Source organism: Gymnogyps californianus, chromosome 21 (genome assembly GCF_018139145.2).
Source record: "Gymnogyps californianus isolate 813 chromosome 21, ASM1813914v2, whole genome shotgun sequence".
Taxonomy (NCBI): Eukaryota; Metazoa; Chordata; class Aves; order Accipitriformes; family Cathartidae; genus Gymnogyps; species Gymnogyps californianus.
In genome coordinates this window covers 930,354-1,499,433 of record NC_059491.1, presented here as the reverse complement: position 1 = coordinate 1,499,433, position 569,080 = coordinate 930,354, and the positions used below count along the sequence as shown (strand labels likewise).

The following is a 569,080-nucleotide window of genomic DNA, read 5'->3' as shown; positions in this document are numbered from 1 at the left end:
GCCAGACAAAGGTGCTGTAAAAATTATAAGCCACAGTTTGATCTCTCTAAGTTAAATGGAGTGACTCTGGGTTCACAGTGGTTGAAACGACATGGGAATTGGGCCTTGACATTTGTTTTTCTGTGGGCTCCCTATATGGTCTTTTATTTTAATCTTATTTTTGTTCCTCTCGTGTTCTTTCCTCCCTCCCTTCCCTCCTCCCTGCATTCACCATTTAAAATAGAACAGAAAAACACTGTTTGAAGTAGCTTGGAAGGCAAGATAGAGAAAGTATTCCAGGGTGCCCGTGTCGCCCCAATTACTAATTTGCAGCGGGCCCAGAGTTGCTGGTGGGCCCTGACGCGTTGCGGGGGAAGAGAAAGGGCCGTGGTTTGCCCAGCTGTAGGCTGCATTAGTCACTTGCTAGAAGACACGCTGGTCTTACACATGCCTGATTTACATAAAGTGATGTGGAAGACAGGGCCTTTATCTTTTAAGACAGAGGTGCAGCAAAAGCAAACCAAAGCCCTTCTGCATTTAGAGCGTGCTAGGGGACGTATAGAGGTGCTTCTCAGCTCAGCGTGTTAAAGGCCCATTTCAGCTCGGTATAAAGGTGTTGAAAAGGTTCCCAGGAACTAGAGTGAGCCCTCAAAGGAGTCTGAAATGAGTTCACAAGAGTCAAAGACAAAAGGAAGAGGGCAAAGAGTGCAGACAGGGAGTCCCTGGTAGGAGATAGTGGACTGTATTAGCTGTTTAAGCTGTTGATGGCATTTGCTTTATGGACTCTTTATTCCACAAACTCGTGATTCCTGTCCTGAAGGTTCCCAGAGATGTGTTCACAGAAATGCTGGCAGGTGAGCAGTGGTGGGCTGGTAGTCCCCAGTGGGTCCCACAATGCAGTCTGATTGTGGTCAAATTTAAAAAAACAAACAAAACACCCTCCCGCCCCCCAACCCCCAAACCTTAAAATATTCTATAAAACCTTTTCTTTTCAACCCATTTACATTTAAAGGCCACTCAAAAAAACCCTCCATTCACTCAGCTGATCTCATTAAAGAGACTGAAGAACTTAAGTGACTCCTCAGGGACTTGAACTTGTGGTTGAAGGAACCGAGAAGTCCCACATATGAAGTTAAGGAAAGCTTAAACTGTACCCTCTAATGGCCCCATCTTAATGTGTGTTGAGGCTTAAAGGCTCTGATCGTTTTCCATGTTAATTTTCTTAGTGCAGAAATAAAAACAGAATAGTAAGAAAAAAATCTAACTGGAAGGTACCTTTAACAGCAATGAAAGGTGTCATCATGTGTCATTAACGTGCAAGCTTCAGTCATCTGTGTTGCTCTCAGACCTCTCAGACTGTTCATCTGCTGCCTGAACAATCTTGTAGACTTCTTTGGGTTTTTTGTTGATAACTGAAACCTGGAAACTCAGAAATTTGGAGATGCAAAAGATGGGAAAAAGGAGGCAAGTTAATTGCGATAGTTGAGGCCATGTTGAGCCTCACAGATGAGGCTCAGCAGCTCCGCTTGCTCGGGCTGTTTGTCAGAGCCTACAGAATCACCCCTCGGGAACAGGCAGGCATCCCTGCCCTTGCAGGAGTGGCAGCCCGCCCGTGTCGTTTGGTTTCCACGGTTTTGTGGCAAAAACTATTCCAACTGGAGAGAATACTGTACAGAATATTTCTCCTTGCTGTTTGCAACAGCCCCCCAACCACCGCTGCAAAGCTAGCGAGGGGAAGGGGAGCGCTGGCATGAAATAGCACCATCTAGTGATTTCCCCCACAGCCCACCCCGTCTGTCCTCCTCTTTGCCAAGCCATGAACACCGGGTCACTTATGAGTGCCAGGTTAACTGAACTAGTAGCCACCTTTCTCTTAGTGGACGGAGAGAGTACTCTCTCAGGGGAAGAACTTGTGCCATCCTCTGGGCACCCCGCGTACTAAACGTGTGCCTGTTTCTCAGTGGGCACGTCAGTCTGTTGGTGGCCTTGCCTCAGCTGTGTCTATTGGATTACACACTCCAGTCTCAGCGCAGGGAGAAACATATGCTTTTGCTTTTTGGCTCAGCTGCTCCCAAACATTCACATCAACAAAAGAGAACACTGCAACATTTTTTTTTTTTTTTCAGCTGATTGAGTCATCCAAATATGCAGTTGTAGGATCAGAGAATGAAAGATGTGTGATAGCTAAAACAAAGCATCTTTGAGGCAGTCCACTGGCCACAGGAAAGCAGCTCCGCGTTGACACGTCTGGCAGGAGCGATCAATGCCAGCTGACGCTTTAGAGCTCAGACTGTTCTGGCCGTCTAAGTGCAGTACCTGATGCTGCTGTGCTGTGGCCATAGCTGATGCCCGCAGGTACTAAAGCCTGAGTGATGTGATCTGCCCTGAGGAGACTGTGCCCCTTCGCTAGCTGGGAGCAGGAAACCTATAGAAGAGCCCTCTATCCTTATGTAAGTTATTTTCCTCAATTGTTACAAGATAGCCCCGGGGGCAGGTCTCAAGAGTGAAGAAAATTATTCCTCTTTCAAAAGTAAACCTGTTAATTTTTTATTTTATTTTACAGCCATTTGTGTGCAGTGGTTCTGTTCCACTTGCTGCTTTGTTTACTGGTTCAGGTAGTAGACACCAAATTAGGATTGCTAAAGTATTTATCAACCACAATGGCGTGAGCCTGCAGAAGTCCTATCGGTCTGATCCAGTGCCTTTTGAGAAAGACGAAAGACTGAATGTTTACTTCCCTCGCAGCCCCTGAGCCCTGGAGAGGAACTTTTCAGTCCCGTCTCCCTGCTCAGTGTCAAACGGGCTACTGTCGTCTTCTGTGGGAGCTAAGAAACTCTGATGGAAGGTGCATGTAGCAATCTAATTTTTGTAATAAGCAGAAGTCTTAAACGCAAGCTGACAATAAAATTCCAACAAAATGAAAAATTACAGTAGTTTGGCAGGAACTTTTTCCGTGTAAAAAGATCTTGACACTGCAATGGCTTAACATTGACCATTACGACTGAATTGGCATAGAGTTACTGTAATAAACATCCACTCCCAATAGCGTGATATTATTTTGAAGCTAAATCTGTATTTCTGCTCGTTACCAAAATTGAAGCATTGGTATCCAGATATTTTCTCTCAGTAAGAAGGACATAAAACATTTTTTTGCCACAAAGACTGATTTATAAATTAGAGTAACAGTAATGGTTGCCCCTCACTAGGGATGAGAAAACTTACTGGTGGTGGACTTTCTAATGATGTAATAGTCTTCACCAATAAAGCGAAATAATCCCTAAGACTGTGTGCGATGCAGGTATGGCAATAAACGCCTCTGTTGTAAGGTGTTCAGAGTACCTGCTATATTTTGCAGGTGTTTCTGATGTACCAGCTCTCTGTGGTTGTCCTCTGCCGTGGTATCTGAGTATCTTTCCTAGGAAAGCGCAGAACTTTGCCTTCTTACTCTGAACTGTGAGCACCGTGGCTGATTTACGAGTGGGCTCCAGAGCGTACTTCGATTCCTTCCTTTTTTAGAAAAGCACTTATGCTTACATTTAGGCAGCACGTATCTAAGGACCAGTGGATTTCAGTCTGTGACAAGTGCTTTTCTAAATACAGACCATAATGAAATAAATGAGGAGCTTCTGTTTGTTGAAATAAATCAATAGAGCCCTGCCCACCGCTCTCCCAGAGGTGACAATGCCAGTATCCATCTGCTTTGTCAACCGGCCCTGCCTACTGCAGATAGCGCTGGCATCTGTCTGGGCCCAGTCTACAGCCTTGCAGCATTTCTCCTAGATGAGTTAAACTTTTCCCCCCCTCCCCTTCCTTTCTCTTCTTCCCACCTCCCTCCCTCCCTCCCTGGTCCTTGACAGAGGCGCAAACACTCTTAAATGAGAGATAGTGGCTTCCATCCAATGGAGCCCCGGTTAATCACCGAACATCGTGGGAAAAGCACAAGATGAGGGCCGAGAAACAGCCCATTGTCTGGGCAAGATTAAAGCCCCAAAAGCCGTATTGTCTACTGAGGGGATAAATCTTCCTGCTGTCACTCAAGCACTGAATTAAATTCCCCTTCATTTCTAAAGGGGCTTATCTGTACTGAATAGGCTGTTGCGCCACAAGCGTAAGGGAACGTATTAAGTGAGCTCCTGTCTTGGGCACCTTCACAAATAGACGAAAAACAGGAGCAAATCTGGAAGGGGCGGGTGGGAGGGGGAAGAGCAAAAGTGCTTTGGGCTGGGGAAAAGAAGAGGGATGGTAATTGTTGTTGCAGGTCGTTATTGCTGAACGAGGTAAATGAAATGGCCATTTTGCTTGACTGTCCAGCTTCCTCGCCATTGAAATAAATACGAAGTGGAGCGTTAGGAATGAGCATCCTTCAGTGCAAGGGTGGTTCGGGCAAAGGGATGTCCTTGCGGAGTCCAGCGAGTCCCAGAATGACAGTGGGGTCCCTAAGGGAGGAACCAGCCTTTTGGTGATGCCGAGGCACGGGCGAGGTGCACTGCCAGAGACCCTCTGCCACCCAGGTTGTCTCGGGAGGGATGGCTGCAGCGGACTCGAGGCAAATATTTTTGCAGGGGTTTTGTAACGCACTTGCTCAGCTGCTGGAGCTGGCTTACTCTTAGCAGCCGAGGGGCTGGGCTCTGGTGAGAGCTGGAGAAAGGAGGAATATTTTGAGCAGATGTAATGTCTCAAGGAGCCCACAGGCACCACCACCGCTGCTTCTTCTCTAAATGCTTCCTCTGGTCTTTGGCAAGGGCCCAGCACTGTGAGGACATGGGACACACACAGTCACAGCTTGTATCGCTGTGATCCTCTCCTCCTCCTCCTCCCCTTATGCTCACCCTTGCAGCATTCCTCACAAAACACCAGCACGCTCTGCCATCCCACCTGTAGACGCCTCAATGGGAATGAATGCTGTCCCGTTATTTTTGGTGGTTCAAAGAGGTACTTTTGAAATGCAGCAAACGGGGACGTGCGTGCCTGGTTGGTGGACCAAGCGTTAGATAATGAGCTTGACGTGTTCGAAAGTAAGGCATTGCGTGGGGGTCTGATGTTGGTGGGATCCTAAAGGCTGAAGGTTCAGTACAGGTTCCTTTGCACTCCAGGTGGTGAGCTGTCTTTCTTCTCCAGCATGCTTATAACCCAGAGAAAGGTCAAGCAAACTTTTAAACAGAAATCAAGCATTTTTCATGTTAGCTGCTATTCCTTAGTGCCAAATCATAATAATCGCACCAAACCAATTTTTAATATTTGCAAACTGAGGGTGATCCATTATAGCTCTATGTAGGTGAGGCTGAATTCTGGCTCTTTGTTGACATGGTTTTTTTTCTTCTCTCTGATTGGAATGTATTTGTTTTTATTAAATATTACTTTGCCTCTGGCGATGATTAGGGTGCTTGATGTTGTGCTTGTCTGTGATCTTTATTGGTAGCCTGGTCAGTTTATATTTCTGCAAAGTACAGAGCATATGGACAAAGTTCTCCATCGCAATTAAAGGCTGGATAGTAACTGTTCTTGAATCAAAACTGAGCATACGACTGATTGCATATACAATGCAAATGTAAAAGGACAGCAACGTTTATATGTTTCTATTTACCACATAAAACATTAACTATGTAAAACATACTCAACGTAGCGATCAGACTTTTCAGTTTAAGAAAACAGATGATTATACTTTGCCTTCGTGTTAGCATATTGGATTAGAAGCAGACTGCGTTTCGTATTTGGTACGATTTGGTAAGTGCTAAACAGGATCTTCTGCATCCTGAGTGGAGTTTCCTCTTGTTGATAGGGTTTAATGCTCCCTTGTACAAATCTCTTACTGTGCAAATACCTCCAATCTCTCCTTTTAGCAACGCAAACCATTGCTTAAACAAGTGGGTTTACACCTGCTTACCAGATTAATTTAATTAGCCAAAAATAGAGTGAAAGAACTGGCTTGAGAACAATAGCTCGCAAAGAATACTTTTTTCTATTTCTTGTTGAATCTGGTAATCTAGTGGAAGCTGGATTGAAGTATTATTCCTCTTAGTTTCCTGGCCTCTTGGTTTTATATACTAACTTGAGAAAATAAATGATCAAAATAATGTTTTGAGTTTTTTGTATTTGAAATAATACAAAGAAAACTTTTCCTACTTTTTCCAGCCTTCACATGGAAGAGCTGATCTAGTCCTTTGCTGTTTCAGGAAATCCAATTTATTTGCCGTCTGAAATTGTCTCAGTTCTCAGGTTTTGCTCCAGGAAAACCTAGAGCTGCTCTCTCACAAAACCTGCGTTATTTCAAGAAGCCTGCGTTAACGCGAAAAGGTTTGTAATTGAATTGCTAGAGCTGCGATCTGTATTGTGGTGTCATTTTGTACCCACTGCACACTCGTGCCACGTTGACCGAGGGAAATGGAGTGCTGGGGCAAAACTGCCGCGTCCAGCCCGCGGCCCGGCACCTGCGTGGTGGCGATCGGTTAGCGCTGTACCTTGCCACAGCCGAGAGAGTTTTGTTCTGTGGGAATTGCCGCTGTTTCAAGCAGTCTGAATGGGGTTTGAGCATTTTTTTAAAACCGCAACTTGTTAATTATTTGAAAAAATGGATTTTGTCAATAGAAACGTTCTATTTTAGCAACCTCAAACATTTATTTCAGTTTCACCCTTACTTTTAAGGCTCTTTTCTTTACAAATCACACCTCTCGTTTTAAGCCGACAGCATTTTGCAGCAAAAAAGGAGCTGTATAGTAAATGTCAAATTGTCTTTTCACACTGATCCTCCTTTATCTTTTTAAATTTTCCTAAAAAGACACCAGACAAACTCCTGTTTTAAAAAATCCACATTTTTCTAATAAATACAGTTATTTAGAGGTACACTGGATTGGACAATTGTAAAACCACTGAATTATACACATTAATTGGGTTAGAAATCAGCTGGTATTTTCCTATTGAATTGAGATCACGGACTGTTCCATGCATTTTGCTTCATATTCTACAATCTTTTGGAAGAGGCACAAGATTTAAGTAAAGCACCTTCAGAGTCCTACATAATGCTACTTTTAAAGTAATTTGTATTTAAAAAATCATAATAACAAGCAAACAAACTTGTTAGCCCATAGGATGCTTCTGCCCTGTGGCTTAATGGCACAGGTCTTTATACATCCAAATCCAGCAGCTTTCAATAACAAAGGATGAAATTCATGAAACAAATTGCTTCTCTCTTCATAAGTCACACACTCATATGCCAGGGTAAAGATGTGTTGATAACATTAAAATAGTTTGGTCGCCGATGAATTGTAAATTCCCACCGAGACTTGGGCCTCGCAAGTGAGCTGCTAACAGCATGATGCTGGACACAGAATGCATTCAGATTGTGGTATTCACTACTTCATTTTTTATAATATTTTTAGGATAAGAGCTAAGGAACACCACTGGGAGATTCTGGTAGGCAGCCTTGAGGGGGGAAAAAAGAGCAAAATATGCAGAGGCGATTTAATGAACATCCACGGTTCTTCAAAGCCGTACTGGTGTAAATGTGATCTCTGAATACTGTGACTTTTGGGGGCAGGGGAACAAAGGATAAATTTACATGAATTTCCTTTCTGACAAAAGGTAGCACATTTGCACTCTTTAAACTGAGAGCTGCTCTTCAACCACAGAAGAATTATATGAAGCAGGTACTGCTTATGGATGCTTCACTCTGCAATGCTCCACCAAAGCATCTGCTCTGGGAGGAGCTCTTCTGAGGGCGAGACACACGTTTGGTTTTTGGGCATCCTGGGACTCTTTCGTTGATGCGATTAAAGGAACACGGAGGTGCCCGAGACCTGGACTGCAGAGCTCCCGGTTCCTAGCCCCCCAGGCACCGGAGAGTGATCAAATGAGTGTCCTTTGGTGGCATTGGTATCTGCACAGGCTTGCTAGGGGGACTGTGTCCGCGTACTCCCTGTAGTGCGGTACGCGAGCCCCGTGTTTTCCAAGGTGGTGTAACGAAGGCCGGTGGCTAGCTTCTCACTTGAAGAGCAAACTGACCTCCCGTGTGAGCGCTATAGGGTAGGGCTGTCGTAACGCCAGGATGGACTTGTGCCCAGCATGTTTGTTTGCAGGATTCCACACCGAATGCTTGAGGAACCACGTATTTTAAAGAAATAAAAAAAATAATGCTATAGTTCTGCTCCTTAGTTTTTCCTGGTTACTGTTTTAATCAGATCTTTGAATTACCCAGCACAATTTGAACCCGACCGATCTACAAGTGAAAAAAGCAGTAATAGATGGCTTGCCATGCCAGTTTTGGTGAATACCTCCCTAATTTCAGCACGTTTGGAGGACAGCGTTCAGCCTGCCCTCTGCAATTAGAGCCCTGAGCTCTGCAGCAGGATGCTGTGCCTTCAAGCCCAGGGCAGGGGAGGGGGACCCAGGAGCGTGGAGTTCTTCGCGCAGGTCAGGACACTTTGGCAGGACCCAAAAGGGTTAACAAACAAACTGCCTGAATTGCTTTGTTCACTGGAAATCTAATCAGATGTTAACCTACAGTCTATATCCAAGCAATCCTTTCCTTATGATAGTGATTAGTATTACACTCAGAATGAATAGACCAAGGAAAGATTCCTATGGTAACCTTCAAAATGCATTCCATCGGCAGGCTCTGCCTACTCACAATAATTACATTCTTAACTCGTCTAACAAACGGCATGCTAATTAGCTGCTTAACCAGCCTCAGCTCATTATTACCAAGGTTGGGCAGGCTTGAGTAAAGTGACCCAGAGAGAACAAGCCCACTTAAAAAAAAATAATAGTAATAAGAAGACATTTGTCAGATTTGCCATGAAGATGGACCTCCTCCACAATGACAGGACTCTCTTTGTGCGTGGGTTGGCCTTTTGGCAACCCAGCGTACCCTCAGCAGCACGTTTCAACTTCCTCTGAACTCCGCTTCCCGGGCTGCATGTGCTTTAGGTTGGCATCTGCGGGTCTGAGTAGTTAGCTACAAGAGTGTCATCAGGGGTTGCCCCAGGTTGGCTAGTCATTCTTGTGAACGAGCAATTATCTTGCTCCAGAACAGGCTTGATGCTTGCACCGCAAACGTGGCTGGCCCTTGCTGTCTTAGCTAAGCTCTCTCCGCCTCCACGCCTAGGAAATGTAGGTGAGTGGTGTGATAAGTATGGAATGCAGGTGTTTGTGCTTGCAAGTTCCTTCATCTTTACCTCTGCGAAATGCCTAGCTTTCTCCGAGGCTTGAACCCTGCATCCTGCGTGGTTCAACAGAGCAAAGATATCCCAAAGAGGACTGAAGCAGACTTCACCCAGATCCGTAGCGCCGACCAAGGCTGTACTTGCTGGATCATAGAAGCATTGGTTGGAAGGGATCTCTGGAGGTCATCTTGCTGCCTGAAAGATGATTATTACTTATTGTAATAATCACAATTATTACCTGATTGAGTGCATTTCTAATACTAACATGTAGAGAAACCATTTTCTCAGGGTTTGTTTCATACTGGGATTTGCACTAATCTGGTCTAATCAAAGTGTTTTTTTCTGAGGATCTGTTTAAACTGAGTTAAAATATTTCATGGACGTTGCAATTTCAGATTAAACCAGGCCTGGCTTGATTTAGTACAGTTTAGCATGGGTTAGCTAAATCGAAGTTGGACTAGTGCATAAATTATGCCTTAGCACAAAGGGCATACACTGAAGGAAACTGAGCTTCCTACATTGCTGAAACACAGTAAAAGCGTGAGGATGCTTGTCCCGTTGGGCACTGTGCTCTGCCTGTCCTGTGGTTTGAGAAAGCCTGTTGGGTTTTTTTTTTTTTCCTGGGGTAATCTGTTCCGGGTCTTTCCCTGGATACCATCCTTTGCTCCGGACAGCCATACTCCATCCACCTCCTCCATTCTGTAGTTGTGGTGTTTCTTCTTTGAGGATGAAGGAATTTCCTATGGTTCGGGATTTCATCCACTGCCTCCAGATTTAAGCAGGGCAGACCGGGCTCAGCTACTGAAATACGCACGCCATCGTGCATCTTTCCTATCGGTGTTAGGAGAGTATCTCTAGTCAGAAGGAAGCTAATCTGAACCTCCCCTCGTGTTTCATCAGCTGCGTTCGCTTTGTTTGCTTTCATTGTTTTCTCACAAAACGTTTAATTTCCTGCTGGCCCACTGCGGTGATATACTTTCAACATACGGAGAATAAGGAGAACAGTACTTTCATCGCTTCTTCTGGAAAGGTGTGCGGTGGGGGGTTTTGGGGGTTTTTGTTTTTTTAATGTTAACACCTGAGATGGGGGAAAGTCCCAACTGGTTCCGTTTCAACAGCCCTTGCAAAGGCAGTTTCCAAATAGGAGTGCGTTTGGGAGGCTCCTGCTTAAAAAAGCACTCAAAATCCAGTTGTCTTCATTGCTGGTCAGGTTAGCTTGCAGTAGCTAATGTGGTTAAGAAAAGATCACAAAAGCGAGGGGTTTTAAAACTCTTTTTACAGTTCTTCAGTGTCAATCCACAAAGTTAATCCTAATGTAAACAAAGAATAACACGATTTATATGCCACTGAATGCAAGCTTGTGATATTGCAGAACACTGCCATGGTAAGGTCTGCTCTAAATACAATCTGTTCGGTTTTTATGTCCTTACACCAGCTGGAAATGCAAGCTCTCTTACCATGACTTCAAATATTGATTTGGTTAGCATACATCAAAACATTACCTTAATATATTGAGCAGAATGTTTATTTTTGGGTTTCACACTTCCAACCCTTTTAACACCTTAATGTGCTCTTGCATTTTGTTGCACTCCTAATTATTTTTTCCCCTCTTCACCTCTGCAGTTTATTCTTACATTGTTGAAATCTAACCGTATGAATAATGAAACAAAGCTAAGCACGCCGTCTCCAACAGAATACAGTTTCCTTCTTGTATATGCTTACAGAGAACCACAGGCCACAGAGTACAAAATTCCAGTAAAAAAGAGTAGCTGTGTTTACAATTTGCGTAACGCATTTGACTGTCACAAGATGGTCTGAAGGTGAATGAGAGGCAATTTTATACTCAAGTATAGGTACATGCAGTTGTAACTTTCTAAAATATGTATTTCTCTTATTAACAACAGTGACTTTCTTCATCTAATCGTGTTTATCAGTAGAACAGAAATGCACATGTCTTAGAGCAAAATACATTGTTATCTCTCTTCCTCTTCATAAAATGTTGGCAAACTTTATGTGGGTAAAGCCTGGAAATGGTTTCTGTCCCCATGTGTATATGTGTTGATTTTTTCAATTGCTAATTCATGCCCTTCTTTGTAAAGATGAGGTTGCAAAAGAGGTGTGTCCAGCTCTGTGGGCAGATGTTGAAAGGATTAGGATTTGCAAGGTTTCAAGAAGTCAGACATCTTTTAATAACCCTGTGGGTGCTCAGTGATTTTACTGTTCCCATAAGCAACGGGCTATTCAGGAACCAGAAAATATCAGTACCGGGATGGTGCCAGACAGTTAAGACAAAGAATGATTACGGGATGAATACCTATTTTGGTTATCAACTTACTTTTCGCCAGTGTAATACTCTAATTATATGTATCATGCTACATGTATCTTTATCTTGGCTGGATGAGAAATATATACTAGTGATAATTTTCACAAATAACTACTTGGATTCTGACTGTGTTTAGCCCTTTGGTTCTCATTGTTATTGACTCTCCTACTAGCTGGTCTTCCCTGAAGGTGGAACAGTGTTTGGGAATACCATGTGTCTGTTGTAACAGAACTTACATTTCTGTTTGAACATAAAAAAAAAAAATCCCCACGAATTTGCGTATGAGTTCCTGTATATTCACCAATTGCAGAATGGAAACGATGCCATGTGAATGACGCGTCCAACCAAGGGAGAGTAACGGAGCTCGTATTTCAGCTCTTATTCGGAAGCTGCCTATTGCTGCAAGTTGAGAGCTAGGCTAGTAAAACGATTCAAGAAAATTATACATGGCTTTCAGGCCAACTCACATGTAGAATTATTATTGCATGTGACTCTGCTGTGAGTGAGTGGGTCAGCTTTAACAGCTGCAGCTACGCACCGTGGCACGAAGGGGAGGAAAGCCTGATTTTTTTTTTTTTTTGTGTGTGTGTGTAAAGCACGGTATTTTTACCCAAGTTCTGTGTTGAATGACGAATATGATTTTAACTGTTGCGAATGGAATGAGAAATAACCAAAGGTTTCCACTTTGTAAAGAATCCCTATCGGTCAGTCACAAGTTTGACAGTTGTGGTGGCTTGTCAGAGGAATGCAGCTTGCTGAATTCCCTTCTTGCCACTGGAACGTAACAAAAGCTCAAGTAACGTGGTCAGTGGAGAGAAAAGTATTTTAGAAATCATGCAGGGAAATACAAGCTCTCTTAAATGTTCGGGAGGGGGCTGCTTGTATTTTGCCTTGGTAACAAGTAGGGCAGATGACAGCGCTCGGTTTTGGGAAGGCCGAGCAGGTTTTTATGGAAGTAATTCCAAGTATTGCGTTCATGTTAAACCTGCAGTGGACCTTCCAAAATGTCGTTGGTCTCTTCAAAGCAGTATCGCCCTCCCCCGCAACCCAAACTCACTAATTAAAAGAAACGTGCATCTTTCCGTAGAGCCATGAAAGCAGTGAAAGGTAGCAGATATTGAGAAAACAAATTCTACCTGGTTAAAAGACAGGAGCAAACAAAGTGCCTGCCTTGACCAGATAATCGGGATGCCCTCGTATCGGAGGAAGACTACATCTGTTCTCATCTTAGCTTTGTGTGGTACAGTGATACGGCATGAAAGGATCCATGTTCTGGTCGCAACCAGAAACATAATTATTTCTCAGTTTCCCACCCCCCAGAAGCATATAATTTGACGCTAAGAACTGTTTCCTTAGTTGATTAGTGGCCTTCTTGTGGCTACGGTTGCTCCTCCATCCCTTAGACTTGACGTTGATGTCCATACACAGCGCAGGCGGGCTGGTCCGGGGCGTGCTAACAGAACCGCTGCCAGCGCGGCGCCGCGGGTTGGTATCCCGGGCGGATGGTCCCCAGCGCGGGCAGGTCTGGCACGGGCTCTCCTTTGCTCTGCAGGCCCGCTGACGCAGGCTCCTTGCGAAGGCGAGGGTCGGAGTGGATGTACCAACCAGAACAGGAAGGGCTTCTATTTCTTCCAAGTCAAGGCGAAGCGTTAGAATTGTGTAGCGTACCATCTAGAACAACTCAGCGAACAGGAAAATAAACAGCTAAGCGGATGCAGAAGACTTCAAGTCCTCTGGCCCCAAGTTTTGCAACAGCGTCAAGTGATTTTTGTATCTGAGAAATCTCCTTTCACCGCTGACTCGAGCAGTGATATGTGTTAGGAACCAGCTGAAACTTTTGCACTAAACCCTGCAGAACGCCCTGTTACGTTGGAGAAATTCTCTCCCTTTCCCTCAGACAAGCCATAACTTCTGAATTTCCCAACCCTGTTGGAAGGGAAAGTGGAATTATTAGCAAGGAGATAGCCAGTTTTCTAGAAGTAAACCAGAAAGCGCTGGAAATCTTTCTTGCTGCTCGAGAATTGGTGGGGTCTCAGGTTGCTTAGCTGTCGGTAGGCAGGACCCTGCAGATTTGGGGTGCTTGTTTGAATGGCACCTCCAAAGCTACCGGAGCTACCCCCTCCTTATAGAGCTGGAGCTTGCGGTTCTGGACGAGCCGCTAACTCGAAACTGGAGCATGTTCATAAACCACCCCCATCTGTATAACGCAGTGAAGGAACAAGGAATACGAAAACAGAGCTTCTGAGATCTCTGTGAAAGATTCTTATTATCCTGCCCCAGATGGCACCAGCTGTACTCCTGGACCAATACTAAATGACTGTGGCTTGTGCCAAATATGTACTTGAGTGGGTTGTACATGCCCTTTACAAACAGAAGTTGAATGTTAATAGATACTGAATGAAACCCATTGCCAAACCAAACAGAGCCCCTGGATATATACAGGGCATGCAGGGAAATTACACATTTCAGCAACGCTTGCTGCAGAATGCGTGCAAAGGATTTCGAACTGTTGGTGGATTTAATGCGGTCGTTGCTAATTCTCTGTATGCTAATAGCTGCGTGAAGATGCAGGAAGAAGAATGAGGAAAGGTTAAAAGACCGCTGCACTGATATCATGTAAATTCAGGATAGGGTCAGCGTATGGTGTTGTAAACAACATCACATCTCGGAGTACATGGAGTTCTGATCCTTTCAGGTATTCGAGCCTTTGTCTGCTGATATAACGCTTGCCTGTCAGCCCCACGGTCAGAGGCCCAATCTTTTTTTCTTCAGTTGCTGAAAAGGTCCCAGCGCCACATCGGGGCAACATACTGGCTGCCTATTCTCCTTCCCTATGGAACGCAATCACTGGACAACTCTGCTATAATTCACTCCCTGGCCAGCCCTTTGAAAAGGTGGGCTGCCTCAGTGCTGTTAGCCCAGCAAGATAAATCATGTACTCGAAATTAACTTCCATTGAAAGGAAGGGGTGGAAGAAAAGCCGACTGGTCAGGCGGAGCATGCTAAAGAAAAGATGACTAGAGTTGATAAATGTCATTGGGGATAATTTGGGGGCTGTGATTAAGATCTTATCTAGGTAGGAAGTAAATAGAAAAGACTTAATAAAAGTCCTACCCAGGGATCCGTCCTTATGAACTTGTGAAGTCTTAATTTTTTTTAAGTGAATATTGAAGAGAGCACCAGAAAGGTCTTCATTAAAGGGAAAGTTGTTTTCAGGGTGCTGCCTAAAGAGATTTGAAAAGCGCCTGGGTGAAACTGTACGTCTTCCCCCCACTCCTTTTTCTTTTCCAGAGGAGAAAGAAAGCATCTTTGTCTGAAAATTCCTTTAAAAAGTTAAAGGATAAACAACTGGGGGAGAACCGATGAGGATTTCTGGGTAACAATCATCTGTTTTTTCTCTTCTCTTTTCCTTTCTTTAATGAATGGGCTTTACTGCCATAAAACTCCCTACAAATAAAATGTAACCTTATCCCCAATATGTGTAAGGGAGAGAACGCAGAGGCCTGTTTGTCCATAAATTCACATACTGTTCGCTCAGAAAGCATAAACTGCCTCCTGTTTTTATTGTACTGGCTAGAATTTGCTTTTATTGTATTATTAGCAGTAGTTTGCCTTTTTTGGGGGTTCAACCAATTACTCCAGCAACCTGCAAGCAATGAGCAGAAAGCGGTAGTAAACTCGGTTAACATCTGTGAGACTGAGTGACAGGGATCCAGAGCCCAGCGCGAATTCCCTGTCACCGGAGAGGCGGGGAGCCCTCCCCTCCTCCCCTCCCGGTACTTGGCTGGTAGTACTGCCTGCACTGCCTTTACAACGCGGAGCGAGCGCAGACAATCCTTAACAGCTGTACAGCTGTTTTCTGTGTATAGACTTCTGTTAGCTAATGAGAATGTTTAGAATTTTATTGAAGAGTGTATCCTGTGATCTATAACCTACCTAATCCAAATCTCTAAGGGATATTGAACTGCTAGAGGTTTCCAGAACCCTTGAAATGCCACCTCCTAAATTACCTAGGCTTCTTATTTACTTCCTCCGTATCTTTTTACTACTTTCCCCAGCATATAGAACGTATTTCGATATGAAAACTGGGTAACGTACTTAAAAAAAAAAAAAAAAAAATTGCGAAAAAGAACAGATAAGGGCACATAGAAAGGAGCTGTGAAGAGCCAGGGGCGCTGTATTATTACCTAGACTTGAGCAAATCAAGTTGGGAGAATTTGGGAGATAGAAAAAGATACTGGTGTGTCTCTAATCCCTTTGTATCTCAAAGTACTCTTCCTGCTGTTCCAAAAACAAATGGGAAAAGGCAAGGAGAGCAAGTAGTTACAAGCGGTATGTCTTTCAGAAAGACCCTGATATCGAGTAAATTATTATACAGTGGTGAAGGACAAAAGCAGAACCTGCAGTTGCAAAGCGCTGTTACTGTGCACTCAGACCAGCAGCTGCATCGTGAAGGTGCAAAGCTTTGGTGCGATGGGGACATTTCTACAGAAAACAAGACATTTCCAGAGCTCGGTTGAAGCTGGTCTTCAATGGGGATGAATTTTTCTGTGCGTGCGGGGGTCAGTGTGACACACGCTGCGCTTCAGTTGACTAAACACAATGTTAAAGCTACCCAGTCGCAGGTGCGGGATGGGGAGGGCCCGATCCCGTTCCACAGAAGGCAGTGGAAAGCACTCTGCTGAACCTTGGGAAAGGAAAAGGATAACCAATATCGTGAGGCTTTTACGAGAGCTGTACCAGCTTTACTAGGTATGCTAGCTAGAAGGCGCGTGAACTGCAGCTTCAGCTCCTAGACGCCTGCAGCTTTCTTTGTAATTAAACACTTACTTAAGTGTGTGACTGCGTTGTTGCTTTCTTAGCCTGGGGAGAGTTGTCTTGCTTGTATTTATTTTAAGATCCTGCAATAACAAAAGTTCTGAAGTTCCAATGGAACCTCCAAATTTAAAAAGTGCATATCCCACTCAACAAAAACATTGATTTTGTAGGAGCAAGAGCTGAAAACTTAAGTCTTTCCTTTCCGTTTGTAAATTCCCTGTGCGCCGATGCAGATTTCTATACGTGCATTCACTGTTTACAAGTATCAGCCAAAGTTTAGAGTTTAGTGCTTTATTAAAAGAAATGTCTGCCTCAGGGAATTGGTTAGGCACTGCTCCCCGTCGGTGTGTCATTGGGCACTTGAGCCGCAAGAGACTCTGCTGCTCCAATATGGGTTATCTGCACTGAAAAAAAAAAATCATAAAATGGCCATAAATGTTGGCTATCGGATGATAAACAGATGCTGTTCTCGTGGTGCTTTTCATGCCCGTAAGTGTACAAATACCAACGGTTATGATGACAAAAATGTCTGTGCAGGTTAACTACCATTTATACAGCTCGTGGTGAATGATAAGGTAGATGAAAATGATTAAATAGAACTTTCATCAGATTTTGGAGAGACGTTTGTGAGCTGTGTTATGAGATGCAAACATCTCTTAAATACGAAACGTAAAAAAGAAAACTGCAAGTTTGTAATACAACAAGCACGCAACGTGCTGCTGTGTTTTATGTATCTGAACAGTTTCTGCAAGCTGCCTGCGCCGCTTTTCATAACTAACTGGTGATAGTGCAGGTATTTCCATTCTTCCTTTAAAGAAATTTTGAGGGTAGTTACTGAGCCGACTGTTTTTCTCAAGTATTCTTATTGATTCAGTCACCTGCCAGTCTTCTGCAGGCCTGTCTTTTTCGTGTGTTTGCTGTAGAAAATTGAATGTTCTTTAGAAATTTCTCCACTGAAACCTAGTTTCAAATACAAAAGCCATCCTCGTTCAAAACATATTTTGAGTCCAATTCGTGAACGCTTTCCAAGCTATTGACATCATCATTTTCCAGTGATCTCATCAGCATGTCAAAATCTCCCTTGTTAATGACTCTGAGAAAACTGTGGACCCAATAAATGCCATGTCAGGTAAAGAATACAGTGAGGATTGGAAAGCGACAGATAAAGCAAATATCCTGCTCCTAAACAAACACAGCAGGACAGGAGAAGATGACAAATGATGGGATTGTGTCAGCTTGAAAACAGATTGGACTAATGGCATGCTGGACTTTGCACTCCAGGGGATCGATACTCTATCAGGCAAGAGAGCTCGAGACCTTGTGAATAGCGTTTGTACGGACAGAAGAAAGATATTTGCTGATAGCGTGTGCGTTTGTTGCTCGCACAGCACTGTCTCCAGTGCACGGTAAAACTCGAATGTAAGCCTGAAAGGGGAATTCTGTGCAGTATGATTTCTACAGGCTGAGGGGAACCTTTTCTCCTGGGAGTCCTTCCTTCAGTGCCGGAAACAGGGATGCGGCAAAGTCCGTGTCTTTGCGAAGTTCTGGCGCTGCGCTGGGGGCTGCCAGGCTTTGGGCTCACTTCGCTGCTGTCTTTCAAGCCCTCTCTTTTTTTGTTTTTTTTTTTTTTTTTTCTTGAGGGCAGGGATGTGGAATTGAGTAGTTAGGAAGAGAGGAAGAAAAAGGGTTATTTCTTGGACTTTAAGGGAGGCTGTGCACATAAAAAGAATGCATTTTTTGCCGTCTTTGTCCGCTTCTGTTCCCAAAACCTCCCAGTTGGTATCAACTGGGTTCACTCTATGTGGAACTCAGAAAAACTGATGGGATGTGATTTTTCTATGCTATTTAGCTGCATGATGCAGGAATATGCCCCTTTGTCAACGCAAAGATGCATTTACATATATATGGGGAAAAAAATAGCTAGCAGTCGTTTAGGACAGGTAGATCTTGTCTGTAGGTTTGATCCCCAGACAGTGGGTGCAATGCCAAGCTGCAGGCAAGCGGGGTGTCCCAGTGCCAGTGGTCAGGAACCCTCCTGCTGTTCCCCAAGCACTATCTCCTTGTCCGGCAGGATTTCTCTGTTACCTGGGCCTGCTCTAATTTTCAGCTAAAGAAACAATTCCACTAGCGGGGCCCACCAGAGGTGTAAGGGTAAGGATTTGTTTTCAATAGCCGTGTTCTTTTCAGCTGCTGGTTGCACTGAGGACTTAAAATTTGTGTTGAGCATTGTGTTGATTTTCTCTTCGTCTCCCATGAACGGCGAAGGCAGGGGACGTGGTCTACGGGCTCTCTAAAAGGGAATGATCCTCTCAAATGAAGAGGGGAGTTCCCAGGGGGTGAGGGGGAAAGCAGTTTAGGGCTTGCTTTGTTGGCAGCGGCGGAAGAGAAGTAAGAATGTGTGCACGTTTATGTGCAACACTGAAATGTCACTGTAATTAAAAGGAAGGGAAGAGTCTGAAAAATGCCTCGAAGCGAGGAGCGTGGAAGCCACCCACTGCCTCTGAGCAGCGTGTGCACTTCTACATCTCTTCCCGGAGCAGGCAGGAAAGCTCAGACTCCCCATCCAAGGAGCAGGCTGCACCTGGATATATGAATTGCCGGTGCCCAAAAGCCTTTGGCGTAACTCTGGCGAGCTTTTAAGTTTTCTGCCCGCCGCCACCCCCAGCTGACACACGGTTTTTAGGGGCCAGTTTGGTTTTTGCGTTTTGTCTTTAAGTAAGGCTCTCGAGACTCCTCCCCGCCGATTAGCAAGTCCAGAGTCCTGCTGCGATTGCCACCCCGGGCTGCACCCTTCCTTTCCTTCCTTTTCCCGGGACTGCGAGACAGCCCCTTCCCCTGCACCCGATAAAGAGCGTGCAGCCGGACCCAGGGCGCGGGGGGGCCTTTCGGCTTTCGGCCGTGAGCCAGAGCGGAGGGCGGCCGCCCCATGGCAGAGGGACGCCGAAGCCTTGCTGTGGCAATTTTATATATTACACCAGCGGCAAGGAGATTTAATCCGAAGGCTTTGCGAAGCTGAAAGTTTCCTGATGGGCCCCTTTTGCATTTGAGTGTTCAGACTCAGTCCTGTCCCTCCTCTTTTCCCGTCTCAAAAGCCTCCAACAGCTTTGGGAAGAGCAATGGAGGCGATTGCCCGGGGCTCCGGGCTGGTGGGGGACCCCCTGGGCTGGGTTGGGTAGCCCCGTTAGCCATCCTGGCTCTGAGGTGCACCCTGCCTGGGGGGGGATGTCGACCCCAGCCACAGACTGAAACGAGGCCCCAGGCATCTTCCTGTAAAACGCACCTAATCTGCTATGTTCGAGTATGTTTTATTAAAAATATACGTTCCTGTCGTTTCGAGAGGTTTTCCCCTTTCATCTGGCATGCTGGAAAGGGTTAACCATTTTCTGATAAATTGCACGCTCCTTAATAGCTGTTAGTTGTTTACCTGAGCTAATAAGATTAATGTCGTATTGAATATGGAAAAAAAAATCCCTTGGACAGACCAACACATGCTTTTAGATTTATATGCTAATCATCACGAGCATGAAATTAATGTTAAGGAGACATTGCAGGAATGCTTTTGCTTGATCAAGAAAACAGAAAGAATTAACAAACTTCAGTATGACCTTATATATCCCATCCTACAGATCACATTGAAGGGCTCACAGGAACGAAACCAGTAGGACTGCTCGTGTGAGCAAGGGTTTGTAGGATCAGCCTTGAAAATGTGTATTTTTAACTTTGAAAGGTCAGGTTCAGAACCCAGGAGATCCGTATATTGCTTGTGCTTTTCCAAGGTGTTTATTCAGCTTTAAAGTCTCTTCAGAAAGAGAAGGAAAGAAAGCCTCTTGTGTGCCTATCGGTTTCTCTGTTGATATTTCTCTCTACCCATTTGATATTTTAGATAAATAGGCATTATCTCATCTGAAGGAACTCTTTGGAAGGCAGCAAGTATTTTTTATTAGAGTCTAACAAGCTGCTATTTTAGAAATTATATATAAACTATGCTATGGAAAGGCGGGGTTTGTATGAAGGCCATTTAATAAAAAAAGCAAATTAAATTCCAAGCAAAATATCTAGAAATAAATCATGGAGAAATTTAGCTATGAACAACGTAAATATTTTTAATGGTGTAGTATTTAATTAAAATCAAGTGTTCTCAGTCTGCGTAGAGGTACTAGAATGCACATGAGTTGCAATAACCTTTATGGACACTTTGTAAAATAAAACAATTTAAAAATAAATGCATTTTGGCCTCTGAAAGGCTGTGCATATTCCCCCTACTTTCCTTGTCTCATAAACACTGATGCAATGCAAATTAAGAGTTGATGAAGCTTAAATGGAAACATGGTACTCCCGGACTTGCGCAGGACAAAAAGCTCTGCAGGTATGTGCCATGCGCGCACGTCCTTCATAAATGTGAAAGATTCGATTAAATTCTTCAGGATGGCCTAACCACCAACTTTCACTTCCACTTGCCACGATCACTGCACCTCCAAGTCATCCAGTGGCAGCCTCACAGTAGTTCTCACAGCGCACGCAACTCCTGAGTTACATCTCGTGCAACGCAGGAGGGTAAACTGGGGAATTCAAAAGGCCAAGATTTTATTCCTACCCGCACCTTCCACGAAATGAAGAGCCTGCAACAAACCAGTCTCTGTGCCCCAGCCGCAGCTGCACTTCCTAACCCTGCCCGCTTACCTTGCCAGGGTGGGGGGCCCCTATTGTTTTCATACCGATAACACATTCCGAGGGCAATAAAGAAGCTGAAAGGGAATTGCTAAGGCATAAGAGCCATTAGGAAGCTGGAATTTGCTTCTTAAATACTTTTTTGACCGGCATCCGCTCCCCTCTTTCCAAGACTACTGGAGAAGAGGGAATGCTCATATACCTTGCTCTTATTGCTGGAGGCAAGGAGGTTAGAGAAGAGAGAGGTGCCAGTGAAGGACCTCCGCTCCACGGGAGCTGACCTGGCTTAAAATCAGATTTGGGGGTGTGTACTGGGGGAGAGGGGGCAGGCAGAGAGAAGTTTAGTCTCAGCATTGTCTGGCTGGCTTGGTTACTGACATGATCTCACTGCTTCTGGTTGTCAGACAGTACTAAAACAATAGAAATGATATGCTGAAAATGAGAAGGTGAAGCCATTTTACATATATTTCAAATGTTGCCTCTGTTCTTCTGAAATTTTCTTGAACACCAGCAATTTAAACCAACTAACAAGCAGAAAACCCCTCTCATTATCTCTTTTCTCTGTTTTCCGTAATTTATGCATAACGTGTGTGCAAAGAAGCTAGAGGAAAAAGGAGTGTTTTGCATTTATTTTGGCTTGTCTTCCCTTGTAACACGGTTGCTTGGGCCAGAGAAATTGCACGTCGTATGGGTGGCGGGGTGGGGGCAAGCTTTGAGAATCCCAAGAAATGCTTACATCTCTCTTCTGCTCAGCTTTAATAATAAATGCATTGCTTCACTGAGGCATTAATTGGAATCAGTTGATGTATATAATAAATTAAAGCTAATTCCCCACTCAAGTATCTCAAAGGAATCTACTAATTTTATTTTCTTTAAGAGAATCAGAAAGCTTGGACGTGCCTGTGACCAAAGCTAGTGGCCAAAGGATTCCTTACCTGTGCAGCCCAAGGGATTTGCATGCCCGTATGTGTATTGCATGAAATAAGGACACTTGCTTTTTCAGAAGCATTTTGTCTAAAACAGGAACTCTGAAAAGAGCCTAGATGCACGTTATGAGTTATCTGTGGCGTATCAGGCTACTGCAGCTAGTTACCTTAACAGCCAGCTGCACATGACGGAAAGTATGTGCGTTGTATTTGACAAGTAAAAATGCATTGAATCTGCCACAGTCATTTGTCTTTATTGTAGCCCTAATTTGAATGAAAGCAAGTGCTAATAGAGGACACGGTTTAAGAAAACTCTGCACATTGGCATAAATATCTTGGAGAGGGAGAAACTTGTAGTATGATTTAATAGCCGGGTTTATCTTTGCTCCTGGCAAAGGTTGCTAGCATGGTGATGCTGGTTCCTGCTGCAGTTTTTATCAATGCATAATGCTTCCTATTCCCCTGCCCCCCTCCAAACTTCCCTAGTGAATTCATCTAGAAACATATCGATTCCATGCTGCGACAGAGTGGGACAGTGCCCTGCTCTGCAGAGAGCTCTCGCTGTTTCCCTTTTATGAACAGTCACAGACTGTGTCTGTCAGCGTTGCTTGTCCTGTAGTACGTCTTCCTTGTGATTCACAATACGAGCTGCTCATCAAGGCAAGATAGACGTGTTAAATAAAGTGCCATCAGGCCTGCTCGCTCGCACAGTGGTAGCCCTTTGTGCTGCCATACGGGTGAGCTGGGGATGGGTTTGTCCCTTTGGAATCCTTTTTAATTACCTTTAACATGATTCCAGCTTGAAATGATATTTCAATTGAAAAGAACTCGGGGGACAATTACCTTCTTCCGCGTCTTTGTAAATATTCATGTGCTGATTTGTTCAGATGGGGAGTGGGGGTAGGAAGCGGGGACAGGAAGAAGTGGGAAGAATCTGACAATTTTAAGCGTACACATGAAGACCCTGGATGGAGTAGAACTAGAACTGAAAGCCACCTACTTTCAAAGATGTGTTTTAGGGTTGGGTTTTTTCCTTCCTTTTAACTATTTTTAATGCAACATAAAGTCAAGTGCAACTATTCTTTGACCAAATTCAACAAGTGTAAAGCTCTGTTGTGCTGTTGGGGAAGGCAGCCAAAAGATAAAAACTTTCTTGTGAACAAAAAGTAGCTGCTCCATTTCCCCTTTTTTACCCCCCCGCCCCCTTTCTTCCTATCTTCCAATATAGATCCTAATATTTTACACTGTATTGAAGAACCCGATACATGACTCCTTAAGGTCTTTGAAATTGGTTTGGGAATTCTTCTAGTTTTGGTGACCGAATGGAGATAGCCGAACAAGGCTGCAGGTTTTGCCTCTCCAATTCTGCTTAACCCTTTTTCTGCTCTCTCCCACTTTCCCCATCTCCTGCATGAAACCGGGCGGTCCTTTTCAAGTACAGAGCTCTGGGAGCCCTGTGGGCACTCTGAGTTGCGGGCTTGCCTCCAACAGACGCTGCTGACTAGATGCTAAATTCCCTTGTGACGATAACTTGGCAAGTTTGTGCTAGGTAGTATCTGAAGACCAAGGCATTAATTCAGCTCTCTAGAGAAAGATGCTTTGTGCAATCAAACCCCTCCCAACCCTCTAAGAGCAATGTTAAGGCTTTTAATATCGTGCTTTCTGGGTCCCATAGGAGGCTGGGGAAAATAGAAATACTTTTAACAGTCAGGTTCTAGTTTAAACCCCCCCCCCCCCCCCCCAAACCCTAAATAATTAAAAAGATGGATACAGTCTGGTTTAGATCTCTTGTTTTTTCAGTATTATTTAATTTCACAAATATTAAGTTTCCCTTTTCCATCATCAACACCCCTCCCGTGGGATGCAAATTACCACCAATTTCATTCTTCTGAAGCCTCATTAATGTCGCCAGTTGTTCACTTTGACTTATGGGCTTAACTTACCAGAGACTGGAACAAGTGTAAATATAGTTGGGTTGCCCTTGAAAAGCCCATCCACACTTAAAACTTCTGCAGTAAACAAGAGCTGAGGAAGTCAGGAGGCTACAAATGTGGCTGGGGTATTAAGATAACTCCCTCAAAAACTCCTTGACAGTAGACAGAACCTAAACCAAACGGCGTAACGATACCGGTCACGATAACATAGTAAGAGCAGAAGATGCACAGGTACTGGACACAGAAGAAATGCCGTGCTAAATACCTCAGCAAAAGCGAGGGAGATGGGGAACTGGTGACTGTTCGTTCCTCGCTGGTGTGTGCAGCACAAGGACTGCTGCTGCTGCCAAGGAACACAGGTGTCTGCTCTTAATTACACAAAGCATTCGTGGCCCAAGTTAGCAGGGTAGCTAGGATGTAAGGCTCATATTAACGACAGAAAAAATGACGGCTTAAATGGGAATGGTGAGGGATGTGAGACACCCCTCGTCCCCTATTTCTGAAGTTGTTTCCCCTAGCAGAGAAAGCATAGTTAGAGCCCACCCAAGGCTGAGAGTGTAGCGTCGCCTGTTTCTCACAGGGTTTTTTCTATTGGCCCACAGAATATTTACTTGAAATATTTAGTGCTGGGGAGAGGCACTAAAATAACAAACACGTACAACTTGCTGTCATTCTTTACTTTCTCCTCAGATGTAGTAGTTCTAAAAGTACATGTGTTGCCGACTTTTATGTTCTATGCCTGTTAAAGCTTCAAGCTGTAAAACAGAATGTAATTACTAATGGAACACATGCAAGTAACAGGGGTACTCCAGACTGTAGCATCAGATGAGCTTCAAACGGGAGGAGGAGGCTGAGTGCTTTTAAAGAAGTACAGCAAGGGGAAAAAATAGGTTGCACATAGAGACCGTCAACGATCTTAGGCTGAGCAACACACACTTAGAAATATTTCCTTAACCTCATAGTTTTACAAGAGGGTTTATAATACTGGCACCATAGCGGGATGATGATTTAGTAAGAAAAAACCTGTATTTGACTCACGCGCTTGTGGCATAATGAACATAGCCACAACAGTTAAATAATTTCATGTGCAGACATTAAGCTGTTAGTACAATAGTTAAGTGTGAGAAGTTTCATCCTTGCTATTTCTTCTCCAAAGAAGAGCTCTTTGGTATTTAGATTAGCACCAGGATAGAATAAACTCGTTAACATGTCGACAATCTTGCGCTGGGAAAACCTGCGTGGCTGGTCTCTTCTCTTCAGTTTTGTTGTGCAGTGCTTAGTGCTGTGACTGGAGGACAGGCCGGAGGGAACAACCCAGGCGCAGCCAGGGATGACTTGGCAGGGCATTACCAGGAAGTCCCGCCTGGTTTCCAATATAACGTGTATTAAGGCGGTGAGACACGAAAACTTGCGTTTTCGCACAAGTGTAGACATAGAAAGAAACCGGGATCTCAGAAGTACAAATGAACTGTATTTGCAGATACAGCCAAGTATTGCGGACGTAAAAGGATGAAGGACAAACGGGATTTTGTGGTACGAAGTTTTTCTGGTAACAGATAAGACAGATTTTTGTTGCATCTATTTTTTCGTTGTTTTAAAGGTTTGAAATTGCAAGCTGTTTGGGCAATTACAAACTACAAATGTTAATTAACAACAAAACAAACCAACAACAAGCAATAGGAAAAAGTTCCTTGATAGGGAACAAAAACATTTTTGTTGAGGCCTAATAGAAGTTTGAGCTTTGTCCTAAAGCTCTCTCTAGTCTGCAGTGCCTCTCGCTTATTGAATAAGTGAAATGAAGCCCTTGGCGAGAGCTAGAAAGTGTGGGACAAAGGGCAGCAGTGAAAAATGAACACAGTTTCAAAATGCAGAGAAACAGATGTGAATCTGCAACAGAGAAAAGGAGGAAGGGAAGCCCATTACAGAGACCATACCAAGGGCAGAATTTAAAGCTGCAAAACCTTTTGCTTACTGTGTTGCTAGCACCACACAGTATTTTACAGACTCGTCCTCTTCATTATCTCTGATACCAGGGAACAGAGAGGCCACTTCTCAAACAATGTCGAACATCTGAAGATTCTTGAGGAATATGCATCAAAAGACCTCAGGCGGGGCGGGGGGAAGGAGAAGGTGGGCGCTTATTAAGTCCTGCTAATGTTAGTGATGTATTGAGTGAAACATCATGAAAAATGAAAGCAAATCCTACTATAATCTTGACAGAACAAAAGGCTTTCAGTTAAAATAGAAAAATGCTAAGGCGGTATATATCAAACATAACTTTTATATTAAACGTGCATGTGGTAGAATATGGATCACATTATAAGAAATGTTGTTTGGCTTTTTTTCTTCAACAAGCACCTAAAGCTCTTGCTTGGGAAACATTTGGCCAGTGCGCTGCTTTCTGTTGGTAAAATTAGATTTTCTTGTGTTTTGTAATTACGAGGGATTTGCCCATCTGCACTTGGAAGAGAAAAAATTTTGCTCATCAGTCATTAAGTACAAGGTTTACATGTCTAGCCTGAGTGAAAGTAGCTGTACCTCTCATTCATCTTTTCCTGACAGGATAAAACCAATATATTGAAGCAGTTAGTCTTCTTTTTAAAAATCCCACCTTTTATAACTACTTAATGGTATCACATTTATCTGATGACTCAGTTTCTTTGAGCGCAACTTCCCCAATTCTAATTACCGCAACCTTTTGTTCTAAGAATAATAAAATATAAGCCAGCGTTGGCACAGGAGCAAAGTGCCCCCTAGCAAAAGTCAAGTGCTTGCAAAGAAAATAAAACTCTCCCAGTTCCTCCTTGAAGTCCAGTAGCTCTCGCAACAGCAGTTGTTTCCTTTAATGCATTTAATTTGTCACAACTGGAAAAAAGTCTTTTAAAATACTTCTATCCTTAAAAGTGAATGTAGTCCTCTTTGGCTCATCTAGCCCGGTGCCGAAGTCGTCATCTTGGCAGTGATGAGAATTCATGTATTAGTTTAGGGCTCAAGCAACATAAACAAAACTCAAGTGGCTGGAGGGAAAAAAGGATCATTATGTGAGTGAAAAAAATTAAACATCTTGACTCAACAAATGCTACAGTCCTGTCTTATACCAGACTGTCCGTATGCCAAGTTACAAAAAAAGTCATCTGACTGAAGGGGGGGGAGAAAGGGAAACAGGGTTTATGTTTCGATGTGCAGAAATGTGATACAGTAAAAAAGTGGAAAGGATTTTTCTAAATATAATTTTTTTCAGCTCTTTCTTTTTTCCTTTTATGTCTTTAGAACTGTTTCACTTTAAATATAGTTGTGCCAAATGCAAATAAGTGTTGAAAAGGAAGTGTATATTCTTTACGATAGTGGGGAAAAACAAAACAAAACTCAAGAGGATTTCTTTATGACTGTCCAAGGAGGGCATCGTCACATGTTGGGCCGTCTTCTAGAAAAAAACCATGACAGATTGGAGGGAAAAGATTTCTCTATCCATCTTGTTATGTCACCTCTTATAAATCAACGTATCTTAATTAATTACATTCTTTTCATACCAAGACTTTAAAATTGATGAGGGTGTGCCAGTGTGTATTTATTGCTCATTAGCTGCATGACTCTACAGTTTCTGTACTCTCTTCCCACATGTTTAAAAACTCCGCAGCATACTGTGGACATCTCATTTTACTTACTGTATGGATAATTGTCTCAGTCACGGTGACTTAATTGTGTTGCTATCCTGCAGTAGACATAGGAGCTGCATAAAATTATTCTGTGTGCGCGCGCGCATTTTTACCTGTCACATGCATGCACATAAATATCTGTACCTAAATGGGCGTACACGGGGACCTCAGATTAATTCCACTTAAGGACAACAGCGTATTTGGGAGATCACAGATTCATGTATTTTGTTTGCTTTTCTCGTTTATAAATTAAATATGAAGTCAGCAGCCACAGGGTTAATTCTGTATGATACCAGCAATAGCCGTTCCTTAGACAACCCCACAATGCAGAAGGTCACATACTAAATATTTCTGTCTCTCCTTCTGGTGTGCCAAAATTTACTTGAAAAAGAAATCGAAATGAAGCTGAAATGGGTCTTTTAACTTAGCTAATAACTAGGCACGTTTGATACGAGCTATGGTCTGGACTGCAGAGATTGATTTGAGCAAATAAAACAAGGCAAAGTTTAAAGGGAAGCAGTCTAAAATGAGTTCTGCTGGTGACACTGGAACAGAAATATTTCAGGCTGTGGGTACAGATCAGGGTGGATATCTGGGCGGACCATGCTCGTCCTGTCTCATTATTTCGCCAGTCGTTTGAGGAGCACTAGCCATTCCTGCCAGAGCTGCAAAGGAAATGGTGAGGGGAAGAGGACAACATGGAGAGTTTCCCAGACTACAGCTAGCGTAGGGAGATAGCAACCAGATGGAAACTGTCAGTAATAGTGAGGATATTGCTACTGCTGTTTGAAAATGGACAGAGTAAGGAATGAAGGAAAGGAGAGGGGGAAGAGGCTGAGTGAAAGATGGATTACACTGAAGAGCAGAAGAGGAGATAATGAAAAAGAAGTGGGGAAGGGGTGCCTGAGTACCTCTGGGTTAGAGAAGCCTGGCTCCACAGCATGCTAACAAACCAGAACTTTGGTACTGACAAAATAACCAAGTTTACAAAATTTATTTTAAATTTACCCAGGGACAAAATGGAGATCTCTCAGCTTTTGCATCAAAATCAAGGCAGATTTGGTCTCCAAAAGACTTAGTAAATAGGGCAATTGCTTGGGATGAAGGTGCAGGTTCAGATTTCTGTCTGCTTAATCTGGAGCGCTGGAATTTCAACCTGGATCCCCCTCAGCATGCCACTTGCCTGAAAACAACCCCACGTAGGCAGATGTAATGCCTCTGGTGCAGAAACACCAGTTCCCCGGTGGAGGGAGGGCACCGGGGAGAGTGACTTATTTTCCAGCCTGACAGTACAGCATTTACCTGCACTGAGAGGGACGTAGGTTAAAATTCCCGTTCTCTACCAGACAAGGTTCCCTAACCATACCATTTTTAGCTATTTTGAGGTGGAGCTGTGGTTTTGACAAGAAACTGAGAAAACTTAGACAAAAGTTCCTGCCAGGTGTCCCCAAGACTTTCTCTTTATTCTTGGAGCTCAGAAATGAAGAGGGGCCCCAAGCAGGCACCTACTAAGTCAAGTCAGTTTGTCAAAACCAGCAATGCTTCCTCTGTTAAGTGATCCTCGCTTAGGGAGGAGGAGGACAGCAACTGAGGGGAGTCAGGTCACTTCTGAGTCAATACTGAATTCAGGTCTCAAAGTCCGATTCACGTGCCCGTTCGTTACCTGTGAGAGTTCCCCATGTGCTGGTTTTTTTGGTGCTGAAAGACGGCTTCTGTCGCTCTGCTCTCAGCTCTGAGAGCCTAATAACAGCGCGGATGCTGCAATGCCCCGTGCGGCCTCCTGACGCATCTGTGCAGTTATCTTGACAGCGCTGGGCGCGCCTCCCTAATTTCTGGACTTTGCAGTCAGGGATGAAGCTCAATGTTTCTACCAAAGGTGCATCTCTTGGATGCTATCAAGCGTTATTTAAGATACAAGAGAGCTTGGGAGACCAATTGCTTCAAAATGCAACGCAAAGGAGTGTGAATCTGTGCTAAAAGCACTAAGGGACAAGTAGGGCTGCTGCTGCTGTTTGATGGGAACTGAAGCACTGGGACTGTTATCAGTCCAGACCTAGAATTTGTTTTGTCCAAACACCAAATTTCTGCATCAAGAGCCAGTAAATGGCCTGATAGTGGAAAACAAACATCTGGTCCTCAAGAGAAAAGAGCAGTCACCCCTGCTTTAGCTTTTAATAATAATTATTTCTTGTTCTATTAATCGATGCTCAGCGTTTTGTAAAATCTGCTACCTATTCCATCTCATGATTTCAGATGCCTGACAAATGAATAGTTTGCAAACTGCTAAAGCACCTTGGCATTTATTTCTGCTGCAAAATACAAAAATATGCTTTAAGAATTTTTTTAAAAGAGCTTTTGTTTCTTATATTGTATTCTTTAATCGTTGCACTTTAAGAATGAGTTGCTGTACTTGTGGTTTAAGAATGTGCTTAGCTTTGTCCATATGAGGAGTTCCCCTTAAATCATATCTATAGGGCTACAAACTGGTGAAAAATTAGGAAGGCGCATAAGTATTTTCAAGATTGGGACCTCAGTTTTCTTAAGAAACAAATGCTGGTAAGAGATGGTTTGTAGTTACACCCATTCTTTTTAGGATACGAGTTATTTTTTTTGTGCTACTGGATTTTTTGATACATCTCTGTAGGCAGAATTCTTCACTCAGGTTACTGGCAACTTCTTTAAATGATGTCAAAATAAAGACTGAAATAAGAACAGTTGAGTTTGGGCACATCCAGTACACCTCCCACTTTGGTTTAGTTACTTTGTTTTGACTCTGCTTCGGTGGAGATCTCAGTCTGGTCTCGCAACTTGTTCATGTTTTTCACTTTATTCAAACTTGGCCTGTCCAGCAACATAACACAATTTATGTATTCTTAGTATAACTGAAAATATTTTCCACGCGTTATAACAGTGCCTCTTCAACTACAGTATAGGTCATTCAGATACTAACATGTTAAGGATGCCAAGATCTCTGTGCTGTCTGTAAACATTTTTCCTGAGAGGCAGAGAAATTAAGGCTATTTTCTAGCTTTACTTCCTTTCTTGTTTGTTGACATGAATGACGGCTGTTCAGTAACAAGGAAGATCGGTGCATTTTCAGGTGATCTCAGATTAAGAGTGAGGTTCCTAACTGCAGTTCTCAGGGTCTGGAAGTTCCTGTAAAGCAGAGTTTTAACTTGACCTGCCATGAGTTAACGACCATGCTGTGCTCTCGGGGCTAAATAGAGCAGTTGCTTCGCAGAGTGATCCCCTAGCCGGTACCTGCATCTGGACCTGTGCAGCTCTCTCCTTTTGTTGCAAAGATAGGGTGGTAACATTAAGAAGGGATGCATTCAGTTGGTGTACTCTGTTTACTTCGAAAATAATGATAAAAGCAGCTCATGAGAAGGTGTGAGCGAGGTAGAGGTGTATAGTTGAAGTCCCCTATGGTCAGGGGTTGCAGTGCCTGATGGCTGAGGCTGGGAGTAAGGTAACACTTCAGGGTTTTTTGCAGAGGTGTCTCTCAGGGGTGTAAAGCTCAGCGCACCGCCAAGCCCTGCTGTGTGTGCTACGCGTCGGGCGCTGGAAACGGGCGCTGCATCCGCTGCCATGAATGCTTGTTTGCTGCGGGCCAGGCCTCCCTCTGCCTTCAGCCCTTCATCCCGAGTGGGCAGGAGCCACCCACCGCAGCGTGCCTTGCGCCTGAGCCAGCGGCCTGGGCGGCCGCCAGCACCACATGCTGGGGTGCCCTGGGACCCCCAGGCTCTGCGGCCCCCCCAGCCTCGGCGGTGGGGCGGCCGGCGGGGCTCGCGGTCACCCGTGGCACCCCAGGAACAATTCCTCACACGCCGTTTCCTCCCCCGGCCTCTGCTAGGAAGGGGCCCTGTGCGTTTCACGCTGCTGGATGCAGCTTTTCCTCCCCGGGAGCCTTGAAAAATCATGCGGCTTCGTATCCGTGCGTGCGTGCGTGCCTGTTGAAATAAAAGTCATGGTTAAACCCCTCTGGGGTGCCAGCAGCCCTCGCTCCCTGCCACTGCCCTCCTGGCGACTAATCTGTGACAGGCAGACAAGGCCCCTCACTCAGCGGTTCACCGGTGGAATTTCTCCCGGACTAATGGAGTGCGGAAACTGGAGTCCCTCAGCTGGAGCCACATGTTATGCTTAGCCCCCGGCCGGGGGATGGGGCCCTGCCCGGAGCTGGAGCCGGAGCCGAGCCCGGGCTGGCCCCCTCCGTGGGCCGGCCCTGCTGACCCCGCGCTCCCGGCCCCGCGGGCCGCCTCGCCACACGGCAGCGCGGGAAGCGGGCCGGGCCGGCGGGCCGGTGTCGTCCCAGGCGGGCTGTGCAGGTGAGCAGGCGAGGCGAGGGGGTGAGGCGGCGGCGGCGGCGGCCAGCGCGGGCCGGTGGGGACCGGGGAGCGCTGCGCGCCTTTCTCCTCAGGCTCAGCACTTTTTTTGCTGCCCGCTCTGGTAAGTGTTGAACATTTGTAACTTGCCTTTTTTTTTTTTTTTTTTGCTCCGTGAGGGATGATGAAATGATAATGAAATGCCGCCCGCTGGAGGCGACGTGCCAGTGCCCGGCTCCAATGCCGGCATTAGCCTAATTCAGTAAGTGCTAGATGCCCGCTTTGTTTGTGTGGAGCTTGCAGCCCTATTGATGTCAAGCAGGCTGTTAAAAAGCATAATGACATGGCATTAGAGACCCCGAGAGCAATTAACAGGCTGCTTAATTAGCAAAAGGAATTAGAATTTGAGTGGCTGATCTTTGCTTAAAGACTTGTAAAAAAGCTGGAGCAGTTATCTGATTATGCATTGATCAAACAGGCTAACCCTGTCCTTAGGTAATTCTCTTTCCTCCATTGTGGTCTTTGAATATACAACTGTTTAAATATTCTGACCTGCCCCAAGAAACCGGAGGGGAGCTGCGCCCGCGGGGCTGGGCGGCAGCAAGGCCCCCGCGCCTCAGCCGCGGGCCGGGCGCCGCGGGGCCGAGGCCCGGCCTGGGGGCCGAGGCCCGGCCGGAGGGCCGCGGCCCAGCCCGGGCCGAGGCCGAGCTTGGGCCATGTGCCCGGGCGGTAGCCGGGCCACGTGCGCGGCCGGGCGGGCGGCGCCTGCCGGGCCCTCACGCTGGCTCAGGGCTCCGGGGCCTACCCTCGCCCACGCATCTGGCTGCCCCTGCTTGCCGGGCCTGCAGCCCGAGGGCGCACAAGGCCCCGTCGGCAGGGACAGGGGGCTGTCACGGAGCAAGGCCGAGGGGGGAAGCCGTGCCCCCCGCTCGTTGGCCGGGGCAGGCGTGCAGGCCCCACGGGGAACGGGTTGGCGAAAGCGAGTTGCTTTGCGGCGGCCTGCGTGGGGCTGAGCTCGGAGGAGCTGCGGGTGGGGATGGCGGGCCCAAACGGTGCTGGCTGACCCCCCCTGCGCGGACGCCCCGCACGCTCTCGGCGTCTCCGCTCAGCTGTTGGCAGCCGAAAGCCAGAGAAACCCGGAGTGATTGATTTTTACACAAACACGCGCACGCACGCTTGTATTGTTTGTTCTGCCTGCCTTTGGGTTTGATTCACTCCGAGTGTGTTATGACACTCGCCCTCATCAAATAATTGTGGGATCGCAGTTGGGGTGGGAGCGAAGAGGTCTGCTGGGGAAGGGGAGAGGTGTGGGCATCATAAAATGCTTGTGTTTATTTTAGGTGGTATGTGCAACAAAATAAACATGTTGAAGTAAAGAAAAAGAAAACAGACCAGACAAAAAAGCAAGTTAGAAACCTACCATGCTACTATGTGAGACTGTTTCGGTGGTGGTTGCTGTGGAAGGTCAGAGTAGACGATCACAGAATTTCTTTGGCTGTAACATGTACGTGACACTTGCTTGACCTTGCTGTGCTTTTGGCAGGTGGTTCCCTATTACTGTGTGGCACAGAGTTATTAAAAAATCCATTAACGGTTGTGTTTGTACTTGCCAGAAGCCCACCTTTCCCAATTTTTTTTTTATACAGTTCTTCTTGAATATTGTTCTCCTCTTTGCTACACATAATTTTGGCTTATTGGGAAGATATTATTTAACACTTTTTGGTGCAGCGAATACATAATTTTTTTCTGGATTTGTGAGGGTGAGGAAAGAGAATTAACCTTTACAAGGCAGGGGAATTCTGCTGTACCCGGTATAGCATTCATTGTTTTACTTGCAAAAGTTTTGTTTGACCCAAACATGATTGTGTTTAGTTCCTGACAATTTTATTTTGGAAATGTTAGTTCTGAACATAACCACCCAGTCTCTAAAAGGCCACCATTGTTTATTGTTTTCCTTTTAATAATCTTATTTTTTCCTGTCTTCTGGATGGCTAGAAAGAGAACAAAAATCACCCCCCCAACTCCCCCCACCCCCCCAACTTAGCGAATGAAAAACATCTATAACGATTTTCTTACTGTGGATGGTGTTCGGGAGTGTAATTGGACTGTGGAATCCTCTTCCAGTCATCTAAGTTCTAGTGAGAGTCTGATTAGTTTTTAATGCTCTGAAATGAGTAAATTGTGATTTGGGTTACAGTAAATCTCTGCTTACAGGAAAATTATTCTGTAGGGAAATATTTATTACTTCACTCTGAGTTCGTGTGAGAGAGATCAAATATATATTATATTTCATGCCATAGAATTCACTGAAATATTATAGAATATTATCAGACTGAAGTTAATCAGCTAACCCTTAGCTCATTGACAGTACATCTCAAATTCACTCCTTTCACACTTTCCTATACTGAGTGTAGCGTTTAGGAATTTTTAAGGTTGCGGTCTTTTTTTGTTTTGTTTTGTTTTTTTCCCCTTAGAGGTACAAGTCACTAAAATAGAAAGAGGAGGGAAATGCCTGCCTGTACTATAGCTTTTTTCCTTTTTTTTTTTTTTTTTTTTAGAAGCTGACATTCCAAGGTCTTGATCTAGACATCAGCTCTATGTAGGCAGAGCTCTATGCTCATGATTTAATTGGGATTGCTTATGTCTTCAGGGATCTGTCCAGACGGGCACCAGTCTGCTCTCAGAGAAAAGCCTATGTTGCATACAAGCATTTCCCTCATCTTTCTACTTTAATGACATACTTCTCCAAAAAAAAAAGCTGAATCTTTTCCAATAACTGCGAAAGTGTATTTGAAATAAAAATCTCATTCCTCTGGAGACTTTCCTTACTGATAAATGAACTATTATGCTGTTCAGCCAAAGAAGATATTCATATCTTCCAAAAATTGAAAGAACGTATTAATAACTGATCCTGTGTCTTAAATAAATTCCATATTAAGTTGGATAAAACATATTTTTAAGAAAAGGAAATGACAACAAGCCCACATTTGATACGCATCACTGGGTAAATAAGTGTGTAAAGTTATGCTTGTGTATAAATGTTTGTAGGAGAAAAATGAATTGCTTTAGGCCTACTCTCCTAAAATTCTGTGGAACTTTTGACTTTCTCAAAGCCTTTACCCTGAAGCTAACTAGAAATTTTGATAAAGCCTTTCCTAAAGGATGCTTCTAGTCATCAGGATCGAATTGATTGTGAGAGGGAGAAGCACCCAGCCCACGATATCTGACTCAAACCAGAGACTCGCACCTTTTTGTCCCATGACTGTTTATCATGGAATTATTCTGGGTTGTCCCAATCATTTTAATAGAATGTAGGAAGGTTCAAAATATTAAAATTTGTATCTGGAGAAAAGAAAACTTGAAAATATCAGCAGGATGGGTAAATCACCTTTATCCTGATTCTACTTCATTTTGCACTGCTTATTTAGTGAGTGGATGCTTTTGATCTTAGTATAAACTTCCACATACTTAATTTAATTGGTGTTGTATTGCCTCTCTGAGGTAGTACTGTGCTACCGTCCCCCTTTTACAGAGGGGAAGCAGAATTCCATTATGAAACTTTTAAAGTAAGCCATTGCAGCTTCTAATTTTCTTTAAAACGTTACGCTGTGAACTGCAGCGGTTCAGGAGCTGATGCACAACATCTTGGACATCTGTGCTGCAGGGGCAGGGCTGATGGTTGTGGGGCAGTAACCTTGTCAGCCCTCCGTGCTCATCCGTCAAAACTGTAAGGGCACCCGGTCAGCAGAACCATCCCAGCTGCCGCTGGTCTGGCTACGGCTCCCCGCCTGTCCTCACCTGCTGTCCTTGCTCCCTGCCAGATGTGGCTGACCCTTTGAATCTGACAATTTAACTGTTCGTCTTATCTCTTTGCCATCAGAGTCTGTAACATTACGAGAAAGCGAGTCCTTTTAACTTAATCGGTTATTTTTATGCAGATAATTTGATAGAACCGGTAAAAGCAGCAGCTAATGGGGCAGTACGCTAGATGGAGAGGTAATGGAGAGCAGTTGGTGTTAACACTTGATCAGGTTCAGCGGCGCTTGGGTCAGTTGAGCTTACTGGTGAATTAACAAAGGTCACAAGAGAAGTCTGTGGCAGAGCTGGGAACTCATGTGTGCTAAGGTAGTATCTTAACTGTTTCATGATCTGTCACTATGTCCCCATTCTTATAGTCTTGAGCTATTCCTTCCTTGTATTTTAACATCTGTTTAAAATTGATCTGTATTATAGGACATCTAAACAAACACAAAACAAAACAACCTCCAAACCAGCACTTTGAAAATGGGACAGTTTTTCAACTATTTGAACCCCGAATCAGTAAAAATAGACGTAACTTTTAGGAAAATCAAATGTAGATTAAACTGTTAGCGTGAAAAATGGGTAAAATAAATACTTGAAAAAACATAGCCAAGCTTCTTCAGAGATGGAAACAAAAACATGACAGCACTTAATTTATAGGAAGCCAGAAGGTCTGCTGACCATAAGCGGTATGTGAAGCTCACCTGATTTGTTCTTTATCCAAGCCAGGCAAAATGCAAGTGGGCAGAACTAGCCAAATAATGAAAATAAGAATCTGTGTGTGTGGGAAATCTCTCCGATTTTAGCATTCATTTGTATTTTGTAATCCAAGGTGCTTAAAACAATAGGAAAGTATTGTTTTATAGGAACTGATTTTAGTGTATTCTGTTGAGAACTGCCTGTCACATCTTGATGATGATGGCACATCTTTGTAAACAATGTAATTTGCAACTAAGTCTTTTAGTCACTTGTGTGCGTAAGCACATTATTTGTTATACTGCATTCTGTGGTCAGCGACGATGATAGAATTGGTCATGTGAATAGATTTTACCATGTTTTTAAGTAATACCGGTTCATTGATTTAAGCTTAGCAATTAATGTCGGTGAAATTTTGCTTAGTCCATGCAACAGCAAATGCCATTTTCATTCTGTTTAGTTCCTTGTACCACTTCGTAATTCCAGTTTTAATAGTATAATATGATGCCACTTCTTTCCAAAATAGCAGAATTTAGTGAGTATGATTATGTTTGTAGTGTGACTCCATTTCAGAGACTGAGACTACTGTATGGAGAATTTCAGAAGCTGAGATATGACTGAAGCTAGAATTATCTGCTGTGTTTCTGATCCTTTGTTTTGATAGATACGATTCACTAAAATTTCAACTCCTTGTTGAACGATGGTTTGATAACAAAAGGTGTGGCTAAAAGACAGGCTTCTCTGAAAGTGTGCCCTATCTGCAGAGCTTTTTAATTTCACTAGCATTGTAGAAAAGGTTTATATAGTTCAGTTATGACAGTGCAGGATGGTCACTTGCAATATAGTTCCTAGTGCCTTGTCTCTTTTAAACATGTAGTAATAACAACAACAACAGTGTTTTGTTTTGAATCTTTTGAGTTGGAAAACATCCTGGTGTAATTTAGCTAGTCATTTCTCTCTTTCCTAACCTGTCTGTGGATTTTTGACAGTCGGGAAATATGGAAGCCCACACCCCAGAAGCATGAGCATACAGGAGAAATGTCCTTAATCTGAGTCAAAAAACAGGACTTGTCAAGATATCTACAGCTGATATATCTATAACCTGCAGAATCTGAGACATCTACCACGCTCTTTTGTGAATGGTAGTTTTGTTTGGAGTTTGGGACATGCTGTTCCCTAGGATCAGTGGTCAGGCTGCTGGTATAGCTGAACATCAACAGTGGCAAAGTTCGGGTGTTTCAGAGGCACACGGACAGGCCTTCCTTGACCAGTGCAACTTATCTCTTTGCCGTGTATTTCTTTGGAGACTTAGAGAAATGTGCCTGATTTCAGCTCAGATAGGTAGCTGCTGAGTAGAGTCATGAAAAGCAGCACTAAGAATGGTTTTGGGGCTGTTGATGTAATGTGGCTCAGCAGCACTTTGCAGACTGTTCAGACAGTCTTAAAATAGCCGAGTGATAAAGTAATGTTTTTTAACTGCTCTGAATTTAATTGATTTTGAAGCTAACGTGAAGTGTTAAGAGCATCAGGTGAACTGAGGTGACACAAATTTGCTGAGAGTTTGCTGACTGAGTCTGTACCCCCTGTTCCCTAACACTTTTCCTAGCGAAATGACAGCTTTTTGCTTGCCTGGAGGAAGGGATGGGATGAGAAAGAACAGTGAATCAGTATACGTCAGTTTTACTGCTTATGATGCCCAGGTTGATTACTCTGATACAGTCTAGCTCAGTGCCGAAACTGTCCGCATCCTCATTTTGAGGATGTAAAAGATGCTATATGATGAAGACAGGAAGGTGGTATCTGACTAAAACCTGCTTGATGATCACAAGAAAAATAATGAGAGGGGAAATATGTATGTGTGCATACACACAAACTCTCCTTCTCAAGGGGAAGCCCTGCTCGGATATCCCTATGAAATCCTGTTTCTGTACTGTTCAGCTGGTTTAATCTATTACAGTACCTTTGACAGGATGCCAGTTAAACATATTCACAGCCTCAAACGCTAGTAAACTACAAATGCTTTCACTCATAACCTTTAGCAAAACTCCTCTTCATATTTCCACCAAGCTATGTTTAATAGCTTCTTTAATGTTGCATATATTGAAGTGAAGTGCACAACAGACTTCCAACTTCCATAACGTAGAAAGCTCTAGCCTAGCAGTCTGGTTTCCTCTGAGGATCTGGGCCCTGATTCTTTTATGTTCTTTCAGGTTACCCCAGAGTGTATGTATCCTTCCAGAGTTTTATACATAAGCCTCTCATGCTTTTAAACCCGTGCGTGAAGTGCAGATCTTCTAGATCTGAATTGACAAGATGTTTATATGAGTATGGAACGAGGCTAGAGCGATTTAGGAGCTGAGAGGAAAGCAGCATGCTGATGGGAAGCTCTGCTCAGGATCCACAGGTGCTCTGTTGTCTTCTGGATGGCAGCAGCAGGCAGTATTCCTGTCCCACAGACTGTAGAGGTGGTGAGCTGAAGGAGTTCTGCAGACGAAAGGCAACACTGACTAAATTCTTTGTGTTCTTTGTAAGGATGAAATGAGACTGAGATGTTCTAATATCTGAGCTCCCTAGATAATACTGTAACTTAACGGTTTAGAGTTATCTCAGTGGTGTTCAAGGGTAGAGGTGGAAGACAAAGTGTATTTAGGTACTTTGAAAATTATGACTGTATTTATAAAGCTTTTAACATACTATGATAAGCCAATCTCAGTTCCAAACTCCTAGAACCTAATTCAGATGAAGTATCTAGATGAAAAATGAGAAAGCTTAGACGTGGAAGGGGAAGCAGGTCCTCTCAAGAATGACCTCTTCGGATGACAGTGGAAGGAATGGAAAGCTGCCATAAAGAACAAGGATGAAAACTGTAAGTCCTTTGGAAAAAAGGACCCTCAAGACTTGCACTTCACCCACATTGCTTTCTTCCTGATCTAAAATTACCCCCCCCCCCCTTTATTGGAGGGTGGATTAATGGGAGATACACAAGGTTTGAACCAGTTTTGCAAAGATTAAAGGTGGGTCATTCCTTTCCTTTTCATCTTCTCCTTCTTTCATATCAGCAGTATTGATTTTTTTGCCTGGACCTAAACCTTGAATGTGCAAGCAGTATCACAGGAGTGCATTGTCCTGAGATTTTCAGCCTGCTTTATGCAACTTTGTGATGCTGGGATTGCTAGAGACAAGCACTAGACTGGTCTGATGCTTTCATGAAGTGGAGACCAATTCAAACACCTTGAGGTTCAAGTAGCACTCGTTAACACTCACTGGAAAATTCTACAGCTTAGGCAAGAGAGCTCTCAGCGTATTTTTGCTTAGTGGACTTTCTTTTCACACAGCTCCTCTTCCTGCAGCTAAAGTGCTGGCTTGTTCTGCTCTCTCATGGGGTTGTATGCGCTAAGCAAATTGTCTGCCCTCTCCCAGGAACTGTGCACGTTTTAAAAGCTTGCCAGTTGTACAACCCACTGATTTTAAAATTTTGCTCTGGCTTCAGTAGGTCAGCTCAAGCGAAGAAGTTTAGGAGCCGAGTTTCTACTTGTAGGTCTTCTGCTGCTGCATAGGAGATTTACAGCCTCCGTCAGGACTCTTTTCACTTTCCTTTAAGACTTTGATAGTAAAGCAAGTTTAGAAAGAATTCAAAGCAAAATCATATCGGTCTGTGAAGAATTATATAAGCACATGGGAAAAAATAATGCTAAAGATTGTTCATTCATGTTCTGAAGGTTCCCAAATAAAAATAAGTATCTTCGTTTTGTTTGATCGCTTTGAGTAATTAGTTACAAGGCTCAGGTGACATGAAATTTGAGGGACTATTTCCATAGTTGTCTAAAGGTGCCATTCAGAAGGTACTTGCTTTCAGTGAGATTTAGATTCTGAGGTGAGTTGGGAACCCCTTTTTGGGGGGGGTGGGTGGGTTTATGTATCCTTTGTTTTCTTAGGTATTTGTGTTAATCTTGAACCAGTGAGCCAAACAGCCCACTGTTGTCCTGGCTGTGAAGAATATGAGAAATCTTTATTGGAAAAATACAGAAGCTGAAACCCATCCACACAGGTTGGTCTGAGGGGCAGGTGGATGAACTGATGCACCAGATAGTGGTGGGTGTTCTGATAGATAAACAGTGCAAGCAAATATCTTAAATGTTTGTTTTTAAATCCACAAACTATTTTACATTTTGCAATGCTTTTAATTCATTATTATTTGCTTTAATGGGTATAAAATATTTAAAACTTTGTGAAAGCCTCAAAAACTGAGAAAAGAAAGAAAAATACCATCTGTCTTTTTTCATTAACAGGAAACTGTTGACTAATAGAAGTGCTAAGTTGGATCCCTGTTGTAAACAAAGCAAAATATCAGAATATAAGTAGATTTTTTTTTTTTTAGCAGTGCCATTGAGCACGGTTGTCCTAAAGTCAGGAAGTGGTAGTAAAGTTTTGTCCAGTTTGGACTGATACTGAAGACCAAGAGAAGAATCCCTTAGATTTCACTGCAGTATTCATTCAGGTTTTGTTTTGTTTGTTTGTTGTTTTTTTTAATAATAGTTGCCCACACACTTTGTGCTCTCTGGGGGAGTAGAGGGAAAAAGAGAATAAAATTCCAGACAGTGCAAGTTTAGGGACAGGAGGGAGGGAATTTAAATTGAGTTGGTGGAGTCATACCGTTTTAGGTAATCTTGACCTAATTAGTCTAATGGAACATAGTCCAGCACTAAGCATCTGTGCTCAGATTTTTCAAAAAGTAAAGATTAAATTTAAAGAGATTAGACAACTTTTTTTTCCCCTCTGCAAGATATTAGCTGTTCAAAAATGACAAAAATGTTCTTAAGCCTCTCTGAAGGAAGGGTGACCAAACAGACTGCCTTTTGTTTAGTGATGGAGCTTGCTTGCAAGCCACTGAGAGGTGGTGTCCGGTCACTGTGTGCGGGACCCAGAAACATGACTTATCTATCGCCAGTAAAGCGAATCAGGCTGGGGTATTAGCAGGGGGATTAAAAGTCGAAGTTGCTAGTGCAGCAGTGAAAACACTGGCCACCCACAAGGTCTGTCGGAGAGACAAGTTTGTAAAAGCTTTCTCTAAATGAGAGGAAAAACTGGGGCAATGATCTTCCCAGTGCTAATGTAAATGAGCCTTGGATTCATTATATTAATGCTGACCTGGTGTTAAGGTATGGATAGCAGATGCCACTGACTTTAAATAGCACTTAGGCTTCTGCATGTTCATGTGACCTCTGAAAATGAGTACAGGTTCCTAAATCTTACCCTTAGGTAGTTTTGAGACCTTCATGATATGCACATGCAGATGGTAAATGTTTTAAGCAGCTATATCAGGAAGGAAGTGAAGGTGCTGATTTTGCATGAGGTACTAGCTCTCTGCTGCCTAGTATGTAACCAGGTCTTATTCGGATGGTCAGTTGTTAATTTTTTAATGTTTCATTTAAGGGGATAAAAGCTACTCATGAATGTGCAATACTGTGGGGATTTCAAACGGTGATCGTAGTTAGTAGTTTAGTCCATGTAGGTCATATACAGGGCGTTGTCCAAAAACTTTTCCTCCTGTCCTTGGCTGGTGGTCTATGTGAAATGAATTTGTGACTTTAAACTAGTTCTTGATAAACATAACTGTATATTACAGACCCATCAACTTGATGTGCGGTAATCGGCTTCCATATTTTAGTGATTGCACTGGCCATGAAGGATAAATTGTATTGTCATTTTATCTTGCCCTTCATTTTCTGCCTCGCTTTTGGTAAGGATATTGCAAGACCTCGTGTTCATAGCCTAATGGACTTTTGGATAAGCGCAGTACTTAATCAGGGTCAGTCTAGCCTATTGTATATATGCACGTGTACATCATATGTCTAGTGGTAAACTCCCGATTTCTGAGAAACTACAAATGCCTATAGTTAAAAAGGACTTCTTCAAAATTATGATGTAAGATTGAGCATGGAGGTATTTTGGTCATAAATTGACCAAGGGCAAGCTGAGTCCTGTGGACCAAGAATGAAGCAGGATGTGTCAAACCTGATCTAAAGCAGTTGGATGGATTTTACCATTTAAACTGGTAGCAACAGTCAGATTGTCTAATACTGTTCCTGAGCAAATTCTTACATTGCATGTCTGTGTTAAGACATTAGAGCCTCAAATCATCTCAGCCAATGCCAATATGGATTTTTTTTTTTTTTTAAAGTATGGCATTTTTCATAGATTTATCTTGGGTTTTTTTTATGGTTGGCATTGAACAGCATCACTGAGAATCACTGGTAATTCTAGGGGTCATATTGCCTGATGAGAAACAGGTATTTCCATACTATCTACAGATCCCTCAAAGGGGTGAAGCACACAACTGCAGCACAGCTATTTTGCTGTCAAACTTCAGCAGAAACATTAAGATGGAAAACAACTACTTAAATCTTCCTTTTACCTGTTGGTTGAAAATAAGCTTGATTTTTCTCTTCCCCAAGATCAGAACCTTAGAGAAATATTTCTAAGCATTTTCCCTTTATGTGGTGCCATCCACTGTTCTATCTCTGTTGATCTTGAAACCTGTCTAATGATAGTCAGATTTAAATTGGTTTCATGCCTAGCTGTATTGTAACATAAGATTTTGGGATGTGTAAGGGTTGTCTAAAGGCTATTGCACCTCTGCTATTTTCTCATGAGCTTGCTTATTTGTTTGAAGTATGCTTACTTTCTGGATAATAGATCATTGTGGGCACCGAAATTTGCTACATCTTGAATCTAGGAAAAAATCTCTGGAGCAAACAGATAATGAAAACATGGATGGGATTATTTCTCAACCAGCTCTGTAACACACCCTAGGGAAGTATAGCAGTTTTCTTCAGTTCCTGACAAGTATTGCGAAGAGTTCTTGACCTGCAGAAACCTGATATTGTAGTGTGCAGCTCCACAGTGTCCTACCCAGGAACTCTGTCATGTTCTCTGCTAGTCCCAGGGGCATACAACAGCACTGTCGGTACTGCAGTACAAACTCCTGTTTCTTGGCTTAGGTACATGACATTCTAGTCTCAATTTGCACTCGTCTCTCCCTAATTTTTTGTAATTTTAAATGGACAGATTGCTGGTGGGGTTTTTGTATAACTCTGGAGCAGAATTGTCCCGGACAATTCTACATGGAGTAGCATTAGCAGTAAAGATGTGCTCAGGCTGTAAATGCTGTGGAAATTTCTTTCTGTAAAATGTGTAAGTCAAAACATCAGGTTTCCAGATAGCTGTAAGCCTTAGAGTTGTAGATTCAAACACAGAGGGACCAACTCTACTTTCCATGGGAGACAGGCGAAATAGTAAGACGCCGGGAGTGCTGCTTTCAGACAAAGCAGTTAGTGTTAGTTGTGTGTAGATATTTTAGTCTCAGTTTTTCTAAGGCACGTGGAAGAGTACAGCAAAATGAAATGGTTTTATCTGCGTTTTTTGGTAGATTATTAGCGATCTGATTATCTACCTCCAACCTATTCCAGATGTGGCTGGCTGTGGTCTGGTTGGGCTTGGTATGTAACGAGAATTTGTAAAGTGCTTGGCAATTGCTGTGGAGTTCTGTGAGTTTAGTTACTTTTCTTGAAGTAACTAAATAAAACTTTGATACGGTTTTTCAAACTGACTTGTACTTCAGCTTCAGCAGGAGAATGCTGATACTTGCAAGCTGCGTGACTACGTGGATAAGATCTTGTGACAGGCTGTGCTGGATAGTTAATGAGAGAGGGGTATGTTACGTGGCGTATATTTCAAAGTAGCTGTGTACACTGGCGGCCTCCATGGAGTTATTGATGCACTGTAAATTTTTATCCTCAGTTGATAGCCTGGGAGTCTCGTATGCACATAGCCATACACCGAGCATAAATCCAGCCTCTCGGGAATCGGGAAGTGCAGCAGACCTGGCTACAGACTTAGTTCTCTCTGTTCATTTCTTTCAAATCTCTGCTTTGACTTTCATGATTTGAAACTTCAAATATTTAGAGAGATTAAAATTCTAAAAATCATTGCATACAATAGAAAACGTCAGATGTACTTTATACCCGTCTCTCAAATTCTCTCCTTACAAAAATGTCAACTGCTCTCTGCTGTACTGATTCTGATAGTCTGGGATATGACGCCTGTCACCGTCTCCCAAAAATATATACGGGAGTGGAGTCGAGACACTCGGTATGCTGTGAGGCTGTGCTCTCTAGAGGAAGGAGAACTGGTTTGCCTGAGATAAACTCACTGTGAATATTTGCTTGTTTTGAAGTGTTGATTTGAACAGAGTACCTCCGTCAAGGTTATGACATGGTGAGACCGATCTGGTTAAGAAAATTGGGATCAGTATTGGCCCCATTCACTTCCACTGGTTTCCAATAGCTCATTATTAAGACAGATGATCTGGGAGGCTTTTGGATATGGTTTTGAACTTGTTTAATCTTTACATTTCGTAGGTTTTGGAGAGCTTTGAGTAGCTTTCCTGCACAGCTTTGCACTTCCTGGTTCTGACGGGCCAGAAGCAAAACAAGTGTCTCAATTAGTTCAAACAGTATTGTTATTTGTTAAAAATCTGGTGAGAAACCCACTTCTCTTGACTTAGCAGATTTTGTTGGACTTGGAAGGATTTTAGTTATCGCAGATTGTTTTAAGGCTCAGTCATCTAAGGTGGAAAGGTTGTGAGACCCTTAACACTGCACCCGCGGTCCCACAAGTAAAGCCTCACCCTTGCACCTGTGCCTCTTGTGGTCCTTAAATATATCTATACAAAAGAATAAGGAATGTTCACAGTATCTTTATGAAGTCCTGATTCTATCAGTAAGATTTTTTTTTTTTTTATTAACAAACCCTTTGACTTTCAAGCCTCAGCTGAAATACTTCTTGACCTTTACAAGTGAATCGGCGAGACACTAACCATGTGAGGTGGGTCATATGGAACAGATTTAGATACAAACTCATATCATCCTACCAGAGGAATGCAAAGTCTCTCCCGATCCCTTCCACAAAGCTGCATCATGTGTGTGAGATAAATCCAAGGGACATAAGGGGTTGCCAGACAGCGCAAAGGACAATAACTTTGCTATCTCAAACAAAACAGACAGCGCTGCTTTGAGATTTCACTCTTAAAGGTGTAGTAGCCTTCTCCCTTGACCACTATGAATTACTAACTGAGGGTGTCGGGGAGTGGAATGAAGCGGGATTTATAGCTGTTTCGAATCTGTGGGGATCTGGCAAAATGTATAAGGGACCGCATGAGCATGAAGGTGCCTTTGGAAAGCTGCATAAGATTTTAAGAGGTCGGAAGCAATAAAGAGTTCAACTTTTTTCTGAACCCCAGAGCATCCTGAGAGAAGGTTCCATCAGTTCTTGTTTTACACACACCAAATTGTTTCTTCCTGCAACAAATCTACGAGGGTAACAAGGGCTTTCCTGAGAGCTTGGAGGTGAATTTTCTCCCTGCCATGTCATCACTTGTCAAAATGCTAAAATGTGTGCTGTTTGAATACTCATATAGGAGAGGTTACAGGAAATGCGTACTGCGCCGAGAAATACAGCTCACAAGCCTAAGTGAAGTTTAAAACAAAGAAAACTGCTTGGGTGTGAAGTATGTGGAGCAGAGGAAACAAGCAACAGTGGGAGCTGTGGAGATTAAGAAGTATCATCCAGCTCAGTGTTTCAGGTGTGCAGCTTGTGATGTGGATCCTCAGAATGTCCAGCGTAATAAGCGTTACTCTATTTTGAGATGTGCTGCTTGCGTAACTCTTCTATACAATAACCCTTTTAGGTACTCACCTAAGATGCGTGGCGTCTCACTTTCCTTGTTTGTTTTGACGATACTGAATAAAGGTTCTTTGGATTTCAGAAAAGTTTTTGAGAAGACGCAGTTATTATTTTACTTACACGAAGTCTATTAATGGGAAGAGCATCTTTAAACCCTGAGGCAATAGTTTAGCTGATTGGGACATTTTCTTCTTGTCTCCCTTTCTGCAGGAGGAGCTGCTTCAGCAGGAAAGGTTGACGGTATGCAGGCCCTAGCGATTAAGACATTTTTCCCCAGTGAAAAAGGGAAATTACGTCTTCCCTTGGGAACGGGAGGAGGAGTTACACAACAGAAGACCATTATGGTCATCTTCTGCCGCTCATTTTGATGGAACCCACAAATCCAGCTGACAGAGATCGTGCTTAAGCTTTTGACAGAGACAAAGCTTAAGGCAAACCCATTCTTTAGCATTTTATTTGACAAACTGTAAGTGACTAACTATATAAGCACTTCCCTGCTCAGTGTCGTGGTCCTTCAGGAATCCTCGCCTAGCTTTCCCATCGATTTCTAAAGGGAGAGCAGATGCCTAATACAAGTAGCATGTCTAAAAGCTGGGCATTGGAATGTGTTGTGATGCCCAAATTCCATTTAGGCACTGAGTAATAGCTTAAGTTTTCTGAAGATTTGGTATGCAGTGGGTGTTGAGTTCTGTTGGAAATCTAGCCATCAGTGTGTTTCAATGGGAACTACCGAGGCACAGCGCTTTAGCGGTCGGGCTCCTGTTGGGACTTCTGAACCCTGGGTGACCTGCTTTTTGCTTGTGAAAGGTAGGAAAACGTGAGCATCAGGGCCTGCCGAGACAAACCTTTGCAATTTTAGTTAGAGAGGTGTCAGACTCTTGACCAACATCATTCTTCATTCCCTTATTTCAGAGCTTTTTCTTTCAAAGTGCTTTTGCCTTAGGACTCTACAACTCTGACCTCTAGCACCAATATTATACCTTTAATTATGTCTGCTAGACAAATATGTCACCTTCAACTTACTTTAGTCATGGCATGCTATGAATCTCCCTTGGCCAATGTACTGTAAGGTTCTGGGTTTTGACAATGCTATTAGCAGGGAAGCATTTTAAGCTGTTCATTGTATAATCATCCCTGTAAGGTGGTGTTTTTCTCCAAATTAATCAGCAGGGCTTGTATTTAATCAACAACGATACATGTATATTTTTTCCTAAGATTACAGACTTCTGTCTCACTGTTTCATGGTAAGCTGGATTCTGCAGTTTATCTGATTTGTGGGATTTTAATGTTTGGCCTGCACATAAGTAAACGTACGCTTGACCTTGAACATAATGGTAGAAGAGGAGCTATAGTCCCTGTTGGTGTTGCTGACAAAGCAAACAGTTTAAACATGGAAATTAAAATTTTATTTTCTTTCAGTATTTATCCTTTTTTAGTTAACCTATGGCAGAAGAAAAATACAGCTTGGGCTACATCTGCACCAATCCTCAGATTATTAATATTCCTATTAAAGAGCAATGAGGATAAAGAGCAAATGGGAAAGAATAGGAGTTTCGTTTGCTTGCTGGCACTACAGCGTAAAACATTATTAAGATGATTTGTTAAATAATAGAAAGGGTTTTTCATTTCCTAATTTTCCAGCTGCAGCTAAAGCTATCTCCCGGCAACCTGCTTCTCGTTCCTTAATATTTAGACTTATGGACCAATTTGAGAGTATTTTCTTTCCCGCTATGATTAATGCTTCTATGAAACAATGTCATCGCAAGCCATCTACCTACCTTGTCAGCTTGGCATCAGTCTGGCTGTGCTGTGCTGTAATTTATGGCTTCAGCCAGTAATTTGCAAATCTAATGTTGGGGAGGCTATGAGGATCTGAAATTTGAATGCTTTTTACTGATTTGGTAAATATCTCCCCCATTAGTAAAACAAATGGCACAGGGATCAGACATCATCTCCAAGGCTCAATAAATATTTTATCAGCCATAATGGAAATTGTCAAATTGATCTAATTGTACAATACGTTATCAACAAGATATCAAAGTTGGACATGGCCTCTGCCCTTGTCTATCATTTGCAGGCTTTTGTCTTCGATTGCGACTTCCTGGGAGAAAGGTAGGAAAGTGCAGAGTTCATTGCAAAGTGGCGTGAATAACATACCGAGTGAATATCCATTCAGAAGATAAATTCTGGAGAAATAATTAACTCTCCCCTGCTTGGCTATAAAGCAGGACTGCAGAAGGTTCATGTAAATCTCCCAAATGGTAACTGATATTTTTGTGTTGAACCTATACACATTGATCTAATATATAAAGGCAAATTATCCATTACTGATACCGCTTTTGAGGTAACATTCGTGGCTTCGTTCCTCTTAGAAGGGGCTGAGTGAGTGAATTCAAAAGCAAATTTTAGTTCTCTGGCAGCAGCTGGGGGGATTCTTTAATTAATTTATTAAAAAAAGTTTAGGAGAAAAATGACCTAACTAGCTAAAATTGAGTGTAATTATTACTCTGCTTGAATTCAGTGCAAATGGTCAGTCACAGGAAATCCAGATTTGTAAATAATTGAAGATTTATTTGGATGCCTGATTTTAACAAGATAAAATTAGAAGACTTTGCCATGCTAAAATTCATGCTTGTAGAGTTGCCCTTTTAAACTTCATCCTATAGAGATGTTTAATTTAATATAGCTCTTTTCAGATCTTTTGTGTGTGTGTGTGTGTGTGAGGGAATCCCATCCACTGATAGACAAAAATCCATTTACATAAAAACGGCGAGAACAATTTCTCATTTCAGAATTTCCTGAAAAGTAAAAAAGGGGGAGGGTTACTCTGCCTGTGGGAGCGAGAGAAACAGTGTCGGGGTGTTCTCCAGTTGCCTGTTCATCGCAGTAGATCTAACTAGGCAGCCAGTATCCTGAGGGCCTTTGAGGAAACTTGTATCTGATGGAGTAAATTTCTGATATTTCTCAAGGTGGAAAGTCATGTCATCGTTTCTTTCTGAAAGCACTCAGTTTTCAGCCAGCCTGTTAATATTTAATGGGTAGGGACATAGGAAGATACCAGGGCTGTGCACAGAACCGTTCACAAAAAAGCATGTGACTGCCTTAAACCAGTCAACCAGTGTACAGCTTTTTTGTTCGTGTTCATTTTTTTCCCCAAGTACCCATTGTCTAGGAGCTATAGGATGCTATCTTGGATCTGTTTCCTCTGTGCCTCAGGTTGCTTATTGCTAAAAATGAGAATGTCAGTGCTTCACTGCTTCAGTGAGGTTGTAGACATTGCCTAAGTGCTTGAGATCTTTGAACAAAAGGTGCAGAAGAAATGGGAGAGTCTTCCTTTCTTTTTCTTGAAATTATTGTTCGGGTCTCAAAATACCCAAACTTGCCAGTGTCTCATGCTGGGTAACTAGCTGAAGAGTGTCAGTAGCCCTTTCATAATTAGAGAATCTTAAACACGTTCTTGGGTGCAGCTCCTAGTTATGTTTTTTATTAGCTCTCTTGGAAGCTTAAATACAAGGCCTACACTTGATGTTTTTGGTTTCCTGTCATTTTGAATAAAAATAAGGATAGAGAATGTGGTATCTTAATAGGAACCTTGAGTAAAAGTAGCTTTAGGTAGCACTGTCTTTGAGGAAGTGCTTAAAATTTAAGCTAACAAGCTGCAAACATCCTGTAATGCATTTTTACTGTTAGTTTGTCGGGTACAGCTACTTTCTTCATTGTAAATAGGGAACAGAAGTAAATGGAAGTGTGTGTGGAATTAGAATCAATTCCAGGTTGTTAATAACTGAGCACAAGTAAGATCATAATACTCATTAACTCAATGAAGGGTAAAGGGGCTATTTTAACAAAATACAGCAGACAGACAACTAAGACCAAGTTAAGCTTGGGCTTCAATGCAGCCTGTAGCCTCGGGGTTGTTGAGTCAAGAGAGGTTTCTAAACATAAGCCATATGCTTGTTCTTTCTTTCAAATGTTCTTTTAAAGTATATGTTCAGTTTTCCACCCCTGCACTTGGTCATTCTGCGTTGTGCACAGTAAGCATGCGAGTTGTTTAGTATGCTTTTCTCCAAAGGAGTTCTGGATATGGTTTTGTGTTGGTTTTTTGTTTTGTTTTGTTTTGTTTTTTTAACAGGATCTGAGCATGTTGGAGTGATAGCTCAATAGATAATATCAAGATCTTGACATTATTAAAAAATGTTTTAAAATACTGAATTCAGATAGCTTTGGACTCTGTTCTGTAGCAACATAGTAAGAAGTGGATGTAATTCACTTTTTGCTTAAGAGGTGACATATCTAAATATTTGGTTGACTCAGTTGCAACATAAGCTCATTTTTAGAGCAGTGTTTTCCTAGGTCTGTTTTCAGACCAGTGCTGTAGAAGAAAAATAAGTGGCCACCTTGCCTGGCAATGCAGGCAAATGTGAAGCATTTTTTGTTAATAATTCTTTCCTGTTAAAATTTAGTAGTTGGTGAAACTGAAGAGTCTTTGTGCTATCGGGGAGCTAGAGAGATAATGGGGGATTGCAGCGCAGACCATGCATGAGGCAAATGTTCACAGCAGTCCCTGGTCAGCCACAGACAGAGACAGACAAGAAGTAGAGCTGCTCACTCTGCAAGGTGTCTGAGAGGTCCATCAGTGATTTAAAATGTTAATGCTTCTAGGCCTCCGTGTGTGCCTGTGTTAGATGACTGACTGTGGACCTGAGAACACGCTTAAACTGCACAGCACTTAGGCTTAGTGATGCAAATCTGAACAAGAAATAGTTACTAAGTACCAAGTCAATGTGGTGCATGGTCCTACAAGGAAGGAATAGAAGAGCTTTTATTTGGCATTATGGCTTTTGGTAGTCTTTTAGCAGTGCAGGTCAACCAGGAACCAAGTTGTTGTGCATACTTAAGGGCAAACAGTGAGTGAGAAGGGCTAGGGCAAGCACATTAAACTGTCTGATGCTGGCCATACAGCGGGAGTGCTTAGACATCCTCTGTGTCAGAATATACTGATCTGCCAGCAGGAGAGACATGAGCTGCGCTCAGCGCAGATCGTTTTAGATCTCACGGTCTTGAATCTGTTCATTTCTTTCATATCCACCACTCTTGGTAGAGGGGTACAGGTGCTTTATAGATTGGGGAACTAAGAATTTTTCCTCCTCTCTTTCCTGTCCTCCCCTCTCCCAGTGCTGACTTCCATGAAGATGCACACTTATGACTTTGTGGAGCAGTGAAGATTTGAGCCCTAAAATCCCAGTTATGGGTTCTCTTTTGGCCTGACTGGGAGGTGACTAATTCGCAATCTCTTGCCTTCTGACCATTGTGTTCTCTGTAGCATCTTGAAAGCACTGCGGTATTTTATTTCTCTCTAGCACACACACACAGAGCACACAACCATTTTGTTTGAACGATTCAAGTGATGACAAACTTGTGGGCGTGAGCAATCCCGGACTTTAGCACCAATGATCTGCTGCACATCAGTTAACTTAGGTGAGAGAGCTATTAATTTTTAATGCCAGGCTCGTGCAATCCTTCTTTTCTTTGCATCCCATGCACACTCCCACCTCCAAATCAGCAGACCTAGATTTTTATCTGTAATGGCTTCTGGTGAGAGAGAGAAAAAAAAAGTTGTTCTTAAGCATTCATTTTCTAGGCCAACAATAACCCTAGCCTAGACGAATAACTCCCTCCTAGTTCCTACAGAGAGAAGTGTTAGACTACACAGACAGTGAGGTCATTCATAGTCACTATTGTTTCTTGATAACCCAATTAAGAAAGTGCAATTTATCTAGCCTGTTTCCATTTAATTATCTAATTTGTCTGACCGACTCGGACTAGCTATCTCCTCTGCACTGTAGTGTTGCTATCACACTACGGACTTGTTCCTGCAGCATGCTCCCCAGGTGCTTTTCATTCATTTGACCTATAGTCATAGACAGTTATAAATCAGGAAGGTAGAAAGAGCCATCACATTGCTTTCCCTTACTTTATCATTAGGGGGGAAATGTGTGCACTAGATTGAGAGTCACAGTGCTATTGCCCTCTTGCTAATCTAAGACCAAACTTTAATAAAGATATTTTATAGTCTTCCATTTAGAACTAAAGATGGCTTGAAAAAAAGGTTTGTGTGTGAGGAGAAAGATTTGTCGATGTGGATGTTCCACAGCAAAGGATCAAACCCACAGTATTAATATGCAATGGAGAAGTTATTAATACCTGTATATCACTGTTATTAACATGCTCTAATGAATGTGTAAATACTGTCTTTACTGTGATTATCACTGCTGCCAAATGCACTTCTGGAGATACCTGTCTGAAGCAAAGGAATAATTTCAAATGAACTGCCCATTACCTTCAGTCTTCTGAAGCTGCACAAATTAGCAGCTAAACCGCAGGAAGGCTGTTTCTTGAAGGTTTGTTCTTCTGGATTCCTTATTGTTCTATCATTTTACAGAGAGCTTTCTTATTTGCAATGTTCAATTCACAGATTCAGAGATCTTGTTCCTAGAAATGTGTTTAGTAAACTTAATGTGGTTGGTGCAAGACACTGAGGTCTGGACTCACGGTTTTTGGTTTTTTTTTTTGTTTTTTACTGAGTCGTGATTGTTTGTCTGGCTTTGGACACCGGGTTCCACTTTGAGGCACTTAGTCAAGTGATATAATGTTGTAGAGGTCCTTGTGTTCTGACTCCCTGTAAGAGCGGTAATGACGTCCTCAGTTTATCCACCTGGCAAATTGGTGTTGATGCTTGGGAATTGATGTTACAGATCAGACCCGTGGTTCAGCTAATCTGTATCCTCTGTCTAATGGTAATAGATGTTTTAGAGATAGAGAAGAGGGAGGGAGACTGTTACTTTTCGAAATGGGGGTTTCATCTTAATTCAGATAGCATTTTCGTGACTTAATTCACGTTTCAAGCGTGAAAGACATAACAACAGTAGAAGTAACAACATCGTGCTCTTCTACTCCTCTGATACAGGGCAGTTGCTATTGTGCCTGCTGTTATTTGTGGTTCAGACCCCTTTGAAAGGCCCACCCATAAATGTTGTGCTGGATACGCTGCAAACGTTTATCAGAGATAATAACTGCCTCAGAGATTTGTGGTCTGGTTGGAGTGAAGATCTACAGGCCAAAAAGACATCTTTTGAGGCTTCTGGGCTTCATGTAGTAAAAATGAGCCACCTGAAAAATTCTGCTTTGTGGGGATTAGAGAATATTTCAGGTTTTCCCTGTAGTCATGTTGACTTGTAAGTATAGCAGCAATGATCTCGTTTACATTGGGTTTTGATTTTTGGAAGCCAGGGACATCCGCCCTTCCTAAGGCTGTGGGTGTGTGGCTTTTCTTTTTTTCTGAAGTTGTTTGAGCTGCTGCTCTTTCTGAAGAGGTGTGTTCTGTGCTACTTGAAGTTAACCATGAACTGTGCTATCTGCTGATAGCATGGAGATTTTGTTTGCTTTACTACAGTCCTGTGCAGTCCAAGCAGGTGGACAAATACCTAAGAAGGGTTTGGCTTTATTTGTGTTGTGTTGTGTGTGGGTTTCTTCCTCTTGCCTCTCCCCCACTTTAACCCTGAAGCAGAAGCACTCTTGCACTTCCAGGGGTGCATGTTTTGTCTTGCTGAATCATGTTTAGAGAAGACCTTTACAGTGTAATCAGAAACTTGGCCCTCTGCATGTGTTTCTAGCAAATCACTGAACACATTGGCTAACAAACTAGCCAAAGCATGGAGGAGGAGCTATTTGAATTTATCTGATACATTGACAAATGAGTATCTCATGCCATGTTTGTAGCGTGTTACAGTTCAACATAATTGTATGGTATGATTTCATGTAATCTGCTCTCTCTGTTTAACAGGGATTATCAGATCCCATGGCTTATACAATGTGTTGGGAAACAACCTTTGAAAAGTGTCTGAATGTGCTGATTTTGTGTTATATATTCTCAAATACTTAGGTATTTGGCATATTGTTAAAATAATGATTATAATGCACTGTTAACCTCTTTCATCCATGAAGGGCAAATCACCTGGGTGCTTCCATTATGCAGGCATGGAGACTGGTGCGTGGAGAGCTATGTCTGTCCTGGGTTTATGTTTATGCAAATATTAAGATGATTGTATTTAAAGCCCTGTTCTGTTGCCATCTCATCATGTGTTGCCTCTGCAGTGCCTCACTGTGACAGTAACGTAGTTTTTTTAAAGTTGTGATTCCTGAAACTGATTCCATTACTAAATACATATCAAGATCTAGCCCTCCAATTTCTGTCTCTCCCAGGCTTCTAGATAGAAGCTTAGAGACTGAAGTGTAGGTCCATAGCTGATTGTCCCCTTGCCAGCGTTAACAGAAACGCTGTATATACACCATATGATTTCCTTTGCTGCTTTTCAAGGTTCATTCATGTATTTCTTGATTAAAATGGAGATGTTGCATTGTTTTACCTTCACAGGGGTGATACTGATGTGATATCTAACAGTTCTTCTTGAAGGTGTAGTCAGAAGTTTCAAGCTCCAAAAAACCCGATCCTATCTGTTGCCCCTGTAAAAATATGCTGTATAATAACAGTTCATCTTTCATATTCTCCTGTATAAAGGGTGAGAGTGGTGGATTTCAGCTTCTGTGTGCCGCCAATATTTGGGGCTCAGCAGAGGCTATGCTTTAGGTTTCCTGGAAGCTATTAGTAAAGTGCAAAGTGTGCAAAACTATTGCACTCAATATGCTCGTGGCTTTATTTTCTTATTCTTGTGTGTAAATGCTGAGTTATAAGATTGAAAGTACTGTTTTATCTTGACTTAGTATTTTGAGCTTTCTTTAAATAGTCATTCCTGGCTAAAAATAGATTTGCATCATGTTTACTTGATATTTCTCTCTCAAAAGTCTGTTGTCAGGTTAGTCAATGAGTGAGGTTTTTGTCACAATGTAAAGTGCTTTTAAAATTAAGATGTATTTTGTTATTGTCTTAAAAAAATGTACATATTTTCTCTTGAAACATGGCCTTTTCAAAATGCCAGTCAAGAGGATATTGCTTTCTGTGGAACAAGTGGCATGTGTGTCTGTAGTTTTGCAAATATATCTCAATTCTTACTTAGGACATCTTTGGCTATTTCTTAGACCTCGCTGAGGGGTGTGTGTGTGTGCTTTTCTGATTAGGATGTGTCTGCAAGGATCAAGTAAGAGGGCAGAGCTTCCTCTTCTGCTTCTGACCTCATATCTGAAACAGGTTTCCATCTGTAAGGTTTTTTTAATACAGAGAATGCTATTTTCTTTTACACCCAATATGCACAGTGAAGGAGTGAATGTTCATGTGGTCGCAGACTGAGTGTAACGTCCCCGGTATCCTGTCATCATTGTGGGAACACTCCAGAATGCCCAGATGATGAAGTTGTCTGCCTGGTCTTCTCTGAACATTGTTGCTACTAACGGGTGCTATTAACGATTCAGTTGCATTCCTTCCATGAGCTGTTGTGTGTCTTAAAGTTCCTGTACCTATTCATCTTTTCCAAGAGAAATACCAGTTAGTTTACTGTAAAATGTAGACAATTAAAGGCAAGACAAAGCACTACAGTGGGAATCGCTCCGGTAATAATGACTAAGAGATTTTTATTCACATATAAGAATGGGGTTAGGTGATTTGATCCTGACACACATTTCGTCCAGCAGGATAAAAGCTTCTTGTTGGGTTCATAATCCCTTGCAGTTGGTGCCAGAAATCATGAATTTGCCTAGTGTGTGTAAGAGTAGAAGCAGGCTTACTAGTCACAAGTAGTCATACATCTTCTACTCCTCAGTATTTGCTTCATCCTTTCATCCCTTCAGTGTGATATTTCTTGGAACTTTTCATCTGCCTCACAGGAGGATGGCTAGTTGTCTTCTGTGAATTTGGTGAAGTCCAGGTCTCTTCTCACAGGCAGAAGTACCTTTGCCACCTAAATGAGGTGCCCTACTGTCTAGCGTACCATTTCACATAAATTTGTGACCTCCATCTGTCCTGGAAACTGTGCTGTCCGAAAAAATTGTTAGGAGCGTTAGTATTGGAGTGTACCTGAAATGAAAAGACGAAACGGTTGTCTTTTTTGCACCTGTAGTTTGATTTGTGCGTCGTAGCATAATATTCTGTTAAGTGCTTGGCTGAATGCCAGGAATTTGGAAAAATGTTTGTAAATCCTGAAAGCTTCCTGTATTTCTCCTGAATGATTATTAGTTCAAATATTTATACTGTGAAAAGACAACAGTCATTATTTGTTATTCTGTTGTTTAAAAAGGTTGGTTGTCCACTTGGGGCACAATTTTGCACTAGCGTCTGCAGTGACCAGCCCCCCAGTTTGTGCAGGCAGTTCCTGAAGGTCCACTCGCATAGTGTTGCATTTGATAGCACTTTTGCCCTTGACTTGCAGGAAGAAACCTTAACAGCAAAAAGCTAAGGTGAACTATTTGAGAAACCGATGAATTGAGTGTGATTACTCCAACCATTTAGCAGATACTTAAAAAATCAAACACATTCAGAGAAAACACAATCTGTTTGCATAGTTAGAGGCTAAGTTTATAATGAATATAATCTCTACCCATTTGAATCCACAGTGGATTTCAGATCCAGAAGCAGAGGACCTACTCATCAAGTCACTCATTGGCATGATCTTCTCCATGAATTGTAGCAAGGGCTCTTTTAGATTATCGGGGGACAGCATCTAGCAGATTATGTGTAATACCTAGGCAAATACTAATTCACAGAGTCCAAGAGTAGATTCTTGGGCCTTGCTAGCCGTGCAGAAGTTGCTGTATTACCCTCAGTTAGCATCTTACTTAATCCTTCTCCCCCTGCTCTCCCTCCCCCATCATTCTGAGGAACCACAAGAGTAAAGTCTGCATCCTTTTATATGGCAAAAAGCCTGAGAAGGATCCTGTGCTCGTTTCCATTATGATAAAAGACAAAACAACTAAATTAAATTGGAAGCAATCTCTGCATTACACAAGTCTGCATACTGCAAAATTCTCAAAACAAAAAGAGGTGCAGGGGAAGCCAGTCACCATCGGAAAGGAGGAAAAAAGTGTCTCTGGACTAGAACTTTTACTGTTCCTTAACTCAGAACTGAAATATTTTAACTCCTCCGCAGCCAGAGCCGTTTAAGTTGCAGAATGCAAACAGCAAAGCCAAGAAAGTTGCACTGAATCTGGATGTTACCTGAATTTTGTGCTGTTAAGAAATTACATCATTTCAGAGCAAATATGCCTGTAGTTAATGTCAGTGACTTTGCTGCAGTGGGATTGTCTGAAGCTGCAATTTGCACATGTTCACCAGGGAGATGTGTTAGCCAGCTAGAGGGAAAATGTGCTAGTGACTTGGCAGCGTAAAAATGCAGAGGAAATCCAAACTGTCTTCTAGCACTCAGATTCTTTTTTTCCCTTAAAAAAAAAATAGTCGAAACTTTGAAAGACTAGACTATTATTTGTTATGGTTAAATTGGCCACTGACCCACTGGCATAGAACACAATCTTCTGCAGAAACTTGTTGCTAGATTTTATTTCGTTGGAAATGGAGGAATGGAAAAGTTAACTGATCAGGTATCTTGCCTCATCCAATTTAATTATTTTAAGCAAAAAAAAAAAGGTGGTTGCAGGGCGGGAGGGGGAATTCCTTGGAGCTCAAGTCACAATGTTATTATCAATTCAAATTCAGTGAGCTTTTCTATCTCTTGACTCTGAATAGAACCTGATCTCATGAAACAGAGATGCTTTACCTGATTCTGTGTGTGTGTGCGCGCGTGTATGTGCACTGAAAATTGTTGCTAATATTTTTAGCCTTCTTTAATCTTTGTTAGAAATAAATGAAATAATCTACATTAATTTTTTTATTATTTTACATTATTATTTTACATAAAAATGATAAAAATTATTTGCATCTATATAGATGTGGAGTGAACTTTCAGCCTTTTCGTAGATCAGAGATGTTCTTTGTTGTCTACTTGTGAATTAAATTTTCAAAAGGAACACAGGAATATCAGGTCACACTGTGCCACATACTTAAACACATTGTTAGTGAAAACCTTTGCCAAGATGAAACCCGTAATCTTTAAGGAACTTTAAAGCTCAGTGCTTAGAGAAGGGGAACTTCTGTTGAACTCACCGACTGGATGGGATGCTTCCAGGAAATGTGCTCAGCACTTTGCAGGATCGTTCCTCTTCTGTTGCAGAGCACCGCATGAATCAGGACAAGAACTGGTTTCTGCTCATATTAAAGATGCCCTGAGTGCCTACCACAGAGATCCCTGGCAGTAGGGTTCACCTATTTATGTAGCCCAGTGTGAGCCCCAACAGTGAAAAGGAAAGATGATTTTGCGGTAAAGGCTTTAAAATAGGATTTAGTAAAAGCAAAGATAGTTTCCTAGTCCTCGCTCTGTCACCTTGGCCAAATCACTTTGTATCTCTAGGGTTTAGTTTCTCATCTGTACCACTGGGATAAAAATTCTGTGTTTTTCTGTTTGTTCAGGTCTAAAGTTTTTTGGGCACAGATCTTGTGTAGTTTTTGTCTCTGGCATCTGGCACAAGATGGTCTTAATCTTAGTTGTAGCTTGCATAAATGACATTACTACACACACAAGATACAGTTGGAATTGGGGCTAGGTGCAGGCATTTGAGGACAAAACCTGGCCCCTAAAATGCGTCTGCAGATATGTGCAGGATACCCGGAAAATCTCATGAGCCTGCAGTTCGTGGCTCTGAATTTTCCTCCCTGGTTACAGCTGACGATGTCACCAAAAACTAGCACAGTGTGAGGAACGTGGCTGCCTCTTCTGTTTTAGCTGTAAGTGATATCAGCAACTGTTTGCGGAAGAATACAGAATTTAGATTTTGAGGGTTGGCAGGTAACAATTCACCTTTACAGGTTTCTCAAGAAGCATTTTTTGCAGTGGATCGTTCAGCAATGAGACCAGCATGGCATTGTGTTTAATAGGTCTTGAATTATCCAGGATGGGATCAGAAGTAAATGGTGCAGGGATTACAAACCAAATCGAGCAAAAACTTTGTTATTTCTGCAGACTTTCCCATTTGAGATGACTATGATAAAAAAATATTTCTGCAGAAGTGATGTAATCCCATAATAAGTTTGTGATGAAAGTGCAATTTGCCTTTTCAAAAAAAGAGGGAAATTATTTGCATTTGGAAAAATAAGTCTTGTTTTTTTAAGAGCATTTCAAACAAACCATGGAATTCCAAGTTCTGTTGATAGACACTGTAGTTACCTGGCTGTGTCTCCCTCGTGACTGATAAGTTACGGCTTTATTTTGATAATGTACCGGTGGTGAGATAACTGAGACAAAGGAGGGGCTTTCTCATCTTACATAAGTGGCTACCCTCAGGTAAAGCAACTCAGTTGTTCATAAGTTGACCCATTGACCTTCTAATCACTGACAAATTATCCTCTGCTTTATTCTACAGTCTTCATTATGCACTGTTATTAAACAGACTAATTTCTCTTTTATTAGGACAGGATCACTGAGGTGCAATAATGACCCTTTTCATCAACTTCGGTGAGGGGTTATGGAAGTCTTTCTGTGATTTTTACATAAATTTTAGTACATGGCGATAGTTCCCGTGGCAGTTTTTCAGACATTTGTGATGCGGAGAATGACACTGTGGGCTTTCAGGTGTTGTATTTTATAAAACGTTAATGTCTCAAAAGCTGAAGTCCCTACAGAGGAAAAATCTTCATACAAGGTATCCCCTGTCCCAGAAATAAGAAAATCACGCGAGTTACTTCCGCGGCCCTTCCTCCTCCTGCATACACTGGAGCCGCAAACCTGGTCAGGCCCTCTTCGCAGTGCTGTGGCCTTGTCAGCAGCGATGGAATTCTGCAGCTGGTTGTGTGTGTGTGTGTGTGCTGAACTGGGTTAAACTCTTCCCACGTAGACCTGCTGCACCAATGTAAGCTGTAGCTTGCGCTGGTGCTGCTTGCTGTGGTTACTGTGCCGACACCAGGGCTTTGTACAGGTGAAGGTACTTCCACAGAAGGAGGTTTGTACACTAGTAAAACCCCAATGTGAGTGACCTCTCGAACCGTTGATTGACGGAATAGGCTGAAGCCTGAGCTCTACAGCAGACTTTAAGTAAGCCTGAAGGGAAAAAAGCAGGAAGTATGTTTTGCCTAAAATAACAGAGATAACTTGATGTTGCTTGCATGATATTTTTTAACCTTTCCCATCAGTCTTTTCACTAAAGCATTTCCAGTTTTTCAAAGGATTTATTGTGAAGGTATAGGGAGCATGGGGGAGGGCAAACAAATTAGGGGTTTAAAATTACTATTAAGTATCTTATTTTCAACCCCCTTGACTGAGATCCTCAGTTCAGAAGGAGAGAAATCAATGAACCATAGTCTGCATTTTGAAAGAGAACTAGTGAGCTTAAGTTTCCAATATTAAACATCTTAAAGAAACCCAATTTTTCAGAAAGCTGTAAGTATCTGCATTCTACAGACATTTCCTTTTTGATGTTTCCAATGGGGTAGCAAATGCTGGGACACTTAAAATCAGTCTTGAAAGCTTGCAACAGTATGTTTGCTAAGCGTTTATTTCCCAATGTCCTTTCAGCTATGAAGGGATGGAATTTGTTGTACTTCATAATGTATGAGCTAAAAAAGTTCCAAATTAACTATTTCCTCAAAATTTATTTTAAAAGTTGATGATTGGGAGAAGTTACAAACACTGCTGAGTGAACAAGTAGATCAAGTCAGAATTAGCCCTTACCAGGCTTTTGAGAAGCTTAGTATTTGATCTTCTTCCTCCTCCTTTGTGTTTATTTGGATTCTTTTGACTCTGAGCTGTGTCATCAGGAGCAGAAGCAGAACTGTTGTATACTCAGATGGAGTGTATTCAGTATGTCCTGTGCATAAAATCAAAGAATTTCACAAATTACCATGCAAACCTTATCTGACCTTTCAGAACAAAATTTCCACTGTTCTGGGGTCTGCTTTTCACCAACTGTGTTGGTCCTTCTTTAGTCCCTTTTATTATTGGCATTGGAAAGCCTGAGTTTATGATGTAGAACCTCTGTGGAACGCCCTGGCACGTTGTAAGAAACACCAGGTAGAGAAATAGAAACGGGGCTCAGGTGACAACATGTAGTACAAATGCTGTGATAAAGTGGTCCTCTTTTGAAGGACAAAGGCCTGAAGTGTGAGAACCTCTCAGTTTATGAGTTTGTTGCTAATCCCTTTAAAACGGGGACATGAACTTTTTTGTCAATGGGAGCAGGAGTAGGTGCTTTATCTATGTTGTTGTAATGCTTAAATGTCTGTATGTTTAAACCCTGCATTTTCAAACACAGTCTCAAGTGCCTAAACCCATAGTGGTGCAGAAAATAGAACAGAAAGCTCTAATTTTTAGACTTTCCACTTGTGTGTTTGTTCCAGTAATCTGTTCCTTAATCTGAGCAATATATAATCTCTTAGAAGACTGTCAGTGAAAAAGCACAAAATGAGACTAGATGTGTTGAGTAGATGAACTGCAAATAATTCAGTCAATTGCAGCATAAGACACGAACTGGTGATAAATTCTTGCAAACGGGCGGGTATTTTTTAAGCCACTGGTAGGTGTAAGCTATGGGTATTTTAGTCCTAAGTCTTTTGTTGCAAGATTAAAAAAAAAATAAATCAAGTGAAATCAAAGGCTTGGGTTTGCATGATGGGAGCTATGTGGAGATTGTGTCTGGTGATTAGCATCTCTCACAAAAAGTGCTCTCAGTTCAGGTTCACAGAATTATTTCCCTGTTATCTTTGTTGTCGATGGCATGATTGTATATAGATTTCCACAGAAGTGTTCTGTTATTTTGTAGTAAAAGGGACCTGTTGTATTGTTTAAAACGCACTTGTTCCAATTCTGAGTACTTTCCATCTGTTTTCCTATTTCCTTCCTCTTGATAGGAGCAGCGTTTCCTCCCCTTCTTAGTCTGTTGGAGGGGTGGAGAGGGAGATTCTGCGCAAAGCCTTGCTTAGCTCTGTGTTATAGGATATTGCCCAAGATTTCAGCCCTGTCTTTGGGAAAAGGGGAAAGAGGGGAGAAGGAATAATTTTTATTTGTTTGTTTCAAAGGCTTTTGGAGAAAGCATATATGGAAGGCTTTACAAAAAGGGAGCCTAGATAGAGTAGGATCATGAATTTTTCTACCTCATAGCTTGTGGGTGGCCCACGCGATACGAGTTTGGGACCTAATCACCAGGTCATGGTGAATTAAGGGTCCACAACAGAAAAAACCTTCTCCAGCAAGTGCTAATTTCTCCCTCCTTCCTCTCCCATCGCCACACACACTTCTCTTTGCAATTCCAGCGAATGGCCGAACGTGCTGAGTTGGCAAAGGAGCATTTGTTCTTCTCTCACCCTTGATACGTGGTTCCTTCCATGCCCCTCTGTGGGACTTGGAGAATATTCCATGTTTGAGGCACACTCGTCATCTTGCTGCCCATGCTGTGTCCGGTCTGAGATAGGCAGAACTCGTCCAGGCTGTCAGCCACCTCTTGCCTGTGTTAAATGAAAGCGAAGAAAGAAATTAAGAGGAGAAGAATAAGAAGGAAAAGCAGATTTCCCAGAAAGGCGCCTGGGAGACTGAGCATCACAGGGTGATGGCAGTGGGGCTCTGTCTTCAGCTGACCCCCAGCTGCCTATAACAGTTCTTATGTAACCTTGTCTTCCCCTCAGAGCTGTATAGTATAATGGATTTCTTTAAATTAATAATGCGTAAAAGGAGATTTACACCGCAGTGCTAAAATATTGTCTTTGCCTTTTATTCATGCATTTGTCACTGTAATCTCTAATAGAGGTGTTCAGTGGGGGGGATAAATAATGAAGGGTAAAAAACTCTGTCATAATCCAGAACCATTTGCAAATTCATCACCAATATTCTTTTGGAAGCAGAGACAGAGGGAAATGAAAAATATATACCAGTGCTAATATATCTCACTGATTTCCATCTCCCATTTATTCAGAGAACCTACTTTGAGCTATGATAGAATGTGGATCCTAGAAATTGCCATTCCTTTTTAAAGACGAGTCTAAGGCTGCTACTGAGCCTCTCAAGCAACAGATTAAATATAGTCAATGAATACTAAGTTAATGTACTTTATAGTCAGACATAATACACTTACCTTGCGTTTTTGATTAATTAGGGTTTAAATTATTGTGTACAAATAGTTAGGCGTTGTAGCAATTCTTTAGCATTTAAGCTGTTGTGAAAGCTTTTTAAGACCTGTTTAAAAAGGCAAGAAAATAAAAGCAAATAGTTTAAAGTAGAAATCCTGTAAAGATTTTTTAATTAATTATTAAAAATAAGAATGACTGAAATAAGTTAGAAGAGCCATCCTGAAACAGATGCAGTATCTCATGAAGTTCAGATTCCTTTAACCTTCATAAAAAATGTTACAACTCCAGAATTTTGAAGTTGTGGTCTTGGGACAAAAGAAAATGTGTTATTGCAAAAGAGCTTCCCTTGTCATGTTCCCTGACCACCTAAGCCTATGAATTATTACAAAATTTAGGGGGTAAAGACTTTTTTTCCCAGATGATGTGTGACATTATACGGGGCTTATTTGGGTAATGACAGGATATAGCATAGTACGCTTATACATTAAGTTAAAACTAAGCACAGGCCATTTTATACCTTTTACTGAAGCCTTTGTGATTGCCCTGGTACCAGACTGGATAGTTTGATCGAACCCAAATCGGCTTCAGCAGCGTTCCTAGCATCCAAACTAGTGAGCTGCGAAGGAAGTGACTGAAAGCAAAGGCACTGAAAGAATAGGCTCAGTTTGTAGGAGGGGGTTTCCTTATCTAGCAAGGAGTATTGTTGCCGCTCTGATCTCTCTCAGCAAAGACCAGTCCGTGTTTTTACTGACTTTATCGGATGATTATACGGCAGCAACTCTGCAACTAGTGTATAGCAGCGGAAGATGTTTCGGGGCGTGAGAAGTTTGGGCCTAATATATATACACTAAGGTAGTGAAATTGTGTTTTGTAGCCTGTGAGCTTAAAAGTGCCTGGACTTAATGGAATCTGCTGTTCTATGTGTGATTGCTCCCTGCTGCCGAGCCGGGGCTCAGTTAGAACCAGCGAGCAGAGTGAAAACAGAATGTAGTAGCACTCTGAAAAGGGGGAGAAGATGAAATATATCAGAAGATAATAAGAAAATAAACCATTAAAAGGCTCTGTTTCCTATTATCATGTGGTTTTATGTTAATGAAGTTGTTCCAGGCCTGTTTGAGTTTAACTCAAGCAGGGGAATATGAGTAATATGAAAAATATGTGGGGATGAAGACCCTAAGTTAAAAAGTCTGTGAAACATTTAATGTTTTCATTCACCATGCATTTCAGAAGAAGATATAAAGCAGCCAGAAAGTGGTACGGAAAAAACATTAAGTGCCAGATTTTCCTTTTTGTGATCTCTGGATCTCTGGATCTGTGTTTACAAAAGCAGGGCAAACTTGACATGGATGCTAGTGTGGACAACTGTGGAGATGATCGAGTTCAGATTAATTTACTCAGTTTACCCATATTTATGTAAATGCCTTGATGAATCTTAGAATTCCAGAAAAGATGATGAGTGATAAATTGCCATCTCTGTGCCAGAGATTTAAATTGGCAGATTTAAATAGTGTTGGGTTTTTTTAAACAGATAATTGATTTTTAAAAGAAGAAAAAAGTATTGGAGGTAGAATTTGGAAAGCAGCTTCGATCGGAAGAGTGGAAAATCATGAAAATGTCCAAACAGAGACTTGAATATTTTTTATAGTGTTTTATTTCAGAAAAGCTAAAAAATTTAGCTCTGACCTGAAATGACCTAGATTTAAAAAAGGAAAAGAGAAAGCATGAAAGGACTAAGATGTCCTGGATTTAGCAAAACAGATTCCATTGTGAACTGAGTTGATCTAAAATTTTTTAAATTATTTTTTCAGTTAATTGAAAACCTTGAAAAAATCCACTGTCATTCAATATGCATTGAGCTCTTTAAATTAATTTTTGCTATGAGAATGTACTAAAAAAAATCATGATCCAGGATAGCAAGGATCATATCCAGGAACTGGTTGTAAAAGGTTTCCTAACTTATCTTGTGGGGCAGCAGCAGCATTCTTTCACAGCTTTTACCATTTGCTGAACATGAACATCCTAATTTTTGCTCCTCACTTTTTTGGATCAGTAGGATCCAGAGCACAGATCTAAGAATCACAGAGGTGCTGCAATTAAAATAGTGAGCTGAGTCCAACTGGAAGAGCTCTCAGGAATGGCTAAGAGCTGACAAAAATAAACACAGAGAAGCTCATTTCATTGTTCACCGTCTCAGAGCTGTACTGGCTGCTAGTCGTGCATCATACCTAGCATTTGGTCAGCCGAAAGAGGTTAGGGCTTTTTTGGTGGTTTTGGTTTAGTTTTGGTTTTGTTTTTTGTTTGTTTGTTTGTTTGTGTTTTTAAAGTAACTTTGCTTTCTATCTTCCTGCTGGATATAACAAGAGCAGTAAAGCTAGGGACTCTGAATCTGCGCCTTGCCCCAGGGAAGTAAAAGATGGTCTTTCTCTCTTTCAAAGCCAGACATCTGTTTTCTCAAAGAAAAATCTCTTAAAACAGAGATGAAGAACCTATCACTGATTTAAGGAAAGTAATTTTTTAAAATGTTATTTCAATAAGAGAACTTTCTGTAATAACTTCCGTGCATATAGTATTCTAAATCGGCTGCAGAATTAAACAGTAGGTAACATAGGAAGAAAGGCACTGAACACAAAGTCAGGTAAGTAAATAGATTTTCGGGTGAGATGCAAAATGACCTATTGAAAGGGGGATAGAATGGGAGTGGCCACGAAAGGAAAGTAAAAGGAAAGGCTTAGTACCAAACTACGTGCAGAGGTGGACTTTGATGAAGTTTGGTGCTGCACAACCTAAGTATAAACACCAAAAAGATACAGAAGATACAAAAATTGAAATTTATTTATTTATTTATGTATGTATTTAAAAAAGTATTCTTTACGGGGTATAGAGCTTTCTTAAGCATCTGGGAAGGGGTTTTTTTGATTTTGTTGTTCCGGGTGGATGATGTTATTAATAGGCAGTATTAGAAGATAGTAGCTGTATTTACTTCTAAATAAAAATAAAATGCTAATTTTGACTGATATATTTTCAGTGCATCTGCATTTTTTCCTGAAAAATAAACAGTGAAAAATAACAGTCATTTAGGCACCTGGTTGAGAGCATAAGAATTTTTCCTCTTAAAGAGAAAGCTTTAAGTTCCCTTCGGAAACAGTTAATATTTCAAACAATGTGGGACTATTGCTGGCCAGTCAGAAGCAAAATGTAAAAATATTTTTATCTTAAATATTTTTCTTAATAATAGCTTCAAAGGCAGAAAAATTGCTTGTTCAACTGCAGTTGACTGTTGTATGCTGTGGCCTGGCAAAGTCCAAGTTGTAGGGAAGAGAAGACCTTGCATTTTGGTGGTGTTACTGGGCAGCCTGGAATGTGAATCATTTTGCCATGGTATATGGCCCAACAAAAGTATTTCTAGCAGGAGTAATACAGGAAGAAGAAATGTTGTGTCGTGTAGATCTACGCGTAGAGATCTCTCAAGGACTAAAAGAGTTGTTTCGAGTTTCATAGTAAATCTTTCAGGATTTAGCTATCAAGTCTCAGTGAAAATCTTCATAATCAATAGTGGAGAGTGTAACTAGCCTGGGTGCCAATGGGCTGAAAAGGTGGTGGAACGGAGAGGCAACCACCAGTTGTTAAACGGGACGGTAAACTTTATTTCATTACTCAGACCAGTGATCTCCTGTCTGGGAGTGAGGAGATAGGGATGCTGAATGTAATATTACCGAGGAAGTTGGAAGGATTCATGGGGTAGATCTGTAGGAGAGGGTGTAGTAAGGCTGAGTGTTTCTCTCCCCATCTCTTTCCTTTATGTTCTCTAGCGGTTGTGCTCTTTACGTGGGACAAGGAATCGGACGGGGAGGGAGGAAGGGCTCCTGCCTGAGTGAGATGGATGCTGGAGGCTGCCCTAGAGAGCCCTGATTTTGCATCGTCTTTCAAACCTGGCTGGATTGCGTGACACTGCTGAGCTGCTGCGGGAGCAGATGGCTCCAGACAGGTGTTCCACGCAGCCCAAATTTTAAGGGGAGTGCTGCTTATTAGCATTAATGCTATTTTTGCATCAAAACTGAGTTCTTTAAAAAAAATGAAAGGTAGTTGATTGTATTGTGCATAAGGCCATAGGAACCTTTGCTAATCCAAATGGCTGAACAGTCTGCTGTAGAACCAGGGTTAGTGGTTTGCACCGAGACCGGTTCTTGTTCCTGCTTTGATGTTTAAATTCGTAGAAGTTGTAAATGGGACAAAATGGCTTCAAGGTGGAAGAGTATAAATTGGCACAAGGTGGGTACTTGGTGCTGTCAGTAGTGCAGAGAAAATGGCAGCAGATGGAATCCCTTATAGCCCCTGGTTATTACTGTATCTGAGTTGCAACATTAAGCAGGAATATCACCTTGCCTTCTGTTTTGCTGAAATGAATTAACTGACAGGAAATCATGGATTTCCGAACCCAGCTTTCCTTACGACATTCCTCACTGCAAAAGGAGAATTAAACCGGTGAAAGTGAGTAACAAGAAACAGGTTCTAAAATTATTCTGTGTGATAAGAGTGAAACAACATCAACCTGTTTAGTAGCAGTTCTACTGCTTTTAAAAATGGGTTTTAGAGAAAGATAAACTCTAACTGAGGGAATTGAGAGTGCAGAGAATTGATTAGTAGATGGTGGGTTGCAATGGAGGCATAATGTCTATTAGGGGTGGTAATACACTGCGAACACCCCAACAACTGCTTTATAGCCCTGGTCCTCGCAGTCTGTAGTACAGCAGTCCTAGTTACAGTATTTTGCTGTATATGCTTTCGTAATTGGGGGGAAGAATCCACTGAGCACTTCTGAAAATTCTCCGTTAAATCCCTTATTAGGTCGTGAATGGAAAAAAACCAGTAAAAACTTTCGAAAGAGATTTTTGGAATTCTCACCATGGTTTTATTATCTGCAGAACTTTCAATGGTCTTACTGTTGAAACTGCTTTAGTGGGAGTTACGAACTGATGGTACAGGGCAAGACTGAAAGAATGCAGTTTCTTTGCCACTGCTTGTACAATACAGCAGGAACATTCAAAACTATTGCAAAGATTCATTCTTTCCCCTGTTCTTCCACTACCGCAGAGCATGTGTAAGTCTCCTTCCTCATGCATTCGTACGGGAACTGCATTTCTTCAGATTTCCCTTTTTGGCTGTTTCTGCTGACACTGTTTTTCAATTTAAAAATTGCAGTCAGATACATGTATTGTTTTTGATTACTGCAGCACTGTCATAAAGAGCACAAAGACTGTGCCATTTAAAAAAAATTAAATTTTCAACGAATTGTAGTGGTTGGGTTTGCTGTGTATCTTTTCTGAGTATTTTGCAGTGTTCAGAAACTTGAAATTAGAAGCCACGTTAAAGCAACAAAATTGGGGCTATGCACCAGAAAGTGCCGTGTGTTACACTGACAGTTTCTTTCAAAGTGTTTCCAGGCACGAGTGGCTGGTGCTCTATGATCTGGAAGCCAACAGTTTTCAGAGACCGTTGTTTTGGAAGTAGGATAGGAGGATTCATTCAATTCCCTATGAAATGTGGTTACTTGAAATCTTCAAGGGGAGAGAGGAGTGGCCTTTGGGAATAAGCTTTGATCAAACCAGCTATGTTTCCAAGAATTTCCAAAATTGGCCCCTGAAACGTACTGCTGATTTAAGAGGTTACCGTTCCTGCCTTTTCTCTCTCTTGGAAGTTACAGGAGGGATGGCAGAACTGGTGATAGGTATTCTTCTCATCCAAAGCACTACCTTACATACCGCCACTGCTTTTAGTTTCTGTTAATACGCAGAGCTGCAGACTGCGTGAGAAGTAACAATTGGTATGGAAGGTGGGGAGGGGAGGGCAGCTTGAGATGGAAACTTGAAATTAGAGTGGTGCAGGTCACCACAGCTCGTTTGGAGGCTTGCTATACCCTAGTGAAAGTCGGTGGAATAGGCTCCCTGAACCACCTAGACAATTAAAAAGAAATTAATACACGGTGCTTAATGGAAGTACTTTTGAGTTACATACAGTAGGTGACTCGATGTTTCTCCTCCTTTCCTCCTTCTCTTAGCACCTTTGTGCCTTCCTCAGTTTTCATGTGTAGCTTGCTTCTGCTCCACTGTTACTATCTAATTTCTCTTTCTCTATCCCTTTTTTCCCTGCCTCAGCAGCTTAAAAAAAAAAAATAAAAAAAATCCTTTCTTTCCTAGCCCTGTGGCTGTGCTCTCTTTTCCTCTGCTCGTGTCCCAGAGCCGTGCTCGGGTCAGCAGCAAGCTAACGCTTTTGTCAGCGTGATTAATAGCGCTGTGGATTGTCGTTAATTCACTGGCTAATGACTGCAACTCTGGCCGCTCCTGGAGTAATCGGGTGATGTATGTGGGGAGCGCGCACCTCATGGCAGAGGTGAAAATCATTTCGACAAGTCAAATATTGTCACAGGGAACAAATGGCTCTCCCTGTTAATAAAAATTAATGAATTTTTTTTACCACTGGCCTGCTAAATGAAGCTGTGGAGTGACTGAGTGGAGGGGACAAGCTCGGTGGAATTAAGCACTTTATTTGATGGTTAAAACTATAAACATCTTTATTACGGTTGTGATAGGATGTGGCAAGTGGTGTTGGGGATTTTTTTTGTGCTCCGGAGAGGTTTGTTCAGATGCACAGAGGCTTTTTGAAAGTTTGCGTCTGTGTTTGCATTGGGAGGGAGAAGAGAGAGAAAACAAAAGAGGTTTGATCTGGTATAGCAGGGATGAATGTTTGATATTAGTAAGTAGTGCATCCCTCCCTCCCTTCGTTCTTTCAAGGATGTAGCTAGAGTGCCCTGGCCGCTCTTGGGCGTAGAACTTCGGCAAAGCCACCTCTCTGCGCTTGCCGAGCGCTGCTGGCTAGCTTCTTCCTTTCTATCAGTTCCTTGCCCGATCAAGCCTCCAATTACCCTCGTGTTCAAATAACTGTGACACTTGCTGCCAGGCCTAGGCAGGGAGCGGTCCTCTGGGAGAGGCTGTTCTCGTCCCTGGTGGCTTTCCAAGACTAGGCAGGAGAATGGGGTGAGAGAGGAAGAAATGACGTGGCAAAAGCAGCATCCTTGAAGAAGTCAGCAGAATTTTTTGGCACTGCAGCAGGACCCAGTACTTGATTACCTGTTAACCAGTGAGCTACGTCTCATAGGTAATTACAAAAGAGTTTGGCTTAGTTTCATGAGGACTTTTGATTCTGGCTGTGCTGATGAGAAATGTTGGGTCCTATTAGTGAGGTAGTTGCTTCAGAGGTGCAATCTGTAGCGCATATGCCTCTCTTACAAAATGCAAGCTGCAGCCCACCAGTACCTCAGATTCCGGAGAGACTAGTGGGAACGCTGCTTGAGTCCTTGTGCTGTTGGTTTTCGGAACCGCTGTAGATAGATGCACTCTTACGGAAATGCTCAACTCCTTTTTGCTTGCATTAGCCGCTATTTTTATACTCTTGCCAAGCTGACTGATGAAGGACTATTTGAAAATCCTAGTATTAAGTAGAAAACAAATGTCAAATAACCCTGCTATAAGGCCTTATTTGTTTTATCAAATACGTATGGGAAATCTTCAAGCAATTTCACCATTCTAAAGTCATGTAGAGGAAGAAAAATACCACTTGACCTGTCAGAGAACTTTAACATTTTCCAAGTTACCATGTATTTGGCTATCTAGGGAGCAGAAAAACAGAGGGATTAGGGAAGGAAAACATGGGGAAGCTTTAAAATAAACAAACAAACAAAAGACCTCAATGTTACGTTGGAGTGAATGTTAAGTGACCAGGTTCACTTTGCAGACAAGGGCACAGCAGCAATCCTGCCACTATTTTTTTTTGGTTTTGGTGTGTGTGTGCGCGCTGTAGGAGAGGCTGTCTTGCATGCTATGTGTCTTCTGTTTTCTGCAAAGATGCTCCAACAGAGGCTGTCTCAGTGAACACAAGGAAAAATATTTATACTACTTAAAAATGCATTGCTTTTCACAACAAGGTGTAGATACTATCTTGGGAGAAGTAAAGGCTTTGTATACTTTTGGGTTGTGTTTCCCTTAATGAACTCTTTTTCCTGTCTGAATTTAATTTTAATGTAAACATGTTTGCTGCATCTAGGAAAACGACCTCAAAAGAACCACCACAAGAAAGCAGAATGCCATTTTTGTGATTTTAATCCACTTTATGTGGATACAGTTTTATGGGTAGTAAAGTTTAGAAATGTGTTTAAATCGCTGAACAGTAGTGAAAGCTTCCTGCATCAGGGATTATTAATTGTCATGTAATTCAGGATGGAGATGCTCTCTTTCAGACTAAACACTAAGCAAATTCTTGATTGGTTTTGACTGTTAAAGGTCCCCATTAGGATCTTAACTCCTGTTTCCTATGTGAAAATGCAGTAGTATATTGGATAATGATGTATTGTCCAGGTTTAATGTTTTCTTTGAGGTGAAGTGTTCTTCCCTTATACTCTCAACTATGTGCAGTGCTTCTGAGTGCTGGTAAATGAGGCATTTGATTCCAAACATGACCAGTTTAGAGATGTCTAAAAAAATATTGGAAAACCTAGTTTATAATTTATACATTGTATTAGAGACCACGGGGATTGTATAAATGCAGGAGAACAGCGAACAAAATCTTGCTGCAGCTTCTGCTTTCGAAGTGTATTTTATTAGTGTACTTGAACACTGGATCTGGCGTATATTTCACAGGAAAATCTACCCTATTTGTCAATGAGAGAGACAGAATAAATTAAAACTTGATTAAGCAATCCCAAATCTGGGTTAAGTGTTACTGTGTTTAAAAACAAATTCTTTGTGGTACACGGGAAATGAAGAGCCTGTCTTTTGAAAAGACTTTGAAAACTATAAAGTTAAACTTAGTTACTTATGTAGTAAGTACCAGTGGACTTTTTACGTAAAGCAATACTGTATTAAATAAAATACACGTTGTTTTGGCCTTGTCTTGGACACTGTAGATCCATTCATATTTTTAATAACCTATCTGTGAGCTTATACACAGATATCTGGTGCTAGGAAATTAGACCAAGAACCATGTGTATTCAATTGTAAAAAGTTTTCTGATGAGGCTGGACAATATTTGTTGAATGTATCTTAATTGTTGTGTGGGAGTTTATCAGTATTATTTAACTTCCAACAAGAAAGGGAATTTTTTTAACAAGGTTAAAATGTTGGTTGTCCCATAAAGTTATGCTGAAATATCTTGAACTTGAAGTGGTTTGGCAATGTTGAACTGAAATATGTTGGAGCATGTTATTTTAAAAAAAAGTAAATCTGAACTCATACCTTTCTTCCAATGAAATAAAATTTCGAAGTTGTATCATTTTTTATGGGATTGCCGTGAGGAGTTTTGAAAGAATAATATTTCTGCAAGCACTTCTGTATCGGTTCCTTGTTCTGTAGATACTGATGCAGAAGGGAGAAACCCAGCTGCACAGCAAAATTTCACTGGTTCATCTATGTATGAACATTTAAGTCATTTCCAAACTCTTGTTTCACAGAGGCTGGCTGCCTCACCTGGTATGAAGGCTCATTGCTTTAGTTATCTTGTACTGCTGTAACTCAGTGTTCCATATTGCTACAGTTTGTTGCTTCTTTTGGAGTCCTTAGAGGTCCAGGAGAGGTCCAGGAAGGTCCCTGATGAGGGCTCACGGTGGGATTTGGTGTATGTCTTATTTTGAGAAGAGGAGGCTGGAAGTGTAATGTCACTTGGGAAAAGGTTTAAGCTTTCCTAAAGCAAATGCTGTTATGGTGGATCTCCTTAGAAGAACCAGTCTAGCAAAAGAGTAGTGAAGCTGTCAAGACTCGGGTTTCTCTTCTCTGTTGACTTGTGTTTTTTTGGTTTTAATTGTAATTTTAATCATGCCTTTTACTTGAGGGAGCCCTATTCTCTTTACTTAGCATCATGGGCCTCTGGCAGCCAGAGTCTGCTTATCCAGTGTATTTGAGCCCATTAGCTATCCGTATCACTTCTTTTTTTCCTTTGCTTTTTTTTTCTTTTGTATATTTTTGTTAGCCTGGGCTTTTTATTTGCAGAGAACAATGATAATTTTTCTTTTTTTTTTAAAAGCACCCATACTGTTTTTAGTTTCCATCAAACTGTTGCGGTACATATCTCTGAGAGAATTGTTTTCAGTGTGGAATTGGGGCTTCCACGATGCCACATCTAAATTCTTGTATGGTTCATTATGTGTTTTTTCCCTTTATATTATATTCTAATACACTCTTCCACAATTATCCTTGAAAAGTGTTTTTTAAACTACATGAATGAGGTTGAAAGTTGTCAGCTGGGCAAAAGATACTAATTTTCAAATTCATAGTAAGTGACTACGTGGCTGAATATACCTCTTTCAGACATGGCTGAATTTGCTTCAAACAGTAAATAACATTAGCCAGAGCTTCTCCTTCCTGGCTTGCTCTCAATCACTGCAGTCTCCATTGCCATAGCAGACTGACCAGTCCTGACATGTATCTCTTTAACGTGGCCATGTGACTGTTAAAATCCAGGAGTTGAAGAGTTAAGGCACAAATAAAATCTCAAGTTCAGACTGTCAGCTTAGATAGTGCTTAGCAAGGGTCGAGGAAAAAAAGCCAGTTGTGATTTAGAAGAAAAACAGTGAGATTTGACCAATTCCATGGAATACCTTTCTTAGCCCCAGGGCAAGTGGAAGTGGTATATTAACCAAGGAATAGAGCAGAGGAGGAAAAAGGCCAAATCACATTTCTTTGAAACAAAGAGGCTTTTTACCAGGAACAAGCCTTGATAAAAATTACAGTGGCATCGCAAGTCATTTCACCCACTCTGCCTCAGGCTATATTAAAGCAGTGAGGAAATAGGGGATGCAGCAGCCCTGAAATACAAATACAGTAGTCCCAGGAGCGTTTTTAGTATAAATAATCCTTTTTAGAATAATGTAGTGGCTTTAAATAGGGCCAGGTGGTGGGTGCAACACCCAAGATTGCTTTGGGAAAGAGCGGACGGAAGGAGGATAGCGTACCTCTGTCTGGATGTGGGTGTGTGCCCTGCAAATGCCCCATCTTCCTCATGCTTCCACATCTTCCCAGATTCTGACTTAAAACAGAATCTAATGAAATCAGCTTAAAAATAACATTAATGGATCTGTCAAGCTAAGCCGTAAGAATACTGTGGTATGCTTGTGAATTGAATGGGTCTAAAACTACCGCAGAGTTCCCTGACATCGGGCGAATTTCCATTGGAGATCATGAGATTCCGATGAATCTATCTGCTGTTGCTTGCCATTTATTCACAGCTCCTTGAGCAAGTCCTGTTAACCCATCTGCAAAATCTTCAGGAAACCTACCTGCTTAACAGTATTTGTTCACAAAGTGTTAGGGAAGGATTACGTGTAGTGTTACGTCCCACCGTCATTTGTTGAACTTGCCGTCGTTCCTGTCCTACATTTTTGCGAAAAAGTCTAGGAGCACTTTCTCAGTCAGAAGCGACTTGTAAATAGACTTCAGTGGAAAAAAGCACTAGGATTAAACATATGCTTAGTTCTTTGTCAGGTACTTTTGTTTTCCTCATAGAGAGGAAAGCCTGTCTTTAAAGAGCACTTGAGCGATCAGGAAAAAAAATGCCCCAAACAGTAGTCTCTGCGGAGGTGCTCACAATGCAAATATTTATTGAAATTAGGATATGAAACGTTTTGAGGAGAAATGGAGAGAGATCTCTGCAGAGAACGGGATTTGAAAAACCAGTTGTGTTTCTTACTGTCATCGCTTGCCCCATTAAAATTCCATTTTTTCGTAGTAATTAAGCATTTCTCTAATCCATCAGAACGCTGGTAGCTGGAGGAAAGGTGCTTGGCCCAGGAAAGGAGTTTGATTTTGTTCCCATAATATCAGTAACTTGACTCCTCAGCCTAATGCTGGGAAATATGTGGTAGACCTCTAAGTCATTCTTTGCTGAATTTTCCTTATTTGCACGTTCAAAATCTGACAGGTTTAAACGCAAGTTGGAAGTTGACTGAATGGTTTTAGTTAGAGGTGCGTCTCAGCCATGAAGGTCAGGTGCAAATTTGAGGTTCAGTTGCCATTGTAGTGCTTGATTGTTGCAATGTTTTTCCCTCCATAAAGCTGCATCATCAATTTATGGGCAATTACTGTTAAGAAAAATCAATTGGTAATTTCTGCTTTTCATGGTTGTGACAAAAGGACTGACAATATGATCACAAGCCTCTCTAGATGCGCAGAAGATGCCCAGGACACGGAGAAAACACAATTACTTGTGACTCCTTGCGGTTTCAAGGCCACCATTAGGCTTGGTGGGCTCTGGAGGCAAGCTAAGGATGTGTGGGAGCACTGAGATAAAAGGCAAAGCCAGTCAGGGGCTGGCTGTAAAACCCCGCAGCGTTCCGTGTGCTTCAGAAGCGAACCCTTAGAAAGTGGGGAAGCCATTTCCAGTTGATTTTTGAACACAGTCTGCTGCTCCCAGCCCCCGTCTAATCTGAGAAATTTGTCTCTGTGGTTAACGCCTCTCTAGGAGGGAACTCTTCACAGTCTAACCAGAGATCCCTCTCTACAGAGCCCTGTCTATTCTTAATCGTAGGCTTGGGACAGTGACATGGGATTGTGGCCAAACCATGCTTTCTAATGAAGAAAAGTTGAGGGTTGCGAGTAGAAACTCAGGAGCAGCAGCCAAAGCCAGGGTGCTTTCCAATAACAGGTAAACCAAGGCTGTGCCCCCCCCAACCCAGGAATTAGCTGGTTGAAATGTATGCATCTGGAGTCAGAAGCAGTCAGATCTACTGCTAACCCCAGGCAAGCTGGCAGCACGTTGAGGAGTAACGCGCCAGCCCCAGGTCCTGTCCTAAGATTCAGGCCCTGCCCGCACGACGTGGGGCAGCCCAGCTCAGAGGCTCACGGCGTACGTCGAGGCAGGACCATCCCAGAGGAATTCGGCAACAGTGGTGGTGCGGTGCTATATCCTCATCTGTCCTCCGTTCTGGTGATCCTAAGGTTTGCTGTCATCTGTGCACGGAGGCAGTGCGCGTTCTTTCAGCGTGCCAGTTAATGCGGTTGTCTAAAATCTCCAGAGATAAAAGCTTCAGCTTAATGTTTGACAACCCTTTGTGTATCCTGTTTGGGGCGGAACTTGGGCAGCCCCTTCTGTACAAAGAGGAGTTTTCACACAGATCTTCACTTGACTTTCAGGTCTGGAAAAAACATTCTTGGGTCAAACTGAAGTTTGAGGCTGCTGCAAAAATGTGTCCATGAATTTTGTGAATAAAAACTCCATCGGTCGTACACAGCTCTAGGAGGACTCAGCTCAGTGACCGAGTGAGATTTATGTTCTGCTAAGAGGTCTTGAGCTGAAATGGTTTGACTTTGTTTAACCAACGCAGACATTGTGGGGTAGATAATTTGGGAACCTCTTTAGCAATGGGACTGTGCATTCTACTTCTGCTGTTCATAATTAAAAAGTATGTGAGATAATGCTAAAGACTTTCAAAGACTGAATTTTAAAAACTTGACTGGGCTGATCCATTAGAAAAGGTGCAACAAGTTTTACAAATTTTTTGGCTTTAAAATAGAAGGGGTAGGTGGTAGAAAATAGCTTGCAATACAAATCTAGAAATTTGGTAAATTTGTGCATATCTGAATTTAAAAAATATCTATATAGTATTACGAGTGTTGAGGAAAATACGGTTGGCAGAGTACAGCATTACTGAGGATGGTAAAAATAGTATGAAGCAATTTTTCACTGTTTTTGCAGAGCTCTGCTGTTTATTATGCGATACAAAATTGGTGAGCTTCACTGGAATTTTTTTGGCCAGGGATGGAAAATCCAACTTATATTGTGGCATTAAAATGTGTGCCTCTGTGCCTCTGAAAATAGAGCTCTGCTTTTGACACCCACCTCACGGCTCAGTCCTCTGTCCTGCATTGATTCACTGATTCCCTTTTATTCTGTATAGTCTGTTGACACTGTCCCTTTCCTTGCTCTGCCCTCCCTCCTCTCCTCCATGCCTGGGGTATGTTTGTCTGGCTCACATTAGGAAATATAAATTGTTATCGATTAATATTAATATTTAGCATGTTTGTGAAAATGTCTTTTCCCACTGCTATTAATCTGCTATGTTAATAATGCCAGGACTCCTGTTCTGGACCCTGGGGAACCCACAGTGAGTTGAATGACAATGAGACGGTGACAACAGCCGAAAAGCTTTCACTTGGCAAAGATGTGAATTCCAGTTGCAAGGTCTCCTTTTGGAGACTTACAAATGCTTTATTCTTGTTCTATGGTTTGACATCCAGGACTGAGAGAAATATCCAGCATCGTTTGTTAGTTTTTGGAGAGCTAGTCTAACTGCATTTATTTATTTATTCTAAATAGGTAACATTTCTCTTAGTGGAGAATTTATCTTGCAGTCATTTTTAAACTTCCACTTTACTGCATTTCCAGCAAACAAATTTCTGTAGAATTGGACCATTTCTATGGCTTTATAGATTTTTAAAGGGGAGGTATTTTGTAGCAAAAATAAGCAAACCACTGAAAAGCAATTATGACTTTTCTTTACAAAGTGGAGCATTTTCTTTAGGCTTTCATCTCTTCCTTTCCAGATTTTCTTTCTGTTGTGTTATTTCTGTAGATTCTTCACAAATGTTTGTTACGACTGTATGTGTAATACACTGTACATTTCTTGTGACGCTTCATTGGAGCTATTATGTTGTAAATAGTTTAGAGACAGAAATCCCAAAGGCTAATATTTTTTCCAGTGGCTTTAATAATAAGATAGTAGAGCTTTTTTTTGCTTAAAAGGACCTACTTTATCTACTGTGTCCAAATATGCATTGAATTAATTTTTTAACATAGCACAATTTGTAGAAGCTTCAGCTTGAATTCAAATATAAAACAAAATACTGAACACAGAGAGATCAGATGGAGTGTAGTTATGGACAACAACATTCTCTTAAGAGTTTGATTCTAAAAGGATCTTATGTGGAAATATTTTTGATGCCTGGTTGAACTAGACTTTTACTGGAAATATAATACTGGCATTTAGTGGAGAGTAATTTGGACACTTTCCCTGCTGGTTTTACTAGAGGAAAATGCGTATTAAGGAACACATTGAAATACTGTTTCAAGCTTTATTCTTCATTTCTGCCAGCAGAAATCCCTTAATAAAAGAAAACACTTAATTTTTTACTTAAAACCAAAGGCACTTTAAATCCTTAATACCTGTTCTTCTTACAGCCAAGTTCTGAAGCAACTGTTTTTTTAGAATGTTTATCGAAAAATACATCCAATTAACTCTTCTGCTCTGTACTCGGTCATTATCTGTTCTTACAGCTCACTTCTGATGTAAGGTGTTTTCCGTTTCTTTTTAATAAAAGGACTTGAATCTGCTTGGAGAGGTGTAGTTACAATCAAGACAAAACAGACCATAAATGTGAAACTTGAAAAATGAATATACAAAGCGAACATGGAAAAGGTGTTACATTTGCAAATGTTTAGTTTTTGTCATAGTCCTTTTCATTCGTCCTGTCTCCTTCTCCTGCTTCATCCCTCACTGTCTCCATCTCTGAATAACTCTGCAGTTCTTAGTATTCTCCAGGACTAAATTGTTTTTTAATGTATTCTACAGCAGTTCTACATTAGACAGAGGTTCAGGGAAGTTTCATGTATTATGTCCTTAAACACCAATTGCAAAGACGGAGTAATTCGGATGACAGACTAGGACACTCAAATACAGCAGTAACTGTGAAAGTTTCCTGTTGTGAGAGAAGTGCACATAGCTTGCTCTTTTCTGAAATTTTACACAGGAGATGTGTTAAAACTTGTGTCTCCTTTGGACTTAATTTCAATGACACGTATAAATAAAAATTTCCATGAGTAGCCCTGCAAATGCGAGTGTTTTGGGATGGCATAATTTGCATGGGTTTGTCAGAACAGGTATTAACTGCCACAAAGTCATGTTCCTGAGTTACAGTGAGCTTGGCAATTGGATTTTTGAGCAGCTGGGTCTGTCGGGACTGTGTTACCTGACCACTCATTTCCAGGATCCTTTTTACAAAATCAGCATCTTCCTGCTTCTTGAGCATTCCTGAAATACTGTGCTTCGTAGTGTGTAAGTAAAATATACTTACAGTGTTTTTAGGAAAAATACAGACCAACATGCTAAGAGACCTGGAGTTTGGATGTCCGCTAGAGCTGGGTAAGAAGGGATTATTATTGTATTAGCTCAGATCTGACTGTGTATTCAAATGATTTGAGGTTAGCATTAATCTGAATGTGAAATTTATATGCACACCTATTCAGTGGAGTTTAGCTGGTTGGTTTGTCGGTTGGAATAAAGCCAGTAACTTGTGGCTTAGCCTATCGCGACTGTGCGACCGTTCCATCTTGAGCAGGGAATATGAAATACCAGATCTTCACCTAGAACCATTTTGATTGTCCCTACTTCTTTCTAATTGTAGCATTTTGGGTGCTTTCAGATAATGAAATCAGGGAGCCGGTGAAAACCTGTGCATATGTTCTAAAGAAGAAACAGGCTTACTTCACTGAGAAATAGATCTAGTGTGCTTTATGTATTAGTGTCATGTTATTCAAGGCCCAAGATTTTGGGGGTGGGGGGTGGGTGGGGAACGAAGGGAAGAAAAATATTGTTTTGAGCTGGATATTTCTAGATATGTTTAGCATCTATGGAGGAAAAACTAGGCAAAATCACAGCAAGTTATAGCAGAAGTGCCCATTGAACTAAAAAATTAAATAGAGGATTGTATTAGCAGTCTAATTTCTCAAAGGTCAAAACAGATCGTGTGGCACTCCTTTGGCACAGTGGCATGTTGGCAAAACCACTTCCCGTTTGTGACCACTTCCCTCCCTGTACATTTATTGCCCAAGTCTTTTTTCAACTGTAAAACTTGTGAAGATGAAGGGTTTTCATGAATGAATGAAAGAGAAAAAAGACAATTCTAAATGTTCATTTAAAGCAGAATTTACTTTTCCTCCTGCAGCAGTTAGAGTTGTATGGAAAACCTTTCAGAGCATCACTCTCTAGTCTGAGAACCGTGCAGAGCACTGGCCCCCACGAGCGTACAGGAGGTTGCTCTTCGGCAGTTTCTGGTTTGGTTGCTGAACGTGTTGCTTTCTGACCAGCAGCCACTAACAAATGCTGTAGGTGCTTACCAGTACAGCTTAGATGGAGGAGAAAGGTTCTTGCAGTGAATGGAAGGAAGAAATTGTGTGACAGGCTCAAGAATCTTAAGTGACTTACTCTTTATTGTCCTTTCTTTACAGCCATTACAATTAAATGAATATTGTCTGTGGATGGAGGAAAAGCCATTTTTGTATGGCCGTGAAGCATTTAATGCTTCAGTCCCATCCTTAATGAAAGAGGAATAATTCTTGTCACCACAGTTTTGGCACTAATTTGCATCCTTTCTGGCAGAAGGAAACCCAGATATTTTAGACTAGCTTCCAGAGGTGATCTTGCACTGAATTTTAGGTCTTTGGCTTACGTATGCAAACTCTTTGAAGTGTTACTAATACCAGCCATTCTTTTCTTTAGTCTGAAGATGCCCTGTGTGTTGAGGGAAATGTGCCTTTGTAGGTGAACTGTCTTGCCAACGGTTGGTTACCTTCACCAGTAGAGTGACTGGGAAACCATTCCTAGATGAACTGAATAATGGAGTCTTATTGAGGATTGTGTTGGACACCTTGACTTTTTTATTTTGATGCTGCCGTTGGCAAAGCATGCTGCAGAAGACCTGCATCCTAAAGAACGTGAGCCTGTGTGAGACGAGATGCCAGGTCCTGGTGCTGCAAAGTGCTTGAAATTTGTGGAAATCAGGCTTTGTAACTAAGGCCAGACAGATTCAGTCCAAGCAGGGACTAGGTTTCTGATTTTCTATTGTATTTCAGCTGTGGCCATCAGGTGGCAATCTGATCACTAAGATCATTCACTGTTCTGAAGTCACTGTTTGGGTGGGTGCTGTTTGGTGCTTTCGAGTGTCCTCCGTGATTTATAGACGTGTCTTCTAAGTTTTGGTCTGTGCCTGGCTGTCAGCTTTCCGCCCTGTTGAGGACAGAGTGAGAACGGGCAGCAAGGCTCATGCAGAATTCCGAATGGAGTAAGGCAGGGTATAGGATAGGTGCTTGTTATAATTTGCCTGAAGTAAATTATAGATGGGCAGCACAATATTCAGAGGTGATGAACCCTGTTGGTTGTTGGCAGTAGTTAAGCACATACTTGCTTAATGTAAGTATTTGCACTCTTGGCTGAATTAGGCTGTGATGTTGATGATTCGTTCCAGCTCTGCTGGTCTACAAATCGGTCATAAAAATGACTTTATTTTTGCTGATGAAACATACTGAGTGTACAGCAAGTAGAGACAGAATCCTGTCACCCCAGAGTTAAAAATGTAGGCGGTCTTGTTTTCTGGAGGTGTGAAATATTCCATGCCTTCTTTCTAACATAGCACTATATCTGCAATTTTTTTGTTTGATTTTTTTGTTTTCTTCCCTGGGGAACATTTCTAAAGGAAAAGCCATACAGTGCAGGGACCTTGGTGTATTCCGTGAGTTGTAAAGGTGGTGGCGACATCCCTCTTTGGCTTGGAAAAGATGTGTGAGGTCACCCACTGCTCTTCCTCTAGAGTCAGAAAAATGGAAATGAATCCCAGGGAAGTCCTGGCCTAGTGGGTATTTTTCTGGTGATACCTTTTCTGTTATAATAGCCCAATAACAAACAGGTCTAGACAACACTACGGTTTTAATACCTCTATGCGTTTCTAAACTTACAGCTAGGAATGAGTTGCAAAGTTTGAATAATTAAGTAAAAAAACCCTTTCCACAACCAATTAATCCCTAAGGAAAAAGGGTCTGTCAATCTGTCACTGTGTTGTTTCAGTCTTAGGTACGATTCGGCGTGGATATTTGTGTTTTCTACTCTTTTGCTCAAATTCTTTTCTTGGACCTGAGATTCCAGGTTAGCTTCTGAAGCAAAGTATGAGTTCAGTGGGTGCCTGTAATTCTTCTCCTTGTTGTTTAGAAAATAAAAATACCTGTTTTTTACACATAGGTTGTATTAATACAGACCAATTCGACAAGAGCATCCTCTGACCTGGCAGCATTGTGGACTTCAGCCTGTTGTTATTTTATGCACAAGTCAAAATATGAGGTGTTTTCTGTGAATATCCCGTTCTGGAGCTGTCTGCCAAATGTGAGCTTGGAAAGTCACCCTGTGTCAGCCAACAGCACAGTGCCGGGGAGTATGACAAAAGTGTTACGGGCTCAGTCCTCTGCTCTCTTTGCTCTTGATATTCCCGTTGCTCTCCATGGGAGTTCTGAGTACAGAAGGAATGCAGGATCGGGCCCGGTTTTATATTTATTTCAAGGTCGGTAAAATTCAAGGCAGATTGTGCTTACTGATCAGACGTTGGTTGCCCGATATTAATTCATTCTTGGTGTGTTCTCTAAGTGTCCTTAGCGAAGGAGTCGGAGGTGCTCTTTGCAATGTCTGTGAGTGTAGAAGATGCTTAGTCATTTCAGATAAGTAGATATTTCCTTAGCAGAATTTTATATAATAATAACAATAATAAACGTATTAAAAACCAAATACAAAACCTACAAAAACCCCACCCGAAATCTAATGCATTGTTTCTTCTACCACCATTTCCTTTAACATCAGACTTTCTTTTTCTTGCATTACAGCTGCTAAATAGATTATTCATGAGGTCTCTCACCAGTACTAAACCATCACTCTCATTGTTGCAAGAACCTCATTGGTGTCACACAGATTTTAAGCCTATGCCCATATCTGATTATCTGTGGAAACAACCTTTCAATGGGTCTTTTTATTGAGTAATTTTGCTAGTGAGCTTTGAAGGACTAATTTTAGTTTCATGACAATAACAATAAGGTCAAGTTGTATTTCTGTGCTGCTTTTCGCATAACCAGACATTCCAGAGCGTTGAAATACTTGCCATTGGAAGAGGGGCAGATGTAGGACAGCATGGTTGTCATCAGTGAATGGCCACATCCCACATACAGCTCTCAAATAGCTGCCAGCTGATTTGTGATGAAACTCAGTAGAACTGAAGATTGTTCCTAAACAACAAGATGTTCTCTGCTTTTTTTTTTTTAACCAGTTGTGTTACATCTAGAGTAATGCTGAGAGGAGCACTGAGGTTGATAAACGGTACAATATGCAGTGAGGGCAATCTAGAAGATTCTGCAGTGCAATGATTATAGGCCTATCAGCAATGCAATAACCAGAAATTATGGAGGCTTAATCAGTACTGAAGAAGCAGTGCGAGTAGATGGACTTGTCACAGATGCTGCAGCTGTAATCAAAACTAAACGCCAGCTGCTGAATTTGCCTAAAATCCCTGGAATAAATGTGACCTGTGGAGAGGATCTGCTAGCACATCTGTATGTCTTAGTGAAATCTACCTGGTGTCTCTGGAAGCTCTTCCACAGCAGGACTTACCACTTTAGAGCCAGACTCAGAAGGCATGCTGCCTGGAGTTTTGCCCGGGTGATGTTCGGGACGAGGCAGGTACAGCTGATAGGAAGGGCAGACATGGAGCTGTGCTCTGCAAACGCCCGCTGCCTCCTGCGGATCCTGGGCAGATGCAGGCCAGGTGCCCATTCTGTCCGAACGGCTCTGCTTGGCCGCGCACAGAGGGAGCGACAGGTACAGGAATGACCCTGATTTTCTCTGACAGCCCTGACTGTTAATAAATACTATGTAATACTATGAAAAAGCTATTGATCTAAATATTTGATTATGGTGACAAACCCAACGTGCATACGTATACCTGTTTGGTGATTCCGCTCACACAGATGCCACATGGTATCTCTTGTATCAGAACTATCGTGACCTGAAAACGTTCTGCTTCATTGTCATTTCATGCCTGTTGCCCGTCCCTGATAACTGATTTTAGCAACTGAAAAGGCAGAAGGAAAAGATTACCTGTGTTTCATGATTTCTCTTGAAATATGAGGTCAGTCGGATGTGGGTTCAACTTCAGAGTAAATTAAAATTTAATCAGAACTGGCCTGATTGTCCCATAGAAGAAATCAAATTAACAGTGTTCAGTAGCGAGGTGTCTTTGTACTTGTATCATTTGAAAATTTTCACAGGTTGTGCTCCAATAAACCTAGTTTTGCTTTTCAACTCAGTTGGAATTCCTGTTTCTTAAGTGCAGAAGAGGCTAATCATAGAGAAGAAAATAATTTGACTTGCTAATACTAGGAGAGAAAACATTTACAGCAACCACAAGTATTTTCAGGATTATGGAGTATATCATACTTATGAAAGCTTGTTTCTGGCGACATGTTTGAGTAAGGAGGGTTGCACTTTTTAGCAGAGGAAACATTTGTAAGCTGTAGCAGGCAGTTCTCTGTATTTCTCAAAAGCCGGAGCAAAAAAATGTTGGCAAAGGAATCAAAATCCTCTTCTTTACTAAAGTCTGCCACCAGGTTTCTTAGGCATGAACTCAGGAAAATCTTTATTAGGCATTAAAAAAAAAATAGAGGAGGAGATGTGTCTTTCACACAGAAGGTGTATTCTGAGGATATAGAAGAGATGTAGTATGTATACCTTAAGTCGAGCCTTGCTTTTTCAGCTATTCTTCCCTGATGGTTTCTATTTGGCAGCAAGAACTGTCTTCCATGCTGCAGTGAAAACTGTAATTTTTGTTGGGTGCTGTTCCCCCCCTGATTACATCAGAGGTCAGTCATTAATATGCACTGTGGGAGTCCCTCTCATTTCTGCATGGTCCACAATGAGGCGGTTGTTGGACTTGTTATCATAGTGGAAACTACTGTGCAATGAAAGCACAGTCATGCTGCCTCATGTTTAATTGAGAGATGGCAAATCTGTTCCCAAAATACTTCAACTACTTGTGTTGTATGACAAATGTGTTTTTCTTTTCCCCTTCATCTGTTTCCCTCCCCCCCTTTTTTCCTTTTTGGATGAAAAAAAGCTCCGTTTTCATTACATGTGAATGTTGTAGCTTAGCAATTGAGTCCTCTTGGAAAAATCCCCAAATGTTATTACCCTCTGAGTCTACCGTTTTCACTCTTAAGCTTCCTATCTCTTATGTATTTCAGGCTCCCTGGGACTTGTTGTTTTTTTTTTCCTTTTTTTTTTTTTTCCGTTAGCATGTTCAGAACTGGTTGTGTAACTTGCTTCTCAAGCTCATTTCATGTTCATACTGATGTTTGGCATCATCATAGGTGTGTTCTTGCCGGACCTGGTCAGCAGGGATGCCTTTACGCCTCTAGAGGGTGAGACAGGCCACATCCAGAGAACGGCCCTTGAATACTGTATATTTCTGTTAGTGTGGGAGAGTCAAAAGGCCTGGTTCTCGGCTTATTTACCCTGAATCTTTCTCTGCCTACCATAGCTCTGTTGACTCTTCATGGTAACAGTTGATGTTACGAAATGCTGGGGCCTACTGAAAGATGCTTCCAGGTTGTCACCACTGGTCTGATGGGAGTGCTTGAGAATTACTTTGGGTATTGCTCATTTTTTTGATCAGGAGCAGTTGTTCAGTCTATGTGTAATTTTCTGATTGGTGAAAATTATTTAACATTAAAATAATGAATTAGACCATCTCTATACCAGTTTTATTCCTATCAGGTAGGATTTCCAGAATCAGAACAGGAAAGCTCAGCTGATTTTTTGGCCAGTGCTGGTCACCTGCTCAAAGCTTGCCTTTTTCCAAGTCAGTTTATTCATCCATCTTGGTTGCTTGATACTTCTTTTGCACCGTTCCCTCTGTTAAATCTGATTCTGCATTTCAGTGCGCCTCTTTTAGAGGTTCTGCTCTGAGACTTCCCTGTTAGAATAATATTTTGGTGCATAAGTAAGCACTGTTTGCAATTCCTTGAGGTGCTTTCCCTTTCAACAGATAGGGTATCTTTTGTTTGGCGTTGAAAAAGTTGGGTGCTAACAAACATCCCTTTTTGCTCTGTGAACGACGGAATTGGAAGGAAATAATAATCCACGCTGAGTTTCAATTAATGGCTGAAAATGTATGCTACAAAGCTGTTGCACTAGCTGATGGGAATACTTGTATTTTTGTTAATTCAGGATTAATTTGTGATTAATAACTATGGATTTATTATGGTGTAGCTACAACTAACTTTAAATGTAATTTCATGCGAACCATTTTTGCTTTACACAACGAATCATAATTTTCTTACTGACTGGTATTTTGGAATATTACTTTAACATTTTACCCAGCTTTCTTGTTAAATCTACAGTTTTCTTGCCAGCTAACCCCCCTGTATTTGGAAGTAATATCAGTTCTGCTTCAGTTTGATTTGAGGCGTGTGAATATCAGTACATCACATTCAATTCAAATAGGGTATTCTAATATGCTAACAAGCACTCCAATTAATGTGGCAAAAACTTTGAAGATACATAGTAATTACTTTTTTGTTTCCTTGTAGCCTTCAGGGACGATGTCTGAAACTTACTGTCGTCTTTATCTCAAACCATTAGAGTGAAAAAGCTCTTTTTTAGTTGGAGGGAAATGTCATTAATGGTCTTTGTGCACTGGGAAGTTGGAACTAAATATATATGTGCATCATGTTTCAGATAAAGGAAATATAAGATATAAGAGCCCAATTCTGATAACTCTGTGTTTAAATGGTTTATGATGCCTGAATAACTGTTCACTCAAGTACAGCGTATGATGTTTAAGTATTATACTTTGTATAATAAAGATCGTAAAAATCTGTAAAAGGCCCTGTTTAGCGCTGACAATCTGAAGAGGTAAAGGCATCCCAAAGATTAAGTCTGTTGTCTTCAGTGGAGTTCCTTTGGAAAATTTCTCTCTGGGTTTAGCACTCACTTGGATGATCCTGGAATCCTCTAGCCAGTTCTAATATAGATAGTTCAAAAAAGTTGTTGAAAAACCACAGATGGTTCAGTCAGGAGTCTTTAAAGGGTTGAAAACACACATTTCAGTGAAAGATATTCTATCCTATGTAGCTCATTCAAGAGGTTAAGAGGTGACATCCTCAAAAATTGAAAAGGGAGAGATGTTGAATGCGGAAGGTAAAAAGGAGGCAGACCGCTTGCCAGGGAGAGAGGAGACAAAGGGGCTTATAATTCCCCCATTAGCACTTGCTGTCGACCGTGTGCTTTGTGTGCGTGTGGAGGGGGGTGCTGCACAAGCCCGTCTCCCTTAACAGTAATCACTACTGGCAAAAGTGTAGTGCAGTATCACAGCCGAGCAGTGTACCGAGGCTTGTTGGCCGTTGCTGGAAAATATTAAAGTAGGGTTTTTTTCGGCCTAAAAGATAAGCTGTGTACCACCTTTTGATCTTGAAGATGGAAATAATTCAGAGGCGTCCTGTGGTCTAAGTAGTGCAGGAGGTCGTATGGAATTAGCACAAATCCTCTTTTCTGTCCTTAAAATCGATCAGTGACGTATCTATTTGCAAATCTGTTGGTTTGTTTACGATACATCTCTGCATTGCTATGTAGGAGCTCTCTAGGGCAGCGGACCAGCTTGGCTCAGGAAATCACAGTCGTCAAGGTTTTATAGTCAGAATGCAGATGCTGCAGTGGATGAGAGAAGCTAGTGACGTGGGTTTGGGTTTTGCTTTTGTTTAAGACAGCAGCTTGCATGTTTTTTTCTGTTCAGCCCTGAATTGCTTCTTTTGGCTGCCCAAGGAATGTTTCAGAATGATCGGTGCAATTATAAACGTATAACATCAAACCTTAAAAAACCAAAGAATTTCAACATTTTGTAAATGGTAATAATGTACTATTGTGTAGCATATTTTTGGAGTCTTAAAAAGAACTCAAGTCCTCGACTTTCCAGCAGGCTAGGAGAGACTGATTGGAAACACTTCTGTTCTAACTGAAGCCTGGTTAGCAGTGACTGTTGGCCTGCGTTTGGATTGCAAACTATGGCAATGCTTCTACAAATTACCCTGCACTGGGTTTGTCCACTTACTGGGGAAAAAAGAAATCTCATCTGTTCATAGTTAATATAGGTGTTTGTGAGGTTAGCAGTTCTGGTGAAAGGTACTTCTTCAGGCAGGAACTGTAATGGCAGTCTTGCAGACTGAAGTCTCTTCCCTTTCTGTTCTACCTCTGGAGTGAGGAGGAGAATGCTTTCCTCATGAAGGTGATCGGCTAAGACCCGGCGTTCATTTCCCAGCTCTGTTAGCAACCTGTTTATTCTGTCTATGTGTCTCACCTGTAAGACTCTATAAACCATTACCTGTAAGACTCTATAAACCATTTCCTCTTCTATCCCTTTGTAAATTCTTCGAAGAAGGAGCTCTCTTCTAAGCAGGGCTGGTTAATCAGACTGAATAGGAGCTTTCAGCACTAGTATCACAATAATAACTGCATTTCGTAAGAGTAAGTGTATTCCAAACACAAGTACATCAGAATGTGGTTTGACTGAGGGAATTCTACTGTATACAAGTCCAAGGGAAAGTTGGTCAAAACCCAGAGTTTTCTGTCTTGGAGGAATTTTGTAAATAATAAATTAATATGATTTTTTAAAATTTATTATTATGATCATAAGACTTAAATTTCAAAATTTTGTATGGTCAGGAAAACAAATGAGGGAAGGGGACAGTTAATTTTGAAACAACTGGAGTGTTTCGTTCTGCAAATAGAAAAATGAAATGTATTCTTGGGTTCCGAGATCTGACATCCGCTCAGCTATGATCCCCCGCATTTACTGGCCCTGTGACAGAGAGGGAAGAGTCAAAGTGGAGCTCCAGCTGTGCTGTCCAGGCTCCTGATGTGGAAACGTGGCCGAGTCTCTGTTAGAACTACAGGTCCGGGGGACTTGCAGCATCCTGTCTGTACAGCAGGGAATAGCTGGAGGAAGTCCTAAGAGACCTTACGGCAAGGCTGCCTTGGAAGATTGGCCTCTTTGGTTGATCCATAAATGAATTTGGAGGAAATGTGGCAGTTTCTTAGCAGAACTGCACCCAGCAAGCAGAATTCTGCCGTGAAATCACTGAAATGCGTGTCTGAATGAAGCATTTTGGATTCAGCAGACTATCATTTTCCGGTTAAAAGTATTTTTCTGCAAACTTCTTAGTCAACTCCTGTGCTCACAGACTTTCTTCTTATTTAGTTTTCTTTCAGTGCATTCTGGTAAACATGTCTCAGATTATTTGTTTTTGGCAAGTGATGGAAGAGGAAGGGATGTTTGAAGAATATTTTTAGCTTGTACAAGCCAATATCAAACCAGAAAATGGATGCATGTTGTTACAGGTTTAATAATGGAATTGACTTGTAGTTCTCTGAAGTGTAATAATTTGCTGCTGGAAAACGAAGCTTAAAAATCCTTGCAGGATTAAGGGTATTTACTTTGGAGGGGGGGTGTGTGTTTGTTTTCCCCAAACACACGCACACGCACACACACTCCCTTCCTATCCTCTGGACTGATTTGATTCCCAGTCTTTTGTAGGCACTGAGCTGAACAGTGCTGTAATTATACCGAAGATCCTAAGCATGAAACGTTTGACATGGTATTTCTAACTGGATGCAGTTACCAATTCTGGCTAGTAATGTTAACTCCTCCTACTTAAAATTTTGCCTTTATTCTATATACGTCCCGTTCAAATCTTCTTATGTGTGTTTTGGGTTTTTTTTTCCTACTGCCTTATACAACTGAAGAAGCTGAGGCATAGGAAAAACAGCTGCAGTTCTGCTGATGCTTTTATGGAAAGACAGCACAAATCATTATTTTAAAAAAGGAAAAAAGAAATAGTGTCTCGCCTCCGAAGTTCTTACGTCCTGACTAGTATGAAATTAAATAAGTATTTTAGGCCCGTGTTTTTAAGTGCTTGGGTTTCTTTTTAAAGAATAATGTTATAATACTACTTGGGTTAATCTGTTTCTGTCTACTTTATGAGATGGTGCATGAAGTAGAAGAAAGTGTACAGCTTTTCACTAGCTTTCTCTCTGATCGTTGTAGCACTATTTCAAACCAGATCTCCGTCCTGTGGAGTTCAGTGAAACAATACCTGTACTGTGGTTGAGAGTGTAAAATGCTCACTGTTTAAGCATGTAGCACAGCATTAGTCGTAAAGTAGTATTACAAACTAGCGATGCTTTTGTTACACCTGAAAAGGTAGATTGCTGAGATGTAGCTGGAAGGTCACATCAGCCATGGCTTCTGTTGTGTGACGCATTGAACCCAAGAAACCCAAATACTAGGCAAACAGTTCTTGCCAAACTTAAGTCGGATTTTACCTTAATTTCTCTTTTATTTCCTCTACAAAGTATACTGAGCCAGTTAAAACAATAAATGGTTACAGGGAACCTCTAACACCTCCCCTGTGTTTTCTTCCCTCTTTCCATTATTGAAAGACAACCGCTACAGTAACCCTGATCCAGTATAACATGACGGGCCTGCAATTAGCTTCCATCTCATCCTTCAATAGCACTGAATATTGTGCAACCAGTATGAATATTCTTACCTCAGTTCTACCTGAGTTCTGTAGGTGAGGATGATCTTTTTTTCTGCCACTACTTCTATCCTTAAAGCATGCGAACTAGGCTTTATGAAACTTTGTCCCAAGAAGAGATTAACTAATGTTCACGTGAGTATTTCAGTGTGTTTTGTTCTGCTGTTTCCCCTTTTAGGTGACAGCGAGATTGTAAATAATATGTACGAGACCGACCCTGATCTCCTTGCTGGCGAAAGTGCAGAGGAGGAAACAGAGGACAGTATTATGTCCCCCATTCCTGTCGGACCTCCATCACCCTTTCCCACCAGTGAGGACTTCACTCCCAAGGAGGGCTCACCTTATGAAGCTCCCGTCTACATTCCTGATGACATTCCAATCCCACCAGATTTTGAACTCAGAGAATCTTCGATTCCAGGGGCAGGGCTAGGGATTTGGGCCAAAAAGAAGATTGAAGTTGGGGAAAGATTTGGACCCTATATGACAGTACAAAGGAGCACATTAAAGGAAACAAACTTTGGATGGGAGGTAAGCGTGTTGAATGTGATAATCACATTCATTTGTCTTCTGTGCAAACTGTTCATAAAGCTAGACTGAGCCCTGACTGGCCTGGGGACAGAAAGAGTGACTTTGCTAATGCCATATTTCCCTGCATTATTTTGCATCCCCGATTACAGGCAGTATTTTAAAAGCAGCAGAAGTCCTTTTTAAGATAGCTTCTTGGGCTGCAAATACTGCTCCAGCACCGTTTTAGAAGGTTGGTTTTAAATGATGTTGGGTCACTTCTTAAAGTGCTTGTCATTTTCAAATTGTGTTCAGAACTTGTCACAATGGAAGAAGTATGATTAGTCGCATCATGTTTTGTAGTTGGGTGTGTTACCTTTGACTTCCAGTCCATGTTAGCTGTGCAGGCGTTATTAACTGGTCATAGAAAAATAGCATGTACCCATTAACACCCTAGATGTTCTTGAGTTCTTGTTCTGCAGCAAAGATAGAGAAATGTGAAAGTCATTTTTCCCTAAGAGCTAAACAAAAAACAATCTTCCATAGGAAAAACAGCACTATCCCAGAACTCCTGTCTTTCTCCCTGCTTTTCTGGGATTGTCCCAGAAATCATCTTAGTCTCTTCTGCTCGCTCCTGTAGTCTTGATTTGAAAATATCTATACCCCTAAGAATTACCATAAATTATAGTAGATTCCGTGAACAGTGAAATGTAGCCTAGGATTTATGCTCTGTGTCCACAGTCCTATCCCAGTGCATCCAGTGGCCATTATATAATATATAATTGCTTCTCTATTGTAGACCTAATGTCCACCCCAACACTACAATACCCCTGCTGCGCGTCGAGTCTGCTGTCTTTTGTCTTGAGGAAGAGGCTGCATCTGGGGCAGCTGGTTCAGAGACGTTTGGCTGGCTAGGACTCCCATGCTGTTTGATAGGCGAGCCCTGTCCCTCAAAATGCGTGGAAGCTGAATTTTACCTCCCTTTTCCCCTGGGTGAAGCAGTAACTTGGCCTGTTTTCTCCATCGGGCACTAACTGCCGTGAAGCCGTGGTTTAAAAGCTATTGGAGTACAGGAGTGGGAAGCAACTAAGGGGTAAAACCGTAAGAGTTACCAAGTGGACAAGCCAACAGTGCAATCACAGAAGCCCTGTTTTCTTAGAAAACAAGGTCAAAAAGGCCAAATTTAAGTATTAACATTTTAAATTGTGTCTGATTACATTTACACTCTTGATTGTGAAGTGTGAAAAATCAGTGAACAGTTAGATGCTGTGAAGCCCAAAGAAGTGTGTCCAAATGTTTTTGTTTACTTTTTTAATGTGTCCGAAGTACAGGAAAAAGCAAAAACCACTTGCTGTATAAACAAAACTCAGCCACGTTTTGTCGTTCTGCAGTAGGAAATGTCTGAAAAGCTAAAATCAGAGTTTGGTTGAATGACTGAGTCAAGAGTTTCCTTTTCTCTCTCTCCCAATGCAGGGAAAGAAGGGAAATTCAGCTGAGAGGTTTGATTCCCTCTCCCCGCCAACGATGGCATTCCTCAGAAGTTCATCTTTGTGTTAGCTTCTTTTCTTGTGAATGTCATTACAGAATATTTGATTAGTATTATTGTATTAGCTTCAAAACATGTTTTTTTGGGGGAACAAAAAAAATCCCTGTTAATATACTGGAAATACTTGTCTCTTTCAGGGAGGCTATAGGTATGAGGCAGCTTGAGATTACCTAAAGTACTGATCACTTTAAGGTCTCTCTGAAACTAAGCACAATTTTCCTCTAGGAATACACAATATTGATTATTTGTAGGCTGCAATGTGGAAGTGGCTCCTACAGAAAGGTGAATTCTCTTTTTCTGAAACTAGTATTTATAGGTGGCATTTGTTGTTTCTGGGGTTTTTTAAAGACAGTGATTTTTTTGGAACAAACTGCTATCCTCCTTGACTGCTAGAAGTCAGATCAAATTTGAGTAATGCAAATCTTTTTTTCTGTGACCTTGGCAAAACTTCGTCCTTGTGTTTTATATTTCTGATAAAAGTTTGTATTTACATTCATGTTTCTAAGAAATGTTCCCTACATCCATTCTGCACCGAATGCCAGGCCTGATATAAGCCCTATCTATTAACTTCAGTCTACGTTGACTTTGCGATACTGTTTATTTTTGTAGCGTAATTGAACAAACTTTCTTTCTGCGTGGTACTTCTCACATTTTAGCGGCATTCTTTTGTTCTCTGATTTGGCAGGTACGTTCCATACCTGAAAGGAAGGACTATTTGTCCTCCATCAGATGTCCTCAAACACTGTCTTAGACCCACCCTGACACTATCTCTTTTGACTTTGCTTGTACTTGCAGATACCTCTTGAAGTTTTCCACTTCCCGGTGTGTTTAAAGGCAGTTCAGAAGCCCGTTTTTAGTAACTCAGTGCCTTCGTCATTTCACTTGGGAGCAACATACACGAATACCTTCATGTGCTAAACGGGAATTTGTGTAATAAGTACTATCTGCCTATGTGTTGGTTTCTGAGCCGTTTCCTTTGACTGTAAGGTGGGAAAAGCCTTAAAGAGGTGTTCTAGGCAGCTTTACATGATATCACTTGTGCTAGGAAATTGTAACTTGGGATATGTTTCCATCCTCTGTTGATAAAATTGAGTAGGCAGACAATTGGCAGCAAGAGAAGAAAAGAAAAGGGGAGGAGTTTTTTGTCACCCTTTAACTTGCTGACTAGACTTTTGCCTCTGTATGTTGTTTCTTACAATAGTGATGAATCTAACAAATCTAGTTTTTGTAGTGTGCCATGAGAAGTGTTCCTTATGCAGTTTGACATTATTTTTTGACAATACTTCTCTGTAACTTGTAGTTTGGACTTGCAGTGACTTGAAAGTTGAATGCTGTTGTAAGACTTCTTACACATAACTCCTCATTGCTGGCTAATTGAGATATTACTATTCTACTTGAATTGCCTATTCTATTAGTTATATTAGTATTTTTACTTCAGGAAAGATATCTGTTCTTCACACCCAACCTTCTTCTCTATTCATATTTCTCAGTTCATTTCCTATGGTTTATACTCTTGATAATGCCACTTCTGTGGGCACCCAACCCCACCCACCCAAATCCTGAAAACCTGGTCTTTCTTTTATGCTGTGCTATAGATAGCATAAAGGATGAAACAGTGCTGGAGGATGTTGAAGTAAACTCCTTATGTGTAGGTATGTAGGAAGGCATGTTTTTATTGCTGTTCTGTGGATTTTTTGAGTTAAAGCTTAAGCATGCTAATTTGGCATATTAAAATACAATCCAAATTTAAAAATGCTTCAGTTTGTACTTCACAATTAAGATCTGTTTCTTCTGATGTCTGTAATTAAAAAAATCCATGTTAGGAGAGTGGGTAAATACGCTGTTAAGGGCTTTGATTTGAAAATGGATCTCTCTCTTCTAGCCAAGACATTAACACTGCAGAAATAGCTTTCTCTTTTCAAACTTCAATAAGACCAGATTTGTGAAAATTAAAATGAGACAAACCAGTTAACTGTGTTTCTTCGAAGTCGTCAAGAAACATGGGCTCCTGTTTGGAGGTAGGGGCCAGCTCTTTTTTCATCTGAACTGTTTGATCCAGACCTGGCTCTGATGTAAAACATGTAGCTCCAGGAGGTAAAAGAAGAATGCTATTTGCTGAAACTTTCAGCTTTACTCATTATTTCCCCTAGTAGCCTAAAACATCATAGGGAATACAGAATGCCGTGTCTTACTTGCCGTATTTTGAAAAAAAGACGTGATTTTTTTTATAATAGATGTTTTCCTTTTAGCCAGACAGGAGGGACTGGGTTAAGACTGGGTGAATACATGTCCTACTTTTATCTGCAGCAAGTCTTTACTATCTTGTTTCTTTATATGTTTTTCCTCCACCATTTGCTTTGTGGAATATGTTTTTTAAAATATTCTTTAAATTAAACCACACCTATTATTCAAGGGCTTTTTTAACATGGGATGGCAGTGAGTGATTCATGCTCATTTCATAAAAATAAATGAGATATGTCGGTCTTCCGGCCCCCACCCCCTCACAGAGATGATTCAGTAAGTGCTTGTATAGGATGGTGTGCCGTGTTTTCCCTCTGTGCCTCATTCCCTGACACTACTGTGCTGATCATGTTTATCTACCTTTTTTTCCTTAAAAGACACCACCCAAACTAAAAGCCTTGTGATTATTTAGTGTGACGTGATTGCATTTCTGCTCTGCTCTCCTGATCCTATTACTTCCTTGCCTGCTGACACAGAACATACCATTCAGAGTACCCCAAATAAATCACAGTGTGCTTTCACTTTATTGCCTCTGGGACCTGAAAAAAAAAACCAAAACAAAAAACCGCGTAATGATTTTGATCACTTTGTTGAGTAAATAATGACATTTATCATAGCACTGTTTATTTTGCTAATTGAGAGAAGAATGGGAATCACGTCCTGCAGGGAAATTTAGCAACTGAATTCTAGGGAATTTGGAAGCAATCAGATGTGCTTTTAGCTCAGTTTGCTTCACGCAGTAAATACCGTTAATAAAATATAGTTATTAGTTCCTTCATTTTAATGTATATTTTAAGAGAGATTATTTGCTGAAACACAAGAGGCTTCTCTCACACTAAAGTGTAAGAGGCAGGCTGCTTCTTTACGTATGAAAAACAAGTGCTTTCATTTAATACTTCAGGATGAAGATAGAAGCTGTCCCATGAAAGACAAATAACTGTGGAAAAAATAAGAGCCGGCAGCTAAGGATGCAGCAGGCATTCTTGGCTTCACATCTGTGCCAGTGGAAAACTCTGCTGTTTTTTGAACATGGTTTATAGTGTCAGTGATTCATAGCAGTGCAACCTCCCTGTTCCCACAAAATAGAATATTTAAATTTTGTTGTGTGGGTCTTTTTTGTTTATTTTGTTTGTTTGGTTTTTAGAAATACTCGTAAGTGCCAAGGAAAATTTACTTCACATGTCTGGCCTTGATTGCTGAGAGGGGAATTATATTGTATTTCCTTGAGTCTTAAAAAAATTAAAATAGGAAGGAGACTCCAAGCATGCTTCCCTGTTAAAAGAACACACAGCCCAAATTCCCTCATTTCACTTTAAAAGCTGATGCAGTTTGTTAAAGAATCATGCTCTTGTCTGTCCTGTTTCTTAACAAAAGATTCTAAAGGAAGTATGAGTCCTTTAAATGAGCAAAGAAATCCCAAAACCTGTTTGCGCTCATCTCTTGCTAATGTTCTTTCGACTTTTAGACTGAAAGGATGTGATGACATTTCCTTGTAGTTTTTCTTCATGTGTCTTCTGATTCATTCATTTGCTCTGGCCTCTGCCTTTCCCTTTGGCTTGAGAATAATGTTACTATAACAGCTTCTATCGCTCAGGGAAAAAGAGCTTATGAATTGCTGTTTTCAAAACCACATCTAATGCCCTTGCAGGGAATGAGCAGTCCTGGAAATTGCTGAAGAATGGTGTGCATGGCCATTCCCTAGATGGAGCGTGTTACCTACGCAGAAAACATTTCCCACGCAAGGTTACTTCACAACTTCTCAAAGTTTTGTTTGGCTAGAATAATTCTGAAAAAGAATGAATCTACGGGTTCATAGGGTAAACAGAACGTAAGAGCACTCTGGGACTTCCCAGATGTGCCCTTAACCACTAGTAGTTGCTAACAGGCATCCGTAGTTAGAATGTATATATACATTCATTATAAAACTGCAGATAAACTTTTGCTTTAGGCTGAAACCTGGCACTTAAGTGAAAAAATTAATCTCAAGGAGGAAAAAGAACTTACTGAATGCTAAGTATTCTACATGCTGTGCGATTTTGGGCCAATAAAGTTGCTCAACTTTGTACGTGCTAGATACTGTCCCCTTTCTAGAGAACAACTGTGGTGAGAATATCAATGCTTTAATTTTCTCCACGGTGTATGGCCTTTGTTCTGGTGTTAGGAGACCATCATGAGGAAGGGGAAGAGTCAGCTTCCAGGTCCTGTCAATTGGTAGACTGTTTCCTATGCCTGGTATTAAAAACATGCCAGTAGGCACATGCTACTGGCTTTTGATTCAGAAACAGAAGCAACAAAGAAAAAGCGGGGAGGGGCGCGGGGGAGCTGCTTATTGTATCAAAGGCAAAATCCCATTCTCTACAACGAAATCTGTCGGGGGGGGTGATTTATTAATTTCAGCCCTGGATAAAAATGAAAAATGCACCTTATGACATCCAACTGAAATGACTGAAATTTGTACCATTTTTTGATGTTTCACCAAATGCTTCAATGTCAGGGTTAAAAGAGTAAGTCTTTTTTAGGCCCAAGAATGCCAAGATATCTTGCTCTATCTTAGGCACTTCTCTAAAACATGGGTATATAAGGAATTAAGGAAAAAAAGAAGAGACAGGGGAAGGGAATGACTAAGAATACCTCCTGATATTTCTCCTTTATTTCCATAAGGGGTAATAACTCATGAGCAATCCGGCAGAGGGCACTTTCTTTAAATAGAACATTCTGATTCACAAGCAGAAAAAGGAAATAAATATTTTCTTTTCGTCTTCGAGAGACATCCATGAATACCAGCTTCTGAAACAGTATTTTATCATCCACACTTAAAAAAAAAAAAAAAAAAAAGAAAAAAAGGAGGAAAAGAAAATCCCACGAAAAGCTCAGTGGTGACCACAGGGTTTGAAAAATAGCTCTTTTCGTTGTCAAAAGCCTTGCAGAATACAGGGCACTACTTCTTCCTCTGGAATGTTAACCTACGTAGAAATCCAGCCTTTATTTTGTCCGTTCCCAGAAAAGCCTGGCTGATGGAGCATTGGAACACAGTAGGCTTTTGTAAAGGAAATGATCAATAAGTTAAACTATAAATATACATGGGACTTTAAAGGAGGCATCACTCTGTGGTCTCTTTCAGTTGCAATTTCAGAAGGTGGAAGCAATGCAAAATAACTTGCTTTGCAGTTCTTAGGCTACTTCTACATGGTAATCAGGGATGTGTTTGCTGTTTGAGAAGACAGTCCTTGTGCTACTTACTAGTCTGAGCTGCTGCACCTTTCCTACTTACAGGTAGGCTACCCACACCTCACTTGTATTGTCCCTTGCTGTGTGAGGGACCTTGACTGGTTGAATGTTTTAGGTGTTCACCCAGTTATTTTCTGGGGTCCTTTTTCTGTGTAGCTTATCCCTAGCCCCTGAGTTCCAGTAACCTTGTGCTAAGACATTAGAGAAAGTCATTACTCAACTTTGAGTCAAGGCTTAAATACTTAGAGCTGTGTTTAGACTCCAAAGGTTTGGGACATTGGCAAACCTTTCAGTGAACCTCATTTGAGTTCCTGGTTAACCATGAAGTCTGAAGGTTTTAAATTAAATTTCTTTACCTCACTCTGTACTATGCAAGAAGTAACAACAGTGAATTTTCCAGAGTAAAATGTTATGTTAATTACTTCTAGAGAAAGGGGAAGTCACATTCTCTGCACAATTTGGCACCGTCCTCCTCTTCCCATAGCAAATATGGAGCAGCACCGCAGATTTGGAGAACTGCTAAATGTAGCTACTCTTACTTTGTGGGGTTTAGCACTTCACACTTCAATTGCTTCTTATTTGGCTCTGGAAATGCAAGGGAGATTTGTTGTATACAGAGGTGAAAATGAAAAGTTGGGTCTATCGCTCTTTCTGAAGTAGTGGGACATAGGTGGGTCTTTGTTCTTCGCTTGTTAACGTATCATTTAATTATTCATCCTTTCCTCTTTTTGTGTATTTCATCACAGCAAAGTAGTGGGACCTGTACAAAATGAGACTGTCCTTGTACTGAAAGTTTACAACTATGAAAAACATGGGCTGTTTATCCAAGGAAGGTGTGAAGCTAACTTTGAGTCACATTTAGGAACATTAGTGGAAGAAGCACATCTGCAGGAGGAGGTCTAGTGGTCAGACAAGGTGGTGAATTGGCCAGTTGGAGTGGAAGGAGCATTTCAGTGCACAGGGGCGTCTTTGGAAATTTTAATTACTAATCGTGTGCTTTGTTTCTCAAGTTGTGACTAAGGCCAGCTGCTTTGCGAAGTGTCCGTGTAAAATACCCACCTCGACTCATTTGTGCATCTCTCTTCATTTCCTGGTTCTCTCTGTCCTCTCTGAAAGCAAACGGATAACACGATCATCGGAGGCGCAGGCCTAAGTGGAAGCTGGTTAGCGTAATCGGGTTCCAGACTGCTAACAGTATGCCGTGACCATTTAATGTGTTTGCATTGATCAGAGACATGCACGTTCAAGTGGGATGTGTAAATAAAGGAGAGGCATCTCTCTCACAAGGAAGGTCAATCTGTGTGTGCACATCAGGAAGCACAGACTAGAGCGCGGTTCGTCAGAACTTGCCGTCACTTACTCTCTTTGCCCCAGAAATGCACAAAATGTGCTGAAAAAAATTAAAGAGCTTTTCACTGAAGAGTATTCTCACCCAGACGTCCTGCTCGTGTACGCCCTTTAGCGGGGCTTATTTAGGCTGCTCTTGGCAACATGTTGCTAGTGAAGTAAATCTCCAGTGTGTCCTGGAAGCAATGTAATGTATAGTAAGTGGTGCAGTAGTTCAGAAGCCCTGATCTTTAAGAATCGCCTTTGTGTTTAATGTATTTCATAACCTTTCTGGTATAGAAAGTGCAGCCTTCAGCCCACTCGTGCCTGCATTTGTACTGAGGCAGTTTGTTCAGCACACAGAAGTGGGTATTTTCTTCCTTTTGATCTGATTAGCGAGCAGTATGTTTCTTCACTTTCAGATAATGCCTGGGCAAGTCATTGCTTTAATTGTACATCTTATTGTGTCATCCCTGTTCAATCATGTTCGAAAATACCTACATTTCACCCTTGTCCCCCACCTCCCTTTTCCCATTTAGATCTCACTGAAGTCCATTCTACCTTATCAGCACAGTAATTTCATGAGCAGAGCTAGGATTTCTGCCGTTTAGGCCCCGGCCATTGTCTGTCGCAGCTGCAGTCAAGATAAACCCTCACCCAGAACAAAGTTGGAATGACCTTTTACAAGCAGAATCTGCCTTGTTTCCCTCCAGACTAATTTATCAGCCTTCATTTCAGCCTAGTCTCTCAGCAGAGGCCTGAAAGAACATTACAGAGAGCATGAATGAACAGGGGGATTAAGATGCTTGGCTAGTCCCTCTTTTTCATCAGACACCTTGTGGATTTACTGAGATGTAAGCTGTAAATGACCGTAAGTGGTGAACTGCCTTAAACTTGGAGTAAGGGAAAGGGAAGGGGCGGGGGGGAAATCACCACAGCCAAATGTTTGGAAAAGAAGAGTGATGTGGGGAACTGGATAAACCTCCTGTCTTGGAGTCAGAAAGTGGTAGGTCTGAGCAGTAACCGAGTTCCCCTGGCTCCGTGTTGGTAGGCCAGTCTGTCCCCCAGAGCTGCAGGGACGGGGTACAGGCTGTGCAGAAAACTGCCTCGCAGTGAGACGGGCTCCAGCTTTTTCAGAACTGTTAACGAGGGGTTCTTGCAGATATAAATCCAATTTATTGATTTAAAGCAAATTTTAAAAACTGGATTACATATGTATGTACTAAAAGTATTTTTGTGCAGCAGACCAGCAAAAATTTTATTGGGAGCATGATTTTAATGCTGCAAGAGCTGAATTTTTTTGAAGTGAACTTGACAAGCATCAAAGAGCCCGATATGAAATAAAAGATCCACTTTTAGCTGACGACAGCCATAGTCCAAAGGACTTGCTGTGAGGAGGGGAGTAAATATTTGTCTCTTGAAGGAGAGGAGAGTTGTCAGCTATAGTTTGGGTGAATATCCTGTCTGTACAACATAGGCAGCTGTTGTTAGCTTTAGTGGAATTGGATAATTCCACCCCTAATACTGTAAGACATCAGATATCCTTTTAGTGCTTATACCTTTTAGCTTTCTTCATCTTTTATGTAATGAAAGAAAGGGTTGTTTAACAACTTTGAAACATTACTGTTAAATCACGAGCTGCTCAGTTGAGGGGGGGGAGATCCTTGTCTGTAAAACTTGAATCATTGTGGTCGATTACTTTAATTGAGTTGACTTGAAAGCTTTTGCAAGGGAAGAATTAAATACAGCTCCAGTGTCTTAGCCTTTGATATTGGTAGTGGTGGTTATTACTAGTGCTGTATTATTGCATGTGTGTCTTCTGCCGTCAGTCGAGAAACGCAGCCGAAGCACAAAGGCAGGCTGGGAACCTGCCTGACGGCGCTTCCTTCTGACCTCGTCGTGCAGTAATGCTGATGTGCATGGGGAATCGGACTGCTGGGTCCAGCCAAGTAGCAGAAACGTCTACATATAAAAATTTAATGCAAGCAGATTTTGCACCTTCGGTAGATTATTTGAAGTTTTGGTATATTTGAACGTTTTGGAATATTGTCAACTTTTGGTGAAAAAGAAGGAAGAGGCAAAGGATGGAATCGCAGGTGTGGGGGGAGTGTGGAAGCAGTCAAGTGAGCAGCAGGGCAAAAACATATGGAGGCACCAGGTTGTGAAATTCATATTGCAGTGTCAAGCGATGGTGAACATCAGCCACAAGATGTTCAGAAACTGGATGCAGATAAAAGACCAATATTTTGAAATTATTTTAAGGTTATGAGGAGTTTAGCCTATTCACTCGACAAGCCTGGCGTTTTGGCTATGAGACTTTCATATCTTCCGGTGACCGTACATACCAATAAACCCTACTGCGATAATTGATATTTTCCTTTCTGAGCAATAAAAGCCCTTGAAATGCAGTAGCTTGTGTTTATAACAGAAACATCTAGACTTTTCTAAACCTTTGGAAGACTTCTGATTTAATTTAGATATTTGGGTCAAAGTTCAGGCTGTGATTTTGTTATTTCTTCTGTGCTGCTAACCCATATTTGTGCCTTTGCAGTCTTTTAGCTAGTAATACAGAAGGTGTAGGATTTTTGGAGTTGATGCAATCTTTTTTACTCTCAGCAGTGGTTGTGTTTAATCTCTTATTGAGAGCTGAATAATGCAGAAGTACTGCATTGTTACGAAGCTTGCACCTTGTTGTATATTTACTTGCATTCAAACAAAAGGTGTGTGCATCTCATCTCTTAAATACTAACTATTTATTGTTATACTAACTAACTAAGTATTGTTTTAAGTACTGATTTACAGACACTTCCACTCTCAGAAGTTAAGTATCTTTTGCTATTCATAAGTGCTTATATCATCTCCAAAATGAATTTCAGCAGTGTGGAAGGGAGATAAAAAGGCTGCCTTTCTGGAGAGTTGTTGAGGCAAAACGCAGATACTTACTTTAAACAGGACAGATTATTTTTGGCTCTTGTCCAGTTTCCTGGGAAATGGACAGAAAGAAGCTTAATTTCTTATAGTCCACTGCAGCTGTGCTTAGGTTTTAATAAGCATACAGGCTTGATTTAAAAAAAAAAAAAAAAAAAAAAAAAAAAAAAAAAAAGCCAGAAGTTCAGATTCTTGTGGAGTTGTCTATGTTCTTTGGAGCAGAAATTGGGTTTCACTGCTAAGTGGACTAGCAGTACTTTACAGACATAAGTTAAGCATCAAGGATGGTGCTGACCGAAATGTCAGTAAGTCTGCAAAACTTAGTGAAGGGGCAGGTTAACTTCCATTTAGATAAATGTGAGGTCACGTAATTCAGTGTATCCAGGGAAGAATAGTCTAAGCTGTGTCTGTGCAATGCTGAACTTCAAACTGGCAGACAGAATGCAGGGAAGAGAGCTTGCAGTCTCTGCTGACAGATCTCTGAAATCATTGGCTCGGTGTGCAGTGGCAGCCAAAAAAAAGTGAACAGTATACAGGGCTTACCAGGAAGGATGTTGAGAAGAAGACAGAGGACATGATCATGCTGCTGTATAGACCTTGGTGTGCCTCTGTCTTGCAGCTCTGGTGTGAGGAGAGGTAGAGCTGAGTTGGAGAAAGAATAAAGGAGGGCAACTGAAATTTCCAAGAGGATTGAGCCACTGTTCTAGGAGGAAGAACTAGAAAGTCTGGATTTGCTGAGTTTGGAGAGGAGGAGGTGTAGAGTAGAGTAGATACTGTTGAAGTTTACAAAATCCTCAAAGCAGTGGATAAAGGGAGTTTGGAATTGCTATCTAAGAAATAATGTAATACTTGTAGTAGGAGCATTTCATGAAACTAGTAGAAAAAGTGTTTAAATTAAATACAAGCAAGTACTACTTTATGTAGTGAAAAGTGAATTCCAGAACATGCTACCTGCAGAGACAGGTAGATCAGAAGGTTCAGAGAGGACTGGGATGGTGTGAATCCAGTCCATAAATGGATATATCAGCAGGAGTAGGCAGGGATATTCTCTCTAGTATCTCTTATACAATGGCTCTGGATACTGGAGGGCTACAAGGTGAATGCAGTGGAAATTGGCCAGGCTCAGATGTGCTCCGTAAATACTGTCTCCAGCTTTCACTGTCATCACTGATGTTGTCATAAGGTCAGGCAAAGACCAACCCTGAGAACGTCCTTGAAGCTGTCCTTTGGGAGAATGGAGCGTTAAGGGCAAAAAACCCCCTCAGGGAGACATGAAATGTCTCTGGGTGATCACAGATGACATAAAGGGAGGAGTTGTGGGGTGAAGGGACTAAAACGGGGAACACACCACATAGCGTCCCCAGATAAGAGGGGGACACGCAGCCCTGCTAAGGCTTCTGGGCTGGGCGACCATTGGTCTGCTCAGGGCATTTCTTACGACCTTACGAAGATGTAAGTCTTCCGTTCCGTTCCCTGCTCTCTGGCAGTTCTGTACTTGTGTTAGTGGTGCACCAGTATTTCTATTGCAAATCTCATTTTCAGCTCTTTATTATTTTTGTGGATTTTAGATCCAAGCCAGCATTCACAGTGTAAATTCTCATCTTGCCTGCAGTTGGTTACAAGATTTTGTAGTAATCTGCTGGAAATTTCAGATTTAGAAATTTGAGCCAAAGTGACTTCCTGTCTTTTCCTGTTTTTCAGAGTGGCTTCATTTTGTAAAGGGCTTGCGTGTGTGTGTGATACATATCAGTAAATGCATGTGTAAATTTGCTGCTTACTATAAACTGTAATTGGCAAGAGTAGGAATATAGCAAATTCAGAATGCGAATGATAAAATACTGATACTGTATCCTTTAATTTATTACCTGTATTATCCACACTCTACATTTTCCACTCTGTTCTCTCTCCTTCATGAGTTGTGTTTTCACTAGACTGGCATTTTCCTACTCTGATGAATTAACTGTCAATTGAAGTTAGTGAGATAAATCAAAACAAATGGACACGCTGCTCCATATTGACTTTCTCACTGCCTGATTCTGAAAACCACTTTCTGAGCACTGGGCTGCTATTACGCTCACTTGGTTCTAAGCAAATGTACAAGAAAGAAGGAATTGGGGGAGGTAGGTGTTTAATAGCCATCAATTACATTTTCACTATCTTTATTTTATCTAGGATCTTGTCAACAATGAGATCTGTGCCATTTACCTAGAAAGACACTGGGCATTGTGTCAGAAAATGAAATGTTAAATGGCTCTCAGGAAGCATACATTGAAGTTTAGGTCTTTTAAAATGTGGTCTTAATCTACACTAGAAAAGAGTTTTTGGAGTAACTGCAACAGTTTAAGTAAAAAGGAGGACACTTTTTTTATCAGCACGGGCTGCGTGCAGACACTCATCATAATAGAGGAGAGACAAGTCTCTAGTCTGAATCAAGTGAGGTTTATTAACATTTGCTGTGGGAATTTTCTGTATATAATTACATAGTCATTGGCTAGGGGAATTCAAGATGTTGAAGTCTTGGCTTTTATCCCAAGATAGCAGACCTGTTTCTAGCCTAGTTTATTCTATTTGTGCAAGTAGATGAGTGATGATCAGGCACCCAATAACTAGGATCATCTATGCCCCTGATTAGACAAAACGGTATACTAAAGTAATCGGTAAAATAGATCTGAGATACGGACGTGTTTAAGACTGTTACCTCTTGCAGACATGGTAAAACTTCCACAGTAAAGACCACGTGGTTGCACGGGTACAGGCATTCATTTTATTATCATGAAAGTTACGATTGTATGATAGAAAAGTGATTGATTGTTTTTAAATAATGAGAATAGAAAATCCATCTGCGTGTCTTAAGCAGTGCTACTGCAGGACTGTGTAGATCAAATACCAGCCATACCTCTGGCTGACCTTAGCTACTCTGCATGGTTTCATTAATAAGAACAAGCATATGCCTGTCATACAGCAAGTGTTGAAATTCTTTTGTTATTTGTTTACTTGTATCTTAAACATCTGCGCCTTAATGCTTGGCTTTGAAATGCATTCTAGATCAACCAGATTATTTTTTCATAGCTGTTGCCTGATTGTGTGTTATGTCTTCCTGTGTAACCAGCACCTCATTTAGCGAATAAATTTAACACCTTCTCACCTGGAAGAGATCTTATAAACTTTAATTCAAGAAGTAAGAGGTTAAAAAAATGTATGTGCAGAGGAATGGATGGTGGAAAGGGGTAAAGCCTCTCAGCAGTAGGTTAATTGGAGAGTGGAATACCAGTGTAGATGGGAGCACATAGTTTCCTTGGACAATGTGCTAAAGAACTGGGAGCTGGGAAGGACCAGCTGGGATTGTTAGTGAATTAGCTGAAGTCAGAAACTGCTGAATGGAGCAAAGAAGTAAAGGGGAAATGAAGGTTAGGGTATAATTCAGTCTAAATTAGGTGGGCCATTCACAATGCATAAAAGGGCTCTGAGCTTCCTTTCTTGGGGAAAATGGGTAGGAAAGCTCACTTTTATTTGGATGCGTGTTGAGTGGTTGATTTTAAGAATGTGCATACCTAGAGCCTACTTTTTGGAAGTGCATTATCCCACATGAGTTTGGAGGAAGCATTGAAAATGCCATGAGCCTGAAAGACAACAGATTTAGTAAGAAAGACTCACAACCGGTATGCTGCAAAAGCATGTAATTTTAATCTCTTATGAACTGGAACAGATTCTCTTCATTTATTCTGTCTTTGCTTGCTTGTTATCAAAGATGAAAACTCCGTATCTGATCACCTCGGAATCCTGGGTGCTTGAAATCCACTCTGGCTTAGGCCCATCTCTACTTGTTATTTTTGAAGAGATTTATTATCGCATTTGTGTACTTTTGTTAATTTCTAAGTTTTGTTTCTAAATGGTTGTACCATTGAAAGTGATGTGGCAGACAGCAAATGTTGTTGGAGACTGAATTTGTTCTACCTTAAATTATGAAACAATAGGGAAGCTCCTCTCTTGCATGAATTTAATATACTAATAGTTAATTTCAAATGGTACCTCAATGAAGCATGAGGCATTGAACGTGCAAGGGGAACTGTTAGGAGATTTGGTAAAGCTCTGTAAAAACTCGTGAACTTCAGCAAAATTTGGAGCAAAGGCAATAAACATTTATTTATTTGTTGTTAGGGAATGCCAAGTCTAAAAGCCTCCGTGATACTTATTGCTGTAAGTCCGTAGGGGTTAACTTGTGGCCTCACCACAACCAGAAAAGTCTGTGAGGAATGGGAGCAGCCAGACTCAAACAGTTGGCTGGCAGTGCACTTGCTACATTCACAGCCGTTCACGATCAATGTACCCATTTCGGCATCCATTTTCTTAACTGAAATCCTGAAGGAAGGAATGAATTTGCAGCATCCTTGGAGATCAGCAGATGTTGACTATTTCATACAAAGTGGATAAAAACATTTCAAAGCTGAGGGCTTCTCAGAGCAGCCTGCTAGAAGAACCACCTTCTCCTTGTCAGAGCTGACCCATGCCTCTGTGGACCAAAAGTGTATAATAATCACGTACACAATCACTTGAGTCACCTCTGATGCCTTCGGTTCATTCATCTATTGAACAGTATCTTTGGAGTAGGGGTAAACACAAACAATGTGCTAAAAAGTTTATGCAGGTGCACACTTAGTACAGGATCATAGAGGTAAACCCAAAGGAAGTTTGTGGTTACAGATGTTTTTTGTTTTTCATGTTAAAAAAGATATCTTACAATGATACTTGTCTGTGGTGCATTGCTTTCTAATTTGATGGGAGGAGTTTTGCTGCATCCCTTCTGGTGTTGTGGCATGAGGTTTCTATGTAGACCTTCAAACTCGTTTGCCCTCAATTTGCTTAGTATCTCCCAGAAGCACATCATCCATTTGATGACAAAAATTTACCATTTTTCAACTTTGCAGATATTTCAGAACTCCTTGGAGATCAGCGTTACTCTGATCTGTATGTCGTCTGTGAGCGCAAAGTGATTGTAACTTCTGTTTACGTAACGTGGTCTTTGTGGCTGCGCAGAGCATACCAAAGTTACGGACCCGTTAGCTCCACAGACAGATAATACTCAGTTTCTGTTTTAGAAACCTGGGTGATGCTAGACGCTCTGTGTATTATGAACCTACCTGCAGAGACGTTGTGCTGGATCATTAATAAGATAAAGCCTGTCTTGACTGTTGGTTTTCTGGTTTTATCAGATGTAAAATGCTTAATAAAAATATATATGACATGGCTGATTTTATCAGTGTGCAATTCCAGAAGTGCTGTGACTGGAGGTGGAACTTTTTTCCCCTCATGCCGTACCTGACACAGCCCGGACTCATTTCTGTGTTCACTCTAAAGGCTTATGTCAAGCCCAGTCAGTTTAAATGAGATTCAGAACTGGAACAGCAATAAGTGTTCAATCAAAGTATTTGATAAATCACTTAAACAATCTTGCAGATTGCAAATTCTGTAAATGCAAGTTCTGCACTTATTCAAAACTAGTGAATGTGACAAGACTAAGAGACAGCAAAGTCAAAACAGCAGGAAGAAAAACTCAGATTCTTTGATGAGATTAAAATACCAGCAATTTAAGTGGCAAGCAGGTAGGACTATGCTGCTCGTGTAGCTTTCTAACCAATACTCGAGCATTTACAAGGAGAATATACAGATGGGATAGAGAAGAGAAGGCTGATTTGATGATTGCAGCATAATTTTACCTTTACTTTGGGGTATGTGTGTTTTCCTTAATATCTTGAATGGCATAATTTAGATGGTCAGGAAAGTTTTCTCTCTTATTAAATGGAATGACAAGTGACTGTAAAAGTAGGAGAAGGGAAATCTCAACAAACCCCAGATTGCTTTGAATGCTAAACAATTTTTCTTTGGTTAGTCAGATCGTAGCATGAGCTTCCTCAGGGGGAATTTATTCTGATAAGTGTCTCCACATAAAAGGTGAAAATAAAGTGTTGAAGCAAACTCTTTGACTTGACTTTAAACTGGTTTGTTACCCACTGCAGCCACGAATATGTCCAACTATGTATTTAATGATTTTTTTTTTTGCTACAATTTCGATTATCTCAAAGAAATAAGGAAGAAATGAAAGCAAATTTTTTTTGAGTAGCTTCCAGAATGAAACCTTGCGTTTTCTCCTTTGACCTCTTTCCTTCTTATTAATGAAAGAAGTTTAGCAGATTATGATGGGAGGGGAATACGCTTATTGTCAGTACCAACACAAAGACAAGAAGCAAAATTTGAAATAACAGTTTTCATGGTTACCGGAAGGAAGATGACTACATCATTTTAGACTGTAGCTAGTGTTGATGTTCAGCATTTTAGTCTAAAAAAGAGTTGTTAGTTTTGCGTGTGACTAGTTCGATGTTCTCTTACCATCTTTGTCCTTATTTGTAATAGTAGGGGTGTTTTTATTAGGATCCTGGTGCCAAACTTTTGTTTACAGTGTATTTTCCTTGCTTCTACCATTAATGTATTTCTAATACTCAGAAATCAGGAGTTTGATCACTTTTTGTTAAGATTACAGTAGGAGCCAGTTGACCTGAAATTTGTGCTGGTCTCCTCCCAGGCATTTATTTCCAAGGACATTAGCAAGTGACTGATCTCTTTGTCTCCTTTTCCCCACCTGTTTTACCGCAGATGTGAAATGTCTTAATTGGTGCTTAAAACATGCATTTTGAAAATATATACATCTATTTTCAGACAGCATGATGCCTGATTCATGGAAGTTTTTAAGGACTTTGAGATTCTTGGATGAAAACTACTGTTCTAATCGCAATGCATTACAAATTACACGGGATAACATTTTGTCCAACTGTGAAGTTGGACAGATTTGCGTTATGCTGGACTTACATGCATATATACACATATACATGTATTTATATACATACACACATGCTTAAACCTCCCAAACAAAAAATGCTAAATGGTTCCCAGAGGTCTTTTGCATCACTTCTGCAATAGGCTTGGCGTGACCTCCTGGTCTCTGAGAATGTTTCAGGCAATTCGCTCTTAGTTAAGCTAGTTTTCCAAAAGCTACCCAAATACAAATGATTTTAATAAATTAGTAAAGATTTGCATTCTAGACCAGTAGCTACTGAAATGCCTTATTCTATTAAAAAAAAAAAAAAATTTTGAAACTATGCTAAAATGGACTTCACACATATGGATGTAACTGTTAAAAAAAATTTCCCCCCTAACTTGAAACCAATTTTTTGCTCTTAAAAAAAGAGGTAATTTTCAAGACTTGCTAGCAGTCATTGTTCTTTCTCCCATAAAATATGTATGTTTAGCACATTGAACACATATTAGTTAATGGAAATCAGCAGCTATAAGGATTCATATAAAACTATAGGGTATGTACAAGGTAGAATTATTTTAAAATCTTGATTTGCTTGCATGATGCCAGTGCCTTTATTTTCTGGTATGTCTATGGCTCTGTCTAGCAGATTTGGAGAGGTTAAGCTCTGTGTGTGCGTGCAAGCGTGTGTGTGCATGCGTCTGTTGTTTCTTTCTTCTTGAAATGCTTCACCACAGTAGGCAAAATGGATGAAACATAGAAAAAGAGAGACAATAAATAGTTTCCTAACCTGGCTTGGATAATAGAGAAAGTTCGTTAGATTTATTAATCCTCATTTTCCTTTGGACTGTCAGGCTTGGAGTGACAGTAAAAAAGCTTGTGACGACTTTGGCTAATTTGCACTCCATTCACTTTCTCATGAAAACCCATCAGGATGACTGAAGAACTGCTCTGCAATTGACCTTATTCAATGGCAGAGTGATATACTGGGAAACAGGCCAGTTTTTACAATGCCGAAAAGAGCAAATTGGACGGAATCTTTGTTCCTCTCTTTTTTTCTCTTTCCTTTTTATGCCAGTCTTGCTCTAGTTAAGCTCTCTCATTTGTTCCAGCAGTAGCTCTAGGGCTCAGGTCACCCTCTGTGGCTGCCATTGCAGGTGATCACTGGCCTGCTTGTCTTGGATGCAGAGAGGAGAGAGAGAAAGGGAAACGCTGGAAGACTCTGCCGCAGTGAAAAAGTCTTAAGACGTTGCGCTCAGCCAGATGTTCAGGGACAGGAGGCTGTTTTTGTCTTTGCACGCAGAAATCACTGGTGCTCGAACAGGTTGTGTGCATCTAACAGCCAGGAGGCAACGGATAGCCACGTGTAGTGTTTTCATGTTGCTGTTTGGGTGAGGCATTAAAGCGGGTGGCTGGCTGGTGGTGGTCATGGCAGACGAGAGACGGGGGGCAGATTCTGTACTCATCTGTGAAACTTCTGCGTTCCTTTCTTATACGCGCCAGCAAAACCAGGATCTTTCACTCTTCCCCCACGCGAAGGGAAAATGAGACACGCTTGGAGTGGCCGGCAGGCTGGTAGTGAGAGCTCTCGCATAGGGCGTAGGGACAACTGTCCCCTTAAATGAACATTTAATCTTTTATGCAAAAGAGAACAGCCATGAATGAGAGTCTGAGTCAGATTAGCACATGAACAGTCAGTAGTCTGGCAGATATCGAATTTATCTGGGGCGGTGGAGAAAGGCAAAACAATTTGAATTTGAGTCTGAGAACTGGGCTGTTGCTGTTTTGGAGTGTATTCTCTCTCTCTGACTGAAATTACTGAAACTGCAGTTTTGTTTCCAGGTTTCATCAAGAGTGGTTTCTAAAGATTACTGACTAGTAAGATATCGCTATTGATGTTTTTAATAGTAGTAATTCCAAGACGTACGGTAGGTCCGGTCTTTACTGCTGTACAAAATGTGCTGTATTTCACTCCTAAAGCAGCAGGTTTTCACTTGGTGGCTACCGTGTTCTTGATGCATCACCTTGTTTGATGAAGCCCTTTCGAGGAAGCTAGCTGAACATCACACGGATCAGTGTAAAGCTTTCAGATGGCTTCTGAGCACTTTGGTGACGGTTTCAGTTCTGTCTGAGCCAGCAGGCTTGATCTTTCTTTGCAGAGGGCAGGATCCAACAAGACAGGCGTAAGAGTTACTAGTTCAAATGAATGCTATTCATTTGTACCTTGAAACAGCAGAATAAGCAAACACTTCATCTATCTCCCACATGCTAGAAAGAGACGTGTGACCGCTGTCTGCTTATGTCTTACGCTGTGTTGATGCACTCATCTTGCTTATCCTCATCATCCAAAGTCTCACCACGTGCAGTTCCCAGATCAGTGGTGCACAGCTCAGCACGCTGGCAAACTGGGAGCAGGAAAGACCCGCAGCCAGTCCTGGAGCGGGGTGGGGAAGAGCCATGTCTGTCGACCCTTTGCCTCAGGCTCCTTGGCCAGCCTCTTTGGGGACAGTGATTCTGAGCAGCAGCAAGTTCTTGTGCAGAGAAATGACTGTGGGCCAACCGGAATGCCACCTCAGGGCTTAGGTGTCTTCACTGTCTATCGGTAACCCTAGGCCGGATGGCATGCCTGGCATTTATTCTGTGCCGCCTTATAATTTGTATCAGGTTATTTAACACTGTAAGGAATTCCTTGATTTTACTTAGGATATTATTTTCAATTCATCTACAATTGCAATTCCACAAAATGGAGACCCAGCCTGTTGCTCTAGGCAATACTATGCCTCGTGTGGGGAACCGCCCCCCCAGTCTGAAGTGCTAAATAGAGGTGTAAAATTTGTTCTCCAACTAGTACGCTCATTTGTCGCACCTAAGGAAAATAGTTATTTTGCATTCTTGTATTTTGAGACTAAATGAGAATGTTTCCACATGGTCAAACTGGTCTTTTCGTATCTCCCTCTTTCCAGAAATGTTACGCATAACTCACAGAACTATTAAATCTGATATATCTTAGACGTAAGATTTTTGTTACTTAGACTTAAGCTTTTTGTTAGTGGTGTAGAACATATATGATAAGAACAAGTATACTGGCACTTCAGTGGAAAAACAGATAAGAATGATGCTAAGTTTGAAGCAACAAATTTCAAATTCTGTTTAATCATATTTAAGTGCTGTTGTCTGGTACGTTATCAAAAGAAATCTGAAGATTTCTGTATGCAAAAAAAAATTTACAGGATCTTAAGGGATTGCAGTCATTTTTCATTGTTGTTCTTTTTGAATTTTTCTATTATACGCTTATTTTTTTCCAGTTTAATACAACTAAAGAAAAGCTGGTGCCTGTATGCTTCAGGCTTCATTAAACCTGAACCACCCAGCAAGACTCAAGAAACATGTTGTTCTTCTCCCACAACCTCACCAACTGATTAAGCACATTGTAGGCCTATACTTCTGAAGGGGGAAGGTGGGTTTCTTTAAAAAAAAAAAAAAAAAATTAAAAAAGCGCCACACCACATCCCCCAAACTTTCAGCTAGCCAAAAACATCTCTGGCTTTTCAGTGTATGAACGTTACTCTTTTCTGACCAGCGTCAGTACTTCTGATTTATTCGCATGAGAAAATAAAAGACATCCTACTGAAATAATAGGATTTGGAAAACTCTCTTCTCTCTCCAAAGTGGTACCAACCTAACCCTCCCCTAACATCCAGAAAGCCGTGATCTGAATGTTCTTTTTAAGCACAGTCGTACGTGTTTTAGACTCCTGCAGAAAAGGTTACAAACTGCAGTGTATTTAGGTTTTGAAAGGAAACCAACAGGGTGGAGACTGAGGTATGCGTGAAATAGAGGAAGCAACAAAATTTTTTTCTACCGATATTTTTGGGGGCAAACGTTCATACGAAGGAAAGGGTTATATTGACACAACGGGTCTCGACGTGCAGGATAAACCTAGAGAGAGGTGTGATGCTCTCTGAAATGCCCCACTGTCACTGTTAGGTCTTTCTCATGATCCAAGAAGTCTCTCCAGCTATTTCGGATCTTTCACGGTAGATGGCCCTGAGTGGCGTGACTTCCGCCGCTCGCCGCTTCCACATACTGCGTGGAGTCACTGGCATCGTTCTAGTCCTCTCTCTGTCATCTCCTTGCCCTCCTCCTTCTGGTGCCCTCAGGTCCTCCAATTTCCCCTTCTCTCTCTATCAAATTCTGCCCATGTCCGCACCCTCATTAATCAATGTCAAGTCACAGAGTGTACAACAAGGGCTGTATTCTTCAACTGCCCCCTCAGCCCTCATACATCCCATTGTTCCAAAAAACTGATTCAGATGGCAAGAAAACAGCCGATGCAGCACATAAAAGAGATGAGACAGAAATGAAAAGAATCAAGGAGGGGAAAAAAAGAGGAGGCATTTTTTTCCCCTGAAACACTCGAATAAATACTCGGCAATGATAATTTAAATTATTCATACATTTATGAAAACATCCATTGAAAAGTGAAGTGTATGATGCTCTTTGTCTACTTTACTTGTCTCTTGTTTGTGATTAACCTTTACTGTAACTTGGGCTGGCAGTGCCACGATCACAAAGACCAGACTTTTCCTTCCATGGGAAAAAATGTTTCATCGTATCCAAATGAAAAATTAAGTGGAGGTATTTAGTGCTGATGTGGCAATTTGTTGCAAAGCATTAAAGATGCAGTGTTATCCATGTCTGTAGTCCAAACACTGCCTACTAAAAAAAATAAAAAATAGACAAAGCCAGCTTTTAACAGAGCGTTCCCTTACAGCGTAGTTTGACATATATTCTACTTCCAGTACCATGACGTCCTTCAGGAGCCAGAGAGCTTGACACCACGCAGTGTACCGGATTTGCTGCACTCAAATAAGGAGAATCTGTATATATATGAACACATACAAACACAGTCTCAAAAAATGGAAATGAAAAAAGCAACTCCATTATTTTAATTACAGCTCCTAAACCGTGCAGACTATGTTAGACTTATTCATAGACTAGCATTAATAATTTCGTCAGAAAATGTGAGACATTTGAGACCTGACAGTCTGTGAAAGTCCAGATGACATTTCTTTTGCCTTTTAGATAGACTTTTTTGCTCAGATTTTGCGGTCACTGCCTTACTTTAGAAAACCTCAGTTTGCGGCAAGATGAGTAGTAGAATATTAAATGCCAATAGTGATAAACAATGTAATATCAGGAATAACAATAATAATTTGAGAGGTTTTGGAAGACTCAGATCTGCGGGGATTGTGTTCTTCTGGTGTATCTCTGCAATTCTTACTTTTTTGCAGAGACCAAGAGAAACAGTCAAAGCAAAGCTTCTCTTATAACATTTGTGTCTTGCTTGTAATTCATCAAATTTCTATCCAACTTCCAAACCAGAGAGGTCTGGATAATGTCATATAATTTATAGATAATCATCCAAACATTTTATTCTCAAGTGAACATATTTAGTCCTGCAAATATGCATTTATGCCTTTCCATAACTGGTTGATTACGTGGGAGGGGGAGCCATTGTCTAGCAGTCAAAGCCAAGGGATTTTAAGCAAAGATCTAGTTACTCTTCTGTTGACTCTGCAGTTGACTCTGTGTGTGACCTTGGACATGTCACTTATACTCTGAATGCTTCACTTCCTTCTGTAAATGCATATAACAGTTTTGAGTACATGCAGAAAAGTGTGTCTGGAACTTAGTAAAGCATTTTGAGATTTCTCTCGTAATAGCTGCTGTTGGGTCTTGGCAATTGAAACTAATAGCACTCTTCAGTAGCAGGTTTTTGTTAAGCATTATTATTGTGGCACTCGTCTCGGGAATTTTGTAGATTTTCTTTCATGCCTTTTTCAGTCACTTTTGCATTTTGTCTTCTAGTTTTTTAGTTTTTCTACCTACCAATTTCTGTACAAAATGACTCTACAGGTTTTCATTTGCATCTGTCTTGTCTAGGATTTACTGGTTTTGTATTTTAATACTGTCTCTGGATTTGTCTCTTGCTGAGGTGGAGCATGTGCCCTTGTTTCAACAGAAAACATTTTTAGTAAATCCACTAATGGATAAATCTACTAAAAGAGGCTGTCAGCCATAGGATACAGTATTTATATAGAAAGTGTGGTGGAAAACTGTATATTAAAAGAGGAAAGGAGCTGGAGCAAAAGTCCTAAATCAAACTCCTGGCAATATACTGTCTTGGTGTGTATTTCTTGCTAGGCTGTGATTCCTTTTTCTTGGAAATTATCCAGAACTTCCTGGCTCAGTGATCTGGGATACTTTTCAATATACTGGATATATGGAGCAGTGGGCAGACTTCAAACAGTCCTGAGATTTTTTGGGGTATGGAGAGACATCCAAAATACTGGTTCCTTTTCTCAGCTGATTTGCATAAATCCTCCTTCACTGCTTCCAAGCCTCCCATTCACACACCAAACCCGATTGTCTTTGGGATCGGTCAGCCAGATGCAGAGCCCACTCGTCCTACAGCAGAAAGCTTTGCGCCTCAGCTCTACTCACTCCTTCGTTAACGAACGGGCAACGATACGGCCACGCAGAAATAGCCTCGGTTATACTGGTTGGCAATAGGAGCTATGGGAAGGATAGTCTCCTGTGCATTCACACCCACAAAAATGGCCCCAAGCTTCTCGGTTTTAAGTTTGAATGAGGGTGGCTTAATTGGGTCTGGCTCTTCCAAGCACAAGGTCGTCCTATTATTTGATTGTCGGTGCCTGTAGTTTAAAGGTAACCATTGCACCTCTTTTCTGCTGGGCCTTCCTAGGCCGAGGAATTAAAAGTATTTTCTTCAATTCCTCGCATTAGCGTGGTTTAGAAATAATTACTGTATAAGCCGTTCCCTCCGTGGCTGTTCCAGGGCAAGACTCGGTCCCGCAAGTGCCGGTCTGTCCTGGCTCCTCTCGGCAGCGGCACTGGCAGTGGCTCCCCCCCCCCGGCAGCCCCCAGCACGCTTTGCCCATAGAAGGTATGGAGATGCCTTGTTGTGCGGCGCTCCCTCCTCCCACCCAGCCACCAACACTGGGGTCTGGGAAGGTAGCCAAATGCCACTGAGGACACTGGAGCAATAAATCATCCTCCTTCCAACATCTGCAGGCCCCAAAGGCTAGCCCCTTGCCGATGATGATCTCGCCTCCCACCCCCTGCTTTTTATCCTGTCCCTCTCTGACAAAACACCTATTGTCACAGCCTGAGTGAAGAAGAGTCCTTTTTCCTTTACAAAGGCCCTCTGAAGCCAAGTTGTGAGCTGCCAGAGAAGATGCCTATGTCTCGGCAGGGAGTCTATATCTCACTCTTTTTCTCTGTAGTTCATACTTTTTCTCTCTCACGGGGGTCACCCAAAGCCTTTCACTCTGGCTTCATATTCACATAAAGACATCAAGAAAAAGAAAAACCACACCAGAAAGAATTATTAGGCATGGCTGTCAAATGCTTTATGGAGGGGGGGGTTGTAGGGGGAAAGAACAGTAACTCTTTATGTGCTGGCATTGTTATAGGAGCTAATGTACTACTGCTTGAGTGCGGTCTGCAGGAAGACATTACATGCCTTAAGAATTACAGAGACATGTTAAACTAAAATATTGTATTTCAGCAAAAGGGCACTTTGTTTTCTAGTTTCTTAGCAGGTTTTTCTAGATTATAGGAGGCTCTTTCCTGATCCCACTTTCTTGAAGAACGTTTTTTATTTGAAGAAGTCTTTATTGACTGCCATTTGCATGGCATTTCTTAACTGCAGTGCTTTTTAGGATCAAATAGATCAAACTGTCCCCAGTCCACTTTTGCATGTGAAAGGAGGTTAAAAATCCAGACACCGTCACCACCAAACCCTGCCCAGAGTATTAATATTTCCTCATTGAATGGGCAAAGCTGTGTTCGTGCAAATGAGCTGAAAAAGTGGAAGAGAAGAGCCTCCTTGCCCCTCTTCCTTACCAGCAGGGAGACATGAGCCGGTTGTTACGCTTTGGGTTTGTTCGGAGTGCAAGTACTGCGCTAATAGGCGGATTCAGAATTATGAAATCGCCCATTTGTGGCAGGTTAACGCTGAAAAGCATTCCTGAATCTGCTACCCATCTCTCTCCACCATGCTCATAGGGAACTTTGGAGAGCTGTGAACTGAAGGCTTCGCAAACAAATCGCCTGCCCAAGGTTCATCCAGATGCCACGTAGCCATGTATGTTTTTAACCCTTTGAAGCTGTGTTCCTTTTCTTTGCTTACTGAGAAGTGGGCAAGCTGTGCTAGGCGCTACTTTAAGAAGACCCTGCTGCCTTGGAGAGGAAGATAAATTAAAAACTTCATTTAATCCGTTGGAAGGCTGAGACTGTAAAGTTAACAGTCGAGTAACCTATTAAAATTTACAGTGCAAGGCATCAAAACAGAAGAAAAGTGCACATGTATAAAGTTTAAAGCATCCTTATAAAAAGCCGGAAACCTAACACTGCATTCCTACAAATTATTCCCTTAGCAAACATTTTTATTTCCAATTAGTAAAAGAAAAATTGCTAATTTGCTGCAGTTGGACAGGCCTGACGTCTCAATCTGCAAAGTGTCAGTGCTGTGAAAGGAAATGTTTCACACTGTGCTGGAGAGAGAGAGCAGCTCTAAAGAGGGTCAGGGCATTGGGCCCAGAAACCAGATTGACTGGCCATAGTGCTAAATTACTCACACAAGACATACATTGTCTGCAGTGCCAGCTACAGAGTACTCACTTTCTCATTCTTTCCCTTTTTTAGTTGGTGCTTGTGGGGGAGGTGAGGGGATGGTAGGGTACAGCAGAAGGGGGGCACGGAAGAGAAAAGGGAGGAGGGCTGTGTTCAGCAGCAACAAAGTGTAAGGTCTCATCCTCTGCTGGTGTCTGAAGACAGAGACCCCAGATAGCTCTAGTGAGGTGAAATGCCGCTCTGATCCATCTATAACTGTTTTGGGAACCAATCGATAAAACCAGGCACCCTTTGTTACCGCACAGATAGTAGATGGGCTAGGGTTAATGTGGTGCTGGAGATAAAGGCTCAGGCTGTTGATGAAAAGCCCCTCCACATCCTTAACAAAACAAAGTGTCACCCAACAGCAGTAGCAGTTGTTTTTCAGTGACAGTGGTAGTATTCCTGTGTATTGCTTGTGTAAGAGGAACAGATTGGTATGATATGTCTTACCACGTGAAGAGCGTAATCCTTGAGAACTGCTGGAGGATGCCAATGACGTGACAAAGGGGCGAGAAACAGAAAGGAGTGGGGAGAGAACAGTGCAAGTCTGCAGGGATGTGGAAGGCAAATAAAAAAATCTGTCTGTGTTTTTCAGCACTGTTGTGGTTCTCTGTTTAAAATACCTGTGGTGTATTTATTTCATGGTCTCATCAAGAGCCCTCGAATCCAAACAGTATTTTGAGTGTATTGTAATACCTTAACCAGGATGTAAATCTGGATTTTATGAAACTCCGTAGTGATCTGAATCGTCCACACTGACTACAGAGTGATCACGGAATCTTTTCTGAGAGATTCAGAAGGCACCAGCTTTGATTTTTGTGGCTTCACTTTGATATTTTCCTGTTACGCAGCTGCATGGAGCAGAGCTGAGACTAACAGATTGACATGGCTCGTTTTTACGTTATACAGGCCGGTATTTGACTTTAAATAATTATTATAATTGTTTTATTAATCGTGTATTGAAAAGAGACAAGGATCAAGTTCACAAAGAATTACTGCTTTCTAAATGGCAATCTCATCTGCCTGTGAAAAAGTTTCTTAGACTTTTGGTTCCTCTCTCCCCCTTGCTGCTCACACCCCACCTTTTGCTCTAATTCGGTGTGTTGTGAGGACTAATTAGCTGAAGATCGAACAGTGATATTGAAGGTGTGAAGTGCTTGTAAGCTTTAGACATTTATTTGATTCATCATGATGGGCTGTGCGTTGCAGCACTCGGATGTATAACAGGGACGAACTTTGTACGCTTCTTAATAAGCTGCTTGAAAGTAACATTTTATTTCGCTAAGATACCGGTACCTCTTGTAGAGCAACTTCAGTGTGCTAGGCAGACATCGTAATTTCTCTTTCCTTTCTGCAAGGAATCAGCAGGAGGTAAGCACCGATTTATTTGTGCTAAAAATCTTACATGTGGATGGAGAATTCCAGTTAGTTTGGTGGAGGAGGCTAATTTACAGAAGTAGCTTTTAGTTTTGCCTGGAAGGAAGCTATTGCACCTTGACGTAACAATCTCCACAGCCCTTCTCCCAACTAGACAGGTTCTGGGTTTCTTTCTACTGATAATCCCATCAGGACCTTTGTTTTCTGATAAAACTAGATTCCGCTGGAGAAACCTAAACACATTAGAGGCTCCATTACATCCTCTGCATACTTCTTAAAACCTGCCCTGTGCTTCCTGTGCGTTAAACAGAGCAGATGCCTACTCAGTTCCTCTGTGGCATAGTCCAGTCCAGCCATCACGGTTATTACTGATAGCTGTGTACAGCTGCCATGATAAGATGGTAACATTTTCAATGTGTCCCTATTAAAAAAAAAAAAAAAAAAAAAAAAAGGACCTTGCCTTTAGTCAGATAACTCTGAAGTACAAATGTGATGGTTTCTTTTCGTCAAGAATGAAGATGCTATTCTTAAGAGTCACTTTACAGCTTCTTCATTCATGTGAATCTCAGCAGGCAGTTATCTACGATCTGATATGAAAACAGTACTACTTAGTTGATATGAAGAAAGGGAGAGAGAAAAAGCAGTTTATTTTGGGTTCCAGGTTTGGATGTTACAGAATGGAAGGCCAAATATGTGTTTCCTTTTTGAGACAGGCCTTTCACAACGCTTACTGCCAGAACAGGGAGCTCCAGCACTTTTTGCATGAAACCAAGCCCATCAGTGAATCCAAGAATTAGTTTCCTTTGAAGAGGCACATTCTAGCATCTAGTACAGGAAGGAAAGGAAAGGAGAGAGTGATTCAAACTTCTGGGAGGATTTAGGAAGTTTTTATTGGGGCTGGGTGGAAAGATCTGCGAGCTGTAAGTCTGTACTTGAATGAGTAACCGCAGTTGCCTCCATATCAGTTTTCATTTTCTTTGCCTTTTCTGGGGCAGAACTTTGCCCCATTCAATTTGAAAAGTAATTTTAAGAAGAAACTTGTATGGGAAGCAGCAATAAATGCTCAGAAGGTTCTTCCCTTTTCTTTTTTTTTTTTTTTTAATCGTTATCCTGCTATCCAAAGAATGCAGAGAGTGAATAGTGGTGGACTGAGTTCCTCTGGCTGCTCAGCTAGCTTGCCGCGACCTCCTGTGTGCATTGCTTCACTGAGGAAAGCATTTGTGGACAATCAGTGCTGAAGGGAGCGGTACTCATGGTTCAAAAATTTTTCAGGGTGAAGGAATTTGGTTATTTCTCAAGTCAAATGAAATAAAAAACACCAAGTCCCCTTGAGTCACTTGGTCATTTTTTGTTTCTTTGTGAGCCAGTGAAAAGAGAGTGCTCAAAGCACGAGCCAAGAGTGATACGGGGTGTGCTTTCTCACTGTGTGTGCAGACATGGACATACACCCCGTGCCAGAAGCCAGACACGGCGGCAGAATTAGCCTGAACACGATGTTCCTCCTGCGTCCTAGTGCACGCACTTTTTTCTCAGTTCTGTAGGACTGGAAGCAGTCCAGGCACTTTACATATGCAAACACCTTCACCTCGGAGCTGCTGCTCCCATCACAACGGGCGCATTCTGTCAATCAGTCCACGTACACGGAGCAACGCAGTAACCCTTACCACAGAGGGTTACTTTGAATTTGTTTCCATGCGCCTGGGAGCTTGTGATGTGTGCTAAGGAGGGAAGTTGGTGCCTTCCGTCATATGGGGTTTCTTGCTTTTATTTTTTGTTGTCTTTTTTTTTTTTCTTCCAGGCCTTTCGTGTCATCCTTCAAGCCAAAAAAATACATTCATGTTCTCTACAGATTGTTGCTAAAATTACAACTGTGCGTGGCCACACAGAGATCCTTTGGAAACCAGATGTCACATTTTCTAACCTCTGCTGCCCGGGTAGTGGCTGGCCACATAAACTTTACAGTATATATATTTATCTTTTTGTGGAAATAGCCTTGATGTTCAGAAACAGCTAAGCAAATTGGCCTTAATATGTAGTTTTAAAAAGAATTTGCCCTCATTCCCTGTTGCTTGTGGTCTTTCTCATACTCTTTTTTTTTTTTTTTTTCTCACCGAGCTTCACAGTTCAATAAACGAGCACTGGCTGCCCCTGATGTATGGCTGGTAGCTGTGGGGACCCACGCGTCCAGTGCTGGAAAACACGTTCCAGCAGCAGGAGTCTCCGAGCGGCTTTTCTGAAGCCTCATCTTTGGCAACCAGTGCAGGTGCTGCGGCCATACCAGTGTGGAGTCCTTTTCTTACCTGCTCTTACAGGTCAACCGGGGATGGGTCTAATACTCTGAGGGGGAACATTTAATAAAAGCCCAAGGGGTTGCAGGGATCGTGTCACTTGTTCTTTGAGTCGGTGCCCCAGAATGATGTTCTGATGAACCCGAGCTATTAGAGAGTTGACTTTTGAATTAGGGGCATGTCAGAAACTCGTAACTGGTATTCACCCTGGTTTGATGACCAGATTTAAGCCTGGATTAATACATTCTGCATTCTCAAGTGCAGCCAACACTATCAAACGAAAATGCTACTTTAATATTTGCCCTTACCTCTTCTGCAGGTTTGCTTTGGGTTGTTAGATACTTGCTGTGGTTCCTCTCTGAATTGGGTCACATTTCAGTTGGTGTTTAACAATTTCCTAATACATGCAGAAACTATAAAGCACTTTGGGCTTTGCCAGGATGGAGGGAGAACATAGCAAATGTAAAATAGTTAATTCTGACCTGAGCTGTAGGGATTTTGTTTTTCTTTTTTCTCCCTTGATTGATTGTTTTTTACTCAGATAGCTCTGTTAGTTATAGTGGAGGGGACAGTTACACTACTGAGAGATAAGCCAGGCTTCAAAGTCTGAATTGATGTGTGTATAATTCTGAGCTTACTGGGGCCAAAGGTGTTTGCCTCTGAGGAGGAATGACAGCCTTATTGTTAAGATTAGGTCTAAGGAGCTTGAAACTCAATTTCTAAATGCCAGAGACTGTGTGATTTGGGCACGTCACCTAATTTCTTGTCTCAGTTTTGTCTGTAAAATTGGAATAGTAATCCTCCTCTTTTTCTGTTCTCACTGTTTATCTGTTGCATTTACTTGTTTCACAAGGTCTTTAAGGCAGACTCATCTTCGTATTTTATGTATCAGCTAGCCCAGTTGGGCTTCAGTCTTTTGTCCTGGGTGCTCCTGATGATAATAAATGGTGGGAAACTTGGTCAGGCATAGTGTCACACCAGGAAGTTCAATCACAAGGTTATATGACGTGGAAATACCAGATATGGGGAATAATGGAGAAAAATTTGTCCCTGTCTCAAATTTAAAGTCAAGTCAATGGCTTATCAGCACTGAATTTTTTCCCCATGAAAATGGTGGGGTTTGTTACTGAGATTCGCCAAGTCTACCTGCTCGAAGATAAGGTTTACATATTTTTCTTCATAGCTAGCAAGAACAGCACATGAAGAGAATTACGATTTTCTCATGCTAATTTCCTGCACTTCACAAAACAGACATGGCTTGCTGAGACTATATGTGGTTTTGAGCCAGATTTGCTTTTTGAAACAGACTGAAACAAACCGTACTGTGCTTTGGAGAAACAGCAGCAGTGGAAGCTGGTACTAGGTTGTCCAGCCACATGAGGCATTTCTTCAAGTAAATTATCAGATAAAGGTCAACTTGTGTCACCTTAACCATGACGCAGCTAACAAAAGCGTTGTTTGTGAAGCAGCTGCTGATTATCATTGGTGAGCAAATGTCTTTGAATTTTATAGCTCCTGTTATCTGAAACTAATAAAAACACAATGCCAGTGACGAGTCGAAGGTCATCTCATCTCTCTGTTGAGGTGGGTAGTACTCAACAAAGCTCCAGATTGCACACACTTTTTCTCTAATACAGTCTGTAAATAAAAGTTTTTGAAGGAAGGATGTAAATCAAGAATGTATTGTCCTTCCATTAACACTTAAACAAAAGTTTTCCTTTTCTATTTTCACATATTGCTTCCTAACGTCCATGCTCCAGAAGATGACAGAAAACAGGTAGCGTATTTCAGACTCGATCAGGTGCCATTTCAGTTAACCAAGCAGTGGGATGGTTGTGAGCCGCTTTTGAAAAATCAGATGTAATAGAAAATCTATTGAAACAGTCAAAATGCTCACCTTTCAGGGAAGCCATTGTGCAAGTGCAACGTAAAGAGACAGCAATAAATCACCATGCTATGCACCTCAAATAGATAATCAATTTAATTGAAAGCATCAATAATCATAGTTTGACATTTATTACCCTGTGGATGTTTTATCTTTTAGGCTAGGGGACAGCGGGGCAATGATGAATACCAGTTCTGCCATGGAACACAATTATGTGGTGCAAGGAAAAGGATTTTATATTCTGCAAAAAAAGCAGTCAAATTCATAATTGAGCCAGATTGCACGAAATCTGTGAGAAATAAATGCATATAACTCAAATGCATATAACTTGAATTCTAGTGTTGTGGCTCATGAGATCATGTTGCAAATGCTGCTTTGTGTATTCTTTTTAAGTGGTTTAGGACAGCAATTCTACAGGGGCAAATCGCCCTCTGCAGAATATCATCTTTTTGCATACATGCACGAGAGAAAACCAAAAGTAAGGCTGGATTGTTCCTTCTTTGGCTGTATTTTGTTGTTTGTGCTCACCAGGTCATTTCATTGTGCATCCTCAAAGGCGAAAAATAGTATAAAAGTTACACTGGTTGTGTGGACAGAAGGCTCTGAGAGCAAAAGAGGGATGGAAATGTTCTCTCGTGCTTATTTTCCGATAAAGGAGGAATGCTCCTTTTCACCTGAAGAATTGTTTCCACGTAGAATGCCTGCAGAACACCATCCAAGGTACTGTCTGAATAAAAGAATGGAGTAGATATATCTGTTGAGCTTGTTGGGAAAGCCCCCCGGACTGCCAGGGTTGCGTTGCGTACAGCTGTTCCTGACATATCCTGGAAGGCTTTCAAGAATGTGAAAACCCCAAACTTTTAAAACTTAGAGTTGTGGAATACATTATTCCAAAAAACTAAATTGTCTGTATTAGTTTGAATCATGCGCTTATTATGCATCAGTTGAAGCAGATATTTTACTTTTTGTTTGTTTGTTTTTGAGGACTCTTGCTTAAATAGCTTTTACTTTCAGAAGAGTGAATTAAACTCTTAGTACTTTCACCAACTAGTACAGCCTGGGTACGTTACTGTAAAGTTCTCTTTTCATTTTTAATTATTTGAACCAAAACACAATTTAGAAACCGTATAGACTGGCAGGTAATGCCACCGTCATTACACTCCTGGCAAAAGTGAGAGCACAAAAGTAAGTCTTTCAAAGGTGAGGGATTAATCAAGTTGAGCTCCTGTCCCAGCTAAATGTCAGCCAGGTTATTGCTTTGGATATAATTTTAATGTTCTTCTAACCATAAGGCTAAATGCCTGAATTAGGGAAGGAGGATATACAATTGTGAATTATAAATTTACAGTCCAATTGACAGCCTTGGCTGTAGCAATATAGGTAATTGTGTAATATAGTATGTGTTTTCCTTGCTTCTCTGCTTTATTCCATTGCTTATCCTAATACCAGAAATCATTATTTTATTGTTTTCAACAAAAAAATTTAAATGCAAATTACTTCTGCATGATAAAAATGCACATCTTAAATACAGCGGTGATATGTAGGAAGCCTGGAATGGAAGGATGTGATGAGGAGGTGTCTCTTGAGAAACTGAAGACACCACAAACTCATCCCAAGCCTCACAGTCCCTTATGGAACTGCCTGAATGTTAGCACGATCTACGGTACCGTGCCAAATATTCAAAGCAGTAAAATAGCCTTCAACAAGAAATGTATGAACGTTCAATTGAGGATGATCCTGTTTTCCAGTGTAAAAGCCGCAATACTCGTTTTACAGCTGTTCATCTGTTTGTGCTGGGAGGAAGAGCAGCCGGGACCGTGCGACTTGCCAGGTTTTGGTCCGTTTCCAGCTTGGTCCGAACAGGTGCCGTGGGCAAATGGGGGGAAATCACGGCAGCTTTCGCTAATGAGTTCGTCCTTCCCTTCCTTAAGCCAAAACAGGACCAATTGACCCTGGTGACCCAGCAGTACAGACTGACAAGCACTAGGGAGTTTTGTTGCTTTTGCAGTGCTGGCTTTACACTTTCTCAGTCCCAAGAGGTTTAGGGTGTCGAGGAAGACAAGAGCCAAGTTTATGAGAATGTTAAACTGCTGTTATGTTATTCCCACAAAGCAACAGTTTCCTTGATGGCACATTCAGATTATTTGGTGAGTAAGATAGGATCTCGTAACTATACTCAAATCAGTGCTTATTTACTTTGGGCTGGCAGTTAAAAAAATGCTTTACTTCATTAAACCCTCTTCGATGGCTTAAATACATTTCGTTTCCAGCATCTGGATACATTATGGACATTTCTTTGTCTATGATCTATTGGTGGTAGTTTTTAAGACGTAAACAGAAATGCTATTTGGCAAGATCGTGTATGGAGCCATCTTTTAACCTCAATGTTCCTTTTGGCACAGGATTAAAAAAACTCCTTGTAATCAATACTCAGAGCTGGATATCCCAAGATTTTCTTCAGAACTTCACTTGGAGTGTTTAATAACAATAAGGGCTGTGTGTGCTTTTCAAAACTTTTAATGAAGAAAAGTCCTTTTTTTTTTTTCCTGGTACTGTTCTGAAAGAAGCTCCAAATGTAGAATCCGTTTTAATTCTGATAGCAAACAACTGGAGTTACTAAGCATAGCATACGGAATTTTGAAAAAATCTCCTAGCCATTTTGGCTTACTTCAGGAGAGTCTTCTGCAGAGATTTCAGAATTTTCTGAGCAAACACTCTGACAGCTAGGACCATTGCTTGAAGCTTGCGGTCAAAGTGGGGGGAAGCGTTTTGTCAGGTGCCTTTTTGAAGTGGCTGGCTGTGAGGTCTTTTTACCGAGAAGATGTCTAACTAAGAAAATGTGAGCAGACAGACAATGGTCAAGTTCTCCGACCTCAAGAAATGAAGTGCTCGCTGTATTTATAAGCTCATTTCTCTAGTTATTCGTTGGCTCTTTTAATCAATGTTCTGTCTAGATTAGGGCTTGCCTCTCTCTTGGGGAGTAAAAGCCCATTTCTGTCTTGGAGGCCAGAAGTGGTCCTGGTGGAGAGGGTAGGCGCTTCTGGCGTTCTTAAAGGATGAGCAGACCTCGTTTCCTCCAGTACCCGTACGCCTGCATCGGACAGATGGATCCCAGTTGTGTGCCCGGTGATCTGTATCCCTCTGTAGCAGTGCAGCAGGATCTCCTGGTATAGCTGCAGAGTCAGATTGTGACTTTCTGGATGTTATCTGTCTTACAATCGCTCCAAATCCAGAATTCAGGCAGGAAGTGATAGGAGGGTGCTTAAAGGAGAGGTCCCATTTTAAAACCCTGTACGTTTTCTGGAGGCTCAGTGTGTAGTAGGCTTTCTCTTGCAATGCAGCCCGTTGTCACTGGTGGTGTTATCAGTAATCGGTCATCACTCTTGATTCTCTGTCGCATTGGCACTGTGATCTTGCTGTTCAGGGTATGTTGCCCTCACACCTCCGGCAGCTCATCTGGAAAAGCTGGTAAAAAGAATGCAGCAAAGAAAATTAAAGAATTGTAGCCTCACGTTCAGAAGGAGCTTTTTGATAGTCGGAGGTGCATCAAAGCACTGCAGCAAACAGAAAGTACAGTGTTTTTTGTGGTTTGTGAGACTTTGAAGCTGTGTTGTGTTGTGTTACTGTCCACCTCAGTTTTCACATATCCTATCGCTTTATTATTGTATGTACTTTTAAAGCAAAACACCCCACCCCCCTCCCCGATGCCTGAAACTCTCTGCTGTGAGTTCAACAGCTGTCTGGAAAAGCAGATATAATGTGAGAATGTGTAAAGAACACATTCTTTCAAGTCACATTGAAAAAGAGAATTGTTATGTGAACAGACGAGAGGATGCCATTGCCCCGGAAAACCGTCTGAGTGGTGCCCCAAATTACACTTTGGCAGAAGGAGGTTCAAGGGCAGAGCAGAGCAGAGGAATGAGTTATGCTGTGGAAAGACCCTCTGGAAAAGACTAAGTGTGGAACTGTTCAGTTTGGAGAAAAGAAACATATATGTTGGGGAACACAGACAATAAAGATATCTGGTTGCCATTTACTGTGAGACTAGAGCACAAAGCATGAAGTGCAGTTTGGCGCTGGATCTCCTCTCACTCGCTGTGGCACTTGTGCCGACAGTCAGTTGCCGGTTCTAGTCTTCAGGCCTCCTTTCTTCACTTGGATTCACTGGAAAAGGCAAAGGTAGGTGCCAAGCTATACCTGGTACTGTATCTGAAACAAAGGGAAGGGAAAGAAAAACATCCTCGGTGCTTTTCCTATGGGATTCAGTGTGGGGACAGAAGCTTAATCCACATCTCAAGATGGCTTGTCCAGGGCCAGAATTTATCTCCAATACAGTGTGTGGTACAGAGGGGTATTGAGCTACATCTGGCAACAGTTGAGGGAGATTTTCAGCTGTGATTAGTCTTTCTCTGATGCTGTATTGGAAGAAGAAAGCAGCAGATTTGAGCTTCTGAGGTGGATGTCTCGCACCTTGTGTAGAGAGTGCCGAAGCTCATCTGGCCAGAATGCGCTGCCTGGAACTTGCTGGAAGAGGTGCTCGTGGCATCCGTAGTGTAAGGGATCATAATGAGCTAAAATCTTCACATTCCTTCATCTTTGAAGTTCTTGAGAGGCTCAGTGCATCCTTCCACTTCTAACCAGGAGGTTTTAGTCTTCTCTCCCAGGAATGACTTAAAAAGCCTTTGAGAGGCTTTTGAGGGATTTACTCTTAAGGTTCCATCCTTTCTGGAAGCTTACTTGGGACAAATGCCAAATATCTACATAGATAAAAGTTTTCTCTCTCACTCTTGAATTCTTTTTACTACCTTTGTTTTAGGAAGTTGTGGAAATGGGACCAAACCAACTAACAGTCTTGTAGCCATGAAGTATTATGTCTCAGTAACTGTTTTGTATACTTGAGAAAGTGAAAACTGCGTGCTTCCTTCTAAGCTCATGATACACAGCATAGCATATGATATGCTGTCATAGATTTATTTTGAGAAGTGATTCATATTTATTGTTTATACAGATGCTCTAAAGGTTAAGGATTACCTTAGGTTTAATTTTTTTTTAGCTTGCAGTAGTAATTCTCTGATTTGTCATTTCCTGAAACGTAGCTGGTTTACAAACCAGATGCAAAGTGAAGCTATAGACACTCAAGATGGCATTCCCTCCAAAGAAGCACTGGAGCTATACCCAGCCCTATTGCATCATGCCCTTGAACACTCTAAACACAAATTCCTACCTGTGGAAGACATCAGCAGCCCCAGAAAAAAACAGAAACTTATTTCTGTTTGGACTCCCTGAATTCCTGTCTCAAGAAAATGCATTGAAATTGCCACCCACTCTCTGTCTGGCTGATTAAATAAAATATTGACCTTTTCCAAACACAATATTATCATGCCAAGCATAATATTATCCAGTTCTGTCTGAGATTGTTTCTACAGCTCTTAAAAGGGAACTCACCTGGCACCCCCTATCAATTCAGATAAAACAACACTGTATGCTTTTTAAATAAGAAACTGATTGTGCCGATGTCTGAAGTTAGTCCACAGAATAATTCCATATTAACTTTTCTTTATAGAGAGTATCATTTGCTTAATAGTACTTCCGAATAAAGGAAGACAAAGTGCCCTTTTCTGTCCCTCTATTGTTCTCTTTTCTTGCGCAGAACATTACTACAGGGAATTCCTCTCCAAGTTAACTTACCAACTCAGAGTAAGTACTTATGCTGTATTTGAGCAGCAGTGCGTCTTGAGGCCGAGTGGCAAAAGAGTGGCATATACAATAGCAGAAACTGTTCCTTGTGGTTAACACAGATCATACCACAAAAGAAACACGCTAGTACAGAAAATTCCCCTCCTGTTTAGAGCCATGCAAGGCTCTTCATATCTTCAGTTTATCAAAGACTTATTTTGCTAAATTAAATGAGAGTTAAGTGATGTAAACTTCCTTCAAGCTCTCTGTGGCAGGCAGCCGTGGTGGCTACGCTAGTCACCATCTTCTCGTTTTTCTTTCGGAAAAGATCGTCCCTGCAAAGGAGCACTGAATATCTGCATCTTCCGCTAAAATAAACAGGACTCGAACATCTCGTAATCAGCCTTATGTTTCTCTTCCAGTTCTTCTCAGGCTTTAATGGGCCATTTTTCTTACTGCTTCACACTGACTGACTATGACCTTGTCATGTTAAAGTGACAGTTAGGTTATCCTGCTGATGGGTATCAAATTGACGTATCCCATCCTTTCTGTCTGAGTGCCAGGCAGGGATACATTCCCAGACAGCCTACACTCCCCCTGGACGGTACCAGCTATTAGGAAGGCTGCTGTTTTCATTCGTTCCTTTCACAGTGTGAGCAGCAAAACTAAGCTGCTAAATGAGACAGTGCATTTCCCACTTTAGACTTTTGAAATTGGTGGGAACGTTGCATATTGGCTTTATTTTCCTTCAAGTGTGATTAATGATCAAAAATCTACATGTCACAGCGTAGCTATTTAGCTTTGGTGCACTACTATGGTTACATTGAAGGCCATTATTTTGATGGAACTGAGGATAAGCTCTAGATATAGCTGCAGTTTATTGAGCTGGATTTTTGGCAAATTCTGTATGCAGTGAATTGCAAGTTGGCTTTTATGTTTGTGCTTGTGATTTGACATGCTTGCATGTGGAGAACTAGAACACTTTCAGTGAGCTCAGCAAAGTTGTGTGTCACTTGGGCAGAGAAAAGACTTGGCTTTTGAACCAAGACAGGCAAGCGTGCCTGTGAAAAAATTTATTTGTTATGTACTCTTTAAATGTGGAAAAACAATTCATAATTCTTATCGGTGTCTTTTTAGGCTGTGAGGAAGAGAATGAAATGAGGTCGTTTTTCTCTGTTCTTTCTCAAATACTTAAGTGTATAATTATTACATTTAAATAAGGGTGGAGGCTGTATTGTTCAGCATGGGTGATGGAGAAGCCAAAGCCAGCTGGCCCTGCTCTGTATCTTGAGACCTGAAGAAGAAAATCTTTTACCTTGGTACATCTAATCCTAGTCCTTCTCTTTGGCAACTGTACGCATGGAGAGATCGAGGTGCTGAGACTTTCCTGTTTCCTGCAGTATCGGTGCCAATCAGTTCCAGCCTCAATGGCAAGACTTTGTCTACGATGAAGGGGATTTTGTAAGAAAAAAGAAATAGCGTTGATGTTGCCGTACAGGTTTGACGGTACTTAACCTCTGCCACTGAAGGGAGAAGGGCAGGGAGTTTCTGAAAGTCTTGCCAAGGAAATTGGAAATGAATGCCACCCCAGTGACACCAAGAATGAGGCAAATCAGTCGATTAGCTGTGTATGAACCGCACCCAAAGGGAGGCAAAAATGACTGGTGTTCGAATAATGAATTATTCTGGGGACTAGATGGTGTATTTGCTGAATCCATTTCAATACACTTCTTCCCTTTGAGGGTATTTTCTAAGATATCCTAGTCATAACAGGTATGATTAGATACTGAGATTTGAGTGCATTGCCTTATATAGATTTGTGTGTCAATGTGTGTCCCGGATAGAAAGGCTGCAATTTATTATGAAGTATGAGCTCTTCAGCCGAAGCCCAGAGGTCCCCATATGTCAGATCAAGTGCATGTCAGCATTGCCATTACAAGAAGATGTATGGTCTCTCTTTATTTACTTATGATTATTACTGATCATCTTAACAAACAGGTTATCAATATATGAAGTACAGAGGAAGTTCATTTATATTATTCTGTCAATATCAAGGTCATTTTTATAACTAAAAAGGATCAAGAACAAAAGATAGATGGATCATATATGACTAAAGCTAACCGTCCAATCCATTTACATTGCTGCAAACAGCAGAGCTTTATCTGTTAACCAAAACATTACACTTCACTCTTCAAGATGATTTTTTGCTCAGATGATAAATAGCTCTAGATACATTAAGTGATTGTGTTATGTAGTTCTGTGGCAGATAGAATTTAGAGTTGATGACCCTGAGCTTCCATTCTACTACTGTTTTCTCTATGGTTAGAGTGAAGATGTAGCTGGTTTGCAGTTCAGAAGCACGTTGTGTCAGAGGATCTCATATTTTATTTAGCATAAAAGTCTGCTAGGCTTGTTCCCAGGTTTGAAGATGAACAAACTGAGTCAATACAGATACAATTCAATACTTACAACTTCTGTTTTAATCCTTAGACTGTACACACTTCTCAGCGGTAGACAGAGAGAGAATTGTCCCTTTCATCTTTTCAGAATTCAGTTTTATAATGGAATTTCCCTTCAGGAAAAAGGGAAGTCAAGAGATACTATTTGTATGGGTATTTTAAAAAGATAATCATAATTAATTTAAACTTTTTTTCCTCATGTGTACTGTTACATGTTTCTTTTCTGGGAGGTGTTTCAAGAAGTGAGCAAAATACTAGACAAAAGACTTACAGGCTTGCATTATTAATTGGGACTTACTCTTCTCTCAAGAATCACGGTATGTTGCGAAAGGGGGAGGCAATGGGTGTGCACTTACTCTGTAAATGTTCCGTCTCCACTCCAGGGTCCTTAAAGATCTCCTTCTCTGTAGTTGGTAAAGCCTATTTTCTTTGAATAGTGATAGTAAATAGATGGTTGCTAAAGGTGATGTTGGATTGCTGAAACGGAGAAAAAGAATAGAGAGAGGTTAGATGTGGCGCCATATGAAAGGGAAATGCATCTCTAACTTGGATCCAAGGAACACATGTAATGAATGAAATACGTTTTCTTTTAGCAAAACTGCCAAACTATCAAGTGCATTTCTCATGCTCATTAACACTGGACTTTAAGAACCCGATAAGAATGCAATATAAAATCAAAGAGCCCCTAAAGACTGTGAGATTATATTTAATACTCTCCTATCACCAGTCCCTGAGTGCTTGGCAAGAGAAACGGTGACATTTACTAATCAGTACCCTCTCTTATTTGTCTTGGCTGAAAGTCTCAAGTCCTCAGCTTATTGAAGTTATTACAAATGCTCTCCATTAGATTCTGTTTAACTTCCTGGTATTTGCAGTTGAACTTGATCACAATGTCATGGAGGAGTTATGTCTTTAAGAAGTGATACAGAAGTTGTGATACCATGTATGTAAGTTGCATGTTTATTTTCTTTCTTGCAGTCTTTGTTCTTAAACGTATTCTTAATGTTTGACATTCATTCTTCTTAACGTTAACTACCCCTGACATTTTCCTGCACTTTTCTGGATGCATAGAAGTTTGTTTTGTGTGATAAGAAGGTGCTATTTCTTACTAAAAGATGACTTAGGATGTTCCTTTCTTTTGAACACCCTTTGGAATAACCTGTAAGGATTCAACTCTGTAAACTGCATTTTGTTCTCCTGAAAGTTGGCAAACAGGAAAAATTCCTCTGTAAAGCCATACAGGACATAAGGCACGAGCAAGTGCAGAGGTGTTCCCTGCGGCAGATTACCAGAAATTTTGGGCCACGGATCCCTCCTAATTTTGAACATTTTTCATGCAGCGCTGTAGCGCCTTTTTGTTCAGACTTTCAAGTGAAAAATAAATGGTTATAAAATGGTCTGTGGAGTGCATACCACGGCTTTGCAGACTGTTACTGGTCCACAAACCACAGTTTGGCTGCTCTACAGTGTTCCCAATTGTGCTGGGGTTGCCCTTAGCAGTGAATGGTTGGTTTATTCTTTATGCTCTTTTCAGCCCTTGGCTTGTTTCTTGCCAGTCAGAGTGGTGCTGTTCATCCTCCTTCACTCACCAGCCAGGAAAGGAAATTCTTCCTCTCAGACAAGAGCTTTCCTCCCTTTCCTCTTAATTCCGGGCACATTCGTTTCAAATTCCCAAGGCAGGATATTGAAAATTTCCTCAAGTTAATAGGGCTTCACAAATTTACTTACTATAGAAAATGTAAAATTTTGGTAAATTGTTGGCCAGAAAGTGCTATAAAATCCCCGTATTTTAAAAATACGGCTAATAGAAAAAATTCTCAAGTGCTGAAATGGTTTTCTGCGGGTTCCTTCTCCCTCTGGCTTTACTATGAAAGAGCATCATCTCTGTGACTTAGCTATTGTCGGGTTGTTAGCTGATGTGTTTTAAAGGACAGTTCCAGCTCCTGAATGCAAACTTTAACAGCACGCTTACAGTCATCACCAGGGTGAGCCCATGCCATGCTGTTTGCAGTTTTCAGAAGCTTGTCTTGCTCATCCTCTTTGCTCCGAACTGCAAAGGAGGTTGAAGGGTTTGAATAGGCTTATTCTGTAGCAATTTGTGCAGTGATGGGACAGCTTCCCAGTGGCAAACCAAATGACAGTAAAGAAACACAATGTAAACCTGGCAATCCCAGATTAGGTTTATGTGTATTTTATATGTATTTTCTTTAATACCGTGCTCATATGGTTCTTCTGTCCTCATGAACCTACCTTCCTTCGAGGTCTGTTACCAACAGAGTTAATCTTGTATGCCCAAATAGCATTACAGTGCTTTTTAATCAACTCATTTGGCCTACGTCAGCATATATAATTTCTGACCTTTTCCATAGCTCCACCTTGGGGGGGTCTTGGGATGATTGTGTTTAAAAGGCATTCCTGGGCAAGGCTTTCCTAGCTGAGTGATGTTATATTTATAAAGACAAAAGCATCAAGTATCAAAAATGGGCATTAATCATGCCAGTGTTTAAGGAACTTCAGGAAGCTCAGAAGAGCGTCTCTTTGTGCTGGAAGGTAAAAACAGATATGCAAACTACAGGTGAAAATGTTTACAGAGAAAGCATCTGGGTTAAAATTAATATTAAGCCAGCTCATTCCCTGCCAATACTCAAACAACATCACGAACTGGATTAACACCCTTAATGCTTTTTGCACAAGCTGTTGTAGCTCATGAAGCACTGTTTGGCCATCCATATACCATTCATGCAGAGAAGAGAACTAATGGTTCCGTTTGTATTTCAAGACTTGATAGCTTTGGTGACAATAGATCAGATTATTAATTGTTCCAGTTTGTTCAGTTGGGAGGCTCCATAGTCTGTTAGCGAGGGCAAAAAAGGTTGATAATTTTGCCACTGATTTACCATATAACTTCAGGCAACTCAGTCTTTGGACCTCAATTTATAGGCTTTTCAAGTAGATATTTTTCTTCCACGGAGAGTTCAGAGCTTACAAAATTTACTGTTTAATTTTTTATATTTATGTAATGATCGTTTGCAAATTAGTTCAACAGATTTTGTATTGGTTGTATGTGCTGTTTTGAAGTTCTGTGGTATCCAGGATAATGTTCGTCTTTGGTTACTGATGTTATCTAGACCATGTGATAGGACGAGTTACTGCAAAGTAGCAGTGAGTTTTTGATAACCCGGCTGTGTGCTATAGAAGACCTTTACATATAATGCCAAACTTCATGGAAGAACTAGAAAAGCAACAGCTGTTGTCACAGTGTTACATTTTACACAAATCGGCTTTTTGGTTTCACTTCAAAATTGGCAAATTGTTAATAAACAAACAAACCCTTTCCTGCTTGCGCATTTGCTATTTGCAATCTACAGAGCTGTTAATGGCAGGGTTGATTAGCTCTTTACTGCTGCAGCAACAGCATTTGTCAATATAGTGAGTGATGGCTTTTCATGTCTCAGGCAAATAGTAACAATGAAAAATACTTCACGTGGTTTTTTGTTGTTGTTGTAAAATTGTCCGTGGGCACCGGGGAGTGAGAATGTTACTGTGATATTTGCTAAAGCCAGCTAGAGACAGGCGTAAAGTCGTAAAGAATCTCTGTACGTGTTAGAGCCAAGTGAGCCATCACGTACTAGCAGCCAGTTGAAAAGAAGATTCATTTTTTCATGCCAACCCCCCCATATCCCAGCTCTAACCTCTGCTGGAGCTGCTGCAAGGGGAGTGTCCTGAGCACTGTCACTTCTCCTGGGGAGACCGAGCTGCTGCAGCACAGTGCAAGGCATCTGGAGGCGGGAATGTCTGCCGAATACCTGAGAGGAGTTTTGATACTCTGTGCTGGAGGGCTGTGTCCCACAAGGTGCTTTGTGCTCCTGGCCTCCGTCCAGAAAGGCACTTACGTATGTGAACATTTCTGTTTCTATTAATTTCACTGATACTACTCGCTTAAATACCTGACTGGGTCAGGGCCAGCACTCTCAGGACTTTGCAGGATAAAACTTTTAAAGGAATAATTAGTGGAAATTATGAAGAACAAGATTTGTAGCTTAATAACAGTGTTCTCTTCGGAGCCAAATTGGAATAGAGGTGCAGAACGTAGATGAAGCATGTGAATACTCGAGCTGCTGTCTGTGTGTTGGGCAGGAGAGGTAGCTCCATGGAAATACGAAGTTGTGTTTTAACTGGCGTGTATCACAGCTGGTCAAACAGTTTTACCTAGAGACCATGTCCTGGAGGTGGCAGGTACCGATCAGGATTAGGATGCACAGTATCAGGTTGGTATGATGGCTGTGCTGGTATGAATGTTTCTCGGTAGCACCGCTGAGGCATGCTTTAAAGCCCATAATGAGCTGGCTGGAAGAAAGTGTTTGCTGTGTGTGTCATATTGTTCACGTGTGCACTGGGTGATCATGCAGACAGCGTGGTCATCGCATCTCAGTCAAGCAAGGTAACTTACCTGTTAACAACAGCAGATTAGGCACGGTAGGGACATAGCCTGGGATGTCAGCTGAAGTATTCACGTGAACTTGTGCGCAAATAGGAATCAGAGTCCCTCAGAAAATTTAAGGCAAAATAAGTGTTTTCAAGAGAGTTTGTTTTATGATGCGGCTGCATGGCGTTCCCTGAAGAAGAGGCAGGTTTAAGACAGTGCGGGTGGCACAACCTGGGTTCCAGAGTTGGAAGAGATGTCCCCGTGACGCTGACCTGGGCTGAGCAGGGGTGGGCGGCGCAAGGGGCTCTGCAGAGTGGGCACAGAGCAGGATAGCTTGGGAAGTGCAGGCTTCAAGAGCAGATACCTGGGCACTGATTTAAACATGGAAGTGCTTGCTTAGCTTTAAGCCTCACTGACTTCAATGGTGATGTATTGAGGTCTTACTAAAGAATCAGATGATAACGAAGAACAAGTTATTGAAAAAAGTGCTGTTATCTGCATACCGACTTCTGTGGAATTATTGGGCATTCTATTCTGTTTCCAACTTGGAGCAGACGTGGAAATACTTCTTAAAAATCAAGATTTACAGTGATACAGCAGGGGCAGGTTCTAGTCTGTCATTTTCTTTGCCGTTAGAATTTGCTGAATGCATCAAGCCATGCCTATTTAAATTTTGGTTTGGTGTTTTTTTTTTTTAAATGACAGTTTATCTGAGCTCACGGAATGAATGGATAACGTTACTATTTACATAAGCTCATTGTGATCTGTCTCGGTAATGTAATCAAATTAGGGTTAACTGCAGCTGGAGAATGCCAGCTTGTAAACTGTTTTTCAAAAAGAATCACATGGTGTTACTTGACATGTTTAGTATACATTCAGGAGGCTTTGCAAAAATTATAGCACATCCCTAACTAATGTAACTAAGTCAGGATTGTGTTGCCACCAGTTCGCTGAATCCAGGAAATGAAATGCAGTGAAATTCATCAACAGTCGGAGGGGATACACCTCCAAGCAGATTCCTAAAACGCAAGTTTTTCTGACGTGGCTGCTGCTGACATGTTGTCTTTCTTTTGGCTAAAATCAACATATCAGTTGATAGAAAAAGCATATGGTGTAAATTTTGAGTACATTTAAGAACATCTGTGTTAACTGCAAAAGCGCAGCCCACTGTACACGTCAAGCACTATATTTAGTCCTATGGCATTCGCATAAGATGAAGTCCAGCCTGAGCTAGAATTACCCAATGAGTAGATTTTCAAAGCATCTTTTGTTATTCTTATTAATAAACATCGCATCTGGTACTTTCCCTCTTTCTCCCTTTCTCATTTAATTAGAAGGTACTATTTACATCACAGTATTGCAGTCATCAAGTTCTCGCTGCAGAGAGCGATCTCACAGGACAGTCTTTGCCCCTCAGAGCTTACAGTATGCCGGCGGAGCTGATCTGACTGTTGAATTTCTACCTGTCTACAAAGGTGGTGTCAGACAGTTTTCATTCCAAACTGGGAGTGCAGAAGAAGAATTTCGAAATTTCCTCCGCAGCCCGGGAAGGTTTCTGAAGGCTCTGGCAGAGCCCTGGCAGAGGTTCGGCAGCAGGAGGTTTTGGGTTCTGTCCTCTGCCCCTGCATGCACACGATACACACCACACCCCGCCAAATACCAAAACTATTTCCACGTCAAACTGCCGGCCTGCTCTACTGACATGGGCAAATAGGAAATTTAGGCACATTCAGGTTGTGGGCCATGTCCAAGCTAATGCAGAAAGTCTGTGGCAGAACTTAGTCCCATACTGTTGCATTTTGGACATAATCCTCTCTCTTTTTTAAAGTCTGGTGTAAAGGAAGGGTGGAAAACATCATCTAAAAAGAGTTCCTGATCTCCCACTACTGCTAAAACACCTTTTCCCACACAAATATTCTGATAGTTTGAGTGTGGAGAGGGTTCCATTGAAACTAAAATTCTTCATGAAATCGGGGTTTGTTTCTCCAGAAGTTCTGTAATAGAAGGAAACTGAAAAAATATTTCACCTTGTCAAAAATCAGCCATTTTGAAATATTCTGAATGAACAGTAAGATAAACAGCCACTGATGCTTTTCTGTAGAAGTACCATTTTTGAAAATGTATGAAATACTTTTTACAGAAATTCTGTTCTCTAAGAATTTTGAAATTTGGGTTCTGCTATGACTTGCAGGGAAAAAAAAATAAATACAGTTTGAGAAACAGAACTTGCCCCTTGAGCGCAGATCTATCCAAACCAACAAAAGGAAGCTTGTGTTGGCATTTAGATTCAGACTCAGGAATTCCCGACTCTTAAGCCTGTTTATACAGGACTATACCACAGCCCAATTTGCACTTCATTTTAATTTTTTTCCCCCCTATGTTTATGGTCATGTTGAACGGGTGGATTATGCACTCTGAATGCACATACTTAACCAATTGTATGTAAAGATTTTTTGCATATAATAATTGTAGTTAAGTGTCTTCATTTGGAAGCAGCAGTGTTCCATGAAGGCTTTTAAGTCATTTAGCATAGGCATATTTATATTACAGCTCTGAAAGTTTCATGGCCTAATTCTCAAAAGGCTTTTGAGGGTCGCTAGTTCCCAATGAAAGTAACGGGAGCTGTGAGTGCTCTGCACTTGAGAACAGTCAGCAATTCCCCAGCAACTTGGTGACATGTGCTTCTAACTGTGCATGATAGATATTTCACTTTCAGTAATTCCGGGTGAGATTTCAGCATGTGTATGTGCGTGCACAAGTGCAGGAACACACAGATTTTTATTGCTCTGGTATTCACCTCTTGGTCCTATTTGCTTTCAGCTACTTTCTAAACCGCAATTTCAGTATCTATTAGAGCTGTTGTAAAATACAGAATGGTTTAGGGTTCTTACTATTTAAAACATGACACGTTGTTATTACAGCTGAGCTTGGAGATATTTGCCAACACTTTTGAAATTTGTAAATTGGTCCATCTCACCTGGGCATGGTCAAAGGGGTCCAAGAACTTTGTGCCAAATCCTCAGCTACTGGAACGCAACAGAGCCTCCTTGGCCCTCTCTCTCTCTTTCCCTCTCTCTTTCCCTCTCTCTTTCCCTCTCTCTTTCCCTCTCTCTTTCCCTCTCTCTTTCCCTCTCTCTTTCCCTCTCTCTTTCCCTCTCTCTTTCCCTCTCTCTTTCCCTCTCTCTTTCCCTCTCTCTTTCCCTCTCTCTTTCTCTCTTTCTTTCTCTTTTTCTTTCTCTCTTAGGTTCCTTTCCAATTCTCATTTTATCTTGGGTTTGCTTGCGTTTTGATCTCTGTTCCTTGGAGCTTTTTTCTGCTCTTCTTTGGTAGCCAAAATACATTGCCTGGGCCTGGAAGTCCTGAGTACCTTGACCCCACCTTAGCACTTGAGTATATGTTTAACCTTAGACATCTGAGGTCCTCACTGAGGTCAGTGAAGCTACTTAAATACTTGGAGTCTGGCTGCTCGATCAAGTCCTTGTAGAGTATGTTTATCCTGATGGGGCTATCCAGTGTGATATGAAGTTTGGGTACTTGACCCCCCTGAATGCCTGCTGACCTAGATCTAATCTGAGGTAGAACGCAGCAGCGTTTTAATGACTTGTATCACCACACCTCTGTTGGAGGAGGAATTAAGGAGCTGCCTGCGCAGCTGCTGAACGCACTGAGGTACCGAAGCACCCCACGCCCCCGACCCCGCCGTCAGTCCCTCCCGTTGGGATACAGCTACTGGTGTGCTGTGAAGTTCTCGGCTGAGCGCCTGGCTGCGGGAGGGGAGAGCATTCGTGTTTGTGAGGGGAAAGATGCGTCCAGCGTCGCACGGGGATGCTGGGAGGGCAGCTGCCATCAGGCCTGCCCCTGTCACCGTCCCTCCGACTTGGCCTGCCGGCAGGGCGAGCCGGGGCGCTGGCAGCTGGCTTTGGTCGCCCGCTCCGGAGGGACTCGCTTTTGGAGAGCCCACAGGTCTCCATCCTCTTAGTGCCCAGATTCTACATCACCTGCCGTTTGGGAAAGAAACACATCATCTCGTCAGCCAGATCTAAAGAAGTTATTTATAGAAGCTACAGAAAACCTTAAAATGTGTGGGAGAATATAATAATAGTTCTGGTATAAGCCTTCCATCTAACTTCCAAAACGTCTGTGTTGCTCTGTTGCAGTTAAGAGTTTTGGCATAATAATAATAGTAATAATAATAACAAGTCTTTATTATTTTATAACATTCTTAGTTGCAATTCAACTTAATTTTTTTTTCTATTTTGTCTTTTCTTAGCAAATACTGACTGATCCCGAGGTGACCTCCCAAGAGGGCAATATCAAAAAGGTAGGATGTGGATCAATCTTATGCAAGTTGTTTTACTGTCTGGCTTTGAAATACACCTAGACACTTTTTTCTCGTCTTACTTTTGAACAAAGGTGTGTATCGCAATAGCATCGTACAAGTTTTCCAATATTTGCTGTTGCTTTTTTGGATTAAGTATTGTGGTTCTATTGGCATATTTTTCTGTCTTTTTTTTGATTCCAGTATTTATGAAAAAGAAAATAATAGTTGGAAGTGTTCCTTGATTCAGCTACAATATAAACAGCTACCAGTCCAAATCGAAAAACCTCATTTACCTCTTTTCCAGTAAAAGAAAATGTTGGTCCTTTGTTAAAAGTGCTAAATTTTTAGAGGTCACTTCACCATGTAAATGTGGCTTATGTGAAGTCCAAGGGAAAAGGAATAGATATATGAAAGGATAAAATTTAACTCATACGATGTATTACCGGTGCTTTTCATCACATTGTGATGCTTAAACTGTAATACTGACCAGAGAAAAATGTGTTCCAAATACAGCCCAGCTGTATAAATTTCTTCATAGTAGCTGTGAGGCAGCCTCAACACTACATATTTCAGTAGCCAGTCTACTATTTTGGTTGGGGTTATTCTCAGTAACACTAAAATGACATTCTTTCCATGGCTATCTTTTGGTTAACGGCTTTACTAAAGTAAAGTGTTACAAGTCATATTTGATTATAGCCTCTCTAGATGTCTAGAGGTAGTGCCTCCTTGTTGAAATAATGAATAGCTGTAATTCCTTTCATACGCAATTGTCTTATAATGGGTATTCACAGTCCTATTCATAAAATCGGAGTTTTTGAAAGTGGAAAATATTATAAACTGGAATTTGCAACAACTGCCATTTTTATTCCTCCATTTAGGCGAGCTCTCTTACTGTTTCTTAACTCTGAAAGCTAAAAGGAAACACTTGTTTCACTCTGCCAAACAAAGTGAAATACAATACTTGTCAGGCTCCAAAGTTAGTTTGGGAAAAGATATTTAGACACATGTCCGGTATGGACCGTTCTAGTCTTACCGTGTTGAGAAAAATAAGCTTTTATTTTAGAAAGCTAGGCTACCAATATGAAACGTCCTTTGACCATCCAATGACCTTGCAAAGGACCTATCGCAATACCGCTGAACTTTTTACCTTGTTCGTCTCCATAACTCATTTGGTGTTTGTCTCTGCCTCTGTGGGATCCTTTTGTCTGAACAGACATGGTGACAAGGTGGCAGGTTCTTATTATCACCACGCACTTATCACAAGGCTGGGGTAAATTCTCCATGGCTGAGGACTGCTCAGCTATTTCTTTCTCAGTCTTTAATTACAATATCACAAATAAATTCTGCATCCCTACCTCGCAGAATCTACATTACCCTAAAGAGAGCAGGCTTTGTGTGAAACAAGGGTAGAAGGAAATGTTACACTGGCAGCTTTATGTGTTCAATACGTGGTTTTGTATTTAAACTTCATTACTTTTATTTCAAAGGAGAATGTTGCGAAAACTACAGGTCTTTGAAAAATACTGTGTCCTTAAATATTTTCCTGTACAGCAGGTATAAAACTGGACAATTATGATACTTGACAAGGGGGGAATGACTGGCCTTCCACTTCTGTCTTTTAAATGCATTGTAGAGAAGCACTAGTGGGAGTTTATGAGGTGATAAATTTATTGAAGGATGGGCAGTAGGGTTTTACAGCTAGGGTAAAAAAGGTCAAAGCAGTAAGGTAAAGAGTTCAAGTCTAAACTTTATGGCTTGTGAAAAGACTACTGCTAGACAGCTTTTCAGTCAGAAGAAAATAAAAAATAAAGAATGCAAACTCACTCTGTACAATTTTTGTAGTATCTTAAAATTGTTTGTAAGTACTGCTCTGGCATTTTGGTCCAGTGGTACAAAACCCTTTTGGGAGAAGATTTCCTTTTCCAACCTCTCTAAATCATTCAGTTGTCATATCCCTGAAGAGACGATAGTTGAGATTTGACTTCAATTTATTCCTATTCCTTCAGAGATAAGTTGGTGGTGAGAAGGTGACTGAAGACAAATGTAACTGTAGTAGGTGGGCTGATTTAAACTAGGAGACAAGGAAGTCAGAGCCAAACAGAGGGACCATAATTTTCGGTGGCTCATTTGACTGACTGCTGTTATCACAGGTTCAGAATTGGGTAGTAACAAGGGCTAGGAAGAGGAAAAAAATCTCTAGAAGGCAGGGAAAATCTGTAAAAACAGTAAAAAAATAGAGCTGGGAAGGGAAGCGTGATGGCAGGGAGAGGTATAGGAAGATGCACAGGAAGCAATCTCTGCTTAAAAATTGACCCCAGTATTATTTCTGCTGTTAAGCTGCCAGAAAAATAATGCTCTCTTACGTAACTTTTCATAAACTGAAAGGCAGTGAAAAGTCTGAAGATGTAGCATAGCAGACCCTGTTATGTTGTGTAATAAAGCAGGCCCTTTTTTGGCTTGGAGCAAAATAAGAAATACTTTCCCACTATGTCCAGTATTTTTCAGTTTGTATTACTGTTATTTCTGCTGGGACCACTAACACCAGAAAGCTGATTTGTCTGTTAGTAGTTGTCTGACAAGAATTAAGATTTCTAGCAATGTTATTAAAGGACCTGTATCCAGGATCATTTTTCCGTATCTGGAAATGTGCTGTGCCATAGACTAAAACGTGGTGTACTAACAAGTTTTCCTTTTATCTAGTTTGCTTGCTGATATTTAGTTTAACTTGCACAAATATACATCAGCTCCTCATCCTGTTTGTTTAATTTTAAATAATCGATTGTGAAAGTAACACTAAAATAGGCAATTCACTTTTTTAGTGAACTGAATGCATACATTCAGAGATGCACACAAGTATGTAAGTTATACCTGTGGGTATATTGTCCCATATTCCCAAACGTCTTTTTTTCTAAGCCATCTTCCTGCGGTCTGTTTATTTTGCTTAGAGAGCAGCTCACATGTTCTCTTGCTCTGAATTTTCTAAGCTTCTCCACTGCATTTAAGACATTGAAAAAAGGGCTTGTTGTCACTATCTTCATTGTCATTTTGATTTAACTTTGAGAGGGAGATGAAAGATTTAGACTTCCTCTGGCAGGAAACAAGGCCAGTGTCCATTACAAGACAGCTTTTTTTCCAAGGAGCAATGCTAGGGGTATTTATCTGTCCTCTAAAAGTGACTTTGGATGGCGGTTTGAGAATCATATTGAAGGAGGCTCTATGTATCGAGCTCCTAGCCAACCTCCTCTGGATGGGCTGTTTTTCTGACTGTGGTGACAAGAGACCTCAGGGACTTCTCTCTTCAGTAGACTCTCTATTTAGTTTCTGTTTACTTAGAGGGAATAGCCTGAGGGGCTACTGGAGAGAAAACATCTGTGGGAGATAATCTATAGAGTTATCTATCTATCACTCTTGTCGACCCTGTCTCCCTTGAGAGCAAGCTGAGAGACTTGTAATAAAAAGGCATCGCTGAAGAGGCTTTAGGGACAAATAAAGAGACATGTTAAGGGCCAGCTGAAAAAGGATAGAAGACATTATTAAAGCTCAATAGCTGTCTTATCAAAATCCAATAGGATAGGCATTTGGCAAAAGGCTTTAAATTTATTCTTTGACTTTCTCGAGAGCTTGAATTTATCCATTAACAAGAATGTACTACACAGGGAGCGGGAGATGCTATCAGCTTCAAAAGAGTTGGATTCAATCTGGTATTGTACGAAACACAACAACAAAAACTGCAGACAGAACCAATTTTTTCCCCTACTTTGGCTGACTTCTTACCTACATTGCAAAATACTAGAAGCTGGTAATATAATGCTGATGATGCTATAAACTGAAAGTAATTTATGCAGCACAGTAATTTATTCTCTACTCCCAAATCACATAGATTTTTGAAAAATAAAGTTACTGTTAGAAAACTGGGTGAGATTAGAAATCTTGACCTCTTAGAAAGCATCAAGTAGTAAACAAGAAACCTAGGTAGAGGGAAAGCTTTTATTCCTAAAACAAGTAAAAACTGACTAATGTTTTGTTACTGCAGATGCAAGGCGGGGTAGGGCCATAAATCTCTCTAGGTTTATTATTATATACAAAATGCTACAGGTCACAGGAACCATCTGATACTTCAGAAACACATTGTTCACACAAGATGATTGATTGATAATTATGATAATTTGCAAAATGATTATTTGGGTATTATAACCATAGTTTGTCCCACTGGATTGCTGTGAAGACATTTTCTATATCATGGGCCGTCAGAAATGGCCTCTGGCAACAAGGGATATGGAAAGGTCTGGTCGGTCTCTCCCGGTGGGATCTGTAGGACTGATGAATGATGACCCAGAGGAGTAAGAAATCAGACTTCAATAAGCAGTCAGGAAGGTAGTTAGAGAAGAGCAAGGGAACTGTTAACTGTCTTTTGTGGAGCAATTACTAGCTGGGCCATACACCCTCAGGCCTAAGCACCGTCTGTCATAATATTATACATGCAGAGAGAGATTGACTTAGAGATTTTAAGTTGAGCTGTTTAAAGTTCCTGGATTTGCAGCACTTCACACAAAATACATTTGCATTTCTGCATTTAATTTATGTTATGAATATATTTATTACCTACATCTAATAAAAGGTGTCCTAAAACTGTTAGTAAAGATTTTAAAAGTCCACATTTCAGTGATATTTCTTCATCTTTCAGTTCTGTATATTGAAGAATCAAACTCCCAGTTTTAGTGGTTTTAAAGCAGTCTTCATACTTACTGAGAATTTACACTATTAACCAGATGGAATTATTTTTAAAATATCACCTGCTTTTGTGTGCTTAAATTTAGCTTCAAAAAGGAGAGCATGGTCTTACAAAATGTACCGGACTATTGAGAGCTGGAAGACAGCGCTGCACAGTGACCAAAACTGGAGGTTAATGATGCTTCACAAAACCCTATGAGACGGTGTAACAATACCCAGTTATCATAGTTAAAGTCCAGTTTCAGCGTGATCACTGCCTTACAGTTACTATTTCAGAAAGAGCTTTAATTTGCTTGTTTTATAGGTTGTATCTTTATGAAATAAAGGTATGTTTAGCTGCCACAAACAGAGACAGCTTTGAGTTGATTTTTATAATCTTTTCTTGAATAGACTTGCGTCATTCCAATAAGCCCTGGACAAAAGAGTGGACAGTTGTCTGAGAGTCTTTTTTATAACATTTCTCTCTTTCCATTGTTAGAGAGCTGCTAATAAAAGAACCAGGAGTCCATTAATTCAGTGAATGAACATATAGTAAAGTCAGTTCCCTCTTGAGAACAATAATGTTGCGGTCAGCTTAGGTTTCCATGGAAACTAAGTACTTCTAAGAAGTTTGCATCCTTGATTTTGCTGAAATGAAGCATGTAAAGTAAAAAAAAGGTGTATGGCTGGCACAGAAAAGTCGGAGAAGAAAGTGATGGTTAAATTATTTTGCAGGAATAACATTGTACGTTTAATTTCTGTGATACAGATGTTTGGGCTTGGTTGTATTGTGTGTATGTGTGTGTATGACAAATGATTCCATAAAGAGGTCTCTAGGGGTTTTGAACCCATAAATCAGGCCAAGTTAAGAAGACTAACAGTGGTTAAGTTTGCTCTCTCCATATCTCCAGTACATTCGAGTCAACTGTAGCCACATGCATGACAACAAGATGTAAAGAGCGTGCCTCAGCGCAGGTCTCTATTTCCAGTAGTTTCAGCAGTACAGATGATTAGGGTGGTTAATGGCAATTTACCATGTTCTCTGTTGGCAAGTAAATGCAAAGTATGGATACGGTGTGAACGCCTCATACGATTTTAAATAAGACCTTTTTGTAAATTAAGTTGGTTCTTTTCCTTCCTTCCACTCTAGGCGAGTTCATACTTAAATCACTACAGCCACCAGTGTAAACCAAAGAGCAATGACGTTGGTTTGTTCTTTTAGCACTAATTTATGACCTGCTGCCTTATTTTCTTGAATAAGTCAATTGCTGTAGCTGAGAGGGAAGTGTCCAAAATGTATTGCTGAGCTATTTATACACATTGTTCCAAATGACATGCATCTCTGTTGAACAATATCTCTTAAGATAAAAGTGTCCGTTTAACTTCAGGCATAGACAGTTATGAGAGGTCACCTTGTCTTCGTTTAATGCATCTCACACATAAACACACAGACTTTAAGGTGGCCTCAAGTTATTAACAAAACCAGCTACACTTTTTTGGACGTGAGAAGGCAGGAGGCTGTTCCCTTGACAAAACCAACCAACCCACTCACATCGGTGTGAATCGGTGATCTGCTGTGTCTCTGAATGGGAAGTGCGAGTGGTAGAGTCAAGTCCAAATTGCTGTCTTGTTTAACCCCCGTGCCCGACTAGTGGTCTGCTTGAGGGGGGAAAAAGCCAAAACCACTCCACTAGTAATTTATAAGAAGTGTCAGAGTCATATTTCAGCATCAGTGCAACCTCATCGCATTAGGGCAGAAATGGTAATTCATTAGCTAGCTGGTCAAGTAATTCATTCTATTCCGTGTTTTGTAAGCAGTTGAAAATATCTTATGTTCTGTTGATGAGTATTCATAGAATAGCATGGTCAGCTCTCTTGCAGCCTCACGTTATTTACCTTTCTCGGTCGTGCTGTGCGGTTGGCTAACTCACCTGGAGAACTGCAGTTTCCGAAGCTGGCTGCTTGGCTGGCGAGGTCAGGCAGTTCCGCAGAACAATGCGAGTGAAGGAGACTTGTTCTCACTCTGGCTGAGTAATCGGTTATGCTGAAGATGTATGCAAATTTAAGATTTATAAACTTTTTTATACCTAAGAGCTTCCTGAATAGTGTGAAACCCACCTGTCCTAGTGAGCGAGCTCTCTTTACTTTGTGTTTGTGAAAACCATCACAAGCACACATTAACAGTTTTAACGCTTTTCTCACAGTCCTGCTTCTCTCTCAGTGTATATATAATTAATTTCAATGATTCCTTGTTGAAAAAACACACGTAACATCATATGTGAAATTAAAAATACTCTACAGACGTGTTTATTAATTTGAATCAAGATATGTTTTTAATTGTTTACATACCTTTGAGCACATACTCTTTTTTTTTCTGCTAACGAAATGAACTGCAAACTGAACGGCTGGCATTTACGTACCGGCTGTAAGACGATTACTAGTGAAATAATATTCTGGATGATTAGGAGGTATTACAGCCTCTACTCAGTTTAAAAATGCCAGAATGCCCCAGAGATCTCCATGAATCTGCTGCCAGCCGGCCCCTGTCAGAGCTGAAGGCAGCACTGTCTGGAGCCCAAAATCAACTTCAGGAAGGTCATGTGAAAGAAAATCCTCAGTCATCAGGAAGCCCTTGGCCTCGTGGCCTTTCTGACATTTTCTGACAAACCTTAAATCACCAGAGTAGACAAAACATCACAAATTTTGGAATGATGGCCTCTGGGATTTCAAAACTGTATGTTAACTTCGAAGGTAACCCCCACCTCGGTCCGCTCTGCAATTCCTCCTTGGATGCAGAGGGCGAGCGTACCAGGAGGTATTCCTGGAATTAGGTCTGGATTCAGAACCACACGTGGGATGGACTGGGAGCGCGAGAAGACTGTAACCGATACTGCAGCGGAGGAGGGAGCTGCAAGCACGCGTGCGTGTGTGTTGCCACCAGTTTATTTACACAGTACTGGGAATATACATCAGTGTTGTAAGAATAGATTGCACTGAGTAGGACAGGTTTCTGTTCCAGACTGAAATTTGGAATCAGGATTTATTGTATACATTACATACATTATAGAAGCCAGATGGTTCTATTAATATAATCTGTGATCTTGAGGTGTGTGCAGTATTCGGTTAATCTCATTGTGCAGCTATTAAAGAGAATATATATCAGGTAGGAGGCCTATTAGAGCTCGCTAGCTAAAAAGAAAAACCTGGACAGTAATTGGGGAGGAAAGAAAAGGGGGGGGGGGTGTGTGAATAGCAGGGAGAGTGACTTGAAGTTGGCTCCTAGCACCTATGGTGCTGCTTTAAAAAGGAAAAAAGAAAAGCCAAAAAGCAGGGAACTGGATGCCAGTGACCTATAATTAAATATATATATCATAGAAAAAACAAAAAATGCCTTTGTCCTCTCCCCCCCCCCCCCCCCCCCATTTTGCTCTAGAAATACATCAAGGGTTTACAAAGCAGTAAAGATATGACTGTTGTCCCACGCACGTTCCAGGAGCGCAGTATATTTTGATGATGCCAGTTAGATGGGGTTTTAGATTAGATGAGGTTTTTATGAGATTATAAAATATGTGTTCTGAAAAAAAGCCCAAATTTATTTTTCATAGGGCAGTTTTGGGAGAAAAATAATTGCTAGAAGTCAACTATTCAGTGATGTTCAGTAGTACCTTCTCTCTTTACCCATGGAAATTTCAGCATGCAGTAGCAGCACTTTGTAAGCAAATTAAGTTCATTCCCTTTGCTCTTTGTAGTAGATACAGTAGTTGCATGAGTGACTGCTGTATGCTAAAGCCTGCAATATAAAACCAGGCTTATTTGAGGGTAGTGAGAAAATTTTGGCTCCACGTCTTAATTGATTGTCCTCAAATTTTTTTTACTCAATATGGATGTTTCTTTTCACAACATCATGAGTTTTCAAAACTTTATTTCATTTTGACTTGGGCCAAAAATACTTCACTTAAACCTAATTGAGTTATACTTTCCGATTATTTCCTTTAACTTGTGATAAATTTTAATTTCTGTGAATACTCTGATTTAATCAAATTGTAACTTTTCAACAAAATAGTTTTGGGTTGGGAAATGTACAATCAGTTCTAGTCTTAGCTTTAATTTATATCTACAATAGCAGGGAGCATTTATGTGGTATTTAAACTGATGGGGACTTGCCAAGTTCAGAGTCCAAAATCCCCTGCATGCTAATTCAGAGACACAAGAGCTTGCAGGGCTGATTTTGTCCTTCCCAAGGAGGAGATAAAGCAGCAGTTGAGGAAATTGCAACATGTCCAAGATTCTACGCTGGCATCATTCATTTTCAGACCGACCAATTCAGTTGGTGTTAGTCCGTGCTTGCTGGGGTAGGAATCTGTTTTGCCTGGGCTGTGAGCTGCAGCTGACCACCTAGATTGCTTAGCATCCAGAAAAACAGGACGTAGCCTCTACTTGCACGGATTGACTTCTGATTTTATGTTCCGCAGGTTCAGTGTAAGGTTCAAGGGACCTACGGCGTTGGTCCTGCTCAAATGGGCAGATCTGAGTATTCTTTCATGTGCGTGGGTATTTCTCAGAGTAATAGTGAGAAGAAGTACAAAGTCTGAAAAAAAAAATAATGCTATTTATAATTACCTCAAAGTTGTTCAAGATGACCTATGAGTTGTTTATTTGACTGCAGCCTGGAAGTCAGAGATGTATTTTATCTTTCTTCTCCCCACCAGCTGATCAGCAGCTTCTAAATTTAGCAGCTCATTGCAGAATTTGTAACCAGTGAGAAAGGAGCGCGTCTGATGAGAGACCTGCGCAGAGGCTGAGCAGCTTGCAGCTGGTGGTGACCGCTCAGGTCCCCTGGAACCTCGCCGGGTCCCACGGGGCTTTGCTCGCACGCAGGCAAGGGGCGCGCCGTCGCGTGCAAAGCTTCGCAGCCCCGCGGACCGTCCTTTTGGCTATTAGCAATGCTCTGCAGCTCGTAATTCTCTATCTTGTTGTCTTTGCTTTTACCTTTATTGAACTGGCAGTAACTTCTTTCTGACAGACGCATGACCCTAAAGATAAAATAATGGAAAAAAACACGTGAAATGTGAACATTATCCTTCCATCTTCAGTTATGATTTGAGTCATTTGCACTGAATTTCCAGCTTTAGCTTGATGTTAAGTTTTGAAGATCCCCCGATTAAATTCCTGAGCCGAGAAGAATGAACATTATCTCTCTCTCTCAATGCTGCAGAAGGTTTTTTTGGGACAGTTTCTGTCCAGTTGGGCAGCTGTAGGGATTTGAAGTCTGGTTACTTTTCTTTGAAATTTACAGTTCTGCATATACTATTTGACCAGCTGTTAAGGCACACAGAAGGGTTGCATATTAGAAAAATAATAGTAATATAATAAAAATAACAACAGTAGTATTAGAAGTAGAGGAACCTAAACTAAGTGCTTAAATCCTTATTTGGCTACCCAAGTGATTGATTTTTTTTTTTTTCTTCCCCCCCCCATTTTAAGATACAATTCAGAGGTATAGCAAAGAAGTACAGAAAGCTGTGGAACAGATTATAAACTACTTTATAAACTTTAGACTAAATTTTCCTCATGCTTCTGTTTAGGCTTAATGTGTCCTATAAGCAACTGAAATTAAGAAATCTTCTGACATATTGAGGCATCCTATTTCCTAATCTTCATGAGTTAGCTGATTATTTTAGGGCGTTGTTGAAATGAATGCTGGCCTCAGAGAAGAGTGAGTTTAGCTTGCTACTGAGCATTTTTCCAGATCATTAATAATTACTGTAGAGGTAGTTATGCATATCTGCTGTCAGAACATTTTAGACCCTGGTTGGTGCAATAATTCCTTCTGTTCCAGAAGAATAAATTGCAAGTCCTAAAGGAATTGTTTCTCTTAATTTCCACTGGAATTTCAGTCTTAAGCTTCAGCTTGCGTCACCCAGAAGACAACTAGTTCTTCCTTATATGCAGTCTGGTGGAAACTCGGGAAGTTTACAGAAATGCTATTGCATCGAGGTAGTTTTTATGATAGTGCTACAGTGGTATAATTCTTCTTTCCTTAAGAATTAAATTTAAAAATTAAGAGGAATTTTTGTTTTTCATATTTCCCCCTGCAATTACATATATTTATATATAAACCCAGAAAAGTATTGACTTCCGTGGTTCATTCACCTCCCTTAATACCTGGTTAACTTTTTTTCTCGTTCTGTAGTTATGCCCAGAAATAGCTTGGGGCTACCTGCTGGGTTATATCGGCGAATTCAAGCAGTCTCTTACTCAGCTACTGCTGCCTTGCAATGGAGATTAATAATTTTCTTTGTCACGGGAATCTTAAAAAAGGTGAATCCTGAAAAACTTGCGGGAAGAGTTCAGATATGATGAGGCCCAGGTTGCCATGTAAATCTGTACACTAAGAAAAACACTGTCAATCTTCTGAGGCGCTCAGCTCTACTTCAGTCTGTCTCGAGTTATAATGGTCATTATTCTGACATAATTCCTTTTCTGTTAGCTCATATGCTTAATATGGGTGGTTGTTTCTTTTTCCCCTTAATTCCTGTTAGGAACAGAGGTCTGGAGCAATCCTGTTGGGTTATTTTGTCCAATTTCCTGCAGTCGCATGCAGTAAGGATGTACAATCTTTTGTAAGTAGACTGTGCCCCCCCTTAAGTAAGATAATTTCTTTCAGGCTTTTTGTCTTCTCATGACTCGAACGTGTCTTCTAAGTTCCAACATAAATTTATTCCTGGCCTTTTGTATTTGCTGGTCCTTTTGCCAATAAAAACTTCTAATTTGAATGGTATCCCATCTTCCATTCCAGTTCTGATGTTCACCATATGCTTATTTGTTCTCTGCTTTGATAGGCTTACTGCAGACAGCATCGTATCTCCTGCTAAGCAAATCTCAGTTTGTCTGTACTGCCCCTGGTAAAAGCTGGGCAACCCTGCTTTACGGAAATGTTAGGCTTTAAGATCATACTCATTTTTCTGAGGCATTGCTGTATTGGTAGACGTCTAATGTTTACCGTAGTGGCATCCAGCAAAAACCCATCCTCATCCTGAAGCTGGGATGACTTTAGGCAAAGCACTTCACTTCTTTGTGCCCAGATTGCTATTCACACAGCTGTATGATGAATTTTGCTTTTTAAAGTTATTTAAGTCCAAGAAAAGAAGTCATAATATTAAGAAGTAGACATTTTAATTATTATTATCCAGATAACAAGATTTTCTCAGAGTAATGAAGTCAGAAAAAGAAGGTTTATTATTTAATCCTGGTATATACCCGTGTTATTTCTGAACCTAGACCAAGGCTTTTTAGCCATTTGCTATATGAATGGTTGTGTTCTTGTGACTTAAAAGTGTTATGCAGATGGAGGCTAGTAAAATGACCGTGACCGTGAAAGCAGATTATTCTGAGATGATTTTAAATGGCCCTTTTTGCTGTGTGATAGGAAGGTTGGCAAACAAGTCGCTGATGAATATCAGAGTTTGCAGTCTTGTTTGGTTTGGAAACTTGCTCAGAAGTTTGGATGCATCTCTGAAATGCATCAGAACCCCTTTGGTCTGAAAAACACTGATGAAAACCTTGCGCATGACATTTTTTTAGCATTAATTTCTTCTAATTCCTCACACTAACTGGGCTGGAAATACTCAAGAAATAGGTTTCCTTGTTGTATTTTCTCTGTTCTGTTTGTAATGCCAGCCAAAGTCTTGAAGTGTTAGAAGCTTATGTACATAAATAATGAGAAAAGAAGCTAATGGATTTTTTCTTTTTCTCTGAAAGTTCAGAAACGCTTCAGAGCTGGACAAGGCTTTGAGTGTGTGTTTTCCTTCTTGCAGAGGTTTAGTAGCATTAAAGAGCGAGGACTTTTTCTTCTAGTATATCTAAAGGGATTGTTCCATAACAAAGCAGAACCACAAACGTAGATATGGTTGGCATAATGAGCAGATGTTATAAGAGGACTAGACAGTAAGTGAATGGTAAATATTATGAATAACAAACTCACGTGCCAGTGATTTATTACAAAAAGGGACGGATAACCAAAAAATGCCTGATTGCAACACTGGTAGATTTGCCGCCGCCTCAAATGGCTTCAGATGGATGCAGTCCTGCGCAGATCTGTTCAAATGAGTGGAAACGATTGCTTTTACTGTGATAATATTATGCCAGAGGAAAACCTTTCCCATTTGTAGGCTTTGAAGAGGGAGAATATATTTTTCAGATATGTGGTTAAATTAGTATTTAGTGTCAGTCAGAAAATGTGCTGGACTCTCTTTGGGTAGGAAAAAATTCTGTTGATCTCATTCACTGTATCATCCTGTATCTCTGCTTATTCTGTTAGACTTGTGCTTTTTGTACTCTTCTTCTATGATGTTTGAATATGTCAAACACTGAATTATAATAGCCATGTGTTTGGTAAATGTCTTTCCCATTTGTGAATAACCATACCTCTCTCTTTGTATTTACACAGCCATGATTTACCTTTGTTAGTAGCCCTTCTTCCCCCAGTTTGTTTTCACTCACATAAAACAGTTCACCTGCATTTACCGTGCTTACACAGTGCTCCCCCTTTTCATGCTAACACAGCACATCAAATATTTGTTTGATTTTTCTTGAACTATCTACCTAAATGAATAACCATTTCCTTTTTAAAAAAAGGAAAAAAAACTGCTGAGCATCTTAATCACAGGTCACAACTGCAAAGCCAGTATGGTGGCAGAGGGAAACCCTCTTTAAAAGAAACAGAAATAATTTAAATAAATAAATTCGGTCTGATCGTGCTTCTACTGGAAAATTTCTTTAAGATAAGCAGATGTCGTTGTGTAAAATGAACAGCAGAAGCTAAAATTCATATTCTGCATTAACCTAAAGGGCGATCATCTGTATCACACATCCATCAGAATAAGATGAGAAGAAGCCGGCCTTGTAGCAAGAAAGATTTGGGTTAGATGTTAAGAAAAATGAAATACTAGAATAGTTTAGTACCTGAGTAGACTCTCTAGGGAGGAGATAAAATATCTGCCACTGAAGGCTCTTAAGAGGTTTAGACAAATACCTGCCAGGCTGGACTAGATATACACAATCCTGCATTAGAATAAGGGATAGCCTAGATGACTTCCTCAGATCCTTTCTAGCCTTTACGGTTTTTTAGGGTGCTTATAAGTTTATCTGGTTAATCGGTGTGTAAGCAAGCCGTGGAGTGAACGAGGCAGGGAGACTGAACCTGTCCTTTCATCCTCTGGGTAGGCTGCACGTGCAGGCTGAAGCATACTGAAAAATGTGAGATGGGGGCAGTGAATGCTTTTCTTCTTATTTCAGACTTTTTTGTTTTCCTGTAATGGTGCCTGGTAAGTTTTGTGCTCTTTGTTTTCAGTATTCCTTATCAGCCAAACATTTTTCTCCATTTTCAAGTGGATTTGGTGCTCAGGAGAGCTGGCAGGTTAAGAGAAAGTTGATCTGAAGGGCTGGAAGTTACCTCCTAAACTCCTATGTAGTTGAGTTTCCTAGTATGGAAACTAGTTGATCCAGATTCTAAACCATGTATTTATACACACCTGAATAATAGAAAAACAGAGAAAAAGAAAAGACAGAAGAAGAAAAAGAAAAAGGAAAAGAAAAAAAAAAAAGCCCTAGTATTTGCAACTGTAAGCCAGAGTTCTGAATTAATATAATAAGGAAAAAGAAGGGTGATAGAATATGGGATAACAGATGCAATAAAGGATAGCAAATTAATGCTGAAATGCATTATGCTTTTATAAAGAAGATTTAAGGTGTCAAAATATTTTTCTGTTTCAACATGGAAGTTATTTGTCCTTGTGGCTGACATTGCTTAGTTTCTATGTATCGTTGCAATGGGTGGAAACATCCTTTAACTGCCAGACAGCACTTACCGATAAGCCAGCCAATTAATAATGTTGATTTGAAAAGCTCAAGAATAGGTGAGAAAGCAAAGTCCTTTGGTAAGTCATATTTGCACAGTATTAAGAGTCCCCTTTTACCTGATCTAGTAAACATGGTATTAGGAACTCTGTGCTATTGAAAAGTTGAGAGACTATAATGATATGTGTAACTGATAATTGCCACTCCTAACTATTCAGCACCCACTTATCATGCCTTTTGTACATACATACCTTTGAAATAGACAGCTTATGGCATATGTATTTCTCTTTCCTTAATACTGATGGGGTGATTTTTTTTCTGATACATTGACCTGTTTTATCAAAGAAGTAAATGCAGAAGAGGAATCAGCATTTCCTTCAAAGTTGGTGGCCCTCAAATTGTAGACTTTATGTTAGGTCTGGATATGCAAACAACCACCCTCTGTTTGCTCAGCTGATGCCATACTGCATTGTTGTATGCACTCAAAAGACAAGATGAATACAGTTTCTGATGAAGACAAAAAGTGATCTAAATCTATAAGCAAATGCAAAAGCAATTGACTGAGGTAATTGTAACTAATTCCACAGAGCCGCCGCTTGTTACTTTTGGTCTTTGGCATGAATCCGCTCCGTCTCAAGCAGCAGAAATACTAAAGATGTAAGATAGTGACACGCAGAGCTAGTCTTAATCGTGAGGGAGGCTTGAGCAGAGTGGAAGTTGTCAACCGGCAACAGAATGTGCTCTATCATCTGTATCTTTGTATGTTCCTGTGCTCTTAAAAAGGCATAGAAATGGAATTAATTAGAAGTAGATGAAGCTGTTTGATTAAAGGGCTTATTTGTTGCCTGGTCGTATGTATAGGTATAGACATGCAATTAGTTTGAGAGTGCCATTAGCAGTGTCAGAGACCAGAAGTAATAGAGCTTAACCCTCACAAGAGCTGCACTGTAAAGCTGTGTATAGTTTTGGTCCCTTAGTGCAGGACGTGCGTTGTACTAGAAGAGCCGTTTTTCCCTCTTAACTCTTTCTGTGGAGTAATTTCCACCAAGAGTCATCCTGTTCTGGGAAAGTACACACAGTGCCAGCTCTTTCCTTCCTGCAATAGTCAGGGTTGAAAACAAGAAGTACGTCAAAGGCTTTCTTTAAAATATGCAAAATACATAAATTCGTCAGCTTTCAAAAATCCCTTAGAAGTACGGCTTGTATTTTGTGTATATCCTTGTGTATCCTTGTGAGGATCACACAGGGAAAGGACCTACTTAAGTGCCTGTTCATGTATCATTGACCTGTAGTTATCTGGTGTGAGACAGTCTGATTATAATACATACAGGATTAAAAAGAAGTCTGTCAAAAGCGACGGTATTCGGGTGCTGTACAGTGCTGCTGCCTTCAGCAATTTAACTTTATCAGTTGCTGCCCAAGTTCACATAGACGGTATTAGAACTTATCTGCATTTCTGGTCAGAGGGTGGACTTTGAATGCTTCTGTGATCTGTTTTAATGAGCGTCGCGTAGTCTTTCTGCTATTACTCTGTTGTCTTCCTAGATCTGCAGAGTATGAAGAGGGGAACATTGCCTGAATGTAACCAGTGCCAATGTTTTACTTGTCCTGGTTGAGTGACTTTTGAGGTTCAGTATTTCTGCCCAGTACATCACGTGTTGCTACTCTTTAATGAAAACACTATTGACTTAAGTGCTGTAGTGTAAGTAGTCAACCACACGGTTCACCACTGCCAGCTTACTGATATGTTGTGACGGTCCACAGTCGTGAAATACTTGAATGCTTTCTGAGGGAGAACTATCAATGTATGTGGTACCCATCATGTGAGAAAATGTTCACCAACATCAGTCAAGGTTGGAACAAACCCACCCTTAATCGTCATAAATGTATATTATATATCTGTTCTTTCCCTTGAGAAAGTGCCTTACTTTAGATGAAAAGAAATGCACTTCATATTTCAGCTGATAATGAGAAGTTAATAAAATTGGGATTTTGTGCAATGCAGGACCTCTGACATCTTAATCTTTATTAAAGAGACTTAAACTACCAGGAACTGCTGGTGCTGACTGGCACAGCCAGACTCAAGAAACACCAGGAGAGACTGGTCAAATGAACTGTTAAACAACTCTTCCTAATCCATCAGGAAGAAACAATAAGTGCTGGAAACATCTATTTACCATGCATCAATCACGCTTACCTAAGCAATTTCTAAGTAATTATACTTCTGTTATATAGTTCCTGAGATGACTAGTCTGAATGAGACATTTGCTTTATTAAAACAAAAAAATTTACTTTAGTTGACATATCAAATGTTGTTTCACATTCTGACAAAGTAGTAATTTTTCTGGACATAACCTCTACTAATTGTTGTGTTAAAATCCTATCTGGAATTCAAATAGCTACTTTTCCCTTTTAAAAGCTTGACAAAAGGAGGGGTTTAAAATTTTTAAGTGGTAGAGATTTCGTCTGTTGAATTTTGCTAAGTCAGTAAAAAAAGTATTTGGACCAGCTTGCCAAGATGTGACCTATGGGAAGGCAATATTTTGGAGGTGGGGGAATAACAATTGATCTTTGCTGCAGTAAAAGCTTATTGCCTTTTCTTTCTTTCTTTCTTTCTTTCTTTCTTTTTTTCCCTGCTTGCTTTTATCCAAAGGCATCCATGTAGGTGCAGGGAGAGATGCCCTTCTGTAAGAGACTTTGATGGTCTCCAGAATAGAACAAGTCGTATACATCTAGCTGTTCTTGTTCCTAGTACTGAAGGTTTAAAAGTTTTCCTTGTATTTTTCCTAACCAATATAACGTTCTAGACTAATAGGTAAATTAATGAAGAGCAATTTGTGTCTTCATTTTATATAGCTATACAAATATAATATCTTGTGTCTTGTTGACCTTTGATGTTTGAACATTATGGAGTTATAAAAACATATATATATGTGTGTGCGTGTGTGTGTTTTACAAACCCATCATTGTGTGGGGCTTTGAAATGTCGTTTTCTAATCCACTCAGAGAAAGGGGAGGGATAGAGTCTTTGTCAGTATCCAAGCAATTAGGATAATTAAAAAAGAAAGCTTATTGGGTAAACATGCTCTTAGATTGTGACCTCTTAATTAATGGACTACAGGGAGAAATTACAGCAGTGGCAAGATAATTAACACATGCATTTAAAAAGAACTGTTAGACAAGGGTATTATAGGATAGTAAGACACAGATTTGAATCACCGAAGGACTATGGAGGTGAACAAACACAGTTGAACAAGACAAGATTTGCATGTATGAGTGCCCCAGCACACAAGAGGGAACAGATTAGATTAACTTTGTTATCACATGTAGGCGGCTCTTTTAGTGGTACATTCCCTTCAGTGAAGTATTTTAAAAATCCATGCTGATTTTTGTACAGTCTCCACGGAGAAGAATTCTGCCACAGAATGCGTTGCCATTTCTAATATTTCTGAATATTGCTAGTGGAGTGTTGGAAACCTCCTTACTCTCCTTGATCTGAATGTTGACAGCCACCCATCAGCATCAGGGATGCAGTACGTAACAGAATGATAAGGGCTGGGGGGGTGTCACAGTAAGTGCCCGAACAAGGCTGTTTTGTGGCTCCCTGGTTTTGTTACTCTTACTAATTCTAACAATTCCAGTAAATATTTTGGAAACTGTGTCAGTCATTAAAAAAAAAAAAAAGTTTAGGAACCAGATTGTTACGTTTGGAAGTGTTCTGTATTTGCAGGAGACAAGGAGGAAATCTTACGTCACCTCAAACTTTCTATGCTTTAAGAGATCAACTTTGTAACATCACAGACACATGTATATTTTTCTCTCCCTTCATCTCCATGCTGAGACATCTATTTAAATTGAAACTTCCAATAAATTTCTGAAGAAAATAGAGTAGACTTAAAAAAAACCCCTTCTGTGTTTTTTCACGTGCACCTGTGTAGGCGTGAACCATTTGTATACGGCCAGAGAAGGCTGCCCGCAGGAGCCAGGCTGCCGCAGAACGCCCCGATCCCCGTCCCTGGGGCACGGAGGAGGAGGGCCTCCGCTCCCAGCCTGAGTGTGGGAATTCCACAGGGTTTTGGTACACCCAAATATCCTATAGCCGGTCACTGAAGGGAAGCAGGTTATGATATTCTTGGCTGTAGTAAGCGCGTAGGAAAGCGTGGAAGATGGTGAGGATATAAGTTAGCGTATTGCTAATGAACCCGGTAAAAGAGTATTGTGAAGAAGCAGTCTGCTAGGAAAGGGATCTTGGGAGATCTTCCTTAAAATTATAGGCTTGTACTGAAGGGAAATTTGAGATCATTTCGCTGCCCTAGGTAAAAGTAGTCCATTACTGGGTTCTGCTAAATCATCACTGCTGAAAATAACGTGAAGCCGCCTTTTTCAAATGTCTCAAACTGGACATGGTCCCACTTTATCCGTACGGTTAGTGGATCTGATTGACCCTTGTCTCTGCCACAGTTGCCCACAGTCGGGCCCTCTGCGGTGGTCTGTCTGAGCCTAGTGGAGAGGGAATTTGGCTGTGCAAGATACCCGCTAATTTGCATCCCCCCAGAGAAGCCGCGAGTGTAATGAACAGAGCAGGAGCTGATCCATAGCTGTCATCCCGTGTGATTTCTGGGATACCTCAGTCATCGGCAGTTAAAGCTGACCCCTCGGAAAGCCAGATGAGCAATAAACAATCTCCTTTCCTTTTGCAGCTCCGGGTAGCTCGAGGAAAGCAGTGCAGTATTTGCCTGCCTGCACAGTGATTGCGACCAAAGCTCAGGGATTTGCACACTACTTGTGAAAAAGCAAAGTGTGATTTGTAGAGTTTGGGTCATGTGCGTGCTGTTGGGTCCCAGCAGCTGATTACAAAGTCAGTCATCACCCCCAGTGTGGAACTAGCGCAGCCCGAACAAGCTGAAATACCCAAACCAGACATTGTCGGATTGCTTTGCCACTTTCTGTCACTAAAACGGTCTCATTCTTCGCAATTACAAAGCGGGGCCGTGCAGGCTATCGAGTGGGATTTCTCAGGCCTCTGTCTTTATACATGAGCAAGTAACTTGCACCCAAAACAGTGGGAACAGCTTAGATATGTGATGGTTATCAGTAATGGTTATCAATAATTCAATAACTGTAGTTCTTAGGAAACACTTTATCACTGCACGTGCCTGGCAAGTGAGGAGCTGAGCACGAGGAGCATGCATCTTTCTCACCTGTGATTATTTTTTCCCCTCTTTGGACTTACATCTTTTTTTTAAAAAATAAGGGCACAATTACTTGTAAAGATCAAGCTGTCTGTGATCATCAGAACTACCTCTAGAGTATGCTTTTTTCTACCACAGAGGGAGTGTTTCTGGACCGGCTGTCAGGATGTTCGCGTCTAAACAGTACAGGGAAGAAAAGCTCACACCATCAGAGCTAAGGCCTCTCTGATGGAGCATCGTGTGTTTCACAGTGAGCAGTAGCCAGTGTCTTGGGAGGAGTACAAAAACGTAACAAATATGTGATGACAGCAGATAGAATTGTCCATGAATCAAGCTAAAGCGTGCCCAAACTGCAGCCAGCCTGCAAACAAGGTCTGCACTTTGGATGGGGTATGGAGGTGCTTTGTCTGTGTAGAATATCTCGTATACATGGTGTACATGACAACGCAGTTTTCTGTGCTCTCTGATCGTTAAATCTCCTAAACTCTAATTTAGAAAAAGAACAAACTGCAGAAAAGTCTAAATCTAAAATGATTTGTGTTAGGAGATGTTATAAACCTCATGTTACAAACGTATACACAAGCCAAAGCCGAATGATTATGTACAGTTTAAGAACATGTGATTTGCATAAGTCCCCACTCCTCACAGTATCATGGGGAACAAAGAGATGCTCTGCCAAGCCAACATTTCACATATCCAACCGTGCACTTATCCCAAATCCCACCCACTTCTTGGTAAGTCTTAGTATTGCTTCTTTTGTCTGTATACAAATGTCCCTGTTCAGTACAGTGTTCATCCTACCTGGAACATTAAAGATGCATGTAGACAAAAACATAAAAAAAAAAGCTTTATGAATGTTTGATTAGTGACTTGGGCCCCAAATTTTTAACTAATTGAGTACATTAAATAGTATGTCTCTGAAAGACTAATACGAGACACTTTTCAAAGCTTCTTTAATAAAAATTCTATTTGGGATTTGACCATAATGGCTATCCTTGCTTGCCAAAACATGACTTCTTAGCAGGTGACTTTCATCAAGTACATCTGAAATAGTACCTAAATGAATTAGCAATAAAATGGACTTAGGCCTAGCAGTAGGAGCCTCCATTAATCTTGGGTTAATCACTAAAGAGATGCCATTCACTTTTCTTAAGAAGTCACATTTTTCTCCCCTTGCTGGCGACCAGATTTCATAAAGTAACATATTTCTAATGAAAGGGCTCTGCTTGAATTAAAACCCTGAAGGTTTATGCAGATTTTAGTTTTGATTACTGCTGGCATGGGCTCTTAGCAGACTCCGGAAGGTAGGTCCGCAGTGAAAGAGTCCCAGCATGCAGTTCATAATATTCTTTGAAATAAAATAGTGCACTTGTACTTAGTGGCTTTAATCAGCTCTGACTTTTGATAGTCAAACAATAGCTAATTACAGTAACACCTGCCTTCTAAGTCATGTCATGTAGGTTATTGCCAACAAGAGACCTTGTATCTTAGCTGCATGATTATTATAGAGTCTAAAACCTATCTGTTAAAAAAAGAGGGGGGGAGAAGAACGGAGTTTGGTAGCCATTATACGTATTTTTATTGTCTGATGCATTTCTGGCTTTTCTGTTTGCAGTTTTCTGTGTTTGAAAGGCAAAGAGTTGGTGTTTATGGCCAGACTAGAGATCTGAGTTTCAAGGAAAAGGATACGCTTTTGCAGCTCTCCCTTTTCTGTGAAGTAACGATAGGTAATGCTGAATGTATACAGTTCTAAATGTATTTGAATGTCTCTCAATTGTCAGTGGTAACACAAAATTTAAAATATGTTGTGAGTTGTTTGTAGCATCTAATCTCTGGCGTGTAGCCACAGAGTAGAATTTTATTTCACCGTCATTAAATGCAGTGGTACGGTGGGGGGGACAGAGGCCCATTTATTTCAACCTTCATCAAATTTGGAAGGGTTTCATAAAATAAAATACCCAGCGAAGAACCTGATTTTGAACTAACAGACAGTGTTTCTGAAAATAAATCCACACCTTTTTTCCCTAATATTTGCCTTTACGGTGAAGAATACAGTCAGATGAATTTCACTGTGCATGCTAGCTGCTGCGGAAGCCATAAATTATTGTCTCTTTGAAGACTCTTTTCTCATTAATTTTGCTAGCAAATAAGGCTTCGTTTTCGCAAACTCAGTCAAGTGAATAATATCAGATGTTCGCCAGAGGCTCAACAGCCACTGTAACAACTCTCCAGGAGTCAGAACTACAGATATGTGTGCTGATATTGCGAGGGATGCTCCCTCTTCCAGACCCAAAAAGATAGCGGGTCAAATTCTACGCCCAGTTCTGCCAGACTTGATCTCAGAACTGTGTGACCAGTGAAGCTAAAAGGGCATTTACTAATCTGACCATTCAGAGAAAGCCTGCTAATGAAAAAGGGACAAAACCGAGCCATAGTTGGATCTTGTTTTACAAAGTATATTTCTATGTGCATGTTTTGGAAAAGCCATTGCATTACGGTTAGGTTATGCACGACGTAGAGAATTTCACCACTCTTTCTCCATGGTTTTGAAGGCAAATAGGTGAAGTTCTGGGAAGAGTATCATTCTCAGATAGCTCTGCTCCGAGTGACAATAGAATATCTCAAAATATTTTGGGATTTTGAAAAGATATGATGTATCTCTGCTCTAGGCTTTTCATCTGAAATCTTTTCATTGCTGGCAGCAGTGGCAGAGCAGCTAATTTAGATAAGCCACTTGCATATTGACCTTCATTATTTAAGCTGCAGTGAAATACTCACCCAGGATCAAGGCCTCATCGTGTTAGGCAGTCTATGTGTTCTTCATAAGTGACAGTCCAGACCTCTTGGAGTGTAAGTACCTGAGATAATTTGAGGGAGCTGCTCTGCCTAAGGGCACATAGAGGTTGCATCTGAGCTGTGGGCTAGGTGTACGCTGTAGCACGCCCCACAGTCCTGGTACCAGGTACAGTCAGTGGAAGGGACAGAATCCACTGTAAAAAATGAGGTCCTTCATCTCTGTTTGGCCAATGGAGAACCTGAAGTGCAAGGTGTGAAAAGACTGTTCGAGACTGAACCGATCAGGCAATGGCTGAGCGGGGAGTAAAACGTAGGGTTTCTTTTCCCGAGTTCCAATCCAATGCTCTGTCATGCTGCTTCCCCCCTGAAAATTTAAGAAAAGACAAATTTGAAGTTGTGTGTAGAGTGCTCTGCTGGCTATAAGCATGTTAAGACTCCAAACCTCAGTGCGTGATACAACGGAGTCCCCTAGGACAGAACAGTTTTCTGTCTTTCCTGGCACCTGAGCGCCTATCTTAATACAGATTTTGCCATTTTAGTTAATGGTTTATACAGACCTGTGATGTAAAGCTGTACGTTAGCCAATCTTCCCATTTTAGACAACTGAATCGCAGTTTCACCTGATACGCTGGCTGCCATATGCGACAGAAGATTACCTGCATTGTGAACCATCATATCTGAGTGCTGAAGATGTGCATAGGTGGTTTAAATTTCTCTTTACAATCAGACTGTATGTTTAAAAAACATTCCTTCTGGATTATACAAGGAGTTTGCAAGGGAATGCATTCAGGGTTACCTTAATGAACAGGGAATATGGGTGCATGTTAAAAGGAATTGTTGTTAACTCTGCTTCCCAAAGCTACTTTTAAGTTCAGCGTTTAATGGGCTATTTTTTTCCCTTGTAAGTTATTCTTTCTCACTCTATCATTTGTCATGTTAACCTCAAACTGTGTAGTAAGAAATCTTCTTTATATCAGTTACCATGTTTGCCATATCTGATCAGTTTGATTGATCATTGCCTCAGCCACAGGTTGGTAATAAGCTGTTTTGAGAGAGACACACATTTCCCATAGGACAAAATTGGCATGACAGCATTATAAACTGGCCATTTATCAACCTTCTCCCTGGTGGTCACTGTCTGAACACTGTTAGGCAGGCAGGCAAGCTAAACTTCTGCGGCACTATGGGGGGGATGGAATTGGAGCCAGTGGGCACTGCGGTGCAGCTAATACAGGAGACAGGAATAAATGACACTGTATTTGAATCAAAATTGTTAGTGCAAATGTCACGCTTAAAGTCTACCAACTTCCTTTTCTAAAAGCTGCTCCTTCAGATGCACGTCAGATTGTGCTGTTTCCTCAGCTGAATGGTCCTGCTCCAAATGGGAGCAGGTCAAAACTATCAGCACAAGGAAAGAACTGCTTCACAAGAAATGATGAGATGCCTTTCCTCTACCACAAGGTGATGGTACTCTCTGTGCTGTCCAGAATACTGACTCTAGCAAACTCATATTAGTTAAAGCTTTGCGTGCCTCAGGATTTTGTAGACTGTGCTCGTGTATGTATGTGTGTCTGTAGAAAAAGGGGAAAAAAAAAAAAGACACACCCCACCTTAAAACTGTTATGCAGATATTCTTCACCTACATTTTTATTTACTTAAAATCCAGGGACGGAATAAGGTGGTGCAGGGCCTCCAATGCACTGTAGTATGGTCACGTGTATCTTCCTTGCACGGTTGCTTAGAAAGCAGCAGCAGATCCCACCCTTGGGAAGAGCAGCAGGCCTCCTTTTCGTAGCTGGGCGTTGGGAGAGCTGGGATTTTTGCACTCGGATATCTTACACCTTTACACTTCTGCTGCGCTAGCTGTGGGTCCCAAGGATCTTGAGGGTTTTAATTACTCTTGGAACTGTTACTGCAGGTACTATGAAGATTCGGTAACCAGCCTTGCATTAACTTCAGGCAGTTGAAATGATGACTTTTTCCTTTCTTTTTGTAGTAAGTTTCAAAATATCTTTTTACCAATCCATGGTCTGGGCAGTTCTTTATAAATGAAGAATTATTAGGGAAATCACCCATCCTACTCTCAACAACAAGCTTAGAAGGGGAGTCGGAAAAAGAACAAGAATTCAGTTCCATGACTTCAAGACATGGGTCCTGAGCTGCGAGCCTGTATCCCCTGTATTTTAATTAGGCCTTGATTAAATTTGATGCAGGAGTTGAAGAATCCCTTTAGTTAGAACTTCAGAATGAAACATGACCGGAGAAACCCACAGTTCCCTTTAGTGGCTGCTCCTACATCTGTCCTGTTAAGTCTAAAAAAACTCATCCTGTTTCTCTGCTCCATCCCTTAGCTGAAGAGATTACGTTATGTATGTCCTACAGATGCCACGTTACCCAGATGAGCCATGGGACTACGACGTACTAGCGCATCCTGTATTTACTTTTGTGCACAAAGAAAGAAGGATGAGTAGAAGCTCTTTCCCTGTGGTGCAAGTGTAGAAGTTCAGTGGCTGGGCCCCACAAATCCTGCCCAGTTCTGGTTTGTTCCTTGTTAAATGGAAATAAAGCTAGAATAAGCTAGAAATAGAATATATCAAAGAAGCACCCTCAGTATAAACCTTTGGAAAAAAGTTTTTCTAGTATCTAGTCAGTACGGTCTGTTGAGCACGCTTGACTTAATCTCATTGCAGGAGGCCTTGCTGCAATCTTGAATAATACTTTTTGTATTGCAGAAAATTTAGATATATTAAAATATTGCAGATTCCTCATTTATTGCCTTACTCTGCAATACACAGACCAAATGATGTTCCTAATTAACTGGAAACTCTTGTATCTTGCAAGAGAATGTCTGCGTTGCAGGAATAAAAACAGTGGGAAGCTGGCTTTGCACTAAAATGCGTATTTTATAAGATCTTTCTTGATCTAGAAAGGTGTTTAATCACATGCTTAATTTGACTCCAGTGGAACTGCTGACATGCTTAGAGGTAACACATACTTAAGTCCTCTGCTGGTTCAGAACTTGAGTTTTTGTTGTGTTGTATGTCATGCTTGCTTTAGTGACGCTTGTTCCCCAGAACCCTCCGGTACGTGGGGTTTCCCAGTGCTTTAGGAAAATCTTTCCATGTGTCTTGCTTTTCTGAACATCTTTGGCTTGACAGTATGCGTGATGCACGTTAGAGGAAGAAATCCATCTTCTCAACAGAACCGAAGAAGGTGTTACAAAACTTTTCTTCTTTTAACCTGCTCTGTGTGTTGTGGTTTTTTCCCCCAGAATTTTGGTAAAGTGACTTTTATTTTACAGCTTGAGTGTGAAGTTATTCCCAGACTGCACAAACTGCAATTTTTAATCTTAACGATAGATTTAGTGACCACTGAAGTGTAAAATAAACTACTGTGGCCTAATCAATCAAATCTGCATAGTTCAGAGAAAGCACCTGTATGAGGCTTTTATATCAGAATGTCTGTAATGGTAATAGATGTTTATTAGCAACCATAAAGCTGTTTGAATTTAATATCTCTCTAAATAACACCAACAGCATTAAAACAAATCTCTAAAGCAAATGCAACTGCGCCATAAACAGCCCACAATGTAAGGTTTAAAAGCCATTACAAGAATCCTGTGAGATTCATGGTTTGTTCTGTGGCTTTGGACACTCAACTGTGAGTGAAAAAACCCTGCAGTTATTGTAAAGAGCCCCGAGAATAAAGCATTGCCCAGGCATTAATGAATTGATACATTTTGTATTTTAGCGCAAAATGCGCACAGCTGTCTTGTTAAATGGAACGGACAGCGGAGGCTTCCAACAAGGCAGTGATCACAATTCAGCTACATCTGAAATGTCTTCAAAAATCAGGTTGTAAATCGTCTGCCATCAGCTTTCAACCCAAGAACCTGCTCCCGTGAAGTGCTGAGGACTCTGAGGTTGTTTTGAAACACCAAAGAGGTTGCAAGCACTCCAAACTTGTTAGGTTACTAATCCTTTAGAAGTGAACAAGAAGTACCTCATGACCAGTTTTTTAGGTTTTCTTGGCACTTTTATATCTGTAGAAGATCTCTGTATGGCTATAAGAAAATAGCATAACAGCAAAACCGTCAATAAACCATTAGGCCCATGTTAATGCACTTCTGAGGATTTAAAAAATATTCAGGTTTTTGAGAATTAAAAAATAGGTCAGGTTTCCTTCTGTTGAATCAAGAGGAGTTCTTTGGTCGCTCTTTTTACTGGAATTTTTAAAACATCCTTGGAGATGGCTATAAGCTGGCAAATTCTCAGACAAGCTGCTTTTAAATCCTGGTCTGCTTGTGCTTGCTTTTCAGGTTTGGCCTCGTACAGCGAAATCTGCAGCAGGGTGCTAGATCTCTATTTCATTACCTTAGCTCCTGAGGCAGACGGTGATGGAGTATAAGTTCTTGTTTATGTCGGTACCTTCTCAGCAGATCAATATTCTAAATTTCGTCTGGGCCCATTTTTAAAAACTTACCAAAATGCAACTTTTTTTCCCCCGAAAATACAATTTTGACTGAGTGAGGCTACTTGTGGACTAGGCTCTGAAGTGTTCTAAAACCAAATAAGCCACCCTGGGAATTTTGCGCTTGGCTCCTTTATTAAAGGATCCAGGCTAACAGGGAAGCTTTCCGCAGAGATGCATGGGCAGTGGCTGGCTGAACCGGGTCGATGGTGATCTTACTTAGGTGCGTAAAGCTCTTCTCCTTGAACGGTGAAGACAGCTGCTGATCTCCCCTACGTTTATAGGATATGGAAGCGAATAAAACGTTGTTCTGTGATACTGACGCAGTCTGAGGTCGGGGCCCCCAAGAAGCAGTTGTTTTTTTGGGTAAATGTGGTCAGATCAAAGCGTTCGAAAAGAACAAGGCATTCAGATGACAGGAGGTCACGGACACGTTGGAGAATAAGGGGCGATAGTGTTCAGCCCACAGCTGTGGTTAGCTGCCGGCAGCTCTGAAGGTAGCTCTCACCGGCGGGTAATGAGCCCTGCCTGCGAGCGAGGGGAGCCGCGCCGGCCCTCACAGCGAGCGGGAAACATTGAGGCGCTCTGTGCTTTCAGCGCAGGCCGTACAGAGCCAGCACTCAGGCTGCCGAGCTCCATGCTCTTCTGGAGGATGCCTGCTCCGAGGATGGCGTTCGTGGCGGTGAATTGTCCAAAAGAAGTGAGGCCCAAATGGGGATTTTTCCCAGCACAGAGGAGGAGAAAAGAAAAAAAAAACCAACAAACCAGCAGCCTTTACTGGGAGCGAGCAGTGAGAGGGCACCTGATGCTTAAGGAGCGCGGCTGAAATCTCGTCTCTTCCTGGGAGGGACTGGAGTAGGAAAGAGACTCTTTTGCGAACAGGGAAATGAAATTTCAGGGCAAATCTTCTTGGTATTAAAAAACCAAGTCAGCCTCCGCAGTGCTTTCAGCTGGCGCATAGGATGCTCACAGCTGCCTGGTGGCCTGCCTGTCGTAGCTGTCGCTTCCAAACACCGAACCTGGTCCGTAAGGAGTCTGGCAGACAACTGTACGTAATACTCGATTGTGGTAACCGTTGTGGCGAGCGCTTGGAACACGCCGGCTTTACGTTTGTGCTCTACAGTGTGTAAAGGCACCGTCTGCACCGAACAGAAAAACGCCCTGGTCCCGTCCCAGGGATGGTACAGAGTAGCCGCAGACACTTTGGGGGAGGAGGTGAGAGACTGAGAGAGAAGCCTATCGCGTATGAACTCCCAAAACAACTGCGAATAATCAAAATGAGTGTCACTTATCATTTATAGGAAGTGAAGGACTGATATGTGGCGGATGGAAGGTGCTAAGAAAAAAAAGCTGTGTGGTTAGATCTGCTGTCCAAGCTGTGTGGTTAGATCTGCTGTCCCTCTCCTCCTGTATATGAGCAAGTGAGCAGCTTTTCCTCAGCTTTTTAAGCTAAATAAGAGAGAGCTAAATAAGGACTCTGTGTAATAACAGAATGGTTTCTGTTGTAAGAAATCATTCTTATTTCGCTATAAATTACAAAACAACACCACCACCCCCCAAAAGAAAAAAAAAGAATCTGACTTGAGCAAAAACAATTCCAGGAGACAGCTAACAGTGCTGCCTTAGTGTGATAACAAGCCATGATCTCAGCAAGGGAAGCTGAGGGGGAGACAGCCCACCAGTACCAGAGATTTTCTTTTCCGTCAGAGAGAGAAAAATTTAAACAGAAGGCAAAGGAGGATGAGATTGGATACTAGAAGCCGTAAACCAGAGAGAGCGCCAGTAATTGTTTCAGGGAATTAAAATAATGGAATTGGTACTGGGACGAATACATTCTGTGTTTTGTTGGCAAACCCACCAATAATAGGAGCAAGTATTTTGTGCATGTCTCACGTATCCATCTATCCAACTGTTCACTAGAGGCAGGTTTAAGTTTTGCCCATCGTTTCGAACTGCTGTTAGTTTTGTGCCGCATTCGTCCTTGCACCCATTGGCATTTTTTCTGATCAACTATTAAGTCTGTGAGTTTGCCTTGATCCCCAGGAATCTACCGAGTGAGATCGCCTGTCCTGAAACTGTACGTGATGGACTCAGGAGCGAAACAGCAAACCCACAATGCCCTGGAATGGCTGGTTCGTCTCTTCCCTCCTCGCTCTCTTCCCTGTTTCTTTGTTGCGTCTAACTTCTATGTCTTGCTTCGCTCTTGACTTACTAATTCCTTGAAATAGGACCTATTTTCTTTGTCACTTGACTACTTGGCATTTACTACAAGGTGCCACTCCTTGACTGAGTTTCCTAGGTGCTATGACAGTATACTGAGGAATGCTGAAGGAGCTTCTCGCTGGAAATACAGTTATTTTTTGTGAGGCAAGCGTGAAGTGCTGAAGACAGAAACAAGATGTTCTGGGTCTGTTAAGTGGTTACACTGCGTATTGTGTAAGCATTTACAGTTGTGTGACTAGCTGGGTGCAAAGCTGGCATTGTGTCTGCTAGTTTTCATACTCTCTGCAGGATGAATGAGTGAACTAAATGAGGGAACTGAGCTCAGCAGGTAGCAGACTTATCTTGCAGTGAGTGCATCAGGACGAGGGAAATGAAGTGAGGAAGAAACCGGAGAGACCAGTGTCCAGCCTTCCCTTAGGTGTAGAAAGATAATCCAGTCCTATTTCATTTACCCCTGCCTTCTGAACTCACCTTTTAAAACAATTTACTGTTTTGTACATCTTGTCCAGAAACATAATCCTTACTATATCAAAACGTGCACCATTTACAAAGTTCCGATATTAAATTACAGTGCAGACTAACAGTTAAGAACGCTAGCGTCCAATCTTAAGCAAGGTACCTTAGCGTGTTACTCGATGACAAGAATAATCATTTTACCTAATAAAAAAGTTATTACTGGTGCTTGAGAAAGGGGAGAGCTGCTTAAGTCTGGGTAGTTAGCACGTGAGAGAAAGGTAGCCTGTCGTCTGAGCCTGGGGCTTTGGGGCCATTCCTCACCCTAGGGCAGATTATCTCTGAGCGCTTGAGCAACTTGCTTCAGCATCTCAGTTCAGCAGTTCCCGTTCTCAGAACAGGGGAAAGCTAGACTTTGTCTTTAGGAGGTGGAGGACTGGAAGCTTCCTCAGCAACGTGGTGGTAGAGCACCTTGTATAAAGAGCCTTGCTCCGAGAGTTCTGTTGCAATACAAAAGTAATAATTATCCCCTGAAGCTCCTGAGTTACGCATTTGTGAACAAGGCTATGGTAAAGAAGTTCGAGTATGCCGCAGAATGCCTGCTTTAGTATAGAGACTACACGGCACGATGCGCCATGGATTCGCAATGACGTGGTAGTGTCCCTGCAACGCAACGCAGTTAAAGCTATATAACGGTAATCGAAAAGACTTTATATGAGTTTTGTGAAAAAATAAATGTACTGTCCAACCACAGCACTCATTTTTCCAAATGAAATAATTTGTCTTTAAAATGCATTTTTTTTTCTACTTATTCGAGTAGAGCCAAAGGCCTTAGTCTGCCTTCAGGATTAGCAGCCAGTACAATTTCAATTTATAAATGAAGCCCTTTTTGATTTGCAAATAAAAAGCATCTGAAACCACTAACCAACTTGGCTTTCATTTTTATGCCTATAAAAATGTCTGAACCATTTGTTTTTTAAATTTTCTAACCGTAAAATGTGCTCCTACGAGCAAATATGTCCAAGTTTCAATTGGAAGAGAACTCTCTTTTTTGATGAGAGGAGTTAAAAGCTCCTCACGTTTGCAAGGCAGCTCAGAGCAATTGGTCCACTAGAAGTAGGCTAACAAAGAATTTCATTTTAAAATAAGACCCTTACCCTGCTGCTGCACCTGCATTAGCGACGCGAAGGGCTAAGGGCTAGTTGTACTTGGGTCCAAAAATACAGGTGCAACATTGTGGCCCAAGCAATGCAAGGAGGAGTTTCACGTGGGTTTCAGTGGGATTGGGATTTCGGTACGGTTAGCTAATCCCACACGTCTGGAAGGCCTGTGCATCTGTCTCGAGAGGAAGCATTTTCACAAGAGCCATCATACCCGGTGTTACGCTGACAAAAACACCGCGGGACTGGGTTTTCTTACCACGTTTCTTTGGCTTTGCCTGTGGAGCCATTGAAAAACACTAGAAATACTAATGTACAGCAAAGCGATTGCAGTTTGGTTGCAACTTTATCAGCGAAGCATCGTACTAGTGTAAGAAAGCTGACCATCAGTAAGTCAAACACGCCACGCAGGTGAGCGCTCTTTGCTAGAAAGGCTGTGTCTACGTGAGGATTTTTGCTGGCACAGGTATGTCAGTCCTGCTTCATACCTCTTCTCTGCCCTGACCTACTCAGGTATTTTAGGAATATTTTTGTGGCCTTGGTTTCATATCAAACCGGGAAAATAAAAGGTGCAAAAATCAAATCAAACCACAAGACGGTAACTTCTTTTTAAATGTTAACAAGTTGATTTGGGCTAGGGCTGTGGTAGGAATTCAGGATGACTCCTTTTCTAGTTTCTGTTTTTCTTTGTTTGAGTCAGAAAGATTTAAGTAGTTACCCCTTTTCTCAGGTCCAATTTCACAATTTCTTAAACCCCAGTTTAAAAGTGGTTTCTGCTGACGAAGGATGAACGTTGCTGTGCCAGGCAAAACACTTCAAACAGTTGAAAACCATTCTCCGCTAGTACAGACCTGAGGCGGAAAAAAGGACAGGTTGCAAGGTGGTACGGTCTGCATTTGTTTTTACTTGTTACTTTACAAACAAATTTAAAAGGAAAAAAGATTTATAAACAAACAAAAAGTTTTTCCTTCCAGTTTGTTTGTATTTTTCCGGTTTCAGGCAGTTATTTTCACTCTTTCTGCAGCTGGTTCATCAGTTTGGCGTATTGTTTGTGTGCATCACGGGAAGTGTTATTGTAAACCCACAGTAAATTAGCTGGAGGACTCTGAAGTGCATATAATCCCTCCAGGCCATTTCACTTCATTTCTTCTTCTGAAACAGTTTAGATTTCATTGTCTCTTAACACTGTTTTAAAATGTTTTTGTTTGGTCTGCACTGCCCTTGTGAAGGTTTCCTCATAAAAGATGTATTTTTTTTAACCCCTGCTTAAAAACGGTTCTGGGAAATAAGGGGAAGGGCAGCGTGGATGAGTCCTGCGGGCGCGGGGCTGTTGGCTGTGACCCCGGGGCTGTTGGCTGTGACCCCGGGGCTGTTGGCTGTGACCCTGGGGCTGTTGGCTGTGACCCCGGGGCTGTCCTTTCCCACCGGTACGAGCTCCTCGGGAGGGAAAGCCATTCGGAAAACTTTCCTTCGCTAGGCCCTTCGCCCCGGCGGCGTGGATGCTGCTCCGGCTGATGGGGTGTGAACCAGTCTGGGCTTCGGCGTTCCTGGAGTAACGCGTCAAGATACAGTAGCTTCGGTCTAGGATTAAGCTAACCTGTTCTTAAAAGAAATCGATGCGAACCTCATTGAAGTGCTCTGCTGTTAAAATAGAAATGGAGTTTCAATGCGGTGCGTGGGATGGAGCATTTAAACAGAGGCGTGTGGCGTTTTTACAGCGTGCCGAGTTAGATCACCCTCTTCCGCGCGTGTACTCCTTTCTAGAAGCCAGAGGCGACGGCAGCGGGCGGCCGTGCCGGCAGCCGCTCCCCGTCTCCCAGTCTGTCCTTGCCGGGGGACGCCGCTGGGGCGCTGCGCCTTTGCTCACCGTCATTTCCCCCTTCCCTCTTTTTTCCCTTCGTTTGCAGCGCGGGGGACGAGGCAGCCCGCTCTCGCCCGGAGGAGAGGGCTGCGGCCGGGGAGAGCCCCCCGCCGCCGAGCCCCCCCCTCCCGCCGCCGGCCCCGGCGCGCCCCGGCCCCGGCGCACGGCCTGTGCGAGGGCGCCCCCTGTCGGCGGGAGGCGGCCGCTGCGGCGGCCAGGGCGAGCGGGGCTTTGGCTGCCGGCCGGGAGTTGCCTTAAAGCTGAAACAGAAAACCTCCTTTTCTTCCCCCTTCCGAACCGCCCGGCTCCAGCGCTGCCGGCGCTTCCTGGGCCTCACGGAGGGAGCCCAGCACTTGTGTTCTGGCCGGGCAGCGAACGCCAGCGCTGGTGAAGAAGGGCGTGCTTGTTCAGGTAGCGGGCCCGGGGCTGCCTTTTCCTTCACGTCGGGTCTCCTAATACACCGCTGACCTGGCGGAGGGGTGACTGGCACCGCACTGCCGTTCTAGGTGCTTCTGGAGCACAGCGTCACCCTCCCTTCGCGCTCCTGCCAAGCCAGGCCGGGCTGTCGGGCGGCTCGGAGTTTTGCTCCTTGTTAGAAATTTACCCTCCGGGTCTCGTTCCTGGCTCTGGCGAAGTCGGCACGGAGACACCCGCTGGCTTCAAAAGCCTTGGGACTTCTCCCAGGTTGTGTTTCGCTGTGGGTGCCGAGTCTTTCCTCTTCTCTGCGCCGGGTCCCAGGGAAACTGAGGCAGGTCCTCGGTGCTAGCTGAGGGCATGGGCCCTGCTGGGAGCAGCCCGAGGAGCGTTCTTCAAGGGGACACAGGGAGAGCGTAGAAGGGGACCGAGTCTCACTTAACTACTTCAAAGCCAGTCTCCTATCACGCAAAATACACTTTGTTCCAGATGTGAGCTTTGAGGTAACTGTTGTCTTTTTAACTACCAGCCTTTGGCTTTAAGCAAAACCCTAATGAAAGGTAGCCGGTGCCTCTTGACAGATGCGAATGTTAAAGTTCCCAACATTATGGTCAGTGTAACTTCATTTCAGAGTTCTCCTTTGGAAAAGGGCAAGGCCCATTTTTTTTACTTACTTTTGCAGGTCTGGTCAGAGATACCGCTATTAAAGGATGATGTGGCTAAATTCTGGTCTTGATTACGCAGATATTTCTTTTATTGGAAGAGTTGTTCCCTTTTACATTGGTCTAAGTGGGAGAAGAATTTGCTTCAACAAATAACGCTCTTTTGTTTCAAAGTGTCAACTTCTAGGAGAGTTTGGTTTCAAAGGCACCGTGTAGTAGTTTATGTCTCTATCAAGTCCTTAAGGATTGTGGTTCTGTTCCTAATATTGAATCTGTGAACGCTACATCAAAAATGACAGCACTTTTCTGGTTATTATTATTCCAATAAAATAAACTGTTCCTGGATACATGACTTCCAGGGCATTGAGAGTAGAGCTCTGTGGGAAGAGTTGTTAGAAATGAGATACAGCTTAGAAGTTCACTTATCCACGTTTAAACACAAACGCTAAAGCAAACATGCAAACAAAACCCAAAAAAGCCCTGTGATGCTTTTAGGACTAAAATACTTTAGTTTTGTGCCAGAATGGCGATTTTCAATTTTGCCAGAGCAGCAAAAGATTTAAGTAGAAGATTTCTCTGGAAGCAGCTAAATGTTGCCTTGTAAGTCAGTTTATTAAATTATTCCAAATGCTGTTGAAAAAATACCACTTTCTTCTTTTTTTTTTGGCAGCCTCACTAATGTGGAATTTTTTGCTTTGTTGTGCGATTATATATTCCTTATTGTATTTGGGAGTGTCTCCCAAGAGGAGAGGTGGTACCGTGATGTTAGTCTGCCCTGCTGTGGGAGCCAGGCCAGAGGATGCCAGCCCCCTGCTCCGTCTGCCCTGTGTGGAATGGGAGTGCGGAGGGAAAAGGCTGTAATACAGATATCAAGTGGCTTTGGTAGTAACAAAACTTCTCTGAAATTCTAGATTGATTTCTCGAGGTATTAGAGCCTGCAGTATTTTGGGAAAAGTTCCAGGTTTTGAGAATGTTGAAATGTTGTTAGACATGTTCTGAATTTGTGGTTAACTTGGAGCTGCCTGAACCTTGTTTTAATACTATGTGGATCCCTTTAACCCCTGAACCATAGCAGAATAAGGCCCTCAGCTAACAAAATAACTGTGAGTACCCTGTTCCAAATTGTTCAGATTTATAATGGCACTGGAAATATTTCTATGGCATGTGTGTGTGACATTTGCTAAAATTTTATTAGACCTACACTTGAAAATTAATTCACAGAGGGCAGAAGCAGGAAAATCTTGATGAGCCGTTAATCAGCCCCTTCTTAACAGCAGAACCAGCCACATGTTTATATAACAAGTTGAATGTATTCAGTGACAATTTTCTTTATCTGGAAGTACTCTTTCTGTTTCAGAGTAATGGTGAATGCAATTCACTTATTATTACTACTTACAAAAATAGGTTTGTTTAGTCTTTTTTTTTTATAGCTCTTACTGTCTGGAAATACTCAGGCAGCTTTATCTTCTGTCGTAAATGATAATACTTTTTTATACACGCGTGCACATGTGTAGGCAAACGCACAGGTATGTGTAGGTATTTATAATACTTCCAAGGCATCAGTCAGGGAGTTCAGCGTCTCTCCTAACGTTCATGATCTCCTGCTTTCATGAACCAAAATTGATCTTGTTTAACGTGAGGGACACTTCAGCTTTTACGAGTTTTGGGAGTTCTGCTCTGAAGTCTGAGCACCGTCCACCTTCTGCACTTCACTCTTCGGGCCCCGGTTCACCAAACTGGAAGAGTAATTGGTACATTTGCACAACCGGCTGGCTTAACAGGGCAGCGGCCACAGATGAATCAGGCCCCGTATTTCTGCTGAAGCAGAAGATGGCAGATCACAAAGTGGCAATCTGCTACTGTGGATTACTGTTAACCCTTTATTCTTCACGTTGATATGACTGATTTAAAAGTTACTAATGGCTAATGTATCTTACCAGTATGTATTCCTAAAACAGTGATTTGTGACTCGGTAACATCATAAACGCTGGGATAGTTCAACGGGGGGGGTGCGTGCATCATTACTGGTCACTTATGTGAGTGAAGGGATTCTGAGTGTGCCCAGGAAACCTTGGTTTTAAAACCCCTTAGTTACTGTACATTGTGTGCAAAAGAGCCACTTCTGTTTTAATCTAAGTAACTTGAATGATTCATTATGGGCCAACATGGACTGAGGAATTGCAAAATGTTGGGCTTTATCCAAGTTTGTTCCCAGCTAAAAGTCCCTCTTCAAATGTTATAGATATGTTTGTTCTGGTTTGGGTTTATTTGATTATTCTAAACACCATTTGTGTATACCATGCTTTACAGACAGTTGCAGATAACAGGCTCCCAGTGTGAGAGATTGCATGGAGTTCAATGCGAATACAATACAGTGTATTGCAATATAGCACAACACAAGGACTACGTTCTCATTTTCTTGCATTTTCAGCTTGCTTTCCATTAATTTGTGGGACATTCTTAGGCTATTTTTATTTTAACACACCTGTAACAGTTGGTTTGCAAGGTGACAAACCTCTAGTTGCAGATGCCTGATTTATCTGAGTGTATTCAGTTTAGAACTGCACCCAAAATCTGCTGAGTAGGGGCTGGCCCCTGGAGATTTCCGCTGCATCCGTTTCACCTGCACATGAAAAGCACAATCCGAACATCTCTTTTGCTGTGACTTTCCAGCTTCAGTTAGGCCTGAACAAAAGGTGCAGAAATTAATTTGAACCTGAGCACTGTTTATTTTCTGATCCTCTTATGTTTGGTCTGAACCAGCTTGAAAAAATGTTGAAAAAATCATGCTTTATGGAAGTGAATGTAGTTGGAAATAAGCAGGGAAAATGGGAGGTAAAGGATCTCAGTTGCCTCATGGCAGATTTCAAGCAGTTTTTCTCAGTGAAATTAGCAGAGTTGGTAAAGACAATGTCAGGTCACTTAATCATGAAAGGGTTAATTCCAATTTTGAACTTCCCAAATGTCAGTGCTCTTCTATCCAAAAATACAGCAACTGGCTTTATCAACATATGCTTTTCATTACCTACAAGACTTACAATATTTTTGGTGTCTGTATCAACTTGATTCAATTACTGGTACCACTGCGAGGGAACATTACCTCCAGGGAAAAGGGGGTGAATGCATCAGTGCCCATGGATACAGTGTACAGAGCAGATTAATATAACAGATTTACATCAAGACTGCTGACTCCATTACTTTAAAACTCCTGTAATTGACTTTTTTAAAAATGACATTAGCATTTAAATGGTACTATCGTTACAAGGGTGAAGGTTCAGCAGAATATGATCAATTTATTGAGCTCTTCAAATGTTCTTTTGATATTTATTTTTTGTTGTCATGCTGGAGGGTTTTTTTAGTGTTTTGTCAGACACAAGAAAAAGTCTATACCATTGAGATCTTGGTCTATGCAGCTACTGAGTAGAAATGCATGAAAAGCTCACCTAAACCAGTGTGTGACCTACTCAGAGTTACCTTTCTCACCTTCATCCCCCACACCCCGCAGCTTTTTCTGACATGTAAAATTCCAGTGTGACAGAAAGAAATAATTTACAGAAGCTGTCTTTGGTCTGTGAGAAGAGACTGGTGTTCGTGCTTCTTAGACAGAAAGCAGCCAGGGAGATTATCCACCATGAAGTCCCTTTTCAGCATTACACGTCAAAATTATTTCAGTTGCATTCAAAACACATACAGCTACCAGTTCAGCCAGTACAGCTGCCACGTCGAGGCCGTTTTGCCAGAAATTTCACATTGGCTTGGGAGAATGCACCGTATCCCATTGCCTTTTGGTAAGAGTTGGATGCCTAATGCACTGCGTACCTTTTCAAAATCTCAGCACAGTGCAGATTTCCTTCTGGGACATTCGTTCTGTAGAAGGTCCGTCACAATCTCGTCTGCAGGCTCTCAGGCTTGTGAAGTACCTTTCTGCAGGTGAGAAGCTCCGTGCTCCCTGAACAGACAAAACTCCGAGTTTTACTGCACTAACAGCAATTGGGAATAGTTTCGTTAAAGCAAATGACTTAAAAATGGTAGTAAATGCTCAAGAGGATAATCTTAACAACACCTACCACTTTGCGGTTATAACTCATTAAAGACTGAATTATTATAAAGAAATGTTGTTCAGGATGCCTAACAATTTGAGTGCATGGCTGCAAAATATGTTGTGAAGAATCCCTCTTATACAATCATAGCAGGACAGAGCCTGTTCTCGTAGGATTTCTAACCCAGAAGACTGGGATGGCCAACAACTGATACTTACCTGCAAGATTAATCCCCAGTAGTCAGCACTGATGTACATATCTGCCTGGAGATATATATACAGACACACACACACACACACACACATATATATATATATAGCACAAATACAGGCTGGGTGATGAGTGGATTGAGAGCAGCGCTGCAGAGAAGGACGTGGGGCTGTTAGTGGAGGAAAAACTGAATATGACCCGGCAATGTGCGCTCGCAGCCCAGAAAGCCAATCGCATCCTGGGCCGCATCAAAAGCAGCGTGGCCAGCAGGTCGAGGGAGGGGATTGTGCCCCTCTACTCCGCTCTCATGAGGCCCCACCTGCAGTACTGCATCCAGCTCTGGGGCCCCCAGCCTAAGAAAGACATGGACCTGCTCGAGTGGGTCCAGAGGACGGCCACGAAGATGATCAGGGGGCTGGAGCACCTCTCCTGTGAGGACAGGCTGAGCGAGTTGGGGTTGTTCAGCCTGGAGAAGAGGAGGCTCCGGGGAGACGTTATAGCGGCCTTCCAGTACTTAAAGGGGGCTTACAGAAAAGATGGGAAGGGACTCTTTATCAGGGAAGTGTGGCGATAGGATGAGGGGTAACGGTTTCAAACTGAAAAAGGGTAGATTTAGATTGGATATTAGAAAGAAATTCTTTACTGTGAGGGTGGTGAGGCACTGGCAGAGGTTGCCCAGAGAGGCTGTGGATGCCCCATCCCTGGCAGTGTTCAAGGCCAGGTTGGATGGGGCTTTGAGCAACCTGGTCCAGTGGAAGGTGTCCCTGCCCATGGCAGGGGGGTGGGAACGAGATGATCTTTAAGGTCCCTTCCAACCCAAAGCATTCTATGATTCTATATGTATCTATACCTGAGTGCAAGTGTGTATGCATATGCATATATATCTATAAAATCAGTTCATTTTAGTCTAATATTCTGATGTCATCTGTGAAGTAAAGTTTTGGAAATATTTGAAGACAGATCAAGGACTACCCACGAGACTGAAATGGCCTCAGAAGGGCATCTTTTTCAAGCCTGCAGACTAGGCAAACGGTGGACATTTAAGGGTATGTTTGTGGTACCTTACTTGAACATATCCATTTGTGGATAAATAGGCTTTAAGTCTTTTCCTCCCGAGCCATCTAATGCCACAAAACCAAGCACAAAAATGTAACAATCCGCGGGGCTTTGATGAGTCCACTTTGTTTTCTCCAATTTTAAAAAGCAAAATCTATAAGGAGAAGAAAAGAACAACTGCATTGATTTTTTGTAGTTTTAATCGGTGGCTCTTTGGCTGCTGCTGATACAATTGATGGATCCCAGTCCCAATCTGTGTCAAAAAGCAGAACTCTGGGATGCAGAGCAATAGGTAACTCGGTATCCCTCCTGCCTGCCTCCCTATAAAAATGCTTGGTAATGACCCAGTTCGACCCTGCCAGTTCTCTCTGACCTCGTCCTTTTCAGGATGCTGCTTAATTTGCACTAATTACATTCCATTCTGACAGGAACTTGGACATTGTCTCAAGCTTTCAGGTATTTTCACTGCCATATTCCAGTACAGAGTACTCTTGAGGCCGAGTACGAAAATGGCAATAAGTAATATATGAAAACACACTTTGTTTAATATAATACGTGAGTAGTTTGCATGGAGTGTAATCTATATGCATAAATACCTCTTCAAGTTTGACTTCGTGCTTTAATCTTGAATTCTTACTAGGATTCAGGAGGGGTTGGTTAAACCCAGCAGTAGTAGTTTTGAATAATTAATACATTCATGGACTTTGGGGTTTTTTTTGTTTTTTGGTTTGCCTCCAGAATTCCAGGTTAAATTCCTAATAATAATTCTGGGGTTGATGACTACTACAGAAAATTCTGCTTCAAAGAGGTCACTAGCATAGGAAAGACCTTCTGCAAAAAGGAAAACGTACAGGACAGGTTCAGCTTTGCTTCTTCTAAAATCAAAGTTGAGCGAGGGTGTCTGTTCCTACGTATATGAATAGATAGATGGAGAAAAATTCATTCAAATGTGGGTTGTTTTTGGTTTTTTTTAATAATAGAATGAATGAGAAACCTGTCTGACAAGATGTTCGCAGAATTGAATTGTGTCAAAATGTTTGCTTTGGCCTAAATGTAACCTTTTTACTGAGGAGGGATCGGGGGCCTGGCACGAGTATGTGTGTGAAAGAACATGGGACTTCTCTCTCTTGCTTTGCATTAACACAGAGTTTCTGTTCCCTGCTTTGCTGATTTGCGTGGAGTTTGTATCCCAGATCCCTCTGCATCGCAGAGAAAAATTTTGTTAACAAAAAGTTCCAGATGCTTTCCTCCTTGTTTGGGCATGTGCGTGATACTGAGGACAGCTCAAAACCCGTGTGTGCTCTTGTGTGCCCGTTTCAGAATCAACAGGCCACAATTTCCTTTTGCAAAGAGTGAGTGGAAACCGTTTGGCGTTTTTAGCAGCGTGACAACTGAACGCAACCCTGCCGTAACAGTGATGCAGCAACGACCGAGAAACCCGCTCTGGGGGCTGTGGGAGTGCGTGTTCGGAGCTGGGAGGAAGGGCCCGCTCTCCTTGAGGAAGCAGATCTCAACGTGAAGTCTCAAAGCGACGGATAAAAAAGTATCAAGCGCATGCCAAGGCTTTGTATGACTTTCAAAAGAATAAGATACGAGGCATTGTTGGAGCTGCACTAAGGCTTTTAGGCACTGACAGTATCAGTAAAGTAGTTGCATGTTTCAAAATATTGTATCATTTTAAAGTGCAGCGCACATTAGATCAGTGAAACGGGATACGCCAATTTGAACTGTGTCATATAATGCAGCTCTGTGTTTGGAGAGACAGAGGCACCCCGGACCCAAAATCCCTGGAGCTGTCTTTCAAAGGGTGATAGTTACGGAAATTAGCAGTGCAGAAATCCATACTAATCATTCATCGGGAGTCTTATTAACTGTCTTACCAGTGTTATTAGGAGAGGGCCCGGCCCCCGAGCGGGGCAGCGGGGCAGAAGGCCGCCTCTCCCGAACCGGCACCGCCGGCTTCCCTCCCGCATCTCGGCCACTTGCTCACAGTGGGAATTGTTTTGTAAATAACTGCGGCATGAGGGAAAAAATGATCTAATATTCACGTAAACTTAAGTGGCGCCTTGTTGTGCCGGAGACTCTGAGGCAGAGCGAAGGAGGTGAGACTTAATCCTGAGGACGAGCTCCTTCCGCTCCTCCGTGAGCAGCTCGGGGCCGCCTGCCCATCCTTCCGTCCAAACGGGGTTGGCACGGGACTAACTTAAAGGGTGAGACCTTTGAGAGGACTCTGGTTAATCGCGATGGCTGGCTGAAGCCGTTTTAGTGCCTGGTGCCTGTAGTTCTGCAAGGCTGGTGCTCGCTTTGAGTAGTCATGGCTGTAAATGGGCAAGTGCCCTGAACTCACAGGCCACGAGCTCCATAGGGAATTTTGCATTAAGTTTTGCCCTTAGTTTTATCAAACAATTTTTGGAGTATCAACTTGAGACCTATTTCTAAGGAAAAAGAATGCCTTAGTGTTTCAGAAGGGTGAGTTCCAAGTTTGACCCTTGGTATTCCCATCTGATGTTAGTTTCAAATGAAAGAAAATTAAATTACCCACTTGGGTTCAAGGATTTAAGTCCGTGAATCTTACTCTAGCTAGTATCTCCACCATAAGGGAAACAAAGAACATAGAGGAGATAAATAATACTTGAAAAAGACAGAATCTTTTTTGTCTGCTTCTTTATCTGTAGTTTGACTGTGTTCCTTAAGTGTTGAAAGGGGCACTTTCTTGGCAAGTATGACACAAATAACCTTCACCCTTGACTGCACTGTCTGAGGCAGTTATAAATTTGAGGATAAAGGACACGAACAAGAGTTACTTTATATGACATTTTCTCATGATAACAGGGGATGGAGAAATGAATGAGTATTCCTGTCGCACTTGTCCTGAGATTGTTTTGTCAAACAATCGGATTTATAGCCCGGCGCTTTTGCTGCGTCGTAGCGAGTTGCCTGTATCGGTTTTAGTTTCTGCGCTGCAGCATGGACCCTGTGCAAGCTGGGTGCCGGGTGGTCTCAGAAGGACAGCTTCTCCCTGAGTTTTGTCTCGTTACGTGCTTATGTACCCGTAGCTGATTTTCCTCCAAAGACGGCTGCGCTGTGGCGGTGGCCAGCCCCGGCCCTTCATGAAGCAGAAGTGAAGCATCTGAGGAAAGGAATTCGAGATCTGATGGCACGATGGTGTTGAGCAGTAAAAACTCCTAAGTGTTTGCATAACTGAAGTATTTCTGGGAATGAACGTGGGTTTCGTTACAGCAGTCCCACGAAGGTTTGTTTGTGCAGTCCTCTGCACGGAACTCAGGTGGAGCTCTCAAATTGCATATGAAGGAATTGTGTGCCCAGTCAAGGGGCGAGCCGGTGGGCAGCGCGTGCCTAATTCCTCTGGAGCCATGTGGAAATCTCAGCCTCAGTATTTAAATAATCTGATCTAGTAATCTCGTGCCCTGCGCTGGGGGCGGGGGGAGAGTTTTCTTGTCATGAGACAGCTTAAAAGAATCATTTTTTCAAAGAAAGTGTGCATAATTTTTAAAATTAAGCCTTTTCTGTTGAGGGGAAAAGTATAATCTAGAATTTCAGTGTCCCACTTAAGAAAGATACTACACACTAGTATATTGAAATAGTTTTAAATGAACACAAACGGTTGAAAGGTAGTAATTAAATCTATCAGTTATATATTCTTAGAAACAATTTTATAATCCTTTTAGATACATTCAAAAGCATTTCTCAAGATTTTTCACTGTTCTAAACATTTTTGTTTAAACTACAGCAATCCACAGCATATGGTTGTATTTATGCCATGAATAAGCTGAGGGTATTTTCTTCCTATGTATTCCTATTGCAGAGCTTTTGAGGGAAATTTTCAGACTTTTATAAATGCATTTTTAAGATTTTTAAAAATGTCTTTTTGAAGGATGATAGTTAGAGAATTGCAAAAATCTGCATAAAAAGCCCCACAAATAGCATCCCATGCTTGACAGAATCTTGAATGAAGAAGCACTGACGTGATCGGGGAGCTCCTGAGTGCAAGTTGTGGGTTTGTTTCTCCTTCTGCCTCAACACTGGAGTTCGTGCAGTGGGTGCCCACTGCCGGAGCTCAGCTGTGGGGTCAGTACAGCCCAGCACCTGGGTGGACCCCGAGATTCTCTGCAAATAATTTGCCATCCGTATTACAACAGTTACAGCTGAAAACATTCAGGGATCTTAGATAGGATAATCAGCATAAACATTTGCGTCTCAGCCCCACACCTACACATGGTATTATAATGAAACCTTCTAGACTCGCCATGGACAGTGGTTTTGATAATAGTATCTGGCTAAAACTGTATGGACATCTGTATAGTGATTCATCCATCTATGAACCAGGACAAGGCATTAATAAGAGGCGGTGTATTGCCAGGGGCAAAGTTAGAGTGCAAACTTATCAAAAGGCACTGAACTTTGATTCTGCGCTTTAAATATAATTCCATTATTACTTCATAAATAAAGAGATTAAGGTATGTAGGCCATGCGCTGGTGATTATATGGGAATGCAGTTTAGGTAAATTCATGAATAGTGTTTGGTTTGGGGACTGTCTCAAGTGGTGTTACGGGCTTGTTTTCAAAGAGTTTGTTGAATAGGTTTTTGAGCAATTCTGTGCGTATGGAGCTTGGCAACACAGAGTGCCAATTGCTTTAGATTCTCCATCCATCTTTCTCATCTATTTCCTTTCCTTTAAGAGTTGTGATTATTTCTCATGGGCCTTTTTTTCCAGTGAAATCTTAACTACTAACCCAAACTAAAACGCAGCCAAAGGCAATCCCATCTTCCGCTGTGCTTTCTAACTGGTGGTTACTGGAATAATAAAATCTATTCCCACAATGAAGAGAACTCCCCAGACATTTACTCCTTAGCTATTTGCTCTAGTCAGACGCGTATGTTGCTTATCCATAATATGCACGAGTACTTGTGAAAACATACACAGATATATTTTCTGTCAAGGTCGCTTCCTGGCTAGCCACTCAATCAGCAGAGAACTTTTCCAGATATGTAAACCTATCAGTGCGATACCAACTTTGCTCGGATATATTTTCTTTAAGGAATATTAGGTCAGTATCACGGCGCCGAGAGGTGGAAAGGAGTGCCTTGATCTCCTCTGCTCCACTTGTTATGTTCCTAGGTGATTGGTTTTTAGTGTTTTGTCCTCTCTAGTTTTATAAGACAAAAGATATGGTCCTTTTCCATTTCCATCAGGGGGTTCTATTGTCTGATAGTTTCACCTGACCGTAAATTTAGCTCCCCGCTTACTCTTAACACCTTTTGGGTATTTGTAAACTGACATTGCTGGACGTGCAAAGAAGTGCAAGAAAACAACAAGTGTGGCTGTGGAACTAGAAATTTTGCATCAAGAAAGGGGAGAGGGAGAAAATAAAATAAAAAGATACCAGGTATCTTTAAAGCAAAACTACTCATTTTGAAATGGGATCTTTCGTAATGGGAAAAAAATCGGAAAATAATTAAACCAACAGTGAAATAAATCATCCTGGTTTACACCATTTATATAGGGGCTGCTAGGTTGCCCAAAACCCCAGTGAGAGGAAGCGAGGCACTGGGTCTCCCAGGGCTGATGAGACAGAGTTACATGGGGATCTGGTTGTATACCCTTCACAGCCCCATCTCTCAGGGGAGCAACGGGACCCTTGGGATTCATTCCCATCTCTCATCTGGGAATGACTCCTGGAGTTGCCTTCCCATCAGCTGCCTGAAATGACGTCTTGTGGGTTCGGTACGTGGCTGTTCAGTAGTGCAGCTTACTGGCCAGGGAGCTTAGCCATCCTGTGCCTTTTTGCTTTATCAAAGTCCTGCTGCTCAGATCCAGGAGAGCCTTCCTCTGTACTGCTTTGTGATCAGGCATTCCCTGCAAGTACTCCCACCGCTAGAAGGGACAGGCAGTGAGCTCAGAGCTGCTGTTGAGCAGGTTTTCTATTTACCATATTCCTGTGGGATCCCAGTACAAGGTGTGCAGCTAAATAGATTCTTTAGTATTTCTGGAAAGTTTATATACATACATGCATTAGAGCAAAACACAACATATACTCCATACTTATTTTCTGGAGTGTTTGGATCTTTACTTTCACAGGGAAAAGATTTCCCTAAAATGGGAAGAACTGCGTAGCCTTTCCTTCCAGCAAATACGATTGTCCTGCTTCCTAGAGAAATGCACTAGGACCTTCCCCCCCTTCCTTTGGTTTAGTCTGGACTGTGTTTGGTTTTTAGGCTTTTTCCTCTGGAGCTCTGTAGGCAGAAGACAGTATGAGAGGAGCCAACAGTGACTCCGTAAATCCCTACGTGGCAAAGTTCCTGCTTCTCCTCGGGGCAGGTCGTCACTGACTGCACTGGGCAGCCTGCTGCGTCATCCAAAGGGCTTGTCCCATCTTTGAAGCACAACCTCTGTGTTCACTAAGAATCAACTTGCAAGCAGCTGTTAATATATCTCTTAAAGCATTTCACGTGCAATAATTTAACCTTAAACGCTCCCTACATGTTACATTTTTCAGATAGCCCTAAGAAATGTGGCTCTTTTCCCAAAATGTAGCAGGACAAAGTCTGGAAATCTCTCTGTCTGTTGCAAGGGCTGTGCAAAATAAGTCTATTTTGTGTATAGGCTTTTATATAAATATTTATTTAAAATATATATTCATTTTCATACCATAACACTTCAGTCTCAGTATTGCAAATGATAGCTTCATTTTAAGCATGTCTGTGTACATATGCCTTTGCAGAATGGAGGGCAACGTAGAACTCGGCTCCAAAGTACTCAGCAAGCTCTTTCCTAATTGTGCTTCGTAACTCTCCGTAGGAGGGTGTCTAGGATTGGAACCAGCCTAGGATGCTTAAACAACTTACGTTGTTTTGTTGGGAATTTGTTAAAATAAATTCCTGGGGGAGATGATACGAATGAATTTCTCACTTTACAAGTGTTTTTAAGGTTGTAGAATTGATGCATTTACATTTACCCTGTTCATAATGAAAAAATAAATTCTGCTTTAAAACGTACTTTGGTTCCAAAATGTAAGCCAACATTTTAATACAAAGATTAATCTTACTTTATATCATCTCCAGCTCAAGTCAGTGGAAATCTATAAAGCATGCTTCAGCTGTTCAATATAAGTAGGAATTTCTTACTGTGCATAACAGAGCTCTGTTTTCTAGGGCTTTGAGCCCTGTAACAAAATGAAGAAGGGAGGAAATATTAGAGGGCTTCATGGATCAAGCAGAGATGTTGTCCAAGTTTAGTTGTAACTTTGGGGTCTCTGAACAGCTGCTTGAATTTGACTGGCCACATTCAGGCCTTTTCCATTAGATTGCTTTCCTACTGTGGGATTATTTTAACAAATTGCCATTTTAATAATATTACAGCTGCTGCTTAAGTTTGATCTGTTGCTGGCAAAAATGTAGAAAACTTTAGAAATAACTGTCGTAATGTAAAGCTAGTAATGTATTAAAACATTGACTAGGAAAGGAATGCCTTATTATGTGGTCTTCTAATACATACTGCAGTCTGCTTAACCTTCCAAGCTGGGCGATGAAGGAGGTCCTCTGTTTGTTCCTGATGAACTTCATTTTTTGCAGGATTATCCATAATTAGTGAGGCCCAAAATTTCTGAAGACTCAAATTAGGCAGTTAGAGCAAAGTACTGTAGGTCAAGACTGTTCGGTTTCCTGACACTGATCGGCTGCGGTCCTTCTCTGCACCTCAGTTCACTATCTGCAAAATGGGTACGGTAGCTTCCCGTCTGTCTTTCAGCAACATAATTGTATTTAATGCGTACCTCTAAGCATTTGATTCCGTTTAAGCATCGAGCGTTCACATTTCTTTCCTAGGATTTCTTCTGCTCTTTATTAGCCGCTGTTCGGAAGCGTGACTTCCCGTTGGCAGGACAGCGTGGGCCAGAGCAACGTGATGTCCTCTCTGCGTAGGTGTCTCGGTGTCAGGGGAGCTCTGTCACAGGTCCCGTGTCCTTTTCTTTCCCGGGCAGAATCAGTCAGCTCTCGTTCCTCCTTTTCGACCAAAAAAGGTACTTTGCACGCCTACTTCAGGGAATCCGTGGCTTTAATATGCACGAGGATGTTTATCATCTTCCCTAAGTGCAAAAGAAAGAGCCCACTTCATCTTTGATGGATATAACCTTTTTTTTTTACTCCGTGCTTCCACACGCTTATAAGTTAGAGCAATATACCATTGTTTTGTTTTTTTAGGAAACCCCCCCTTTTTTTCCCTGCAATTAATTAAAGCTCTAGTTTGATCTGTGTATAGAATTGTATATATGGCTGTATATAGAACTGTACTTTGATATAAAATAGATACTGCAGTTGAAATTGCGATAAGAAAACAGAGAAACAACAGGCATTGCTGAGATTGTAGCGCTGATTAGGAGTGCAAATTAGATTTAGATTTCCTGAATATCTTAACAGCAGCTAAGCATTTTTTTGTCCTTTGTGTATGAACATTTCCATTAAAATTTACAAAGGGTTTGAACTGGATTAGACTCCCACAGTCACTTTGAAATAACAAAATACAACTTGGCTGACAGGGGCTGTTTAGAAACCTTTTGCAAAAATTATCTTCAGAAACGTTAGCACTTAGCAGTTACAAAACGTCTACTTTTGTCTTGCCCCCTCTGCCAAGTTCCCTTTTTGCCTTGCCACGAGGAGGATAAATTATCCGACTTGCAGAGATAAACCACAGAGAGGTGAGATTACTGAAGCTGAATACTAGAAACTCCCAGCGCTCTGTCCTCCTCTACAGTTTGAATTTAAAACCCTGTTTCTGGCTGTGTCAATCAGTCACTTAATGAATACATTACTAAACGTAGTTGTGTTTTTCCTTTCTAGAAGATGCAATTAATGTTTTGGCTTAAGACACCTAGTTTATAATAAATGTACGGAGTGCAGCAAAAGGTCTTTGAAGCAATTCAAGGAATTATCTGAACAGAAAAAAGACATACAATACTTTGCTTTGAAGAGTCTGAAATGTGTTGGCATAGGACAAAGAGGGGGAAATGCTACCTTATACGTGCTACCATAAATACTTTACGACCTGACATACTGTGGTTATGCTAAACGTTAGCCGGGGATTGGGCTAAGGGCAAGGACACAAATGAAAGCCTCTTTTGCTGTTACGGTCCGGGTGCTCTTTTGTGGCGCATGTCTACAAGAATGTGTTCAGTATAAAGGAGGGAGGGGGGGTGGCTAGGAGGTTTCCCTCCAATAAAAGGAAGAGCAGGATTTTCCTTCCAAGATAACTTCTTCCAAAGAACCAGTGAAATGCAGACTGGCTGAAACAGGAGTGTAGAAAGCAATTTTAGCAATAGGTGGTGACAGTTTCTTTTAATCTTCTTTCTGTCCTGCATGTATTAGTTTGGTGGCTGACTAACAGTATCTTTGGATTTAGCTCACTAAGAAGCCTTTTGACAGAGTAATTTTTTCCCCTTATTTATTTATTAAGATTTGTGCTCTGAGGATGTGACGGTGGTGACATTGGAGGGGTCAGAGGCTTGGAGGGGGGTTCCTCTGTTTTTCATGGCCAGGAGTAGAGCTAAGGGCAATGTAACAGGACAAATCTGTTCCGAGCAGGTTAAAGATTAGCGGAGGTGGCTGTTGAACTGGGTGAGATTGTCATTTTATATCTAAAATCTGGTCTGTGAGTAGTTTCATGAATGATGCCTTCCAGGTTCAGGATGTTGGGATCAGTGGGGGAGATGGCTTGTTGAGAAAAGAGGAGAGGTCAGAAAATCTCATTTCAAGCAAATGTTTTATCCTAGTGCATTCTGCTTAGCTTTTCCATCCCATGGAATCTGGAGGTGAATCAAACCTAATAAAGCAAGCTGGGACATTATGTACGTGTTGCGTCTAATTCTGATATTTAGGGCCAGACACTGACTGTAGTTTTCTTTTGGGTCTCTCATATTAGGTACGTGAAGTCTGCAGTATCGGATCAGTCTGCCATTGATAATCCTACCCTCTTTCCATATGTGCTCCATGTATCTCACCCACATTTTTTGTCATCTTGAAAATACTTCAGCGTTGCAGTGGGATGCTGTGTGGGTGTGCAATGAATTTACTGCAGAATAAGGGGCTTTGACTATAAATTCCTCTTGGCAGAGACTGTGCTTGTTTGCGTCTGTGAAGAGCACCCAGAACAATGGAACTCACTCTGGCTCAGAGCTTTCCAGGCACGGTGATGAGGCAGATGATAAGCCGTAAGAATTAACTCTGAGATCAACACGGCAGCTTTCGTTAGTGCCCTGCTGGAGCTTGCAAACTTTTCAGCCGATTTGCACTGGATTCAAGGTCTGTAAAGGAAATGAAACCATGAGTTTCATGTTTCAAAACACAAATTTTGCACTGGCCCGTTTGGGAGGGTATGGTGTGAACAGTGCTATATAAAGGTAGGATATGATTTGTAAAACTACCATGGGGAAAGTTTTAGGGCTTTGTAACCAGCTGCAGGTGATCTGATTTGCTTACATTACCCTGAAATCTGAAAAACATACGCAAACGTTGCCACGTATAACCGCATTCGTTTGGGCTGGTTACTGCAAAATGGATGCATTTTGAAAAATCCTTAGGTTAAAAGTGTGCTAGTACCCAATTACCATTTTTTAATGAGATTGCATACCTCCCTTCAGGGCCTGACGTGTACTACACCTCTTTGGCCTATTCAGTATGAATTTTGCAGGCCTTGCTGCGTGTGGTCATGGGGCTGACTTGCGTTAAAAACAGCAGCAGAATACTTAAGTCCCCGTCTTGCAAAGCGACCCTGAGCGCGCCTAAAAAAAATCCTTCTACCTTTGAAATCCAAGACCTTTGTGTGTTGTTTGGGCAGCGCTTGCTGCCGAGGGGGCGGATGAGCGCGGCCGGGCTGGGGAGCGCCGTTCCCGGCCGAGTCTGCTGGGCCTGAGCCGCAGGGCGCGAGGCAGCCGCTCGGGTGCAGCGGGACCCCTGAGCCCTTCCCTCGCAGAGGGCAGGCTGCCTCAGCAGCTCCTGCCGGTGCCACCGAGGCGATGCGACGTCTTCAGCCGTCGGGCTTGAATAGTGCCGACTCTCCCGTTTCCGACTGGAGGACAAACACGTGGAAATACAGTTTGGTAATGCGAAGGTTTGCAAACGTTGGGCCAAATTCTCTTCAGAGAGAGAGAGAGAGTAAATACCTTAAAAAATGGACTTATACTTTTAAACGTCTTTTGCTGACTGCGTTTATAGCCATTCATTTATCCCATTTTAATTAATAAATAATGTAAATGGTGGTATTGATATTGATAAATGAACTCACAGAGAAAATTTCAATGCTTGCATCGTTGTCTTGTGAAAATTTAATGGAGACACTCATTTTTAGCTAGTCAGATACGGAGTTTTTGTCAATGTAAGGAATAAGAACTAAATTCGAGATGAACCGCTTGCAAAGCATCTGTAAATCAAGAAGCATTCACAAACGTGCACAAAGCCAGTAACTCTGAGTAGTGAATACATTACAAAGTTTGACAGCTAATTCATAGAAACTTGTGAATAAAAAAAGAAGTGAAACTAATCCAGTAATTCATGACCATCGTGTAACTGTGGGATTTTATTATGTCTGGAGAATGTGAAACTTGGACTGAATACAGAATAACCGTTTACTGGTGAAATCAGTATATATTAATATGCTAGTATGAAATTAGTAAATATATCATTTCAATTAGTGTATTAAAATAGAAGTTAGCAATTCAGAAGTTTTCACTGCTGCCTTTGAGTTGGTATCTCCCTAATAATTAGTTCATTACTATGTAATGTTTCTTGGGATATGAAGGCAGCGCAGGGAAGGACATCCCTTCTATCCGCTCCTGGCAGGAGGTAGTAGACTGTGGAGGTTGTCTGTGGCTGTGATGGTTCTGAACCTGCTTGGTGAATCGCTTCATGGCAGCTCTCACAAGTGCCAGCCTCACCTGGAGGGCCACCTGGTCATGCGAAAGTCAACCTGGTCTTAATTTCTATGCATGCAACTTTAGCCAATTTATAGATGTGAGTGTATATATATGTTTAAGTATAGATTTTTTCCTTTCTTTTTGTGTGGAACAGTCTCTCCAGCCCATAATCAATTTCTAAATTCCTTCCAACTTGAGACCAAAGACAAAAGCTTCCCTATCCACTAAGCTTGGCTACAAACGTTACCTGGCGTAATTTTATACCGTTCTGCGTAGACTTTAGGGCCCGCAGTTAGCCCGTTATCCCTGTCTGCGCGGTGCAGGAGTGGGTGGGAGCTGGATGGCAGGCTCCGCTACTCATCAATTAAAGGGTTAACTGCCAACGCAGAACACAAACAAGAGATGCAAGCAAACAGTCCCGAGCAGAAATTGGACCCATCACTTCCCTCTAATGAAAACCAGATTCACTCCTACAACAATCAGTCCACTGTTCCTAGATACCGTTCCTGGCTTGAGAGAAGCATTATTGTTGTTTCTATTAAAAAAAAATCCTGAACCCTTACATTATATTTCTAGAGTTGATCTATTTTATCATCTGGTTTTCTTTCTGGAAAAGGAAGAAATAAAGTAAAAAGGTTTGCCAGGTCTGAGTGCTGAGACTCAAAGCAAAAGAAAAAGGGAGGGAGTTTGCAGTGCCGTTGGTCCAGATCCTAGTGTAAATTAGTTCAGACAAAATTCTGAAATTAAACCAGTTAGAGCCTTAAATATGTGTCTTGCAGCCTTTTTTTTTCTTTTGGGGGGGGGAACATGTATAAGGGCTATTTATAGAGGGAATGTATTTCACTTTGTTAAGCAAACATTTAAAGTATTCTCCTGCTATCTGCCCCATTGCTTCCTGCCTATGAGCTTCACTTACATACCAGACTACGCACCAAAAGGGAGACTTTACCTAAGAAATATATTCTTTATAGTGCACAGTTGGACTGTCAGATTTAGGATGAAAGATGAGAGTTTTTCTGGACTGGATCTCATTGGCCCTTGCAGGGACCAAGACACTTGTTTCTGCTCTCATTAGGCAGATGTAAAGTGACTACAACTGTGACAGAGATTTTTTTTTTTTTCCTTAGAAAAAACCCAAGTTTAAACCCGGTCTAGTTTTAGTGGAACCTTGAAGATACGGTTTTCTCACACACTTTTGCTTGAATTGCGAATATTTTTGCACATCCGTGTTGGGATCTCACGTCTCTTGTGCCTGTGTTTCTTGGATGACACGTGAAGGCTTTTGTGTGCTTTCAGCTAGCTGACCTTGTGAGCAACATAAACTTGGTCTTTAGCAACCTGATGAAAAAATATGCAGTGCTGAGGCTTTTTTTAGCTGTTGGTTTAGATTTCATGCTTTGTAACTGATTTGGTAGAGGATAGAATGGGATTCTGATTTGACTGCAAAAGGATCAGAATTCAGACTTTATCTTACTGAGCATTTCCTTTAAATAGACAAATCAACTATGAGGTCTTTATAAATTTATCCTGCTCCTTGATATCTCTCAACAGTCAAGCTGTTCTTCTGTGAAGGCTGGTATTTCAAACTTACACAAATATTCCAATGCTTTTTAAACATGTTCCAAATAGACATTTATTTTGGCTACAACAATATTTTCCTTTTATTGCTGTTATGAGATTCAACATTTCCAGAATTAACTTCTGAAAGGTGCTTGAGGGTCTTGGGTATAGGTGTTGTCAGATACAGTGGAGAAGTATTTTACAATGCACAATGTATACTAACATGTATTTTGAAAAGTAAGGAGCACATTTGGGAGACTGAAATAGTTTTTTCAAGAATTTTTTTGCGAGTCATTATGAAACAATATCCTTTCCCACACCCCACAGACCTGTTATTCCATAAATTCACTATGTTAGAGTTTACTTGGTACATCTGATGATCACTGACTGATGCTTAGAGTTTTGAGTTTCTTCTAAATATACTTGGTAGCGTGTATGCGGTGATTAGGATGCCGTCTCTGAAGCTTTCTTTTGGGCTTAGATTTAAGGTATTGTGTGATATTTAACTGACTAGCAAGATAGGAATCAACAAATTCTTTTCTGTCCTCAACCTACTGGCATATTTGTCTCTTTCCATTTTCAAGGGACTGTATAGATATCAGCTAATGCCCGTGTTACCCCTATCAAAACCCCAGGTATTAGCATTGCTTCCTACAGGTGGTACACTGAAACTCAGAGATTCAGTGGCTGGCTAAAGGCCACAGTGGGAAGTCAGTGGTAAAACCCCAAGTTGTGTCGTTCTGGGTGCTCCTGGGTCGCGGTCTCCTGTTCGGTCTGTTAGGCAGTCCTGCTTCTCCCATTTACTGAGTAATGCTCGTGTACAAAGGTTACTGAGGGATGAACTTCAACGGTTGCGTGTGAACACACAGCAAGCTGCTAAAGCATTCGGCCATTTCTTTATGGTACCTTGCATTCTCCTGGGTCCTTCTTGTGTGATCTGGGTTCTGTTAGAAGACAGTATAACTACCACTGACTTCACCCAATGCTGGACTCTAGCTCTGTTCTCTGAAAACAGAAGCTGTAGTTCTTATTTTGGTTTTGGTTCCTAAGGGATTCCTTTCCCCTTGCCTTCCTACCCAGTCACCCGGCGTTTGGGGGTTTCTCTAATGGGGCTTGCCTTGAACCAGGTAGTTTGGGCTCAGGCAAAATGAAATTCCAGTCTATGCCCATTTCCAATTCATACTTGTGTCTATTGCAGACATTTCTTGAATGCTATGCAGTTGTGATTTTTGTGAACGGCTTGGTTAGTTTTTACAGAAGCATATTATTTAGAGTCATATAGTGGTACTTCTGTAGCACTGAAAGAAAATTTGTAATGCTGCATTTCTGTACATTAATTTTAGGGTTTTTTTGCAGAGCATTACATAGGTGTGCAGATGTGTACACCTATATATCTGAGCGTATAACGTAACGAACATACATTTATGAAGAGCTCTCACTGTTAGAGCCTGATGTTTAAAGAGGACTGCATCACTTCCCATTCATTTCTGTAACACTCCGAAATCTGCTGACCCAAGCCAAAACCTCTCCACTCTCTTCTGCTCTCGGGGAGGAGTTAGGGATTTGTGAATGTGTGAAAGTATTAGCTGCCAGTTAAAACTGGAATCAAGCCTAGAGGAACCCAAATCCTTCAGCGGGAAAGTTTGTAATACATGATCTCTGGAATCGGCCCAGCTTTCAAAACCAGGAAGTATTAATAGGAATAAATGTGAGCACCATTAGCACTTCCAAAGGCGTGATTTATTATTCATTTTGGTTGCAAAATATTGTTTAGTTGCATAATCTTGCTCATTTAAATAGGAAATGTCATTAATGGATTAGTTTATTAAATACACAGACCTGAAAGCGAGGGAATTCCTTTTAACATATAGCCTGAGCGGGCAGGCACTTTGCACTGTCTCTGCAGTGTTGGCATTTAGAGCCATACTGTACCTGCTTTGCGAGAGAGAAAGCATTAATTTTTCTGCTTAGAAGAAATTTCTGAGCTTTTTAAAAGGAATGGAAGTAGAAGAGAGTTTGGACTGGAGGTGGTAGGTACAGAGTCCTCTGGCCCTGCCCCATGGGGATGCTGTACGTGGGCATCATCAGAGCGGCGTCGGAGGGTCCAGGCACCCCGGGAACTACGGGTCTGGATGGGAGGCAGGGCAGGACTGAAAGGAGTGTGCCACGTTTAGCGTGGTCTCTTCTGTTAAGTTCAAATTCTGGTTTATGCATCTGTGCACATTGTGGATGAAACTGGCTCTCTCATTCCTTCCCTGGCTCCAAGTAACACACGGCAGAGAACAAGACTGCTTGCGAGTAAGTAACTGGTAAGGCCGGCTTCGGACAGTGTTGTTTTAGGGTCGATGCTGCAACAGTTGCCTAGGGTGTCCTAGCAAATTGTTGGTGTCTCAAATCTGGTGTGCACTAAATACTCTGAGGATTGTGAAGATTCTGATCTTGCTGCAGTTTTGTTTTTTCCCAGTCAATGAAAAGCAAGTTTTCCAGCACTTGCACGTGACTGGCTATTACGACTTACAGAGAAAATTTACTTAAATAAAACGTCAACATGCTCTACTTTAATAGGAATCAACGGTTAGCCACTGATCATTATATTTAGTTATCTGCTAAGTTTTACTTGGTATCTGACTGATTCATGGAGGCAATGCTAATTACACTGGCTTTTTTCTATTACAAGCTATTTTTTTTCCCCTAATGTTTTGCCCCTGTAGTCAGTCTGTTCCCTGTAAAATCCTCTCCTTTCCTCTCCTCCTTTGATCTGCTGGTTAGGGTTCACCTCCTTCATTTTTTGCAATTACCAGTCTGGAGTGAGGATGCCCCTGACCTTTTACCAGCAGTCTGGCAGACACATGGGACAGGAAGCTTGGGTTTTATTTCAGCCTTTTCTACTATTCATCTTGGATGGATTACAACAGTAGCAGCTCCAACTGTCTTGGAGCCCTTTTTGTGATAAAGCAAAGGTAGCCTCACGGAGACAGAGAAATGTGCAGGCTAGTGCTATCTGATTTGGGATGGACTGAATGAGCACACATCTGCGGTGGGTAATCAGATGCAATAGCCCCTCGTGTTCTATATGTTGCTATACTGGGAAGAATTTCTTTCATGTCAAGTTCAGCAGCAGTTACCCTAGGGCGCAGTCTGTTCTGGAGAAGAATCTATGTGGATGTCAATACAGCAAATGAGTAATTTGCTCCAAAAAAAAGGACTTGCTTCTGTTCTGCTGCTGCTTTGCTGCATTCTTTTGCTTTCCAAGTTTTGAATCTACAGCAGCAGTGGAACAGGCAAAATAAATCAAACTGCCATAAATACTTTGCAAAAGATTAGGGTAGGGCTTGGGATTTAAGTTTGAATTTCAAGAAGATGGGCAAGTTTGTCATAAAGGAATGCTGTTTCTGCCAGTCTTAAGTATTGACTGAATTGTATTTTTCCCACCTTGCAGAAGTAATCGGGAAAGCTGACACTCTATAGCTCACATCAGTACAACTTCGCAATAAGAAGTGGCAGTAACTCTTACTTTACCTTCTTTGTTTATATAGCTTAAAAATAACAAAGAAATCAGTTTTTCATAGCTAGTTTTAGTAGACAGGCGATTAAGAAGCTCTGTGTGTGTGAGCTTGCTTTTCTGTTTTATCGTTTCACAGCAAAACATACAAAACCAGACAGACATCTCCAAAGAAAGAAAATGCGATAATTTCTTTAGAGGTGCTGTGATTTATAAGAACAAGAAAAAGTGAAGACAGGCTCATATGCGAGAGGAAGGGGGTGGGGAGCCGGAGAGATGAGCCTGTGGAATGACATTATAACTTTACCTGCTTGCTGAATGTATCTGTGGATTTAAATGACATCTCAGGGGACAGTATCAAACTTCTAAATTCCATTCATCCATCAGATGGGAGAACAAGACCTGGCTTTCAGTCGGGCAGGAGCTGGAGATTTCTCCTGGAGTAAATGAGCTCAGACCACACAGATAAAGAACGTCTTCTGTTCCGTTTTAAAACATTTCAGGGGAGAATCATCTGTCACTCGGCTCCGGGCTGGAGGCCTTTCAGCTCCAACTGAGGTGCAGAGTCCAGCGCAACAGTGATGCTTTTCAAGCTCTTTCCAGTCCTTCATTCCATTTTCACTTCCAGAATTTGCTTCACAGCTTCTCATAGTTTAAAACAAACTGCCCAGCATTCGAATACTGCAGGTAATTTCACTGCACGTAAGCATTCCCCTGGGAAAGGGTAGGCTGGGTCATGCCTAGCAGGCATTTGCTCCTGAGTGTCTTGCAGAACTGCTGTTTTATGAATTTTATGCCCGTTCACTTTTTTCCATCCAGCAAGTATCTTTCCATCCTAGCCAAAACCGAAAAGGAAATAAACCAAACAACAAATGAAGTAGATTTTGTATGGGGAGTTAGTTTTCCTGGGTGGATCCTCAACTCGTCTGTGTTGTCTCGAGTTTTATCTAGATTCAAATGTAATTCGTACTGTTAAAATAAATGTATTAGAGTAAATCTGCCAGTTAATACAAATCCAGTGTAGGTGGTGACCTGTACTCTTAATGTAGAATAGTGGCTAGGGAAGAGCTGAAGCTTCATATGTTAGCCTAACTAGGAGCGTCTGTGATATGTTTTTGGAAAGTTTTACGCATTTTATTATACCGCTTGTGCTCATCTAGTCCAGACAGACCTGCTGGTACTCCAGACTATGACAACTTTTTTTAATGTTAAAAACTGTTTATTCACCAGAAAGTTCTGTTTCAGGAGGCTGAAACTAATCACAGATTTGGTCAATTTTAATGGATATTTTTAACTGAAAGAAAGATGAATTTAAAAATGTCAGAACTCCACAGATGGTTTCAGAGAAGGGTCTTGAACATGATTCTCCCTGTGTACTTTTCCTTCCCAGTGGCTTTAAGACACTCCCACTTGGGGCTCTCTGAGTCCCGTGTTTCATATCTCAGTCTGTCTAAATAATGACATTTTTATTTGGCTGAAGGGAGGATAACAGCTTTTACATGGTAGAATGGAAATGCCTACCTATGTGTGGAGGAAAAGGGGATATAGGCGGCGTACATAGAAAGGAGGAGAAGCTAGTGTCCTTTTACCCCCCACACCTTATAACTTGCACCTTGAGGGGCAGGGATGGTGGAGACTGGCGTTCAGATCGCCCTTCTCCTCAAGAAAAATCCTTTGAGCCCGCACCCCAATCGGTGGCATATCTCACGATTAGGTTAGGTGGGCACCTCGGCTCCGTGGTCCTGCGGGGTGGGTGCTCCTGGTCAGCGGCTCATACAGCAAAGTGACCTGCTGCTGCATCTGCTGCGTGGGGTCACAGGCTGGGAAAGCCTGCCCTGCTGGTGCATGAAATGGGTGTTGCAGAAGGGCGCGAATGCACAAGGACTGGTGTGAGCTTTGTAGCTCATTTAATTGCCCTGACAAGAAAAGATGAGTATAGCGGTGGAAGAGAAGAAGTTCTTCCAAGACAAACAAAAGTACGTGAAGTTGATACCTGGTCTCTCTGGCTTCATCTTTAAGGAGAAGCAAAACCACCAAGGTGTATGAAATGCCCTCGTAGTCCCAACCTGTCAAAACCAAGAATCACTGGAAAACTCTGTGTCTGTTTTTTTGTTCAATATTTCATCTTGATTTCCAGAACGAATGAGTTCGGGTAAACTGGAGATGAGGATCTGAAATGTGAATCACTGGCCCATTTCATTGAAAGCTGCCATGGAAACATATCCCCAGTTAACTTTACTATCTACAAAGGCTCGATCAGTACATATGATCCTAATGATTTCCACCCAATTCACAGCTATCCGGGTCAGACACAATTTATGTAGTATCACAGAAGAATGTGTGCCTCATGTATTTATAGTATGTTTTTCCATGCAGAATGAGAAAAATACACTGCGGGGAAAGAAAGGGGGGACATATAAAGCAAAATTTCATTGTAATTAAAATAAAAAGCAACTTTTCAAATATGAAATGTCAGGCTGGTTAACCTTGCATCCTGAGTCTGGAAAGATACATTTTCATCTTTGCAATGCCTTAGTTAGTGGTTCCTGGCACATTACATTAACTAATTTGAGATCGAATTATCAAATTTGCTCATTGCTGCTAGCACTAATTTGAAACCTTACAATAAAGAACAGTTTGAGAGGCAGATGAAAGGTTGCCACCCACAGAGGCTCCAAGACCTGTCCCTGGTGTATCACAGCAAGGTTCGGAAAGATTTGGGGTAATTGCAGTCATGAGCTGGAGTTGATTGAAGAAAATTATACCCCAGTTTTTTAGTACAAGCTTTTTTTTTTCCCTTTTTCTTCCTTTTATTGTGTGTGTGGCTTTTCTTAAATTATGCTGTGAAATACTATTGCAAGGAAGACAAAGTATTAACATTTTTAATAACTTTATTAAAACTTCGCTTACAACTCTTTCAGCTCTAATACTGCTGAAGTTTCTGCAGAATTCTTTATATAAATGTTACCTGTATTTTCCAAGAGGTTTTAAATTGTATTGTATCTGAGTTTTTGTCTTTGCTAACCTTTTAAACTTTCAGGCAAAAATACGTGAATGGATTTCAGAATGATGCAAAATCTTTTACATTCTTACTAGCAAAGATCTGCTGGCCCTTCTGAGTCTTACAGTTTTATGAGAAAAGTTTCTCAATTGCTAGCTTTAAGAATGACAATTGTGAGCTGAAAGCAATTTTCTAAACATCAGCATTTCCTAATTGTTATATAAGGGATGCATCAGTTTCTTAGCCGGCTTGGTTGAATTACCATCCTCAAAGAACTTGCATTTTAACAAGTTATACAGGCTGAAGCAGTAGGGGTCCTGAGAGAGGCATTTTCTTTCTGACCTTCCTGAGATAAATAATTAAGATGGAGTCTAGATAAAGATCACTGTCAAAGGTGAGGGGTCAACCTGGCTAGCTGACCTAAGAGGTAAAATTGCCCTGCTTGCTGTAGCAGCAACTTGAAGGCAGCTGTGTGTCAGCAGGAAACAAAAGTTTTTTGCTCTGTTGAATAGGCAGAGCACTGCAAAAGAAGAGATGGGGGAGTAAAGGTCTGCTATTTACAGTGTGTATCCATCAAATGGTGTTTATAAAAAAAAATTTCCTTCTCTGGTCAAGGTTAAGGGAGCAGATTAGGGGATGGTAACAAGGCTTGAAATTTGAAGAGTGCAAAGGTTAAAATGTTCTTCTGATTTGGAGCCTGTAGGCATACCTGGTTTTAGAGCCGGCTTTTCAGCCGTTCAGATTTTGTTCTGTGAAATAAGTCATTATCAAACACATGCTTCTGTATTAAACCCTCCCCCAGGGTCTTTGTTGTAGGGAGCATGCTTAGACACCCCGTGCCTCCTAGGAACCGAGCTAAGCAAGCTTTAGCTCAGCAGTGGCTGACACTTGCTGTGGGAACTACGTGCGATGGGTACCTGCCTCATGCCCACGCTTCTCACTTTTCAAGACCCTTGAAGTCGCATTTTCATCTGAGAAGCGTCCTAAGGAAATCACAGCAGGCCCTTGGATGGGAGTCGCCTCTTTGAATTGCGCCATCGCTTCTTGGAAGGGAACGTGTCCTGGAAGGAGGGGTGCACATCTGCAGCCAGGTACAGGGGAGACACGCATCAGCTAACCACCGGAGAATAAACTGAACTGTCCCTCCCGCGCCCCTGCCGCCTTCTGACGAATGAGTGCGGTGGCACGTAGTGCCTGTGCTGAGCTGGTCCCTGCAGTTGAAGGTCATTCACTGACTCTCTAGACAAAAAGAAATTTTGTCCAAACTAAGGTGCCTTAGAAGGAAAATCATCCCTCTTTGCCCTGCTTCCAAAGCTGCGTTGCTGTTCAGTAGACATCACTTCATGAGCCGGTGGTCACTGAGCAGCAATTAAACTAAGCTGAAGGTTTAGGAGCAGTTTGGAAATTGTTTATAACGAACTAATCCGTTATCATTAGAGAAGCAGAATGTGAGAGGGAAAAACGGGGGGAAAAAGCCACCTCCCCTCTCCAGACCCCCCCCGCCCCTCTGTGCCTGAGCTCATTCCTCTTTGCAGCACTCTGCTTTGGGAAACGTTCTCATCAGACAACTCAAAATGGTGGGTTTTACCCCTCTAGTAGTTGCAAATGCGTGTGCCTTTGTCCCCGAGAGGCAGCAAGCCTGCACGTGCTACCTCTCCGCAGGCAGATGTCAAGCTGCAAGCGCAACAAGTGGCTGCAGTTTCCTGATTTCGGGGGGGAGCACAGCCTGCGTTGGGCTGCGCTCCCACAGTTGGGTGCCCGTGCGGAGCCGCAGGTCGAGGGCTGGCCCCCACGTTCAGCCCATGCAACAAAGGAAAAAGGAGCTGTGCCTTTAACTGTCCCTGCAAGATGTCTGCAGTCTGGGCTGCCTCTTGTTTTGAAGAGGGAGTGCTTGGGGGCTAGTTCCAGAGCTCAGTGACAGAGAGGAAACAGGGCCAGGAATAAATGGCCTGTTGATTTACTCAAGTTACATCATTTTCTTCCCCTCAAGAGCCTATAAATCTCACGCTCCTTGTAAAAACAGAATTTAAAAACAATTGAGAGCTTCTGAGACGACCCCATAGCTTCCAGCCGCTGTGGCCTCTGAATATAGAGCTGCCTTTCACAGGCTGGACCACTTGTTTCATATTAGATACTAGGGGAGCCCTGCTTCCAGCTAAGCAGCAGAAGCTGTTAAGATATTTTATAGTCATCCTAGTGGTTTAGATAACACTCTCCCCATACATATCACGGGGCTTTAGCTAAATAGCAGGCTTCCTGACTTGGCCATGAAGCTCAGAGAGTCATTAATTCACACGTTCAGGTTTCTCCTCTCTTCAATAATATTTCTGATCAAAGACGCCCAGGCTGGCAGAGGTGCCTCTCTTAAAAAGTGGATTCTTCTGATTATTGTACAATTTATGGCCTCTTTGCTCTAAGGGTTTGCATTTTAAGAAAAATGCTCAATTGTTGAGCTTGCTACAGTGCTCATTAGTTTTGCCTTCAGTCTCCCATCTGAAGAGATTTTTTAATTCAACAGGGATTTGTGTTTTATTATTTTTTCATTGCTAATGCGATACAGTGGGCTGCAGCTCTTTCCACAGCTGGGTTAATCTTTTGGATGGTTATCAGTGTTCTGGAGGGTGAAAAAGGGGCTTAAATGGAACAATGCGTTATTTTAACGTTGCGGTGCCCCAGATGAGTGGCAATTTGCCACTTCTCACCCATAAGCTAGATGCTAACCAAGAAGAGCTGGCATTTAATCTGTCTTGATGTTAGAAGCCAAGTCTCGATGATAAATTCTGTAATTGTTATATGGGGACGTGGAGTTTATGGAGAAAGGACTGGAGTTACTGAAGCTGAGCGGGTCCTCATTCCTTAATCCGGGGCAGTAGCAGCTCCAGTTCAGAAGTCTCTAGGAACCTTGAAGAAACATAAGGGGCTTTTCTCAGTCTATTTGCAGCCTTTTGCCACCCTGTGTAACAATGTGATATCTTATGTAATGATGTCAAAGAGGCATTTCTTAGCCTTTCTAATGGCTAACATCCAAGTTTTAACACCAAAGCCCTGAAGTTCTGCTCTCTTTATTGTAGCTGATAAGCTCTGAAGTGGCTTCTCTACTATTAGGTATGTAAACATATAAAAATCTGTAATTTCAAATACTTTCTTCGACATACGCTGTAAGCGAAGAGTGTTCTTTTCATTCAGTAAAGGGGAGAGCAGTGGTTACTACACTTGGCCGTGCTGTTACTGGCTAAACTTATAGATGGAAGAGTTTGTATTTTACTTACCAAGGGATGCTTTGATAATGATATTGTGGTTAAGTGCAGGAAAAGCAGACTGATTTTTTTTTTTTCCCCGAGAAAAGAAATAAACATACAAGTTGACATAATTCAAAAATGCTAGTATTTGCTCGTTTCTGGCTTGCTGCCATCCCAGAGTTAGCACAGGGGTGAGGAAGAAGGAATCCCTGCAGGCACAATTCATATAAACAAAGTGGATTTACTTATCATTTATGAAAACAAAAAGAAGGTATCTGAGTAATCACTTTGTGGATTGAGGTCTACATTGTGATGGTTTAAGCAAGAGTTTATCGTGTGCTGTGTCCCTACTACATTCTGATTTCAATTTGCACTTTCTTTTTAGAAGTTTCCAAATGACTCAGTGGCTGGATTAAAACATCTGGTGGGTGCTTTCCTCCCCACACCTTCTAGCCTGATGAAACTGTAAATGAAAAAGGATGCCTGTAGACATTAAGACATACATGCTTATATAGACATAAGTTTAAGGTAAAATTTATATATATACACACACACATACATACATATGTATATTTACAGGGATATATATGTATGGATTGTGGAAGTCACTGCCACTGGAGAACTCAGTACAGGGCCCCTAGTAATAGAAAATGTGTCAAACCAGGTGGAAAGTGTGAGGAGGAATACGAGCAAAGAAATGTGGCTTGGTAGACAAGCTCTGTGTAATTTCACTCTGGCCTCCATCAAGATTGTGTCATAGAGCTGGAACAATTATTAAGTATTTATGTGAAGGTATGTAGCACGCTTTATCTCAGAGTAAAAATCTCATTTGTATTCCTAAAAATATTATGGACATAATACTACCCAAAGATTCCTTAATCCTGGAAACCTAGTTGTTTCTCTAGGCAGAAGGTGGTGAGGCCATGGCTTATTGCTCCTCAGCAAGAATCTCAGCTTCCCTTCATTAGGGAGCCTAATTTCAGTGGCCTGAGAGGCTTCAGAGTTTTCAATTTATGTACTGTGCTGCCTCTACCTTGGAATGAAACAAAAAGGGGAAAAAACCTTCTCTTTTCATGTATTATCAAAAAATATGTATGTGGAAGACAAGTTACTTTGGGTACTTCAGGTGCGTAGCAAAGAGTAGGTGGAGGATGGAGCAGCCCCAGATGAAAGGTCAGTGTTTCTTACGCTCAGAGAAGATGATCATTACTGCGGGGCTCAGACTGACGGTGTTGTGTGAGGGTGTTGTTCTGGGTGCGGGTGTCAAATACCAGAGATCGCAAGACTTGATGTGGCTTGTTGGAGTGACAGGACTGTAGTCCACCGGCCTCGGAACAGATTTTCCTAGGTCATATATGCAGCTGAATTTGGAAGTCAAGCGTGTGCCGAAGGAGCGTGCGCACAGAGTGCCGTAGCCAAATGCCAGTCCTTATTCTGCCAGCGCTGCGCCGGCAGCCGTGCGTGTTGCCGCCTCCGGGAACACGGCGGCCGAGGAACACGCTGTGCCGCAGTCAGCCGGCGCGCCGCTGGAGCAGGGCCGGCCGCTGCCGCGACCAGCACTCTGCGGCTTCGCTCCAGCCTGGTGCTCGTCCATGAGGCTTGCAACCGGTCCGTTCAGGAGTTAGAAAATTGTCGGCCGTAATGCAATCGTAAGACTTCGTGTGGTGTTAATTGCTTCTCAAGTCCTCACTATATTTTAGTATAACGTCACAGAAATGTTTCATTTTGTATAGTGAAGACTGCATTGTGCTTATGACTGTAACAGCACTTGAAATGCCTGCCTGACACCTAAATATTTAACTAATGTTTGGTCAAAGCTCTCGCTCAGAAAATATCCACGAGGATGCGTTGGGCTGACGGTGAATAGCCAAGTCATTTTGTAAAACATGGAGTTCAGCCCTGAGAGGGTGGTAGGATTACTGCAGATACTACTCTTGATTTGTGTGCCTGTCTTCCATATTGTACCTGCACATCATCCATTTAAAATAAATTATAGTTTAATCAATTAATACTCTTTGATGTAATAGAGCCACAATTTACCCCAGAGAACTCAGAATATAAAACTGATTTTTCTGTAAACCTTTTTTAAGGAAATATTTGCCTGCTACAGTTTGGTGCTCTGGAATTTGGCGTAGACATACCTCTCTCATTTGTTCAGTGGTATGTTATCAACAAGAGGTAACATGAAAGGCAGTACCAGCCAAACTGGGGGACACTCTTGGACAGTGGCGATCACATAGTGAGATGCTTCATGAGCCTGTAGCGAGAGCTTCATGAGAAGCTGAGGGCAAGACATTCCCAGTGGAGAATAAAAAGTTACTGAGTAAACTTTCAAGGGTAATTTGAGAATCTGGAGTCTGTGCAAATCCCCCCATTCTGGAAAAAAGACTGTCTTTCCTAAGTAAGACAAGTACTCGTAACACTGGTGAGCTCCCTGTCATAAGCTGCATAAGAAAGCCTGCCGAAAGCTTTTGGGAGCAAAAGGGGCTTTGGGGAGCAAAAAAGGCTTTGGGGAGCAAAAACGCCCTGCCAACTAATAATTTTGAACTTGACTTTGCAATACCCTAATGGCATTGATTTTGCATAGAGATTTGTAGGAGGGTAACAAAATCAAATCTGGGCTAATCCACTTTACTCTTATATTCAGCAGTTTAAGGGACTGGACATTACAGTCCTTTTCTTACGTTGATGGAATTTGCTTTCACTTCATTCTCAACTAGTATGTAAAAATGAGGAGCATTCTCCATATATTTTATGTAACTTTATTAACTTCATACTTCCAGTGCTGTGAAAGGGAGTTTAACTTTGTTTTTGTTGGAATGGGCTTTTTCTTGCTTGTTTTCTATTGCCTGCCGTTCCTAACACGCTTGTTTGTGCAGCGTATTGTTTTATGTCTTCCAAAGTAATTGAAATTTGTAGGGTTTGTTAGATGTGGTACTGAATAAACACCTGGACTGACCAGCTGCAATCTCTGAACCAGAGAGATGTGGATCACATAAGATTGCTTAGCTCCTGACGGCAGTTGAAGATACTTTTGGAGCCCACCCTAATAAACCACTGCCCCAGAAGGTGCTAGTAGGTAGAATAACATGGGGATTGGTTCCTGACAGCTGTGGCTTTCAGATAATGCCGGGGAGGAAGACGTTAGTTTACCTATTTATAATTACAAATAGTAGTATACCATTTTCTTATGTTCATCCATACAGTATTTGATCTTTTTTAAAGTACTTCTATAATTTTTGTAACTGCTTCACTTACAGTTTCTATTCTGATGCCAGTGCAAACTGCTTGGCGTATGGTTTTGTGTGTACCTACAGTGGCAAAAGCCTTTGGTAACGAATGCAACTTCTCAGCACCGCAGAGTGTTTGATGCACATTTGTAGTTCTCTTTGGGTCTGTTTTTCTGTCCCGATGAGCCCAGCACTGTAAACCAGGTTGAAAATCTAGTTCACATTCACGCCATACGCTGCAGAATCTGCCTATTTTCCCTCCCCTTTCAAGAAGAACAATGCCTGTTTCCACATCTCCAGGAACCACCCGGTTGACCAGCTCCCGGAGCGTTTGGTGAGTAGAAGCAGGTTCTGAATCCCACTGGTGCATACAGTATTTTCTTTCACCAGGGTATTAAAAAGCAACTAAGAAGGAGACCTCACAGATGCCAAGAACTGTTGAGCATTGAGTTGTAGCCTCCATGGTGCTTCAGTTCCTCCGCTCGGTAGATAGGCAGCGTTTTTCATGCTGTTTGACAGTTATCTCCTCAGCAGCATTACTGGGCTTATACATCTCCTTTCAGCAGCTCCAGATAGAGCTGACAGCAGGGGGATTCTGTTTTGTCTCAGCGAAGAAAAAAAAAAAAAAGGTGGTCTTTTGGCAGTAGCCAAGGCCACACTCAAGCACCAAGGGGCACAATGTCTCCTCTGTCTCGGAGAGAAAATAGCTTCTGACAGGAATCAGCTTTCAGTCAACTGCCAGGCATCTCTCATTATGGGAGGCCCGACCTGCAGGCTGCTATGTAGATAACCTGTTATCGTAGAAGATTGAATGCGGAGTTAAATTGCCTCGCGCTGCTGTTTCTGCAGGTTCCGGGGAAAAAACGTAGAGTATTAGCCTTGGGAAAATTTGTCAAAGTTGAAAAAAAGGAAGCTGAAGGAAGGCAGTGCCCCTCAGTGGGTGTACAGACCGTCAGAGCCTGCCTGTGCCTCTACTTGTTTTAATATGCCATTCTGATGTGTTTAAGGCAGAAAAGCCGATCACGTACGTATTCAGTTTATTGTAACAGGCAGCGCTGCGTTGGAATGAGCTTGTATGGTGTATGAGGCCGATATTTGGACTTTGAAATTTTTCTGATTCTAACAGGAAGAGTCTCAGTGACTCGGTGTTCTCTAAAAATCAGTGAGCTAGCCCTTGCAACACCCTTCTGAAATGAGTATAGCTGCTTGCATAAGTGGAGATTGGGAGAAGGGAGGGACACCCTTTCAGACGTATCTTAATTCTGGTATGTTCCAGTTGCCTCACTGTGCACTGAAGTTCTGTGTTCCTGAGGCGTTGCATGGGGGCATCTCCTCCACGTTTCTTAGATGTGGGGCACGCCGCCCCACTGATAACCACAGCCTTTCATGTTTCATCTCAGGCATCCAAAATATCCAGGCACTCTGAAAAAAACCAAACCAAAACACAGACGGCAAAACTTATTGTGGCTTCTGCAAGATCAATGGCGAACGCAGCAATACCTTATGATTGATAGCTTTAGGCCAGCTTTTTGTAAATTTGCACTAGTCTCAATCCACGCATTTTCTTTAATCCATGTGTGTCTGCATCTGGTATGAAAGGAATCAGCTGCTGCACCCATTTCATTGAGCCCTTACCCACACACCCTTTTATGGACTGGGAATCATTTTTCATTGAGGCCATATACAATTAGGGCCAACAAAGTTAGATGGGCCTATTACAGTAGTTCTGTTTATGCTGACAATAAGTTATTTGACCTTCAGGCTGATTGTGTTTCTGATACGGAATATATCAGCTCACTGACTTACCTGCTGATAGTGTGAAATCCGTTGCGTCGACATCTGGGATGCTGCAGTTGGACTGTGTTTAGAGGCAGAGAAGGAGCATCAAGGAAGAATATCTCACCTTAAAAAAAGCTTTTACATCCTCTAGTAAAAATATCTTGAATTTAGGACATTTTTCTTTGTCCTGGCTGGGGAGAAAGGTCTTCTGAATAATTCATTCCAGATTAACCATAGTAGCTGTTTGTTCAGGCTGCCTGGGAAGGTGATAAACCAATTAAGAGGGGATGAAAGTGAAGCTGAAGGCTTCTGCTAATCACCTGTAGACGCAGTTGAACATTCATAAGTCAAACTGGGATGCTTTAATTACAGCAACATTTTGAAAAATGTGTGCCGTATTAATCTCACCGGAAACATCCTTCCAAACTCTTCCTTCAAAGGCTCTGATTCTTCCCAAATGCTTAATGTAAAAGGGATGTCCACTCACAACTCATGTACATGTACTTCAGTGAGCCTTTGAAAGGAGGAGTCTGGTTTTTGCAGGGAGTGCAAGAGGGTTTTGTCAGTATAACGAGTGATGCTTCATGAGTGGAAACTCAATTTCCTGCTGAAGAGATGGCCTCTAGCTGGCAGTCAGGACTTCAGTGTTACTTTCCTCGCTCTCTCTTTTGTTCTGTGATTTTAAGCGAGTCACTTCTCTTTTCTCTGTTCTCCGTTGATGTGTTCAAATTGCCACAGGATTCTCAGGGAAGGGGGATATTTTTGAGGTAGCATTTATGTTTTTCTGTCTTCATATCGAAGTAAAGGAAATAGCTGTGCAGGCAAAGAAGTTCCTTTCTTCTACCGTGCATCCAAAAGGACCTGTCTGAAATCCTTGTGTCATGGGATCATACTGGTATCAGTTGCAGTAGCAAATGTCTGTTCATCTCTCTTGCCCCTCAGACCGAGCATCTGTTGCTCCTTGCAGCCCTGTCTTGATCTTTTTGCACCACCTGCCTTGGGGTCTGGAGCAGTTACAAAAATAAAGAGGAGAAAACACACAAAGCTCATCACGAGTTCAAAGGACCACAAACACTTTGTTAAATGCAGGCTCTTTGTGCTATCTTGTACATGACATAGTTTGCTGAACAATTTGGTGACTACTGTACACTGTCAGCTATCACTGTCCCGCCATGGGACACGAGGGAGCTCTGAATGCAGTAAAGAGAAATGCTTTCATGTCACTTTTATCTGACACTGGACGCCTGAGACAAGTTTACAGAGGTAGCACTGAATTCTTTTTAGTAAATAGTTGTGGGATCCTGCACAGCTTTCCTCGGGTGCATATGTACTGTCCTGTTTCACCGGGTCACTCATCCGAGCAAGGACCACGCCATCCTGTAAGATCATCCAGCCTGCGGGATGATTCCCTTGAGGAACTGTTTCCTCCCGTTATCCAGGTGGCTCTGGGTAAAACAGGAGGGGAACTTGCTGTACTGCCCTTAGTCACTGGCTGCAGCAGAAGCGCTCTGCTTTTCTGTGGCAGCACAGGTATCAGGGGTCGGCTTTTCACTCCTGGACTTGCCGGAGGAATGGTTATCTCACCAAGGCGTTCCTTCTGCTAGGGATCTAAGCTGCGTGTGCCAGCTGCAAAATGAAAGATAGCTACAGCCGTCACAAAAGCAAAAGAACGATGGTAGGCGGTAGCACCGCTCCGCTGCTGCCTGCCTTCCCAGGCAGCCGGGCCGTACCTTTGTGCCCTCCTGTGGGCCATTCCCACTCGCTCTCTCAGCGCTGCTCTTGGAAGGTGCTGTGGCTGCTGCCTGCTGCAGAGCGGGAGCGTCGGCAGCCACGGGCAGGGCAGCGGAGGTGCAGAGCCAGGGACTGAAGGCTGGCACGGGGAGGTCTGTCCCAGTAGCTCCCAGGGACTCTTCATTGCCAGGCTGGCTACCTGCCTGTGGCCCAGGCGGCCTCTCTTCACCCGCGGGAAGTACTCAGTTCTGCTGAACGGTCGGGTGTCTCCTGCGTGACCTCTCTCTCCTGCGCTGCGTTTGCCGCTTGCCGTTGGCAGGCTCCCTCTTACCTGGCCTCTTCCACCAGCACCGACTTACGTCAGTGTTTCACTTTAACAGTAAGATGTATTTGAGAAGAAATTGTAACAAAAGTTTTAGTAGCCACAAATATGAAAAGCAATTTTACTATTAGGTTTGGAGTGTCTGTATGGTTTTCATTTGCAAAACATTAAGTAGAGCTGCAGGCTGAATTATGAAAGTCCGCTCACGCGTAAGGTCAGTGCACTGCCACTAAGCAGGGTTCGAGGGCAGAGCATAAGCCCATAGGGGTAACGCGTTCTTTAAATTCAGATTTGTAAAAAAAAACCAAACCAAAAATCCATAGGCTTCTGAAGGCTAATAGTTAATTTTGAAGGGTAGAAGTTTAAATGTTGTCTCACAAGTAAATGGTTTTTCTCCCAAATCATTAACATAACACATCTATTTCTGCCACTTTAAATTTTCATGGGCACTCACGTTGTAGTTACCTTAATTGTCTCATGTCCTTTCCCCACCGAAGCTTCTCAGCTCAAGTGGCATGGCTGTGAGACTTGATAAACCTCTTTCAAAGCCAGGCGAAGTATGAAAGTAAGTTATGATAAGGGCAGTTATGTAGCGCGTCTTCAGTGAAGAAGCTAGTTGTCTGACAGTCACTTTGAATTTTGGGCTTCAGCGAAAGAAAATTCACTGAAACCAAGCATTTCTATTGCTGAAAATTCTCATAATTCGAGGTGATTTGGATTTTAATGCAAATGTCCTCCTAATTTCTAAGATCTGTTTATAAAGGGTAGATTGTTTTAAGGGGGTTTGCAGATCGAGATTTACTGTATTCAACACAACGAAAATATATCGGAAGATGGCGTTTCTTTTATTCTTTAAAGACACGGAGCCAAAGGACTTTGTCACCTGTTAGCTGCCCGGCAGAAATAAAATCCTGTATTTGCAGCCATGATTCAGGGTCAAGAGGTAAGGAGATAAGGCCCGTCTTTTGTGAATGGGAGCTTGACTTTCAGAGAGCAGGAAGTGGGAATGAATGCGGGGAGAATGGCAGGAGTCAGGATGGTGAAACTCCAGCCTGCTCTCATCTGATAAGAAAGAGACACTAAACTTAACACTGACAGGGCGACTCGACTCGGAGGCGAAGGAGAAAGGCAGCCACTGGCCTGCCGGAGTTTGTTTTGTGTATTTACAATCAAAGCAATAATATCATTTAGCGTTCGTCAACAGGAATAATGCTGACCCCTGCTCCTCTCGCCCCCGCGCCTCCGGCTCTCCCTTTCTCTTGACCCCTTGCCTTGCCGCAGAAGGCTCGCGTGGTGCTCTGGGAGGAGTCCTCCCCAGCGCCTGCGGGCAGCCCCTGCCAGCACGCCGGCGTCCCTGGCTCCGTAACAGCCAAGCGCCATCACAGGCCACTGGCTGGGTGGGATAGCACTGTGAACTCCTGAGTCTCCCTCTCTCCACCTTACACCTTTTTTCCCTTTCCAGTAACATTTTGAGTCTGAAGGAAGACAAAACTTCTGGTACTCTAGGCAGAATTTTGAGAGGGAGGTTTCGGAAATCAGTCTATAAGTTATCCCTGCGGAATAACAAGCTGTGAATGTCAGCGTGCCTCAGGAAGAGCCGTACATATTGCTCTAAGTATCAAAACAATCCTGCCTTGGGGAAGGCAGTAATGGGCCAAGCAGAAGCTCCAGGCCCTCGAGGACTGCAGGGTAGCAGAGGGCGCAGCGCTGGGCGGGTGTCCCGGAGCCACCCGCGCGTCCAAACTCACGCTGCCGATGCCTGCCACGCTGGGATGAGTTCCCGGGGAGAGCCCACCGGGGAGGGGTTTGGTCCGCTCCTCACTGCTTGGTGGGTGAGGAGAAACGGTGCCGGGGCAGCTTTCCTTCCCCTCCTCTGCTTCCAAACTTGCGCTTAAACAGAAACCGGTCTAATGAAAATAACACAATGTTACTTCAAAATCTATAATGTGATTTCAGTTTTTTCCTAGACTGTGTAAATGTAATTAGAATTTGCCTGCATCAAGCAGCAGTTCCCCAGAAAATCATCAATTAATTGATTCCAATTACTCGTAATTGTTTCTCATACATTTCAATTAGTCTGCTGTGTTGTTACCGGCAGTACTAGTCAATTATACAAGTAATCAACACGTGTTTAATAACTGTCACGAAAAGAAGTTGTGAAAAAGAGTTTAGGGAGGAAGGACAACATTCTGGATGTCAAAAAGTGCCTATTACACTGATTTATCATTCAGCTGCGGTGATTTCTAGAGACAGAGAAAATAACCAAACTGTACAAGTCAGATGTTATTAGTAGGCAAAGGACTCAGAACCTGAGCTAAGGGAAGGCACCACCACATCCCTGTTATTCCACAAATAATGGAAGTGGTTAAGGCTGAAAAACAAACCGGCATAGTAGTAATTAACATGAAATACGTTATCTCATCATCCGTGAAGGGCGATTATATTTATTTTATAAAGAAGGAACTCAAGTTTGCAAGAGGAGTGTAGGGGCCAGAGTTTCGACCGTGTCTGAAAGTGTTGTGTTTCCCCCTGTACTGTGGCTGATCATACAAGTCACAGTGATCTATCGGAGATGTACAAATAAGCGAATGCCAGGTTCGCAGACCTCCCAGTAAGTTTAAAAGTTAAAACACAAACCTATTTGAATGGAAAACATTTCTAAAAACATTTTTATCCAACAGCTTTTAGCATGGTCTGTCCCTTCCAGTTTTCTGTTGTAAACGGCTTCATTGCATTCACACAGAAATTCATCTACTCACTGCAAACCAGTTCATTTCGTACGTGTTTCACATAAAGTATCACCGCAGCCTGTGAACAAACCAACCGCCACTGTATACAGTTGGACAACAGTTTTAATATTTTGTGCAGCCGTCCCAGGCTCCGTGTCTCTGAAGGATGCTGCTGCCTGATGTGTATGGGAGACTCCATAAGCTGCAAGATTTCGCTTTACAGGCATTTTAATGCTAGCCTGCCTAGTGATGCTGGCAATGAGCAGAACGGGATTTATTGTGTAGCTTCTCTCACGGAACGGCCAGCGGCCACCGCAGGACTGGCGGCGGGAGGACGCGTTCCCTGCTGCTGAGCACACCGAGTCCGAGTGCTCACGTCGCCCGTTGGTGTAACCGGAGAGGGCAGGCAATACTTTTGCTAAACTCTCCTAAGGACAAGGCAGTAACACTTGCTACCAGTACTTTTTCCACCTGTGGGACCCTTTGGAAATAGGGAAGACACTTCTCGAAATAGTGTTGTGCCATTCTAAAATGGGTTTCTCCTTCGAGTGGCATCAGCTTACCATAAAATTCTGTAATCTTTTTGTTGCAAATCTGTTTGCCTCAGTGGCATTATGGGCATGGCAGCCCACAGACTGTGACTTTGGAGACGTGGTCTTGAATACAGCATCCCCTTGTGCACCAGAGGCCTTTGCCTGCACTGCCACGGGGCACCAGCCCCCGGGACGCCTGGCTGAGCAGCAGCAGGCTGGAGCTCGAAAGGCTCAGTGTCCTCTCAGGGCCGGCTTTGGCCCTGCCTGGTCCCCTCAGCGGTGGAGAACATGTCTAGAGATTGTATTAACTTTCTTACCTTAAATTATTCTTAGGTTTTTGCCAAGTCCTTTGAATATGTAAAATGATCCTTTAGACTTGGTGAGAACTGGTCTGACAGAAAGGTGGTTTCTCAGTCACACCACCATTCATGAGCAAATTACTTAAAAATTATTCTACAACAAAACCAAATAAATAGTGTTTCACAGGAGCCAAGCAGCTCTGCAGACCTGTGGCATTTAACCTTTAAGTTTTGACTTTAAGAATCTGTGGACACATTAATCTAAAAGGAAATTCCAGTGGAAAACCGTGCACATTGCTGACCGTGTCGTGTTCGGTTATTTCACTGCTTGTTTACAGTAGGTGCTTCTTAGAGAAGGAAAATGCAGGTCACTTTTAAAGATTTAAAGAAATGTTAATATTCTTAAACATCTGCCTGAGCAACCTTCAAAATTAGACTCTAATCTCTCTCCACATCTTTTGTAATATAACTCAATTTATTGGACTCCAGTTCTTCTAGATTGTACCTAAGCACAATAAGGCATCCTGCCCAGACAGTTCCTTGCCCCCAGATGGCAAACATCTCAGCTTTTCCCCTCCCTCTGATCCATACGGAAATCCGAAGGACTGAAAAAGCAGAGATTTATCAAACCAATAAAGCTAATGAAATAATTAACAGGAGAAGTATTGAAATGATTATAGTAGATATTTTCATATTGATTAGAGATGTGATTGTATTATGAATATTTAAAAATCGACTCTCAACTACAGTAGCAGCTTCTACTTTCAAACGTTCTTAGAGAGCTCTTAGAGGGTAGGTCTCTGCGCAGAGCATTCGTTTTTATGTGCATTGCTGCCTTGGAAGAAAATAGTGGGCTTGCATGTGTGAGTAGCTGTTGCTGGGGGGGGGGTGTCATGGCTTATACAGCTAGCAGTGTGCTAATGACTGCAGAGGGGAAATGTGTTAAGTTTCTTCAAAGTCAGGTGTTTTCCGTCTTTGGGATATGTTCAAGAAATGACAAACTGAGACTGGATTCACTCACAAGTTGGTTAGCCCTTAGAAATTCTGCAGTATTGAAAAATTTTTTTTCACTGTTTTTGCTTTTAGAGTTGAGGTAGGAAAGGAAGCTACATTTCTTTATTATTGTTGTTGTTGTTGTTATTTACCCATTTGCAGTTGTTTTCTGTCTCCAAGTCTCTGTCATTGTCTGAAAGAAGTAGATGGAGTTGGCTGGCATTGGCCAACCCTCTTAGGCATAATTACATAATTTCCCATTGCAGTCATCAGCAGAAAAGAAAGCCAGATTGCTCTCACTGTTGTGACAGCTAGACTTGGCTGTGAAGTTTTAGAAGAAAATGTCTACATTCTGAATATACTCCCTAGATTTGGACAGCACTGAAAATAAAAAAAGGTATTCATACATTATGCTTTAAAAAATTCCCTTTGTAGAGGTATTCTCCCTTGGCTATAGTAGCTTACGTGTGCCACAAATGGCTCTTGCAGGTGCCCGTCTAATTCTGATACAATGCTTAAAAAAGTCACTCAGGAATAAAACAGAATTCCCAGATTCTATTCTGGATTCTGTTCTGCCTTGCAGAGCCCGTATGAGTCGCTTACCTCGATGGATACCCTGTTTTGTCATCTGTAACAGAGTTTTAGTAAATGTCAGGATTGAATGTTTGTGGTATGCTGAGGTATCCCTAAAAAACAAGGTGACACTGATCCCAGGTGATACTGTTATTCCCACTTATAAACCCCAAATTCTGTTACTTTGAGCCTGTTGTGCCAGACATCGCCAGAATATCCATGTTGCCAGAATATGTCACATGCCACATCCATTTTGCAGGCAGACTGCTGATATTTACGTACCTAATAATTAACTATTTTTTCCATTAGAAAAAAGAATCATGTAGGATCTAAATATATGTCTGTAGAGTATTGTGCTGTGCATAGATAGATTTTTAACAGGTTTCTGCCTGTCGTAATGTAATAACCACTAATTCAAATAGGTTGTGGGTACGATGAAAGAAAGTATAATATTTTGAATGTTGTCAGTAGAAGAGCATTGCTGAGGCTACTCAGTGTGGCTTGAAAAAGCCCATTATTCAGTAAAGTGATAACAGTATCTGTGATTTAATTAATATTGGTGATTTTTTGATGTGTATGGACTCCATTCTCAACAGAGTAAAGATGTAGCACTAAACAAAGCCTGGGGTCCTTAGGTCAGGGACTGTCACTATGGAGCTGATATCAGTTACCGAACAGACAGGAACAGATTTCGTTTATCTGACACTGAGCATTGTGTTGGAAAAGTTGGCAGTGCTAATAATTAGAGATGTGAGCGCTCGCTAAAGAAACCCTGCTTAGCATGTAATCAATCTTTACGAAAAAAAGAAAAAGAGAAAAAATGAATCAACGCACACCTGCAAGGTTACGGGGAACTTAAAAGGGATGGAGAAAGTAAGATCCCATCTTATGCAAACACTAGATGCTTTCTGAACGTTCAGACAGCAGCTCTGAATATGTGAGAGAAAACAATCCAATTCACGTTTTTGGATCAATTCCCTGCACTGCTTTTTGTTGTCATTACTGGAGAGCGCTTTTTGGTGATTCTTACTCACTTAAATAACACTGTACGGCAAGGTTGTTCAGTTCAGCGTTAAGGCAATTACAGGATTCAGAAACAACATCACGGTGAGATCTAAATTTGGTCATGTTTTAGTCCTTGGGAAAGTAAGGGGGAAAGGTGTCTGATCTTCAGGTGAGGTGTTTGTGTTGCTGGAATTCATGATCATCTCTTTGTGAGGTAGATCAGCAATACACCGCTGTGCTTTCCAGTCGAGTTGCTGCAGCGCTGAACTCGCCTGTGTGCTGAAGACTCATTTTCACCTTTGTTTTTGTCGGACCACCTTCTCCTGCTTTGGACTGCTGACTAAATCTGCGTTCCTTGCTTGGAATGGAAAGATACTCGGTGCAAAGGGGGCATCTTCTTGTCGCAAAGTTTAGTGCTTGCAAGCAGGTATAACAGACAGAGTAAGTACTTTGAATTTATTTGAAGGAGAGGAGGAGAGGTTCTGGAGCTGTCTGCCTCCACCAGCAGTATGTTTGCTAACTGATTTTTTTCATATTCCACCTTGCAGCCACATCCTTTTCATACAGATAATATAAAAATCAAAAGTAGGCTGCTGAAGCATAGATACTTATTTGCAAAATCTCTTACGTTGCTGAGAAAACACCAATACTTTGAACTTCCCAAGCTTCAGCTTTAAGAGGCTGGTGTATCAGAGAGTGTCTTGAACATTCCCTGAGAGAATAATTATTTTTGGCAAACTTGCATCGATCCAATCTAACTTTTCAGCAGTGTGCTCTGCACAGCAGGTATCCTTTGCACTCTCTTCCCTGTCTTCAGGAAATAAAACTGACAGCAAACTCAATAAACCAACTGTTTTCCCATTGATCATATTTTGATTCAGAGAATTCAGCAGGCAGCGTGGTGCTAAATTATTAACTAAACGTCATCAGTCACAGGGGACGTGTTCTTTTGGATGGTCTTTAGAAAAACAAAATGATCCTTTACATTTAATAGACAAAGGAGTATCATCAGCTAATGAAAAGAACTCCTACCATGAAAACAAATCGGAATGCGTATTTGAATTCAAGATAATTGTACGGAAAAGGAAGAGACTGTATGGACAAAACCATATACAGCCTGTGAGTGCTTATTGCACTGTCTCTGTCTGCAGGCTGCGCAGGGGAGTTCAGCAGGCCTCCTCCTTGTGACACTGCCCTTCCCTCGTTGAAACGTTTCCGTGCTCACGGTTGATGTCAGATGATGTATGTTCGCATACGCACGTGCACACACGCACATGGGTTGAAGGGGCAGGGGTACACGCAGGCAGACTTGTTCGTGTGGGCCTAGAGCAAGAGTGGCTAGCATCTCTGCGTATTAAATTCTGGATGAGGGCAAAGCCTCGTGGTACAACCAGTTAAGAAACTGCTGAGCTGTCCTGTTGCTCTGACTCATAACGCTGTGCTTGGCTATCAGGTAATTATATATGTATTTTGACTTCTAATAAAGGCTATATTAGGCCCTGGAGACATTTGACATCATTTGAAAAATATGACATAAAAAAATTCCCCAACTGTTCTAATGCCAGAAAGCCCACGTACCTTCAGTAGTAATGTAGGTGACAAGAAAAAGAAAAAATGCTTCCATGTTGAGGTAATACTTCCATAATACTTTACATTCTGTGGCCATACAAAAATAACGATCAGATATTATTTTTTGGTCTTTTTGTTTTTCTTTCTGGGAAGAAAAGAAAAGCTTAAAGAAGAAGGAATTGGAACAAAAATCTGTATTTGTTACGAAGTGAAATGTCATTTGGGGATCGGGTTTTCACAGTGGAGACGAGGCCAAACAAGAGGGTTGCATTCCATACTGATTTCTCCTTGGAAGAGTCACTGTCAAAGGTGGGCCAGGTCTGGTGTGACTTGGTCTGACAACAGATAAATTCACAAAGCTGTTGTGGCTCAGCGTGACAAATGTGTAACCTCGAAGTATCCCGGAGCGTGTCACGTCAGGGGCCCGTTGGAGAGCTCTCCGAGACCTTCACGTGCGTCGGTATCATCACTTCAGGGTTCCACAGGACTTCCAGAATATGAGCCATTAACGATGCCACCGTCCGAAGGAGATGGACGATGATTAGCGGCCGCTTTCGAAAACCCCAAGAAGCTGAAATGCGGACGGGCTGCGTGAACTGCCCGGAGATGCTGGGGAAGCCGGGTCAGTAGTCCTCGTCGCTGTGTTCGATCCATTAGACAATGCTGCCTCTAGAGTACACAGAGGTGCATTGACTGCGTGCAGATTTTAAACAATATGGGCTTTGTGATACACTTCGCTGTTTCTGCTGAAGTGGAACCTTCTCAGGGCACCGTGATTTTATTTCATTTTTCAAAAATGACTTTTCCTGGCACGTTGGGTATGGAAAATGTTTATCAGGTTTTGCTTTTCTTTCTATCATTTGAGAAAAGTCGTTATGATGTTCCTGGTCAGTTTAATCCGTGCAAAATATGTCAGCCCGATGTGTTTATGTTTTCTGTTCTGTGCATTTAGTCAGCCTCTTTTACAGCTTTCAGCAGGACACTGAGTTTTTCTGGCAGCTCATGTTCTGACATGGTGTTACCCAGCAGGGGAGAAATAAAGGGAGGATGTTTAGGTTAATGTGGTTTAATAAAAGATCTGGTTTTAAGTCTGGAAAAGGCATAGAGAAGAGTCTTTATCCCAGTGTTGATTGTAAGGGATCTTTTAGTCTCCAGACTCAATAACAGTTTTTGGATACAAGAAAATAATGTGGAAGATCTAGTGATTTTTCAGAGTTTAGCTGTTGGGAACCAAATTGTCAGACTTGTGAATTTTCCAGCCATTAGGTCCCACAAGTTGATCTTTCCTAGTTATGCCGTTAGATGATTTACAAAAGAAAAAATGTAACTGAGAACAAGATGCTCTTTTAAAAAGCAGAGAATAAAAGACAATTAGAAAAAAGAGAACATTCGAGTCAGTATGCAAACTACATTTTAATACTCCGCAGATCTTAAAGTGGTAAGAAAAGCACCCCTAATCATCGAAGATAAATTGTGTTTTACCAGGAGAGCCACAGACAGAAATGCTCCCTAGGTGGATTTCAGCTGCCCAATCCAGCGACCAGTTTTGATAAACTTACCTTTAGCTCACCTCCAGTGCTGGACAGAAAACAGGCAACATCAGATGGACATTTTGCAATACGAAGCCAGATCTCAGGGGGGCGGTTTTGCTTGTTTGTTTGTTTTTAATTCTAAGCGGTAAATTCATTTAGGAAAATTTGGCATTTGTCTGGTGCAAAGTGATTGTGTGGTTCAGGGCTTGCATTGACTGTAGTTGTCCTGGGTGTATGATGAGAGCTCATGCAATTGTTACGCCCTGTAACTGTATTTTCAGATTTCAGTCTGTGGGATGGGAATTTCAGGTTTTACCCACCTCCTGTAATGATTCCAGAACGACTGCTTCTAACGGCTAGAGGTCTAAATCAAATCAGAGAAAAGATTATTAACGCAATTTTATAGATGAGGCATTAAGGAAAAAGTCACAGAACTTTCTTGAAGTTGCACAGGGTGTCAGTGACACATCAGGGCACGTGCCCGAGCTTTTTGTCATCCCAGTCCGATGCCTTGAGCAGCAGATCATCTTTCCTATTCATTGCTCTAAATAGAGTGGGCTTGCCAGCTGCAAGCCCAGATAGCGAAGAACGCAGGGTATTGTTCCTGTCTAGGTTTGACAAGGATGCGCCATCATTTCTGTGGCCGTTGCCTGTTTTGGTCTGCTAAGCCCTCTTGATTTAGTCAGTAGTGACCAACATGCTCACGGTGTGTATTATGTTATGTTTACTTCGATTTATGTCTGAGGAATTTTTCCATGCCGTCTGGGTTTGTTGGTTTTTTATTTGAAATACCATTTAACAGGCCCGTTGGAGTTACTTTAAAATATGCATGCCCACTGTATTTTGTTTTAACAACAGCAGCAAAGTGTGTAGAGGGTTCCCTGTGACTCTCTGAAACTATGTATGCTGGTGACTTGAAACAAACCCGTCCCTGCGCTTCGCTCCCTGCCGTGCTGAGTACTCCTTGTACGTCAAGAGGAATACGCAGCTTCTGCCACATAAATGTGCCACTTTCCTAGCAAAATACACCTTTTAGAAACCATCTTTAGAAGAGTAATACTAGGTAAAACAAGGTAAGACATTCTGGCATCATTTTAATCTCCACTCCAGCTGGTTGGGAGCTGCTGTATTTTGGGTGTGCTGCTTTTTCTCCCAGTATCCAATTTGTGAGATGCAAAAGAAGGATTTTTATGTGAAGAAATTAGGAGAAAACACTGTTGTGATTTTCAGATGTGGGAAGAGAATTCCACTGTCCAGCCACTAGGAATAAGTCTGTATTTTTGTAAATGAAAGATACTGGACCTTGCTCATGTAGTGGTGATGATAGGAGAGTAAAGCAGCTATATTCTGGATGCAGAGTGATGGAAGTGTCCCAGTAGCTTTGGTCTGAAATTACAGTAATAATTCTTAAATTATAGCAGCCAGAAGTTAATGTATTTCTGCTCAGTAGTGTCAGTGGCAAACCAAAGCCCATTAATTTCCCACTCAGTGTTTGTTTGAGAAATCATCCCCTGTCAGCTGCTGCTGGTGAACTTGTCTCCTAGCTGCATTCCTAGACATGCTCTCTGTCTCCCAGCGAGGGTCCTATCCCTGCAGGAGATAAGATACAACCGGTATTCACTATGAGGTGTCAACGGGCTGCTTTATGACACATGATGAGTGATAAAGGCTGTGGAGAGGTGCTGATGTGGCCACATTAGTTAATGAGGTCATAGCCGAAGTTGCTGCCCCACTGATAACCTGCAAATCCAAATAATGTGAAGATATCAGTAGGGTGTTTAAAAGTCCTGTCCCCATATTCTCTTGCTGTCCATCACATTCAAGCACCCAATCAAAAAAAAAAATGACGATGCTTCCAAAAGGGTAACGCTCATTCTTTTTGCAGCTCCCGGAGCTGGTCCAAGCTATGGGAAAGCAGTGGGATACAAGAAATTTCTGCACAGGCTTGGTAGAGCGCTGTCGTAGAGAGCCCTGCATTCTTTTCGCGTCTAAGAAGGGAATTGTTGTATTGGATTAATAGTTCCGAATATGGCTGAAAAAGTGGAGCTTCAGTTAGCTTTGTGTGAAGGTTGTGGAGGGTGGTAAGTTCGGTTTAAATGTACTAAGGCTTAGTGAAATCCTTTTCGCCACTAAATGCGTATCAAAAGAGTTACTATCCTGAGACAATGATCTTTTTCATTGATGATTCTAAATATGTGAAGGGAACATTCCTCGTGTCTCACAAAAAAGCGCTGGATTTCAATAACAATATTTTTAGGAAGGAGCCGACGGAGTCTCCCTGCCGTTCCCCGTGGAGGCTGGGCAGGGCTGGGCACGGGGGTCGCGTTGCAGCGCGCAGGCAGCACGCTCCTGGGCCAGGAGCGATGGTGTGGGAGCATCAGCCTCCGAGGTGCACCGAGAGCGTCACGGTCAGCAGGAGAGCCTTCGGCGAACTTGGGCGATGCCCCAGAGCGCTGAAGGAGGGAGGGAGGAAAGCGGCTCTTTAGGACACACCGAAATGAGAGCTCCATCGTGGTTTTAGTCGTCTGTCTCTCCTCCGCACGGAGGATACTTGGCTGGTCCCTTTTCCCTCTGCGGTAACGGTTGTTGCTTGGCAGCTGTCAGAGCCGTGTAAGAGGGCATTGTATTTGCTTTATTCAGAAATCACGTGTGATCTCATAGATTTGAAAATCATGTTGTCACTTAATAATAAAAAATGCCTGGAATTTGGAAATGTGTTAAAATGTGCTGGTTTTCCCCCTTTTTCTCTCCGTAAACAAGTCAAGACCTGGCAACGTCTTGTCGTGCTGGTAGTGAACTTTCTGTCCTTCCCTTCTTAGCAGCTCAGGTCTAATTTATTTAATCATTGGAGCAAACTTTCAAAGTGCTCCATGCCTCCTCTTTTGTTTCTAAGGTTCAGATGTATTTTTAGCGCTTGTTACTGAACTGGGTCTGTGCATTGGAGAAGAATTAATTATTGTTTTGGGTTTGTTGTTATTCAGACGTTCAAAAAAAGGGGATTTGCAGACTTTGAACACCTCAGGGGCTTTGTTACATGCCGTTTGTGTGTTGTTGGGGTTTTAATGATGATTTGGTTTTTAATATAAGTTCAGCACTGTTGAAAGGTGACAGCCCTACTAAATAAAGTCCTCGGTTACCCACATAACAATTTTAACCTCAGCAGCAGTGCAGTCTTCCCCAGCAGGCCCCAGCAGTCTGCCTGAGGGCTGGTGTGTGAAGACCAGCTCAGAACCTGGGAGGAGGACGCCCTCTCCATTAGGAGGAAAGAAGCTCGGTTTAAGAGCTAAACTTTCACCAGACACTATAAAAGTAGCTGAAGTTCCCCCCTTTTTTTAATAAACAAAAGTTAGTGATTCCATCAAGCTGTTCTTACATGTTGGTAGCCTCCAGCGTTCCTAAATAGACTATTTACCAGTTGATCAACATGCTATTGATTTCTTTTATCAAATCTTCTGATCATACTTTTGGTGGATGTTCTAAACCATACGGATTCATGAAGGCAATTGCTAAGACCTATGTGTGCTCTCAGCCGTGTTCCTTTGATAACAAATTGAATTTTTTTGTTGCACAATGAGGTGATTGTAGAAAAAATGCTCCGGTTGGCCATCACACATGTGAATGCAGCATGCTTTTTCCAGCAGTTGCACGCAGCTTTGTACAAAGTTCTTGCAAACAAATATTGACTTTGTAAAGATTTGTGGAAATTAGAGACTGATGGGGTACAAATACGCCTTGGGAGTATTCATTAAAAATGACTGAAAATTCAAAGAAAAAACATCTACAGTATTCAGCAAGTTGTGATTTTTGTTTTGTTTCATTCGTGTACCTGAACACTGAATACTGAGTGCATCTTTATACACTTTCAAATACAGAAGGAAGAATCCAGATGTTAGGTAAGTCTGGAGGGGTTTCAGGAAAATAGTTGAACTTTTGGATGCGTATTCTTAGCCAGGCTCTGGAAGTTCACAAGAAGTTCACAAGAATCTGTGCAGTGCTTGGCCTCTTTGCTCAGTGTGCCGTGGAAGGTGCCAGTCTAGTAGTTGCAGTTTATTGCTTTTCAGTGGAAGAGGTGATGGTTACCTTTGAGGTCAACACAGAACCTGTAAAAGTAATAATAAAGTCCTAAGTCCATGCTCACCTTCATCAATGTACTGTTTATTCCGGAAAGTACAGAACTTCTCTCCTTGTTCCAGTTCTTTCTTTTAAATTCTTTCAAAGATCAGTTCTGTAGCGAGCATGTTGTTAAGCCTTTTGGTTTTTTATTGGTCACTTTCTTGCAATCTGTGGCTCCTGTTAGTGGCAGGAATACTTAGAAAGGATGAAGTCTTGATCTTGTTTATTACTTTTATTTAAATTTTGTACGTGTGGAAGAAAATAAATAGGCGTAATTTGAAACTTCTCTGCCAAAATTATAAAATGGGAGATATAAAAGCAGTCATAGTATCTTGCTGGTACTTCGTTTCAAAGTAGAGGAAATGGGCTGGAGCGCGGAGGGGCAGAGGATGCTCCTCTGGCTGTTTGTGCCTGGTGCTCCTGTCCGCGGGGCAGCTCGTTGCGGGCTGCTGCAGCTGCTGCTGCTCCCAATAGGGATATTTCGGCTCTGCAGACTTAGGAGAGCATAAAGCTTTCCTGCCTGTAAGAGCGGCTCAAAAACTAACATCCTGGACGTTTACCGTGTCGCCCTGAGTCTACGCAACCTGTGAAAAGCCATGTTTTTAAAAGGCTTCATTTTCGAAAGTGCTAAGTACAGAGCATTTGCCTTCGGTGGGAGCTGCTAAGTGCTCACCGCTGCTGAAAACAAGCCAATTTATTGCGGAGTCTTAATAGTTTTAGGACCAGAACTTCACCTGCCCATGTTTGCGGATTTTAGCCATTTTCTTCAGAGGAGGAGGATCCCTACTCCGTTTGGTGTCGAGCAGCTCTTTGCTGGCATTGCATCCATCTTGCTAGCATACTTTGCACTTTATAGCAGACCAGGTGAGTAACGTGTAACATTTTAATGGCCCAACTGGTCCCATAAAAGGTGTCACAATCCATTAATCTATTTCCCTTGTATAGTTGGTCTCAGGGAGTGACAGCATCAAACCTTTATGTTTAGCATGTAGATATTTTACAGCTTTTCTTCACAGTACACAAGCTACGTTTCCCACAGCACTCTTGTGATTGTGAAGCCAGGCCTGAAACGTGAGTCCGGGCTCGGAGCTGCCTCCTGCTGCTCCTCCAGCTACTGCCCCTCTCCTCCGTCTGCCTTGTCTTCATCGGGAGGGCACGGAACCGCTGCAGTGAGAGGCGAGGTGCTCCTCAACAGCTGGGCAGATGCCAGGGTCTGAAATGCCGTGTCCGCCCTGCACGGGCACCTTTTGCTGCGGTGCTTCTCTCGGTTCTGAGAGGTGGGGAGTGAGTGCTGGGGTTGCTGTCGGGATTAGGCTGTATGGAATGTCCTGGGATTTTAATTGGTGCTCATGGCTTTATTTTGTCAGAAACATGATGTTTCTCCTGAGACAGGCATGTAATCTGCTACTTAATGCTCCATAAGACTATTTTCTGGATAATGGAATAAATACCCAGCCCTCACTGAAGTTCCAGACTCTTCAGTAAGATGAACTTACATCTCCATGTAGTTGGTTTGCTTTTTCTCCTGTGGTGGAGAGTAAGTTCTTCTGTAGTCCCCAGCCCTGCACAGAATGATAGGGAGAACTGGGAAAATGGTGGCTAGGGTAATGTTTCAAGGATCGTTAATATTTGAAACCTCTGAACACCGGAGAAAGGGCTGAGAGGAAAACAATTAGCGGGTGGAACACCAGGAGCCCCGTGTGAAATGTTATGGACCAGCCTTCAGTGCTTCCTCACCTTCTGGAGAACGCCGTTTGAACAAAACTAGGTCTTAGCTCTGCTCCCTTGAGTTAAGCTAGCAGCTGCTGCGGCAGTTTCTCCTTCTCCTTGCCCGCTGCATGGAGCACGTACCTTCCTACAGGTGAGCTGCTGTGCTCACCTCGGTGTCTCTGTGGTTTCCTCTGTGCTCTTACTCTAAGGGGTAAATGGCAAAAAATCCCCGCTCTTTTTGCTAAGCACATTGTCCTGAGTTCTTCAGCCACAAACGTGTCCCTGCACTAGGGACTTCCAAGCTCAACATCCTTTTGTACCTCCCCCCAGATTAGTTCAAATGGAGGATGCTCAGTATTTAATTATGCAGATTACGATACAAGCCTGGCCTGGGAGATCATCTGCAGTTCTTTACCGTGAGTCATTGACTGTACATATAAGAAAGATGCTGTCCTGCTGTGCCAAGGGTCAGGAGGCTGCATGGGATTCAGCCTTGCTGCGCTTAAAGCTCTCAACGTTCCTGCTGAGTTGCTGGGGACCTCAGTTGGGCCTGTGTTTTGTAATGAGGTTTCCAGCCATCCAGAGAGGACTCTGACTCTATGAACTAATAGCAAGGCACCAAACAACAGTAATGACTTACGATGCCTTTCTCTGGGTGGCTTCTTTTCTCTGATTTCTCTCCTAAAACTGGTTTGACGCATTTTTCCAGGGCCTACTGCCATATCGAGCGTTAGCGTTACCTGTTCTGCTTTTGGTCTTATTTTGTCTTTCTAAAATTTTTGCTATTAGACCGTCAGTAATTCTCACCTTCAGCTCTCTGTTACTGTCTCGTACAGTCTTCTAACCTTACCTGCTTTGACTTTGACAAGAGATTTTACGTTTGAATCGTTTCTGGATGCCGATTTTACAAAAGAAAACCTCACCTGGTTTCCTCGCTGGTTTGAGCGTGAGTTAAACTGTGCTCTCGTGTACCTCTGGTCTGTCATTCTATTCATTCTCTCCTTTTTTTGTATCTCGCTCTTCCTCCCGCCATGGGCCCAGCCTCTGTGATTAAGTCTGCAGCTCTCCTGCTGTTTTTAATAGGCCTGTAGACCTGACCATCTGATGAGAACCAAACTGCACAGCGTGCTCCTGAATACTTTCACTGGAATCTCCTAATGCAGGGTATTAATCATTACTGTCAAACCATTCAGGCCCTAAATGTGTCCACCCAGTATAAAATTATACTAAACAGGAGGGGAAAAAGGACTTGGCCCATATTAAAAACAGACATTAGACAGTCCCCTGACTTCTCAGGCATGATGGCCGAGGGCACTGTCCAGTTTAACAAACAATAGCTTATTCAGCATGGGCTGTTCGTGATTGACGTTCATAAAAGTTTCAGAAAATAAGCATAATGAGTTAAAGGAAATATAGAAAGGCGTGGCTTCCTCTTGCATTTACTAACACAAATTCCTGGGAAATAGTTTGCTTGTGTATGTAGTTCAGATGCATCTACCTTGGTGATCTTAATAACTACTTTGTGCAGTTGGGTCTTCTTTTGCTGCAATTAGAAAACAATAATTGCTGAATCAGTTGCTGTCATACTGAGTTATTGTATATACAGAGCTCGGGGATTTCTTGCTTCAGTATATCACTTGAATTTGATCCTGGGAAGTGCAGAGCACAGCGTGTTAGTAAAGCATGGGGTTACTTGACAAGTCTCAAGAAAGGTAAGGCTGTTTCTCTGTTAGCTGTGAATTAGACATGTATGTTTTAAACTGTATTTGTTCTTGCTATTCCTGAGCTGCCAGGGAATGCAGCCCCTAATATTAGAATGCGTCTTTTTCCTTTTTTTTTCCAAAAGGCTGTTTCTAATTCTCTGCGGTAAGAATGCCTTTATTCTTTGGAGTTGGTCATAAAAGTTAATCGAGTGTAAAATAAAAGTTACATAAGGTGAGTGGTAAAACTTTATTATTACTGATGTTGGATTTATTGATGACTCCATTCGGTGTTATGAGCTATGGCATACCACCAACCCCAATGTACTTTCCTGCCAGTCCGTTAAAAAGGTTGCACTCGGCAGACGCCCTTCAGCGGTGCTCCGCGTGGAGGATGGGTTCGTTATCCCACGCTGAAACTCTCCGATGTGCCTGGCACGGCCGTAGGAATTTCTAGGGAAAGCTCTCCAACTAGCAATTACAATATTCTTAGGTAAATGCAGGGAATTTTACTGGCGGTTGAGAGGAACTGCCCTTTATTCCAGTAAGGCTGCTGCTCGATGTGTGTTTTGACTGACGGCATTAGTGAGAGAAGACTGCTGCTGATGAGCCTGCCAGCTATTAGCCGTACAGGCTAGCGTGAGTAGACAGCCACCATTGTCAGTAGTTTCTCTCCCCTCCACACAGGCTTTTTCCAAGCCAACCTACGTAAATAACTAGCCCGTAGCGTACTGATCAAGAATCCTTTTGCACAAGCTAAGAGGGAAGGATAAGGTGGTAAGAGTACCCAGTCCTGCTCCAGCACTTTGGCAACAGGCAAAAGGTTCCCACTTCCCAGTACAGTTTTTTTACTTGCTTTTCACACAGTATGTTTAGGTGGTCTTCACTAATCTTTCCCTTGTTTTACTCTGTGGCTATCAGAAGAATGTATAAACCCAGTAAAAATAAAATAAAACATCTGTATATATTGCTGTGTACAAACTGAGAAAGTTAGCTTCCTTTTCTGTCTGTCATTAGCTGTATTAGTTGGTTTAAGTGGCTAATATGGTAATGTGATGGTCAGTGGTTTATACATTTAGTTCAGTGTACTACCGATTTAACGTCCTTTTTCTCCATTCGGTTGTGTCTTTGATAAATATGGCTTAAAATGTCAGGGTATTTGGCACTTCTGAAAATCTCGCGAAGTTTTTCTTTCTTTAATAGCTTTTGCATTTGTACCTCTAAAAGCCGATTGAAGCAACAATGACAAATGAATAAGCCAGCTGATACTGGAAAGAACAGTAACAATGCAGCGTTTCCTACCCTGACTTGCATTTCATATTTACCATGCTGTGAAAAAAACCCCAAGTCCTCCTAGAATTGTGGTGCAGTAGGTTAGTTGTCATTGATCTCGGCAAGAATGCTTAAACCTGCCAACTGTGTTATATGCTTGAAGTCTAGACAAAGATGTGGCAACCAAGCATGTTTCAGCTGGATTTTGCTTTTGAAATTAAGTAGAGATTCCAGAAATTGGGGTGGAGGTCAGTGCTCAGAAACAAGAACTTCACAACTCTCCCTAAGAAGATCCGGTTTGTTTACTTATCTGAGAGGGTCCAGCTGCCAAAATAGTGACTTTATGGTGGAAATAAGAGGAGAGTCTTCTTTCCCTTCCTCCGAGTGATACCACTGAGCGCTGGAGGAAGGAAGGAGCTATTTATACTGTCACAGCGACATCAGTCGAGATCTCGGGGCTCAGGAGGTGCTCGGGCAGGTTGACCAGTCCCTGCTCGCTGATGACAAGATCTTTGGAGAGGTGCGGTTTCCAGAGAAGTTGCTCCAGGTTTCAGCTCTGTTAGAGCAGCATAGGACTGTGGGATTTAAGTGACCGTTGATACAATTCACATGTAACTACTGGTAATGCCAGTCATCTTTCAGTTCCCCATGCTTGGGTGCTTGAATACAAGAGGACACAACCAAGTAGGAACTCAAGTAAACTCAGCAGCGCGCAGCTAGCTTTCTGTGTGGGACCGTGCTTGGCCAGCACCTGAAGTGTAGGTAGATGTAGGAATGCACACAGAAATTTTGGAGCAGGGCAGGAAAGATTACATGCCCAAGTTCCCTGGCTCTGAAGCATTGGGAGCCAGAAATGTTGAACGTCAGCATATCAGCGTATTCTTCCCTGGCTTGTTCTTGGATGCTTTTTTGCTAAAATTTGCCAGAGAAAAAACGGCATGAAGAAGGGACCAGTGTTGTCAAATAGGTTCCAGTGGCTGCAGTTCGATTAAGTGAGGAGCAATTAAAAATTCGTGTAGGAAGAAGATTGCCAGGGTAAAGCCCTTCCACCCCACACTTGCGGTCAGTGAGTGTGTTTTACTGATCCCAGCATCACAGTTTTTTATAGACGGTACTCTCCGCCGCGCGCGCGCGCGCGCACTACCACCACGGCCGCTGTCTCTCAGGCTCCTCTCCCCGTTACCTTTTTCCGATCCCTATGTTGTTTTCACCCATCAGTGCTGGGTCTCGTTAGTTTGCTGGTGGTGCTCTCCCCTCTCCAGCGTCCTCGGGTGCTGGCGTGCTGCCACGCGGGCCCGCCTGCTCTGGAGGCGTCTGGGCTGCGAGTCTGAGCCACCCGAGTGGAGCCTTTCTGCTAACCCAGCTGCGTCGCAGTAAACGCGCGCTTACTGTGCCACGCATCTCGCTGACTCTCGGAATACATTTCTGCCCTCCAACGCAACATCTGTGCTTTGCTTTTATCCCCTTCCAAACCTTTCTGAAGGTTTGTGTTGCTCCCCAGCGGAAGCACGGTCGCATTCTGTTGGGCTGCTCTCCAGAGCGCTTGGCAAAGGCTTCGCACGTGTCCAGGCTCCAGCAGAGACGGGCCTGGCCCGCTTGCTCTCCTTCAGTGGAGCTGTGCTGCAGAAGGTAAGGAAGGGAAAGGTTTGGTTGCGATCAGGACCGTCCTTTCCCCCTCCGTGGTTCAGATTCGCCCTTATCCGTTAAGGACGGGCTGTTTCTGCCCCGTCTCTCATAGCAGCTCGCCGTCGCCGCCCGGCACGCCGCCGAGCCGGGGCAGGAAGGCATCTCGCCCCCGATGAGCAGGCTGCCGGGGCAGGGAGGCAGCTCCCCGATGTCCCCAGCCCTCTGAACCGGGCGGCAGGCCGGCGGCCGCTCCGTCCCTTCTCTCCAGCCCTTCTCAACTACCATCCCAAACGATCTCCAGCATTTTAAGAAGAGCAAACAATGCTCTTAAGGAAGGGAACCAGGCTGGGTTCATGTGAAACAAACCTTGCTGTACTTAATTGCACGAGTGGTTACTGGAGATAATTTGACCTTACAAAAGGGAATTATATATGATTTTTATCTTATTTCTTTCCTCTACAAACGCTCCACAGCGTGCGCGATGATTCATACCAAGAGAGCGGCGAGGATATCGCGCAACTCAAACCATTTTGAAGGAAATGGACCCTCAGTGCCCTGAATAAAATAGAAAATTGTTAATAGCTGAAAAATGGCAAAATGTTCTCTCCTGAAAAGTCATTGTGAAACAATTATAACCACTAGTGCTAATACTGTCAGCTTATGCTTTCTTTTAGCAAAGGTGAAGGGGGGGAAAAAAACCCCATTTGCCAAACGCAGTCTTTAGAAAATAGAGAATTATTATTCTCCAAGATCAAAAGATCAGTGGCTCAAATTAAACGCATGCCAAGACTGAACATTTCCATCACGCACACACCCACGTGCACACACATGTACATGCGCGTATGTGAAGCGAGATACATTTGTAACTGTGCCTGTATACGAAGGACTTACTTGATTTTACCTATTTAAAATACGTGTTGTTGCTGGTTCCAGCTATGTGTCTCTTTATCAACATTTTATTGATCCTTTCTTGCTCTCTTAAGAGGATAACTTAGATGTATTAAAGGCTGTTTATTCCTTAGGTGTCTGTACTAGTGTAGCATATTTCCATAACTGTATTATTAGTTTTGTCCAGCCTACAGGAAAAAGTGATACTGTAGCTGGCATCCCAGTGTTAGGTCATATTAAAACCATCTGTAACAAATCTTTATTTGCAGTTACTTTGGAGTTCAAATTTCAGCTTCTACTCCACCTGTCATCAGTGTTTATCCTCATAAACTTTCACAGCTTCTTTTATTCTCTTTCTTTTTTTTTTCTTCTTAGAGACCTTTTCAGGATTTTTGGCAATCTTGCGCTTACTTTGCCTAGCAAAATTTCACTCTCCTTGATTTAGAAGAGACGCAGGTTTAATGCATCTACAGTATCTTTAGGAGAACAGAATATTTTTTAATGTGATTTCCAAGAAAAAGTAGCACTGTTGCTAGTTACAATTTCTGTGGCATAGGAAAATAAAATCTTCAGGGGAGTTGTCTGCAAACTGTTACGGCAGAAGCTTGCTTTTGCTTTGATGGGGGTAAATAATTCCGCTCACACTCTGAATAGCTGTCTAAAGAGGATTCTAACAAATTTTAGAGGTGGGTTCATTCAGATCTATTTGGTTTGCTGATTAAGATTATAGCCAGTTGTTTTTAATGTTGTCTAACAACAGGTAATGGCAAACCTAATTAAAAGCATTATCAATTAAGCATGCAGCGTATATTTCAGATTTACTTGGCGTCATCTAGGATACGTTGTTATAGGAATAGCCTTACTAAAATGCTGTTTGCAGTTTGAACCTCCTAGAAAGGAGTTTGATTTAGCAAACTTTGATTAGCAAACTTTGTTTGCTAAGACCACTTTGGTTTGTATCTTACATAAGGGCAGACGACATATATACCGCTGTTGCTGTCGGCGATCATCAAGTATATATAGTTGTAGATGCCTAACTTTGTTCATCCTAAAAGACTCATATTCTTAAAAAAAAGTCCTTAGTCTTCCATATCATTTGACTTTGAAAACTAAAAAATTCTCATGTATTTCCTTAAAACAGCTATTATCATCTCTCATTGCTTCTTGTATCGAGTAAGTTAGCAGTCTCAGGTCCCATTGCAATTAGAAGAGGACTGAGCTTGAAACCCCAGTTCAGAGCAAACATGAATTTGAGGAAAATTTTGTTCACGTGATTATGCTGTGATGGCTGTCTCCTCACAATCTGGATTAGAAACTTGGATTTCAAATTCATCTTTGACCTCTGTAGTGGATACTGACCGGTGTCCCGGGAGGACCCAGCCACTTGGAACTGGCAGGGATGCGTGCCTGTCGCAGGAACCGCGTCTGTCTCCCCAGGCCACCCGTCCCTGCCTGTGTCCTGGTGGGCAGGTGACGCTTGCCAGTCGCCCGCTCGGGGAGGCTGCGCGGGAAGCAGCCGGTCGCAGAGGAGAGGTGCGAAGGCGCCTTGGGCTCGGGGTGCTGCTGGGGGGCAGAGGCGGCTCGGCAGTGCCCTTCAGTACGCACGAAGCAGGCGTGCTGCTGTGCTGAACGGGAAGGTGATAAAGCACCAGCAAGGATGTGAATGGGAGGTGGCTGCTCTAGCATGGTTGCATGGCTGTCTGAAATTCCATTAAGCTTTCATTTTTTCCAGCAAAACCATTTATGTTTGATTTAGTAAAGACGCTTATTTGACAATCAGTGTAGTGTCTGCTAGACAGCACTCCACCGAGAAGCACCAGCAGCCTCTCTGCAGTGAGATGTGGCTGCGAGCGCGATGTTACACAGTCATGCTCTGCAGTGAATGGCAGGCACCACAAACCTACCATTTGTGTGCCCTCCTTTGAAACGTGGGCTGTTTTTAACTTCTGTTTATTACTGTGTCAGTATCCGTATTGATTCGGAAGTCCTGCCTTGTTATTGATGCTCTTGGCTGAGTTTGAGTTTGGGTTAATTTGCAATAAGATCATCTTACAGAAGGTTGTATCTAGCTGTGTTTCCTATAAGGCATAGTAGTCTCGGAGGTGTTGGCTTCCTGGAAAATATTGAAGACGCGTTGTTTGCAAGTAAGCAGTGGCTCTGGTGCTTTGATTTTAGTGTCTTGCTTGAGAAAAGGGAGGCTGCTCATCGCTTCCTTTGATAGGTCCCCTGTATGGCTATATGCTCTGCCTGCACCTTGCAGGCTAACGTGTGCGTTGTCAGGTATGCCACATCAAACAGGTCAGAGCACTGAAATAGCAAACGTATAAACTGACTGGCATTAGCAGCTTTAAAATTTTGTAAATTAGGAGGTCTGTTTTGTAACTGCTTGGCGCATATAAACTTTTGTGGATTGGGCTCATACACTGTGAGAGAAAGGTTTTAAAACCTTTTTTTCGCAATTTATGGTTTTTAATCAACCTCCTTGGTCTTCCAGGCAGAACCATTTTTAAATGTTGATCATTTCTGACTGTAGTTTATGCTGTCAGATTGTTGTGGTGAGCAAAGATGGGCATGCCAAAGAAAACAGACATTCTACTGTATTGGAAGAGTTGCGGTTTCAATAATTCTCTATAAAGCGTGCTTTCCACTGTGATATCTGCTGCTGTTGTTTCAAGTGGGGTCTGGGGAACAGTTAATATGCAGATGTTTTCCCTCAGAGTTTCCAGAGCTGCCCAGTGAAGTGAAGCCAGTAACTAACATTCCTGTATCAAAGTGTGGTACAATCTTGAAGGAAATAGGACACTCTTACAACTGTGGGGGTTTTTAGCGTGTTCTCAATAGTATTGTAAACTCGCTGTGAGTCAAGTGATTGATTTGAGGATCATATAAGATCGTATTAAATGAATGAACCCTTGGAAAGAAAGCAAAACAAAAGTCACTTATTCTAGAGAAAATTGCTCTTGAAATAGCTGATGACCACAGTCATTGAGATTATTATGATACACGCTTGTGTAAATAATTTGTCATGTTGACAAGTTGCAGCCAAAGGAAGGGGACCACGCTCTGGCTCCTCATAAATTGGGCCTGCCTGGTATCTGGAGCTTGTGTCCTCTTTCTGGTCTTTTCCTCCTTCATCTCTTACTCTACTGCAATGCAAAGAACATGTGAATCTCGAGGTGATATGCAAGTGTTTCAGGATTTCATCCAACCTGTCACAGGAGCAGTGTGTTTTCCACCTTGAGACATATTTTATTTTCTCATGCATTGCTGCGTTTGATCTTTTCATTATTTTTTGTGATGCTTTCTGCCTCTTACCCCACAAATCAAGTTTCTAAGCACTCAGAATGTCCGAATTCAGCCGATCCTGAATCTCCTCATCTTTTTAAAGGATTGGCATAGCAGTACCTCATCCTCAGGCCAAATAGAAACATGTTTTTGTTGGACTTGCTATTTAATACAAGCAGAATGAAGCAGAAGACCACGTTGTTAAAGAAGTCATTGGGTAAATAGCACATAGCTGAGCTGAACAGTGTGTGCAGAGCTATTTGTAGAGATAAGAGCTTTCCAAAAATTTGACATGAGAGCAGCGGAGTTCAAAACACAGAGCAGACAGGTTGCTCACACGATGTTCGGTGCACTGTGGTTTGATAACAGAAATACCATCTGCATCATTAGAAATACTGTACAGGTATCCTTCGTCTCAAACTGCTACTACGTACTGGGTGCAAATAGAAGACTAAACACTGGATGGAAAGTGAGACTAGTTAATGCCTGCGTACGTATTTAAAAAAATAGGAACACGTGAGCAATTCTGGATGACGGTTAACGTGCCTACCTTTGGCGATGCAGATTTTGATCACTTCATTAGCTTCAGCCCCATAATGCCCAATAGGTTTTTTTGTCTCCCGTGGGAGACATACGCATCCAACTGACAAGACAAAGAAATTCCACAAAATGCTGTTTAAAATGTAAATGAAACAATCTGTATTTAAGTGGACTTCTGTGAAGTATTTTAGAGTCTATCAAGTTTCTAAGTAGTTTTGTTCATCTCTGCCTTTCCTGATACCAACCAGAAGGGAAGGGGAAAGCAGGGTGTAGGTCTCTAAAAGACGACAGAATCGTGCAGCTGGCCAGCAAAGGTGTCAGCTCGCAAGCCTGAATTTCCAGCTTGGTTTTTAGTCAAGCAAAGTATGAACAGCCGTGTTTTGGATATTTAAGCAGAGCTCTAGAGCTTCTTCTGTCACCACTCCATCTGTGTTGGCTTTCTTTTGATATATAAGTAAATACATACACACACATATATATATAAAAAAAATGGCTGTTGTCTGTCTTTTGCGATTTGTTTTTTAATGATTCTGTTTGGGGTGAGAGTAGAGAGGCGGGGGAGCTGGCTGCAGCCATAAAGTGGACAGAAAACAAGCTTCATCTTTGTAACTCAGAAGAGTGCATTATGGATGTTTTTAATCTCTTTGACCTTGTGGCAGAGAAGGAGGGAAGTGAAGAAATTGTGACAAACACCAGCTCTTTAATGCCAGGTTTGTTACTGCTCGGAGTGCCCTAAGGGTTAATGTAACAGTTCTAAGTCCTTCAATCACACCCACCCCCAACTACAGAACACTTCCAAATAATCCCTTTATAATAGACCCTTTTCCACAGATTGTATCTAACCCATGCATTAATGGGGCCCATTGGTGTCAAGCATTTCAACAAATATGGGCCAGCCGACTGCTCTGGGAGCCCCTCTTTCTAGCTACAGACGTTAATGATCTTTTGCCCCTCTGACTTAGCTCCCCTGCTGCAGGGACAAAATTAAACTACTGCGGATGGCAAAATAGTTATTTGCTGCCCAGGCAATTACATACTTCCAAAACTCTCCATCGCGGAAGGCCAGATGGACTTTATAGAAACCAGACCCAGGCCACAGTTTTAATTATCATAGTCCTGTCAGAAATGAGTGAAATTCTGAATGACCGCATGAAACGAACCAAAAGCCTTACACATGGATTTTTTCCTCAATAAAATTTTATGGCTTCTTAAAGAAACAGCATTCATATATTTTACGAGGCCTAATCATTCACTAATGCCTATATTAGTGCACCTGTGGCACTCGGCCCCATGGAAATTACAGCACTGGTCTCAGCTACGTTCTTGTGCGTGTTATTACAAACCCCTTGTCAAAAATGCAGCACATGTTCCAGGGATAAGCTGGGTTCATTTTCGTTAGCTAGCAGTCATTGTAATAAGGGAAAGCGATTTATGGACCTTTATCTGCCGAAACTTTCGTTTCATTGTGTGGCTAAGACTTGTATAAATAAAATGACCCTTCATAGTACAAGCATTTGTAACATTTATCACAGGGCAGTATACTTATTTGAAGAGGCTCGATGTGTTGTGTTCCTGTGCTAATTCAATGAGAGAAAGAATTTCCATTGAATGCTTTCCCCCTCACATAGTAGCACTTGCTGAATAAGTGCTTGGGAGTAGTTTACAGCTATTTCCAGAGGCGACCAGGTAACAACTTTGTATTATTCATCTGCTCAGCTGACCACAAAACCTCGGTTTCCAGTTCAAGTCATTCTGATGGGCAGTACTGCACTTTTTGGCGAGCTTCTCTGCAAACTTACCTTTGCCACTGGGATGGCCCTGGGGTGCAGAGGGGTGCTGGGTTCGGCAGCTGGGGTGCAGACAGGGTGCTGGATTCGGCAGCTGGGTGGCCCTGGGGTGCAGAGGGGTGCTGGGTTTGGCAGCTGGGGTGGCCCTGGGGTGCAGAGGGGTGCTGGGTTCGGCAGCTGGGGTGCAGACAGGGTGCTGGATTCGGCAGCTGGGTGGCCCTGGGGTGCAGAGGGGTGCTGGGTTCGGCAGCCAAGCCTCAGGAGCGGAGATTCAGTGTGGGGGAGGCAGGCTCACACCTTCTCTCTCCTTTCTGGCTCTGGGCTGTAGGTCCAGGCTGACACCTCTCTCCTGGTGTCCTGTACTGTTCAGCTCTGGTCCCAAAAGGACCAATAGATGTGCAACAAATTTAATTGCTTAAGATTTTCCGCCATGGATAATGATTCTAGTTTCTGTGAAAGCCCTGGTTTAATCAGTTTGTGTTTATTCAAAGCAGGCGGTCCAATCGTTTTATTTTAATGCAACATGTTTAATCATACAGAGGCTGCAGAAGCCACCTCGTCCCGCTCCCTGACCAACACAGGATCTCCGGGGCATTTGGGGCAGATATTGGTCTAACCTGCTCTTTACAGACAGAGGCTTCACAATCTCTTTAGGCGATTGTCCTTTTGTGCATTGCTGTCTTGACTGTTAGACAGCGTCCTAATGTCTGAACTGAAGGTTGTCATTACATCCCATCAGTCAGTCTTCTCAGGGCTGAACAACTCCAGTTCTTCCCAGCTTGCCTCACAGTGGTGTTTCTAGACCTCAGCTCATTCCCCTGCTCTGCCCTGGACTGTCTCCAGTTGCTCTGCCTCTTTCTTGGAGAGTGCTGCCCCGTCGGCGGCTGTACCGGCGCTGCGTAGGATGAAAGTCTGCTTCGTCTCTCCTGAGGGCTATGGTCCCTTTGTATACCCCAATATGTTGTTACTCCACAGAGAGAGAAAGCGTTTTATGTTAGGGAGGCTGGGTTGTGACAGACCTACCCAGGCGCAGCATTTTGTGCACCAGGCCGCCGGTGTCCAGAGCCGCGTCCCCCAGCTGCCGAGCAGAGCTGACACACTTCAGGCGAGCAGTTTGTGTCCTGCCTTGTGCCTCTTCTTTCGCATCCCTGGCAGCCTCTGGGGCTGACGTGATCAGCATCACCAGCCGCAGGTCACGTCTGGGGGCAGCCCGGGGAACGGCGCTTGGATACGAACTTTACAGCTGCTTTCTAGCTGTATACGCCAAGCGAAGGATGAGCAGGTCAGACCTAGCTCGCAGCAGAAGGAAGGTGGCACCAAGGAATGCATCTCCTCTGGTTGTTAAAGTCAAATTCGCTAATGAGGTCCACTTCAGCGACGTGCTGACAGCCACAGAACATACTGGGTGTGTTAGCTCCAGCGCTGCTGGAATGAAGTCAGCTTTCTCTCCCTATGCTTTCTCATTACTTCATGCATTTGGCAGCTGCTAACAGACTGGACAAGCTTAGCCAAAATAAGAACTGATGTAGAAACATGGAAAAGACTATTTAGCATTTCCAAACATTCTTCCTGGGGAGATGGCAGGAGGGGGAGGAGGAACTGCTCTATGGATGTATTTTCTTTCTGCGGTGCTATCAGATGTGAGCAGCTCTTTGTCCGGGAGGAGGACGGGGAGGGCAGGCGTCTCCGCCGGGCACGTGCTCGGTTCCTCCCAGCCAGGCGGCTTCGTCCCCAGCGCCGGCCTGAGCCCCGGCCCCAGCGAGCTGCCCTGCGCTGCTCTGCGGCGTGGTGCTGGAGATACAAAGTGCGCTTGTATTGAACGTATCAGTTCCAAAAGGGGCTAGTAGTAAACTGAGAATATTTGGATAAACTTGCCAGCCCTCAGGACTAGAAAAGGACTTTTGTTCATGTAAAGAAAAAGACTGTTACATTACCATAGGATGACTGGATCCAGTCCAGTAAAAACTGAACTTGAAGTATAAAAAATGATTAGGAGTGTCAAACGAAGGATCTTTTACTTGAGGTCAGATATTTATTTTTATTTATCAGAATGTGAGATCTACATCTATGGCCTAGCTTTGGTCTGAAGCAACGTCTCTCTCAGGAATATTGCCCGTCAACAAAGAGAGCGTTGTGCCAAGGGCGGGGGCTGCAGGTCGGGGCTGCTCTGCGGTGCCATCCTCTGCACCGGTCCCTCGATGCGCCTGGGGTTTCCCCAGCTTGTTTATTTTCTGGCTGCCTGATTTCAAGTGACAGGGACAGTGCCCCAGAGTGAAATGCTTCAGTTTAGTACAATTTACTGTATCCGCTGTCGAACCTTAGAGCAAGGCCCGGGGTAGCGCGTGCCAGCCTCGGATGTATAGCGCAGGTATATAATATTTTGTACACTCCTGAGTGTCGGTGTAGCTTTGTTTTCCAAACATTCATTCCATCCCCAAAGCGGTTTACAAACATCTATATGATTATTTACAGACAGACTCTTCCTTTTTGCTCTTGGAAACAGACAGGAAAACAGAGCTGGCAGAGGCCCTGCTGCCGGTTAACTCTTTCCCCAGTCCACCAGTAACTGCGTACTGGTGCACGCTGGCCGTCACGAGGCAGAGCGGGACAGGGTGTAGCTTTGTCCTCTCTTGGCTTATTTTCTGAAGTTCACGATGACACAACAGAGAACGGGATGCAGGGAGGTAGCAGTTTGGGACAGAGGAGGTCGATTTGGTAATCAAAGCAGAGAAAAAGAGAGAGGGAGATAGCTGGAGCCGTATGAAATCACCCGCAGAGGTGCAGCCAACAGATTATTGAGTCCATGCGCCTGCTTAGGTCTTTTCTTTATGATACGCTTCAGTGTAAAGCGTAAAAGACATATTTGGTGCAAATGTTTTCCTAAGATTTATTTTTATCTAATCGCTTATGAAAGTTTTACTGACTTTAAAGAACAGATTTGCTAACCACCCATAAACCACGTTTTTCTGCTTTAATTAAACCATTTTTGTCCATGAGGTTTTGTTCACACACTGACAACATCAATATAAATATATCTCTGCCAGAGTAATTAATAAAAGCAGGCAGCTCAAGGGAGAAAGCATGTGTGTCGTATCATCTTTGTAGACTCTACTATTGTATAGTTCTTCCAAAAAAAGTTAAGAATTGCCCCAATTAAAATGTTATGTGGCTTATGTATGTTCAGATTTAATTTGGTATAACTGAATTTATGTTCATCCTTAGAGAACTCATGGGACTGCCAGATTCGGACAGGAATCATTTATACCATGGAAATACTATGCTATTAGATTTTTTTTAAAGGCTGTAGGATTAGGTCTCAATAAACTGTTTCAACAGCATTTCAAGGCTTGTACAGTTGCTTCAATTTACTGTGTGGGTATTTGCAAAGGGAATGCAGACAATATTGTTGTTTTCACCGTGTGTTTTACTTACTTTGCATGCTAAAGCGCGGCTAAAAATGTGATACGCTGCTTCCTACTTAGCATTAAATTAATACTTTTTATTGTGGTCAAAAGGAGTTTGTGAAGTCCTGTGTTCTATAATCTATGATTTTTAACTTCAAAATGAGTTAAGAAGAAAGCTGTCGCAAGAAAAGTGTCTCCATCTGTTAAGGAAGGAGACTTTCAGGTTATTATCAGGTGGACCTTCTAAATACCTGAAGTCTTTGAGTTTTTTTCCAAGAGCATTTCAGTGGTGGAAAAGCGTTCAGTTTGAAGAGACACAACCGTCCTCACATTTAGTGTGACTGAGAGCTGACCTGAGAAAATAATACCGTTTTCTGCGCTGCTCATACATTAAAAAAATCCTCCAGCCCCTTTTTCCGGGCATTTGGCTTTGTGTCCTGTCTTGTGTTTGACTGACGCAAGTGGGCTTTCTTTGCAGTTGTCTTGGGGGAAGGTGTGCATGTTACAGTAGATGCTCACTTGCTGCAATAATAGTTGTGATACTGAAATCCCAATAACAAGCCAAGTCTGTACCAGGAGCAAACGTCTTCCCTGTTTATCACGCAGGAAAAGAGCGGCCCAGATAGGAGGTAAGTTCCCTTTTCCCAACCTGAGAATCCTGATGTACTGTCTTTATTTTAACGGCTGAGGCATGTTCCCAATACTGTAGCAGGGCAATTTTGGAAAGCAGGTATTTGTCGTCCTCAGCTCCGTCTTCTGGATCGAAGTCTGGCTTTCTGATAGTTGAGAAAATTGCTATAAAAGGCAGATGCTATTCTTTTTTTTTCCCTTCCGTTTGGCTTCAAAACAGCTCGTCTTAAAAAGAGCAGAAGTCTTCTCCTGTTGGATTAGAAGGTGGATCAAAAGGCAAAATGTTGGCTTTGGTTGTTGGACGGTGTCTCTAAGGCTTGAGACGGGTGTCCACAGAAGATAAGAAATTCTGCGTGGAGGTTATCAGAATCTCCTTAACTCAAACCTGACTTGCTCAGGCATTGCAAGATATATGGTATGTCAGATTATGTATTGTTTTGAGGCCCGCTGTCAGAGAACCAGATGTGTTGGAATTGCCTAAGTAAAATAACCTGAGCAGAGGCATCTGCGTACCTTTCATTTGACACTGTGCTGTGGCGTTCCATCGGAGCAGTTACCTTAACAACATCATTCTGCTGAACTGTCTTTTGACCCAGAGATGGTATAAGATCTGAGTTAGAGGTTTTGAAATGTTGTTTCTCAGCGTATTCAAAGGGCAGATTTATCATTAGAATCAACTCCCTGGAATATATCATTTCATAAGTCGGTGAATTGGCTTGGGGTAAAGTTCATCCAGGCGGCACTTGGGACTATGCAATTTACCCTTGTACTTCCTTATAACTAAGATTTCAGTTTGTGATGTCAGACAAGATACTTGTTTAGTTTCAGCTGCAGAGAGGTCAAATTGCCAAGCCTTAGAAGGAAATAATTGAATCAGTCCTTCGCTGGTCATAATTTTGAAAAGAGGAACAAGTTTTGGCTTGACGAATTCTAGAGCTTGCTTTTAAAAAAAAGAGATTTCCACATATTTGAGTGAGAAAGGGTAACAGTCACATTTCTTTGGAGGATGCAAATACCAGAAAAGGAAGGTAATTGTTCTAGGATGGTGTATGGAAGTAAAAGGTGTGTAGATAAGGGGCTCCCTGAGCCAAGAACCGTGCACGACACTTCTCCTTCTAGCAAACAGCGTAACAAACCATTGTCTTGTACCAGGGCTCCCTGGGACCGGTAGAAGAAGTAACAAGCAGTAGTAATGAGATAAAACTGGGCAGTGGAACTGGGCTGTGGTTCCTTTGCCTCCCCCTGGAGCGGTGGAGCCTCCCGGGCTGGAGCCATTGAAAAGGCTATTGGAAAAAGGGCTGGCAAATGCGTTGCAGAGAATAAGCCTCCTCTGGCAGGGGGACGGACCAGCTGATCCAGCATATCTCAGTATTACGGTTCTATAGCAACACTCAGAGCACTTCAGAAGTAGAAACACGATCAGCTCAGGGCTGTCACGGTGTCTCAAACATATTAGAGATGCCAGAGTGTGTGGATAGCGCTAGCCCAGCCTCCCGGCTTGCACACCTTCGTTATTAGGGCACTCTTCCTTCAGGACGTGTCGTAGACAGTGTGCCGCTGCCACTGGCCTGGCAGGTAGTTTGTGAGTCGCCTGGTGTTGACCCCGACACCTTTCACCTTCAGAGGTAATGTTCTTGAAGTATATCTGAACAGGTTTATGGACCTCTTCTGGATGTCAGGTTGTTCAACTAGCAGGAATGTTACTGGTTCTGAGATTTTGGTGAAAAATGAGCACCCCAGAATTCCTTTACAGTTTGAGTAATTGTGTTAGAGGGCAAAATTACTATATTCACTGAGTACCTTTGAAGGAAAATGACTTTGCTCATTTTGTTCATGTGTATCCGTTCAGTGAGAATGATGCTAACTTGCGGGTAGCTGTCAGGGGGTGGCTCCCCTTCTGTAAAAACACTTTTATATCTTAAGATAAGAATCGACCTCAAAAACTTTGTTTCTGGTGCAGAAACAAACCACTTGAGGCAAAGATGTCCACCCTGGTGTCCCCAGTTCTCATTTGAGTGATGCTTGGATTGAAGACGAACCGTGCGTAAGAATTACAAATTGAAGAAGTTCTCCTTCAAGATGTAGAGCATATGAACAATCTTCACCTCCCTCGGGAGGCAAACTAGCCCAGGAGCAGAATCTCTAGAAGCTGGAAGCGCTCTGAGGATCTGCTTTCTTTACCTTGCTCTCATTATTCAGCAAATATCCCTGTGCTGCAAGGCAAAGGGACGGAATGAGCCTGGATGCTTCCCTGCTCGCTTCTCTAAGCCCGAAGCAGAGAGGAGGCTTTAACTGAGCAACTGCCTCCCTAACCCCCGGTCTCCCAAACCGGATAGCTGTCCTCCTCGTCCCTCTAGCAGCCTAAGGCAAGGTAAGCAACTGATCAGTGATTCTCCTTCCCAGCCCGTCTCAGCCCCCGCAGGTTTGTGCCGATGGGCAGTATGTCATGCTGTGGCCGGTGGGCTCTACCGGCACTGCCCCTGGGACCTGCCTCTTCTGTCCTGCCCGCGCTACCTGAGCGTCCCCGAGGGAGCAAGTCAAGTACCGGACCTCACAGAAAGAATCGGTTCTGCCTTTGTGCTCAGAACGTCTCTCGCGATCTTGTTTGTATATATTTTTAAAATGAATCAATAGTCAGCTTTTATGCAGGATGTAGCTCAGCAGTGTGGGAGCCTCCGGTGCTGCTGTGGAACGGGTGCACAGGCTTCATCGCCTCATTTTTGCACCTTCTTTTGGTAGTGTTTTCGGTAAGTATCGACTCTAAAGAAATCACACATTTCGGCTTTATGAGAGGTGAGCAGTACATTGTTACTACATCAAGAGAAAATTTCTCTTTGGCTTGGTGTGAGATGGCTGCTTTGTTTTCAAAGCTCTTTAAACACGGGTCTGCTGTTCCTGTTTTTGATCAGCTGCGTTGTTCAGGAGGGAAACCTACAATATCCTTTCATTCTTTTTCTCAGTGCCAACCCAGTTCACAAACTCATCTATTTCACACCTTCTAAAGAGCACGAGAATAGGCTGCAAAGCAGCTGCCTTACTCATTTCTGATAAGAAAGGTTACAAGGACTGTGCTTCCTCGTGCGATTGTGGCACCTTGGGGGGGGTTTCCTGTGTCAATGAAACCGTGGTGCAGCTGTGCTCCCAGCGGCGTCAGCTCGGGGGGAGGGTAGTGCCTTGCTTTGCTTTAGGGTTTCTTTTTTTTTGGTGGTTTGGTTTTTCTTCTTTTCCTTTTTTAAATCTCTGTTCTGAAAGTGTAAGGTCGTGGCTAAAGCTACGGTAAGATGCGCCCTTTGGGCCTGTAAATTCAAGGCATTTAAAGCTAGTATGTGGAAAAGTATACACTTCCAGATGAATATTCCTAGACTGCTTGATTGCCGTTATATATGCTGACATGAAAAGTAAGGAGGGATAACGATCCTCTGTATTAGGCTTATCGTTGCTGGTAAATTTTGTGCTAGAAGAGTGCGATACCTGTCTTACGTAGGGCTTGCCTTCTCTCGCTTGCTTTGCTACTCTGAACCGCACCTTTGGCAGCCTTTTTGACAGTGGTGCCCTTCTTGCCACAGTCGTGTCTAGCTATCATGTGGTAGTACGTGTCAGTCGTGACCTACCTGAGCCTCCTTTAAGTGGTACCTAAGGCAGGGTGCTCGTGCACAGATGCTTCTGCACGTGAGACGGAAGCTATGGGTGAAGACAGAAGTGAGACCAACACGGTGTTTGTCGTTGCATGGATGTAACTGGCACCGGTCACGCACAGAATAAAACCTCATGTCCTTTCGTACTCTCGAGACTTTTAACAGCTCGGTCTTGTTGCATTGCTTATAGCCTGCCCTGCCAGTAATTTTGATTCCCTCTACTTTTGATTCCCAGTAGTTTTAGTGCCCTGACAGAAAGTTTGATTTGTGGTATGCTGAGGTGTTCAAAACATGGCCCAACCACCAAAACCAGGTGGCAGGATAACTCCAGATACTGAGCTTTAAGAATAGTTGTCTTCTCAGTTCTAGGGAGTGAGACACAGAAGTTGTATCCATCAACTGTACCACAGGACATGGGCTTAATTATCTGGACATCAGTTACCTGCATCTTCCTGGTACTTGAACTTGGGCCATATATCCCCAAATCTATTAATTAAATGGAAAATACATGCGATTTCAAGAACCTCAGCTCTCTGAATTCACTCACCTTTCCCTGAGGTACCTGGATAATTGATGTTATAATTTGTTTCATATATTATTAATGATCAAGTATAATCTGAGAGCAAGGGGTTTGCAGGGGAAGGGAGTGGAGCTGCCAGGACTGTCAGGTGACAGTCCGAATTCTTCCCGAGGAGGAGGCTCGTAAGAGGCCACGAGACAGTGTTATTTCATGTGGGTCTTCTCGTGCTAGATCCTTCAGTGGACTTGCTAACGCTGTAAAAAGGCTGGTATTTTGTAATTGATATTAGCGGTATGAATGGGCATTTGAAGTCTCTGCTACTTTTTTGGCCAGAGTGTAAAATGCGGCAAATGGTTTTGGCACTCAGTGCTTTCAATAAATCACTCTGAAGAGGTCTACATGTTAGTGGTGTTCCACAACGCCATTCCCAAAACGTTATTAAAATAAAGTTGTAGTAATAAGAAATGATTTAAAACAAGCAGCAGTAAGCTCCATACATACTGATCTAGCTAAACGCCCAAAACACACCTAAAGAAGCTGATCAGAATTTATTTTTAAGGTTGGCTGTGTTTTTGTTACAGCAGTAGCACCTTTTGAGTATGAGTAAGGGGAAGGAGCCAATTTCTTTGGTTTCATCATAACAGATGGTGCATGTCTTGCCACTGTTAATTTTCAGTGTAAAGCCCCAGTTCCTGGAAACCAGCGATTAGTATAGGACCTCAGGTTTCTTAATTGCTGGGCACAGGGGAACCCCAAGGTCAATCAATTACAGACAAGAGACTCAGAAACCGAAAAGAAAGCAGAAAGAATCCATCAGCATTTTTTGTCATCTCATGAATTTTAAGACAACCATGTGATTTTGGACCCTAATTTGCAGAATTTGTAAAAAGTAACTGTTTTGTACTGCGTAGCTTGCCCTGTACCTGAGGATGTTGTAATGCTCGCTTTAGCTTAGTCAAAAATGGCTCATCGTAACTTCTGCAGAGAATCGTTCATTTTCGGTCCTCAGCAGCACGTAGGAGAATATTTCTAGCAAAAAGGCGTGTGTGGAACCGGCATCTCCACCGTGCCGCACGGCTCGGCCTGCCGAGGGACCACCAATACTGGGCAGGCAATAAGGAGACGTGATCAGAAAGAGAGCGGTCGGACTTCCTGGGGCACCTTCCTAGTTCTTTGGCACTTTTGCACCGGGAATCAGCTGTTTGTAGGACAACATCTACCATTTCCAAAAGGCACGCGTGGCTGCTGAAAGTGGCAGAATTCCCCAAGGCTGAGCATCATCGAGATGCATGTAGCAAGCTTGTAGAGCGATGAGGCTAAGACTTGAAGTCTTACAAATCTGTTCAAAGTAATGGCGAGACGGATGTTTTGCTTAGTGAGCACTCTGGGGTCGTAAACCTCCGCGCTGCACCAGGGGTGGGGGCTGCTGGGGTTTTTGTCCTGTACGACAGACCGGTGTACTGTTTAGGGAAATTTAGGAAGAAGCCTTAGGTGTCCGGCTTTGCAGGGCCTTCAGCTGGATTATGGGAATTGTTCGCTTTTGAAAAACAGCAAAGCTCATTTAGCTGGAGTGCTGGGGAAAAAAGGCTGAGGAGAGCTGTTTGGGGAGCTGTGTCTCAAGTGGTAAGAGGAGTCGCGGAGAAATTACCATCAGAACATGTTCCCGTCTTAGTACAATAAGGTTCTGTTCGGCTTCTGTGCCTGCCTTTGCTCCCTTTTGCCAGGAGTGCTGCCCTGGTCTTCCTTCCCCTTGGCTAATTGGCACTCTTTCATTAGAGAGCACCATTTTGGCACCACATCTTCCTTTTGAAATAGTACCGGGCTAATCAGACCCTAAAGCATTTTGTATCTCCACAGAAGCTGTAAGACGCTAGCGAATCGTGTCTGTTGTAATCCCTTGGAACAGCACTGGAATTCAGCACTGCCGTACTTCTTGCTTCTGCTCCCTCTTCCTAGTTAAGTGAAATGAAATGTCCTGAAACTCTAAATCCTCATCTGCCTGCAAGTAGTCTCTATCTTTTGTTTATCAGATGAAGACTTCTCTCAAGTTCCCATTTATTTTTCATCTATTAAGCTTTTAGAACTTTACTATTTTTTCAAATGAGGCAAAATGAAGTAGACTACAAAAGTCTGATGTCTTGAACTCTTTCGGGGGGAGGAAAACTTGAAAGTTTTTGTGTGTGTATATTACAAAGAACTGGAAATCCCTTTCTTGACTTGTGTGTACAATATCTGAGGCAACCCTGTGATTTGATTCAAGCGTAATTTTTTACGGTTTACTGTTTAATTTAAATCAGTGTGGTATGAATTACGTTACTGGTGAAAAATGAGCTTTTGTTGAGATAAATGCCTGCCATCATCTTGAAAGTCGTCTTCTGTTTTGACATTTTTACTTTAAGTTTTTCTGCGTGGCGATTAGACGTTGCTGTGCAAGCTTAGCTGATTGCCCTCAAAGAGAATGAGGGCGGGAGAGGAATACAAGGGGGTGGAATTGGTTTCATGCATTGACAGGAGCTGGCGTTGGTAGCACCTTCTTTGACATCCTGTGTTACTCGGGGTTGTCTTCTGGGTAGCAAAACTACACCTCCAAAGCAAGAATATAAGGAGTGCTGTGTACAGGAGAGGGAAAGCAGAGCTGGTGTTGATTTTTCTCAGGAGTTCTTGGTGCTTCTCCTCTTTACCCCTTTGCACAGAACTTGCTCTGCCGTGTAATCAATACGGCGTCTGAAACACCGTGGTGCCTGTTGCATCAAGCTGCTTTGTAGAGCAGGAGATGCTTTCACGGAGATCATATTTAACGAGCTCTGTAAATGGTGTGCTATATCATTATTGCTGCTGTTGGTTTCTCCTGCGAGGCTTTGTATTTACGGTCAGGTCTGATGTACGTTCAGCTGGAATGAATCTGCTGTGCTTGAAAGACACATCGATGACACTGCAATTCTGCAGACTTTTTATCCTCATGCAAAGCTAACTGACACACAGGAAATACTTGCTGGCTGTTTTGTGCTGGTACATAAGAGAATAGCAGTTAATAATGGGCAGACCTTCAAAAGGCTCAGTTGGATTCAAATACGCTCAAGAAATTCAGCCTCGCTTACAAAGCTTGTGTGAGCTGTCCAGACTCCTCTGCTTTGGAAATTGAACAGGGCGTTTTGGTAGAAAACAGCTTTGTTTCATGTGATTTCTCGTGTTCTTTAGATGTGGTGGAAAAAAGAATGAGAAGGTTATTTTTCCGTGACAAAAGTATGTCTCAGGAACAGCCTTCCCTACAGCTTGCTGGTATTTTTCCTTCAGATCCTTCATGAAACCAGATAATATGGTAGCACAACAGCAGACTCAGAAACGCATGCACCAGTGGAAAATTTCCACTCCAGACGTGTGGCTTGAGTGGGAGTGAAAGTTCAAAAACATTCGCTCTTTTAAAAGCCTGAATCGGTCTCTCTCCCGTCGGCTGCAGCGGCACGCTGTCTCCCATGAGCCGGCAGCGGCACCGGGCTCGGCAGCGGCACCGGGCTTGGCAGCGGTCGCTCCTGCCTCTGCCCGGCATCGCAGATCCCGCCGGCCCCAGTGCAATCCAGCTGGGCTGCCTCACGCCCATGGTTCTCCTGGCTCTCTCTCAGTACTGGCGAGACAGCAACATGCTTGTTTGACAGGAGGAGATGCGTAAAGATTTCTTTTCCTCTCCTCCGAGCTTTCCCAATGTTTGGATATGCTGGGCTTTTGTCGCGGAGCCCATGGTTTCTGCGCACCCGGCCGTTCTGCTGAAAATCTGAAAGTCTGCTTGCCAACAGGGGCGAACGGGGATGCTGGGGACGCTCCTGAGGATGGCCAGGCAGCCAGCTCACGGAGCCGGGCAGGCAGTCGCAGATGGACTAAGCTCTCTGATCCTGCAGTCATTTCATAGCACTTAGAACTTGACCCTGGAGTCCCCTGGACCACATGCGTCCAGGCGTCCCGTGGGCGTGCACGAGTGTTTTGAAGACGAGGGCCCGAGTAGCTCGCTCGGGGTGATGGCGAGAGGTCTGCTGCACGGGCGTAAGTTAAAGCGCAGGTAGAGGCTTTCAGGGAATAGCGTTTTCTCTCCTTATCATCTGGCATTTCTGGGGATGGGGAGCTGGCTCCAGGCTGTGCTGGAGGACCTTACGTTTCGACAAGAAATTTGCACAAAGAGAAGTAGTTCTCGCTGAATATACTTAGAGCTTTTCCTGTGGCCCAGAGCTTGGGGCAGCAAACAAGTTGGGTTTGGCTCGGCTGCTCTTCCCATCGGTTTTCAGTGCTCTGACCTGTTTTTGTCTGACACGTTTCTCATTAACTCTTTGTCAAATCACCAGGAAGCCTGCTTAATTGCAGGCAGAGTGCTGAATTTATGAGTTCATCTAGGCTTCATGTCTACACATTGACAGAGGTGTTTCGCTGGATGAAGTCTTTTTCTCTTCATTTTGTGGCAAGAATGGACTTTCTGTTTCAGTTACTTCTGAAAGTCATAAATTGTAGCAGTCCCTCCCTCCCCTTTATTTAAAAGAAACACAACAAAACTTCATGGCAACAGTTTATTGCTCTAAATCAGCTTGTGGGTCATTAAAGCAAAAAGGAAAAAAAAAAGGAAAAAATCTCCCTCTAACTCCTGCCAAATAAAATGCGTACATCAGCCAAACTGTCAAAGGCAGATCCTGCAACTATGGGATGAGAAGGTTTATTACACTTTGGGCTTCTGGGGAGGGATGTTATAGCAACAGGACGCTGGGTCACTGATGGCAAACTCATGGTTGCTTCGTTTCTTCATGCACACTAGGAATCCATTAAGCTAACTGACGACAGATCCCTAGGCATTCCAGTCCTACAGCACACCTCTGCGGAGGCCAAATGTTGGACGCTGCCCATTAAAACGTGAAAGAAACAACCCAACAGAGAGCCCACAAATTAGAGAAGCAGGAAACCTCAAATGATGTGCAAAAAAAATTGTAAACGTTCAAGAGAATTTTTCCATAACTTTTGCTTCATAACTCAGCATTTCTGATGTTAATAAATTATGAAACGGAGCCTTTGCAAGATCAATGAGCCTTTTGGATTCAAATCCTGAATGCTGTTCAGCAGACAGCAGATGAAGCTGCAAAATGAGTCCTGGAACATGACAGCGATTTCCTTTTGGCTGGATAGAGATGAGTCTGAACCACAACCACAGCCAGCATTCTGGGTCTGGATCCAAAATTCGTGTCTCTGCGATGGGCCAGTTTAAAGCCCCGTAATCCAAATGAACGTGAAGGTGTGTTTGTTTTACCCAGATAGACTGAGGAGGAGAAGGATGGATGGGGACTTCAGAGTGGGGAAGAGATAGCGTTCTGGGAAAAGATAGCAAATGGCTCAGCAAGACAAAATCGTGGCACTGTTACCGGCAAGGAAGGGGAGTGGAGTTGAGAATACTTGGACGAACTGTTGGATTTGAAGACAAAAGTGAGGGGAGGCGCCTTGGGTTAATAAATAAAAGTATATACTGAACTCACCATCTGCAGCAGAGGGAGAAAAGATGAACTTCGTTTTTGGCAGGTTCAGTGAAAAAAAAGCAATGAGAACTCCATGATGGGGTGGGTGGGATAAAATGGAAGACTGATCAGAGGGAGATGAGGCAAAGGAAGTGCTCCCACAATAATTAACTTTATGAGAATGCCCACAGGCTGCAGTCCAGATGAAAGCTTACTTTTCCAACAGATCTACAAGTGCGCATGTCTGTCCCAGACCGCCTGTAGTTTAACTTGGGGAAAAGGTAAGACAGACAAAAAGTGTTCTCGCGCTGGACACAGCTTTGTGGTGCGGTGATGCTGTAGTTCAGATCTTAGATAAGCAAGAAGGTAAAGTGCATTGCCCTGAAACTGGTGGGAATATCAGCACGTGATGGTTTTAGACTTGCAAAAATGTTACCAATTACCAATTATAAATTTCTTTTCTCTTTTCCTCCCCTCCCTTATCTTTCCCCTCTCCTTTTCCTCTGATAACTTCTTTTAATGTCTAAGCCAAATTATCCATCAGAGAGACCTCTCTACTACCTCACTGATTTCAGAGCTAGCCTGAGCGTGAGGAGCGAGCAGAAGTACAACTATTAAATTTCAACTCCACCAAGTCAGATTCCTGCAAATTACACGTGATTTTCTGTTGGGTTTTTCTTCCTGCGGCATCTGTCTTTTTGCTGTTGGTGCTACGTATCTGATGTCAGCCTTCACCTGCCCAGGAAAATAGGGCTATCTATGGATGAATGGTCTTATGATTAAAGTTACTCATTAGTCCTTGATAGAGATGAACTTAGTTCTGGTCTTAACTGCGAATAACCAGTTGCTTTCATAGAGCTAGATACGACTATTTGAATGAGTACATCCCAAATCAGGTGGCTGTGGTGAATTGAGCCTTCCAGCAGTCTGCTGCAGGATGAATTGCTCCGTGCTTCCATTTGCTATCTTTAATTTACCCACAGATAATACTATTTGCCTCCCTTTTCTTTGTCCAGTTGGTCTTCTTCAGAGCATCAGTTGTCTCTTAGTGCTGGTCATGCTTCTTCTAAAAAATATATAAAAAGGAATGATTTCTGTGCATTCCAAAAGCAAGCCTTCAAACAGAAAATCTTTTTTGTTACTGACAATGACTTGTAAACAGTTGGTTTGAAGAATTTCGGCAGAGGAAATTTCTGATTTCCTTCTGGTCTAAACTGGAAGAAGATGTGGTAAAAGGTTTCAGTTTGTTTTTCCGGAGTTTTTTAAGGTGGGAGGAAGAGGGACTTAGGATATTATTCTGTGTGTGCACGTTTGGCAGAGGAAAAAATATGTCCTGGAGATAGTAATTTGTGATTACTATTGGATTTCTCAGTATTTTTAAAATTGTGATGTAACTTTCATATAGAACATCAGAAAAGAGCGTGAGTGTGTGAATTTGATCTTTAATTAGAGGTGTCAACCACAAGGAGCTGGACTCACTCAAGAATGCCTCCGCTCTCTAACTGGTCCTGCAGCAGCACTTTGTATGATCGGTTGATTACACATCCTGTATCTCGCCGAGTCTGAGAAAAATTGTCCTTTCCAGACAGTTTGACACTTTGTTAGACAAATATTGAAGCATCCTAGTAAATTAACATTTAAGGTATGTGCCAACCTTGGAGATACCACCTGTATTTCCTTCTTCAGCTGTAGGGGAAAGGCATATACTATGTGTCTGCAAATACTGATATTTTTATGGAACAATTGTCATTTAAAGGCAGGATTTATAAGACTAGCCTGTGTTCTTGTAGATAGTATCTTGCTTTTATTTTTATACCTGCCATAAATTGCAAGTATCTAATGAATACCTAAGTGCCAGGGACTAAATAACTGGTAGTTTAACCTATACTTACCTTCGTTTGCTCCTGGATCGTGGGCACGCAGAAAAAAATGCTGTTATTAATCAGGCAGATAATGTTCCTTGAAAATTAGAAAGCTTGATAAATCTAGACTTACAAGGGTTTACACCAAGTAAAACTGTAGACCAGCCATTCTAAACAGCTTTGCTAATAATCTGTTCCACATCATTACATCCTATTGTGATTGATTTTTACTCATGCCTGATGAATGTTTCTTCCTCAGAATTAGTGAGCGAGTGAAACTGCAGCACCTGGAAGAAGTGACAGTCAGAGTCAGGTCTCTCTGGTGTGCATAAAAGGTAGCACACCTAAAATGTACAGTTTTGAACGAGTTTCTGCTTCTGTATCTACGCTACGGGTGGCAGTGGAAGCCCAGCTCTCTGCCCCTCGGTGCCAGGTGCAGTCGGAATGCAAAGGAAGGGACGTCATTCCAGGAGGGCACTTGCAGAGGTTGGGAACTTGATCCCGCGTGTCTTGACTCCCTCTTCAGTGGCTTAATTACGGGCTCAGTATTTCCTGCCTTTATGTGCTGCTGGATAGCGATGCTTCCGTGGTTCAGGGGCATGACGACTAAGTGGTGGTACGCCTTTTCAGGTGTGTTTCAGTTGCCCGTACGTTTTGCAGTTCTTCCCAGAGTTGGCCAGCTCCACGTGCAGATATTCCACTGCACACCGCGCTGCCACGATTGCCCTTAGGGGTCTGCCCATCTGCTCAAATGCAATTGTATTGTTTCAGCTTGAACTGTAGCCTCTCCTCACTGGACTGCCCGCGTGCTTCCAGCCCATTGCAATTGCAAAGGAAAAATGGGTTAGCAAAAGTCCTAGGAAACTCCCTAGTTAAAAATAATGCCTTTTACTAATATATCTAATGGGATAGGAGAACTCGCATAATTACTTCACTGTGGTTCAGCTGGCAAGCGATAACTTATTGCCATTTAACAACGGTGTTGCTGGTAATACTCTGTCCACTCTCTTCTGTCTCCGTAACATTTATTTTGTTTTCCAGCTGTTCCAATTTCAAAGGTTCCTTACGGATAACAACAGAAGCGAACCATTCTGTAAGGGACAGTAATATGCAAAACACCGTTCAGTGACGCTGCTGGACCTTAGTTTGTGATACCTTCTTCTATTTGTGGAGTAGAGTGAGTGTGTGTGAAAAACAGGGGCTTAAGTTCTCAGGGTTTCACACAACCTCTTTTTTTCTCATTTTGATCTGTGAGATTTCACGCCCCCTCTTTGGGTTTTAAAGCTCCACTCAGATAAAACCACAGAGTTTCAGGTGATTTCTAGCTAAGACAGGACCTCATTCTGAAGCAGAGCTGTCGAGCCTTGTGCAGGGGCCCTGCAAAACAGTTGGTGAATCTGAGCTGAATTCTGGGTTTTCCCAGAGCTATCTGAGTGTCTTCAACCAAACAATTCTAGAATATGAAAAAGAGTATCTGTAAAGATACAGCTATGAAATAAAATAGGCTATTTGTGTAATCCTGGAGTTTGCCATATTGTATTCCCAGGGTGACTTAATTTCACTGATTGCTGCTGTATAAATCAACGGTACTGGGAGGTTAGTGGGCTGCTGCTTATTCAAACCATTAAAAACTGTCTGCTGTATGACCAAAGTGTTCAGTGGCTTCAAATCAACAGCTGAACATTGACGATTCATCTCGGTTTTGTTTTCCAAACGATTTCCGTGGGAGCTGTTATCACTTTCTGTCTAGGTGTGTCCCCCCTCCTGCCCTTCAAGGTGCTGGCTTGGCTGTTCAACTTCGTTAGCTAATTTGGGGTCAGTAAGGCCAAGACAAGTACTTTAATCTCAACAACAGTCAAAAGCTTTAGTCAGCCTCCATGTTCCTAGAGGTTCCCTGAGATAAAACAGAAGTTATTGTTATTTTAGCTTGAGTAAACTCAGTAGAGATTTCCAACCCACATTAAGAACACTTTTTTTGTTGTTTTTTCTTGCAAAGTCCAAACTACCTTAAATTCGCTTCCTGTGGCATTACTGCCATATATCAGGCCTTTGCTAGTACGAGTAGAGCTCAAGGGGAGGTGAACAAGGGCATCTAGAAAGTACCAGTTACTGAGAAAGAGTCTGGTTAGGGAAGAGCAGGGGCTTTGGTGGGGTCTCACTTCCCCTGCCGATCACTGAAGAGTAAATTCAGCACCTCCGGGTGGTTCTTTTAAAAACTTCAGCTCCCTGAATAAAAGCAACCAATCTTGAGGGGGATATCTACAGTAAAAAAAAAGCAATCAAACACACTCCCAAAATCCCTTTGCATGTGATATGTCTTCGATTTGATTCGTGTGTATTTAACTTTTGACATAAATTGGTGGTTCCTGACTGGGTTTTCACATCGTCCTTTACTTTGGCATGAGACCTAACCTTGACGGTCCTTGTGCATTCTGGCAGATGGAGGGTTAATTGCAAGGTCCTTAGGGCAGCGAGCAGGGCGCACAGCAAGCTCGCTACCCTGGACTTCAGCGGAGCAGACTTTGGCCTCTTCAGGGATCTGCTTGGTAGAGTACCATGGGACAAAGCCCTGGCGGGAAGAGGGGCCCCAGAAAGCTGGTTAATACTCGGGGATCACCTCCTCCAAGCTTGGGAGCGATGCATCCCAGCAAAGAGGAAGTCAGGCAAAAAGGCCAGGAGGGCTGCGTGGATGAACAAGGAGCTCCTGGACAAACTCAGACACAAAATGGAAGCCTGCAGAGGGTGGAAGCAAGGACAGGTAGCCTGGGAGGAGTACAGAGAAATTGTCCAAGCAGCCAGGGATCAGGTTAGGAAAGCCAAAGCCCTGACAGAATTAAATCTGGCCAGGGACGTCAAGGGCAACAAGAAAAGCTTCTACAGGTACGTCAGTGATAAAAGGAGGACTAGGGAAAATGTGGGCCCTCTCCGGAAGGAAACGGGAGAGGATACGGAGAAGGCTGAGGTACTCAACAATTTTTTTGCCTCAGTCTTCACCGGCAACTGCTCCAGCCACACCGCCCAAGTCGCAGAAGGCAAAGGCAGGGACTGGGAGAATGAAGAACCGCCCGCTGTAGGAGAAGATCAGGTTCGAGACCATCTAAGGAACCTGAAGGTGCACGAGTCCATGGGACCTGATGAGATGCATTTGCAGGTCCTGAGGGAACTGGCAGATGAAGTGGCTAAGCCACTATCCATCATATTTGAGAAGTCGTGGCAGTCCAGGGAAGTTCCCACTGACTGGAAAAGGGGAACTGTAACCCCCATTTTTAAAAAGGGAAAAAAGGAAGACCCGGGGAACTACACGCCAGTCAGTCTCACCTTTGTGCCCGACAAGATCATGGAGCGGATCCTCCTGGAAACTATGCTAGGGCACATGGAAAATAAGGAGGTGATTGGTGACAGCCAACATGGCTTCACTAAGGGCAAATCGTGCCTGACAAATTTGGTGGCCTTCTACAACGGGGTTACAGCGTTGGTGGATAAGGGAAGAGCAACGGACGTCATCTACCTGGACTTGTGCAAAGCATTTGACGCTGTCCCGCACGACATCCTTGTCTCTAAATTGGAGAGACATGGATTTGACGGATGGACCATTCGGTGGATAAGGAATTGCCTGGATGATCGCACTCAAAGAGTTGCGGTCAACGGCTCGATGTCCAAGTGGAGACCAGTGACAAGTGGCTTTCCTCAGGAGTTGGTATTGGGACAGGCACTGTTTAACATCTTTGTCGGCGACATGGACAGTGGGATTGAGTGCACCCTCTGCAAGTTTGCTGATGACACCAAGTGGTGTGGTGTGGTGTGGTGTGGTGTGGTGTGGTGTGGTGTGGTGTGGTCAACACGCTGGAGGGAAGCGATGCCATCCAGAGGGACCTTTACAGGCTTGAAAGGTGGGCCTGTGCAAACCTCATGAAGTTCAACAAGGCCAAGTGCAAGGTCCTGCACATGGGTCAGGGCAATCCCAAGCACAAATACAGGCTGGGCGATGAGTGGATTGAGAGCAGCCCTGTGGAGAAGGACTCGGGGGTGTTGGTCGACAAGAAGCTCAACATGACCCGGCAATGTGTGTTTGCAGCCCAGAAAGCCAATCGCATCCTGGGCCGCATCAAAAGCAGCGTGGCCAGCAGGTCGAGGGAGGGCATTCTGCCCCTCTACTCCGCTCTCATGAGGCCCCACCTGCAGTACTGTGTCCGGCTCTGGGGCCCCCAGCCTAAGAAGGACATGGACCTGCTCAAGCGGGTCCAGAGGACGGCCACGAAGATGATCAGGGGGCTGGAGCACCTCTCCTGTGAGGACAGGCTGAGCGAGTTGGGGTTGTTCAGCCTGGAGAAGAGAAGGCTCCGGGGAGATGTTATAGCGGCCTTCCAGTACTTAAAGGGGGCTTACAGAAAAGATGGGGAGGGGCTCTATCAGGGAAGTGTGGCGATAGGACGAGGGGTAACAGTTTCAAACTGAAAGAAGGTAGATTTAGATTGGATATTAGAAAGAAATTCTTTACTGTGAGGGTGGCGAGGCACTGGCAGAGGTTGCCCAGAGAGGCTGTGGATGCCCCATCCCTGGCAGTGTTCAAGGCCAGGTTGGATGGGGCTTTGAGCAACCTGGTCCAGTGGAAGGTGTCCCTGCCCGTGGCAGGGGGGCTGGAACGAGATGATCTTTAAGGTCCCTTCCAGCCCAAACCATTCTATGATTCTAAGTGTACAGTTTTACATGTTCACTGTGGAAACAGTGCTTATGGTTGGACCCAGATCTGTAGCTGTTCCTCCCTGCTGTAGCCCTCACCACAGGAGTTCACACCTTCGCAGCCTCAGGGCCAGTGTGGGTCAGGGCAGGGGAAGAGCTCCAATGCTCGAAGGCCACTGAGAACCTGTAGCCAGTGCAAAGCGCAGCAGCTCGTCTTTTAAATGTGGGGAGCTGGAAACCCCAGTGCTCCTTGCTGTGAAATAGCTAGCTCATGCTGTTGGGTTCAGCTCTTGGCTACGTTCAGTAACACGTTTTAATGATCTGAGACTCATTTGCCTAAGGAAATTCCTCTATTCCCTTTCTTTTTCCCCGTAGAAAAGGGAACTGTGTTTATTGTGGGAGAAGAAATCAGGAGAGGCCCTGATTATGGTAGAGACGGCAACTGGGAGATGAAGAGAAAAGCCGGGGGAGGGCTGGGGTGGAGTTGTTTAACCGGTGAGTGATGAGAAGTGATGGGATTGAGTGCGACTGACTCGGCGGGACTGTGGGGACCGAAGAGTGAGTGGGGAGCGAGCCAGGGCTTTGCAAGTGAGGAGGCCCGGTGCCAGGTACAGTGGAGGTGGAAGGAAGGAGGAGGGAGACTGCACACAAGGAGCGGGGACCGAGGCTTATCCTGGCAAGGGGACAGGCATTGAGGATATAAGAGGAGAGGTTTGCAAGCTGGGTAATACGTATCGGGGCAAGACGGGGGAAAGATGCTAGGGTTGATGGGCAAGGAACCTGGGATTTGGAGAAAAAAATCTGAGTCCTGAAAGTTAGGGCTGCTTGGCAAAATGCTTTGGGACTGGGGTTCAGAGGCAGGGCTGGATAACTTGGGATTGACTGGGTGGCATGGGGTAGAATTCGTGGAAATGGGCAAAAGGTTTGTGTTTACTGCCCTGCAGTCCTCTTGAGTGCCTGACTGTATGTCGTTTACCCTCTCCTCTACCACAAAGTCTCTGAGATTCGGGGCAGAGAGCCTGAGAGCTGCTGAGGGGATGGGGACTTGCTGCTGCCGTTGCGGTTGCACGGCTGCCGGGTTTGCTGTGGTGCATGGTGAAACCTCCTGCAGCGGTGAGCCATGTGCACAACATGTAAAAACACAAGGAGCAATTGCTACTGTTAGAGTTCGCTTTAAAAACAAAACGAGTAAGACAAAAATGAAACAAATGACTGAGAATTAGCTCACGTAAACCAGAATTTGCCACTATAATTTTAACAAGATCACCAGCAGAAAAAGTCTTGCAATGCAGTTTTTGACTTGTGAATTGCATGTTGGTTTGGACAGGGGAGCTCTCTTCCATTTACCGAACTGGAGTAGAGAGATCTGCTCTGGAAATTAACTGGGGCAGTGTGGCAAAGGCCGTTGCCTGTGCAACTCCTGTTTTATTTACTCTGGAAGCTGGAATGCGAGGCATGAACAAGGCAGGGTTTTTCTCCAAGAGGAAGGATGATGTTTCGTGGCCAAGACAGTGGAATTGAAAACTAAACTCCATCACTGCTCCTGCTGCTGTGTTCTGAGGAAGTCATTGAAGCCAAACTTGCCTGAAGTAGCCACTAATTGCATGTTCGTCATTATCGTTGTCTGAATGCCCGACTTGAGACCCGGGAGTCTAATCCACAGAGCTGCCACCAGCGTCAGGTGGGGCTCTGCTCCCGGCACTGGACGTGAGCGGTAACCTGAAAACACAGGAACGTGCAAGAATGCTCCAGGTGTTCAGTGTCCACCTCTTTGTCTTATTTCTTGAGCTATAAAGTGAGTTGATTAGGAATCCCTCACAAGTGTGTTATAAAACCAAAGGACCATTTGGGTGCACGGTGTTGCCGCACATAGTATTTGTTTAAAATACTTTTATGCGTTATTCCAACGCAGCTCTTTGACCTTCTGCGCTTTACTGTTATTAGAGACAGAGCCTATCCATTTAGCTAAATCTACTGAAGTCTAATTGGTAAGCAACTGCTAGAGTGTTCCCAAGCAGGAGATTAATGAAACTGAACACAGGGAGGGTTGTATCTCTCACCAGTTCTGTCCCAAACAAACACGTGTTCTGGGAGAAAATGCAGTATTTCAGTGAAGCTTCAGTGTCATATTTTGATTAGGAAGGAAGAAGCCAAATACTAATGGCATGATTTTCCCTTTGTCCATTTTAATAGACGTAGCTTGACAAAAAAGGGTTAGTGCTGGAGGTGAGAGGCCAGGGCATGTCTGCTGGGACCGATGCAGAGAGGTGGGTGCTTTCTTGGCGATGCGGCGGGCTGCCGGGCTGGGCGGCCAGCCTGGGCTGGTGCTGGAGGGTCGCAGAGCCGATGCTGGCGTGGTCCTGATGCTCCGTGGGTGTTTGGAGCTGGGGAGCGAGAGTCTCGGCTGACAACGTCGCTCCAAGATTTCTCAGCCTGACCTTATACTTGATCTGTTGCTGTCATCGCCGTGTTTTAATTTTTCCTTTCCTTTGTTCCTACCTTTTCTTTTTTCCCTGTCTTGAAATAGATGGGAAAGTATTATCGTATCCCTTGAGATTTTGAGAGAATTAATTGCTAGTAAAAGCATGTTAAGAGCTTTTGATGACTGAAGTAATTTGCAATGACACAGGGTCTGGTAGGGGTAGAGGGAAATCTAAGTCTAGGGGAAAAAGATTTTCTGTGATAAGGAGGCCCACTTGTGAGCAGAATACAGTCTTGCCATACTGAGGACTCAAAGGGCTTTTCCTCATGTTAGTGGTGTCCTGTGTAATTTTTAAAATGTGCTTTTCTGGGTGAGTTGCAAAATGGATCATCACAAGCGTTGGTATGGAATGCTGAGCATCTTTTCTCTTTCTGTGTCATCGAACTTACTTTACTGTCTTAAGAAAGAAAAAGTGCTAAGTCTCTTCCTGGTAAAACAGCGGTTTCCTTTAGACCACAACCCTTTAATTAACCCTTTTTTCCCACACCTGGACTTTTAAGTATTTGAGGGGTTTTATTTGGAAGGTTTCCTCTTCTGCACACTAGCCAAATTTTATCTCACCTTCAACCAAACAGATCCTCTAGTGTCAGTGAATTTCTAGTGTTATATAAATGAAAGCATTGTTTGTTACAGCATTTTTTAAAATATAATGTCACAGCACTGTGGAAAGTGACCTGTTTTGAAAGTTTACTAAAAAAGGAATGTAATTTTTTATTTATAATAAAAGATGATCCTGCATGAAAGGATCAAATAGATAATGCAGAGATGGAGCGGTTTAAGGGCCTTGTCATTAAAAGCAATACAGTTTGGAGAAGTTATTTGCTTTGATTACGTAAGCTGGTGTGGATACTAGAACTGTGTGTTTGTCTCCATAACAATTGTAATCCTGAGCCTGTTACTCCTGGACAGCTCTGATGTATGTCCTTGGAGGTTCTGCTAACCAGGAACTTCAGATTATGACTAAGAGCTGATTGTAGTCTTGTCATATGTCTCTCTAATTAATTATATATACCATCCAGCTTTCTCCTTTCTATTTCTTGTTTGGAATCCTGCATTGCAAATAATCTTCCTTTCTTACTTCTTTCTGTAGCTGTCATTTGATATCAGATGACCCACGTATTTCTTCTTCTCCTGTTCTTCTACAGATTGCCGATGACCTGGGAAATGAGAAATTCTGTATTGATGCTAGCCAGAGTGGAGCTGGGAACTGGCTGAAGTACATCCGCGTGGCCTGTTCCTGTGATGAACAGAATCTAGCCGTGTGTCACGTTAACGACCAGGTAATGACTTTGGCAATTACTAGGTTGCTGTGCTCACCTCACCGCTTCAACAGATGTCGGGGTGGGTTGGCCAGAGGATGGTGTATAGTGGCAGCACGGCATGGAAGCGACTGAGGGGCTTCATCTGTTCAGCAGCTCTGCTGCGGCGTCCCTGAAATGATCTAAAACCCCCGGACTCGTGTGCTCTTCCAGTCCCTGACTCCTTTTGCGGTGGGGAAGATCGTGTGAAACGTTAACACTTGGTGTGAAACATAGGTTACGTGAACAAAACACAAGGAGACAAACGGAAACCAGTGGTGGGTATTGCGTTGCCATCAAAACTGTAGAAAGTTTCTGGTAGCAGTTGACGGCGGTGGGTAGGGAGAGCGATTCCAAGCTGTAAACTCAGTTGTTGTCTGTATTTAAGAGGGGAGTGAGAGCGGGAGATGGTTTGGGAGTCTGCTGAGGAGGAAGAAAAGTAAAAACCCAGTAGGCGTATTACAGAAATGCTGGTAGAGCAGTCTCTGGGCGGGGGTGGGGGTGAGGGATATTACATGGAATTAGTAGGATTTTGATAACGTTAGCTAATGTTTGTAAAGTTCTTTGAAGCTTAAACCCAAGAATGGAGTCAAGATGAGCAATCCAAGTTGGGAGTTTCACAAACCTCAAATTGAGTGCAATTCAAATCTAAGTTACTATTTCAGACCTAACTTAAATGAGAAATGCAGTCTTAATGTTATTACCAGTTAGCAAACAGGAGGCATATTTGGATGCACACAAAAAATGAGCTGAGGATTGAAAAATACACTTCTAACAAAAACATTTAAAAATCTGTAGCTGACAGGGAAGCTAGAGTGAATCTGAAGTAAGCCAGCTCATGTAAAATGAGAATAGCTCAGGGTGCGCCAAAACGTCAGCCCACTTTGTGAACTTCGTTCCTGTTGTAAAATGCTTTTAAATAACTTAACTTTGGATGCAGGAAAAAAAAATACAAAAATATCACAAATGTTCGTGATTTAAGCAATCTAGAAGAGATTGAGGCACAAAGCTCTAAATTTCAGCCTGCTTAGTTAAAATGAGCTGCTGATTGCTTCAGTGCCCACTCACCCCTACTCACAAGTGCTCTTACAACAAGGAGCCTTCTAACCAAGAGCCAACATTTATCATCAACTCCTTGTCTTACACCGTGAGCTGCTCGGTGCTTTCTGTGACACACACAGGGCTGCTCCTGTGTCTCAGTTGCACAGAATGACAGGATAAGTATCTTCGGGGCCATTACGTTTTCCCTCACCTGTTACTTAGATCTTTCACCGTCCTTCATTCTGCGCAGAAAATACCGGTTTGCAGGAATCTGCGACCGACCCGGCTTCCCTTCTGCGCATCCTACAGCTTCTCTGAGCGCAAGCTGTTAGACTGAGGGATGCCTTTTGGGACTCCCAGAAGATTCGACAGGGCCAATGCAACCGCACACGCTATCTAATACTTTCCAGCACTTTGCGTGTAACTATAGCTTTAGCCAGCTAGATATGTTCACCTCTTAACGGTACAGTTTTGCTCAGTGATCTATGCAGATGACTTTTTCCTCGCATTCATCCTTGCAAAAGGGTGGTGAAGCTCTTACTGAGAATTTTTATCAGCAGCAGTAGAAAAGCACAAATATTAAAGGAAGACAAAACCCAAATATTTTGTATTTGGGTTTCTTAAAAAAAGTCTTAGGCTGGGGAAAGAAACTGAGTTCTCACAGGTTTTTTTACATGAATACACATTTCTTCTTTTTAAAATGTTAACTTGTACACGGCTGGCTTTTCCCAGGTTCTTATAAATGCTTAAATTAAGGACTACATGTATATAAAAAATTTGCCAGAAACCTGAAGGCTGTATCACGTTTTATTCTAAGCCCAGTCCACTGCATGTCCTTCTGTCCTTGTCCCTCCTCTGGAGATTTTTGGTTGTGCATATTTTTAGTGCATGCAGCAATCTGATTGGAAAGAACAGCTGTTTATCATACACATACATCTCTTCTGTATTTTTTCTCTGTAATGACCACTCTTTTACAACTTCTTAATAAATAAATTTACTACAAGTCACATAAAAGGGGGTGGGTAGCAAGCAAATGCTTCTTCAGGAGGAAGAAAATAAAAAGGTGCAGAATATAATGAAACAGTAGCAAAGCAAAATGTTTTCCCCCCCTCAGCCGCCTTTCCTGAAAGATTGAAGAGTCTTAGGTCAGGCCAGCTGGTGGGAATGAAAAAATCCAGTGTAAAAAGCAGCAGATGATGGTGATTGATAACTAGAGGCACTGGATGCTTTGGGGGGGAGGAGTAAAGTCAGAGTAAGGATATACTATTTCCTAGGCTATTGATTGTGACAGCCTATGGACTCATTTGAATGGCGGCAGTATTCAGAGCGATCAGCAGCACATGAAAATCTTTGTGGATTTTTGTGTTATTGTTTATAAAGGAGACAATTTAACCATCTTTGTTCCGGAATTTCCTATTCATTCCAAGTTTTCTCTCACACCACTGCTACACAAAACCAAGTCTCACTGCTTTCTCTCCTGGAAAGATTCTGGTGTTAGTTGGTGGTTACTTCTTTTATTGAAACTGATAATAATTCTTCTGGATTGTGAAGTTTCAAAGGATAAAGATGGCTGTGAGTGTATTTGGTTGTCAGGAAAACTAAGGGAGTAAGATGCAAATATAAATAGAAAAGAAAAATGTCAAACAGTCCATAAGCACGTATGTCTGCGAGCTGATGTGTGGTTTCATCAAACTCGGTGAATTCATAATTCACAAGTAGCCAAGGTGCCTTTGGATCCAAACCCCCTGTATTTGAACTCTTAGGCACTCAGAATAAAATTACTAGATTGCAAAATCAAGTTCTTCATCCTGGTCCTAAGAAACGCTGGACTACTACATACCAATGCAAAAGCGGCATACATTTTCAAAGATCCTGTAGTTAGACCTAGTTGGAGGGTACAAAATGTTTTTACACTCCATGACTTTTTATTTAGCTGATGTCAACGTGAGTTCCATACTCATAGAAAGGGGGGGGATGTTAGAGATCGTCTTCCTGCAGATGCCTCTGAGCACGAGCGATTTTGCTCATGTGATTGCTTCAGTGAAGTCAAGGGCATCGAGCTGGATTCCTCACAGAAGTGTGTGTTTCTGGCCAGCGCCGTTGTATGCTTTAGAAATGAATCCCCTCATTTTCCCTGTGGGATGTATTTAGCAAACTAAATTCGCGTCGACTTCAAACTTTCTGCCTTGTGCACAAAACCCCAGGCGCAGTTCGTTCAAGGGGAGATTCCGCTGGGTGCTGGTGCTCTGAGCATCCTGCGCGTGAGAAGGGAGAGCGCAGAAAGTAGCGGGCGAGCCCAGGCCCTGACGAGAGTGACTCCTAAAGCCGGAAACATGTTATAAATTTTCAGAGTGACTAAGCATTGCTGATTTCTACCTAGTGCTATATCCTAACGCTGCTGGTTTTAACTTTATTTAATTTCACCTTGCTAGCAGGGTGCATTTCTTTCCATAACCGGGACTCAAAAAGCGGGAGAAAGGCTTTGTCATTCCTGCTCAGTAGGCATGCAAAGATTTGGGTTTTGTTTGTAAGTACATAAAGAAAAGAAAAGCTTTTGCAATAAAAGTTTACCCACAAAATAACTAAGCAGCATTGTGATGATAAGAGCCAGGACAGGCTTTTAATCAAAATCATTTGCTTTTCAGGAAAAAAATAAACATGTTTACACGGGGAGACGGTTCTCTGCGCCCCCCCCGACCACACTCTGTTCTTCTTTACACTCCTGTAACTTGGGAACATTCCCAGGAACGTACAGAGAATTTTCCCGGATTTTTAGTGAAGTAATTGACAGCAGAATCTGGACCTCTGAATGTTTGTTTGGTTTTTTTTCAATTTACAGATTAAAGTGCTGCTATTTAGAAAGAGATTAGTTGAGACATTTCATTAACTGTTTTTCAATTGTGAAACCAATTTTCAAATGTAAAACAATGTTAGCCAGTTTTCTTTATATTTATTCTTACTTGACAGGTATTTGAAGAGAATAGAAGATCCTTGATTGACTGAGATAATTCTGTTCCTAAAGGAGGTCTGGAAAAGAATGGTAGAAAAATGATATGGTTTGCTAAATGCGTCTGGAAAATGATACATGACTTCTGTTTGATTTTTTCATGTTGCTACTGCTGCCTTCGTGGGGCAAATACTTGAGCAGTTTAGCTGTTCTTATTCAGGAGACTGTAATATTAAACGGAGTATATGTAATAAATACAATAGCCATGAGCTTGCTTTCAGGATGATAGCTGCCGCTTTTGTTTGTGTCACATCTGTTGGAAAAAAGGAGGACTAACAGGAGCTACAGTGATGGAAAAAATCAGGCCTCTGTTGAATAAGCCTATCTTATATGTGTGTGTATAACAGAGATATTTTATATGTATTTTACGTACATATTTGGTGAGTCTGTTCAGGATTCCTAGGTATGTAATGCAGTGCCTTAAAAAGAGGAAATAAAAAGCAATGTGACTTAGTTGAAACAAAGGGAAGGCGATTCCAAAGGAGGAAAACATCTGAACAAAAGCAAAATGTGCAGCCCCGTTCTGGCCAGAAATACACGAGGCCAAACTTTTACGTGTTCACTCCTCCGTGAGCCAGCCAGACACATATATGTCTTAGACAAACAGTAGGTAGAAATATTTGCCTTGTTATTTCATTGGATTGCTAGGATAGTTAACTATTTGCAAGACAAGAACGTAAAGCAACCGCTTTTTAGCTCATTTTGAATTGTCTTTGTCCATCACTCCTGCTGCACGCTGATGCAATTAGCGGGTGTGTTTTTTGATCTTTAGGTAAACACCGCAGCTGTTTTCTCGGTTCTCTAACGCTCTTTTTTCCCTAAAGTACAAACGTGTTGCCGCAATGAAGCGAGGAGAAATAGTAGACATAACTCATACAGCAGGTAAACAGTGCTGTTTCTTCAAATAATGAGGTAATACTGGGACGTACTTTTCTCACTTGACGTGTTTCATCTCCACCTATCGCCTTGATATTGGAAACAGTTAAACAGTTACCGCATTGTTTCTGAGCTGTGTCTGTCTCAAGAACACTTCTTCTCGGAGGAAAGATGTGCAGCTTTGATTGCTTCGTGCTCCGCTCTGAGTGAGATCAGCCTCAGAATGCGATTGTGTCTTGCGGTTCTGCATTATCGATACTTTCAGTAATTGTACCAAATTGCTTGGTTACATGCTGCAAAATGTTATAGCCAGAGCCAGCCTTGTATTGCGCCGAGTTTACATCCACAGAAGCAGTTACAGAGCAGATCTGTGTATCAAGCCCAGGCTGGAAAAGGATTCCTCTGGGTTTTTTTTACTTTCCTTCTTTAGTTCTTTCTGTAGTGCCCCATGCCTAGAATAATTTTGATAAAAATCAAGAAAGGTAGTATTTTCAGTCGTCTGTGAGAGCACTACCCAAACCCTAGTTATATTCTTAACTATTTTGTGTTAAATACAACTGGCTGGTAATTAGGAGAGGTGCCCCTTTTGTTGTGAGAAATAAGAAATGATAAGGTGTGGAATTTTTGTATAAACGATGAACATAAATGATTTATGAATGTAAATGTTCTGATGGATTAGTAAATCTGATCTTTTTCAGTGCACAACAGATAAAAAAAGAAAGGAAATACAGCAGTAGTTTTAATTAATTCAGACCGTCAGGAGCATGATTGCAAGATGAAGTTAATTATTATAATGAAATGTTTGATGAAATTAATGTGACTCCAGCAGAATCCAGCTTTTCCCTAATCATTAAGGAAGCTTGTCCTGTATTTCTTGAAAGACTGTAAGAGACGTGTTTTCATATACAAGAAGCTACTTTGTTCCGAGAACAAACAGGAGAGGTAAAGGAGTTAAAGATGATGATGCAGTGGCAATGTTAGCCAATTAGCATTATAATTCTGAAGGATTTTTCCAGTGTGAAATCTGTGGATGTATCTATGAACTAGGCTGTGCCTTTTGGATTGCGGTTTGTATTTTAGTGCTCGTTTGGGTTTGGGTTACTAGCTGCAAGAGCGGTGTCCGTTAAGAGCTATTTTGAGTTCTTTTCTTTTTTCTCTTAGCTAGCTGCAGGTGATGGCATATTATGAGTTCTGTTTTTCCGAGTCAAGCCCTAAGCTCTGTGCTTATTCCTGGTCTTTCTTTTGTTTTTCAGGCAGGTTTGCCATTAAACTCAGTGTGGTTTGGTCCTGGGAAAAGCTTTTCTTGTTGAACAAGCAGGCAGGAAAGAGAGTTGAAGTGCAAATGAAAAAAATAATGAGAAAAAGGGGAATTTTGTACCACTTGTAGTTTGCAGTGGAATCCGTAGACATTAACTGTCCGATCCCTGTGAAACAGTTAAGTGCAATCTCTCAGAAATATGTTCGCCTCCTTACATCTGTACATAAGCATGTATCTTGCTGTTCGTTGCGCACCGCTCAGGATTTTTCAGCTGAGGATCTCAAAGCACTGCACGGCGAGATACTGGGATCCTTCCAGCTGCGCAAGTTCACTTTTTGTGATCGTGTGTCGGCTAGATGACGTGCGGGATGAGGATGGATGTGTCTTCAGTGGAAGAACTGGTTACAGACCAGTGGAAAGTGGTGATGAAAATTACGTAAGGGTTCTGGCAAGTGCAGGGATGGGTTTCTGTGCAGTTTGGGACATCCTGTAAATCACAAGTGGTTAGATTTCATTTCTCTTCTTAAACGTTTGGTTTTGTGACCATGTCACTGCTGCCGCTTTGAAACTCTCAGAGAGGGATTTCACGGCCTTTTCTGTAGGGCAGTATTAGTCTGTTTGCACACAAGATGCGAATGTCTTTCAGTGAGTTTGCAGATGAAATTGCGGGGAGGTTTAGAGCACGCTTAGGGGAGGATAAACGGAGGCAACCGGGGAAATCAGACGCATGGTGCTGAGCCGATTTTACCAAACGGATTTTCTGAAGGCCGCCCTGCGCTAAGCAGGGGCCGTGTCCCCGGGCTTTCGCGACGGCGATTGCCGCTCTCTCGGGCCCTCTCCCCGCTGGCCCCGGGCACTGCCGCCGGGCTGCTGCAGCAACACCCCCAGCCCGGGCGGGCGCGGGCCGCCGGCGTCGCGGCCCGAACTTCCCTTTCCTTTGATCAGCGCGGCGGCCTCCCGGCCCCGCGCCCTGCGAGGGAGGCTCCGCGCCGCCGGGCCGGCAGGACGCGGCGGCGGAGCCGGGCGGCCCGCGGGGGATGGCTGCTGCCGCTGGCCCCTCCGGAGCGGCCCGGGGGACGGCGCTGCCCGCGCCCCGCGCCCCGGAGGTGCTGCGCCTCGCTCGGAGCGAACAGGTCAGGCGTCCCCCGTCCTTCCCCGGGCCGCTCCCGCCGGGCCGGCCCGCGTCCCTGGCTGGCCCGCTCCGCTCCGCAGCGGCCGGTGCCGGGGGGGGGGGCGGCCCCGCGGCCGTCAGGCTGCCGCGGCCGGGCCGGGCCGGGCCGGCGGGGACCCCGCGGGCGGCGGCGGGAGCGGGGCCGTCGGCGGGCGGAGCCTGCCCCCTGCTGGGGCGGGCGGGGGCCGCGCTCCCGGGGCCGGCCCGGGCTCCCGCCGCCGCCGCGGCCCGCTCCCGGCCCCGCTCCCGCCGCGGGCAGCGGGAGCCCCGCCGCCTTCCGCGCGGCTGCCCGGGCCGCCTGCAAGTGGCGTCGAGCCGGCAGCTGCGGGAGTGCGCGCCGCGGGCGAGTTCTGCTCGGTCCGTGCCGGGGAAAGGTGGGAGCCCCGGTGCGTGCGGCGGGCGCTGCCGGGGCCGTCCGCCTGCGGAAAAAGCCCTCGCCCTTCCCCGCCGGAGCGGGGGGCACCGGGCAGCGCTCGGCTCGGGGCGCGCAGCGCAGCGCCTGCCCGCGCCCGGGGAGAGGCGTCGGGAGCTCGTTTTCCCGGAGCGGTACCCTCTGCGGGCACTCCGGGATCGATAACGCCGCTACGTATAGACGTAGGGGTGCGTATACCGAAGTAGTAGAGTATCTGGGACAGATGACCGGCTGTTTTTACGTTTGGTGGGGACGCGGACTGTTAATCTGTTGGGAGGTTCCTGCACTCCACCTGGAGGGAAAGTTCTGAGCGGTAACCGGATTCTTCTGTACCCGCCGAACCGAGCGAGGCTTCTCCGTGCAAACTTGGGCAGCATCGGCTCTTGGGACGGAGCGGGCAAGTCAGGGAGGAGCCCGGGCACCTGCTGCTCCCGCCGGCGCTCGGAGGCACACATCTGCCAAGGCCACGCGCTTCCCTGCGAAGGAAGGAAGGAAGGAAGGAGGCTCTGGGAAGAAAAACCCATCGTAGTGACACTATCAACCTAGCCCGTGCAGGCATTTAAGAGTTTTGTGTCTTTGTTGCCTGTAAACGGCAGATTGACAGAGACGGAGTGGCAGCTAGTTTAGGGAATCGTTCTGGGTAAATCGTAGTTGATATCCTGAAGAAGAATTTCATGCGTTGCTATTAAAGGCAGTGCTAATAAAACTTTGCAGTTAATAACTATTATCTGTTGAATTCTCATGGTATTGTTGTTAGAAGAGGACGGGGTCCAGCATACTCTAAAAGTTTGGAAGACATACGGAAGACACTGAGTCTCCTGGATTTCATGTAGTTCTGATCCTCTTTGTCGGTCACGCAAACTCCCATCCTGCTGTTGATCTCCTGCTGCTGCTGTTTGTCGCGGTTTTCCTTGCGGAGGTCTTCATGAAATGCCCTCCCAGTTGAAGTACCTGAGCGCACTCTGCACGCCCGGAACTGCCCCAGCCACCGTGTTGCGTGGTACCCACGAGCGGCATGCGACTGTGAATACGATTTAGTTATCAGCCGTTACAGGGAACCAGCAAGCTCTCTGCCTGCTCGTACGAATAAGCCCCTGTCAGCACACTCTTCCTCCCCACGAACTCTGCCATTTTGTCAGAAGGAATGAGGCCATTGCGGTCCGCTCGCATGTAACCCACTTGTCACTGGACGTAGTGCCATGGTTTCTGTTTGGTTTGGGGTTAGAACAGTAAAGATGAGTGTGTGGTATGTATGAAAACATACGCTAATATGTCGATGCCTTGCAGCGTTACCCTTCCTTGCACCTTGGATAAAGGGGATTTCTTTCTCATTGTAATATTTTCTAAGAAATGCATCCTTGGAGTGCGAGAATTCATTTTGGTTCAGGAAACCTGTGTTAGGCCTTGGGTATCCTTTAAACCATGTTCTACACAATTTAAGTGGCAGTGTGAATGGGGCACACGGCTGGTATGTGGTCTCCGCCCTTGTCCAAAGCCTGTTTCTATTTCAGGGTCTGCCCTCGGTGTAATGACGAAGGTACGGTGGGTGAACGGTACTGTACGCAGTACATTTCAGAAGGTCCAGGCTCTGTGGTTAGACAGGAACTCTGAACGGGGATGAACTGCTCACCTGGCGTGGTTCAGATCTTGTCTTTAGGGGTCAGGTCCTCAGGCTCTAGGAGAGAGTAATCTACAAAATAATTCCGCGAAGGTATGCTAATGCAGCTCTCTAATCATCAGGCCGGTTTCAGCTTAGAGAAGCAGAGACTTAAACGCGTCAATTCCGTCACTTTAATCTTCCCTTCGCTCTAACAAATGCACGAAGCTTACAGGAGGTAGGGAAAACAATGGGAAGATTTTGTGTCATTTGAGCGAGAGAGGCTGCTACCATAAATACTACTTTATTGTCCGAGCCGCGTGAAACGCTGACACACAGAGTAAAATAAAGGCAGGAAAAAAGAGCTCTCAGTAGCTATTATCGCACAAATCAAGTGACAGCCTCCCCTGTTAGCTGCAATAATTTGAGTTATTGGTTAAAATGTAAAATGCAAGTCTTTGCATATTTAACATGTCTCTCAATTTTTGTTTCTGATTCCCAGATCTATTATAAAGTTATTAAAGAAATTGAGCCAGGAGAAGAGCTCTTGGTGTATTTGAAGGAAGGTGGTTATTCACTTGGGAACATGGCGCCCAGCATGGAAGGTAAGGCCTCGTTTTGCTAGACAGGACCTTTTTGCACCTCTCACCAGCAAACCTAGGAATGCTGAGAACCTCAGTTAGTGCTGAACTGGGACAGAAACCTGAGCCGGTACCTGCCCCTTCTCTACCTGTTCATATTTTATGCTTATATTCACTCTTTCTCTGGTGAGAGTAGCTGTCTTAGTCAATAAAAGCAAGCAAGTTTTATTAACCTCAAGGCATGCAACAGATTAATTTGCTTCCTCCCTTTGAGGAACACTGTGGTTTTGAATATGATTGGAGGTGCCTTTTTAATCCCCAGGGTCACCGTGTTTCTTCGGGTGTAATAAAAATGGGCCAAACCATTCCAAGGCTTGCAAAACACTGGTCTTGAGAGCTTTAGATTACGTGGAAAAGGGGGATCCAGGCAGAGGATGGAAGAGTCATCACCAGAATTATTATTGCTAGAATATAGACACCTCTGAAACCCTGAAATGATGCAGTGAAGGCCAAAAGAATTATTATTTTTAAACGAAAGGTCACATTTTTATTACTGCAATGTCTCTCCTGCCTTGCAGTGAGTTGGTATTGCCAGACAAGGTGCACAGCTCAAATAGGCTCGCAGAGGGAGAAGTGTCCTTAGCTGCGTATTGCGTATGGAGCAGCCGGAAAGACTAAGCCTTACTCACTTCTTCGTATATTAGCATAACCATTTTCCTCTAAATATCCTGCAGTTAATTACTGAAGTTCAGTCACCACACAGACTATCTAAAAGACCGTGATGCTTTCCAGGTTAAGTGAGCGTTTTCTAGTAAGCTAGAGCAAGGAGCAAAGCGCTAAGATTTTTGGATTCTCCTCCTACACCAGAACGGTGCTATGTGAAATTCAAGAGGACGTGGAGAGAGGGATGGGGAAAGAGAAAGAAAAGAGAAGACTTTGAGTCCTCCTTCCTTTTTCATGGTGCACAAAGATGGCTATAAAGTACTTGCCTTTTTAGTAAGAAGCAGCGTGGAGCTTTCTGCTTGTCATTCTGTGAGACTGTTGAAAGCTTTGGGTTCAATTTTAGTTTCAGAAAGAACAGAAACATTTGGTACTACAGAGCAAGAATAGCCCGAATTCCTACAGTAAGGTTACAGATCTACCTCGGGGGGTTGGGAGGGAAGCGCAGACTGAGCTGGTTCACGGGGGAGGCTGCTGCGAGGCAGTTAGGAGGTGTCATTCCCTGGGGCCAGGTTGCTGCTCACCTGCTCTGTGCAGGGTCCCTGCGTGCTTCTCTGTAGTAGCTGTTGCTGGCTCTTGTCAGCGACAGGAGAGCAGGTTAGCGGGACACATGGCCTGAAATATTCCGGCAATCTGAGAGTGTCGCCAGGAATTTTTTGTCCTTTGCTAGAGTGCTTTTCTCAACGTTCATCTGAGACTTGGACTAATGTTTGGTATCCCACCTCTTTCACTGCTGGTGGCAGAGCCTGTCAATACAAACACTCTGTGCAGTGGAAGTGATTTCTTAGGAAAACGAGGAAAGATGTGCTACGCCATTCCCAAAAATACTCTAAAAACAAGGCAACAGCACAGACATATCTAGAGTAATCAAAAATTGTACAGATTCTTATTTTAAAATGGTTGTTTGCAAGTCCTGAGATGAGTACAAAACCCTATCGTAACAGAGCATTGCAGAAACCTAACCTCATGTGAAGCGCATTGGGATCCTGAAATGAAAAGAAGATCAGTCTGGACTTGCAAAGTTCTGCTCTGTTTTCTAGGGCTCTTAGGTTCCTCGACATTTGGTGACAGTGAAAGGTAGAGAACAACGTAAAAGGTACATGAGTTTTCTCAAGTGAGGAGATTTATTAGGGCATATTGCTTACGTCTTTTTCTGTTCATTTGTTGAATGTGGAGCCTGTTGCAGGTTTCGCGTTAGTATTTGATGACTAATTTCTATAAATATATTCTCATCTACCAGTCGTTTTTAAACTATTGGCTGGAAATACTGTTCTACATAATTAATCGCTGAAATTTGAGTTGTCTCACCTGGACATCCTACAATACATTTGTTTTCTTTTACCTGTATATGAGTATAATTTTCAGATTCAGATTTGCAGTGAAACTCGTGTACATACGATATGCACAATTAGTTTGAAATATTTCTGAAAAGGTGGATAGTTTGAGCGTTAGTGCTGCTGAAAGCTCTTTTGCTGAAGGTCCGTGGGTGAAGTGAATGAACAGGCAGTGCGGTAGCTGCCGTCTCACTGAGATGTCAGGTTTGGGATTATTTTTTCAGTGTTCTCCCCCCAAAAGTTAATATTTTTCTTGAGCCCAACACACAGAGGCGAGTAATTTCTGTATTCACAATGATGGAGTAACACATACCTTTTGTTTGATGTCGGGGAGAAATCAGAAAGAAAACTCACCGCTGCTTTGCGTTTCTGTTTCTAATAGGCTTTTATTTGAACAAGCAAAAAGCGCTCCTTGTTTTCCATCTTTGTCATTATGTAACATTTGTCTGTGTCTTCCTGGTAGCGTCTAGTGCTTTTGCCACATAATTGCTTTCAAATTGTAATAGGCCAACATTAAATATTTGACTTCTTAATACTTTTTAGTTTCAGTAATGCTATCTTCCTGCTGCCTCGCACCCCCATTTCGATTCTGAATTAACAAGAAAGAAAATGCAAAATCGTTCCACACAAAGATAATTATCATAAAAATCTTTTATCCGAACCCCAGCCAAACACAGCAGACCCCTTATCACTGCAGGAATTTTGAGTAGGGCACTTGAACTCCTTTGAGATTCAAGTCTGGTAGATTAGCATGTAGATGCCACATAATTGTGTTCCCCTTGGTTTCTCTGAAAGCTATTAGGCACTGATTTATTTTTCTGTTACATTCCTGCTTTGTCCTGAGTGTTACTGATGGAACTTAAGATAGACACATATAACCATAGATTTGACAAACAAGACACAGAGAACAGGCAGCAATTTTTTTGTAACTGGATTTTTCTTTTCTTTTTATCCCCTGCTCCCTGTAAGATACTGAAGTAGTAACCTTTTTTGAAGGGCAGTATTTTCATTTGTGGTGCTTAAAGAAAGAAGAAAACTTTAATGAGAACTTGTTTTGAAGGGCAGTGTTTTTATTTTTGGTGCTTAAAGATGGGGGGAAAAAAAAAAACCTTCAGTGACCCTGAAGTCTACCAACTGGCTGTCTGATGTAAAGACACGAAATAGATACCAGGTCTTCTTAGTTCAGTCCTGAGCCTCCTTTGTTACTTAGGCTTCGTTTTTGCAGGGTGGCCGTCTGGCCCTTCGTCTACAGATCAGTTCCTTTCCCTGCAGCGGTATTTATTGAGAAGGCTGATCTCTAATCTTCTGAAGTTCAGAAACGGGAATGCGGGAGGAATGGGTACTGGGTATTGATATGATATAATCAGTACTCTGCCAGCCAGCCAGTTCTTCCTCTGTTTAACCTCTCTGAGCGTCAAAATAGCGTTTGCAACCGGTGGCAACATGTATAACATGTGACGGCAAGGCTTTTAATCGTATTTTGGTCAGTCCTCTAATTCTTCTTTTCAATAAAAATTTCTTTTTCCAAACCCAAATATTCTGAAGCACATGCATTTCTTTTCTTATCATCCCTCTTTTCTACCTGTGGAACAGCTGCTGCGTGTGATGATGGAAGAGGAATGTTGTTGCTACTGAAGCATGAGCCTGGACAAAATAGACAGGGTTTTTTTCAGTTTGGTGACGTGCAAGGGCTAGAGCTGTATAATCTGTGTAGCTCTGACAGCGTGCAAATGCAAAAGCAAAAAATGCACATGCCTCAGCTGAGCTGTCTTGTTTCTTACCTTTCTTAATAAAAGTCTGATAGGGGCAGCTCCTCAGCTTGTGTAAACCTAGCTACGCCAGCTTCTGCCGGCTGAGGGTCACGTTCTATTGTGTGTAAATTGTGTGAGATCTGTAATTCTGCTGAGAAAGGACAAGGAGAATTAGAAGCAAAATCTCTTCTCTAACAGTTATTACTGAGGCTATTATTACTGAGGCTATTAATGTATTTTGTCTGTCTGTCTACTCTGTAATCCCACAGAAAGGACAAAAATGTGTTATTCTCGTTGATAACAACAGGTAGTGCTCTACCGGGTTGTATACTGTGGGAGGGGGTGCTTGCGAGTTGTCCATCTTTAGCCAGGTATGTAGTAAATTGTTCTCCATGGCTAGTTTTCCGAACTCCAAGTGGATTTCTGGTTCCTAGGGGATAGTTCGGGTGAAATAAGACAGAATTAATCAAGTAAATCTCAAACTGGAGTAGGAAAAATTTAGTATGGATTTGCAGAAGGTATTTTGATGCATTTTCTCTGAAGTCCAAAAAAGAGAAAAAAAACAAACCCTGTTTCCTCCATTCCAAGTTTTCAGGTCCGAGGAATTGCCAGTTTGAGCTTGAGAGGTGCTGGGAGTTTCGTAGGAGCTTCTTAAGAGGTGAAGGTACCTGGGAGTTCCCAGTCCGGAGGGTTTTCAGTCGCTTCTACAAGAAGGCCGCCTGGCGTTGAGCCATCACTGTATTTACAAAAGAGCGAAGAGGGGAAACGTTTGATTTGCAGAGTGAATTCTGAGGTAGACGAACACCTTGCCAGAGCAGTTCCACGTTATCTGGAGTTAGTGAGGGATTTATCCTGTTACTCCACAGTTCAGTGGGCTGCGTGAGTCAGATGAACTTCTATCCTACGTACGTCTCTAGGAGTCGAAAACAGAACAAAAGTAAGGTCATGTTTAGTAGTGCCGGTGACACTTTTGAGTACAGCTTGACGTCTGAGACTATGAAAACTGAACGTTGTAGCAGATAAACACTTGTTTCAGAGCTAACGTGAATTCGTTAATAATGAGGAGAGATGACATGATGAGATTATTGCCTCAGCCCATGCAGTGCCTGCGTTCGGGACACTTGATGCTGTCAGGCTTGTCTCTTCTCACCCGAGTTATGGATGTGTGGAGAGTGAAAGGTCCCTGAGCACACCTAATCACAGCCCTTGCGCCCCCTCGCTTGCTGCTTTCACGCTAAGAATGTTTTCAGTCCATAAACATGTGCAGATGCAATATTAAATTTTGCTGGGTGACATTATTTGCTTCATGCCGTTGTTACAAGTAAAATGCAATAACAAGACATACCATGATACTATAATTCTCCCTCCCGCCCCCCCCCCCGGTAGTTTGGATTATTTTAATGGTAGGTTATACACAGTCTCTCGGTACTGCTAGGTAGTTTTTTTATATCCTGATTTCCAGGTTTCCCTCCCCAGGGACATAAAACACATGAGGTACATATTGGTACTGTTCTACAAAATGCTAGTCAACAGATTTTCTCCGAGGAGTAGAGCAGGGCCTGATCCGCTTCACTGTGAGGCTGCTGATAGCAATTTCAGAGTATGCAATCTGTCAGAACTAGTTGAAATGGGAAAGATATGGTTATTTTCTTCCCTTCGGTCTCCTTTTTTAGTCAAAATCCTTTTTCCCCCCAAAGGAAAATGGTGACCCGCTGAGCTTTCTTTCTTTTTACATCCCTCTCTTCTGCAGTTCAGGAAATCCTTTAGCATCTCTGTATTTTATTCGTTCCTTGTGTAAACGGGGTATAGTACCACTAGACATGCTGCTTGGGTAAAGAGCAAGGCTTCACTGATTGTGTCTTATTTTCTTTTTTAGCTGTGTTTGACTATTTCCAGTTTGTGGGCATGTCGATACTTTCCGTGTAGGTGTGGACCACTTTGGGTTTCATCTGCCTACATAGCTTGCTGTAGCAGCTTATGGGATCTTGTCTTTCTTAGTCACCGCAGAAGCAAGTCGCAGACTCCCAGGCGTGCAGGGGCACGGGTCGAAAACCACAGCCTGAGTTTAAATAGGCTGTATTGAGAGAAACGGAGAAAGGAGATTATTGCCCGAGTGCAGGCAGGGAAGCGGTGGTCGCTGGGTGTGACACTGCCTGTGCTTGTGCTTGTACTCCTGTCACAGTTTGTACAAAATTAACCCTGATTTATATAAAACACAGTTTCAGGCCTTAAAGCACAGCCTAAGTGGTTGTAGTTGTGCAAAACTTTGGGCAAACAAGTGCATGGGGTACTTTAAAGCCAGGGTTTGCTGAGAGGTTGCAGATCTTGAAAACGGCTCCAGGCAGAGAAGCAGCCACGAAGACGCGAGTGCCGCCCACATCTTACCCCGTCGTCCCCTTTCCCACAGAGCAGCGGCGCTCGGGGATGGATCAGCTCCACCACAACATCGGCTTTTGGCTGCATCTCTTAGGCTATTTCCACTCTTCCCTCTGAGCTACTGCATTTTACCACAAGCTTTCCTTTTGAAAGTAAAGTTATCAGAAAAAGAGAATAAAGCTTAATACGAAACAGAGCCCCAGCGTCCAGAGGAAGAGGGTAGAGGAGCACGGGGAAATGCGGCACCGGTGACTAAGTGGTGGCTGGAAAGCTGCTGTTTCGAGCTGGCTGCTGGGTGGAGAAACCCGGAGCTATCCCGACTCCCTCGCAGAGGTTGTTCTCCTGGAAAATTTACAGCTCTGAGCTGATTGTTTGGCTTGGCACTATGGTCAGGATGCTGCCTTGTAAACTTAATAATAGCTGCCCTCTTTTTAATTTGTTTGACCTTGACTACAATAATTTATGTGCATTAGATCTCTTTTTTTTTAAAAAAAAACAAAACCAACACAAAACAGCACAACAACAAAGAATTTGGCTCCCTTTTCTTTCTTCCATGGTACTCCGGTTTTGAACTCCTTGGGTTTGATGGCGCACTGTGCTTCTGCAGTTGTGCGGGACGAGATAAGAGGATAACGTTAGAAAGACGTTTTCTTAGAAAGGAGCTTCTCCAGGTTTGTGCTGTGGCGATTTGCTTTTCCCAGTATCTGTCCTTCTATGAGTGTGGGTTGTTCCTTTTTTCCCTGGCAGCCCCTTTGGAGGAAAAGCTCATTGTATTTTCAAAAAACCTCATTGCAAACAGATGCAATACTCCAGAATAGCCCCAGTATTTTGTGTATCTACTAATTCTTGTAGGTCTCTACATCTCGGGAGAGGCCAGGACACAAAGAAAACAAGATCTGTCCTGGTTGTGTGGGGTTTTTTTTTTTTTTTTTTTCCTCTTAATGCTTAAAGTGAAAGCAATCTGCCAGCACAGCCTACCTTGGTTTCTCTCTCCTGTCACTTGCAAATTTCCTCTTTGTTCGTTCGTTCGTTTGATAGATCCTCACAGAATATTACGTTTTCTTTACGGGCCCGGTGTGGGGTAAAATAATCAGACTTGCTTAAACTTTCTGATCCACAAGTCAAAATCATCTTCTCTGTCTGTTGTAGAAGAGCACACGTTTCGCTGCGAGGACTGTGATGAACTTTTTCAGTCAAAGCTCGACCTGCGGCGACACAAGAAGTACGCCTGCAACGCTGTCAGCTCCCTGTACGAGACCCTGAATGACGAGATCAAGCAAGAAGGTCTTGGAGATGGACAGGTCTATGAGTGCAAAGACTGTGAGAGGATGTTCCCCAATAAATACAGGTACCGGAAAATTGCCAGACCCTCCTCTGGCCTGCCCCTCTCCGTTAGTCCTGCTCAGTCCTAGCCGACGATGGGCAGTGTGGGACCAAGGTGGGAGCTGGGCGGCTCAGGACGGCTGCGGGGATATACCTTCCCTTTCTCCACAGGGTTAAGGAATGGCGTTTTTAGGATCCTTCAATGTCATTAGCTATTGGACAGCATTTTGTTTCACCCTGATTTCATAGACTGCGATGCTCTTCATTACTCGTTGGTAGAAGCATCCGCAGATTATTGGCAATATAAAGTTTAAATGGTTGGTTTCTGAATTCCCTGTGACTTTTTCAGGGCTGTGACAGACAGGTTGATAGACCTGGTTCGTATCTTTGCAGCAACTGCTCCCATCTCATCTGGTTCTGAGGGAAAACAGTGGTATTACGTTCTGCCAATACTTGCATGACGACTTTTTTTATATGTAATTTTTGGTCATTTGAGATCAGTGGGTATAAAGAGGCGCTGTTACACTAAGAACTCTTAACAGGGTCACGAGCTCCTCTTTGATCTTGCAGAAGCGATTAAAAAAATTCTATTCCAATCAAATTTTTGGTTTTAATTTTTTTTAAAAATAAAATGTTCATGAACAAATTTTGTGTTCACCAAGCATTTTTGTTGTAGAAATGTGAAAAGGAAAAAAAGAAGATAGGATATTCTCCAGCTCATATTTGTATTTGCAATAATTATTCTATTATTATTATAAGGCAACTCTAAACAAGAATTAAACCTTTTTTTTTAAAGGAAAAATTCTTTGGCCCAATAAGTTTTAACTGAAAATTTGCATCTTTCAAGCGTAATGTGATAGTAAGCAAATGCAGCTCTAAAGCAGAGATCTTTGAGATTTCTGGTTCATTTGCAAGGTGAGACTCAAATGGTTAAATATTAGGAGCCAGTTTTAAAAAGCTGAGGGATTTTTTTAATCATTTTAGGATTGTGTTTAGTTGCATCCTAAGCCTTTAACTCCTGGGCTGTATTTTCAAGGTTTTCTCTATGGCGTAAGGACTGGAGTGTTATCTGTTTACCGGAGGCTGAAGTTCTCTCATACTCAGTTGACTTCGTAGATGAACAAACACCACGCACAGCAGGATTTGTTATAAAGTTGTGAGAACTGGCAGTTCTCTGTCATGTACTATATAAGTAGAGCAAAAACATTGAGCTTAAAGCCGGTATAAGACCTGTTTCATGTCAGTTAAAAATTTAAAAAGATGATGTTCACCAGCATTAGTCATTTTGAACTTAATTGTGTTGTTACTTTCAGATCTTTTATCTAGGTAAGTGAAGAAAAAAATCTGTTTTAAAGAATGTAGAGAAAGGTGAAACGTAAAGAGCATTGCACTAGTTTATCTGTATTAAAAAGAGCTTGGCTCTTGGCTGTGTTGTGGGCGTTGTAAAAGTTGGTAATAGATACTGTCTGCAGTGATATCTGTGTAGTGGTTCTGTTAGCACAGTTTGATGTCTTTATTCCTCACCTTGTGCTTCTGCGTTGTCTACTTTTGATTAGATACTAGGAGGCTGCAATTCTCTTGATTTTTTTACCTGACAAGAAAAGGAGAACTTCCTTTAAATGTTTTAAATATTTATGATTTTAGTAGAAATTCCAATTCTTTTATCTCTCTAGCTGTGTTAGAAACTTTCTCCTCTTTAGCTTCCAGCACTCCGTAGTTTTTGTGTTTATCTAGGAAATACCCTTTTGAAATGTCTATGTCGTCTCCTCTTTGTAACATCTGTGTATTTCCCGGCTCCCCTTGGGGGCCTGGAGCGGCACTGTGTCCATTTTGCAGGAGTTAAGAGAAGCAGAAAAATTTTAAGTCCCTTTTTCCCTTTAGTGATTAGTTATCCCTGTGAGTCAGATGTTCCGAGTCGCCTGGTGAAGCTAATTCTAGGTATTCAGATGATGTGGCTGAGTCAAGGTCCCAGTTTCCCTTGATTTCTTGGGAGAAGTGGGTAAGACGGGCCTTGGCTGCGTCTGAGACTTGACTCGCCTTGGGGCACATCCCCATCGCCAGCCTTGCTGGCAGCGGAGCAGAGGGCTCCTGGAGCAAGCGCTGCTTTTAAGTGTCGGTAGGTAAAAGGGACGAACAGATGACTTGTTCAAAGTCAGAGCGAAAAGCTTTGGAAGGGCCGAGGACAGAACACCAATTTTACAAGCCCTGTCCTGATTTATTTTCAGGACTGTTTCCCATGTTGATTCTTCAAAATCAGCACTGCTAACCGTTACTTTACAGACCTTGTAATTAAGAAGGAAACGTGGCAGAACGTTACCAGTCATCAGTGTGCTCAACACAAACATCTCGAGCTTGAGGCAAAAGACCATGTGAGTGCTAGCATGGATTTCCAATTTTGGAGCAACCCTAGGTGACGGAGAGGCCTTTTCAAGGTATTTCCAACTGGAAGCAGATGGAGATACTCCAAGTTACTAGCCACAGACCTATACAGTTGGAAAATGTGTGGAGTCCTGATAGGGGCTCCTGGGCTCGTTGGGTACATTGCCTTTTAGACCATTGGTTCCGAATGTTTGGGTTGGGGTTTTCTTAAGCAAGTAATAGAAAGTTCATTTTTTTGACAGAGGAAAGATAGAGTCAGCAACATCACCTTTCAGTGTGCTACACGCTGATGGATTTACTGGAGCTGGGAGAGAATGTCCACATCTATTCCCCCCCCCCCCCCATCAATCTGCTGCATTTTATGTACTGGGAAAGCCACTAAAACACAGAATATATCCAGGCAGCGTACCTAGATGGTCTTATAATTTTTCAGAAGTTAATACAGATCAAATCAAGAGTGCCACTGGGGAACTGAAATTGAGCATTTAGCAGCTGACTAAATAAATAAATGTTTTGCTAATCCCAGTAGGTACTTGCCTCTAAACAGCATATTAGTTTGTCCATATTTGCTCTAAATAAACTCATAAATCACAGTTAACAGGAACATATTTTTGTGTATGTATATGAAAGGTATGTATTTCTTTGTATGTGTAAAAAATTTTGTAGTGTTAAGAACACCATTTCTTTAGCAAAATGAATATTGCTTCTTCAAAATTAGTGGATTGGCAGTTTATAAGGGGCACGTTCATGAATATTAACTATCTGACTTGAAGGAAGAGGAGGTTCTTCAAGGGAGTAGCAGGCTGGTGGCTCCTTAGATTCGTACGTAGGGTTGCCGGGCAGGTTGCAGTCCCACCAAGCCCACTTGTGATGAAGCCACCTTCTACACAGTTGCCCTTGTTCATGTGCCAGCAAACGCCCTCGGGGCACAAAGATTTCAGTGCAGGTCAATTGTCAGTGCAATTAGCCTTTACACGGGCATTTCGAAGGACCCCAGCGGCAGGTCCATCCTGCTCCGCCTCGGTGCGGGCAGGTGCCTGCCGGTGCCAGGGTGCCTGTTGGCATACAGTCCCGCTGGGGATCTGGGTCCCCGTAGGCGTCTGACGATAGCGAGAGCAGTATAGTCCTGAGGACATGTCAAGGCTGAGCCAATTCCTAGGTTTCTGAATCCCTCAGGCTCTGTGGCAATGCCCAGGGGTTATCTGCTGTGAAGTCGTCTTGTAGCATTTAATGAAGACTGGCAGGATTTTCCAGTAGTGTTTAGTTTTCATGTTCCTATAAAAAATATAGCCATGCTTTAAAGTTCCATAGGAATGGTTTAATACCGATCTGTAGGGGATTTCAGGCAGTAGGAGGTTTCACATAAGTTTGTCCTTCGTCAGAACTCACAGTAAGCAGGAGTATTGGTAACTCCCATTAAACTACACTGAAGGCAGCAAGGGATGCAAATTTTCTTCCTTTGTTTCTGCGGGCTGGCCCGCGAGGTGCGGGGTTGCCAGCCTGCTTAGTACGGTTTACAGCCCTCGGGCTTCAAGAGAACGGTTTCCCAGGCTCCCTCCTGCCCCGCTGCCATCGCCAGTGCCTTCCCTTGACGCGTGCCACCCGGTTCGGTGGCCCAGCGGAGCGCTGCGTGCTGACGCGCGGGGACAGTACTTCGGCGTGGGGGAAACAGAGCACCCTGTGCGTTTCCCTGAAAAGCCGTCCCTGCCGTGGCCCTGTTCCAGCAGCCGCTTTGGTTTGCCATCATCCTCCTGGTTTGGGAGAGGCTGCCAGTTGGCAGAAGGTGAAATTGCCGAGTTAAGTAATAAAAGATGCCTGACATTTAGAAGTGAAACGTGTTTGCACCTTATCGTGTTTCTTTCCAATGTTAAGTTGCTGTGTTCTGGGAAGCTGTGGGCTTTGTGCCCATGAAAACGGCAACGTGATAGTCTCAGCAGCAACAGCTAATATCTTGTCTTTCCCTGTGGGGATGCCGTAGAAGACTTGGTCACAAAGTGCTCATTTTTCCCTTCAGGAACCTGCAGGGTCAGGTCTGGTTTTACCTTCCCTTTCCCCCTTGTAACTGGACTCGGGTATTTAATAAGAAATACCATAAAACGCAGCGACATTTTGAGGCAGAATAGGGCCGCTTCCATCTGTGAAATAAATGCCAAAAAACAAATGGTATTTGCGTGTCACTGCACCTCCCGTGGTCGATGTGCTGCTCACCTCCTTTTCACAGAGGCTTTTGCAGTCGCGCTCTGCGGCAGCATGTAGTTCTGGAAACCCCCCAGACCCCACGGGCTCGCAGCCTGTTTCTCTGTCGCCGTCTCTAATCACCTCTCTCGGTTTCAGACCTCCCCGATACGGGGCAGGAGTTCTGTGACGGTATGTGCCTCGGCTGTAAGTGCCCGGTTCAGGTGGGCGCTCGGAGTTGGGCTCCGTTCGCCGCCGCCGGCCACGCGAGGTCAGCCTGTCTCTCTTTCCCAGCCTGGAGCAGCACATGGTAATCCACACCGAGGAGAGGGAGTACAAGTGCGACCAGTGTCCCAAGGCTTTCAACTGGAAATCCAACCTGATTCGTCACCAAATGTCTCACGACAGTGGGAAACGGTTTGAATGTGAAAACTGTGTTAAGGTACGGTGCAGGACGTGGTAACCGTGGGTGGCTTTGCCTGGGAGAGGGCACTGGGACCTGGGGGAAGGGGTCCAGAGGACGGATGACCCATGCTGGCACGGTTCGGTGGCCCGGCCGTGACGTGGAGCGTGGTAACACAGGGAGAGAGGAGCGCTCAGCTGGCCCCGGCATCTCCGTTCGGATGTGGAGCTGAGCCTTGCCCCGCGCAGCTCGCCTTTGGCCTTCTCCCGGGTACGGGAGGGTCTGCCGGGGTGTTAGGTGAGCGCTGTGCAGGGCAGGCGTGGGCGAGCAAAGAGCTGTTAAACCGCGAGCACCGCGCGCTTCGGGGAGCGTGCCGGCAGCCTGGCAGGAGGCGGCTCAGCCCTGCCCGGCTCGTGATCCGTTTGCTGCGGGAGGTGAATGTCCTGCACCCCTAATGCCGGGAGCGGCGGTGACAAAAAACGGAAAAAATAGCCAAGCTTTTCACGTGTACGCTCTTCTCCCTACTGCTTTGTTTCCCCTCCCTCAAGGCGTTTTCTCTTTCAGGTGTTTACCGACCCCAGCAACCTCCAGCGGCACATCCGTTCCCAGCACGTTGGCGCGCGGGCCCATGCCTGCCCGGACTGCGGCAAAACCTTTGCCACCTCGTCTGGCCTCAAACAACACAAGCACATTCACAGTACTGTCAAACCTTTCATATGTAAGTTGTCACGGCCATCACAGAGCTCTGGCTTTTGCTGTAATTGCACGTATCCTGCGGGGCCCCCCAGTACTAGCTGTCCCTCTGTGAGCAGCCGCTGTAATTTTATAGGTCAGAGCACAAGATGAAATTCCGCAGCGATTTTTTTTTTTTTTTTTTTTTTTTTTTGCATGCTCCCTGTTTTTTCAGTAAACATTCATGGCAGTTTTTGACTTTCTTGACAAGTTAAAAGCTGAGTCTCTCAGCAGTCCTAGCGATGCCATTTTCTCATATCTTTTCTTTCTCTCGTCTTTTTCCCCTTAATAATTTTTGAATGTTCATGTTGGTGACATAAATAAATACCTGACACAGCCTGATCGAAATGTTTTTTCAAGGGTGCCTCAAATCCCGTAGCTGTTGTAAAGAATTTGGAATAGTCCCAGAGATGAGAAGAAGGTGTTTTTTAAAAAGAGTTTTTTCCTTCTTTATTTACTGCACGTTTCATCTAGATAATGCTTGGAAGCCAAACAAATAGCAGGTTAACGGTGTCCTTAGTGCTCTCTTTAGGGGAGTATTTCTAAAAGGGCGTTTTCCCTTGAGAGCCGTTCATCTCGTTGCTTGTCATTCTCAGGGTTGTATATTTTTTTAATTGACACAGCACCTATTGGATTTTGATAACTGTGCAGAAAAGCGGATTGTGTCACAACAAAGCTATAGAAACTTTAGGGACTACTTCCTGACACTCTTCAGAAAGCGTAGTTCAAGCACAGAACGGGATCTGTGTTTGATTCCAGGCTTTGATGTTACGGTAGGGAAGCCACTGAACCCACTCCTGCCTTTTTTTCCCGATTGGTATAATGGGAACAGTATGCAAGAGTATCCTGGGAGACTCGTTTCATTAATGTGTTCTGAGATAATCAGATGGGTGTCAGTGGAGGAAGAAAAAATACTCTTATTGCTCATTTTGATGCAATTTTTCATTTGATGACGGGCACATGAAAGAGATAATTTGAAGCTCATAGTATTGCTGCAGTGAGATGAATGATTTCTTCTCATAATCTCCTCACTCTCACCTCATAAGAATTAGGGAGTTGTCAGTCTAAATCAGCGTGTAGAACAACTTGAGACTGATTCTGCCTCGTTCAGATGTGCCAGGTGGAGTCGCATGCATGAATATGGAATCCATTAGCAGCTTTAGGGGAGCCGTGAGGCAGGATTCGCTGGGAAGTTTTTCTTTCCCGTTCAGTGGAAGAAAAGGGGTTGAGGCGGGGGGGGGTGTGTGTGTTTGTTTTTTACAATATTATACTTGGCTTTAAAAAAACCCCAAACTGTAACTTTCTAACTGCAGAACACGGAACAGCAAGAGAGGACGTAGGTATGTGAGCTCTCGTACCTATAGCGCTTTTCTTTAGGGAATTTTGTGTGGTATCATATGTATCTAGCAACTCTCCCTGGGGTGGCAAATGGAAAAAAGGAACCCGATTCCCTTGGAAGACTTTGCTTTTGTTATCCTTAGTCTTCTCATAAAGTTTTGCCACATGGGAACAGTATAACTTCTTTGTTGTAATATTGCGAACACATACAATAAAAATAACGCAAACACCACAAACGCGGTGTTGAGCCAGTGAAAACTGAGCGAAAGTGCACTCAGTTGTGATACAATCTGCTTCAGCAGATTAGCCATTTATTATAAACTCGTGTGTATCTTCTAAACCACAACACAGCATCCCTTGGCACGTGGCAAGAGAGAGGGTTAAAATTAGAAAGGGGTAATTTTGTTCTGGAAAGAAAAGTATATGACCATCTTTTAAAGAAATCCACCCAAACATGACATTTCTTCAGATATTATTAGTAATTTGAGAGGGAGCTTGCTCATGGTATCCTTACACGTGGAAGTATTTGCACCTGCCTGTCGATTTGGGCACACGCAGTCACTCCCGCAACCCTAAAGGTGCTGGCTTTGCGTAGACAAGCAGCCAAGAAAAATACTCGCCCATTCTAGAACCAAGGGTCGAGCAGTTGAAGTAGCACCAGGACGGAGGCAGGCAGGAGTGACCTGGCTGTCCTGGCTTCAGCTTGCCAGCGCTCGCGGGGGCACGGCGCGGCGCGGCCCTCCGAGGCTGTCGTTGGCAAGCGCATCTCTTGCAACAGCAAAGCACGGGAACAGCCCGGAGAGACAGAACCCGTTCGTGGGACTGCGAGTTGTGCGGATGCTGACATACCCTGCTGCTTAAATGTCTGCAGACACGGGGATTGTTGCTGTTAGATAGTCTATCTACTAGACCGTTAGCTTTATGGAAAATAAATTGAGTAGTGTTCCCTTTAAGAACTCTGTTTAGATATTTTTTAAGAAAGCATTTTGAAATGAAGTAAAAAACCTAAATAAACCCTTTCTTTGAAAGTCTAAGGTAGCTAAAATAATACACGCAACAGCCATAAAACTATATGTATACAATAATAGCAGTTCAGAAGAACTGACACAAGTTTTTAAGGTGCGATTGCCAAAAACTAGGGATGGCTTTAGCATACGCGTTTGAAAAAGCTGTTACTCAAACGCTGAAACTCTTCTGATGACTCTCTGGTTCTCCTTCTGTTTGTGCTTCCTTTGCAGCCTCTTGCTGTGTCTGGGCCCAAAGCAGAAAGGCTGAAATACTCTGAGGAAAGACGGTTCATATTAAATTTCTAATGCAGTCAGAAACCAGACACGGCAGACCCTTCAGTGGCAATCCACTGAATTTTGGGATGCTCGTTTGAACTGGAATGTCAAATCTGTTAAATTTTAATAATCTTTGCTTTGATTTTCAGTAGAAAGGGCTTCCCCGTGTATTTTCAGAGCTGCCGGTGAAATATTCTCCTGACAGTCGTTTGATATTCAAGCACTGATGTAAACCCTCAAGATTTAGAAAAAAATACAGGGAAAGTCACGCTTGCATGTACCTATCAGTAGAAGCTGGGAGGGAGGAAGGAAGGACCACTTCGTCCCTGAGTTGGAGGGCTGGGTGTCAGGAGGATTTGGATTCGCGTCCTTGCCTGCCCAGCTCCGAACAATATACTTTCCCTCGCTTTGTCTCAGTTTCCATGTTTACAGAATGGTGAGAACAGCAGTTCTCCGGTGAAAGAAGCGTGTTAATTCACTAAGAAGTAGAATTTCTTCCTATGTTGAAAGAGGCACCAGATAATAAAAAGTTACAGTGTTTTGATACATAGGAAAGTTTGGGTGGCATTTTTGTCTGTCTTTGCCCTGCTCCTTCCACACCAGCAAAGTCTGTAGGTGAAAGAGGTCATAAAAATTCACATTTTGAAAGCTTGGTATTTACAGGTCGTTAAAGAAAACACTGATGTAGCATTAACTTAGCATTGCTAGGGTGTCTTACTAATTTAACGAATGCAAGATCTCACCTCACTTCTAGCCGAAGTGAGGCCTGGCTGGCAAAGTATTTATAGAACATCCCTATGGAGTGGTTACTTACTATTAATGGCATTAAAGAAAGGGTAGGTTTGATTAAGTGAGGCAAAGTTCTTCTCCCTTCAGCCTTCAGTGCTTCCTGCCATGCCAGGACTACAGGGAAGGCAGACTAGCTAATACGAATGGATGCTATCATTAAAAAGCATGATTAACTTTATTGAAAATTCCCAAAAAAGTTTGAGCAGGAGTAGCACATCCCCTCCGATTTCTGCAGAGCGTCGCTTGTGGAGCGATTCTCTGGGAAGGAGGTTTATCGAAAGGGAAAGGTGGTGGTGTTTCTGGGACGGTAGCCTCCGAGAGCCTGGCCCCGCCAGCTGGGCCACGGCTGGGATTCGGACGAAGCATTGCTTTCTGTCAGCTGCTCCTGGGGGCCTTCCAGCCCGCTCCCCTCGCGGCTCTTCCAGCGTCCTCGGCCGGGATTCCCAGGGCTGCCTCTTCCTTTTCTAAACGTAGCCAAGATCACCGCCCGGTGCGGCCGAGTCCTGTACAAACATTTAAAGAGGGCGATAGCTCTTCCCACATTCTTGCAAACTGAAGAGACCAGATGGACTCATTAGCCTGATTTTATACGGGGAGAGCCGAAGCACAAAGAAACTAGACGGTGTGCCGAAAGTTACGGAGGGAAGCCTTAGCAGGGGAAACGTGGAGGCGGGTTGCTAGAGATCCAGCCCCGCGCGTAGCTGTAGCCTGCTTTTTGCCTCTTCTGCCTGTGGGGAAGCGAGGTTTTCGGGGCAGGGGGAAGGGGTGGGGGACGCCGACGAAGCTCCGCAGGGATTCCCTGCCATTTCCTGTTAATTTCATATTGCTTTTGTTGTTGGTTTCTGTTGATGCTTTAGGTGAGGTCTGTCACAAATCCTACACGCAGTTCTCCAACCTCTGCCGTCACAAGCGGATGCACGCGGACTGTCGCACCCAGATCAAATGCAAGGACTGCGGCCAGATGTTCAGCACTACCTCCTCCCTCAACAAACACCGGCGCTTCTGCGAGGGCAAGAACCATTACAACCCAGGGGGGATTTTTGCCCCTGGCCTACCCCTAACGCCCACTTCCATGATGGACAAATCCAAGCCCTCTCCCAACCTCAACCATGCCAGCCTGGGATTCAATGATTATTTTCCATCCCGCCCGCACCCGGGGGGTCTTCCGTTCTCGCCTGCCCCCCCAGCCTTTCCTGCCCTCACTCCGGGATTCCCAGGGATTTTCCCACCGTCTCTATACCCCAGACCCCCCTTGTTACCACCCACCCAACTGCTCAAAAGTCCCCTCAACCACACTCAAGACGCAAAGCTTCCAAGCCCCCTTGGGAACCCAGCGCTTCCTCTGATCTCTGCAGTGAGCAACAGCAACCAGGCCGCTTCAGGAGAGGAGAAATGCGAAAGCAGCCTGGAGAGCTCCTACCTGGAGAAGCTAAAAGCCAGGAACAGTGACATGTCCGATGGCAGTGACTTTGAGGATGTCAATACAACCACAGGCACAGATCTGGACACCACTACTGGCACCGGTTCCGACCTGGACAGTGATGCGGAGAGTGACAGGGACAAAACAAAAGATAAGAGCAAGCAAATTGAGAGCAAGCCAGATTTTGTCGGCAGCTCTGTGTCTGCAAGTTCCACCAACAACACGAGTGAGATCCCTCTCTTCTATTCTCAGCATTCCTTCTTTCCTCCCCCCGAAGAGCACCTGCTGCCCGCCGCGGGAGCAGCTAATGACTCTATTAAAGCCATCGCCTCCATCGCAGAGAAATATTTTGGGCCTGGCTTTATGGGGATGCAGGAGAAAAAGATGGGTTCGCTCCCGTATCATTCCATGTTCCCTTTTCAGTTCCTCCCCAATTTCCCCCATTCACTCTACCCTTTTACGGAGCGGACCCTCAATCACAACTTGCTGGTCAAGGCAGAACCAAAGTCACCCAGGGACCTCCACAAAGTAGGCAGCACCAGCTCAGAGTCACCCTTCGATCTCACCACAAAGCCAAAAGAGATTAAGCCAATCTTGCCGCCACCTAAGGTCCTGCCAGCCCCATCCTCAGGGGAAGAACAGCCACTGGATCTGAGCATTGGCAACCGCATCCGAGCCAGTCAGAACGGCGGAAGAGAGCCACGGAAAAACCACATTTATGGGGAAAGGAAGCTAATGGCAAGTGAAGTCTTACCCAAGATTTCCCAGTCTCAACTGCCTCAGCAGCCATCCCTGCATTACGCTAAGCCATCACCCTTTTTCATGGACCCCATATACAGGTATTAACATACCCTGCCTTAAGCCTTTCCTCTAACGAGCTCGTTTTCTAGCTGACATCGCAACTTGAGGCAGATCGGGGTGTAGGTGGTTTAGAAAGAGCAGTGCAAGTCTGCTGCGGTTGATGGTGCTTCTCTCTCCTTTGTCCCAGCACGGTGAATTTTCTGAATCGAAAGGGCTGAATAATGGAAAGGAGTGCTCGTAATCAATATGTATAAGGAACGCATCCTTATTTTGATAAAGAAGAAACTTGACCTATTTAAGGACTCTCCCACGAGCCAACGCTAAGATGGCACTTCTGCTGGGGAAATTCCAGAGGTTTGATTCGATAAGAATGCAGAGTTCAGATGCCGCAGAGCTCGGGCTCTCATGGCTTGGGAATGAGTCAGGAGCCCTGGGAGCCTGGAAATGCAGCTCTCCCACTGACTTACTTGATGGCCTTTTGTGAGCCGCTTCACCTTTCTTCCTCCCCACCCCCCTTTTCCTTTCTAATTCCTTTTCATAGAGTGTTTCGGTTCATAGGAACTGCTGTTGTGGACCCAGCCTTTTGAAACGTTTTTAAGTCTGGAGTAACAAGTACTGTGTAAATACACGGTAGCGTGTTATTATCCGGCTCTCTCCCGGGTAACGTCTCTTGCAGACTTACCTTTCTTAGAAGATAACAAGGGTTTTCTAGTTTTTCAGTTGAAACGGCTGGTTTTTGAGGAAGGCCCGATTCGTTACGTCATGCCTAGAGTAAGCTGAACACGGAAGGCATGTGTAAAGCAGACTGACTGAAGTTATCCAAATGCCAGTTAAACTTCCAGAAGGAATGAATTCAGAAGAAGATGTAAGGGGAAGACTTGAGTCTGTTGTTGTTTTAGAGCTTTTTATAAAACCTCTTTCTAAAGGAAAACTATTTTAAGCTTTACGGTGAGGGTCCCAGTAAGTTTGCGTATCACCCATCCGGGCACCGGCACTACCTTTGTTATCTTCCTGCTACGGATGAGAGGTATTTGTCACGTAGGAAATACCGTTTGCTTGGTTTTGGCAAAGTCCGGTGAAAAGAGGTATCCCGAACTAGTTTGATTTAGACGTTAACACGGCAGTTAGTTCTCCCTTAGGCTAGGGTGCTTGCTAACATCCATTTCGGTACGCGGGTTTGGGCCGGAGGGCTCCTGGATTCAGTGTCTAATTGCACAGCCGGTTCCTGGAAGTGAACGGTTTGTTCTTGCGTGACTTGAGCTGCATGTGAATAGCGTGCCGCAGGCTTGCATGGTGAGCCTCGCTGTAATCCGGCCTGCTGGAAGGTTAACGGCTGTGCTGCAGAAGCTGGTGTTTTCTTAGCGCTGGGAAGACTCACAGTCACCGCAGAGCGGTTATGTCAGCACTGGGATGGTTCGCTTGAGTGTTCGAAGGACCGCGAACAGCAAGGAGCGGCGTGGCCTTCACTGCCGGCTGGAAAAGCAGGCCGGGAGAACAGCACCTATGTCACTGCCTTGCTGCTATTGTGCGGTTGATAACTGTGGGAAAAAATGATGTCAATGTCTAGCCAGGCCAAAGACCTGTCAGCTGAGATGAGGATTAGCGAGCCCTCGTTGCTTGCTGTTAAGAAAGCGTCTCTCGCTTTGCCAGCACTCTCGGGGTTGATGCTGTGTTGCTTGCTTACATGCTTACCATCTGTGATGGCAACGGCCACATCGCAACCGGGGACGTGGCGTATTCTGTCTGGGACCCACCGTGGTCATCTCCTCCTGGAAAACTAAGTAATGATGTAAATAGTCCGGCATTTATTTTTGTAAAAAGTACTTCTGGAAAAAAAATAAATAAATGGGATAGAAAGGCAAAAGCTTCGAGTTAGCTTAGGATCCTGCCACCTCTGGGCATTCTCAGTAGGAATGTTAAAATAACACGGGTTGAAAAAGCCGTTGCCAATTAAAATAGCGGCCTCGGGAAAACCGTAAAGGTCCAGAAGACAGATGGAAGTGAAGGATGGGGGCATCGTTTGTTGCATTCCATGGGATGCATGCAGTTTTAGTAATACATTAAAATAGAAAGTCGGTGGTGGAGTTGCTTGCGAATCAGACTTCTGACGTAATGAGCTAAACAGCAGAGCTTCCACGTCCCAGCTTAAAAAACATGGAAATATTTTGTTTCTAAGCTTCTCTTTATCAGACTCTCTCACATCATTTGGCTCCTTCATTTTTCTCCCAAAGGCCACTTAAATCCTTGACATTTTCTCCTGGTGATATAATTTAATGCAGCCAGACAGCCTGAAATCAGTGCAGTTTTTAGCTCAGCCTTGTTAAGGTAACGTTCTCAGGCACTGGGCTGAAAAGATCAGCTTAATCCCCTGGTCACTGCGGAATTCAGCTCTGACGAGGAAGTTTGTACGTTTGTCGTGTTCCCATTACCCGACACCGGGAGATGGTAAAGCTGCGTGAAACGCTGTCGCTTCACTGAGGTTTTACGTGGGGCTCTCTCTCGAGACGCCTGCTGCCAGGGTCCAGAGGGCATTCCCCTGGGCATCGTAGCTGATTTCGGCGCGTCACGGAGAGTAAAGCTTCGGTGGTCGGGGCGTTGCTCGCCGCGGTTTACTGTTTTACCTAGTGTCAGGGAGAAACTTTTTGGGTATTGTTTTACAGACGGTTGTTTTTCTGAAAACTCGTGCCCGTAAAAACACGTACCTCCCAAAGCACAGTAATTCTGCCTGCATTTCAAATCCAGCTCTTCTCTTTTCTTCTACCCAAGAAAAATGAAATGCAGATTAAATACAGTTCGCTAACTAGCACTCTGCATGACTCTTCTTTTAAACTCTTTGGTAATTTGATCCACGCACCAATCAGCTGAAATGCAGCAAAATAATTTGCTCTCATTTATGCTGGACTAATGTAGTTAAAATGACTCTTACTATTGGATTTCTGCTGGTTTAGCTGAGATGGACTCTATTCCAGTAATTTAAAGATGCAGCTGCGTTTATTGGAGTGACTTTCGTAACACTTGTTTCCCATAGAGGACATTTCGGTTTCTCTTTTTGGTGATTCCACGCCACGGTTTCCCTGCAAGTGGAGTATTTTGTGAAAGCAAAGCGAATCTTTTCAAAAATAGGAGCCTGCCTTTAGAATCGTTTCTGCATAGTAAGGTGCTTAGGCGTGGAATATTTGAGTGGACTGAAGTGACATCAGAAGAACTCGGGTTCCTAAGTCACTTCAGAAACCTCCCACCGGCTCCTAAGTTTTAAAATTGTTGTCCACCTATCCTTGCCAAAGAAACGCAATGCAAATTATATCTCAGCTGCAAGGGAGGAAATAAATATGAAACACCTAATGATTTCAGCACACTTGGGGCTGCAAAGTCTGGCCCGGTGTTAACTCTTAAGATAAAGACAAACTCTCAAAGAGAAATTTTTTCGATGCAGTGGCTGCCTGCTGTGGACTCTAGAGCTCCTCTCACTTAAACATTGCTTTTGCTGTAAATGTAGTTTTTTTCATGACATTTCACAACAGCAGAGGCCTATAAACCGCTGTAGCAGAGGCATCGGTTCTCACATAGAAAGATGAAAATGTTTTCTTAGTCGTCAGTCTGATGGCTAAAAAAATATTGCCCCAAGGAGGGGATCCATTTTCATATCGTTTCCAGTGCCTTTTGCAGGGTAACTTGTGGGTCATAATTTGTAGTGTCCGGTAGAAGGGGAAGAAAGACATTTGTGTCAATAGGAGAATAGCCTCAGATACGTAATTTAAACGCCGCTGCAAATGGTTTGGCTATGTCTTTGCTGCCTGTAGCCCTGTAAGGTATGTAACCCTCTGTGTTGTTGTCCAGCAGGGTGGAGAAGCGGAAGGTGACAGACCCTGTGGGTGCCCTAAAGGAGAAGTACCTGCGACCCTCCCCGCTGCTTTTTCACCCCCAGGTAAAAGCAGTGACGTTGCAATGCGGTGTTGACTGAATGCCAAGAACTTTGAGATGGAGCTGGTACAAACAGGTCACTCGGCTCAGACTCCTTCTCGTCCAAGGGCCCGACTGGAAACTCCACTGTTTTCCGCCAGTTGCTTTCAGATACTTCTGATTTCATACCTGGTTTGAGGATGGTGGTAGTTACGCCTTGCTGTTTCTTTTGCATTAACAGAAGAACAGGGGTGAGGTCTGGACAACTCATACGGTCTGCCAAACTCCCCTTTGGCGTGCCAGGATGCCTACGTAATGTTTCCAGTGGGAACTCCTGGTGCAGTCATTTGCAGTGGTGCAAAGTGGAGAAGGACTGTCCAGCATCCAAGCAGTAGCGTTTTCTACCTGCCTGACGTTCCCTTACGTCATCTAGAAAGCGTGAAAGTGCAGGGCAGTGGGGAGTCAGGGTTCAGTTCTGCCTGCTCCAAAAGGTGATGGCTCACTTGACGGAGAACTGGTGTTCTCTCCTTCCTGCACAGCTGCTCTAGCCTCTGCTCTTCTGACAACTCGCGGATATTTGCTCCCTCTGCGTCTCCTTCAGGCCTGACTCACTGCAGAGCAATGGGAAACGCTGCTGGACAGCTTTCCCACTTGACAGTGGAGCGGGAATGCCAGCCCGTCAGCCCGCAGCGCAGCCGGCCCAGGCCTTTACCCCAGAGTATTCGAAAGGCACAGCTAAGTCCGGTGCAGCCAAGACTATTCACGAGACTCAACCCCAGTTTACAAAACCCCTTCTCTTATGAGCGATAGCTAAACTCTCCAAGAAGCGATGTTACTCTTTGCCCTTAGGATTCCTTGCTCCGTAACGATAATGCAGCGGGTTCTGCCACACGCTGCCCGACATCCTCTCGTGTGTGAGGCTCGCCAGCTATCCTCCGTCTCTCCTGCCGAGAACGCATGCTGGGAGCTGAGCTCTGTGGTCATTCTTGCACTCTCCTTTATACTCGCATGCATTGTTCTCCTCTGATAATGTTTCCCACCTTAGATAAATAACTTGCAGGTTTGTGAAAGCTGGATCCTGGTTGCTTTCACAGCTAAACTTAGTTCCCTCATTGTTTCGCATCAGCCTCAGAGTTTGGTTAATAACTTCCCCCGATTTTTCCTTCATCCAGGCTGGATAATGGTGACAGGCTGGCCAGGAACATCCTGTGTTTGTGTGAGTTAGAATAGTGGGGATATCTGCCTGTAAAGAATCTGATAGCAGGGAGGAGCTAGTGTGGCAAAGCAACCCAACAAGACGATGAGAAACGTACAGGCCCTGAGTAGGAGCAAGCATTGGGTGGAAGGTTATTAACATTGTTCCTGAACTCCTGACCACGTCCTCTTCCCATGGCAATGAAAAGATGTGGAAGGTCTGGTTATCTCTAATAGCTTCTCACACAGAATAGCCTAAAATTTACAATCACTCGAGCCCGAAACTTCCTGATAACTGGTTTTTAGTAAAGCGGGTTGCTGCGTAAAGATCACTTGATCTGGAGAGCTGCTGTTCCCATGCTATGTCATCCATCAGGTATTTCAAATACGGTGAACGAAGACGGGTCGTTTGTTCAAGAATATGTGAGATTTTTACTGCCAGATCCCCATCCGATATTCTCCTGGATCTTTTCCTAAGAAATCGTATTTTCAGGGGCTCCTGCTTCTGTCTTCTTCATTAGGAGCAGCGTTCATATAGCGGGTCACTTAGAGGCACGCTCTACGCGTGTTTCTCTCGCTCTAAACACGAGTCCGGCCTCAGCCTTTTCTTCTGTGAATAATTCCCCAGCTCTCATGGAGGGCCCTGGGTGGGATGTGATTAAGCCAAAAGGTGTGATAAAGACTGAGCATTCAGAAGATGCTTTCTCTCTCAAAATGAATTTCAGGCAACTTTTATCGCCTAGGCAGTCGTTGACAGGAGTTTCTCTGCTCCGATGGGAGTTATTCTTACATTGTCTCTTTTAAATGAAACTCTGGACAACATAAATAAATGGTGTAACTTTTTGATAACTTAATGGAAAACCTTTTCTCACCTGTTAAGTTCCTTTTCTTCTCCCCTTCTTTTTTATTATAACCAGGCAGTTGTTCCCTAAATAGCAAGTGCCTTTACCACTGGAGAGGCTATGGCCGGTGTTTAGAATTTTAAAATAAGCCTACGGCTATCAAGCCAGCAAACATCTCTGACTAAGTGCCTAAAGAACAGGGCACAACAAAAGATATCTCCAGGTACTCCAGCAAAGGGCTGAGTGGCATAGCTCTGAAAGATCCGGATAGCATTTTAACGTGATGGTTTTGTTACATGACTGGCAGCTGGGGCAGAGCTTTTGCTGTAAATGATCAAGTAACCTTTTCAAGTGGCTGGCGCTAAGTATTACTTACTATTTATCATGGGCTGGGAGCCTCCAACTAAGGGGCCGTGGATCTATTATCGGGAAATGGGTTTTACTACTCCTCTTTTTTACAGCTTATGAATGGTTGTCAGCCTTCCACAATGTATTCTTTGGTGATTAAGACAACTTTTTTTATTAGTCGTACATTTTAAACAATATCTTGGCTCTCTTCTCCCCCCCCCCCCCCCCCCCCCGAGCCCAGTTTAATAAAGTGTAAACGTGCAAAAGGTCAGCCCTTCCTGTACAATAGAGCATCTAGTTTTGATATATGGCTTCCTACTGCCTTCCGCTCGCTCGCTGTCCCCCCAGCTCTCGGGCTGACTCTCCGGTCAGGCTCCCACTCCCCCCAGCGCTCCCTTCTTTCCCGCTGATGTCATCGGCAGTGAGGAGGCAGCTTTATTGCTGCCTTGTTTGTTTTATCCGTGTTTTCTGCTCGGTATCTCGAAAGTGCTCTCAGGAGTGCATGAAATTGAACGTCGGAGATGTCGGCGTGGTCCTCCGAGTTGCATTTCTCTCTTGGATTTGGATTTCCTGTTTTGCGCTAATGAAAGTAAAAGTGGTTTTCTTTCGGTAGGATTTTTATGCGTATCCTTTTTTTGTGCGCACAGGCCGACTTTTTTCTTCCCTTTTTTGCTTTCCCCTTCCGTATCTCCGGGTTTTTCCCTTTCTCCCTCTTTCTGGTGCGGTATTTAATCCAGTGTTTGTGTGAGGACACGGCCGTTGCCGAGTCATACAAACTGAAGCTGGTACGGGCACCCAGAAGCGTTTTATTCGACGTTACATCTCGAGGCCTGGCTGCCTGCCGCTCCCATCCGAACAGGCTTTCAGTGTGTAGGTCGTGGTCCTCCGAACCATAACTCATCCAGCCACGGCTCACATAGAGTATTTTGGCTGGAATTCCCTTTCACTCCAGGAAGCTCAGCCACCTCCCACCCATCCTTCCATCACCTTTACTGGCTTCTGCACCTTTCTTACATATAATTACAGTGTTGGCCTCTTCGCTAGGCAAACTCTCTGTGGACCCCCTCCATCCTGAGTCAGATCTTAACTCCTCCTCTTCCCCGGCTGCTCCCTCTTCACCCCTCCAGCCTCAGCCTCTCCTCTGTCTCAGCTCCCCGATCAGCGGTCACGCGTTCCCCCGTGCTCCCTCCCACGCCATTTTGGCCGGGATTCTTCTGCCTCCTGCCCAAAACTTCTCAGTCCTCTCTAACCTGCGGTCGTCTGCCTGCCTGCCTGCCTGCCTGCCAGCCCGCGGCTTGCCACTGCTGTCCCTCTGAGCCCGTGCGAGGGTGATGGATGCTGCATGAGAAATCAAACCTCCTTGCTTTCCGAGACTTTGTTTTGGGCTTGAGAGGAGGGTTTGGGCGGTGAGTTCTACATCCAGCAGTTGACCCCGGTGTCTAATTTCGGTGTCATCCCTGGAAAAAGGGAAGCCAAGCGTGTTCTGAGATAATCTGAAATGCTGAAAGTAAGCACATGCACATTGCAGACGGTAAACAAGTGCCGAATTTCTGAGATCGAACGCTTACTGCATGGCGTTGCCAGTTGTATCTTTTCTGATTTCTCTGAGCCCGATAACGCTGTTTCTCTCTCTCCTGGCTGGATTCGGTGGCTCCATTTCACGCTGCGCAGCGAGCTTCTGAGGCTAAGAGCAAACATCAGCAACAGGCTTTGACCAACATACTAGTGCTAAAAGACATGTTTTATGCATCAGACATTGTTCTTCCTGTGGATTTTTATGACATGAGGTCTTTTCTTGTACTTGTAGATGTCAGCCATAGAAACGATGACAGAGAAACTGGAGAGTTTTGCAGCCATGAAGGCAGACACTGGCACTTCCCTGCAGCCCCTTCCCCATCACCCGTTCAACTTCCGATCTCCACCACCCACGCTATCCGATCCCATCCTGCGCAAGGGCAAGGAGCGTTACACCTGCAGGTAAGGGCCTGGGCACCCCGCAGAAGCGAGACCGTACCCCCGGCTTGTCCAGGCAGCCCTGGGAGAATGCCACCCGGCTGGGAAGCTTCACCAGACCCCAGCATGCAAGAGAGCAGCTTCACGTGGACATCTTTACTGTCTTGGCAGGGGTGGGAGGAAAAACAAGAAGCAGCAGAATTAGAACACAGCATTCTGATGACTAATTCACTCTGAAATAGCTTGTTTTGTCTGGTAGAAAGTCAGCATCTTCTATTTTCTTTGTAATTTTTAATAACCTTGAGAGCAGATCTGGAGATTCTCAAGCAAACGGAATTCTCCAAGCCAAGTCTCTTGCGTGCGGTAGCAAATGCCACAGTTTCCAATGCGAGTGCAATCTCAGCTATGCAAAATAACGGAATTTAAAATGGCTTACAGCAAACAACTCCTTCAAACACAATTGTATCCACAGAAATACTTACGTGTCCGTTGCAGCTCTCAAAGCTCGTGTCGGAGCAGATCACTGGGGAATAAAAACCTCTATCTGCTTACGCAGTTTTACCTGCAACTACTAGAGGTTCTTGTGGTGGCTCCCACCGCATTTTTTGTGGGTGCAGTAAGTGCGTACGTGTTTTGTTTGATGTATCTCTTATGTTAAACTTTGCCACAAAAGCTATGGGCTCAAATTTCAGTTGAGTGTTTAGAAATTTGAGTTTTCTACCTATAACAGGGACTAAACTTATATTTAGATATACACTCACAAGTTTACATTGGGATTTTCATTGTTGAGGAACACTCACATTAACCATCTTCCGGACATCTGAAGGTGCTGACTGTCTCTGAAATTAAGAAAGTCTACTCATATGTTCCTTCTACAACAATAAGCATCAGGTTTCATAGTCACAGAATGTAACCCTTCATCCTTAATATTTTATTTCCCAATTAATATTTTTATTTATACCTCCCTTCCCTTTGAGTTTACTGTGAATCAGATTTATTGTGGAACACAGTTCCTTCTCTTATTTCATTTCCTATTGCTGCATTTCCTTATTCTAAGCAGACCGTCAGACTCACAGCAGTGCATCCTGATAACAGTAACGCAATGCTGCAGCATTTATCCAGAAGAAAATTCTGTGAATTCCGAGAAGGGTGATCAGGTAGATTCTGTATGATAAGTAACTAAACAGAACTATAAAGGAGATCTATAAAAATCTCAAGCGACGGACAATATGAATAGGCAGTGATTAAACACTCTTTATCCTAATGCAGGAGCGAGGTAGTATTGAATGCGGTTACTGAGCGACAGGTTCAAACAAGCAGGAGGTTCTTTTGCAGAACACACAGTTCAGCAGAGGAACTCGTTGCCGTTGGAGGCTGAGGGTGTCCAAAGCTTACGTGCATTCAGAAAGATTTTAGAAAAATGGAAGAAACTCAGCCAAAAGGGTAGCGAACACAACTGTTCAGCCTTAGGCTCGGGAGGGTCTTCAACTTCAGATGGAACCTGGGAGAATATAGTGGGGATGGGTCTCACTACGTCCTTATTGTGTTCCTATATACTTGCCCAGGCCTCCGAGATAAGCTACTGAGTCAGCCAGCGTTTGGGTCTGAACTGAGTGTTCTGGTAGGGTTCGTTCTTTTTCCTGCCCTTCCCAGCGATGCAGCGTCATCGACTGTGGTTCTGTGTCTCTGGCGGAAATGGGTTACACCGGTATCTTGGCACTGTGAATCCTGTTACTCTGGGGCGGGTCTCGCGCGGTTGGTTTTTCCTCCACGTCTTCCTCCCTCAGTGCAGAGGTGCCTGGAGTTACTGGTCCATACAGGGCTTTCCCGATTTGGGGAGCGGTATCGAAATGAGCGAGGTCGATGGCAGCCGGTGATACGGCGTTTGTCAACGATCTGGTGCGGCGGGACGTTCGTGCGCTGATGCTTACTTTGGCTTTCGCTCTCCAGGTACTGTGGCAAGATCTTCCCACGCTCAGCAAATCTGACAAGGCACCTGCGGACACACACTGGAGAGCAGCCCTACAGGTGAGGCTCCCCCCGGATAAAGCCCCTCTCCCGCGCACTCCTCAGGCGCCGCCACGGGTTTTTTTCTCCTCTCTATAAAGCTGTGCCAACATCATACCGCAGGCCTGTAGCGTTACATATAATGATTCATAGGATTGTATATTATGTGTACCAGCCAAAAATAATCAGGCTTGGCAGCTTGAAGATAGACACTTAGCCTATATTTAGATGTATGCTGGCAAATGAGTGGTCTGATTTGCAGTGTTGTTTAACACTCACATTAACCATTCATCTCAAGGACAGCTGAAGGTGCTGAATGTCTCTGAAAATCGGGCTGTTTTGAAGGGCTTGCCAGCAAGTTAACTGCTGGGTCTAGCTAGATTTTTTTTTCTCTTTTCCTAATGCATATCTGAGGTGCCTGAAGTAGCGGATCAAAAACCAAAAGAAAGAAAAGCTCTGTAGTATATCTGCTTCAAAATCTAAGTCAGGGAGTGTCCTACCTTAAATCGCAAAGTTTAAAAAGAGCGATCAGAGGGGGGAATTCACACGACTGAATTTCACGTGTTCAGTTGGGTGTTTGAGGTAGAAGGCTGAACTACTGTTTTCTGCTAGCTGTGGACAAGGTGATCTGATTTTTAGACTTGGGTTTGCGTTGTGTCTATGCGAAAGGGCACGTTGCAGAACTGCCCATCTCTTCCCCCGGACAACACCCTGCGTGCAGGCACGGCCTTCCAGCCCGGGCACGCGCAGGGGCTGGTTCTCCTAAAGGGACTCCTGCTGCAGAAGGGGTTTTAAATTCGAATAAAACTCACAAGAAAATATACGTAAGTATGTGTGTGTGTGTATATAGGTATATGAAGGAGTATTTCCCATGGAAGACCAAGTGGGAATTTTTTCCCCCAGTATTTTCTCCTAGTGTTTTGCGGTCGGTTTCAAAAAAACTCTGGCAAAAAATATGCTTTGGTTGATTTCTTGTTAGAATAGGTACATACATGAGCAAAACGGAATGAATGATGACTTGAGAGCTCACTGAAAATCAAGCGTTGTGTTTTCCATGATGTGAGTAAGTGTTTTGCGCGTTGACAAACAGTAGTAGCAATTCAAACAGTTGCATTTTTGGTAGCTAATATTACGGTGTTTCCATACACAGTCATAAGTTCACAACAAAGCTAATGTAGTAGTTACTATATGAAGAGAAACACAAACAAATTTATGAGCAGCAAAAGGCCATGTGGTCAAATATACATCAAATCTTTATGCTTAGTTTAACTTAAGAAGCTACTCTCTCCCGCATTGTAATCTCTGCTACATACGGAGTAAAATTTTTTTTCCATACAGAGTCATACAGAGTTTTGAGTGTAGACATTAGGTAAATCAAAAATTAAAAAAACCCCTCTCCAAAGCAGACATATATTTTGGAACCGTTCCCCGTGCTGATTTTTTCAGTTGCGTTATTTGATAGGCCTTGAATGAATACTGTGTATTCACTATACACACACCCCTGTCTGACTGAAACGCTTGCTCCCGATTATTCAGAGATTGTGAGTTCAGTTTTCTTCCAAAAAAGGAGACTTGCAACTTAACAAAGGTTAGGAAAATAAAGATTTATTTGATCTGGTCTTCTCCCAGAAAATGGCCTGTGTGTTTTTTTTGTAATAGAGGTTTGACTTCTGGACAATGTTGCATTATAATAGCACTCCTGAGAGTTAGTGCTACATTTACAGAAGAGCTTAATTATCATTGATTTTCTTTTGCTCTCAGAGAACCGAGATTCCCAACTTTTGCAGCAATAATTGTTTTGAAAGCTTGCTTTTTAAGTGCCAACTTTATACCGGTAAAAGGAGGTTGCTGAGTTTTCAGTGGTTTACTGATGTCTGTCTTATAATTTTTCTTTTGATTGTTTAAATGTTTTTTCTTTTCACTCTGTCAGTGTTATATATTCATCCAAATGTGAATTAGAATGTTCTTAAAGCTAACATAAACTGACCGAATGTCCAAGCGTAGATCAAGAAACAGGCAGGCCAGAAAATAAGGTGCTTTGGGTTTGATTCCTGATTGTCATTGATAAGTGGTGTGGTTTTTGCCAAGTCACTTAAACTTCCTAGGTGTCTATTTAATTACGTATAAAGTAGGAATTAATAGCACGTGAGCAATAAAGGAGGCAAAGTAATTCTTTTTGTAAAGGGAAAGTGCCACGTGTTTTTTTAAGAGTAAGAAAAACCTGGTAATGCACTTTACTTCCTAAAAATCAACTGATTTGAAAAGACTCGAAGACAATATGCTGTCCAGTGAAATTCACGTTCTTTTCACTCTTCTTTTCTGCACCAAATCTAAAATTCAGTAGTATGCATTTCAAAACCCAGTGGTAAAAAGGACTATCAAACTTCACTGTTTCTTTCAGAGAAATGCTAAAGAAGTTGGGCTTGTAAAATCACGTCAGACTTACCTGGAACCTCGGGTCATAAAAAATAGGACTTTCTGAGCTTACCAAGCGAAGTCCGGAAGAGGCAAGCTTTTAAGTGAAGCTCCGTACGCTTGGAGCACATGAACATAAGGGCGTATTGTAGTTGGGGCTTGCCTCTTAGTTTTGTTTTCATTCTCTGGAATCGGACAATCACATAAACTGCATAAAACCTGGACTGGGAACAACTAAAAGCGATGTGATTCAGCAAGACTTTATTTTCTTCTTTCAAACGTCCATTCCCTCCAGGATGCCATCTAATTGATTCTTGAATTACACCCAATCCTGAAGCATTGCCTGTGAGGCTGCGATTCCTCCTAGAAAGATGTGCTTCCTGACGTCTGTTTTGAATTTGTTTTTCTTTAATTTCCTTTTAGGCCCCCGTGCCCTGTTATCTACATTAAGCTGAAACTAACAACTAAAGCTGACGTTTACCGTGTCATTTAAGATTGCACATAGTTAGTAAAAGTCTCTTCTTTTTCATTTTCTTTTTTGAAAATGTAGCCTAAATTCGTCCCTGGTGTAAATGGACTTGAGATTAAGGAGTTACTCAGAGGAATAGTGGCTGTCCGTGTGTTTTATGCTTTGTTACTGCAACTCTGTCTTTACAGCTCGCATGGATCATCAAAAAAAGTGTAAAATTTTGCGAGTGCTGTCATGCTGTCGAAACTTTACAAAGCATGTTATCGAATGCCTTACTGTCACATTTGAAGTGTTACCAAACTGTTGTAGTCGTACAGCGATTAGCTCAGTTACTCCTTCTTACGTTGCTGGGGTTTGCCGTCTGTTTTTCCCCTTCCAGTTGTATTGTGCCAGGTATCTGAGTTCCCTCAAGCTCTGCGGATTGCCTGCCGTTCCTCAGAGCTCCCGAGTTCCAGCTCCGGCTCCTTCTTAGCGATCATTCACTCCCACTTTATATTTTTTTAGCCCATTGGTGTGTTACTTTAAACTGATAAGGAAGAAACTTTACTAGCATTTTGCCAGTGTGTTTACAAAGCAAATACCGCTTCTTTTGAGTTTCATTCTTCTTCTGCCTCTGTGTTCACCTCTTCCCTGAATTTAAGCTGGTTCCTCTGTCTGGGTCATTTATTTAGATTAAAACCAGGAGAGATCCAAGTACCGACCCCTGTGGGACCACAAATAATACAGTACGTCTCCCTCGTCCCTTTGCTTTCAGACGTTAGCTATTGCTCCTTTCGAATGCCCCTCTGTTTTCTATTTTTTTAACAAGCTCTTTATCCTTTCTCCGTACCCTAACCTGGATCCACATAGCTCATAGTTAGAGCAAGGACCTGTCAAAGGAAACTTTTCAAAGACTTCCTGAACATCTAAATAAATTGACATACGGGAGGCCAGATCGTTCTTGCCTTACGCACGCAGGCGCTGCCTTTGAAGTGGCTGGAAGTGCTCGCGTGAGTAATGTGGGCGAGCCCCGGCCCGGGCACCCGGGGCGGCTGGCGGCACGGCGGCGCTCAGGATGCCCCTCTTGTGCCCCGCGCCAGGCAAAGCCAGGCGAAGGAGGGCTTGAGCGTGGCTTAGAAGGGCACGGAGCTGCGGGGACAGGCAGGGAGTGACAGCCTTGGGCGCCAGCAGAGACGAGGAGGGGGCCGCTGGTCCGATACCAGTAGAGCTCGGCTGGGCAAAACGGCTTAAGAAAGTCCGGTGGAATAACAGGGATATTGGGGTATTGGCTATCTTGGGCATTTCGGTTTTCTGAAGCGGTGAACGGCAGAAGCTGACGAAGCCTGGCAGCTCCTGAAAGCAGATGCGTTGGTTGCTAGCAGATAGGAGGAGAACAAGAGGTGGAAACCTGTGCGTGTTTAACTCTCCGTATATAAACTGTGCTTGTTCTTGCTGCTGTTCAAATAACTGCTTGTTTTCTTTAGTTTTTCAGTTCGTGTTTTTTTGAAAAATGAAAAACTTTTGAAGTCTGAGGAAACTGTGGTTTAAAAAGAGATTTTGCTTTCTTGCTAGGTTAATCGCAATAAAGGTTCATTATTTGAAATATCTTTATTCCTTTTGGTGGTTTAACAGTAGGAAATTTGGAGGTGGACATGGAATCCATAAACATTCAGCGAGAGAGAGTGTTTCATAAATGTATCTCTGCTATTTCCAAAAATAATACCAATTTATTTTTAGAGACCAAATAAAAATCACAGCTGTAGCACATCTGGAAATGGGGTGTGTGTTTCACAGCATAGCTTTTTTACACTCGCACCTCCTTCCCGCATTTGAACCTGTTGTGTTTGTGGGAAACAGTGCTATGTCCTTGGCGTCAAGGCAAAGCCAGTGTCATACTTGAATGACACAGGCACAAGGTAAGGTCTGCGTGCCCTCTTCGCGTAAGGAACTGATGGCATTCCTGAAACGCGCACAAATGCACCACCATCTTCATGCCTTGTCAAACAGTGGCTCGGCTCAGCGGGACGAAATTTGCTCTCAGTTAGAGGAGCACGGAGCAGTTCTGCTGAAGCAGGAGGGTTCGTTCTGGAATTACGAGGGCTTAAGAACAGTTTTTATTTTGTCCCGTGAGCGTCCAGGATTTGCAGAGGTCTGTAGTGGAGAAAGGATTCTACTTCTCGTGGGTTTTGGAGGTAGAGCCGTGAGGAAAGCAGCTTTGTTGAGGTACAAATGACGTCTTTAAAGGGAGATCTAATGAGGGATTCAGGCAGATTCAAAGAGGAATGAGATTTTCTATAGCTTTAGTACCGAAACTCTGCATTGTGGCTCAAAGCTGCCCTCTTCAGTACATGGGCTGCCTTCTTGCTCTGCGCTGGAAGAGAAGTAGCGGGCTGAGTTCACAAAGCACCACGGTTTAGCAAAGCCTTGTTTTTATTTGGAGGGAGTCTGAATCCAGAGAGGGGGGTGGCAACTTTGAACAAGCTTCCAACACATCTACCGTGGGTCCTGCAGAGGTTTCTTTCAAAGAGGGAACATTTCTTCACTCAGCAGTTTCCCTAAACATTCTGGCTTGGCTCCTTACATTCCACATTTTTTCTCCATAAACCAGATATTCACTACATAGGAGTAAATCTTACCCTGTTTGGAAACTACGGTGTATTTCTTGGGAGCTATTGTACTATAATAATAACCATAATTACCTTTAAAGGCATGCTGTACTGCCTACATCTTGAGTACCGCAAGGAATTTCACAAATAAATCTGGAGTTTTCTGTATGTCCAGATAACTGTGTCATGTAGGGATATGCTAGCCAATAACTATTGTATACATTTAACCTCCCTTCTTTCTTCTCCTTCTGTCTTCTTTTTCCTCCCTCCACAGCCATATTTCACCTACTTCCCCTACAACATGAGAAGGGTGGAAGAAATAAATTCACCTTTCTTATTTCTACATTCATGTGTGGAAAAGTCATTATTTTGTTTAAAATTCTTATTTGTTTGGACGACTCACTTCTTAATTAATCCTAATCCTTTCTTTGTGTTCCTTGAGTAACAATAATATCAGATTTGTCTGGAATGATTAATGCCTTGTGCTTCCCAGGTCCTCAGCTGAGTAAAGATTTATAGACCAACATTTTCAGGTTTTCTGATAGTCAGATTTTTCTTTTCCTTTTTTTTTCCCTCACGTTGCACTCTTTGGCGTTTGCTTCTATTTTTCAGGTGTAAATACTGTGACAGGTCATTCAGCATTTCCTCCAACCTCCAGCGGCACGTTCGAAACATCCATAACAAGGAGAAGCCATTCAAATGTCACCTGTGTAACCGATGCTTTGGGCAGCAGACCAACTTGGACCGACATCTTAAGAAACATGAACACGAGAATGTGCCAGGTAGGAAAGGGCATGGCTGTGCGGTTCTGCTGGGGCACCGGAGAGAGAAGACACCGTGGTCTGGTCTCTCCGGTCGCCTTGGGAAGCCTTGCTGGAAAGCGCTGTTTCTTAAGGCTGGATATCATCAGGTGGCAAAAAACCAACGCCAGCTCCTCATGCAGCCAAAGACGCATTTATCCACAGTGCATGATTGCAAGACACGCGCACTCACGCGCAGGGCTCAGCTCTGCCGAGCTCTTGTCAGGTATTACTCATACGTGCCCTTTTCCAGTCCGTAAAATAGCGACTGTGATACTAACTTCCCGGGGACTCTGTCCAGGGAGCAGAACCTCACATGGTGAGATCTCCTGCTACAGTGCTGATGTGGACATGTCAAGCTCTACCAAGGCTTTTCAGCCTGAAATGCATCTGTAGGTATGTGTGAAGTTCAAGAAGACAAATCGACTTTGCCTTCAGATAAAAGCTGAAGGAAGAAATTCCTGTGCTGAAGCCAACTAAGTGATTTCCCAGCCTAGGAAAAAAAAAATTATGGAAAAGTTCTAAGGAAACAGCTACGCAACGGATAGTGGTTCTTAAATTGTATATACCATCCGTAAATGCTGAATATCACCTATATTTCTCTCTGTAGTTCAAGTCTGGGAAACATGAGCTGCCTTCGGCAGCTTTGGTCCATGAGATTTCCCTTAAATGTTAAATCATTAATATATAGTGAGAGGATTGTTGCCTAACGTCGCTCCTTTATTTTTCCTCCTAATAATAGCTTCGACAACATCTGATTGTTTCTCCTGTTCTCTTTCCTTGTTTCTCTCGCTCAGTGAGCCAGCACTCCGGAGTCATTACAAACCACCTTGGGACCAGTGCCTCTTCCCCAAACTCGGAATCAGACAACCATGCACTTTTAGATGAAAAAGAGGATTCGTATTTCTCTGAAATCAGAAATTTTATTGCAAATAGCGAGATGAATCAAGCATCGACTTTAGCAGATAAAAGGTAGACAAGCAAGTAACGGTATCTGGTGACATGTATTGTTAACATGGTTGAAAGAGCAGTCAGCCTCTGAATCTGCAGTACTTGGTTTAAAACGCTCAAAAGAGAGCAGTGTAACAGTTCGGAAGGAAAATGCATTCAACTTCAAGCCCCAAGCCCGGTGTTAAGTCTTTTCAGAAAGCGGCTTGAGTTAGGAGGGCTGACACCAGAGAGCCACTGACGTTGGAGACGTGGCTGCAACCGGTGGGAGCAGGCCGTGGAGCAAATTGCAAGAGAAGTTGCGCTAAGAGAAGGCAGGCAGGCTGACTGCGGCCGTCGGCTCCAGCGCGGTAGTCGTGAGAAAACAGTTTCTTCTCTAGATAAAAATGTGGTTGTTGAACCCTTACCTTCTGCCGTGAAACCACGCGGCCTGTTCCATCACCAGTCAGAGAGTACTGGTGAAGGAAACCGGGGGCACCTGCTTTTCTAGTCTATCAGTTTGTTTCAAATTTATCCATATCACAAGCCGCCTTTTGACTGCGTGATATATCACCTGCTGCTGTCCTGTTTTCACAAATAGCTGTTTCATGCCAATACTAAGGTTTAAGTCCAAAATGTAAGTATGAGAAATCCCCATGATGATGCGAGCCACGTAAAGAACCATAGGAAGTGTGGAACATGCCGACGTAAAATTTCTGGTGAAGATGTTAATCTTATTTTGTGTCACTTGGTGGCATCCTGTTGGGTGCCAAGTCTATAGCACTGGCGATCCCACTCTCATTCTCTTAATGTAATGTAAAGCTGTTAGTTTTGTGGAGCCTGCTAGGTCCATACGGGCATGAATAGCAAAAGTAATACGAGAGAGAATTTAGGCTGGCTGTTAGATTACACCGTGAGGAGGCTTCCTCCTTGCGGTCGCTCGAAGGGAGATTGTTAGAATACAGTAGCACAGAGAAGGAGGAAAGCTGCTTGTCCCACAGATGTTATGTTTTAAGAAATGGAAAACCATCATTTAAATCCCGACTAGACAAAATTCTAGTTTGAAAAGCATTGGGGTCGGTATATACTTGACATGCTTATTAGCCCTTGAGACACTGTGAAGGCTGATTTTTAAATGCCTGAAACTTGTCGGTTTTCCTTTTCCTTGCAGTTTAAATAATATGTATATGTACAAAAACACATCTCCATATTCGTACACATGTATAAAATTATCAGAGTCTTGCATTACGGTGAAAATGCATGACTTACGCATTTGGCGTCTTTTCTTTTTTTCTTTTCTTTCTTCTTCCCTGCCTCGACCAAATATTTCAGGCCAGAAATCCAGGATATTGATGGCAATTCCCAGTGTCATGGATTAGCAAATGAGAAAACAGATGTGGATGACGAAGACGAAGAACTGGAAGAGGAAGATGACGACAGCCTGACAGGGAAGTCACAGGATGAAACGGTATCGCCCACCGCAGAGCCCCGAGGAGCCTTTGAGGATGAAGAAGACGAAGAGCCCGCATCTCTCACCATGAGCTTTGACCACACCCGAAGGTGAGGCGGGCCGTTCCCTTTGGGAAGTCACATGGGGCTCACACTTCTGACCCTGTGGCAGTGGTAGATTGTGAGTGCTATCGTTTTATTTTTCAAGCCATGTATCATACCTCCAGTTTGATTTAAGCATTCACTTGAGAGATTCCATTTTCACCATGGTGGGGGACACGAAACAAGTGGACTGCAAGAGAATCTGTGATAAGGTGTATATCCAAGCCTTGAGAAGTTCGTGTCAGGAGAACAGTTAGTCGAGCACAGAAAACAGCATTTTCAGGGCACCGCAGTTCAGCGGATAACGTCTTTCTCTCCAAAACACTGGTCAGGGCAGAGGAAGAGGCATAGGCACGCAATCCGTTTTGTGCCGCTCTCCCCCTTTTAGTTGTAGCAAAATGTTGTTGACTTCAGGTGGAGTTCTCAGAGCTCTGGGAGAAAGTGAAGCTTTTTTCCCCAAGGTCAAGCCATGTCTCGACACCTTTAAAATTAAAGTTTGTTGCACACGGTGTAGGCTTAGCTTTCTTTTTGCCTCAGTTTCCCAACTGGTAGTCGTAACAAATGTCCCATGATGCAAAGTAGTATCTTACTTGATTTCCGTGCATCACTATTTTCATTGCAACTCAAAGAAAATGCGGCCGTGTTCTTCAGACATTGATCCAGTGTCAGACGTTTCAAGGAGTGGACAGCAATTGGACATCTCCACACAGAAGACCAAAGTGCATTGTAGCCACGCTGACTCATAAATATCTAGAGCACTGACGCTGGTTTGTGCATAGTCCTGCTCTCCACTTTTTCTTCGCTCCTTGCATTTTGTGTCGTTTTCGTGTTTGTCTGTCTGTCAGTTCACGCATGTGGCTTGTGAGACCCCCGTGGTATGTGCATGCAGGCACTGGGCTAGCAGCGCTCGCATTGGCTAGCTGTGAACGGTGAGACGAGCTAACAACAGGTCAACCCCTTCCCCTGGTCATTGGTACAGGTGTATTGAGGAGGACGAAGCCGGCTTGTTAGATTTGGAGCAGATGCCGAATTTTGGGAAGGGGCTGGATCTTCGCAAAGCAGCCGAGGAAGCATTTGAAGTTAAAGATGTGTTTAATTCCACCTTAGACTCTGAGACAATAAAACAGACTCTGTACAGGCAGGCTAAAAACCAGGTAGGTATATGACAGAACGTTTTATCTAGCTTGCCGCCAGCACGTACGGTAGGATTAGCGAGCAGCTGGCCTCCTTTAGCTAAGGTTTATTTTCCCCTTCCAGTGAGCAGGAATTCGAACTGTAATGTGTGAATCATATGTGAACCGTGTCTTGTTGCAACTATACTGAAATAGGGGAGGAACGGAGCGGGCATCAGTTCTGGGTCACCAGATCAATTTATCATTTAGCCTGTGCTGTGAGAACATGCTTATATAGAAAGGTAGCGGCATCTGTCTGTTTTTATCTGTCTGTATAAATGTTTTTATAACTATTATTTATTTATACTTTGGGATGGGTCTTCAGTTGGTATGTACGAAGAAACTCGAGGTTTGGTCTGCAGAAACAGTAATAAAGTATCCTTGGGTTTGATTATAAAAGGTGTAATAGACAACAGTGTTTCCAGGACTTGCAGTCCAGCAAGTTTAGAGGACTTCCTCGTTTGTCTCCCTGATTTCTAAAAGCAAACCATAAAATGGAAACCTGCCCTCTGAGCTAGACCAGTTCAGAGCCACCACGAAACCTCGACATGACATCTCAGCACCTATCGGAGTTCTGAGAAAAATCTGGAGGTACGGGGCAGATCCATTTGTGCTTTCTGCTTTTTCATTAAGCCAGGATACTCAGTCTAGTTTTATGAAGTTCCTATCTTGATCCCTACAAAAGGATTCTCACAAAAGAACTCTTCGATGACGTTACATCACCAGACTGGACTGGAGAGAGCATACTCAGCCCTTCATGGGGGATGAGTACAGCTCTTGCCTTGGAGTCCCTTTCTAACCTTCAAGCAACAGAATTTGTCAGGAAACCGATTTTAAATGTCCAGCAAAGCAGTAGCGTAATGCAGTTGCCAAGCAGAACATGATTTTTGATTTAGCATCACCCAAAACCTGTGAAATTCTTGTCTTCCTTCATAGTAGGTGCTAGTACTGAAGCTGGGGAAGGTCTCCTTGAAGATAGCAGACAGCTTTTTTCCGAGTGAAACTAATTTATACACAAGCCACTTGCCTGACCCTTACGTCTGTCCTGTTACTAATATGCCAAATGTACTAACTATTTAGGAACAGCTTGCTCTTCTAAAATTTGTGCTACGTTGTTAGGTCGAGCCTATGCTTGGATGGGGGAGGGCGTTTATTTTTGCTTTTTGAACCAGTTTTATAGCGTATGAGATGCAGGACTGGTTACACCTAAATCACAATAAGTAACTTAAATAATTTGAACCATCTCTTGTGCAGGAAATGTAATAGTAAAACAACATTTGTGCGAGCAGCACAGCACTCCTTTGTGGCTGTCTTTCTTTTAAGCAATTCTAGAAGCGTGCATGTCCATAGCACTACAAAGCTGTACCTCTTCCGGCACACACCTACAATACACGGATGTGTTGACTGGACGAGTAGATCTGACTCTCAGCTTTTTAGAGGAGAGGCTAAAGTTGGATAACTGGTTTGTATTGTCACCCTTACAGTTGCATTACTAAGGGTCCTACCGTACTGAGCGTTGTACTGATGTCCCAGATAACGCGTGGTCTTTGTCTGTTGCCTTGCAAAGGATTGTGTGTGTGTGGGTACAACCTCAGCGTGAAGGAGAGGGCTACACGGCCACAATTTCATTGCAAAGTAGGAGCATGCATTACACCAGCTCATGTGGAGCGGGGAGGGTGGGGACCGTGTCCCCCTCCGTTTCAGATCACGGGTGGCAATTGCATTGGCTTTCACCTCCAGTGTGCGAGGTGACCTTCTACCTAAGTCTTCACATCACTTGTGTGGGCTGTGAAAGGACGCAAAGGTGTATGAGACGAGTAGTCTTGAAGGGGGAGAGCATCTAGGTTACAAAGAAGCAAGCAGATTGTTAAGAGAAAACAGAAGTCTCAATGCATTTTGCTCAGCAGACGCTTTTAACCGTTTCACTGCAGCAATAAATCTACCCCGACAAGAACATACGAACACACCGGTAATGCCAATGAGCATTCCACGCCTATATTCCTAAATACCGACGCGCAGGTTTCTGCAGGCGCCGGTGGGCTCATGCCAAGCAGTGAGTCCAGATGAGTAGCCTGCTGCCCGCAGCTGCCCGTTGGGTTACAGCTAGCGTGGATATTGCTACGCCGTTTCTGGGGCGTGTGACCGGGCCCTGGCCCCATTTACCCACTTGCTTGTCTGTAGGTGTACTTTTTTAAAGAGTAAAACAAAGTAATTGGCGTTTTGCACGTGGCTGCTTTCCCCTGAGAGCAGAGCCTAGAATCAAGTGTGTGGGTCTGTGACCGAGTGCAGAGCCGGCACGGAATGGCTTTGGTCCTATAAAAGCCAATGGGAACGGTGGCCTCTCCTGACTAACCCTACAACTGCCTGTAAACTCTGTGGCAAATTTGAGTAGTCGGAGTGACGGGTGTCATCCTAGCGTGTGGATGTAAATCTAGACATGCTGGCCAGGTTCGTAGCCCAGGCCAAGGGCTGCTGGCTGGCCTCCGTTTCCTGCGCGGTTAGATGGTGCTGCGCTTCTCACGGTTTGTTCTAGCCTGCCCTGCGCGTGTATTCACCCGTGTCCTCTGCGTTCCTCTTTCCCTCTCCAGGCTTATGCAATGATGCTGTCCCTGTCTGAGAACGCTCCCCTCCACACGTCCTCCCAGAACTCTCTGGGTGCTTGGTTGGACATGGCAGGAGCAGCTTCAGAGTCGGGGGCCTTTAACCCCATCAACCACCTCTGAGAGGTCCACAAGGCACTGGCCAGAGTCCCAGCGAGGAGGCGGTGGTGCCGCAATTATCCTAGCAAAAATCCTAGCAAGCAGAAGATGGATGAGAGGGCCTCAGGGAGTCGTCTGGACTTTCGGCTGAGAAGGAAACCTGTCGCATCCGACCTACAAGTCCTGCGTTTTTATCTATCCGGAGTTTTCATTTCTAACTTATCAGAGTGAACCTCTCCAAAACTGGATAACCCTGATGCAGCCCTAGGATTTCACAGTCTATAGGAATAGCATGAGCAAGACACGAATTGCAACGGTGCAATCAAATATTGGCCCCTCTAATGTTACAAAACAGTATCACTGAGCCAGTAAAGCCGGCGTGTAAATGAAAGCTTGAAACCATTCGGTAGCATTTCCTTTCGGTTCAGCTGAATAGTGAAGTAATAAGGAAAGAGAGCCAGACGTGACCTATCCCTGGTGCAATTCTGACCTAGTCACTGGAGTTATACCAGGGAAGGGTAAATTCAAGCCATTTAATTGACCCCCAAAAGAATTTGAAATTCTCTGCTCCCACAGCAATACCGTCCTATCCTTTGTTCCCAACAAAACGTATTGGCACAGTGCAAAGCCGCTCGAATGCGAGGCCACATTGCCTGCGGTCATGATACACCATATGCAGCGTCCCGGTTGAGAAATCTCCGGCCTGGAGCATTGCTGAGGTTGGGGTTATCGACGTATCGTGCAAATCCGTGCGTCACGCTCATCGGCTGCGCCCTGAATGCCCTTCTGTCTGTGCCGACGCTGCGAGGTTAAGAGCGCTTTCCATCTCTGCTAGTGCCCGGGAGCCCAGGCTGCTGCTTGGGCTTGAAGCATCCGCAGCGGTTCAGAAAAAGCCGTGCTCGGCAAGCGTGCCGGTGAGGGGGGCGGCGGCACTCTGCCCTGCGCCGGCCTCGGCGCCCCGCGCCCGCGCTGCTGAGAAGGCTTGGCCTTTCCCAGGCGGAGAGGTCCCGGGGTAAACCCTTGCCTGGAGAGGTGTAGCTGCGTGCGAGAAAGCGCGTGTGGTGGGCGAGTCTCGCCTTAAGAAGGGCAATTCAGACACGTCTTCTAATCTGTCTCCCAGGGGTTTTTTTTGGAGTGACATCCTTTCAGTGTTGATAGTATGCGGGAATTGTGGCAGAAATTTCTGACTCGTGCAGTTGTTTTGGTATGCTGGATGGTTGCTTTTGCATCGCACACTGCTATTTGGCCTATAATTTAAGTAGAAAGATTAAAATTCCCTTGCTTCGGCAGCCTCAGGGGTACGGCCCTCTATTCAAGCACGTAGCTAGGAATCGAATTGTCTCTCTGACTCTAAAATTGCTCGCAGATATTTTATGAGTGATTTTAAATCGCTTCAGTCTCATCTTCTTTACTGATACAAAGCAGCCTCCAGCAGCGCCAGCCTTCAGTCTCATCTCCTTCACTGATACAAAGCGAAGGATAACATTGGCTACACAGATAAAGTTCAGAATGTGTGTCCTGGGACTTTTCGAATTGCAGCATCTAAAAATTAGAACTGCCGAGGACTGGACTACTGCTGCCGCTGAGCGAAAACGCGTGCCTCTGCATCTCGCCCATTGCAGTTCTGCATCAGCAACCTGCTGGGAGTCTGGGGGTGCTCAGGCAGGCTGGCTCTCTAAAGATTGCATCCAAAGCCAGTGAAGCCGAGAGGAACTTTTCCCATTAATTTCAGCATATTTTAGTGCTGGGTGCGCTTCTAGTAAGTCTTGTATCGGGTCGTAACTGCTTGCAGAACTGGGTTAATGGCCGATTTCAGAGAAACAGCACGCAGTCGTCAGTATATCTGCCTGTAAATACTTGACAGGCGTAGCCTCTCTGCCTGCTTGGCATGGAAAAGAACAGACGGAGGCATCTGTGCCAGTCCAGTGTGGAGAAGCACAACGGCGAAGCCTCATTCCAGCATGCTAAAACAAAGGAAACAGCTACTCAAATAAAGCGGAGGTTGTGTTAGGAACGATACCTTTGCAATTCGCTCTTTGCACCCAAGAGCACACCTGAGGCTGTTTTTCCATAGCCGCGAGCCTCAGACTGTCCAAGGAGGAAAGCATCTAGGGGAGCTTTGGTACAGAAGGAACAAAAGGTAAATTAGCAGCATCAGCGTATCTCCCAGGAAAATTCACCCTTCCTTTTTGGTTTGCCACATCACCCTGTGAAAGTGCCCAAGGCTCTGAGCCCCACAGTCAGTGTAACCCGAACTGCTTCATGTATTTGCACAAAGCTCTTGGGGAAGTAGAGCCCGAGAGCTGACGATGTCAAAAGCAAGCAGGCTCTGCGAAGGAGCTGGGACGTTCCCGTCCCGGCACATCTGCCTCTGCTGCTGCTGCAGTACAGCCCTGCCCAGGCGCTTGGCCTTTAAATTATTCCCAGGGGGGCCAACTGAAAATAATAAAAGAGTTGTTTCTTTTCCTGATGGAATTTATTTTAATCTGTATATAACTTGTAATTTTTTGCTAATTCTTTTCTTATTTTATTTCTTCCTTAACAGTATTTTTTGCATTAGATATCATTATTGTGAAGAAATAATGTTAATATAAGTATGTAGTGAAGGACCAAAATGGTGTAATTAAGGTTGTATGTCGTATGCTTGATAACCAGGGAGTAGGAAGATTTTGTCCGTGTGCCAAACGACCCTGATCAATCCCGCTAGTCGTGCTGCCGGCTCTCCAGACAATCATCCGGTTTGGTCCCTTTGCCTCGAAGCGACCGTTGCGTGAGCCGAAGGTTTCTCTTTACTTCCTTGGCCGCTGGGAAAGCCAGCGCAGCCGCCACCAGAAAGCGAGCGGCCCCTTCCCGGGGCCCTTCCGCGAGCGCGGCGAGCCGGGCTCCGCAGGGCGAGCCGGGCGCCGGCCAAAGGCCTGGGAGCCGTCGGGCGCAGCCGGGCGCAGCCGGGGGGCTGGCGAGCCGTGCCACCGTGCTAACCGTGCCGCATGTCCCGCTGGCAGCCCCTGCCACCCGCCGGCACCGGGGTGCAGAGAAGTGCTCTGCCTCGATGGCCCTGCTCGAGGAGAGGACGGAAACGCAGCATGGGGATAGATGGGTCTGGTCCCGTTAGAGCGTGAAAGCCTGAGCTGCAGCTCCGTGGCTCCTGGCAGCTGCTTGGAGTAAACCGTACGTCTGAGCATCTTTCTGGTAGGGACCGCAGCACTGTCTGCCTTGTTGGAACAAGATCTGTGGGTAATAGGAAGTGTTTGCGTGCTCTGACCCGAAGTTTTGTTCGTCGTCGAAGCAATCTTTGAAGGGGTCGGCATCACGCTCCTCAGCATGAGGAGGTAACGGAGCAGCCGAAGGAGCAGCAGTGAGCTGGTCTCCAAAACGTGGGCCAAGTACTGCGAAACGCGAATGTTACCGTGGGGATTTCTTTGGGGTGTATATGGTCTTCCCTTCAGTATCTCAGCCCTCCTGTCCGTTGCGGTGTTTCTTCAGAAGCACAGTTTGTCAGGAGCTCCTTGCTCGGCCTGAGCTCGCGCAGCCGCCGTCTCCCTCGCAGGGCTGTTCCCTGCTCCCCGTGGCTCTCCAGGAGCGCGGGCTCCTCCTGCGGCGTGGTGCTGCCCAGGGGCGGGGAGGTACGATCCAGCCGGGGATTAAGGACGTTAAAAATACAGTTTTTAAAATCACGAAATGATTTTTTTCTTTTCCTGTTTCCTAATTCAGTTTTCTTCCCGTTTTCTCTAGCCGGTGTCTCTGTTGTAGATCTCCCGAGTCCTCTAATTTAGCACTGATTACAAGTTTTCATTTTTCCACAGTTCAGATAAATAAACAGAAAGCCTCACTGAATCTCTATTTATCTTGCAGCTTTCATTCAATTGCACTTGAAACGTGTTGCAACTCATAGCAGATGTTTAGTTTTTGATTTGCTGTTGCAGACAAAAGCAGTCCCTTATTTTGAAGGACGTTTCCCGAGAGGTGCGTGTGTCGAGGAGGGTTCTGCCGTCCGAGCGCAGCTTGCTTCCCGGCGTGGGCGGCGGGAAAGGTCTGGGTCCCTTGGCTTCGATGAGACCTGGAGCTGTAGTGCTCCGGGCCATCGGACGCCGCTAACACGTTGTGCTCAGGAACCACGATACCGGTGCGACACGGCGAGGTGTGGCTTGCAGTGATTGGAATATGGCCTGCGGTTCGTTTGAAAGCCAGGGCACCCCTCGAGGTGTGATTTAAACCAAGAATGTTTGCGTAGGATCTATTTATTGAAAGTATTTTCGCATCTCGTAGCCGTATTGCCACAACAGCGCGGAGGAGAGAGCGGGAGAAGCCCTGTGAATTTTTTGTATGAGCAGATGAGGTTGACAGCCGCCGGCTGTTCAGCGCTGCTGACCTGAAGGTACTCCGCGAAGGGTCCCTGCTGCTCCTGAGCGTGACTTCGACCGCAGATAGATCTTTCTGCCTGAGCTAGTTCGGGAGGAGAAGATAGGCCTGGTGTACGTGCTTTCCCTTTCTCTTGCCGGCTCGGGCACTGGCAGTCGGTACTGGCGGGAATCGCCGTGGCTGACGCGGGAAGCTGACGGTGCAGCGCGACTGCCGTGGTGCTGAGCGTGCGGGCGCGCCGTGTTCTCCGGCGGGACGTGGCGAGCACGCGCGGGTCGGAAGCGCCTGCTTTGCTCTTTGACGCCCACGGGTGTTCCTGCTGGGCAGCTGGCTGCGCCGGGCGCGGGCCTTCCGAACGCATCCCGTGCCGGCCGGGCCCCGCGCTTCGCAGCTCGCGGCAGGAGCCCGCAGCTGCGCAGGGCTCCGCAGGAGCAGCCGAGCGCCAACAGCAAAGCCAAAGCAAACGGGGTGAAACGGCAAAACGCGAGCCGAGTTTGCTGCGCTGCGTTCCAGGCCGAAACGCAGAGCTCGGGTTCTGTCTTGCTTGAAACAGACTGGTGGAAGCTTTCCATTTCTCCCTAACCAGCACTTAGACTTTCCCTAGGCGTTCTTGAAAACGGCTTCTTTTCACTTCATGCAAAGCGTTTCGAAAAGCACTTGCACAATGACATGAACGTGTTTGACTCTAAGCATCAAAGCACTGGATTGTGAGCCCCCCTCCCCTCAGCCGACTTCAATCTACTGACTTACATTCGATTTTTACGTGCTGTATTTTGTGTGTGTGTGTGTGGCGGGGGAAGGGGGAGAGCATCACGGTGTAGGAACCTGCCCGTTTCTGCCCGTCGGAAAACGGGCAGGGAGCGATGCAGGCCGCTCGGGTCAGTGCTGGTAACATAAGGGCAAAACCCTCTGCTCCTAGACGATGGTCAGTAGTGTTTTCCCAAAGCCATGAAACTTTTTCTCTGTAGTGTTGAGTGATACTGTGATTAAAATGTTATTGAATGATTCCAAGGTTATTTTTCTCTTTCTTCTGTCATTAAATCTTATTACCACTTTGGAAAAAGAATGAAAAAGAAAAAAAAGGCAGCTTTGATTTCCAAATGTGCAATTCACATGTGAACAAAGTAATTCTGAAAGTAACTCTCAATGTATTTTACGTTCTCGTCGCTCTCTTCAAAGCAAGAGATGTTTTGCCCTGATGTCATTTCCAGCCTGCAGAAGATGTAATTTAAAACATATATATATTGTGCTTGCAAGAATCATAAATCTGTGCATCCTATGTCATTCCTTTTCCCATTGTTACAATACAGATATGATTTAGGGGTTTTTTTTTTCTTTAGAACTGTATAGTGTTTTTTTAAATCAATTGTAAATGTCTGGTTTTCATATAATGTTTAAAAAACATTGAGAAAGAGGATGGTGCTTGTTCCATATCATTCTTGATTGTATATTGCTTCTGTTATGTTTATAAGTAAACTGTGCATGACTTGTGTTTAGCAGTCATTATTGTGTCTGTTTGTGAAATTTTTATTAAAAAGAAAAAAATTCCGTAGATGCACTTATTGTATATGTGATTAGATTTTGCGTCCGAGGCTAGAAGCCTTGAACTGCCAAGGAAGAAGAAAAAAGTGTTGGCAGTTATTAATTAATATGAAATCGCTTTGTTGGGAGCATAATGAAATAAAAGATATGAAGTGTAGAAAATAATTAAAAAAGCGATTTTACAAATTTCATTTTGATGCTTGTGATAAAAGACAAATGTACTTGTGTAGAGAAATTCCTTTAAAATAATGAATAGAAAAAGCTGATTTTGAGGTTAATGCTGTAGAATAGGAATGTATACCAAATGTAATCTTTCCAATGCTACAATGAATTTATACATGAGATTGATATGCAATAAACCTGTGTGCTTTTATAAGCAAGGGTCCCGTGAGCTTTTTTTCTTGGAGGAAGGGCAGAGACGCAACGTCGTGCACCGCAGTGGGGTGTCCGGAGGGGTGGGTTGCTTGCTTTGCCAGAAGGGAGGTTGTAAAGGCGCCCCAGGGACGAGCAAGCCCAGGAACGGAGGGGGAATGTGCGAGAAATAGGAACTCGCACAGGAGCGGTGCGAGGGCGTGCGACAGCGAGAAGCGGTCTGAAGCAGCGGCGCGGTTCGGCATTGTTCCAGTCTGCAAAAATAACAACTTGTATTCCTCCTCTTCGCTCAGGTGCAGAAGGAAGCCGGTCCTCCTCCGTCTCCGCTGCTTGCGACGCAGCCCACCCTCCCGGAGAACCAGGAGGGGCTCTGCCGCCCTTCCCACCCGCTCTGATGCCCAGCGCCGCCTTGGATTTTCCCTGGCGAGGGGCTGGTTTCCCGGGAGGCTGCGGGGGTGAGCAGGCAGCCCTGGGAGGTGTGCCAGCGCGTTCACCTTCTCAGCGGCGGGCTCCGTGGGATGACCGCCTGCGGGGTAGGGTACCCAGAGCTGGCGGAACATCTCCTTGCTGGGTAACGTGGCAGAACGCTCGCCAGCCCTCGCCGCCTCGGCGGTAACTTTGGTGTCTGATATTTTGCGTGCTGGGTTTGTAATGCTTCGAAAGAGCTTCAAAAAATTCAACGGTGGACACCCCTCCTCGGTGCCGAGGTCCGGAAGGACCAGGTAGTGCTACTGAGCCGTGCCTCGTCCCGCCGAAGGGACGCGTCGTTCTCGCTGGGAAGCTTGCACGGGGAAGAGCGAGAACGTTCTGGGGTGGGGGAAAGGGGTAGGACAAGGCATTAGCGAGCTATCTAAAAATGTCACGAATATTTCCTTTCACAACTACGAGCCGAGAGTTAGCGAACTATCTAGTGATAGCGGTCAGATGTTTCAGCGGGGGCCCTGGGAGCAAAAATGACTTGAAAGCAGGGTCTTTGAACTAACAACACGCATTACAAAACTGATGAATGGTCTCCGCTTCAAAAAGTCATTCATCGTGATCAAATGATGGTATCCTACGTACAGCATAATAGCCCTTCCCTGGAGTTTGCCATGTAAGGGTTTCAGTCTTAGCTGAACTCTTGAGTAGAAGCCCTCTGCCTCTCTGTGACGGCTGGCAACCTTTCTCCTTATTAGCCCCGGAGGGAAAGGAAAAAAATCTATCGGATAAGAAAGCTCTGATAATAGAGCGATTGTCAGGCAGGCCTTAGAGAGAAGAGAACAGAGTCTTTTAAAAGAATATTGCTGACAAGTGGACTTTGTCATCCAGAAAGCACTTGAGATTCACCATAAACCAGCGAGAAAAAGGCTCCATTTTGAGGGGGGTGAAAAACATCAGAGCAGGGGCAAAAGAGAAGGTCAAGGAAAAGTCTGTTCCCAGTAAATACACAGAGCACTGTTGAGCCTGGCCTTACTGGGCAGCTGAGTTACTGGGCGGCTGTCAACAGCCTGACCCTTAGATCCTCTTTACCCCGGTAGCTGCATCTCCAAACGGAGAGCGTGTGGCACCGAAACATCCAAACCTGATGTTTTACGCACCTAGAGGGACAGCCTGGGGTTTCGTTTAACCGCCGAAGCCTTAAGCTGCTAAAGCAAGCCTTATACGTGCCTTTAGTAAGAAACGGTCCCTGGCCTGCTTGAAATAACCGCGTGTCTGCCGCTGGTCAGCCCCCGAGCGTGGTCGGAGGCGCGGTAGTTTGTCACTCGTTACCGTGACGGGAGAACGACGCCAAAGGATCCTGTAACCTTCAGTGACCTTGGTGAGGAGGCTTTTTGGGAATGGGCGATCCCGAGGGAGTCCGGGGGCTAGGAGAGAAGTACGGTGCAAACGCCTCCTTGTAGAAATGTCAAGAAGCCGCGCAAACCAAGTTTTAGTTCAGTTTAGTTAGTTCTTCATTCCCGTTAAGCAGGGACGGACCCCGGGACGGCGCGCAGAAGGTGAGCAGAGCTCTCCCCGACGCCGAGATGTCCCGGGTACCGGCTGCCGGCACCCGGGCCCGGCCTCAGCGGGCCCTGCTCGGGGCAGCGTCAGGGAGCCGCAGCACCCCGGGACCCCCGCCCCGGCCCGCCACTGAGCCTACACCCCGCCGCCTCCGGCCTCCACCGGCGCCCGGGCCAGGGGGCCGGCCCGGCCCGGTCCCTCCCCGGGGCGGCCCCGCGCCCGCCCCCGCCGCGGCCCGGCCCGCCGCCGCCGCCGCCGCCGCCGCCGCGCTGGGCTCCGAGGGGCGCGGGTAGGTGCCGGGCCGGGGCGCTGCGGCGGGAGCGGCCGCCTCCGGGACGGGGGTCCCCGGGGAGGGAGCGGGAGCGGGGCGGGCGGCGGCGCCGGGCGGGCGCGGGGCTGCGGGCGCCGGGGCTCCGAGCAGCGCTGCCCTCCCCGGCTGCCCCGGGCCGGGCCCCGGGAGGAGGCGGATCCCGGCGCTGCGCTCTTCCGCGGAGGGGGAGCGGGCAGCGCCGGTGAGCAGCCGGCGGCTCTGTCCTCTCGCTGTCCCGGCTGCAGTGGCGTTCCCGGGGGGGCTTCGTGCAGGTACCGGGCGTGCTCTGGGCAGGGGCAGCGGTGCCGGTGGCAGGAGCCGTGCGCGGGTCCCGAGGGCTGTGTCCCGGCGGCGCTGGCCCTGCAGAGCGCTCCCTCCCCGCACACGGGCTCTCGGGACGCAGGGCTGGAAGCACTCGAGTTGCTGTGCTGATGGGAGTCTCAGCATGGCGTGCCCCTGTGCGTCCGGCAGTGCGGAGCACCCGAGACGTGGGTTCAAGGTCCTGTGTAGCAGGTCCAGCCCTCCTTCGGGGGCACCGGAGACCTGGAGGGTGTTGTAGCACCCAGCGCCTCTGAAATCGGGCCTGCCCGTTTCTTGTTATTAGGGCTGGTGCTTAGGGTAGGCTTCATCCTCAGCCAAGATGAGGTTAAGAGTAGAATGTGGTGCTTTCCTCGTCCGCAGAACATTTGGCAGACCTCTGGCCAAGAAGCAAGTGTCCCTCATCCAAGGACAGGAAAATAAGGAGCGTCTTGATCAAATGAGCTTTTGTTGATGGGTCTCGTTTGTCTTTCTGCCAGTCGTTGATGCAGGGAAATACGTTCAGGTCTTGATTTCTGTTTCCTGGTCTGCGGCCTCCGCAAAGGAGCAGCCCGGAGATGGCGATGGCATACGACGAGATCTCAGTTGAGAGGAATGAAACCATAGTTTTTCCTTCTCAAATTATGTAATGGGGTAGGCAGTGGGTGTAAAATGCTCTGTCGGATGTTTGTTCTGTAGGTGCACAGTACGTGGTGTGGCACAGAAAGGAGATGAGTAAGCTTAAGCCCGGACGAGGAGCTTTAGGGACTCGGGCGGGTGTTTTTGCACGCCGGGTAGAGCCGCTCCTCGGGGCGGTTTGGGACAGGTACAAGCTTTGAGGAGCACGGGGCTCGTGGTAAGGCGCCCGCTGGGGTTTTCACAGCACGTCAGCCTGGGGGAGGTGGAAGTCAGGAAGGCAGAGCCTGGCCCTGGTGACTCAGGCTGGTGGCACCCCTACTCCCCGAAGGGCATTAAGAGGGGACGCGGAGGTGCGGCAGCGGCAGAGGAGAAGCGGGGCTCGGCGGTGCTCCAGGCCTGCCCTGGCTGCTCGCTCAGGTGTGAGCCTGCCTGGTGCCTGCCGCGTGGCCTGGCCGCTCCCCGGCGCCTGGCCGCGTCCTGCACCGCTCTGCCTGAAGCTGGACAGGAGCCGCCAGCCCGGCCCCGGCACACCGGGCGGCCCCGAGAGAGGTGCGCGGGCGGTGAGAGCATCACGGGTGTCTGCATGGGCTCTGCCTGCGTGCAGCACCCTGGGAAAGCGGAGGCTGGGTCCTGCGCTCTCCCGAGGTTCCCCGGGCAAAACGGTACGCTGGCCGTGGCTAAGTGTAAATGCCCTCCGCCTTACTGGGAGATGGTGTTCAGCCGTCTGTCTGTCTGTCTGTCTGTCTTATGCAGCTTTCTGGTTCCCCGTGCCGCCATCATGTCTCGGAGCCCCCCTGACAGCTCTGTGGATGACGAGATCTTTCTCCTGGAGTACCGATGCCACCCGGCGCGGCCGGAGCCCCCCAGCCCCACCTCCCCCCCCGGGAAGAGCAGCTCCGCCGCGGCGCCCGATGCCGCCTCGCTCTCGGCAGTGGGCTCTCCCACCTCGGCTGAGCCCCGCCGCATCATCCTCAGCACGGACAGCCCGGCCGCGCTGAAGGTGGGAACCCAGCAGCTGATCCCCAAAAGCTTGGCTGTCTCCACCAAGACCAAGAACAACCCCTCCCGGCACCAGAGCTTCGGGGCGGCCGGGTCGAGCCGGGAGCCCCGGGGCCCCGACCCAAAGCGGGCGTCCGTCCCCAGCCTCTCCCTGGAGGTGGAGGTGGAGGATGACGGTGGAGGGGCCCTCAAGCGCAACCTGAGGAACATGTCCTACCGCGCGGCCATGAAGGGCCTGGGCGCGGAGCCGGAGCCGGCGAACGCCGTCCCCTCGCTGAAACCTGTGGCGGAGGAGGGCAGCGCCCTGCCTGCCCACAGCCCCAGCAGGAACAAGGTGGGTTTTGCACCCGCTGTCACCCAGATTGCTCTCGGGCAGGGATCGAGCCCCCGCTTTCCCTGGTGACGAGCTGCTGCCAGGGGATCGGCAGAGCCTTTTTGCTGAAACTCCTGTCGCTTACAGAGCTGCGTGAGCCCGGCGTGGAGCTGGCGGGGCTTGCTGAGCCTGGTGACGTGACTTGGGCCTTGGGAAGCCTGCATGTCACCAGCAGATGCTGTAGGTCCCCGGAGAGCCCGGAAATAGCTGACATGGCTTCCGTGGGGAGTGTAACTGGCTACTCCAGGGCTCCCGCTTGTCGGCAGGCGGCTGCGGGCATGTTTGCAGGGTGGGGTTGGCCGGGTGTGTGGCTCCGAGGCGGCGGTCGGTTGGACACAAACAGGGGTAGAGCAGGTCTGGGGAAAAGGAGACTCCAGCGCAGGCAAAGTCCAGGTGTGAGACAGAGAGATGTGAAAGGCAGCGGCGTTAACTACAAAATGGTTTAGATCGTGACCCCGATAACGCAAGGTGAAAGCTGAGTCACTTCGGCAAGGCAAACAAAAGCTCCGACGAAAGTCAGGCTGAAAGAACAGGGTGGTATTTGCTGACTGGCTGCACAGGTGACTGCTCCCCTTTCCTGAAGGAGCCAAATGCTTCCCAGGGCCACAGAAATACAGTAACTGCAGCGTGTTCTCCTCTTCTTCCTCTTGCAGAGAACCTTTGGGCGGAGGCGGGTGCAGAAGCGTGGCGGCTCATTCAAGGACCGTGAGTGCTGCCTCATGTCTTCCCGACAGCGCCGGCTCCGCATCCCCTCGGCCTTGCAGGGCACCGGGGCGCTTCCCAGCAAAGCGAATCCCCGGAAGTCCCTTTGCCATGCATGCTGCTGCTTGTCCCTGGCCTGGGGCAGTCGCTTTTTCCTCCGTTTCCCCACCTGCGAGAGGAGCCTTGCAGCCCTGCTTTCCCACTCACCGGGGCGTGATGACGCTCAGGTTGCTGCCGTGCTCGCAGCTGGAGCGCTCCCAGCTTGGCTTGCTCCGGGCAAACACGGGAGAGCTGCACGCGGAAGCTGTCGGGAGCGGGAGCTGCCGGTTAACTGGTGCTGTGCAAAGACCGACCGCGGCGGGGGGGTGCTGGCCCTGGCTCGCCGGCACTCGTGGCAGGGCTCTTGGCCGACGGGGCGAGGCGGTGGCGGGAAGGGAAGGCATGGGCCGCAGCTGGGAGAGGCTTCGCTGACCTCTCGCCCTGTCCTCTGCAGAGCCCCGGCTGTATCAGGAAATCCGTGAGAGAGGTCTGAACTCCGTCAGCCACGAGTCAGATGAGGATTTGCGGGAGGAATCCAGCCCAGAAGAGCCGTCCCTTCCGGGCGCGCTATCGTGGTGCAGAGCTATCGCCCGGCGCAGGTGACCTGGAGCCAGCTCCCGGAGGTGAGGGCACCAGCCCAGCCGAGCTGCTGCCCTGGGGCGGCTGGCGGGTGTGCGGGGCTGGGCACGGCCCCAGGCCGCACTAGAGGGCGTGCAAGGACCGGCGGCGAAGGCGCCTGCTCACCCCGGCCTCTCGCCCGCAGGTGCTGGAAGCGGGCATCCTGGAAAAGATAGCCCCCGAAGAGCGCAAGCGGCAGGAGGTGAGAGGAGCCTTGGACGCGCCCGGGAGCGCAGCGTAAACGCCGAAGGCAGCGGGGCCACGCGTGGCTGCGTGCGAGGCCTCTCGCGCAGGGCTCGGCTCGGAGCAGGGCTGGGCTCAGCTCCTGCGTGCGTGCGGACGGGGTTGATGGTGGTGCTGCTGCTGCTTCCAGCAGCTCTGGGGCTGGGCAGCGCTGGGAGGGCTCACCCGCCCGTCTTGGCGGGGAAGCAGGCAGCTCCTTCGGACGCTGATGGGAAAGAGCCGCTGGAAGGGAAAACATCTTCGTGCTGTGGCTTACGAAGGACTGAGTGTCCTAAAACACGCTGAAGTTATTGGTGTAGGCCAGGCAGTGCAGGAGGTAATACAGGGAATGCCGTGCTGTTGGAGCAAAGTCATTTCCAGTGGCTTCGTGCCAACCACACGTGAATAAGATATAGCAAGTTTTAATGCACTGCCTTGTGTAGTCAGCTTGTGCTGTGGCATCTTCACCGCCCTGCTTTTTTCAGGCCATGTTCGAGATCATCACTTCTGAGTACTCCTACATGCACAGCCTGAGTGTCCTGGTGTGCCACTTCATGCGGTCGGAGGAGCTGAAGGAGACCATGACTCAGACGGAGCACCACCACCTCTTCTCCAACATCAGCGACATCCTGACGGTCAGCACCAGGCAAGTGGGGGCCATCGGCATGGGGCTGGGACCAGGCAGGCCGGGGGCTGGGCTCTGGAGCGCCGTTCCTTTGCCATGTAAAAACAACCGTCCCTTGGGTTGTTGAAGGTACCGAGACATCCCACCTATTGCCCTTCTTCCTAGTGCCTTGTGTGGCGGCACGCTCCCCCGCAGTGGCTTTCTGCTGTTACACGCTCGGGACCTGAATGTCTCCCTGAAGGGTCTGTTGCCCTGACACCCAGTTTTTTTAATGGGTTGTAATGGTGCCGCTCAGTCGTGTGGCTCAATCGGGCACCAAAAACCAGCTGAGCCCCCCCCGTCCCCACGCCTGGGACACTCCTGTTTGCCTGGAAATTCCTCCTCGGGTCTCCGGCGCTGCCGCAAAGGTGGTGCCTCCCTTTGCCTCTGGGCTGGTGAGAGGGGCAGGTGGAGCCGGTAGCGCTGCGGCTCAGCCGCCCGGCTCCAGCCTGGCTGCGGCGTGGCCGAAAGCCGGGCACGGGGCGGCCGAGCCACCGCAGCGGGCAGCCGCTTGTTCTGAAGCACAGGCGGGAGATCGCTTGGGTGCCAAAACTGAAACCGCGCCTGCAAAGAGCCAGCGTAAGCGTGGCCTTTGCTCCTTGGGAGGTGGAGAGCAAACGCCTTGGGAGCGAGTGCTCGGGGCGGCCGGCGAGCCGTGTCCGTGTGGGAAAGCAGCTGGAGGAGAGCGCAGGCGGGGCTGGGAACTGCTGCGGGGGCGTTGAGGGCTTGCGGCTTCCCGCAGCTGGGCAGAAGCGGCCCCGATGGGGCAGAAACGAATCTTCCTGGAGAGCTAAAGCGGAGGAGGGATCTCGTGTGGGAATGGAGGAAGCGTATGCGTCTTGGGGCCGGGGAAGCTCGAGAGCTGCCTTCCCCGTCTCTGCAGCAGAGCTGCTGGGAGCCGTGCTGGAGACGCGGGTGTCCCGGCTGCGTGGAGCTGACCTGTGCAGAAGGGATCCAGGGCCTCGTCTCCTCTGGGAAAACTGGGGAAAAGTTGCAGTGGGAATGTTGTTCAACATACATCTGTTCGGTTTGTCCGGCCCTAACGAGTCATGTAGTGAAGTTATTTGAAATTCTCTCCTTAGCTTCTTTGAAGACTTAGAGAAGCGACACCAGGAAAACCTCCTAATTCCTGACATCAGTGACATAGTGGAAGAATACGCCCTGAACCGCTTCAATCCTTACGTCAGCTACTGCTCCAATGAAGTCTACCAGCAGAGGACACTTCAGAAGCTGCTGTGAGTAGTCCTGCTGGGCGCTCGGGCCTTGGGCTTGCAAAGGAGTTGCCTGCAAGGGGTCTCTGGGCTACAGGGATGCTAGCTGGCTGCAGACAGGGCAGACGGGACCGGGACCTGCACGTGGCTCGCTCAGCCTGTGGTTGTTTCCTTTTCCCTAAGGAAGGCTGTCTCCTTTCTGAGCAGAGTTCAGCTTCCAGACCTCGGTGTGTCTGTGTCGGGTGGTTAGGACGTGATTTGTGTTGTGCTGTAAGAAGGGTGAAGGACGGGGATGAGGGGGGGTAACGCTGCCACGTACGGAAGTCAGATGGGTCTTGCCGAGGTCAATGACACGTATGTGGTGTGTTAGGGACACGTACGGAGGCTGTTCATCTCCAGATCGTACTGGTGGTACAGGTCAAGTTTGTGTCTGCTGTTGGTACGTCTACGGCTTTACCCGCCTTTTGGACTCAACATCTCTAGGTGCTTTTCCAGCTCCTGCTAAGGGATCAGTCCCTTTTCCGCCCCAGCGGTGCCCTCTGAGCTCAGCAGGCTGCTGCTGAGCACCGGCGGCCGTGCCGTCCCCGCACGGCACTCCATGTGCGTGGAAAGCTGCTGGAAAATCTTGTTAACCGAAGAACAGAGTTAATGGAGCTTTCTTGTCCTGTTCCAGAACCACAAACCCCTTATTTAAAGAGACCTTGAAACAAATTGAAAGGAAACCAGAATGTGGAGGCCTGCCAATGATATCATTTCTCATTCTCCCTATGCAGAGGGTAACACGGCTTCCTCTGCTCTTAGATGTAAGTAAGTCACACGGTGGCATTGCTTGGCGCCTCTGAAGAGGTGACTGTGTCGTACCCTTCTTCGGTTTGCTGAGCCCGGGACAGCCTTCTGCTTGGACTTCGTCCCTCTGGGAGCTGAGGCTGGGATGCCCCAGCCTGTATTCAGGATTTAGGTCCAGAGCGATCTGCTGCTCGCGGGTGTCAGATGTGCAGCTTAAAGCACTGTGAATAACGCTTCACGTCTCAGCGCCGCGCACCTGAGTGACATGAGGTTCTTCTGTGCCCCGTGCTGCGCCCGGATACCCAGGGTGGGGTGGCACGAGCGTCCTGTGTGGTTAACGGTCAGGTGGCCCAGGAGGGGACAGCGGGTCCTGCACGAGCTCCGCTGAAATCCGGGACTTCTGGACCCAGCTGCTCTAAACAGCAAAGCTGCTGGACGTGGGGGTTCTAGTAACTGCTCCCAGTCTGTACTGGGCTGCAGGGGTGAGGGGCAGGGGGCTGCCCGGCGCACGGGGTGGCAGTGATGGTCAGGCACGTATCTGATGTGAAAGCCCCAGCAGAAACCAGATTCACAGCTACCAGCACTGTTAAACCTTGCTTTGACCGCCTGCCTGTCCCGCTGCCAGGCTGACCGTTGGGAACGGCTCGAGCACGCGCCGCATCCTGAAATCCCAGGGAAGCGGTTGATGCGCAGTTCTCTGTCTTGCAATATCACTAAAGCGTCTTGTCTTGAAATTCTAGACTGTCTGTCAAAAAACAAAAGCATGCACTGCAGCGTACGGAGCTGCCACCAGAGCTCTGAAAGCCATCAGCAAGGTGAGGCCCGGCTGCCAGCTCTCCACCTTTCCTCCTTCCGGCGCGCCGTTCCGTCACCCGGGCCCCGAGCCTGCCATTCTGGCCTCTCATTTTTCCTCCCTACATCGGTTCACTTGAGATTTCTCTGCTCCAAATAGCTGCTGGATGTACACGTCTTCTCCCTTGCTCACCTTTTTCACCTGATCTTGTTTCTTCCTTTTTCTTGTCATCCCGTCTTTCCTCTTTGGCCCATCTTTTGTCTTTCCCTTCAGTGTCGTCTTCTCCATTAGTGCTCTCCCTTCTCAGAACCTCCCTGGAGGTGACAGCGAGCCGCGACGCTTACTTGCCGTGGGTTTTGGAGATTTAGGCGAAGAGCAGTAGACAAAGCAAAGAGCAAAGTGTAGAGGAGCGAAGGAGCAGCGGAAGCAGCGGCGCTCGTGAGCCGTGCGCTGTTCGCGCTCCCGTGTCTCATCTCCGTCTGCTTTCCCATCCGGTGGTCATTCGCACAAGGCGGTGTGCCACAGAGGTTACGGCCACTGAAGCGGCGGTGGCGGCTCTTCCTTTTGTCCCCGGAAAGACCGGCTCTTGGCAACGCGCTCCTGCCGCTCGTGGTCTGTCCCGCTCGCTCATCCGGCGGGGGAACAAAATGCACGCCCCCCCGGCCGAGCCACGCTGGACCGCCCTTCCGCGGGCTGGAGGGGCGGCTGGCAGAGGTGGGTCCCCTCGGGAGGGAGGACGCAAGGGGCCGGGGTGCCACGCGGCCGCCCTCTCGGCAGTGCAAAAGGTGGCGTTGCTTCACCTGCCTGTGCAAGGCTTCTGTCCTCCCCTCCGTCTGCCTGACTGTTATCTTCCTGTCTTAACCTCCTCTCTCCGGATGATTAATTCTTCCTCTTCGTATTGCTCCTCGGTGAAGCTCGGTTTCGGTGCGGTTTCACTTCGATGCTTCTCCAGGCAGAGCAAACGTGCCGTCTCTCTCCTGGAGATCTCTCGTGGCAGGAGAACCTCCAGCTGCCTTTCCCCAAACCTGGCTTGAAACCGGTGTCGGGACTCGGCTGTTTCTCCTCTTCGGGGAAGCAGGACAGCCGCCTGACCCTTCGCCGGCAGTACCGGTGCTGGGGCGGAGGACGGCTGGGCTCAGCGTCCTGCCATCCTCCGCTTCCCTTCTGGTGTTTTTCTTTTTCTAGCTGGTTAAGAACTGCAATGAGGGAGCTCGTGCTATGGAGAGGACAGAGCAGATGTACACCCTGCAGAAACAGCTGGAATTTGGAAAGAAGAAGGTGAGGTCTTGTGGAAGTGGCGGGGGAGATGTCCTGGGGTATGCTATAGAGGGGCCCATCCCAGGCGTGTCAGACCTGTCCTGGGAATCCTTCCAGGAAGCCTTGACCAGCTGGAGCATCGCTGCTGCCAGGAGCAGGATCCCCGCTCCGAGCCCGGGGTGACCACCTTTACCTGGGTGGATCTGCCCTTGCTGTTTTGTTCCAGACAGACGCGGGGCTTCATCTGTCCGTCCGGACAGTCAGATGTGGGCAGCTTTCTGAAGGGCTGTAGGAAAGCCTTGACATTGTGCCCCACTGCTGCGGTTCGGGGGGCTGCATCTCCGGGCTGGAGCGGAGTGCGCGGCTGCTCCCCTTCCCTGCCTCCCTCCTGGAAAGTCTCCTGGAAAAGATGTTTAAAAGCGTGTGACGTGTCCGTCCCAGCTGACCCCAGGGTCCGCTGCGAGTTCAAATAGAGCTTCTTGACTTGATTTTGCCTGCCGCTTGTGAGAGAGGTGGTAAGTCAGACTTTCCCCGGGTCCTTTTCAGCCTTTCCCGCTGATTTCTGCTTCCCGCTGGCTGCTGAAGAGGGGGGAGCTGTACCTGCTGCTGTCGGAAGAGGCGGGCATCTTCCGCCGAGGCGCCGGCAGGCTCTGCTACCTCTTCTTGTTCAACGACGTCCTGATCATAACCAAGAAGAAGAGGTAAGGCTCGGGGAGGGCAGGGCTCCCTTTCCCTGGAAAACAACTAGGGGGATTAAAATCTCAATTTCCCAAGCAGCACGTAGCCTAAGAAATTCTCGAGATTTCCCTGGTTTGACCTTTATTGAAGTGTCCCTTGTTAGCCAGAAGGGAAGCACCCAGCTCCACAGCCCTTGGCCTGGCTTCTGTTTGTGGGTGGCCGGCAAGGCTGCAGAGCCGTGTCCCACCCCTGGGCATCAGCTCATGTCCTCGCCGTGACGGTCGCCTCGGCGATGCCGGCTGAATTTCACCCGCCGGGGCTCCGAGCCGGTGCTGGGAGGCAGCTCGGTCCCCGCCAGCAGCGTCCGCTCTGCGGCTGCGCGCGGCCGAGGTGCCGATCCCGTCTTTGCCGCAGCGAGGAGAGCTACACCGTCATGAACTACGCCACGCTGGACCAGATCACGGTGGAGAAGATCGAGAACGCGGACCCACCTTCCCCTCCTCCCAGCAAGAGCGGGAGCGGTGGCACGGCCCGCGGCGCAGCCGGCGGGCACCTGCTCCGGGTGGTGATGGAGAAGGACAGCGAGGGCAGGCGGGAGGAGATCGTGCTGTCGGCAGACACGCTGTGAGTGGCCCGGTGGGATTTCACAGGGTGCACCTTCTTGCTTGTGGGGTAAACTGGTGCCCTGGAAATCCCCCTCAGGCTTCTGCAAAGCACCCTTTCCCTCCCCGCTCCTCCTCCCAGAAAGAGGGACCTGCACGGGCTTCTCCCCTTGCTCTGTTTCTTTATCTCTCTCAAGATTTTCCTTGTAATTCCCATATAATGCTTCCCCTGTCCAAATCAAGCAAAGCGGCTGGGTGGTGCGTACCGCTTGTGAAGTATCTTTACGTTGGGCGCTCTAATCAAATGCTTGTCCAGTCTGACTTCCCTTGAAAGCCTTCCTCCTGCTGGGAATTTCCCAGCTACTGCCAGCAACACGGATGCTGTCTCTAAGGCTTTCTTTGTAATACGGGCTTTCCCTCTGCCAGGAGCGACCGGGCCCGGTGGATTGCTGCGCTGATGCACAGAGAAAAGGAAAAGCCCGACACCACTCCTAAAGGAGGTACCGGCATGCTGGAGGTCAGGCCTGGCTGTGCGGGGATTAGCGGTTGCGCTGGAGCCTGCGCGTTTGCAGGCACAGGTTTCTACCCTGTTCTTACCTGCTCCTGCTGGAGAAGGAGCTGAGGACGTGTGTCGATGGAGAGGAGAACTCAGGGTACCGTGCCTTGCTCGTTAGGAGTTGCCTCCCCTTAAGTTATCAGTCACAATAAACCTGAAATGCATTTCCTAGGAGGCACAATGAAATTCCAGGAATGCCCCAGGCTGTCGGTGAGAAGAGATCTGGCTTCCCCTCCCCATGTGCGTGGAGGGGGCAGCAGGAGAGATGAGGGGCAGGGGCAGGAGGGGAATGGAGCACGTCTTGCTGCGGAGCCCCGGCGGGGCAGGGGCTTGCCCAGCCCCGGGGCAGCACCGGGGGGGGCACTGCTGAGCAGGGGTGCCGGCCACGCGTGCCGGGCTGTGGCTCCCGGCTGCGCCTTCTCACTGGGTCCCTGCTGTCCGCTGTTCTCTGCAGATCTGAGCCAGGTGGAGATAACCCACGCCTACCTGGCTAAACAGGCGGATGAGATTTCCCTGCAGCAGGCTGATGTTGTCCTGGTGTTGGGCGGAGAGGACGGTAAGTGTCAGCGAGTGCGGAGCTGCGGCCGGGGAAGGCTTAGCTTAGGCGGAGCTATGGTGGGGGGAAAAGCTTCAGCGATCCCAGTGAACTGGGATTTTAGCACTTTTCAGCAGCTTCCCGGAAGCCCTGGGCGCTGGTGGGGTCCGCCTCGCTGGCTGGTGCTGTGTCCCAGCAGATGCCAGCGGGTCCCCGGAGGCTGATGGAGGTGGCACTGCCACAGGCGGCTGCTGCGTTAGTCACCAGTGGCTCCCGTGCGCAGGCTGTGGCTGGCAGCCAGCAGCAGAGACCTCAGAAGTGAGAGAAATAAGCCCCAGAACAGGCAGTAAATCAGAAACCTCCTCCCCTGCAAAGCTCTCCCTGGACGCCTCTGGCTGGCACCCCGGTGGGAAGGGGAGCGGTGCAGCCCTCTCCTTCCACGCGCGTCCCCAGGAGCCGTGGCCCTTCCTCGTCGCGTGACCGGCTCTGTTCTTCTCCTAGGCTGGTGCTGGGGTGAGAGGCTCAGGGACGGTGAAAGGGGCTGGTTTCCCCAGTCCTGCGCTCGGCAGATCACCAGCCGCACAGCGGTGGAGTGCAACGTCCGCCGGATGGAGCGGCTGCGGATAGAGACCAACGTGTAGGCTCACGGCCAAGGGAAGATGCCTCTGTCGTGACTCATTTCAGGGGTCTTCAAACCCCTGCGGACTGAGCCCGTGGCGAGAAGGGAGCGGGAGAGCCTTTCTTCTTGAATTTCGTTTGTCTCGAGCAGTCACAGGCGGCAGATCTTATCGTTCAGGACTGGTCTTTGTAGCGGCCGTGGCAGCAGCTAATTAACGTGAGACCTGGCATCCGAGCGCTCCTGGCCAACGCTAATATTAATGAGCCGGCACAGGCTTCAGGAGGCAGCCAAGGTGTGGGCTCCAGCTGAAAAGGCTGCGGCTGTGTTCTGGGCGCTGCGAAGAGGCTGGTGCTGCCGTCTCTTTCCCTGCTGGCGTCTGGGCCGGTGCCTGCTGGCACCGGCTGTACATCGTGCGTGGGAAGCCCCGGGGCATGGGGAGAGCATACCTGAATCAAGAATTTTTAGGAACTGAAATCTATGTGCTAGGCTTATTCCTTGACCCAATTTTCCCCTCCTGTTTCTTTTTTCTTTTTCCTTTTTTTTTGTTCCCCTTTCTTTTTTTCCCCCCCAATTATTCTTGGTTCTTTTGAGCACAGCTGTGACCTCCGCAGAGCGAGGTGATGCCCACCACCTTCCAGGCACTCGCTAAACTAGCAGGCGCCGGAGGCCGGTGCAGTTGGAGTTGTTCTCACGGAGTCAGCTCTGGGGCCAGAAACGGGGTGCTCCAGCCAGAGGGAAGCGATTTGCAAGTCCCGCTGGCCGAGCAAGCCAGGAGCCTGAAGCGAAGCAACGCGGCAGCTCCCGGCTGCCTTTCCCGGCTCCCGAGGTGGGCAGGTGGATGTGCCCAGGCAGAAGGCGGGGGGTTCAGTCCCCCCGGAGAGGGACGTAGTCACGGAGGGTCGAACCTCAGCCTTCCCGGGGCAGAGCGGTCCCCTCTCCTCCCCTTCTCCCCCAGAATTAGCACCGACAAGTGATCAACGAAGCGGGCTGAGGCTGGGTAGTTCTTTTGTCATAGCTGAGCAGTTTGCATCTGGGGTTTTGATGAGTCAAATGTTTAATGCCGTAGGGCCGACGGGGCCGGGCGGCTCTGCCGGCGGGTCTGCGATGCTCGGCCGGTCCCACCTCGTGGAGGGGAAACGGCAGCTATGATTTCGGGGTGAGGCGGCTCCGCGCGCTGCCTGGCTTTGGATTCACGGGCACCATTGTTGTAACGTGTCTGTCGTGATTAAACTGTTAAAGGATTAATTGGATTAACAATAAATTCTTGGATCCCAACGAAACGCGTGTTCTTGCCCAAAAGGGAACTGTGCGCAAGGTCAGCGGCACCGGTGGGTCCCCGTGTTTAACCTGTTAGTGGTGACGGGTGTGCCCGAGCACGACAGCTCCGTGTCGGCTCGACGCCAAGGAGCCAGCTTTCCCCACCCCGAGCTCTAAAAAGAAAGCTTCCTTCTGCTGGCAGCATCGTTCTGGCCTCTGCATCTCGGGAAACATCCTTCAGAATAGCTGGCTAAAAACCTGCTGTCAGTTGCAGCACATTTCAAGTGTAATTGACTGAGAGAGACAAGATAAGGAGAAATTCAGTGCGGCTTTCAGTTTATTTCTCTTAACTGTGGAAGAATCAGAATTTTTCATCAGTGCTAAATTAGAGGAGGTGGGATCCAAAAAGAGAGACACTAGCTACATGAAAAGAGGAAGCAAACAAACTGTATTAAGAAATATGAACAGGAAAAAAACCCGTGATATAAAAAATATAGGTACAGAGTTGCTGCGGTCCGTACGGTTTACTCCAAGCAGCTGCCAGGAGCCACAGAGCTGCAGCTCAGGCTTTCGTGCTCTAACGGGACCGGACCCATCTATCCCCATGCTGCGTTTCCGTCCTCTCCTCGAGCAGGGCCATCGAGGCAGAGCACTTCTCTGCACCCCGGTGCCGGCGGGCAGCAGGGGCTGCCAGCGGGACATGCGGCACGTAGCACGGTGGCACGGTGGCACGGCTCGCCAGCCCCCCGGCTGCACCCGACGGCTCCCAGGCCTTTGGCCGGCGCTCGGCTCGCCCTGCGGAGCTGGCTCGCCCTGTGGAGCCGGCTCGCCGTGCTCGGCAGAAGGGCCCCGGGAAGGGGCCGCTCGCTTTCTGGTGGCGGCTGCGCTGGCTTTCCCAGCGGCCAAGGAAGTAAAGAGAAACCTTCGGCTCACGCAACGGTCGCTTCGAGGCAAAGGGACCAAACCGGATGATTGTCTGGAGAGCCGGCAGCACGACTAGCGGGATTGATCAGGGTCGTTTGGCACACGGACAAAATCTTCCTACTCCCTGGTTATCAAGCATACGACATACAACCTTAATTACACCATTTTGGTCCTTCACTACATACTTATATTAACATTATTTCTTCACAATAATGATATCTAATGCAAAAAATACTGTTAAGGAAGAAATAAAATAAGAAAAGAATTAGCAAAAAATTACAAGTTATATACAGATTAAAATAAATTCCATCAGGAAAAGAAACAACTCTTTTATTATTTTCAGTTGGCCCCCCTGGGAATAATTTAAAGGCCAAGCGCCTGGGCAGGGCTGTACTGCAGCAGCAGCAGAGGCAGATGTGCCGGGACGGGAACGTCCCAGCTCCTTCGCAGAGCCTGCTTGCTTTTGACATCGTCAGCTCTCGGGCTCTATTTCCCCAAGAGCTTTGTGCAAACAGATGACGGGGCCTGGCTGGGGCTGGCTGTTGGCCCGGGAGCCCTGGGCCCTCGCTGGGGCGACGGCGTTCCCCGCCGCTGCAGGTGGCAGCCGAGGCTTTGCCGTCACTCCGCACGCGCTGCCGAGCCAGGAGCCGGCTGCAGCTGTGCAGCCTCCTGGCCGTTCCTCCTGCCTCCATCCCCTTCCCAGCTCCTGGGTTCAACTGCAACGGAAAAACAACGCAGGGTCCAGGGTCGGGGCAAGAACACTTAAATAGGGATTTGCATTTACCGGACCACGCAAGAGCTTCGTGTCTCTTCATGCAGTGTCTTTGATTATTACACTGAATTTAGGCTTACTTTTCGGTGGAGCAAACGACATGGGCAGCTCAAGCGGGCTGACATACTCCTGGTATGAAAACCAGGCTCCCGACCCCCTGCAAAGCTTGGCAAGAGCAGACTGCGCTGTCAGCGAGGAAAGCATCGCCTGTCGCTGGGAATGCAAACCGGGGCACTTGGCTCGTGCTGACAGAGAGGCTCGGGCTGTAGGCACCGGCTCTGCAGAGGCGGTGTGGTCAGCGCTAGAGCCCAGCGCCTTGCCCCCAGGCCAAATGATAATTTACAGTACAAGACCATTGCAAATTCAAATTAAAAAAAAAAAAACCTCAAGTGAGGTGGTGCTTCTACAGGAGGCATGATCTCGGGAGAGCCGGGCACGTTCAGCCGTCAGTTCTGACAACACTGTTGTACAGCTTCCCATAAATATTGTTGCATAAATACCTATTTTGGAGCATAATTTCAGCCCCCTCCCCAAGCCCAGCACCCAAAAGATGAAGGCCAGCAATTTGCCACGAGCTATCAAAGTCCGCTGACCAGAAGCGATCGCTTCTGAACTGTTCCTTCTGGTGTCTGGCCGAGGGTGTGCGCCGGCGTCGGCGTGCTTGCCCTCGTGGCGTGCCTGGAGGGCAGCCCGCGCCGTCGTGGTGACCTGGTTGCAGTCGGCGCTTCAGCCTCGCTCAGACAACTCCAAAAGCAGCAGCTGAGGCTGTCAGGAAATGGTAACCGCTCGTGTGGCTTGTAAACAAGGTCGATAAAGAGGTCGTTGGCTTCTTCAGGTGGCTGCTTGGTCACACCGAGGGAGCGCTCCCGGCAGCTGCAGGACCTAGTGCTCGACCGGCCGGGCCCCCCCCTGGGGCGGAGGTGACCCGGTGGGCGCCGGGGGCTGCGCTGCTGGAAGGGAAGCCGGGACAGGTCAGTCCTCGCGGCGTGCGCCGCGTCGCCTGCGGCTCTGGAGGGGAGACGCCACAGGGCCGACCCTCCAGCGCCGCTGCTCTGCCTGGGGGGCAGCAGCCTCTGCCCTGCTCCCCTCCCCGCCGGCGCAAGGCACGAGCTGGGAGCGCTGGCCCCGCTCTGCGCCCGCAGCCGGGCTCTGGTGCTTCACGTTGGAGCCGCGTTTTTAGGTCGCTGCCTGCAGCCGGTGTGTGCAACAGGCCACGTGTCGGGGGTCTGCTACTGACCTGGGACCAAGGAGGGGTGCTCGGCCGACGGCAGACGAGGCGCGCCACCTGCAAAGCGAGTCAGACCGTCCTGCCACCCATCCCCGCAGCAACGCTGCGCAGCACCCACGGGGGAGTCGCTCTGAGCCAGCAGGTTCAGTCGTGGCTCGGGCAGAAATAAGGGGTGTGCTTTTTCCACCGTGGTCGGTGCACGGCATCGTTTTGCTCCGGTGTGCCCAGAAAAGAGTGGGCTTTGTGACCTGGCTTTATCACTGGCACATTTGGGGTTAGGCTACTAGACAGCTTTATTTTCACAGCACTGTTAGCATGGAGCCTGCGTTTTCATAAAACCTCCCTCGTGGCTGGGGTGACGGTGAACAAATCATACCATGCCTCGGGAAGAGGCAGGTGCTACACTGCGTAACTGGTTTGAGTTGATAGTACCGCTACCAAAACCAACCGACCAGGGCAGGAGCCACAGCCCGAGCATGGGTACCGCAGCATCCCTCCGCGGCAGTTGCTTTTGCCTTAGGGTCCCCCCACCGTGCGCATCCAGTGGTACTCACTGTGGCACCGCGCCTATACGTTACCTTCCCGACACGTCGGTCCCATGTACCCGTTCAGACAGAGGCACTGGCCGTTCTGAGCGTTACAGTAGGAGCTGCTGGGCGCACACTGGCAGGCCAGGCTGCAGTCCGGGCCGTACTCGGTCGGCCGGCAGTCTGGTGAGGGGGCAGAGAGGCGCTTAGGCTGCTGCAGGCTCGGCCTGCTTCTGAGTTACTTCTCTAACTCTTTGAGGGGACACACACAAAAAAGAAAGCCCCCTTCCGTGAGAATTCAGCTCCAACAAGAGGGGATTTGCATCCATTTTAGGACTGGGCTTCTAGCCTGCTGTCAACGCCCCTCTTGCACGGTCCCCTTTCTGACCTTCCCACGCTGTGGCTCAACTCACCTGAACCGCACTTGGGGCCAGTTTTCCCCGGGGGACACAGGCAGCGCCCCGTGGCTGGGTCGCAGGGCGCGTCGCCGACGCAGTCGCAGAGCTGCTGGCATCCCTCGCCGTACGTTCCTTCCTTGCAGCCTGTTTTGAGAGGGGAGATACGGCACACGCGCTACGAGACCGCACCTCGGGATGCCGCCTGTTTCTAGGGGAGCCGGAGGAGGACGGGGTACCTGTCTGACAGCGCTCGCCGCGGAGCCCAGCGGGACACTGACAGCGACCGGTGGCTGGGTCACAGCCCGCTCCGTGCTCGCAGTCGCAGCGCTCCCGGCAGCCAGCTCCATGGAAACCCGGGGGACAACCTGGGATGGAGCCGGGCGGAGAGCTCATTAAAGCACGGGTGGGTTGAAGTCGGGCTCAGCTGTAGATGGCCTCTGCAGCAAAGCCTCCGTCAGCCCAGCAGAGAGAAGCAGCGAGCCTTTCTCTCTGAGAAGGGCCCAAATGCATGCGGTTGTTCTCAGTGGCCCCGGGGCAGGGCTACCAGCTTCCTGCAGCGAGTCTGGGTTGCAGAGCACAGCGTTTCAGCTCCGAAGCGTTTGCTCGGCTACCCGACGCTGAGCTGCGCACCTCGGTATCCACTGGGCTCGCGCAGAGAATAGAAATTACCTTCTCTGCGACTACTTCTGCTACCTGGGAAGGGTTCGCTGTGACCACCAGAAAGAAAGAAGAGCCCATCGGTGCACACCGCCACGTGTGCGACTGCAGCGGGTCGCACCTTTGTCCTGTGCTCCTGCTCTCTGGATGAGCTTTAGAAACCCCCCCCCCCTTGCAAAGCCGAAGGTTTTTCCGCTGCCACAACTCACTGTGTTCGCACAGGGGCCCGTAGCGGCCCGCGGAGCAGCGGCAGGCTCCCGTCCCCGGGTCGCAGGTGGCGTTGTGCAGGCAGGCACAGCGGAGCTGGCAGTCGGCACCGTACCTTCCCGGCGGGCATTCTGCAGGGAAGACGTGGCGGCAGAGCGGCTCAGCGGCAGGAAGCCGGCCCCGGCCCCGCTCCCGCACTCTTAGAGGGCCGTGACGTGGTAAGGCAGAACAGGCACAGGTGGGGTAACAGAAACTGGAGCCAGTATGAAACAGCACTGAGCGAGCTCCACGGTTACTGGGCCAGCGCGGGGCAATGCATCCAAGTCAGGTTTACCTAATTCGCAGGATTTCCCCGTCCACCCGAGCGCACACAAACAGGAGCCGTCAGCTGCGTCACACAGCCCCCCATTGCGGCAGGAGCAGGTCTGCTGGCAGCCCACCCCGTACCGGTGCTTCTCACAGCCTGCGGGACAAGAGGAGGCGGCAGTGGGCACGCGGACCGCGGCACGATTCGGGCAGGAGCACCCGAGCACGGGCAGAGGACTCGGGGCACGGGAATCGGTTCCCGCTCAGGACCTTTTCCAGCCCGCTGCCTGAAATGCCTGCTTGTGACTGATGCATGACCCCGCAGCTAATATTTACCTTGCTCGCAGGCGGGACCAGCTCTTCCTGGCGGGCAAACACAGTCTCCGGTGACGGGGTGACAGGTAGCGCCTTCCCCGCAGGAGCACACCCGTGCACAGTCCTTGCCGTAGCGACCAGCAGGACACCCTGGCGGGAGGAAAACCTTGAGCCGCCTTGGTCACGCCAAAGCACAGCTGGCTACGTTTGAAGGCTGGAGAGGAAAGTCTGCGCGATGGCACGTGAACAAAGCGACGGGGAGGCCGGAGGAGCCTGCAGCCCTGTCGCTAGTGCGCAGGGTGGCTGGCGACCAGGAGAAGAGCTCTTAGCTTTCCTTCTGCTGGAGGAGCGAGGCATTTTTAGCAGAGAGACAGCAATACAGCGATGGCATGATGCAAAGGCTGGTGTGTCAGGCCTTTCATAGCGGAGAAATCATTTTGGCGTAAAACAAACGGAGCAAGCAAATGTTTCCGTGGTTCAGACAGACAGCAAACGAGATCAGCTGCAGCTGCATTCCCACAGTACGGCTGCCACTACGTCCGCCAGCCTCCGTACTGAAGCGGGGAGGGCACTGCTGACAGCGCAGGCTATAAAGTGGGGCAAGGAGCTCTTTTTCTGCTGATGGGCCAATGCAGGAGTCAGTCGCTGGAACGCTCCTCGTCTCCCGCAGGGTCAGCAAGCCGGCTGCGTGCAGGATTTGCCCCCACCACCATTCACCTCCTGCTGAGGAAACTCCTGCGAGCTCACCACCTCCCCTCCGGCCGACCCGGGCACTCACCGATGCTGCAGTCAGCGCCGATGTAGCCAGCCGGGCAGTGGCACATCCCTGTGGTAATGTCACACAGGCCCCCGTTCTTGCACTTGCATGGCCTTTCGCAGTTCTGGCCGTACCACCCAGGGGAGCACTCTGCGGAAAAAAAAAGAAACAATGGCCTCGGTGCCTAAAAAGACGAGAACGAGGTCCGAACAGCCTGGAAAAATGCACCACGTGGGTTCATGCAGCCATTTCGTCAGAGAGGAAGCCGACAGCTCTGCTGGAAGCGGGTTTGTGCCAGGCTGGCGCAGGCGATGGGCTTCTGATCCGCTTTGTGGCACAGGGCTGCTCCACGGCACTTAGGAGTCAACCAGCTACAGTAACGTGCCAAGGGCGTGCAGCTCACCCACGGCCATCCCTTCCATGAGCCGATCGTGTCAGAAGTGACCCATACGTCACAGGCAACCCCAGCTCCTGCAAGCCCGGCTCAGGTGCCTCTGCCCCCCCGGCAGTGCACGCTGAAGCGCAGGACCACGAGAGCTGCTCCGAGGCGCCGGCTGTTCTGCAGGAGCCAAAGAAAATCCCAGAAAGCGCTTTTAAGTAATCTCACGGCAAACAAGCAACAATGCCAAGGAGCTTCGGACTGTTCAGAACCTCTCTGCTGATGATATCGCTAGTAAATATCCCACAATTCAAAAGGAAAATGGCAAAAACCCCAGCCTGAGCGCAGATGAGAACGATGTTTTGTTTACATGAACTCCAACTTGCAAATTAGTCACTGAGAGACACCGCAGAGGTCAGAGCCTCTCTGTGTACCGGCCAGGCTTGGACAAGGCAGCAAGAAAACACTTGCCTGGGCAGACTCAGCTCCCAAGCTGCAAGAGCTGGGCCACGGTTAAGAACGGAACAAAACAGAGCTCAGCCACACCGATGAGGAGAAAGGCCACCATGGCAAGAAACCAGGAAAGACGACCCATGAGAACCTGCGCTTTGAAGCCACTCCAGCGAGCTGGCTGCTCCCCGAGCTGAGGCTTCTCCGGCGGTCAGCCCAGCGCCGTCCCCCGCGCCGGGGGCGACGGCTCTGCACCGGCACCGCCGGCGCTCCCGGCACCGGCACCGTGCTTTCATGGCAGCCTTGGGCAGCGACCTGCAAAGGTCCGCGAAGGAGAAGGGGAACGGAGCGCAGACTCACCCAGCTGGCAGGTGGGACCGTGGAAGCCGGGGGCACAGACGCACGCCCCGGTGACCGGGTGGCACTCCTGGGTGGCTCCGGCACACTGGCAGATCTGAGCGCAGCCCTCACCGAAGGTCCCTGGCAGGCAGGCTGTCAGGAGAGAGGGCACCAAGGCGACTCAGATTCACTTAGCGGGAGCTATCCCACCTCTCTGCGCAAGACTTTTTTTCCCTTTTTATTTGAAGCCAGGATTTAGGAAGCCTTTTACGACAGTGAAAGTTCTCTGCCACCCAAAAAGCAAAGGGAGCCGCACGCAAATGGTTCGTTGACTCCAGGAAAGACTTGGATTGAAAAGAAAACTGAGTACTTAAAGGCATTAGACGCCTTTTGCAATGCTAGCCCTACCTACCCTCATATTCCCGCAAGCTTCCATCGCCACACACACAGACATTGCAAATACACCCCTGTCCTCTGGGTAAGGAATGTGCTCACATGCCTCTGTCTCTTCCAGACTTGCTCATACCCACAGGAGCTCATTTTAATACTGATTTATTGCTAATCCTCTGGATAAATACACAGCTCTGATTTCCCACTTGGCTCCCTGTGCTTTGCTAGCATTCTGCGGGCATGCACCCAGCTGCCAAAATGTGAGTCGCTCCTTGGCACAGCTGGCTGTTGGGTTTTTTTTTTCCTTGTTTTTCTTTTTTTTCCCCTCTATTTTATGTAGCAGTTGCTTGACCCGTCACGCTCCCAGAGCCTGTCAGCAGAACTGTACGAGGATCGTTCCCTTCTTCGTACATTTTTCACATCCAGAGCCGGTAAAGCCCGGCGGGCAGCCGCACTGGCCGGTGATGTGATCGCACGGCACTCCCAGGGGACAGGCGCAGCGGCCGGCACAGTTCTTCCCGAACGAACCCGGCAGGCAGGCTGTGGGAAAACAAGCAAGGAGATGTAAGTCTCCTGACTGGCCCGCAAGTTATTGTTAATGCCTGAAAGGCATTAGAGCCCAAGGGCCAGCTCCTGCCCTCAGCGCCCGGCTCCCACCTGCGGCGCTGAGCCAGGCCCCTGCTGTACCAGCCTGTTTTGCAGCAAAACCTCTTTCAGGGCAGGCTGTCAGCTCCTCAAAACGTTTTGCCACAACTCGTAACTCTCATTAAAAACGCAGTTTCTCTCCTTGCCAGGCTTTGGAAGGAGCCTCGGTTTCCCCCGAGCCAGGGACGTGCCCAGCGGCCTCTGGACGCCGTGCTGCCGGAGGGACGCTCTCTCACCTTTCTCACAGCGCCGGCCCCTCCAGCCACGGGGGCAATTGCAAGCGCCAGTAACGTGATGGCACGACACGTTGTCCCCACAGTCGCAGCGCTCTTCGCAGCGTGCCCCGAACAGCCCCTCTGGACAAGCTTCAGAGATGCAAACAGGGGAGAGACGACAAGTTACGCAAAAAAGGTGACGCGGGTCTTTTTTCACTGCCGTTTCTGTAGGCACACGCTTCACTTTGTTTCTGTCCCTTTCATTCCTGCCACGCCAGAGCGGTGCTGTGACAGGACCGGTGGCCTCTGCCAGCCCGTGAAGGTATTATCACCCCGGCAAGCGGTGTGGCCGGCGGTAATGGCCCCTCTTGCCTTTGGCTCGGTGGTGATGGGCAGCACCAGCCTGCCAGCGCGGGGACTGCAGTCCCTCTCATGGCACGTACGGCGTGGGAAATGGCTGCACGGCCCAGGCCTGAACGCATGCCCACTGCTCCCTGCGCGCGGGAGCACGAGCGTCTCAGCAGCATCACCGGTCAAATCTGCTCAGGGTACACGAGCGTGAAGTGCATCGCTGGCGGTCGCCTAATGTAGTGTGAAACTTTAACTGTGCCACAGGTTTTTGGAAGTGTTATTCCTGGCACTGTTTACTGAGCGTTGGGTGCCAGCACGGTATATTTTAATCACGGCAGCAATCGTTTAGTTTTGCTGCTTCTTCTCTTGTCACAGAAGCACCTGGTTTCTAAAGCAGCTGCCAAACAAAATGCGTGCAGTACCAGAATTATGCAGAAGTTAGCACTGCAGGCGCAAAATCTCTGAACCTAATTTCCACTTCTGCCTCATGAATGAATGCAAAAAAATCAGTGAGTCCCTGTACAACTGTCCAAACAGGTTGCTCGTCCCCGCAAGGGCCAAGTTTGTACATGCAGCTGTGGTGAGAGTGTGGCCGCGCTGTGCACAGCTGGGCAGATACTTGCACACACACGCAGCTGGAAATACAGCTCTGTGGGAAGCCGAGGAGAGGACTCTAGCCTATTTTTTTAAAAATCATATAATTTCTGCATTTGCGGGTGGGGTTTTTCATTAATTTGTATTGAAAGAAACTACAAAAGCGAACCTGCGGGTGAGCTCAGTGCAAGCAACTGCGGGCAGGGTGAGGCAGGCAAAGCCCCCGGGGCTCAATGGCCAGAACCACAGGGGCACCGGGAAGCCAAAACCTCCCAACACCCGTCCTTCGTAATCTCCACGCCGGCAGCTTAACGCTGCCTCGTGACGGGGGACCTTGCTGCCGGGGGGCTCTAGGTGTGGGGTTTTGGCAGCACATGACGCAACGCTGGGAGGGGACGGCGTGCCTGAGGATGTGTCAGAATCCGGCTGCTCGCCCTCGGCCGGCGAGGTGAGCTGCAGGTTCAACTCTGTGGCCGAGTCTCGGCTGCCGGCCGAACTGTTTACAGCCTCTGTAAACGCAAACGTTCCCAAGCAGGAAAGCTGAGAGCACTTTGATGTGGCCGATGGCAAACGTAGCTGCAGTGGGCAGCTCCCTTATGCCAGACTTCCGCTGACAAGTAACAGCGTTGGACTAAGACATGCCTTTTACACTGTAATATGAGGCATATGCCAGGCTGAGGTGTCATGACCCCCGCAAGGGAAGAAGCTTGTGGATCTCTTCTTGGTGTGCTGCTACTCGATGAAGTCCCTGCTGCTGCTCTTAGTAAGGCCAATAGCCTTTTCAACACTTCCTCATAGTAAAGGGATTGCTGGGGTATCTGTTACATTTAAAGATAAGGTGAACACAGGAGCCTGCCGAATGATGGATGTAATTATTTGCCGGGGCTTAGGACTGAAGCCAGGCATTTAGGGCCAGTATAATACGGGGAAGCGTAGATGAAAGAATGGAAAGGAGCTGATCTTTTGTTGCTCTTAAAAGAAACGGGACAGAGGAAGATCTTCACTTGGCATTTTGGTTTCACCGTGCAGGTACTGGGGCGGGGGGGGATTGCAGCCCTGCGTTGCATCCCTGCTTGGAGCCTGCGGCTTTGCACTGATGCCTGCGGGCCTGTGCCTTCGGGGACCCCAGCCCTCTCCCACTGGCACCGTCGCAGGCTGCCGCGGCCCCTGTGTACACCATCGCCGTAGGGAAAGCAGAAAGCACAGCGGCAGGCAAAACCAGGGCCCACAGCCAGAATCACGGTACCCACGGTTAGGACCCCCGCGCCCCACTTACGGCTCTCGCACTTCTCGCCCGTCCACCCAGGCTGGCAGACGCAGTGGCCCTTCTGGCGGTGGCAGAGCCCCCCGTGACGGCACTCGCAGCGCTGCCGGCAGTCTGCCCCGTGCTGTCCCTGCGCGCACTCTGTGGGGAGGCACAGGGTGAAACACCGCCCTGACACCCCCCGTCCCCGAACGCGCGCGGGGAAGGACCGTGAACGCGCGCCACCCGCGCCGTGCACACCGCCCCCAGCCTTCAGAGCAAAACGAGTCCGAAACGGGACAAGTTTGGGCCAGAGCCCGTTTCTCAGCGCTGCCGACGCACCGTTACTCACCCAGCTCACAGGCCAGCCCCGTCCAGCCCTCGGGGCAAGCACAGAGCCCTGTGGCGGGGTCACACGTGCCACCGTTTTGGCAGAGGCAGCGCTGGCGGCAGCTCCTCCCGTAGAAACCCACCGGGCACGCTGTGGAAAAACCAGGGCAAACATCCCAGTCAGAAAACAGCTCCGAAGGCAAACACCACGCCTCTGGTAGCCTGCAAGAGCGATAGGTGGACGGCCCGATATAAAACAAAGCCATTATTGCTTGCAATGAGAGGCAGGGAGAGGAGCCGACGCCGCCCTGAGGCTGCTTAGCTGCCCGCGTGAAGACATCTGGTATTTTAACCTGCTCAGGTAAGAGGCAGTGATGACACACGGGACCTGGTGCCTGATCTCTTCAGAGCTTTCTTAGCTTTGGTGGCGGCAAAGACACAAAAGAAAAAGGGTTGGGTGAGTTCAGCAGCCAGGAGAGACGCTCAGTTGGTAGCCAACGTCTTCGGTCCTGAGCTGCAGAACATCCTCCTCTCCTAGACCCAGATAGCGCCAGTGCTCGGCAGAGAAAAAACGCCATTTAGGCACAGGAATAATTCTTCTCGTGCGCACTGTTTCACTGAGCTGTGCCTAAGGGCATCGCTGACTTGGTGTCTGAATGCTCGGTGCGGTGGGCGGTCAAGCCGTTACTCTATGTGCTGCTACGAAACTGCAAGCCAGCGCAATTCCTGGTGCTCTTGGAGAAGGCAACCTCTTGGCTTCTCTCTTTGTGAATGAATCAGGAAGCGCTGCCCAGCTAATTACGATCTTAGTTGCAATCTGGCCTTGCTGTCGTACTGCCTCACCTTTTTGTAGTTGCTACTCCACTGAAAACTCCGACCCACCCTGAGAAACGGCATTTTGAATGCACGCTGGCAGAGGAAGCAGACAGTCTGGGTTAGGAAGCAACCGTAAGGTGTGTTGTTACCTTGCTGGCACGTGGGTCCCGTCCACCCGGCTGCACAGAGACATCGGCCGCTGACGTGGTTGCAGGTAGCGTTATTGAAACAGTTGCATGTCTGGCTGCAGTTCTCACCGTACCTGTTCTCCTGGCACGCTTCGTGGGAGCAGAAGCAGGCATAACTGTTAGGCAGCAGGTATGAACCACATCAGGCAGACTCCTACTAACCATCCCGAATGCACTTGTCTGGGAGAGGAACCAACGCTGGTGCGCGGCTGCTTTGGACAGCTGTGTAAGTTGGGTTTGATGGCGCTATGGGGAACTAACAGCTGTGTTCTCCGGGTGGCTGACATCCAAACACGGACAGTGTTGTTCTCTTCAACACCATTTTACCTATTAGGGAACTGTTTTGCCAGACGCCCAAGCCCTCGCTGCATTCAACAACGACGTGCTCAGCCAGGGCCCCCCAGACCCCTCCGAAACCAAATACTTCTCTCCCACACGGAGTTAACTCCCACGCAGAGAAAAATCACACGTGGGGAACAGACACCTAAACCTCCGGGCTCTACACCCTAGCAGCGCCAGAGACGGCGAGGGCTCCGGCGTGCCTCGCCGAGGGCTGCTCCTGCCTCGCTCCATCCCACCCCCGGCTGCAGAGGGTGGGTGCCAGGCTGCAGCGACACCTACGCTGGCCGCAGCGGGGGCCGTCCCAGCCGGGGCCGCAGCGGCACTCGCCCGTTGCATGGTCACAGCGGGCGCCGTTCAGGCAGTCGCAGGCTTGCTGGCACTCCAGTCCGTAAAATCCATCAGGACAGGCTGCGGAAAACAAACGAGAAATCCCCACAAAATGCCTATACAGAGAGCTGGAAGTCTCCCAGCAGAGAAGAGATGCCTCTTGGCGGCCTTTTTGGCCGATATAATGCTGCACCAGTGTGACAGCCACCTGTAAATGGCTCTCCCCCTGGCAGAGCAGCAGAATATTGGATGCCTGTCCATTATGGATGTTCAAGGTACAGGACAAAGCTGTGGTGGATCAGAAGAGCAATGGCATTAGGCTTCTGACCACCAAGAGACCGAGCAGGGTGGCAGGGCAGCCAGACCCCTGCACCCTGGGACCCCTTGGAGAGGCTGCTCCAAGACCCTGCGTGCAACGCGTGTACACACACGGGCGACCGAGTGCATTTACTCCTTGTTTACATTTTGTTAGCCTTTTTTTTTTGCCCTAGACCTTTTCCCTTCAGAATTAAAACCAGAGACTTAGCAGCTCGTGGACATGTGGTTTTCCCCATCACCATCCCGAGGGACTCTCTTTGCCGTAACAGAATAGCAAAAAGTCAGTCGAGGAGTGCCGACCCCGCTGGCAAGGAGACCGTGGTCCGGGGGAGCCGCTGACAGCGCTGGGCCCCCCGGCGAAGGAACTTACCGTGCTCACAGAAGGTTCCTCGCCAGCCCGGGCTGCAAGTACAGGCCCCGCTGACGTGGTCACAGGCAGCCCCGTTGTCACACTGACACCGGTGCCGACAGCTCAGCCCAAACCATCCTTCCGGGCACTCTAGCAAGCACAAGCAAACGCGACTGAGGAGCCTGTCCTTTCCTGGTGTCCCCGGGAAGCTACGCTAAGGTGGGAGCTCAGGCTCTGAATGGAAATAACGGTATCTGGCAGCTGCTTTTTTGTAACGACCAGTGGGCTCTACCCTACCCCTTGGAGATGTGTACCCATGTCACCCAACCACCCTCAGGACAGGACAGGACCGGCAACATCACAGACAGGGCACGGGGACTGAATTCCTGTGACTGAACCAAGAAGCACGGCCAGAGAAATCTGCACCGCGGCTTCCCCCGCTCCCTTTACAGGGAGAAGGCAGAAGCCTCCTGGCCCGCCTGTCCGATGCCTTTCCCCTGGAAAACGCATCTGTATCGTTCGGCTCGGCCTGAAGGCGAGCAGGGCAGCTCGCTGGCAGCACTCACTCTTTTCGCAGCGGCCGCCCACGTAGCCAGCGTCGCAGATGCACTGCCCCGTCTCCGCGCTGCAGCTCCCGTCGCTGTTGCTGCAGTTGCAGGTGTGAGCACAGTCGGGGCCCCAGCGACCTGCATCGCAGGCTGCAACACAGGAGGGAACGGACCCTTAATGGCCTGGGCTCCACTTGCTCAGCTTCTCCGGTGAGCAAAGGTGTGGGCACAGCGCTGCCTTCTCCTCGGGGTGTTATTACAACTGCTGGCTCGGGCAGAAGGACAAACACGGCCGTAGGTCCTCAGAGAGCCCAGTGGGACCGTGAGAGTGCGTGCTACATTAGCACCTATTTGACGTGAATGCATTCTGAAATTCATTCAAGAGCAAATTTGAAATGAATTCATTCAAGCCCGCTACGGAAAGGCAAGCGGCACCTGGCGGCACTGGCAGGACAGAGCGGAGAAACCTAAAGGATTTCAGAGAGAGATTTTTCCGGCAGAGACGAAGCTGACAATGAAGCAAATCACAGAGCAGCTTTGCACAGGTCAGTGCCTTCTAGGCGTGATGGCTAATAAGCAGCGGGTACAATACCTCTCTGACAGTTGTCCCCGTCCAGCCAGGTGCGCAGCTGCACGTCCCCGTCCCAGGGTGGCAGTGTCCGTCGTTCCCGCAGCTGCAGCTCAGCTGGCAGTCCGGGCCAAACCAGCCAGGCGGACACACTGCCAATGCAGAGACGTGCTAACTGCAAACGGCTGCTGTAAGCCCGCAGCAAGGGCTTCCCTCCTGACAGACCCGGCGGGCACCGCAGCGGGCTTCTGCAGAACTGCCACGAGCACTGGCAGTCCTCAGCCGAGCGTGGGTGCTCAGCTCTGGGCTGAACGGGACGAGGGGCTTAGGGTTTTACCTCCCTTCCTGCTGATGCACAAGTTACCGCTGCGAAGATAGGACTAGAGGGACTTCAAGGGAAGAACCCAGCCCGTGCCCCAAAGTGTGAGGCAGCGGAGGCGTGCGCGGTGCTAAGCCCGCTCTGATGAGTGCGGCGGTGCCCGGTCGATAGCTGGATGCTCCGCTCGCGAGAGCAGGCACTCCACGTCAGCCTAAAGTACCCTCATTCCAGCTGGAGAGAGCCATTCAGGCGTGAGGGACCCAACGGCAGGCAGCACTCACCGTCCTGGCAGCGGTGGCCGGTATAGCCGGGCGGACACAGGCAGGCTCCGGTGGCGGGATCGCAGCTGGCGTTGTTCGCACACTCAGGACATATCTCCTGGCAGCCCTGACCCCAGCGACCGTCAGGGCAAGCTGGAGCGCGGGCAGAGAGAGAGGACACACAAGCATCGGGATCACAGCCGAGGCGTAAGAGGGCAACGTCTATTTTCTGGTGCACGGCAATGGGTCCCCTTTCTCGCTCATGTTCGTGCTTCGTGCAAAACACGGACTTTTGTTTGGCAATATGTGGCCACGAGCAAGGACAACATTGCTTGCTTTGTTTTATAAACAGCGTGTGAGCCCTTCTAAGTGCTATTCTGATCTCACTCCAGTACTTTCATGTCAATTTTGGATTCGCATCTACTTGTGGGGAGCTACAAGGGCTCCTTGCTAGGAAATGGTGTTGCTGGCAAAGGGTCTTTGCAGCTGCCGTCACACTACTAGGCAGCACGTTAGTCAGCATTCCCAGATCTGCTTTTAGTTGCAAAGGAGAAGCAAAAGGCTAAGGACTGATAAAACTGGGCAAGAATCCTTGTTTAACTGCTCCTAAGCTGCTCCAGGGCCTGGAAAAAAGTCAGTTCAAAATGTATGGTAAGCACTGTGCATGTGTGGTTTTATTGCTCAGTCAAACTATTAGGAGCAGGACATCTATATACGACTAATATCTTCCAGCTGCTGTAATACTGTATAATCGTGTAAAAGTTTTTAATTTAGGATTCTCTAGTTTTCCAGCACTTAAAAAGTAACGTGGTGAAGGCAATTAAAAATACACATCAGTAAAGAAAGGCTCCTTTCCTACATTCCTATGGTAAGGACCGCAACAACTGAAAATATCTTCATCTTTTTTATGGCGTATGTTTACTTGTACTTCACTCAGCTTCAAGAACCGAGCGGAGCTAGCTGAGGCTATTGGTTAAGACTTACCATCAAAAGCCGCGTTTTTTCTAATTTTCCATGCAGATGATTCTAATTGCACTAGATGTTTTTAAAACTAAATTTTAGCAAAAGAAAAGTCACAGCTATACGCCTACCTCGGCGCATTTGCTGCTGTTGCCTCCTCACCTTGGCCGCAGTCGTGTCCCGTCCAGCCTGGCAGGCAGAGGCACTGCCCCGTGGTCCGGTCGCAGGGCGCTCCCCGGCAGGAGCAGGACTGCGGCAGCCCGCCCCGAACTTCCCCTCCGGACACTCTGCGTCGAAAAGAGCAGTGTGAAACCTGCCCCCTCCTGAGGTGCCTTTCCCCAGAGCATATTACCGATCAGACCCCGCACACCAAAGGAGCCTCCGGCTCGGTGAGGAAAAGCCCAGCTGCGAACGGTGCCCGTGCTGCAAAGGCCGCGCTCCCGGGCCCGGAGGTGACCGCTCTGTTATCCACACCGGCCACCTGCAGCCTCCAGCATTTCACACCACTGCCTTGATTTGTCTGCTTGAGTATCGCTTCTCTGTTGTTGCTTGTCCCTTCAACAAGTATTTCTTCACACAAGAGCGACCGATCACACGCCCAACAGCTGAGGCCAAACTGGTCTCCAATCTGGGAACACCGTTCTGCAAAATAACCCGCTCCCTCGCCGCGGCATCCCCGCCGGGCTGCGCCCCGGGCAGCCGCCGGCGCCGGCCGTACCGCGGCACCGCTGCAGGCGCCGACGGCGAGGCAAACGGGTGAGGGAAGATGCGCTTTCGCTCTGCCTCCGAGACCCACGTGCTCATCCCATGGGCAGCGACCCGAGCCACCCTGCTCTCTCCGTGCTGGGGTGCAGAACACCGGGTTCACAGCCCCCAAACCCGTACCATCCCTGGACTTTTATAAGATGCTGTGAGGGCTTCTTACTGCCCTGGCTGAACGCCTCCAGGATCTGGAAGGCAGGCTTTTAGGCAGCAGCAGCAAGGTTTGCAGCAGGTACCTTGATGTAAAGCAATAAAGAAGGAGCATCCCCATCCGCAGGAGGAGTAAGCGCTTTTCCTTCCCTCCGCTCGGAATGCCAGGGCGGTACTGCTGATACCAGAAAGCCCGGTTTGCCCTTTGCACCCTGTGACACAACTTAGCAGCCAGCTAATTACGTGCAGACTGAGGGCCTCAGACCCAAAGATCCTTAAATCCTATCTGAGTCTCCCAGAAGAGCTCCATGCTCGCAGTCCTTTTTGCTCACCGAAGCCAAGGTTTCGTAAGGCTTCGGCAGATGCAAACACACCAGCGTTCACAAATGACAGAGGCAAAGCGCACCAGCGCGTAGATTTCAAGCGACACAGTGGAGTTTTTGTTGTTCCTCCTCTTTGCTAATTGATGGCAGATGTTTGTCTTCACCCTTTAATAATTTCCAGATCCCAACGACAGCCAAGAGCCTACTATTTCTATACAAATATTTGTGTTATTTCCTGTGACTCCCCCCCCCCAGGCTTAAGCTCCTTTCTCATTCTTCTTAAAAACATCCCGACCGAAAGCGCCCAGCCCGCCGAGGCGCCGGGCGGCTCCGGAGGCAGCAGTGTCCCGCCGTGGCGGGGGGGCTGCGGGGCTGCCGGGACCCCTGCGAGGGGGCACAAGCCCTGCAGAAGCCGCTCGCATCGCTCCTCCTGACGCTCTTTTGCTCTGTTAGCACTTGCTTGCATTGAAACTTTTCGTGACCGTCTGCAGCTTTTGTTCTGACCAACAGTGGTCCATCAGTCGTGGTGTTATGCAAGATATAATCATGCGCTAGCGGCTTAATTAGGTTAATAGCTATAACTTCTGGGCTGGGTGTGGATGGAATGCTTGGTTATACATCAGTTAGTGCAGAAAGTCCCAGGATGCTTGAATTAAAATTCAGATGCTGAACACCGCAAGCCTCTGAATGCAGCGTGTCTTCTCTGAATGCAGCGTGTCTTCTCTTAATGCAGCGTGTCTTCAGGTGTGGACTTCCAGAGTCCAACTTTCTGCATTTTCTGTTGGATCCAACCGGTTGAAGCGTGATTCAGAAGGAGACAACCTCACAAGAGGGGGAGGTTGGCTTTTCAGTTCGTTGATCAGCTCAGAGGCTGGCACAAGTTATTATTTTCCCAGAACCGTGTTCACGTTTTGTAATCACCACCTTGTGCCAATGACTCACTGCCTTTAGGTTCACTCAAAACACCTTTGTTGGAAGAGAGTCAAGCTCCCTGAAACCCCGACTGTCTCCCAGGATCTTGAAAAGCTGCGCCCTCAGAGCTCGAGTGTGACACTGCACACACAGAGCTGCGCAGTTTAGTTACCATACTGTCAACTGGCCCCTTATGTGAAGAGCAGAAAACTGCTCTAGGAGGTTCATACAGAGGCAGAAGTTTAAATCCTAATGCAAATGAAATATAAAATTTTCTTTTCCGCTTGCAGATCAAATAGAGTTTCAATATGGAATAGAGAATGGAGCGGAAAATATGATACCGTTCTGCTGGGCGCTGATTGCCTGGAAAAAGACATCAAAGGCCGGGAGAAGATCACTAGGTATCTATCACCTTCATCTACAGAAGCAGAGATGCCCAAGAGGCAGGATAAAGTGAGACCTTGTTCTCCTTTTCTGAATAAGGCTCATTATGCCTGAGAAATCCTGCTTCCCCGCTTTAAAGGGATCGCAGTGTTTCACAAAGACCTGCAAATGGCAGCTCCTGTGTCCTCGAAAGCCATTTCAACTTTTCACTCATTAGATCAACTGCAGCGGGCTAGGGGGTCTGAGAGAGCACAGGAGGAATTCCCGAAGTCCTTTCATGTTGTTTTGTGAAGAAAAAGCTGGGATGCGTGAGGAATGGTGAACAGCACACCTGGAGTTGCCTTGCAGGGCCCCTGCCTTACCTTGGTCGCAGTTCTGCCCACGGTAGCCTCCGGGACACTCTTTCCAGCACTCTCCGGTGACGTGGTCACAAGACACTTCTGGAGGGCAGCTACATTTCGTCTTGCAGCCATCCCCGTAATAGCCAGGGTCACAGTCTGTTAACCATCAGAATGAAAAAGAAAGAAGATCTGGCGTTACTCGATTGACCCTGGAAGAGCGGGCAGCCCCAGCTCGCAGCGATGGGCACTGACCAGCACCCTCCCGAGCCGATAGCTGGGCACAGCAGGCTGGATGAGGTCCGCCGCCCACATCTGCAGGCACTCCCACCCGGCTGTGCGCATCCTGCGCGCTAACTTAACGTGACGGAGTCTGACGATAGCAAGTTTTGTTCCTAATCTAAACAGCAAGAGGCGAGGCAGTCTTAGGAGGGTGGAAAGTGAGCCGAGCTTCTCCCCCCAGAAAATCAGCTAGGGGAAGAGAGGCTGCGGGAGGAGAAAGGGGGATGCTCCCTGGCTACTCCTTGGCGACTCACTCGTCTCGCAGCGCTTGCCGCGGTAGCCGGGTTTGCATCGGCAGGAGCCGTCCCTCTTGTCGCAGTCCTGCGTGTTCTGCTGCACGCAGCGGCACTCTTCGGAGCACCCGGGGCCAAACGCCCACTTTGGGCAAACTGGAGGCAGAGGGAAAGAGCTGGTCAGTGACCCGCGAGGCCAAACGACACAGGGCAAGGGACAGCAACTCTGCCACCCAGTGCTGGCCCTTCCCAGGGATGGTATCTGGAAAGGCTGTAATCCGAGAACAATACGTATCTGGGAAAAAAGGTGAGGACAAGCATACCTAAATGGCAGTACCGTCCGTATAAGCCAGGATCGCACAGGCAGGCTCCGTAAATCCGATGGCAACGACCCCGGTTGGCACAGTTGCACTTTTTCCTGCATTGTTTCCCAAAAAATCCTTTAGGGCACCCTAGTTAAGAGAGAGAGATTTTCTGGGAAGATGAGCCGATTTCAGCCTGTCATTTTATTTCCCCGCAGACCACAGGAAAAACGTACCAAAATCGAAGCTGTATCGCATCAGAAATGAACCTAGGCAAAGGATGCAGCGAGTGTGGAAAAAAAGGCTGGCTTGTTTTCTGACTGGGAACGCGCTTGTGTCTCTACGCAATCAGGTAATGATAAGAGCGAGCAGATTCCCGCATCAGCTCAGAATCAGATTGCTTCAGCCGTCGGCACTCCTGTCCTTGCACAGAGTGTCACGGTGCGTTTCACTTGCTGCCACTCTCCAGCCCTACGAGATGCCCCGAGGGCGCCCAGCAGCTCGGCACCCTGCTTGAAATGGTAACACTGGTTGTGCTAGAACTCTACCCTGCAGGGCTCTGAGAAGTCAAGTTTTTCATACGTGAGAAAGTAATCCATGAGGCCGTTCCGATTGGTAAATAGCAGCGATATTTGCACTATTAAGGGAATAAAATTATCGTTCTTTCTCTGTTATGCTAAAGATCTTAATATTAGAAGCACATGGCAGACAGATTGTGTCAGTAGAAAGCTCCGGCCAGCATCTGTCCAGGCAGCACGTGCCTTCTCCCGTATGATAAGAATAGCAGACAGTTTAAGCAGAGGAAATGCCACCCTCGGACAACAGATCAGTTCTTCATTGTTTGTTTTAATCCTACCTTCCTGTTTTTTCTCTGTACCCCTCAATCACCTCCTTCCTGCAGAAAGAAAAGGTCGGGGTATCTCTTGCATTCATTTACATTCTGCTTCGGTCTCGTCCTTCAGTAATACTTCCCATATGCTCCTAACCATTTCTCTGAAGTCATTTTGTCTGAATCTCTTATTGTCTCACTCTTTCTGTGGTTTTAGATTATGTCCCCCAGATTTTAACTCTCTGGGAGCGAGCAACAAATACCAACAGCACCTGACACCTCCTTTGGGTACTTTGAGTAACTGCCGTTCTCACAACTTTTCAATGCTTTGGTTTTTCTTCAGCGGAAAATACCTCCACGGTTCCGTAAATTTACCATTGAACATCCTTTTCTGTGTCCGCCACTGAATATCCAGTGAAATATAGAAGGCTGCCCACGGTCATTGCTGAGTAGTGAACAGGGACTGCGAAGGTCTTCCAGTGCAAAGACAAGGCATACTACCTGGAGCACTGTTTTGCGGGGGAAGAATCCCCTTTACCATCTTTTCCTTATTAAAACGACATTTTTCGATGCAAGACTAGGCGACCCACCGCGTCAGACGGCGCAGGGATGTGTTAGAGCCACGCACACCGGGATGGGTCAACAAAAGAGTTGAAAGGTGCTTTCAGTGAACAGCTACAAAGGGATCAGTGTAAGGCATTCTGTGGAAAACGTTTCAAGGCTTCAGAGGAGCACAACTGGGACATCAAAGAGTGGCATCAGAGGTGGCTGTAACAGCCAGTTAGCAAATTACGGCAAATGCTCTACTAATACGTTGAGAGCAACAGAAATGAGCTACCTCCGCAGGCTGGGGAACATCACTCGCAACTCGCGATTGCTGTTTCCTTGCAGGAAAACGTTTCAGGGAGAAAAGAAAACTGCAAGAGAGGCCCCACTGTTTTGTGCTTGATTTCAGGGCCCCGCAGAGCTGCCGCCCCTCCTTTTCGCAGCGAGGCGAGCCCTCCCGCACCCCGCCGGGTCCCCGCGCCTTGCCGAGGGCCGCGGCGAGAAGGAAGGGGATCGCCCTCACCGCCGCGCGAAGCCGGCGAGGGGGAGCCGCGGGCTTACCGTCTTGGCAGAGCTCGCCGGCCACCCCGGGCGGGCAGCGGCAGGCGCCCGTGGCGGGCTCGCAGGTGCCGCCGTTCTGGCAGCGGCAGGCCAGGCTGCAGTTCCTCCCGAAGGTGCCAGCCGGGCAGGCTGGGGCAAGAGAGAGAGAGGCGAGGCTCAGGCGGCTGCCGCAGCCCCGCGCATAGCCGCTGCCTCCGTGCATCCCGGAGCAGGGAGGAGAAGAGCTTTCTCGCCCGCTGCCCTCCGGCATCACTCACTCTGGTTACAGAGGACGCCGGTCCAGCCAGCCGGACAGTCGCAGCCGGTCTCCTCCGCGTTGCACGTGGCTCCGTTTTGGCAGTCCTCACAGGTCAGGCTGCAGTCGGGGCCGAAGGTGCGCTCCAGGCAGACTGCAACGAGAGGCGCCGCGGGTGAAAAGCCTTCCCCGAGGCTGCCGCAGCATCGCGGAGAGTTTGGGCAGAGAAACCCCCCCGTGTGCGGGCTGCGGCAAAGCTAAATGCCTCTGTGTTGTAACACAGGTTCGGCGTACGTAGAAAAGGTACTCGACAAGTCTTGTGGGTACGCTCACCAACCACAAATAAACCCAGCACGCGTGATTAATTCTGAAGACTTCCAAGCAAAGTATGCCATTTACCAGTGCTGCAAAATGCCCACCAAATTTTTCCGAAAGTGTGTGCTCTCCTCTTGCTTCCATCTCTTCCTCCTCTTCTTCATAGTCGTCATTAAAGAGCTGGGTAAATTCATCTCGCAGGATTGCAACGTGAGGGATTGGGCGGATAACGGGGCGCCGACCATCCAGAGCTTCCACGGGTTCCTCTATAGCTAGGGAAGCAGTCACAGAGATGGCAATGTCAAAGTGGGAAACGAGGCAAGACCTCTAAGAGGTGACGAGGAGGACAGAACCTCTGTAATAAGAAAAGGAAACCAGAAATACCTGTACAGGGTTGGTGCATCTGGTTTGGCACGGTTTGCACCACTGATCTCTATATCGACACCTCTAACATTTTTGCAACTTGTTTGCTTGTTTGTTTTGGCTAGAATGGGCACAGACCAGCTAAGTGACTTCAAAATCAATGGGAGAAGCTTTGATCTTAACCTTGACACACGGCTCTGGCTTCTCAGGTAACTGAGCTCGCGCTCACCCCATCGCCTTTGCCCTGCTGTTTGTCTGACCAGAGCCACTCAGCTTCTTTGAGTTTTCGGGTATGTTACTTAATTCTTTTCTGGAAAACTAAACAAGACTGCCCCTCTAACAAACTTAAGCAATGCATTTCGGCTTGGTTCTCCTTTTGGGAAGAGTACAGCTACAGGTTTCCTTCCCTTGCAGGGTAGGCAAGGGTTAAGAGCCAGGCAATCAAGCCAAGCACAGGCACACTTGGGAGCCCGGGCAGGGGCTGCAGAGCCTATAAAAGCCACGGCCGCGGAGGCTCAGGCATTTTGCCAGAGTGGGGAGGCCCCAGGTGCTGCTCTTCTGGGTCCAGACCTCAGAAAGCCTTTCCAGGAGCCTGGGCGATGCTGCTGGGGGTCGTTAGAGGAAGCGAGTGGGGTGTTGGCTGCCCTACTAAGCGAGTAAGTTGGCTAATAGTGTGTTTGGGGGTGGGATAAAGACACTACTGCTTAAAAAAGACAAATCCATTATTTCTTGTAAGGGAAAACTGTAGAGGCTGGTGACTGTGGAAAGGGTTCTGGTTCTCCGGTTGATGCGGAGTCGTCACTGCAGACTATATCGTAAGCGTGGCTGTGCCAAAATCCCCTACGCTTCTTTGGGAAGTGCTGTGTGACATGGCTGAAATAGGACTGGTCCTGTCAGGGGAAAGCTTTCCGCTGGTGGTGGTGCGAGTCGTTTCCCCTGCTAATGGTAACCAGTGCTGTGAAAAAGCTGGAGAAGGTGGCGTGCAGGGCTAAGGAGCTCCAGCCCACGCTGGTCCCGGCTCGGCCGGGGTCTGTGCGGGGGAGGCTCTGCCAGGGGAGAGCAGGGCAGAGAGGCGGGCAGCCCGCCGCCCACCCCGGCAGTGCACGGGCGTTGCACTTACAGATGCAGCTCCTGCGGTCGTCATCCAGTTTGTATCCAGTCTCGCAGCCACACTGGAAAGACCCTAGCTGGTTCTGGCATGCGTGTTCACATCCACCGTTATTTGAGGAGCACTCATCCACATCTAAAAAACATGGGATACCCCAGTGTAATGGGAGCACGCCCTCTGCACAGGCCAGGGGCCCAGATATATTTCTGTCCGCGGATCGGCAAGCAGGCTGATGGCACCCTCTCTGCTAGTTATGTGAAGCCATCCGACTCTCAAAATCGAGTGAGACCACCCAAGTGATTCAGGGAGCCCTGGCTTTCAGAACACCGTGTGCGGGGGTTCAGTTCGCATCCGTCACTACTTGTGTGGAAGCGGGTGGGTCAGCTTGGCGTTCCCCCCGTGAAATGCGGCTGGAGAGCTTTGGCCGCTGAACAACTCACCAGGAGGAAAAAAGCTCCACGTTCTTTACGCTAAGGCGGCGATGCGTCAGCGAGCTGACGGGAAAAGGGGTACGAGCTGGGACAAACTGGAAGAGATGCTTGGCTGTTCGCAACCAGCTAGCACAATTTCTTGTTCTCTTTATTACAAGCTTGCGTTAGTCACTGCCTTAGCTGTATTTTATACAGACACTTTCATTCGCCTGTATCTCTTGGGTGACAATGATGGGCAATGTTGGCCTCTGGGGTTGAACACAAAATGATTTCTGTGAATTAACGGAGTCAGACCTGGACCAACTCGCTTTGAGTTATCCTGATTTGAATTCAGTGTGTTCAAAAGCCCCATTGCTACTCTTCAGTTGTGCTGGCCTAGTGTATGGATTAGCATAGCTGAGTCGCCTTAACACTAAGCAAACCGAGGAGGCTGACAAAATACAGAAAAGCAGGATTAGAGGCACCCGTTCCGTGTGCATCTCTTGCCGTGCTGCAAGGCTGCGGGCTGCGGCGTTGCCGGTTTACTTGCAGGAGCCCAGCTAGATGTTTCTGCTTACCGTCACACCCACAGCCATCTGTGCTGAGCCTGTATCCAGCATAGCAGGCACACTCGTAGCCTCCAGGATAATTGTAACAGTCTTGCTGACAACAGTGAGAACCGTTGTCGCATTCATCGACATCTAAATAAAAAACAAAGGGCACTGGATGTTAATACACAGCTAGCTTTGCCGTGGTGACAGTACTTGTTAAAATTGCTCCGTGACCGGTTCTGGTAAGCTTTTACTGATCTGACTGCCAAATGCTGAGCTAGTATTCTTGTTCTCCTCTTGAAATGAGTGAGCTTTATGTTAACAGATCATCCTCTGCAATGTGCTCCCCAGCCAAGGGAGGAATCCTGGATCCTAGAGGCCTGTGGGAAGCTAACCGTGATTTTCAGTTCGAGATTGTTCTTCAAGGTTTTGTGTGCTTACAAATAGGGGGTGATTCCAGCTGTAGTACTGACTCTTGCTTTCTGATTTACCCTGTTACAAATACTGATGTCGAGTTTAGGGATGGCTGAGAACTGCATGGTTCTTTCAGACTGCCTCAGAGTGAAGTCTCTGATGGACAGATCTAGATAACCCAGAGAAAGCAGAGCTCCCGCAGCTTTACATTTCAGGCCCCTTGTATTTATGGGACTCCATTTGTCCGCTATGAAGCGGAATTACCGCAGTGCTCACGTAGTAGAGGGGTTTGTGAAGCATCCCCCTACCACCAGAGGAGGCTGGACCAAGGAGGTGTCTGGTAGGAAACCAAACAGCCCTGCTGGGCTACAGAAAGCGTACTGGGCTTTGCAGCGTGCAAAGGAATGATGTTCTTTCAGGGTAGAATTCAGTTCAGGTCCTGGCTTTTTTGCTCCCGTGTTGCGGTGTTGTATGGAGACAGTTCCTACTGCTTCCTCAGCCACGGAGGAAAGCAAACGTCCTGGGGATTTTGGGTTCCTCGCCTCTGGCAGAGGAATTGCCCCCCCTCTGCCCGAGCAACTGTGGGTGCCCGTGGCAGCCTGCTAAGGAGTGTATCTGTTCCTAACAGATGTCCTGGACAGACATGCTCCTTGAAGACTGCAGGAAGAAGGTGGTACTGAACAAAGAAGAAACAAATTCGAGAATTATTTCCTGAGTAATGTGAACTGCAACTCTACGCTGCACGGCAATAATGTAAGTACTGTTTTGCATCACTAAACGCTGTTACTCTTTGCTAGCAACCTCCTATTTGCTGGTTTTATAGAAAGCGAAGTCTTCAGGTGTAAGTGCCTCAATGCACTGCCTGAGGCACAGACCCTCCAGCTAACCTGCAGGAAGGGCGCCAGGATTTCTTACAGCTTTGGACTGCCTGAAGGATGGAAACACCCCCCCAGCCTTGCTGCACCAGTCTGAGCCACAGCCCTGTCGTGAGCACGGGAGTAAACCGCAGCCCGACACACTGGTGCAGTAAATGTCTGGCTAGCGAGCGCTACAGTGGGTTTCCGACTAGGTTATTTGCAAGGGGCGCGGAGTAATGCAATATAAAGTGCATGCCTCAGCTTTATAGCATTTACAGAGCTCGAGGTGCATTTCACCCCTGCCTCTCCATTAACACATACTTTATAGAACCGGATGGGGCTGAACTACACTTGGCTTGCAGCTAGTGACTCCTCCACATCACTCATTTATTCAAATTACACTGCTGCTTCCTTTGAGATAACAGGCAAGACGGTACGTTGCGAGCATCGTCCCTTCTAGACGTAGGCTTATAGGTATCTGAGGTGCGAGTCTGTATCTGCCAATGCCTCCTTAGATCTGTTTCAGCAGGGAAAAACTAACTAGTTCTGAAGTCAACATTTGCTGTCCAAGTAGGTCTTGAGTGGAGGTTTGAGGAGGTCTTCGAGTAGAGCAATATCTCACTCCTTTTACTTTGCATCTGCTTCTAGCCTCGTTAACCTGTTTGTAGTGCATACAGACATAGCAGCTAACATACGGAGATCCTCATCACTACTTGAGATGTGCTTGTAAAAACAAGATATGTAGCTTTTCCCTCGCCTTACCAGTGCACGTCTTCTGGTCCTCTTCAAGCCGATAGCCGAAGTTACAGGTACAGACTGGGCCAGAGCTGGTGTGGTGGCATGAATGGGAACAGCCACCGTTGTCGGCTTCGCAGCTGTTCACTATCTCCATTTCTATCCCTGGAAAAGGCACACGGGTTAGGATCCTGCTGCGCGGCTCTACGTACTGGCCGGCCCGCGCCTTCCCTCGGTGCTGCGCTCGGGTGGGCACCCACACAGCAGCTCCCAGCCGAACTCCTTGCACGTGCCTTTTTGTGTGCACAGCCCTGCTGAGGAGAAGAGTGATCTGCGGTGGGGAAAGGATGAAAATCGTTTTGCACAGAGGCTGCTGCTGGGCTGGGAAGTGATGTATAAAAAGAAACCGATGGATCCCAGGCAATGCCCTACGTAGCCTCTTAGGAACAGAGTTGTGGAGCGGGCTCTGGACAATCCCTGAGATGAACCAGACTGTGGGCAAAACTGCTCCCATGCCTGACAAGCCGCAGTGTGTGCTGCCAGCCAAAAGTTGGCTCAGTCTTCCTAAGTACAGAGCTGTTCTGATGCCAGCTAGAAATGGGAGCAGCAGAATACAGCTAACTACAGAAACATCCAGATGCCTACGGCTAGAAACGTTAGTTACTGACATGTCAAAAATGGTAGGCACAAACATCTACAGCAGTCATTTATCTTCTTAGCTTGGCAAAGTTCATGTAAACTTGTCTAGTTAATTAAGCTTTCTTAAACTAAAAGGGACTTGTACCATGGAGCTTTGACTCAGTCCTGAACCGCAGGAAAACAATTTCTGCCTTCAAGAACATGTTTGACTTTTTAGTGTGTTCAGACCGAAGGAGGATGAAAGAAGGGGAGAAACACTTCTCGTACAAGAAGGCTACTTAATTCTATAGTTGGCACCAAAGTAGAGGTATTGTCAATGGCTGTGGCAAGGAGTCACAACAACTGGAGGAGCTGTGTCAGAACACGAGTGGGGCTTGTGCTTCCACTGTCCCTGCTGTCAAAAGTGACCCTCCAGGGCTGGCATCTCTTACCAGGGGCTTACCTGGAAAACCAAGACTTGAGCGGCAGTAAAACTAAGCTTTTTGTCACCTGTGGGCCCGTTAGCTGAAGCCACAAAGGGGAATCTTCCCTGCTGCGTAGTCACAGTGCCAGGTGAGGAGGTAGCTAAGATTTATTAGGCATAGACCTGGCTTCCTAATCCAGTCCTCTGTAAGCCTTGCTGGCTATCATGCAGCTTCACCCCAACAGCTGAAGGTAAATGTGCAGTTGCATGTGAAACCGAGCTATGGGATATTTTTTTACAGAATATGCAGTGTGAGAGAAACCGTGGTCCTAGGAAGAAAGGTGTGTACGTGCCTAGGCTCTTAAACAGCACGTCATCAGTCTAGTTCCTCGCATCGCTCGCAGATTGATGCCTTTCAAGACCCGTTGATGGTCTGCAAAGCCTTACCCTCATACCCTTGGGAGGCTCCCAGCGAGAGCTGCAGCAGCTGCGCGGGTGGAGCAGCACGGGGACTGCCACAGCGCCTTTCATCTGTACGGCGGCTGCTAGTGCTGTACGCTGACAGCTCCACTTTGGACTGTCCCTGCTGATGTGTATTAGCTGAACAAAGTCGTACAGACAATCTGGCTCATTCTTGCATGATAGTGTTTATTTCTCCTCTTGATGGGAGCAGACGTGATCACTTCACTAGCTCAATTCCTTCTTCAGTTACACATCTGCAGCTGACTGAACGCATCCAGCAAGTCCCCAAGAGCAGAACTTGGCCTATTTGGAGCCAAATGGCTCCAAACAAATTGCCTAAACCAGCAAAAGTAGCTTCACGGTAACTTTAAAGATCAGACAAGGTTTTTTAACCTTGGTTTGGCAGCCCCAAACCTGCTCGTGAAATTCTTCAAAAAAGATTGCTATAACTTGGCCCCACCAATTCACAGAGGGTAGCGCACGAACCCTTGCCTGCAGAAGCAAACCCGCCTCCCGTCCCCGCCTGCGACGGAGCTCTGCATGCAGTACTCACGATAGCATTGCTTGCCGTCTGCCCCCAGCTCATAGCCCGGGTTACAGGTACACTTAAAGGAGCCGCGAGTGTTGAGACACTGGTGTGCACACATGGCTAGGCCACTCAGACATTCATTCACGTCTGCAAGAGATGAGCAATCAATCAGCAAAGCAGGTTGAGCCGTCAACGTTCTGTCAAAGGGACAATTGTTACTGTCCTCAAGTTTTCCACCCGTTTCTTGCACCCTGAATGCTTCACTGGGGTCCAGACCAACAAGGAAACAGAGTTAAGAGCTCAGCATTACTGTAAAGCTTCCTAGGAAATTGGATCACGTGAAACTCGACTGTTGTCCCAGACAACTCGAGCAGGGCTCTTGGACAGATGTCAACTGAGCGCTTTCATGCCACCCCTCTGGAAGGCTTGCGCATCGCTCCCTTAAATTCACAAACGCCGATAGTTACTACGATTGAGCGCTACTTTGCCCCATGAGAGACAGTGGTTTTCCTCCGTGAAAGCTTTGTTGTAGGCAGCTTACCTTCACAGGCCTTGTTGTCAGGCGCCAGCCGGTAGCCGGGGTGGCACTCGCAGCGGGCTGTTCCACGGTGGTTGTGGCACCGGTGCATGCAGCCCCCGTTCCTGTCGGTGCAGGGGTTCCTCACTGCAGGTCAAAGCAGGAGAGGCAGGCTTATTTCACACTAATCCTAGCTCTTATTGGCATTATGCTTACGGGAGAACGGAGCATCAAGCAGTTATGCCTAGCAAAAAGGACTGCAATCTGTGAAAGACCGTTCTCCACCAGACAGAAAATCTCTGCTACTGCTCCGCATTTACTGCTCCATCCAGGCAGGAGGATTTACACGGTGCAAGATCCCGCAAAAGGCAGGCACTAATCTGAGTAAAACCTTTGCAGGAGAAGCTTGGCATGGGCACGTCCCTCTACAGAGATGCCAGAGCAAGTGCTAGGCAAATTTGCTTCAAGTGCTCCTATCGAGAGGTTTGCCAGTCTCTGACCTGCTCCAGGACCTGGACAGATGCTACAAACCCCTACCGACTGCTGCATTTTTAATATCCCAGTTGTTCCTTTTCCCTTAGCAACTTCACAGCTAAAGACTTCCCTCCTCCTACTTCTTGAATGCCAGCTGCTATGAATGAGAAGATTCAACTTCTGCGCTACATCCCCTTCAGCTTCTCTCCCTCCTGCAGCCGGGAGCAGGTCAGCCAGAAAGCTGTCTGCAAGCAGAGGGAGACGATCCCGTCCCGCTGCGACACACTGCTGTTCCTTCGCTTTCTCAGAAGTGCGTGCCTTCATACCATTTCATTTTTGTTGGCTACGCTCCTTCAGCTCTTCCTAGCCTTTCAGAACAAGCTGCGGAGTATGTCCATGGCAACATAACATGCGGAGTTTTTACTGGCGAGAAACGCCCCAGTCTGATCTATTTGACATCTGAGCGTGCAAGTGCATGCTCCCTATTCCCCCCAACTCTCAGCCACCCCTGAAAAAAAGGCCGAAGCGAAGCTCTGCCTCCCCAGCTTCCCGTACACGCTCAAGGGGACTCACAGACGCAGCGTTTGCCGTCTTCCCGCAGCTGGTAATTGTGCCGGCACTGGCACCGGTGCTGCGCCGGCGTCACCTGCACGCAGTCGTGTTCACAGCCGCCGTTGTTGAGGGCACACGTGTTCACAGCTACGAGGCAAAGGGACAGAACAGCCATCACAAAAATAACGGCACCTGGACGAGTCTCTTGCGCAGGGCCAGGGCAAATGGCACGCACTTACACAGGGCGCTGCTAATGAGAGCTGAAAACTGGGGCATATTCAACCTGCGCCACAGCGAGACGTTAAAATCGCGCTTTTTTTATGACAAGAGTTCCCAGCAGCTCTCCTGGGAGGTGAGACCAGGGCGTGGGGGTCTGGGCTAGGTGCTCTGCAGTATTACACGGGAGGGAAGCTGACAGCCAGCACGCTGCCTAACAAGGATCAGCCCTCTCCGAAGGGTGCCCGTGCCAGCGAGCAGGCTTCTCGCCCTGCGTCGCTGCTGAAATTCTCGTCATTTTGTTCAAAGACGGTCACTGCCGGTGCAATGCCGCAGCTAGTTCAGCTGAGTTACTGCTCAGAGAGAGTTGCGCTCGGGCTTATTCAGGTTTTCCTGTAACAAAGTGATACGGAAAAGTAAGTTTCTGGCTCCACGCCGTGCAAAAGACACCGATTACACAGGGCAAGGCCCAGCAGGTAGCATCAGTTCTTCTGGGAACATTGAAGGAAAAACGTTTTAAGATGCATCCCGCACATCCGTACTTCGATCGGGTGTAACAACCTGCAGCTCAGTGCTTTGACTAGGAGATTTCTACGTGAAAGTTAGGACCGTGTGCTCGTCCACACTGCGAGTAACTGATGCTGTAACCGGCGCACGGAGATACGCTGGCGGGAACTGTGATTTCATCCTAAGTGCAGGCGGGACTGGGAATTGGGATTCCTGACTGGTGTTCCTGGCCGTGCCACAGCGTTTCTGTGTGGCCTTGCGCAAGGCGCCTTCCTGCCCAAAGGATTCCAAACAGTCAGAAAACAGAAGGTTTTGCCTAGGCTACGGCAGAAAACAGATCTTATGATGGAACATGTGGACTATCTTCTCTTTGCAAGCTTGCTATCATTAATCAGCCTTAAAATAGCCTTCTCCTCCCCCCTCGCTGTTCTTATAATCTGGGACTTCTCTGCAGGATAAGCAACAAAAGCGTGAAGTTTAACTGGAGATGTGTGCACCTTGCAACCAGCAAGCGGGCAGAGCTTGCCTGCTTATTTTTACTAGGCTGCAGCTATCTGGGACCACCGACCTTGTTGCATCTGGGAGGAATTTGGGCTAGAAAACAAAGCAGGGAAGGGCTTTCTGGAGCGGGATTCACAGACTCTGGTAGATAAGCCATCTTCGGGTAACTACACGCCTCCAAAGTGATGAAAGTCTCCCTTTAGACCAGTGCATGTCTCCTGAGGTAGCCTACCTACTCCTTAATCGGTGAGCATCTCAAAGAGACTGCTCCAAACAGAGGCGTCCCTTACGGGAATTGGGAAATCGGCCCTTAAAGTCTGTTCTTCCTCTTAGGAGACACGCGTGCCCGTGAAAGGCACAACACGCTGCACATCAAAGCTGGGCGGGTGCGACACGGCTAAAACCCGGCCACGCTCTGGGATGGAAACCCAGACCTGGTTTCCATAAGTGGAGTACTATGATGAGTTGTGGTCTCGCATGTTTCTGACCTATTTTTCAAACTCCAGAATAAACTAATGTGCTGACTCTGAGGAATCTTACAAGAAAGCTAAAAATATCTCTAATGAAAAACATCTCTCCACAAGCTAACACTTCAGGTAATCACAGTGCCCTCGACAACCTCGAGAGCTTCGCTAAGCAGGCGAGCCTGGAAAGCATAGCCTAGGAAAAGTCTCCGCTTTTAACGAGGTCTCTGGATCCCGAGGGAGCTGGATCTGTCAAACACCCGTGCCCGGGGTGCAGACGAGCGGGCGGGCTGCAGGCAGCTTGCCTGCGCTGCCTGGCCTCGGGTACCGACGCGTTGCAATAGGTGGGCGTGCAGCACCGCTCCGCCAGCGCCTCGTCCGAGTACTCGGAAGAGTATTTTCTATGGACAAAGCACTGAAAGTAATTTGATTAAGCCTCTTTTGTACATGGGTGAAAAACAAATATTTGGCATAGGAGGCAAAGAAAAGGCAAACCCGTATATTCTTTTTTTTTTCTTTTCCTGCACGCTGTTCCCCTGCAAAAAATATGCCTTGACTTAGAGCTGAGGAGCTCTCTCATTTCAAACTTTTAAAAACTAACTTCCCCTTGTATGCCTCTAATTAACTAAACAACATTTTGGGGGAATAAAAGTGGCTTAATGGGGACAAAGTATTGCCATACACAGCAGACGGCTGGGGCAAGAACTATCAGTTTATGTTAGTTGTGCTGACATTGTTTCCTTTAATCCGTTTGGAAGGAAAGAACAGAAATACTTGACGTTCCTGCGAAGTTATGGGTCAGAGTTACAGTCCTCAAGCTTTAGCAGAGATGGGTGGTCATTTTAAAATATTCTGGTGTATTAAAGCGCTTAATAACACTTATTCACAAATACCCATAAATAATGTGCTTGTTGGAGGGCTTTTTTTTATAAAAGAAGTAAAACAGTGCTAATGCCTGCCAAAACATTCCTTCATACGGGAAAAGTACTGGGCCAATGTGTAACAAGCCAACGCATGTTACGTCTAAAATAACCTCCCAGTATGCAGTTATTCCTATGAATTTGCAGTCTAAATAACCGCCCTCCTTGCATACCTCTAAAAGACCACTTTTCAGAGTGGAAAAAACTAAAGTCCAGGTTCTTCTTTATCACACAAAATTTAACCAGACAGAAATCCTGTCAGGCTGGACACAGCAGACTTTCCAAAAGCATTACTTCTACACACAAGAAGATCAGCGTGTCTCTCTGGGTTGCGCTGAGGCACGGTACCCAGCCCGCACCCCGCGGTAGCCATGTAGCGATGGAGCTTTGCAACGGCAAAACCCGCTCCTCAGCGGCGGAGGAAACTTCAGGCGCGCGACACACGGGACGCGGCGACGCTTGGCCACCGCGAGCGCCTTGAGTAGGGTACGGACACCAACTGAGAGGCCACGCGTGCCCGTTCCAGCGACTCCTCCTCGGCCGAGGTGTTTAAGCGCAAGCGAGTGCCGGAACCGCTTCTGCAGATCTTAACCGATGCTGTTTGCGGACCGCTAAGAGAATGTAAAAGGTAAAGCAGCGAGAGCGCAGGGGTCTTGCAGAGCATTTTCTTTCCTCTTGTGTTTCTTTTAGTACAGCTTATGTGCTAGCAAATGTACTCTTCAAGACTCGTAACCCCATCCGAGCCTCCCCATTCTGCGATTGCACACGATGACGAAGGGGCCGGCGCACGCTGTTGTCTCAGCCATCGCGGGTACGTTCCAGACCACTACGGGTAATGGGAACCAGAAGTCCTTCTCTGCCAAGAGACTTACGCACGGGGAAGAAGTGGCTGGCATCACTGGCTATACGGTGCTCGTAAGCTATACGGCACTGGTGGCACACGCACGATGTAGCGAGCAAAGCAATTGCGTCCCGCGGCAGAGCCAGCCACGGGGTGCCGACTGGCAGGGGTGCTCGTGCAGCCCCGCGGTTTTGCTAAGATACGAACTCGCTCAGTTTAAGAATCAGGAATAATAAGGCGAAACAAATGAAACGCGTTAAGATTGTTTTGGGTGTCTTTCCATCCAAGCAAGGGCCTTCTAATTCTGGGTCTCCTTAGCTGGCTTCTCGCAGAGTAACAGCCAGTAGACCTCACTGCTGGCCTTGTTTTAATTACTGCTCTTTTTTTTTTTTTTGCTGTTTACAGAACCACTCTAAAAATACTTCCATTCCCAGATGCTTTTCCTAGCTTAACATTTCTGTGACAACGTTGCCAAATCCAGTGTCATCTTGTACATCACACAGATTTTTGTAATTAAAGCTCAGACAGATTTTCCACAGATGATATTTCATCGTCTGCAAGAGGGACGTTCCTTCCATCCCCTCTGTCTGAAGGGAGTGCAGTGCTGCTGAAAGACGCTAGCCCCTAGCTTCTGACCCTCTCGGGCCCAGGAAACGGATAAAAAGGGATGAAAAGGACATTGGTACTACCGGTCGCACGCGGGAAGCGGGTCTGCGAAGTAGCAGCCTAACAACACAGGAGTCGATGTGATAGCTGAGCTACCCGAGCTCTGCACCCTCCAGCTGACCCTCACGAACCGGGCAGAGCTGCACCCAGCCCCTGCGGAGGCTGAGCTGCAGCCTCCCGGGAGCCGAGCCGTGCCCCTCGCTCAGCCCGGGGGCCGTTAGCAGCAACTCCTCCGCGTCCCTCCCCGGTCGCCCCCGAAGCTCCGCGGCGGAGGCTGGCTCGGCAGCGCTGGAGGCGTGCGTGTGCGGAGCTGCCTTGCGAACCTGGCGCGTGACCCTCGCACCGCAGCGAGGTGGTGATGACGCTTCACTTGCTTCGACGCGGGCGCCTCCACTCTGGCTTCTCCTCTCTCCCATCCGTATCACCTTTCCTTCAGATCCAAGTAATTTGCCATCAGAAGCAGCGAGCTAATGCTTTAAAGGTAACCGTAAGCAGCTGTAACTGGAATTGAGCGTGACGTTCCCTTTTGCAGCGTCACACAAACCCAGCGATTCTGAGAAACGGCTGAGAAACGTGCCACCAGACAAAGAAAAGGTCAAACTTGCTAAAACGTGCAGGTTGTCTGTACGACGCACGCACACTGAAAACCTCTACGCAGTACGCACGGACGATTACCCTCCGTGCACATAGCTCAAGCCCACACAAACCTTCACAGCATAGTCCTTCTGTTCCCTATATATAAATCGCCGCTGTATTTGAGATTTCTTCATTTGAAGTACTCTTAATATAAATAGGGATACATCATGTAATCCCGAACTGATTTATTCTAACCTCAGACAATTTCCAGAAACATGTTGTGTGTTAATACAGACCATCGCTCTGCTCTGCAGGCCAACAAAAGCAATTGGCTCAGATTAAATTCTTTGCCTTGGACTGGATTTCATCCCTCTGCTGCAACAGTGGAGAAGGACCTGAAGATGTCAGCTTCCTGCCTCCTGCCCATGTGGTTCTGATAAAGAAAGAGGTAATTTCAGGACGTCCAATGACTCTTTTTGTTCTGTTTCACTTTCAACAGAAACGTCTGCCCTTTTTCTCCCTCCCTTCCGTACGAAAATCATCAGCGACTTGCTATATTTGACCGACAAAGACGCAATAAAAGCATCTTGCACAACTGAGCTGCAGATTACCCAAAGCATCAACAAGGGTTGAGAGTCGCTGCGAGAGACAGAGCAGGACACAGGAAGGTGGCTTTAAGCCATTCTTTGGGCTCTCCTGAGCCACGGCCGCCGGAGCGGCTCCAGGGGCAAGTCAACCCCGGAGAGCTGCCTCGGCCTCTTCGGTCGCGTAGGCGCATCTCCAGGATGCAGCCCACGGCAGGCTCCTGACACCCCGGCTTTCTCACATCACAGCCTCAAGCTGAAAGCCTGGCCTTGGCCGCGAGCTTTTGTTCCAGTCCTGCTGCGCAGGAATCACCGCGAGGCTCGTGGAGCCCCTCGCTCCCGTGACGGCTGATAGGGGCAGACGTAGCGCTCGCGAAGGAAGGGAGCCCGAGGCGTGAGCCAGGAGTCTGCTGTCGGCGACGGCCCTTGATTCTCCGGGCAACGCCAAAGGTGAGATTTAAGAAGCCCCTGTTGGAGTGTGCACAGAGCCAAGCTCTGCTTGCGCTGTAAAAGGTACCACCACCCTGGAAGAAAAATGCTTTTAAAGGCAAAACGTTTCTTCCAATCCTACAAAACAAACAAAGTGCTAATCTAAACAGCTATTTACACGGAACTGCAATACACTTCATAGGAAATTGCTCTTAAAGGTGCCTAAGGAAGCTCTGAAAACTTTTGCTGATTTTTCCCTGCGCTGTGCCTTGCTTTATCATCTGCAATACTAAGCACAAAGGCGCGAACAACTACCAAGGGTGCAAAGCCGTCAAAAGAAAGTAGCGGAAGATTTTATCTGTTTTCCAATTCTTTGACGTCTTCAGGAGTAGAACAGGCTTTGACTTTCCATCGCAAGCCTGGAATAATAGTTCAGCCAGAGGGTGGAAAAGGAGCGATGGCCCTGAGTCCAGCCCCCAAGAGCCGAGCTCCTCGCCCAGTCCTGCACGCCCGGGGTTAACAGCCACCAGCCTCCGCAGGGGAATTCTGGAGCGCCCCGCTTCAGGCAGTGCTGCCGATTAACTGAAGCCTTTGCGGCTTTTGTGGGGATCGGAAAACATTTAAAGAATTAGATCTGTGGTTTTACAGACCTTAACAAGAAACTTCACGGCAACGGTCTTTTTTCTGTCTCCAGAATGCTTTCTGGCCTGCACCGCTGCTCGCTGGGGCTGCCAGCAGCTTCCTAAAGCCCATCTCCGTGCTTGACCCAGCTCGAAGCTGCAAGCCTCCTCGCAGCCCTGGCTCAGATCACCGGCAGCGACTTCCCCTGCCTCTAAGGGCAGAGCAGTCGGGAGCCGAGGGGAATGGACGGGAGACTCTCGCTGTCTCCAGTTCCCGTTATTCCTAGCCTGTTCCTTTTATTCAGTGGCAATTTTTTTCTGTTTTAGCAGCACTGAATCTTACCTGTCCAGCAAAATTAGAGGATATCCCAACTTGAAGGGAAACATAGCTTTTATCAGTTAACCTAATCCCTCAGAACCACGCAGGGAAAAAAATTCTCGGTCGAAGGCAAGTCAGTGCCTGAAACTTCACAGGAGCGAAGAAACGTGGCTCCGGTCCTCCTGAGGAAAACCCACCACGGCTCGCTACCTTCAGCCCGAGACAGCAGCTGCCAGGCACTGCAACGTCTCCGCTCCGTTCCTTGCAACGGAGGTTACTTGCCCAGACGAACACACCTACTCCGACCCGCGCAGCATCGTGCTACAGCTCTAGCTTTGCCGTACACCGCAACCGAGCTCTTCGTAGGTACCAAGCGACGCAACAACTCTAAAGCAGTTCGTTACCGGGTAGAAGCTCAACCATCTAATTTCCCCCCCAAAGGGAGGCTATCGTGCCTCCTTTCTGCGCCGCCCTCGCTCAGCCTCCAAGGCACCGAAGAGCTCCTCCGCTCCGGGGGACACCCTGTTACGGGTCCCCAACACACCCAAGGCTTTGGCGGGTGCTCTTGCCGCTTTCCACCGCTCAATCGCATTGCTCTACCTTCCCATTAGAGCTGGCCTTAAGCTCGGCGACAGATAATAATAGCAACAGAAAACGCTGTCCTCCTCCCCAACGGTGCTGGGAAAGGACTCCCGAAACACAAAAAATGAAGTGTGAAGGGAAGACGTGTTGAGTGAGGCCTCCTGCCTTTGCTGCTGCTGCCTGCACGCTGCCCGCGCCCCGCGATCGCTGCCTGGTAACTCTTGTCAAGAATGCTGGCTTAATAAAAACCGTGTGATTTCCAAGATCAAGTCGGAGCAAAGCCTCTGACTTCGCAGTGTAAATATTTATGCAGACAGAGCACTAAAGGAAAGAACCACTTGCAAGTACTTGTGAAAAACGCTACAGAAAGCGAGCGCACGCTCAAGGGCCCGGGATCACGACGAAGTGACCCTCGGAAAGCCGCCCGGCCGGATCGCAGGCTCGTGGGCTCGCCGTCCGAGCGTCGGCGGAGGCAACGAACGGGAGAGCGCATCCCGCTGCAACGCCCAAAACCCGGGGCGAGAGCACCGCCTCGGTGGCCTCCCCGTTGTCGCCAGCCGAGGTGCTTCCCTTGCCCGGGCTCTGTCGTGGCGTGGGCTTGTTCCAAGGGCGCAAATAGCCTGTATTTACAGGAGGCGGAGTTGCGGAAACTCCAACCCCCTCACGCTGGGCTGCTGTGCGTGACCGCTGCCGTGCAGGCGGCGGACGCAGGGAGGAGAGCTGCTGGGCTCCGGCACCAGGAACCGCACGCAGAATCCACAGGGGCAGGCGGCTCTGCACCAGGGAACGAGCATCAGCCGGGGCAGTCGCAGCACACGGGCGCCCGGGGCACGAGGCAACCGTACGCCTGTGGGTACACGGAGGGCAGCCATAAACACCGGCAGAGGAGTAACTTCTAAGTCTGTGCCCTGTCCCGAGCTTTTACAAGAGAAATATGCTTACTTTCACCCCTCCGCACGCCTGGCTTAGTAGGTTAGTAGAGAGCTATTACAAAGGCGTGATATATATACACATATATGCACATTTCTGTCACAAAAGTGTAAAGAACAAAAGCCACCGGTCCTGAAGCGAGAAAGCCAGATTTCTAGGTCTGCTCTGTTGTTACTTTAGAAACAGTATTGGACAATTACGTAGCGAGATTTTTTACTCGCCCTGCCTGGTCTGCATCTACTTTCCCGTGTACTTTGTGGATCACAGGGGTACAGGCACCGCCGAACTAACAGCAGATCCTGCCAGCTCCACTCCCCAGGGCTTCCAGAAACTGCCCGAGTTACTCCCGTAGTAGATCAGGTTTCATGAATAGAGACCCCTTAATTTTGGCAGATGGATTCCAACACTGTGCGCATTATGGCAAATCCTTGCTCAGCAGTTTAATGCAAAGCAGGTTTGCGGCGCTCAGCGCAAGCGGCACGGAGCAGGGAAGCCCTGCCTGCCCGGATCCCGGCAGAAATGCGCCGCACGTCGCAGCCACACCAGCAGGTAAGCCTGAAGAACAAAAGCAAAGGATGGAAATCGTTTTTAAACAAGAGATTCCTCCCTATAGTCATCCCTTCTATACTCTCTCTGGAAATTGTTTCACCTTCTGGGGCTGACCCTGCTGAGAACACTCCTCATTTCAGTTTTTTCTCATGTTTTATTCTCCAAGGCAGAGGCGGCGGAATCACTGTATACCACAAAAAAAGAGACCTACGCATTGCGAAGACAATTATTAGATGACAGACCACGTAGACACTTAGATGCGAACGGTAGCAATGCATAGCCATGAACACAAGTTTACGTGTTCGGCGCTAGAGCAGCGGGCTGGGAACGACTGGCTTTCTCCTCTGTTTGCGACCCTTTTCCTTCTGGATTTTTCCAGTGGAACACAGGGCACTGGGTGAACTTGCACCTTAGGCGTACGTCTCGCTGCGCTTGTTAGAGTATCGTCACATAGTGGGGGCAGTTGTGGAAAGACGTGCAGTTTGTGCTGCTCTGGGCACGGTGGGTACCACTTCCTTAGATGGCTTTTTTTCTGCTCACATCGCCGTTCCCAACTGGAACTGGAACACGCAGGCTCACGCAGCCGTTTTTAGCAAACTTTGGAACGTGACTGTGTTCTGAAAAAGCCCAGCAAATGGCTATTGTAATACCATTGCCCAGGAATTCTTTCCACTTGTATGAAAATATCCCTCAAAAAAGGGAAAAAAGTGTCAAAGAAAGCTGTGAGGGAGAAGCGGTCTAATAAAAACAACAGCAGCAGCAGATGCTGGAAGGCAGACTCCAAGCTCCACCCCGGTGTCTCTGAGCCTCTAGTTTGGGGCAGGCAAACAACAATATTTCAAGAAATTGGCCCAGAAATCAACTGCAAGCCAGACCTGGCATCTGAATTGTAATGTCTGGACGCGCACCGTCCAAGCGGACGCATGACCAGCATCCCAGGGAAGAGGGTTTCGAGATTATTATGGCCACAGTTCCACACAGAGCCATGCTTCTTTTCACTTGTCTGTCACACCTAGTGCCTACCGTGCGGACTAGGGAAATAGTGGAGGTAAAAATGAAGACTGACTCGAACCTTTTCATAATCTAGTTGATGTATTAGTTCTGAAAATGCCACATCTGATACGCCCCGTATCAAAAGCAGAAGCACCCAAAGCCCTGGGAGTTACTTCTCCCGAACCAGAATAAACTAAGGAACTGCAAAGAAGTCAAAATTGTACGTGTCCGCGCTGCAGAACAGCAAACGTTACGAACCCAGTAACAGAAACGTGTTAGGGAAGACTACCGGCATCCTGAGAAAGAGAGGAACGTGCAAGCCATCACCGTCATCTCCAATTCCCTGCCCAGAGGACGGATGCGAGCGGGTAAGCCGATGCAAGCATTTTTCGTACGATGCCACACGTTTACAGGTAGGAAAAGGGCTGTGAAGAATTAAGAGATTCTCAAGAAATTTAAAACGGTGACTTACCAATGCAGGTCCTGCCATCTGTGTGCAGGCGAAAGCCTGGCTTGCATTCACAATAATAAGATCCAAGGGTGTTGACACATCTGTGCTGGCAGCCCCCATTGTGGACCTGGCACTCATCAACATCTGCAACAGAAAAGGGAAGGGGGGGAAATTCAGAGGAGCGGGCATGACGGTATCCGAAGTCAGGATTATTTATCCTCTGTTGACTGACTCCAGATTTGAGGAACGAATGCAGAGGGAACAAAATTGCCATTTCATTATGTTTAATCAGCCAAGCTATTTAGGAAATTTCAAGGACAAGCATGCAATCAGCGGGGGGGGGGGAGAAAAAAAAGCATCTTATTTGTCAATCGGCATAAATCATCCTTCGTCTTGTTCACCTCGCAATGGTCACTTTTCCCATTCGCTCTAACATTACGGATTAATTAATATTTTACACTTCCTTGCTCCTTCTGTGTTGGAAACAGGCTGGGCTAGTCCATTTGTCACTGACGGGAATGGTGGGAGCAAACAGCTAACGTTACAGAGCGAAGTGAGGGGGAACGACAGGAGGCAGCAAGGTTCAGCGCCTCGGTGCCGCAGCAGCCCATGCTCTCATCCTGCTGAGCCAGCCTCGTCCTCTTGTGGCGCAGAAGCTGGCTTCCACCTGCCGAAGGTGAGAGGTTTTACTGTCACGCTTCTCACCTCGGTACTTCGCAAAGCATTTAACGCATTTCACCCCATTTATGCCTGGAACTCACTTGACCTGCTGCTGAAATGCAGCAAAATCTGGGGTATCTATCTATCGGGTGACAAGCTATGCTCAGAATTGCTATGCGTCACTGGAGACAAGAAAGAAAACACGTTAATACCTGGAGAAAGTTATTACAATGGATTTGTTCATAATTATCCGATACTTAAGAACATGATGAAGTCCAGCTGGAGCCCCAAATACAGCGGGCAGAATACAGACGGTGAGACGCTGGCCGCAGCTCCCCAGCCCTCTCCTCCCGGCTCCACGACCAGAGCAAGCCCAGGAGAAGTGAGGCAGCCATTCCTGCAAGGAGGAATCAAGCCACTTGGCCGGTAAAACCAGGCATGGCCATTTCGATGGGTAGAAGTACGGGCCCTCGAACAAAAGGCATTCTCTGAGCCAGAAGAACCTTCTGCCAAGTGCTGAGCAATCTTTCAAGAGCTGAAACGGGAACTAGCCCGTGAGTCCTCGGTAAAAAATCCTGTTACGTTGTGTTATCAAAGCTTCAAAACCGGGGAGGTAGACGGCAGTGTGTTACAGAAAGGGAGATTCATTCCTGTTTCACAGACCTTAAATTGCCTTTAAGCGCCGGGAATAATAACTTCCAGAACGGAGAAGAAACGTAAAAATGTTTGGAGCGCCCAGTTACGTGGTGCTAACTAAGATGCATATCAGAAGCTTGTCAAAGGCAATTTCAAGCTTCTGAGACGTAAGACTCCTTCATACGGCTATAAATAGAAATAATAGAGGTGTTTGTGGATACAGCTGCACAGTTCCTGAATTCCTGCCATCTGTGTGTGTGTGTACACGTATACATAGACACTACCTTTCAGACCGGAAAGCATCAAGGATCTCTAGTCCGATGGGGGAACCAGATCCCGTTCACGCTAACAGCAAAGAAGCCAACCAGCAAGTCCTTTTTCCGTGGAGAGAAGACTTCAGTAGCTTTGGGTCTGTTAGCGTTTCTATGCACTTCCCGCATTTTGTGAGAGACGTCTTCGGCACGCACAACTATTTCCCGCTGGCACAGCGAAGCGGGTCGCGCAAGCAGCGGGACGGTACAGAGCCAAGCTGAGCAACGAACCAGCACCGTCTCATCAATGACTGTTAGGAACGAGATAAAGAAACGCTTCCTCAATGAATCACGGCAGGGCGTTGCCCCGACTCTGTCTTTGCAAGCCAGCGCTGCAAAAACCTGCTCGAGCCTCACCCCGGCCCAGCGCCTGCAATCCGCTCCCCTGCCCCAAGCGTCGCCCAGCTCCCCGTTCGCTCTGCTAGCTTGCTCTTACCTGGCTGCGGCTACAGCTCTCACGGGGGAGGCAAAGCGCATCGAAAACCCCAGGAAAAGGAGAAATGCAACCTTGACTGAGGCCAGCGCTCAAATTTTACGTCAATCAGATTAATTGTACATCAATCAGATTAATTGCTGACAAAATCAGCTAGCAGCAAGCAAATGGGCTGGGTCAGGGGAGAAACGGGAAGCAAAGTGGGAAAGGTGATGCTTGTTTGACTCAGTGTTTCTGAGCTACACAGTCATAATGAAAAAGGATTGTTTTCTCAGAACGCTTTTCATTAGAGGCCTTCTCACTGCTTCAAAAGCTAAAACCGAAGGATCAGAGCACATGAAAATGGCCCTCTGCCCTTTCTGTCCTGGCGATGTCCAGTGAACCCAGCATCGTGACTTCTGACGTCCTGCTGCAGTGGCCGTACAAGGCTCCTTCTTCAGAGCTCCCCGTCGTAGCCGTAGTCTTCATTAACCCGGCAGAAAATGATAATTGCTGTAATGCCAGGCCTTTGCTCGTTCAGCGGGCTGTCGAGTCCTCCTCTGGGCATTTTAGAAGGTTTTGGTATTTTCTTCCTGTTTTTTCCAAGACACTTCATTCTTACAGAAAGGAAAATGAAGAGATTTTTGAGGTGAAACATAAGCTTTAAGTGATGCTCTCCAAAGAGTAACCCAAATCCAAACCAGCTTTTCAGGGGGGAGAAAATGCTGCGGCACGAACGCGAGATGCCTGGCAAAGCAACCCAGCTCTAACGAAATCATTTTCCTCTGCGAAGGCTCTACACCGTTTGGGTGCTACAGTGCCCTAGAGCCCCTGATGCGCTCCCTACTCACGCTGCCAGGGCAGCAAGCTCGTCGGGAGCAACACCGGAGCGTGCGTCCTCCCGAGCCCTTCCCCTTACAGCTGCCGGCAGCCTCCGAACCTGCAGCTCCCCAGTGTCCCCGCCAAGCTTGAACGTGGGTGTTCAGGTCTGACGCTTCCGAGAGGAGATTGCCCAAGGCCCGTCGCTCACGGGAAGGGAGGATGGCGCTCCTGCCCTCGGCACGGCGGCACGAGGGAAAGACGCCGGTCTTCCCGCAGCTTGCCCAGGGCCAGAAGCAAGGCGACGTCCCTGACCTGCGCGGTGGAAGCGCGGCCAGCCCGGCGCCCGGCCAGCCAGCGCGGTGAACAACGGACGCCGTGTCTCCGAAAGAGCTCGCGGGAGCCTGGGCACAGCTCCCCAGCAGGGCAGAGCCGGGCCACGTCTCATACTGTGCGCTTCTGCTACTTCTCCCTTTTTGATTTTAACATCTCTATGGGCAGAACTAGCTATCCATACACAGAATTGGCTCTGTTCAGCTCAAGAACAGGAAAACCGGGGTTTGGGGAGATTTTGTAGAGAGTAATCGAGTTTTTTGGTCTGAATTTAAAGGGCTATTCCACTGCTTCCCTTCAACTCTAATCTGAAACCATAGAGAATTTACCATCCAAAAAAGTTAGCGATGTGTTGAATAAACTTCTTACTTTCACCCCATTACTCATACTCGGTAATCACACACCTCCTCTCTAAACGTCTCTTCTTCCCCCTTTGTATTTTTCACCCTCTAAATCTCTGTAATTACAGAGGGCTGCCCCCACCCCAAAGCCCCCCCGCCCCGTCCCACCTCGGCCTGGGAAAGCGGCCAGTCCTTCCTCGCGCCCCGGCCGCAGAAACGCCCGTCACCTTCACCGCCGCACGCTCCCCCCGTCACCCGCCGTGTCCCGTTTTCCCTTCTGGAGCCTCGCTTACCTCCTCCCGCGGTAACAGAGAGATTTTTGGACATACGCTACACGACGGCGTGACCAAAATGAAACCTCCCATCCTTCGCACCCCTGACGGGTGTCATCCCCCAGGAAGCCTTAGCTTTGTGTCTTCGGAAAGAAGGCAACTGGGCAATTTGCCCGAACAAATTCAGACTCTGAGCGCACAGAGAGAGGAGGCACCTCCCGGGAGGATGCTCGACGGAGAGCTGGCATTTTCTGGTGGGGACCAGTCGCTTTCGGCCCTCAGACTGCGGAGCCGCGGGCTGCGACTGCTGCGGCAGCTACGTGAACGCTCGCAGAGGGGGAGAGGGGGCGAGCTTGCTCACAGCTCTGTGAAGTAGCAGGGCTTTTTCTGGTTTGACCTGAAACGCGTTGCTAGAAAGAAGGAACTGCAACGATGGTGTGTCGGGGCTCGCTCTGCATCCAAGAGGATCGCTCTGCCTTGCCTGAGCGACAGCAGCGGCTCGTGCTGGGGAGCGGGAATTGTTCCCGCTCCGCCGGACACCCCGGGCGGCCCTTGCCCGGCCATGCCCAAGCACCGGGGTCCGTCCTGCAGCCCAGGACTGCTCTCCCACACCCTGCAACAGCCAACGGAGTACGGAGAGAGGAAAGAGGCAAGAGCTGCGTTTCCCAGCGGGACCTGTGATGGCCAACGGAGTACGGAGAGAGGAAAGAGGCAAGAGCTGCGTTTCCCAGCGGGACCTGTGATGGCCGACGCATTGGCCCCGGGGACGGGGAGGGGGCAGGTCCACTGGCCACCCCCAGCAGCGGCGGCAGCATCTCCAACCTGCCCAGGCATGCGCAAGGCTCACCAGCGAGTGATTCACCCCGGAATATAAACTGGGAAGCAGCAGGAGCCGCCTCCCGGGGCCAGGAGCGAGCATCGCTGCGAAGGGTGACGTTGCCCTCGGTGCACGTCTTGGCAGTACAAAGACCCGAAAATCTACGTGACGCTTTGCGAGATGCGGTTTGTGGCACGGCGAGGTTATTTTCCTATTGGAGAGCTGACAAAATCTGGTTGAAATTAATATACCAAAGAAGGAAAATTGGAAGCATGCAGGCTTCTCTTCCAAGAAGGGCAGCTGACACTGAGCAACCCAGAGCCACGCCAGGATGGAGCGTGCCAAGCCCACGTGCCTGCGTGCTCCGCTGTGCCGGCACGGATAGGGCAGCGGATACCGGCCCAAGCCCACCGAGGCAGACACGAAAACCAAACGCAGCAGCAAGAGCCTGGGAGTGGGACTTGGCTTATTGGGAAGGGAAACTTCCCTGCTGCGTAAGGAAACCGGAGTTCGTGTCCTCATCCGCAAGGACACGGGGCTCACCCGAGAAACAGCCGATGCTCTCGTCAGCCTCGTCCCTGAACAGAAACAATCCATCGGACCTCAGATACCGGCTACGTGGACCAACAGGGGTAATGCTGTAATCAAACGTAGGGAAGGCGAACACGAGACCAAAAGAAAGAGGAGGGTGCGAGGAGATGACTTTGGTTTAGTAAGTGCTCTCCCTGACCACGCACAGGTCCTTCGAGAAGAAATGCTATGATTTCTCATCCCCAACAAGAGCTCCGTGTCAGAGGAAAGACAGTGGCAACAGCAGCTCTGCAAATTACTAAATATTTCGTACAGAGGCAGTTTATCTCCTCTGAAAGGCTGAGGAGGAGGAGATGGATCCCAGCTGGAAGCACAGGCAGTAGATACGCTGCTAAGGTTCGCTCTATCTGGCCAAACAGCAGTGCCAGGCTTTAATCCCTGCGGCAATTAGCCTGGATTACAGAGCAGGGCCGCAGGGAAAAGGTTAATTAAAATCCATCAAGATGAGCATGTGTGGGATTTAGCGACTTTATCTTTCCGGTACCAGTTTGTTGAAGCTAATTCAGCAATTTTAAGAAGTAAAGAGACTGGAAGGAGATGAACTGACAGAGCGGCACGCTGGGCGGCCGAAGCCGACTGCTCCCGGGCAGAGCAGCGCAGCATGACCACTGCTACAGACACGGATTAGAACCTCAGGGCACAGAACGGTGCCGGGACGTGTTAGAAGGAAAAACCCCCACGCATTACTTCATCCCTCGCACGCACTGCGCAGCCCCTAGCGCGAATAACCTGGAGACATCGGAGGCCCTGATACTCCACACTCCGCTTGCAGACCGTGCAGGCAGGACTGAGCCACGGCAAGGTCCAACAGTGCAAGGAAGCCGTGGGAGAGGACAATGCCTTATCCCCCCTCTGCTAGCCTGGAAGCCTTTCCCTCCTCCCGGACGAGGAAGAACGGCACCTACCTCAGGTGTGTCTCGGCTTGGAATCCGAGTGACTCACGTGAGGGAAGAAGAAACGTCATTTGGGGCGGTCAAAACGCCTCTACGTCCTCAGTTTTCATCTTGTTGTAAAACAGGCACCGGGGAAAGCCTTGAAGGCTCTTAAGGAGCTCCACAGAGTTATTCGGGCTGGCATTCCTTCCGCTGCAGCCTCTCCTAGACAGACGGGAGATGCCCGTAGCTTTCCCACGCTACCTGTGCCGTCCTCAACAGCAGCAGTTTCCAAAGGCACTTCAGGAACAGATGCCTCGGTTTTACAACGACGGAGGTGAAAATGTGTCAGGGAGCTGGTTCGCCTCAGTCACTCGCTTTGTCCTCAGCTCACCTTTTTTTGCCTTCAAGCGCAGCAGCTGGGAGGGTCGCCCAGCTCTCATTTGTGCTCACGTTTCTGTCTCTGGATGGTGCGGATAATTAGGTGTTACTCAGAGCGGAGCAGAGGTGCACGTAACAACAAGCAGGCAGCCTGCTCTTGACTTGCTGCTACGCTCACCCACTCAAACCTGCTTGCGTAGCTTTGTTTTACCCCGCTTCTCTGTGCGGGGTGTCATTTTGACTGGAAGACGTACCTGTGCAGAGGCAGGTCAGCTTGGTCCCGCGCCGTGCCGCAGAAGCTAACCGCACAGAGGTAAACACTGACAGGTACCTGGCAACGGTACCGAGTGATGGAAATGCAGGTCGCTGTTGAAGGAGCTAATGGAAACCGTATCATCAAACAAAAGCGACCAGCTATGCTCTATGCTGTTTTCTGACATACTTTAGAGAATCATAGAGAGAATATCAAGGTAGCAGGTCTACTTCACCGGGACGATTTAATGCAAGTCCCCAGCAGAGCACAATGATCTCTCCTGTAAAGGTTAGCTGTATAAGGACGTAACGCATAGCATTGCAATTAGCCACTCTGCACTAACACAAGGACCCAACCGAGCACTGTTTGTACACAGAAGGCATTTTAAGGCACTCAAGACCTCAAGGAAGCGTACACCGCTATTGCGCAAAACACCTCCTCCTTCTCCATTCATACAATAGAACTGCGGGTGAAAGGCGTACGCAGCAGCTCGTTGCGCTCGCTTTGCTTTTGCAGCTGGCTGACGGAAGAAACACGTCTGCGCAGGAGCGTGCGCTGCCTGGACTGGCAAATGGGAATGCGCTTCAGGAAAACCAGCGCCCGGTACCGTAAGAATCACACGATCAAGAGAACGTCTGCTACTACCCGTTGAAGAGAAGCTCAAGCAGCGACGGAAAAATCATCGACCAACACCACAGTAGTATCAAGTTTAGGATGAGCAACGCGCCTGCGATTATCTCCTCTGCCTTACCATCCGCAGGCGTGCCGCCAGCTTCCTACCATCCGGCTCCTGCCGTCCGACCGCTCCCGCCTACCTTGGGGTGTCTACCTGCTCGCTGGTGGGCGAGGGGCTGCAGACCAGGGGGGCATCTCTTCAGGGAACTTCCCCCCAGCACCTCGTCTCGGGTCACGTCTCCTGAGGACCTACTTGCGTTCAAAGCCAAAAACTAAGTTCCCCGAAACATTTTCTCGTTTCTTGTATCGACACCCGCAGAGCAAGGTCCAGACGGCACCTGTGGCAGCGCAGGGAAAAGACAGCAGCTCCGAGCGCTCCTGGAAGATCCGAGGCCCAAAGCCCAGCGCTCTGCGAGGTGCACGTCAGCGCCACGCGCAGCAAAGGCTCGTCCTGCCGCAGGAGAGAGCCAAGGTGTCGACCCGAGTCAGCCTTCACCCCGCCGTCTGCTTGCTCCTGTCAAAGGTACCGTTCAGAGGAAAGGTGTTTCATGCTGCAACGTGACAAAAATTCACTTGTTTTCAGAGATGGCCAGCGAGAAGAACAGGTTTTTTTCTTGTCTTTTCTCTGGTGTTCTCAGTTGGGTGGGCCTGAAGGCTGCGGTGGGTTGGATTGGGTTTGTTTCATTTTGTAATCTGCACCTACTTCTTTGTAAACCATGTAAGACTATTAGACATAACTTCTTGGAGGAAAGACATATTTAGCTTATCTGCCAGATTTTGGCTTGCAAATGTCTGGATAGTCACCCCTTCTCTGAAGATGAAAGAAACCAGGCTCCTGGAAAAAGAGCCTTAGAGATCACACACGTTTTAGCAGATAATTTTTTTCCCCCGGTTCAGAGCGCTTGCGAGACTGGCCGGAAGGCCTGAGTGAAGGCGCTCGGCTTTTCTGCTTGAAGCTTTAAATGACATTCTTCCTGAACGCGAGAGAAACACCTCAGCCTTGCAGACTGCAAGATAACCTCACACGAAAGTCAGGATAAAGCCGGCAGCGTGCACGGAGCTGCCTATCTGCAGAGCCGAGATAAGCAGAATCCGGATCAGGTGCATTACGTGGTAGGGAAGGGAAGGCTGGAGGTTGGTATTCCAGACACAAAGCTGGATCGCAGGAGCTTGCCTTGGAGAAGTCGTGTGAGCTAACGTCGTTGGATGGAGACAGCAAATGCGATCTGAGTTTGAGACAAGCGTCTGATCTATAAATAACAAAACAGCGACTCACCCCATCTCCAAAGGTCTGGCACATTTCACAAATATACTGATATCACTTTTATAACCGGCTGCTCAGGGCATTTATTTATTAGGATTATCGCATGATGAGATAATGCATTCCTTGATGTCTACATTACTCACAAGCATCCAAAGTCTTTAGCGAACTTCACACATTCTCCATGATTTCCTCAATCTTCAGGCAACCGCAAACTTTATCGGCCGCTAAGTCAGCTGAACACACACAGAGGAAGAAAGGGGGGGGGGGTGCGTGCGCTCGCAGAACTGACACCTCGCTCCGCGTCCCCATCTACCATCACACAGAAGCCAGTGCACAGAAACGTTCAACAAAAGACATTGGAAAGCGGCAAGGAAGTGTTTATTGCCTCCTGGCAGCGCCTGACACGGTGCAGCAGAAAGTGCAAGTCTCATCACACAAACAAACAAGCAAAACAAACAAAGAGGAAACCTATGATGACAGGGAAGAACTGCGTATTTTGCTCCTTACTGATCGGGAAACGGAACCACAGAAGTTGATCGTTCACCTTCTGGAACGCTGGAATCTCCGTCTACTATTAGCAGACACAGGCTGTTAACACTTCCGACTTGCCGAAGGGGTGACAAAACGCTGGGGCACCATCGAGAGAAGGTGCAGCACGCGTGCAACGGGAGACCGGAGCGACTCCGTCCCCTCCACCTGCTCGATGGGAAACTCAGGCTGGCCAAGCACCATCCGCACAGCGACAGCCTTGGGACGCCTCTGCTGGGAATTTGCTCCTAGCAGGGACTGGCGAGTCCGAACGGTTCCGTGCAGAGAAGCGATCGGTGAGGCGTGGCTCCTCTGACTGCAGCTACCAGCTACAGCCCATACGCTCCCCAGCTCCCCGCGGATTTATGCCCCTTACGCAGAAAATGACACGGAGTAATACCGAGCTCTATCCTTTGCAAGGCTCCGCTGTGCAATACTCAGACAAACTCAGATAGTCTCGCAGAGAGAAAGGCAGATTTTTTTCACCATAAAACAGTATCATATTTCATTGACTGCCCTGGACCGGGGTGAGATCTTTTGGAACTGAGGACGAAACTACTCAACATACATACCCTAGCAAAACGCATACGCTTGTGTTTTAAAGGAAGATTGCACAGTAGCGATCTTCAACCAAGCCGCGCAGCTGCACAGCAACCGATGGGAAGACAGGCTTGTTTCTTTCCCCCTCTGCCAGCAGTGACTTTTCAGAATAACAAATCTGCCAACGGCAGACCGTGCCTGTAATAATGCGAAGCGACGGTACAAACGCAGGCAGATGCGCAGGCAGGTCACCAGTTTGTGCCTGCGGTCGCCGCCAGCCTGGGACTCCCACCCGGCAGCCCAGTCATCTGCCTCCACGGCAGCAGCCAAACCGCTCGGGCTCGCCGTGCAGGCGGCAGCGGAGGAAGGGAGCCCCTGCAAAGCCACCCAGCCCGGCTACGTACCCGGCCGCAGCTCGGCGTGGCCAACTCCGTATCCCGCACGCCCCAAGTAACAGGGGTAGCAGTTTCTCCAGAGGTAGTGGTAGTGATTGCCAGCGGTACCCGGGATGCCACCCAACAAGCCGAAGCACCACAGCAGCATCCAGAACTGCCTCTGCTCCCGTCCCATGACGGGAGGCTGACAGGCATTCAGGCGGGAGGCAAACAAAAAACCCGCAGCCCCGCACAACGCCGAGTCCCGCAGCACGCCGGAGACGAAACGGCGCCGAGGTGCAGGAGCCGGGGGGGGAGGAAAAAAAAACCCAAACCCACGCAAACAAGCCCGAAAGCGACGGGAAGCGCGGCGAGCGCGGCGGTGATGCGCGGAGCTGCGCGGGGCGGCGCGGAGGAGCGGCTCAGCCTGCGGGCGGGCCCGCTCCGCGCCGCCCCCGCCCCCGCAGGTAAAGCCAAGCCCGGGAGCGCCCCTGCCTGCCTGCCTGCCTGCCTGCTGCCTGCCTGCCTGCCGCCCTCCCCGGCCGCCCGACACGGCGCATCCCTCGGGAGGAGCCCCGCAGACGGAGCGAGGCCGGGGGGGCTGCGGGCGGGCAGCGCCGCGGGGCCGGGGCTCGGCTTCGGCGACCGCCGCCCCCGGGGAGGGGAGGGAGCGCGGGGTGGGCTTTCCCCATCCATCCATCCATCCATCCATCCATCCCGGGCTCGGGAGGCGGCTTGGACACTGCCGGGCAGCAAAATGCCCGGGATGCTGTCTGGGGGACGGACGGACGGACAGACAGAGCAGCAGAGCAGCGGGAGCCCGGTGCTGTCCCCGCGGCACACGCGTGGAACGACGTGACCCGCCAGAGGTGAAGGACCTGCTGCGCCATCTGCCTCCACAGCCCCTGGGGACGCAGCCGAAACGCCAGCAGAACCTTCACCGTAAAATAAAGCGGCGTATTCGCCCAAAATACATCTGCTGGGTGATCAGAAGCGGCCATCGGTGGCTGGGCTCTCCCACGGGAGCCCATCCATAATAAGCTGCCTTTTCCCTGGAGTGGTGTGCGGGGGGCTTGCGGCTGACAGCAACTCGGTAGTTTTCCCCCCCCAGGTGCCTGATGCTAGGCAAGTGCCCCGTTATCATCACACCTCCCTGCACCGACCCACAACTGATGAAACCGCAACAAACAGAAAACCTTCACCGGGCTTTTCTGAAAACGGTGAAAAAAAAGAAGTCTTCATCAACAAATTTAAGCTGAAATGAGGAACAGCCACTGTGACTACTCAAAGAAATCCGTAATGTTACTGTTTCCTGTAAGACGGAGCCTAGAACTTTATTTTACCTTTTTCATTAAACAAGAAGTACGAATAGCTTATTGGATTTTCCAGAGGCAAGCTCAAAAGCCTCATTTAACTTTCTGGAATGTTTTGAAACAATGTGCTTGCAGGGTTAAGCCGGGGGAGAGCAGGGCCTGCTACTTTGAGCCGTTTTAGCAGTATTATTTGGCTGTAGTAAAATTCCAAATTAAAACTTGTGGTTTAGACTGCAATGAATAGCATTCAATGAAAAATTTTGAAACACAGAGGAAAGCTGAATAGGAAGAAAATAACAATTTAAGGCTATTGCTGCAGCGGTTTCCAAAGGCAGGCGGACTCCAGTCACGAGTCCCCTTTGCAGATCTTTCCAAGCAAGAGCAGCTTCCTAACATTTCAGGGACCGCTTCAGCTCATCTTAATATTCACCCGTTGCAACAGTCCACATGCTTCTCATTAAGATTTTGAGTTCACCAAAAATACCCGACCCAAAAGTTTGTCGGTTACTTTGTGGAAAAAAAGGTAACCTTTCTGAAAGATGCCGCAAACGTTTAGGAACGGTCTGCAGAAGTAAAATCAGCGCGAACTGCTGGCGTGGCCGGCAGGTCTGTCAGAGTCCCCCGAGACGACGCTCCGCGCTGGGGGAGCGAGGACACGGGGCGGGAGGGGAGGGGAAACGCCGGAGGGGTGTTACCGAGAGGCACCAGAAGTTCCGCCCGCGCTCCCCAAGTCCCGTGGTGCACCGACTGCCCCGTTGCAGGGCTTTGCAACGCACCTCTGTGCGTGCAGTCGTACGCTGCCAGCCTGCTAGAAGCCACTTTTAGATCTACCAAATACTTGGCCCGTTCAAAAATAAGGCGTTGCCAGACGTTATGAATTTTCATTGCTGGCCGGGATCCGTTCCTTGGGAGCGCTCCCTCTGAGCGGCGACACTGAAGCCATTACAATGGCTAGCGTTGACACTTTTCCTGTAAACGTTTCCAGTAGTGTTGGCAGGCCAGAATGAATGTTGCCACAGGGCTATGAAAAATGGTTGAGACCGACTTCCTCGGTTCAGTAACGTTATGAAGACATTGTCTATATTAAATTATCCCTGCCTGGAATGCAGATGAATCACAGCGAGCGCAGCTCTCCAAGTGACTCCCTGACTCCACAAGCACCGACCAAAGGGACCTTTCCACTGGCTCCGCAACCTGGAAATTCCTCCTACCCGGGCATACGCAGCCCCCGACAAAGAGCGCTCGCTCCTTGCCCTGCGGAAACGAATGCTAGCGCAGCCGCTGACGCTCAACAAATTATGTGACAGGCTTGTTCAATCTCATGTGTTCTTAGACTGCTAAAAAAAAAAAAATAATGATGAGAGGCTCAGACTTTTCCAGACGGCTCTGTGGTATAACACATGTATCAAAAGTACATCAGGCTTGAACATAAACTGAATCCTGCTTATGTAATAAGTTATGCTTGGCCAGGTTTGAGCCAGCTCGAGCTTCCTTGTCACCTAATTTACTTCAGCTGATTAAGTACTAAGAGTTGGTTTGAGTACGGTAACACGTTACAATCGGCAGCAAATTGTTACTGCTTCCCGTGGAATTAGCTAGGAGAGCATTAACATCCAGAGGGGTTCTTGAAACAGGGACCCAGCTGGACCGAACCCGTAACTCTCACGGAATTTCATTCAGATTCAGTCTTAGCATTACTAAACTCTCCTAAGAACCCACACAAATTATAGCTGATGATGTGGTACTTTGCAGTTCAATGGCGCGTTAAGTCCAGGAGTTAATTCATCCCTTCACAGAGCAGGTCAACCAGCTTCGGTAAATACGAGTGCTTGAATCTTCATCCAAAAATGACCCAAACCCTGAACTAAGTTTCTTCTGACATTTTAGACAGGATTCTGCAGTTAAAAGGAAACAGCCAGACGGAGAATATGAAAGCAGTCCAGAAAAATGCAAGAGGTGGAACGCGGGAGGGGAGCCGAGAGGCACAGGCCGAGGCACAGGGTTGGTGATCCTGGGGGTCAGCGTGGCAGGAGCCGTCACCGCGTGCGGCATCGAAAAAGCACGGGGCGCACGGCTGCCTGGGAACACGGGCAGCGCGAGAAGATTTACTGCTGCTAGCTCGCGTGCTTCTGCACAGCGAGCAGCGGATGTGCGCTCCCCGACTCCTGCTGTGGCATCTTTGACCTGCTTTGCCCTTCCATGGGGGACATTTTCCCTGTTTAGGGTTAGCTTTCCACCCTCAGCTACCTGGGGCTACCGTGGGCAAGGTTTTCATCTTAGTCGTCAATTTTAACCGAAGAAGATACCACAGGAATAGCTCAGAGGAAGAAACGGGAATGAGTACAAACCGGAAAAGCTAAGAGCTTTTAGTTTTTGCAGCTGCAGAGTTTGAACTCCCTCTTCCAGTCGGGAGTTGGCTTCTTTCAAACGAGCCATCAAGCCCTCCTTGATCCACATCAAAGGGAATTTAAAGAGGGGAAAATTCCCCTAGTATGGTGTTCTGTAATGGCACCCGGGTCAATTGGCCCGTGGCACTGGTACATACCGGTTCCCCAAACTCCTCACCAAGCTAAGGCTTGTCTGGCACGACTTCCAAGGTAATCTACTCGAACGGTTTCGGAAGCTGACAGAGGAAGGCTCAGCACCCACAGTTAAAGGCTAGCCCAAAGCAAAGGCCACCCCTCTAACAGACGATTATGGTTTAGGGAGTTTGCTCCCCACTGTCGTCTCCCCATAGTCTTTCAGCTGAGGTCAGAGAGAAGTTTGGCACTACCCGGATCTACGTCTACACTGAGAGGAACTCCAAAATCCAGTCCGTTCAGCCATGACAGCTCGACCCCGTGGATTAGCAGCTTGGGTGCTCCGTCGTCGTGCCGTGCTGCAGCGTCGCCTGGTGAAGAGTCAGATCAACAAACAGCGCAGGAAATTTGACACACAGCAGTCACGGGCTGCATGCTGAAACGTATTGCAGGCAGATTTTTGAACCCCTCTACGTGCGCGTAAGGAAAATGTTAGCTGGTAATTAAATGAACGGGGACCCGCGTGTGCTGAATTAGGCTTATTACACACAATCCAGCTAAAATGTGAATTTTCGTTCAGTTTTGGAGCTAATGCCCTTGTCCTAAGAAGGCGATGAACAGTTCAGATATGCTTCTCTATGTGAAGTGGCGCTTAGCGGATAAAATAAACAAGTTTGTGAGAATCATATTTTAGAGGTTTGGTTTATGATGTTTTCTAAGAGCTCTATCCACTGCATACTTGGCCGAGCTCTCTCCATCACGCTTATCGCTAGTGCGGAGCCCAGTGCATGCCGACGCTTCCAAAAGCATGTGCAAGGGTCCTGGTTTTCCGCAAAACCTCCTACAGCAAAACAAGAAAGTTGAAGGTGAAGGATGACTTGGTACCACCGCGAAAATGAGCTCCCTTCCTGGGACGTAACTTAAACCTGAGTTGATGGTGGCCAACGGATCTAGAAAAGGGGCTTCCCCATCTTTCAAGTCCCTAACGTTATCACGTAACATTGCGTAGCGGAACCTCAAGAAGGTGTTGTTCGAACAGAACTTGAGCTCCCCTAGAATTTGCCATACCTTGAAAATTGTCGTAAAAAAGAAAACCTGTTTGTTTCCTGTAAAAAACCCCAGCACATAATGTCCCCAAAGCATTCTGCAGACAGCCCTTCCACTATAGATGAACTTCGAAATACAGAAATACTGGAGAGGCTCACGGTTACAACTATAACCATCCTGTATTCAACAAAGCAGAAACACTCTACAAGCCCCTAAGTCGGCTGTATATTACTGCTACTGGTAAATCACCTGAGAATTGGTAGCGTATAAAATACATTGCCTTGCAACTCTGGATGACTAGCGCAAGTTCAAACCACGGAAACAAAGAGGAGAGCTGGTACCATGCAGGGACTGGGTGCCAGTATGGAGCGAGCTGCTCAGGCAGATCCCGGATGGGTACGAGAGCTAATCGGCTCCTCTCCTGGTAGCATTAGCAAACCAGCCCAGGACCGAATGCATCCAAGGGAGGATTTTCTTTCTAACTATAATCCCTTTAGCTCAGCAGTGAAAACAGACTGGAGAGCGCCAAACGCCGCTGCTGCTACTGCCCGTCTGCCTCTTTCACGGGCAAGACCAAGCCAGGAGTCATTCTGTAAGGTACCAGGCTAGGTCTGACCCAGCAGCGTGCACGCACACGCATGCAGACACGCAGGCACACGCACGCAGACACGCACCCCAAGCCCGTCCTGTGGGGGATGTTGCTGGCAGCGGGAAACGGCAGACAGCGGGAAGGAACTGGAGGGTCCCGTAAGCTCCGAAGATGTCGCGTGTGACCATCTCGCTTGTCATTGTGCCCAACAAGCGTGCCAAGCTCTGGACAGCCAAACATGTCAAGAATGTCTTGTATTTCTTTGCAGCGTTGCGGGAGAACGTTTACACTCGTTTTAAGATCCCAGTCGTCAGCCAACACCCTGGCATGAAAGAAATTCCTTCTTTTGCCCCTCGCTCCCGCAGTGGTATCCCCCACCTCCCATCTTTCTCCTGAGAGTGAATCAACGGAACCGGAACCAATTCCGGGCAGGAAAAGCGGCAAGCTCTCCCTGAGCTCTAACATCGCTCTGTTTCTGAACAGAGGTTAGGCTAGGAAGTCCTCACGTAGCCAAGATATTAAATTTTTTTTCTTCCAAAAATTTCCTACCTCAGAAGCAAACACTGGGCCCTGGTAGTGTTCTGCCTCCCCACACAAAGCATCCTGCTGATGTTATTGCGTAGCTATTTGTTTAGCAGATACTTCAAAGAGGAGGACTCCGAAGAGGCCAGCTTGACATCGCTCCGAGCCAGGCAACAGCCAGGAATCAATTCACAAGGGTGAAGCAAGTAAACTGCCGGCCTCTGAACCCGCGACTCGTCTTCTCGGGCCACCCTCAGGAAAGATGCAAGGTCCAAACCCTCCTGTCCAACGCGGAGCCAACAAAGGGCTCCAACTATCTAAGCTCACGTCTCAGAGCCCAGGCAGCTTTATTCAGGCCCCATCAGGACTTTGATCAAGAAAAGCTGAATATTTCGCAAACTGTAAACATTAATCAGTGCCTTTTGTCCCTGCTAAACTCCCCCGTCTGTACAAACACGGAACTAATCCCGTCCACCCTTCTTCATACGTGCATTAGCACTCAGGGCATTTGGAAAGAGTTTCTTCTCTGATGTAAAAACAAAGATTAATGTAAGAAGTGATGAGTACAGCAGGGTCCACCCGCTATCACAGTAGTAAGGCTGATGGAGAAGTGCAAACCACAGAGAGGATAACTAATACCCGCTTTGCCGGTGCGTAGAGGTTTACACTTGGGCAAAACGGGAGTATATGAGTGATGTGGCCCAAAGCAAATTCTAGTCTCAGTTAATTTAGAGCTCAATCTTTCCCGTGCTCTTTTTTTTGCGTGATGAAACCCGCAGGCAGCACAAATGCACGCAGAACGAAGGAGGAGCTCCAGGAGGACGATGGCACTTACTGCACCCCGAGGTGGCTTGCCAGCTCCATTGCGACCAGGGGGAGAGAGGGGGCACGTGGGGGCTCTGTGGGCACGACTAATTACAAATAATTCCAAGAATATATGCAAAGGGGTTCACATCATTGTCTCCCCTGGAAAAAAAGAAAAGGGGAGAAAAAAAAAAAAGGGTGGATTGTTTCCACCAAAATCCTGAACCTCTTAATCATTTGAGAAGCTAATCCTCATCAGGGGAATTCTGGGGAAACTGAAAATATTTTAGCTTGGCTAAGATAAGGGCAGAGCTGTTTATTTCACACATCTCTACAGTGGTAGAGAGCCAGGAAATACTTTTCAGTTATTTTCAACAAAACAAGACAAATGTACCAAATTGGCAAGAAAGTGACATTTTTCTGCAGAATTCTTTAACGTCCAAACCGATATCCACAGAAATGACTCTCTCCCAGTTTGTCAGCAATCTTTGTTAATTATTTTGAATACTTCTGGACTTCTGCTAGAAGCAAACCAGTGCCGAAAACATGCGAGAACTCCACCACGAAAACATGACCGTCCTAAGCAATCAATAGAGTACCCTGCAGCGGGCGTTTTAATGTTGCACTAGAGAATACGCGAGCTTCAGATTTCGGCTCTGCAGGAGCCCGGCGAAGGTGGCTTTCTCTGATACTGTCAGTGAATCCCGGAACCGCAATATCCTCCAAAAAAACGTGTCTTGTTCTTGGCTCTGATAAGCAAATAGCTTTTTGCATTTTCCTGACTCTCAGCTCCAGCCGACTCGAACCCGCAGCGCTTGCACAGATGATAACGCCCAGGGAGAAAGGGATGGGGAGTCTGCTCAGGGCACGACAGTACAGATTCGAGCTGTAGGACCCGAAACGGCCGTACAATGCGAGGCTTGCTCTGGGTGCTATGCTAATACAAATCCCATCTAGTATTTTCTTTTTACAAACACAAAACTGTGTCTTCTCTTCCACTTCGGCTTGAAAGCAGGAGATTTAAAGTGGAAGACAGGGAACAATGTGATGATACAGACTCCGAAGGAGAAATCTCCTCTCTTTTGAAGCAATAAAATACGCGCCATCGACTTCAACAGGGCCAAGGTCTCACCCTGAAAACTCTGCTTCTATCCAGGTCAGGCGTTACGGCCATCGTTTGTACCTCTAAGCGCGCAGCAGAGAGCGAGCCCTTTCCTCGGATGGTTAAACAACACCAGAAGCGCGCACGATAAGCGAGAGGACAGGGAAAACCCGAAAGCCTCGCCTTCGGCAACGCGGTCACGACCAGCCCGCAGTTCCCACACAGATGGCCCGCGCGGCCCCTCGCTGCCGGGGCTCGGCTGTGCCAGGCGGCTGCGGCCCCCCGGCCCTACCTGCGCACGCCTTCCCGTCCCGCTCCAGCCTCAGCCCCGCCGCGCACTTGCAGTAGAAGCTCCCGATGGTGTTGCAGCACTGGGACTCGCAACCGCCGTTCCCCGCCTCGCACTCGTTCACGTCTGGAAGAGAGGAGAAGGGGAGCACGGGTGAGGAGCTGCTGCTGCTGCTGCCGCCACACCGAGCTGGGTACCGCGTGAGAGCAAAACCAACTGCTTTTATGAGAGCTTGTTTTCCTACTATTAACTTTCCAGTGCCAGTAAGAAGACCGAACGTTAACCAGCGCAAAATGATCCCCCTCGTTACGTGCTCAAACGCCTAAGATGTCACTACCCAAAAGATTCCTATCCCGGATGAACACTGGCACTCGCATGGATAAGAATATAGTAATTATCACAACACAATGCCTCACTCTGTAATGGCCATCTTGCTCATGAAAATGAGAAGACAAAGGTTTTTTACATCAAAAATCTGTTGGCTTAGAAGTTTCACTTTCTTGTCTTAAATCAGAGTGGTAGAGCTATTATACCTTTCCTCTAAAATTCCTTCACATAAACTCACACAACTTACCTGAATAACAGTATTAACCCAGAGAAGACTAAACAAAAAGGCTGAAAAAAATTGAAATATCCACATAGTACACAATTTCTACTAGCTTTTGTAACTACTCAAGTCCTGAATAAGTCATGTTACCCTACCAAAACCAGAGACTTCTCTTCCCCTCAGCAGGGCATGAGCCAGACCCTTAAGGAACACAGAGCACCTTTCCCAAATTACCTTTTAAATAGAGTGAATGAGTAATCACCAGGTGAAACGGAGGAGCCACCACCCGCCTTGTTTTCCTTGTTACCGAAACACAGGCTCCCTTCGCTCCTCGGTTCAGCTCCGAGGGATTTAACGACCGGGGACCCAAACGAGCCGCAACCTGTACTTCCCCTCTAACTCTGCAGCATCCTCCTCCCACAAGCCCATCTGGAAGCTAGTAGTGAGCACTGGCGATGCTTTCCATCCAAGCACTTTCACACCTCACCAAAATGCAGGACAGCTACTTTAATTAGTCGAACACACACCCCCCCGACTGCGCAAGTTGCCACGGCTCCCAACGTACAACCTGACCCAGGCTCACAGACTGAGATCTCCAAAACCTGCAGGCAGGAGCCCGCAGGCAGCAGCTGCCCAGGCTTTTCGGGCAAGTGTGGGCAGCGGGACTGGCCAGGCAGACGGGGAGCCTCTCCCACGGCCGGGCTGCAAACCCCCGCTCCCGCACAGACCGTGCATCCCCAGTCCCTGGGAGAAATACCGAGCGCTCAGCTAGGAACGTCGGTCCCTGCCACAGCCTCTGAAACATCTTCTGCCTACAAAATGGCAGAGGGAACAGAGACGGTAAGGAGGAAACCTTGCGCCGCATCAGCGTTAGGCCGTTTTATTCTTTTCAGTTAAGGATCAAAATCAGCCCCAGATTAGGAAGCGCCAAGTTTCAGTTAGACATGTGAAATATATGGGGAGGTTTCAAAAAGATTTATCAGTTGTTGGCAAATTCTTGACATTTGGCACTAAGCAAGGCACTCTAAAAATGTACTTGTGCTTAAGGAGCTACTTTTTTTGCTCTGTAAAGAAGCATTTCCTTTTTAAAAGAAAGTAGAAAAATGGAGACAAATACTGTTTTAAGGCATTTGGTCTGGGTGGAAGAATAACGAGCTGTAGCTTTGCCAAAAACGCGTGCTTCAGCCATACTGTACTCTGTACATTTCCTTCTGCTACTGCAGATAAATCTTGGTTTTCTTTTGCTCACCCGGAGCCGACAGAGCTCGCTGTCTGTCGGGAGCCAGCCCCATCTCCATCTGCTCTTAGCTCCGAGCCCACCTCGAGCTCTGCTCCCTCCGTGGCCAGAGGCAGACGGAATCCTCTGACAAGCCGTGGGGAGCGAGGCTAGGTCAGGCACACACGAGAGAGAGCACGCACAGCCCCCCGAAAGGCAGCCAGTCGGGGTTTCCTTCAGGATGCTACAGAGAGGCAGCTGGACAGCCACGGACCTTTGCCCGCGTTATTAGCACGTCCCACTGAAAGAAAAAAAATAACTGGTATCGAGACGAGCTGTGGCATTACGTCTTGCATTAGTGGTTGCCAAACCGGGGACCGCCTGGGTACCGTCCGCGCAGCCACGTGAAAACGGTGCTGCTCGGGCCGCTCTCGCCCGCCGGGCGAGGGGTCTGCCGGGCGGCGAGCAGCTCCATCCCGCTCCCCACGGCTGGGGAGCTGCTGTGTGCGGTCCCCGCTGCCTCAGGCAACGCGTGCCCGCCTTCTCGCCCTGGGTAAGGAGCGTACGGGGAGCAAGTCGCTCCCGCGAGCGCCACGTGCAATTTCACTCTAGACGCAAAGAAAGGTGGACATTGATTTGGGGGGGGGCGGCACGGCGGAGGACAGCAGCGCTCGCACGCGCAGCGCTCGCACACGCAATGCTTGCACACGCAGCGCTGGCCGCTGGTGTGACTGCAGCAGCCAGCGGGGATGGGGACGGGGACAGGGACGGGGACGGGGACAGGGAAGGGGACGGGGACAGGGAAGGGGACAGGCAGAGCAGCCGCCGCGCCCCGGGCATCCACCGCCCGCTTCCCCCGCCCGTGGAAAAGCTCCTTGCAGAGGCATCCGTGCAGCGATGCTCTTTATTCAGTGTAAAACAGGCCCTAGATCACTCCTGCGATAACAATAATAAAAGGTGTCTGCGGGTAGCCCACCAACCTGTCAAGTCATAAAGAATTAAATGTATTACCAGCCAAGAACAGAGTTAGAGGAGGACGGTGATCAAAACAAGGCTGATGTGATCAAAGAGACCCACCGTTTAATTCCCTCAGCCTCTTCTAATCCAGTCCTGTCTGGGCTCAGAGTTCCCTAACTACTTCTGAAACACCAGACCGTGCAAGTTTTGTTTTACTTTTCAGAAATCCTAAGACCTGCTAGAGCTTAACGAAATCCCCAAGGGTTTATATTTGCTTAATCCTCTCATGGCAGCAGCGTGCCAGCGTTAGGAGACCCACAGTTCGTTCCAAACAACGCTTTGTGTAAGCCAGGTGACCGGGTGGTTAGCAGGAGGGCTGCCCAGCGGTTCCCTCACCTTCTCTCTGACGATGGATTTTCACACTGCAGGTGTTAAAAGTATGAATTCCGTAACTCCATAAATTTTATTTGGATTTTCATGCACTGTATCTGCCTAAATGCAGTGTCGGTTTGAAGAAAGGTGTGTTCCTGTCACAACCGTAAGAGGAAGACTTTTTTAAACCAGTTCTGGAAAGTAACTGCTCATCAGTTAAAGGCCTTCCTATTTTCACCAAAGATCTGGCAAGACTGATGCGTACTGTCCTCTGGTGAACTGCTTTCGAGACAGATGCCAGCTCTGGCAGCTACACTCACGGGTCACACGACGGACCCTGTTTTACATGTCATAAGAAAAGCGATCCTAAGTGCTGCGAGCGACACTCACAAATAGAGAAAATCCTTGTTCCTGCTCTGTCCGTGTTCCTATAACCATTACCACACAGATTTTCTTTCCACAAACAGTATCGGCGGTTAGACACATTGATTGGGCAATGCGGTACTTCAAAGAAATACTTACTGACTCGTTGTGGAGAGCAGAGGGGGAATTTGGAAATGCGACCCTGTGGGATTTTGTAAAACTTAGAGAAGGCTTAAGAATTTGAAAACCTGAGGTTTTAGAAGTCCAAAGGGCAGCTGGAGGCAATGAAACATCTGTCGTGCTGAGCCAGGCAAGGAAAGAGGAGTAAGACAGGCTTATGGGTTTGAAGGTCCTTCCACGACGCAAGTAGCCTGCTGGGAGCGTTCAGGGAGAAGTTCACGATCCACAATTTGTCTGTCTCAGTCCTGCTCGTCCTCATAATGTTTCATGGTTTAATAAGCCTCTTGCTCAGCTTCTCACGCAGCAACACCTTAAAGCTACGCCTGTGACATCAATCTGTCGTTGTGGAGGAGACCTTTCGGAGGCCATAAATCCAGATTATGGCCTTATGAAGGATCAGACAGAAACCATAAGGGCAGAGGGAAAGACATCTGAAACACCACGGAACAAAGCCAATTTGGGCAACGTGAAGTACGTTCACCTTGAACGAATGTCTGCAGAGCAGAGGAGCTGCGTTTTGAGCAGATTCGAGCAGCTGTTTGTTGCGGGTGTGCTTTGCCCGCTGGGTCTCACGCCTCACGTTTCAGAGGCAAATGAACGCAAACCCCAAGCGTTTGGTTGAACCCCAACCCCTAGACAGCCAGCAACCACAGAGGTGCCTTCGGCTGAAAGCCTGACCTTTTCCTGGGCCCACACCACGACTCAATGTCATCCGACTCAGAGCAAAGCCACAAACCAGCCACCGGCTTTTCCAAAGGCTTTGCTGCCGGGTTTTGCAAACTCCGACGGAGAGGAGTTAGTCGCTGAGCTTGAAGGGCTCTGTAGCTTTGCTGGGTATGTGCTGATACAGCTGGGGTCTAGCATATTTGAAGGTTTTTTTATTATTATACTTTTTTAACAGCAGCTTTTGTATAAAGTTCCCTTTAATCTTTTAAGCAGACACAATCGCAGCAGCTCCCCCGTAAGCCGTACGTTTCCCCAGAAGGATGCAGCGAGAGCAGGAGTTATCCTTGCCTCCACGTTTCGTAAAAATAAGCACTGTGGTTAGACTCTGCAGGCACTACTTTCAGTTTCTTAGAGCTTGTATTTATCAAAGCATTACGAAACTTCCTTCCTCCGTGACTGAAACATACGATTCATAAATAAAACGAAGAGCATTCCTCATCCCCCAACTCGCCACACGCTCCGGCGTCACCGCTGCCTGTCTGCCTCATACGCCTTGGTCCCGGCCTCTCGCTCCTGCCCGGGAGCCGCTGCAGCTCAGAGCTGACGTCCGCTCCGACTCCGGTTTGATTTCCCACTGCCGCTTCCAGCGAGGCACCCCGACTTTCTGAAGGAGGGAACCCCAGCGGTCCTCTCAGGGCGATCAAGCAAAATGTGAGAGCTCACAACAGGGGCAAGTCCCACGCTGGCCGGGACGTGGACTGGGAGGCTCGGTGTTCGTTCCCCATAGTTTCTCCCAAACCTGAACCGCTCCACCACCAGCGCACCCTCCCGTCCCCGGCCACTGTGAGCGCTGCACCGCATTAATTGCCATTGCGCTTAAGGGCATTAATTGCCAATTAGGGCAGGAAAGTGGCTCTGAGATACTAATGGCCCATCCTTGTTTCGAAAAGGAGGAGAGGCTGAGGTTAACTATTTTGCTGTCATCATCCTGGGGCTCTTTGGCCACCCTGAGTTAGAAGATCTTTGGACAAAGGGTACCTTGAACTTGTAGTCAACCCCCCGGCACAGAAGTATGAGATTTGTCTTGCCTCTGCCAGGCAGCTACGAATCGGCCGTCACCGCCAGCCGGGTGTCACGAAGCAGGAGTGGAAAAGGTTGGTCCCTAAATCAAACGTGAGCCTCCTGAAGCTGCGAGCTAACCAGGAGCTGGAATCGCAGGCCCTCGGGAGGCAAGATTGTATATCATTCCCTGGAGGCTGTCGTGCATCTTTGCAACAATCCATTGGTATTGTACAAAGGTGTGACGGCTGCAGGCGTTCCCTCGCTCAACGCGCTTGGCTTACACTAAAGATTTTAGGCACGCGTGCCATAAGCCACCCAAAATGAAACACGCCTTCCTCTTCTCCTTTCCCAAAGAACGGCGCACGAGGTGCCAAAGGCACAGCTGCAGGAAGGGGTGCAGGTTTCAGGGCCAGGTTGCGTTACAGCACTTCCAGCCGACGTACCAAGCCACGCTGGGCGCTCTGAGCAGACGCTGGCTGCTTCTCCCCTCTGAAGCAGCAGCGTAAAACCCGGCGCTGCTTCGCCACCCTTGTTCTCGGCTGATGCAGCCGAGACCCGAACCTGGCCCACGGACCACGTATTCCTGAAATCACCGCCTTGCGTCAACTTTTTTTGCTACATCACCAATGCTGCCTCGAGCTTTCTTGGACTCATATTTCCCGACAAACTCAGAACTCAGTTCCAGTTCACTGAAAGGTCTGAAATTCCTTCAAGGAAACCAGGACTGGGTTTGAGCACGGAAAGGGCCAAGTTACCATTTCCCACTGAAGCCATGCAAAACTCGCAGATCCTTCCTGCTTCTCGTAGGGAATCCAGTCAAAGTATGTCATGCTGGCTGAAGCCTTAGGCCTGTCCAAACTCCATAATTCAAATCCAACCTGAGCGACTGTGGTCCTCCCTTGGGCTTGAACAGGGCACTTTTTTTTACAAGACAATCCTGGGGAAGAAAAGAGCGCAAAGTTGCACGTGGCTCAACAGCAAGGTATGAAATGACCGTAAAGAGCCTTGTCAGTGCTCGGAAACGCGATTGCGGGTGCACAATCACCCGTAAGTGTTTGGGGTTATGGATATAAGTCTGCTGCAGCTTGCTCAAAAACTCCGCCGTGGAGGGGAGAGGTGAAGGGAGGCAGGACCGCATGAGACCGCTCAGGTGATTCGGATGCAGTTTCTGTGTCTGGATTACTCCCGTAGTTCATACCACCCGGGAAATGTAACTTTTCACCTCCATTGGATGATTTTTCAAAACGAAAAAAGTCGGCGTCCAAGAATGCTACCGAGTGAACTGGAACCTCAGCAACGCCCGTCCGGGATTGGCGCGCTCCCACGGGCATTGCGGGAACGCAGCAGAGGACTACCACGGCAGCTGGAGCGCGCCCGGCGCTCTGCTCGCTCCCCTCCGTGGATTCCCTGCAGACCCTTGAAACCAAGTATGGGTCGCCTCGAATCACACCCACAGGCTCCACCTATACTTGATTTCCAAGGTCACGCACAGCGGACGTCGAGGAGCTGCCGGAAACCTGCTCCCCGAGAAAGGCTTCTTCCTAGCCGTAGTTTCATTCCTACGTTACTGAAGTGCCACGTAAATGCAAAGACATTCAATATGAAACGTCTAATGAGATTTCTGTTCAAACTTGGTTTGAAGTAATCCGTTTGTGAAATACATACGTTTGCTTTTTATTTTTTAAGAAAGAGTTAGGAACAGGTAAGAGAATATTGTGCTGAACTCTCACGCGTATAACACATTTCTCCGGATAATCTGCGCTCATTTAAAACCACCGGTCTTCAGATAGTTCACATCCCCACTAAATTAAAGGTAGGCAGGAAGCAGAGGTTGATTAGAGGAAAGATATATATGGAATATAACTGGTAAATATCTGCTTTGTGTTCTGCTTGCTTCCCAAATACCTCACGGAGAAATGAGCCCTACGTGTGCAGTGTGCGGCAGCATAACCGGCGTCCCCAGGCAGCTCTTCCAGCGCATCGCAGCCCCGACCAGAAACGTCTCTAAAAACGCAAGCACAGTGCTCCAAGACATTTCGATTTAGACTTCGGCTATCGCCTCGCTTTTCTAGCTCCGCGCTCCCTCTAGGCAGCCATCACTAGAGGTTTTAAAGCATGGCAATACTTTACGTTCCTGCTCGCTATCTTTAGCAATTGTCTACCTACCTGTGCAGTGCCCAAGCTAGCCAAAAGCAACTGTAAGGGTCCTATGATAAAACTGCCACCGAATTGTATAATCCTTCCCAGATACAGCCTAACCTTCAAACGTTTAAAGAAACCCATGACATTTGAAGCGGCAGGGCTGCGATACAAAAAGAAATGTATCATTTTAGTTAAATCAAAAAACCCCACTCCATCCATATTTCTAAGAAGCAGCTTTGCAGAGGAATACTTAGAAATACTTAGTCTTACAGAAGCTCAGTCACACCCAACTCATCACCATGTTTCTCATAAAACTAAACTCATCCGCTTTGGAAGAATTTCAAACTGCTACTTTAGCCTTGCACCCGTGCAAGATTTGTTTCAAATATATTCTCAGTCCCTAGCTGAGTCCAAATCCCTCCCAGCATTAGAAAGGGCAGCGACTTACTCTCTGCTCTGCATCATGCCTTTCCTCCTGCATTGCACCGTACAGCTCCGCTTACCTGTATTTATCATCCTTCCGGCATTTCTTTCTCGGAAATGTCCTTTTCAATGCACCAACATACCGTTCTTGTGCACAGACAGGACAGACGGACAGGCCAAAGGCTCGCCTGGGTTTAGGGCTTACCTTCAGGACTGCTGGGGCGTTAGCACTGGGCTCAGTCGCTCGCTTCTCAGGCCCGTTGGAAGGTCGCTCATCCCCCTTTGCTCCGTCCGAACGCGGTGCCTGCCCGGAGCCCGCGTCCCTGCCACCGTCCCTGCCCAGCCCGCTGCGAGGAGCGGCCCTCTCCCGGCGCTGCAGCCAGGGCTCCAGCCAGCAGCGAGGCTGACAGCACTCCAGATCGAAACACCAACTGGAGTTCTTGGGAGACGAAACATTTTGGAAGATCTGCATTTTTGCGTTGGGATTTGGAATTACAGGTAAGCCTGGCTTTATCTGAACAGTTCAGAGCCTCAGGACTGGGGCTGAACGCGATGGTGGTGGTACCCGTTCTGCATCCTGGCTACTACGCTGCGGCATTCACAAACTCACTTTGACACCGTTTGCTAGAAAAGGCTTGAACTAAAATCCTGATAACGGTAGGTATTCCTATTCTTTTTGAGAATCCCCAAGTAATTTTAAGGAAAAGAGAATTCAAGCACATCTGGTATTTGATTTATGGAGGTTACACACTCCCATATGAAAGAAACCATCCGCTTAAACTGATAACAAACCCCCCCACACTTTTCCAGCTGCCTTTGGGCTAAGAGACCATTAATATTCACAGCCTATTGTCAAGCGACTTTACAACATCTTGTAAAAAGGCCTGAAGGAAGCTTAAATGTCAAGAGGCCCCAGTTTCGTAGCATCTGGCTTTCCCTTGAACAACCGCTGCCCCTTTCCAGCATACCCAGAAAACACACCGTGAAGTGACAGAGTCATCTCCCAGCTCGAAAGCACACATATCAGCCAAGTTCTGGGGACTCGGGGCAGAGAACGTGACCCTTGATAGAAAAAGGAACGTCTTTGTACGTTATTTGAATGACCCGTAAAGGGTAAGGGCACTCCAGACCACGCACATCATCTCAGCTATTTGCATATTCGCAGTTCCCTAGAAAGGAGGACCAGGGTCCGAACCTTGGTGCCAATGTGCCCAACCTCTTCCCCATCCCGGCAGGTTAAGTTTTTACGTGGCTTAATTTCCCTTGATTGAGTAAAATCACCCAACGTGGCAGGTGAGAGGAGCTGGCAGGAGATTTTCTCGTGTTCCACCGCCAGCTCTTCCCGGCTGAGGACGGCAGCCCTGGCAAGTGCTGCGGTAGCGATGCGCTACCGGGTTATAAATGAGCAATTAATGACCCACCGATGTCAGCGCACAGGTCCCCAGGACACCACCGACGTCCCCCGAATGCTGCGGGGCTTGCTGCAGCGGGGCAGCCCGGGGCACGGGCAAAGCCTGAGGAGCATCGCCCCCGCTTCCAGGAGCCGAGGGCAGGGAGGGCATCTCTCACCGCAGCCCGCGCCGGCCGGGCGAGATTGGCAAAGGGAGTGCCAGTGTTTGGTGAGAGCATGACCGCGGGATTCAGGCTGCGAACGGGGATGCTGCTGGCACCAAATTCCCTCCCCAAATTAGAAAATAGTGAGCACAATTTAGACTGCAGAAAGAGGGGGTGAAGCGGGACTTGGGGAGGGACGATCTGGCTGGGATACCTCTCAAAGGCGAGGACTGCGTGTATCGGGCTGCCAGCCGGGAGAGCTCGGGTGGGAGCCCCGCGTGAGGCTGCAGGTGACAAGCCGCAGCGCCTGGCTCGGCTGCACCTCGCAAGGGCCCTTTCCCCTCCGAGAGCAGGGAAGTCGCCGTTCTCCTGGCCACAAGCAGACCGACTCCTCTGCGGTTCTTACTGTGACTTTTCTGTGGAGCCAAATGCTTCCACTGTGCGGGTGGTTTTCACTCTCTTTGCTCTCTCCAGTCCTTTACGTTCGCCTTTCCTCATTTCGGTGTCCGAGGAGGCTCTGGCGCTGCCGGGATTTTTCCCACGAGCCGCGAGAGGGACCCAGACGCTGCCGGCGCTCTGCCGAAAGCCGGGATGCTGCAGCTCTGCCCGAGAGGGAGCAAGCGAGAAGCAAAACCTCAAGTGCAAGCAGCCCAGGCTGTGCCGCTGTCTTCATTCTCATTCCTTCTGCTTTCGGCAGCCCGTTTCCTCACCTTGGATAGAGCAAGGAGATCGGATCCATTCCCAATATTCAGGGAAAACCCCCTTGCTGCTGGGACTCTTCCTTTTGCGCATCCTCTAAAGGCTGCTGCAGCGGCTCTCCTCCCGTCGCTCAGCCGAGACGGCCCTGCTGAATAGCTCAGCAACCCGCTAACCTCACAGCCGCTTGCACGCCAACAGCGAACTACTGGCAGCTCTCTTCTCTCTCTCTTCACTTAAACACATTCTTTATTACAAACATAGGGGAGTGTGTTTCTGGGATCAGCTGTGCACTCCAAGCGAGACAGCCGTACGGCTTCCACGCTCCTCGCTGGTGAACCGTCATCCCCAGGAAAACAGGATTTCTTATCTGTAAGATGCAAACCTCATATCCTCAGCTGGCTCAGCCCCAAATTCCTCTCAGCGCTGCTGACCTGATGCCTGTACAGAAAATCGTCCGACAGGATGCTGCATAAATGGTTGCCGGACATTTCTGCTCCGTGATGGTCCAGAGGACGGTCTCGCTGCCCGGGACCTCCCGCCAGCGCGTTCTCTCCGGCTACAAGAGAGATCCAATGCCAGTCTTGGCTTCAGAAACACAGGATGGGTGTCCGAGACCAAGTGTTCGTACCGATGCTAATTGCACCGAATGGGTCAGTAGAAGAAGGATTTTGATTCTTGGTTTCAGAGACCGCCTGTCCCGCTCGGCACCTCTGCGACAGTGCCTGGGAGAACGACCGTCAGTGCGAGGAGCGCCTGGGCTGCAGCACTCGCAGTGCCGCTTGGACTGCCGTCCGCTGCTATCTAGTGAGAAACAGCACCGTTGCCTTTTCCCGTCACCATCTTTTTCCTTTTTTCACTACAACAATTTTTAACTGCCTAATTATTTATTATTGCAGAGGGAGAATTTCCATTTCCTGAGCATTCCGACCCCCAGACCTGCCTTTTTCCTCTTCAGCACCCACAACTGCAAGCAAGCGCGAGCTGGGCGCACAGAGAACTTTGTGGCAAACTCCAGGTCAGACAAGTGCAAGACTGAACCTGCACATTTAGTATTTACAAGACTAGAAGCTTTTCGTCATACACTGCTGGTCGGGCAGCATCCGTACCCGGACTGGACACTTAGGTTTCTTAAATACCTGCCAAAGGTGGATGGTTCGGGTCCCCAGAGCTCACAACATGCAGCTTGCAAGCCAACAAAGGCTTGTGGCTGCCTTTCCAAATTCCGGATGAATTTCTTAGAAAGGATTCTCCCGAAGGAAATAAAAGCTGTGAAATCTGTTTTTCCAACAGAATCTGCACTTACATGTGCAGTATTGTGTACATACACATACATATAACTTCTATCTGTAAAGGTTTTTTCCCTAAAAAAACTCTGTAAGCTTTAAAAAAGCATTTTTCCCCCCTTTTTTTGGTAGGGAAGTGACCTTTAATATGACAAAAAGTTGCTGCATTTTGTTTGACCAAAAAAAATTACAAAGGAACCTGCTGGACTTTACCTAGATTAAAAGTGGTTAAAATCGGGATAAAATACTTTTTATCCCATTCCAAAGGGATAACCCCGCAGCTTTTCAATGGGAAACATTCCCACCAGAGTCAAAGGGTGAGGGAGGCACTTTGGAGAGAGACCCAGCTCCCAAGGACCGTCTCCGGAGTGGAGCGGAGCGGAGTGGAGCAGAGAGGCTCTATCCCCTCCCTCTGGCCGTCGCGAAATGTAACAGAGCTGTTCGGGAAGGGCCACTGCCAGCGTTGAACTGAATGAATTCACTTCAAAGTGGAAACTTTGGAGAATTATTTTCTAAAAATCAAGTTGCTGTGGCGTATCTTCATTAAAACAGCTGTACTGGGAGAAAAGGTGTGATGCCCTGAGAATCTGAGCTACTCAGTTTTCCAGCCATTATAACACAACCCGTTTAAGAAAGTTTACATAATATTCTCCCAATAACAAGCACTCCTGATAATCTAAAGGAAATAAGAGAATATGCCTAGTACTAAAATGCAAGCAGTTAAGCGTAGACATAGCAGAACTGCGTGGGTCCTACGGACACTTCTGCGTGGCTGCGTGTGGGTTGAAAGAAACTATTTTCCATCGTTTCTCTGAAAATCTGCCAAACTGATGAGCCGAGAGCAGGCTGCCGCAGAATCACGTCCGCGCTGCAGCTTTGCTGCTTCCTCGCTAAACTTGTTTGAAAAGCTTGTCAGCAAACCAGAAATTACACGCAAAGTCCATGCTTGGCAGGGGTTTTTTTGTTTCTTTGTTGTTTTTTCATTTTCGTTTCGTTTCCCTTTTCTACAGCTCAGCACACGCAGGGGTTTGGCATCCAAGTATTTAAACCCCCCTCTCTCCCAGGGTGTATCCAGGAGATCAGCCAGCGACCGTACTGCTCGCCTATGGAAAGCGCACGTTGGGGTTGCGGACCTGGGGAACGCGAGTCCCCGAGGACGTGACCGAGGGAAGAGTTGTTCAGCCCCGGGACGGGGAACCTCGGGGACGGGGCTCTTCCCCCACTGCTCAGTCCTTGCTGCAGCAAAACCAGCGACGGAGCCCCTGCGTCGGGCAGGGCAGAATTGCTTCTGGTGCAGAAGGCTATTGATGGCAGAAAAAACAAGTCGTGAAATACAAGGGTATAACCAGGCTTGTAAAAAAGAGAAATTGTGAGGAGATGTTATATGTTTTCCCATCTTTCAGGAATTCCTAACCAGATTCTCATCCTTGCCCACCTAACCGTCTGTAAACTCAATGTCTTTCCACGCATTATATCAGATGTGCAGACAACCTCAGCCTGTCTCCTCCTGATCTACAATAACAGAGACGTAATAAAACAGCCGTGACAGGCAACACCTCCAGGAAATCTCTTTTTCTTTAAAAAAACAGAGCACAGCCTTTCGAGAGAATATGCCTGATGCGATCTGCCGTGGTCTGCAGGGAGCAGATTATCTTTCACAACTCTGTGGCTTCCTGCAGTGCTCAGATAAAACTTACTGAGCACAACATTCATTGCTTTTCACAGGCTTTTTTGTTCAGCCATCATTTCTTCCGTAATTTTCTGTCCAAACTTGACATCATCTTAACTTTGCTGGTCACTTACGCATAATTTTTCAAACACTTTTGATGTATCTGCTCTTCTCTAGTTCTTTGTTTATCGGAATCTTTTTGTCATCATCTACACAGCACAAGGCTGTGTCTGCTGCGACAGGAAGGGCAGCGCGTGAGTCGCTTCTGCGATGCTTGGTAAGACGTGTTGATGCAGGAAACGCAACAGGACGCATGTAACGATTCACACGTATACGTACACCTACATATGTATATAAGTGCACTGTCTGTTTTAAGCAGAGGTTTGGAGTGTTCCGGGAGAGAGGGACTAGAGCCCATAGGTTCGTTTTATCACAGTGGTGTCATTCCCACGCATACCAACCGCGTGTGTGCAATCTTAAGCCCCCTGGTTAGGAACAGCCAACCTTTCCAGAGTGATTGCATTATCATTTTTGGCTCCCGTTAAACTTCTCGCAAATATAAATAGGTAAGATGGCCAAATTACGTTTAATCAATATCATAGTTAGGGCTTTACATTTTTATGACCTTAAAGTTGCCTAAGACAGCGAGTTGACCCACGTTGACCATAAACTTTGCAGGTCTTTTTTAACTCGACTCCTGGACATGATGGGCTATGCCATGAAAAGTTCCAAAGGATTTTGTCTACTCTTCAAGGTATTTATTGTTTTAAAGAAGAGAAAAATTAAGCTCAAATATCAGTTTGGGTAAACACGTGACAGAGATGCATTTCTGCTCGTCGCCCTTCCCAGCCGCACGGCCTCCTCCAAGACAAGGTAATTATCTCTTCAGTGACACTGTGACCAGGGCCTTCCCTGACCTCATGGAGACTCAAAATAATGCCTGCGACCTCTTCATCTGCATCGAAACGCAGAAGCGAAGGGCTTGTTGGGATCGCTCCTTCCCGGCTGGAATGTGTGCAAATAGCTGCCAGATCCGCACGAGCTACTTCTTTAGGCTGTGCAAATGTTGTGGAGGAAGGAACGTCTGCAACAGATAACAGCTACGCGGCTCTGCAAGTACTTCCATACACATAACTACCTGTGCCGGGTATCTTCCACACAGCTTCCGTTAAGGGGTGAGACAAAAGATTTTCGTTGAATGTTCTTACTCCACTCAGCGCACACGCATTTATTCCTGTCGATGTCGTATGATACCCTGTTTCCTTGGCTTCCTGCCCGCTGCAAGCCTCAGCCAGACTTCAGCCCGCATCACCAGAGACGCCCGCCTCTTTCTGCCCGTCACTGGTTTCGACTGAGGTCCTCGCTCTCTACTGCCATGCCCAATCCATTCGCAGTCGTGGCAAGTTTCCCCTCCGTCTGCCCACGGGTCCTCGGGAGACAGAGAGCTGGGACGGGTAACGCCATCCAGCCAGGCTGTTTCTTTCCAAAGGTTACCCTCACGCTCTAAAGACCTGCTCCCACTGAAGTCAGAGGCAACAGTCTGACTAGTCTCGGCGAGAGTAACCTTAGACTCTCAACTTCTGCCATAAAACCTTATGGGCTATAAATATCTCTCCATAGTGGAGAGAATTCTTTTTTGACACATTGTATAATGGATGCAATATAAAAATATACTGCACTTGGCAGGCTTTCCAAGGCTTCCCTTCGGGAGCCCAACAAACGGGCTGGTGTTTGATGATTTTTTTTCCCCGCTGTATGGCCAAAACTGCCTTTCACGGAAAGACGGGAAGATGGCTCTCCTGGGACAGAACCTGTATTCCTCACACAGAGAGGCTGAAGAGACTTCCTTCAAAGTTTCCAACTCTTTGAAGTGACCTCAGCTCCATGACATCACGGATGCGTTTGCCAAGGCTGAGTGCATGAAGGTGTGAATGTCAGCGGCAGCTTCGTCCTGTTATTAATTGCTTCTTGCAGAGAAGCCCGTGCCAGGACGAAGCTCTGTGCTCACCAGGCAGCTGGTGGTGTGTCCCCACGGCACGTTGCCTCTGAACGGGCCCCAGCTACGCTCCTGCTCTCGCAGCAAAGCAGCCAGGCTAGGCCAGACTTAGTGCCACGCATCTGCGGAGACGAGGCGGTAAGAAAGCCTGGAGCTTTGTTCTCACCAGTTACTGATCCAAAGTCAGTGAGATCCGCGCAGAATCAAGGGAAAATTTATCAAAATCTAGTGGGAGGGTTCAAAAGAAATGCTGTTGCAACAGGCTAAGCTGTAAAGGGTTCGGATCGGGACCGAAGATGAGTGGACTGGTCTGAGTGCCAGATGCACACGCAGCGGGAGGCAGGAGACCTGGGCTCCAGATACACCCCAGACTCGCTGCATTGCCTTCCCACGGCCAAGTCACATAAGCTGCCGTTCCGATTTCTCCACCTAAACCATCACAAGGCATACCTGCTTCACGAGTCCTTCTAGCTCTGATGCTTAATGCACGTGAGTCTGCTTTATAGGGGCTTTAGTAGTTGCTATGCGCACGTTGCAGGGCACTGCTCATCTGTGGACCCTGCTCGCTCTCCTGGAACATGGAATCAGCACCAACACTTGTTTCTCCCGGCCACTTGCAGTTAAGCAGAAGACTAACCAGGATAAAGAAACCAAAGTTCTCTTCTCCTCTCATTTAAAAAAGGAGCAAAGCATTGACTTTAACAGAATCATTCCTGATCTATAATATCGCATCCACAAACGACAATTCCGTTTCCCCCCGGGAGATACCAGTGAAATACAGCTGCCTTTGTTGACAACATGTTGACAACATGCAACAAAGTGTTGCAAAATGAGTGTAGTCAAGTGCATGCCCAGAAAAATGCTTTCTGTGAGCAAACTAGGTGCACTTGTAATTTAGCAAAACTCCAGGTAGCGTTACAAACGTACCGTGCCCAGAGTCTCCAGAGAATTCAAAAGAGAAGTATCCTAACAGATGCCTGTAAAAACCCGAGGTTTTTTTCTAAGTTCTTGGTTATTGGATTTGTCTTTCCCCAGGAGAGGGAGGATATAGTCTGGTATAGTACCCCTAAATCTCTGTCTATCCCTAACAAGGCAAACAACGTAAGCCTCTCGATTTTTGCTTAGAAACAAACCAGGAACCAGAACCGCTAGCTCTCATATAGTGGTGTCCTAAAAACGTGTTCGATGATAGCTATCTTGAAGACGTTATTGTACACAAATATAAATAATGCAAATTAAACCGTAACCAGAAGACAAACAGAAATATCCGACAAAAGCTTATCGGCTGAATGTCCCTTCCTCGACCCATGAGCTGACGCTTCTGGGCTAGCCCCAAATGGTCCAAAATGGGTGATTTGACAGCTCCTCTGAATAGCTGATCATAACAACTGATGCCGTCTCACAGGGTACTTACATTAAGCTCCTCCAGCTGCTGACCTTGCCAGCTGGGACCGCTTAGGAGGTTGACAGAAGATGATGTGAATGACAGTGAGACTACAAAATATGACTTAGGGCCTTTTTTAAAGCCGAAAGCTTTGATGAAAAGTGTATCGAGTGGACACCGAGGATGACCTGGCAAAGAACGCTCAGCTGGGGAGATAAGACTTGACCGCAGATTTTCAGGAGCAACGATGACAAAGGAGAAGGCGGCTCTGCTACCAACGTAAGAAATGAGAGGTACAGGCACGGGAAGAATCAGGTTGACATTCAGATATTTCCCCAGTCAGGTTCACAGTTATCATCTGAATAAGAAGCTCCAGGAGCCACGCTCTTTATTCAAAAGGAATCCTAAACCAAGCATCTCTCAAAGCTCTGAGGCGCTGAATACCAGCTGCTCCTTCCAGCAAACCTCCATTTTCTGGCTGGAAGGGAGTCAGAAGTGCTGAAATACCATAAAGAAGATTATGGTCTCAGGTAGAAGGCTTATAACCAGAACGGTCAGCTATGACAGCCTTTCTTTGCCCAGTCTTTCTAGGCACTTTGCAGAATTTTGATTGTATGCAACACTGACGCAAAGGGTACCTCTTTTTTGAGGCTTGCCCACTCAGCTACCAACGTGTGACGGGCGGTACACGTCTTATTCGAAAGAACTGGAAAGTCCCTGGGAAAAAAGTAATCTTCTCCTAGTCTCTTTGTCTCCATATAATGAAGTTCAATACGACAAAGCATGCAAGGGGGGAAGCGTTCTGTAGGGTTCTCAAGGGCTGCAGTAACATTTATAGTCCAGGATGGTCTATGTAAAACTATTGACCACTGATCTCATTATTTATATGTCTCTACAAAAGGCACTCGTGTTCCCAGATGCATAATAGGTGTCAAGAGTAAGAACCTTGAAAAATAAATTGAAAAAGTTACAATAGCAAATGGCTTGTTTATGCCATAATTGGTATTAGGCAATTAATGGTGGGATGAAACATCACATTGCTTCTGAAAACAAAAAGCAATACTGTTTAAAGAACGTTTAATGAGCACGTTTTATGTTGTCCTCAGCAAGTTTACTGCCAAGCCACAAAAGACATTTATACACACTTCCTTTTGCCTCTAATGAAAGGGTCATTGCTACTTGCTTCTTGCTAAATTCACAATTTAAAAAAAAAAAGCGCAAACGCAATGTTTTAAACTTGAAATTCACCTTCTCAAAGAAGCAGTTGTTGAAGTCCAAAGACGTTTGCTGGACAGGGACGGTCACAGCACTGCGCAGGCGATCAGAATTAGAGGCAAACCAAACACCTCCGGGCAGAAAGATGGACTTCGGTGACCGCCTGCCACAGAGATCTATTGTATAGCTCTGATACCCAGATACTCCAAATATTTGACATTCCAAAATCTTCACTATTAATGAGGTGAGATCCTGAGCAACTGGGAAAAACGAAGGCGGAAATAATGCCTTTATTTGCTAGGAGTAAGTATTCTGCTGTGCAATTCAGGGCAGTTTCCCAGACCGCGACGGAGGGGGATAACGCCTAAATCGTTTTAAACCAGAACAATTACCTGATCCGCTGTTTCCCAAAAACCATTTTCTACATCTGCTTCTCCTACGCATTCCAAATATCACCGCGCTCTGCTGCTCTTACGTTAAAAAAGGTCAAAGCCAATACGCTGCACAAGAAAGGTGCTGCCTTTCCAACCGCGGAAAGTTTCAGTACCGCGGGATGGAAAATGGTGGTACAAACATCTCCAAACACTTTTCTTGTGAGAAAGCAGAGTCCTTTTTTCCCTTATCTCCTGCAACTTGGCCGTCGGAGCGCCGTGCAGCTGCCCAGAGAGCTTCCAGCACCGCCTGCGCAGCCCTGAGCTCTCCCCTTCCTCCTCCTGCACCAGGGGCGGCCCTAATGGCAGTGCGACAAAGGGGAAAGGGGTTAACAGCAGCCCAAAGTTTTCAGGAAAGTCGGTCGGTGGCATTGCGTCCCTTATGAGGAACCTTTTTTCCAGGTTTGACGACAAATGGCCTTACAAAGCACCGGAAGGAAATCATTTTCTGAAGCATTCTGTCTGGGAAATACATGCAGGAAGACATAGAAAATGGTACGTTCACAGAACCAAGTAAGTGTACTGTGGAGATGTGTCAAACAACACATAGGAAATGTCGCAGAAACCTCAGATTCCTTCTGATTAAAAGCCTGTGTGAAGTCTGACTATTTTCACAGCGAATTTATCCCTAAATATGCCGTGATGCATTCTGTATTCATACTGTCTGCACGGCTTAATGTTCTCTTTTTAACCATTTCTTCAGTTTCAAAATGTGCATTTTTAACGAGCGTATCCTGTTAGGCTAGAGACCGTAAAGTGAAAAGCCATGTCTTATTCTCACTTAAGTACAAAAACATCCCTGGCATTCTTTCACTTAAATCCTTGGAGTTTTCTAGGGATTCGTTTTACAAGTTAAATGTAGAATATAATGTTCCAGGCGAGTTTATCAAGGCAATTCATAACAACTGAGCTGCTGAACAAATACAAATCAAAATACGCTATTTGACTTTTCCACACATGATTGGTTTGGGCTGCAGAAGCCCGCTACTTATCAGTTAAAGAGAAGCCTGATAACGCCTGAGATATCAGTAAATGGTGGGAATTCAAGCTTCTCACGACGCAAATGTACGGCAGAGGAAGTGACGGACAATTTGCAGCTGGTAGAAAGAGGTATCCTCTAATGACAGACATCTGGCATTCATTATCTCCGCATCTGCCGTACCGAAATCCAATATGCCTCACAAAACGCGATGGTATGCTGAGGAAAGGCACAATATCCCCTGGATTCTCTTTAACAGCTTAAGACCCTCCCGTCCCCTTTCTCCACTGCACGCTAGATCGTTAGACCAGCGAAAGGCACCCAGCACCCTACCGATCGCCTGCATTTATTACACAGGGCTGCATTATTTTGGCCCTTTGATCTCTGACAATCGGATGAGGACCATGAATCAGCATAACTGCCTTCCATTATCAATGATTCAAACCAGCTCCTGGCTAGAAGAGCCAGGAGCTGGTTTGGACCTCTGGTAATGATCTAGCCGGTCTTTAAGCAAGCCACTTAAATCTCTAAAGAAAAAGAATCCCTATTTTAATCTGCAAAGACAGGCTATTCTGCCTCTTTGTTGTCACCGTCCACTTGTATTAGCATAGCCTGTCTGCAGCAGAGTCCCGCCTCAAATCAGTGATATACACGGTCTAAGTCTCCGCCGCTTACAAGACCTCTTCGAGACGCCTGGAAGCCTGGGCTGAAGGCACCCGAGAAAGGCCGATGCACTTCGCAGGGCGAAAGAACAGCAAAAACCGCTTCCGCTGCAAAACTACTGCCGGCCACTGAACGCACGCAGCCGGAGCTGGAGCGGCCTGCCCCGTGGTCTGCGCTGCTATACCCAAACAAAAGCCAACAGTGCTATGGGTATGACAGTGCCCTAAAAGCTGCAGCTTGCCAGGCTTTTCGGCTAATGTGCCAGAATAAATGGAAAGTAAAACGCAAACGCGTTACTTAAGAGAGCAGCTAAAGGCCAGCAGCCCCGGCGTCTAGCCCGAGAGTGTGCTGGACGGCCCGCCGTCGAGCAGGGAGCTTATTTGGACTTCTTGGCACCTCCCTGCAGGGCCGCCTGCTGTTCTGGTGTTGAGTGGAGGATTTCCAGATTCAACTGCGGTTTTATTTGCTTGGGGAGGCGGGAAGAAAGACAGTTAATGTGCATTCACGTACGGCAAACTAGAAACACCCGTTGGCCTTCGAAACAGTTTTTTGGCTGGCTTACAGAGACTGAGGGTCTAACAGGTGTCCCTGTAGCCAAGGGGAATGTAAAGGGGTTACAGAGGCCCCCCGAACATTGAATTATGCAAAGAAAAACCGTCTGCACAGCTATGTACAGCACACGTGTCCGTGTGCGCAAGCTGAACCACGAGAAACCAAAGTCCCGTAAAATTAAGCATGTCTGGGAGGAAACCAGCCACGCTGGGACTGGGAAATCTCAGCCCAGAATAGCAAGGGTTGCCTGGACCCTCCTTTCGGTCTAGAGCCGCTCCTGCTGACGAACGCTTGCCGTGCGCCCGCTCCCAGCCGCTAGCGCTCCTGCGCCCGGAGACGACGGCATGGCACGGCACGTTCCCCAACCGCTCCCCTACGAACCCTAACACGGTGCCAACGCCATCGCTGCCAGTAAGAGCACCGCAGGCAGACGGCGTCTGGCGGGCCAGGACAGCGGTAAGTCAGAGAGGAGCGGGGCCCGGGCTTGGCTTCCTGCGAAGCGCGGGGCGCTGGCTGTGCCTGAAGGGTCTGCGGGCTTACCTATGGCTAGAAAGGTAAAGACTCCCCAGCTGGTAAATAGTCACTCCACTGCACATCATTTCCATGTTTCCAGTGAGGGGACTGTTAAAACGCAATACTTACTTTTAAATGCTAGCTATAGGCGTTATTAATATACTATAAACCATGTATGTACTATGATATGCTACCGTTCGTATACATGCATACACGTATATACACACTACAGTATTAATTTAAAACCGTAACGTAGCTGTAATCAGCAAACACAAGCTAAGCACGCCGGAAACCTGAGGATAAAAGAGCTGCAGAGGCGCAAACTCCCCGAGCTTGTTCTTTGAACCTGGTGCCACAGTCTCAGGAGAGGGAGGATTCCCATTTTCAGAGATACCGTTTTTCACTGCGATTTGGTGACGTACCTAGCAGTAAAAAGTGACTGTGACAAATTCCTGTGCCGGCTGGTGCCACCCTCGACTTGTCGGGGGGGGTTGTCAGTCGGAGATTTTCCTCCTCCTCCGCTATCAAACAACTTAGTCTGGGTTCAGGCTGCACAGAACGGCAAGCGTCAGCCCAAGTAAGAAATCTGCATTGCACCACAGGAACGCACCAGCACTTGAACTTGGATCGAGGATCTACGGAAAGCGTCCTCCCTTTCTCACATAACTCTCACTAAGTAAACCTCTGGAGCGGGAATCCTCCGAGCATCTTCCCGGGAAAAAAAAGTGTTTGTAATGACTGGAATCTCAGCGTAAGTTTGTTTCTTGAATTATGACACAAACTATACAGCAAGGGAGAGGAAACAGACTGAAACACAACAAACGAAGCAGAAATGAAAGGCAAACCTGTGGCTGAGGGGGAGATAAGGAGTTTCAGAGGCTGGTTAAAAGATGTTATCGCCTGCTAGAGAACACGGCTTTAAAAAGATGCCTTGGAGAAGGCAGCACATAAAGAATAAAACCTTTCTCCAACCTTTCCAAACCCAGAAATTGAAAGCATAACATACTGATGATTTATTACAGACCGTACTATGTATTTAAGGGTAAATTAATTCTGAAAATTCCAGGAAGGTTTGCAGCAATGCTTATCTTTTCTACTTTGGCCTTCACTCCTCATTTCACTCACTAAACCACCTCTTTTGGCTGGAACCTGTTCCCTCGTGCGGACAGCCAGCGTGGAACTGCCAATTTTCACAAGATCCCCAGAAAAGAGTGGAAGATCACAGGGCCCGAGAGCGAAGCTGCCCTGTGTCAGTTCTCTTCCACAACGTAAAGCAGCCAAACGCAGAAGGGAGAGCCGCTAAGGCGCGCAGCAGGAGCCAGGAGAGGCACAGCTCAGACATGCCTCCCAACACGGTTCTTCTGCACAGACCGGGCCGGGCTACGGTTTCTTATCGTTCTCTCTCCCTTCAAGAAACCAGGCAGCTGGGTGGGCAATCCTAAGCTTGGGATGGCCCTTGGCTACCTGACCTGGGGGACGGTCTCGTCCTGGCCCGTAACGGTCCAAGGATTCAGCATGCCTTCAGCCCGCTTGGCATTCACGTATCAACTTCTTCTTATTACCAATTACCCGATGGGACCCCATTGCACCATTTTTAGACTGGAGTGTTTTTCATTGCTTGGAAAAGAATCTGTTCTCCTACATAAATACCCCTTGACTCACCTCCGTGCTTACAGTCTGACTTTCAACAGCCGGTTTATGAGACGAAAATACTTAGGGTAGACTACGCAGCTCTCAAAAATGCAAAGCCCTTCGGACCCCGAGCTCAACTTTGCAAGCCGCTGAGGTTTTGCAAACACGACCCCCCCTTTTTAATTGGTCACAGTTGGCTGCGAGCAGCCGCGGAAATCCTTGCAGGGCGATTAGAGCGGGGCCTGACATTTCGCCATGGTACTGGCACTGTAATAATTAAGGAGGCGATCACGGGAGGTGCCGAGGAGTTTCAGTCCTCACTAAAGGGCAACCATGCGTCGCTTTGAAGATGGCATCCAGCACTTCACATGACGAGGCCCAAGGTACAAATCCCTCCAAACAAAGCGTAGATGTGCTCTTCTCCAGGTGGCACAACCAGCAGTTTCCCTCCAGGCTTTTCTCGCCGCTGACAGATCTTAACGCGAGGAGCAGTAAAGATCTATATGAAAATTTCAAGCCGGTGCAATGTCAGCGATAGGATTCCTCTCTCATTTATTTGCCAGAACCTAAGCAGACGGCTACAACGCATCTAAAGGACTTGAGCCATATATTTTCTTTCACTCAATATAATCATCTCTTTTAAATGATAACGAAATCCTTAATTCTTGAGTTCAACCCAAGGAAAGCTTGAAAAGAAGAAAGCAAGCCATCCTTCAAATTCACTAAAGCCCTTCAGATTTTAGTCGCTTTTTCACCCGCTATCACGTTCCTTTAAACAAACGTGTCGGTAATATTTTCGCCTACGCGTATGCTGCATCACTCATCGATGAAGCTGGACAAAGCTGGACAACTTTAAACGTGAGAGCGTACATCCAAAAGGCTGTTTGCTGTACTCCAGTTAACCTTTAGAAACTCAAATCACACGAACTATGAAGTTATTCATAGAGTAATTGCCCTGCATTTAGGTCCAGATTTGTAAAAGCGAGGTCGTGCCAGGGAGCTCGCGCTGAACGCCGCGTTGTGCGTCTCGCTGAAGGACGCCGGACCCCGGACTACCCGACAGATGGAAGTGCGAGGAAGCTTGTTTCGCAGGTACAACCCCAGCCGTTCCCCCAGCTTCAGCACGTTTTCTCTTTTCTTCAAGACTCTCTTCGCAAAAGACTTTTTTGCTTTTTAACTGAGTAAGCCCCCACGTAGCCTTGGCTTGTTTCCTCTCACTAACTTTTTCGAAGAGTTCAGCGCTACCTGTTTGCCAGCTATTAAATACCTAACGTTTGGCTGATGGACAAGCAGATAGCGCAGGACGCAGCAGAGCTCGGCACAAGCCGCCCTTGTTCCACTGCCTTCCTGAGCCAAAAAGAGAGAAAATCCCGGCAGGCAGAGCTGCATGGCCGTGCTGCGCTCTGGCAGAAGTCTCCCCTGGGCTCAGGCTCTTCTCCCCTCCCCAGCAGAAGGCTAAACCTTTGAATCAGGAGGCTGTTTATAAATAAAAGTATTTGGACTTCTTGGCCGCTGGAGAAGTGCTCTGCTTCATTTAGCCCTGGTATTATTAACAGTGGATTCTCTCCAATAAACTGACAGCTGAAGAACAATTGCTGCTATTTAATCCCCCAAACGGATTTTAAACCGGCCTTGTGAACTGTAAACCATGAAACATCGAACACAATGTCTTGCTACTGTCGTTCGGAAATGGGCGCCGGGGTCCCCTTGGACCAGGGAAGTCACCCGAGCCCAAACAAGCATTACCGCACGTGCAGGCTCGCTGGCGGTGTCTTTCCGTCTCGGAAGGAAGCCTCTGGCTCCTGGATCCGAGAAGAGTCTACAAGGCGCCTTCCTTTTTGCTTCCAAAGACAAAACCTTTCCCGTTTTGACTTCAGCGCCTTCGAGTGCTTTGCAGTCCTGTGTTTCTCTTTGAAAACCACGTCCAGCCCGAAGGCTGCAGCAAAGCCCTCTCTCCCACCCCTCCGCCCAAGCAGCCCATGCCCTAGCACACCACAAAGGCTTCCAACTGAACAGCTCCAAGAGATTAGCAGGAGAAATAGGGTCATTAGTCAATCAAACAACACTGCGGGCATGTCAAACGCTTGTGTAAATGAGGGCAGTGCTATAAAAGAAAGAGACAATAACGGTCTGCTGAAGCGGCGACAAAGCCATTTCAGCTGGCCTTGCAAAAGCAGCCACTAATCACGGGCCCTGCTTGCTTACAGTTGACCTCTCCTTTGTGCGAAGCTAAAGAAGATTTGGTCTGGCCGATCCTTCAAAACGCAGCCGGGCTAATTAGGAAGGCTCCCGTCCCTCCAGCACAGCAAAGTGCCCGCACGAGAGCCCCCAACGCCTGAGTGTTGCTGAAACGATCCACTCCGCCGCGAAGTTTTCAGTAAGCGAACGTTGAAGCCAAGCAGCTGATTTACAGCACGAGATGCAAAGAACAGCAGCCTTTACGCTCCCCGGCCCGCGGCCGGCCGGTCCCGACCCCGCGGCGTGCAGAGGTCTCGGGCGCCGCCGGCGCCGTGCGGGGAGCCGCTCCGCCGCCTTCACTCGGGTACGCCGGCTTCACCAAAACCGGACCCCGAAGCGGCGGGTGGTCCCCGGAGCCCCGGGGAGGCAGGGCAGGCTTGGAGCAGAGCCCAGGTTTTCTGACACCCCCTCCCTCCCAGCAAGGAGCCCCGTACAGGAAGGTCACTTACGTCCAAGCTCAAAGAAGGGAGCTCCTAAAGAGAGTCTCAGCGCAAACCAAACCTCAAACACTCCATTTACAACCCTTTCATCTAGCAGACGTGGAAGATAACGAAGGCGTTCAGGACAACCCAGCTGCTTCTTCAGTTCAGAAACAGCCGCTGCAGCCCCTACGCTGTTGTTCAGCTCAACCTCTTCCTCTGGTTTGCTGCGCTAGCAAAGCCCCGCTTAGGGCAGGCAGGGAATGCCACGCTGCAGGGGGAAACGAAGAAGAGAAATCTCTATGCTGACAGCACTTTACGGGATCAAAAAGCCACCGAGATGCAAGAGGCAACAAAAAAGGCGTTGAAATCCAGACGGCTAAACAAGATGTACTGCAGACCTTCCTGAGAGAGCTCGCGCAGCCCTGTTGAGAGGTCTGCCTTCGAAGCGAGACGGAGAGCGCTCAAATATTATCACTTTCAACAGCTCAGGAGACCAGGAAGGACAGCATCTCACCCCTGGAAGGCAGACTGATCGGGTACCGCCTGTTTTCCAGCCAGGGGAAGCACAGGATTGCTGCTGCTCTAGGCTGGCCAGTAAAAATATCCCATGCTGAAAGGTATGATAAGAGTCCGGCCAGGACAGAGAACGTCCTGCCTTTAAAACAAACACGTCTGTATTTCTTTCCAGAAAAGAAAAAGCGATACCATTAAGATCAGACACAGAGATTTCTGGAAGACGAATGCCACCACGGAATATCGCTGTGGGGCAACTTCATTCCCTCTGGGTTATTTGCCTGTTGTTTTCATCGAGCGGCCTCGTCAGACGCCCTCCGGACCGCACTCGGATTCACCCCCGCCAAATGCTACACAGCTCCATCCTGAGGAACTGTTTCTCAAGAAGGTAGCATCTCCTCAAGTACCAGGATAGCTTCTTTTATAGGTGACAGATGAGGAAAAATGACACCCTGATCAACCATTATGTGTCTTTCCCCAAAGCTCTCTTCTCTGAAGCAGCCTCCAGCCTCCCGTCCTGGCATTAAAATCCAGCACAAACGTTGACCGACCGGCACAGAAGTTAACCACCCAGAGTACTTTTAACAGTGAAAGAGAAGATGCGAATCCAGCCAATTAGGTTTCCACCAGAAATTTGTCGAGAGAAGGCTTTACCAAGAAAAATCATTTATGGCAGTCAATAAGAAATTAAGATGAAGGGCAGGATGAGTTTGTGGCTGGGATCTTCCCGTATCCTCAATCAGCACATTCTCTGTGGCAAGGACCGTGGCTTTTGGAAAATGCTACAAATACTGAAAAGCATCAAGAAACAGACAAAAAAAGTCCGTTTCCTGCGAGCTGGGGCTAATACAGCAATTTCATCGGTCCTTCTGAGTTTTTCGGGAGCAACACCTGTTTAAAAGCAGGATGGAAACAAAGGTTAAAATGAAACTTGAAAGCTAGGAAAGCTTTCTGAAGGCGCTTGCAAAGTAACTTGTCTTGCAAAGTGAACACTCCCAGTCTACTGTGTCTGTACGTCTCCTTCATCTGCAGGTAATGAAAACGCTCCGTCATTTGCAGAGCCTACATCAGCGGGTTTGGGGTTCGTCTTCAGGAGCGGCCGAGGCTTCGGGAGCAGTGCCCCAAGAAGAGAAACGGCTCTTCCCGTCAGCGTGCTGGCCTCTCGCATGTCCACCACGCGCCCTGGCCGAAAATTTCACCGAGGGGACGAACCGGTGTTGATCGCGTTACCTTTTCCGCTGCTTTACCAGGAGACAAGGGAAACAGGGCAAGTCCTGAGCCCCCCAGCACGTCCCGCTTGGGGCCGGGCTTTCGAAGGCCCGTCTCCGTCCTTCCAGCCCTCGAAGCGGCCAGCGAGCCCTGCCCGGGTGGGTTTGCTGACGGAAGCAGGACAAGGGCGCCTTTGCAAGGTTTACAAACAAGAGGCCTCGGAAACAGCCTTCTGCCCTGAGCGCCAGCCGTAAATCACTCGGGAACGAAAATCATTTGAGGTTGCAAATGCAAAGGAACGCTCCCGGCTCAGCTGGGCTCTGCTGTTTGAGAAGGCGATGATAGAACAATTAACACTTTATAAACCGAGGGTAAGCAGCGTGGAGAATGGCTTACCCACTCTGTTTCACATTCTTCCCTGTGGCTTGTGATCAGCTCGCTCCCAAATAAAGAGTTTGGGTTGGTTTCTTCCTTTAACTTCAGGTGCAGAGCCGTAATTTGTGCATCCTTGGCCATCCCTCGTTGGCTGTAATGCAGCCCGTCCCCACCGCTCTGCCACAATACGGAAGGTAAGGATCTGACCACAGGTATTCAGCATTTCAGACATTTATTTAAAATTTGCCAGGCATGCTAGAGACGAGCGAATTGGATAAGGAGCTTCTCTGAGCTGCCGCTCAAGACGTATTTTGAGTAAAGATGTTTTAAAGGTTCAAAATAAAGGTCAGAACTTCAGGAAGTTTCAAAAGCTCTTCCTTATTATTTTTTTAATCGAGCTTTACAGTTTGGGTCTTTGCTTCTAGGTTCCAAATCACACACATCCCAAAACATCACCACAAAGGTAAAATATCCTGAGAGAACAGTTCCACAGCCAACTCATTTAGAATTTGAAAGAATTAAAATAAAATCAGAATTGCTTAGAAATACAAGTGACAACCATGACACAGCCAACTCACGCTTTGTTAATCGGCAGAAAAAGCCTGGATTTCTTTTTTTTTCCCCTGTAACTCAACCGATCACTTCCAAAAGGCTCAAACACGGTTGCACTTTACACAATCGCCCAGACTGCAACTACGGGAGGTTCACCCACACCTCATTTTTAACCGGGGACTATAATTTTCCCATTTTTCTGACTAACAGCCACCTCTTATCTGATGAGAGCATCCTTTTCCCCGGAAAGGGGGAAAGGCTTCTTGCACCGAGGCCCTGTTAATCCGGGGCAGGGGAAGCGAGCTGCAACCCACAGCGGTGATCACAGCACTCCCCTCCCGCCCCATTTGCCCCCTGCCCTTCTCCCCTCTCCGGAGCAGCCCCGCACCAGCGCACTGGTGACACAAGCCGCCGTTGTCCTCCTTTGCCGCCTCCCGCGGGTCCCGCAAAAAGCTTTGCAGGGTGGTAAAAGAAAAGGCTAATCCGCAGCCATGCACAGGCTGGCCTTTTCAGACCCAAAGCACCAACTTCGGGTCCCTCGTCCAAGGGGGGTAACGTCGGTGCGGCTACAGACGTATTTTCTTCCCCTCCAAAGTAAGCCAGTCATTTCCCTTTTAAAAAAATACTTGGGGGTCTCAGAAATGTGTGCTTTATTTTCAAAGCTGCAACCAATTATAACTGCGGGAATTGCTAAACGTTTCCAACTGTGAAAATGTTTTTTACTTCTCAGGTTCTGTACAGGAAAACGCCTGACGTTTGTTTTATTAATTTGTCTGAGAGAAGCTGAGAGAAAAAAATTGCAGGGACAATTTAAGGGCTCTTTATTTCCTAGAAAACCCTGTAACACCTGCAAAGACGAGCCTAAGGAGCGGCGCAGGATCGTGTACATCTCCGAGAATTAGCCACGCTCTCATCCTTCGGGGGTCAAAGGATGAGAGGGAAGCAGCATTTTGAGCAGCGTCTTTGACTGCAGTTAGGAGAGGGTCACGGGGGGATAAATAATTTGGACTCACGTCACTATTGTGTCTGCAGCGTGACTATTTTAGAAACATCAAGCAAAAAAGCAAAACAAACTGAACATTGTTTTTATACTAAGCAGCATCCTCTTCACCGCACTTAAAAAGCAGAATTGAAACCGTTAGCATTAAAACAGCCACGGAGCTTTGAGCGACCGGCGGATTAAAGCCGGATCGCTTTGTTTGCTGGGCATGGCTCTGTTTGCTGCAGAGCAGCAGGGCGAGGCAGGAGCGGTGCCAGCCCCGAGCTGCCAGGCGAGGCTCCGCGGTGCTAGACCTGAGCGCGGCAGCACAAAGCTCAGCCCAGGGAAACCCGCACCCTCCTGCCTCGCTGCAGGGCACGGCAGTCCCCCACTGCGGACCGCAACCGCTCGCATCGTGTTGCTTAAGAGAAGCAGAAGGTCGTGCCGTCCCCCAGCACCAGACGATCTTTCAACACGCTGACACAGGACAGAGCACCCTGTATTTCTCGTGCGTGGCATTAGCTCCGTTGCAAATGCCGTGGAGAGAAGGACAACCAGCCCGTGCGAGACGTCCCACCTCGCCGTGACCAGAGACGAAAGCTTGCCGGTAACAGGAGGCTCGAGCAGAGATGCAGACCTACCGCCCGACAGACACGTCTCAGACACGCTGCAGGAGGGGTTTATGCCTCGTGTCAGAGCGTTCCGGGCCACCTCTGTGCTTGACAATGCCCAGGCTCCGCTGAAATCACACCGGCCTGGCCAAGGGGCCGGTTGTTGCCAAATGGAGCCTGCATTTCTGGAAGTAGCTCCGGTTTGGATGCCCTGCAGCAGGAGAGCAGCGGCCGGGCTGATGAGCTGTACCCCTGGGCTCCGGGCGCTTCCTTCTTCTTCTTCTTCTTACCAAGGAAATCGCCTCATTGCCTGCCTGAGAACTTGTGCCACCACTGGCACACGGGGCAGGGGACTCATAACTGTCACACACAAACCACCGTCCCGCTGAGTCCCAGGAAAGCCTCTGGCTGTCATAAACACAGCTCTAACTCCAGGTAACAATATGTATTAAAGAGTGAGTGAGGAATGAATAGAGCATAAAGTCAACAGCACCAAGGAGGCTTTGGCCCATCCGCAGTTTGTATCTGACGGAGAATCTTCTTTCTTTAAAGGTATGATCTAAACGCGACCTAAGGGCCTTTTAAGCACTTCTAAATTGCCACTTGTAACAACAATTGAAGTTTTTTAAAACAGATGCACCGTGACAAAACGTGCAAGAGCCGGCGGGCTCAGGAGCTGGAGCCCGGCTCCGCGCGTAGCCGGTGGTCGGGTGCCTCCTCGCTAGCTGAAGCGGCAAGCCCTCCTATCTATCTGCCCTCTTAAAGCACAGCGTTAAGTAAGTCACACACTTGCCCTGAACTGATTAACTCGCGCGGTCCCCTTTCCGCCCTCTCTTCTGGTCACTCTGGGGCTGGAGGGTTTCAGGCTTTGCAGAAAATGCTCCTCTCCCAGCCCTTCTCGGTGGGAAAAGACCAGCTCCTGCTGAGGACTATTCCAACGTCAGCTCCCCTACCTCCATGCGCCTACCCCCCTTTCTGAAAGAGCAAGGAACCACATGTCTCCGAAGGAAGAGATACACACTTCTGGACAGTGGAAAAAAAAAAAAGTCTTACTATTTAATTTGCTGTTATAAATCAGTATCGTCTAAAGGTAATTTGAGTAATTGTTACTGCCCTGTACCTCGCAGTCTTAGCAGTTCGAGGGAAGAAAGGGACAGCGGCTTCCCTCTACGACAGCACGAGGCACACATTTTCTCTTACCGCATACGAGGCATGGAGAACCGTTCCAGCTTTTAGCGGCTGTTTGCTACAGACTATCATGTTACCAAATCAGAACATCTCTGAATTACCAAACATAGGAAACTCAGTAACCTTCAAGAGAGAATTTGTATATTGCACGAAGGTTAATTAAATAAAGCTTAGCAGCCCCAAAGTAAAGCCGAGCCAAAGATACAACTGATCCAGCTAGTCAGAGCTTAACTGTTTTCCTTTCTGACGCGGCAGCCCATTGCCACGCTCCCCCAGGCTGAGCTTCGCTCCGCGGGCCGCGACCCCAGGGTTTCTTTGTTTGACCCAACTTTAATCAGCTTTCTTCTCCGATTCCAGCAAAGCCCTCTGCTGATGGCAGCCAGGAATAAAGGCTATTGTACAGGACGGAGCTATGTTTCACAGCAAGTCACGATAAGCGTTTCCTTTCCAAACAGCCAAGTTCCCCAAACACCACAAACGGTGGCCAAAAAAAGTAGAGAGCCGATTAGCGGAGTCTTGCAGATCAAACAATGGCTGGGATGATAAAAAAAATATTGGGGCATCCCTCGCTCTTCAGCCTCTCCACTTCCGACTCAAAATTAAAGGAAGACTTTGAAAAGACTGCTTACCGTACTGACAGCGAGGTCCTTGGAAACCAGGGGAGCACAGACAGAGCTGCGAAGATCCCTCTCTGCAATTTCCACCGTTGAAACAAACCCCGTAACTGCAGGCAGCTGCAAGGAGGAGGGAGAGAATAATTCCTGAGGTCGCGATCAGAAGCGTACGTGCACCAAGAAATACCCATTCACTGACTCAGTTCCCACAGCCCTGTAGCAAACTTGAATAGTTATAAAAATACTGTTGAACCATTTTGAAAGGCGACTCTTTTTTGGGTTGACAACGCGATACTCAAACAGCACACAAAGTCTCTCAAAATTTAGGATAGGAAGTAAAATACCTTAGGCGATGTCTAAGGGCTTTTCTTAAAGTGCGGCTAAGTGAGAGTTCGCAGGCAAACATCCGCAGAGCTGCAGGGTTGTTGATGAAATAATGCTTTTCCAGCCAAGAAGTGGGTAAAATAGTCAGAAAACGACTCACGCGGAATCATATCAGAGCTTGTGGCAGCAAAGGTAAGTTAGTTATTTCGAAGTTGGAGGCATCTTGCAGGAACAAACCACTAGAAGCCGCTTTCCGCCTCTCCGCTGAGCTTTCCCGGAGAGCTGGCTACCCAAACGTGCCGTCACCTTCTGAATGGACGAGAGGGTGAAATGGAGCTAAACTGTAAGTCAGCCCAAGCAGCCACACTTCTCTGTTCTCACCAAGTGAAGTGTAAAATGTACACAGAGACAGAGAATGCTCAATTAGGCTTCTGAAATCCACCTTTTCAGACCATCTAAATAAAACCACAAACAAGGATATGGTTTTCCGGTGAAACGTGTATTCCTCATGCCTCATGAAATGCCGCCAATATTTTCTATTTCCCACTAGAAAACGCTCATCTGGGAAGGAGAAATGTTGTTAACAAGTGACGCTGTCATGCGTGCCGTGCTTTGTCAAAGTGCAAGGACGCAGAACAAGCGCCTATCTTCCTTCTGAAGTCCATTTGAAGATGCAGACAACGAAATTTCCTCTCTATTCACTGATCTGGACACAGCCGGGTTGCCGGCCAGTTTCCCTTTTCTCTCTTTCTCCTGCACCTCCTCTTTTTCTTTCCCTTTTCCCTTTCCTTGAACGAACTGTAACAAAATCCAAGAGCAATAGGACTGGGTAGGAAGACATTCCACAAAAGGTGTGGCGAACCAGGGAACAGGGAGCAAAAAGAGCTTCCCCGGTCTCCATGGTGCAAGAGATGTCGTGGTAGTACCTGGTCCAGCAGTTCCCGCTCGCCTGCCCCGAGATCCTGCGCAGCCCGGCCTGGATTCGGGACAGCCCTGGGCCGAGAGCAGCAGCAGGGACCGATGTGTTACAGCTCACGCATCCCGGGAAGGAACGCGCTGCAGGTGCCGACTGCGTCGCGGTCACCTGTGCGAGGGGCCCTCGTGGCCTATTGATCCAGTGGATGGATCCAGAGAACGTAATTATTTCAAAAGTAGCTGAAATGACAAAAGACAGACCTGGCAATCCAAAACCTGTTGGCTCAGAAATGCAGATTTACTCGAAAGAGCACAGAACGCAGGCGAGCAGACGAACGCTGACGGAGCCGAGCGCAGCTTTTCTGCGCATCGCGTGCCGGCTGAAACAGCCTGCTGCCCCGCACCGTCGCCGCCTGAAGCGCCTTGCCAACACAATAAGCGAACCATCAACCTGCAAACATATACTGCACCCTCCGGAAGATGCCAAGCCTCCTCTGCTGCAGCAAAGAGGAGATTTGGCTTTAGTGGAAACAATAGGGGGAAAAAAATGAGTGCAATGTTTTTCTCCTGCTAGCGGAGCTAGGGGTTATCCCTATCCCGAGGCACACGTCGGGGTAGCGGAGTTGCTGGCTGGTGTAAGCCGACGGCCAGCAGTCAGTGACCCCACTCCAGACCCACGCTCGGAATTGCCCCAGCTAGGTGCAGCCGCCTTTGCCGACGCAGCGCACGTGCGCGCAGCAATTCTTCATACTTGAGAAAAGCACCTTCCAGACCGGCAGCAGAACCGGCCTCTCCTCGAAACTTCAGCAGTCACGCTTTCTTTTAAAAAAACTGGACTGCATGGGTCAGGGTAAAGAGCGTTTTCAAGGATTTGGCTTTGTAAAGAAAAAGCCCGAGACGTTTCAGACCGACTGCAGAGTCCCGCGTGCTCCCGGCCGCTCTCATGACGTGTCCGCAACTCCTCGGGCTAAATTCACAGCACGTGGGAAAACGACGCAGCAGCATCTCCTGCGTTACCGTTACCTGGGCTTGTGAGTGCCGACAGACTAAAGAAATGAATGAATGAATGAATGAATAAATAAAAACTCCTGGAAAAGCCATTTTTTCTTCTCTAAAGCTGCAAGGCTGCCCGTTCTGCATGTCCTGACTGCCTTAAGGAAAAAGCTGGAGAATTAAATACATCTCCAGCAGGTACAGCCTGGGAACCAACTGCCAGCTACTCAAGCACGTTCAGTGAGGACCCCAAGAGACACTGGTGGGACCGGCCGGCGTGGAGGGCGGCGCATGGTCCTGGGCACAGGCCGGTGGCGAAGTCCCCCACCAGAAGGCTCTGGACCCTGCTCGAGGCCAGCGATGAACTGGCACCTTTGCCGCTACCGACTGGACATACGAAGCCCGGGATGGAATTACAAAGCTACGTACGGCACGGGACCACCTGGAAACAATTCTAACGGCGCTCGCTGGACTGAGCTTTCCACACGCACGCTGTCTGTAACTTTGCCCTCCTGTTTGCAAGTTGGGAGCCCCCCTGCTTTCTCTTCCCATTCCAGCGAAAGCTGTAACTAATTAGTGACAGAAAAAGCAGGTCTGTGATTACACATTTCATCTCGTGTCATTATAACTGGGGAGGAAAGGCACCCCATGCAGGCTTCAAAAATGGCTCCAAATACTTGGCACAAAATATTCCGTGCCTACTCCAAAACACCGCTTGTGCGTTCAGAAGAAAAAGGAATCACAGATGGAAACAGCGCAAGGAAGCGTCTGCATTTTTTGGGCACGTCGGCAGGACACTTTGTGCACACAAGAAGATACATTCGCAGCGTTACCAACGCATTTTCAAAGATAACTTGGAACTTTCAGACGTACACACACAATCAGAGATGGGAAAGAGCAGGCACTACCTGCGCAAAAGAAACCCAAAGCTTGCGATGTCAGCTTGCCACGCCTGAAAAAATCCTTCCCTCCTCATTACAGGTCTGCTAGCAGTTGCACAAATGGGAGTCATTTTCGGCGGTACTAGCAGCCCCTGTAATCAGAGGAGATTACCTGGGCAGTAAGGGCAGGTCCCTTTTCTCTCCCTGCCCTCACCCCAGCCTCCTCTCCGCGAAGCAACGACGGTGATGGAGTTAGCTCAGTGCAGATTCATGTCCTCAAAACTCCTAAATGCTGAAAGGTTTCATCAGCTGCACAAAGTTCATCGACAGCTCGCACGAAGCCGCCTGAAATACTCTGCTTCCCGGCGGTAGTTTGGAGAGGGACAAATCGGCACTTTCTTTTGGGGCTCAGGGGGAGTCAAGTCACTGCGTCAAACCCTGGTGCTGGCCAAGCCCTGGGCGCTATATTGTCAGGTATTTACATAACTTACCATAATGCAATCAGTTACAACCTACTCTACACGGACATCTAACAAGCACATTACTAAGTTTCCCACTACTCTCCTCCTACCATTGAATCCTCCACGTATCAAATATTGGCTGTGGTTTTTCCTACAGAAACACAATTGACTTCCTAATTTCTCCTCCGTGCTACATCTTGATGCTGTCTTACACCAGGCTTTCCGCCAAAACTGCGGTGATTATGAAGGTTTTGCGAAGGTTTAGGTGAATATGACATCCTACAAATCTGCACGTTTGCTACCAAAACACACGCTCTGACTAGACAAAGCCACGTAGCTACGTTAAGGCTGTTTGCTCTCTCACTTTGCAACGCAACTGTCAGAGCACCCGCTTTGAGGCCCGGCTGTCAGACGCAGGAGCTGCCTTGCAGCTGCCCCAGCTCCAGCTCGCCAGCCTGCGCGATAACTTCAGCTCGTTCCAAGGCTCAGTCTCACCGATACCCGAACTCCCCAAACTTTGCACCTTAGATGCACTAGAGCTGAAACACTTAAGCCTCAGCGTTGGCTCTTTTAAGGACCTGACAATTTTTCAAATCCCCCCTCCAAAAAAAAAAAAAGATTATTTAGTAATACAAAGGTAGCATTGAAGTCCGAATCCTCATCTACCCAAACTGATGAAACAGCGATGAAATGTTGTTTCACAAAGCCAGCTATCTTCTTATCTGACGCATTAGTCACTTCGCATAGCCACAGATCCCCGGGGACCACGGCGATCCCGTATCAATCCCGTGCTGGTGCAGAACACTGGAACTTGGGAAACTCTTTCGCAAGCATGCTGCTCAGCCGAGCCACGCCGTGCGACGCCTGCCATCGCAAACGCTCCCCGTGCGCGTCCTCCCACGCGGCAGGGCAGCAGGAGCTCCGGGCAGCGAGCGTTTCACTGCAGCTTCCCACCTCCGGCTGCGCGCCAAGATGTTCCCGGGCTGCGGCCTGAAGTTTTTGCTAGCTCCAGTCTTGCGCGAAGGGCCGTCTTCTGTTTTATTCCTTCCCTTCAGGCCTCGACATCGTTAGATAGAACTGACTGCGTGGCCAAATTGCATGGTAAGGTGGTTTGGTTTCTCCTGAATCCTTCACTTAATCACCTAAAAACCGGACTTGGTCCCGGGAAAGCTCAGCCTGGCTCCACGATGCCCTGTTTGCCAGCAGCGCTCAGCCCTCGGAGGCGGTTCAGTGAGACCCAAAGCACAACAACGGAAAATATTAGAAGCAAATGCAGCGACACAGATCAGGGATTAGACGATACGGGTGTTATTCTTGGCCGTGCCCCAGATTTCCTGAATGACCCGGACAACTCCCTGCTCTGTGCTTCAGGCTGGCACATGCGGAGTGGAAATCATAATAACAGACGGTTACACCGTGAGCCGGCGGGGCTGAGGGGCCCGCGGCTCTCCCTCCCCTGCGCTTTCCAAGCCTTCCGCAAACTAATTCAGGGCGACGTATTTTAATGCAATGAAATTTGGGAGAAGGGTAACGACGCTGTTCTGGGAACCAGGAAAGAAAGGATAAATTAGGGAAAGCATCACCACCTCTGCCTGAAGAAGGCCAGACAATGTCTTTTAGCAAGGCGGGATTCTTGGGAAGTCAGAGACAAGAGACTGATTTAAACGGACGAGTGACGGAGAAAAGCGTTTCTCCTACAACGTACGGGCTCACGGAGGTACAACGCGGCCATCCTCCGCGTGGACAAAGATGGTCTCCCAGGGGAGCCTACGTTAGAAGTTTAACCAATACTAGGCTTGATCCCAGGCAAAAGGTTCAGAAGTTCAGTCAAAGCCTTTCAGCTGACAAAACAATGGGCCTCCGGGAGCCAAGAGGTGATGTACAAAGGAAAGCCAGCCTAATAGGGAAATTAAATTGTTAACCGAACACATTTCCTGCCGAGCCTTCCAAACTGTGTCACAAATAATGGAGCCGCTCCCCCCGACGCCGGCTCAGCCGGCTCCTGCGTGCCTGTGCACGCTTGCCCGCGCGGCCGGGCTCCCGGGGTTCTGCAGCGAGCCGGGCTCGGCCGTGCCTGCGGAGCGAGCGTGGCAGCCGAGCCCGGCGACCGCAGCGGGCCCTGCTGAGTGCTCTTTCCCTGCTCGCCGGATGATGTGCTAACGCTAAGCAGAGCTGGCAGGAAGAAACGCGGTTCAGTGCGGGGTAACTCACTCTGGAGCCTTTTAATAGGCCATTTGTGACTGAGAAAAGTTTCTCTTTTAATGAGGCAATTAAAATTCAGCTGCTTTCTACTCAGCCCTTGGGGATGCTCGGAGGGGTTTTCATCGTGTCTCAGACGCTGATACGTCCTCCCACCTCCTCACCAAAGGAACGTTAATTCCCCCTCTTTACCTAGGGCCAGGCTCTACCTCTACCTGAGCTAAAAATCAGAGTGAAGCGTGATCTTAACGAGGGCTGGATAAAAACTCAAGATGAAGACAACTAGGGATGGTGACTGAAGCTTTAGACCAGCAGCTCCAGCCGAGCTCCTCCAGCAGCTCCACGGAGGGATCCGAACAGCAAACCGCGCTGCGGTGCAGGGTGCCGGGCAGCGTGAGCCACACCAGCCCGAGCGGTGGAAGCTGTCTGGCCACACGGCTGCACGATGGCCAGAGCTGGCTAAACCGCTTCTCGGCCAGGCTGTGCTCACCCAGGCTGTTCCATTTCCTTGAGCTAGCTCCTTAAAAATCGACTCGGGTATTTCCATCCCACTCGGCAGCAGAGCCACGCGCTCTTCCCAGCTGCGGTCCCAGTCAGGACCCAGGCTACTTGGCCTGGCTGCTGTTCCAGCCCGAGCAAAGAGCCCGTGGCTTCTGCAGGAGCGTGCAGCCAGGGCAGAGCTGGCACTGGCACCTCCTGCACAGTCCACAGGCAACACTGCAGCCGCGACGAGGTCACCAGTACAGAATCTTCTAGTAATGGTCTCCTCTTTAGCCTCTTCCATGCTTATTGCTCTCCTTGGTGCCTTTCTGCCTCATCCTGTCATTTCTGACCGTGGCAGGGCCTGGCCCGAGAGCACAGGCATGTTGCCTGCGGCTGAACTCCAGCTCCTCCGTGCAGATCATGAGCTATACACTTGGTGGGACTCAGCTTTTCAACGTCTTGAGCTGAAAGTAGAGATCGTGGGGATCACCAGACAGGCAGGCCCCTCATCCTAATCAGCAAGGGCTTTAACTGTGTGATTGAACCCACGTGGAATTTAAGTAGCATCTCAGAGGCCACTTGAAACTGAGGAGCTTAGTCCGAAAGTCAATCTGTCACTAATCAGGCAGGGAAAGAACCTGATGCCATGCTAAAAATGCAAAGGGTGTCTTGACTTCTGACCTTTTTCCTTCCCAAATGGGACTGGGCGGATGAATGCTCCAAGACAGAGGGCAATGGAAACGCAATAAGCCCTCACGCTTCTGCCACCAGCAGAAGAGACGGGACAAAAAGCAGGCATGCTGCAAGGGAACGGGGCACCCTGCCTTGCCTTGATCTGCTGGAGATCTGACAGCTCCCGGCGTGTTAGCAGCAAGCGCAGCTGCCCCGATTCCAAATGGCACAGTAGGAGAGGAACGACGACATCGAATATTCTTTGAGACCCGTGAGATCTCTGTGGAGCCAGTAGTCTTCAGATCGCTTGGCTTCAGCGCCGTTTTACAGGGTGTTTCTATGAAATTTCCCGTCTCTTTCCAAGTTATTTGCTCCCAGCAGAGCCCAGGCACTCCGAGTCGCTGAGTCCTGTCCTCGCAGCTCCGTACTGGCCATTTTCTCACCTGTAACTGCTTAGAGACACAAACCTGTGCTTCGGCAAAAGGAGAACAAGCCTTCTTTTTTTCCTACAGACAACCACCGGCCGAGGCAAGCAACGAGTGCGCTCAGCACGGTGGCTGCAACGGGGCAAGCTCTCTTCTTCCAGGCGCCAGTGCGGGCTCCGAGAGCCCAAAGAACTCGACTGAGCTGGCAGCCACAACGGTGCTGGGACCTCCCATTTCATAATGCTAGTTAGCATCACCGTCAAATGTCAGACAGTGTGTCACGTTCAAACCAGAAGAGAGCGGCAGGCGTTGGCCGGCTACACACAAGTCTGCAGTGGTGAAAATTTCCCCTAGTAAAACATCACAGGGGCTGGGTTGGTTTTATTTTTAAGGAAAAGTGATGAAGAGTCCGGCGTACGGAGCAAAGAGCGCTGCAGTGACGAGACGCCAGCCTCCAAGGGAAAGCGAGGTAAGATGTCCTCACCGGAGTGATTCCATCACACGGTGTCCAACAGCTCTATTCAAGCTGTCAACAGCGATGGCCTTCCCCACCTTTGTGCTCCTGGAACATGACCGATGATCTCTGAAGACAGATAGGAAGGGCCACAAATCCTGCTGACATATTTCGGTGTGGCTTCAGCAATGCGAACGCAGGCTGACTCGCGATTGCTATATACAAAATAGAAAATCCTCTAACGTACATAAAGCCCTGGCTGTGTTTCCCCGCCTCAGCAGTTCACTGATATTTACTGACTCATTTCCCCTGCCAGGCCTTCCTACACCCTCTCCTGGTCCAGAAGAACATGCTCGTCCTAAGGCCAAGGGCACCAGCAGGAAAAGTCATCACACCCCTGCAAACCAAAAGCTGGGAGCTCCTCAGGACGAGGCTGTAGTTACACAGAAAGCAGAAGCGTTCCGCAGGAGAGGCTGCAGATCGGGGCAGAGGCTCCTGGCTCAGGGCACCAGCCGTCCCGCAGGAGCCGGGCAGAGCCGTCCCGTTTCCCTGGGTCCAGCCTGCGGGACGCTCACCCAGTCGCTGCCAGACCAGCACCGGCTGCGTGTGGAGGGGCTGGAAACGGTGCCTGCTCTTCTGCCGCTCTCGGGGGACTCAGGAGGTGATTCACAGAGCAAGGTACCTTGAGTTTCTACCCTGAACCACCTTCTGGAAGAGCCCCGGACTGCGCAGAGGGCCCGCAGAGATGAGCTCCCTGTTGTTGCATGTCGCACTTGAGATACAGGAATACCCATTTTTTCTGTCCCAGAAACTTCAGGTTACGGCACAGTCCTGGTTTTAAAGTTAATGGTATTCAAGCAGGTCTGAATGGCTGAACGGAGACAAAGCCCCACGCATCAGAAACACACATGTCTCCCGGTGAACACATAACACAGAAGGCGGAACATTCATACTTTCAGCATTGCGAGAGTATTAAAAAGACTTACTTAGAAGAAATCAAGTATTGAGATAAAGATGGTAGAACGTGAGCTCCGGAAAGGCACCTGGAAATCCAACACACGCTTCCTTGTGAGCTTATGCCAGGTGTGACCAGGGCAACCTCGGACTCTGGGAACGGAACCCTCTCTGCCACAAACGCCAGTTCCACGCTGTCACGCCAGTGATGCTCTCGCATTCGACTTTCTCCCTCCTGCCACGCCGAAATTTCTAATGAAGCAGTTTTAAGCCAGCCACGATCCTCCCTGAAGCAGCACATATATCTTGTCCGAGCTGCTCACCAGCCAAAGGTCACGATCCACCTCAAAACCCCACCGGCAGCTTGGCAGCAATTTCTGCTGAATTTTTTGACTTGGTGTCATTCTGCTTTGGCAGAGCGCGCCAGGGCTGGCTGTCCCTAGGAGCTGTTAAAAAGGAGAGAAAAAACACAGAAGCTGCCTGTCAGAGGACTATTACTGAGGATGCTTTGGGGACCGGGGGTGGCCGAACGCAGAGAGCGCCGGCTGACAATTGCTAGGACAGTTCAGCAGCCGCCGGAGCGGAGCTGGGAGGGGGTCTGCAGCGAACCAGCGCTCTGCCGTGGCGCAGGGCGCAGTGCTGGCCTCGATTTGCACGTTCGTGCCCTTCCTGCTAAAATACCGTTTAACTGATCGTGTCGCCCACATTCTCACTCTGAAATAGCACGGTTAACGGATGGAAGCAAGGGGAAAGCAAGGGCTTTGTAACCTGTTCTTCAGCTTTATTTCCTTTTCTCTGCTTCCTTCCTGGATGGAATTACTCACTTCCTCGGCAGGAAAAGTCATTACAGAACGCACTTTTCTGAGTTCATCTGAGCTCATTATCTGCTCGCTGACAGTGGGCTATTAGGCACCCACGGAGTTTCCTCTGGCACGGTGGGGTTGCTCTCCTGTGTTGCAGGCTTTTGAAGAGGAAGAATAAAGATTGGTTGCTAGACATACTTTTTTTTTCTTTTTTTTTTTTAAACCTTTGCTCCAAGCATCAAAGCGCAAGGAAGGTATACGCAGCCTCTTCACAGAACAAAAGACGACTGGCTGCGGGAGACGTTTTCCTGTATTGTAGGTCAATTACAATCGCAATCGCCTTTACAACGGAGTTGGACACGGCTAGCTTTCATTCCCTTCATGGCAAGGCGGGTCGGATCCCAAACGCTTTGTCGGCTCACCTGCCTATTACTTAAAACGAAAGCTGCTTTTCTATGGTGAGGGTAGGAGTGCACCTCCACAGTCTAATTCAGAAAAGATCAGAGCTCCATTACGCAACCAGGCAGAGAATTAATGATATATCACAGGGAGCGTGTGCTGATTCTGCCTCGATGGCGACATTTATTTCTACACATATGCTCAGATAAACCTTCGTTTGATGCAAGAGCAGATTTTACTTTGCTCTCAACATCTCGAAAGCAAAGTTTGAAGTTAAATATTTCCCCAGCTGGACGTGGCCGCAGCGTTTCGGGGAAGGAGCCGGGAGCTACGCGGCATCTGCCTCCCATGGCGAGCAGCGCGGGGCAATATGGGGCCCACGAGGATAACGCTGCCTCTGTCTCCTGCAACAATAGCGTAAAATCATCTTGTATACTAATATTTGCACATCCCTAGCCTGACTCACGTGCAGATCTGAACACATATTGCAGCTTCCCCGCACAGGTAGCTACTTCCACGCCTGTTTGGCAGAGAATTACGCTAGAGCAAAGAGAAAAGAGGAGGAAAGCCAGCCATGGAATCCAGAAGTCTCCAGTTCTGGGTCTCCGCTTCAAACCTTATGAGTGCCATCGCTTCGCCCATGCTGGCAGTTTGCTTCCTCCTCCGAGGCTGATGCTGCGACATCCCTTGCTGGATCCCACCAGCCCCGAACCCGAACGCTGGCCCTTTGCCTAAAGGAGGGAGCAGACGAAGGGGAGGACTGCGGAGATCTCTAACCTCTGGCAGGGGTATCTCAAGCTCAGCGAGTCTTAAAAATAACGGGTGTAGTACCTGACACACACACCTTTCCAAAGCAGCTGAGGAGCCGCATCCCGTTACGAGTAGGGTGACGAATGAATCCGGCCGGCAGCCGCCGTGCGGGGTGAGGCGCGGGGAACGGCCAGGGAGCACACTCCAACCAGCGACCGCGCTCCGGCAGCCGAAATTCCCCGCCTTCTGGAGCGCAGCACGGCAGCCCCATCTCTCAGCCTGCGCCCAGTTAGTCAAGGGCCGCCTCTTCCAAGGAAGGGGCTCTCGCGAGCGCTGAGTAAGCCCAAGTAGCCGGCACATTAGCCATCACCGGCACCTTTGCTCACACAGACAGCAAGTACTGGCTTTTACAATGCAAAGTCCACTCAGGGCTTGGATTACAGCTTTCCAGAGCTTCTGCCAGTGGCACCACTGGAAACACCAGTTTGGGCTTGATTTTAAGTGTTCAGTAGCATTTGGCAACCGGATAAATGAATGTGACTCTGAAAACCCTTTCATGCTGCGACGAGGAAATTCTCCAAAACCAGAAAGCAACACACAGCGCTTCCTGGCAAGCCAGAGAAAAATCCTTCTGACACACAGTTAAAACAAATAAAAATAAAACCCCAGAAGCAAACAACAAAAAACCCCAGCTCTTTTTAAAGACTTTTTTATAGCATTCGCTGCAGGCACGGGACTTGCAATGAGCACCCTCAGCCAAAAATCCAATCCTGACAGTAGCAAATGAAGCATCTCATCCGAACAGCGCGATACTTACGGTAGAGACAGCCGGCATCCCCTCCGAGCCGGGACCATCCCGGGCAGCACCTGTATGCCGTCCGGTATTTCGCCTGGTACGCCTGTCGGTAGCCCGTGTAATAGGCAGTCCTGGAACACAACAAGACAAGATGATACCCCCCGGCCCACGTGAATTCCTGCAGGAGGAGGGAACTGGAAAGAACAGAAGTTGCAACTCTACCTGTGGAGGTAACTAAACCGAGGAGTTTGGCTTTCAAATGTGCTGACGGTTGTTTCCACCTGGTCTAGCAAGGATCGCTGATGCTAAGAAAACACTCGTTAATTTACTGTAATCGGGAACACGAGAGACTGGAGTGGCCAGGTCCTCCCAACACCCCTGGCTCTTTTCTCCCTTTCTAAACTATTGCACAGCTCTGAGCTCCCCTCTCAAACTACTCGTTAACAAAGGAAGCGTAAATTTTAAGAACAAGAGGCATTTCAGTCCGGCTTTAGTGCGCACGAGCAGGGGTCTCCAAGGGGCTGGCGAGCTAAAAAATCGTCAGAATCCTGACGGGAATATCAAGCAACTCAAAAAGCTCTCCATGCGGCTGTGTTTTAAATAGCAAGGCTTCTAGGGGTTAAGGCTGGCAGAACCGATTCCCTGATGGAAAGGGCTTTCGCCTCCTCCGTTCTCCTTCCGCCGCGCCCTGCGGTAACCCGCAACTAGACATCGACGAGCCCAGCGCCGCAGCCAGCGCCAGGCCGGCCGCGCCACATGCGTGACCACGTCTCTCCCGTCTTCCCAAAAAAACCTAGAAGCCCTCCCCGGCCCGGCCCGGCACCGGGAGGCGACGGCGCAGCCGCCTCTCCAGAAGCGGCGGCCGTGGCCCCGCCGCTCGGCAGAGCCGGCGCAGGCTTGGCAGGGGATGCTGCGCTCAGGTAGAAGCTGAAGGTCCCTTTAACAGCTCCTACTAGTTACTCGCAGGGTGGGAGCTGGGGTAGTAAAGCGGGGATTGATCTGAAGCATAAATAAACAAAAGCGACGCTTCTTTCCCGGAAATGTGATGCTGTGTGTATGTGAAAATCGCAACCCAGAGAAAACTTTTGAAGCCGATTTTTAAAAAGCTCCTTTGGCAGAACATGAAACTGCTCCACCAAAGCAAATCAGACAAACAACAACAAATATTTGGCACAGCAGATGTGTTGTACACGTCCACTGAAAATATTTATCCTAACTCAGTCTAGTTGTTTGAGTTCGTCTGAATGTTTCTACAAAAAACCCGAAAGACCGGTGAACAATTAATTCCCGTGAAGGAAACCTTCGGCTGCTCTTCGTGCCAACCAGCATATGGAAGCACAGCTGAGAAAAATAAAAGCAGATACCCATTTTTTTGTACGAGCTGTTAACAAATTATGAAGGAAATACTCGTGTTCCAGAAGCAGCTGAGAAAGCAATTTGCAGTCTCTCAGGCACCAGGACAGCTAGCAATCAGGCGCAGATCCATCTGGATCCTCTTGGTACCAAGAGCTCTCCCCCAGCCCAGCCCAGGGCTTTAAGGCGGTGGGCAGGGTGCCTCAGGGAGCACAAGAGGACACGACGGGTGCGGGGTGGTGCTAACGCAGCAAGCATTGCCCGCACGGGCTGTTCGGGAAAACGCTGTCCTTTCCATCCGAAACGAGAAGGGCTGCATGGCAGCAAGCAGCCTCCTCCGCCTGCCCGGCGTAAGCTCAGAAACGAGGAGGAGAAGGTCTTCCAAGGAATAGTAACGCAGGAGAGCTCAGGACTAAGCCTGGCCGCCTTTCTGCCCCCGACAGCACCCTGAACAACCTCATTTCCACGAGTCTCGGTGAGCTTGATGGGCCACTTCAGATCCTTAAGTCAGCCCGAGCGGGTTCGCAAGGAGATGCAAATATTTTGACAGCCTCGGTTGCCTGTGGATATCTGGATGCCGCGGACTGGAAAGAACCGCATAGGAGATACTTTATCTTCAATGTTTCTGTTTTCTTTTGTGTTTTAAGGAGTCCCTGGCACAGAAAATGTTGAATGAGCCAGAACTAATGGAACCCAGGCTTACAAATCCTGCTGTGTCCTGCTGCTGGAAAATCCACTTCCAGCCCCTCTGGGACAGCGCCGTCATTCCTCCGAGTTTCGTTACTGAGGGCTGAGCGAAGCTACCTTCCGCCGCTCCCTAATTCGGGGAAGGGACACAACCAGCGGCAAAAGCATCACTTTACCAGGAACGCCAAGCGGCGCAGCCCAGAGGGTGCTCAGTTCCTCCGCCGAGGAGCAGACGCTGGCTCTCCGGGCGGGCAGGACCCATGCCCTGGGGGTGCGGAGCAAGGTTGGTTCCTATTTTTAGGAAATGTTGCGATCCAGTGCTCTAGGCCCAGATACAAGTCCTATAAAAACCAATGCTGCTGGTTTTGGAAGGCACCAACTCAGCAGACGACCAGCCCCTCGGCCGCCCCGCCGGCCCCTGCCTGCCCCAGCCCGCCCTCCCTCCTCTGCCCACCTCCCCTAAACCGCACGTAGAGCTTAGGCAAAGCGATGGGACTGTAGCAGCGTCTGCAGCACCCCAAACATGCCCGGGGATTTTAGGAAACGAGCCCTAACGCTTAGGAACCCTGCACGGCAGTGACCCGCGCTGCAGCCCCTGCAGCCGGCTGCTCCTCGCCAGGCAGGTGGGCTAGGCAGCTAGGCTTCCTTTCACCCCGCAAAGGAAGAGCAGATGCCGGGATTTTCCCAGTCGCATCCATGAACTCAAAGGCACCGAGGCCGGTTTCAGGCCAGCCCTGTGTGTGTCAGATCCCGGAGCTGTTAACAGGCTTCCTGAGCCCCGTTGCTGCCGGAGCCGGGTCCAAGCGGAGCGGCTCCAGCGGGTGGGACAGAGGCTGCGCAGCATCCCTGCGAATGCCGAAGCTGCGCGCCCCGCTGCCCTCAATCGCTCGGCACAAGAGATCTTCCCTCTGTTGGAACCAGCTTGCTGCGGTGGGAACTCCTGAAAGAAGCTTAGAGCGAGGGGATGCGGGACAAAATCTTGCCTGAGGAAAGTGCTGCTGACAGTCCTTTTACTGTCTTGCCTTCAAAATTCCTTGGGTGAAATCCCTCACAGCACCTCTGGGCTTCACCTCTGTATTTTCATCAGGAACAGAGTTTTAGCACTAGGCTGTTCTGATCCTTATAATGACGCACGACAGAAAGTGTTTTCCTTTCAGTTCCTTGATTTACAATGTCAAAAACGTACGTTGAAGAACTAAAGGGACGGCTGGGTCTGAAGAGTTCCCAGCCTTTGAAGTAGAAGCAGACAGGGCACCTATCATTTCAAAGTCCTCTCTTAAAACACGCTCAAAAGACGGACTCTGTTTGCTCCTTTATTACCACTACACAGATATCATCACCAAGATAATTACTGGCCATTACAGGTTAGGAGGAATTCCAAAAGTCAAGACTTAAAAGCTGTCTCTAGGCCAAGATGCTCCTTTGAAACTACTACTATCATTACTATTCTGTAAAGGCTTCTAACTGCCTAATGAGGCCGGAAAAGCAGCTGGAGCGCAGAAGAAGATTGGGCACGTTGCAGTTTGGCTGCTGCGCAGGTAAGAAAAGCGCATTATTCGCACCGCTGCACGTGTTCGTAGCCCTCCCTCTGCAACCCCTCCTTGCTTGGTCTCCCAGCTCCCAGTAAAGGCCAGTCGGCCACTCAAGGGACACTGCGATTAGCTGAACAACCGTATCGGTTCTCTGCTCAGGGTACATTCAAACTCCTTTCTTGCCTGCGCAAGCCTAACTCCGCTGAGCTGTACGCTCTCCCGACGTGGGCCTGAGCACGGTCCTGCTCACGGTGCGCAAGGAAGCCGACGACCCTGCAGCCAGGCCTGCTAACCACCGCCACAGCAGCCACCCGTCCCCACGGAGCATCACGTGCACGACGGCCACGCTTATCGGCTTTTTTTAGACTGTGCACCATAAAGCTCACTTGGACCCAGCTACTGCCTTCAGCTCTGCAAAACTACAGAGGCATTGAGATGCCTCTGCTCTGAAGCCGAGACATCTAAAGATACAGGAATAACGCGCATGATGCGATTAAGTCTTTTCCTTACCGTGGCATCATCATAGGGAACAGAAGACTGGAAACAGCTAACCCCAACGACAAAGCTTCTTTCGAACAAAAGCGATACCTCTTCTCTTCGGCAATTCCTTAACAGCTTAAAAACCCTCAGCGTCACAAAGATGCCAGGTAGAGTCAGAAACCCCTCCAGCTAGATGCACGTAGGATTTACAAAATCTCTCACAGTCTCCTGGTTTTAGCCAAGAAAAATATCTAATAAAATAGCTCTCCTATTTACAGCTAACTGGCGGGTTCAGAGCCGCATCTCTCCCTGCACGTAGCTCTCTGTTTCCATCGGCCCCGAAACGAGCGGCATTGTTACCCTAACGCCAGACCCGCTGAAGGCCGGGTACCAGGCGCTGGGTACCCTCTCCTCCATCCCTGGAGAGGTGCCGGGGATTGAGGAGAGCCACAGCCGCGCAGTCTGGTCACTAAGGCTCCTCGGAGGGTACCACGCAGTTACCGAGGCTGCCTCCCGTGCCCGACCACAGCCCGGGCAGCAGGACGGGCTCACGCGCGGCTCTTCCCAGCCCTCACCTCCTGCGCCCGGACCCCGCCGGCTGCGCAGCCGCTGCCGGCGCCACGGGCTCTGCCCTTTGCAGGGACGCCAAGTGAGCGGCAAGCGCCCTTCCCCGCTGCTGCTGGTGAGAAGGAACCGATTTTCATCACGCAAGGAGCGAACCAAGCTCGAAGGAAGAACACGTACCTCCGCTCGTAGCCCGTGCACCACCGCCGTCCTCCGCAGTCCTGCTTCCACACTTTGAGGGTGCGGGTGAAGGCCTGGACACACGGCTGCCGATGCCCCACGATCGCCAGCTCCTGCTCCGCGCAGACGTTTGGCCTGGCACAGAGAAACAGAGGTGTACGGGGGTCTGCACGCTCCTGTGAGAAGAGTGCAGTGCTTCCACCGCTTAAACAGGCGCCGGCGAGGGGCAACTTCAGTTCCTTGCTGAAGGAGCGGGAAAATCTTATGCAATACACAGTATTTGCCTCCTCGTTTCGTTAAATCGGTGCAGGGAAAAGAAATCTGCCAGGTCGGCCAGCCACAAGCAGTTGTCAAGGGCAGCCGATCCACCTCCCCCAAAAACTCTTGGATTTAATGCTCTTGTGATCAGATAGCGTCCTAACAGCGCGGCACCGGCACCACCGAAACGTACAGCACAATAATATCACCTGCATTTCTCAGAAGCACGTCATTAGGCCTTCGTGAATCAGCTAAACACTGGAGGACTACAAGGTGAGCATCGCAAACCCGCATTCACAGCTGGAAAAGTGCCGCACAGAGAGAGGACGCGTTGAGCAATGCCGCGCTGCGAGTCGGCGGCCGACACGGGAAGCCCGCTCCGTCCTGAGCCCCCGCCGCAAACCTCCAGACCTGCAGCCCGCCACGAGGCTCAGATACAGCACCAGAAATCCAAAGCCGTGTGGATTTATAACGCTGCAACACAGACAAACCTCGGTGAGGCTGGGAAGCCGCTGACATTTCGTACCTCTACAGCCCACTTGAAAAACGCAGCAGTGCCTTTCCCACTGGCACATGAAGGCTGATTTTTAGCCTTCAAACAGAGAGGATGGATCAGGAAAGAGGCAGCAGCCCACGCGATGCGGTAGGACTCTGATTTCTGTGTTTGTCCCTTCTGTCCACTCTCGGTTGATGAAGAATACATATGCTTTCTTTGCACCTAGGGGATTATTTTCCTGACTCTTGTCACTGCAAACACCGATGATATCTGCATCTTCTGACAGTGTTTGGCAAAAAACCCTACTCTGCCACGAGCAATGATACATCATTTTATCAACACTGCTTTAAATTAGAATTCAGTTTGCTGTCTTAGATGCTTTCTCGCTCGTTCAGAGCTAAGGGCTGCAAGACTAATTCCAGTAAATCAAGTGAACACATATAACTCAGTGAGTAAGAAAATAAGGAAAATACCATTTGCACTTTATTTCTTTTCTAATCCTAACTCTCCTTCACCAAATACGAGTCAGTAGTTTTAACTAAGAACGAAGAGGGAAACATTTGCCCCTGACTTAATAAGTTAGGAGCCGTTCATTATTTGGGACTGCTTCCGTTGCTTCCAACTCTTCAAAAGGGAGCGAGAGTTTTCACAGAAATACTTTCTACAAAAGAAGTTAAACTAAATAATTTGGACGTGGCGAAGCGTAGAGGTCGCAGCTGGCATCTGACTGCTCCGAGACGTTCCATGACACCGCCGTTACAGCGAGCCTGGCAATGCCTTCGGGGATTAAGGGTGTGTTTCCTTCCCCCTCCAGCTTCGCTCTAACATCTCCTCTCGGCCTCCCCCCACGTGGCCACTGCCGAGCCGCTTGCCTCGCAGCGCGCCGCACGCAGCGCTTCAGCAACGCCACGGTCCCCAGCCGGGAGCTGCCGCAGCGAGCGGTGTTCCCCTGCCCCCCGGACCTCCTCTGCTGTCAGCCTGCGGGCCCCTCACCTCCGCGCTCGCCCCACGCCCAAAAACCGAGCCGAAAGGAACCACGAGGTCGGCGGCAGCACCGTCGCGGCGGCGTTTCGTACGGCGAGGAAAGGTTCCTGCCTGCCCCAGGGGGTGGGGGGGGGGGTTACGGGCATCGTCAGCCATGCCCTACGGGGAGCGACGGCGCTTCCCAGGCGCTGGCGTTTTCTTCTCTCCGGCGCTCCGGCACACATCTCCTCTCTAGCATCTCATCCCAGAAGTCCTAAAAGTACTTGTCAAGGCAGGAGCGCAAAATCTCTGGCGTGGGGAGAGAAGGCATGTTCTTGCAAAACCTTTATATCTGCTGAAAAGGAGCCCTTTTCAATCGAGAAGTTAAAAACACCAGGGAGGGTAGCTGGGAGTTAGCACGCCATGCGACACTGCGTTCATTTACAGAAGGAATTAGAGCAATCCCCCTGCACCGAGAGATCATCTTCTGGCAGGAGACCAAATTTGCAAGGAAGTTTTCCAAAGAAGCCAAATGATTAACGCCAAGCGGTAACTGTAAAATTGAATGAAAAAGAACAGACTACGTGCTGCTAGAGTAACAGCAAAAGGGGGAGCGAAACACACAATAAGAAAGATACGCGAAGTGCAATAGAAATAGCAGGTCTGTGAAGAAAGGTCAAACTACCGACACAACCTCTCGCGCTCGCACAACAGCAACATTTCAGTTAAAAACAGCGAGTTACCTCCCACAAGCAAAGACTGTCCGGATTTTCAGATTTCTATTCCCCTTTATGCAGACCTGGTACCAGATAAAGAAACACAGACCGGCCCTCCCTCCCCTGCACTCTCTCCGCTCCTCCCTTCACCCGTGATTTTAAAATGCTGTCTTTAGCTTCTGCTTTACGGTTCCCCGCCCTATAAAAACACTGGGGTATTCTTTTCTTGCTACTTACATGTGGGGCTGAAGTTCCTTCCCAGAAGCAAGAGAAGACACTCGCAATGCAAGGATGAATGACAGTGCCACCGCACGAAACTCCATTGCAACAGCTCCTCTCTCCCCCCAAGGTGCTTCCAGTGGGCGCCTAGAAGATCTCACAGCCTTCTCAAAGCACGACCTGCGAGTGCCTCTTCCTCAACGGAGGACGCTCCCGGCCACCTCCTGTTCCCAACTTGCCGGTGTCTCTCTTTCTTGCAAAGGACAACGCTTGCAAAGGAATTCTTGCGCGGGGAGAGCAGATTTCTCATTCCTAGATGCTCCCTCCGGTACGGGTTCAGTTCAGCAAGTTTCTTCAGTCCGTGGGCAACTAACGTAGCGCAGGTTGTCGCCGGGTTTTTCCCAAAACCAAACCTGGCTTCTTCCGCTCCTTTGCCCGTAGGGAAACGTGCTGAAGCGACTTTTCCTTCTGGCATCTGCTTCTTGACAAAGCCCGAGGACCCGGTGGCTCACAAGACCTGGGTTCCGTCCGGCAAGGAAGCCCCATGCGGGTTTAGCCGACCTGGAGTTGCGATCCACTTCGCAAGGCGATATAAAAACGGGCCCTCGGCAAGGGAAAGGCAAGAGGAGGGGTGCTCTCCCGCACGCCGGGAAGGCCACCTCCCAGAGGGCTTTTCCAGAAGCAGGCCCAGCGCTCGTTTACCCCATCCGCAGAGGTGAGGCCATCCTCCTGCTGCAGCTCCCCACCTTCCTCCGGAGACGGGATCGAGTAACTCCGGCGCGCGCGCACGCGAAGAGCGGCTTCCCTGCCTTTCAGGGGAGTAACCAAACTTTCCTCCTGCCTTTCCCAGAGCCTTTCCCAGGTCTCGCTCCTTTCCCTCACATGCTCTCTTGTTTCTTTTCTTGCTGACAGTCAGAAATCCCTCCCACCAGCTGTGCCCAGCCCGAGGAGAGGAGGGGGGAAACCCTGCAGAACAGTAGCAGAAAGGATTCGGGTTTGTTTCTCGCAAGACAGCTCTTTTGCACTACCCAAGGCCAGCTCCGTACACACCACCCCAAATCCCTTGCCCAGCAGCTCTACAAATATCCCACAGAGATTTAATCTTGCCCGCGCACTCTAGCAGATAACAAAGAAGCCGATCGCTTCCCAAGGAAATTCTGCTGTGCACGTAAAACGGACAGGGACACATCCGACTTCTCGGCTGCTGGAGCGCTGCTGAGCGACCAGTGCCCGGGGTGGCGGGGGCAAGAGGGAGTTGGGGAACAAGATTAAATTGCTATCTGCCTTTTCCCACCAAACTCCCCACTACGAAAGGGAAACAGCACAAAAAGAGGCGCTGATAAGGATTTTGCTGACGCTGGCTGACAGTCCGCCGGCCCCTGTGAAATGAGAAAACGGAGAGAGAGGTGCCTGAGCCCGGTTCTCACATGGGTCACTGCTCAGTTTCCTCTTCCAAAAATCTGCCGCAAGTATCACCAGCCGTTATTGCCAGGCTTGGCAGCAACGGTGAGGACCGAGGAGCTTAGAGAGGGCCGAGCTGTCTCCTGCCTTCCTTCCTGTCGGCGCCCAGCAGCCAACACAGCAGGACGGGGAGGAAGAGAGCAGAGCAGGGATGCTGCACTGAAACTCTCCTGCCTCAAGAACCTGCCGGCAACCTCTCTCGCCAAGGGCGAGGAGGAATGACAGCAGCAGCGGGGCACTGCTCCGCTGCCCTGGGGCGGCCCCTGGCAGCCCCGACCGTCGGCAAATGCCGATTTCTGTGGGAGAAGTAGGATAAGAAGGTTTGGGCAGTTTCAGCGCCCGTGCCACGCGCGTGTTTTGCCACTGAAAGACAACCATTACATCAAGACTAAAGTCACCAGGGAGCCATGCCCAGAAGTTGGTAGCTCCTGGAAGAAACCGAAGCAGCTGCTTTTTACACCTTAACCCTTCCAAAGTCGCAGCAGTTGCATAAATCATGTAGGTCGGAGAAAAGAGCAGGTAAGAGGGGCTAATGGTTCCACTTAGAGGTAAAGTATCTGCCAAGCCTGACAGGTGGGAAGACAACATCCTTCATCCTTCCTAGAGAAGAAAGGCAACTACATCACATGTTTTATAAGGATGGAGAGAGCTCTGGCATACAATAAATGCCGGCCTCTGTTTTCCTGTCAGGACTTTAAAAGTTAGGACTTTTCTTACAGTAGGAAACCGTAAGACATCTCCCCGTTAGTCTTTCAGTGCTAACTCACTACTGCAACCCAAAAGCTTTCTTCACACTTAGCCGCTCCTCCGTTTGGGTCCAGCTTTCGCAAACGCAGTGCTGGGTACGTGCTACCCGGGACTTACAAGACGTCCGGGTGAAACCTCGGGGTGCGGCGAGGCACCAGTCGCTCCCAGCCCTGACCAAATGCCCGCTGGCGGGGCGGTAGGAAGGGTAAAAGGGCTCCTGCCCTCCAGCCCAGCAGGCAGGGAGCGGGCAGAGCCTGGAGCATGGCTTGGGCAGAGCCTGGAGCGTGGCTTGGGCAGAGCCTGGAGTGTGGCTCCCTCTCCAGGACACGACCAGGGACAGGGATTCTTCCCGAGCCAGCCACAGCTTCCCAAGCTGTCTGAGGACAATCCTGGCTGCCAGACGGGCAGGCGAGGACTGGGTAAGAGGAGCCAGCCGGGCTGCCGGGGCTGCGGGAGGCAGCGGCAGCGGCAGCGGTGCGCTCAGCCTCTCGGCTGCCTGCAGAGAGCAGAGGGAGAAGCTCCGGTGGAAAAAGCTGTGCTCTGAGCGCGGCGTGCGAAGCCACCGAGCGCAAAGCCGAGCCCGCAATTCTGCTGTCAGTCGCTGTCAAGAAAGCCGTGAGGCTTCCCGTTCAGACAGGCTCACGTGAGCAAGGGCTGCAGAGAGTGCAGCAGAGAATTCCTGAAACACATGCGAAAGACAGGTATCTGAAATCCAGCACTGTCTGTGAAGTGAATTGAATGTGTTTTCCATCTTGTACCGTTTCCCAGCACAGCTGCCTGCTGAAGATGGCATCCTCTGGCTGAGGGTAAAACAGCCCTGCAAAGTGGTGGAAGACACAATACGGTCCCATAAATAGCGATGATAATATCTGCACTAAAGCCAGAGACCACAGCAATAGACATACTAACTCGCCATTTGTTCCCGAGCATCATTTAATCTTTGCTATCAAGCACGCTGAATGCAGCAGGGGCTTTAGGGCTCTAAACTCGCCGTTCCCCCCTTGTTCTGCCTCACTCCGTCACCTTCCTCTGCTTCACCTGCCGCATCACGCCCGGAAATTTTGACCATAAGGCTTTTGTACATCTGACCAAGATTTGCTTCACAGCAGCTCTGACCGGCCTCCGTAGATCCACAAACCTCGTCCGTGTGTCGGACTCTGCGTCCCCGAGCAGAGCAGCGCGCTCCTTTTGCCTGAGCTCCCTGCGTGCCCGCTCTTGCAGCCGAGGCCCGGGCAGAGAACCCGGGGGGGACGGGGCAGGCCTCGCACGGCCCCGGGGGCCCAGCGCCGACAGCACCCGCCACCCCCGCCGGGCCCCGGGCAAGGCGGAGCGGGAACCGCCGCCCAGAACCGCGCCGCTCCTCCTCCTCCTCCTCCTCCTCCTCCTCCTCCTCCTCCTCCTCGCAGGCGGGAGCGCTGCCGCGCATCCTGCCTTCCCACGGGTACCGTCCCTGCGCTGCGCGGGTGGGACGCTGCGTGGGTAAGACGCTGCGCGGGTGGGACGCTGCGTGGGTAGGACGCTGCGTGGGTAGGACGCTGCGCGGAGCAGTGCCGCCTCCCGGCGCGGAGCGGGGAGAAGGCGGGCTCGGCGGCCGAGCTTACCGCCCGCCCCGGCCCGCCCCGGAAGGCGGCGAACACCCGGCCCGGCCCCGCCGCGATGCTGCAGCTCCGGGACGCGGTGGAGGGCGGCCCGGCCGGCGGCCCCGCCGCGCTGCTGGTACCGGGGGAGGCCGGGCCGCCCTTCCCGCCCGCCGCCGCCGCCGCCGCCGCCTCCCCGCCGCCCCGGCAGCGGCTGCGGCCGCTCAGCGTGCGCACCGCCACCCGCGCCGGCCGCCTCCGGGAGTACTTCGTGTTCCGGGTACGGGCCCGCCGGGAGGGGCGGCGGCACCCCCCCGTCCGGCACCCCCTTTTCCTTCCCCCCCTTGTTTCCCTTTTCCCCCTTGTTTCCCTTTTCCCCTCTTATTTCCCTTTCCCCCCTTATTTCCCTTCCCCCCCTTATTTCCCTTCCCCCCCCTTATTTCCCTTTATCCCCCTTATTTCCCTTCATCCCCTTTATTTCCCTTCATCCCCCTTATTTCCCTTTATCCCCCTTATTCCCCTTTTCCCCCCTTATTTCCCTTTATCCCCCTTATTCCCCTTTCCCCGCCTTATTCCCCTTTTTCCCCGCCTTATTCCCCCTTTTCCCCGCCTTATTCCCCTTTTTCCCCCCTATTTCCCTTTTTCCCCCCTATTTCCCTTTTTCCCCCCTATTTCCCTTTTTCCCCGCCTTATTCCCCTTTTTCCCCCCTATTTCCCTTTTTCCCCCCTATTTCCCTTTTTCCCCCCTATTTCCTTTTTTCCCCCTTATTTCCTTTTTCCCCATTTAGCCCGGCACGATCGAGCAAGCGGTGAACGAGATCCGCGTGGTCGTGACGCCCACGGAGGACGGGGAAGTGCAAAGCGTCTGGCTGCTGACCGAGTGAGTAGCGCTGGCGCCGAGGGCGAGCCGCCTCTCGCTGCGCGGTTAGCCGGGCTCCGGGCGAGGTTTGGCCCCGCATCCATCACGTACCTCTTTCAACACCGCGCGTGCCGCAGCGCGCTGTGGTATCAAAGTCTTGTAAATATTAATGCTGGCGACGCGGGTGTAGACGCCTTCAAGCGGCCTAGGGCGGCTGCGTCGCAGCGCTGGTTCGGTGTAATCCACCCCACTGAAGGGCTCGGATGAAAGCCCCCGAGTTACCTCATTACAAACCCCAGGACAATACAGAATTCACTCGTGCGCTAAACCCGCTCAGGTAGCTTTAATAAGCTACTTCATCAAAAGCCGTGCCTGTGCACCGAGTTACGGGCCGTTAGCCCTATAATTCACCAGGGAACAAAATGGAAGCTGACAATTTGCAATGCATCTGGAGTAGGGGATAGGGGCAAAGCACGAGCCGAGCACGCCTGCTCCTTCGCAGCAACGCTTGGCCAGGTTTGCGGCCCCGAGCGCTCCTTGCGGCGAGCAGAAGGCCGGGGCGGTTTCGGTCCTTTTGCCGTGGCACGAGTCGCGCCGGCAGGGAGAGGCAGAGGGAAAGGTTCAGCGATCAATAAAGCTCGGTGGCGTTATCTTCCCAGAATTGATCACTGGAACAACGAGAAGGAGCGCCTCGTTCTTATCACGGATTGGTCCCTCCTGATCTGCAAATACAACTTCATCAGCCTGCAGTGCCAGCACGTGACGAGGATAGCCCTCAGCGCAGTGGATACCATCTCTGTAGGAGAGTTTGAGTTCCCACCTAAGTCTCTGAACAAGTAAGTTGACGTAGTAATGCTGTCGTGTCATTGTCACTCTTGCGGTGTTATTGTAAATAGTTGGAGCTGTCAGCCTTGGTCACTGACCATTAGATGAGTTGGAGAAGTCTTCCTTTTGCTCCTGTGACTTTTTGTAAACAATTAGTGAAGCTTCATTACACCACCTCAGAGTAGCTGCTCTTTTGCTGGGACGGTTAGCGGTTACGGTAAGAGCGAGTTGCTCAAGGACTTTCGAGATAAGATGAATAGATTTGGGAGCAGAAGTTCATCACCATTATGCGATGCAGTAAGTAGGTCTCTTTCAGACGGCACATTTCTAATTAAACTTGCCTCAAGGACTCGGAAGCCTTACCATATTAATCCTGCTGTCTTCAATATCAGGCGAGAAGGCGTCGGTGTTCGAATTCAGTGGGACAAGCAAAGTCGCGCCTCCTTCATAAACAGATGGAACCCGTGGTCCACCAACATCCCGTACGTCACCTTCACCGAACACCCGATGGCAGATGCCGATGAGAAGATTGCACCCCTTTGCCTCGTAAGGACGTCACCTCTCCTGTGCTAGCTGGCTTTTTGATCTCATAGGCTGGATACGAACTTAGATGATTTTGAAAAGATAGAGCCGTTAAATCGAATAGAAGCGGTTAAATCGAAGAGACAGAACTTAGAGCTAGATTTCCCCATTCTCCAAATATTGCCTTGCAGGGCAGCCCAGCTGTCAGTTTTTGCCCGCTACCCGTAGATGGTTTATACAAGAAGGAAGCCGCAACTTCCAAAGGTGCAGAGTCCTGTAAAACCCAAAAGAAAACGCGTCTTGGTGCTGCTATTCCCGCTCTTGCTCACCTGGCAGGCCGACGCCTGACTTTTCATCTAGGACTGCCAACTAATTATTAAAATAGTTTAATTGCTAACTGTGAACCTTCGCTTACGCGGGTCTCAGTTTTTCTTTCAATAGCTGCTTTCCTCCAAAGGTTTCCTTAAAAATAGAATGCTGTGGTAATTTCAGTTCCCCACATTGGCGGTAAGGGTAGGAGGACTACAGTCAGAAATAAAAAATAGTAGCCACCGATACATCTTTACCCATCTAGCCCATGTGTTTAAGTTACACGTAAATAGCGTCCTGGTATGAAGTTAACTGTATCGTTAAGGTTAAATGTCAGAACGTACAGTTTCTCATGGTACGCGAGATCCACGGCCAGTACAGCTTTAGCGTTACTCCTTTACAATTCAACCTCGGCAGCCGTTTGCCTAACGATTTTTAAGAGAATGGGAAAACATGACGGTGATTTTTTTTCTTTCAGTTGGAAAACTTTAAAACTCAGCTGATTCAAGCTGTGAAGAAAGCCCATAAGGAGTGTCCGCTGCCAGGAAGGGCTAACGGCGTGCTAGTGCTGGAGCGTCCTCTTCTGATCGAGACTTACCTGGGATTGATGTCCTTCATCAACAACGAGGCCAAACTTGGCTACTCCATGACAAGAGGCAAAATTGGATTTTAAAATTCATTGCATTTTAAAATTCATTGCATCTAATCTTTTCAAGGGGAAGTGATTCGATACTGGTCTGCTGGGGAGAGCACGCTGTGTGGCAGAATCCTCGATAATCGAAGCGAAGAAGTCAGGGGAACGAAAGGGGGTGGGTGTAGATCTAACGGCTCGCGGGAGGCCCTGCTCCTTACGGTCAGATTAATCCGAAGCAGACACAAGGTAGCGTCACGCTCGTATTTTCCATTTCTAACTACACGTTCTACCCTGTTAACTAAGTGCGATTGGTATCCGCTGCAAACACTCCGCACAAATACCCAAGGTACAGTAGAACGTCCGTGCCGTATGACAGCTGTGTCCCTAGCCGGGGTGTCAAATCGTGTGGCGCGCTTGGGATTGATTCGCATTGCTTCAAGAGGTAGTGGTGTTCACGGCTACAGTAATCTTAGCGTTTTGATCAATGCCTGTTACGAGTTCCGAAAGCCGTGTCAGTCATTCTTTAGCAAAAGTCAGCAGGTTTTGTTAAAGCTGTACATCTGCTCAGAAGCAGTGTACGTGAACTATCACTTTGTCAGCTGAAGTGGATGGCTGAATATGCGTTTAGTAGCTTTTTGTCAAAACACCTCCCTCTAGCAGAGTCTAACTCCCTCCTTTCTTACGTATGTGTTCTTGCTGCAGCCATAGAATAAAGACTCGCTTGAGAGACTATTGCCAAAAGCCTCACAAACACATCTGCCTTCAAAGCTATTGCTTAGAAAACTGAAAAGGAATTCTATTTTGATTAGATTTATATTCTTAGCAGTTTTTTTTCAATCTACTGTCGTTTGGGACAGCAGCAGGGCAGGACTTTTTCATGGAGACAGAAAAAACTTTAAGCCCCGGACACCAATCTGGATTTATGCATTCTTGCACTTAACCTCATGCAAGTGTCCAGTAATGAAATTTAGAAGCAGCGTAAGAGACACTGCAAGTGAAATTGCTCATGAGGTTACTCTAACAAGTTCTTTCATCGTGTGCGACCTTCTGTACGTGCCATTTTATCAGAGCATTTATCCACGCAACTGCAATGCTGAATAAACGCTGTGCTGCAGTGGTGTTTCTTTGAACTTAAAGTAGATGTCTGTTTACGAAACTCATGTAAAGCTGAAGTCATGATAGAATGCAACAAGTTGCATGCCCCTCTCAATGCATTTCCCGAGATATCTATTTAATTTTCATTAACCTTGCAGTAAAGTTCGATTTCAGCTCGGTTTGTTCTTTGTTCTTCATTTTGTGGAGACAGAGGCGGTGAAATTAAGTAGCAAAAGAAAAAACATCCAAAAATTCCTAAACAACGGGCTCCCTTCCTTTGACGAATACGGTGGCTGGCGACTCAGGTTAAAGATAAAGGATGGTCCCACTGCTCTTTGACCCGTCCACTCCAATCTGGCACTAGATAGTCGGGTCAAAAGCTCCCATTTCAGTTGCCCGGAAAATATAATTCTAAAGTCTCAGTTATGATCCTTCTTGCAAGGATTCCATGCCATAACTCCGTGGCAGCCCAGGCACAGCTCCTGTCACCTGCTAACATCTTAGTCCAGAAAAGCAAAATTGTTACAGCTGACTTCATTTGCTTTCTGAACAAAGAACTTGTTTTGCTTTAACAGTAATTGATGTGCTAGAAAGTGTCTTACTGACGTATCTACTTCTGCTGCCATATTTAATTCTAATACACCGGAAAAATCCCTTGTCTTACAAGAGCAGATATAAACTGTACACTGTTGCGTGCAAGTAACTGTTCCCTTGTGCTGGGATAAGTAGCTACGTAATCACATCGCTGATGATACAGAAACAGACTTTAGAATGGAGAAGTGCAGGTCTATAGTTAGAGTCACACCAAGTTCGTAACTATCAAAATATTTATTGGAAATTATAAAATTTAAATAATAGCTATACATTATATACACAGCGCTACAATTTTAGAAAATAAGGTTTCGTAGTCGACAAAGGTCAAGAGAAAGTTCAACTACATCGATACTACAGTTTTCTTGAAATCCAGACTTCATTCTCTACACTTCAGTTGCTACGTCACTTCGTTCAAATGCAATCACAGTACTTTACACATTGGAGTTTGGGTACGCTCCTTCAAATAAATAATCTATAAATACAAAAACTTCAGATGGGGCGACAGGCTTCGACCCCCTTCCTCATTCTTCCTCAAACTTGCAAGCGTTTTTAATGCAAATGATTGTTATTTTACCTCTTCTCTTTCTAAGTAACACACACAAAAGTTGTCCTTACTCAGAAGCGCCATGGAGTCTCCGCTAGAATGCCAGGAGAGAGACACGATCTGGAAGTCACCTGCAGAAACAGAGCAGAGTTTGTCAGCAAGAAGCTGACAGTCCGTCCTCTTACTCTAGGAAAAAAGTAGCTGGAGTAAGACACACACGTTGCAAAAAAATACCCTCCCCACTGTGGAAGCCTTAACAGGGCGTTCCACTTTGTTACTGCCGCAGTAGAGGCAATCCGCTCCCCAACACGGCGGTGCGGGTAAGCTGCCTTACCCACTCCTTCCCCCAAAGCTACGCTTACTTTGTACCCCGTATACGAGCACAGATTTTGTAGACTCGTCATTTTAACGCAGATACATGCCACCAGATTGTTCACCGGTGCAGAGCTGCGTACCCCGATGACATTGCCGCTCCTCGCGTAGAGAGGAAAAAGTTGAACCTTTGCGATTTCTTTTCTGTTTCATGTGCAGAAAGGCATTTAGGCGATCTAGCTAACGGCCTTGTGTCACTTACTGCCAACCGTAACACTTCTCATCACGCAGGCTGACTTAGGGTTCGGGTTCACGTATGTTCTTCCATCTTTCCCCATCAGATTTACCATGCACGTTTTTTTCCCCCCTTAGTGTTTTGTTGTAGCTCAGTTGTTTTCAGAATACCCCAAAACGTTACAGGCGTTTCAGAGTCTTTATTTCAACACTCAGCATTCTGCACTACAATTTCTAAACTGATATGAATAGGAATCTTGAGAAAGAATTCAACATGCCATACGATTAAAGCAACAATTAAAACATTGTTAGCCCCTGTGCTCTGTCCTCGATATATTTTACCGTGTTCACTATGTCTCATTATGAGCTCCTCTTTTTTGAGGACAGAAATACCTGTCTTTAGAAAGCTCCAAGAACACATCGGAGCCATTTACATGATGACGCTAGGACTGATTTGTAAGTGGAAAAACCTTTTGTGAGTAAGAGGCTGACGATGGCTTGTGGAAGTTACTGCAGGCAGCCTTACCTTCCGTTGGAACCTGCACTGACACACAGCCAGCCGGGGACCATAAGTAGACTTTGCTATTTCCTGTACATACAGCAAGTCGAGGCTGCCGTGGATCCCACTGGAAAGACTGGATCGCACACAGCTGCTCTAAGACTACAAACAGTTTCAGCTTTTGAATGTCCCAGATCCAGACCGCGTTAGGAATGTTATCTGTCAGAAAAGGAAGAGGTAATCATGTAAATCCCTGAAGGATAAAAAGATGACACTTTTGGTTTTTAAAGAAATGGGCATTAATGGAGGTCTAATGCAACACAAACCGTTTAGGTACACCGCAGGTTTAACACCGCTAGAGTTTTGCCTAGCAGGGCCTTCAATTTTGCCTTGGAAATATTGCAAAAAGGATAAGAGAAGCGACTTAGTTTGTCCTCCAGTCCTTCACTGGCTTCTGCCAAATTATTCACAACTATGCTGCTGTTGATGGGTTTTGCATCTGAACCACAGCTTTTGCATCCAGACGTAAACAGCCCTTCAGGACCATCGAAGGGAAAGATTAAAGGTTAATTCCATTACTTTCACTATTTGAGGTAATCCAAAGCCCCCCTACTACGGGTTGTGAAGAATTCTGCCTTTCAAGAGACACTTGCTGTAAATGGAGGAGGAAAGATTTGTGTATTTCGTTTTCTAATACAGCGAGCTCACGTACATTTGAAGAAATATAAAAAGTGCCCTGTTGTCATTAAATACAAAGCCAAGCCCGAGTTAACGCACTGATAAGCGGTTCTGGCAGCTCACAATACCTACGCTAGAAGACACCGGCTGAATTTCCTCTGTAGTTACATGTTTGCTTTCCTCTGTAGTTACATGTTTGCACAACGGAGACCTGGTTTTAGTAGGGCCAGGAGTCTTCTCATAGTGCAAAATAACCGAGCAATTATTGGCCTCGTTGCTTTTATGAAAACACAGCACATACAATGAGTAGGTTTCCCCTTTAACATAGGGCAGTAGGAACTTACCATTTTTGGTTGCCAGGAAACAGTTATCCGGACTGAATGCCAACATCCCAATTCCCATTTTGGGATTTGCCCTGTCAGCAACAGGTTTGATATACTGTAAAGGAACTGGCACCTGGGAAATGTCATCTGGAATTTGAAATAAAAGGACTTTACTAAGCAAGCCTGAACGGACAAAAGATTTAAATTCCGACTGTTAAAAGCCCCCTCATCTCTGAAGTGATAGGACCGTATTTTTCTCTTCTCCAAGATGTTCCAATCAAAAACTTCGATTGTTTTAAGATATTACATCTTCATATGAAGCGCTTACTATTCTTGCCCTTCTACAGAAAAGAGAGAGGCTAGAAATCCAGGCAAGTCTGAGATTAAACTATGAAAAAAAGAAGATATCAAATTTTCTGCTACCTTTTAACTAGTATTTCAAACAAACACCAATGCAAGACAAAGGTGATTTACAGTACCACAAACAATGAGACAGTAAAAAAAAATAGAAAGAAAATTCCTAATCATACATTGTCTGCCATCTCTTTAGTATTTCAAAGCCTGTTGTCTGGAGGCAAGTTTAAAGCACTGCTACGACTACAGCTTCTTAGACAAAAGCCAAATGGCCTTCTTCATGCTCTGCTTTTTTACATAGCCTCATTCATACCTAAGGGATTAGTTACTATCCAAAAACAGACAGCGAGACTGTAACACCTTCCGATTGGGGTTTTTTTTTTTTAATTATTGGAACTGCCACAAATTATGATAAGATTCTTGATCACAATAGTTCATCTGATTCTAGCAATTATCTGCAACAGTTCAACTAAGTCATGAGATAACACTGCATAGATTGAACAAATCAAAAAAATCCACACAATGTTACGACAACTTTTGCAAGCAACTCCAAGACTGAGATCTGGCTGCTATTTCTACACCCACGCAATTACAGCTCTTTTCTACAATATCCTGCTAGCCTCTGCCCTGCCTTCAAACCACCATGCAGGCAGCATGCCCTCTAGCAGGGCGCTTACTGCCCTGGGAGCTCTTCAGTTAACTCGGGAGCCTTGAGCAGAGCATCCAGAGGATCCATTCCAATACCAAAGAGGCAGAGTTCGCCTATCACGTTTATTTACAGGAAGATTTCACACGGCAAACTCAAGTGTCTCATTTTAGTAAACTTTGGCTTACATTTACTTTGTGTGCTGAAGAGAGAACTAGCCAATGCTCTTGTTGGAGGGAAAGAAAGTCTCTCTGTTTCAACAGATGGGGATTTCTCCACTTCTTTATACACAATCTACAAAGAAACAAGCGAGAGTTCTACAGAAGGGCCTCGGAGAATTTGAACACGGGCTATTACCAAGTCATCCACATCCCACTAACTCATTGTCAAGTGTACTGTATCTCAGCATCCCCTAGTTCATCAGTGGAGGCAAGGGCTTCAGTAGGCAACTACCGAATCCAGCACTCCCAGTGAATCATTTGCTATTTGGAACCACGATCAGGAAAACACTCCTGTGACAAATAAGCGAACCTTGAAGTCTACGAAGAATGAGTCTGCCAGAGTACACCTCATTCCTTATTCCCGAGAGCTAAATCTGGCAGTACAATAAATCGTCTTCATTACAAGGGGAACATAGATTTCATTTTCGCAACAAAGAATTGTTAATCAGATACTATCACAAATAAATGCAAACAAAGTGCAACATCACAGAAGGAAATAGCAAAAATATTTTAATAGAGTGCCTACAACATATTATTCCCAAACGCAAGCACCAAGATAAAATGCACCAACCACAATTCCTGTCCGTGTAGTAGAGATTAACCGAGCTATTTCCATTTGTTTTCCATTACATATTTTACACCTAACTGGAAGTAAGGGCATTTTTCAGTCGTGAGAAGTTTTGCTGAGGTGCATTTAACGGATCATGCCTTGCTTCTGGTGAAGAGGCATCAGCACAGCCACGTGAATATTGCAGACTTAGAGTCTACGCATGTAAACTCTGACAGGGTATCTGTCCGGACGCAAGACTAGTCCTTCCTCCGCAGTGGCATGCAGCACTACTACACTGTGTGTTCTTTTTACCTTGACGGATGAGAACAGCTTGTGATTTTTGGAACAAAAGCTACAGCTCTCCGCCTGCCGCCAACTACCTGGAATCTGTTGGGCCTTGCAAATACGGGTGCGCAAGGCTAAAAATAAACGATGACAGATGTTTACAGGAAATGCTCTTTAGGTGACCTGGATGAGCTTGTATATACAAGATGTAAATCTGATCACAATCCAGTTCCAATGGTGTTTAAAGTCACAAATCGTATAAAGCTGAGACATCTCTCCTGTTAAGTTTCCCAGTTTGCCATCATCTGCATACCCACATCTGTAACGCAATCGCCACATACATCAAAATACGCTGGCATATGACCGAAGTCACCTGAGAATCTATTAGTGCTAAAGCCGAGATGATCATATGTGTGTATTCCATCGAACTTGAAAGGATTCCTCTATGTTTTACATCCCCAAATTTTCATGCAATTTCCCAAGCCCTATTTACACATTAGGAGGGGGAAAAGCAAGGTCTCCAGAAAGAAATGTATTGACTAGCATCATTCAGATACAAATAGCAGCGTCAAAGCACTGCTAATGATTCAATGGATTTTGGATCCATACTTACAGTCTTGGTGCTAGCAATGGTCGCTGGATGCTCAAACTCTGTGATCTTCTTCCAAGTTACATGGTTCAAGATACGCACCTAATTCAAGCAAGCATTGCCAGACAAAACTGTTACGACAAAGTTCTGCAAATGGTTTAGATAAAAGCGAGAAAATAAACCTATTTCTCACCTTTTCGTCATAGCTGCCAATTGCCAAAAATTGACTGCTGGGACTCCAGGCGATTGATTTTATGCCTAGCGACCATTCGTAAGCCCGATACGTGGATAGCAGTCTGCCATCGAGGGAGTACAGCAGTATTTTATACTGAAACAAAGAGATTAATTCTAAAGACTAACAATACTGCTAAAAGCCATAGATGGGCAACACCATTCCTTCCAAACTCTCCCTGCTTAAAATGCATCAAGTTACATACAAAGGGCACGGTCTCTTATCTGTGACTTCAGGCAAGAGGCTCTAGGCTTCTCGTTCGGCTCTTTTGGCACCCGCAGAACACGTCCACCCTGTCCCCAAGAGCACAAGTGCCCCACCGGCCCTGAGCAACGGCCCATCCAGCCCAACACTCCTCAGCAGCGTCAGCAGCCGCCGCCGTTATGGAAGACTCTTACGCTCCTTCAGCGTCTGCAAGCCATGCGATAAGGGATGTTACAACCCTGCCCATTCCCAGGGCTGTTTGTTTTGATCACGGTGCCCGTAACTTTATGGCCACAGGAGGACACTTTTCTATACCTAGAAGTTCACCTACTCAGAGCAGAAAGGATAGCAATTTAGATATTCCTTGCTAACTTTTTGGATGAGTACTTAACTGTAAAATTACTGTGCAATGCAATGCAAAGGAAAATGGCAGAAGAGTCTTACAGAAGAATGCTTTCATTATTCTTTCATTATTTCAATGGTGGCTTCTGCAGTGTTTACAAGCAAATGTTTTTTTCAAGATAGATTAGAAAGAAAGCTAATAAGATAATTTGCTGTCATTAAAGATTTACATAGCAGTTTGACATACACTTGTAAGGACATCCGTTACCAATACAAGTACAATATTTAAAATGGTTTGAGTGCAGCTGTTATGTTTAAAAGAAAAAAAATTATAACACTAGTTATTTTAGTTACTGCTTTATACATGGCGGCTAAAAACCAACTTGAGCTCTCCAAGAAAATAATCTGCTTTTTCCTCATACCTCCAGACACGTATCCCACACTGCCAGAACACAGCCGTTAGGAGCCCATTCAATCCCAAACAGATCTTGCGTTTCAGTGTCAAAATGCTGCCCCCAAAAGAGAAAAAACAAACCCATTTGAAATATTACACTAACAAGTACTGTTGCATCTGACCTAACATAATCCGCAGTTTTATCCTTTTAAGTGCTACCACGAATGCAAAAGAGCCTTTTGTATGCTAGGGTAGAAACAGAAATATTTTCTTCTGTAATAGTATGCTGCATTCACCCTTTCTTTGATTTCCCTTTACAGAAAAGGCAAAAAGTTGCTATGCCTTAAGAGGAACAGCATTTCATAAGAAAATAAAAGTAGTGACACTGAATCAGTCAAGAAATCTAGCTAGCCTAATTCCTTGCCTCAGAAAGACCGGTACAGGATCACTAGGGAAGAGCTTGGGAACACGACAAGCATTTAGTGGTATTGCCCAAATTTTGTTATCAGCTTCTACTGAGACTCAGAATTCCTGGACCAGAGGTGACACTATGTACAGCCTAGTTCTTAATGGGTTTTAATTTCTCAGATCCATCCGGTCCTCTGAGACATGCTAGTGTGCATCCTCCACAGACTATTCTCACAGTTAAACAGAAAATATGACACATTATATTTCACATTCCAAATGATCACTATCAAGCATTTGATAGTTTCATTATTATTAATGCAGCATAGTTTGTTGTAAATAAGCTCATGCAAGAACTTAAAGGTGGAACTTTTGCATTCCATCAGAAATTCTTTTCGCGTATATAGTCTATATTGGCCTCCTGAACAGACTACTGCTACAGAAGGATGCCTGCAGGCCAATAAAGGAGCCAGATGCTGGATAGAAAAATGTACTGGCAAGTCTAAAACCAGACTACCAAAGGGACCGAATCTAGAGTAGCGTGCAACATACGCTTGTAGTCTACGCAGAAGCGGTGGAAGGCAAGGACATAGCTTACTCTCAGCAGCTGCCAGTCGCTGCATACAAAGATGCTAATGAAGTCTTTGCAGTCACGTCTTTCTGCTACTGCCATATAGCGGCCGTCCTTAGTGAAAGCTATCCCTGAGAATGAGACAAAGTTAATTAAAAAAAAAAGGAAAAAAGAGCAAAAACAAGACAAAATAGCTGATGAATCTTCAATGAAAAGCAGTTACTCCCAATTCAAAGGAGAAGTAAAAAGGAAAGATATCTTCACAGAAGATCACACTAATCAAGGCAACGCACAGTGTTACTAATTTGCTTGTGCTGGCAGTTCTTAAACTTTGAATGTACTATTTCTAAGGATGCAGCTTCACAGCTATCGCAGACCTTCAGCACGCTTCAAAAAACCATGTTTGATTACTGACAGACAGTTGTTATATAAGAACCACAGATTTCAAATAAACAGTTCATTTAGTCTAGCTAAATGGATTAGTCATGCAACCATTGGTACTCCACCAACTTTGAGGCATTGGTCCCCATCCACTCTTATTTCACATGTAGTACGTAATTGTCTCTGTCATACATGGGATATTACTGTATACAAGCCCCAGGCAGGAAACTGCTAACCACAGCCATGTGGCTAGACAGTCCTGACATGAGCTTCCCTTTCAAATCTTCTCCTGTGTAAAAGATGACCAAAGTCACTTTGGATTAGTGCTTTTCATCACCAATGCATCCAGCTTAATTCAATGTCTTAAAGGACCCTTCAGAGGCAAACACAAAAAAGCTGCATCTTTGAAGAACAGGCACATGGACCCGATGTAATCCTTCATTCACACTGAGACTACGACAAGGCCAGAGCACACCTTGCTGCGCTCGCAGCAGGCGGCACGCACGGACCGATCTCGGAGACCCGCGGCCCTGAGGACGAGCTAAGCCCTCAGCAGGGAGGGTGCCAGAGCCTCTTCTGAAACATGCGTTCCGTCTTTACACATCAAATTCACTTTCCCTTTCTGCCATATTAAAAAATACCATTCCTGTGTTAGATTTGTGACACTTACCCTGCTGACAAGCTTTGGGATACTTGATGTAGGATACAGATTTCGTACACAAGGACCACACAGTTATCCGCAGCTGTCACAAAGAGAAAGAGACAAGGAAGTATTTGTTTATTTTTGTAGATTAAAAAAATAAGTAAATAGAAACCCATGAACCTAATTCAGCAATACAAAGTAGATCAATATACCTTCTGTGGTTAATTAAACTTTGCAGCTATTCTACATAGCTCAAACACAAAGCCCTAAGAAGTCACTGCGAGGATTTCTCTCCCAACTCCCTTCAGTTAGCAAGGTTACTTATTCCAAATTAACGTTACAGGCACGCTGAGTACTCTAGAGGGGTATATAAGATTCAGAACACCGATACGGAGAAAAGCGCTTCATTACCACTGAAGTTACTGATATTGGCATGAATCTAGCTACGTGGTTGCCAACATATCGTACACAGACGCTTTTCAGTTGGAAAAACACAGTTTCATCACAGAATCTGGAAGAGAGATGAGAAGTTTCTTGCACTTATGAATGGATGAGAAGTTACAGCAACTGGAGAACATTGTATCCCTTGGGACAAGGCTACTAAGTATGAAAATTCAGCTGTATTTTTCAACTTTTAGACACACTTAGCTTTGACAGCTGATTTGCATTTTGCTCTTCCCTCCTCAGCCACCCACAAGAAGGCAACATGATGCAATTACTGAAAGGATTAGAAAAGAACCAAAATATGCTGTGCAAAGCAAGGCATTAAACATCTCGTTTGGGGTATTTCTGGAGGCTTGCGCATCCATAAACCACAAAAACTGCAGAGAAGGCAGTCAGCTGCAAAACAAGCCTCTCCACAGCTCTTCAAGGTCACAGCCTGCATTCTGGAAGCTCTGCGTTGCCATCTGCAGATTATTCAATTAAAAACAAATACTTACTCTCCCTTAGCAACGGCAGCCACACCAGACATATGTGCATTAATCAGTATGTCATGTGAACCTTTGCATTTATATCTGGAGCAAGGAATGTTTCCAGTGTAATTTTTTCCTTGTGTTTTCCTGCATTTTATTGCACCAAGGTAAGAGATTCTAGAAGAGACGCAGGTAAAACTATTTTTGCAATAAAGCACCACGGTCATGAAGCTATCTCTCCCAGAACTACTGAACGACAAAATCAGTTCTGATTCATTATATAAGTAAAACTTCAGCCCTGGCTACCATTTCGTCATCCTCCTGCATCAGACGCAGACCATCAGCATCACAAGCAGTCTTGGGAGGAAATTTCTGCATCTTTGTCCTCAACGCACACTGTCCCTCCCTGAAGTAATCGGTATTGTTCAACGGTGACAAAGGACTCCAAGATAGCATCCTATGGATCTGTTCTACCTGGTAACGCTACAGACTGTGTGTTGCAACAGAACTCAGAGGCTTTTTCGTTGCTGACGCTATCGTTTTTGCTACAAGGCATGATTCCAGTAATCGACATGGTGTTCAAACCAAGCTTCGGAATCCTAGTAAATGCTGCCTCCCTCCAGAGCTATGTGGAGTCCCAAAGCAAAAGAGCAGCATTAGCTGTTCTCCCTGCTGCTTTTTATATACAGAAGAAACTCTTGAGATTTCAAGAGACAACACAGAAATCAATATTTTTTTTTAATTTTATTACAGGAAAGAGCACAACCAGATCGGATTCCAAAGTTACAAAAGGTATTGGACCACTGTTTAATGCAGTGTTTATTATTTTCTTCCTTTATTTTACAGGTATGAAATTACAACTAGACATCGACAGTACCACCTTTCAGTTTAGCAGGTCCTAGAGGAATCCGCTAGATGAACAACATTAATCAAGTTTTATCACTGCAACTGCTCACTTCCGGACATACAAAAATACAGCATTGTTAGTCTGCTCTTCATGCAAGATTTACTTTAAAAATACCAACACAATGCCTACTCACATTCTTCTATAGCAACTGCAATAGTGATATGCCGCTTGCTCCTATTAATTGCAGTGGTAAATGTACTTGCTGCTGTTCCTCCCTCGACCAAAACACGCAGCATACACAACACACATTCTACAGCCACTTAATACAAGCTTAGCAGCTGCAAGCTCTGAATGCTGAGGTCTGGATCGTAATTTTTCCTGACAAAGGCATCCAAGTTTACACTCGTGCTGCTACTCGGCCTCACAATCAACTCGCCTGGCCTGCTGTGCGCCAAACACGCTTCTATCCTGGACCACATCGGCTGGCTCAGAGCCTCAGAACAAGGCAAATCCTTAGTGCTCACATCAAGCTCAAGTACGTAGGAAGAGGAAAGTCTCTAGAGGAGAGAAACGGCACATCACATGCAGAGCTCTTACTGTCACCTCTGCCTTGCCTGAGACTCCACCGCAGAAAAGGCAAGTATGCCTTCGTTTTGAAAAGTCTTCCTGCACCCACCTCCGCTTCGCCCTTGGGTGCAGTCCTCTGCTGTTCAGCCAGAACCTTCTCTAAAAGGGTCAAGTTTTGTGACTCCCCAGAGAAGACACTAATAATGCTTTCCCTGTTCATTCTTGTCATGTTGCGCTTAACTGCGGAGCATGCACTTCACCGACACCGAAAGTTTCGGCAGCGTTAAACACTGATATTGTTGGAGTAGTACTGTATTGCCCCATACGCCTCCCCAGCGCATCGCTTCTAGCATGTACGGCATAAACCGCAAGAAAGCCATTGCAGCACTGGGGAGAGTCTACAGAACGCAACCCACACACACCCATGGGATGTTTACACCCAGTCTACAAAAAAACCCACAAAAATACACCTTTGAAAACAAAGACCTATTATTATACTGGATGCCTACAACCCTTTGATAACCAAAGCACTTCATCTTCGGACTTAATCTAAACCAGTCACAACACACCCATAACAACTGATAAGAGCCTCTATTCGACTTCAGTATCTCTCTCCTGAAAAGGCTGCAAGCCAGCAAGGCAAGCACACAACTGCAAGTCGGAGACCACATAGGTGCTCTGCCTTAACTTCATTGCAACCTCCTGCCCAAGTCACACGACACATAACTTGAAGGTTTTGGCCTAGTGTTAGAAACAGGCAAACCATTTTGATTGCCGAAATTAGGATTCTCGTCAGCTGTTCTATTTGTGTACACTCAAACATTTTTATAAATCGAGCCGAGCACATTATGTGCTTAACGTATGGACTTCACGCCTACCTTACATGGTTTAACGATATGTTTACAATTAAATTGTGACAAAAAGGCAGAACCTTCGCATTCCCAACCGGAACTGAAACATCATTCCATAATCTTGCCCAAGCTGCCAACGTAAGCTTAGCCCGAGAAAGATTATTTCACAGCTAGCAGATACGATTATGAGAGACAGAAACATAAAATGCTCTTACTTGTTTCTCTGAGAGACTTTGTGGGGAAGGGACAATTGCTTTTACAGCAGGAGAACAGACTGTGGTCAATTAAGTCTGCAGCAAGCACTTTGTCACTGATCATTTTGAGGGGTACTTTCTCTTTAGCATAGATGACTCGCTTAAGTGGAGTTGTCAAACTCAAATGCTAATGATAATGGTGTCTGAGAAGTTTTCAGCTGTTGTTTTGCAGTGGAAAAACAAACCAAAAGCAGAAGCATTTTTAAAATAGCCTAAAAACAGCTGAGAAATAAAAAGTATTTAGATGGTAACGTGATAAACAGTCTCCAGTGCTGGGTTCAGGACTACGTCCCAATGTTGACAGCTATAGGCAGGTGTAAGACTGGTGATTTTCAACAGATAAAAACACACTTTTAAACAACCTTGCATCTCAAATGACTGTCAACTTTTGTCCCAGACTTGACTGGGTCACAAGGCCTCCTTACATAGCAGTGTCTGTCAGCACTGGATTTCAGAAGATTATTCAGAGCACATTCCTCGACAGAAAGCATTTTTCAACCAATGTAGCCATTTACAGTTACTAAGGATTAGCTCCAATATACACAGAAACACACACTTTCTTCCCCTGCTGCTGTAGTTTGAAAGCAGCTCCTTAATGCTTCAGTACCTAACGTGCAACTAGAGAAGGTACAATATATGTAGTTCATAAGTATGGCTCTTAAAAGAAACTCTCGAGAACAACGCTGCTGATCTTCAAACTATCACAGAACGTGGAAGTCATGAGGAAGCAGAGGATCCATTTGCTTTCTCCCTATCTTTGACCTGCAGCTCTTGTTTAAGCTTTACATGTGCCTATGAATTTGGGTGGAACGACAGCGCTGTAAGACGAGAGATACCTGGTACACCACCTTCCACGGGACAAACTGATAATGTGGAACCTTCTAGCAACCAGCTTGCCGCATTACACACTGCAGGCATGCAGAACTGCCTCACAAAGTGGATTTCAGCAGGAGAGGAAGCACCCACTACAAAATAAGTAACAAACGATAGCTATGGGACAAGTAGCTGCTTTCCAGTGCACTGCATGAATCGATATAATTAACATGGTGTTCCAACTTTTTCAGATTCCAGATAGACTTTGCATAGCAGGCTTTCAGAATGTGTTTTTCCAACTAATTTAGATTTGCTCTTGATTAGTTAGATGAGAAAAAAGTATCTCTATTCCCCCCCCCCCGCCCCCAAAAAAATGCTTTTCCTAACAGAACTGTACTCTAGCTTGGTATAAACAACAAGGTGATGAAAAATCAAGTTGCAACTACTCTGACCACTTCTCCGGCATACCTGTAAGGTATGAGCAGACAGTTAAAGAAAAAAAAAGCCTTCCAAGTTCGGAAGTACCTTTGAATATATCTGGGTGCCCAGTAAAAGTAGATTTTTGCCTGGCAAAACCTAGCAAGTCTGTATCTCACCTTGCAGTTTGCCAGTCTGGAGAGCAGCACTGACAGTCCCCAACAGAAGGAAATCCTCCAATCCAGCATAGCAAGAGTTTAAGGAACAAGCCTACATCTTTTCTACATCTCAGCAGGACCTCCGCCCTAGATGCTGATAGAATGACCTCTCCACACCTAACACTGAAGCTAACATACAGCACAAAGACGCTTTCAAAATTTTGGGGCAAGTAAGTAGGTACTACACACACTTTTGTAATTAAGCACAGTCAATTCCCCTGCATCTGCCAGTAATCCATTATTGTGAAAAACAATCCACTATCAAGTGAAAGGATAGGGTCTCTACATACTTCCTCCGATAAGACCGCACCATTTAGTTGCCTTGTATATCATGCTATTTATTGCAGTAACTGTGTGAAGATTTAGGCAGGTGCCTGTGCCATTCAATATTACTGTACATTGTGTAACAATTCGGGACCCAAAAACCTGCACGTTAGTACAGACTCATCTCCAATAAAATGATGGTGCATATAAGTGCATATAGAGCACTGCTGCGCATCTCAAAAGACTGAACAGAGTCAAAATAGATTTTGGAAACGTGTGTCAGAATTCTGCTGCGCTCACCTCGAGTTAGGAACTGCACACCAGTCACATCAAAAAACCCACAACGTTATTCACTATAATGCTGACCACAAAAAGAACTTGACTGCAAGGTAGCCCACGAATAATTTTTCTGAGGCACTAGCAAGCATGGATTGCTAGAAATAAATTAGCACAACCACATCCTTTAAAAAAATTCTAGGAATAAGAAAGTTATTTGTGAGCTTACAGTGGAGCTCACGTGTTGACCTGAAGAATTACAAGTATGAGTAATTAGTTGGTGCTGTTTGAAAATCTCAGGCTACCAAAGCCAAGCTGCACTGGTTGACAGGGAACCCCTAAGCCCTCCAAGCAATGGCTGAATTTGATAAGGTACATAATACACCAATATTAAGTATCCTGACTGTTTCTGTCTCGAGCACTACTCACGTCTGTCCCACCAGACTATGGATTTAGCAGAGAGAGAGTAAACACAACTCAGACATCGGCATAGCCCAGGCAGCTGTCTGACAAAAGCTAATTTAGCAACCTGTTTACAGCTGGAAAGAAAACTTATCCCAACACAGATGCCAACTTGGCAGAGGCTTAATGAAATCCTCTAAGGTCAAACCGAGTTCTGTTGGGAGGCAATAAATACTTGCTAGTCCACCCCCACACACACGCGCCATGAGATACTCGCTTGTAGCACATAGCATCAGCCTTCAGTTTGGGTTACTGACTACAACACTCCTGCCTGACTAGCAGGCATGCCTTTACCGACTTCAGGGTGAAACTCTGGACTTTTTTTTTTTTTTATTGTAATTGCCATCAGGGTGATTCATTCCCGGGAAAACTACGCTCTAAATTCATCACTCCTCGTAACCCACTATCTAAAGGGGTAGGGGAATGGAAAGACTGCTTTATAGCCAGAAAATCTCTACTCCAGTCAGCACTAAAAATCTTTGCCAGCGCTAAACATCCTTGCCGGGGAATTCCACCACGTGTGCATCAGGAACTACGCCGTAGCTGTATGCGAGTTTCTCCAGGGGTCCCCTTGAGAGCATCAGCATTTCCACGAACTCCAGTCCGCGCACACAGATGACAAAGTCCCCCATCTATATTCCACTGACATTGGGATTTGCATGAAAAAAGGAAAAATCTTGCCATGTAACATTTGAGTTCAGTGCTAGCGAGGGTTGTGACACAATAACCTGTCATCTAAAATCCATCTACAGTTGTGGTAAGAGTAAATGCAGCACAGAGAAAAATGTCGTGCATGTAGTTCTTAGCTACTTTCTGACCGTTCGTCGCTGTACTGAATAAAATGAATCGTCACCTCTAATCCAAAGACTATAAAGGTGGAGAGTCAGACTTCCACGTGCCTTCCAACAAGTCCAGCATCCACAAACTGATTTGGATTCTACCTTAGTGTAGACTCCAGAATATGGCTCTTAATCAAGGAGCACTTACAGGTGTTTTAATTTTAATTTTGCAAGTGGTTCTATCAACAGCAGTCTGCCTCCTACGTGTAAAATCAAACAATTATGAAAGTATTTCCGGGATCTGGATCTAAATCTCATCTCATAGGTCAATAAACCTAAGACCATATTTTTTAATTCCATAGCCACTCTTCGACGTTTACGATTTGGGGTTTTTTTGCTAGGAACCCTAAGCCTTCCTGAGCTACAAACACCACATTTGATTTCTAAAATTGCTTCGATGAATGCCAGTTATCCCTACGCTTTCCTCAAACACACAGTTTTACCTTCAAAGCTACGTGTCCTTTTTCTATCTTATCGTCAGAAGCAAGAGGATAAAATGGTAACAGAATAACTAACATCTAAACTGGAATTAACCCAGATTACATATAGGAATATAGGAGAACTATATCCGCGTTCTTTACCACCACTACAGCTTTAAGAGCTTTAGGTTATTTTAAGAGGCAAAGGGCAGACAGTAACATCTGATACCATCGAGAGTAATCATGACTTCACACTTACATGGAACTCGGTTGTATTGAGAATGTGACGACCATCCGGACTCCAGCATGAAGCCACCAATCCTGCTGACCCCTCGTCTATCTTACAGTGCCAGTCTGGCTGCTCCAAGGACCAGACCTAGGTCAGAGAGGAAACCAAACAGACACTGCAGCAAACGAACAGCTCGTCAGAACCTCTGCGTACGAGAATACGCTACAGCCGAGAAGAGGGTCCTGCGTCGCATACCAGAGAGGTCAGGAAACCGCTGAAAGCCTGCGGCCATGAAGGACTGGCGCTGGATCCCGCTACAAAAGTAAGCCCCGCACCTCTGTGTGTTAATACAAATCGTAAAGTAAGGTGGGTTGTTTTTTCTCCTGTGACAAATATTCTGAACATCCAACATTTAAAAAAAAAAGTTCTAGTCCATTTAACAAGTTTGCATGTGTTTATTTCCTACTGAACTGAGAAACTGTAAGCTAATCTCCAGCTTTGATTTGTTTTGATAAATATTTTTATTCTAAATTTGTCTTTTTTCAAACTGTTTGTCACGGTTCTAAAAATAACGGCATGCTGGGTTATTCTCAAACCATGTGTTACCAATAAGAACATCAGTTACTTTAGCAAAAGCATTGAACTAGCACTTGCCGTTATGAAGCTCTCACTCACACCACACACGGATCCCCCATAGGAAACATATTCTGTCCTGCTTTCGTCCTTACCTGAACAATCCCACGCTTGTACATGGCGCATAATATGAACAGAGAATCAGACGACCATTCTATATACTGGATCTGATCCAGGCAAGTGTACAGCTGGAGGATCTGGAGGGTTTTCACATCCCGAACCACCAAACGGTACTGCACGCACGAAGCCTGAGCAAGAACAAAACCAAAGCCGAGCTGGCACACCAGCACCGGGCTCGTGCCACGACTGTTACCGCGCCGTGACAAAACGCGGTGCTGCCGCTGCCTTGGCACGCTTCAGACGCAACTAGGATTTTTAATTTCAGAAAGGCTTGACGTGCGCTGCGCTCTGCTGCAAACTACAGTAAAAACAGTTAAACGAGGAGGGAAGGGCGGTTACAGTAATACGCATTAAAAATTCATTCTATCACTGCTGGTTAACTAATTCTTCTTTTAAAAAAAAATTATTCTTTGTCTCGTAACTATTATTTAATTAACCTTAATCAGGTCTCCATTATGGCTGGCTAAAAGCCTCTCAGCAAGCGAGCCGTCCCACATACAGAGTCACGTTTTTGCAGGACCACCGGCACTACGCTACTTCTTCAGTGCCCGGCTCCGGAGGCCCGAAGGCCAGGCCGCCGCCCGGCTCGGAGCGGGCCTGCCCCGCGGCCCGGCGCGGAGGCGGCCGGCGGGCGTCGCTGCACCACACGCACCGGCCTGGCTCCACCGGCCGCCCCGGCGGGGAGAAGCCGTTGCCTGGCGGTCACCCGGCCCGAGCCGAGGTGGCTCCGCGCTGCTGCTCGGGCCCTTCGCCCAACGGTCTCCTCAGGCCGCGGAGCCACCGCGGGCGGGCGGGAGCGGCCCCGGTTACACGCGACACCCCCCCCGCAGGCGGCGGCCGCTACTCACCAAGCACTTGCCGTCGGGGGAGAACCTGCCGAGCAGGCCGGAGAGCTTGAACAGCTCTGAGAAGTTCATGGCGGGGCGGAGGAGCGAGGGGGGGGGAAGCGGCCGCGCCGCGATTCAAACCCGCCCGCTCCGCCCGCCACCGCCGCCCCGGCCCTCGCCCCGGGGCGGAAGCGGGCGGAAGGGGCGGGAGCGGGTTGGCCGGACGACCAATCGGAGCGCGGGGTGGTGCCGCCCCGCGGCACGCCGGGAGCTGTAGTCCTGGGGCGGGGCTGTGCCCGCCGTGCCGGTCTGTCGGAGGGCGCCGGCGGCGGGAAGCGGGCGGGAAGCCGTCTCGTGAAAGTCATTATCATGCAAATGAGCCGTTTAATGAGACGCGGTGTGGTCAGACGGCGGCCCCCCCCTTTCCTCCTTCCACAGGCTGCCTCCCCTGCGGCCCGCCGGAGCCGGCCAAGCCTCCCCGGCGGCGGAGCTCCCCCTCATTCGGTGCTTTTCCGCGGGCAACGTCCCGCGCCCGGGCGCCCTGGCTAATTGTCCCTCCTGGCTAATTGCCCCTCCTGGCTAATTGCCGCCAGCGACGGAGAAGAGGTGGGATGTCCTGCAAGGTTCCCCAGCTGGGACAGAGGGACTGCAAAGCGCAATAGAAATACACCGGTAAACAGGACGCTAATTGGATAAGAGTAGATAAATAAATAAAGTTTGGGGAGGCGAGTGAGCCAAGGATCGCCAGTTAAGGGGGAGAAGCCTGGATAACCCCTCCCAGGGTACATATTCCCTTGGGAAACAGCCCCCTTCCTGTGCAGCCGGCTGCCAGGCTGGGCGCATGGTTTTCTGAGCCAACTGGGGGGACCGAGGACCGTGACGGGGACGTCGGCGTCCTAAAAACGGTCCGGTCCTTTGGGCACCGAGCACAAAAGCTGAGGAGGCCTCTGCGTCCCTTCCTCGCTGACCGGCCAACCCAGTGGTGGTGGTGGTGGGTACGCAGGTCTTCCTCCTTTGGTCCTGCCAGCCCCGTACCCCCTGCATTTGCGGGTGGGCAGCGAACCCCCGGCAGGCAGCAGCCTGGCTCCTGTGCCCAGCGAGAGCGGTGGTCCGGGCGGGACCCCACCTCCTTGTTTTGGGGGACACAATCGCCGTCATTTCAAAAATAAACCTGGGGATCCGAGCAAACATTCGAGTCTTGTTTTCATTATGGATGAGGCATTTAGGCCCCCCAAACCTGGTTACAGCGACGCCGATGTGTTCAGGGGTGGGTAAATGCATCTGTTTTCTGGCCCTGCCCGTACCGGAGGGACAGAAGGTGCCAGCTGCTCTGAAGTCACCATCTGCCCGGAAAGCCAAGCGTGGGTGCCTGCGGGCAGAGGTTGGCTGTTAGGCTCTGAGCGGAGGCGGGTGACAAACGCGCGGGCGATGATTTCACAGTAACGAACACCGCTCGCCGTTTTCCCCCAGTCACCGAGCACAAGGCTAAAGGGCAAGCGACCAGCAAACCGGTGGCTTTTGAAAACGGGTGGTCGGTCAGAAGGTATATCAGTGCGTCCACACCCCGCAGATAATCAGAGTCTCACGGCTGATGGGTTTTAATCAGAAATATTCGGTCTTCATCCACTGCCACTCTACATGCGTCTTGGCAAGCCATTTCTCCCACGGCGGGGAAGCAGCACGGTCCCCCAGGCAGGCTGTCCCGGTCCTCTTGATGCCCCAGGAGGGATGAGCCGGTCATTTTGACCAACGCGAGCACAAAACCCACTCAGCCCATCAGTCCGGTGAGGGGAAGAGCCTCCTTTGGTGCGGCGATCTACGTCGAGTCTCCTTGCCCGCTCCACCGCGATTAACCCCCAGCAGCCGCCTCGGGCGCAGCGCTGCTGGGTGGCTGCCGCCGCCGGAGCCCCGAGAGCCAGCTTGCCCCCGAGTCGCTTTGGTGCCGGTGACCAGCTTAATTCCCCGGCACGCTTGGCTGAGCATTCCCCACCCCCTTGCAACTGCCTCCTATTCCAGGAAGGAGCGCGCAAGCTTTTGCCTCACTTTTCACATAGCTTTCAACAGCTCCAATGTCATTGCCTAGGCGACCGGGACGCTACTTGATTGTAGTGCAGTAAATAACGTAGATCCTCAATCCCAGGCCGCTCCTGTCCGCGGGAGACCTCCGGGGGAACTCGAAACGCCTGGGGAGCCAGAGCAGGTAGGAGGAAAAAAACGACAAAAGGAAACCCCTTGCTATTTGCGTGTGTGAGTTACTCAGCACGACCCTCTCTCGAGCGCTCGGTAACGCAGCTGGAAGATGGTTTGCGGCCGCTTTGCTGTGTAGGCTACTTACACAATACTAAAGCGCCTTGGCAAGTTTGCTCCCAAGTGCCTTAGATCCGGAGTTAAAGCACTTGCGGAGGGAAAACCGGCCAAGCCTTGAATGGGAAAAGCAGAGGTGGGGCTGGGTACCGGCAGGATGCTGAGGCTGGCTGCCCGCTGCCGGGTCCCTGGGCAGGGCTGACGCTCGGGTGGCAGGGAGGGAGGGGGAGTTGGCCGGTGTAGCCTCCTGCCCCATCACGAGCTGCCTGTCGACGACTCCATCTGTCAGAGAGAATTTCTGTCGAACCTGCCTGCTCCTTGGAAAGAAAATTGTTAATAAGCTGCTGGGCCCCAAGGAGGGCTCCTGAGATTCAGTCGTGCTGCGGGAAAGCTCGCTCGCTCGTGGTCGCTTTTACTAGCCTCGTTTCGCAGGTGTGAATTTAATAACCTGGGACAAATGAGCAATAGCGCGGGGTAGTGTTGGCACCTTGGGATCCGTCAGCAGTTTGCAAACATTAAGTTATTTGCCGCGGGCTGGATGAGCCTGACGGTTCTCGTTGCGCAGAGGAGGGGACGAGAGAAGGTCCAGGGGCCGGTTCACCAGCCATCACGCAATACGCAGCAGCTCGGTGTGAGAGTTGGAAATGGCTCTCAAAAGTCTTCCTCTCTCAGGAGGGGCCAAGAGTCTTTAGGAATCAGGAATAGCCCTGTTATACAGGTTTTGTGCATTTATCTCCCTTTAAGGTGGCTGCGAAATACTGTCACATTTCATTCTGGGCTGTTAGAGTGGCAGGATAGCGGCGAATATGTTATTGCTAGGTGAAATAGCAATGGATGTTTCTAAGTGCCTAAAACTGAGGCTTAAGGTTAATGGTGAGATCAAAGATGCTCCTTCTAGAGAGCGCAGAAACTCAGCTGCCAGGCGTCACCCTCAGCAAGGCTTCAGCTCCTCCTTACGCCTGCGGTACCCTTCACCTTCCTTACATTGATGAAAGAAGGAAGTTGAATTTATCATAATTCTATGAATACATTCAGGCTGTGGTCAAAACACGAACCGTGCGCCGAATGGAGCACGGTTGAATATATGCAAGTTCATCCGCTCTGCTTCTCCAGAGGGTTGTTCTCCCGTCTCGGGCTGGCTGTAGTGGACCTTGATGCGTACTTTGCATTCTCCTGGTGTCCCTGGGGCTGGGGGAGAAACGGCTGCTTCCGCCGAGCTGGGGCTGACTTGGCCAAAGTCACAGCACTGGGGGAAAGACTAGGGACGCTGAGCATTTCCGTACTAATCCTTTGGAAATCACTTCGGTGGCAATTCACAGGGAAGGTCCGTGGACGGAAGGAGCCGGCCCCCGGAGGGACCCAGCCCGCTCCCGCAGCCCCGGGGGGGTGGCAGCCCCCACCTCGGTGCTAGGCTGGCGGTGGGCTGAGCTGAGCCCCAACGCAAGCGGAGGTGGAGGATTGCCTCTTTGCAGGCTTTGTCTCCGTACTCCTGGCCTTTTTTTTCCCCGTGTGCAGTTTCCCTGCAATGCCCTGACTAGCAACAGAGGGAAGCAGCAATCCGGCGGAGCCGGCTTGGGGAAGCGCGCGGAGAGCAGCTCTCCCACGTGAAAACAGGCAAATCACGCCAGCAGCCTTGGCGCCCGGCACCCAAACCCCCCGGTTTGCACGTTTCGGTCTTTCTTCCTCTAGAAGCCTGCAATAAATCCGGTGCATGTCCTGCGGCAGGCTCCCCCAGCCGCACGGCTGCCCGCAGGCGGCAGCCCCCGTGCCAGCCACGCCAAGCATCCCCCGTCGCCTCCCCGCTGCGTCGAGGCAGAAGGGACGGAGGACCCCTTGCCGCACCCTTCCCTGGGCAAAGAGAGCTTCAGTTGAATAAGCAGGTTTGGGTCTCTGGAGGCGTTAAATCCTCCCGGTGGGGGTTTGGCTAGAGAACTCTTTCTGGCAGAAGTCGGGGTGATGCCTCAGGTCTTTCCTTCGGTGCTGGGAAGCTGGTGACATCGGGGAGCTGCCACAGTTAACGGCAGGGGCGAAATCGCCTCCAAACGGACCTGGGGGGCTGGAGGTGGCGGAGAAGCTGAACCTGGGCTGCGGCTGATCTTGAGCTCTGCCGCTGCTGATGGGTTTAGCCCTGGGTTAGTCGCCTCCCGGTGCCATTTCCACAGCCTATAGGCACTGGGAAGGTAATTACAGCCAAGCCATCTAGTAATGCTTCTCTAGCAATGTGGAATTAGCCTCTAAGGCTCTTCCTAGTTCACCTCCAATTTAGCTGCGCCACAGGGCCTCCGCTGCTCCAAGATGGGGCGTCTTTTCCTTCTGCTGGACCTCGCCATCGGAGCGCTTTCCCGGCTTCCCTGAATGCGAATGCCTCCACCGTTTGTTGCATAACGGGACTGTAAATGGCACCTCCTTTTAGAGGAAATTACACTGGCATCAGCACCGCTGCCAACCTTGGGGAACCCTATTTGCGAAGTCTTTTGTGATTCTGTATCGTCTTAGATGCCCGGCTGTCAGGCTGTCATTCTTGCTGCAGAGATGCTTTCCCAAGGTGTGCAGTGATCACTGCAGCAGGGATGTGCATTAGCGGCGCCGGCAGCCCGAGCTTCTCTTCGTACCACGGAGTTTAGAGCTCAAATGTGAGAAGATACTGGCCTGGCATGGCAAGCGCCGATTGTGCTTTGAAAGAGAAAGGGAACTTCCGAAACGCCCTTAAAATATTCAGATTTTTTTCCTTTCGAAAACGAGTGCAGCCACGTGGTTAGAGCTGGTGTCACCCATCATGACCACGCAGCCGGGGCGGTGCGGAGGTGCTTTCTCCGCTGAAGGGAAAGGCCTGGCTCCTTCCTGAAGCTGCCGCTGCCCTGGGCCGGGGAAAGCAGCATGGAAGCAGGGTAAGGCCACCAGCAGTCGCCTGCCTCAGCTCTAGGCTTTTCCTTTTCTCAAAGCTGCCGCGTAGGTCCTTTCGTTTCTCTGCGTGTCACACGTGGGACGAGGAGGGATGGGAGGACACCAGACTCTCACCGCTAGCTATTCTGCGATGAGACCCACGGGGAACGAGCCCTCCGCCGCCGTGGCAGAGCCTCCTGGCAGAGCATCTGCGGATGCCGTGTCTCGCAGATGCAGCAGCAAGCAGCCGGCGGGGGACACCGCCCTGCTTTCGTTTTAACTCCCGGCCCCGGCAGCCGCCCGCTCCCCGGCTGACTCAGAGGGGCCCGGGCGACCTCCAGCACCGCTCAGTTAGAAAGCGGCTGCCCTCGCGCTCGGCGCCTCGCGCCCCGAAAACAGGAAGTTTTCGGGCTTTCACTATTAGATGTCGGTACCGAGTTGAAACGAGATGCTAACACTGGCGTGGGTGAAAGGAGTAGCCAGATGGTGCCCGGGGGCACGTCCGTGTCAACCAGGGCAGGGAAGCGGTCCCGCTGCTTCCAGGGAGCGGGGAGGCGAGGAGGAGGATGACCGCATGGCGGGGCCGCCGGCAGAGGAAGGCAGCATGGCGCTCAAGATGGCTCCGCAAAATCCGCCGTTCCTGCTGCTGGGGTCGGAGAGGTGCTGGGCACAAAGGGAGAGCCGAGGTACGCTGCGTGCTTCCTTCCGTGCTTGAAAGAGGCCAAGAAACTTTGTCCAGGGGCAAGAGGAACAGACTGGATTGGGGATGACTCTGGTTATGCCTATGCAGTAGCATTCAGAAGGCTTTGGCTGAAGAATTGGCTTTCCCGCAGACTTCCCGTATGCAGTCCCAGGTAAACGGTGTGCTTTCTCCCAGTAACACTTCCCCGTCTGCAAAGCAGAGGCAACATTCCTGCCTTGCGTTACTTGGGGGGCGTAACACTCCATTCAGTAATGTTGGCGAGCAGCTTAGAAGTGGGAAGGTCCTTTTAATATCTGAACAAGTAAGATTTAGGATATCTGCATTGTGGCTTCACCGTCAACTTGCGCTGCGCGTCTGGGTGTCTTACCCGTCTTTACGCCTTCACGGATTTGTGGGCATTGGCAACTAGAGTTTCCTGAGAAAAATACGTTAGCCTGTTGGCAAATGACGTTCCTGGGATAAAAGCCGCCCCGTGCCTAAAACGGAGAAACCAGGATCGGGGCTGAGGGCTACATCAAAATAGAGCACAGGCAGCCTTCTTCTGAAGTCGTTTCAGCAGCCACTGGCGACTGGGGATGCCTGAGCTCCTGCCAGCGCTCAGAGCTCCTGCAATCCCGCTTTCCCGGCTCGCCTTGCTTGGAACTGGTGGCAGCCGAGGATATTTCGTACACCAGCCTACAGGGTACCACCCGTGCCCTGAATTTGTGGCACTGCTGTGATTCAGAGACAGGAATGTCTCTCCTGTATTCCCCAGATCTGTGGAACGGGATTTCCCCACCCCTCCGCTGGTCCCGGCCCCTGAGCAGCCAGGCACGCGGGCTGCTCTCAGGGGAGCAGGGACCGCACCGTGCAGCCCAGCAGCCCGGACCGGGGCTGCAAGGAGGGTGCCCGATTCTTGCTGCAAGATTTTTTTTTGCCACCTAGCTTGGGGTTTCAGTTTGATTCAGAGAGCCGGTACTCGAGAGTTTGGTATTGCTGTGTTTAACCGGAGAGTCTAAGCCCTTTGCTGAATGAAGCCGGCCCAAAGTGATTACTAAGAGCAGTTGTGCGAAGCCTCCCCGGGACGGGGGGAGCTGTCTGTAGCCACGCTGAAGCGCACCGTAAACATCTGAAGCGGGAGCCTCGAGCCACGGGGTCAGTGCTCAGCAGAAACGGGCTGACATCCCAAGGCGCCGCCACTTCGGCCCTTTCCAAAATACGCACGTATTTGTAAGAATGCTGGCCCGCGATGCCATCACCAGAAATACCACCGCTACGGGAAAGCCCGGCGGTTTTATTTTGGTAGTCCTGGTCTGCAGCGCAGGGGTTGCCAGTCGCCTCCCGTCCCGTGCAAGCTGTCTGGCGGTGCAGCAGGCTCCAGGGCGGGCTGAGCTTGGGTCACCCCTCCTGCACGCCGCTCCTTGCCTGCAGCCCGCCGCGGGGGCGAGGGGCACCCTCTCCCCAGGATGGGCCCTTTGGGGCTCCGGTCCCTGCCGCGCCGCGGGGAGCGAGGTGGGAAGCTCCTGCCCGTCGCCGGCCGCTTTGCTGACGTGAGCTGGCACTCTGGCGATGCTAACCTTGCTGTTTCTCTTTGCCCCTAGAGTGATTTATCCTCTGTCAGACTCCCCCTCCGTGAAGATGTCCCAGTCATCTCCAGCGGATGAAGGCACAACGTTTGAGCACCTCTGGAGCACGCTGTAAGTGGTGCTTGATCATTTGCCTTGAGGTGTATCCCGAGGCAGAAGCGGCCCTTTGCTCTGTAATCTGTGTTAGCGTGTATCATTGCTGTCGCCCAAAGGGAAAGAAGTTTCTTTTGCACGCACCAGTTTTCACATACTCCTTTTCCACACTGAGAATTTTGCTCCCAGACTCCAATCTCTCCGCTCAGACCATTTCTTTTGCCAAACCCCTTTGCCCTGGTGACGCTAGGCAGTTCAGAGACCGCGGAGTGTGCGAATGCTGAAAGCAGAGCCCCGCAGACCTCGTTTCCAGGCGTTGGGCGCCGTTTCTGAAAAGGGTTGTGCGGCCGCCAGCGTTGTCGGTGTGCGCAGGAAATGCAAAGGCAGGAGAGCTGCAAAGCGCGGCGCAGCGTTCCCGCCGCACGGCTGCCCTCCTGCACGTCGGAGGTCAGCGTCGGAGCACGCCTCCCCTCGCTCGAGGAAGCAAAGGCGTTTGGGGAGCAGAAACGCCTCAGCAGCAGCTGCGAAGGGGAGACGCTGACTCATCGGCGCGCAGAGGAGAGCAGCCGGGCCGCGTCCTCCGTGCCCTGCCTGCTGCGGAACCCCACCGGCTGCGGCAGCACCCCGGGGCCCCTGCCCGTGTCCCCGTGGGCAGAGCAGGGCTGCTCACGGGGCTCAGTACCGACACACCCAGCCGGTTTCCCCGAACCGTGGCCGTTAGAGCTGGCGTTGGTACGTGACACCATCTGTCTCACGGGTAGGGCCTTTTTTTGATGCGGTGCTCCAGGGCTGCAGGGAGATGGTGTCAGGGCCAGAGCAAAGGTCCCCTTTCGGCTGGGACCCTTGCCTGGGCTGTGGCAGAGGACACTGGGACCAAGCCTGGGAGGATGCGCTCTTACTCGTCAGGCTTCACTCATGAGGTCACGAGGCTTGGTGGCTGCCTAATTAAAACGGGTATTTTCCAAAATTAAACACCTTCCAGTCACACCAAGACTTCTGCAAGTCTTCTGGCCTTTGAGCCTCACACTCTAATCAAGCAAGCAAGGAAGAAGCGCTGTGCTTCATTTCATCCTCTTTCTTCCTTGGTATCCTCTCACTTCAAGACATCCCAAGGCGACCGATACGCTGGAGCAGCTGGGTGGATGAAAAACTTCCCATCTCTGCTTGCCTTACGCACCAGGCAACAGCTTGGCTGAGCAAAGCCTGCTCTGCCGTGCGACGGCAAAAGCAGAGGGTGGAGGGGGAAGTGGAGAAGGGGACGAGGTTCAAGGGAATCGCAAGTTGTTGGGTGGTGGGGGTGCAGGCTGCGATGGAGGGCTGGAAGGCTGACTGTCTGCCGTCGCCTTTTCCACAGGGAGCCAGACAGCACCTACTTCGACCTCCCTCCATCCAACCACACAGGCGGCAATGAGGTCTCCAACCGCGCGGAGGTCACGATGGATGTCTTCCAGATGAGAAGCATGAATGACTCGGTCATGGTGAGTGTGCTCAGACGGCACAAATGGGAGCTGCATCAAACACAAACGTGTTTGCCCCGCCGTGGGCTGGGGGCTCCGGGGGAGGAATTGGGATGCTTGCTGGTTCATAAACCGAACGCCAACACTACAGCTGCCGCGCTGCTGTCATTTGTGCAGGGTCTGGTAACCCGTCATCGACGACAGCGCTGCAGGATTGCGGCCGGATGGTACGGTGTTCTGTAAAATAGTGGCTGCTTATGGATAGATAACATTGCTGCATGCAGCAGCAGGGGCTCGGTGCCGTAACGGCAGCGGAGCTCGAGTTCCTCGACAGGAGGAGAGTATAACTCGCTCTGGTGTAAACACACTGCGTAGCAAAAGCCGTTTGTAAGCTGCTGGCGAGGCAGAGCTGCGGGAGGGTCACGTTGCGGTCCCAAGGCCCAGCTCTGCTCCCGCTGTGGTCCCCGAGGGTCCATGCCGTTGCTGCGGGGGCTTCCCTCCCAGAAGCTGGTGCGTCTCCGTCTAAGGCGAAGGGTTTGAAAAGCGTAGCGGGCATGCGAGACGTCCAGGTCGCTTGTGCACGTTCAGTGCCCCGAGCAGGGCGGCCTCCCGGGAGCATCCCTGAAGCAGCTCCGGCCGTTGGCCGCATCTCCCTCCAGAAAGCCGCCGTTTCCCTCCTCGCCAGCTTGCGTCCCCTCCCCCAGCCCCCTTTTCCCTCGCTTTTCGCTTGCTTTCCCTCCCTTCCCCGGCCTTTGTCTGCAGCGGGCAGGAGCCTGGCAGAGGGATCAGGCGGGAGCGGCGGTGCTAATTGGGGAGCTGCCCCTCGCTGAGCTTGCCGTCGCCTTTCTTGCTGTTCCGGCTGTAACCGAAGCTGAGCCGGCGGGAGTCGGTGCAGGCTGGGGTGCTGCCAGGGCCGGGCGAGCCCTGGCCTTGCAGGGCTCTGAGCGCAGCGGCTGCGCCCAGGCAGGGCAGAGCCGGCTCCTGGCCCTTGCTCGGGATAATGAGCCAGTAGTAAATATTTACGTTGGCCCGACCGTGCAACCGAGCGCTGCGCTGCCGAGCTCCCGGTGAGCCGCGGCCAGCTCTCGCCGGCTGGCGTCACCGAAACGCGTGGCAGGCTGACGTGCATGAAAATAAACACACGGATAACGTGATGCCACCGGCCTGAAAGAAAGGCAAGACACGGGAGCCGAGGCGGAGGGGCCGCTCAGTCCGTGCTGCGGTGCCTGCCGCTCGTGGTGCTCAGCGGTGCTGGAGCGGACGTGCGGGAAGCAGCGGGTGCTGCGGCACCCAGCGCCGGTGCTGATGCTCGGTGGCTGCGAGCAGGCCACCCAAACGCTCTGTGACCTGCCCTCCAGCCAGGCATGATGCTCCCTCCCGGCATTGCGTGGGCACTGCGTTGCTCCTAAAAACCTGTTTCAGGGTCCTGGGGGAGGAGTTGCTGTAATGAAAGATGTGAGCAGTTCCTCAGGCACCCTTTTTGCGTAGAGACGACAACTTCAGGACCGGTAGTTTGTGCAGTGCTTTCGGCTTTACGTACCACGCTGCCGCTGACCTACTTGTGCGCGGGTCTGCGCGTGTGTACCGGTGTTGGGAGGTGGACAACACGTGCTGGTTCCACCTTCCAAAATACGCCACGCCACTCTTGGAACTGCTCATCTGCTTCAGTGGGCAGCCTTCCACGGTGGGGTCTGGCTGAAGGAAACACCGTTCCCCCATCTGCCTCAAGCCGGAAGGAAATCTGCCTGGTTGCTCCAGATATGTGTCTATCCGTCTATCCATATCTATCCATCTAGCTATCTATCCACATCTGTCCATCTAGATATCTGTCTAGCCATCTATGCCTATCTGTCCCTATCCATCCCTATCTATCCCTATCTATTCCTATCTATCCCTATCTATCCACCTAGATATCCATCTATCCACATCTATCCATATCTATCCATCTAGACAGGGATAACTGCATGTCTCTGAGATATGGAGCTATCTCAGAGTCACGGCATCGTCTGGTCAGTGCAAGTGCAGCCACCTCGGTCTGCTGGTAAAGGGTGCCGGCCAAATGGGTTTCCAGCCCGGTACGGCTGCAAGCAGCGTTCTGGAGTGGAATCTAGCCGGGTTTGATGATGGAGCTGGACCCCCGCTCTCCCTGCAGTGGGAATGGTTGGTATCGCCCAGTCCATCACTGGGCAAGCTGGGGCCTGCCCTGTGCTTTAATGAATAGTCATGAGGGACAGAAGGGGTGGGCCCCGTTTTGTTGTTGGATGCAGCTAGTTGACAGAACTAAGGGAGATGAAAAAGGCAAAAAAGCCAACACACAGCGGCACACGAGTGGCCAGCGCAGCATCCCTGGCGCTGCCCGCCCCGGCCCTGCTCCCGCGCTCCCTCCTTCCGCCTGCCTTCCTACCCCGGCCGTCCCCGCCGCCGCCCCGACCCCATGACTCCCGTGGCAGGACGCTTCCCAGCGCTCTGTGAATCCCGAGACAACTAAAATGCTCTACATTAGCGACCCGATGCAGCATTATACCACGGTAGGTGCTACTTGTTATTAATGGGTTTTGCCTTGCTGCTTTTGTTCGAAATCATCCTCCGCCGCCGAGGCAGGAGCTGGGCGCGTGCTCCGGCTCTGCCTGCCGAGCCTTCGCGCCCGCCGCTGCCTGGGACATGCCAGGGGCTTGTCACCGTGCAAGCCTTTCCCCGTCCCGCGGCTGCACGGAGGAGCTGCGGCTGCTCCAGCCCCGGTCGTGAACGATAAGCTGTGTCAGCGTGGGATGCTGCAGCCTTGGCGGCTCGGTCGGCATTCCTCTCTTGCTTTGCCTGACGCTTGCAGAGCCCAAGGTGCGATTTAAGCCTTTGGTGCAAAGGGGTGCAGGCTCCCTCACCCGCGTATGTGCAGGCGGGAGGGGTGCTAGCCGGAGCATCCGTCCGAGGAACGCCCTGTGGTGCTGGGCACCGCCAGCACCCGTTTGTCGCCCGCTGGGGACCTCCTCGGCTGAGCTTACGGCATGCGCCCGCGGCCCCAGGCAGGCTTTCCTTCCCTGCTTTAAAGTCTCTGGGAGGGTAGAGCAGACGAAACGGTACCTGCGCTGCAGGCGATACACTTTCAGCCCCATCCTCAAGTGCTGCTGTTGCTTTCTTAGTCCAAAGGGTTTTGTGTCTGCTCTCTGGCATTCAGCAGAGTTAGATACAGGCAGAGACGCGCTTAGAGGCAGAAAGGTGCGGTGCTGCGCTTCCCGACCAGAAATTACTTTGTTCCTCTTTTTTGTCTTACGTGTGTTGGTATAAAGCACATATGTACCGGGTTCGTTTTGTACTGTAGCGCTGTTACTTGGGAGGTCGTTGCTGCAGCCATGGGAATATTTATCTATGTGTGTGGATAAACATATGTGTGTGTGTACATGTATATATTTACAGACATACGCACACAAGGGCTGTGTTGGGTTTGTTGACACACACATACGCACACAAACACTCAAGCCTTCGGTTTGTCTTTTAAGGGAACGTTTCCAAAATGTAGTCAATTTTTACAAACAAGTTGGTCGTTTTTCCCCCTGCACCTGCCTTGGGGTATCTCTGCCAGCGGATTTGCAGGGCCCCGGCACTCGGGGCGCTGCCTGTTGCTTTGTGCCGGCAGGGGCTCCCGGCTCGGGGCGGCCAGCCCAGCTCGCAGAGGTGATGCTCTGCGTTTCGTATCTCCTTCATCTGCGAAGAGGTCACCGTTCTTCCCGAGGGAAGGCTCTCTCCCGCACGGAGGTGGGGATGCGCTTCTCGGTGGGTCGGTCCCGATGTACCCGCCCATTAAGCTTTACAGCCGCAGGCTTCAGCTGCTCACAGTCCTGGCTCTAAGCACCGCAAACTCACAAAATCGTGCGGGGACGACTTTTGCGGAGCCTTTTTTCCATCCACTTCCAAGGGCCACCTCACCCCCAGCCTGCCCTGCAGCTCCCGAGCTCGCGGCTCCCGAGCCGCAGATATTGCCGGGAGGCGAAGGCTTCCCAGTTATTTCCCATTTCGGCAGGAGATGAGCCACCATGGCAGCACACGCGCCGTGCTCTGCCGGGCGGTCCGGAGGTAGCCTGCTGTTCCTGAGTACGCACGTACGTGTGCGAGGGCAGCGCCGAAATCGCCTCGTTTGCTCCTCAAGTGCAGAGCGCTTACTCTCCATTCATTCCTAAAAAAGGCACGTGGCTGGGCCCAGGGCGGGCGTGCAGCCTGTTCCCGGGGCCCTTCCGTCCTCCAGGAGAACAAAACAGCTCGGTCGCAATACCCTGGGATTATTTGGGCTGCGGATCAGCCCTGGCGAGCGGCAACCCCTTCTCCCCTTGCTGCCTTCCTCCTGGTCGATGCCTGAGCTTTGCTTTTCAAGGGTGACAGGGGTGACTTGTGCTGCACGCCTTCCAGCCGGTGCCACCTACCACCGAGGCTGTCCTGCTCTGCAGTCCCCGCCGGCGGCTGCCTGCAGCCGGGCAGTTTCCCGGCTGGACGGCAAGGGCTTCCCACGTGCATTTTTAATGCCTGTTTTGCTGAAGTTTCTTTTAACTTTTCCTCCAGGCGAAGCCTGGGACTGTGGAAAGCTTGGATGGGGGTGGTTTGTCTTTGGCAGGGCTATTTATAGAGCGGCGAGAAGGAATAGAGGGGTTTACGCACATATTTTAGGGGAGAAAATGGCTGTATGTGTAAAAGCAAGCCAGATCTTGTTCAGCATTCCTCCAGTTAGTCACAGGCTCCAACGACCTTGCGAGAGATGCAGACAACAGGAGAACTTCCCTGGAGAAGGATGATTGCCTTTAAACCATTCTACATCGCAGACGTTTGGGTGAGGTTGGGATCCCAAGTTAAAACACGTCTCCTGATTCCTAAGCCGTGAGCCTTGCAGCCCTTCGGAAGAGAAGGCAGATGGCTGAGCCTGCTGGCCGTCCCCACGGCCGCTTTCCAGTAGCTCGCCGTTTCCCAGAGCTGCCCTGGCCGGTGCTGGTGGCTGGAGGGACCGTCCCCGCCGGGGCGCAGGGGCAGGCGGGGTGAAGGGGGGGGCGCAGGCAGGGGACCCCGTTCCTCCTCCGACCGGGGTGCTGTGGGGAGTGGGGACGACAAGCGGCAATGCCACGGCCGCTGTGCGTGGTCACCAGCGGAGCCCGGGCAGCCACCGGCAGCACCCGCCTCTGGGACTGCCAGCATGCTGCTGGCTTGCAAATGCCAGGAGAACAACCCTTGAGCAATTCGGGAATTGCAGATTTTGGGGAAAAAAACCCATCCCATTTGCTTTGAAAAACAGTTACGTTTGGGATATATTTTTTTGAATATTGGTTTATTTCTCTACCACAGAAAAAATGATCTTTTGGGGTCTGATTTTCAGATGAAAGATTAAGGCCGCTTTAGCCGTGGCTTTTGAGAACGTAGCTTTGCTTAGGCTATGCCTGCAGGTAAAAGAGCTGCCAGCTCTTGCAGGAAGTATCTGACAGTAGTTGTTCAGAAGAGGAATAAGAAAAAAAATTGTAAAAAGTCAGGATTTGGTCGAGCACGTCTGGAATAAGAGCCAGTACATGCATAAATAGGTACGTTTGCTCTGTGACCTTACTGCAGCGTGCTGCATCACAGCTACGCGCTTTGTAGGTTTGAGGTTTTCCCCAAATTAGACCTGCCTCAGCGAAAGCCACTGAAAGCAAACATCCCGGCTGGGAAATGAATTGCACAAACCACCATTCAGCGCTGGCTCTTCTTACAGAAACACTTCCAGAAGCGGCGCGCGCGTGTGCGCTCGCGACAAGTGAATGCACGCGGGAGAAGTCTGGAGAAGAGGTCGGACGCTGAGCGATGCAGTCGCGATGGGAGCGATGCCTTCGTCAGAGGGCTGGCGGTCGCCTCACGCTGCCGCTGCGTCCCGGGGCAGCTTCCCCGAGCCTCGGTGCTCTGGCCGCCGGGAAAGCCACTGCAGAGCAGAGCCCCTGGCCGTCACTCCCCAGCCGGCAGCGGGACATCTCCCGTGCCTGAGCAAACCCCAGAAAACCCCGGCCCGGTCCCCGCTGGCAAAAGCGTGGCTTTGCATAGGCAGGTGCGCTCGAAATCCAGGGATCTCGGCAGCTCGCTGCCTCCGGTGAGGATGGAGCGGGTAGAAGGGGATGATTTAAGCGTATTGAGTTTACCCCTTGCACAAGTGGTGACCTGTTCGAAAACCCAAGCGACCCAGAGCGGCTCTTTTGGCTGGCTTTCCCGCACGCTGGCCCTTTAAGGAGGCTGTAACAGGACACCTGGAGCCCTGAAGAAGTGTGGCTGAGGTTTCCATGTCTCTAAACTGGCTGGTGTTTTCTTTTTTCCCTCCTCCCCTTTTCCCTTCCTCCAGTCCCAGTTCAATTTGCTGAACAACAGCATGGATCAGAGCATCGGCAGCAGAGCAGCCTCCACCAGCCCCTACAGCTCCGAGCACACCTCCAATGTCCCAACGCATTCGCCCTACTCGCAGCCCAGCTCTACCTTCGACGCCATGTCCCCAGCTCCCGTCATCCCCTCCAACACTGACTACCCCGGTCCCCACCACTTTGAGGTGACCTTCCAGCAATCCAGCACCGCCAAGTCAGCTACCTGGACAGTAAGTCGCATGTCTTCTTGCCTTCGCTAGAGAGATGCTTGCTACTGCCGACAGCGTTTTCGGCTGGCCGGCCGCAAACACCCCAACGCCTTGGTGGTGCTTTGCAGCGGGGCGCAGAGGGCACGCCGGCGCGGGGCGGCTGCAGGGCGCAGCCACCACCCGACGGGGACATTGCCTGCACAGGCGGCCCTGGAAAGCAAAAGGTGCAGGAAACGTCAGTGCTTGCTTTTCAGGGGATTTCTCCAAAAGGGCTGGTAAGCACAGCGGTTCGAATGTAACTTCTCTCGCAGCGATTCCCTAAGCTGCGGGTAAATGTCCCTGAAAACCGCCAAGCTGGGGAAACGTCCTGGGGAAGTACCCGCCTTGTTCTCGTGGTGCTTCCCTACACATTTGCCAGCGACCGCTGTCAGAGGCAAGGCAGTGGGCGAGACGCACCTTTGCTCGCATCTACCGGGGCCGTTCTCAGCTTCGCCGTAAATTCTTGCTTGTCATTTACAATCCTTTTTCATCTCGTGTCGGAAGAGTAACTTAATCTCTAGCAGTCACGGCAAAATAACAGAGGAGGCTTTTGATCGCAGAGGGGTCGCTGCACGGCATCGTGCCGTCCGTGATGTGGGTGCAGCAGCCCGGTCCTCGGGAGCGGAGATGCGGGCTTGGTCCGCTGCCGGTCCGACCGCACGCCCGCAGCCCGGCAGAGGAGCCCTCTGCGGATCAGGGACCCGGGAACCGGGCAGAGCGTACCAGGGCTGCTTTGCTTTTTGTGGCAAAAGGTCCTAAATTCACATCCTGGCTCCCGGCTTAGTGTAGCACTGTCCCTCTTTTTAAGAAAAAAGGGCACTTGCAGCCGGTGTTGGAGGCATTCCTGCGGCGGATGCCTCCCAGAGCGCCTGGGAGAGCCGCTCGCCGGCACGCTTGAGGCAGGCGGGTTTTCTCCTCCGGGAAATGTAAGCAGAGCAGAAAGGCTGGGACGAGACAACTGGCACAACGAGGGAGCGACGGGGTTTCCTGCGGGGCTGCGGTTTGCCGTTATCATGAAACGGGCAGAGCAGACCAGGAGCGATTTATCAGCCCGAGGTGTGATAATGACTTTCATTTTTGGAAGCTGCTGTGTTTAATTGCCAAGACAGTCCTTCCCACGAGAGACAGAAAGCGTCCTCGGATGCTTTCGTGCAGGCAGACCCCGGGCGGTGGCCGGCGGGTGCTGCTCGGCTCGCTGCTGCTGGCGCGGCGCGGCGCGGCACGGCGGGCTGCTCCCGGTGTGTCATGGTGAGAGGGCGCAGGAGGGGACGGGCTACGGCAGCTGCCGCAGCGCCGGGTCCGTCTCTCCTGCGAAAACCAACAGGCAGGCAGAGTGGGCAAACCAGCAGCAAGCCGGCAACGAGCTGGCGTTTGAATGCAGCCAAATTCATGGCTGGGGCAGCGGAGCGGCTTCCCTGTGCCCAGTCACCGGAGCTTCACGGCTTCGGTGCTGCGTCCGCGCTGACCGCGGGCTGGGACCAGCACCGCGATTAAATTCGACTTGCCCTCGTAGGAGCGGTTAAGTCTGCACTCTTTTCTACTGTCTTTCCGTGCAAGATGTTGCTAAAGGATGCATTTCATTAGGTATTGAACAAACCGAAGGTCCTCAGGGTGGGATGGAAACCAAACTCACACCGGTGCAGGGTGTCTTATCCCAGCTGTCCCGGCACGGCGGGCTGGGAAGTGTCTGATGCTCGCTCGCCCCTGTCCCCAGCTAGCGGTGCCCGGGGCACGGTCGGCTTTGTGAGGGAGCGGACACAGCCGCGAGCAGGGCCGGGCCGGGTGCTGCGGGACACCCTCGGGCAGCGCTGCGGGCAGGGTGCATTCGTGCACGTCAAAAGACGGAGGGAGCACCTACTAAAGATACTCTCTGTGCTCACTTCAATTAGTAGTAAGGAAAGACCCTTCCCTCGTCCCAGACGATGCATGTTTGCAGCTGCAGGGAGTAAATCAAAAAAAACCACTAAGGTCTTTTTGGCCGGTTGCCCCCAGAAAAGCAGGGGGAGCAGCAAGAGGCTCCCCGAGGCAGTTCCACGCGGCGAGGGAGCCCGTGACAGCTCCCTTCCCTCACTGGAGCCATCCCAGCTGCCTGGGATCTTTTCATAACTCTAACTAAACTGAGCCCGGACTGTCTCAGCATCACCCCGTGCCGACCGTGCTCCTACTGGGAGCTGCGCTAATCAGGACAGGACTGCTTTTTAATCAGGACAGGACTGCTTTTTTTCTCAAGCCGTTGTGTTAAGGTCTCCTTTGCATATCAGAGCAGCACCGCCATGCTGGGGTGATTGTGCACCCCCCAAAAGCAGGCCGGCTGCAGGACTAGTGCCAGCCGGCCCACGTTTCGCCGCGCTGAAGCTGAGCCTCGCGGAGAACAGCAGTGCGGGCAGGTTTCATTTGAAATAGTAATTTCTGCAGGACTGCCGACATGGGTGCAGACTGTCCGGCTCGCCGAGGTTGCCGCATGAAGAAGGGTCCTGCTGCGGCGACAGCCAGATTCGCTCCGTGTCCTCCCGGCTGACGGCTGTCACACCACGCACATTTTGTGCTGGAAGACGGGGCTGCTGCCTTCCTCCCGCTCGCCCTGAGCTCTGCATTGCCACTGCCGCCCTCGAAAGCCTGTCCTGGTTAAACGGGGGACGGAATTCAGCAAAAAACGATGCGTTGCATGTTGCCAGTCAGTCAATATACAAATAATGATGTATGTACGCAGTCTGATTCTCTACACAAGCTGTGAATGCGTATGTAGCGGCATACGAGTAAGACTGGGAAAGCTGTTAGGAAATGCAGGCACTTGGGAAGGGAAGTGAAATGTACAGGGCTGGGGAGAGCGACATCTGACAGCTCGGCGATGGTCCAGCCAAGGGCAGCTGAATTAACCGTCTTGGTGCGCTAAAGGACACGCATGGTTTGATTCAGCACTTTGAAAGAAACGACAGTAAAATACGCTTCCTATTTCATCCGTAGCTAGGGAAGCCTCATGGCTTTTGAATACTTCAAGATTAACTGCACCAAATAATTGACGCCAGGACCGTTGCAAGCGTTGACCGGGAATTCGGCGGAGCGGCCTTGCCAGGCAGCGTTTCGGGGCAGCGGGGAGCTCTCCGCTCCGGAGGAAGGCTCTGCCAGGCCGGCAGCTCCGAAGGCCTCCTGCAATCTGGGGTCGGATCACGGAGAATCCAGCCGAGGAGGAACTGACAGCTGGCGCACAGGCAATGCCAAACCAAATAGCTCGATGCGAGTCGTCTTGTCAAACGATTTGGCATAGTTTTTTGATACAGTCCTAAGCTTGGGTTGACGGAAGGGTGTAGCCCAATAGACTCCTATTTTTGAAGGGGTTTGACTGAATCCCTCTGCCTATTCCTCTGGGAGAGGTGGCGTTATCCATCCTCCCGCGCTTAGGAAAGGAGGCTCCCAAGGAGCCCGGGGCTCGTGGCCCAAGACCGTTTGGAGATGAGCTGTCGGCACGGCGGAGTGGCTTGCTCTACAGAGGCTGGGCAGGCGAGCATCACCCGGGCAGGGCGAGCAAGGTATCGCCGAGCCCGCTGCCCTCGTGCGCACACGCGGTTCTCGCGCCCACACCTCAAACCCTCTGTTGACAAAACAGAAAAGGTTTGGGAGGGAGATCCAAAGAAGACGAAAGATTTGGAACAGATGCCTTGTAGGGCGATACCGGAGAAGCGCTCTGCGTGAAAGGTCTCCACGAGAAGAGTAAGGGTGGCTTGATCGCAGTCTGCATAGGAGATGGTTTCTGATAGCAGACAGCTCTTTAATCTCATAGAAAAAGACATAATGAGATCCAGCGCTTGGAAGCCGAAGCCAGGCAAATTCAGACTAGAAACGAGGTGGAAATTTTTTAACAGTGAGGATAATTAACCATAGGAACAATTTACCAAGGAATGCGGTGGATTCTCCAGCTCCTGAAGTATTCAAATGAGGAGTCTGCATATCTCTCGAAAGATAAGCTGTACTTCAAGCAGACACCGTTGGCTCAACGCAGAACGAGTAGGCAGGGGTCTTAGGCCAGCAGTGTAGGGAAGCAAACCAGAGGATCGTCATCTGTTCTCTCTAGCCTTAAAATGCTGAATTTCTAAATTTGGGAAATGGGCGAATGGAGAAGGGGCGAAGACTTGGGACAGGGGCTTGGGGCTCGCCTTCCCAGAACCAGCTCTGTCCTGGCAGAGGGACGCTGGGCAGCGGGTGGGTGACGCTGGATGTCCCGACTCCCGGGCTGGGCTCCGAGCACCGCGCCTTGCCACAAACTCAGAGCCGAAGCGGCCGCGCCGGCCTGTGCTGCGGGAAGCCCTCCGGGCTGCTGCCGCCTCCCTTTTCATTTTTAATGGCCTTCTTATCAGCAGAGAGCAATGGCCAGCTGCTGAAAAGAAGGTTTTCCCTGTAGGTTCGAAGCCCCGCTCTGGTAGGCTGCTTCGACGGGGCTGGGAGGAGGACCGGGAGCTGCGGCGCTGCAAGACGGGGCATGCCGGCAGCCTGCCTGTTTGTTGGAAGCTATCAGGACTCTCGGTTCCCCGGAGCTGCCCGTACACGCTAGAGCCGTGAGCCGATCTCGGCTCTTTTCTCACAAGCAGCCCCTCACCACGCCGGCCAGCTGGTAACTGATAGATAATTAGTATTTTTCTCAAGTCGGGTTTGCGGCGGATCCGCGCTCCCTCCCCCCTAAAACGCCGTCACGTGCGCCAGAGCCAGCAGAAGCGTTAATAGGGTCTTTGGCCTCCCGTGGCCTGGCTGCAAAAGGACGCGGGGGCTCGAGCCCCCCGCGTGGGGCAGCTGCCCGGGCTCGCACGGAGCCCCTGGAGCTGGCGGGAGACGGACAAACCTCCGAGCAAAGCCGGGGGGGGTCCCCTAACCTGGGCACAGGGGGGTCCAGGCCACGTCCAGGGTCTCGCCGGCTGCTTCGAGGAGCAAACAGCCTGCGATGGACAGGCTGGAGAGGTTCAAAGCTGAGGCGAGATGCTCGGCTGCTATGATGGACAGCTGTCCAGCAGCCACCCCCAGCAAACTGGTCTGCGTCCCAGCGCTCGGCCAGTGGGACACTGCCGTGCTGCACTGGTTCCAGTCGCTCCGTAGATCTTGCAGCTGGAGCGTGGGCACTGGGGGAGCTGAAATGGTTTGCCTGATGCTAACTGAATGAGGAGGATGGAAATAATTGGTGTGGCAGGAGGTAGGTTCTCCCTTGCTGGTCGCTGTCTGAGGCTTGTTGGGGTAGAGGCGGTCGTAAAGAGGAGGGAAAAGCCTTCAGGAGCGTGTATAGAAAACAAGCCCCCTCTTCAGACTCTCCCTGGCACCTTACCGTGTTTTCGGGAGGTACCTGTCCAACAGCAGCGGCCTGGAGACGAGCAGGGGGCAGGCCCGGCTCAGCGCGCTCTACCTCTGAGCCACAGACATCTTTGTTTTCACCCGAGTAGCTGGGCAGAAGAGCGTGGATATTTTGGCACGCCAGGAATAGGAAAGCAATCTCAGCATCAGCCTGCTCCAAAGCCCCTTGAAGCCAGCCCACTGGAGGCTTTCCACCAGCTTTCGCAGGGCGTGGATGAGGCTCCAGGAGCTCCAGACACAATGGAATTAAGAAAAAAGGCAAAGGAATTCGGTGTGCGATGTTCCAACACGATCCCGCTATCAGCTCCACTATCTCGAACGTGTATGGTATGCACAGGTCAAGGGAACGACTTGCTGGCAACTGCTGCTCCAGCGGGAAGGCAACGCTCTCCTGCAGGGACGGCTGCGGCGGTGGGAGAGGACGCAGCGGGGAAATGAGGTTGCCCTGGCCACCTCCGCTACGTCGGGATCTGAAGCGCACAGGGGAGGTGGTGACTGAGGGACCCGCTGGAGGAACTGAGCTAATCAGTAGGCTGCAGAAGGAAAAGCATCTCCGCGCTCTGGCCCGGTAGTGCCCTCGGGCGGCGGCTGCAGCCCGGGGGGCTCAGCCAGCAGCGCTCCCCGCCTCAGCCGCCCCGGCCAAGTCCTTCGGGAGCGGGCGCGGGGCCGGCGGCCGCACCGCTGGGAGCGGAGGGTTTTGTCACGTGGGGCTGCATCCCGCGCCGCCGAAAGCGTTCCCGGGAGCCCCCACCTCCGGCGCCTAAAGGAGTGGGGAGACAGATGCTGGGTGTGCCCTTGGTGAACCACGTTCTCTGCCTGCGCCCACTCCAGGCAGTGGCTGTGAGAAGGCAGGAGAAGCGGCTCCCTCCTGCCTGGCACAGCCTGCCAGGGCTGCTGGGAGAGACGGTGGCCTCCCCCGAGTCCAGGTCTTGCTGCTCTGGCTTTTGCATGTCGTTTCCAGCAGCGATTCCCAAGCCCAACTCGGCCTCTTCTTCCCTCCCCTCCCAGCTTGCTCCCCGTATCCAGTCCTGATGGATGAAATAACTGCCTTGCTGGATTTTCGGCTTCCTTTTTGGATGCGAGGGAACTCCAGCACCGGCTTGGTCAGGGGACCCGAGTGTCCAGACACCCAGAAGGAGTCAGACGTACTAGAAAAGATTAAAACAACCCCCGAGCGTGCCAGCGCTGGCTGGCTGAGCCGTGACTAACAACGGCTGTGATCCTGGTTGGCAGTTATTTTAAGGATGTGCACACCAGGGAAGGAAGGGAGAGGACTCCTTTGGGGGTGAACCAAGGGATTTTAATTAGCGGCAACGGCATGATAATAAAGGCGGAAGAATGCAGGCTGGAGCGCGGGCTGCGTCTGCTGCACGTCGCCGGTGGTCCAGCGCTCGGGGGAGCGGGGCTGGGGGACCTGCGGGTGACGGGGGTCCCCTGCAGCTGCTGGTGGGTGAGCAGAGGGGCTCTGCCAGGCGCCTTGAGAACCTCCTCCATCCTGGGCCCGGCTGGCGGTGCCCTGGCCGTCGCCCCGATGCATCGCCACCGTGGTGGAGGGACTGGGGATGCGGGGAGGCAGATGTTGGGGCATCCCTTACAGCCGTCCCCGGGGCAGCAGCTCTGCTGCCCAGCCCGCCCGTCTGCCTCGGGCACCGGCGGATGCTCCCCTCTCGGGCATCAGCCGTGCACTGGACGTATTCGAACCCAGCTCATAGTAAACGAGCAACAAAGTAGCTTCGGGAGGGATTTCCAGCTCAGTGAGAAGTTGTATAGGCCGGCGATTAAAAAATGGTTATTAAAAAAATTAGAAAGAAAAAATTAGCTCTGTAGTCGGCATGTCTTCCAGGATCTGTCGTAACAGATTCGTCCGAGCCGGTTAACGGTATTTGCGGTTTGCAAGATGCTACATGTCTGAGTAAGATGACAGACACATTATTATCACCTCTCCGCCGCGATCTGTCCGAACCTGTCCCAGGATGCAGCTCCGCAGCTGCTTGCTGGGGAGCGCAAGGAAATTGGCAGCCGGAGGCAGCACTTTTCTTCTCTCTCTCTTGCCAGGCTAGTGGCTTTATTGGGATCCATTGACTGCAGTCCTGGACACGTCTTGAGTAGAGCTAATGAGGAGACTGGAATGTAGAAGAGGAGGAGGAGGAGGAGGCTGGTAGGGAGGAGGGGGGGAGGATTTGTGGAAAAAGTAATTGTTGAGCAAATCATTTCCTTCAAGAGAGAAAGGAGGACTTGGCTGCGGCCCTCCCGAAGCAGGCAAGTCTAGACGCTTCGGTGTGAACAGTTGAAGATAAATAAGATTTTATCAGCTCCGAATCTGTTGGGACACATCCTCCTAGCGGTTCTGCTGCCCGGGGAGGGCTGGGGGGAGATAGGCTGCGCCGGTAGGTCTTTCCACGCAGAAGACTCAGGTTATTTTTTGTGCGAGGCTGTCAGCATCCGTGGGGAAAAACACCTCTCCCCGCTCTCGCTTCCTGCGCCGGAGAGGCAGCTACGGCTCCGAGCAGTACGGCTCCGCTGCGCTTATTCCCCGTTACGTTCAGCACCGGCGCGGCGTGGTCTCCGTCTCGCCCAAGAAGTAGCCGCGTTTCAAAGGCAGAGGTGAAAGAACCCCCATCTAAAGACATTTTGGGGTCCCTAGCGAAACAGAGGTTAATGCTGATATACTGCTAGTGCTTAAATAATTTGGCTTTTCCAGTTATTCCTGGTGCTCTTGGCTTGCACTGCGGGGCAGACCGTGGCAGCAGGGAAGGTGGCGTTATACTTTCAGGCCAGCAGATGAGGGCTGACGTTGAAAGGTGCACGACGACAGAAAAAAACCCAGGGGAATATACGTTCTGCGAGTTTACGTAAGCTTCAGGTGGATTGCTCAGTGCTATTAGTGCTGTTTGCTGTTCACACCGTACCGGCACCCACAAGCCACACTGACACGTGAAGCTGTTGTGCTCTGCAAACGGGCCATAACAGACGCTCTCTGGCATTTTCTACGAACAGAGATGGCCTTAGTAATAACGTAACTGGGGAGGCAGGCACTAACGGTCCAAAGGGTAGAGCAGGAACCGAAAACAAAGGCAGGAGGTGCCCAGGGGCAGGACGTACCCAAGCTCTTCTGTAGGTGTGAAAGAAATCTTGGGGCTGAGGTCTGGACGCGCTGATGCACCAGCGCCGGGCAAGCGTTCGGGTGTCCTGAGGTGCTGCCGAGTTGGTGGCAGCGTGAGCGACGTGCGCTTTGGCCGTGACCCGGCGGCCACGTGTGGCCTGTTTCACGAGGTCAGCGTGTCCAGCCGCTGCGGAGCAGGAAGGGTCCGAGTGAACAGCCCGAGGCTCACCCCTAGTACAGGTGGCAGAAACGCGGCCACGGCAAAAGAAGAGTAGCAGCAAGCAGCGAGGCGGCTGCACGAGTCTGTGTGATTGAACACCGGCGTTTTGATCTCCCGGGTTCCGCTTCGCAAGTGTCTTGTCTGGCACTTGAGGAAAGCGCGGTGCCTTTGTGCTCTCTGCAAGCCGGGTGCGCGCGCTTCAGCTGCGGCTTGTAAAGTACCAGTAAATCAGATTACATAGTGCAGCCCTGCACAGAGGTGCACGTGTGGCGGGTTATTAGCGAATACAGATAACCAGGTAGGAGCAGAGGCACCTACTCTGCTTGGCGTCCGAGCGAGACGTGCGTTTTGCTGTCCCCTATGGAGAGCGTACATTGCTCTTCCTGGCTGAAAACACGGCTGGGGCTGTAGAGCCTCCCGGGATCCGAAAAACGGAACGCTCGTTCGCCCGGTGGCCGTGAACAGGCTGGGGCTGCGAGACCGGGAGCGCTTTGCCCCAGCAGCGGCTGGGGATGTGGCTGCAGGACGGCTGCGCGCTGCGAGGAGCCGGGAGCGTGGCCACACAGGGCACAGCCCTGACTTTTCTTGCCCAGAGTTATCAGCACGGAGTTCCTTAAAAGAATGGTTTGTTATTGTGGAAGGATCTTTGAAGGCAATCCTGGAGCTGTTAAGACATGATAAGGTTATCAGTGGAGGCATGCCTGCGTTGAGCGGCAGTCTTTCTCCCTGCGGGGCAATCGCTCTGCTATTTAACAGAGATTTATCCATGTCATAACATGGTATAATGAGAGAATTTGTTACCAAAGAACTTGCCATAATGCACCTCTGCTCTTCCAGAGCAGTTATATTTCCCAGGCGTGTTGAGGACTGCCCGGGAATGTCTACATGAAAGGATCCTTTGACAGGAGTTGTCAGTACCTTAACACCTGGCAAGGAAGAGCCCCCCTCCAAATAACCCTTGTTTTGCCATGTCGTCTCCTCAAGCTGAGGGTGCTAAACCCCCGCCGCACCGCGGGCGAGCGGCTTACGTGGGCCACGGCCGCGCGAGAGCTTCCTCTTCCAGCCGGGCAGAGCCAGGTAACCGCGTTCCAAGCGGAACCCGTGCTCCCAGCTTCGGCACAATCCCTGCTGGAGGTGCAGGATCGCACCCGGGAAGCTGACCCGGCCGTAGAGTCAAGGTGTAGCCAGCGTCATCAGGTATCGGTGCAAAATTGGGGGGTTTCAGTGGAAGGTGGTGTTTCCAAGCGTCCTCCCTCTCTGGGCAAGTCCACGTGCCTCCAACACTGAGGAGTAATTCTTCCGCCAGATTCAGCTTCACGTTGCACCTCCCGATCACACCCTCTAATGACCGCAGCATCTTCCTGCTCTCTCTAGCACAGAGTGGGCTCTGACCCCCGGGACACGTCCCCCGCCAGCTTGCCTCTCGGGGAGCTGGGACCGGCTGCCGGCCGACCGTCGCTCCAACGCGTCCTCACAACGCGAGAGCTGCTGCCGTTTGCCTTGGCGGAAGCCGCTCCCCTTTATATCTTCCCCGAACATCCCTAGAAATACCGCCTGAAAACGGGTCGTCTCGTTTGCCTCTTTAGCAGGTCCCGGGCTGGTAGGAGCCCATCCAGGCCTGGCGGGCTCGGAGCCTCGCTCAGCCCACGCGTGCATCCACTCCTACAGAAAGGGCGGCGGGATCGGGAAGCACAGATCCCTTCTGCAAAGCCACCTGATGCGCGGGTGCACCGGACCGGGCTCACGGCAGCGGGACGATGAGGGCTGGGCCACCCGTGTCAGTCCCCTAATGCCCTAGCAGTCCCGTGCGAGGAGCTGGCTTGCTGCCGAGCCCTGCTGCCCGGCTGTTTCAGGCGGCCCTGGGGGTTCAGAACCCCCCCCGCCACCCCACCGGGAGAGCAGAGCGGGCGGCGGCGGCGGGAGCCTCGCTGGCCTCTGCACACCTGTATTGGCATGGCTCAGGACAAGCTTTAACATCCTCACAAACACTGCGCACGGTGGTATTTTTTTGGCATCGGGCGTGATGTTGTGGGGATGAGATAAAATATTTTGAGCAGGAACATGCCCTGCCATGCAGGGACTGGCTTCTCTCTGTGCGGCAGGGGTGGGCTCTTGTGTAGCAAACACATTCTTTGTGAGACGGAAAACAGCGTGGCACTGGCGAGGTGGAAGGGAATTGCACATCCCCGCACCTGGGAGCCGAGACGCGCGTTTACTGGCGGGCGAAGGACAGGCTCTACCTTCCCCACCCCTCTTCTCGAAGCGGCGTGCAGCCTCCTCCCGCCCGGCGCGCGCTGCCAGCCCCTGCCTTGCTGCAGACGATCCCTTCTGCTCGGACTGGACCCGGGACCGGTGCTGGCTGCCGCGGCCGAGGGGCTCTGCCGCGCCGCGGGGCTGCGAGCAGGGCTGGCTCGCGGGCACGCTGCTTTCTTCAGGCTGCCGTTCCCTTCCCGTTTGCAGTGGCCACCGGGAGCTTCCCCCGTGCTGAGCAGGTCCCCGGTCCTTGCGAGCGGAGTTTGCCTCTCGCTCCTAACCGAGCAAATCCCGTTGTGCCCTCGCCAGGAGCCTTTTTGTGGTCACGAACCGTTTTCCGTTAACAAGCGGCTCCGGGGGCCGCCTCCAGCTGCCTGCAGAGCATCCTCCTCCCGCGGCCAGCCTGGGGGAGCGGTCCCCGCCACGTCCCCTCTGCGAGCCACCGCTGTCACCGCGAGCCGCTGCAAAGGATCGAGCCGTGGTCAGGACAAACCCTGTCTGTGGCACACGTGCTAGTCAGAGTTAAACTCCGAGGTCTTGCATAATTAGCTGTGATTCTGTTCGCGACGTTAAGCACGAGGCTTCCTTAGGCTGTGACGCGTCGGCACCTTCGGTGCTCCCAGCCCTCAGCTCGGCCAGGAGCTCTGTGCGATAACAGACTCAGGGTAAATTTCCAAAATGGGCTGAGTGATGTATGAACGAGGGTTTTACGCTGATTTTCGGCAAGCTTTCCTCTAAGTCACGGTGTAGCGGATGCTCCCGCTTTGCCAGAGCACTTTGGCTAGCTGGGAAACCCTTCCTGCAGCGCCCAGCCCTGGACCCAGTAGGCGGTTGTCTCTGGTTTACATGGAAAGCGGTTACGATGTAACGTGGGCGAATTTGGTCGTATTTAAATATTGCCAGGGGAAAAACAAATATTGAGCCTAGAGAATAAACAGTTACCGCAAAGGCGGGCTGAATTTCTTTGGTCACTGTCCCCTACAATGCACTGGGAATGTGCAAGAGCAGCTTGCAACACCGCAATCCGTCACGGAGCTGCCACGGAGCCCGGGCGCCGCTGGGGCAATCCCCTCTGCCGGTACACGGAGCGGCTTTGCACTGGCACAGTCCCTCCAGCGTGGCTGCGGTACGATAGGCAGTAATTGGTTTTATAACAAGTCATTATTTTAATTTGCTGCTTTACTGCCACGTTCGCGTTTCACTTGGAGCGGTGAGAAAGCAGCAGGAGCCGAGGGAACCGAAACGCCCGTCTCGGCGCAGGCGGGAGCAGCAGCCCGAGCCCAGCACAAGCCCCCGAGCAGGGAAGGGAACCCTGCGTTTACACCGCGGCAGCGGAGGAAGCCGAGGGCAGGCAGGGCGGCGTCCGCCCTCCCATCGGGCCCAGTGACGTTCACCCGATGGGCGTCTCTTCTTTTCCAGTACTCCCCGCTGCTGAAGAAACTCTACTGTCAGATTGCAAAAACATGTCCCATCCAGATCAAGGTGTCCACCCCCCCGCCCCCGGGCACCATCATCCGGGCCATGCCCGTCTACAAGAAGGCAGAGCACGTCACCGAGGTGGTGAAACGCTGCCCCAACCACGAGCTCGGCCGCGACTTCAACGACGGTGAGTGCCGCTCTCCCCGCTCGGCCGGGGGCCGCCCCGTCGGCCCGTTGCGTGCAGAGGACGAGCGTCCTGGACGGCCGCGTCCTCTAACGCGGAGGTTTGCCTTGCAGGCCAGTCAGCCCCAGCCAGCCACCTCATCCGGGTGGAAGGCAACAATCTCTCCCAGTACGTGGACGACCCCGTGACGGGAAGGCAGAGCGTGATGGTGCCCTACGAGCCCCCGCAGGTACCCGGCTGCTCCCGGGGCGGGGGGGCAGGACCGGCCCCTGCCTCTAGCCGGGCTTCTGCTGGTGCTGAGGCTGAACCCGCGGGTGACGGGGCTGCTTGGTAGGAGACAAAGGGCCGGAGCGTCCTGCTTGCCCTGGCACGTCGAAGGCCACCCCCTGCTTGCTCCCCGCACCGGTGGCGGCTGTGCTCGAGCATCCGCAGCTCCCAGCCCCGTGAAGCACCCCAGAGCATCCCGTTCCTGGGAAGCGGGGTGCAAAGGGAGATCCCCTCCAGTCCTGGCCCCGGGGGACCCCAGTCCTCGTACAGTCCCCTCTTCCCAGCTGGGACCGTCCCCACCCCACCCTTCCCTCGCACCCCCCGCTCGCCCTGCCAGGGTGCCAGCTCCATGGGGGGGCCCCAGCCTGCCTCCCCCCCTCTTCGCTCCCCAGGGGGGCCCAGCCTGCCTCCCCCCCCCCCACTCCCTGCTCAGCACCCGCTCTCCCCTCCTGGGCAGGTGGGGACCGAGTTCACCACCATCCTCTACAACTTCATGTGCAACAGCAGCTGCGTGGGAGGAATGAACAGGAGGCCCATCCTCATCATCATCACCCTGGAGACGAGAGAGTGAGTGGCCCTCGGAGCAGGGACGGGCGTCCCTCCCCGCTGCGGGAGGGCTGGGGGCCCTCGGGAGGGAATCTTCCCCTGCAGGGAGCCCCCCCAGGGGAAGGGGACATGGCAGCCCCCCGCGGCCCCAGCCCACGGCAGGGGAAAGGCTCTTCTCTGCCGGCTAGGAAAAGGGCCGGCACAGAGGGACCGGGGACCCAGCCCAGCGTCGGCTTCTCCCCCTGCAGCTGGAGCCTTCCTCTGCCCCAGGAGCTCCTCTTCCCCCAGGAGAGTGCTGCCGAGGGGCTCCCTGCACGCAGCACCTCGGGGCCTCGATTGCTTCCTGAGCAACCCGTTCACGCAGAGGGAGGGGAAGGCACTGCGCCGCTCTGGTTTCTGAGCTGGACCAGAACGCGCTGGACTGAGCCGCGACGCGCTCCCCCAGCAGAAATAGGGTCACCGGTTTCTCTCTCCTCCCAGCGGCCAAGTCCTAGGAAGGAGATCGTTCGAGGGACGGATCTGCGCCTGTCCCGGCAGAGACCGGAAAGCTGACGAAGACCATTACCGAGAGCAACAGGCCCTGAACGAGAGCGCAGCTAAAAACGGCAACGCCAACAAACGCAGTGAGTGCCCTTGCCGGGAGAGGGAGGGGGGCTCGGGGCGCTGCTCTGCCGCAGCCCCAGGCTCCTGGCCAGCACCTGCAGCCCCTGGCCGCCCAAAGCCGTGCGGATGCTTCTGCCTCGGCTCCTTTCCCATCGCACCCAAAATCACTGCGCTCCAGAAAGCGCTCCACACCCAGGCACGATGCTTTGACCTTTTGCGACTAAATCTAAAGTCTCATAAATAGGACCCGCTCCCTTTTCCCTCCAGAGTGCAAAGCTCTTTGTGCAGGGCTTTCACGTCCAGATATATTTGTTCTTCGTTATTATTACTAATAAGGGGACATCACCGATGCCAGAACCCAGGTGACCAGCTAGCATCCTGCACGGCCTGAGCTTAAATCCGAGGACAGTGGGCTAATGCTCTTCCTCTCTCCTTTCCAGCGTTCAAGCAGAGCCCCCAGGGCATCCCAGCACTGGGGGCCGGCATGAAGAAACGGAGGCACGGGGAGGAGGACATGTATTACGTGCCTGTGAGTGTCGGTGAGCTGCGCTGGTTGAGAGCTCGGCTCGGGAGGGCGGTGGCAGCGTCCCCTCTGCGAGAAACGCCTTGGGGATGCGACGTGGGGCAGGACGGGCTTGCACGGTCTCCTGCAGGGTGGCAGGCACGGGGGCTGAGCAGAGACCTAGAGACCAGGAGCGAAAGCATCTGTGAATGCACGTGTCCAAGGCAGCCCCGGACCCCCGGACAGTCCCTGGCCACAGTGACACCGCGCCTTGTGCGGCTGGGTGGAAAAAAGGGGCCACGAGGAAGGTGGCCGGGTGGGACGGGAAGAAAGCGAAGCCCTGGGCTTGTTCCCTCCTCCAGGTGCGAGGCCGGGAGAACTTCGAGATCCTGATGAAGATAAAGGAGAGCCTGGAGCTGGTGGAGCTGGTCCCGCAGCAGCTGGTTGACTCCTACCGGCAGCAGCAGCAGCAGCTCCTGCAGAGGCAGTAAGTGCCGCCGCAGCCCCCCACGAGCCCGCAGCAGGCAGAGGCCGGGGAGCAGCCCTGGCCCCGGCTGCGAGGCCGGGGGGGCCCCTCAAGCAGCCCCAGGCTGGGGCCGGTCCACGGGCTCACAGCCTGTCTGCCGAACGCCTGGTACTTAGCAAGGGCTGGCAAGCCTTGTTGGCACAAAGCGGCTTTTCCGTGCCGCAGCGCGCGTCGGTGCGGCTGCCTGAAGCCTGAGCAGGAATCTTTGACGGCCCGGAGGGGAGCTCTGGCCGGGGCAGGGCGGCTCCATCCCGCCCGCTGCAGGCTGACCGGCCGCTTGGTTTCCCCGAGCAGGAGCCAGCTGCAGACGCCTTCCTCCTACGGTCCCGTCCTTTCCCCCATGAACAAAGTTCACGGCGGAGGAATCAACAAGCTGCCCTCTGTCAACCAGCTGGTAGGGCAGCCGGCGCAGCACAGCTCCGGCTCCGCGCCCAGCCTGGGCCCGATGGGTAAGGTCCTCACCTCGCCGGGTGCCGCGGTGCCGGCGGCAGCCCGTGCTCGCAGGGGCTCTTCCTGCCCGTCAGGCCGTCCGTAGGCTCCCTGCCGAGGGAGCGGGAGGTTATCACGGCTGGGGGGATGTCTAACGGATCTGTTTGTTGCGTTGACATGGCCGCTGCCTAGGACCCGGAATGCTCAACAGTCACCCCATGCAACCCAACGGAGAAATGAATGGGGGCCACTCCTCCCAGTCCATGGTCTCCGGATCGCACTGCACCCCCCCTCCGCCCTACAACCCCGATCCCAGCCTCGTCAGGTAGGGAAGGCGTCCGATGCCCTGTCTGTCTTGTCCTCTGACGTTTCTTGCTGTTGTCCCTCACTCTAACCTTCAGATCTGTCTAGCAACTGGTCAACTGGCCACTGGTCCCAACTGAGAAATCACTGCTCACAAAATCACGTAGACAGTTCTTCTCACCTCAGAAACCAAAGCCCAGCTACCTACCAGTTAGAAACCTCTATTGCCCTCATATACCTCTATCCGGGTAATCCGTCCCTGCTTAATTAAAAGCTAAGTGCATCCGAAGGAGAGTGTGTTCCTGCATGTCAAACGGGCACGCAGCTTTGTGAGCTTCCCCTTCCCCTTCCTTACCAGCACCGTCTGGAAAGCGGTCCACGTGGCTTATTTCCATCAGGAACGCATTAACAGGTCTGGAGCCACTTTTTAACGTGTCAGTCTTTAAAAAGACCACAGACGTTTCGACAGGCACCCTACCGAAGTCAGGGAGGCTGTAGTGCAGTTTAACTAGAGGCGTGTAGCTGCAGCCTGGTGCAACGTGCAAAATACTCCCAGCACCACCAGTCTGTACGTTGCAGAGCCCGGCCTCGCTGCCCAGACTAAGGCATGCCCCGATCTCCCTCCCCGCCAGCTCGAGCTCCCTCGGGTCCTTCCGAGTAAGTCACTGCGCTGAAACCTCCGGGGATCGGGAGAAAAAAACCATATAGTTTTAGGAACGAACATAATCCCATGCTTCGCTTTGATGTTAGCGGCAGCGGAGGTCACGCTTGGGATGGCAAAAGCCACAGACAAAAAGCCTGACGGAGCAGTCGGAGCAGCCCAGAGCGAGCTCCCTGCCGCCCTCGCGCCTGCCCGCAGCCCTTCCGTGCCGCAGGGGTGCGGAGCGTTGCCGGGGCCGGAGGCAGCAGGAGCTCGCCGCAGCCCCCCCGCCTTTTCAGTGACCTGAGACAGGGTTTGCCACTCCAGCGATGGTTGCGAGCACAGCTTTTATTCATGAGAAGTTAATGCCACTTTATTTTCCAAATTTTTTCTGCAGTTTTTTAACAGGATTGGGGTGTCCAAACTGCATCGACTATTTCACCTCACAAGGGTTACAGAATATTTACCACCTGCAGAACCTATCCATAGAGGTAAATGCTTTGGGAAGATCTGTTCTTACCACTTGTTTCTATCAGCTGTTGATCTGAAAAGCAAGGACAAAACCGTTTTAAAGGACAGGGAAAACTGTGCACCAACCCGCCACACAGAACATAGGCTCCCCAGGATTTATGCCTTCCGTTTAGGCATCCGTTCTGGTCCCTGGGAGTTAGCGGTAGCTCAGCCATCGGTAGCAACCGCGATAGTCTCAATTGGTTCTTCCAGACTGTCAGAAACAAGAGAGCTAAAAGATCCCCGGACCAGACCTCTGTCGATTTTCCCCCTGACACAGAAAAACCGGCTGAGGTGCTCAGCAAAATAACCCAAAGCCCGCTGAGCCAGCGGGAACACCTCCGCCGCAGTTCAGCGAGTTTTAAATCTGATCTTATGTCTTCCCCTGTTAATCTTTAAGACAAAAGAGGCTGAAGTAAGGGAGTCGAGCCCGGGGCATTCGTTTTGAGGGAACCCCTGGAATGAAGCAGCCCGGGTCAGGCAAAAGCTGGCATGAAAACCGGTAGAGGGGATGCTAGGAGTACCTGAGCTTGCACGGAGCGCCAGCCCTCCGCTGCCGCCCTTCTCGGTCAAAGCGCCGTCTCTCGGTGACGATACCGAGGGCGGCACCGAAGCAGGGGCTTCCCCAGCCCGTCAGGGTAACGAGAAGAAGGGGGGTTGGGGGGGGAAATTAAAAAAATTAAAAAAAAAATAAAAATCTTAAACCCTTTGAGCCACAGCAAGCCCTGTAAATCCCAGAGCTGGTGTTTTGGCCGCGACAAAGCTCCTGCCGCCGTCCGGTTGTGCCCCCAGGCAGTTTGCAGTAGCTGCCGCCTGCCTGGCAGCGCCGGGAGCAGGGGCGGCCGCGCCGTGGGGAGGCAGCTGCTGGAGACACGATGATTTTTCATTGGTAGCTGGGGCCAGTTGCGTAACCTTAGCCTGGTTTTGGACCGTTTTCTGAACTAACTCCGTGACCGTCTGTAAGCTGTCAAAGGAAACGTTTGGTATGGCCAAAACTTGTATCAGATCGCTGAGCTGTCTGTCCGAGTCGGCATTTGTAATTACTAATTGCATACTGGCTGTCTTCTCTAGTTAACACTCACGTGAGTCTCTGTGTTTGGCATTAACATGGATCTCTGGCAGCTCTCCGCTACGACGGTGTTCGTTCCGGTGCAGGCCCCCCGGTCCTGAGGTTATCGACCTTGTTTGGCTTTACGACCGCAGCCCACAGCGTCGTAACAGCCCGCTGTTGCCCGCATCGGGGCGTTAGCGCATGACGCTGGCCCCCGGGGCCACATGCTGCTCCAGCCCCCCCGGTCCAGGGCGAAGCCAGCCTGGCTGACGGCTCCTCGTCCCCGTGAACAGACACGAGGACGCTTCACGTGCTGCTCTGCAACCCGCGTCCAAAGGGGGAAGGTCCCCTCCCTCCCGCTTGCACATCGGTTTGATGTGAACCCACCCCCCCCAAAAAAAAGAAAAAACCATTTCTAACCTGCAAAGGTGTGCTTGAGTCACTGGTCAACTGGCCGTCGGTTACAAATGAGGAATGGCCCGTGGGGGACGCACCCGTGGGCTCGGTGTCGTGACCCAGGGGAGGTCCAGCCCCGCCACCGCTGGGTGCTCGGGCGTCGTGCCCACCCGCCCCCCACCCCGAAGCACGAGCTCGGGGCTCCGGGGCTCGCTCCCGCCGGTACAGTCGCGTCTCTGCCGACCGATGCCTCAGCGGTGTTGTTCTTCCAGGATCTCGGAGCACTGAAGATCCCGGAGCAGTACAGGATGATCATCTGGAGAGGTCTGCAGGAGCTCAAACAGAGCCACGACTACGGGGCCCAGCAGCTCATCCGCTCCAGCAGCAACGCCTCCACCATCTCCATCGGCAGCTCGGGCGAGCTGCAGCGGCAGCGCGTGATGGAGGCCGTGCACTTCCGCGTGCGCCACACCATCACCATCCCCAACCGCGGCGGGGCCGACGAGTGGGCAGACTTTGGGTTCGACCTCCCGGACTGCAAATCTCGCAAACAGTCCATAAAGGAAGAATTCACGGAGGGAGAGATCAACTGAGGGTCTCCAGAAGGCAGCAGCAAGAGACCGGGGGGGGAAGGAAACCCCCTGCGAAAAATATTTTCAGCCTTGGGCGTCTGGCAAAGCATAATTTTGTTGTCCGGCGGGGAACTGCAAGCCGTGTGTGAGAGCACGGCCCCGAGCCGCGCGGGAGGCGCCCGCCCCGGAGAGGAAACCGCGGTGGCAGCTTCGGCAGAGGGGAAGAGGAGGGCGGGCTGAGCCAGCTCACCGAACGGAGCGCGGATTCTCTGCCTGCCCGCGGTGCTCTACGTGGTTTTGCGTTGCACCGGAGGATCCCCGCATCCGACAGATGCGGCGTAAAGACGGCGCGTTTCTCTCTTCGCGAGACCAGCCTTCGTTACTGCTTACCCACCCCCCTTTCGTATTTGCCGCGGCGTCCGAGCCCGACAGGTCTTTATCGCTGTAAAAAAGACAATTTCCCTTTACCCGTTCCGTTTCCTGTACAGATATCTGCCAGTGACTGACGCAAAGCAACACAATCCGCTTTCCTGACGGACTGCCAAGAAGTACCCGCTTCCTTCAGTTCTTTGTAGAGCAGAGAAGAACCTGTTTGTCGCTTCCCGATGTGTTCATGTACTTAAATATTTGTGTATATAAACAGAAGCAAATGTACATACAGTATGCTCATTGTGCTGTAAGGAGATAAAAAGATTTATTTTCATGGAAGCTATAAAAATTGATACTTACTCCTGAGACACGATAGTGTCAAGTAAATTAATTTCAAGTTCTAGCACGTAAACATGTCGAAAATCACGTCTCCAGGCTTATCTATTCAAAATTCAATTTTTTTTTTCCTCCTCCGAGTATCTTTCACGCAACTGCGGAGGAGGGGGCAGGCCAGTGAATCCTCCTGGGAAGCCAGAGGTCTGGATAATCCCTCCCTGCTCCATCGAGGGAGTTCTGCAGAGGGGCCAGACCTAGCGAGCAGGAACGCGGGAGGTGTAAATTTGAGGCGACTTTGGAGCAAGGTGATTTCTGGTCATTTTTTTTTCCAGGCGTAATTTGGCTGTTGGTTCGGGCTGGAAGAAAAGCTCAGCAGAAAGCAAGGACGCAAGCAGATGCGTTCCCTCCCTCCCTCCCCTCCTAGCGACACGTGGGAGAACGAGCGTGAACTCCGTAGGCGCCGTCACCAGCAGCCCCGGGGCCCAGGGCCTCCCTCCGCCGCCTTCGTCCTGGCGCCCAACGGCAGCCCCGAGCCTTCGGCGCGCGGGAGGTGGCCTCCTCTCCCTCCCGCCCTCCGGCGATGGGCTCGGCTCTGCTCCGCCGCCCGGGGCGAGCGCACCATCCTCGCGGCCGCTACGGCCCCCTACGCCACACCGATTGGGAACCCGAGTCCCTCGGCGTTGCCGAAATGTGAACCTATGTCCTAAGATAACGGCTAATTAAAGCACTTCCATGCTTTAAAGGTTTTAAAACAATCAGTCGTGTTTTCAATGTTAAGTAAGGCTTCTTCCGGCAGTATTAACCGATACACTCCAACCACGGTATGAATGGTCTTTTTTGTAATGTTATCTTTGGAAAATGTGTTATTTTTATAGCTGTGGTTTCTTTTTTTTTTTTTTTGGTAACACAATAAAAGCACATGTGGGAATTACAACATCTGGCAACTAAAGTCTCGCTTCTATCGTACGGCAAGTGTCCTCCTCTACCAGCGTAAGCCTTAACGCGTGAGGCCTCGAAGGGCCTGAAGGCGCTTTGCTTCATGGAGCAACCACGAAGCCACGCAGAGACGCAGTTCTGCGCAGGAGCGGCGGCAGCTGCCAAAGCACGAGTGCCGTCAGCAGGCCCTTTGCTCCTCACAGCCACGAGGACAAGCGGCCCGAGGGAGCGGAGAGCGTTCCTCCGCACCCAGGGCTGCTGTTCCCGGGGAGCGCGCGAGCGCGGTTTGCTCCCCGTATGCGAGCAGCCTCAGCCCACCCCGAAAGCTCTCAGTGCTGCTCTCCGTTCCCACCGCTCCCCTGAAGGAAGGGTACGGCCCGCAGAAGCCAGCCCGGCCCAGAGCCGGCCTCGAAAACCCCCCACAACAAAAAGAAACCCGCTTCCTATTAATAAATTGCTCTAGTGATTACAGAGAGGCGAATGCCTACTTCTTTATAGGTAAAACTTCCCCCCCCCCCCCCCCAATAAATGACTAGGAAATAGAGAATGAAATCGATAGCAATCTTTATCATTAAGACATAGCTTTTCCGAGTTTGAAAAATTACACCGTTAAAAACGATTTCCACGAGAGAATTGTCTTTAGTTATAAATGCCACCACTATTTCTAGTTTTAGTAATATATATTCCATACATAGGAATTGGAAATTGATTCAGCTAAGGAATCTTGCAAGAAGTGCCGTTTGTGAACTAACACTCAAGGCAAGAACGTTATTTTAAGACAATAAAAAAAGCTTTCAAAAGATCTTGAAAACTGGCGTGGGAGAAAGAGACGAGAACAGTCAAATCCATACATCTGCAATAAGCCCAAGACACGAATGAAAAGGTACAAAGAACCCGGTTTAAAAGCAGACTTGCCCGTTGTTGAAGGCACTATCTTTTTCTGTGGTGTATATTCCAAATCTGCTGGACCGTAAAAAACCCAGACCTTTAAAATACGCAATCAGATGCCCTTCCTACGCTCCAAGAACGCGATTCTTAGTTCAGTTTTGCTACTAAAATGTGAGCATACGACATTTGCGTTTAAGCAAGGAAAACAAGAGCCTCCAGGCAGCTGCCCTGCTGCTGCAGCGGGTAACGCAGACAACGCGCAGCCCGGGTGCCCAAGAGCCCACCCGGCAGCCGCGTGCCTCGGTAACAGACGCTGTACGCGGCCCCTGAACAAATTCACAGATTGCGTTCTGAAAAAAACCCCTTTAATAACGCAGTGTTTGTTCCTGACATGCCCGAGTGCGCTGCTCCTCTACGCAACAGCCTTAATTTATGGCCTTGCTACGAAGCCTCTCGTCTCTCTAACGTCAGGACGGTCGGAGGTCTCCCTCCCTGCTTTTGCATTTCTTCTCCCCACCCCCCAAGAAAATTAGATGGTAATTTCTTTTCAAAAAGATTTAGAAAACCCGGTAAAAACAACAAACAAAACAATAAATAGGAGGCCCGGAGGCGAGTTCAGCACAGAAGTCCCATTCCTGCATAGACTGAAGGGAAACGAGCACGGGCCAGACGGATGCGCCCGTATTTTTTTGGAGCATTACGTCATCTCGCTTGCAAAGTTGCCAGGAAAGCCACCCACCTGCACCGTTCCCATCACGGCTGGTGGTGGTCTACACCACCGCACCGCGGCCCGAGGAGCATCGGTCTTCTCCCAGGAAAACAGAGCTCCGCGGCCGGGAGGAAAAGCCGCCTGGATGAAACCGCCCAGAATTTCTCGAGGGCTCTGGCTGAGGCGCTAAGAAACAGCCGCAGCCTCAGGGCCGAGCACTCCTGGTTCAAAAGCGCCTCCGTCTTCCAGGCGTTCCCGGCGGAAACGTCAAAACCGCAAGTCTTATTTTAAGGTTACAGTGGAGGCATCGCTAGGTGGAGAGGCCTCACTGTAGCACGGCGTAACGGTTATCCTTCACCCCAGAAGACAGCAGCGTGTATCACATTATCTCGGTCTTGATTACAGACGAATCTATCGCTTCGTTGCGCAAGTCAACAGCGGATCCGTTTCTCCAGGACTGTTCAGCGGCTGCAGCGACCTGAATTGTCCAGAGAAACTGCTCTTTGGTTATCATGGGGGGTTCCTTGCCTGCAGGGACAGGAACGAAGCACTAGATGAAACCCATCTTATCACCCGCTCTGCCTTTCGGCACGTCGCCGCCCGCCACGGCATCCCTCTTCAGCTCCCGGAGCTGGGGCCTCAGATTTTAAAAAGAAAGTTTCAGCCCCCTCTCCTTCCCCTCCGGTGACTAAAATCCTGTATTTTTGTCAAGCAGCCAGCAGAACAGGAATATTTTTATTCCTTCTGGGCAGCCAGGACTCTAGATGAGGGTCTCCTTGCTGTTATAAGCGGCTGCTGTCTTCACAAATGACAGTAAGGTCCAACGCGATTTTCCCTCCCAATTTTCATTTCTTCTCGGAACACAGTTTCAGATCAACACTCCGTCCCTCACCCGCCTCACTGACTTGAAAGTGAGAAAAGCAGCGCACCCCCCAAGGCAGCCCAGTCATTCCTTTCCATTTACTGAAACCAGGTTAGTTGTTTGCACTTTCATCGAACTATCGGCTCCGTCGGAGGCTGACCACTCCGTGCGTGTTTCTACCAAGCGGCGTGCACTGTCGTGCTCAAGACGCATCTGCTGAGAACACCGGTGCTCGTCAGGGCGGCAGAGCGGCCCGTGAAACCCCGCGTTTGCTCACAGGGAGCTCCGTCATCACCTGCGCAACACCGGCTTAAACCTAACCACGACGAATCTCATTCCTGGTTTTCACACCTACCGATTTCTTTTTGGGGTTTCAGACACAAACACCAAATTGCGCTTGCTGTTGGAACAGCTTCCAAGGGAAGTTTTCGCTGAAAGCAAATCCAAAGCAACACTAGCCATTAACGTAAGCTTCGTCCTACCTTTCAGGGTTCTCAGAAAGTGTCGGAAGAGCTCCCTGTGTGCGTCTCTGTAGCGATCAGCTTGGGTCTGTGAATATATGGATACCGAAGTCCCATGCTCCGTAATCCCCAGGGGATTCTGATTATCTACCCGTAACGTTCCTTGAGAACCGTGAACCTGCAGGGAAGGCAGCAAACGGGAAAGAGAACAACGTTTTTAAGGTATCGCGCTTTCGATCTTCAACACCTGGCTAGTCTATAGAAGCCCTGGTTTGTACAACCAAGAAAGAAAGTAGCTTCTAAAATCAGGAGTTACAACTGACATACCCCCTCGTATGGATCAGACACGACAGAAAATACCAGGCACGTGTTGCAGTACAGTGGCTTCCGCTTCTGTGGTACCTCCACTTGTTTTTTTCCCCACCTGAGCAAAGCTCCTTTTTGAAGTATTTAACAGATATTTCTCCCCAAATCCAGCCCACGCATCTGTTATAATTCATGACTTTAGGAATTTACAGACAATTTGCCTCTGAGTTTACGCTTGTCTTCCCCTTTAACATCCTTAACTCTTGGCTTGCTATACACCTAAAAACACCCTGGAAAGACAAGAAGTGAACTGTGCGACAACATTTCAGCCTCAGGAGAGCCGACACCAATTCCTGCTCTAGTACGATTGCATGCAGGTTATAGCCCCAACGGAACACACATAAACAGAGGGAAAATTCGGGTAACGAAAGAGAAAGCGGATTGTAGCTTAAACGACCACAAGCGATCCGCTGCTGCCGAGGTACGGAGGTGTTTTGTGGAACGTGCTTGCAGGCATACGCACGGGGCACAACACGTATTGCCCCATGCGAACACAGACAGGGTAGAAGTTGCGCTGGCCTGTGGTGTCGCGACAGACTTGACTTAAAAGTAAGAACGCACCTCTAGTCTCTGATCACAGCTTTTAGTGCAGTGCTGACTGATGTCCAAAGTAACAATTGCTCCGCTACGAAATTTCATGCTGACCGCTACAGTGTCTGCATCCTTCAAGTAGGCCATATCTGAGTGACAAAAAAGGCGCTGGCTCACACCAGGAACAGCAAACCAGCAAGTACTACGACTACAAAGCGCTGCTCTTCCTTTACGAGGTGACGCTGGCGCTACGATACCTTCAAACTGGAAGCAACGGCAACAGCAAAGCGCTGCCTGCAACGTACACCAGCTGGTTTACCTTTCGGACGGAGAACAACGAGCTCTGCAGAAACACGCAGGCCCTGGGCCCCAGCTCCACCTTCCCAGCCCGTGGCTCTCCCTAAAGGAGGCTTCCACTTCTTCTTCCAAACACATCTGCCTTTGCAGCTTATTCCAACCAAGAGCAGGCAACTTCCAGCACGTAGCTAGAACGAGGCAGATGGCACAAAATCCTCCCTGGGGCATTTTGTTTGTTGCATTTCAACGCTTTACCGTGGATTATACCGTTGCGTGCCACACCTCCTAACAGCAGCCAGTCAAGGTTGGCGGCAGCTGCAATCACCTGAATTAAAACTTTGCGTTTCCACTTAAAAAACGGCAGCTTCCAGCTTTATGGTTAGTTTCAATTAGTCTGGTAACCCAGAGCGTGCCCGTCAGCTTGACGCAGTCCAGAGTAAATTCACATCTTTAACTGTGCTGAGATCAACAGGAAAGTGCCAGAGAAAGCAAGGAACTGAAAAAGACTGCACTGACGTTCTTGTAAGCACAAAGCTTTGCTCGTTATTTTCGGCAAAGGGCAAACTTGAGATCCCTCAGTTGCCATACAGAGTAGAGTTCAGGGATACCTCCACAGCAACCGCTCCGCATCAGCAGGGAATTGACAAAATTCAGAAATCCTCCCTAAATACCCCGTCTACAACAGCTCCTTGAGAAACTTGCCTTCCGTTTCACTAGACTATTTTTTTCACCTGTTCTACGATGGAACAATTATGTCATGGCCACCGTGCTCTTGTACACTCTTTCTTCCCAATTTTAGTACTGAAGTCCAGAGGTACATGATAAACTATCAAAAGATTTAGTCTTACCTGCACAGAATGCATGCCCCAGTGAAAATATTGTATCTGGTGCACTCTCTCCCAACAACAAACTGATAATATCTATATCGTGCACCGCAGCGTTATAAAAAATTCCACCTGGAAGAAGCAAAACTGGGCATTAAGGTCTCCACATTTAAAACCCACAGTCAACGTATATTTCTGAACTGCACCGAGATCGATACAAAAAGCCCCCTACACCGAAGAAACTAGTACTAAAAGCAAACAGAAAAATGCAACAACAATAAAGATTGGTAAAGAAAACGCTCCTCAAAAGAAAACCCACGCATCTTAAGGCTCCACAAACACAGGGGACTTTCCACCAGAACACAGGGCAAGATACGTTTCCAGTCCTTTGAGAAGGAACTTTTCAGAAGAAAGCTGCTCAGTACCTGATGCTTTCAGGAAGCTCAGAGACGCTGCTGGATAGATGCTGCTCATCGTCGATATCCGGTGGATCCTGCCCAGCGCCTGGCTGTCGCGGACCTTCTTGTACAAGAACTGCAGCGCTGGGTCAAAGCGCCTTCAAAGAGAAACGAGGAACGCGGTACAGCGTTTGGAAGAGGAGGAGGTCGCCCGGGCCGCCGTTACCGCTGCGGTGCACGAGGCCGCCTCGACGGCAGACAGCGGCGAGCGTGCAACATGAACCTCAGCTTAGGCACCCCTTTCTACGTTCAGCCACTTATTACATGTGAATTCTGCTTCTTGCAAACCAGCCTAATGTCTGCACTTGTGAAGACTTTAAGTAACAACTTTAATGAAGAAATTAAACTATGGGGACTAAAAGCATTTAAATGTCCAGCAAATTATCTACGGTTCTTCCTAGAGCCCTACCTACGAGTTTATATCCAGTTATATAAAAACCTCAGCTGAGGTTCAACCTTACGGCTGGGATCAGACCTGTACATATAGCACTTAAACGGGAAAGGCAAATGTTAGGGCAGATATTTTGTGTAATTACATATTAGTGTATATGAAATACATATGTATTTCTCCAACTAAGTTTTATTTGCAACGAAATTGACTCTTCTCAGCAGAGGAGCACAAAATGATCACGTGTGTTTACTAACAACCCACTTCCACTCAGGGTACGGTGTTAAATGCCGGTAAATGTCAAGTTTAAAGCGGCATTCTTGGCATTTAGCAGAGCTCCCTCAGTTCTCGCAAGTTTAACAGAGCAGAAGCGAATGAAAATTCATCGACTTTCCTTCTGTTTCAATTATTTAACCTTAAGGGTCCAGATGCAAGGTCACAAGTGGAAATATCACTTTATAAAGATTAATAAATCTCTTCCCATCGGATAGGCCAGTAATTCTAACATCAAGTGGAATTTTCACGGCCACGTAGCTTGCAATCCTCAGGGTTAATAATCCTCAAGCACCATCCCTTCCAAAGGCACTAGAAAGAAGTCAGAGGTAAAGCACAGCTCTGTGCAGACCCCAGTGTTTGGAAATTCAGTTTGAGCGGAAAGTTAGGTAGCGGCTGGGGTCAATGTGTCCCCAGAGACGGTGCTCTAAAAGGAACTTCAAAAGGTCGCTTGTTCTTTTGTTGAAGAGTTACTCTAAGCCTTCACTAGTATTTGCTCACACACGTACTTACGTTTCACAGGATCAACATCATCTAAGTACAGAACACAATTAGCAAACCAGTGAAAATACAAAAAAGTTACAAAAAAGGAAGAGTTTTCAATATTATGAAGATATATTCACAGAGCAGCCTTTTTCTCTGCTATTTTAAAGAACACAGCTAATTCACTGCCTTCTTCCAATGTTATTTCTAGTTCACTGCAACAAAGCTGGAAAAAAGGATAGATACCCTCAGATCCGGAAAAAGTACAATACATATGGGCAGAAGTTTCTAATACGTGAGCAAAGTTTAATGTCATAGGGCATTATTAGACTGCACAGGGTTGCAAACTAAACGCTTTACAACAAAGCAGTGAAAAGCAGATCTCAGTAGCTGCACGCTTAATAAAATCGCAGATCTGCCTGACCTGGTGCTTGCACGCGCACAAAAAAACATGAGCAAAAAACGTCCTAAAACCACAGACCAAGAAACTGCCTCAGAGAACGGCACAGCACAGTCAGAATATTTCCTTCTCTGAAGCTCCAACTAGCTGCAGCTTCTGCAAAGCCTCGAAAGGACTGCAGAGACGTGGACCCCAACTGCCTTTGGCCATTCTAAAAAAAAAATAAAACACGGAGCTTTCAAATCTTGAAAGCTTCATCGTTTGAGTTCCGCTAATGTCCATCCGAGTGAACATTTATTTTAATCTCATGACAGCTAGATTTTATCTCCATTAAGCACGCAGAATTAATCCAATTAACTCCCAGCTGAACAACGTTAACAAGCAGCAGTGAAACAAAGTTTATTTGAGGACAAATTCAGGAAAGCCTGAGGAATCAACCCTACTTTCGGACACGCGCTTCTTATCACATAGAAATCAGAAGAAAAGTGCTGGTCTTACTTGTAGAATCCACACACCAACGGTCTTCCACATCTGTCAGCTTCATCGAAGCAAGCTTCCGCCGTCTGCCTGTCAAAACTGGGCAGCCTCTCGCAAAACACACCTTTTCCTGTGCAAAACGGTACAGGACGCAGGAGTGAAGGCAAGACACGGTCTGCGCAAAACTTTTTTATCTTGCGATAACATATACGTGTCATTACATTCTAGAAAGTAGGTCTGATGAAACCGAAGCATGGCTTTTTATTTGTTGTTGCCACTAACTCCCTTTTGGCCCGTAACTAGCCGGTTATGGATGCCGAGATGTGGGACTGTTTTGATAGACACCTTTCCTTTCAGTCCTAGCGGTATTTCTACGACTAGACACCCTGCACGGCCGTACTGGGACCAGCACAGTACAGACTCCATTGGTGTTAAGCCATCAACATCGTCACCACTGGACCAATTTCCCTTGAATTATGCAATCAGACAGTCTGCACAAGTCAAGGGACACTGCCAAAATGAGAAAGCATTTGCATTTAAAGCCTTTAGCAAGCACACCAGGTCTGCCTCGACGTGAGCTACTGACTACAGATAAAAGCTGAATTTGCAGCTGTCCCTCTTACCCGCTCGTAAAGCGTCTATTACAATCTCAGCGGCTTCTTCAGGTGGTGAACAAATAATGGCTCCAGAGACTCTGCAGAAGTCAAAAGAAAGATCTTCAGTGAAGACAAGGTTTTTTACTAGAATGAACAACGCTCAAAAGCTCCTTTCAGTTATTTTTATAACAGTCGCCTTAAACTTTGAGGAAGAGTTAAAAAAAGACATAAAACCCCAATGCTCTGGAAGAGCAAGTTATGTTAGAAAAGGAACGTGGTACCTGCTTGCAAGGATGAAATACGGGATGACATATATAGGTTAAAATTACAAGCAGCACAACGGAATTGCGTTGCTTTTCCTGCACCTTAAAGGAGAAAGTCTTTTAAAGGCGTCCTTTGAAAACGAGTTAAATCCTGCTCGTTAACACATACAGTGAAATCGAAAGTGTCTATGTGGTAGAGCTGCTGAACAAGTGATGGGTACACCTTAGCTTATTACCATTCTTTAGTTTCTAGTATCAAATCCATCCTTCTTAAAAGCTCTGCCTTTCACTTTTGCAATGATATTTAAAATACCAACTTGAGAACTGACTGTAACCACATCACTAGATACTACTTGTTCCGTTCAACTGTAAAGCAAAACGCCATAATCTTTCCTATGTACAGCAATCCTCGCTTATCTCAAACAGTTTCAAAAGAGCCACCCAAGTCAGCCAGCTGCTCCGAGGCACAAAAACTGGTAGGCAGCAGGAAAGTGTGTCATTTAATCGCTCTATGGGAATGGAGGAAAAGAAGGGGGTTTTATATTCCTTAACAAAGCTGCCTGCAGCTAAACTCCTCCGAGTTTCCATCGATTCTGGGCACGTGACTCAAGCCAAGCTTCTCGGGGACTTCTGAAGCATCTATGGGTGGACGACACACTACGTAAGGGTTAGCCCGTAACGGCCCCTCAGTCTCGCTCCGTTCCCCTATCTGGGGCCAGAGAAGCCCGGTCTGGGTCTGCTATGGCACAGAGGCCTTTTCCAGAGAGGGGAAGCAAGCCTCGCACGGAGACACTCGCCCCGAGCCTCGCGGCAGGGAAGCAGCACGCACGGGAGTTAGCGGAGGACAGTACCGCTGATCGCTGAGCGCGACGTCGGCGTCCTGCTGCCGCAGCACCCTGGTGCCGGCCAGGAACTCGGCGCCGAAGGCATGCTCCACCTCCTCCAGCTGATCCTCCACAACGTAAAGCAAGCAGCAGCCGTTTTCCTCCATCAGGCTTTGAAACAAGGCTTTATTAACGAGCCCTACGCCGAAGAGGGCGAGGCCGACGCCGCTGCCGTGCCGTAAGGCGGGCGCCGGGCCGTCGGAGGCCTCGGGTGCAGCCCCTCTTTGGGCGGCCTGCTTCGAAGGGGCAGGCGCGATCCTCATGTGGAAGGCGGCAAGCGCCGAGGGGCGGCTGGCGGAGGTGGAGGGCGTCGGGTCTTCCCTGGGGGCGGCCGCGCTGGCGGGGGAGCTGGCGGCGGCGACGGGGTGGTGGGCAACCAGCGGCTTGTGGTAGGAAGGCGGAGAGGGGACCATGCCGTAGCCGGCGCCGGCGGCGAGGACGAAGGACGGCTGGGAGAGCAGGGAGGGCGCGTCGAGCTGCAGGGGCAGGCCGGTGCCGACGTCCGGACCTGCAGAGCTGGGCGAGACAGAGGAGGGTTCGGGGCGAGGCTCTGCTCTCCCTCGCCGAGCGAGGGGCGGAGGCCCCGCGCCTTCAACCCGCTCCCCACAACCGCTCCGCTTCCCCAGCGGCCTGGGCCCGAGCAGGGGGAAGCGGGGCGGGCCCGGGTGCAGGCACTCACAGGAGCAGCGGGGCGCGCAGGCCGTGCTGGCGGAGGAGGCGGCGGTTGCGGTAGTGGCGGCCGGAGGAGAGGTGCTCGAGGATGCGGTCGCGGCGGACCCGCATGGGCAGCTGGCAGGAGGTGCAGTACAGCGTCTCCACCACCGCCGCCTCCCCAGCGGCACCGCGCTCCAGGAGGTGCCGCTTCACCGCCAGCTCCGAGAACTCGGCCGCGTAGTCGTGGAGAGTCTTCTTCTTCCGCCCCATGGCGGCGGCCCGGCCCGGCCCGGCCCTGCCGCCCCGGAAGCGGAAGGCGCGGCCCCGCCGCCGCCGTTGCCCGGCAGCCGGGCGCGGCGCGGAGGCTGCGCGGCCCTGCCCTCGGGCGAGCCCCCGGTGCCCCGTCCCTCCTCGCCGCCCCGGCGGCGTACGCGCACGGCTCTGTGCGCGGAGAGGTGGACGGCTCGGCCCTCGCTGCAGCGCGGAGATGGAAGGCAGGAGCTCGGGCGAAGCGGCCCCCGACGAAGCCGTCGGCGACGCGGAGGCTCGGCGGGTCGCGCAGGAGCAGGCGCGGGTGGCAAAGCTCACCGAGGTCCAGCAAGGCGACCGAGAGCTCCGTGAGGAACTGCAGAAAGCAAAGGATGACTACAAGGTGGCCACAGGTACCTGGGGAAGGCGTCCAGCAGACACGCTGCTATTTATCCCAGCTACCGCCTTCCTCTTCTTGCGATTCTGCTCCTTTTACCTAGAAAAAGTTCCAGGTTAGGTTCGCGCGAGCGCAAAACCTCCCGCTTTCGATTGTTGCTTACGGAGCGAGGCTGAAATGCCACTTGTTCCAAAACCACCTTCCCTCTCCCCTTAGAAGTGACATGCATGAGAATACCCCTGTCCTGGCAGTATTCTGGGGCATCCAGTAGCATTTCAGCACTCTAGCAAAACTGTGCTTGTGTTACCAACTCTACTAGTCCTCAGAGCAGCTCCTACCTCACACGACAAAGTTAGTTTACATATACACCACAGCAAAGTACTACAAACACATTATCAACCAGTGTCACTGTGGCCAGAGCATTAACTTCACCCACGGTCTATACTCAGGCGCTTACAGCAGCCGCTCTGCTTATGCTTACCTGAAAAAAGGAGCCATGAAGCTTTTGGCAGGGATTCGGTTTGCTTACGGTAGTACTCCAACCTTACAGGTGCCATCTCTTCCTTGCAAAGACAACTGGAGATCCAAGAATCCCAGCTTCGGAGAACCAAATCTGAAAAGGAAATGCTCCAAAAGAAGCTCAGAGAGCGAGAAAATCAGCTACGAGCCATGTCTACCAAGGTACCGCCCCGAGAGCACGGTGGCCATCGTCGTTAGGAGAGCTGGCAGCGGGGAATTCGGGCTTTACGCAACAGTTCCCTTCCTCATAGGCAGGAGGTGCACCTGTGAACTGCAAAACTGAAGTGTAAAATATCTTCTCTTAAGTTTTGCAGTCTGAGAGAAGAACAGAAAGACGAAGACATGATGGTAACGATGGAGAAGGAGAACTGCAGTCTTCGACAGGTAAATTCGGTGCAAAGCCGCTATAGAAAATTCTTGTATTAGCTGCGTAGTTGTGCTTGCTTTAGGCTTGGGGGAGTTTGCCACATAAAAAACCCTACTCAATCCAGTAGTTTTAGAGAAAACGCCAAGTAGTAACGGTTACCAGTACTGGCAAGGTTGTTCGTCTGTAGACTCTGCCCGGGAAATACAAGAAGCGTTTGGACCAGATACCGGGAAGATGTGGCCAAGCCTGCTCTCTTTCTTCCTCACAGTAACGGCTTGATTTATGTATCTCCTTAGGTTGTTACCGAACAAGAATCCAAACTGGCCGAGCAGAACAAGCTGATCAGTGAGTTACAGGGGACAGTCAGCCAGCTACAGGCAGAGGTTCTGACCAGCCGATACCACATCCACAAGCAGCAACGGGCCCAAGAGACGATCCAGAGCCAAGCAGAGACGCTGCAGCACAGGGAGCTGCAAACTAGAGTGGCACTCGAATGCATCAGCAGCAGGGTAAGCGTAGCCTCCTTCACTTCAGACTCCTACCTCCCTCTCGGGAGATGCTTCAACCACTTCAAGCGGAGAATCTGAAAGCTTAGAGACATTCTTGGGCAGAAGCACAGTGGGAAATGCACCAGGGCGCTGCAGTCCTTTGCTCTCGGGGCCCGGCTTCCCTTTGTGGCCACGGGGCCAGAGGAGCAGGAAACTCAGTCCATTTGCTTCCCGTCTTTTTAGCACGCAGCTCTCATGTCACTTACAAAGCAAGCAGACCTCAAATACCAGAAGCCCTTGAGAAACTCAAGTTCAGAACAGTGACATCACTAGATTTCTAATATCCTTCCAGGCTCAAAGTAGCAGGTATCGCCTTAAAGCCATTTCCTGCAGGCGTACATGCCTGGTAGCAAGCACAGAGCCCAACACCTGGGTAAGGGACTCAGTCCACCCAGAAACGCATCATTATCACAGTACCTGCAGTGAAGCCCAGTTAAACTGCCCGTAATTTCACATAAACAGACCTTCCATTTCATCATTCACTAGTACTTTGTCCAAGTCTGACAGTGTAGTCTCTGTAAATCCATGCAAATGCCAAAGAATTGTATATAAAGACTAAACACGCCTACTTTCCTCTTTTATCAAAAGTTTGAAAGATATCGAAGCAAAATAATTCAGGCTACGTTCAGTACGGCAGGCAGCAAGCCTCCCCAGGCAGAGGTCACGGATGAGGAGGTGCTGGAGGCAATGCAGGTACGTGGCTCTTTCGAACTCTGCTTCTAGCAGCAGGCAAAGGGACTGATGAGATAAGAGAACGCTTTGCAGTACTGCTCTCCACCTAATGCTTTCCCACCTCTGTACGCATCCCTACTTTTCAGAAAATAATTAACGAACGGATGGAGTTCCACCAGATGCTGAAACAGAAAGGCGTCAAGGTCCCATCGCTCTACAGCATCGACACGTCTGCTTCATCGCCTACCAGTGCCAAGGGAAGGAGAAAGAGCCCTGCAAGGTAGCATCTTTTAACGCCTGAAAAGCAGTCCTAACGGCCGAGTCGGAATACGTCACCAACTTCAGGCTCCGGTTCGGTGGTTCTGGGATGGTGACTTACTAACACATTAAACTCATTTTACTGAAATCAGGTTCTGCGGGAATATCCAATTCAATTGTTTCAACTGACTGGGAGCACAATTCACTGTAAATCATTGGTCCGTAGATCACAGGGAAGCTTGAAGCACTACTAAACCGCTTGGCTACAAGTAGCTAGAGAGCATTCGGTTACCATTTTTGCAGTATACAACACCTGCTTTGGCAAGTTTGTATAGTTACACGACTGGAAAATTCACCAGTGCCAAAACAAGCGACAGTGACGTATGACTGCAAGAACCGCTTTATTTTTCCATTCAATATGCAAGTCCCAGCATGTGGACGTATTTGACACAGTATCTAGACGTTCAGTTAGAGCGCTATATCATTTTTAACAGAGAAAAGTCAATCTGTAGGTCACCCTAGCTTATGGAGAGGTTTGCGTTCATACAGGTAGTAGCCCGGATGTAAAAGTTACCCACAGACTGCAAAAATTAGAACCCCTCAAACTACCTGTATTTTGGAAGGTGTCCCCAACGCTCTTCATGTGGGAGTGTGACAGAAAGCTCCAGGAGGGTCACTCTGGGCAAGAGCGCTTGTATTCTGGGGAGACGGGGGGCTTTAGTAGTGTCGACGGAAGGCAGCATTAGCCCTCTGAACGGAACTAAACTTCATGAGCAAGAATAAATTCAGTGCTCGATCAACAGTAACTCAACGGGTACACGACAAGGTCACTACAACTGGTATTTCCACAGGGAGGGATGGCGGCTCTAAAACGCGCTGGGGGCCACAAACCCCTGCAGTCAATTCAACTGACTTCACTTAAAAATGGAAGCTGTGTTAATGTCTGAACACAGAAACCATCGCTTTAAAACTCATTCCTCAAGGTCTGACAGCAATTAAACTTTCACAATTACGCCAGATATAAAATTATGCAGAATGAGATGTTAGCGAAGTCGTTTTGCATTCTGCCTTCAGTATCGGTATATAGCACGTGACTCCGTTTCAGTGCTGTCACCTACTGGATTTCTCAGTTTAGCTGCCAAAATAATAATCCAGCTGAAACATCCCAGGAAGAAATAGCGATCGTGCAGAAAAACATGGCTGCGCTCATTTTATAAACGCTAAGATGTCATAATGATTTTCTCTACAAGTTAATGCGTTCTGACTTCCAATACCTTCTCTGCCTTTAAGTTCGAAGGTGCTGTTGTCTCTACCTAGTCAGAATGCTGATGACTTTCTCTTAAGGCTGAAAGAACGCAATACTCCTTGCCGTAGCTTGATCGAACTTTACAGTTTTTACATACCCAGGCAGGATGCACTGCATCTTTTCTTTAAAAAAACCAAACCACCTCCCTGCGTACAAGTTGCGTTGTTGAATACGGGGGCGGGGGGGGGGGGGGGGGGGGGGGGGGGGGGGGGGCGGGGGAGAAAACGGAATCATTTTCTTAGCTTTGATAGCTGCTAACGTATTACAGTCAGAAGAGAGGAAACTGTGGTTAGGTCAGTTTTTGAAGGATAAAGTACTTTCAAGTTTCCATCTGTGTCCACCACTCGAACCTGCTCCACCACCAACAGAAAATTCATCGGCTGTACGTTTTGGCTGGGGTTCAAATTCACTGGTCCACAAAGAGCATCAGATTCGTTATCCGAGCCCGAGTCTTCCTTATTTTCCAAGGTAAATCTGTTCAGTTCTGCAATTTTCTGTCAAAAGCAAAATACAGAAAAGAAGATTAGTTCTGCGGCTAAGGCCTCACAGCAACTCCAAGCTGCTTCCAAGGTGTGGATCTTGCCAGCCTCTGGAGGAGTATCTGCATTGAAGCGTTCTTCAGTGGGTTAGGATCTTTCAGGAAACCAAAAGGGCTTTTGATGTTATCGCTGCTGTGCTCTCCAGGAGGTTCTGCTCCTCTGAATAGTTTAATTTTTTACGTTTAACACTGAACTCAGGCTTTGTGAAAGCACTGGATTCTAAGCAACGAGAGCCTGCTGTAGGATCACCACCGACGAGTGTGCTTTTGGTGCATGTGAAATTGTCTCTGTTACTGCCTTGTGTCAACTACACAAATGATTCAGCCTTCACCGATGTGTTCTAAAGGCTACGTTAACTGGACAAGAGACAATACATTTATCTTGCAAAATATTTAACGGCATACTATCCTGTACTTGCCACATACCAAGTTTTATCCTTTTCAGTAAGAAAGCTTTAATTAAAAGCAAGGACATTGAACAGCATTTAATGAGACTGTCCTGCTGCTAATACAGCACCTGAAAGATAACTCTGTAATAACGATAGGACCGAGCAAGCTAATTGTCAGGCAGGCTGAGGTAAGAAAGCTCCCTAAAAGGATTTATTGGCAGCAATCGAAGCCACAAGATCACTAAAAAGGGGAAGGTGTTCAAAGTCAAGCCATACATTTCCAATTGTGGTAACACAACATTATTTACCCTGGTGAGTTTCGAGGTCTGCCAGTTAGTCAGGATACAAGAATATAAAAACCTTTTGCGATACAGCAAGAACGGACGAGTAAGTGAAGGAGAAGGAATAATAATGCTACTACTAAAATAAAAATCAACTTCTATATTCTTCTCCGTACATGTGAGCGATTAAACGTTTTGTTAAGAAGCGCACCAAGAGCAGACAGGATTATTTTCCTGAACTACTTACCAGAATTAGTGTGTCCATGACATCTTTGCATATCTGTAAACTGGTATCGCTTGTCACTTCCAGAAATAGATCACGGGTGTCTTTTCTAATCTGTAAGAATTTCACCGGTAGAGCAAGTAAGGAATCAGAGCATACTCATCCACAGTCACTTGGCAACATTTCAATACACAAACTGAATGAAAGGCTTTCATTCAATTCCACCGGAGGCAAAGTACTGCCTTTCTTTACAAGTCAAAAACCATATTCTTGCCCTTCAATAAAGCCATCTCTGCAAAGGCAGACTGGTGCCTTTGGAACAGCCTGCCAGAGCTTGACAGATTTACAAAGGTAAAAATATAACTCCGAGATCCATCTCAATCTGACAGCGTAGCAGTTTCAAGCTTTGAAGATTTATATTTGGAACACAATCACAAGTTTCGCAGAACTGCGCGTTTCTCTGAAGTTGGAGTTAAATATCTCTCAGTAGAAAGAAACACTGTTTAATTCTGATTAATGTATTTCCACTAACAGAGAGTACCTTTGTTTTCTCACTATTGGTTATTGGTGGGAAAGAAATCACGCTGCCTTCGGCATCCACAAGACATGGGTAGTTATCTTTGCCATCCAGTAACTGGAGATACCTGCCAAGAAAAGCAAAGAAGCAAAAAGTGAGCAACTGATAAGCAGCTGGACACAGTGGCAGAAAATAGTGACAAAACCGAATTAGCGTGTTCCTGATCTACCACATAGCCAAAACAGAAGTCGGAGCACTAAAATTCAGCAAAACTGTATCATGGCGATACAGCCGAGGAAAGCCACCAGCTGCAGGAAGGGACGGGCTAGAACCATAAAGTAACTCACATTTTCATATCCACGCTGTCAAAGCAGACAGGCGTGCTGCTAGTGCTTTCAGAGATCCCAGTGCTCAAACAGGAATATCAGAGTCTGCTGTCTGATTCTTCCAGACAGCTTAATTAATTTTCCCTCTTACTTACTGTGGCGATATACAGTTCTCCCATCACGTACTTGGCAACTTTCCCCGAGCTGTAGGAGCGATGGATATGGGCGGTGATCTCTGCACGAGCAGTAAACACAACAGGGCAGTGCCACACTTGGCTTTATAGTTCATCTGTTACTACATGCAGATTTACCGCACCTCCGATTTGCTTAGTTTATTGAATGTGTGTGACATACACTTCACTCCTCCTTGTTTCCCTTCTATTTGCTATTCTAAATATATATGTCACCTCTACGAATAATTCGTATGACAAGAATTTACTCCTGATGCAGCTAGAAATAACGGAAGGCATTCATCATCCTGATTTCACTCCAGGTTACTCTTTATGTATAAATTCAGCTCAGTGTTTTTCATCTCAACTCCCAGAAGCTCGTGCTGGGTTTGTTAGCCCCATCACCCTTACAGAACATGCTTCATAATACATTCGAGCACATTTTCTTCAGTGCTGTTTTTCCATACGAGTATGAATTACCAGAATTCACATGAAGAAAACCACAAAAGATCAGTATACTGACTTGTGCAATCCAGAAACATTCTGACGCTTCTTCTGTTTCCTCTGCTCCTCAGCTTCTAACTTCAGCTGACGGAGAAGATCCTTCGCCTTGATCTCCTTTCGACCCAGGGGCATTATCTACACCATACAAGAAAACAAACATTTGAATTTCAGAGTGACTCAAACACTGGGGTTATTAAAACTCTCCTGTAAGCAAGTCAATAATTAAAACCATACTTCTGTATGCCGTCATTCCTAACGCCTTTTTAAGTATGGAAATACACTTTCTATTTAACAGGGACTACTATTACCATGCTGAGCTTAAACCTTTGCATGAGCTACAACACCCACTTGAAAAACAGGCTCATTCGGTAGTACTAAACCAGGCGTGGACAGTTTTCTCAGCCAGTTCCTTCCCTGTCATTACTTACTGAATAACGTGAAAACCTGCTGTCTCGTAACAGAAGCCATGTACGAAAGGCTCTGTAAGCCATCAGGAAAACGAAGAATTCATTCCTGAGGATCAGGCCACGTGCACAGAACAGTTACAAACACAAGGTGTCTAGAGGGCGGAATACAACAAAAACTTTGGGTCAGCCCCGAAGAGAGTATCCTGACTGTTCAGTCCTTCAGCGAGATGGGTTCTGGAGGCAGGATATTAACGGATGCACTGAGGCCTAAATAAATAAGGATGACGAATTTGAAACAGAATTTTCATATTCTGGATTGAAGTTACAAGCACAGTCTAAGAGCCTGTCACACAGATGTACTGCAAGCTTTTTTTTTTTTCTTCCCTTCCTTGAAAGCAGCACCATAGATAACCCCAGACTGGGTAAATCAGCAGAACCTGAACTGACTTTCATCAGGTTACCTTGAAGGCTGCTGCCATTTGAGGTGCGCTCATACGAATGAGCGCCTGCTTTGCTGCGTGACGCTCCAGGCACATCCTAACACAGTGGAACACCAATACCTCAGTCACCCTAAGCAAAGGCACACATTAAGCAAGATCAGAATGTTTTTAGAGGGGTAAAAAAAAAAAGTCTGTGTCTGCTTTCCCCAATTACTTTAAGTCCTCGGACAGATGCACTCTTAACTAGCCCTAGAGTAATACTAGGTAGCTCTGTGAGGCTTGTTGAAGCAGGCTTTGTTACAGCAGAATAGCAAGAAAATTAGTACAGCTTCTAAATTGCAGTTCCTGGAGTTAGCTTTCCAGGATCTATGGGGTAAGAAGAGAATTCTTTCCATTCTATACAGTTCCAGAAAACGTAAAGGGAAAAAAGTGGAAAGGCCCACCGATGCCACTGGCCCTACCTTCAGTTCATCAGGAGGCTGAACGTCATATATCAGGGGACCTTTGATCAACTGCAAGTCGTGGGTGGCAATTGTCGCTGCTGTCCGCTTTTCACAGATGTCTTCGTGCAGTTTAGTCTAAAACACAAAGAATGCCATCAAAATACATCAAAACCATCAACGTGATTTATTCCTCCCAGGGTTTAATGTTTGTGACATTATCAACTAGTTGAGTAACCCTTGTGCATTAAATGGAGCCCTCCTCTTCGCCTGTGAAACGATTTTATCTGAATTACAACCCAACCATAAAGACAGTGAGGCATAGCACATGACACATTTCTCAACTTGGAGATAAACAGTTTTAAATCAGAAAACAATCACAAACATGCCAGTCTCGTAATCTGAAAGAAGCTGACACCTGCCATCTAATGGACAGGCGAGCAGTATGCCAGGTCAAAGTCTGTGGTTACAGTACCTCGGTGGGAAGGTTAGGCGTGCAAGACAATTTTAGCACAGATTAGGGAACCTGGAGCCAAACCAGGGCACTTCTAACGTGGACGCGGGTTTATTATTAGTTCTCAGCAGGTTCCACAGCACTAACAAGCTGCTGTCACAGAGGCAACGCAAATGTGTGCACATTCGTCACCCTCTCACGGTAATATCTGAGCTCCTATTAGGTTCTTCACGAAACCGGTTTTGCTTCTTACAGACTGACTAGGCGGCACGCCGCTGGCCAAGGCCACGCTGCACTGCCATCCCGCCGTACCCTCGCCACCTGCTAGGTGAAGAGCTCACCCTAAGTTTCAGAAACTTATCTGCTGGAAGGAGGCTAGAACAGTCTATTTCCAACGCTGCTAGCAACACTCCCATTGCAAACGAGTAACACGAGAGCACGGCAGTTACCTGTGCGGACAGGAACCTCTTCAGAGCATTTCCCGGCTTTAAGTTCACTCCCTTCAGCACGCAGCACACAATGAAGGGTCGAACATCTTTGACGCCCGGGCTCGCTTTGACCACCAAGGGCGCCGGGTTTTCGGAGACGTGCAGAACCTTCACCAGCAGCTTGCTCGCCTCCTCCAGCTCGTCCTGCTCCCCGTCCCCGCCATCCTTCTTCTGCTGCTTCTCCCTCTTCTTCTTCCTGGCCTCCTCTCTGGCGCTCTCGGCCTTCCCCTTCCCGCGGCCCCCGGCCCGCAGGTACTCCAGGATGGCCTTCGTCTGGCAGCCGTTGACCATCTTCTCCAGCCGCTTGTCCTTCAGCTGGTTGCCCCTGAAGTTGGCCTCCTTCAGCCGGGGGCAGTCGGCCAGCGCGGCGGGCAGCTCCCTCAGCCGGTTGTTGGCCACGTCCAGGCTCTGGAAGAGAGAGAGACGGGGTGGCCGGCGGCGGCGGGGACCCGGGCCGGCGGCGTGGGGGGGGCCCGCGGGGCCTCTCCTACCTTGAGGGCCGGCAGGGCGGCGATGTCGGCGCCCAGCTCCTCCACCTCGTTGTCGGCCGCCTCCAGGCGGCTGAGGAGCGGGAAGGGCCCGCCGGGGACGGCGGCGGGGGGCAGCAGCCCGCCGGGCAGCGCCCGCAGGCGGTTGCCGGAGAGCAGCAGCGCCTGGAGCTGCGGCGCGGCGCGGGCCAGCCCCGGGCCCAGCTCCCTCAGCCGGTTCCCGCTCAGGTTGAGGCTACGCAGCTGCGGGAAGGCCGGGGCTCCCGCCGGCTCCGCGCCCGCCGTCCCGCCCAGCGCGGCGGGCAGCGCCTCCAGGCCGTTACCGGAGAGGTCGAGGAGGCGGAGGGCCGGCAGCGGCCCGTCCAGCCCCGCGCCCAGCCCGGCGGGGCCCAGCGCGTTGCCGCTCAGCACCAGCGTGTGGAGAGCGGGCAGGGCGGCGGCCAGCCCCGGGCCCAGCTCCCGTAGCGCCGCGCACCCGCTCAGCTCCAGCGACTGCAGCAGCGGCAGGGCCAGCAGCGCCGCCGGCAACCGCCCGCCGCCCGCCGCCACCCGCTCCGCCACCGCCGCGCCGCCCAACGCCAGCTCCCGCCGCCGCTCCCGCGCCGCCGCCTCCAGCTCCGGCCAGGCCGCCGCCATGGCGCCGCGCTGCGCCGGAGCCGCGCCGCCCTCTTCCTCTTCCTCCTCCTCCTCCTCCTCGGGAAGGCCCGCCCCGCCGCCGCTCCGCCCGGGGAGGGCTCGCCCGGCGCAGCCAGAACACCCGCGCATCGCAACACCGCGAAGCCCCGACGACGGCTAGCCCGCACCCTCCTGGTACCAGAAAGGCTGGCACCTTACTCGCCGCACCGGCCAAGACCGCGGAAGACTGGCCACCACCATCCCACCTCTCCCTCGGAACACAGGGGGACCCGGCCGGGACGTGCTCCGCCCGCTGATGCGGGGAGCGATAGCCTAAAGGCACAACGGCGGGATGGCATCGCTGCCGAGCACCGCGTGGGCTGTCGCGGTGCCAGACGGAGACACTGAGGTGCTGCCGCGGCATTGCTTCTGCAGCCACGCTTTCACCCCACCCGGCACCGATTGAAAATGCAGAGGTACCGTCCGAACTTGCTAAGCAAATTTATTAAATAAGTGCAATAAAAAGAACTTGCGCGTTTAACATAAGCGACTTTTTCTCTTGAAATGATAGCGATAAAATCTCTGGGATTTAAATACCTTATCTGCTTATCCAGTACTTAGGAACCGCATCACCTATATAAATCACTCTCTTGGGGTAGCGGAACTGCACGCGGTCGCTTGAGATTAGACGCATTCCTGCACGGAGGGACGCTGGCTGCTCCTGAGTCGTCTCTGCAGTTCAGATGGATGAAAACAACTTGGTTGGCATTCAGGTACAGTATGGAGAAAGAGATCGTATAGAAAAAAGCCCATGAGATAGGGACCACGGTCTGTTCTTTCTTTAATAACGATGCACCGTCATCGCTGATTTAAGTTTTCCAGTCCAACGGTTTGGAGAACTTCCTTCCGTTAGCCAGACCTGCACCTGTGCAACATTTTTGCTCCGGAATATTTTGCTCGAGACTTCATAGCACAGGAACAAACTTCACTGTGTTTTTCACACCAGTGTTTATTTTGCCACTGCAGAAAACACAGGTTGTTTATTAAGCAAAAGGAAGCAGCCCAGTGAAATCATCCTTTAAAAATTACATTGGCGGTACTACTACGCTGAAAGAAGGTCCTCTCACATCCTAAAAAAATTTCCATTTTCTCACTTCTGAGTTGCTTCCAATTCGTACCATGGATAGTTATTATTATCTTTATACCTCACTTGAGAAGTGCATTTTTTTAGTCTAAAGATACCCAGCAATCTCAGTGAATGTTATGCACTCTAAAATATTTAAATGATTTCTTTAAAATGGTGCTGAAGAGCTACTCTGGATTTGAAAAAAAATTACAAAGCCCTAAGGCGCAACGTGGTGTGCCCAAGCCTACGCATTTGTCTTTTAAAAGCTGTTGGACAAAGGCTCTGTAATGCGCTTCTCTTGCGCATGCCTAATTCCTGCTCCTTAGGTACCTAAGGTGGGTGGCAAGGACAGGGAAGAGGCAGGAATCTCCTATGTGACAACTTCTGGCAGTGAAAAAGCTGCAGAGAGTCATTGCACGGGTCCCTAAGGCGTAATTACTGCGCTCTACGATGGAGCAAAGAGAAAAAGCAGCTACTGTGCTCGCTCCGGAGCCCCGACAACCGCAGGGGGAGACAGGCAGCCCCAGCACAGAACAGCAGGAAAGCGTCCTCGTACACAAACGTGAAAAACAAGTGCTACCCGAGGGAAAATGCCTCCAAAGGGAAGGTCCGTAAAAGTGTCTTCCATGGCTCCCAATTTTCCTGCTATTCGGATCGGTCAGCACTGGGAAATGTGACCCCTCACTGTAATTAATAGTGTTTGTGGGGTCTTCGTTTTGGTTTGTTGGTTGGTTGGTTTGGGTGTTTGGTTTTTTTAATTCAAGTCTTTTTTTTTTTTTTTTTTTTTTTTTTTAAAACAAGTTTAAAAAGGTTGTCCCATAATATTATAAAATAGAAAGCACACATCCTGCTACATGCAGGTTTTAACGGATTATTTTAATTATGCTTCGCTTGACTGGGTTTAAAAGCCATGGTTGAGGAGCAATGGAGAGCTGTATTTACCAATTCAATATACATACTATATTGGCTAATCCAAAATAGATGGAGGACCTTTGCAAACGGGGGTTTTTGCATTACACTTGCGCAACAGAAAGCTCACAGTCTTACGTCCAAAAGGAAAAAACGCTCTGGGCAACAGCTCGTGAGCCTGCAGTCCATTGCACATGCTAATCTCTGAGCAAAATCAATGGTTATTTTGCTTGCATAAGGAATCAGGTTCTCAAATAGGAACCTGTGTCACTAAAGTAGAAATGAAAATACATATATATTTGTTAATATATATATATTCCTAATGTATGTATATTTATTGATATATATATTTGGAAGAGTTAACGAAACAATTTATATAAAGATTTCAAAATACAAGCGCACCGATCTACCTGTAAAATTCATAAGCTTGTAGATAGGCTGCACGCCAGCGATAAAAACTGCATGTTACAAAATCAGTGCTGTAGATACAAAACACCACCGCAAATTCACTCCGTGGTAGCAAAAAAACCCCAACGCCCAAAACTTCTATTGCCACGATCACTCATTCTTGTACCTGCGGTGGATGTAGACGTGGGACCAATTAATTCTATCCTGGAAAGCAATTGCCTAAGCATTACAAGTAGAAATGTTAGGATTGTTGCTTTAGGTACAAAGCTTCATACATCATGTCTTAATAGAATTTGTTCTCTTTGCAGCTATTAAATGGTCACATGTGGTAGTCTATGGCTGTTTATTTTAATCCAGATCTAACTAGAGAAACCTCAGTATTAGAGCTGGATTTGGAAGCGAGCTGAGAGAAAGTACGCTAAAGCAGGAAAAAAGGTCTAAATTTATTAATTCAAGCTTTTCAGGGCCCCACTAAGATTTTTTTTCTTTTCTTTAAGGGCCCATTTCTTGGGGATGTATTTCAGAATTAACTGTGAGATTTTAAAGCATAACTTTAATTTTTACAGTAGCTCCATCGATACACGCTCTTATTGTGTACCAGGTGGGACTCTGGCGGTTTAGCTCAATCCTCTGGCCAAGCAGACTAATAAGGCACTTAGTGCACAGCGAGAGAGGCAGCGCGGAACAGCTATTTCATGTTACTTCCCACGTAATGGCATGTCATACGGCAATATCCAACCAGCCCTTTAGCTTTTTTATTTGGTGCTAATTCTTGGTGTTGAGTAGCGCTTTGGGTACTGCTCTGCTGCCTTTAAAACTCTAAACCTGAAATATATGTAAAGGCCAGGCTTGCACAGCAAAACCGCTTCTCGCCAGGCATGGCTTGTGTTACTCCTAGAGCCTCGGCGGACCCAAGGAAGAGATATCTATTTCACTCGACATTATTAACATGCTTGAACTCATAAAATTACAGACACCGGTATTAGAAAGGAGAGCAAAGTTATCTGTCAAAAGAATGTTTCTAAGCGTTTTAAAAATGAGTGGAAACATTTTATAACAGCCCTGATCCAATTCCTTTCCTTGCAGGGTCAACTAGAGCTTTCAGCTGACTTACGAGGTGTTCAAGGATACCATCAGTTTTAGAAAAAACTACAGTTCCCATTTCCAATGAAGGAACCAAGAGTTTTAGAGCCTAGCACAAATCAGCGGACTTGTAAGCTTTCACAAGGGCTATAAATTTGCCCCATTGGAGCTGACAAAGTTTATCATGACAAAAACAGGGAAGAACAAGGCAGCCGTTGTAAACATACTAATAGTGTCTTTCTTACTATCAAAATACACTAGATCCTGGCACAGTGGCTAAACTAATCAACAAAGAATGGCATGATTCTTTGACTTACTTCATTATACTTGAGGAACAGGCACCTGAAAAAGCTTTCCAATTCCTGGCCCTACTTGTAGGTTCAAGAGTTTATCTATACAGGATCATACAAGTCTTTCAGATAACCGAGATACACATTTCATACAGTCTGACGTATATCTCCTTCTACACATGCATGCGTTTTGCATTTCACCTTATGCTAGCTGCACATCACAGCAGATGAACGACGGCATTGCTAAGATACCGACATTATCATCACATCAAAGGAACCTGCGCGACTGCAACAAGCCTGTTTTGCTCATTGTATATCCATATTTTCAACGGTGTTTCCTCAAGTCTAATTGTGATGAATTCTTTGTAAATGCACTGATGTAATGCAGAAATATGCACAGGCGGCCTATCTCCTAGCCAACCAGTACACGCAATTTAACTTGCGACCTATTTGTCTACCACAAGTGTCTGATGGCAAGACAAACAAAAATTATTGATGCTATCAACATGTTATAAAGTCAATTTTGGCAGAAAACTATTAGCAATATATTCTGCAATTATTACATTGAAGTGATCAGGTGGTAAAGTCAGCTAATACAAGGATTACTTCCCAAGCTTTCAGAACGTGTAATTGCAAACAAGTGTCACACTTAGATCAAAAGAACAAATGCTCTTCTGCTCTATCCTGAAAGTCTAGTGCAATTTCTGCTTGGTAGGTTTCTTGCTCTTCCCCAAAAGAAAGTCAAAACACAAATGACTGTGGCTTTTGGATCCTAAGGAAATTCCTTACTGGATCTCAAAACCAGTGGATCCACAAAAACGTGGATCTGTTCGAACCACGGCCCCAGAGTAATCCCATCACCAGGGCACAGTCTGTGCGGACTGTGACAGCAGCCACACAGTGTGCCCATGGTAGCTCCATACTCACTGGGGAGTTGTTTAATATGAGGAACCAGTCCAAGACCAATGCACGGCCTTCCTTGTGCCATACAGGGAACGTGGCAGGCTAGATCTGTCCCAGAACACTTGGGTATTTCTAACATGAGCATTTCTAGGAGAAAACCACAGTGCTGCACAGACAGCCAACACAAAAGTTACCAGACTAGGCAAGTACTGCTCAAGGCTGATAAACAGCCCCACGTAGTCAAACGAAAAAGATGGTATGAGTTGCCCACAATTTTTAAATAACTGTTAACAACTATATGCCCAGTTATTAAGACAAAGGAAAGAATACTTGTCCTGTCATCGCTTTGAGTATGTTTTGCCAGTGCTTTTATTTGGGCCCCCTCTTGGGGTCGGGATCTTGCTTCCTATAGAGGGAGGTCGAGCTTTTGCTCCTGAAGGACCTGGTTTCCTTAAATAGTGGCCACCTGTTTTGCCTGTGAAGAGAAAATGCAGATTGTTATTGCAAGCACATCTAGTCCCAGTCTTGAATTTTATCATCTCCCATTTTGATTCTCAAGATATATTAAGTCTGAATGACTGATACTAGCAACTGAAAGTTGGCAGGCATCCAGCCTGAGGTGCATCTCATACCAGGAGTGGTAGGACTAAATGGTCAGGGTTCCTTTCCCATCTCTAGGAAATTGCTCTGGAGCTTTAGCGGTATCCAGGCAGGATTTAAGTTCCTTCTATGTTTCCAAATTCTAAGAAGCAGCAAGGTAACTAGCATTCTCATTAGCAAGTAGAAACAGCAAAGCTGAAGACAGACAGACAGACACGATTGTAGGTCCAGTTCAAGACTGGAAACTGTTGAGTTTAACCGCATTCACTTACGACAGCTGAAAGGGACAATTCAACAGTTCTTTCCAGGAACTTGGAGTAGTTGTGAAACGCAAATATGAGCAAAGCAAAGTATCAGACAGAGGAGGTTAACTCCAGCAATGACCTGAACACGCAGCGGACTAAAGAAATCCGAAAAAAGCCTGAAGGAGGAAAGGTTTTGGATGTTAAGGGCCAAAAGAGTTTTGGTGCTGCGGGCAGTGCAAATAGCTTGTTTGTTTAACTTCTGTGTTCAGGAAATAAAAGGATTTTGCATGTGCTTCATAAATAAAGACGGCTGTTAAAAAAAAACCACCTGACATCAGCATCAATTTCTCTTTGTTGGTGAAGAAGCTGCACAATCATAAATTCTGCCTAGCTCCTGGGTCTGCATTGAAAAGGAAAAGCAGTACACAGCACTAACTATTCAATTCATCTTGTAATTAGGATTAGATTAGCATCCTCTGATTGGACATTAACAGCTAAATCAGGCTCTTGGTTCTCTGTGTCAGCGTTCAGGAGCTTTCCAGAACGTTAACTGTTTAGTATCACCGCTGATTGTTCTATTCATGGTCATACTATTATGCAGGAAAAAACCCTGAACTGATCAAATGATCAAAGACAGCAGCTTCCCCAATCAACTGAGCTAATGCCCTTGTTTTGAAATCATTGTTCTTGAATGATTTTGAGAATTTGCTCCCTAAGTATACTGTAGTCTATGCCAGCGTAAGAAGTATCAGTTAGGTTACACAAATGCAAAAAATGTGTTGAACAAGTCATTAAGAGCCAGCTTGCTCTCGAGGATGAAATACTTTTCTTAAGTAAAGGCAACATAGTAAGAAGCATAATCACTATTATCATAAAATAATATCTTACCAGGCTGCACCAGAAGAGTTTTATTTATTGTGGATAACCTCCGTTGATTCATTTTACAGCCGTCTTTGCCCATTAGGTGAGATTTCCAGGCCTAAAGTCAATTAAAAAGAAGTGATATTACAACACCAGCAAAATTAGCCAATCTTTTATCTAGTCACTATGTACGCACGTGTACTTTTTAAAACATGGGGAAAATGAGAGTTGTATACAGACTTTATGGCAATAGCATTTTAATCTGCTCACTCATAAAAGCATGAGCACCTTATGACTTACTCAGTGAAACAGAAATTAACATATCCATTTTTTAATACAACTTAAAAGGTACATCACAGTAAAAAAACCCAGCCAGGTCCTAGAAATGAAAAGCGAGTGACATTCACTTTGTTTTTTAAATTTTCTTATTAACAACTGAGTTCAAATCAGGACAAAACAATGTACAAATAACATGGAAAATCTTTTCATCTCTACGTATTTTAAACTGAAAAAGCGTGGGCGTAACTACGTATTCCGATAATAGTTAAAGCATTCAGCAACCTGAAGGAGTAGGAGCTGCTATTACAAGAAAACGTGATGGCCTCTTCAAACTAGAGGCTACGTGAAGTCTCTTACTTACAAGAGTAATTTGGGCAGAGGCAAGGAAAAAAAAAAACCACCCAAAAGACAAACAAATCCAAACACCACATACATTTCTCAACAAAGGTTTCAGGCTTGGTTACAATATTTTCTGCGCTCCTCACGCTGGGCAAAGCAAAAAGGATTTGGAAAAAAATTTGGTTTTGAGAACAGAAGCACTACTCAACGGTCCCATTGAAAGGAAGAAAATGACATAGATTATATATCAGCCATTGACATTTAACTGGATCTAATACTCGGTATAGAGTTGGTGGCTGCCTCCTGGATAGTCTTTTTCTGAAAATTAAATCACACACAGAACTACTTAAATATGATCATAATATAGCGTTAGATGATTCATATAAAAGACTGAAACAGGTATGTTAAGTATTTTCTGAACAAATTGCTTTTTGTATAATACCAATACATATTTTCAATTGCTGAAAGCACATTTTGGAGCTGGCATGTCAGAGATTTCATAGCGTTAGGCAGTTACAGGGAACAGCATGTAAAAATCAGAGAGACGCCGTCTCAACTCACTTGACAATCATAGCAGTTCTTGCTTAGTTTCTTCATGTCAATTTTTTCTTATACCCAAATCAACATCATCTTCACCCTGGATGCCCTGTCAGATGTGCTCAGTCCTGCTGTAGTATTTTAAGCTGCCTAATGTCACGCCAAACACTAGGGCTGACAAGTGAACTCACAGAATGTGGTAGCAGTTGGGAATTTGGAAAGCTGTAAGGTGTATAGCTGCCTCTGCAGGAGGAGAAAGACCAACACCGAATAGCCTGTAGCCCTGTGGTTCCCATATACACCTTGAAGGGTAGAAGACCCAGCTTCAAATATGGTCCCCAGAGTGTGAGATAGCCATTATAGAGCCCGGCAATAATCCAGGCAAGTTCTTAAGTCGTTGGGCATAAGCCAGTGTTAGAAGAGGACACGAATTCAGTCCCAGTGACATAACATTAGCCCCAGTCTGGAAGGCAGTCTTACCTCCTCTCCTGGGGAAAAGTTGTCATGGCACAACGGGCAATGGTTTGCCACGTTTTCTGGTTTGGCGGCTGAAATGATTAGAAAAATAATGTAAGAATGGCAAAGACAGGCTAATTTCAAATACAAGAGGAGAACCAGCACAACAAAGAGCATAAAAGTACCCCACGGCTAAACCAGCTCCTACCCTATTATCATTAACTGCTCTCAAAGAAGTCCCATGTTTAATCATCTACATCGAAACAAGATCAAAAGGAACGATAGGGCTTAATCCACAACGATGTCGTAAAGGCTTTCTGTTCTCCTCACTCATCTTCCCCACATATATTCATAGAAGCGAAGCGTTTCAAGCACTGGGAAACTCCAGCATTTATTCCAAAAGTGTTCCCTCCCGAGGATTTACTTAGATTTCTAAATCCACAGTGCAGTACCTAAATAGAAGTGCTCTGGCCTGCCAAAGATACACAGCATTTGAAAGTCTGATTGCTTTGACCTTTGAAGTTCAACCTTTCTGTTCGAAACTACTCACAATTGCAAGTCTTGCTCTTAATATGTTTGGGCAACTCATCTTTTGGAAGCGCCTCACTGCATCGTTGACATTTCCCAAAGCTGTCCTTTTTATCACAATCAGTCAACAAGTGCTCTGTCAGGCTTGCTATTTCCACCACCTGCAACAGAGCAAGAGGCACCCAAGAAGATTTGTACTGTACTGAGTAAATAAGGATAGTATTTAAAACGGTGCTTACGTGATTTTTGGAAGTTAAATCTCACTTTCCAAAATGACAACGGGAAAATGAAATTTTTGTCCAGTTATTAATACAATTTATAACACTGCTCTTTTCGAAAAGCACTACCCAAGATCACACGGTAGCGTTAAATATGTTATAGCACCTTAAAACCAGAATAACAACAGTTAATGTCTTGCCGTAGAAAGCTTATGCCTCACCTGTTTGCAGTGCTCACATCTGGTTAACATAGGGCAGTGTTTCCAGTAATGGAGATCCAATCCTTCCTCTGTGAAGGACTCGTCCCTTTCACCACAAAAAATACATAAGCTAGGAAAAAAAAATACAAACATCGGTAACATCACAGAGTGAAATGGATGAACCCTGTTTCTTCTGTTAGAAACTACTCTGAAAAATAGCTAACGTCTTGGTACACCTTATCTTCCCTATATAGTGCTGACCTTAGGATAGGGCATGAACAGATACCATTATATCATTTATGGTAAACACAACGATAAAGCATTTGTTCATATGGAAAGACATAATTCCACAAAAGCACTGAGAACAGCTCACTGAAACTGGCTTTCATGGCTCCAGAATTTTCAAATGCTTTCTCTATGCCCTTATCCTACAATACACATGAAAGCTACAGTCTATCTTTGCCTTATTTTATCCTGGCAGTTGAACGTTAAACTGTGGCAATTTCTTATCCCACAAGCAACTACTCAGAAAACAAGTTCAAGGTCACACTATCGAAGAACTTAAGAAATCAACATCTAGGATTGCCTGGTGATAATTCCAAATCCGTTAGAAGAGATTTTCTTTTTCATTGTTTCAACACTGAAGGCATTAGCTTTGTTCTACTGGAAAAATGTTATTAACATTATTAGCTTGCAGGTTACACTAAGTGCTTATGGTGATTGGAAGCTGCTCATCTAACTTACTTGTCCAAGTAATTTGCAACAGAGGAATGATCATCTGGAATCTCTGCTGCTGCAGGCTGTGGGCTTTCGTTTACCTGGTAACCTGTAAAGAGAGAACTACTAAAACCAAGATCACATTTTAATTAGTTTTTGTGCATGCCTAGAAATACTGCTTCTCTGGATCTTAACAGAAAAAAAACCTAACAGAAGCGTACCATTGCCATATTGGTACACAAGCACTGAAAGACAACATACCTGTAGGCAGTTGGGAAACTATTGCTTTAGGGATCTACAACAGTAAAATATTTCAGTGATTATTTTTACATGTAGTAGATGATCTGCCTCAGGTTGGGGACAGATATAAAATGGTTTCCAGCCAAACCATACTAATTTCTTATTAGAAATTAACCGATTAGCTGATGGTAAATTTTCTTTCGTGACCTTAACAGCAGGCTGAGACTCAGCCAATCCAAAGCACTCTGGCCTGTTTTTAACTCAGATAATTCAATCATCTGTTAAGCATCTACAGTGTTTCAAAGACATCTTGAAATATCTCTACATTTCTTAATACTATTTGAAACTACCTACCTTGATTCTTTGGCTTCTGAGAATCAGATTCTTTCTCCTATTGAACAAAGAAATTTAAGTCAGAAATCTAATGACTGTGATGCTTGCCAGGGAGAAAGAGAACAGATTATATTCTGATTTTTCTCTGGAATTAAAAGCTTAGAAGCAGAGCCAATGCATTACAACGTTTGTGCTTCTGGTCCTACAGCAAATCTCTCAGGTATTGAGGCAGCAATCTTCTGAGGACGGAAAAACAGTCCTACCTCCTGGCATTGGGGTAGCTGACTACCCTTCTAAGGTTCAGATATGAAACATAATGGACGTGCAGTACAGCATGCTGCTGGAGGGCCTTGACGCACTCAGTACAATTTCTATACTCTAGCTGGTACAGAAACACTTAGACTTGTAGAAACGCTCTCAAATTTACCATACGATAGACAAAGCTGTTATAAAAAAGAATCCAAATTTTACACTATGTTAGGAAAAACAACCCCCCAGATTTTAAGCTGGACTGCTGAGGAGGAAAGTCAGTTAGTGTGTGTCATGGAATCTCTCTCTCTTTTTTTTTTTTTTGGTTTATAATGAGACAACAGTAACGTTAATTATCTAAGCCTGTGATACCTGAGGAAAAAAGGATTTAAAAAAAAAAAAAATAATCAAAACCAAAACACCCTAACCTTTCCAGCTTGAACTTCTGCTTGTATCTCCTTTAGAGCTGCCAGCTGACCTTGCAGAACTTTTATTTCTTCCCTCTTCTGTTTCTCTGCTTCTTCTGTTGCTGCCTTTCTCTGTGCCTGTCAAGAAACACTCTTTCAATTACAAAAGTTTTGGAACCATCTGTCATATAGAAGAGATTGCAAAACACATCAGCATCGAACAAATGGTCAATGCAGTATGAGAAATACCCTGCTCAGTTAAATGACTGGTCTGTTACAGTAACACCTCCCTCCCCCCCGATTCCTCTGTACTACCTGAAGAAACACACAGCATTTCCTCTGTGCTTACTGTTTCCAAGGGTAGCCAGTGTAAAATAGTATATGTGTATTTTCCAAAATGATTGTGTATTATTTCAGAAGTACCGTCTCTGTATTCTTTGTAGGCTTTATTCGTGAGTATATGTAATAAACTGAACACCAGCTTCTTACACAAAGTGATGTTAACAACACACCTTAAGATACTCGGCTACGTGTGTCATTCAATGCCTAATATAGCTATGAAATCAGTACATTGCTCAGTTGAATGCAATGTTTAAAGTAGCTGTGGATGTTCTGCAATCTTATTACGTACCCTGATTTCAGCTTCAGAAAGTTTACCATCTATTTTAGTAAATCCATCAAAGAGTGTTTTATAGAGAACAGTCTTGCGAATGCTTGCATCATCTGGAGGAAGATATTCCAGTATAGCAGCCTTGTGCTTCCTGTACATATCAAAGATAATCCGCAATGCTACATCACGAACTTCATAAACTCTGTGTTCTAAAGCTCCCGTTGCAAACTGAAAAGAAAAAAAAAATTATGTCTCTCTTTTCCCATGTTTTTTAAGGACTTGTTTATTAGTCTAAGACAATTATTTCACTGCAGTGGGAGAAATCTTCCTACAGACAGGTTTTTCCAAATGCTTTTTGACCCAGTGATTCTTTTTTCCCCGTATTGGCATCTCGCTTCCTCACAAGGTTCTGTGTTGTCACCTCCAAGAGGCTCAAATTCTCTTCAGTAATTCAGCGAGCACTCCAAAACAGACAGACAAGCCCCAATAAAACAGCAACAGAAAAAACTTTGTGTGCTGTAAACTCAGACTCCTACCTTCATGACGTTGCCGATGGTAAACCCAGAGTTTTCAGTTCCCATGTCTTTCAAGAGGCATTCCACTAATTCCACTTGACTCATTGCCAGATGCATTGGGGAGTTTGGTTTTAATGGTTGAACCAAATGAACTGGAACAATCTGAAGAGGTTTAACTTCACTACACAGTGCCATTTCCTATAAACATACGGGGAGTCAGTGTGCATGTAGGAATGCTAGATGAGGAAAATTAACTGTCTTTGCAAAGTAGAGTTATTCTAAGTTACTTACAACAAGTTAAGGAAAGTGAAATAAGCCTTCCAGAAGAAGTAGCTGCTTATTTCTTACCTTAGCAGCCAGAAGTTACATGCAAAGGTTTTAAAAAGATTATACAGATGTTTGGTCTTGCTCTTGGCATCAGAGAGAAAGCTATTGAGAAATCGATAAAATCTTAGACATGCTCAGATGAGCAAGAGTATAGAACTGGGTTGTAAGAAGAGTTTCAAGAACTCCATCTTACACTGAACTATCTGAGGAGAAGGTAGATGAGAAGTGTCACGAAGGATGCAAAGTCTTGACATTGCATCAAGATGGATTTCAAGAGTGCTTCAGAAGACATACGCCATCTTACAATTTCTCATTCTGTTTTGCAAAGAACCTTAAGGGCTAAATTCTGCTGCTATTCAAAGCTCAATGTTTATTTCTTTGCAGGTAGCAGAATGTTTAATAACCCAAAGCACCCCTCCTCCCAGTTCCTGTCAGCTGACAGACACTCAAGCAGCTGACGGTGTCCTGCAGTCCCTCTTCCTGGGGGCCAGATGCAGTTGCCACGGGGCTGGCTGGTCTCTTTTGGACATACTCATTTCTAGAAACACGTGGCACCTTCCCTAGAGAACTGCTTATTCAGGCAGTGTATCATCTATTAGCAGCGATACAAAATAAACACATTTTCCTTCTCTCCAGGCCATGTCCTATCTACAAAAATACATTTGTAACCATGTCCTCATTTCCTTTCTCCTTCAATTACAAAATCTACTACAAATAAGCCAAGCAGTAGTCATAAAGTAACCTGTCACCTTTGGGGTTCCAGTGACACACCAGAGCACTTCACGGAATAACCCTGTTAAAATTTTAGTTACGTCTACAGTGAAAGAAAAGTCTTTTCCCTCCACGTGTGAATGCAAGCAAGGATACATAACCCGGAGCCAGTGACTCACTCCACTCCACTCCTGGGACTGAATTAACACATTTTCACACAGAACTACTGTTCTTTCTTCTAAATTCTACTGGAAAATAGAGCCTGTAATCGTCTAGCAGGCTATTCACAGCTGCTCTTTGTCAGCATTCAGCAAGGAATGGACTGTGTCTTTTAAAATGGGCATCTTTTTTATGCTTTTGCTAAGTTGACTTTCAAAAGCTGACTGTCAAAACTGCAATCAAATTGCAACACAGTCTGAGCAGTGTGTTGTACTTTCTTGCTCTCATCTCTGCAGATCGCTTGCAACTAAGAAGAATGCAAGGGTCACGCTCTTGCATCTGCAGCAGCAGGTATCTCCCCACACTGTCCTCCACACAAAAGGTGACAAAACACAGCTAGAAAAAACACTGCAAAGATACTAAGTTGGTTCTACCACCTTGCCTTCCACGTAAGGCGTAATTCTTTACAGCAGCAAACTCTGGACTTGAAGTCAAGTCTGATTAGATGTTATCCACCTGTAAGCTCTGTGACATTCTTAATGCAAATCAAACCATAATGTGAAGAAAAACACCTACCCGAATAAAGTTAGAAGCCACAAGGCGAAGACGGGATGAAGAGTCTCCTGTTCTAGAAAGCAAATTTGGAAGCGTTTTTTCCACACAATGAGAAGTTTCTAGTTTTCCTAGTTTATGTTTTGGTATATATTGGGTAATGATCATTTTTAAAAGTTTCAGGGAAGCTTGAAAAACCTAAGTTAAAAAGAAAAAGGAAACACTGAACAAAAATACCACACAGATCCCTGTTTTCAGACAATATTGTAAAATCTTTTCTGTACTTCTAAAGCACAGCAGCAACAGCAATCTGAAATTACAGTAACGCTCTTAATGGAAGCTACTTCAGATACCTTTCTTCCAGATAACATGTTGCTAGGGCTTAGGTGACAGGCTTCAGAATTTGTTTTATAAAGAGTAACACAGCTCTTGATTTTTTTCTTTTCTTCTTGTTTAAGGCTTATTTGAAGCCTAAGTCTCCTTAGGCTAACTGTAGTCTCTCAAGTTGGAAACTAAAAGTTACTTCATTGCTGTAGTTCAACTTACCAAAAAAAAAAAAAAAGAAAAAAAAAAGAAAAAAGGCTCAACTGCAGTACACATTTACTGCGTCAGCAGTTGTTTCTCAAGCTTACTCAGCCCAGGACAGTATTTTCCATGCTGCTGAATGCCAGGCATTGCCCAGTCCTTGATCCTAACTAAAAGCCGACATTTCAGTTGGTTTGGGCTTTTTTTGGTGGGTTTTTCTGTTGTTTGGTTTTTGTTTTTTAAACTTACTCAACAGTAATTTTACAAACTATTTGTTTAAATTATTTAAAGTGTCTTAACCACACGGTTCTACAATTTTTGCTGTTAGTGCTTCACTGGAGCATTTCTTATCAAACACATTACAACTTACTGAAGACACTATGTCTTTGATGGCTCTCCTTACAAGGAAAATGGCAGCCCTCAGCATGTTCTTTAACTCATCCTTCGGAGTGTTTACTGACATTTCCATCAGCTTCTTATATACAGCCAGTAACGCATCTTCTCGATATGACCAAGTTTTGGAATATGCTCCTGAAACCTGAGCACAGAACAACTTTAAGTCTTAAAAGGCCAATACTGATATTTCAATATTTATTCAACATTTACATACAGAAACAGCCTCAAAAGAACATATGAAGTTAAGCGTGAAATCCCCAGGTGTTTCCTACAGGAATCTGGCTTTTATTAAAAGCACATATTTTTGAAAAACGATGAGTAAAATGGATTAACGGGTCAGGCTCAAGGCACCATTTCAGGCACAGTAATGGTTTCTCTCCCTACAAACGACAGTGGCAAGTTACGGGTATTCTGGTAGGGCCTGTACCCTAAAGCAGCCTACCAGATAATATCTGCTTAATAGCTCATCAAGTAAACAATCATAAAAGCTACAGCATCACATAAACGTTCAAAACAGGCACCCATATATCCAAGGTCAAATTTTAATCTCAGATTTTTAAGTAACAGCTCTGAACATGTAAAAACCGTATCAGCGGGTCTTTGTTGACAGAGCGCATATCAAATCAACTCAACACAGATCACAATAATCTATGTGTTTATTTCGCTGTTCTTTACCAAAGCTTCTCCAAAAACTTCAATAGCAGGGCTGGCCTCCCTCAGTGCCTTCTCCGTTAATGGTTCTGGTTCCCCAGTAATGCCACTTCTTGGAGCATCATTGATATCCTCTTCAGTCATCTCTGGCTCAAGGTACGCAATTGCTTCATCAGACTGTTTACAGATAGCTGGAAGAGGTCTCTCATCATAAGGTAAAAATTCAACCTAACAGAGAAGATAAAATTTGCTATTCTAGAAATGACTTAGATGTGAAGTTGTTTCATCACTAATTGGATTCACCTCAATGCGTTTTTTTCCCCATCAAAGCAGTATCGCTTTACAATTAAGTATAGATGTTGAAGTTCCCATAATAACATCATGAAGAAATGGAATCAGTGCCTGTGAATAAAACTTATTTCTTGTCTATAGAATACAATAAAACACACACAAAATGCCTTTTGTGGAAGTGCGTACATCTACAGAAGAAATCACCTGTTGATAGGAAGCCAGCAAGTTGTAAAGCTTTATCTGGTAAATTATTTTAAGTCAACATCCTGTTAAGAGAGAATACTACTGCTAATAGAGTCAACGCAAGTCTTCCTCAGCTTTGCCAAAAGCTGGAGCAGCAAAACCTAAAGATCAAGTTAACTAGATACTACGATTTTCTTCCTCTCTTTAGACGTGACACCAAGACTCTTACCCTACAACCACATTCCAACAAATCCCCTTGCTGCTGTAGATTCATCCAACATGATCTCTAAGAAGGAGATTTATTAATCTGTTAAGGCAGCAAGCAGAATTCAGCTTCCACTATACTGGCTGTGTGACCCTTGATTAGTCATTTCATGTCTATTTGCTTCCATTCATCTATTTGTAAATCAGGTCTAATCCCCTTTTGCCTCAATCTCAATGAACATTTGTAAAAGCTTCCAAAGAAATTCGGGAAAGAGAAAGACCAATGCCAATTATTAGATGGGCACTGCTCAGCAACACAGTCAATCTCAGATACTATATAAGCCATGAGAATAACCACCAAAGACCTTGTTGCTTTGGAAGGCTAAAGAGAAGATCATTTGCTCTGACAGATTTCTGCGGTAACAGAGGTACACTACTCACATTTTCTTTGGGAAACACTTCCCCGGAGGTCACGGGATGAGTCTCAGGAGGAGGGGACTGATGGGGAACAACGGGCTCAGCAGAAGTGGGATCTGCTGACTTCTTTTCCAGCAAAGGCTCTGCTCTCCACGGCTCTCCTTTTTGCGGTTCTGTGTGCTCACAAGGAGGTGAGTTTGTAGCTTTTGTGCGCTGAGGATTGTCAGTATAAATCATAGACTCCAAAGGCACTTCAGTCGGTTTTCGAACCTGAGAAAGGGAAGGAGATTCTGTAAAGCAAGGCTAACAATGTACTAAAATCACAGTTAATACGCCTACAACTCTGACAGTCAACCAGATTCTGCTGCTTTCAAGTAAATATCAGACCTCACTCACAGATGTCTAATCCTTTCCACCGCATGCAGCTTTATGAAACAACTGGAAAATAATTCTGTGTGGATGCGTGTGTGGAGAGATTACAAACCTTCTCATTCGGAGAACAATATAAAACTGTATTTTATCACATTAATTCTGTATGGTTAGCCATGATGTCAGCATAAGACTGTCATACCCCTTCAAAATATGAGAAAGTACCTTATGAATCTGCATTGGGTAGCCCTGAAATTATGCAAAACATTCAGGATTCTAGTATCATTTGCTGAGACCTTAACAGTTTAATGTAATCTATGGAGAACTAAGCATGTTCATAAAAAGCCACGTGCAAGTCTTTGGTCAGGGAAATCCACAATCCAAACAGAAAACTTAAAATCCTTACGTAATTGTCATAAAATACCTGTGTAACAACTCTTACTCCCTGAATTTATTTTGGTTGCTCTGCCATTTCTATTTACAACACCCACATGATAAAGCCTCCTGAATTAGGAATAACAGTACCCACCATCAGCTCTGCATCCAGAAGGTCGTGGAGCTCCAGTTGCTGGTACACCTTCAGGCGGTACGCTTCCATTTGCTGTTTCTTCTTCTTAGCAAGATCATAATCCTCTTTCTCTACAGCATAGCGCTTCTCTACCTCATACCGTCCAAGTCGTTCCCCTACCTAGAAGACGGTATAATAAGCTAGCTTGGAATCACGTTACTGTACGTATGTATACATTTCAGTATTTCCAGCCAAGTTATTAAATCAAGCTCTCTGATTTTAAAATTACTGTTCTGAAAATATACTGGAAATCATTACAATTCCACATGCTCACTAGGGTCCCTGACGGACCACTGGAACACTGTTCGGCTTAAGAGACAAACAGTCTTTCAACAATACCTTTTGCAAGTCTGCGATAGCTTGTTTGAGTTTCTTGGCATAATCATAGCGTTCGTGATGGACAGCTTCGCGCTTCTTCTCATCCAGTCTACGTATTATCTGAGCAACTTCTGGATCCTGGTACATGTCAAAAGCCAAATCATCCAGAGGCGAAATGGAGTCAGGTTTCCTGAAGATATAAAAAGAATAAAATAAACTTTCAGTTAATCCAAAATAAACCAGGCTGAGCATATACCTTCTCTTTCCACTAGCAGGGAACTAACAAAATATAGAGACTGGGAACTACTTTAGACTGAGTAGACGTTTTGCCAGGGTATACGCAAAAGAACATCCTTACCCAAGGTAAGTTCCATCTAAGGCAGGATCATCTGATTTAATTCCTAAGTAGTGATCTATCAGCTTCTCTCTGGACAGCTTTGTGAGGGGGGGAAAAAAAAAATCTTAACGCACATTCATCAACATCAAGTGTGTGTTCAGGACAGAAATTCCGACTTGCCACAATCAACATCAGCTACGCAACTTACGATACTTAAGTTTTGGGGCATATTGAAACAAGAGCATTTGGAGAGGCTGCAAATGCAAATGGTCCAATTGACTGTTTTATTTTTTGCATCCACGTATTAGGCTTAATTTTAGAGAACTTTCTTGCTTCAAGATAACATTTAAAAAAAAAACCAACCCAATACATGGCAGCTCTGCTACAGCACAAAACTAGCAAAGAAAGATGCATTCCGTTACCCCAAGAACCCTGTAACTGAACACGTGTAGCAACAGTAAAAAGACAGGGATGCTTTGCACTTACAGCATTATTGCTGTCATTACTGTAGTCTGCTGGATCTCCAATAATGTTTATAGCTACTAGGGCAACCTGGGACAGATTTAAAGAAAATGTAAATGCATAAGGTTATTACTTTTTCCATATCTTATGAAAACTGAAACAAAAAAATTGGAACAAAAAAACCAGGACCTGTGGTCTCCAGGGTGGTATGGAAGCAAAGAAAAGCACTAAGTGCTAAATGTACTTCACGCTTCATTAAAAATTTATTACCAAATCTACAGACCACATTGTACAGTCATCAGTTGTTCCCTTTTGCGGTCTGGGATGGAAGTGAAAAGAGTCACTGCAGAACTGAGGCCGATATTTGCTTTTTCTGTATCAGGATGGCTGTACAACACCTCCACTTAATGCCACATCAGATCCTAAAGACTAAGAGTGGCTTCGTAGCGACCGCAAAGCTGTTCTCAGAGGAAGTACTTGGTCTTCAGCACAGAGCCTGCTGTGCAGTCTAAAACTCAGAATGAAAGGCAGTAATGGAACGTGCATTCGACTCGTTTGTTCTGGATAAGTTGCATGCACTCGGTCATGATTCCAAGTCACTTAAAACCACTTATTTGTATTTTCGGTTTTAAAAGAAACCAAAATTAAACCCAGGAGCTTTCAACCAACATTTTTAGCTCCTACAAATCAAGGGAGCAGATTTCTATGCCTGTTCGGTACTACTGAAATGCATTCTGGCTTACCAAGCAAGGACTCTGAACTCAACTTACCTGGCCGTATAAGTTGTATTTATTGACATAATTTTTATGGAAAATCAGCTTCAGGTACTGGCCAACTGCATCCATATACACAGATTTTAACTCTCGTGCTTTGAAATCAGTCTTCTCATTGTCCGAGAGAGGGACATAACTGAGAACGAAAACGTAACAAGTAAGCAGAGGAAACGTGCAAATACACAGCTGTATTTCTGCTCCTCAAGTTAGTACTTTGATAAGGTTTAAAACTCCCTCATAACTGAAACAACGCGTGCTGTCATCTGACAAGACTGTTCATCTGCATCATGCCTCTTACACCCACGTCTTCAGCTTTGTTACAGATCTAAGCAGGTACGGAACCTCTTTACTGCTTGCAGCACAGCGTATCAATATTGCATGCGAAGCATAATGAATATGATTTCCTCTGATATTATTTCTGATTAAGGCAATAAAACCATTTAGAGCTTTTTGACTTACCCTAGTCTGTGAAACCTCTCTGACTGATAAGGAGCAAAGTATTCAGGCAAGCTTTCACTGATGTAGAACTCAATTTTGCTTGAAATCATGTACTGGTGAGCAAGCAACTGCAGTTTTCGTATTCGACACCTCTCCACCAACTGCAGGACAATTTCCTGTGGATACTGACACAGTCTGAAAACACACACAATTTCTGAATCATCTTTTTAAAGATGACTTCACTTCCAGCTCGAGTAACATGTGATTATGAAACCTTCCAAAGTTATTATAGTTTAAGTCAGCATTACAAATATTGTAAAAAGAAACCAAAGAGTAAAGTAGAAACACTTTTCTCTTCACTTCACTGCACGCATGTGTATGTTAAAGTGCCCCATACATACCTAGAGGATGCGCTGAGAAGACTGGATTTTTAATACGAAGCCAAAGCAGTTGCAAACTCCAAGACTGACAAGAACAAAAATAGTTGCCCTTTTTTCTTTTAAAGGCCTTTATTTAAATGCAATGTGATGCCTTTAGGTGGTAACCAAGGCGCTTTTTTCTCCCAGGATAAGGATTCCATGGGATTAAAGTAACTTTTTTGGTTTTATAATCAGTTTGGTCTGGGATGCTGTAAACTACTCTGACCGTGCATGGTACATCTCCCACTCATTTTCAACTCACTTAGCGCTTCAGAACTATGCACATTCCTCCCTCTTGCAGTACCTGGGTGATCGCCATCCGTTCACTGTCGGTGCATGAACCATCAGCTCTTTTGCGCTGAAGCCATCTTCGTGTCCCGATGAACTAACAACTATGAAACCGATCTTGTGTGGCATCCTGCAGAAGCGAGCTAGTCAAAGCAATGATGTTTCAAGCTTAAGCTAATCCCTGGAAGGACAATAAAAGAACACTAAAACACTACAGTCCAAGAATTAAATCCTGTGGTCCATCAAGTCAGTAGATGATGACTACAAATCTAAATTTTCTTTAATTAATATTGGCACCATAAACTGCACCATATTCTTATGCTGAGCGTTTTATTAGTACTTAGTGAAACGAGGGTTTAGCTAACTTGTACAGCAGTTTGCCAATAAACTCAGTTAAATCTGCGAATCCGAGATGGAACTTGAAACTATGTGAGTTCCGAAATGCGCACAGGAGCGACCCATACCATCCTCTGTGCACTTGAGCCAAAGGAAAAAACCAAACAATAAAGAAGAACAGGGTCAATTTAGCCAAAAGCTAGCTAGCACCTTTTCGCAGCGACGCACACACCGACGCTGCTGCCAGGGACGGCAGCGGAACGGAGGCAACGACGGGCAGGACAAGCGCCAAAGACCACCGCTACCCCCACCCCGTGCCGCAGTGATACCATGGCATTAATTTCGGCCCCCTCCCTCCTCCCGCCGGCCCCGGCCGCTTCACCACAGGAGGCGGCGGCAGGCCGAGGCGGCACCCCGCAGGCCCCGGAGGGGTCACGGCGCTGGCTCAAGGGAACGGCCGGGCCGGGCCGCGGACAAAGCCGCTCTACGCGGCGGCCTGGCGGGGACCTCGGGGGAGGCTCGCCCGGCCGGAGAGGAAGGGAGGAGAAGGGGAAGGGGAAGCGGCCCGCCCGGGCCCTGGGCCCCGGGCCCCGTGCCCCACTTGCCTCGCTGCGGCCCCATCGCCGGGTCTCATGGCAACGCCGCGCCCGCCGCCGCGCATGCGCGCCCTCCTCAGCCGCCCCTCGGGGCGCATGCGCGCCTCGGTGGCGGGACGGCGGCGGGACGGCGGCGGCGGGGCCATGTCGGAGCCGCTGCGCGCCTTCCGCCTGCGCGGGTGCGGCAGCCCGCAGAAGTTCGGTGTGGCGGCCGGGAGCCTGCGCGGGCTGCTGCGGAAGGGCTGCCGGCTGCTGCAGGTGCGGGCCGGGGGCCGAGGCGCGGGGCCGTGGCCGTGGGCCCGCCCGTCTCTCACCCGCCCGGGGGGACAGCTTCCCTTGCCAGGCAGCCGCCTCTGCCTCTACGAGGACGGGACGGAGCTGACCGAGAGCTACTTCCGCGCCCTGCCGCCGCAGACGGAGCTGGTGCTGCTGGGCCCCGGAGAGACCTGGCGGGGCTGTGAGTGCGCCGGGGCCGGGCGGGCGGGCAGGGGGATCGGGGGGGAACAAACGGCGGCGGTTGCGGGGGGACAGCGGCCGGGCCCGGACGCGGCCCCTCAGCCGGCGCCGCCTCGCCCGCGCAAGCCGCAGGTGCCAGCGACATCGAGCGGTTCCTGGCTGCCTTCTGCAACCAGAGAGATGCGGTCGTGGAGGCGGCGCGGAAGCTGCTCTCCGACGAGCGGGCCCCCAGGAGGCAGAAGCTGCTGGTGGATCTCATCCACAACCTGAACGAAAACATCCTGGCCGAGGAGAAGGAGGACGACAAGAAATGGTTTGAAGGTGGGTCTGTCGCCCGCAGGGAGCTGCTGAGGGGCACCAGCTCTCACGCTGCTCGAGAGAGTCACTTCTGTCAATTTTGCTGTTCTTGAAGAAGAGTAGCTTAAAAATTTGGGAGTCCTTCCGGCTGGCGTGATTTGGTACCTGGTCAGGGGATTAGTTATCACTTACATTAGCAGGCATTTTTAGGTTTCTTTAAAATATATGCATATTTATTCTCAGAAAACAGTAAAAAAACAATGTTCCCTATTGCTCTATCCAAGATCGCTCTGCAGTACGTTTTTTCCCCATTAACAAAGGTCTGCGTTTACAATCTTTTAACAATTTGCTAATAGTATATTGATAATTTGCACCTATCAGCCAGCTAACCTTTCTTTACGTTTTCTTTATACTTTCTTTGCAAGGTCTCCCTCCCATTCCCAAGTCATTGTTGCAGTTCTTCCTAAACAATTCAGTTTTCTTTTCACAGTCTCTTAGTGTTCTGTGTATGCACACTAAGGAGGAACATTTAACGACTATAATATCAGCTGCTGCTCTCACAGCAGATGCTCTGCATGGTCCTTTGAAGTGCTGAGAGCAGGGCAGTCTTGAACCAGTAAAATAAAAATGGGAAAGAAAAAAAATCTGTGCATACTGGGTTACTGAAAAGAAGGGATAAATACCCAGCTAGGCAGAAGCACAGCACCAAAAGTACTAAGTTACAACACAATCTAACTCCCTTTAGGTCTAGAGTCTCGTTTTAAGAACAAATCAAGCTACATGCGATACAGTTGTGAAAGCAGAATACGAAGCTACATGAAAGAGGTAAAAGTTTCTGTTGAAGTAACTTATTTTCAGGCTGCTATTAAAAGTAATTCTGTGACCACATATTATATATAAACGCTTTTACAGTGCAACATACTGATTGTAGAAAAGAGCCTCAGGCTGCTACAGGCACCAAGGAATGATTGGGGTATTTTTCCCCCCCCTCTAGGTTAGTAGTTTTATTTCAAATGTTCATCCTACAGCAAGAGATGCATATAAAAGGATAATTGACCTGATGTCAGATAAACTGAAATCCGTGAAATACAACGGATGCTACTTTGACAGAAGAGAGGAGGAGGCAGTCCGCCTGTGCACTACGGAGGGATGGTTCTCTTGTCAGGTAAGTTCAGCCCTTTCTAAAGCAGCGTCTTGGTTCCAACAAGCAGCGGCATGACTTGCAACGACATTAGAGGAAGGAAACAGTTACTTGGATGCTTGCATAGCGCGCAGTATCAAGTTTGGCGGGGTGGTGATGTCATAGCGTGCGTGATCTATCTTTGGTTAGTTATAGCAAGTGGAAGGACCGCGCTGGGGTGACGAGCAGTACGCCTTTCATTGTAGCCGTCTTGTTTTACAGGGACCTTTCGACAGAGATGACTGCCCATGTAAGCATTCTATCAACCCCTACGGTAACAAGGAAAGCAGAATCCTCTTCAGTACCTGGAATCTCGATCACATGTATGTACAGAGTAGTAATCCAAACCTACCTCTTTCATGCCCGTCATCTTAGGCAGGAAAGGTACAGCCACTGAGTCTTTACCCCCCTGCACTGTGCAGTTAGCTCCACTATGAATAGTGCATTGTGATAAAAGATGCTCGGATGCTGCAGCTGTTTCTGATACCATAAAATCCCGAAGGCAGATTATAATGCCGTGTCTCATTAGCTGCTTTTTCTTTGTATGGAAACGTGCCCCTCCTCACCACGCTATCCTTTGTGAAGACTCCTCTCTGGCAAAAACCCTCAGACCCGTTTTCAGGCATTGTGCACTTGTGAAGCAAACAGGATTTGCTAAACTAATTTCCTCAGGCAAAAAAATAAATCATAAACCTAGTTATGGTGAAAGAATTCAGATTCCGCCTGGCTCTAAGAGGAAGATGGAGACTTGATTATTATGAAAAAACTTTTGATGGCAATATTGTTTTCTCTTTTGTGTACTGAAGAATAGAGAAGAAACGTGCTGTTGTCCCAGAACTGGCAGAAGCTGTCAAAACACGAGATGGAAGAGAAGTGAACTGGGAATACTTCTATCAGCTGCTGTTTACCGTGGATAATTTAAAGCTTGTACATATTGCTTGCCATAAGAAAACCAATCATAATCTCAGCTGTGACAAAACTAAAATTTACAAAAAAAGGAAGCAAAACCACAAGATTTCATAGTACTATCTCTGGAAGTGACTTCTCCTTTTTTCAAAATCATGTCCTGTGGTATCATTTTTAAATAGCTCTAGTTTCTTAAACAAAAACTTATTTAGGAGTCCCTGGCAAGAGAGACTTGCTAAGTAATTCAACTGCAATCTCACAACACATACATTCATATCATGCCTAATTCTACTCTCCCGCCTTCTCACTCACTACAAGCCTTCCTCAGATCACACTGTGTGAAGTGCAATAAAATACAGCTGTGAGTCACAGTATAAAAATGAGGCCAGAGGCTGACACTGATTACGCCCTACAGTCTCTTTCTTGCCATGGCAAAGGGAGGCCCAAAACTCACAGTACACAGAAATGAAACTTAAAAACTAATCTGAGGGGACTTGTAGACTCATATTTCTCTGAACATTAAGCCAGAAAAAGAATAGGATAATTATTTTGCTCTGTGCCTTTTCCGGGTAGACAACCACTGTATTTCAGGTATGCCGAAGGGCGATGCAGTGCCAGAGCTGCTGGCTCTTCTGTACCAAAATACCTGCACTCCTCCACGACCACTCCGTTTGCTGTTGCTTTAGGCATGCATCTCCTAGAAGGAAGGCGAGGCCACGGCATATCTTTGCTTTCACCACCCTTGTTCTTTGTCATCTTTCCCATTGATTTCCCTCTCCTTTCAAACAGCTTCTGCCGCTTTAGCTTGAGTTTGCTTGAAGCAGTACAAGCACTGTTACTGTGTAATAATCACGTTTACCTGCTGCTTTAGAGAACATTGCTTTTGTAAAACAATTCCTACCTCAGGTGACAAATTACAAATAGATCGATTTTTCCTTGATTTTTTTTTTTTTTTTTTTAAATATTGGCTGATAGCAACTGAACTTTTAGGGACTGTCAGTGTAAACAACGCGAATTTTTTTTAAATAAAAAAACTACCACCATCTTTCTGTATGTGTATGTGGAGGCAGAGGTGTACGAGTGGTTAATCAGGTGTAATATAGCTTGGCCAATACAAAGACTGAGCGCAGGGAAACGTGTTTATGAGTGGAGGACTAGTTAGTTACTGCTATGGAAGTAACATCACTCGTCTCCAGGAAGAGCTCTGTTGTCCCCCATGTCTCTGGTCCTCTTTCTGACCTGGGCAAATCCCACTAGTCCACACAGAATTGTATTAAGACAGTATTGCTGTGTGAGCCATAACTTACTAGGTCTTGGAAATGCGGGAGCTTTCCTACAGAGAGTGTTGTTTTACTGTAAACAAACTCAATCCCCCTCCCAAACATTTCAACGTGAAAAGTAAGTTGGTGCATTCTAAATACAGGATTTCTAATACCAATGCATTGAATCGATCCTTCCAGATTGCCTTACTGAATATACGTCATCGGTAAGTAAGATGGAAATGCACACTATACTGTTTCGACACTGGGGAAGGCATCACAGCTAAGATTCCGATGACAAACACAATCATCTGTATGGCACACTTCCTACAAACTGAAAATCACCATTTTACACAGTGCTGAAACTAAAATGAGCGTCTGTGTGGGAAGACATATTTGCTAGAAAGAGACGGTAGCAAGTACAGCATTTAAGGAAAGCTGGGAGAGCTACTTCAAGATGGAGTTGTGCTGAAAACCATGAATATGCTATTAAAAAATTAGATTTTTCTGTGTTACAGAATTAGAGTGAAAAGGAGCCAAGAAATATCGTTGACAGAAACAATGCATCAGCTGGAGTGGAAATGTGAATAAATTAACATGTCATGCATATACAATTTGTTTGGCTTACAACTTTTGAATGTTTAACAGGCTATAGCTGTAGAAATTAATATTTATTTAAACCATCTGCTGATAACATTTTCTCTATATTTATAGAAATGTAGAAGAAACTACTTATAACAATAAAGATCTGGAAGCTTACTGCATAATCACACTTTCAAAGAAGTAGTATCTTAAACATTGGGTGAGTTAACAGTTCCTGAAATCATCTGAGGTTGCTCATTAGTTTCTAAAAATGCAGGCCAAAATAACAAATTTGGTGGACTGACCCATATCCTTAGCAATCGATACTCGTTCATCTACCAAGTCCGACACTGAGAGTGTTTATTCCTCCTTTATCACTGACGAAATTCCTACTCATAACCCTTGGAAGTCAATTGAAAATACCGCACGAGCTGCATTACACAACCATTAAAAAAGGCAATGCTTACGGCTGGTCTGGTGGAAGAGGGAAGCAGTCAGCTTCACATGGCGGTGGTTCAGAGAACTGACGTGCAATAAATAGTACTTAACTTCCAGAGGTTAACACCACTGAACTCACATTGACATCCATGCATTTAGTTTTGCCAGCAGAACTGCATTTTAGAGGTTTAATTGCTTCTGGTTTGGATGTAAACAATGCAACACAACTTATGCAACAGAGGCCGGTGTGCCTCTCTGTACTGGGTACTCGGCTGGCTGCATTACTAACTGGATGCCACAATGACAGACATAGCAGAATTAAAAGAAAAAGGACCTTGTCCTAACATGGTTTTCTTGGCTATTTTTAAAAAAGGAGTGAGACCAAATGTTCACGCTAGACATGGGCTCAAATTCATAAAAAAGCAGTAAGAACTTCTCTTTTCCCTGTTTTTGTCCTAAATATTAGCGGTAAAGCGATAAATTACAATTTGTTTCAAAATCACTGAAAATTCAGTCAATCTTTGCCCCAGATAACTGCGGGAGAATACTGTATCTGCCAATTCCAGAAAAACAAACTCTACCAGTTCTCTCTCTGAGAAAAGGCAAACGCAGACACCTTATGTTAGTGACATAGCCAACCATCATTACATGTGCAAAGAAAAAGAAAAAAGGTTTCATTTGTTTATAGTTTGTTGTTAGACAACATCCTCTTCCTCCTCCTCCTCATCTTCCTTTGCAATGAAATGTAGCTTTCTGAATTCTCGCCTGCTCATCGTTGTGCTTGGGAGCGCAACTGCTGGGAGATCCTTTAAGAAAAGGATAAAATCATTAAGGAAAGTCTGTTGCAGCAAATGGCAGACCTCCTACCTCTCCAACAGTTCACATACTTCCACATCTGATACGTGAGGCACCAACCCACACCTCTGCACTTGGAAGCGGTGGCATAAACCCACAGCTGAAGCAGAGGAGCTTTCAGGGGAGCTTGCCTGAACCAGTCGCAGCTCGTGGTCAAAGTGAGGGCTGGCATTCCTTCTCCAGGCTTGAGAAGGATTCAGAGAGGGTGAAGTGCAAACGAATCCTCACTACTCCCGCTAAATCCCAACCGAGACTCCTGCTAAATCCCAATCCTCATGAAACGCCTAAAAGAGGGTGGCATCTCTTGCCCAGAGTTACGCGATGGTTAAAGGCAGACCTGGGATTCGAATTGAAAGCTCTGGCCCTTGATCCAAAAGTAGAGGTGGCCAGAAATCAGCTTCCATTCCAAAGAATTACAATAATCGCCATTAAGAACCAATGACCGGTGAAAAACTATTTCGACAGAATAACACTGTATCTTTATGAGTAAAAATACCTATGTTACGGAATGGGAATAATAAAATCTAAACAAGAAAGATTTCACATCTGAAATTTACTTGCCTTGGCAATTAATTCCATCTCTGAGACAAATAATTCTATCTAGGGGACAGGGATATGACTCCAGATGTCTACCAATACTGGTCAAGTTTGCCTACAATTTTGAGGCTAGCCTACTTTTGTTTGAAGATGCGAGACTGAAGTGGAACAGAACTGAATACGCAGAGTGAACAGACTGTCATCATCTTACCTGTATAAACTCGATATCTCCAAAGAACCGGTCCACTGGCATTGGCTGGTTGCTGTCTTCATCCAAGAAAGCACTATTGTCTAGTTGTATCGGCTTCTTCGGGAGATCTATATCCTCCAAGCTAGACCCATCTGAAAGTACACTCTCACAACTGCTCTCCTCTTCCCTGCAGACATGATTATGCAGATTTTCATCACGGTCCATTTTTGATGGAGCACTGCTTGATTTCACTGGACATGGCTTGAGAGAAACATTATGCTCCTTTTCCTGTTTGTCTTCATTAGCCTCTGGAATGCTTTCACCTTTTTTCTGTTGAATTATATTGCCGTCTCCTGGATCTTCTGAATGTCGATCCTCAGATGTTTTAGGCTTTTCCCCCAATGCAGCAAGGTTTCCACTTCCACATGCAAGTCCTTCTAGTTCTGATTTTACTAGACTGTTTTTTTCACATTTTAGCCTCTTTGTGGGTCGTCTGTCAGCCGCCTTGCGTGAAGAACACTGTGAGAAAAAAGATAAAATCCTAAAGCTTACTTGAAATAAAGAAAAATAGAATCACCAGATCTCTTTAGTAGGAAGGCTGGATGTGGAACCGAAGGGCTCCATCAAGCCAGCGGCACCTTGATCCAAAGCTGCATCGCTAAGAAAAATAATTAGTAGAAAGCGCACATGAAAAGAAGAAAAGAGGAGCAGATAGCTTACATGAAACCACAACACACAGTCCGTCACCAGTGGAAAGCCACTTCTCAAAGCATAACCTAGCACCGTACGTGGCTAATCACCATTTTCATATTTTCTTAGGGATGCTGTAGATGGCAATTAATGTAGCAGAACGGACTATCAGCCGGGATGGCAAAGCGGCCCACCGCTTGCTAGCAGCACAGCGCGCGGGCTAACAGCCTGCCACCGGCCTCTGAACGGTAATGACTCCGAAAGCTGGCCCTGTGGCACACAAATATGCCCCTGCGCTGTACGTCTGCACACAGGCGTCTAACAAAGTGGCGGGAAGGCAGGAAAGGCGAAGAGTTTACTCAAATTCTCCAGATAATTCCCTCATGGTGATGCTCAGTTTGTAGCTGTTAATCATTAGCTGCACCCCCCACACTGTTACCGCCCCGGCCCCGCGGCCTTCTCCCCCGGCCCCGTCCCTCCTACCAGGCTCGGCGTCCGGGGGCCGCCCGGCTCCTGGCAGCGGGCCGCCGGCGGCGCCTCCCCCGCGGGCTGAGCAGAGGCGGTCGCCGGGCGCCCGCCCTCCAGGGACCCCTTCGCACAGCGCCCGGGAGGCCGCCGTCGCCGCCGCCCTGGGAGCGCTAAGCCGCGGGCCTCCGTGCGGCTGCGGCCCCGCGCTCCGCCCGCCGCCATCTTGGGGAGGGCGCGGGAGCCCGCGCTCGCCATCTTGTGGAGCTTCTCGCCTCAGGGGCAGCCGGGCCTCGCCATCGCCACTCTCCCGGGGAACCCGGCGGGCCGAAACGACGGGCGAAGGGAGGCCTCGTCCCCGCTCGGTGGTGGGGCGAGACAGGGCCCGGGCGGGGAGACCGCCTCGGCCAGCCGCAAGTAGGGCGGCAAGCCCGGGCCCATCACACAGACCCAGACCCTGACTTGGCCCACAGGCAGCGTTACGTTAAAGTAAGCTTTCGCAAAGTGAAAAACAGAGGAGCGTGCCTCCAGATCTCCCTGATGGGCTGCTGCCTGGGGAAAAAAACCAAACAAATCCTGCCTGATCGCTATATAGGTTATAAACGTTTCAGATCTTTTGCTTCCCATTGTGTCTTCCTTCTGGAGCGATGCTTGCTTCTCTTATAAGATGTGTGGTCGGGGAGTTATTATTCAGATATGCCTCTCAGTTCGTTTCCACAGCCCTCAGGGAACAAATTATGTCAGTAACTCAAATCCCTCTTTAACTTCAAGGACTCTGACGATAGCAGATGAATTTCTGTGTAGCAAAGCAGCCCGACACCTAGATTTAAGTGTGTAATTATTTTCACTTATTTTATTGGGGGAGGCGAGGTAGCACGTTTGCCCGTTTTGAGAAATTGTAGGTACTGCGTGCCCTGACGGTCTGCGCCGGAGGAGGGACGGCAGCGTCCGCCGCAATGGAGCCCAGGGGCTCTATCCATCACAGTAAACTACAGCTCTCCCGTCTGTTAATTCAGTGCTTTGAGGACGCTGTGGGGATTTTTATAATTCTGTCCGGCTGAGGGCACAGGAGCTCGTTTCTTTATAGCAGCCTGTAATGCTCTTGCTCATTGCAGAGCGATACCACAAGTCTCAGTGGTCTGAGGATATTACCTGTGCTGCTCAATCCAACTTAGCTGATAAAATGCTTGTCCGTTCATCCTGGCCTTAAAAAACATGAGCAACAATTTAAATCGCAGAAATAAGTGGCACGAATGTACCTATGGGAATATTCAACTAAGACATTTTTTCTCAAAACCATAAAGTCTCCCAGTTAAACTGCGGAGGTTCGGAGACATGCCTGATACGTTGTTCTGCAATTTCTCTCGGTGCTCAGGGGTCCTTCTGTGCTTTGTTCTCTGGCTGAGATAATTCATATTCTCCTCCAAAAGCTTCTCGACTTGCTCCACTCTCTCACAGTGTTGTTGCTTGCAGCCATGGAATACAGATGATTGTTTTTATTAGGCAGTGAGAACTTACCCTGTCTCATAAACAGAAGAGGACTAGAACCGGCTGAAGAACAGCATTTCTGCAGCTGGAAAACTTGGTTGTTGTTTTAATTTCCCCAACGAACTGAAAATAGTAAGAAAAATCTAATCTTGAGAATTTTAATAAATACTTTTCACAACACTATATGTTTCTCATTCTTTATGCTGCTTTGTAAAATTGATGTGCGTATTCGAGCGACGAGGGCAGGGGTGGCTCAGCCCTAAGCAGGCTCGTGTGCTTCGGTAACCCAGCGCGGGCTCACAGTCTGTGGCAGCACATGGGGCTGGAGGTACACGACCACAAGCGCCTGAGACTGCGCGGGGTGGCCTTGGACACTTTCAAGGGACAAAGCACCTTACGCAGGTGAAGCCAGGATGCCAGGGCTCCCTCGCAGAGCTCTTGCATTACGGTCACCGCATTCTCCCCTCTAACCACGTTATTTTGTGGGAAGGCGGTGGCAATTTGGCGGCTGCAGATGTTGTTGCGTTTTCTGAAATATGGCTGATCCCTCTCTGAGGAGACAGCCGTCAAGTAGCGCAGAGAGCACCCCGGGAGAGGCAAGCGAGAACGCAGATCCCCTCCGAGATCAGTCCGCATCTCAGCAGCAGGCAGTGCCTCCTGAGTGACTTGAAAGGCTACACAGGGACTGCTAACAGCCGAGCAGCCCTTAAAGAGAATCAGAGCAGCACAAACTATTTACATTAAATTCACATTTCCACATAAAAGAGGACTTATTTTCAACAATATTAAAAAGTGGTTTTTATTAGAATCTGTTGTCTAAGCAGGCAGGCAAACAAAAAAAAAAAAGAAAGATTTTGTGAGCTCCCTCATTTTTATGAAAGCTGGCTGGCGGGTATAAAGCAGCAGCTGATGAGCTTATTGAGCAGGAAGGGAGGTTCAGGCTGTGAAACTCGATGTGTAAATTAGCTCCTTGCAGCACTTGTCTCTGCGCCTGTCACTTGCACCAGTGTCCCTGTCTGTTATAATCCTCCCAGTTCGTTTGGCTAAACATCAGTGACATGCTAGGGACAGCAGCCAAAAAAAATGTTGCCTGTAAACATTCTGGCTGTTAACTGTTGAACGCGAGGTCTCTCAAACTAAACAGTCATCCAGCAGGAGCCCTGGCTGGTCTTTTCCTGCTCCGGGCAAGTTCTTTTTAGTTAGGGTGGCTGAATTCTTCTCCATTAGCAGCACGTGGGGAGAAAGCAGGAGGAGGATCCGCTGCCCAGGAACTGGCACAGGGAGCCTCGCTCCCTGCCTGGACCACGCGGCGGCATCCTTCCGCCCTGCCGCCTTCCATGCTTCCTCAGCAGAGCAAGCGCCAGCAGCGCGAATTCGTCCTTCACTCAGGATTTGAAGACGCAACTTTTTAGCTGTTGTTCTCTCCTGTCAAACAATGTTGTCATGCCAGCTCGGGTAACAACAGTGAACTGCCCATTTCGGGCTCCCGAAAAAGGGGCTCTCCTGGACGAATTTCTGATGAGTTCACATCCCAGCCAGAACCGAAGCATTCAAGGGGGTCTGCAGCTCTCTGATGCAGCTGTCCTGAACACTGCTGTCTTGAGTACCTTTGCACCGCTCACAGTGAATAAGACCTTCATTTTCATTACTGAGGAATATTCACACCAGGAACTAGAGAGCCCAGACATAGAAATAACAGGGAATTTATGATATATAGTGAAAATTTGTGCTTGCCATGTGAGAAATCTCTTTTTGAGGCTTATTTTGGATTTCTTGCTAGTATCTTCTCAAGAACCAAATGTGGAAAGCCAGTAGCTGAAGAAATTAATTCACACAACTGAGCGGAGTACGTAGGCTTTGCAAGAGCGAGCAGCAAAGACAAAAACTATGAAATTCATTAATTAAAAACCTTAAGGGACACCTGAGAAACAGAGAATACGGAGAGCCCACCTCAAGTTGGATAGCTGTAATACTTGTCTGACTGAGGAGCTGTGTGGCACTGACCTCCCTGTGCCGGCTACAACCGGAGATGCCGGACCCCTGCCCAGGGCCTGCTGCTGGCCGTCGGATCCTCCCCGCGGTTGATGCACATAGCCAGTTTTCGTAACGATCTCTAGTGTTTACGTGGCAAATCCTTTCCAAAGCACTCTGCAAACACTAACCAATGAATTCAGGGCACCCCATTTGCCCCTGGTTTCCTACCCTTCCAAAGACCTTAATTGCTTTGAGCAGCGTTGATTTTTAAAGCGTTTCACAAAACGCAAGTAAATCTCTCCCAGCACAAAGCACGCCACTGAGACCAAATCGTTACCTGTGCTCCAGGAATCCGATCGCGTGGACTGTGGCAACTTAGCCTTGCCATTAAAAAGCAACAGCTTCCAGAAATCTTTTCCTGCCTTACTTTAAGAGTTGCTTTAACTGCAGCCATGCGAACAAGCATTCTCTTCCCACCACTTTCTTCTTTTTCATATCGTTTCGCTACAGGGATGGTGGTTTAATTTACATCAAACTTAACAGCCGCTTTAACTTCATTCCCCATTTGGCTACCCCCAGGAGCAAAGCTGGGCCCAGCACCGGGCGCTGGGGCGGCCAGCTCAGGGCCAGAAGCTGGGCTTAACCAGCTGCCAGACACTGGGGGTCAGTGTTAGACCGGCGATGCGGCGCCCAGAGCCACGCGTGGGCAACGCGGCTGCCGGCCACGCAGCTCCCGGAGCCGGGCTGGAGCTGCCGCGCTCCCGGGGGTTTGCGAGGCGGTCGCGGTCCACAACGCTGCACGGTGATCCTGGAAGAGGCTCCCCTCCCTGCCAAGCCTTGTTGCCCTCCTGCGAGGGGCCCAGATGCCCGTTTTGTTGCCTGGTTTCTTTGCTGGGGAACCCCAGGGAGCCGGAGCAGTTGTGTTTAGCAGCTCCGATAGTCTGCTATTCCCAGCTGGCGTGGGTCTCGCAGCTTCTCCCGATTTCCTCCAGCCCACCCCTGCCCTTCTCTTCCCTGGCTGCAGGTAACTAAGCCGCCTCTCCTGGCGTTGCCACCCTGCCCGGCTGGCCGTGGGACAAGGTGGGAACGTTGCATCCAGCAAGGCTGAACCCCATCCAAAATTTGAGCCCAGGGCGCTCTCAGCATTATTTGCCTAGATTAAAAAAAAAAAAAAAAAAAAAAGATGTGCTCTTCCCCTGTCCTAAGTGCGGGTAAACATCAGGCTTGCCTAACCCTAGCTAGATTTTCTACCGGCGACAGGTAACATTTTGTACATTATTTAACATATTGTCTCTTTGGGGAGATTAAAAATTCTTTGAGTAAATGCAACTCTTCCATACACACCTGACAATGATAGAAGAGGCTGTTTTACGCGAGGCTTATTAAAAATAAAACCACAATGTTGATTTCAGCAGCTTAAATTACTTAAGTCAGTGTAATGGGATAAATATTTGATGGCGAAGTTTATTAAATTTCCACCACTATTATGTTGCTGCTAAAAATATAAAGGGTTCTTTTAAAGCCTGCTTGGTGGTCTCCAAAGGGAGATGGTTGGAAACCGGTCTCAAAACCTGCCTGCAGAGATTGCTTTTGGGATGGGAATGCATTATCTTCTTCCCTCTATTGTCTGCAGGTAATAGCAAATTCTTTCTGCTCCCATCAGAATTAGTCAGCCCCTGCTAGCAGTGCGAAAATAGCACGGGCCAAGTCTGAAGGTGTTGGGAAAGCATGCCGCTCCGTTGGTGAGTTATACCCACCGAGGATTTGTTCTGCTTCACAACTGCGCTCAAGCATGGGATGATCCCCAGGAGCAACACAGGGAAGCAGGGGAGCATCCTGCAGGAGGGTGACTTCAGGGTGGCCACTCTCGGATGTTTATCGGTTTTTGAAGTCTTTCTGCCTCTCAGCACGTGCAAACTCTCAGGGCCGCGTTCGTCTCCTCTCCCCAGCTTCTTCACTTTGCAGCACTCTGCTTGGACCGCAGAACGGAGCGGAAACGTCGCGGGACGCTGCATGACGGAGAGCCACAGAAGACCTGAGAAATGAACGCCTGCACGAACTGTGCACGCGCCCGCAATCTGGGCTTTCAAGGCGGCGGCAAGCACTGCCTGAAGGTGACCGAGCCCGGCAGAGCTGTGTGCAGCCCTCCCTTGGAAGGGACACGGGGGCACTCGCTCCCTCAGCGCTGGTGGCGTGGAGCAGTGGGGCGCCTCGGGGTGGGGGCCATCTCTGCAAGCCCTCACAGCTGCACTGGTCGTCAGCGAGCGACACGGATAGGGAAATCTAAAGAGGGGCTGAAACGAGAAGATCGCCAGGATATTTTTGAAATTCTGATTTTACAAAATGTTACCTGATTTTATCACATTAGCACATGCCTTTGAACCCAGCTTGAGATGAGACTTACCTTTTAGCGGAGCTGCGGCCCACATGACTGTCAGAGCCCCATCCTCAAGTGTTGCTCTGCGAATCAATAGCACATCTCGTGTCAGAGTGCAGTGGCAAGTTTTGCAGTCCTGAGTCTATAAATATTTCTATTTGCCTTTGAAATGATTGCTACGCAGTGGCACTCTCCCTCTCTGTCATATAATTAACTCTTGCTCATTTTCTGTCACTTATCTTGTGATAATTCGATACATAAAGTTTATAAAGCCTCAACAATTTAATTCTTGGCTCCCAAGAGTCACCAACTGCTGGGCAGAAGAACGATATCTCCAAGGACAGAGTTGGCCCGAGCAGAGGTGCAGTCCCCACTGGTGATCACCAATCTGAGATGGGAGAAGGTGGCCAGGCCAGGTGACACCTTCTTAGCAGAGCAAAAAGCCGTCGGCATTTTCCTCAAGAGGCATCTTTTTCCCTGGTATCTTACAGGAGTGGGAGTTTAAGCCGCTCCAGGAATGTTATCACAGTTCAATAGCTCCCCAAATTAAAAAAGGATAATTACAGCTGAAACACCCTAGAGCGGGGCCGTGGAACAGGCCACTGAGGTCAGTCTCTTGTCAAGTCTCACAAACTCCTTCCAGAAAAGGAGGGAGCTTCATCCGAAAAGCACTTAGACTTATTTTTTTTTACCCTCCATTACCAATGCCAGAGATTACGTGTAAAGAGCTGTAACTGTTCCTCAGAGCAGACCTTCTACCAGTGGGGATCCTCAGACAGCGTCTATCTCAAAAGAGCAGGAAAAAACAATCAGAGGAGACATGTTCTGTTCATGCAACAGCAAGCAATATTGTACCATTGGCAGGATTCATGCTAAGACAACTGCTCCAGTGTCCTGGAGTGCCATGCGTTTACGCATTTGTTCCAACTGGGGACTTCAGTGCAGCAGGAGCGGTTCAGTTATCAGCCCTACGAGGCTCCGGTAATGAAGCCAGATCTTCATTACAATCTGTTTAAGTGTTTTCTACATGCAAGCATACCTCCATCAAGAAATCACTGGTGGATCTCCTGTGTACTGACTCTTTTGAAGCAGTTTTTTTCCAGGAGTAGCTCCGTCGTTACACAATGCCACAGCACTGAAGTCGTCTTCCACCTCTTTGCAGGGTCGGCTCTGTGCCTTGCCATCCACACCACTTGCATACTGTGAGGAACATGTAGTGCGACTGTCCAGACACTATCCCGGTGTGCGATAGCTGCACTTCAGACAGAGACAGATTAATCACGTAAGTGGACAAAGAGTTCAGCTGAGAACTCTTTCACAAGCAGCGAGTTTCTAGGGCTCTTTTCTGCGTGCACTGACAGTGCTTAATACTTGAACAGAGCCAGAATTAAATAAAACCTAGGAAGAAGGCTTAGAGCTTAGAAGTGGTCAAGTAACACAAACGCTGTCATATAGCTAGAAACCTGACTGCCGCATCTTTCTGTCCCTCCCCTTGCCTCCGTCCGCGCCCAGGGCAGGCGCGTGGCAATGCAGACTGCTTTCTCGGCTCGGGCACTGGCTGCCTGAGCACACCGTGCCACGTGCCCGGCCAGGAGCCGAGCTGTCACCAGAAGGAGTGTCTATAGCTGGGCGTTCACAGCGCTCACGATGGCTCTGCTTTAGGGGATGCCAGTAAGGTCCGGGGCTGCCTGGCACACAGCAGAGGTGCAGCAGTCAGAGGGGCGGCTGTTGTAATTCCAGTCCCCTCAGATTCTAGCAAAAGTTTGTGCATTAGTTTCTTCTTACCGTGTGTCTTGGGTCTTCTTCTTCACTAAATAACCCTTGCTGGTTATCCTTTTCAACCAAAAATACCTGTTCTTCACATGTCCGTCCAGTGGCCAGAAGCTGCGGCTGGCATACCCGGGGATGTTATTTTGACACTTTGATTTGATGTGAGGATACACGAATAGAAAGCCACCGATGAATAGAAGAATAAATCTATATATTCCTTGCTGCCACTTCAACTAGAAAGCAAAGCCGGCAGCTCTCGCTCTTTGGGGAATCTGAGATTATTTGGACAAAGGTTTCCCCATGGGTAGCACACTTGCAGGAACAAAGAAGTAGGGTTCACAGTACGAACAAGTGTCCTACAGCGAGTGCGATCAAAAGCAAGCCCTGAAACAGTGTGTCAACCATGTTAGGGAGGAAAGATTTAACAACGATCAGGCTGCACAAGAAATGTATTCAGATAGCAGGTTCTGAGAGAATTTAAACAAGCGTTGGCTCTGTCATTTCCAGAGACGACTAGTGCAGGCAGACAAACCGCTCTGTCTGCGGACATTAGCAATGTTTAAGGAGAAGCTACTACAATATGCGTGGTGGTGATTTTGTCGTCCTGCTTAACAGGAGAAGAACCCAAGTTCCTAGGCAGCGCTCCGAGAGACAGCCGGTAGCTTACCAGGACCGCTGCCGTCACAGTCTCCACGCACATCCATACGCTCGCCAAGGCTTGTCATTGCTTCTTTACGTCCTGCAGAAAAACAACCACGACGTCACCAAGGACTTCTGCTCTTGTGCTTAACTCAGCGCACTTTTGATGTCAGAAGTGTTTCAGGATAGATTTTAGGGTTAAAAGCAGCAAATGGTAGAGCTACGCGAAGCCCCCCGCTCTGGCCGGCTTGGAGCATCCCGCCCTGCTCGGGGAGCGGGAGGGAGCAGCACTATCTTCCAAGGTAGCAGCGCTCTTCTGGGGACCGCCTGTACCATCTCCCGGACCCTAGCAGACTTCTCCACTAGCGTCAAAGCCAGCAGAGCTGCTCTGACGCTGGGTGGGAGCCTGGTCCTTGGCTATTCAGCATCCACGTCAGGGTGGTCCTCTCAGTAACAGATTTCTTACTGCAAGTGAAAGAAATGCAATGCCCAGTGAAAGAAATGCAATGCAACGCTCAGCACACAGCTAAGCGCTGGCTTCTCCTTCCCTCAAAGCTCTCCAGAGGCAAGCTTCTCTGGCCAAGAAGCCCAAAGGCACATCAGCGGCTGCTCCAGCCCCCGGATCTTGCTGTTCTCCAGGGAGCGCATTGTTTTACCGCTGCCCGACATTTCCGCTGCGTTGTCAAGGTCAAGCTCCCTGCACTCAGTGTGCAGCTTCCCCAGCACTTGACCTGTGGCAGTGCTCCGCATTTGCAGCTACGCATTTCTTACCGCTTTGTGCTTTCGGTCACGCTCCTTTGCAGGAAACATGTGAATTCCTCAATTTTGTCTCTACGCTCAGTAACCGGGGAGGGAAAAACCCCTGAAGAATTGCCTAGGCTGCATTTCTGGGAAACAGAAATGTACAGGTGTACACTTCCATAAATATTTCCGAAAGGAGTTTATTAGATTCTACTAACATGGCAACTGCTGCAGACGCCTAAGACTTTGGAAGGAAGCCAACCACCAGTTTCCCAAAGAATATTTTTATTGCCGTTGCACTGTGCTGAGCAGGGATGCTTCTCCTCAAAGCATAGATAGCTGGCCGGGAGGATGAGAGGGGCCACCACAGTCAAGTTGAAGCAGTTCTTTTTTCTGTAGTTTAATCCTCTCCCCTCCCCTTGATATGCAGTTTATTTAATTGCAGAGACAAGATGCACTTCTTTCTTGAGGGATTGTGGGAGAATATTTGTAATCCAAGGGCTGTAATTGAACTCAGTAATAATAATTATACTTCTCTTCATTAATACGTCTTAAAGCTAATTACAAACTATTTTTGTGCCAGCATCTTTGCCAAATCCCTACAGGGTTAGAGATAACTTTTTATTCCACTACAGCAGCAACTTTAAAGAGTGCTCCTACTCTTGCAGGACAGCAGCAACAGCCAAACCCCTTGGCTTGATGTTAAGGCTAGGGAAGCGTGGTCCCAAGCGGTACGAGGAATTGCCCGGGGGGGCTGGCCCAGGAAGGGGAGCCCCCAGGCTCGCTGCCACCCAGCCTGTAGCACCCTCACTGCTCCCCACTGGCCACCCGCTTCATCCGAACCGGGGTTGTTCCAAGCAGGGACCTCTTTTTACATACCCACGCCGCAGGCTGAAAACACTGGTCCAAGCTAAGTAGTGAATGAAAGCACAAAATGTCTTGCTTGAATTTACTTGTCCATAGGAGGGGAGTCTTTCTGGAGCCGCGAGGCATTTCTGAGATGGTCTGGCTGGCTGAAGTGACTACCGAAGTGCAAACCACCGCTGGCATACAGCTGTGCTCTCCGAATGTAGCGTACAGGCAGCAGAGACCAGGGACATGCCTTTGTCGTTGTCTACCCCGAGGAACAGACCTAAAAGCGGATGCTTTTCAGTACAAGAATGTCTATTCCAGATCACAAGTCTGCAATTAAGACGAAAAACTCGAACTCATTTTACTTAAACAAGAGATACGAGGGACGCAGAGCATTAAGATATGTTCCAGGCTCACAAATCCCATTAACGCTGAAGTGAGGTCCCCATGCAAATCCCAGTGTGCAGAGGGGAAAACATTCCCTAGATTGAAGATAATTTTAAGCCCCTCTCTGATGCAGGGATGCTGCTCTTTCAGTATTGAAGCTGAGTCTGTGAAACACGCAAGTTATCTAACATTCGTTATCCTGTTTGTGCCAGCATCTTTGCCAAGTCCCCAGTGCGCTGGGGAGAACCATTTTCTTGCTACAGCAACAGCACTAAGGTGTGCTATCGCAATTACAGGGGAATATAAATTTATAGCTCTCCTGAAATCGCAGCTCTCCTATTAAAGCAGCCCACTGGCTATGTGCTAAATTTGCCCAGACAGCGGCACGGCCAGACAATGAAGGCCTGTTGAGATCCTCCAGAATACGCCAGGTGCTGCTGAGCTTGCTTTTGGATGAAATGAAGTCCTCTTTCACTAGCTCTCCGGCTCATATCAGTTTCAAGAGAAAAAAATATGAAAAAGGAGCAGAACAAGTGACAGCAGCCACAATAGGCTTCCTTTGAAGCAATTCTGCCAGGTATATATGCACTTGCTCCCTAGATCTGCAAGTATTTGTCAAATAAATTCAATTAATTTTCTCAAACAACCGTTACTGCTTTTCATCGGAAGCTCTCCCGCTGTGCTCACCTGCGATATTTTAAGTTCCTATTCCCCAGAGAGCCACTATAACCAGCAGGCAGCAGGAGCTGCCGAGCCCCAGGAGGGCTGCTGGCCACCCAGCCGCGGCGCGGGGGACATCCCAACCGCCTTCGGTCTGCCGAGCCGTTACTCCTGGCCACCTGAGCAAGGAAAGCTCCCAACCGGATCATCAGCTCCAGGTGGCGTTTGCAGGGACAGGAGAAAAGCGGAGGAGAACGTGCTTAAAATGATGAAGTTAGGAGGTTTGAGTGGCAGGCGCGGATGCCTGGAAAATCATTTCCGTGCCCTGTTTTGGAGCAGAGCAAAGCAGAAGACGTGTCAATAGGCATCCTGGCTGCAAGGAGACCGTCCCCTCCTCTCCATCACCGAGACCTGTGGCTGCACGATCCTGAGCTTTAAAGAGAGCCTCAAATCACACAAAGAACATCAGAAAGCCCCAGCGGCGGTTAGCTTGGCTGAAGACAGCAGTGCACAAAGCAACAACTTGGAAGTAATTTTTGCCTGTCTTAAAGCTGCCTCTCTGCTGCGAGCAGCGAAAGCAGCACAAATCTGTATGGGAGCCAGACATCTGGATTCAGACAGGCACAGCATCACCAAGCTGGTGCTTGTCATTTCGTTCTGAAGGGGATGCGGAGGAGCACAAGCCGCACGCCTCCGTTCCCGCTGGAGACTCCTCTTCTGCGGGTGAAACACTGGCAAGTGCTGATCTGAGGGACTCTTAGCCTCCATCACCTCCCCTCTCCCGGTCCTGATGGGAAGGCGGATCGAACGCATCGCAAAATGGCTGCACTCGCCACATGCGTGTTCCCGCATCTTTCTTCCAAGCCATTTACTTCTTGGAAGATTTTTGTCTCCCGCTTTCGCATCGCCTTCCAAAACATCACATCGCCCTTAAACTGACTTGAATGTAAACGATGCGAATGCAGGAAGAAGGTAATTAGTCTCTGGAGGCTACAACTGGGATTTCAGCAATGAAGTCGTTTTAGATGGGTATGATCTGGGAAAGGAAGAAATCCCTAAAGAGCACGCTGGTTCAGGGAGGGGTGGGGGCGCAGCCCAGCTGTCGCTGCCGAAAGCTGCCGCCCTTCTCTTGCAAGAGCTGCCTTGGATTTAAACTGCCTTCAAGGCTTTGCTGCCCAACGCAAGCCAGGAGGATGGGCTCAGGCTGTAGCTCAGCAGCTCCCGGTGACACACGCTGTTCCCATCTCCATCTGCTCAGCCCCGTACAAACACACCGCCCCTTGAAAACACCCAAATGCTCCCCTCCCGCGCCCTGGCGTTTACCCCCGTGGGCTCGGTGCTCCTGCAGCGCCCGCCTGCCAAAACCTATTTCTGCGCTTGGCCACGTCTCGCCTTGGAGTCCTGAAAGTCATTTCCCACCCCGGACCAGGAGCTGCAGCTGCAATCAACCGCCTGGGCTCATATGCTCCAAATCACCCTAATGGCACTTCAGAAATGCAAATAAAAGTGAGATTATGATATTTTACGTAAATAAGCAATGTGGCAATCCCAGACTGGCTTGGCCTGCCAGGGAAATTCGCTGGAGAGAGATTAACGTTGAAATATGTGAGCGTGTTTGCATGGAACATTTATTGTATAACTCTGGGCTCCAATAAAGGCTTGTATAAATTATTCATTTTGGAAGGGAGATGAAATGCCAGAAACCCCACCCACCAAGGGACTGCTTTTATTACTACCAAAGATCTAGTCTTAGTTAGCAACTAAGCTATTAAGACAGCATGCGAGGTAATTACGAGTGGGAAATGAACAGTTACCTCCCCGATGACACATGCCCTACGCTCAGGGCAGCTGCTGGTCATCCCTGCGCCAGGCTGTTCTTGGACGATGCAGAAGCAGGTCCCTGCTTAACGAAGAGCGTAAGCTCCTGCCCGCTGTGCTCATCGTAGGCAGCCTGGAAGACAAGCAAGTGTTTGCCAGAGGAAACCGCAGCTCGGGCAAGAGCATGGCACGCTCGGAGCTGAGGGCAAAGAGCGGCCACCTCGCTGCGAGCTTGGCTGCGGGACGCTCCGGGACATGGGCCCCCAACAGCGGCCACCGCAGATGTGGCCATGGAGGAGAGCGGGCACCGCGGGCTGCGGGCTGCCTCGGAGCAGAGTGGGCAGAGGAGCACGACCGCTGCGCCGTGGCTGGGCACACAGAGCGCAGGCATTTCCCTGTACCGATGCGCAAAAAAACCCGGGTGGCAGTTGCCATGGCAACTCCTCTTTTTAAACACTGCCATTAAACAGTTGCATCGAACCCTCCGCGAGCATCATGAACCCTCTGCGAGCATCGTTGCGGGAGCCGCCGCCGTGGCGGGGGCACCGTCCTGGCTGCTGCCCGGGCTTGTGCTGTTCCCCGCCTGGCTGGCCACGTCCCAACGCTGCGTGGCGGGGCGTTACAAGAGGATGCTGTGTTTTCTGGAACTGCAAAGCTAACGTTAAGGATCCAGTTACCAATTTGCAGTTGAAAAGAACTTTTTTCCATCTCTGCGGCACCCACAGTCCCGAGGTGTAGCTGCAATTAGTCTTCCACACGCCCCCTCCCTCCTCCCACCTTACGTCTCCCCCTCTCGAGTTTCCAGGAGGCAAAACAAAGTGATGGATCATGGACAAGAATTTGGGGCTGCTGGCTTTCCTGATGTGAATGGGGAGGGTTGCAGGGAACCCCTTTTTGAGCTGCATGTCGCCTGCCGGGGCCCCGGCGGCCCCCTGCCCAGCCTCACCTCCAGCCCGCTCAGGTGGGCAGCAGCATGCTCCCTCAGCCTCCACGCCAGCAGCACCCACACAGCCCGCCATGCCGTGCCCTGCCCTCCTCCTCCTCCTCCTCCTCCTCCAGTGCTGGGGAGCCCTTCCTCCCACCTGCGGCTTTTTATAACCTTGCGCCGGCGGTTCATTCGGCTGCGCTGGTACCTCCGTTCACCCTCTCCTGCCCGCTTCGGTGGCCCTGACCTTTCCCCGCAGGGTGGGATGTAAAGGCTGCAGGCTCGGCTGCGCAGGGACGTGGCCAGGTGGGGCAGTTGGGTATCGCCCTCAGAGCTCCGTGTGCCAGCCCTTCCCTTGCAATAGAGCTTTTCTCCTGCACCGACCACGTCAACAGCACCGGCTGCAGCGCATGACATCCCTTAGCCAGCGCACGGCGAGACGGCGAGGGACTCAGAAAGCCACGGGTGCCAATGCAGTCCTCGGATACCCGGCGCTGCTGGCACATGGCACTCCGGGGAACTGGTACGGGAACGGCAGCAGCACCGCTGCTTTATTTCTGCATTGGCAGCCCGGCGCTTGCACAGTCACAGGCATCCCATACAACCGCAATAAGTTCTCTTTACCAACTGTAACTTTTTTATATCAGCAGCTGTCTCTGCCTCCAGCAGCGTTTTATGGATCATAAGAAAGGCTAAGTGGAAGTTTTCCTTTTTTTTTTTTTTTTTTTTTTGGAAGCAGATCAAACAGCCCTAGTCGAACAGCTTTGTGTGGTCTGGAGCAGAGATCTGTGTGGCAGCCGCCTGGGCAGGAGGCGGCGGGGGGAGCTCTGCTGGGTTCCCCTGCCCTGCTCCCCCCGGGAAAGGACGCGTGTCCCGCAGCTCGTCGGGAAGCTGCCCTCCCGTCACACCACTTTTGGTATCGCAGCAAGCGCAGAAGGCAGGAGCTGCAGAAAGGCACCTATAACATGATGATCTTGTGCACCAGCCTGCTCTTGGCTTGTTTCAGCTGTAGGATGGGGAATAATTTCATTGCAGGGAATGCTAATAAGAGGTTTGTATGAGAGAGAGAAATAGAGAGAGGTGAAGCTACCTATCACAATAGTGAATAATGAAATTAGGAGAGTAATAATTACCAGTGCATGAGATTCCAAGCAGAACAATTATGACAAGTGCCGTAGCACTAACTGCCTCGGGTCTCCGCAGACGTCTCCCACCCCTCGGTTTGTTTTCAGACCGCACAGCTCCGGGCGGCTCCGGTGCTCTGCCACGGCTGCCAGCGCCCTCCTGCCTGCTGCTGTCCCCGCACCTCCCGGGGACTGGAGCTGGTACGGCCAGCGAAGGGCTGGAAGAGCGTTTTCTTGCCCTGCTGCTGCTGCTTGGGGAAGTAGCCAAGTAATTTCTTTCCCTTACAACCTTAGAAGCTGAAGAGAAACAAGCCGGTGTCTGCTGTTGGATCTCGGTGGTGTTGGACTCCCTGGCTGGGTTAGAAAATAAGCCCTGCGACGCTGCCCGCTTTTACAAGACTTCTAAAGGCGTGGGAAGCACCAGGGCGGCACGGGCAGGTGATGTCCAGCTCTGTTACTGCCTGCCTCTGCTCCCGGTGCTCGGACGAGCCGCTGGCCCAACCGCCCTGGGAACAGAGCCCCGCGTCTGCGTGGGAATGCAGCCCAGGCGTGAATACTTCAAACAAAAAATACATTCTGACTACATCTGAAAAATGCATCTTCGGCTTCAGGGGCCAAATTGTGCCATCTCATTGGGTAACGAGAGATGATATAATTCCAGATTGTGGCATCTTTAGTGGGGATTTTATTTCTTAGCCTGCAGCGGTGTGTCTTTGGGAGGGCTCGGTGTTTTGTTAGGGAGATGATCAAATGCCTCTGAGGACCTGGAGACAGACAGCGATGTCAGCCTCTCTTCACAAAGTTTATATTTAAAGCCTGTGCATTGTGCTGGAACGCTAATTTGACATATTTCTGAGGGCTGCCTCTCCTCGGCGTCAGCTGGCGCTCGCAGGCAAGCGCAGAAGGGGCCAGCTTTCGGCTGCCCGCGGGGCCGGGGCTGCCTCTCGCCTCGCCGGGCACGCGGGCGAGCG

At 47.0% G+C, this 569,080-nt stretch overlaps 12 protein-coding genes across 20 annotated transcripts; 6 read left to right on the top strand and 6 right to left on the bottom strand.

The window, feature by feature from the left end:
* The first annotated feature begins 90,502 nt into the window (after window positions 1-90,502).
* PRDM16 (PR/SET domain 16) lies at window positions 90,503-312,018 on the top strand. Its single transcript, XM_050909645.1, has 18 exons — window positions 90,503-90,599; window positions 90,746-91,095; window positions 140,233-140,283; window positions 141,835-141,837; window positions 259,670-259,804; window positions 269,687-269,789; window positions 277,096-277,294; window positions 282,118-282,265; window positions 282,791-282,944; window positions 287,226-288,627; window positions 292,430-292,514; window positions 296,681-296,850; window positions 298,777-298,854; window positions 304,915-305,084; window positions 305,900-306,074; window positions 307,362-307,589; window positions 308,560-308,734; window positions 311,341-312,018. Exons 1-18 carry the CDS (start codon window positions 90,503-90,505, stop codon window positions 311,473-311,475), a joined length of 3,858 nt encoding a protein of 1,285 aa, XP_050765602.1. The 3' UTR covers window positions 311,476-312,018.
* Window positions 312,019-321,728: 9,710 nt separating this feature from the next.
* ARHGEF16 (Rho guanine nucleotide exchange factor 16) lies at window positions 321,729-332,373 on the top strand. The gene is given in 15 exon segments (XM_050909420.1): window positions 321,729-322,283; window positions 322,976-323,027; window positions 323,518-323,616; window positions 323,619-323,686; window positions 323,827-323,883; window positions 324,389-324,549; window positions 325,650-325,802; window positions 326,452-326,581; window positions 327,305-327,379; window positions 328,543-328,635; window positions 329,161-329,315; window positions 329,707-329,916; window positions 330,321-330,394; window positions 330,905-331,006; window positions 331,487-332,373. Coding segments are annotated over 15 exon segments (2,124 nt in total). The 3' UTR covers window positions 331,627-332,373.
* Window positions 332,374-334,094: 1,721 nt separating this feature from the next.
* Window positions 334,095-441,673, bottom strand: MEGF6 (multiple EGF like domains 6). The gene is given in 39 exon segments (XM_050909388.1): window positions 334,095-335,507; window positions 335,795-335,842; window positions 336,364-336,495; window positions 336,726-336,854; window positions 336,947-337,075; window positions 337,577-337,705; window positions 337,909-338,037; window positions 338,217-338,345; window positions 338,974-339,102; window positions 340,142-340,273; window positions 340,922-341,050; window positions 343,592-343,720; window positions 343,911-344,039; window positions 344,854-344,982; window positions 345,514-345,642; window positions 346,250-346,378; window positions 346,795-346,926; window positions 347,369-347,383; window positions 347,386-347,496; window positions 347,945-348,076; window positions 349,046-349,138; window positions 349,141-349,170; window positions 351,777-351,911; window positions 352,289-352,423; window positions 352,591-352,719; window positions 354,506-354,634; window positions 354,763-354,894; window positions 355,160-355,327; window positions 356,539-356,661; window positions 357,515-357,637; window positions 359,521-359,658; window positions 361,551-361,673; window positions 362,068-362,190; window positions 363,091-363,216; window positions 373,239-373,361; window positions 422,696-422,800; window positions 434,211-434,320; window positions 438,986-439,120; window positions 441,656-441,673. Coding segments are annotated over 39 exon segments (4,500 nt in total). The 5' UTR covers window positions 441,658-441,673; the 3' UTR covers window positions 334,095-335,439.
* A 3,828-nt stretch (window positions 441,674-445,501) lies between these two features.
* On the top strand, window positions 445,502-449,845 carry TPRG1L (tumor protein p63 regulated 1 like). Its single transcript, XM_050909381.1, has 5 exons — window positions 445,502-445,702; window positions 446,211-446,302; window positions 446,941-447,117; window positions 447,499-447,652; window positions 448,416-449,845. Exons 1-5 carry the CDS (start codon window positions 445,502-445,504, stop codon window positions 448,608-448,610), a joined length of 819 nt encoding a protein of 272 aa, XP_050765338.1. The 3' UTR covers window positions 448,611-449,845.
* A 630-nt stretch (window positions 449,846-450,475) lies between these two features.
* On the bottom strand, window positions 450,476-467,720 carry WRAP73 (WD repeat containing, antisense to TP73). The gene is made up of 12 exons (XM_050909529.1): window positions 467,639-467,720; window positions 466,766-466,918; window positions 466,068-466,184; window positions 458,695-458,767; window positions 457,671-457,774; window positions 456,696-456,782; window positions 455,689-455,823; window positions 455,520-455,597; window positions 454,039-454,144; window positions 452,872-452,997; window positions 451,877-452,068; window positions 450,476-450,935 (listed from the first exon to the last, which is right to left on the bottom strand). The coding sequence occupies exons 1-12, from the start codon at window positions 467,705-467,707 to the stop codon at window positions 450,826-450,828; spliced, it is 1,350 nt and encodes a 449-aa protein (XP_050765486.1). The 5' UTR covers window positions 467,708-467,720; the 3' UTR covers window positions 450,476-450,825.
* Window positions 467,721-479,111: 11,391 nt separating this feature from the next.
* On the top strand, window positions 479,112-502,096 carry TP73 (tumor protein p73). Of its 4 annotated transcripts, XM_050909321.1 has the most exons (12): window positions 479,112-479,150; window positions 482,957-483,202; window positions 495,547-495,733; window positions 495,844-495,959; window positions 496,455-496,564; window positions 497,024-497,166; window positions 497,587-497,675; window positions 498,011-498,135; window positions 498,469-498,623; window positions 498,796-498,928; window positions 499,944-500,037; window positions 501,776-502,096. In XM_050909321.1, exons 1-12 carry the CDS (start codon window positions 479,112-479,114, stop codon window positions 502,094-502,096), a joined length of 1,758 nt encoding a protein of 585 aa, XP_050765278.1. The 4 variants fall into 4 exon arrangements, with proteins under 4 accessions (XP_050765278.1, XP_050765280.1, XP_050765279.1 ...); XM_050909320.1 differs by lacking the exon at window positions 479,112-479,150 and having other exon boundaries at window positions 482,969-483,202; window positions 498,472-498,623; XM_050909323.1 differs by lacking the exons at window positions 498,469-498,623; window positions 498,796-498,928.
* A 2,173-nt stretch (window positions 502,097-504,269) lies between these two features.
* On the bottom strand, window positions 504,270-513,800 carry LOC127024905 (myo-inositol 2-dehydrogenase-like). The gene is made up of 9 exons (XM_050909644.1): window positions 513,556-513,800; window positions 512,844-513,392; window positions 511,757-511,827; window positions 511,155-511,263; window positions 509,080-509,210; window positions 508,679-508,786; window positions 507,564-507,682; window positions 506,658-506,814; window positions 504,270-505,841 (listed from the first exon to the last, which is right to left on the bottom strand). Exons 1-9 carry the CDS (start codon window positions 513,798-513,800, stop codon window positions 505,693-505,695), a joined length of 1,638 nt encoding a protein of 545 aa, XP_050765601.1. The 3' UTR covers window positions 504,270-505,692.
* A 176-nt stretch (window positions 513,801-513,976) lies between these two features.
* Window positions 513,977-516,696, top strand: CCDC27 (coiled-coil domain containing 27). Its single transcript, XM_050909502.1, has 6 exons — window positions 513,977-514,192; window positions 514,727-514,857; window positions 515,002-515,079; window positions 515,359-515,571; window positions 516,199-516,303; window positions 516,429-516,696. The coding sequence occupies exons 1-6, from the start codon at window positions 514,018-514,020 to the stop codon at window positions 516,564-516,566; spliced, it is 840 nt and encodes a 279-aa protein (XP_050765459.1). The 5' UTR covers window positions 513,977-514,017; the 3' UTR covers window positions 516,567-516,696.
* A 1,368-nt stretch (window positions 516,697-518,064) lies between these two features.
* LRRC47 (leucine rich repeat containing 47) lies at window positions 518,065-524,147 on the bottom strand. The gene is made up of 7 exons (XM_050909423.1): window positions 523,515-524,147; window positions 522,985-523,431; window positions 522,103-522,219; window positions 520,814-520,929; window positions 519,819-519,921; window positions 519,302-519,391; window positions 518,065-518,340 (listed from the first exon to the last, which is right to left on the bottom strand). The coding sequence occupies exons 1-7, from the start codon at window positions 524,145-524,147 to the stop codon at window positions 518,101-518,103; spliced, it is 1,746 nt and encodes a 581-aa protein (XP_050765380.1). The 3' UTR covers window positions 518,065-518,100.
* A 981-nt stretch (window positions 524,148-525,128) lies between these two features.
* Window positions 525,129-545,163, bottom strand: CEP104 (centrosomal protein 104). Of its 4 annotated transcripts, none has more exons than XM_050909491.1 (23): window positions 545,114-545,163; window positions 544,584-544,748; window positions 543,882-544,055; window positions 543,420-543,558; window positions 542,674-542,739; window positions 542,209-542,285; window positions 541,872-542,040; window positions 541,494-541,652; window positions 540,620-540,865; window positions 539,525-539,728; window positions 538,824-538,991; window positions 537,953-538,126; window positions 536,201-536,377; window positions 535,686-535,892; window positions 535,076-535,192; window positions 534,420-534,456; window positions 533,853-533,934; window positions 533,130-533,238; window positions 532,713-532,851; window positions 532,187-532,254; window positions 530,579-530,669; window positions 529,176-529,320; window positions 525,129-525,146 (listed from the first exon to the last, which is right to left on the bottom strand). In XM_050909491.1, the coding sequence occupies exons 2-22, from the start codon at window positions 544,694-544,696 to the stop codon at window positions 529,184-529,186; spliced, it is 2,853 nt and encodes a 950-aa protein (XP_050765448.1). In that variant the 5' UTR covers window positions 544,697-544,748; window positions 545,114-545,163; the 3' UTR covers window positions 525,129-525,146; window positions 529,176-529,183. The 4 variants fall into 4 exon arrangements, with proteins under 4 accessions (XP_050765448.1, XP_050765449.1, XP_050765447.1 ...); XM_050909492.1 differs by lacking the exon at window positions 525,129-525,146 and adding an exon at window positions 526,074-526,735; XM_050909490.1 differs by lacking the exon at window positions 525,129-525,146 and having other exon boundaries at window positions 526,074-529,320.
* A 480-nt stretch (window positions 545,164-545,643) lies between these two features.
* Window positions 545,644-550,196, top strand: DFFB (DNA fragmentation factor subunit beta). 3 transcript variants are annotated; one of them, XM_050909411.1, is made up of 7 exons: window positions 545,644-545,757; window positions 545,830-545,956; window positions 546,088-546,276; window positions 546,998-547,077; window positions 547,247-547,417; window positions 547,655-547,755; window positions 548,239-550,196. In XM_050909411.1, exons 1-7 carry the CDS (start codon window positions 545,644-545,646, stop codon window positions 548,453-548,455), a joined length of 999 nt encoding a protein of 332 aa, XP_050765368.1. In that variant the 3' UTR covers window positions 548,456-550,196. The 3 variants fall into 3 exon arrangements, with proteins under 3 accessions (XP_050765368.1, XP_050765367.1, XP_050765369.1); XM_050909410.1 differs by having other exon boundaries at window positions 545,830-545,983; window positions 546,082-546,276; XM_050909412.1 differs by having other exon boundaries at window positions 548,244-548,410.
* A 57-nt stretch (window positions 550,197-550,253) lies between these two features.
* C21H1orf174 (chromosome 21 C1orf174 homolog) lies at window positions 550,254-553,579 on the bottom strand. Its single transcript, XM_050909642.1, has 3 exons — window positions 553,373-553,579; window positions 552,221-552,718; window positions 550,254-551,423 (listed from the first exon to the last, which is right to left on the bottom strand). Exons 1-3 carry the CDS (start codon window positions 553,577-553,579, stop codon window positions 551,313-551,315), a joined length of 816 nt encoding a protein of 271 aa, XP_050765599.1. The 3' UTR covers window positions 550,254-551,312.
* Between the last annotated feature and the right edge of the window lie 15,501 nt (window positions 553,580-569,080).

Excerpts from the sequence above, each read along its gene's own strand:
- PRDM16 (XM_050909645.1), top strand. The coding sequence starts at position 90,503 with ATGACGGGCCTGCAATTAGCTTCCATCTCATCCTTCAATAGCACTGAA. Across the intron at positions 296,851-298,776 it reads AAGGAGCGTTACACCTGCAG|GTACTGTGGCAAGATCTTCC; the intron begins GTAAGGGCCTGG and ends TTCGCTCTCCAG. Across the intron at positions 306,075-307,361 it reads TCGACTTTAGCAGATAAAAG|GCCAGAAATCCAGGATATTG; the intron begins GTAGACAAGCAA and ends CAAATATTTCAG.
- TPRG1L (XM_050909381.1), top strand. The coding sequence starts at position 445,502 with ATGCTGCAGCTCCGGGACGCGGTGGAGGGCGGCCCGGCCGGCGGCCCC. Across the intron at positions 445,703-446,210 it reads GGGAGTACTTCGTGTTCCGG|CCCGGCACGATCGAGCAAGC; the intron begins GTACGGGCCCGC and ends TTCCCCATTTAG. Across the intron at positions 447,118-447,498 it reads CCACCTAAGTCTCTGAACAA|GCGAGAAGGCGTCGGTGTTC; the intron begins GTAAGTTGACGT and ends CTTCAATATCAG.
- WRAP73 (XM_050909529.1), bottom strand. The coding sequence starts at position 467,707 with ATGAACTTCTCAGAGCTGTTCAAGCTCTCCGGCCTGCTCGGCAGGTTC. Across the intron at positions 466,919-467,638 it reads CCCCCGACGGCAAGTGCTTG|GCTTCGTGCGTGCAGTACCG; the intron begins GTGAGTAGCGGC and ends GTTCTTGCTCAG. Across the intron at positions 458,768-466,067 it reads TCAATACAACCGAGTTCCAT|CTGCGGATAACTGTGTGGTC; the intron begins GTAAGTGTGAAG and ends TCTTTGTGACAG.
- TP73 (XM_050909321.1), top strand. The coding sequence starts at position 479,112 with ATGCTCTACATTAGCGACCCGATGCAGCATTATACCACG. Across the intron at positions 497,676-498,010 it reads AGGACATGTATTACGTGCCT|GTGCGAGGCCGGGAGAACTT; the intron begins GTGAGTGTCGGT and ends TCCCTCCTCCAG. Across the intron at positions 498,136-498,468 it reads CAGCAGCTCCTGCAGAGGCA|GAGCCAGCTGCAGACGCCTT; the intron begins GTAAGTGCCGCC and ends TTCCCCGAGCAG.
- LOC127024905 (XM_050909644.1), bottom strand. The coding sequence starts at position 513,800 with ATGGGGCGGAAGAAGAAGACTCTCCACGACTACGCGGCCGAGTTCTCG. Across the intron at positions 511,828-512,843 it reads GTCGCGCTCAGCGATCAGCG|AGTCTCTGGAGCCATTATTT; the intron begins GTACTGTCCTCC and ends TGACTTCTGCAG. Across the intron at positions 508,787-509,079 it reads GAGCTTCCTGAAAGCATCAG|GTGGAATTTTTTATAACGCT; the intron begins GTACTGAGCAGC and ends TGCTTCTTCCAG.
- CCDC27 (XM_050909502.1), top strand. The coding sequence starts at position 514,018 with ATGGAAGGCAGGAGCTCGGGCGAAGCGGCCCCCGACGAAGCCGTCGGC. Across the intron at positions 515,080-515,358 it reads AGAACTGCAGTCTTCGACAG|GTTGTTACCGAACAAGAATC; the intron begins GTAAATTCGGTG and ends GTATCTCCTTAG. Across the intron at positions 515,572-516,198 it reads TCGAATGCATCAGCAGCAGG|TTTGAAAGATATCGAAGCAA; the intron begins GTAAGCGTAGCC and ends TTTTATCAAAAG.
- LRRC47 (XM_050909423.1), bottom strand. The coding sequence starts at position 524,147 with ATGGCGGCGGCCTGGCCGGAGCTGGAGGCGGCGGCGCGGGAGCGGCGG. Across the intron at positions 523,432-523,514 it reads CCGCCCTGCCGGCCCTCAAG|AGCCTGGACGTGGCCAACAA; the intron begins GTAGGAGAGGCC and ends TCTCTCTTCCAG. Across the intron at positions 520,930-522,102 it reads AGCCTCCTGATGAACTGAAG|ATAATGCCCCTGGGTCGAAA; the intron begins GTAGGGCCAGTG and ends TGTATGGTGTAG.
- CEP104 (XM_050909491.1), bottom strand. The coding sequence starts at position 544,696 with ATGCCACACAAGATCGGTTTCATAGTTGTTAGTTCATCGGGACACGAA. Across the intron at positions 542,041-542,208 it reads TTAGATGGAACTTACCTTGG|GAAACCTGACTCCATTTCGC; the intron begins GTAAGGATGTTC and ends TTATATCTTCAG. Across the intron at positions 532,852-533,129 it reads GATGTGAGCACTGCAAACAG|GTGGTGGAAATAGCAAGCCT; the intron begins GTGAGGCATAAG and ends GCTCTGTTGCAG.
- DFFB (XM_050909410.1), top strand. The coding sequence starts at position 545,644 with ATGTCGGAGCCGCTGCGCGCCTTCCGCCTGCGCGGGTGCGGCAGCCCG. Across the intron at positions 546,277-546,997 it reads CGACAAGAAATGGTTTGAAG|GTCTAGAGTCTCGTTTTAAG; the intron begins GTGGGTCTGTCG and ends AACTCCCTTTAG. Across the intron at positions 547,078-547,246 it reads TACGAAGCTACATGAAAGAG|GTTAGTAGTTTTATTTCAAA; the intron begins GTAAAAGTTTCT and ends CCCCCCCTCTAG.
- C21H1orf174 (XM_050909642.1), bottom strand. The coding sequence starts at position 553,579 with ATGGCGGCGGGCGGAGCGCGGGGCCGCAGCCGCACGGAGGCCCGCGGC. Across the intron at positions 552,719-553,372 it reads GCCCCCGGACGCCGAGCCTG|TGTTCTTCACGCAAGGCGGC; the intron begins GTAGGAGGGACG and ends TTTTTCTCACAG. Across the intron at positions 551,424-552,220 it reads GAGATATCGAGTTTATACAG|GATCTCCCAGCAGTTGCGCT; the intron begins GTAAGATGATGA and ends CTTTTCTTAAAG.